General features: G+C 48.9%; 3 protein-coding genes, 1 long non-coding RNA gene and 1 other non-coding gene across 13 annotated transcripts; 2 read left to right on the top strand and 3 right to left on the bottom strand.

Moving 5' to 3' along the window:
• Window positions 1–33968: 33968 nt before the first annotated feature.
• SHROOM2 (shroom family member 2) lies at window positions 33969–176421 on the bottom strand. Of its 5 annotated transcripts, XM_060087369.1 has the most exons (10): window positions 176104–176421; window positions 111319–111470; window positions 96971–97102; window positions 87183–89421; window positions 85636–85733; window positions 52438–53091; window positions 47227–47745; window positions 45877–46048; window positions 39291–39563; window positions 33969–36765 (listed from the first exon to the last, which is right to left on the bottom strand). In XM_060087369.1, the coding sequence occupies exons 1-10, from the start codon at window positions 176266–176268 to the stop codon at window positions 36499–36501; spliced, it is 4671 nt and encodes a 1556-aa protein (XP_059943352.1). In that variant the 5' UTR covers window positions 176269–176421; the 3' UTR covers window positions 33969–36498. The 5 variants fall into 5 exon arrangements, with proteins under 5 accessions (XP_059943352.1, XP_059943353.1, XP_059943355.1 ...); XM_060087370.1 differs by lacking the exon at window positions 96971–97102; XM_060087372.1 differs by lacking the exon at window positions 52438–53091 and having other exon boundaries at window positions 39291–39560.
• Window positions 176422–192552: 16131 nt separating this feature from the next.
• Window positions 192553–216197, top strand: GPR143 (G protein-coupled receptor 143). The gene is made up of 9 exons (XM_060087389.1): window positions 192553–192835; window positions 193628–193737; window positions 195153–195247; window positions 201376–201468; window positions 203897–204009; window positions 205565–205673; window positions 207300–207417; window positions 208662–208905; window positions 215871–216197. Exons 1-9 carry the CDS (start codon window positions 192568–192570, stop codon window positions 215963–215965), a joined length of 1245 nt encoding a protein of 414 aa, XP_059943372.1. The 5' UTR covers window positions 192553–192567; the 3' UTR covers window positions 215966–216197.
• Window positions 194874–203490, bottom strand: LOC132482236 (uncharacterized). The gene is made up of 3 exons (XR_009530885.1): window positions 203298–203490; window positions 202406–202499; window positions 194874–195454 (listed from the first exon to the last, which is right to left on the bottom strand). It is a non-coding gene; the product is annotated as an uncharacterized LOC132482236 (long non-coding RNA).
• Window positions 216198–221731: 5534 nt separating the features above from the next.
• TBL1X (transducin beta like 1 X-linked) lies at window positions 221732–445357 on the bottom strand. Of its 5 annotated transcripts, XM_060086313.1 has the most exons (18): window positions 443528–443642; window positions 434573–434656; window positions 360810–360883; window positions 288850–288938; window positions 275077–275195; window positions 246197–246342; window positions 242968–243217; window positions 240821–240953; window positions 240314–240455; window positions 239234–239297; window positions 239017–239114; window positions 236687–236747; window positions 231942–232063; window positions 228551–228625; window positions 228036–228163; window positions 226121–226286; window positions 224323–224424; window positions 221732–223370 (listed from the first exon to the last, which is right to left on the bottom strand). In XM_060086313.1, exons 5-18 carry the CDS (start codon window positions 275132–275134, stop codon window positions 223344–223346), a joined length of 1572 nt encoding a protein of 523 aa, XP_059942296.1. In that variant the 5' UTR covers window positions 275135–275195; window positions 288850–288938; window positions 360810–360883; window positions 434573–434656; window positions 443528–443642; the 3' UTR covers window positions 221732–223343. The 5 variants fall into 5 exon arrangements, with proteins under 5 accessions (XP_059942296.1, XP_059942300.1, XP_059942299.1 ...); XM_060086317.1 differs by lacking the exons at window positions 434573–434656; window positions 443528–443642 and adding an exon at window positions 445254–445357; XM_060086316.1 differs by lacking the exons at window positions 434573–434656; window positions 443528–443642 and adding an exon at window positions 444633–444654.
• Window positions 424226–424329, top strand: LOC132482861 (U6 spliceosomal RNA). The gene has a single exon (XR_009531019.1). It is a non-coding gene; the product is annotated as a U6 spliceosomal RNA (small nuclear RNA).
• Window positions 445358–576716: the final 131359 nt, after the last annotated feature.

Here is a 576716-nt window from a genome sequence, read left to right on the forward strand (position 1 = left end):
CAATGCAGTCTTTACCAACACACACACACACACACACACACCTGTGAGTCAATGCAGTCTTTACCAACACACACACACACACACGCATGGCTCAATGTGACTCAATGCACAGGCTATACCATCACATACACACACAAAGACACACAGCCACGGCTCACTGTTAGTCAATGCACAGTCCATACCAACACATACACACACACACAGGCACCTTACTGTAACTAAATTCACATTGTATACCAGCACAGACGCACAGAAACATGCATTCACACATGGCTCACTGTGAATCAATGAACCGTCTACACCATCACACACATACAGACACACACACACACACGGCGCACTGTGACTCAATGCACTTCCGAAAGCACACAAACACACACGGACATACATGGCTCACTGTGACACAATGCAGTCCATACCAGTACACACACAAGCCTCACTGTGACTGAATGCACGGCGTATACCTGCACACACACACACAGCTCACTGTGACTCAATGCACATTCTATACCATCACACACACACACACAGGCACAGCTCACTGTGACTCAATGCACAGCCTATAGCAGTACACACACACACACGTGTCTCAATTTGACTCAATGATGAGTCTGTAGCACCACACAAACACACATACAGGCCTCAGTGACTCTGCAAAGCCCATACCAGCACACACACACACACACGTGTGACTCAATGCTCAGCCTGTACCAGCACACACACACACACCTTACAGTAACTCATGCACATTCCACAACATGAACTACAAACACACACACACACACACACACATGCACCACTCACTGTGACTCAATGCTCAGACTCTACCAGCCACCCCTCACCACACACACACATAACCATGATGCACTGTGACTCAATGCTCTGCCTATACCAGCAATACAGAAACACACACAGACACCTCAGTGACTCAATGCAAAGCCCATACCAGCACACTCACTCACACAGAAACACACGGCTCACTGTGACAGAATGCACAGCTTATGTCTTCACACACACAACCTGATTCAATGCTCAGCCTCTACCAGCACACACACACACACACGCATGGCTCATTGTGACTCAATGTACATTTTATACCAGCACAAACACACACACACCTCACTGTAACTCAGTGCTCAGACTGTACTACCCACACACACAACATACACACACACGGTGCACAGTGACTCAATGCTCAGCCTATACCAGAACACACACACACACACACACACACACAAACAGGCACTCATACATGGCTCACTGTGACTCAGTGAACCACCTATACCATCACACACACATGCGGCTCAATGTGACTCAAAGCCTATACCAGCACATGCACACACTCACAAACACCCCTCTGTGACTCACTGCACAGCCTATACCAGCGCTCACACACACACACACAGAGCTGTGAATCAATGCACAGTCTATGGTAGCACACATACACACACAAGCACACATGGCTCACTGTGAGTCAATACACAGCCTATACCTACACACACACACAGCTCAGTGACTCAATGCAAAGCCTCTACTAGCACATGCACCCCCCACACACACACACCTCACTGTGACTCAATGCACAGCCTATACCAGCATGCACACACACACACAGCTGTGACTCAGTGCACAGTCTACACCAGCACATGCACACACACGCATGCACGGCTCAGTGTGATTCAGTGCACCATCCATACCAGCACATACACACATGCACACGCACCTCACTGTGACTCAATTCTCAGACTATACCAGCACACACACACACACGGCATACTGTGACTCAATGCTCAGCCTATACCAGAACACAGACACACACAAACACGCACTCATACATGGTTCACTGTGACTCAGTGACCCACCGATACCAAGACAAACACACACACAAACACACATGGCTAACTGTGACTCAGTGCCCAGTCTATACTGGAACACAAATACACACACACACATACATAGCTCACAGACTCGATGCACAGCCTGTACTACCACAAACAGCAGGCTCACTGTGACTCAGTGCACAGCCTATACCAGCACAGACACACACACATGGCTCTCTGTGACTCAATGCACTGCCTATAGCAGCACACAAACACACACACGGACATACATGGCTCAGTGCGACACAATGCAGTCCATACCAGTACACACACAAGCCTCACTGTGACTGAATGCACGGCGTATACCTGCACACACACACACACACAGCTCACTGTGACTCAATGAACGCTCTGTAGCACCACACAAACACACATACAGGCCTCAGTGACTCAATGCAAAGCCCCTACCGGCACACACACACACACCTAAGTGTGACTCAATGCTCAGCCCATACCTGCACACACAAACACACACATCTTAAGGTAACTCATGCACATTCCACACCATGAAATACAAAATACAAACACACACACATTCACGGCTCACTCTGACTCAATGCACTGTCCATACGAGCACATACACACACAGCACACACCTCACTGTGACTCAATGATCTGATTATATGAGCACACTCACACACACACACACACAAACACCCCTCACTGTGACTCACTGCACAACCTATACCAGCGTGGACACACACAAACACACATGCTCCCTGTGACTAAATGCACAGTCTATACGAGCACACACACACACAACTCATTGTGACCCAACACACACTCTATACCAGCACACACACATAACTCACTGTGACACAGTGCACAGGCTATATCAGCACACAGACACACACAAGGCTCACTGTGACTCAGTGCACTGTGTGTAGCACCACACACAAATACACACATACACCTCAGTGAGTCAATGCAAAGCCCATACCAGCACACTCATACACACAGACACACACCTTACTGTGTTTCAATGGTCAGCCTATACCAACACACATATACACACCATACTGTGACTCAGTGCACTCTCTGAACCATCACAAAGACACACACACACGCACGGCTCATTGTGACTGAATGCAGCGTCCATACCAGCAAATACACACCACCCATCTGTGACTCAGTGCTCAGACTATTCCAGCCCCCCCCAACACGTCTCACTGTGACTCAACGCATGGCAAATACCAGTCCACACACACAGACACACACATACACAAACACACGGCTCACTGTGACTCAATGCACAGTTTGTATCAACACACACACATACACACCTCCGTGACTCAATGCTCAGCCTGTATCGTCACACACACACATGCATACACAAACACACACACAAGGTTCACTGTGATACAATGCACAGCCTATAGCAGGACACACACACAGACACATGTCACTGTGACTCAAAGCACAGCCTATACCAGCACATACACACGAAAACACACTTTACTGTGACTCAATGCACAGCCTATTGCAGCACACACACACACACACACACACACACACCGCTCACTGTGACAAAACGCACTACCTATACCAGCATGCAAACATGGCTCACTGTGACTCAATGCACCATCCTTCCCTACACACACACACACGGCTCACTGTGACTCAATGCACAGTTTGTATCAACACACACACATACACACCTCCGTGACTCAATGCTTAGCCTGTATCGTCACACACACACATGCATACACAAACACACATACACACACAAGGTTCACTGTGATACAATGCACAGCCTATAGCAGGACACACACACAGACACTCCTCACTGTGACTCAGTGCTCAGACTGTAATAGCCCCCCCCACACACATACACCTCACTGACTCAATGCAAAGCCGATACGAGGACACATGCACACATACACACACCTGATTCAATGCTCCGCCCATACCAGTGCACACACACACGCCCCGAACTGTGATTCAATGCTCTACCTATACCAACACACACACACATACACACATACACACACACCTCATTGTGACTCAATGCACAGCCTATAGCAGCACACACACACACACATGCTGACTGAGAGTCAATGCACAGTATATACGAGCACACACACACACAACTCATTGTGCCTCAATGTATAGTCAATACCAGCACACACACAGACACATATTACTCACTGTGACTCAGTTCACAGCCTATATCAGCACTCAGAAACACACACAGAAGGCTCACAGTGACCCAATACACAGTCTGTATCACCCCAGAAACACACATACCCCTCAGTGACTCAATACAAAGCCATTACCAGCACACACACACACACACACACACCTGTGATTCAGTGCTCAGCCTAAACCAGCAGACACATATACACACACACACACACCTTACTGTGACTCAGTGCACCCCCTAGACCACTACGTACACACACACACACACACACGGCTAATTGTGACTCAATGGAGAGTCCATCCCAGCACAAACACACATGCAACACACCTCACAGTGAATCAATGCTCAGACTATACTAGCCCACACCCACACACACAACACACCTCACTGTGACTCAATACTCAGACTATACTAGCCCACACCCACACACACCCACATACACCTCACTGACTCAATGCACAGCCCATACGAGGACACATGCACACATACACACACCTAACTGATTCAATGCTCCGCCCATACCAGTGTACCCACACACATACCCCTAACTGTGATTCAATGCTCAGCCTATACCAACACACACACACACACACACCTCATTGTGACTCAATGCACATCCTATAGCAGCACACACACACACACACACATGCTGACTGTGACTCAATGCGCAGTCTATACAAGCACACACACAAACAACTCATTGTGACTGAGTGCACAGCCAATACCAGCACACACACAGACACACATAACTCACTGTGACTCAGTTCACAGCCTATATCACCACTCAGACACACACGCAAGGCTCACTGTGACTCAATGCACAGTCTGTAGCACCACACACACACACACACACACATACACCTCAGTGACTCAATGCAATCCCATACCAGCACACACACACACACACATGCTGACTGTGCCTCAATGCACAGTCTATACGAGCACACACACACAACTCATTGTGACTCAGTGCACAGTCAATACCAGCACACACAGATACACATAACTCACTGTGACTCAGTGCACAGTCTGTAGCCCGCCCACACACACATCAGTGACTCAATGAAAAGCCCATACCAGCGCGCACACACACACACATACACACCTAAACGTGATTCAATGCTCAGCCTCTACCAGCACACACACAAACACACACACGCATGGCTCCTTGTGATTCAATGTACATTTCATACCAGCACAGATACACACAACACATCTCACTGTAACTCAATGCTCAGACTGTACTACCAACACACACAACACACACACACACGGCGCACTATGACTCAAAGCTCAGGCTCTACCGGAACACACACACACACAAACATGCACTCATACATGGCTCACTGTGACTCAATGAACCAGTTATACCATCACACACACACACGAACACACGGCTCACTGTGACTCAGTTCACAGTGTACACCTTCCCCAACTCCCACACACATGACTCACTGTGACTCAATGCCCAGCTTATATCATTACACACACACAAACATACACACATTGCTCACTGTGACTCAATGCACTGCCTAAAGCAGCACAGAAACAGGCACATGGACATACATGGCTCACTGTGACACAATGCACAGCCTATACCAGTACACACGCATACACACGTCTCAATTTGACTCAATGAACAGTCTATAGCACCACACAGACACACATACAGGCTTCAGTGACTCAATGCAAAGCCCATTACCGACACACACACACACCCCTAAATGTGACTCAGTGCTCAGCCTGTACCAGCACACACAAACACACTCACCTTACAGTAACTCACGCACATTCCACACCATGAAATACAAACACACACACACACAGATATGCACAGCTCAATGAGACTCAATGCGCTTTCCATAAAAGCAAATACACGCACACAGCACACCTCACTGTGACTCAATGATCTGATTATACCAGCACACTCACACACACACACACACAAACACATGGCTCACTGTGACTCAGTGCACCGTATGCCTGCCCCCAGTCCCAGACACACATGGCTCACTGTGAATGAATGCACAGCCTATATCTTCACAACACACACACACACACACACACACACACACACACACACTCCTCTCAGGGACTCAATGCAAAGCCCATAGCAGCACACACACACATATACACACACTGAACTGTGACTCAATGCTCAGATTATACCAGCACAGACACAGAAACACATGACTCACTGTAACTCAGTGCAGAGCATATACCAGCACCCCCCCACACACGGCTCACTGTGACTCAATGCACAGCCTATAGCAGCACACACACACACACACACGCTCACTGTGACTCCATGCACAGTCAATACCAGCACACACACAGACACACATAACTCACTGTGACTCAGTTCACAGCCTATATCAGCACTCACACACACACACACACACGCTGAGAGTCAATGCACAGTGTATACAAGCACACACACACAACTCATTGTGCCTCAATGCACAATGACTCAATGCACTGTGACTCAATGCACATTCTGTAGCCCCCCCACACACAACTCAGTGACTCAATGCAAAGCCCATTCCAGCACACACAGACACACATAAACACACACACATCTGTGATTCAATGCTCAGCCTCTACCAGCACACACACACACACACAAACCCACACACACACGCACGGCTTAATGTGACTCAATGTACATTTCATACCAGCACACACACACACACACACACCACATCTCACTGTAACTCAATGCTCAGACTGTACTAACCACACACACAACACACACATGGCACACTGTGACTGAATGCTCAGCCTATAGCAGCCCACACACACACACATGCTCCCTATGACTCAATGCAGTCTATAGGAGCACACACACACACACAAAACTCATTGTGACTCCATGCACAGTCAATACCAGCACACACACAGACACACATAACTCACTGTGACTCAGTTCACAGCCTATATCAGCACTCACACACACACACACACACAAACATGCTGAGAGTCAGTGCACATTGTATATAAGCACACACACACAACTCATTGTACCTCAATGCACAATGACTCAATGCACTGTGACTCAATGCACATTCTGTAGCCCCCCCCACACAACTCAGTGACTCAATGCAAAGCCCATTCCAGCGCACACAGACACACATAAACACACACACATCTGTGATTCAATGCTCAGCCTCTACCAGCACACACACACACACACAAACCCACACACACACGCACGGCTTAATGTGACTCAATGTACATTTCATACCAGCACACACACACACACACACACCACATCTCACTGTAACTCAATGCTCAGACTGTACTAACCACACACACAACACACACACACGGCACACTGTGACTGAATGCTCAGCCTATAGCAGCCCCCACACACACACATGCTCCCTATGACTCAATGCAGTCTATAGGAGCACACACACACACACAAAACTCATTGTGACTCCATGCACAGTCAATACCAGCACACACAGACACACATAACTCATTGTGACTCAGTTCACAGCCTATATCAGCACTCAGATGTACACACACAAGGCTCACTGTGACTCAATGCACAGTCTGTAGCACCACACAAAAACACACACACATACTCACTGTGGCTCAATGCACAGTCTATACCAGCACACACACACACATAACTCACTGTGACTCAGTGCACAGGCTATATCATCACACAGACACATACACACAAGGCTGTGACCTAGTGAACAGTCTGTAGCACCACACACACACTCACACATACACCTCAGTGACTCAATGCAAAGCCCATACCAGCACACACAAACACATACACACACCTGTGATTCAATGCTCAGCCTAAACCTGCACACACATACACACACACACAGCTGTGACTCAATGCACACCCTAGACCACTACGTACACACACACACGGCTAATTGTGGCTCAAGAGAGTCCATACCAGCACATACACACACACAACACACCTCACTGTGACTCTATGCTCAGACCATAGTAGCCCCCCCCCCACGGCACACTGTGACTCAATTCTAAGCCTATACCAGCACATACAGAAACACACACACACCCCAGTGACTCAACGGAAAGTCCATACCAGCATACATACACACATATACGCAGCTAAGTGTGACTCGGTTCTCAGCCTGTACCAGCACACACACAGACACACACGCCACCCACACGGCTCTGTGACTCATCGCCGAGCCTGTACCAGCATAAAATCACGGCTCACTTATCACTCAATGCTTAGTCTGTAGCAGCACACACACACACACACACACATAAACACCTCACTGTGACTCAATGCAAAGCCCATACAGGCACACACACACACACCTGAGTCAATGCAGTCTTTACCAACACACACACACACACACACACACACCTGTGAGTCAATGCAGTCTTTACCAACACACACACACACACACACGCATGGCTCAATGTGACTCAATGCACAGGCTATACCATCACATACACACACAAAGACACACAGGCACGGCTCACTGTTAATTAATGCACAGTCCATGCCAACACATACACACACACACAGGCACCTTACTGTAACTAAATTCACATTGTATACCAGCACAGAAGCACAGAAACATGCATGCACACATGGCTCACTGTGAATCAATGCACAGTTTGTATCAACACACACACATACACACCTCCGTGACTCAATGCTCAGCCTGTATCGTCACACACACACATGCATACACAAACACACACACACACAAGGTTCACTGTGATACAATGCACAGCCTATAGCAGGACACACACACAGACACATGTCACTGTGACTCAAAGCACAGCCTATACCAGCACATACACACGAAAACACACTTTACTGTGACTCAATGCACAGCCTATTGCAGCACACACACACACACACACCGCTCACTGTGACAAAACGCACCACCTATACCAGCATGCAAACATGGCTCACTGTGACTCAATGCACCATCCTTCCCTACACACACACACACGGCTCACTTTGACTCAATGCACAGTTTGTATCAACACACACACATACACACCTCCGTGACTTAATGCTTAGCCTGTATCGTCACACACACACATGCATACACAAACACACATACACACACAAGGTTCACTGTGATACAATGCACAGCCTATAGCAGGACACACACACAGACACTCCTCACTGTGACTAAGTGCTCAGACTGTAATAGCCCCCCACACACATACACCTCACTGAGTCAATGCAAAGCCCACACGAGGACACATGCACACATACACACACCTGATTCAATGCTCCACCCATACCAGTGCACACACACACACCCCGAACTGTGATTCAATGCTCAGCCTATACCAACACACACACACATACACACATACACACACACCTCATTGTGACTCAATGCACAGCCTATAGCAGCACACACACACACATGCTGACTGAGAGTCAATGCACAGTATATACGAGCACACACACACACAACTCATTGTGCCTCAATGTACAGTCAATACCAGCAAACACACAGCCACATATTACTCACTGTGACTCAGTTCACAGCCTATATCAGCACTCAGAAACACACACAGAAGGCTCACAGTGACCCAATACACAGTCTGTATCACCCCAGAAACACACATACCCCTGTGACTCAATACAAAGCCATTACCAGCACACACACACACACACACACCTGTGATTCAGTGCTCAGCCTAAACCAGCAGACACATATACACACACACACACACCTTACTGTGACTCAGTGCACCCCCTAGACCACTACGTACACACACACACACACACACGGCTAATTGTGACTCAATGGAGAGTCCATCCCAGCACACCCACACACACAACACACCTCACTGTGACTCAATACTCAGACTATACTAGCCCACACCCACACACACCCACATACACCTCACTGACTCAATGCACAGCCCATACGAGGACACATGCACACATACACACACCTAACTGATTCAATGCTCCGCCCATACCAGTGTACACACACACATACCCCTAACTGTGATTCAATGCTCAGCCTATACCAACACACACACACACACACACCTCTCATTGTGACTCAATGCACATCCTATAGCAGCACACACACACACACATGCTGACTGTGACTCAATGCGCAGTCTATACAAGCACACACACAAACAACTCATTGTGACTGAGTGCACAGCCAATACCAGCACACACACAGACACACATAACTCACTGTGACTCAGTTCACAGCCTATATCACCACTCAGACACACACGCAAGGCTCACTGTGACTCAATGCACAGTCTGTAGCACCACACACACACACACACACATACACCTCAGTGACTCAATGCAATCCCATACCAGCACACACACACACACACATGCTGACTGTGACTCAATGCACAGTCTATACGAGCACACACACACAACTCATTGTGACTCAGTGCACAGTCAATACCAGCACACACAGATACACATAACTCACTGTGACTCAGTGCACAGTCTGTAGCCCGCCCACACACACATCAGTGACTCAATGAAAAGCCCATACCAGCGCGCACACACACACACATACACACCTAAACGTGATTCAATGCTCAGCCTCTACCAGCACACACACAAACACACACACGCATGGCTCCTTGTGATTCAATGTACATTTCATACCAGCACAGATACACACAACACATCTCACTGTAACTCAATGCTCAGACTGTACTACCAACACACACAACACACACACACATGGCGCACTATGACTCAAAGCTCAGGCTCTACCAGAACACACACACACACAAACATGCACTCATACATGGCTCACTGTGACTCAATGAACCAGTTATACCATCACACACACACACACACACGAACACACGGCTCACTGTGACTCAGTTCACAGTGTACACCTTCCCCAACTCCCACACACATGGCTCACTGTGACTCAATGCCCAGCTTATATCATTACACACACACAAGCATACACACATTGCTCACTGTGACTCAATGCACTGCCTAAAGCAGCACAGAAACAGGCACATGGACATACATGGCTCACTGTGACACAATGCACAGCCCAAACCAGCACACACACAAACCTCACGGTGACTGAATGCACAGCGTATACTGCACACACATACACAAACACAGAGCTCACTGTGACGCAATGCACAGCCTATACCAGTACACACGCATACACACGTCTCAATTTGACTCAATGAACAGTCTATAGCACCACACAGACATACATACAGGCTTCAGTGACTCAATGCAAAGCCCATTACCAACACACACACACACCCCTAAATGTGACTCAGTGCTCAGCCTGTACCAGCACACACAAACACACTCACCTTACAGTAACTCACGCACATTCCACACCATGAAATACAAACACACACACACACAGATATGCACAGCTCAATGAGACTCAATGCGCTTTCCATAAAAGCAAATACACGCACACAGCACACCTCACTGTGACTCAATGATCTGATTATAGCAGCACACTCACACACACACACACACACACAAACACATGGCTCACTGTGACTCAGTGCACCGTATGCCTGCCCCCAGTCCCAGACACACATGGCTCACTGTGAATGAATGCACAGCCTATATCTTCACAACACACACACACACACCTCACTGACTCAATGCAAAGCCCATACCAGCACACACACACATATACACACACTGAACTGTGACTCAATGTTCAGATTATACCAGCACAGACACAGAAACACATGACTCACTGTAACTCAGTGCAGAGCATATACCAGCCCCCCCAACACACGGCTCACTGTGACTCAATGCACAGCCTATAGTAGCACACACACGCTCACTGTGACTCCATGCACAGTCAATAGCAGCACACACACAGACACACATAACTCACTGTGACTCAGTTCACAGCCTATATCAGCACTCACACACACACACACACACGCTGAGAGTCAATGCACAGTGTATACAAGCACACACACACAACTCATTGTGCCTCAATGCACAATGACTCTGCCCTGTGACTCAATGCACAGTCTGTAGCCCTCACACACACAACTCAGTGACTCAATGCAAAGCCCATTCCAGCGCACACAGACACACATAAACACACACACATCTGTGATTCAATGCTCAGCCTCTACCAGCACACACACACACACAAACCTACACACACACGCACGGCTTAATGTGACTCAATGTACATTTCATACCAGCACACACACACACCCCACATCTCACTGTAACTCAATGCTCAGACTGTACTAACCACACACACAACAAACACACACGGCACACTGTGACTGAATGCTCAGCCTATAGCAGCCCCCACACACACACATGCTCCCTATGACTCAATGCAGTCTATAGGAGCACACACACAAAACTCATTGTGACTCCATGCACAGTCAATACCAGCACACACAGACACACATAACTCATTGTGATTCAGTTCACAGCCTATATCAGCACTCAGATGTACACACACAAGGCTCACTGTGACTCAATGCACAGTCAGTAGCACCACACAAAAACACACACACATACTCACTGTGACTCAATGCACAGTCTATACCAGCACACACACACACACATAACTCACTGTGACTCAGTGCACAGGCTATATCATCACACAGACACACACACACAGGGCTGTGACCTAGTGAACAGTCTGTAGCACCACACACACACTCACACATACACCTCAGTGACTCAATGCAAAGCCCATACCAGCACACACAAACACATACACACACCTGTGATTCAATGCTCAGCCTAAACCAGCACACACATACACACACACACAGCTGTGACTCAATGCACACCCTAGACCACTACGTACACACACACACACACACGGCTAATTGTGGCTCAAGAGAGTCCATACCAGCACATACACACACACAACACACCTCACTGTGACTCTATGCTCAGACCATAGTAGCCCCCCCCCCCACACACACAGCATACTGTGACTCAATTCTAAGCCTATACCAGCACATACAGAAACACACACACACCCCAGTGACTCAATGGAAAGTCCATACCAGCATACATACACACATATACACAGCTAAGTGTGACTCGGTTCTCAGCGTGTACCAGCACACACACAGACACACACGCCACCCACACGGCTCTGTGACTCATTGCGGAGCCTGTACCAGCATAAAATCACGGCTCACTTATCACTCAATGCTTAGTCTGTAGCAGCACACACACACACACACACACACACACACACACACATAAACACCTCACTGTGACTCAATGCAAAGCCCATACAGGCACACACACACACACCTGAGTCAATGCAGTCTTTACCAACACACACACACACACACACACCTGTGAGTCAATGCAGTCTTTACCAACACACACACACACACACGAATGGCTCAATGTGACTCAATGCACAGGCTATACCATCACATACACACACAAAGACACACAGCCACGGCTCACTGTTAGTCAATGCACAGTCCATACCAACACATACACACACACACAGGCACCTTACTGTAACTAAATTCACATTGTATACCAGCACAGACGCACAGAAACATGCATTCACACATGGCTCACTGTGAATCAATGAACCGTCTACACCATCACACACATACAGACACACACACACACACGGCGCACTGTGACTCAATGCACTTCCGAAAGCGCACAAATACACACGGACATACATGGCTCACTGTGACACAATGCAGTCCATACCAGTACACACACAAGCCTCACTGTGACTGAATGCACGGCGTATACCTGCACACACACACACAGCTCACTGTGACTCAATGCACATTCTATACCATCACACACACACACACAGGCACAGCTCACTGTGACTCAATGCACAGCCTATAGCAGTACACACACACACACGTGTCTCAATTTGACTCAATGATGAGTCTGTAGCACCACACAAACACACATACAGGCCTCAGTGACTCTGCAAAGCCCATACCAGCACACACACACACACACGTGTGACTCAATGCTCAGCCTGTACCAGCACACACACACACACCTTACAGTAACTCATGCACATTCCACAACATGAACTACAAACACACACACACACACACACACATGCACCACTCACTGTGACTCAATGCTCAGACTCTACCAGCCACCCCTCACCACACACACACATAACCATGATGCACTGTGACTCAATGCTCTGCCTATACCAGCAATACAGAAACACACACAGACACCTCAGTGACTCAATGCAAAGCCCATACCAGCACACTCACTCACACAGAAACACACGGCTCACTGTGACAGAATGCACAGCTTATGTCTTCACACACACAACCTGATTCAATGCTCAGCCTCTACCAGCACACACACACACACACGCATGGCTCATTGTGACTCAATGTACATTTTATACCAGCACAAACACACACACACCTCACTGTAACTCAGTGCTCAGACTGTACTACCCACACACACAACATACACACACACGGTGCACAGTGACTCAATGCTCAGCCTATACCAGAACACACACACACACACACACACACAAACAGGCACTCATACATGGCTCACTGTGACTCAGTGAACCACCTATACCATCACACACACATGCAGCTCAATGTGACTCAAAGCCTATACCAGCACATGCACACACTCACAAACACCCCTCTGTGACTCACTGCACAGCCTATACCAGCGCTCACACACACACACACAGAGCTGTGAATCAATGCACAGTCTATGGTAGCACACATACACACACAAGCACACATGGCTCACTGTGAGTCAATACACAGCCTATACCTACACACACACACAGCTCAGTGACTCAATGCAAAGCCTCTACTAGCACATGCACCCCCCACACACACACACCTCACTGTGACTCAATGCACAGCCTATACCAGCATGCACACACACACACAGCTGTGACTCAGTGCACAGTCTACACCAGCACATGCACACACACGCATGCACGGCTCAGTGTGATTCAGTGCACCATCCATACCAGCACATACACACATGCACACGCACCTCACTGTGACTCAATTCTCAGACTATACCAGCACACACACACACACGGCATACTGTGACTCAATGCTCAGCCTATACCAGAACACAGACACACACAAACACGCACTCATACATGGTTCACTGTGACTCAGTGACCCACCGATACCAAGACAAACACACACACAAACACACATGGCTAACTGTGACTCAGTGCCCAGTCTATACTGGAACACAAATACACACACACACATACATAGCTCACAGACTCGATGCACAGCCTGTACTACCACAAACAGCAGGCTCACTGTGACTCAGTGCACAGCCTATACCAGCACAGACACACACACATGGCTCTCTGTGACTCAATGCACTGCCTATAGCAGCACACAAACACACACACGGACATACATGGCTCAGTGCGACACAATGCAGTCCATACCAGTACACACACAAGCCTCACTGTGACTGAATGCACGGCGTATACCTGCACACACACACACACACAGCTCACTGTGACTCAATGAACGCTCTGTAGCACCACACAAACACACATACAGGCCTCAGTGACTCAATGCAAAGCCCCTACCGGCACACACACACACACCTAAGTGTGACTCAATGCTCAGCCCATACCTGCACACACAAACACACACATCTTAAGGTAACTCATGCACATTCCACACCATGAAATACAAAATACAAACACACACACATTCACGGCTCACTCTGACTCAATGCACTGTCCATACGAGCACATACACACACAGCACACACCTCACTGTGACTCAATGATCTGATTATATGAGCACACTCACACACACACACACACAAACACCCCTCACTGTGACTCACTGCACAACCTATACTAGCGTGGACACACACAAACACACATGCTCCCTGTGACTAAATGCACAGTCTATACGAGCACACACACACACAACTCATTGTGACCCAACACACACTCTATACCAGCACACACACATAACTCACTGTGACACAGTGCACAGGCTATATCAGCACACAGACACACACAAGGCTCACTGTGACTCAGTGCACTGTGTGTAGCACCACACACAAATACACACATACACCTCAGTGAGTCAATGCAAAGCCCATACCAGCACACTCATACACACAGACACACACCTTACTGTGTTTCAATGGTCAGCCTATACCAACACACATATACACACCATACTGTGACTCAGTGCACTCTCTGAACCATCACAAAGACACACACACACGCACGGCTCATTGTGACTGAATGCAGCGTCCATACCAGCAAATACACACCACCCATCTGTGACTCAGTGCTCAGACTATTCCAGCCCCCACCAACACGTCTCACTGTGACTCAACGCATGGCAAATACCAGTCCACACACACAGACACACACATACACAAACACACGGCTCACTGTGACTCAATGCACAGTTTGTATCAACACACACACACACAACTCCGTGAATCAATGCTCAGCCTGTATCGTCACACACACACATGCATACACAAACACACACACAAGGTTCACTGTGATACAATGCACAGCCTATAGCAGGACACACACACAGACACATGTCACTGTGACTCAAAGCACAGCCTATACCAGCACATACACACGAAAACACACTTTACTGTGACTCAATGCACAGCCTATTGCAGCACACACACACACACACACACACACACCGCTCACTGTGACAAAACGCACTACCTATACCAGCATGCAAACATGGCTCACTGTGACTCAATGCACCATCCTTCCCTACACACACACACACACGGCTCACTGTGACTCAATGCACAGTTTGTATCAACACACACACATACACACCTCCGTGACTCAATGCTTAGCCTGTATCGTCACACACACACATGCATACACAAACACACATACACACACAAGGTTCACTGTGATACAATGCACAGCCTATAGCAGGACACACACACAGACACTCCTCACTGTGACTCAGTGCTCAGACTGTAATAGCCCCCCCCACACACATACACCTCACTGACTCAATGCAAAGCCGATACGAGGACACATGCACACATACACACACCTGATTCAATGCTCCGCCCATACCAGTGCACACACACACGCCCCGAACTGTGATTCAATGCTCTACCTATACCAACACACACACACATACACACATACACACACACCTCATTGTGACTCAATGCACAGCCTATAGCAGCACACACACACACACATGCTGACTGAGAGTCAATGCACAGTATATACGAGCACACACACACACAACTCATTGTGCCTCAATGTATAGTCAATACCAGCACACACACAGACACATATTACTCACTGTGACTCAGTTCACAGCCTATATCAGCACTCAGAAACACACACAGAAGGCTCACAGTGACCCAATACACAGTCTGTATCACCCCAGAAACACACATACCCCTCAGTGACTCAATACAAAGCCATTACCAGCACACACACACACACACACACACACCTGTGATTCAGTGCTCAGCCTAAACCAGCAGACACATATACACACACACACACACCTTACTGTGACTCAGTGCACCCCCTAGACCACTACGTACACACACACACACACACACGGCTAATTGTGACTCAATGGAGAGTCCATCCCAGCACAAACACACATGCAACACACCTCACAGTGAATCAATGCTCAGACTATACTAGCCCACACCCACACACACAACACACCTCACTGTGACTCAATACTCAGACTATACTAGCCCACACCCACACACACCCACATACACCTCACTGACTCAATGCACAGCCCATACGAGGACACATGCACACATACACACACCTAACTGATTCAATGCTCCACCCATACCAGTGTACCCACACACATACCCCTAACTGTGATTCAATGCTCAGCCTATACCAACACACACACACACACACACACCTCATTGTGACTCAGTGCACATCCTATAGCAGCACACACACACACACATGCTGACTGTGACTCAATGCGCAGTCTATACAAGCACACACACAAACAACTCATTGTGACTGAGTGCACAGTCAATACCAGCACACACACAGACACACATAACTCACTGTGACTCAGTTCACAGCCTATATCAGCACTCAGACACACACACGCAAGGCTCACTGTGACTCAATGCACAGTCTGTAGCACCACACACACACACACACACATACACCTCAGTGACTCAATGCAATCTCATACCAGCACACACACACACACACATGCTGACTGTGACTCAATGCACAGTCTATACGAGCACACACACACAACTCATTGTGACTCAGTGCACAGTCAATAGCAGCACACACAGATACACATAACTCACTGTGACTCAGTGCACAGTCTGTAGCACGCCCACACACACATCAGTGACTGAATGAAAAGCCCATACCAGCATGCACACACACACACATACACACCTAAACGTGATTCAATGCTCAGCCTCTACCAGCACACACACAAACACACACACGCATGGCTCCTTGTGATTCAATGTACATTTCATACCAGCACAGATACACACAACACATCTCATTGTAACTCAATGCTCAGACTGTACTACCAACACACACAACACACACACACACGGCACACTATGACTCAAAGCTCAGGCTCTACCGGAACACATACACACACAATCACGCACTCATACATGGCTCACTGTGACTCAATGAACCAGTTATACCATCACACACACACACACACAAACACACGGCTCACTGTGACTCAGTGCACAGTGTACACCTTCCCCAACTCCCACACACATGGCTCACTGTGACTCAATGCCCAGCTTATATCATTACACACACACACACACATACACACATGGCTCACTGTGACTCAATGCACTGCCTAAAGCAGCACAGAAACAGGCACATGGACATACATGGCTCACTGTGACACAATGCAGAACCCAAACCAGTACACACACAAACCTCACGGTGACTGAATGCACAGCGTATACTGCACACACATACACAAACACAGAGCTCACTGTGACGCAATGCACAGCCTATACCAGTACACACGCATACACACGTCTCAATTTGACTCAATGAACAGTCTATAGCACCACACAGACACACATACAGGCTTCAGTGACTCAATGCAAAGCCCATTACCGACACACACACACACCCCTAAATGTGACTCAGTGCTCAGCCTGTACCAGCACACACAAACACACTCACCTTACAGTAACTCACGCACATTCCACACCATGAAATACAAACACACACACACACAGATATGCACAGCTCAATGAGACTCAATGCGCTTTCCATAAAAGCAAATACACGCACACAGCACACCTCACTGTGACTCAATGATCTGATTATACCAGCACACTCACACACACACACACACACAAACACATGGCTCACTGTGACTCAGTGCACCGTATGCCTGCCCCCAGTCCCAGACACACATGGCTCACTGTGAATGAATGCACAGCCTATTTCTTCACAACACACACACACACACACACACACACTCCTCTCAGGGACTCAATGCAAAGCCCATAGCAGCACACACACACATATACACACACTGAACTGTGACTCAATGCTCAGATTATACCAGCACAGACACAGAAACACATGACTCACTGTAACTCAGTGCAGAGCATATACCAGCACCCCCACACACACGGCTCACTGTGACTCAATGCACAGCCTATAGCAGCACACACACACACACACACGCTCACTGTGACTCCATGCACAGTCAATACCAGCACACACACAGACACACATAACTCACTGTGACTCAGTTCACAGCCTATATCAGCACTCACACACACACACACACGCTGAGAGTCAATGCACAGTGTATACAAGCACACACACACAACTCATTGTGCCTCAATGCACAATGACTCAATGCACATTCTGTAGCCCCCCCACACACAACTCAGTGACTCAATGCAAAGCCCATTCCAGCACACACAGACACACATAAACACACACACATCTGTGATTCAATGCTCAGCCTCTACCAGCACACACACACACACAAACCCACACACACACGCACGGCTTAATGTGACTCAATGTACATTTCATACCAGCACACACACACACACACACACCACATCTCACTGTAACTCAATGCTCAGACTGTACTAACCACACACACAACACACACACATGGCACACTGTGACTGAATGCTCAGCCTATAGCAGCCCCCCCACACACACATGCTCCCTATGACTCAATGCAGTCTATAGCAGCACACACACACACACAAAACTCATTGTGACTCCATGCACAGTCAATACCAGCACACACACAGACACACATAACTCACTGTGACTCAGTTCACAGCCTATATCAGCACTCACACACACACACACACACACACAAACATGCTGAGAGTCAATGCACAGTGTATATAAGCACACACATACAACTCATTGTACCTCAATGCACAATGACTCAATGCACTGTGACTCAATGCACATTCTGTAGCCCCCCCCACAACTCAGTGACTCAATGCAAAGCCCATTCCAGCGCACACAGACACACATAAACACACACACATCTGTGATTCAATGCTCAGCCTCTACCAGCACACACACACACACACAAACCCACACACACACGCACGGCTTAATGTGACTCAATGTACATTTCATACCAGCACACACACACACACACACACCACATCTCACTGTAACTCAATGCTCAGACTGTACTAACCACACACACAACACACACACATGGCACACTGTGACTGAATGCTCAGCCTATAGCAGCCCCCACACACACACATGCTCCCTATGACTCAATGCAGTCTATAGGAGCGCACACACACACACAAAACTCATTGTGACTCCATGCACAGTCAATACCAGCACACACAGACACACATAACTCATTGTGACCAGTTCACAGCCTATATCAGCACTCAGATGTACACACACAAGGCTCACTGTGACTCAATGCACAGTCTGTAGCACCACACAAAAACACACACACATACTCACTGTGACTCAATGCACAGTCTATACCAGCACACACACACACACATAACTCACTGTGACTCAGTGCACAGGCTATATCATCACAGACACATACACACAAGGCTGTGACCTAGTGAACAGTCTGTAGCACCACACACACACTCACACATACACCTCAGTGACTCAATGCAAAGCCCATACCATCACACACAAACACATACACACACCTGTGATTCAATGCTCAGCCTAAACCTGCACACACATACACACACACACAGCTGTGACTCAATGCACACCCTAGACCACTACGTACACACACGGCTAATTGTGGCTCAAGAGAGTCCATACCAGCACATACACACACACAACACACCTCACTGTGACTCTATGCTCAGACCATAGTAGCCCCCCCCCACACACGGCACACTGTGACTCAATTCTAAGCCTATACCAGCACATACAGAAACACACACACACCCCAGTGACTCAATGGAAAGTCCATACCAGCATACATACACACATATACGCAGCTAAGTGTGACTCGGTTCTCAGCCTGTACCAGCACACACACAGACACACACGCCACCCACACGGCTCTGTGACTCATCGCCGAGCCTGTACCAGCATAAAATCACGGCTCACTTATCACTCAATGCTTAGTCTGTAGCAGCACACACACACACACACACATAAACACCTCACTGTGACTCAATGCAAAGCCCATACAGGCACACACACACACACCTGGGTCAATGCAGTCTTTACCAACACACACACACACACACACACACACCTGTGAGTCAATGCAGTCTTTACCAACACACACACACACACACACGCATGGCTCAATGTGACTCAATGCACAGGCTATACCATCACATACACACACAAAGACACACAGGCACGGCTCACTGTTAATTAATGCACAGTCCATGCCAACACATACACACACACAGGCACCTTACTGTAACTAAATTCACATTGTATACCAGCACAGAAGCACAGAAACATGCATGCACACATGGCTCACTGTGAATCAATGAACCGTCTACACCATCACACACATACACACACACACACACGGCTCACTGTGACTCAGTGCACTGCCTAAAGCAGCACACAAACACACACAGACATACATGGCTCACTGTGACACAATGCAGTCCATACCAGTACACACACAAGCCTCACTGTGACTGAATGCACGGCGTATACCTGCACACACACACACAGCTCACTGTGACTCAATGCACATTCTATACCATCACACACACACACAGGCACAGCTCACTGTGACTCAATGCACAGCCTATAACAGTACACACACACACACGTGTATCAGTTTGACTCAATGAACAGTCTGTAGCACCACACAAACACACATACAGGCCTCAGTGACTCTGCAAAGCCCATACCAGCACACACACACACACAAGTGTGACTCAATGCTCAGCCTGTACCAGCACACACACACACACCTTACAGTAACTCATGCACATTCCACAACATGAACTACAAACACACACACATGCACCACTCATAGTGACTCAATGCTCAGACTCTACCAGCCACCCCTCACCACACACACACATAACCACGATGCACTGTGACTCAATGCTCTGCCTATACCAGCAATACAGAAACACACACAGACACCTCAGTGACTCAATGCAAAGCCCATACCAGCACACTCACACACACAGAAACACACGGCTCACTGTGACAGAATGCACAGCTTATGTCTTCACACACACAACCTGATTCAATGCTCAGCCTCTACCAGCACACACACACACACACGCATGGCTCATTGTGACTCAATGTACATTTTATACCAGCACAAACACACACACACCTCACTGTAACTCAATTCTCAGACTGTACTACCCACACACACAACATACACACACACGGTGCACAGTGACTCAGTGCTCAGCCTATACCAGAACACACACACACACACACACACACAGTCACTCATACATGGCTCACTGTGGCTCAGTGAACCACCTATACCACCACACACACATGCGGCTCAATGTGACTCAAAGCCTATACCAGCACACACTCACAAACACCCCTCTGTGACTCACTGCACAGCCTATACCAGCGCTCACACACACACACACACACACAGCTGTGAATCAATGCACAGTCTATGGTAGCACACATACACACACAAGCACACATGGCTCACTGTGAGTCAATACACAGCCTATACCTACACACACACACAGCTCAGTGACTCAATGCAAAGCCTCTACTAGCACATGCACCCCCCACACACACACACCTCACTGTGACTCAATGCACAGCCTATAGCAGCATGCACACACACACACACAGCTGTGACTCAGTGCACAGTCTACACCAGCACATGCACACACACGCATGCACGGCTCAGTGTGATTCAGTGCACCATCCATACCAGCACATACACACATGCACACGCACCTCACTGTGACTCAATTCTCGGACTATACCAGCGCACACACACACGGCATACTGTGACTCAATGCTCAGCCTATACCAGAACACAGACACACACAAACACGCACTCATACATGGTTCACTGTGACTCAGTGACCCACCGATACCAAGACAAACACACACACAAACACACATGGCTAACTGTGACTCAGTGCCCAGTCTATACCGGAACACAAATACACACACACACATACATAGCTCACAGACTCAATGCACAGCCTGTACTACCACAAACAGCAGGCTCACTGTGACTCAGTGCACAGCCTATACCAGCACAGACACACACACATGGCTCTCTGTGACTCAATGCACTGCCTATAGCAGCACACAAACACACACACGGACATACATGGCTCAGTGTGACACAATGCAGTCCATACCAGTACACACACAAGCCTCACTGTGACTGAATGCACGGCGTATACCTGCACACACACACACACACAGCTCACTGTGACTCAGTGAATGCTCTGTAGCACCACACAAACACACATACAGGCCTCAGTGACTCAATGCAAAGCCCCTACCGGCACACACACACACACCTAAGTGTGACTCAATGCTCAGCCCATACCTGCGCACACAAACACACACATCTTAAGGTAACTCTTGCACATTCCACACCATGAAATACAAAATACAAACACACACACATTCACGGCTCACTCTGACTCAATGCACTGTCCATACGAGCACATACACACACAGCACACACCTCACTGTGACTCAATGATCTGATTATATGAGCACACTCCCACAAACACACCTCACTGTGACTCACTGCACAACCTATACCAGCGTGGACACACACAAACACACATGCTCCCTGTGACTAAATGCACAGTCTATATGAGCACACACACACACAACTCATTGTGACCCAACGCACACTCTATACCAGCACACACACATAACTCACTGTGACACAGTGCACAGGCTATATCAGCACACAGACACACACACAAGGCTCACTGTGACTCAGTGCACTGTGTGTAGCACCACACACAAACACACAAACACACACATACACCTCAGTGAGTCAATGCAAAGCCCATACCAGCACACTCATACACACAGACACACACACATACACCTTACTGTGTTTCAATGGTCAGCCTATACCAACACACATATACACACCATACTGTGACTCAGTGCACTCTCTGAACCATCACAAAGACACACACACACGCACGGCTCATTGTGACTGAATGCAGCGTCCATACCAGCAAATACACACCACCCATCTGTGACTCAGTGCTCAGACTATTCCAGCCCCCCCCAACACGTCTCACTGTGACTCAACGCATGGCAAATACCAGTCCACACACACAGACACACACATACACAAACACACGGCTCACTGTGACTCAATGCACAGTTTGTATCAACACACACACATACACACCTCCGTGACTCAATGCTCAGCCTGTATCGTCACACACACACATGCATACACAAACACACACACAAGGTTCACTGTGATACAATGCACAGCCTATAGCAGGACACACACACAGACACATGTCACTGTGACTCAAAGCACAGCCTATACCAGCACATACACACGAAAACACACTTTACTGTGACTCAATGCACAGCCTATTGCAGCACACACACACACACACACACACCACTCACTGTGACAAAACGCACTACCTATACCAGCATGCAAACATGGCTCACTGTGACTCAATGCACCATCCTTCCCTACACACACACACACGGCTCACTGTGACTCAATGCAGTTTGTATCAACACACACACATACACACCTCCGTGACTCAATGCTTAGCCTGTATCGTCACACACACACATGCATACACAAACACACATACACACACAAGGTTCACTGTGATACAATGCACAGCCTATAGCAGGACACACACACAGACACTCCTCACTGTGACTCAGTGCTCAGACTGTAATAGCCCCCCACACACACATACACCTCACTGACTCAATGCAAAGCCGATACGAGGACACATGCACACATACACACACCTGATTCAATGCTCCGCCCATACCAGTGCACACACACACGCCCCGAACTGTGATTCAATGCTCTACCTATACCAACACACACACACATACACACATACACACACACCTCATTGTGACTCAATGCACAGCCTATAGCAGCACACACACACACACATGCTGACTGAGAGTCAATGCACAGTATATACGAGCACACACACACACAACTCATTGTGCCTCAATGTATAGTCAATACCAGCACACACACAGACACATATTACTCACTGTGACTCAGTTCACAGCCTATATCAGCACTCAGAAACACACACGGAAGGCTCACAGTGACCCAATACACAGTCTGTATCACCCCAGAAACACACATACCCCTCAGTGACTCAATACAAAGCCATTACCAGCACACATACACACACACCTGTGATTCAGTGCTCAGCCTAAACCAGCAGACACATATACACACACACACACACCTTACTGTGACTCAGTGCACCCCCTAGACCACTACGTACACACACACACACACGGCTAATTGTGACTCAATGGAGAGTCCATCCCAGCACAAACACACATGCAACACACCTCACAGTGAATCAATGCTCAGACTATACTAGCCCACACCCACACACACCCACATACACCTCACTGACTCAATGCACAGCCCATACGAGGACACATGCACACATACACACACCTAACTGATTCAATGCTCCGCCCATACCAGTGTACACACACACATACCCCTAACTGTGATTCAATGCTCAGCCTATACCAACACACACACACACACACACACCTCATTGTGACTCAATGCACATCCTATAGCAGCACACACACACACACATGCTGACTGTGACTCAATGCGCAGTCTATACAAGCACACACACAAACAACTCATTGTGACTGAGTGCACAGTCAATACCAGCACACACACAGACACACATAACTCACTGTGACTCAGTTCACAGCCTATATCACCACTCAGACACACACACGCAAGGCTCACTGTGACTCAATGCACAGTCTGTAGCACCACACACACACACACACACATACACCTCAGTGACTCAATACAATCTCATACCAGCACACACACACACACACATGCTTACTGTGACTCAATGCACAGTCTATACGAGCACACACACACAACTCATTGTGACTCAGTGCACAGTCAATACCAGCACACACAGATACACATAACTCACTGTGACTCAGTGCACAGTCTGTAGCCCACCCACACACACATCAGTGACTCAATGAAAAGCCCATACCAGCACGCACACACACACACATACACACCTAAACGTGATTCAATGCTCAGCCTCTACCAGCACACACACAAACACACACACGCATGGCTCCTTGTGATTCAATGTACATTTCATACCAGCACAGATACACACAACACATCTCACTGTAACTCAATGCTCAGACTGTACTACCAACACACACAACACACACACACACGGCGCACTATGACTCAAAGCTCAGGCTCTACCGGAACACACACACACACAAACATGCACTCATACATGGCTCACTGTGACTCAATGAACCAGTTATACCATCACACACACACACACACACACACACACACAAACACACGGCTCACTGTGACTCAGTTCACAGTGTACACCTTCCCCAACTCCCAGACACATGGCTCACTGTGACTCAATGCCCAGCTTATATCATTACACACACACACACATACACACATGGCTCACTGTGACTCAATGCACTGCCTAAAGCAGCACAGAAACACGCACATGGACATACATGGCTCACTGTGACACAATGCACAGCCCAAACCAGCACACACACAAACCTCACGGTGACTGAATGCACAGCGTATACTGCACACACATACACAAACACAGAGCTCACTGTGACGCAATGCACAGCCTATACCAGTACACACGCATACACACGTCTCAATTTGACTCAATGAACAGTCTATAGCACCACACAGACACACATACAGGCTTCAGTGACTCAATGCAAAGCCCATTACCGACACACACACACACACCTATATGTGACTCAGTGCTCAGCCTGTACCAGCACACACAAACACACTCACCTTACAGTAACTCACGCACATTCCACACCATGAAATACAAACACACACACACACAGATATGCACAGCTCAATGAGACTCAATGCGCTGTCCATAAAAGCAAATACACGCACACAGCACACCTCACTGTGACTCAATGATCTGATTATACCAGCACACTCACACACACACACACACACACACAAACACATGGCTCACTGTGACTCAGTGCACCGTATGCCTGCCCCCAGTCCCAGACACACATGGCTCACTGTGAATGAATGCACAGCCTATATCTTCACAACACACACACACACACACACACACTCCTCTCAGGGACTCAATGCAAAGCCCATAGCAGCACACACACACATATACACACACTGAACTGTGACTCAATGCTCAGATTATACCAGCACAGACACAGAAACACATGACTCACTGTAACTCAGTGCAGAGCATATACCAGCCCCCCCCAACACACGGCTCACTGTGACTCAATGCACAGCCTATAGCAGCACACACACACACACACACGCTCACTGTGACTCAATGCACAGTCAATAGCAGCACACACACAGACACACATAACTCACTGTGACTCAGTTCACAGCCTATATCAGCACTCACACACACACACACACACATGCTGAGAGTCAATGCACAGTGTATACAAGCACACACACACAACTCATTGTGCCTCAATGCACAATGACTCTGCCCTGTGACTCAATGCACAGTTTGTAGCCCTCACACACACAACTCAGTGACTCAATGCAAAGCCCATTCCAGCGCACACAGACACACATAAACACACACACATCTGTGATTCAATGCTCCGCCTCTACCAGCACACACACACACACAAACCCACACACACCCGCACGGCTTAATGTGACTCAATGTACATTTCATACCAGCACACACACACACACACACCCCACATCTCACTGTAACTCAATGCTCAGACTGTACTAACCACACACACAACAAACACACACGGCACACTGTGACTGAATGCTCAGCCTATAGCAGCCCCCACACACACACATGCTCCCTATGACTCAATGCAGTCTATAGGAGCACACACACACACAAAACTCATTGTGACTCCATGCACAGTCAATACCAGCACACACAGACACACATAACTCATTGTGACTCAGTTCACAGCCTATATCAGCACTCAGATGTACACACACAAGGCTCACTGTGACTCAATGCACAGTCTGTAGCACCACACAAAATCACACACACATACTCACTGTGACTCAATGCACAGTCTATACCAGCACACACACACACACATAACTCACTGTGACTCAGTGCACAGGCTATATTATCACACAGACACACACACACAAGGCTGTGACCTAGTGAACAGTCTGTAGCACCACACACACACTCACACATACACCTCAGTGACTCAATGCAAAGCCCATACCAGCACACACAAACACATACACACACCTGTGATTCAATGCTCAGCCTAAACCAGCACACACATACACACACACACAGCTGTGACTCAATGCACACCCTAGACCATTACGTACACACACACACACACACGGCTAATTGTGGCTCAGGAGCGTCCATACCAGCACATAGAGACACACCACACACCTCACTGTGACTCAATGCTCAGACTATACTAGTCCTACCCCCACACACATACACCTCGGTGACTCAATGCAAAGCCCATACGAGCACACATGCACACATACACACACTTAATTGATTCAATGCTCCATCCATACCAGTGCACACAGACACACCCGTGATTCAATGCTCAGCCTATACCAGCACACACACACACACCTCATTGGCTCAATGCACAGCCTATAGCAGTACACACACCCACATGCTGTGACTCAATGCACAGTCTATACGAGCACACACACAGACACACGTAACTCACTGTGACTCAGTTCACAGCTTATATCAGCACTCAGATGTACACACGCAAGGCTCACAGTGACTCAATGCAGTCTGTAGCACCACACACACACACACACACACACACCTCAGTGAGTCAATACAAAACCCATAGCAGCACACACACTCCCACACCTGTGATTCAATGCTAAGCCTATAGCAGCACACATATACACACCATACTGTGACTCAGTGCACACTCTACACCATCACAAAGACACACACACACGCACAGCGCATTGTGACTGAATGCACCGTCCATACCAGCACATACACACACACAACACATCTGTCAGTCAATGCTCAGACTGTACAACCCACACACACAACACACGGTGCACTGTGACTCAATGCTCAGCCTATGCCAGAACACACACACACACAAACACACACTCATACATGGCTCACTGTGACTTAGTGAACCACCTATACCATCACACACACACACACACACAGACACCTCAGTGACTCAATGGACAGCCAATACCAGCCCCCACACACACACCTGTGATTCAGTGTGCAGCCTCTACCAGCACACACACACCATACTGTGACTCAACGCACACTCTACACCACCACATACACACACACACACTCACACCTACGCATGCCTCTTTGTGACTCAATGTGCTGTCCATACCAGCACATATACACACACACAACACACTTCACTGTGACTCTATGCTCAGACCACAGTAGGCCCCCCCCACACACACACGGCACACTGTGACTCAATTCTAAGCCTATACCAGCACATACAGAAACACACACACACCCCAGTGACTCAATGCAAAGTCCATACCAGCATACATACACACATATACGCAGCTAAGTGTGACTCGGTGCTCAGCCTGTACTAGCACACACACAGACACACACGCCACCCACACGGCTCTGTGACTCATTGCGGAGCCTGTACCAGCATAAAATCACGGCTCACTTATCACTCAATGCTTAGTCTGTAGCAGCACACACACACACACACACACATAAACACCTCACTGTGACTCAATGCAAAGCCCATACAGGCACACACACACACACACCTGAGTCAATGCAGTCTTTACCAACACACACAAACACACCTGAGTCAATGCAGTCTTTACCAACACACACACACACACACACACGCATGGCTCAATGTGACTCAATGCACAGCCTATACCATCACATACACACACAAAGACACACAGGCACGGCTCACTGTTAATCAATGCACAGTCCATACCAACACATACACACACAGGCACCTTACTGTAACTAAATTCACATTGTATACCAGCACAGACGCACAGAAACATGCATTCACACATGGCTCACTGTGAATCAATGAACCATCTACACCATCACACACATACAGACACACACACCCACGGCTCACTGTGACTCAATGCACTGCCGAAAGCAGCACACAAACACACACGGACATACATGGCTCACTGTGACACAATGCAGTCCATACCAGTACACACACAAGCCTCACTGTGACTGAATGCACGGCGTATACCTGCACACACACACACAGCTCACTGTGACTCAATGCACATTCTATACCATCACACACACACACAGGCACAGCTCACTGTGACTCAATGCACAGCCTATAGCAGTACACACACACACACACGTGTCTCAGTTTGACTCAATGAACAGTCTGTAGCACCACACAAACACACATACAGGCCTCAGTGACTCTGCAAAGCCCATACCAGCACACACACACACACACACAAACACACGGCTCACTGTGACAGAATGCACAGCTTATGTCTTCACACACACAACCTGATTCAATGCTCAGCCTCTACCAGCACACACACACACACACACACACACGGTTCATTGTGACTCAATGTATATTTTATACCAGCACAAACACACACACACCTCACTGTAACTCAATGCTCAGACTGTACTACCCACACACACAACATACACACACACGGTGCACAGTGACTGAATGCTCAGCCTATAGCAGAGCACACACACACACACAAACATGCACTCATACATGGCTCACTGTGACTCAGTGAACCACCTATACCATCACACACACATGCGGCTCAATGTGACTCAAAGCCTATACCAGCACACGCACACACTCACAAACACCCCTGTGACTCACTGCACAGCCTATACCAGCGCTCACACACACACACACACAGCTGTGAATCAATGCACAGTCTATGGTAGCACACATACACACACAAGCACACATGGCTCACTGTGAGTCAATACACAGCCTATACCTACACACACACACACACACACACAGCTCAGTGACTCAATGCACAGCCTATACTAGCACATGCACCCCCCCACACACACACACAGCTGTGACTCAGTGCACAGTCTATACCAGCACATGCACACACACGCATGGCTCACTGTGTCTCAATGCACCATCCTTATCTACACACGCATGCACCCACACCCCTCCGGGGTTCTCTTCTTTTAATGGGAAATGCAGAAAACACACACTCTGGATGCCTGGGCTTTCATGGCAGTACAGCCAACAGGTTAACGATGGAGTCAACGTCTCCTGTGTCCCTGTGCCTGAGACTGGCTCAGTGTGTGCAGTGCAGCTGGCCCTGAAGAAGCAAAACGTTGAGCATCTCCTTCCATGGGTCGTGGAGTGCGGCACAAGGGTCACTGGCTCTCAGAAGCACCATCCCAGCAGCAGCCTAAGGTGCGTTTCCATTGCCCCCTGTGTGATGAATTCCTCGACCACTTCAGAACTCACATAAGACATGCAGAGTATCCTGGTAGAAGCCAAACATAAAATGTATGAGGCATTGCTGCACTTTTTAAAAATCTGTGATTTGCATCAATTTTTTTCTTGTTCTAAATAAAAATTCACTCTCCTAATTTTGAGTAAGGCTTATTAAGAAAAATCCCTCCCTCTTGGGGCTTCCCTGGTGGTGCAGTGGTTAAGGATCCGCCTGCCAATGCAGGGCTCACAGGTTGATTCCCGGTCCGGGAAGATCCCACCTGCTGCGGAGCAACTAAGCTCGTGCATCATAATACTGAGCCTGCGCTCTAGAGTCTGCGAGCCACGACTACTGAAGCCCTCGCGCCTAGAGCCTGTGCTCTGCAACAAGAGAAGCTAGCACAATGAGAAGCCCGCGCACAGCAACGAAGAGTAGCCCCCACTCGCCGCAACTAGAGAAAGCCCGTGCGCAGCAACGAAGATCCGACACAGCCAAAAATAAATGAATGAATGAATTTTTAAAAAAAGAATCCATCTGCCAAAGCAGGGGACACGGGTTCAAGCCCTGGTCCAGGAAGATCCCACATGCCGCGGTGCAACTAAGCCCGTGTGCCACAACTACTGAGCCCGCATGCCACAAGTACTGAAACCCACGCACCTAGAGCCCACAACAAAAGTAGCCAGTGCAATGAGAAGCCCGTGCACCGCAACGAAGAGTAGCCCCCGCTCACCACAACGAGAGAAAGCCCGCGCACGGCAACGAAGACCCAATGCAGCCAAAAAGAAATAAATGAATTTGTTAAAAAAAAAAAAAGAATCCCTTCCTCTCAATTGGCTAACCTTCGGGTTGCACCAACCTGCTGCACAACAGAAGCATTTCTAATCCGCCAACGAGGAGCAACTGCCGTGTGCTGGGTGGTTCCGACAGATGCATCTGGATGCAGGGAAGGCATTTCCTCCAGATGCAGAATACAGTGATGGCAGCAGAAGGGTGGATGCTTCCCCTGGCACCCCTCTGACCCAGGCACGGGTTCTGAGCACATTAACACATCAGCCCAATTGCTCTCCCAACAGCTCTCCTCCAGCTACAAAGGAGGACGCTGAGGCTGGAGAGGCTGGCACTTGCTCACAGCCATACGCCTGAAGTGACGGAGCTGGCTTTGCTCCAGGAACTTGGCTTCGGGTCCTGGACGATTTCGTGCTCTTCGGTATCGGACCCTGGTGTGGGAGGTGCGGTCCATCAACGGCCTCAATTCTTCACACCTCCGTGTAGCCACACTCTGCCACGTGACTTACGGTTCCTTCCACTAAAGGGGTAGGGGACAGGCCACACCCTCTGACTTTGGGTTTGGCTGTGGGACTTGCTGCGGCAATGGAAGGTTAGCAGGTGCACTCTAACCAGAGACAGGAAAAGCACCGCTGGGACTCGGCTTGTTCTCTTATGCATCTGCCACTGACCTGCCCAGGCCCAACTCCTGGTCCCAGGAGGAAGATGACAGGCACGTGATGCAGAGCCTGATCTACAAATTCATGAGCTAACGGAATACGTCTCACTGGACCCTGCTGAGATTTTACAGTGGTTGTTACACAGCATTGCTGTGGCAGGTACTGACTTATACAACCTGTGTCTGTGATATTTTCCTGACTGCAAATTGACTGCCCTTTACTAGACTGACAGAAAGTCACATACATACATACATACATACATAGAATTAATTCCACCATTTATCAATGGTTGAAGAATCTAATTCCAATTCTTAAAAAAAAAAAGATGTAAATCAAAGACATGCTCGGTTCACTGAAAGACACCATTTATTTTGTGACCGTCAAGCAGAATGGTCTGTTGAGACGTAAGTGAAAGTATTGAGCGTGAAACCTGTACGCATTTTCCAGAGTGGACTGCAGGAGAGAAGCCACAGGCAACGCCCCTGACTGGAATCTCGCTATACAGAGCATTCATTCCACAGCTGAGCTATGACCGAGGGTGAGCTATCAGCCACCACCAAAGAATGCCAAGGGCAAAACATTAGCACCAGATTGTTTTTATATGCAATAACATAACTATATACAAAGTTATGTACATTGACTCACTGCAATCTTTGGGTCCCCACTAACCAGATATTTAAGAGGCAAACGGGAATGCTGTGATTCTATGTGCTTCGTTAAAAGGACAGTAGAGCGCTATATATTGCTATGTAGAAGAGAAAGTTCTCAAAAGACACCAAACAGCTGGATACAGACACAAATTCTATTTTCACATTTTACAGACATATCATCAAAATGATCACAATGCTGTATTTGAAGGGAAAGAATCACAGGTAAAAGCTTTGTCACAATTAAAAACACACTGAAATCACTGTGGTTGTCTCCCCGAGGGAGGAAGAAGTGGCCGGGGTGGGGGGGGGGTGGTCCATGGACAGCCAGCTTTACCTTTCCTGACGTGATCAGTTTTCACAGCAAGTGACCCACACCACGTGGCAAGGACACTTCGTGGGCAGAAGAGGGGTTTTTCAAGTCAGGAATAGCTTAATTGAAAAAGAGTAAAAACTGTTGAAAAGGCATTTCTCTTTGGCGTCGGTGGGCTGCCAAAGGAGTGTTTATTTTGCCAGCATCACCGACGCCTGCCAGGTCGGCCCCCTCTACGGGTGCACAGAGATCACTGCGGCAACCCGGGAGTCCAGTCTCCCCTCCGGCCGGCGAAGCGTGGACTAGTTAGTGTCCTTTAAGACATTTGTGTGCGTCTGTGTTTGGTAAGGCGGCAGCCACTGCCAACAAAGGGACATCTCCCCCCGCCGCTGGAAAACTTCTTTTATAGGAGTAAGAGGAAATAAGGAGTAAAATGGTCTCACAGGTCAAACCAAGGTCCGCGTATCACCTCAACGTGAAGTTATCCTAGGGCTTCTCCCGCCATTAACCACACATTTCAACAGATGAGCATCGTGACGAAACTCACCACTCCACAGTGATCAGATTAAAAATAAGTATGTGAGAACCGTGCCATTGGTGGCTGAACATCGAATTCATGTGCTTACTCGCCATGCATATATCCTCTTTGGTGAAGTGTCTATTTCAGTCTTTTGCCCACGTTTTAATTGGACTGTTTGTTTTCTTACTGTTAAGTTTGAGAGTTCTTATACATTCTGGATACCAATCGTTTGTCACATACATGATTTGCAAGTTATTTTCTCCTAGCCTGTGATCTGTCCACTGGAAAATGACAGCTTGACAGTTTTCTTTAGTGAATAGACTCTTTACAATCTCACAATTTCAACCAATAAAAAAGGGTCCAGGAGCTGTATACTGTGTGGCAGAAAAAAGATCGGGTCTAGGAGTTCTGTGGTCCATCGGGACCTCTGAGAAACCAGAGCAACGGTTCTTAACTGGCATGTGGCCCTTACGGCATGGTAACAAATTGTGAGAGGCAAAAAGAGAAGTCGCCGATTGTAATTAAGGATCATACACACGCAAAATAAATGTTCTGGGGAAAAAGTAAATTAAGAAATATCTCGTCGGCCTTAAGAAAAAAACACCTAGCAAGCACATTACTACTGGACACGCTTTTAGCCAAGTAATTTCTCTTTGCAGGAAAATATCATTTGAACCGTGATGGCAGCCGAGAAGTCCTAAAACCGTCTGTCTGCTTTGTGTGTGTTTTAAAGCGCGAACGCTATTCAAGTGGCAGTTTTAGAAGGAGTGAACCCAACACGTAAGCTCTTCTTTTCACGGTTGGTTTTTAACCACGTGGAAAACCGTTCACCTTTGTAGAGTGTTATTGAAGTACCATCATCATCATGATTTTTGCTGGGTCGAAGATCACCCTTATATGACAGACACAATGAATGCTCAACACTTCTGGACCAACAGGAGAAGCCGGCAGCCGCCACCTCCGGTGACCCACCCCCACCGGAGGGGTCGTGCGCCAGGCTTTGCCCGACACGCGCTCATTCCCTCCTGAGCAGAGGAAGGGGTGCAGCGTGGGAAGACAGGAGGGCAGACCCGAGCCAGCAAGGACTACGTGCGTGCACCTCGGGACCAGAGCCCAGTTCGTACTCAGGAACTCACCGTTCGCCGGAGCCGGGCGCCAGGTGGGGTTGCTTCCAGGCAAAGGGTGACGGGGAGCCACTCTGCTCAGCATTCAAGAGGGAAACTAAGACATTAAATAAATCATCCCAGATGCACCCACGGAAATTATTGCTTTTCTAACGACCATTTGGTTCTGGGAGGGATTCTCTCTCCAGGACATAAATACAGGCTGGGGTTTGCATTTGCCTCCTTGGGACCGGAGCTGAAGGGCCGGCTTCTGTGCCCCGCCGGGAAGGCATCGGGGGTGGGGGCACGCCCCTCACTTGCCTCTCTCGGGTGGAAGGCTGTCCAGCAGGCACTTGAGCTGTTCCTCGCCCAGGTGGATCTTGTCCTCCAGCTCGCGCTGCTCGATGAGGAGGGCTGACTTCATCCTCACGAAGTGCGCGTAGTCGGCCAGGCTGTCCTGGCTGAGGTAGCTGGCCAGGATGTCGGACACGATGCCCTCCCGGCGGTCCAGGTTCTCCTTCAGCTCCTTGGCGTCTTCGTGCTGCTGGATCAGGACCCGCTGCTTCTCGAGCAGGGATTGCTGGAGAGACAGAGAGAGACGAGCCTGCTGGGGACCAGGCAATGGCGGGGGGGACCCGAGGTCTGAAGGGACCCGCACAGAAGCACCTGGGGCGTGGGCAGGTGCAGGCCCCAGCGCCAGCTCCCCCATTGGCGCTCCTGGGCCGCTGCCACCTCCACTTGCTCCTGTCACCGTGAGAGGCTGTGAGGAACACGGGAGCCATCCAGGCACGAAAAGCTCCGGGACTGGGAGATGCTCAGAAAGAGCCAAGGGCTGAGGCAGCCGGCGTGTGTCCAAGGCCCTTCCCTGCCAATACCGTGGCCAAGCGGACACAAGGCACAGGTTCTAAAGAGATTCCAGGGCAGGACTGCTAGACCCTTCCGGCAGACGGAGCGGCAGCCCGGGAGCAGAGGCCGTGAGAGGGGACGGGGTGGGGGGAGAGACCGCACCTGTCGGGGAGGTGCCCTCGGTCCTTCCGAGGGTCCTGCTCTGGGTCACACAGGCGCCCCCATTTCCAGAACGCAGCACTCACGATCGCTGTCTGCCCACAGGGCGCGCACCCACTTCCCCCGCCCTCTCCAACTTTAATGAAAACTGAGGGGGAGAGGTGAACGCGGTAAATGTCTTCAGGTGTCGGCTGGCAGATGCTACGGATGCCCTGTCCTCGGTGCGAGTTTCTGACACCGGCAGGGCCCCGTCATTCCGCCACTTTGCAACGTGGACATTTACCCACGGCCAGGCATGAGCATCCGGGATGCGGGAGCGCTCTGCAGAGAGCTGATCCACAGAAAGAGCTCAGAAAAGATGAGCTGCTATTAAACGGTGGCTGAAAGCAGAAACTGCTCCTGGGGTGAGGCTTCCGGGAAGTGCCCCCCGACTGCACAACCTTTCGGGGTCACCTGTTCCGGGGGACACCTTGACCTTCAGGTGCTTGTGAAACAAAGACAGAATGTATTTTCATGGAAAGAGGCAAGGTAAAGCCAATTAATTCCAACCAAAAGGGAAACAGACCTCAACTGATTCCAGAAATGCGGTTTGGGCTACTAAGATCACTTGGGCTCCTTGGCAACTAGAAGCTGCTGATGGGAGTCAGGGATTCATGTGTCTGTCTGCATCTGCCCATGTGCTCATTTTCTACCTGGAAAGACAGAGGAAGCCTCCTACAGCCTGAGGCCACATCTTTTCACTTGTTAGCATGCCTGTCTCTGCAAACCACAGCTTTCCCAAGCCCTGGCTGCCTGACATGGAGATTTTCACCCAGCACCGGCCCCAGTGGAGGCTAGCCCACTGTGCTGCACCTGGATGTGGCGACTGAACACTCCTTTTGGGTCCATGAAGGTGAAGCTGCATCAACCACACACAGCCAAGGGGGAAAGAGCCTGTCTGCTTCTCCTCCCTACCACGGACCCTCTAGGGATGCAGTTAAGAGCTATGCAGCCAGGTCCCCAGGAGGACCAGGCGCATGGTCCCCAGTGTGTGATTGCTTCTACTTCCTCCGATTCTAAATAAGCCTTTGTCAGTTCCAAGCAAAGGGAGATAAAGATGAGCTGAGCTGCAAAGACAATACTATTTTTCATTTAAATCGATACTTGAGAGTTTAATATTTCAATTACATACAAGTCAGTCCCTCTTTCCCTTTCATGTTATTTTCCTAAGTTCTTTCAGATAAATTTGGCAAAGATGGCACGAACAGCAAAATGGAATGCGAACGGAACCCAAGGGGCTCGAGGTCCGAAGCCCCAGTTACTTTCTCAACCCTTATGCAATATACGTTCCGTGACTGACAGTCACTAACGACTTGGCTAAGCACAAAAGATCACGGTCTCAAAGCCACGCGCTTTGTAAGGTGTAACCTGAAACCACTCTCACCTGGAGTCCAGGGGGAGAGGTGCCTTTTCTGCTCTCCTTGTAGAGACGTTAAGGTGCCTTACTAATGATGACGATGATCATTTTGAAGGCCCATTATGTGCAAAGAAGCAAACTAGATGTGCTCCTGCTACCTGACCTATGAAGTAGTAAAGCCAGTGAGGTAGATGGTGTCTTGCATGCGCAAAGGGCGGACATGCAGACCCACTGAGAAATGTCCCAAGTTGCACTGCTGTGAAGGGAGGAGGAAAGCAGAGCAGCTCTAAGACTCATCCCAGACACTGCCGGCCCTCTTGTGAAGTCACAGCAACCAAGACATCATCAAACGCCACTGTCACTGAGTGCCGATGACTCGTCAGGCAGTGGGTGAGCTCCACTTACCCACTTACCTGCAGTGGGGAAAGGTTACAAACAGAGGCTACGTTCTAGGAAGAGACCAACACTAGCAGCGATACGAGAAGAGGTCCACTCTCCCGGATGCTCGCCGAGGTGCCCCCCCGCCCCCCTCCCCCCCACTACAAGGAGGGAGTGAGTGAGCCCTGGGCGGTCAACAGCATCTTGCGCTACGAGGCGGACAGGTGGCCGCAGCTGCTGAACGAGGCTTCCCGGCGGTTTGCTCCACACCCCACAGGAAAGCCACGCCCCGCCCCGCCCTCCAGGTCAGCCTCGGCCATAGTTACCCGATCGCCAGGAGGAGTGCCGTCGTCCAGATTGTTGAGGGCGTTCTCCACGCGGGCCAGGCGGCCGGACAGCGACAGCAGGAGGTTCACCACCTTGTCCAGGTCCCCGATGAACATGCGGAACTTGTCGAACTCGTTGGGCTTGCAGACGGCCTTGGCCAGGGCCTCCACCTCGTCGCCCAGCGCGCTGTTGGCCTGCATGTCCTCCCGCAGGCTCTGCCGCGCCTGCCGCAGCACCTGCAGCTTGCGCCCGATGCTCTCGATGAGCTCCTGCTGTGGGCACAGGGCAGGGGACGCGGTCAGGGCCGCCTTGCGGCACCCCCTCACACATCCCGGATCTGCGGGCGACTCAGCTCAGCCAGGCGGCAGCTTGTTTTGCATCCGTAAATAACAGGGGAGACTTACCCGGTGGCGCAGTGGTTGGGAATCCACCTGCCGATGCAGGGGACACGGGTTCGTGCCCCGGTCCGGGGGGATCCCACATGCCGCGGAGCAACTAAGCCCGTGTGCCACAACTACTGAGCCAGCGTGCCACAACTACTGAAGCCCGCGCGCCTAGAGTCCGTGCTCCGCAATGAGAAGCCCGCGCACCGCAATGAAGACCCAATGCAGCCAAAAATAAATATAACTAACTAACTAACTGGGGATGTTTTAAGACTAGGGGAAGGATAAGGCCTTCCTGTTAAATCATTGGTGTTTGATTTAGAAACGAAACAGAACAAACCTTTTCTCATCCTGTGACTGTCCTATCAGAGTATGCAGGAGTGGGACCCTTGGGGCTACTACTCACGGTAAACCTCATTTCAGCCTGTATCTTTGCAAGGATTCTCCGGGCCTCTGTGATACTCTGTGCTTCCTTCTTTGGTTTTTTTTTTTTTTTTTTTTTTTTTTTTTCTGGCCGCGCTGTGTGGCTTGTGGGATCTTAGTTCCCCGACCAGGCCCTCAGCAGTGAAAGCGCAGAGTCCTCACCACTGGACCGCCAGGGAATTCCCTGTGCTTCCTTCTTTGGAAGTTCCCAATTTGAAGGCTTACATGCACAGAAGTTATTGAGTCTGGTACTGAATATCTGGTACTGAACTCCATGATTAAAAAGTGTCTTCCATGTAGAATTAGCAATAAAAATTAAGACAAATGAAGGATGTCAATGAACTTAGGAAAGTCTTTCAGAATATAATAAAGTACTGATCTCCATTTGACCAAAACGTAGATAAATGACTTCTTTAAACGTGGTGAAATATACATACTGCAACATTTACCGTCCCGCCTCTTTTCTCGTGTGCTGTTCTGTGGCATTAAGGCACACGTACGGTGCTGTGCAGCTGGCGTCACCTGCCATCTCCACATCCTCTCCATCCTCTGAGACGGAAACTCTGACCCTTCAATACGAGCTCCCCATTCCCCGCTCCTGCCAGCTCTTCAAATGATGAATTTTTAGAGAGCACATGACATGTACAAGACCTTTTCCTCGGTCACCATCCTGACGTGAAGCGGCACTATGTGGTCCGAGGTGAGGGGCAGACAAAGCAGATTATCTGTCTCCTTGGTCATCACATTTGAGACAAATTAAAAGGACAGCTCCAGAGGAGTCCAGCAGGTAAGCCTTCCCCAGAAAAACCCTTTCCCCAGGACTACGGATGTCCTTCTGCTGTTAAACCCACCCGTGGCGCATGCCGACAGGTGACCCGCCCTGACACATGCCGACAGGTGACCTGCCCGTTGGTGAGGGGCCAACGGTGAGAAGCAAAGTCACCCGTTGTCCTTTTCGGAACCCTGCTGACACCCGCCCTGCACGACTCCACCAACCTCGTGTCGACGGACACGGCAGGTTACGTGGGGTTTACGAGGCGAACGCATCCCTGTGCTAGCCCGAGGCTGGAGTGATGAAAACGGAAGCAGTGCTCCGCTGCCCGCACCAAAATGAGCATTAAACAATTAGTTGCAATGTTAAGTCCGCTTAGGATTTTTAAGCTCGGTCTGTTGCTCCATAGTGAGCAACACGATTTTATGTACAACGGACCCATGAAAATGGTTGGTGCCGCCCACCCCTCCCCGCTCCTGGGGCAGTTTCCGAACTCTGGCCCCAGACGGAGTCCGCAGGGCTCGGCAGAGAGAAGGCTCAGTCTCGTGAAACCCTCCAGGATGGTGTCCAGAGCTGAGCAGGGAGCAGTTGCCCCGACCTCCAGGGCTGACGTGAAGATGGGTGAAATCCCCGGACGCTTAGCCCGCTGCTTGGCACGCAGTAAGCGCCTGTCCACAGGCGCTACCCGCAAGACTGCAAGTGTGCATGAGAAGCTGCTCCGAGTTCACCACTACCATTTGGTAGACACTGCCCCATCCCAGGGACTATTTGGGCAGGAGAGAAAAAAAAAAAAAAACACCTCGGGAGACCCGCTGAAGCACTGGAGCCACCCTACACTTCGTTTGCCTGAGATGGGTGATCTGTGTCTCAGGACGATGCTTCGAAAGAGGGTCTCCATGCAGCATTTATCTACCAAAACAAGTCCACAAATTAGAAAGGCATGAGCTGTAGTCAGGGCACTGCCTCCGCTTTGTTCAACCTGCCTTGGGCTTATCACTATATCTGGAGATCCGGCAGATTAAAATGGTGAGCAGTTTTAAAGGACCGCCACCCTCCTGATGAATCATGGTTTTTCTCCTAAGAAAGACCACATGGAATTTATAAATTGCTTTTGGCTTTTCCAGCTCAGGATGTCAAGACATTCTCTTCCCTTGGGAACTGAAAACCCTGTCCAGATTTCTTTGATGTTTTCCCTCAGACTGTGAGTCGGTGTGTGTTCACACTTCTGTGTCTGTGTGTCTATTTACCTACCCATCTGAGAGGTGGTTTAAGTCGACTTCGAGTGTCACAGCTGAGAAGGTGGCCCTATTTTTATTTATTTGTTTTTTTGGCCGCACACCCGGCACGTGGGATCCTAGTGCCCCAGACCCCCTGCAGTGGAAGCACAGGGTCCCAACCACTGGACCTCCGGGGACGTCCCAAGGTGGCCGTATTTTAGATATTCATTACTTGAGGGAAAAGCACAGAATACACTGTGGGGATGGAGAACTTTCCCGGTTCTTGCCTGGCGCCACTGCTAACGTGAATGAACGGTTCAAGTGATTTTGACGACTGTGGATGGATGAGGAGCCCTAGCCAGTGCTCCTGGTCATTTTCCAGTTTCATTATTCTTCAGCAATTATCGTAATGAAGATTTCATGCTGATGCATGAAGAGGGGCCTTCAACTCCTACAGCATCAGCTGGGCTAACCTGAAACTGGACACTCTGGAAGGAGTCCAAATTCCTTTCTCTGTCTTGCATAGATGTTTATGAGAAACACTTTCCCGTCTTCCTGAAAGGGCCATTATATGAGGTAGAGACATAGGCTTTGAGAGCGTTGGAATGAGGCCGGGCCCAGGGGAGCACGCCCATCAGTGGCTATTAGCTGCAGTACCCGGGGCGCCGGCGGCAAGCCTGTCTGCCTTTGGACGGCACGTGGAGTTCCGGGAGCTCTCGGGTTAGAGTCCGTGGCGGCTGAGGCTGGCCCCCAGTCTCGGCAGGTGCACTGCTCCCTCTCCCCTCTGTGGGGATGGGCCCCCACTTCAGCCCCAGACACCCTGCTTTTGTCCCATTCTATGGGGGAAACAAGGTCTTTTCTCTCTGGGCCTCGCACCCACCTCTGGGTTCCAGGGAAAAGCCCGAACCCTCAGAGGTTCCAGACTCAACCCATCAGCTGTCTTTGGTTCTCCCGAAGCATCTCCATCACTCAACCGGGGCTGTTTCTGAGCCGGGTCTGCCTGAGCTGCATCAGGGATCACCACGTATTTAGCCCTCCTAGGTTAAGGCTTCCAGCGGCCCCGGGACTCCCTTACCACCTCCCTGCGCAGGGGCTTCTGTTCTCTTGCCTCTGTCCTCAGTCTTCTCCTAAAATACAGAGGGTCACCTGCTGTGGCACGTGGGCTCTGTGAGCACCAGTGACTGTGATCACGACAGCCGAGGTCCCCCTGGGAATGTCTGGTGCACGGGGCTTCGGAGGTCTTGCTGTCTTCCTATCAAGGGAGCCATCAAGTCCTCCCAAGTGCACCTGCACGGCCCTCCCTTCTCCTCGTCCCGTGCACCCTTTGTAACCGCATGACACCGTAGATATGAGGGCACTGGAAAGGCGGCAGAGGTAGCGCAGCCTGTAGGTCAAATCAAGCCGAAGAGCAGGACTACTGGGTCAGTAACACCACAGAGAACTGCCGTTTAAAGCATTTCCTGCTTGGGGTGAAACTGCCCGACATACGCTTATTGAACTAAAAACGTCAGTTGGCTTACGAATTTAATCCTGGTGGGGTGATGGGCAGGGGGCAAGCTCACAGTGATTCATCTCAATCCCAAAGCCGCCGTCGATGGGGAGGCAGTGCCCGGCATCTCGTGCCCCCAAAGAAATCGGAAGAGGCACCAGACAGATGAAAGGAGCGGTACCAAGGCGGCTGCTTCCCAAATTCAGTATATCATGAGAAACAAAGGCATACTGTAAAGTACAGAGTTCTTTGCATCTAGGGTGGGGATGGAATTAAAACTGTCCAAACTGGATATTTTTTCTAGGTTTATGAGAATAACAGCACTTTTTTAAAAATTCATTATTTTTAAGAACGTGGAAAATGCAACCAGAAGAAAGCAAACGGTCCCCTGGGCCAGACACAAGGCCTCTAAAATCCCAGGAACGAAACTTAGTTGTTGTTTTTTTTTTTTGCAGTACGCGGGCCTCTCACCACTGTGGCCTCTCCTGCCGCAGAGCACAGGCTCCGGACGCACAGGCTCAGCAGCCATGGCTCACGGGCCCAGCCGCTCCACGACACGTGGGATCTTCCCGGACCGGGGCACGAACCCGTGTCCCCTGCATCGGCAGGCGGACTCTCAACCGTTGCGCCACCAGGGAAGCCCCAAAAACTCTTAGTTTTCGTTTCCTTTTTGAATTAGAACAAGGTTATCACTTCCTAAATTCAAGTCATTTTCTTTGACACAAGGGTCAGGGTATTTCTTCTGGAATGCGTTTGTCTATCCTATTTGAAACCAATCAATGGCATTTTTTAACAAGTAACAATATGAGGAGGTATTAAACATTATCCTTTGCAAGGGTCTTGTCAAAAAAAATTGGTACTTTTTTATGAAAGCCCCTTCCAAGATGCAAAGTGTATGGAAAAATTCACCAAATGCTGGTTCCCTCCTTTTCTTCTCCTGGTGCTGACTACGCATGCTCAAAGCCCCTGGAATAAACAAACAGCACATGCTATCCTCTGAAACTGACTGCCTTGGGCAATTCCTTCCTCCCTTTGTGCTAAGTCCTTCCTATAAAAAACAGGTAACCACACCTAGATGTCACAAGTCTGGCCCGTTGACAGTTGACCTGCCATGAAGATTTGAAGCTCGTACAGTAGTGAAGACATTGGCACCGATAGCAATAATTCTGTCCCTAACCATGACCTCATGGTTACACGCTATTTCACCTCTGACCTCCTCTCTAATCCTCCCCCTTCCTTGTCCACACAGCTCCAGCCACGGGTCTCTGCTGCTTCCCCGATGTGTCACAAAACTCCCACCCCAGGGCCTTTGCACTTGCTGCCCAAACCCCACTCCCCCCACCCCTCCCCAGATCAATCAGACATTCCCTCACAGCACTCCAGGTCTCTCTCTGTTCATCATCAGCTCATCAGAGCCTTCTCTACAATCATACTCCTTTACCTCTCTATTCCTGCATGCTGTTTTAGTTTTCTGACCACCCGACCTATTATTACATTAAGGATTGGCAAACTTTTTCTATGAACGGCCCAACAGTAAATATTTTAGACTTCAGGGGCCACACAGCCACGGTTGCAACTACTCAACACCGCTGGTGTAGTGTGACAGCTACCAGAGACCATACGTACATGAATGAACGTGGCCGTGTTGCAATAAAACTTTATGTACAAGAGCAGGTGGGGGGCAGGGATTGGCCCACGGGGCCCTGTTTGTTTTTTTATATTTGTTTTTATGTTGGCTGTCCATCTCCTCTGTGAGCACACAAGTGCCTTCAGGGAAATCAGGACTCCAGTCTGTTTTGTCTCCTGCTGTATCCCCAAGTGCCTGGGTGAGCTTTTGGAGTTCAACAAATGATGCTTTTTGGTTAACAACGCACTTCACAATATACTGTTGAATTTAACATCATCGGATTACAGATATTTGAAATTGATAGTCAAAGAGGACATGTGCCTTGCGGCAAGTCATACAATTAAGTCCTCTGGATTCCACTGGGGTAGAAGAGACATATCACTTGATCTTAAAATGAGAGAGACTGGTGGCCACCTAGCTAATTTGACACTGGATCTCATTACAAAGAGATGGCAAAGAGACCCCGGCAGAGAGGCCCAATTTTAGAACAGAAGATTCACCCACAAAGGGCTTAATACACAGGCCCAAATGGCAGCGTCCCACATAGAAGCCCACCACAAATGGCGCTCGGTGCAGGGCCCAGGGTCGGGGTGGAGCCGGGTGTCGCCCCCCTGCCTGCCAGCCTGCCTGCCAGCCTGCCAGCGCGTTCTCATTTGGAATTGCAGCTTCCCTACCTTCTTCACCGACAGGTCGTGGTCCGGGTCACTCCCTGAATCCTCTTGGGCTTCTTGCTGGTCCTGCAGGTCTTTCATCTTAATCAGCAGCTCCGCCTTGGGGGCCGATGTGCTGTAGTAGGTGGAGTTGGTGGCCAGGGACGCGGCCGCCGGCACACTCAGCGCCTCCTTCCTGGGTAACAAAATGTCAGAACACCCGTCAGCTGCGATCGTACACAGAGACGTGCCCGCGAGTCCCACAGCCTGGGCTGTGACCGGCAAAGGGCAGTGCTACCGAAAAAGAACACCCGTTAGCTCCGATCGTACACACAGACGTGCCCGCGAGTCCCACAGCCTGGGCTGTGACCGGCAAAGGGCGGTGCTAACGAAAAGGCACCGGCTAGAGAGATGAGACCGCAAGAGTGGGGAAGGAGTAAGTTGTGAGGTCAGAACTAAAACACCTGCCCAGTGGTGCTCAAAGCCCCGCCCCGGAGGGAGGAGAGTGCAGAATGTATCGCTGGGAGCCTGAGGTCTATGGGGACAGGTCTGCCGCTATCTGTAGGCGTGGCCGCAGGCCCCAAGGCCACCAGGCACCTTTCTGCCAGCAGCCACATGGGCTGCCTCTTGCTACGGCCTGACTTCCTGTCTGCACAGCACCCGCACTCCCACCTGCTGTCAATCAACGATGCTTATGGAGACCACGTACAGAAACAGGAGGGATGTCAGCAGATTCACCTTTGTGGGCAGCTGACTAAAGGACAGGGGCTGGAAAGCGCCCTTTACAAAACTGTTACAGCAAATTCACCCCCTCAGTTACATAAGCAACAACAGAAAGCCTCTTTCATGAGCACGTATACTAAGTAGTCTCAACTGTCACTCCTCTTGTGACAAGTTTCTCAACTTCAGTACTAGTGACACTTGGGGCCGGACCATTCTCTGATGGGGGGGCCGTCCTGTGCATTGTAGAACAGCAAGCAGCATCCCTGGTCTCCACCCACTAGATGCCGGGGGCACCTCTCCCAGTGGTGACAACCGAAAGTCTACCCCGACACCGCCAGCTGTCCCGTGCGGGGTAGACAACAGCCTCCGGCTGAGAACCACTGCCTGATGAGAAAAAGCCCCGTGGGCATCACCGGAAACGTATATTTTCACACCTTTGCCAGGGCCTGACGTCATCATCCCCAGAATGGGCTTTTAATTTTGGGAGGGTGACAACAGAGCCCCCAAGTGCTAATAAGCACTTAGGGAATCTGTCCCCAGAGAGCAGTCATGAAAACAAACAGATACACGCCCTCGCCCTTGTCAACCTAAGAGGCACCGGGCAAAACCACATACAGCCAGGGCGCAGAAGCCAGGGCAGCGTCTACTCACTTCTCCTCCATGGCTCTGGGAGAGGGGATTTTGGGGAACAGCTTCCTCCGCTGCTGAGCTTCTTCCAAGAGGTGCTCATCTTTGGGGAAGATGCCCTCCATAAGGTCCATGGTGGTTTTGATCTTCACACCGGGGTCCAGGATATCCGCCAGGGACTTATCCTTGCCCGCGATCTCGCGGGCCAGCTCCTCCGACTTGAGGTCTTCAGCAGTCCTCTCTTTGGCCTTCACGTAGCTGAGCGTGGGCGTGGAGGCCCGGCTGTCCTTGGCCGTGGGCACTGGGGTGCCAGGGGGCTGGGGCTCGGCGCCCTGGCGGCTGTACAGGCAGAAGCGGGAGTAGGACTGCTCGGACGTGCTGAGCGTCTTGATCTGGTCCCGCTCGAGCCCGCTGGGCAGCACGGGCGGCTGCGGGACGCGGGCCAGGCCCTGGCGGCTCTCCTTCTCGGGCTGGCTCTCCGAGTGCACGATCTTGACGGGCACCATCTTCACCGTGGTGTTGTTGTCCATCACCCGCTCGATTCTGCAAAGAGAAGGGCCGTCTGCTAAAGACACACCGTACGCCCAGGCATAGACCAGAATGAGGAATTTGATGAGAAATCGGCTGGTTTCCGCATCCCCTTACAGCCGGGGAAGCCTGCGGCGGCCCCAGGGAAGAAGCCTTCATGGTCACACGTCCCAGGACGGGGAGACCAGGTTGAGCAGTGCCTGCCACCCCTAACTTGATCTCCTAAGCCTCCTGGGCGTGTAGGTGTCTTTCCGTTTTCCAACAGTCACCTGCACGCCTGAAGGCACATCCGTGGGCTTACGGACAGACAGAAAGGCAGTGTGATGTTCATTTGTTTTTAGGTCAGTGGCCGAGCAAACGGTGAGAAGGCTGCTCGGTGAGATTTTCTTTGGCAAAAGGGAGCCGTGCAACAGACGGGCGTATTTCACAGAGTTAGCGTCGGTGCCTCAGCCAGCGTCTCTCGAAGCTGGGTGCCTGCGCGGTCCTCGCGGTGGCCGGAGGACTCCTTTAGAAAAAGTAGCAGCCGTGTTCTGAGCGGAGGCTGAGCACCGCCCGGTCCTGGTCCCGATCGGGAGCGTCCTTGGACACTCGTGCGCCCTGGGTCTCACCCCACCTGCCTTCCACTGCCCCACACTTCGAGCTGCCCTCCACACGGCATTTCATACCAGAGCGGTAAGAATCCAGCAGCAAACATGGGACACGCTGCTCCTGTGTTACCTTAAAGGACTCATGCAGGCGTCCTTTTTAAAAAAAAAAAAAAAGTTTGTCGGTGAAAGCGGGGGAGGCACCTGGAGCACCCACAGGGAAGAGAAAACGGAAAGCAACGGCCTGCTCGAGGCAATGGGGCTTCGTCAGGGGCCACCCGAAAGCCGGCTGGTGCCGGGGGATCCCTTGGACCAGGGCCACTGGGACACAAATCCATTTCAAATACCCTTGAAGGACAAATTGGAGAAAGAGAGCCATCTGCTGGTAGCCAGGAGGGAAGGCAAAAAACAGGCCAAAATCATACAACCAAAACCTCGACTCGTTCCTAACTCAGCCTAAAACCACTTCTGTGATCTGAACGGACGTGATCTTATGGCGCACAAGGGGCATAACGCAACACATTACGGTTCTTTCCTTGTTCTTAAGGGGGGGGGGCATGCAGGCTACAGTGAAATAATTTTATTTTCTTCTCTCCTCCGGCAGAAACCATTGAGAACAGAGGTGTTTGTTTAAATCTAGGTGGTCATATATAGTCCCTGTCATGCCTTCTTAGTGATTAAATTTCAAAAGGCTGTCACTGTGTGGATAATACTGCTCAGACATGCTGAACTTCCGAAGGAAAATTCTGGCACCTTATCGAAGCAAGAACACACAAACAAGAACCCCTCTGCATTCCATGCGTAGAAACCCTCAACACCTGTTAGGGACTTAAAAGTCAGCCTGTATTTGCATCTCCCCGCACCCCGATTCGTGGGGAAACTTGATTTCCAGCGAAGGAAGACATGCGGTAAAAAACAAAAACAAATCCTCCGCAGGTTGTCCTATACTTTCCAACAAAGCATCTCTTCCTGGTCATTTCTAAGCACAAATGATCTCTCCTCTTGAAACCTGGGCAGACTTTCACATTTAGGGAAGTCTGATGAACTTCTACCTCAAAGTGAAGACAAAACACAGTGGACAAGACCTTACCGCAGCCAGACCGCATCCGTTCCTCACGGGAAGCAGGACCAGGAGGGATGGAGGATGCGGGGTGTGCCGGGCCCGGCCCCCTCTCCGTGCAGCGGCTCCTCCCCGAGTGCGGGCTCCGTCCAGGTGAGCCGCCCGCCGCCCACAGGGGCCCAGCCCCCAACAGCAAACGGTCCAACCCGCTCTGCTCACACACCCAGTCCCGAGGGAGCCCTCAGCCCACATGCCACCCTGGGTCTGATAAACCACAACTCCCACAATGAGATTCTCCAACCACGAGATGCCCGAGGTGACCGCAAGACTGTCCGAACGACCCCGAAGCAGCCCCCCAGCTCCCTGCTCACACATGCTCCCAAACCCAGAAACAGGCTCCAGGAAATCTCCTGGGAACACACTTCTGGGAGCAATCAAATCTCTAATTGTCACTGGCCCATGCTGCTGGGCATGGTCTCCATTTTGTTGTAAACCAACCAGAAAACCCTCAAAATTATAAAAGATTTTTAATAGTAAGCTTCCTGGCTCCAAGACAGGAGTGGATGCATTTTTATTCGGAGTGAATGACTACTCTGAAATCCCCCACAGGGTGGGAAGGCTGCACTTTCTTCCTCTCCGCATCCCTGCCGCAGCCCGGCACACGGGAGGGCTCTGGACCCGCCTGCTGAATTCGGGAAGGCGTGTCTCAGGGACACAGGAGCTGCTCCGCACCCTGGCTGGTTCCCCAGCAGAGGTAACCGGAAGGGGGGAGAGATGAATGCGGAGGGAGGTGGGCGGGGGGGGGGGTAGTGCTCAAGAAATCCGTCGGCACACGTGCGGACAAGAAGAGAGTCTCTGAGCTGCGCCCAAACACCAGGCAGCTTGGGAGGCCCCGGCCGGTGTGCTGCACTCGCTGCCCGCTGGTGGTTGGTGGTGGGTATGGAGCTGGCCGGCACTTGTGTGGAGCGCCAGCCTCAGGTTCGCAGCGTGTGCCAATGGCGTGCCACTCTCTCAGGCCCACACTCACCGGTAACACCGGCTCTGGGGATGGGGACACTGAACTCAATACATTACGAGCCATTTCCTCGGTGGGAACTTCGTGGGTGGCGTGGCTACCGTCTGCTGCACTGCGCTCCCTGGGGGGACACGTACCGAGTTAGCTCTGCACGCTGCCTGGAATAGGGCGCTCCACGAGGGCTTGCACAGCACGGGACGAGACAACCTTCGCTGTCCCAAATGACACACTGGATGGGAACAGAGTGGACGCCTGAAGACACCGGCACTCAGTATCGTCAACAAGTACCGCCACTGGTTGTTGAAATCCGTCTCACAGAAAAGACAGGGTGAGAAAATCCACACTCGCTCGGGGCAAGAAGAAACGAAAACCACTCCCCACCTGCTGAAGTCTGCAGACATCATGAGCACTGAGCAAGCACGTGGGCCCTGTTTCTCCACAAAGCCATGGAGCCCACTGTGTCCAAACCAGCTCCTGAGAACCGAGGGGCCCGGTCGCCTTACCTACAGCGGTACCAACATACTCCACCAACCGCACAAACTACTTCATCGCTTCTCCCCCCTTTCAGAGCTGAACAACGCTGCCAACAGAAAGGATCTCTAAGTGACACCTGCATTCTGAACGACGCAGAGCAGTGCCGGCCCGCAGGTGCAGCTGCATTTGCCATGCCACGCGTGGAGACCTAGGACGCTATCAGTACTATTTCCTCTCTGCCAAGTTATCTTAAGGGTAAAAAAATAAAAAAAGTTGAAGACTCTACAGCGGGGAGATCCAGCAGAACTTTCCATGATGATGAAAACAGCCATCATCTGGGCTGTCCAGGGTGGTAGCCACTAGCCCCAGAGGAAGCAACTGAGCAACGCGTTTCATTTCATTCTCGTTAACTTACATCGCTATGGCAATGTGTGACTGGTAGCTACTATATCAGACAGTACGGACATGCAGGGCCAGCGAATTCTTTGCTAGGGGGCCGTCCTGGGCACTGTAGGACACTGAGCGGCATCCCTGGCCTCCACCCACTAGATGCCAGGAGCCGAGGAACAAGCCCCACGCCCAGCAGCTGTGACATCCAAAACATCTGCAGACACTGCCCAGTGTCCCCCTGGGGGCCGCAATGCCCCACCCCGACCCTGGCTGAGAACCAATCAGTGCTCTAGAGAATGAGAAGAAAATTCCCCCCCTTCTATTTCTCAGTTCTTGACTGGTCCCTGCCTGACAGCATTCACCGATGCCTCAATGGGCACAAGAGACAATCCCATGCCGATAACTCTGAGAACAGCACCATGCAACGTGATCGAGTTTTCCTCTGCTTTAATAAAAGGTATAGGGCTTCCCTGGTGGTGCGGTGGTTGGGGGTCCGCCTGCCGATGCAGGGGACACGGGTTCGTGCCCCGGTCTGGGAAGATCCCACATGCCGCGGAGCGGCTGGGACTGTGAGCCATGGTTGCTGAGCCTGCGCGTCCGCAGCCTGTGCTCCGCAACGGGAGAGGCCACAACAGTGAGAGGCCCGCGTACCGCAAAACAAACAAACAAACAAAAAGAACAAAACAAAATAAATAAAAGGTATACACCACCTCAGCCTTTTCATATAAAAAGAACTAGAAAAAAAAGGAATGTGGAAATACTGGACATTATGAAAAACAGCGATTTTGCCTGAAGGTCTACATGCTTAGGTTAAACGTGATTCTGATTACAAACAGAACTCAGCTGGGAAAACCAGCCCCGGTGTGCAGAAGCCTGTAGGTAACGCAGCTATCAACCTGTCGGGCTTGGAAGAACAGGACAGGGGACGGTCTACTCCCTCCTTTACCCCCCGCCACGCCCTGTGGGGCAGGAAAGCCCCCAGCAAGTTAACAATCCAGCTGAGCACTCGAGTGGTGGCTTCTCCCCCATGTCAGTCCCCAGGACCCACTTAAACTCCAGGATGGGGAGCCGGGAGCAAGGCGGCAGGGGTTCACCACCCAGAAAAGGAGCACTGAAAGCCTCCCACGGCAGAACGGGGCCGGGAGAGGGGAAGGCGGCCTCAGGCCGCCGTCCAGAGACAGTACCTGGTGGAATTTTCATCCTGGACAAGCAGCGGGGGTTTGTCCGTCAGCTTCTGGGGCGCGAACTGAGGCGACGGGGAGCGCGAGGTCTCCATGGCGGAGGTCTGCAGGGGCCGGAACTTAGAAAGGAGCGGTGCCTCCCGCCGGGGCCAGGCTGCGCGCTCGTCTACATGCTGCCCGGCCGGCTCCCCCGCGGCCCGCGGGCCATCTGCCGCGGGCCGGGCGGCGTTCAGCTTCTCCGCCGAGGCGCCCGGGCTGCTGCGGGCGAGGGCCGGGCGGTCGGAGCACGAGCACACCTCCGGGGCCAGGGGGCGGGGCCTGCCGGGCGCGCCCAGGTGAGCAGCCGCAGGTGCGCCCCCCAAGGGCCTGGGCTCCCGCCTGGGCGGCGGCGGCCTCTGCGGGGCGGGCCTCCGGGAAAGCGGGGCGGCGCTCAGGGGCCGGGGATCCTGCCCCAGGGCGTGCGGGGCGGCAGGCTGGTCCTCGGGCGCACGCTGCTCCGGGTATCTGTAATCGCAAGGAAGGGTCCCCGCCCGGCCACGGCCCTCCGGGGGCACCTCGGGAGCTTCCCGGGAGCCAGCTGGTTCAGAGACCTGGGATGGCTGCTGGGGGTCCCGCTGCGCTCCTGGACTGTCTTCTGCACCCTGGGCATCTGTTTGTCTAGGGGAGGAAGGAAGAAAAATGAGCCAGCGGTTCCAATGAACGTCTTCTCTCCAAACAGGACTACATCCAGATCTCCATAACCTCCTTCAATCATGTTAAGGAATTAAATCCACATATGTTTGCATGCACCTGTCCCCGCTGCAATTCCTAACACAAGGCATCAACGCCAAACACACACTGGACGTTAGCCGGTACGCTGGCATGTCATACCACAGGACAGGAGGTACACACATTACAGACACACACATACATGTACACACAGACTGCAATTTGGGGGCAAAATATAATTCACACAAACATTTAAAAAAACAATGTGTGCAGAAATCCTCAAACTGTGATATTCAGAAACATTTACTTCATGTTGCAACAATATTTTCATGTGGCTTATTTCGGGAAATTGCCATATACAAAGGGAGAGAACTTTCTAAGACAGGCTGCAAATAAATTGATAAAAAACTTTAAAATCAGTAGTCTATTATTAAATATAAGAAAAACAAAGACTGTTTCTTTTGCAAGCTGCAGTGAGACACTGATCTTTCCATACTCATCCATTTCCACATCCGTATCCATTTCTATCTTTCCCTGACATGTACTTATATGCGCGTGTGCACGCATGCACACACACAAACATCCCTGCAAAACACATGCAGGTATGCTTCACACGCACGTATAGCTGTGCCGAAGCTAAAGCTCGTGGGCGTTATAATAACCATCAAACTCGCAACAAATCAGCCGGCCATGCCTTTGCTGCTTGCGCTGACACACCTTCTTCCGACCTGACTGAGTAATAAAATGAGCCTCTGATGGACCCTTCCGTTCTCAGGAAGAGCTGTTCTCTGTTCAGACACCCTCAGAGCTGTTAAAGGAGATGCTAAGGGCAGTAATCAGAGACCCAGTAGGTAGAGCACAAGTGCCAGTAAGAGATGTAACCTACTGCCTGCCAAGTGGGACCTCCTCCCCACACACCCTGGCAACCCCTTGGGGCCCTGGAGGTGTGGCCTCCTCCCGGGCCACGATACCAGGCCTGGGCATTACAGATGTCCCAACCCCATGCAGGCAGCTGCACTCAGAGTCAACGGCTCGCTGCATGTCTCTCTTGCTATGTCCTCAGGAGAAAGGTCCTTTCCAGGTTCAATGGCTGGTCGAGAGTAGACCATGGACCACCCCCCAACTCCGCTCCCTTCCCCCATCAGCCAGCTGGGGCCACACTGCCCACCGGCACTACCTCCAGCCCAGAGACAGCAGCTGGAAGGGCTCAGCATCTGGAAGAGGACAGAAGAGAGCCAGACCTGCTGGGACCCTAAAAGAGCGCAGGTTTCTTCTCTGCTTCCAAATTCAGACAATATTAACCCAGCTCGGGGAAGTTAGGTGTTGTTTATTTTTATTTTTTTAATCTGTATCAGGCACACATTGATAAAAGAAATGCTAACTTATTGAGGTCTGGGGAAATCATTCCGGCTTATACATGAGTTAACTTGAATTTTATGGTAACTTAAACAGCCTGTTTGTGGCCTAGCAAACATACACTGTACGTCTGCATTAATTATTAAAAGGGCGCACTGACCACAAGTAAAGAATGTCCATGTTAAAAAAAAGATTAAATGCCTCTGTTCCTGGAACGCCCATGCTGGCGCTCCTTCAATGCTAAGACTCCCTTTCCCAGGTGCCAAGGCCACACTGACTTGCTGTGTACGTGCTGGTCTGTTTTGAAACTCTGAAGCAATGTATTCCTGACTTGTTTAATGTTCTTTGTTTTGACAAGACATAAAGCTGTGCGGAACGAACGCCATGCTTCTTGGGAGCAGTTCCTCACAGTAATCTGGGAAGCAGGCTTCTCTGGGCTGTAGTCCTCAGTTTGGCTCAGATAAAACTCTTTTCTATTCCTGTTATAGATTGTTTATTGATAATTTTCGTTGACATTAAACTAGAAGTTATCAAAATAACCCAAACAATGTAATGGATGGTTTAGAGAACAATACATGGCAGCTGTCTGGTTACAAAAGACAGAATGGCATTTAGACGTCATCAAATGGACAACAGTGGGAGAAGTGTGACTCCCAGCTCAGAGGCTCTGTCACACACTACTTCATCTGCCCTGCCGTGGAAAAGCAAACCTCGTGCCTCCCTTCCACTGAAGCCATAGTGCCTCTTAGGACAGTAAAACTTAATTCATGACAATTCATGAACGCCTCCCCAGTCTTTCACTTCAAAGAGTTGAGGAACACTTGAACGTTTTTTTCTTACTATAAAACTGTTGAACTCTAGCATCCACAGACCCACACGAAAGCACCTGGTACCTATTATTTAATAAATCGCCACCACCTCAGTAAAACGGAGAATTAAATCAGCTACAATTTATTGCTAAAATCTAAGCGTCTTTGGCCATCTGGGTTCATATTTAACATGTTAATTTAAAAGGAGCTCTAGGGACTTCCCTGGTGGCGCAGTGGTTAAGAATCCGCCTGCCAATGCAGGGGACACGGGTTCAAGCCCTAGTCCGGTTAGGTCCCACATGCCGCGGAGCAGCTAAGCCCCTGTGCCACAGCTACTGAAGTCCGCGCACCTAGAGCCCGCGAGCCACAACTACTGAAGCCCGCGCGCCTAGAGCCCGTGCTCCACAACAAGAGAAGCCACGGCAATGAGAAGCCCGTGCACCACAACTAAGAGTAGCCCCCCCACCTCGCCACAACTAGAGACAGGCCGCGTGCAGCAACGAAGACACAATGCAGCCAAAAGTAAATTAAAAAAATAAAAATAAAAGGAGCTCTATTTGCAAAGTGCCTTAGACAGGACACACTAAGATCTATCCAGAAAAGGTAGAGGTCACACCTGTAGGAGCAAAGCCCCACTGAGAGGGGGACAGTGACTCAGAGCAAAAGACCTTCTGCCATCAGCAGGTGCCCCGGGCTCCTTCCTGTCTTACTAGCGCGGCAGCCTTGGCAGGACCTGAGGGCACTCTCTAAGTGGGTGCTGCTTGGTCACTTCTCATTCGAGAAGCACAGTTAGTTCCCTGTGGCCCACCCCACATTTAACTTCAGAGTTACGTTAGCACGGCAATTTCGGGGCCAGGTCTGTCCTCCACCCCTGATTTTTTCTTGACTTCCTCCCGAACGTGCAAAGTGAAAGCCATAAAAGCACTCATTGGTTCTTACTGTCCCAGCTGGGAAGACTTCAGGAAATCCAGCTCACAAAGAAAAAAGGACTGAAGATGGGAATTTGGAGTTCCCCTGGGGTCATATTCCAATCTGTGTTTCTACTAGGTTCCAAGGGACTAGCTTGTACATAATATGGATAATGTGTGTGTTTACGTATCACGTGTGTTTACGTATCACGTGTGTCACACGTGTGTCTGTGTGGTATCTGTGTGTATGTATGTATAGCCCCTTCTATTGTATCTTCACGGGTAGTCAGTGGTGATAGTAAGACCCAGGGATAAATAGCAAGAAAATACAATGAGCTAAGGACGCTGCATAGGCGAGTAAGCAACTAAGCATCTCCCTGCACACACTCCGGGGTGGACCCAGGAGCAGGGAGTCACCAGTGCAGAGGAGAACTGCAGAGGCAGCCGCGATAGACGAGTTCGCTGCTCATCCTGCCGTGGAAAACGCTCAGGACCTGTAACCACGGAGAGAGCAGCTCCCAGCGCAGGGAGAACAGGCCGGCAGGTTCTCAGCGGCTGAGGAGTCCACAGACCCGCAGCCCCCTCGGGGGCTGGAGCCCAGCGGGCCGACTGGACGCTGCGAAGGACACGGGGAGGGGAGAGGTCCGCGACAGGACTGCAGAGGGAAACACAGCTAATCTGAAGGGGGAAGGGTGCAGGGAAGGCCATGTTCAACACTGCCCGGCAGCGCAAACACCCTGCGAGAGGACACAAACCACTGTTACCAGCCCAAAAAAATCGAATCAAAGAAAAAAATTGTAAGTTATATATCAAATGCTCTTGAAATCCCGTCAACACTGCTCTGATTCCAATCTCCGCTTTTTTTTGCGGTACGCGGGCCTCTCACTGCTGTGGCCTCTCCCGTTGCGGAGCACAGGCTCCGGACGCGCAGGCTCAGCGGCCATGGCTCACGGGCCCAGCCGCTCCGCGGCACATGGGATCTTCCCGGACCGGGGCACGAACCCGCGTCCCCTGCATCGGCAGGCGGACTCTCGACCACTGCGCCACCAGGGAGCCTCAAATCGCCACTTCTGATCATGGTGTGGAGACAGCCAGCCCTGCGTCTAAGCGCAGGCTGCAGCCCTGAGAGGCAGCGGCTCTATTTCCAGGTGCCATCTGTTCCTGATGAGCCCGTGACGTCACCGGGCTCCCCTTGTGTCCTCGGGTCCCAGTATTCTGCTCCCTGGCCCCCCACCTTCTGCACAGCTGCCCTGCTGGCACAGAGGCCCACAGCTCCGCTGGCCTCCGGGTAGCCCCTAGCCCAGGGCTGCTCACTCTCTCTGATGACTGTACTGTTCACTGGTTTCCACTCTCACCCTGGGGCTGTGAGCACCTCGATGGAGACAGGGAGCCAGGTTTTCTTCTCCAGGGCCTCGCGGGCTATCGTTATCTACGTGCACTAGGTCACACCACGACCTGGACGTCTGTGACACGCACAAATGCATTCGTAGCTTTCGGTCCCCGGGCAGAAAGGTCAGGAGGGAAGACGCATTTTTTCGGAGACGCAGGCAGTAGGGTTCACATGGGCTTACATGTGAACATCCCCAACATAAGCAAGTGTTTCTGGATCTCTCTGGGATTACTGAGTTAAGCACACCTCTGTGAACAGGGTGAGCAATTATCTTCAGCAAAGAAGAGAGGAAAATTCCAACTCTTTGGAAAACTTCACTCACACAGGCTCCTTCCTCCCTTCCTAAGTACTTCTGGAATCAATGACCAGCAGAGGACGCACGGCCAAGTGTGACTTGTGCTCACAGCTATGGCTGGAGGCTGTTACTCCTAACGTGCTCTGGGGCCTGAGGCGGCTGGAGAGAACCAGGCCACGCCCGACTGGGGCTCCCTCGGGCACCCACTTGCAGGCGCAGAATCACTTACTAGCTATGTGCCGTCGGGCAAGTGACTGTGCCCCCACGGAGGTTCATCCCCTAACCTCCCCGGGTGAACCACAGGCCACAGAGGCAGACAAAGCCCCTGGTGTGGAAGGATCGGAGTGGGGCTTCCTACCAGCCGGATACTGCACCTGCCACCCACCAGGAAGGGGCCGGCGTGCGGCCGAGCAGACCCCAAAGCAGGTCCCCGCGATACCGACACCCCGTGTACCTTCTCCCCACATAACGGCACAGCACAGGCCCCCGAGCGGGGAAAGGCATCCCAGCGGCAGCCCCCCACCTACCCCGGGGCACCTGTGGGTACAAAGGGCACCACCAGAACTCCGTGCAGTGGAAATGCCTCATTGCAACAACAGAGAGGGGGGGAGACAGAGAGAGCTTCCAGCGGATACCACCACTTAGACTGTACACATAGCCAGCACGCCGCCGAGGTCAGCCATAGACTGGGCGGCTGGGTGCTCCGAGAAGTGTACGTGAGAATGTGCTGCAGAGCCAGGGTCCGGGGCCTGCGCTGTCTGCAGAGTGAAACTGCCTGACAGCTGGTGAGACCCGAGGGGCTGCCTTCCAACAGAGACACGCTTCCACCAACGACTTGAGTCACAGTCCGAGGTTCCTAGAAACCGCACGCCTGTTGGTTGCGGGTGTGAATCACGGTGATTCTGTGACGTGTCAAACTGCTTGTTAACGATCCGGGACACTGGCGTGTTGGGATGTATCGGACATCGCCACTCAGGTTGTCTGAAGCCGGAGGACCACCAGGCCTTAGCACAGGGCCAGGGGGCTGGGGCGACACGGGACACCCACATCATTCCAGGTGCAGGTCTCCTGAAGGAGCTGCTGGTGTCGCCAGGGATCTTCCTGTCCCCCAAGGAATCCCCAGCAGCCACCCATCACCTTGGGGAACCGCAGGCTCTTCTGTCTACACAGCGCCCCATACAAGCCAAATGAGATGGGGGGGCAAGACGTGGGAACCCAAGAGAGGCCATCAACCAGTTGACCAACCAATCCATTCATTGATGGACAGAAACACATGAGAGTCCCTTCAAACAGCACGGATGCCCTGGAAGGACGGCATTACCGCTCTTTTCCCGGGAGACACGCTTCCCTCGGGATTTCCCACAAGGGCACAGGCTGTCCGACTTTCCTTTTCTCTCAGTTTCCAGGCACACAAACACTGACCAAATGAATGCACAGATAGGCTAGCGAGGATGAAGGAGAGGGCCGCGTCCACAAGTTCACCTCCCGAGGTGTATCCTGGAGGACCACCTCCAGGGAGGACAGGAGCCTGAATCATCCTGCACTTACTCATTTTTCTTTTCTTTTTTTTTTTGGCTGCACGGCACAGTGTGTAGGATCTTAGTTCCCCGACCAGGGACTGAACGCCGGCCCTTGGCAGTGAGAGCGCAGAGTCCTAACCACTGGACTGCCGGGGAAGTCCCCAGTCACTTCTTCCCGGCAACCTCCCCAGGGAAGCTTCCTCTGCACCAGCCTCCAAGCAGGCTCTCCCTCCCGCGATGCTAACGCCACGTGGGGAAAGCAGTTACTTTACAAAACCAGATGAAATGTTACTCCTTCCGTGTCTTCACAGATGGATAAAAAGGTGTGCTGCTTCCGCTGGGTTTTATTTTTGCTTTGCAGGAGCTTGGAGGGTAAGAAGAAAAGAACTCGAATTAGAGAGACTGATGTCATCTGGGGTTACGTGGGGAGGAAGAGGTGAAAAGGCGCCACTCACACATGATCCAAAACCAAATACGTCATGGCACTGACTTCTTGAGGGGCTGGTGTCCAGTAACAGAGAACACCTGGATTCAGAGATTATCACCTGGGACGGCCCCTCAAGTATGCAACGCTACGTTTTCAGAACATGTTTCAAGAATCTATTCCAGGCCTTTCTTACTCCTGTCGCTAGAGACCTGCATCCTTGCTCCCAAGATGTGACCCATGGAAGTTTTGTTTTTGTTTTGACAGACATCAGGCAAATCCCCTCTGCCAATCAAAGCTCCAGACCAGTTTCTGTTGCAAAATTATTTTTCAGAAGAACAGAATCATAACACCATAGACTAACGGAATAAAAATGCTATTTTCGTGTGATTTTTTTAGCCAAGTTTTCTTCTGGCTTCCTCTTACTTGCTTTGCTAAAAACACACATGACACACGGTCTTTTGGGCAAGCCGGACACTGATCTGAAATGTTCTTACAACTGGCCAAATTGATTGGATTAAGATTTCTGGAGAGGCGGGGCTGGCCATCAACAATGCTGGGCCGCCTGTCATAGACTGACTAGGCGATCAGGCAGGACACGATCTGTCTTGTGAAGCTGGAGGACAGAAGAGGGTCCTCAGGGATCCACAGTGACCTCACGGTCCCAGTGCGGATCTACTACCTCTTCAGATGGGCACTCAGATCCCTTGGCTCAGCGGCACACAAAGGCAGCCAAGCCGGTCCCACACACTCAGCACTGGTCAACCAACAGCTGACCAGAAGACACCTGAAGCACGGAACAAAACGCAAACCACAGGCAGGAGAGACAGTCAAAAGAAGCTCCATCTGCCTTTGACCCGACAGCCCCTGCTATGTCCACAGGAAACGACTGTATCCTGTTTGATAGTAGACCAGGCTGCCTAGAGAGCTAAGTGGATACATTAAAAAGTATCCCAAACCCACAGAAAAGAACAGAGGAAACTGTAACAAACATCAGAGGCTTTACTACCTCCCAGGAATAAAGTTACCCTTTCTGTACGTGTTTCCAAAGTTTCCAAAAAGAAGAAAAAAAAGAATGCTGCAGATACACAACCCCGTGCCCTGCCCTCCCACCCAGAACCACCCCTGCCCTTACTGCGGGCAACATTTTTAGTTTTATTTTTCGGTTTTAAAGCAAGCTATCTATCTACCTATCTATCTATCTGCCTATTCATGGCTGCGTTGGGTCTGCGTTGCTGCATGTGGGCTTTCTTGAGTTGCGGTGCGCAGGCTTCTCATTGCGGGGGCTTCTCTTGTTGCGGAGCACGGGGTCTAGGCACGCGGGCTTCAGTAGTTGTGGCACGTGGACTCAACAGTTGTGGCTCTCGGGCTCTAGAGCACAGGCTCAGTAGCTGTGGCGCACGGGCTTAGTGTCTCCGCGGCATGTGGGATCTTCCCGGACCAGGGATCAAACCCGTGTCCCCTGCCCGGCAGGTGGATTCTGAAACCACTGTGCCGCCAGGGAAGTCCTAAAGCTTTTTAAGTAAGAAAATTTTCACTGAATATGTGAGAGAGGATATACAGTCAATCCCCAAGTATCCGACAATCATTTTATATTCACAGCCAATCTTATTTCTTCAAACACCCCCCCCTCCAATTCTTGTCGAGGCTATTCTGAGGAATGTAGGTGATGATTTTAGACACACGAATCTAAGCACTCCTTAGACTTACTCCATCAGAAAGCCAGGCCTGTACAGATGGAGGTAGGGACCGTGGAGGAAATGCTTGCCTGCAAATCTGTGTCTGAGAGAACACCTCCCAGGCAATCTGGATGTCACGCCAGTGTTAGGAAGCTCTGCTTTATGGGACTTCCCTTCCCAAATTCCTTCCCTCTCACTTTTCTATCCACTTTGGGTATTAAAAGCTACTCCTGAAGTTTTCATCCTTGGCGTGGCATGTCTCTCCCCAACTAGATCATCATCATCTGAAAAAAAAAACAAAAAACGATGAGATACCCCTTGGTACCAAGCCTGCAGGGACCGACCAACCCACAGTCGGGCACCAGGACAGGCTTCCCGAACCCTGGCCCAGGGGACTGGGCGCTTGGGCTGTAGTTTAATGAGCCCTGGTCTAGAAATCAAGGAAGACAGTAATTTTTGCAAAACGCAAACATATGTAAGTGCTCATTTTGATAAGCCCTCTGCAGGCTATGACAAGAATGCTAGGGAAGGGATTTCATTTACATGGGGGAGGATCTGAGGAGTTTTTTTATAACAACGATTTTAATTACTTTTCTGTGCACCCCCCCCCTTTTGAGGTGCCAGTAGGAGCAATGGTTCCTCATGACCGTCCACCTGTGAACCAAGGGCACCTCCACAAACTGTCATGCAAAGTCGTGACGGTCCACAAAAAAGGGTGGGGGGAGGATTCTGTGGTGGCCCAGGGGTTAGGACTCTGCACTTGCACTGCCACGGCCCCAGGTTCAATCCCTAGGTGGGGAACTAATAAGATCCTGCTAGCTGCACAGAGCAGCCAAAAATAATAATAATAACCAAAAATAACAAAAACAAAGTCATAAGAGTTAGAAGAGGGTTTCCCTGGTGGCACAGTGGTTGAGAGTCCGCCTGCCAATGCAGGGGACACGGGTTCGTGCCCCGGTCCGGGAGGATCCCACATGCCACGAAGCGGCTGGGCCCGTGAGCCATGGCCGCTGAGCCTGCGCGTCCGGAGCCTGTGCTCCGCAATGGGAGAGGCCACAACAGTGAGAGGCCCGCATACCGCAAAAAAAAAAAAAAAAGTTAGAAGAAAAATCAGGTCTGGACAGTCACCGTGATAAATATTATTTTATTATGGCAGACATTTACCTTAGTAACAGTTTTAGGAACATCTAAGTTGTGTCATTTTTATTTAGCTTATGTCATTTTTATTAAGTGTGATCTACGGTTGACGAAAACGTAAAAGCTAAAAATGTTAGGGCCTAGGTAACAAGCAACGTATGAATTTGGGTTCACCTTAATTCTTGTCCCTTACAGGTACACGCTCTTCTGAGCTACTTCACTGTTTTAAAAATGCACGTTTGAATTCCTAGACAGGTAGCTATGGATGTAGGTTTTCACATTCCATAACATTTCCACTTCCATTTTTCTCCACAACCCATCCCACTTTTATCAAGGTATCAATTACATGCCATAAAATTCACTGATTCGAGGTGTACCCGTTGGACGAATTTGGGTAAATGTGCAGAGCTGTGCGTTCACCACCACAGCCAAACCTAAATACAATTCCACTGCCTAAGAAAGTCTCCTTTCACTCTACGGCGGTCACTGCCTGAAATCCTTGTAAATTACTCAGCACTCTTGCCTGCAGAGATGGCCGACTGTCTGCTGCAGATGTGAAGGATTCAAACTACAAGTCAAACCCTATTGCAGTTATAATGGGGAAACACCCCACTTCAACCCATGAGAGGGTGAATCCATTTACAACATGCACAAGTTACATTTTCTGGAAGCAAAGCCATCTCACGGTAACTTTTCCGGAATGTTCAAGTGTCCTGTGCGATAGATGACCGGTGACAGGCATGTCCAATCCTCCTCTCTCCTCTACGTCAATTTTACAGACACGCACACATCTTAATTATAGTTAGCATGGAAGGCAGATATGCTTAATTCTCTCCCCCTAGAATTTCCCGCCCTCCCACCCAAATCAAGGCCAGCCTGCACGCTTTGATCTGCCAGGTTCCCTCACGCCCGCCCCAAACCACCTGCCACTCCCCAGTCACTTTGGACAAAGGCCCTTCCCTGCCCCACACAGTTGGGGCTCCCTTTTCTCCGCTTTGATGCACAGAGGCTGCCCCATGGACTCCGTTCCTATTCTTTAAGATCCAAATGAAAGGCGACCTTTTTTCGATCAAGCGTTTCCCCGGCTTATTGCCTTAGATAAGCCTTTCTTCTCGTGAACCCCCATAAGGATTTAATCTCTGTGGGTTTGGCCCTAAACTGTACTTGATGTATCTGTATTACTTTAATTTAAGATCACTCCTCTTGGCTAGACTGACAGCACCCACTTCTGTCTTGTCTACCCTGTGTGTCCCGGGTCCTAACAGTGCCTGGCACAAAGCAGGTTTCAGCAAGGGCCCCGTGAGGTAACAGGAAGGAAGCTTTGCGGGGTGGGGGAGAAGGGGGAGGAAGGGGGGAGGGAGAGAGGGGGAGGGAGGGAAGGTACAGGACTGGACATCAAAGCAGGCAGACTGATTCTCTTGGGCCTTCTGACCACCCTACATCACAGCCATTGACACTTCTGTTATGGACTGAATGTTTGTGTCCCCTGAAAATTCATGTTAAATCTTAACCCCCCAACATGATGGTATTACATGGCTGGGAAATGATTAGGTTGTAAGGGTGGACCCTCATGAGGGGCATTAGTGCCCGTATAAGAGGAGACACAAGAGAGCCTGCTCCCCACCACTCCCCTGCTCTCCACCACGTGAGGACACAGCAAGACGACGGCTGTCTGCCCACCAGGAAAGGGGTCTCACCAGGAACTGAACTGGCCAACACCTTGACCTTGGACTGTGAGAGATAAATGACCATGGCTGAAGTCACCTGGTCTGTGGTAATTGGTTATATATTATTTTCCATTACAGTAGAGGGTAAATAAGCTCCTTCAAGGGAGGTTCTCTGTCTACCTGATACGACTTCACAGGCTCCAGGGCACCTAACCACACGAATACGATCGGTCATCTGTAAGATAATGGACGATGTCACCCGAAGACCTGTCCACTGAGAATGCAGTTCTTCTTCTGATCTGGAAACCAACCCACACCCTTAGGAGTCCAGCGTGTTGGAGCTGACAGGCCTGGAAGAGGACTCATGTTGCCCCCTCATCTTACCTGAGAGGTGGGCAGCCCCAGCTTCATCTCTGCTTGTGACCATCACGCTGCCCCGAATGCTACAGAAACGGGTCCAACGGGCAGATTCAATTAGGGTGACTTGCTCATTAAGGGCAATTTGAACTAACTTGATTTCTCCATAAAACAATGACCATTACAAAAATATTAACTGATTATTGAGAAGCCCTTGGCTGTTTTGAATCTGTTTAGTTTATAGTTCTACAACATCTATTTATCTTATTTCAACGTACTTACACCCTCAATGATCAAATGTTTTGAGGTGGCTTACCAGACGAAAACACAACAAGAGCATTAAAATGAACATAGAAACATCCCAACAAGAGATAATATCTTTTTAAAAAGTGGAAAGGCATAAGGGTGAAAAAGCACCACCAAGAGGCATGTCAGGTTTCCCTGGTGGCGCAGTGGTTGAGAGTCCGCCTGTCAATGCAGGAGACACGGGCTCGTGCCCCGGTCCGGGAAGATCCCACATGCCACGGAGTGGCTGGGCCCGTGAGCCTTGGCCGCTGAGCCTGCACGTCTGGAGCCTGTGCTCCGCAACGGGAGAGGCCACAACAGTGAGAGGCCCACGTACGGAAAAAAAAAAAAAAAAAAAAAAGAGGCATGTCATTAGGGTATATGTGCCTCAAATATGACCCTGAGGTTCCTGTCAACCAGAGCAAAATGGGAGGGAGGGTGAGTGGGGGTTACTGGGAAAGAGGGCATGTCTCTATTCTCTGGGGGACACAAATCTAGTACCAACCTCCACCTAGAGAGCTCCACACACCCGAGAAAGCACAGCATGCCCGCCTCACTGATGTCGCGAGCCTAAGTGACCCGCCCGACCCTGAGCGAGGATTGCAGCACCCATCTTTTGACTCCTGCCTCCATGCGGCATCACCACATCAGACGTTCAGCAAACCCGTGGGTTCTTCTCCCAAGCAGTTTTATCTTCTCTGCAAAGCACTGCAGAGTATTTCAGATGGCAGTCTACACCTCACAGGGAATTCAGCCCATAGAGCCCCGGGTAGACACCCTTTCTGCAAACACTGAGCAGAGTGCACAGCCAGCAGGAGCCAGCGGCCACCAGAATACAAACAGACGTCACAAAGCCACCTGGCAAGGGTGATGAGGTGACAGTTAAAAACACTCGTATGGTTTTAAAAAAAAATCTAACCACACCAGTCAGAATGGCCATCACGGCTCCCTGACTTCAGCCTATACTACAAAGCTACAGTAATCAAGACAATATGGTACTGGCACAAAAAACAGAAACACAGATCACTGGAACAGGATAGAAAGCCCAGAGATAAACACACACGCACCTATGGTCACCTAATCTATGACAAAGGAGGCTAGGATATACAATGGAGAAAAGACAGCCTCTTCAATAAGTGGTGCTGGGAAAACTGGACAGCTACATGTAAAAGAATGAAATTAGAACATTCCCTAACACCATATACAAAAATAAACTCCAAATGGATTAAAGACCTAAATGTAAGGCCAGACACCATGAAACTCTTAAAGGAAAATATAGGAAGAATACTCTTTGACAGAAATCACAGCAAGATCTTTTTTGACCCATTTCCTAGAGTAATGAAAATAAAAACAAAAGTAAACAAATGACACCTAATGAAAGTTTAAAGCTTTTGCACAGCAAAAGAAACCAGAAACAAAACGAAAAGACAACCCACGGAATGGGTTTGCAAACAAAGTGACCAACATCCCACAGAAAATATCTGCGACCCACATAAAATCTTTGCAAACGAAGTGACCGACAAGGGATTAATCTCCAAATATACAAACAGCTCATGCAGTTTAATATCAAAAAAATGAACAACCCAATCAAAAAGTGGGCGGAAGACCTAAATAGACATTTCTCCAAAGAAGACATACAGATAGATGTTCAAGAGGCACATGAAAAGATGCTCATAAAAACTACAATGAGGTATCACCTAACACCAGTCAGAATGGGCATCATCAAAAAAATCTACAAACAGTAAATGCTGCAGAGGGTGTGGAGAAAAGGGAACCCTCTTGCACTGTTGGTGGGAATGTAAATTGATACAGCCACTATGGAGAACAGTATGGAGGTTCCTTAAAAAAGTAAAAATAGAGCTACAATATGACCCAGCAATCCCACTCCTGGGCATATATCTAGAGAAAACCATAATTCAAAAAGAGACATGTACCACAATGTTCATTGCAGCACTATTTACAATAACCAGGACGTGGAAGCCACCTAAATGCCCACTGACAGATGAATGGATAAAGAAGATGTGGTACATATATACAATGGAATATTACTCAGCCATAAAAAGGAATGAAATTGGGTCATTTGTAGAAATGTGGATGGACCTAGAGGCTGTCATACAGAGTGAAGTAAGTCAGAAAGAGAAAAACAAATATCGTATATTAACACATATATTTGGAATCTATAAAAATGGTACAGATGAACCTATTTGCAAAGCAGAAATAGGGACACAGAAGTAGAGAACAAATGTATGGACGGACACCAAGGGGGGAACGGGAGGTGGGATGAATTGGGAGATTGGGATTGACATATATACAGTATTGATACTATGTATAAAATAGATAATGAATGAGAACCTGCTGTATAGCACAGGGGACTGTACTCAATGCTCTGTGGTGACCTAAATGGGAAGGAAATCCAAAAAAGAGGGGATATATGTACACATATAGCTGATTTACTTTGCTGTACAGCAGAAACTAACACAACAGTGTAAAGCAACTATACCGCAATTAAGGGGGGAAAAAAACCCAAACACGTGTACGGTTTGAAAAAAAAAAAAAAAAAACTAACCACACCAGTCAGAATGGCCATCATCAAAAAGTCTACAAATAATAAATGTTGGAGAGGGTGTGGAGAGAAGGGAACCCTCTTGCACTGTTGGTGGGAGTGTAAGTTGGTGCAGCCACTACGGAGAACAGTGTGGAGGTTCCTTAAAAAATTAAAAATACAGCTACTGGGAATTCTCTGGCGGTCCAGTGGTTAGGACTCTGTGCTTCCACTGCAGGCAGCCCAGGTTCAATCCCTGGTCGGAACTAAGATCCTACAAGCCATGCAGCATGGCCGGAAAAAAAAAAAAGAGCTACCATATGATCCAGCAATCCCACTCCTGGGCATATATGTCCAGAAAAGAGGAAAACTCTAATTCGAAAAGACACATGCGCCCCAGCGTTCACAACAGCATTATTTACAATAGCCAAGGCATGGAAGTAACCTAAATGTCCATCGACAAATAAATGGAATATTATTCAGCCATAAATAAGAATGAAATATTGCCATTTGCAGCAACAGGGATGGACCTAGAGATTATCATACTAAGTAAGTCAGACAGAGAAAGACAAATACCATATGATATCTCTTAATTTGTGGAATCTAAAAAATGATACAAACGAACTTCCTTAAAAAACAGAAGCAGACTCACAGCCACAGAAAACAAACTTATGGTTACCAAAGGGGAAAGAAGGAGAGGAATAAATTAGGAGTTTGGGATTAACATATACACACTACTATAAATAAAATAGACAAACAAGGACCTACTGTAGAGCACAGGGAACTATGTTCAATATCTTGTAATAACTTATAATGGAAAAGAATCTGAAAAAGAATACATATACATGTACAACTGAATCACTTTGCTGTACACCTAAAACACTGTAAATCAACTATACTTCAATTTAAAAAAAAAAACATCTAACCCTAACCAACCATTCGTGTTTGAAAAGCACACAACGCACCTCGGGCATCTATTTGCCACGTAAAGAACAATGATCAAGGAAGGCCCCACTGTCAGCAGGAAGACACAGAAAATGTGAACAGTAATGCACACAAGAAAAAATACAAATGGCTAGATAACAACACACAAAGAAGTTCACCTTTACTAGTCACCAAGGAAATGCTGGTTAGAAATGAAATAGTTGGTCTTCCCTGGTGGCGCAGTGGTTGAGAGTCCGCCTGCCAATGCAGGGGACACGGGTTCGTGCCCCGGTCTGGAAAGATCGCACATGCCGCAGAGCAGCTGGGCCCGTGAGCCATGGCTGCTGAGCCTGTGCGTCCGGAGCCTGTGCTCCGCAACGGGAGAGGCCACAACAGTGAGAGGCCCGCGTACCACAAAAACAAACAACAAACAAACAAAAAATGAAATAGTTTTGCCTACCAAGTCACAGAATTTTAAAAATGTCTAACATGGACAAGGTTTCGGGAGAAGCAGGACGGGCCTAGGCTGTTGGTGGTGGGCTAAGAAAGGGACCCATCTTATGGAGGGCAACTTGGGGGTATTTTCCAAAAGACTCCCTGGCAATTCCATGTCTAGAATGTTCTCCTAAGGAAATGAGCGTGTAAGAGCACAAATATTTCACCACATATGTTCGCTGTGGTATCACTTCCCACTGTGAAAGACTGGGAACATCCCTACAAGCCCATGGTGGTCCTACTGGGCCACCGTATCTTAGAATGCCAGGCACCACATATGTAGAAGGGGAGAAAAAGCTGTTCCTATACAGTACATATCGTGTGATCACATGCGTATCAATGAACATTTGTGCTGAAAAAGGACACAAAGTGGGTACAGTGGTCTCTCTGGATGGTGAGGTTGAGGGCAGTTTTTAATGTCTTCATTCTGCTTTCCGGAATTTCCGTATGTTTTTAATAAAACTGTTCTACTTAGTAAAACAGATTTTTTAAAGAAGGACATCTTATTAAAGACTATATACCACACCCTAGCAGGCTGTAACCACAGGTAAGTATAAATCCTAGCTCTCAAAAACATATATCAAGCTTATGAAATAAGGAGCCATTTCTTAATTCTGGGAAACTCTGTGGTAAAAGAGATTAAAACATACTTAGAATAGCATAGGATCTCCGTAAATTAAGAGAAAACCATCTGCTTTAAGCATGTCCTTTTAGCACAATGCACGTGACCCCAAATTTTGAAAATACCATCTCAGAATATTGCATGACTGTTACTCAGCTGAACCATATTTAGAAATGATTATTTACTCCATAGGCTTCAGATATTTATTGTACATGAAAATTTACTTTATTCCTATATAAAATGTCTATAATACATATCTATGTGCACATGTGTATATATACACATACTTGCACGCTCATGTGTATACATATACATGCAGGTGTATACACATATATCTGCAGGTGTGTGTGTCTGTATAAATGTTTCATACCTTCCTAGAATTTCTAGCTATTCTATTTTTAACGGCCTCCAAATATGTGTAAGCGCCCACTGGCTGGACTCTTTAACAAAGTCATTAAATAACACATGGTATGTAAGCTGTACCTGGGAGAACTTCGTCTGTTAGCAGCTGACTTCACCACAGAACAACTAAGTGGGTGTGCTGTCAATGACTGACATTGCATCAAGAAACCCCTGCAGGGGCTTCCCTGGTGGCGCAGTGGTTGAGAATCTGCCTGCTAATGCTGGGGACACGGGTTTGAGCCCTGGTCTGGGAAGATCCCACATGCCGCGGAGCAACTAGGCCCGTGAGCCACAACTACTGAGCCTGCGCGTCTGGAGCCTGTGCTCCGCAACAAGAGAGGCCGCGATAGTGAGAGGCCCACGCACCGCGATGACGAGCGGTCCCCCGCTTGCCACAACTAGAGAAAGCCCTCGCACAGAAACGAAGACCCAACACAGCAAAAATAAATAAATTAATTAATAAACTCCTACCCCCAACATCTTCTTTAAAAAAAAAAAAAAAAGAAACCCCTGCAGGCAGAAAAATCAAGTCTGCTGCAGAGCTCATTTTATTTATTTACATATGGATCTCAAAGATACTACCCACGTGTGTGTATCTCATATATGTCTTCACTCACATGAATGTTGGTAGCGAATGAATACCACAATACAACCCACTGGCCTGGATGTGTCATGTAAGGGGAATCTGAGTCCCTGGCTTCTCTCCCCGAGAATCAAAAATGATGATAGCTGCAAGGGTCCGTAGAAATCATTTCATCCAAACTCCCTATTTCGTGGATGAAGAAACAGGTCACGTCCACGCAGGTTGGGACCTGGGTCCGCAGTTTCTCAGCCTGGTTAAGAGGTCTTTATATTACACCACCGCCCTGGAAACCCACACTGGAACCCCTTCTCACTGCACTGTTGGTGAACTGGCCCTGGAACGTGACAGCTAATAACAGAAGAGGTTTGGCATCTTATTCAGGTATATATGCAGGCTGTGACGATCTGTAGAACCTTCCAGCATCCGTGGTGGTAGGACTTAGCAGGAACCCACCAGATTAAAGACCAGCCATACTGCATGCATTAAGAAGCTGTGTGAATCCAGTTACTGAAGCCCCAGTTTGCTTATCGTAAAATGAACATGGTACCCATGTTGTGAGGTCCAAGATATACAGGCGAGAAGCCCTTCTGAATCTTCAGTAATGAACACAAAGGATTCTGCAAGTCTTTCTTCAAAGGTGAAAAACTAAATAACTTTAGGATCTCTTCAGACATCCAGGGATGTCTACAAGCCTCACAGAAATGACTTATCTAACCTGTTGGAGGGAAAGCCCGCTAGAAAACACAAGTGTCCGCTGACCGGGGAGAGATGGGCCGATCCGGTGGACACAAAACACCACCTCTGGCTTCTACTGCTCCCCCACCTAGACCTTCCTAAAATTTAATGCACACAAGAGGCAAAGAATTCAAGGTAGTGAGAGTAAAGCAAATGCATTCTAAAGGCCACATGAAGTATTAGCTTCTGCAACCTCCAAAACCCACAGGCAGCTAGGGGAGCAGCCAGTTCACGCCAAACACGCAGCCATCAGCATACATTTACAGGGTTGTCTGTCACCCCAGCCGGGCAGGAGAAGCCTTACCTGACCTGCACGGTCAACACCAATATGTATGGTGATTTCTTTCTTTCTTTTTTTTTTTGGCCGTACGAGGGCCTCTCACTGTTGTGGCCTCTCCCATTGCGGGGCACAGGCTCTGGACGCGCAGGCTCAGTGGCCATGGCTCACGGGCCCAGCCGCTCCGCGGCATGTGGGATCTTCCCGGACCGGGGCACGAACCCGTGTCCCCTGCATTGGCAGGCGGACTCTCAACCACTGCGCCACCAGGGAAGCCCCTGTATGGTGATTTCTAATACTCCTTTTATAAATGGCTTTTCTGTGTTTTGTTCGTTCATGCATTCATGAATAAAAATCCCCCTGCAAATATTTTTCCCTAAGGGGTATATGTTTGTGGGTATGTGTGTGAGAGAGACAGAGAGAGAAAGTGTGACATGCTTTTTCCACTCGGCTTGACAAAAAGCTGCATAGAGATGTCCAGTTTCCTACCAGCCATCAAATACTTTTCTGCAACATAATCATAAAAAATATTTATAATATACGCCCTCAAAGATTCTGCTTTGCAAGGAAAAGAAATATGTCAACCATTCATCAAACCTGTACCCAATCTTCAGTTATTTTGCGGCGTGTTAAAATATCATTTTCCATTCCTTCATTGTGTAAGTCTTCAGACAATGTATACGACAGCAGGTTCTTTCATTATTAATGCTGTCAGGTAGATTGTCTGAAAACCCTTCTTCAAACCCCTCTGCCTCTACGTTTCACCTAAGCATGACCACTAAGTCATTTCAAGATGACTCCTACCCAAGTGAGTCAGTCAATGCAAGCCCAAACTGTGTGTCAGCGTCTGCGTACCACATACATGCAGCCGTTTCCCTGTGAAAATGGCACACTCCCGCCGCACACACAAAAGCCTGCTCTAGTGAAGCAAAACAAGTTCAATCGTTTAGAAATATGGCCAAAATTAATAACTTGTTTTATGTATCACAATATAAAAGGCAAAAAAAAAAAAAAACCCCACAGCACATGTACGGTAAAACCCGTAAGAAATGCATGCCTTTAAATTGTCACGACTGCAGAACAAGAACTGCAAAACGCTCAGAACCACCCTGTGCCATTTTCTCCATTTACATTTTTTCATTGCCATCAGCAGGCTATGAGTGAATTTACCCACCAAGCATTTTTTTTCACGACTCAACATGCACACCTGATTTCCCTGCTTTTTTCATTCTGATGTGGCTGACTCACCATTTCCTTTCTACATCCACAGTCAAAGCCTCCGTCGTGAGAACGCTCATTTCTCATTGCTATGGAAAGAGAAAAAGCAAAGCAAGGAAGGGTCTTCATGAAACGCTAGCGCCCTCCCGCCAGTCTCCTCGGGGACCCTTCGGCAGGGAAGGCAGGTCTGCAGAGCGCGCCCCACATACCAAGGGCTCCCAGTCACACCAGCTCACCGCCCAGAGCACAGTCCCGAGAGGCACTGCCTTCTAGCTCCAGCGCGCTTTCAGCCAACGGCAGAAACCCAGGCGACCAAAACAGCACGTGTGTACAAGCACACACACACAGAGCACAGGCTCGCGTGCCCACACACACGTGCACACGGGCAGAGCGCAGGTGGACTCTGCATGCCGATCTGCATTATCATTCACTTTCAGGCAGAACACCACACGAGAAGCGTGTCTGCAGACCTCCCCCGCTGGCCTCACACCGCCCCGTGAGCTGACCACCTGCTCTCCAAGACAGCGCAACAAAAGGGGCATGAGTCACTGCAAAGCCGGCACACAGCCACGGCGGCAGGAAAGCATCCCTGTCCTGCAGGAGATGCCCCGAGAGGGGACCCAGGCTCTCTTACCGGCTCTCCGCCCGCCGTGAGCACAGCGCCCCAGGGACCCGCTCTGCGGCAGTCCCGGCGTCTGCCTGCCTGTCTGTGCCCGCTGTCTCGTGACGGTCAAGTTCACGCAGCCCCGCCCCCCCCCACTCTAACCCCAGGACTCAAGGCTCCCTTGTGACCTCACTGACGACTCCTGACCTCAGGGGGAAATGTTCCCAAGGCTTCTCTGCCTCAACCCCCAAAGCCCTGCCCTTTTAAAGCCCTAAAGGCACGGGTGTCTTCCTCTTTATAATTTAAAAGAAGGAAATACAGAAAAGCCTACTGCACGAAATTTTACGCAGCTTTGCCCGTTTAACTGTGCTAGACCATCGTATAACGTGTACAATCCAAGGTTCAATCCCACAACCGTAAGGTCAGATGAAACAATGAAGTTTAAAACAAAACAAAACAAAACACTCAATAGCCTATTTTACGTCTTTCTGTATTTGGGGGTTTATTACACACTCAGGAGGAATGTAATCCAAACAGCTAACAAAGTGCTTCCGGAGGTTTTACTGCGTACAAGGCATTCGCTGCAGACCACAAAGGGGTCACAGGCTGACCCTGACTTAGCCAGTCCGTCACTTCACAATGATCTGCATTGAAAGTCCCCGCGCCCCACCTCCCCTCCTAAGGCAGCTCCCTCCCCACTGACGTAGGCAGTGCCCCTCCCACCAGGGTCTCTAACAGCCACGGCGGAGAGCCCCGACCCTCCCCAGTCCTGCACTTACCCTCCAGGACGAATTTTCTCTTTTTACCACCTGCTTCAATCAACGTCTTCAAAATTCACTGCCGTTACTTCCGACTCTTGCTCATTTAAACAAGTAACACGTGCTACTTTGCAGTATCTCCCACGTTACCGCTATCTCACCAAGAGTGACTTTTTCATTTTTTCACACCTGCTTGCGGTAGTGTGACACCCATTTAGCATTTAAATGAGTCTGCAAGGAAGGGTGGTGTGGCTATCCCATCATCCAGGGAAGGGAAGTTATTGGCAAGCTTAGGTGGCCTGATGCAAGCACACGGAGAACGAGAGTAAGAATTTGAACCTGTGTCTGCCCCCCCCACATCCCACATGCTTTGCACTAGTTTTCATCTCCATGTATTATTCTACCAAGTACAGGATCCCATCCCTAAGAGAGGGTGCCATCCACCCCAGGCCAGCTCCATGCCTGTCTGTACCTCAGAGCACAATGGGAGGCCATCCACGTAACAGGCATCCCGTAAGAGCCTGGTGGCTGATAAGGGATTTCACCCACTTACTGCTCAAGAGGTATGTTCCTGGTGTTTACAAACTGAGTAACCCGAAACATCTCAACACTTGATTTTAGAATGGTTTTAGACGCACAGAAAAATTTCAACGAGAGGAGAATGTTCCCATGTCCCCTACACCCCCGTTTCCCCTACTGTCTACACATGACATGAGTATCTTTGCCATAACTAATGACCCCAATCTTGGTTCATTCATCCTAACTACAGTCTACATTTTATTCAGACTTTCTTCACTCTCGCCTGATAGCCTTCTTGTGTCCCAGGATCCCAGCCAGGACACCACATCGCATTTAGTTGTCACACCGGCTTCACCTCCTCCCACCTGAGCGACAGCTTCTCAGACTGTCCTTGTTTTCCATGCCCTCCACAGCTTTGAGGAGCACCGTGCAGGCATTTTTGCAGAATGCCTCTCAGCTGGGATGTGTCTGATGTTTTTGTCGTGATTACCCTGGAGTTATGGACGTGGAGGGCAGGCCGCAGGAGGTGAATGCCCTGCTTACCGTACAATACCAAGGATCACGCCGTCAACACAACAGTCTGCTGACTGGTGGGCAGGGTTAGGTACAGCGTGCATCAGCTTCTCCTCGGTCACGTGACTTTCACCCCACCTTTTCACCCTGCCCTGTGTGGAAGAACGTTACCATATGGAGCCCGTATTACGGGAGTAAAGGGCTCTGACCCACCCCCTTGAGGGCGGAGGATCTACAGAGATCTGGAATTTTTCGGCACAAGTTTGTCTCTTCTCCCCCACGTATTAATATACCCAATCATTTACGTCTATCAGTGTGGACTCAGGGATACTTTACACACTGGGTTACAATCCTGCACGACTTTATCTCACTGCAGCTTTGGTCATGCCTAACTCTAAATGGAACCCTGTGTCCCTCTGGCATAGCCTCATTGTTACACGGTTTTTTGTTTTTTGTGTTTGTTTGAATACTTCCTTACTTTGAGGGCACAAGACACTCCATACTCGTTTTGCATACACCCTGCCCCAGCTCCAGCATCAGCCGTACCTCCAAGGAGCCCTGCGTCCTTCTCATGGAGAAGCGTATTAGAAACCAGAATCTGGGTGCTGCTTTTGCTCTAGGAATCCATTTTTAAAGGAGACTCTCTATGAACAATGTGTAAAGGGGAAGCACTTTTATAATATTAAGGTTTATCATTGGGTTTTCATATATCCGTGTTTCCTAGAACAAGGCGTAATTATCGGGGCGTATAAGATGCTCAAAGCCTACGCTGTGTTGATGCCGTTAGGACTGTACATCGTAAATACTTGTAAAAAGTTGAATACAAATGTGCCTTTACTTGATACAGTACATTCATGTCCTTGAGAAAGTCCACAAATAAGAAGGGAACAGAACATGACAGGCACCCTGGCACACTGAAATGCCGAAAGAACGCCTCCTCATAGCCGCTGGGGCAAGCCTGCTGAAGCCTCAACCCTTCCCCAAGTCACTTCACCTGAACTGAGCTCGTATAGTCCAAGGATGCCAATGCTCCAAGTCAGAGTATCACAAAGGAGCCCGAGCTTAACAGCATCCTTCCCTCTCCACACGCTCGTGCTGTGAACGGGCCACAGCGAAGCCAACCAAGCCAGAGAGACCAGTAAAATGAAAATGGCAAGAGAAAGGGACATCATGTTGCAGAGAAGCATGCAAGAAGCCTCTCTGGAAACATCCAGACAGTTGACCATGCAGGCCTCACCTCCCCGTCTGGGAAGCGCACTCACTGAAGGCCAATCTCTTACGTCCCTCGGCCAAATCCCAGGGCTGGCAAACCTTCTCTGTCCAGTTTTTTTTTTTTTTTTCTTTTTGCGGTATGCGGGCCTCTCACTGTTGTGGCCTCTCCCGTTGCGGAGCACAGGCTCCGGACGCACAGGCTCCGGACGCGCAGGCCCAGCGGCCATGGCTCACGGGCCCAGCCGCTCCGCGGCATATGGGATCCTCCCAGACCGGGGCACGAACCCGTATCCCCTGCATCGGCAGGCGGACTCTCAACCACTGCGCCACCAGGGAGGCCCCTCTGTCCAGTTTTATGGGAGTACAGCCACACCCACCTCTTTATGGACTGTCCACGGCTGCTCCCGGGCTACAAGGGCAGAGACGTCAGCACAGCAGGAACACTGAGTTCCTTAACGCCAAAAGTACTCACCATCTGATCCTTTGCGAAGTCTGAGCTAGAGCCGCGATGCTCAGACTTGAGTAACGCGCGGCCTCGTTTTAAATTTTAAAAACTTTTCTTCTTGTGGATTCTCGGCACCGACCAGATTTTAAAACTTGAGATGAGGTTCGCATACCCTGAAATTCACCCTTTGGAAGCGTATGATTTAGTAGCTTTCGGTAAATTCACAGAGTTGTGCATCTGTCACCACTGTCTAATTCCAAAGCGTTTCCCTCACCCGCAAAGAGCTCCACACCCGCTGGCAGTGACTGCCTTTCCCTCGGGCCTTCATTGCTGTTAGCCACCCATCTCCCTTCTGTCTCTACGGATCTACCTGCTCTGGGCAGCATACACGCACCAGAATCACGCAACGTGTGGCTTTTTATTATATTGTTAAATGTGTCTAAATATATTTTCCTTATTTTTATAGCTCACAGACTATAAAACACACAACAGATTTGCAAGGGACGTGGGAAAAGAACTATAAAGCCAACGTGACTTTAATGGCTTTGCTGGGAATGAACTCTTCCTCTCGTGGCTCCGGACACCCCACTTCTCGTGGGTTCAGTGACCCTGGGTTCCCAGATGCCACGAAAGGACTCATCACTCGTCTCCGGACAGACAGGACCCGGAGCTCTGCTGGCATGGCACCCTGATGACTTGTCCCTTGTCTCAGCGGGACAGCTGGGGTCACGTGTGAGCCTCGACTCATGCTCTCCTCCCTGCATGGGACAGCAACCTCATTACCTCGGACAGCGGGGCTCCCCCCACACACAAGGCACGACCGTGCACACCATCCAGCATATCCTGGTAAGAAGGTTAAGGTTCACATGGAAATAAAGACACAAAAGATTCAACTCGAAAGGAGCACAGGCACGTCTTCCAGGAACCCATGCGCTCCAAGTGCAGCATCTGAGAAAACCTCAAGGCCATACACCTTCCCGGCTAGCGCCCTCTCACTGCCCACGCCACTGTCTTCCTCCTTCACCTTCCTGTCCTCTGACTCCAGCTGCTGGTGGAGGTGGTGTGACCTCCGCAGGGCCAGGGGAGAGCAGGTGGCTGCCTGGGGGTGCCGAGGGGATACACCGACTCCTCGGTTTCGCGCACGTTTCACGTCCACTCGGAAATATTTTAATGCATCTTACGCTGCTTAAGAGGCAAATCGCAGAACCATTCTTTTTTATTTTCAGTGTGTGGACCTTCAGAAAGTTTATGAGAAAACTGATTTCTGGGACTAGCTGCAGGCATCTCACCACCACTTAACACACCAAGTACGAGGAAATCAACTCTGACAGCCAAGGGTCCACCTCACCTCTGACTGAGGGCAGCCGTGTGTAAGATGCGGTCTAACTCCAGAGAGGGTGTCACTTCAAACTGAACCTTAAAAATAAGCCCACTTCGCTGGGGCTTCCCTGCTGGCACAGTGGTTAAGAATCCACCTGCCGATGCAGGGGACAGGGGTTCGAGCCCTGGTCCGGGAAGATCCCACATGCCGCGGAGCAACTAAGCCCGTGCGCCACAAATACTGAGCCTGCGCTCTAGAGCCCGCGAGCCACAACTACGGAGCCCACTCGCCTAGAGCCCGTGCTCCGCAACGAGAGAAGCCACCGCAATGAGAAGCCCGCGCTCCACAACAAAGAGTAGTCCCCGCTCTCTGCAACTAGAGAAAGCCTGCATGCAGCAACGAAGAGCCATGCAGCCAAAAATAAAATTAAAAATTTTTTAAGAAAAGGAAAATGCAAAGTAGAAAGGTGGGGAGCGGGGGAGAAAAATAATAAACCCACTTCAGGAGTGATCACTCAGGGGTACAAGGTCTCCTTTCGGGGTGATGAAAATCTTCTGGAACTAGACGGTGGTGATGGATGCCTAATGCTGTGAATGTATTAAGTGTTACTGAATCATATACACTCAAATGGTTAACTTTACATTATGTGGATCCCACCACAATTTTAAAATAAATAAAATCATTTCAGCCCATTTCAAAAAAAGTATAAGTTACTTATTTTTTATTTTATGTTTTTAAACTTTTTTATGTTGGAGTCTAGTTGAATAACAATGTTGCATTAGTTTCAGGTGTATAGCAAAGTGATTAAGTTATATCTACTCCTTTTCCAAATTGTTTTCCCATTTACGTTGTTACATAATATTGAGCAGAGCTCCGTTTTACCCAGTAGGCCCGTGTTGGTTATCCATTTTAAATATAGCAGCATAAGTTACTTCGAGTAACTTAAAAATTAAAGCAAGTCATTTACAGGAACCTCACAAACAGCAGCCAACGTGACCCAACATACAGACACCTAGAAAGCCTGTGAGTCCCAAGGGACGGAGGTGAAACTGGACAGATGTCCGGTCCTTGAAGCCATCTCGTCAGGGAGCCTGACCTCGGTGGGCCCGAGACTCACTGCCCACTGGTGTTCTCCAGACACTGATTTCAGAGTTCTAATATAAAATGCCGACACAGACAGAAAGGAACACAGGAGAAACCTGCTGCAGTTAAGCGGCCTCGTCCTCGCCCAAGAGAGAGAAGCCTGCGTCTGGCACTTGGTCTCCAAAGTTCCCGAACATTGCTCACGAAGGCCTGGGGAGAGGCAGGTGTGAGAAGGATACGTGGCTTCATCCACGACCCTCCCAGGCATCAGGGATGCCCTCGATCATCTCTGTGGAGCAAGTTTTCATCCTAACGTGGCTCTGCCATGTCCACTGCTGCAACGAAGCGCCACCTCGTTACCACCCTGCAAGAATGCTACGGTGCCTCTCACAGGCCGTACCTTCCACAGGGGAGGAACCACAAGTCGGTGTTCACAGATCACGGATGAGACGCGCTCACGTTCCCAACACGGATTCACCACACAGCCTGGATTAAGACGTGCAACTTCACCCATTAATGAATGGTATGAAAGTCGACTACGTGAGGATTAGGTAGGGTGCCACACTCGGCCCCATCAGAAGAAACAGGGATCAGAGACCTGGTCCTTGACAGTTCGGTTCTTTTGCTCAGGCTTAGCTGCCCCGCGGCACGTGGGATCTTAGCTCCCCGAACAGGGATCAAACCTGCGTCCCCTGCGTTGGGAGGCGGATTCTTAACCACTGGACCACCAGGGAAGTCCCGACAATTCGGTTCTTGAGCCAAGAGGAAAGCACTTGAATGAGACAATGAGCCAGAAGAGTCTAGAAGAACTGAAAGGCAGCAAAGATCGTCTCAAAAGCAGTCAGAGGAGACTTTGCAGACACCTCTGCCACCGTGAAGAGCATTCACGTAGGGTGTACTTAAACCCATATGGCCGCCTTCCAGGTCACCCCAGCCCTAAACCATGGTACGCTGACTTAAAACACGGCATCGAGCAAGGAAGCACGGGTGAAAGGATCAAAAGGAGATCATGAGTGTCGCTGTGTTCTTGGGGATTTCTGGAGAAAGGCAAAAACACCAAAGAGTCCCTGTAGGTGCAAGTTCAACCACAGGCAACTGACAAGGGTTTGAGCTTTTTTTTTTTTTTTTTTTTGGCTGCATTGGGTCTTTGTTGCTACGCACGGGCTTTCTCCAGCTGCGGCGAGCGGGGGCTACTCTTCCTTGCCGTGCGCAGGCTTCTCAATGCAGTGGCTTCTCTTGTTGCGGAGCATAACTCTAGGTGCGCGGGCTTCAGCCGTTGCAGCACGCAAGCTCAGTAGTTGTGGCTCGCGGGCTTAGTTGCTCCGCGGCACGTGGGATCCTCCCGGACCAGGGATCAAACCTGTGTCCCCTGCCTTGGCAGGTGGATCCTTAACCACTGCACCACCAGGGACGTCCCAAGGGTTAGAGCTTTGAAGACAGGAGTCCACTGAGAAGAAAGGAGACCAGAGGATAAGAGAGCAAAGGATCCTGTCAAACAGCTGCGGAAGTCTCTCCATCCAAGAAGAGGGCCCGTGGACTCTTGGCTTTTCCCTCCCCCACCCCCGCCCCCAACAAAGGACTCACATGCAGCCACCAGGGCAATCAGCCGACGTGTGTCAGAACCCTCTGAGAGGGCAGAAGCTGCCGTCACAAGCAGGGTCTGTGGAGGACCGCTTCCCCGCCACGTCTGGAACCCGGATGCCTGGGTCCAGCCTCCATCGCTGTCCCTCAGCACTGCGGTGGTTAACATCTCAGCACGATCTCTGCCCACACCTCACTGCTCCTGGCCTCACTTTCTGCTCCGGGGCCCCAAGCCCTGGGACCCTCAAACCACAGCCTAACAACGCGTCCTTCAGAATAACGTGAAGTCACGAGACCAAACCAGCATGTGAACAAATCTGCTGTGCCTTGTCCTGACTCTGCTTTTCCTGAAGCCACACGGGTATAAACACAAGGGGAAAGTGTAGTTACAAACCAAGACGTAAAAACACACCACCGGAGCCCGGGCCCAGGGTCTTCTGACAGCCGTTGCTCTTCATCTCTGGGAGGATGGAGGTTTGTGTCTGAGCAAGGGCTCTGGGCACGGGAGACAGTGCACTGCCCGAAAGGAAGCTGTGCCGATGCCGGGCTCCACCCCAGAAAACTTCCAAGCTTGAGTTTCACCTTGTGACCATGCCAGGCTTCCTAAGTATCCAGCACAGCAGTTCAGAATGGAAAGCTTCAACTGCCCCTTAGCTAACTGAAGGCCAGGAGAAGTAAACGTCTCCCCCAAAGCAACAAATGAGGGGTGCAGCTCGGATGGCAATGCTCTCACTCTGAAACCTACTTGCAAGCAGCCTGTGGAGTAAATGGAAATCAGTCTTGGCATCAAGCTCTGTACCGCAAGTCACGTCTCAGGGCAAACGTACAGGAACGTGACCCTCAGGTGGGCTTAGCTTGTTGATGAATTTCACGCGAAATGAAGGAGCTTGATTTCATACAGACTCCACCTTCTGGCTGTTAGTGGGATTTAGGATTTATTCTTATTCTCCCCCGGCCCCTCCTCTCCCATCCGTCCCAACAAAATACAAGCCTGCAGGTCAGAGCCAGTCCGCTGGCGGCAGCTCCTATGGGGGCAGAAATGGCCTGGAGGAGGCCGGGGAGTGGGAACCTGCCAGTGGCCACAGCCTCCCGGGCTCTTCCCCTACAAGACCTGTGTGCAGAACCCCCCAGACGCAGTCCTCTAGAAGACCCTCACGTGTGAGGGGCACGAACCCCATGCGGTAAAACTTAGCTTTCTTACAAGGCTTAAAACATGACACTGGGGCTTCCCTGGTGGCGCAGTGGTTGAGAATCTGCCTGCCAATGCAGGGGACACGGGTTCGAGCCCTGGTCTGGGAGGATCCCACATGCCGCGGAGCAACTAGGCCCGTGAGCCACAACTACTGAGCCTGCGCATCTAGAGCTGCGCACCAAGAGAGGCCGCGATAGTGAGAGGCCCGCGCACCGCGATGAAGAGTGGCCCCCGCTCGCCACAACTAGAGAAAGCCCTCGCACAGAAACGAAGACCCAACACAGCCAAAAATAAATTAATTAATTAATTAAAAAAAACAAAAACAAAAACATGACACTGGCCAACAAGTCCGCGTACCAAATTTGAGATGCTGATGATTTCCCTCTAACGGGCAAGGAAAGCCCACTTCGTGTACTGTCATGTATACTAAAATCGTCAATACAGTTTCAGCAAGCAGGTCATGCCAACATGGAAGCACTATTCCCCACGATCCAGAAGGAGCACAGAGCCCCACCTCCACTCTGCCCAGGGTCCGCCAGCCGTCCAGGCAGGGAGAGACCAGCCAGCAAGGGGGCAGCTCCACGAGACGCGGCAGAGGGGGCACCGGAGCCCCCTGGTCCCCATACGCTGTTTACAGGGCGATGGGAGTCTGCTCAGAAAACCACTCTTAGAAAGGGAATTACCCACCAGAGGGTGTGTGCAACTCCACGCCGGCAACAGCCCTCCAAAGAGGCTTCGCTGTTTGCCCCCCTTCACCAGCTGCTCGCTAGGATGGCAGCTCCTTCATTTTAAATGCTAGGACGTCAGGTGTGACCTTGTCTGGACAACGATGAAAGGACACTTCCTGAGAGAGTGGACGCAGCAGAAAGTAGACCACTTCATACCTTGAAGTCCTAACCCCCCGGGACTTCAGAAGCTGATGGAATGAAGCTCTTTCGAGAGGTGATTCAGGCAAAACGAGGGCATGAGGGTGGACCCTAATCCAGTCTGGCTGGTGTCCTTCCAAGAAGACATCAGGACAGAGACACACACAGAGGGAAGACCAGGTGAGGACACAGGGAGGAGGCGGCCGCCTGCAAGACACCGAGAGAGGCCCTGGGAGAAACCCACCCTGCCAGCGCCTGGAGCTTAGACTCGGGCCTCCAGAGCCGTGAGAAAATCACTGTCTGTTGCTGATGCCGCCCAGACCCTGGCAGTTTGTTACGGCAGCCCAAGCAAACTGCTACACCGAGCTTTCAAGGTCCCCGCGACACTGGGGTTAGGGAGCAGACGGCCGTTAGTCAGGACACCTGAGCTTGGAGATCTGGTGCAAAACCTCCAAAAACAGTGGGCGCTGGCTCTGGAAACGTGATGGGTGAGGACGCCGCTCCCATGAGAACACAGCCGGAGGCAAGCAAGCACGGCTAGATCTCCTCCCGAGGGCCTGGGTCCTGCTCAAACACCCCGTGTCTTGCCCACAACCCCCAGGCAGGAGTCGCCTCATCCTCGTCCCTCCGGAGATTCTGAACCATCCCGTAACTTCCTCGTCCCTCCGGAGATTCTGAACCATCCCGTAACTTTTCACAAAGATGATAATTACGCGTCATCGCTTCATTGCTGAGTGTCGGTATCTCTCCTTCCCTCCTCTGCTGGGAGGTCCTCTGGGGCAGAACCTCTGTCCTGCTTTATCTAGAACACAGAATCCTGAAGCTCACAAAAATGCTCTCAATTCGATTTGCTGCATAATTGTTCTCTTGAGGCTCTTCTGCATCCCAACAGACACAACAAAAGCCAGTTTTCATTATCACATTCCAGTTAACAGATCAGCAATTCGATTTCTTTACACAGATATGTTACATGAATTTATGCAAAACACTGGGCATCTTTAAATCTCTGCATTATAGATTTGGTGTTGGTGAGCAAAGGACAGTCCCTTGCCCGCATTTTCATTTCTTGGGTTCTCCCATTTAATGTCTCAAGGGCACTCTTTCTCGCTGATACTTCAGAAGATAAACATTTTCTCAAAAAAACGCCTCTTCGACATCCCTAATCTAGGATTTCACTGAGCCTCACCACTCTTTAAAAGCACACACAATGACTCTGAAAATTGCTGGGTTTGTAGCTCAAAACCAGAAAGCTTCTGGAACTCGTTCCTTCAGAGTGGTTACGCAGCCTGCCAGCAGACACAGCTGTGAAACAGGCAGCGTGTGGTCGCTCCCTCGTTCCTCTTGACCCTTTCGCTGCTGACAGTACCGTTACAACACACACACACACACACACACACATTATGTACATTATAAGTCATTTGTTATGACTCTTCACAGCAGGAGAGCTGAACTCTAACCAGCACATGCATGTCTCTCTGCAGGATAAATGCCTGAGGCCTCCGTACAGGAGCGGAGCCCGAGCCCGAGTGTGCGGGGAGCATCCTCACCGCACTGCACTGCACTACCGCACAGCACGCACTCTCACGACTGCAGCAGGGCCCGGAAGTGGCTTTGATAAAGATAACAGCTGGCACTTGCCACGTGACCTGCTCGCAATCCAGAGCCATAAAGCTCTAAACTGTGCCGCTCAGACACAGCTCAGCTCTGTACGTGTATTGTTCACGGACCTTCCTCTCTCACCCAGGGCTTTCTGGTCTTGGCCGTGCAGACTGGTAAGTAACTGCAACCACATCCTACATATGCCCACACAGCCCACCATGCCTGCTCCCTCAGAGCCACCGATACTCTTGTGCAAGGCTAGAAGCACTCAGCTTACAGCCAAATGAAGTAAAACCCCGTTATGTAAGGCTCTCAAAAGCAAGCATTTAAATCGGTCATCTCCGGGACAGAATCTTCAATTCTGAGGTTGGTGTTTAACTTGAGTAGCACGCCAACTCTCAGAGATGCTCAAGGAACAGAAAAATATGCACTCAGCGACCCTACTGTGTACAAATTTGCTTCCATTCTTCCATCGGCCCTTTTAAAATAAGGCCGTACCCCAGTTCCTGCAGTGACCTACACTGCCCTCTCCTGCCCTCTTCACGGATGAGGGTCCAGACGACCGTATTTCACCTAAATTCCACCCTCACTACAGTGACACAGCTACACTGGCCACACTTGAGAATCAGGGCACGTGACAGTGTAACAGTGCTGCTGTGCCGTTCTTTCAGATGCTCTGATCCCCTCTTGGGGAGCCAACCGACTTGATTTCTATTTTAAAGCTCAAAATTAAGTCATTCAATAAGGCCAATTGAGAAAGGCTTGCCTTAGTCCTTTGACTAACAATCCTTCCAGACAATTTGGATTTCCAGACCCAGCAACCCAGCTGTGCCCTCGATGTTAAAGCGTCCCGTCTGGATAAAGCATGTCATTCAAGTCCACTACACTGGGTTTCTCGGTCTGTGAACATAAAGAACTTGACTGTACGGAAAACACAGCAGCTGTTTTAAGAACCAAAAATGCCACGATGGCGTTCAGAGCGTCCCCGCCCTGGGGATGCTTCTCCCGCCGGCAGTGGTGTAGGGCTGAGGGCTTGGTCCTGGGGACGCTGGAAGTTGAACCTGGTTAGTGGCCACTTCAGGACTGGCGGAAACCAGACACCCAAGCACTCACCCACCATAATGCAGCCCACCCCAAGATGACTTCTCAGTAACCCCAAGTGCAGAGTCTCCTACCTTGGGGTGGGGCATCCCTCCTCGGCCTGGACTGAGGAAGAAAGCTCTCTGCGCGCACCGGGGTCCTCTGTTTGCCGTCGCACTTCCACAGAAGCTTCCTGCCAAGGGTGGCACAAGGAGACACCCGGTCATCAAGCTGCCGCCTCCGAGACCTCTGTGATCACGAACCCTTCATTGTGGGTTCGCCCTGTGAGCCCGCACCACGAAGGCAGTGACGCCGCCTGCCGTCAGCCGGCCACAGGACCCGCGAGCCCGGCTCTCCAAAGCGTCTCATCAAAATGACTCAACAAGACCGTGCGTTCCCCTTTGGCTCTGGGCAGGAAGCAAAACTGCTACGTGAGGGTCATAAACCTGTGTGACACACTGGCCCCCAAGCCCTAATCAAACCAAACCCAGCTGGTCACGGCTCCCTGCAGCGAAACCTCAAGCCCCGGGACCTGGAGTCTGGGAGCCTTGTTTCTTGACCGAGCAAGCATGGAATTCTCAGAGGTCACAGTGCACGGGGCATGGGCACGCGGTCGCGGTGTTTGCAGGCCTTTCTGCACCAGGGGCCCACACAGAAACCTGCACCTCTCTCCACACGCGGATGCTCATTATTGTGTAACAAACCGATGACTGGTTTTTCTTAAAAGAACCTCCATCTGATGCTGCAGGAAATCTGTTCTTTGAAATGTACAAATGCAGATGGAAGGGGAAACAAAGCAGAGAGAGTGGGAGAGGAAGACTGACTATGGGCTTTGAGGTATGGATACAAATATGCAGCTTTACAGAAAGCTTCCCATCAACTTTCACCATCAAAACTCCTACTTATGGGCTTCCCTGGTGGCGCAGTGGTTGAGAGTCCGCCTGCCGATGCAGGGGACGGGTTCGTGCCCCGATCCAGGAAGATCCCACATGCTGCAGAGCGGCTGGGCCGGTGAGCCATGGCCGCTGAGCCTGCGCGTCCGGAGCCTGTGCTCCGCAACGGGAGAGGCCACAGCAGTGAGAGGCCCGCGTACCGCGCAAAAAAAAAAAAAAAAAAACTCCTACTTAAAAAAAAAAAGTGAAATAGTTTAACGCACCGCATTTTCCATTACATTTGCCCCAGAACAACCTTTAAAAATATTTGACCAAAAAAAGGGACTAAGAAGAATACTAATAGCATCAAGTAACATCAATGTTTGAAACTCTCTCTCATGTGTTGTCTTAGGCCTTGCTATAAAGCACCGCTTGTAATTTCAGAGGAGAGCTTGCCATTTTCTATCATCTCCCCCAATTTCTTCCCTTTGTATCAAGGGCAAGCTAATCAAAGGGAAAGACCGCTTCGGTGACAGCTGACGAGGAGGCTGGGAACTCGAGATGTGGGTGCAAACAGGGCACTCGCAATTGTCATGGGTGTATCCACTTTGTCCCCAGGTGCTGATACTAGAAAAGCTGGTGCACGGAAACGCTCAGACAGCTGGACACGTGTCACAGCGGCAATGGGCCATGATACTCTGGGGCTGTCCTATATACGTGCCTTAAGACGGAATTACGGAGGCTGTGCGGGCTCCCTGCAGGACGCTTACCTGCTTGTAGAGGTCGGTCGACGGCGACGACCGGGACCTTCCGTGGATGTACTGTGGCCTCTCGCGCTGGTCCAGACCCACGTCCAGGATGTTGTCTGCCGAGTGGTACCTCCCAGAACTCCTGGCTTCCGGGGCTTTCCTCTGTTCCCTCCAGGAGGCTTGATACTCTGCAAAGGTTCCCAGCCTCTGAGGCGGGTCTGATCTCCCCATCTCTCCCTCCTTGCCGGGGCCCGCTGTCCAAGGCCTCTCCGGCTTCTCCTTGGGGAGCCCACAGGGTGCCGGCCTCAGCCCCGGCCGCTGGCCTACGGGCTTGCTGGTTTCCTCAAAAAACTTCCACCTGTCGGCAAAGGTGCGCACGGTCTCGTCGGGAGGTGCGGGGCGCTGGCGCGGGCGGTCATCCCCCGCGAGCCCCACCTCGTTCATCTTCTCGGGCTCGGAGTAGGACTTCAGTTTCTGCTCGGCAGTGAAGCGCCTCCGGCCTGCGATGCGCGGGGCGTGCAGAGCGCCGCCGGCACTCGAGGGCAGCCTGGCCGGGACTGCCTCCCAGACGCGAGGGAGGGTGTCGGGGTCCGACGGGCTGGGCTCCAGGTCGCGGCGCCTAAACGACGTGGCCCTCAGGACGCGGGCCTGCGCCTCCTTCAGGTGGTCCTTATAGGTGCTGGAGAAGGCGGCTTCCGGGGCGCCCCCTGCCGGCTGCACCCCCCAGCCGCGCGCCTCTGCCTCGGCGGCGGCCTCCTCCTCCTCCGCGGCGCCGGCCAGGGTTGCCGTGCTCCGGCTCTTCTGCAGCCTGGCTCGCCGCAGCTGGATCTCGTTCCTCAGGGTGGTGGCGAAGCGGTCGCTCCTCCGTATGGGTTTGCCCGCCGGAGCCTCGGGCGGGGTCCTCTCCGGGGCGCCCTCGTGGCCGGCCTCGGGCCGGCGCGCCCCTTCCTGGGTCAGCGAGTGCAGCATGGGCGTCTGCAGGGGGCAGATCTCGCCGCCCCCGTGGGCCCACGCGAAGCCGCCTGCGACCCTCTTCACACTCGCTGTTTCCACGAGGCCGGCCCCGGGCGGTTCCTCGGCTCCCTCGCAGTGGCCCCCGGCCTCCCTGTCCGCCGGCGCCACCTTCCCCCTTTGCCGGGCGCCCTCGAGCCGGGGCGGGTAGCAGCGGGGCTGCGCGGCCGGGGCGCCCCCCTGCGGGCCGCGCCTGGAGGTCACGCAGTAGTAGCGGCTCTGCACGCCACAGTCCCCCTTCTGGTCGCCAGCGCTGGGCCGCCCCACCGGAGCGGGGCTGTCATCCGGGAAGCGCTCGGCAGGCGGCTGCTCCCTGAGCCACGTGGCCGCACTGGGCCCCTCGTGAAAGAAGGGGCTCTCGTCGCTGGAATGGCGCGGGTGCTGGCACGCGGGCAAAGGCTGCGGGCAGCGCACGTCCGTGCTGGACAGGGAGGCCTGGAGCCGGCTGGGGGCCCCCGGGAGGGCCCTGGCCCCGCTGTCGCAGGGCGGCCACCCGCAGTCCAGGGGCACAGCCGGCGCACAGCCCGAGCTGCCGGCTCTCCTCCCGTCGCCCAGGCGCGCTGGTCTCTGCGGCTGATCGGCCGCTTCCGGTCTCCAGTCGCTGTGGGACTGAGCGCGGGTCAGGCCCGGAGGGTGCTGCGTGGTGGCCGCCTCTGAGAATGGAGGGCCCTGGGTCTTCTCGTGGCTCTTGGTGGCCGCAAAGCTGTCACTGCGGAGAGGGGGAGGGGGCGGAGGAGGGGACGAAGAGGCCTTCTTCTTATCGGGCACATACCAGACCGGCCCAAAACTGGACCTCCCGGAAGCAGCTAGCTTGGGCTCAGGACTGTCCTCGGGCCTGGGGCTCCTGCTGCTATCACAGGGGACCCTGGGGGGGAAGCCCCCGAGCCTCTCGTCCACACACTGAGGGTCGCCGGCAGCCGGGCCCTGCCGGTCGCTGCCTCCGGTGGAGGCCTCCCAAAGGCCCACTTTGTAGAGGATGTTCTCGGCAGAGGAGGCATCCGCCTTGGGCAAGGTGTGGTCAGGCGTGCTGGAGCTGGTGGAAAAGGAGCCGTACGCGGAGTCCCGCTTGCTCGGGCCGCCCAGGTGGTCGATGCTGCTGTTGGACTTGGCAGCCGAGAGGCGCCCAGACGGGTAGGACTGGGCAGGCTGGTCCAGGCTGTCCACGCTCCCCAGGGAGCTGAAGTGCTCAGAGGCGCGCTGCAGATGTGTCTGCTCCCACAGGCCGCTCGACAGGTCCTGGGACGAGGAGCTAGGAAACGAGAACCACAGGCAACAGTGTGCTTTAGAGTCACGTTGCAGCAAAGGGCAAGATGAGACTATGCACGTAGGAGCGGCTGGCCCTGGGCAGAAGGCAACCACTCTTCCTGCAGCAAGACCCCTGGGTGCGGCGCATCTAAGTTTTCCCATGTCAAAGAGCAGCTCTCCGAGGGCAGGCTGAAAGGGCCGAGCCCTACCCACAGGATGCTGTCCCCAAACAGAAAACCTTCCACGCTGCGGTACATCTCTCAGCTCGACACCCACAGGCTGGACCAGGCAGCAGCAGGCAATGCCCCTGTGAACACCTTGATCCTCAATCACTGGTTCAGTGTCGCAGATAACAAACCGCAGCCCATGGGCTAAGGACAGCTTTTAGAGTTTTTTAATGGGGGCGGGGCACGGAATCAAAAGAGTACTTCCTGATGCATGAAAATGACACGAAATTCCGATTTCAGTGCTCATAACTCGAGTCTGACGGGAACTCGGTCATGGCTGTGTGCTTTGCTCCCAAGGGCAGAGCTGCACAGCGGCGGCAGACACCGGCCCACCAGCCTGAGGTCTCAATCCTGTCTGGCCCCCTGCAAGACGAGTTTGTGGACCCCTGGTTGAGTGCAGGAAACGATTCATACTACGGACTGCTAACACAAAGAAAGCCATCAAAAGAGAATGATCTTGGGCTTTCCTGGTGTCGCAGTGGTTGGGAGTCCGCCTGCCAATGCAGGGGACACGGATTCATGCCCCAGTCCGGGAGGATCCCACATGCCACGGAGCGGCTGGGCCCGTAAGCCATGGCCGCTGGGCCTGTGCTCCGCAACGGGAGAGGCCACAGCGGAGAGACGCCCGTGTACCGCAAAAAAAAAAAAAAGAATGATCTTCAACTTAGAAAGGCAAGTTCAGAGATCACATGACTTTTCCAAACCCAGATATTAAATCACAGGCATACCTCATTTTGAAATGAGGTATGCCTGTGATTTAATGAAAACTCAGATGATGATTAGCATTTTTTAGCAATAAAGTATTTTAAGACTAACGTATGTACTTTTTTTTTAGACATAGTGCTACTACCGCACACTTAAAGCTCTCAATAATGAAACTATTTATCCAGGCATGTTAAGTGCTTTCATTAAAGCTCAACAAAGCTGGAACATTCACACTTCCAAGAAAAAAACTGGCTGCTTGAGGTTCGAGGAGAACCGGGATGAGAAAAAGAAAGTGTGACCCGGGCAAGGACACAAAAAGTGTGAGCTAGCTAAGTCACGTGAGGGAGGCAATGACCATTCCACGCCACGACCTCAGAGGACAGACCAGGTACCCTTCGCAGAAATGGAGCATGTTCTTCCCCATCCTCCCAGCAGTGTTCCTGAGAGGAATTTTCCAGGAGATTCTAAGTCCAAGCAGATATAAACAAAGCTAAGCACTTCTTCCACAGGGCATATGTGTTTCTTTAATCAAGAAACCGCCAAAAGGGCTTAATGAAACATAAGGCCCACTTTTTACTTAAGTTTTACCACACGGAGGAGAATCTGGTTTTTCAAAAAATACCCTGGACTCCAACTATTATAATCTCTTATGGCTTGAAATAGGTAATACTGTATTTAACACCTATTTCCTTCACAGCAGACCAGTATTTACTAACAGCCAAAAACTGATTTTGAAACAGTTATGTTAGCTCCAAACACACACACAGACACACACAGTCGTGCACACCACAAATATGCGCACACGCAGAGATACACACACAGACACACAGAGGTACACATATACACTCACACATGCACTTGTGTACACGCCCCACAGCCACACTACTGCTGTTACCATCATCCTTCTAATAGACCAGTGAGGACACTGGCCACTAACCTCAGCTGACTGGACAGCTCCATGAGGCCAGGAGGAACATCTCCAAGCCAACACACCCATGGTGTTGTACCATGTTTGCCTTGCATTAGCCCTTCTGACCCCAAAATGTGGGCTCCAGAGAAGCCAGGTTGAGCAGCAAACACACCCCACTTCCACCAGTGCACCATGCTAACATCCTCTCTCTCACAGTTACCAAGGAACCACCAGGCCTGGCACATGGGCTGTGAAGCCCCCTGGTTTCCCCTGTACCTCCACACAGCAACCTGGGGGTTGGGGACACAGTGCTGGTGTTTAACAGAATTTCCTGGGGAGCTTTGGCCAAAAAACCTGCCCAGCAATAAGTAATGTGGTGGCTGTGGACACGTGGATGATGCGGACAGCCATCCCACTCGTCTGGCCCAAAGGGATTCAGCCAGAAAGGGAAGTCTCCAGGCTCCTATTTATCAGCTGGACAACATAAATGAGGAAGCACACTAGCTTGTCCTTTCTCTTGGTGTTTTATTTTTTGTTTTCAAGCATTATACACCTGCCTACTCAGTGAAAAAATTTAGAATCCTACCAGTAACAGGGTGTCCACGGCCTTTTCTCATCAGAAAAAGAACATCCTTCTGAGGTCAAGAAAGACGCTATTTAAAACACAACAATCCAAAACCTATAGGACACAGCAAAAGCAGTTCTAAGAGGGACGTTTAGAGCAATACAAGCTTACCTCAGGAAACAAACAACTCAAACAACCTAACCTTATACCTAAAGGAACTACAAAAAGAAACAAAGCCCAAAGTTAGCAGAAGAAAAGAAATCATGAAGACTGGAGCAGAAATAAATGAAATACAGACTAAAAAACCATTAACAAAGATCAAAAAAACTAAAAGCTGATTCTTCGAAAAGGTAAACAAAATTGATAAATCTTTAGCCAGACGCATCAAGAAAAAAAGAGGGCCCCAAATCAATAAAATCAGAAATGAAAAAAGCTATAACTAATACCACAGAAACACAACCTAGAAGAAATGGACAAATTTCTAGGAAAGGACAATCTCCCAAGACCGAAAATAGAAAATACGGGCTTCCCTGGTGGCACAGTGGTTGGGAGTCCCCCTGCCGATGTAGGGGACACGGGTTCGTGCCCCGGTCCGGGAAGATCCCACATGACGCGGAGTGGCTGGGCCCGTGAGCCATGGCCGCTGAGCCTGCACGTCTGGAGCCTGTGCTCCGCAACGAGAGAGGCCACAACAGTGAGAGGCCCGCATACCGCAAAAAAGAAAAAGAAGAAAGTAGAAAATACGAACAAACCAATTACCAGTAATGAAACTCAATCTAAAATAAATAAATAAATAACTCCCAACAAACGAAAGTCCAGGACCAGATGGCTTCATCTGGTGAACTAATGCCTTTCCTTCTCAAACTATTCTAAAAATTGCAAAGGAAGGAATGCTCTGAACTCATTCTACAGGGCCAGCATCACCCTGATACAAAAACCAGACAGAGATATCACAGAAAAATAAAATTACAGGTCAGTACCACTGATGCACATACATGAAAAGTCCTTAACAAAATATGCGCAAACTGAATCCAAAAAATATATTAAAAGCATCATACACCATGATCAAGCGGAATTTATCCCAGGGATGCAAGGATGGTCCCATATCTACAAATCAACCCATGTGATACACCACATTAACAAATTGAAGGTTGAAAACCATATGATCATCTCAAGAGATGCAGAAAAAGGTTTTGACAAAATTCAGCATCCATTATGATAACAACGCTCAACAAAGTGGGCACAGAGGGGAAGTACCTCAACATAATAAACGCCATCTATGACAAACCCACAGCTAACATCATACTCAACAGTGAAAAGCTGAAGGCATTTCCTCTAAGATCAGGAACAAGACAAGGATGCCCACTCTCACCACTTTTATTCAACATACTTTTGGAAGTCTTAGCCACAGCAATCAAAGAGAAAGCAATAAAAGGAATCCAAACTGGAAAGGAAGAAGTCAAACTGTCACTGCTTGCAGATGACGTGATACTACATAGCAAGTCCCCTACATACGAACCTTCAAGTTGAGAACTTTCAAAGACGGCAACGTGCATTCGCCTGTCCAATCACATAAGTTAGTTCACGTGTCTGGTACATTGTCACGTGCGTGCATCCTCTACAAGTGGCTGTGCTTCTGTGTACTGTACAGTACTGTGCAGAGTACAGTAGTACAGTATCTTTATTTCAAGCTAGATCTGCAAGAGGATGATTTCATTGAACTCCTTGCTGTATAACACGAGGAGCTTACTAATGAAGACCTGATAGAACCGGAGGCCCAGAGAAAGGACAAAGAGGAACAAGAGGAAGAAGAAGTAGCTGAAGAACCAAGGAGATTCACGATGCAGGAAATGGCGAGGGGATTTTCTTTATTTGAGGAGGCACTGTTAGTTTTTGAGGCACAAGACCCGAACAGAGAACGGTACCCAAAGGCTGCAGCAGCCATTCAGAATGCAATCCAGAGCTACCGTGTCATCTATGATGAGAAAAAAAGTGCTACTACCCAGACATCACTGGATCGTTTTTTCAAGAGGGTCGATAGAAGTGAATCCAGCAAGGAACCAGCACCTGTGCCATCCACGTCAGGAGTGAGTGCCATGGCAGCGTGTCCTCAGTCTCTTACTGTGGACGATCCCTCAGCTCTACCATCTCCCACCTCCTCTCCCTCCTCCAGTCAGTAACTCTTCTGGCCTGTTCACTCAATGCCAGCCCCTGGATGCCAGCTGTTGTACTGGACTACTGTACTTTTCAAGGTACTGTACTGTAAGATTAAAAGTTTATTTTTTGTGTTTGTTTATTTTTATGTATTCTTTGTGTGAAAAGTATTATAAACCTATTAAACAGTACAGTACTATATAGCCGACTGTGTTAGTTGGGTACCTAGGCTAACTTTGTTGGACTTAACAAACAAACTGGACTTACAAACGTGCTCTCAGAACAGAACTCGTTCGTATGTAGGGGACTTCCTGTACATAGAAAATCCTAAAGATGCCACCAAAACACTAGTAGAGCTCATCAATGAATTTGGTCAAGCTGTAGGATACAAAATCTTTGTATTGATTGAAACGTGTTGCATACTAACAATGAACTATCTGACAGAGAAACTAAGGAAACAATCCCATTTACCACTGCATCAAAAAGAACTAAATACCTAGGAATAAATCTAACCAAGGAGGTAAAAGACCTATACTCAGAAAACTGTATGACACTGATGAAGGAAACTGAAGATGACATACACAGATGGAAATCTATACCGTGTTCATGGACTGGAAGAATACTGTTAAAATGACTACACTACCCAAGGCAATCTACAGATTCAATGCAATCCCTATCAAAACACCAAGGGCATTTTTCACAGAACAAGAATAAATAATTTTAATATTTGCATGGAAACATGAAAGACCCTGAAGAGCCAAAACAATCTTGAGAAAGAAGAACAGAGCTGGAGGTATCACAATCCCTGACTTCAGACTATACCACAAAGCTACAGTCATCGAACAATCTGGTACTGGCACAACAACAGACACATACCACAATGAAACAGAATAGAGAGCCCAGAAGTAAACCAACACACTTATAGTCAATTAATCCACGACAAAGGAGGCAAGAATATATAGTGGAGAAAAGACAGCCTCTTCAATAAGTGGTGCTGGGAAAACTGGACAGCGACATGTAAAAGAATGAAATTAGAACACTCTCTAACACCATACACAAAAATAAACTCAAAATGGATTAAAGGGACCTCCCTGGTGGCGCAGTGGTTGAGAGTCCGCCTGCCGATGCAGGGGATACGGGTTCGTGCCCCGGTCTGGGAGGATCCCATATGCCACGGAGCGGCTGGGCCCGTGAGCCATGGCCGCTGAGCCTGCGCGTCCGGAGCCTGTGCTCCGCAACGGGAGAGGCCACAACAGTGAGAGGCCCGCATACCGCAAAAAAAAAAAAAAAAAAAAAAAAAAAATGGATTAAAGACCTAAATTTAAGACCAGAAACCATAAAACTCCTAGAGGAAAACATAGACAGAACACTCTTTGATATAAACTGTAGTAATATGTTTTGGGATCTGTCTCCTAAGACAAAGGAAAGAAAAGCAAAAATACACAAATGGGACCTAATTAAAAGTAAAGGCTTTTTAAATTAATTAATTAATTAATTAATTATGGCTGCTTTGGGTCTTCATTGCTGTGCGCAGGCTTTCTCTAGTTGCAGTGAGTGGGGGCTACTCTTCATTGCAGTACACGGGCTTCTTATTGTGGTGGCTTCTCTTGTTGTGGAGCACGGGCTCTAGGCACGTGGGCTTCAGCAGTTGTGGCTCGCAGGCTCTAGAGCATAGGCTCAGTAGTTGTGGCACACAGGCTTAGTTGCTCCACTGCATGTGGGATCTCCCCGGACCAGGGCTCGAACCCGTGTCCCCTGCATTGGCAGGCAGATTCTTAACCAGAGCACCACCAGGGAAGTCCCGAAAATTAAAGGCCTCTTTTTTTTCACAGGAAAGGAAACCATCGACAAAATGAAAAGACAACCTACTGAATGGGAGAAGATATTTGCAAATGATATGACCAATGAGGGGTTAATATGCAAAATATATAAACAGCCCATCCAACTCAATATCTAAAAAAACAAACCTGATTTAAAAATGTGCAGAAGACCTGAACAGACATTTTTCCAAAGGAGACATATAGATGGCACATGGAAAGTACTCAACACCACTAATCAGAGAAACGCAAATCAAAACCACAATGAGGTATCACCTCACACGTGCCAGAATGGCCGTCATCAAAAAGACAACAAATAACAACTGCTGGTGAGGACGTGGAGAAAAGGGAACACTTGTTCACTATTGGTGGGTATGTAAGTTGGTGCAGCCACTGTGGAAAACAGGATGGAGGTTCCTCAAAAAACTAAAAATAGGACTACCATATGATCTAGCAATTCCACTCCTGGGTATAGACCCAAAGAAAATGAGAACACTGATTTGAAAAGATACATGCACCCCAATGTTCACAGCAGCGGTATTTACAAGGAGTCAAGATATGGAAGCAACCTAAATGTTCATCAACAGATGAACAGATTAAGAAGATTGGTATATATTACACATACACACACACACACAATGGAATACTGCTCAGCCATAAAAAAGAATGAAATTTTGCCATTTGCATCAACATGCATGGGCCTAGAGGGGTATGACGCTTAATGAACTAAGTCAGACAGAGAAAGACAAATACTGTATGGTATCAGTTATATGTGGAATCTAAAAAAATAAACAAATGAATATAACAGAACAGAAGCAGACTCACAGACGTAGAGAACACATCAGTGGTTCCCAGTGCGGAGAGGGAAGGGTGAAGGGGTAAGATCGGGGTAGGGGAGGAAGAGGTATAAACTATAAAATAAAGAAGCTGCAAGGATATATTGTAGAGCACAGAGAACGGAGCCAATACTTTAGGATACCCTTAAATGGAGTATAAGCTATAGAAATTTTGCATCACTATGTTGTACACTGGAAATGAATAATATCGTAAATTAACTGTACCTCAACAAAAACTAAAATAAAGCGAGAAATGCACCATTACGACAAGGCAGGGAAGTCATGAGTGTGGCAGAAAGTGAAACCAGCTTCCCATCCCGGCGGGAAAGGCGCGCCTACCTGGCGTGGTGCTGGCCTGGCCACAAAGGGCAGGAGCTGGTAGAGGGGAATGGAGATGCCGATGTCTCGGGGTGGCTGTCGGAGAACTTGGTGACGTGCCAGGAGTGCGGCCTCCAGCTCAGCTCATTCCTCCTGAAAAAGGATGCAGATGACTCAGGGACTTCACACCAAGGACAACTTCAGGCCAAGAAAGGAGCGAGAGGCAGAAACGACTCCTGGGTGATTTACAGCATTGCCGTCAGGTGCTTCCCATTGCATCTGGGCACCAATGCTCTATGTACAAGTTCGTTACCGGAGAACATCCCCGGGTGAGAATCACAGGCTCCAGAATGTGAACCAGCCCTTAGGCTTCCAAATTTATTCTAAGTAAGTACATGGATCTTGCCCTCGACCCCCGCTGCCCCACCCCCAAGACACAGCAGCATCTTCTGTCTGTCCGGTGTCAGTGCAACTTAGCACAGGCCCTTAGCCTCTTTGAGGAGAAGGCGCTGGGCTGCAGAAAAGCTTGAGCTGGGTCCCGCAGAGTTTTGACTGCATTTCTTTATTCACTCACTTAACTAAGTGCACACAGCTACCCTGTAGTTAACGGGGACTGGTGGGCACGTATTCCTCTGAGCCTCCCAGAGCGTCCGAAGTCATCTAAGGGTTCCTGTCGTGGGAATCACCACGTCCTAAGACCAACAGGCTCCAGTCCATTCCTGCCAGGGCTTCTGAACGTGGCAGGAGCCTTCCCTGCCCCCCTCCACCGTCCCCACCATCCGCGGGTGGCTTATTAGGTTCTTGACCACACCTGCCCAGGTGTGAAAAAGCATGTCCAGTTGGAAATCCCTGCAGCCGCCGTAAAAACATCACAGGGCCTCCAGGGGAAAGCTGCTGCATGAGCACACCGCCCATGCTCGCCCCTCCTCCTCCTGCAATTTAAGACGGATCTAGCCTCACCAGGGACACTTGACAGCCCAATGGAGATCGGAGAAAGGGTTCAATTGAGCCTCTAAGTACCTGACGGGGATCAAACATTCTTCCAACAGGCAAAAAATTAAAGAATATTATGCAACAACAAATATTAAAGAAAACCCAGAAAGCATTTATAACATAAACCTTCTGATGACTCAGAAACGAGGAAAAATACACGGGTCGCAAAATGTGGAATGTGTTGACTTTCTGATAGCCTCCCACGAGCTAAAGCATAAAACAGACGAATTCATCACACCACAGAAGTAAAGTGATTGTAAAACCAATACTGTACCTCATAAAGTTTCTCAAAATCCTCGTAAGGAAGGTTCTGGCCACATGAATTTCATTTTCAGATGGCTTTTTATGTGCTATAATATCCGTAACGTCTGTCATCTTCCTTTACAGGTAATTAAAGAAGGAAACAAACTAGACAAACTGCAGGCAGAGGAAAAAGAGGCTTGGAAAAGAAAACGCCTTACACCCTGTGGTAACATATTTCAACTCTGTAATTGGCATGAGTGGGGAACCAGCTGGTTTACAGGGGCAGTCGTGCCCTTTGAGAAGAGTAAATGTTTCTCCTCTTATTTTAAAGGATAATATACAGGCAGACCTTGGAGATGTTTCGGGTTGGGTTCCAGACCACCACAATAAAGTGAATATTGTAATAAAGCTAGTCACGTGACCTTTTTGGTTTCCCAGTGCATATAAAAGTTATGTTTACACTATACTATAGTCTACCAGGTGTGCAATAGCATTATGCCTTAAAAAGCACAAGGTACATACCCTAATTTTAAAAGACTTTATTGCTGAAAAACACTATTAACCGAACCCTAGTAACATCAAGGATCACTGATCACCATAACAAATATGATAGTGGAAAAGTCTGAAATAGTGTGAGGATTACCAAAATGTGAGACACAAAGTGAGCCAGTGCTGTTGGAAAAATGCTGCCAACAGACTTGCTTGCCACAGGGTTACTACAACCTTCCATTTGTAAAACAAAACAAAACAAAACAAAACACGCAGTATCTGTGAAACACAATTAAGTGAAGCACAACACAGCAAGGTATGTCTGTACACAGATATATGCCTCTACTTCGAGAAGACATAGTCAAAGTTAAGGTACTAATTGGAGCTTTAAAAAAAAAAAAGGAAAACACAGTGAAAAGGGTGGTACCTAGAAGCTCTAAGTGAGGAATCATGGCTCCTGGGGAGACTGAAATTTTCCTACATACGTGGCTCTCATCAGGTCCTCAGACTTTCCTAGAGCACAGTGAACATATCTGGGAATCGAGGAAGGTTCAGGCAGTTTCTGTCTGTCAGCCCCTCTGATGGCTAAAATTGGATGCTGCTGATGAGAGGAGGAGGACATGTGGCTGAGGGCTGGTCTCTCCATCAGAAGCCCGTGACCACGCTGGGCAGGAAAGCTCTGGGGACCGAACGCTCTGGCGCCACCTAGCGTTCCCAAATGGAACAGAAATGGAGGGGCCGATTTAAGGCTCTCGTTTCAACAGACGATGGTGTTTCTTCCCACACAAGATACGCACTCCAGGTGGATTTAAACCACCCGGGTCCCTGGAAGTCTGGGGCCGTGAGGGGTGCAACAGGCCAGAGGCTGTGCCAAAACAGGTGGGCAAGATGCCCCGATGTGAGGGCCTCGGAGAACGCGGACCACGTGGTACCTGGTGGTACCTGGTTAGGGGTTAACCGCCCTGCCCCCTCAGGGGGCCACACGTGTCAGAAGGAAACGCACACACAGCAGGTATGCAGCGAACCACACCCGAACCTTCCTCTCCTGGCGGGCGGGGACGTCTGCTATGTCTGCTACAGCTGGACCAGCCCCCCACAGACATCAAACAGGAACAGAAGGGAGAGCTGTGAAAGGAACGCCCCGTCCGCAGGCCACGCAGTCAGACACAAGCCGGCTCGGCTGGGGAGACCAGCAAGGACGCCCCTTCCGGGAGGAGGAAGGACGGCCCGGCTCAGCCCAGAGACATCCAAGGCCATGCCTCTGGGCAAGGCGGTGTGGTCCGCGATGCCAGGAAGGAAACGGCCGTGACCTGGCCGGGGTGCGGGGGCTGACCCCTCCTGGGTGTGCAGCTGCACAATCCTGCCAGCTCCGGAAACGCAACGGGGCTGAGTCCAAGTCACGCCCACGGGAGACTAACAGTCACCACCATGGTCACGCCAGTGTACATGGAAGAAATCCTTTTCATTCAAATGGCTACCGCTGCTCGGAAATCTTCAAGAATAGGCATATTGTAGAAAACATGGAACATTTAAAAATTAAAATGCGATTAAGACAGTAAAGGGGGATAACCCGTGATCTGAAGGTGAACGGGGGGTAACATCTCTGCATTTCTGTCCCCCCGCTTCAGACAGCTGAGAGCATCCTGCAGACTTGGCGGGGCCCTTTCTCTCTGCAGCCCGCCTGGTTCGGTGAGCATTCCTCCAGGCCACTGTCGCTCTTCCAAAATGTCATTTTCAATATGGCATAGTATTCTTCCACATAAATACTGAAAAGCAATGCTGCTGACTATGAACACCGGGTTTTCTGGCTTCCAAAGCCAATTATTCACCCTCATGAGGGTTCTCTGAAACCTCTCCCACGAGGTGCACACCAAAATTAATCTAAATTTACTTCAATTTTCAAAAATAATTTTTTATGCTAGGTAGTCTTTTTTTTTTGAAAGGAAGGGGTTTAGATCACCAATATAAAAAATGCTAGGATACCAATGAAAATTAAGAACGGATCTAGATACAGAAAATTCATTCTTAAAAAGGAAGTATTAAAATAAGGGCTTCAATGAAATGTTTCTCATTCAGAGAAACAGCAGAATGCCCTCAAAAAAAAAAAAAAAAAAAAATCACGTGAACGCCGGCTTATTTTCCTAACCCTTCCCAGCGCAGCCAACAGGCGCTGCCTCAGAAAATAAACGCAGTCCGCATGTGGTCCCCACGAGCGCGGGTGGGGGGCCGACAGTACCAGGCCTGCAGGCTGGGAAGCCAACGGGAAGGGCCTGGCGGGACACCGGGACGGGCGCACCACAGGGTGTGTTGGCTGCAGGCGACACTGGCGATGGGAACAGTCCTCGGGGAAAATAAAACCAACAGTGATGCTTGGGGCATCTTAGAAGCAAGCGTCAAGGGGGGGCGGCAGTGGGGAGGGGCCTTCCAGATAAAGGGCAGGCTGGAAAATTCCTCAAATGCTCCCCAGTGAGTCCTGCGGGTGACGGGGGTGGGTTCCGGGCAAGGAGCCCCCAGAGCTTAGGGAGGGAGGGTGTGCGGAGGCCCCGAGGGACAGGCCCACAGCGGGGACAGGCCCTCGAGATACCGGGCTGGAGGAGGGCGACAACTGCAAACACCCTTTTTATTCTTTAAAAGTGAAACAAACACATAAAAACCACCACCCTACAGACACAACATGAAGCCTGCCCTGAGCTGCGGCTTCCTTCACGTGCCGGTCAAGCCTCTAGAGGACAGATGCTGACCGGCCTCTCCCTCTCCTGAGCTGTCTCTACCTTCTACCACACCAGTCTCCCTGCAACTCAGCTCTGGCAGCTCCTGCCCTCACCCCACCACCCTCAGCTGCTCCCAATTGCCACGGAGTGAAGCCCACACCCCCCCGCCCCGCGATACTGTGATCTTGCCGCCGGGGCACAGCCTGTGCCCGGGACGGCTGTGTTTGCACAAGCCCTCAAGGGCATTCAGAGGCGAGCTCAGGTCTGAGACCCGCCGCTCTAGCCCCGAGCTACCCTTCCTCCCTTCCCCCATCCGCTCTGCCAGCCTCTCTAGGAGGTCCCCGGCATCACTGACTTAGGTCCACGTCTGTGTCTCAAACCTGGCTCAGCCTTCAAAGCACAGCCTGACTGCTGAGCTCGGCTCCGGCCTGACTTCCTTCTGCCAGAGGCACCACTTGTGAGAGCTTTGCCCGTCCATGCCCATCAGCCCCCTCCGCTGCCAGCGCCCCGAGGGCAGGACCTATGGGTATGACTTCAGCCGCCTGGCTGGAGCGCTTCCCACGTACATTACGTGAACGAACAAAAACAGAGGTCAGACCACTCGGGAGGTAAAGAGGAAAATTCCCAAATGACCTAAATAGCTGAAACTGATACAAGACATCAAAGCTGCACTTTAAACCAATGCCAGGGCCGAGTAACAGCATTCACACGGGATAAAAGCATCAGGGTTCCGCCCCACGAGGCCGGGGCACCCCTTATCTGTCTCCCAGCAAGGGCAAGTGCACGCCTGTCTCGGCCTCTGGTGTTCCCCGGGTGCATGAGCAGGAAGGACCGCGGAGAACTGTCACACAATGAACTCAGGCAGAACTGGAGCAGACCCACGTGGCTTGGCTAGTTTTCCGTTAAGTTTTGCAAAGGGGGGTGAGGGGCACTATCTCACCGAGCACTACCAGTACTAAAAACGCTTTGTCCAAACGCCCCGAGGTCACGGTGCTCGTCCCCAGTTTTCAGAAAGGCACCGATGCAGCTTCTTGGCTACATTTAAACAGAATGGATTTTTCGGTCAAGACACCCCAGACACTCAAATGTGCAACCATTAACATAACTAAGTGCAAGTATACGTAAGGGTATAGAAACAAAATTACGTGCAACATCCTCTGCCTGCCTTAATACATTAGAAACCATCAGCGTTTCCAAATTAACTTATATCAACATCACTTGCATGCCTTCTAATGAAAAACAAAATCGTAACTGTTTACCACTCTCTACTTGGCTTAGAATATGAAACATCTCACCTAGAGATTCAACTGATTCAGTTGGTTAAGCCATACACTAAATCTACATCTGAATAGAAGCAACCTTTCCCCAAATAAAACAATTCTGCTCTATGTGGCTTTTTTTTTTTCCCTTCTGATTTTATTTCATAAAAACAGGAGTGGCAAACAGCCCAAACGAGTCGGCGTCTGTCCAGGATAAACCTCTGGGTCTACTCTGTTTTAAGAAGAAAATAAGCACAGCAGCAAACAGCCACAATCCCGCAAATGCTCACAACAGACACTTCTCTCCTGAAATCTGAACGATCAATCTCAGACCACCCTCCAAAAGCAACACCCACCAGCATCCCCAGGAAGACACACACCCTCTATGGGAACATAGTTTCTGCCCCAGGAAGAGCTCTTGGGAGGGGGCGGGGGAGGGGGGAGAAAGGAGAGGAAGTGGGGAGGAGGGAAAAGCAGGAAGGATACAGCCTGCTGACGTCCTATCCATCCCTGTCCTCTCGCTGCTTCAGGAACACCTGCGCTCATCAATGCTGGGGCCACGCACAGAGCCACCTGCCCTAGGCCAGCTCCAAGGACCAGCAGCAGGGGGGAGCCCGGCACGACACCGGCGTGGTGCAGAACTCACCGCAACGCAGGGACGTCCAGAAACCCACGCACGTGGCAACAAACTTGCTCCTAGCAGGCACGGGTGCCGTCCCTAGACCAGACACCTCCTTTCTTCAGATGTGTCGCCACGCCACCCCATGTGGCCATCCCTTACGGCCTCCTGCAGCGAACCTCCATCCTTGGGTGTTAATCTCCTCCTGAAGGCAAGCTGAGCGGACGTAAGCAGAGTCACGGAAGGGTTTAAGGCCTCCGGCAAAGAGGCAGGAAACATGCGTCAACCCTATGCATAATGTGGCTCTGGCATAAAAACTGCTCGCAGCAGTGGACGGCTCAAGAGTGACACGCACGATGAAGTGGCAGGCGAAGTTCGCTGTAAACAGGACTAATATTACCATATACATGTGGAAGAAAGACCAAAAGAGTCATTACAAGCTATACAATATAATTCACGGCCTGACCGTTAAGAGACGTTTTTCCTACGGTGTTTGAAATTCCATGTGTGTTTTAGGAGCTGAACGTATGGTAACAACTTCCCTGTGAACGGAGGACAGTGGATGGTATCCCGGTGCTGTGCACACAGAGCTTTTAGTGAGCATTTTACAGCATCGGACGGCAACAGCCTTAACCCAGCACCGGGCGGGAAGCGTCCCCTACTTCAGCACGTCTCCCACAGCAAGGGGCTTACCGACGCCTGCGTTAATCAGGAAAAGGCCTCGAGTGACCCAGTTTCGGGTCTTAACCTTTTCCAAGCACATTTGCTTAAGCCAGTGGTATGAGCACTGTGGCCGCCCAGCAAAAGAGCCCGTGTCCCTCAGGGGAATACCAGCGCCCACATCCATCCCACACCTGCCCGTCAGGATCTCCAGGGAGGGGCCGACACCGGGGAAGAAAGTGCAGGCGACAAGTACACAGAGAGACAGACACAGAAGAGGTTACCACATCCTCCCCCACTTTCCTGCGAGCAGCACTTCCTTGGCCAAACAAAGAGGGAAGGACAAAGTGCCCGGGAGGCACGGCCAGGCTGCCCCTGCTGGTGCCCGGTTCCTCTGACTCCCAGGCAGATGCCAGGATACCACCTGGACATCTCAAAGGAGAACATGTGTGCACCCGGTGGGGCTTCCTGTTACCCTGCTTTGTTTCCAGCCGACACAACTCTGGGAGGAAGGCAGTGCCGGCTCTCACCTGTCTGGGAAAGAAACGTGGCTGGGGAGAGACACTGATCTGGGTCCTTGTCTCCTAAGGCACCGCGCTCTCCCAGTCCTGGCTTCTAAACGATGACAAGATACGCGGTGCCCATGCCCCGTGAAACCAGACGCCACCGCCTCGTGAAGTCAGCCCGCCGCCACCCTCGCCTGGCCACCGGGTGCCCTGCTCGCAGCACAGGCTGAAGCAAGCCAAGCACACCCAGCGGCTGTCACCAGCGAGAGGGCGTCAGGATGTGATCCATGATGCCCAGTTCGTTCACAAAACCACGGGTATGTGTTTTACACCGAGGCGCGTACACGCCTCTTCCCAGAACCTCCGAGAAAAACCAAGCCCGCGCTGGCCACTCTCGCCCTCAGGACCCTAAGCTGTTTCCAATCTTCGTCAGAAAAGCCACCCTTTCTTAAGGTGCCTGGGCTGGGCAGGCAGTTGAGGGTTCGGGCAGCTCATTTATCATTAGGTGATCCTCAGGTAGGGCAACATTTGATATTGATGTGTTGGTGGCCCAGTCTATGAATTAACTACAGAGTGCCTTCATAAACTAACCCCCCCCCGTTTTTTTAAGAGTATATGATCCAGGACTTCCCTGGTGGCGCAGTGGTTAAGAATCCGCCTGCCAATGCAGGGGACGTGGGTTCAAGCCCTGGTCCGGGAAGATCCCACGTGCCGCGGAGCAACTAAGCCCGTGAGCAACAACTACCGAGCCTGAGCTCTAGATCCCGCGAGCCACAACTACTGAGCCCACGCACCTACAGCCTGTGCTCCACAACAAGAGAAGCCACCACAATGAGAAGCCCACGCACCGCAACAAAGAGTAGCCCCAGCTCGCTGCAACTAGAGAAAACCCACGCGCAGCAACAAAGACCCAATGCAGCCAAAAATAAATTTATATATATATATATATATATATATATATATATATATATATATATATATATAAAGTACATGATCCATTTTGGAGTTCTACATACAACACTAGTTAGAAAATGCTAACTAATCTCTGAGATACAAGTCAGATTAGCGGTTGCCTAGGGATAAAGAAACACGAGAAGGGTGAGATTTAGATTTAGATAGAGAAGAAAACGTCACCGATTTAAGAGAAATCATGTTAAAAGCACTCACTGGTGCCTTTGTAATAAGGAAAATAGTAAGTTAGTATGGAGTTTTTGTTTTGTTTGTTTTTGCTGTACGCGGGCCTCTCACTGCTGTGGCCTCTCCCGTTGCGGAGCACAGGCTCTGGACGCACAGGCTCAGCGGCCATGGCTCACGGGCCCAGCCGCTCCGCGGCATGTGGGATCTTCCTGGACCGGGGCACGAACCCGTGTCCCCTGCATCGGCAGGCGGACTCTCAACCACTGCGCCACCAGGGAAGCCCTAGTATGGAGTTTTAAAAGTCCTTATTATGTGCATTTTTAGTACTTACAACAACAGTAATTCACCATGTGCCAGACGACAGCAACAGATCCTAGTATTAACTAATTAACCATTTTGTAGAATTTTATTCATATTTCTAGGCAAAACCACCGTTTCAGACTTTTCTAATAGGCAAAAATAATACCCATACACAGTATTAAAATTTAAACCAAAATTACATTTAAAAAATTTAAAAACACCTAAGTTTGTTTTTAAAAGTGTGCTTGAAAAAAAAAACACTTGGACCAACTGCTTGGTTTGGTCTTACATTGGGTTATATGTGTTACTGAGAATATTAAGCTCTATGTAAACTAGATAATCATTCTGCATACCCCTCACTTAAAGGGAAACCAGGTATGCGGATTACAAAAATGGGATTCTATACCAGGGCTCCCATCAACCCTTCACAGCCAAAGTTTGATCCATCTCCCCACAAGTCTGTTGGATACGCAGTCACTCCACTGCGAACGGGCCGGGCCCCCAAGCCTTCTCTGTCCTACCCCCAGTTCTCATGGTGTGTACTCCAAACAGAACTCACATCATCCGGTTTTTAGATCCTTAACTATGTTCCTTGAATTCAAAAAAGAAAGCTTCTGAACACATGGAATGATGCCCAACCTTGGTCATAATGACAGGAATGCCCATTTCAACAATAAAAGCATCTGTCACCTATCACATCCACAAACCCAACAGAAACAAACTTCACAATGCACGGCACTTTCTGCCACTTTCTGCCTCAAAACCTCCCACGCTAGGAATGGATCGGGACGGCCTATACGCACACATGTATGTGGCTCGTGTACAAAAGCATCACACCGCAGCACTGTCTGCTGTACGCCGGAAGCACCATAAATGTCCACACACAGAGGATCTGCTAGACACACAGCAGAGTATCCAGACCGTGGAGCCGCACGGGGTCAGGAGAAATCTTGAGTCGGAGCACTCAACCTGGACCAAGCCCCATTTTCATGTGTAACACATAAGTAGGTACCTGTTTCTAAAAGGAAACCTAAGAGATTAGTACTGACACGGCCGCTCTCCGGAGCGGCAAAACGGGCGGAGAAGAGGGGTTGGGAGAAAGGCTGACGTGTTCCCCCCCAATTCCCGTTCCAAAGTGAATGTTTTCCCACGCCCACGTGTGACTCTGAGTACTCATAAATGCGGCATAAAAAGTCACTCTTGGAGTAATTGTAGCCGGCATTCCAACACCCACCCCTTAGGGTGAGCCTGTCTTGATCACAGAGCAATAAGCAGAGCCTCCTGGGGGCACCGCCCAGAACAGGGCACAGCTGACCGCCTCCTGGGGACCAAACCTCCTGCTGAGTCCTGTGCACACATCACACGGAACCCCAAAGGCCTCTCCTCTTTAAAAGTGAAACGAGGGCTTCCCTGGTGGCGCAGTGGTTGAGAGTCCGCCTGCCGATGCAGGGGACACGGGTTCGTGCCCCAGTCTGGGAAGATCCCACATGCCATGGAGCGGCTGGGCCTGTGAGCCATGGCCGCTGAGCCTGCACGTCCGGAGCCTGTGCTCTGCAATGGAAAGGCCACAACAGTGAGAGGCCCACGTACCGCCAAAAAAAAAAAAAAAAAAAGTGCAACGAGCTCGACATTTTTATCATCAGAGAAGTAATACACTTAGACTGTGCACTTAATGGATAAGATGGTAAGTTTTGTTATGTGTATTTTACCACAATTAAAAATTAAAACTTTTTTTCATGGGGCCTATACAGTTCTATAACTGCTTGTATGTGTTCCACTCAACTGGACTTTGAGGGGCATCTTTCCATGTCAGGAAATACTGACACCATTTTTTTTCCCATAAATTTATTTTATTTATTTACTTTTGGCTGTGTTGGGTCTACGTCGCTGCGCACGGGCTTTCTCAGTCCCCTCTGAGGTGCGCAGGCCTCTCACTGCGGTGGGCTTTCCCGTTGCAAAGCACGGGCTCCAGGCGTGCAGGCTTCAGTAGGTGTGGCTTGCGGGCTCTAGCGTGCAGGCTCAGTAGCTGTGGCGCACGGGCTTAGTTGCTCCGCAGCATGTGGGATCTTCCCGGACCAGGGCTCGAACCCGTGTCCCTTGCATAGGCAGGCGGATGGATTCTTAACCACTGTGCCACCAGGGAAGCCTGCTGACACCACTTTTTAATTTTGTAATAGCACTTGTATTCTTTTTAAAAAATTTTATTGATGTATAGATTTATAATGTGTTCATTTCTGCTGTACAGCAGAGACTCAGTTATACACATATATATATATATTTTTTCATATTTTATTCCATTACGGCCTGTCACAGGATGTTGACTAGAGTTCCCTGTGCTCTACAGTAGGACCTTGTTGTTTACCCATTCCATATATAAAAGTTTGCATCTGCTAATCCCCACCTCCGAATCCATCCCTCCCCCACCCACCACCCCCCTTTGGCAACCACCAGTCTGTGTTCTGTATCTGGGAGTCTGTTTCTGTTGTGTAGATAAGTTCATTTGGCTGACAGCATTTATAACAGCAGCACTCTGCAGTATGGATGGTCCCTAATTCACTTCAGTCATTTCCTTTGGCTGAATATCTAGGATCCAAGAAATGAAATTCTGAGTCCAAAATAGGCCTTTTGACACATGTTGCCAAACCACTCACCAGAAAGTCTCATCAGCATTACATCAAATAAGCACTTGTTTCCCTGCATCTCAGCACCAATGGGCACTGCTATTCCATTAGATCTCGGCCAGCTGGAGAATCAAAACCTAGCTTGTAAGTAAACTTGTCGATCCCTAGTTAAACGTCTCTTTAAACACTTGTTTCCTATGTGCATTTCTCATATTAGGAACTGCCTATGAGCGTCTTTCATCCAACTTTCTACTGGGGTGCAAATTCCCTCCTTTATAGCTGTCATTACTAAACCAACTTTATTACACACCTGCTTTTTTTTTTTTTGGACCCTAGAATAAGATCTGACATTGACCAACATTTTACTTTCACCTTGTGAGATGCAACCGGTGGAAATACTCATGCATCCTGATTCCGTCCCCCAGGATGTGTCGCTGGCTCGGGTTTATTTGCTGCTGCCTGCCCTGGGCTGGCCGATGTCACACTGACAGGTTGTACTGAACGAGCACCTCAGTGTCAGCGTCCCCATCAGGCCCTCCAATGACGCCCGTCCCGGTGCAGTTCAAATCAATTCGATTCAGCAAGTCCAAGCCCTTCATTTGCCCTTGCGCATCGGGCACTGCGCTAAGAAGCTGCAAACTGGCGAGACGGTTTGCTCACCGCGTCAACGAAGCCAGCGCTCTCCCCGTGGGGGAGACGGACAGCAAGCCAACGAGCCGTCTGTGTGTTCTGGGGGCTCGGGCAGCCCCGCAACGGAGACATTTCAGGTGGTGGTTTATAACCGCTGTCTCCCCTGTGTGGGTCAAGTGTCCCTCACCATCACCAGCGCTCCACCAAGCCTAACGGAATCCTGCGAGAACTTCACACGTCCTGCCTTAGGAGGCTTAATAAGGCGACCTCAAAGAAATTATACACCATGATGGCACCCGTCATGTCCCTTGCTCCCCCAGAAGGCTCCAAAATGGCCATTCTGAGACTTCAGTTTTCTGATTTACAAGGAGGACAGCCTATTCCACTGAGAAATGAGGCTGCTACATTAATGTGGCAAAGAATGAAATTTTTTCCTTCTTCGTTTCTGAACCCCCTCCTTGGATGCTCTTTTGATCCCCCAAAAATAAATACATAAAAAGTCCACAGGGATATGTCTTCAAGTCTGTACTAAAAACTGAAGGCCTTGAGTCAATTTACTTTGTAAAATATACAGCCAGGTTTCCCTGGTGGCGCAGTGGTTAAGAATCCGCCTGTCAATGCAGGGGACACGGGTTCGAGCCCTGGTCCGGGAAGATCCCACATGCCGTGGAGCAACTAAGCCTGTGCGCCACAGCTACTGAGCCTGTGATCTAGGGCCCACGAGCCACAACTGCTGAAGCCTGTGTGCCACAACTACTGAAGCCCACGCGCCTAGGGTCCATGCTCCGCAGCAAGAGAAGCCACCACAGTGAGAAGCCCATGCACCGCAACGAAGAGTAGCCCCCGCTCGCCGCAACTAGAGAAAGCCCGCGCACAGCAACAGACCCAATGCAACCAAAAAGAAACAATAAATAAATAAATAAATATTTAAAAAATAAAATAAAATTTACAGCCAACCTTGGAAAGACTGCACTAATTCTGCTAAAAGGGGCACGTCAACACTTTACTATGAATTAGCCAACTGTAAAACACAAGGTCGAGAATTATTTCTGTATGAAACCAGTCACTGGAATTCCACTTCAGGGGGCACAGGTTCGATTCCTAGTCCCTGGTTGGGGAACTAAGATTCCCACAAGCTGTGCAGCGTGGCCAAAAGAAAAAAAAAAAAAGTCACAAAACACCTCCATGCTGCCCAGTAGTATCGTTCTAGTGCCTGTGTGTAAAAGCATCACGTGCCCAACTTCATTTTCTGACTCCTTCAAATCATCCCAACTTCTATCCACAATCTCCTTTCTTGGAATATGCACTTGCTCCCCTCAGACCTCAGCACAGCACTGGAAACACCTGCTAGCTGAGCTGTAAGTCTATATGCATCACATTATTTTAGCATAAAACCCCAAAACCTGGTAGCCTGCCACCTTGTGTAAAACACAGGCAATGACATTTCATCATTTGGAGCATAAGCAGTTTCCTCACTGCCAGAAAATCACCTACATATTGCCAAGAATAAGATTTAAGTATTCAAGATCACTTAAATCAAAATTAACAGTCAACAGTAATAAAAGAAGAAATCTTTTAAGAACCTACTGTATAGCACAGGGAACTCTACTCAATACTTTGTAGGGACTTCCCTGGTAGTCCAGGGGGCAAGACTGCTCGCTCCCAGTGCAGGGGGCCTGGGTTCGGTCTCTGGTTGGGGAACTAGATCCTGAATGCACGCCACAACCAGAAGTCCACATGCCGCAACTAAAGATGCCACGTGCTGCAATGAAGACCCTGAGTGCCACAACTAAGACCCAGCACAGCCAAGATAAGTAACTATTGAAAAAAAAAAAAACAACAACAACAACTTTGTAATGACCTACATGGGAATAGAATCTAAAAGAGTGGACATCTGTATATGTATAGCTGATTCATTTTGCTGTATAGCAGAAACTAACACAACATTGTAAATCAACTATACTCCAATAAAAATTAATTTTAAAAAAAGAAGGAGTCTTTAAAATTTTTGATGTTGGATTCATCCTTGGCCAAGAGATAGATTCCTAAGTGTACACGCATGTACACGTACACACACACATGCGCGTGCGACTTAAGTCCAAATCACGATCGCCACAGTGACACAGCGCAGCCAACAGACTCCAGGTTTCACTGTCCCACTCATCTCTGTTTGTAAACAAGGCACGAGGCCCAGGTCTTACCTTTTTACCACCAGCTTCAGGGTCTTATGCGACCCCTTCACCAGGCAAATCGCCTCCTGTCTAAACCCCGACAGACTGATGTCATTGATGCCAACGATCTCATCTCCGGCCAGCAACTTGTCCACTGCCGCGGCTTTGCTTCCTTCTTCGATCTGCAACACAGAAGTGTGTCCCGTGAGCCTCCCGAACAAGCAAACAAGCCTCCAGGACTCGGCCAGGAATACAACATGCCCGTGACACATGCCACCCACAGGTTTTCTCAGACTGGCTTCAGGACAACCCAGGGGTGAAGGAACGCACCTGGGCCCTGATTCCCAGCGGGAGACCAGGGATGCATCCCTCACCTGGTCTGCCTCCGCAAGGTCTACCATTCACGGAGGGGCGGGAAAGCACACGAGCTCTCAGAAACACACCAGAAATAGCAGAGCCAGAAATACCCATTCACTTTCTGGATCTCCTTCCTCCAAAAACTGATGATGGATTTATTATTATTATTATTTACTAGTTATTTCTCATAGATTAATCTTGCACCTAGTTACTTCTGTAACAGCTGTATTTAGATATAATTCAGAGAGCACACAATTCACCCATATAAAGATAAATGAATGGCTTGTTAGTATATTCACAGAGTTGTCCAGCCATCACCACCACCCATTTTAGAACGGTTTCCTAACCCCAGAAGAAACCTCGTTCGCGCCTGTCAGTGGTCACTTCCTGATGCTTCCACCCTCTGGCAACCATGCATCTGCTCTCGGTGTCTAGGGTTTGCCTATTCTGGACATTTCATATAAACAAAATCATACAATAGGTGGCCTTTTGTGTCCGGCTTCTTTCACTCAGGTTTTCAAGGTGCATCCATGTCGTAGCCTGTGTCAGAGCTTCATTCGTTTTTATGGCTGAAGCAAACTCCATCGTATGGACCGACCACATTTTATTTATCCGTTCATCGGTGATGGGTACTAAAGCTGTTTTTACTTTTTGGCTACTAATGCTGCTGTGAGCACTGGTGTACAAGTTTGTGCTTGCGCGTGCATCTTCTTTTCCCTTGGGTGTACACCTAGGAGTAGAATGGCAGGGTCGTACGGTAGCTATGGTGAACATTGTGAGGACCTGCCAGACTGCCTTCTAAAGCAGCTGCACCGTTTTATGTTCTGCATCGTAGGGCTCCAATTTCTCCACACCCTTGCTGACACTTAGTATCTGATTCCTTTCATTACAGTCCTAGATTATTACACCATGCTGGGTATGTAAAATAGTCCCTACGCAGTGTTAAACACATCTGTATGAATGTGTATTGCCTGACTCCTTAAAAGCATTTTATGATTTTTATCCTGAGGAATCTTAATCTTTAAATCCTCACCCTCGTCTTCCCTATACAGTAATAATCCAACTCAGCATCAAATAGTCCATCAATTAACCAACCTGTTTTCTGTACTAGTGCTTGGCAAACTGTGGCCCATGAGTCAAATCCAGCCAGCTGCCTTTTGTTTGTTTTTTTTTTGTAAATAAAATTTTACTGGAATACAACCAGAGCTATTTGTTTATACACTGCTACGGGAGAGAAGAGAATAGTCTGACCCACAAAGCCAAAAATATTTACTACTTGGCTTGTTATTAAAAAAAAGTTGCCAACCCCCGTTTCACACCAAAAAGCCATTATTTTTACAAACTGCTAGGAAACCTAGTGTAAAAGATGCATGCTTATAGGCACAGAGGTGTACGGGTCTGGAAGTTGGCTGCTCTGACCGTTTGCCAGGGCTAACCTAAAAGTCCGTCCCGAACCTCACAAAGCACTAAAGCCGTAAACGTTCCTCCTCTGGTAGTTACAGAGCTGGAAACGAAGCAACTTACAGGCTCAGCTCTGAAACCACGTGGTAGTTTCCTAAAGTCTCCGCCTGAACCCAAGGACGGCTGAACTTTTCCTAGGTTAATAAAGCAAGTATTCATTGCAAGTCAACAGCATGAACAAAATGAGCACTCCTAACTAAAATACGAAGCAAACCATTCGGTTAACAACCGGTTTCAAAGTCTAGACAATTTTTATCCCCACATAATAACAGATCGTCAATAAGTTTCCACCCCACCAAGATTACACACTCAGCCACATGTAGCCAAGGTGAAGGTTACGTGGTGGAGAGTTTCCGTTTTGGCACGTCCCGGGTGGGAGGCCAAGGGGCCGTCCGGGCGGAGGGTCGGTGGGCAGCTGGCTGAGGTGAGGGGAGGGTACCCGGGGAGAGATGGCCTGCTCATGGGGTGACCAGCAACGGAAGGAATTTAAAAACTGGAGGGATGGGGACGGAGGCCTCCTACACAGAAAACAGACCCGCCAAGAGCTGAGGACAGAACCCTGGGGCCCCAACACGGAGAAATCTGGAAGAAGAGGGGTGGGTGAAGGTGCAGGAAGTGGAGAAAGAGGGGGGTGAGAGTCACAGAAGCCAAAACAAGCAAAAACGCGCAGAGCTGGCGAGGAACGAGAGTAGCGCGAGCACGTGCGTCCCTCTCCTTACGACGACCCGTCTCTGAATTTCAGTTTCACGAGAAAAATCTTCAGGCAAGACAACTATGACCAAGGAACTTGCAAGGGCCTTAGGACAGGTTTCCAAGGCAGCACGCCCTGGAGGCAAGCTGTGTGACTCGGCCGTGACCTGGTGGGTTCTTCAGTCTCGTTCCCACAAACCCTCGGACGCACAAGTTCTGCGAGACCGTCCCCAAGCGCTGTCACCGAAGTCTGATGACGTCGTGTTGCTTCCCCTCATCTGCAAAGACTTCCCGAGCCGCTCCCGCACCAGTGAAGACCGCACTCCGAAGCGCCCACTTGCCCCATCCTGACCACACTCTACCTACATCCCCAGCAAAAACGGCTCTGGGCCTGGGAGACAAAGAAGCTGGGGAATTCTCCCCCCTTGGCTTCCTCGCCAAGACAAACTGTCTGTGTGACGTTTATTGTGCTCATGGAGAAAAGAGTTGTAAAAGAAGACGTTCTGAAAACCTCCTGTCTGTACTCTTGACCCCATCAAACTTCTCCCAGTAGGAAGAATTAATTAGGCTTGAACTTGGTAAAGGGCAAACCTGAAGTTGGCTCTAGCCTCACCGGATACTTACTGACTCTGCCTGCCAGCACTGTACGGCGTATCATGCATTACAGACACTCAGGATCGTTTTGTCACCGTCCCCTGCCTTAGAGTCAAGAGAGCGCTTGGCACTGCCACACTAGCAGAGGGAACTGCCTGACATCTGCAGCACTCGGGGGGCCACAAACAGGGCAGTCCTGTCCTAGAGCCACCAGGCAAAGTTCTCAGTGTCGCTCACCGTAGCTCCGAAAAAAAGCCCGTTTACAAAAAGACAGGCACACAAGAACAAATGACTGCACACCCATGATGCCTGTCCGTGTGCCACTGGCAGAAGCAAAGTCCCAAGTTCACGTGCCAGGACGAATATTCTGGTCTGAGTATTCACTGGCATTGGAAACCTCCCGTTTAAGGCCTCAATGAAGACCTAAGTGTCCCCAAATGTGCACATTTCCTTGCTGTTCTTATGGAAACATTTTTTCTGGAAACAGCAGCGGGGGGAAAAAAAAGTCAATGGAAGTCTCGTTGGAACAAAGTTTTTGTATGTCATCCAACGGATGTTACAGATGATCAAGGATGACATCCACGGGGGCCGGAGAACCTTGATTCTCCTGGGAGCCGGGACTCCCGTGGGAAGGAACCACGTCAGGGCAGCAGGGGCGCGAGGGGCCAGGCTCGCTTGGCCTCGGGGGTGGAGATGAAAGCCTTCACGAAGAGAGAGGCCCACGAAGCGCAACTTGAAAGGGGTGGCATAGATGGGGGCGGACGTGCCACAGGGGGGTCTGGATGTGTAGATGGACCAGAGGCAGGAAGCCGGGCCGGCCTGAGGAATGTCAGCCTGGCCCGGCGCGGAGCTCTGGCTGGAGAGCCTCTGAAGATAAGGGCGGAAGGAGGAAGATGAGGAACTTGACCTTGAGTCAGAAGCTGGCATGGTATCCTGGAGGCAGTGGGGGCCCCAGAAGGCCAGCACGGAAGCAGGGGAGCGACCTTCTTAGGCCAGCAAATGCGTCTGGCCGCTTCCTCCTGGAGGTTGACACGCAAAGAATTTCTTCTGCCCGAGAACAGAAGGCAGCAGGCTCTTGTCTTTGCACTGGGCAGAAACAAGGGCTCAAAGCAACACAGGGCAGAGAACACGAATGTAAGCAAGCGCTCTAGACACGGGGAAGGAAGGTCTAAGGACAGAATCGATGCGCCACAGGAAAGGGGTCGGCCGCTGGGGCTCAGATGTGGAGCTGGACTGATGTGGAAAATCGCGACGCCCAGAGATCAAAAGGAAAGGAGGAAGGATGTGTGAAGTCCAGTATCGTATTTCAAAGGCCATGAATCACACCCGTGGTTAATCAGTTACGACTATCTCAAAGGAAGCTTTGCTGTCTGGAGAGCAAGCCATGGGAAAGCACTGCTTTCTGTGAGCCAGGACGATCACTGATATCACCTCCTTAGTCTGCTTAATTTAACTATTTGACTCATTCTCCTTAAGCTCCCTTGTTTCGGAAAAGAGAGCTGACTCATCCAGGAGAAGTATCCAATGGTGAAATAATCGGAGAGCGCATCTCTGGTAACCGAGAAGCCCGTCGAAAACCAAAAACCTCTCGAGTGTTAAGGCTTGAACATACCATCACAGTCACTGGTCCCTGTCTCCCTTCTTATACATCCCGAGGAGGGTTTTTATCAACTATTTGGGGAATTCAGGCTTCGCAGTAGCTCCGGAAACATGCTTAAGAAGGAAACCCCACCTCACCCCATTTCTGGAGTATAAACGCTTTTTGAAGAGGTGAAATTGTTCGTTGGTTATTTTTTGGTACAACCAGAGAAGGGTGGGATAATGAATTTGAAGAGTCTCTGGCTATCCCGAGTGTCAGCTTAACATTCCATGGAGGGTAGTTCTTTTTAACCTGACAACACAGAACATACTCAATGGCACTTTGGAGACACAGTCACTCAAGTAATAGGTCTTGAACAGGATACCCGGAGAAAAACACGGTCCAAAAGGATACGTGCACCGCAGTGTTCACTGCAGCACTGTTTACAATAGCCAAGACACGGAAGCAACCTAAATGTCCATCAACAGAGGAATGGATAAAGAACATGTGGTGTGTGTGTGTGCGTATGTATATACACACACACACAATGGAATATCACTCAGCCATTAAAAAGAATGAAATAATGCCATTTGCAGCAACATGGATGGACCTAGAGATTGTCATAGTGAGTGACACAAGTCAGACAGGCAAAGAGAAATATCGTATGATATCGCTTATATGTGGAATATTTAAAAAAATGCTACAAAAGGCAGAAACAGACTCACAGACTTAGAGGACCAACTTATGGTTACCAACGGGGGGGTGAGGGGAGGGATAGTTAGGGAGTTTGGGACTGACAGATACACGCTGTTATATTTAAAATGGATAACCAACAAGGACCTACTGTGTAGCACAGGGAACTCTGCTCAATATCCTGTAACAACCTAACTGAGAAAAGAATTTGGAAAAGAATAGATACATGTATACGTGTCACTGAATCACTTTGTTGTACATCTGAAACTAACGCAACATTGTTAATCAACTATACTCCGATATAAAATAAGAAGTTAAAAAAATAAAAAAATAAAAATAAAATTACCTGTACTCCCATGTTCTTTAGTAGAATTACTTCCTAAAGAAAACCACTTCTTTTTTTTTTTTTTTTTTTACGGTATGCGGCCCTCTCACTGTTGTGGCCTCTCCCGTTGCGGAGCACAGGCTCCGGATGCACAGGCCCAGCGGCCATGGCTGACGGGCCCAGCCGCTCCGCGGCATATGGGATCCTCCCAGACCGGGGCACGAACCCGTATCCCCTGCATCGGCAGGCGGACTCTTAACCACTGCGCCACCAGGGAGGCCCAGAAAACCACTTCTTGATCTTGGCCCTTCCTGTCACCGGTCATGACACTCCAGTTTCCCTAATCATGCGCCATGAATGTGCCATGAAAAACATGGAAATGTAAGCATGTGGTGCTTATGATATTAAACGGTGAAGTGGGACCTGTGAAGTCACAGCCCGTCAACATTTGAAGGTATTCAGACTTGATATCCTCTTAAGGAAAAGCTGCTTCCACATTTGAAGCCAGAAAGTCACTGGAACACCTGTTTAGAAAAGAATCAAGACTATGTGGTTTCTTAGTTCTTCAGTACATACATTAGGAAGGATGTACAAATTGAACTGTGTGTGTACCAATCCTCAAAACAGCCACTAGGGCTTCCCTGGTGGCGCAGTGGTTGGGAGTCCGCCTGCCGATGCAGGGGATACGGGTTCGTGCCCCGGTCTGGGAGGATCCCATATGCCGCAGAGCGGCTGGGCCCGTGGGCCACGGCCGCTGAGCCTGCGCGTCCGGAGCCTGTGCTCCGCGACGGGAGAGGCCACGACAGTGAGAGGCCCGCGTACCGCAAAAAAAAAAAAAAAAAAAAAAAAAGCTCCGACGTCTCCAACATGCCACAGATGTCCCTGCATCTTTGAATACTCAATCACCGTTTCTGTGTCTCTGCCAATGGGGCACAATGATGGCAGAAATGGGCAAACAGGAATCTGTCTTGATCTAAGAAGCTATTAACATACATTTGTTGTGGGTTTTTATAGAAAAAAAAGTCAATAAAATATCAATTAGGGAAGAAAACTGCTTTCCTCATGGTTGACAACAAAACATATCAAAACGCAAGAAAAATGATGACTACCCCCACATGCAAAACATCCTAAGAAACCAAAACCCACCTCATACATTCGGATTCGGATGAGCCAGTCAGTATTCAGTCCCACGCGTACAAACGTGAGGGTCTGCTCTGAAGATCCTAACGCACGCCTGCCCCTCACGGCTACAGCGAAGGCTGGATCCCATGCCACCCCAAGACAAAGAAAGGCAGGTGTGGCCCCGACAAGGCGACAGAGCCAGGCTGAGCAGGTCACTGAGACGTGTGACGATCCAGAGGCAGTGGAGGCTGCAGCGAGCAACCCCAAGTCCAAGCAGACACAGGAAAGAAGCTGACTGCTCAGGGAAGGGCATTTGCAACAGGGGGTCAGCAGTGACGGCTCAGACCCCAGGCTGGCTGCAACAGAGAACCCCGGGAGGAGCGTTCGTTCCGAGCCAAAGGGGCCACGGCCCACCCCGGAGGCGGGGATAAGGCCCCAGCTATGTGCCTCTTCTCCAGGTGGGGCAAAGGTCTAGGGGCCTCAGGACCCTGCAGAGTCCCGAGCCTCAGCACAGCACAGCGCTCCAGAGAACACAGGCCAACCCGTGAAAGGGACAGTTTCTGGTGAGCAACATTCAGGGAGCATTTTCCGAACACCCCGCCCGGTAAGTTACAGTCTAGAAGGAGCGAGGTGTGCCAACGACCCGCTCCAACACCACGCCAGCCAGCCTCGTAACTGCAAAGCCCCGTCGCCGGCCGAGCGAGCGGGGAGACTGGGGCAGGACCTGAGGACAGCTCTCCTTCGTGGGTTGGCACCTCTGGAAGGGTCCTCGGTAGAGGGCGCTGGAGGGGCTGCTGTCCTCTCTGCCTCCTGCCGTGGACGAGGCGGTGGCTGAATCCACCGCGGCTCCACAGCCAAGTTCCACGAGCACTCCAGTGGGCAGCTTCCCGGCCAGTTTTAGAAGCATGCCCTCGGATGGCTTCCCAGGGGTTCCGCTGGCGTGCCAGCCAGGTCCCTGGCCACCTGCCAGGTGCTGCACGGACAGCTTCCTGTCTGTCAGCTAGCCCGAGGGGCTCAGTGACTTTCTCTGTTGTCACACCCATGCCATGCAGATCTGAATCTCAGACTGGGGGGAGGGTGGGGAGCAAGAGGGGGGTGGTCGTACAGCTCCTTCCTCCTCCCTTACAGGTAATGTGCCTCAGCCCTAGAGGCAGTGGCTGGTCCTTACAGCTGCTACTCCAGCACTCTTTAAAGCTCTCTTTACCCCGGAGGAGTCCCTAGCTCATCGAGACTCAGTAAGTTGACAATAAGTAATAATCTGCTTAGAGTTAGTAATCCTTTACACCAGGGGCTGGCAAACTTTCCCTTCAAGAGCCAGATGGTAAATATTTTAGGCTTTGCGGGGCCTTCCGGTCCCTATGGTAACTACTCAACCTTCCCGGACAGACAGACAAGACCTAAGGGATGTTTTGGTACGTGGCCAGTTTGCGGAATCCTGTTTCCTATTAAGCAGGCCCTGTTCCAATTACTATGCGCTTTCTGCCTCCCAACTGGACCCTGACGGATATAAATTCCATGTGACAAGCGCAGCGAGGGAGGCACTCTGGGCCCCAGTGCACAGGGTACGGGGAGGGGTGAGGATCGGGCAAGGTTTCACAGAGATGAGGGGTGATGGATCCAGGACTGAAGGCTCACCTCTACCACGTCACTGCACAACTTGGGAGAAAGTCACTTAATTTTTCTTCGCCTCAATTTTGTCACCCAAAACAACGGTGGTAAGAGCTGGTTGTCTTACAACCCGGCACCAAGAGGAGAATAAAAATGAGACAATTATGAAAATATTTTGTAAATTCGGACGTATTACACAAGCATGTTTACAAATCATTTTCCTTGTAATTTGTGGGTGTTCCAATCAGGACTACAGCACAGGCTAGGTTCCTGGACTCTCAAGTTCAGTGACAAATGATCCCCATTCTTGGTCATTAACACGGGGAAACCAGACGTTGAAGTGGTAAAGGGAGACAGCTTCATTTACAATACTGCAAGCTATTTAGGTAGAGTGGTTTCTAAGTCCTTTCAAATAACATTGTTTGGGGGAAAAGTAAATCCCGAAGCTCAGTTATCCTAGCTGTTCTTACAGGTTATTCTCAACCTAATTTAAAGTTTCTTTTTCCCTTGATTAGCTACTATAGCCTTACAGAAAACTTCTAAAATACAGCAAGTTGCCATTTACACATGGAGCGTTTTACAAGTTTCACCTATAAGTGGATTATGTTTGTGGAAATCCAGACCGCATTTCTCACATTAAAAAAAACAACATGATTTAAGTGGTAGTTAAGTTCTCAGGCTAAGACACAAATACCTCTTTAAAAGATGTCATGGTTTATATACTGTGGCTTTGCAATCAAGCAAAGGGAAAAAAAGGACACATGCCCCATCTCCCCAGACGGCCCTTTGAAATAAATGTATGCTGCATGCACAGGTCAGGTGTTTATAACAGGTACAGCTCTGGGTCCTCTTGGTTCAAACAGGAACTACGCTTTCTAGAATCTCTATCCCTGTACGGTTGGTTAGATTGGGTCCAAAGGAGAATGTGTCCAAGGATAGAAGGCGGAAGTGATGCAGAAGAGCCCGGCGGCCTCCAGCTTCTCTTACACCCCATTGCTCTGCATCCCCTGTCTTCCTACAAGGAGATGCCTGGCCCAGGCCCACGTACAGGTGGCTGCATGGAGGCACCCTCCCGGCCAGCTCCCCAGGCCGGCTGGCTGGGCATGGCTTCTCAGAGGCACTCCTTCCGTCCAGGATCCCCCAGATCTCCCTTACAGACCCTCTCCCACATTTACACAAGCTCTAACTCCTGTCATCCTGTAACACCCACTCCGCCTCTGCTACCCTGAGCGAGCGAGCAAGCGTACCTCGGAGAAGAGGCACGAGCCTCAAAGGAGTGCAGTGCACCCACGAAGACACCAGGACACCCGCAGGAAAGCAGCTGGGCGAGGACCGGAGCACCTGTGACTCTTGTTTTTTAAAAGGGTGGTTTAAAAACCCCACAGAAGATTTACCATCAACCGTTTTTAAACGTACAGTTCAGCAGAGTTCTCTATAATTACACTGTGTGTAACCGACCCCTAGAACTTCATCTTGCACAACTCCATGTCCATCAAGCATCTCCCCGGCCCCGGCACCAACCATTCTGCTTTCTGTTTCCATGAACGTGACTCCTGCGGATACCTTGTGGAAGTGGAATCATACAGGATTGTCCTTCTGTGTCTGGTTACAGCACTTGAGGTTCGTCCACGTGATCACACCTCTCTAACGCTAATATTCCACTGTATGTATAGACCACATTTTCTTTATCCTTTCACCTGTCGATGGACAGGTGGGCTGCTTCTAACCCCCGCAAGTCTTGCGTACGGGGCGGATGCACAGATCAATGCAACCACTTGCAGAAACAGAGAGAATAACCTTCAAGTCAACCCTGTGTAGGTCTGTTCACCGAGACGCCCCTACAAAATGATCATACTGGCGTCAACCACACCAGCTAAAACACAGAAACCACCCAAACGTCCAGCAGACAAAACACGGGAGAGCCCAACGATGGGGTACCACACCGCCTTTCCCCGCCACGGCGCTACAGGCATCCAGGGCTGGATCGTCCTGTGCACTGGGTGGCCGCCGTCCGACACTCAGGAGCGGCATTCTCGGTCCCCACCCACTAGGTGTCAGCAGCGTCCCCGACCCCAAGTCAGAACAACCCAAGCGTCTCCGGATACTACTCAGGGTGCCCCGGGGTGGGGGTGGGGCTGGGGACAAAAGCCATCACCCCCAGCTGAGAACCATGGTTCTAGAGAAAGGACGAAGTACCTGCACCAGTCATCGTAACTCCTGGGGAACACAGGAAACCGGACAGCTCGAACATCCCCTTTCAACCTGCCACAGAGCCTCTTCCACCAGCAACGCGAGAGGCCAGCCAGTCAGGCCCGGGGGAGCCACTGTGTTCAATCAAATCCCACCCTGACCAGGCAGAACAGGCCTTGTTCTGGACACCACGAGCCCTGCCCAGACATCACGGGCCTGCAACTAAGAAGCCTTTGTCCTCTCTCCCCGAAGAAATGGTCCTCCTTGTCTCCAGGCCTTGTTGGCTGGGTCCCCTCTATTCACACCCCTACCCCTGACACGCACACACTCACTCCGCCTGGCTCACCCCACTCATCCTTTTGGGTCCCACACCAGGACCCCCCAACACCGCTTCCACTGTGGGGCCCAGTGGCCACCTCCTGGCTTCCCGAATACCCTGGGCGCATCACCGCTCAGGGCTCCAAATCCTCTGGTTTGGGGTTTTTTCATATTCTTTTCTTCCTTTCCTTTCTTCCTTTTCTTCCCTCCTTCCTTCGTTTTCTTCCTTCCTTTCTTTCTTTCTGGCCACGCCACGTGGCTCACGGGATCTTAGTTCCCTGACCAGGGATGGAACCCATGCCCCCTGCAATGGAAGCTCAAGGTTCTAACCACTGGACCACCGGGAAGTCCCCCCAAACCCTCTGTTTTCGGTTCCGTGCTTCTGCTGCCAGCCCCACAGCAAGACTAGCATCTCCTGGAGGATAAAACCCCAAGAGTATCTTTATTTCTTCCCCTCTGATACCAGTGTCTGTCACGACACAACAGGCAACGTCTCTGGGAAGGGTGAACAGAGAGGGAAAATAGTCAGCCTGGACAGTGAAGTTATGGTCTAAAGCTAGCTTTCACCTTATACCACAGGAGAAACACAGCACAGACCTGCCCTTTGCAAATGAGTAGTGGGAACGTTTAAGCACCGGTTCAACAGGGATGACTGGAATGACTTAATTCTGCAGTTTTCAAAGAAGAAAAGCAATCTGCAGGAGCTGATAGGCAATCAAGAAACAGGAAGAGGAACTGCTGGACACGAGAACAAAGTGTCCCTGCTTGTCAGACACATGGCTGTTTATTTGTAATGGACGTTCCCAGCCTTCTGCTGTTTCAAAGAAACGGCGCCTGTTCTTTTAGATAAGGCTGCCGCTGGGCAACGCAGGAGAGGGGCTGCTCCAAGGGGACCCACCCAAGGCCACCTCACCTTCCCTTTAGGTGAGTCAGAGCTCCCCACAACGCTTTATCTATCGGGTAAAAGAGAGAAGATCTCACCCATCACGAGGGCTGTCTCTTTGAAAAACTCTTCTCAGGGATGGTGTCATAGACAGAATGCTTGTGCCCACCCCCCCAAATTCACATGTTGAAACCCGACCCCCAATGTGACGGTATAAGGAGGTGGGGTCTCGCGAAGGTGACTGGGCGATGAAGGTGGAACCTTCAGGAATAAGCTCAGTGCTGTTATACGAGAGGCCCCCCGACAGCTGCCTCTGCCCTTCCACCGTGTAAAGATACAAGAAAATGCCACCTATGAACCAGGAAGCAGGTCCTCGCCGGACACTGAATCTGCCAGCCCCTGGCTGGATCTTGGACTTCCAGCCTCCAGACTATGAAAAATCAATGTTTCTTGTTTATAGGTTGTTTGTTTGTTTGTTTATTGCGGCAGCTCAAATGGACAAAGATACATGTCAAAGGCCAAGCCTGGGGAGCCTAACTAAGCACAGGAATCTCGGGGCTGCACACACTAGCACCCAGAGGGTAGGGGACCAGGATACAAAAGACAGCCCTCGAAAGGGGCCCTGGGGCGGTGGCTGGGGGCTCCCCTCTGAAGGCGCAGCAGCTACTACCTGGTCCTGGCTGCTCGTAGCCCCAGGGAAATTAACAGCCAGTGTGAGCGGATCTTCCAGTTTTTTGGGTTGGTTTTGGTTTTGTTTTGTTTTTTTAACAAGCTGGAGAGCTGGATCTTTATGGGTACTATCCCTATGTCCTCAAATCGCTGGCACTCTTTTGCTTTTAAAACTTGGCGAGAATCCCCCCACACCAAAAGAAAAGTTGCACGGGAACGTCATATACGCATAACCCCCAAGGGGTAGCCTGTGATTTGGGGCGTTTTGTCCTACTCTGTGTACACGCCTCCTCTCTGCAGTTAGAATCTACCCCCATGCAGGATCCTACCCACACCAAGGTGGTCTCCACCACGCCCACCGCCAGGTCCTCTTCCTGCATCCCCACAGCCGGCCGGTCTTTCAGGGCTTCGCTCCCGTCCGGATCCTCCAGGATCCCTGACCCCATCTTGCGGCGGTGCCGCCCTCCACCGTTGTTACTAGGATCCGACCATCCGCGGTGGCCGGCAGCACTGTGGAGCCAGAGTCCCCGCAGACACGGGAGGGGACACGTGCGTCCCCCCTCACAGGGAGGGTAGCTGTGATGGTCCTGACAGGAGACGGGGGCGGATGTCAGCTGGAGGCTTCTGAGGAAAGCCTTTGTCTCTGCCATCAAAGGGGCAGAAACATCTGGTACCACCCTTTCCCTCTGCTTCTGGCCGTGAACAAAGACACCGACTGTGGATGCGGCAGCTGCCACGCAGCTGCAAGGCAGAGACCCAAAGGGTCCCAGGACCCTAGGTGTGCATGGGGCTGGGCGGTGAGGCACCGGCTCACACACACCCCACCCCACTCTCCCCCGGGGCTCCCTGGAAGGGCCTGGGGCGAGGTCCTTAGAGAACCAGACGGGTTCATCCAGAAGACATCCATACTTTAGAATGAGTCCTGGGGCTTCCCTGGTGGCGCAGTGGTTGAGAGTCCGCCTGCCAGTGCAGGGGACATGGGTTCGTGCCCCGGTCCCGGAAGATCCCACATGCCGCAGAGCAGCTGGGTCCATACCGCAAAAAAAAAAAAAAAAAAAGAATGAGTCCTAATTCTTTATAAATACAGATCGTTTTTTCCTTTTAATGTTTATAATGTTTAAAAAAAATCAACACCAAATAAAACAGTTTGAAACACTAAAACTCTTAGCTTTTCTAATTAAAAAACTACTGAGGGACTTCCCTGACGGTCCAGGGGTTAGGACTCTGCACTTTCACGGCCAAGGGCGCAGGTTCAATCCCTGGTCGAGGAACGAAGATTCCGCAGGCCGCGCCTGGTGGCCAAAAAGAAAAAAAACAAAAACAAAAAACTGCCGAGGGGCATCATTTATTATCACATCTGAGACACAGGCTACGAAAACCTATAACGTCTTGCTGTACTCATGTTTTTATTTAACACACATTGCATACACTCTAGAAATCTACCAGCTCCAAGTCACTACATCTCTCCTCATGTAACACCTGTACTCCTGGCTGACAGACGAGTATAATGCATTTTAAAAATTTATCATGGGGCTTCCCTGGTGGCGCAGTGGTAGAGAGTCCGCCTGCCGATGCAGGGGACACAGGTTCGTGACCTGGTCCGGGAGGATCCCACATGCCGCAGAGCGGCTGCGCCCGTGAGCCATGGCCACCGAGCCTGCGCTCCACAACGGGAGATGCCGCAGCGGTGAGAGGCCCGCGTACCGCAAAAAAAAAAAAAAAAAAAAAAAAAAATATATATATATATATATATCATGGAGGAGGGGAGTGAGGGTTGGATACTTATAAAATCTAAAGTTTAAATCAACGGGACTACATGAACGCAGGTTTTTCACTAGACACATTCCTCATCTCCGCAGTAATATTATTTCTCCCCAGTGAACTGAAGTTTAGAATCAAATCAAAACTGCCAAAATATTATGTTTCTAACTTGTAACCTCCCTCTGTCATCTAAAAATAGGGAAAAAAAAGAAGGCACTTAAGATTTAAGCTACTCCATGCGCCCCCTATATTCATAGCAGCACTGTTCACAATAGCCAAGACATGGAAACAAACTAAATGTCCATCCACGGATGAATGGATAAAGATGTGGTACATATATACAATGGAATAGTACTCAGCCATAAAAAAGAACAAAATACTATTTTGAAAGCTTCTGGCTTTCACGGCCAGAAGCAGAGGGAAAGGGTGGTACCAGATGTTTCTGCCCCTTTGATGGCAGAGACAAAGGCTTTCCTCAGAAGCCTCCAGCTGACATCCAACATGGATGGACCGAGATTATCACACTGAGTGAAGTCAGTCAGACAAACATCACAGGATATCACTTATATGTGGAATCTAAAATATGACACAAATGAACTTATCTACGAAACAGAAACAGACTCACAGGCATAGAGAACAGACTTGTGGTTGCCAAGGGGGAGGGGGTGGGGGAGGGATGGACTGGGAGTTTCGGATGAGCAGGTGCAAACTATTATATAGAGCCTGGATAAACAACAAGGTCCTACTGTAGAGCACAGGGAACTACAGTCAATATCCTATGATAAACCACAATGGGAAAAAATATGAAAAGGAATGTAAATATGTATAACGGAATCACTGTGGTGTACAGCAGAAATTAATACAACACTGTAACTCAACTATACTTCAATAAAAAGAAAAAAAAGATTTAGGCTACTCCAATCCTGATGAGTCTGCACAGAAAAAAACAGCAACCTTTTGCTGACTTTTCAGCAGCCAGCTTTCACAGGCGAAATCCTCATTCGTTGATGTTACATTTATGTCTCCCAAGTGCATTCACAGCTTTGGGCAAAAGCTGGACACATTCTTAAGTTTAAAAAAAAAAAAAAGACTCATATTAAAATGACTTAACTCTTCTGACCCAGTAGTGAGTGCCTCATCGTCTGCCGAGGCCAGAGCACATCAAGCGCTTCTGGGCTGTGCTTTGCGGGAAGGGAGCTGTGCAACCTTTTATCAGGATGTCAGAAGTTGCTTCTAGCCCACTTCTCCTTCTTCCCCAGGTTGAAGACTGTATTATTCACTAGGCAAGGGAAAACAGTTAACCGTGTGCCAGTTCACGATGGGCAGAAGTGTGCAGAGAGGCAGGCACGGACCATGAGAGCCCGAAACACCCCGAGGCTGTGCGCACGGAGGAGGGATGGAGCCATTATTTCTTCCTGGGTTGGGGCGCTTTAACACTCAACATGGCAAAGCTGCAGCACCAAGGCCTTTTTTTTTTTCTTATTGGAGTATAGCTGCTTTACACTGCTGTGCAAGGGCATTTCTGAAGCTGGCCACAGCCTGCGTTCGTTCCATCTCCTGTGCTTTATTCTGTCCTACGGGGGACAAATTAATGCAAAATATACATTCATCTGCTAGGACTGATAAGGGACTCTTTGGGACTTTTATCACTGTGTTCAAAAAAGGGGGGAGGCAGCTATCTCCCATGACAGGGTATTAAAAAATACTTTGTCGGGCTACCCTGGTGGCGCAGTGGTTCAGAGTCCGCCTGCCGATGCAGGGGATACGGGTTCGTGCCCCGGTCCGGGAGGATCCCACGTGCCGTGGAGCGGCTGGCCCGTGAGCCATGGCCGCTGAGCCTGTGCGTCCGGAGCCTGCGCGTCCGGAGCCTGTGCTCCGCAACGGGAGAGGCCACAGCAGTGAGAGGCCCGCGTACCGCAAAAACAAAAACAAAAAAATTATGTGGAATAATCTTTTGTCCAACAACATAGCGGTATCATTATAAAACAGGATTTCTGTGAAACAATGTTAGTGTTGAGTAAAAAGTTTCCTCTTTGTTTGAAAAATAACAACACTCCATTATCAGTAAGAATTTCTCTTTGTTCATGTCTGAAAGAATTACTATAATAACATTGTGACTATTTGAACTACTCTGGCTTTGGTGTTTAATATGTGCACAAAAAGTTAGTAATAACTTTTATATTTATTATATTTTAGGAGGCAGTTTTTCAAACCTAGAAAGAGTGCCATTATTAGGAGCATGTCTTTGTGTAATACGGTTTTTAATTCAGAATTTTGTGTATTTACAGTAAACAATAGACATTTTATCATGTGTTTTGGAAAAAATAGGGTACTAAGATAACAAAGATAGGAGGGCTTCCCTGGCCGATGCAGGGGACACGGGTTCGAGCCCTGGTCTGGGAAGATCCCACATGCAGCAGAGCGGCTGGGCCCGTGAGTCATACCCACTGACCCTGCGCATCCGGAGCCTGTGCTCCGCAACGGCAGAGGTCGCAGCAGTGAGAGGCCCGCGTACTGCAAAAAAAAAAAATTGTCCAAAATACCAAATGATATCACTTGTACGTGGAATCTAAAATATGACACGAATGAACTTATCCACGAAACAGACACAAGATCAAAGACACAGAGAGCAGAACTGTGGTTGCCAAGGGGGTGGCAGGGGGAGGGATGGATTGGGAGTTTGGGGTTAACAGATGCAAACCACCATATATAAAATGGATAAACAACAAGGACCTACTACTGTAGAGCACAGGGAACTCTACTCAATATTCTGTAATAACTGTATGCAAAAAGAATCTGAAAAAGAATGAATATATGTATAACTGTACAACTTTGCTGTACACCTGAACTAACACAACATTGTAAATCACCTATATTCCAATAAATTTTTTTTAAAAAGATTACATTTCTTACGTTCTTATCTATAATGTTCTGAAATACCATTTCCCCCCAAGGCACTAATGATTATTGCATGATTTTTTCTATAATCTAGAAAATGAGTATCTCATTTTAAAAATATAACTTTATCTATGAGGAGTATCCTTATAAAATTCTCTAAGTTGTAATGTGTTTTAGAGAATTTTCCATTTCCTGACTAAAGTTACTAGGAAATGTTATATATCTACAAGTAATTTTAGCCTCGATTATCAGCATAATTAAATTTTTCTGCAACTGCAATTCTACAGTCATTGTTATTGTGGGTCTAATTCAACACTCCTGAAAACTGCAATTCATGCAATCTGTGCCCTAATAAGGTATGATGTGTGTCCCAAGGGAGACTGGGCATAACAGAAAGAAAGCCTCCAGCAGACCCAGTTCAAATAGAAAGTCAATATGGTGGCATTAAGAATTAAGCCTCAGGGACTTCCCTGGTGGCGCAGTGGTTAAGAATCTGCCTGTCAATGCAAGGACACAGGTTCAAGCCCTGATCCGAGAAGATCCCACATGCTGCGGAGCAACAAAGCCCACGAGCCACAACTACTGAGCTTCCGCTCTAAAGCCCGCGAGCCACAGCTACTGAAGCCCGTGCGCCCTAGAGCCCGTGCTCCATAACAAGAAGCCACGGCAATGAAAAGCCCGCGCACCTCAACGAAGAGTAGCCCCCGCTCGCCGTAACTAGAGAAAGCCCATGCGCAGCAATGAAGATCCAACACAGCCAAAAATAAAATAAATAAAATAAAAAAGAATTAAGCCTCAGATGCTACCAAAAAAAAAAAAAAAAAAAAAAAAAACCACAAACAAACAAACAAAAAAAAACCCAGCAAGGAGCTAGACAAGTCTCAGCAGGAAAACTTGTACAGACAGTTTGCGCATCAGGAGGTCATATGTTTGCTGCTCTCCACCCCAGCACAGAGGAGCCTGGAAGGTCCTTAAGAGCAGGGCGTGGAAAATCAATCTAGTCAATTGAATATTCCAAGTAATCAAAGCTTTAGCTGAATATGTTGCTGGGAGCTGCTGTCAGGTTTTTTTTTTGTTGTTGTTGTTTTACAGACTACCACACAGCCTTTTCATGGGCACTAACCTCCCCCAAAGGATGTGGATGGCTCAGCCAGCTGGTAGTCACGCCCTGCCCTGCATTCCCGTACATCTCCCTCAGCTTCACGAGACACTGCCTTTAACGAGCAGGCCCTTCCTGCTGGACCCTAACGTGAAAGGAACGGAATGAGGCAGACAGGCCTCTCGTCTGACACAGTGAACTCCTATTAATACAAGACTAGAAACTGACGGGACAAAGTAGACACTCGTCACCTAGGGAACATCCCTGGCTCTAAGTTAAATTCCAGGCTAAATGGTCAACGACTGATGAACAGAGTTTTACCACAGAATAAGGTTCTGAACTTTTTATCCTTATAAAAGCAGTACAGAGGAGGCAACCCAAAGCAGAAGCTAAAAGAGTAGTGTCACCAGAAAGGGGAAGCAGCAGTGTTTTGACAGAGCAGAAGAAAAACAATTCTGTACCTTTCCACATTTCTATTCATGCGCCTAGGATAACAGCACCGTCTGCACACACAAACGTCAGAGGAAAATACTGGACGAACCGGCGAGAAACTCAAACATCTGAGCAGCAGCGCTGCACTGTTTTCTCTGAACTCCAGCCTCCTGGGTGGCCAGTTAGCTCGAGGTGGGGCATATATGACCAAGTAATCGCCGGGGCTCTGGATCATTTAAGGCTCTGACCGAGAGACAAGCAAAGTGGAATTTATTACAGAGAGATGGGGAAACATGCAAACCACAGGACTGGGAACTGCCCAAGCAGGTTCCAGAGAGCAAAGAGGACAAGGAAAGTCCGCAATGGCCGCAGGGCAGAAACCGGCTGGTTGGGATGCCAAGGACCTGGAGGCGGCTGCGTGAATGTGCTCCAACCCCTCCTTCTTTCCTGACTTCCTCGTGTAAGGACAAAAGTCCTAGGAGTCTGAGACAAGAGACAGGCCCAAGGTCGTTCAGTGAGTGAACAGTATGGAATATGACTCAGCAATAAAATCAATTACTGATATACATACACGTGGGCGCATCTCCAGAGAATTATGCTATGTGAAAACAGCCAATCCCCAAAGGTGACATACTGTCTGATTCTATTTATGTCTTATTCTTGAAATGAAACAATTACAAAAACAGCAGCCAGGGGTTAAGGTGGGGTTGAGGGCAGGAGCAGAGCGGGTATGGCTATCCTGGGGCCACATGCGGGATCGCATGGTTTGTACCTTGACCGTATCCATGTCAACATGCTGGTTGTGATACTGTTACTAGATCTTTGCAAGGTGTTCCCATTGGGAGACACCAGGTAAAGGGTATGTGGCATCTCTCCATAGTCTTACAACTGCAAGTCCGTCTACAGTTATCTCAAAATACAAGCTTAATTCAAAAGACTGGCCAAGAGAGGATCACACGGCCACCCAGGTTGTTCCGGAGGCAGAAGCAAAGGGATGTGGCTGGCTGACCCTTGGAAGGCCGTGGGGACAGGTAGGGCTCCCCACTCAAGCCAAGACTTAACAACGGGGAAACAATTTTCGTAAAGAAATTGGGGTGCTCCAAGGAAGGGCCATGGGAACGAGGAAGCCAAACGCCAAGCAACATCCACTACTCGTTTCTGAGGACGTGAACTCTCACCCGGCAGCCAGCCAGCAAGCCACTCACCCACTTCATAATCTGAAGCCACTTTGAAAAGTCTTAGAAAAATGACTTCCCGAGTTCTACTGATGCAGCCTGTTTGCTGCCACTAACACTCAGCAGACTATCAACAACTCAGCCCATGGAAAAAACTCGATGGTTACAGTGATCAAAAGGAGCAGGGAGGGGGAACTTAAGCCTGTGGAACGCAGTGCGCTTCTCTCCACCACCATTCTAGGTAGACACAGAACTTGGCTTTAAATCCACACCATTCAAGGCACTCAGCTTTTATAAAAAGCAAGGATAGGGCTTCCCTGGTGGCGCAGTGGTTGAGAGTCCGCCTGCCGATGCAGGGGACATGGGTTCATGCCCCGGTCCAGGAGGATCCCACATGCCGCGGAGCGGCTGGGCCCGTGAGCCATGGCCGCTGAGCCTGCGCGTCCGGAGCCTGTGCTCTGCAACGGGAGAGGCCACAACAGTGAGAGGCCCGCGTACCGCAAAAAAAAAAAAAAAAAAAAAAAAAAAAAAAAGCAAGTATATCTTCTTCCATCTCGATTGACATCTAGACAGTAACATCAATAATGCTTCACTGATGCTTCACTGATGTGAATTTATCTAGTTCACTTAAACAAAACCCTGGGAATGAGACGTGATGTCCCTCTGCACTTAAGGGAATTATAGGATGTCTGTACAGTATGAGATTTTTAACCATATTCTCATTTGAGTACAAAGTTTAATGGACTATTTTTAAACGAACAATCCCTTGGGGTCAATAAAACTAAAGTCTGTCCTGCCTTACTTTGGGTAGACTCCTAAAATAAACGTACTGATTGTCAACTCTGAAATACTAGCCTACTGCTGAGTTCAGGACACAAATTACGAAGTGAGGTGATGGGCTCTGTGACGAGCTATCCACCTCATAGCCAAGTCCTCTTCCTGGAAGTCTCCCAAACCTCCCAGCACAGCACCTGGCTTATGGGAAGGGCTCCACTACTTTCTGAACAAATACACCACACCGTGTATGACTGTATGTACCCCGTCATCTGACTCCCAGTATACTAAGAACCAACGAGCACGTCGTGTGCGAAGCATTTTGACAAGCATCTTGAAAATCCTTTTAAATTCAAGAACCGTAACAAACGTATTTCAACAGTCAGGGTGGAAGACAAAGGCAGGATCACCCAAAGCTACCTTGAACTGGGCTCACAAAATGTGGATTCGTACATCTATAATTACCTCACAAAACGCACTCCAAGGCCTGGGTGGTATTAACCCCCTTAGAACATAAGCCTTTCAAATCCATAATATATTCATTCCTCTTTCCACCCCTTACCTGCATTGTGGGTGAGGAGAAACACAGTTACAGGTGCCAGAGATTAAAGAGAAAAACGATTCTGGGACTTCCCTGGTGGTCCAGTGCGTAAGACTCCACGCTCCCAAGGCAGGGGGCCTGGGTTCGATCCCTGGTCGGGGAGCTAGATCCTGCATACATGCCACAAGTAAGACCTGGTGCAGCCAAATAAATAAATATTTAAAAAAGAGAGAAAAACTATTTTTAAAATGACCAAGTGACTGGGACAGGAGTGAGCTGAAGGAAGAAATCTTTAGAAAGAACGAGGAAACGCGGAAAAGTCGGACCGTGTGATAGCAGTCGACACACGGAAGTTAGCACAAGCAGGTTCCCCAATCCCTAGTGAGGATGAGAACACCGATCAAAATAAATCCCAGAGGGCGCTCATTTCAGGACTGGCCATGCCTTGCCTGCCCGGTGGACTTCTTAGGAACAACACTTTTTATACAACTGGACATCTGATCGGTTTTCCTCCCGGTACAACTTTTACCTAATGATTCCTCTAGCACCCCCTCCTCTCCCTTTCACCAGACCTCTACTTACTTATGCAGACGCCCCCAGGATACTGTGTCTCCTATGCTCCTCTGTGCTGAAAAACTCAGCAGTATCCTGGTACGTTCCACAAAATCCTACCATCCTTTGGTACACACTGCATTTCAGCACGCCATGGTCACTCGCTGCAGAAAACAGCTTATGAAACAGCATGCTCGCCCAGCAGACCACGATGCACTCCAAAAGCCCCCAACATGACCATTACTTCTCGAGGACCATCTCGCAGACACACCAAAGCCCCGACCAAAGACGGACCCAGAGACGGATGTACAATTTCAAGGTCCCATCCCTTGCCCTTGGGTTTGAAGGCTATCATTCTGGCATGCCAGTCTTATTCTACGAGATCTGTCTGGCTTCATGGATGCTCAGCTGAAGCCGAGACAAGCACAGAACGATAAACACAGTTAACAGTCTTAAGAAACCCAAATGAGGAAAAACAACAGGTCCAAAGCCATCTTCTGGTAGTTGGATGACCCTTATTAACCGCGGGAAGTCGACCTGTCCTGGAGTGCAGATTCCACCTCCAAGAGGCCACCACCTCCAAACCTCTACAACCTTCAGGTGTGCCGGACAGGAAGTGAAACCCAGAAGCACCTCACGTGATCCCCAAGGCTCTACTGAACAGGTACCCACTGGCTGTGGGAAAGCAATGAATTTTCTGGAAGGCAGACACCAACCGTAGAGCAGCCAGACACGGGCTCTGAGGCAACACAGAGGCCAGATCTGTGTTCAAGATGGCTCGTCTCTGGGGAAGGAGAAAAAGGGACTATAACTGAGCTCAAAATCACTTTCAGAAGTGCCCTTAGAAAAAGAAACACTGAGGCTCAGCAAAGAGAACGGGCTACGACTGCCACCGGCAGTAACAGGAGTGAATGTCACATATGTAAGATTGAGCGAAAAAACGCTAGACCTAAGTATATTATTCCATTTATATAAAAGTCGAATAGGGGCTAACCTGTGGTGTGAAAGTTCAAGACAGCAGTATCTTGGCGGGGAGACTCAAGGGTGCCTCTGGGAGACTAGAACGTTCCCAGAACATAAATAGGAACGTTCTACTTCTTGATCTGGGTAGTGGGTTACACAGCTGTGTTCATCCCATGAAAATTCACCCAGCTGTTTATCATTGGGGGATTACTTTGCTGAATGCAAGTTACATTACCCAAAATATACACATTAAAAAAAAAATAGGGGGGCTTCCCTGGTGGCGCAGTGGTTGAGAGTCCGCCTGCTGGGGACACGGGTTCGTGCCCCGGTCCGGGAAGATCCCACATGCCGCGGAGTGGCTGGGCCCGTGAGCCATGGCTGCTGAGCCTGCGCGTCCGGAGCCTGTGCTCCGCAACGGGAGAGGCCACAACAGGGAGAGGCCCGCGTACCGCAAAAAAAAAAAAAAAAAAAATAGGGCTTCCCGGGCGGTCCAGTGGTTAAGACTCTGTGCTTCCACTGCAGGGGGCTCAGGTATGATCCCTGGTCAGGGAAGTTCCGCATGCCGCGAGGTGCAGCCAAAAAAAAAAAAAAAAAAATAGAGCATGTCTACTATTTCAAGGAAATAAAAAAGCAACAAAACTCAGAAAACACATAGCAGCACAGCCCCCAAAGCATCTGTTCTAGAACAGAATCGGCCCCTTGCTGGGGTGTCCCTCGGTACTGCCCACAGCAGGGTTATGCCATTCTTACATCAATACCACCATGACACTGGCAACTGGCATCTGCACTTCAACAACCATATCCAATGACAGGCCAGCTCACTGCCCGGTAAGAGGTCTAGGGCCCCTGGGGTCCAGGTCATGCTGATTGATAAAGCACACCTCAGCAAAAGCACCAGGAAGCCAAGATGCCACCCCAAAGTGTTTTAGCAGTTGTGGGACCCAGGGCACGATGCCCAGGGAAGCTGTTGGGTGAAGCCCACAAGTGAGAACTTCCAGAGCGGGCTGTAGGGACACAGGAACAGGACAGCAAGTAAGCAGACAAGCAGCCTTACTCCACTGCCTTCAGAAGCCTGGAGAAACAGAGCTCAGCTCGGCAAGGCTCTCCGTTTAAACACGGCAATATCCAGCTCAAGGGATCGTGGAGGCAAGGCAGAAGTCAACTCGCATTATTTCCCCAAGAGTAACTTGAAAACCTAGCCTTTAAGAAATGGATATCCGGGCCTCCCTGGTGGCGCAAGTGGTTGAGAGTCCGCCTGCCGATGCAGGGGATACGGGTTCGTGCCCCGGTCTGGGAGGATCCCATATGCCGCGGAGCGGCTGGGCCCGTGAGCCATGGCCGCTGAGCCTGCGCGTCCGGAGCCTGCGCGTCCGGAGCCTGTGCTCCGCAACGGGGGAGGCCACAACAGTGAGAGGCCCGCATACCGCAAAAAAAAAAAAAAAAAAAAAAAGAAATGGATATCCATATCATCGTCTTTTTTAAGATACAAGTCACTAAACAAAATGTCTTAGAAAAGTCCTATAAGCCACAGAAGAGCTGCAAGAATTCAACAACAAGCCTGACTGCGACAGGGTTTGCAGACCTCCTGGATCAACCCACTGGATGACAAGCCCCTGCCAGGCGGACGGCACCCCAGCCACCTGATGGGCAGGACAATGTCAGAGAAGGGCACGTTGGAAGCACTGGAGACAAATGCCAGCTTTCTTTACTTCCCTCCCAAGACAGACCTCACCCCACCCCCAGGAAAGGCGGGAGGGAGGAGAAACGTGAGAGAGGGACAGACCGGGCCTCCTGCCCTCCCTGACGTGGCACTGGTGTGGAACGCAAGACGGCATCTCTGAGGAAACCGAAGGACCAGACCGAATCCTGCCTGGCTCCCCAGGCTTCCACGTGTGCGAGGGCAAGTAGGGGGAGATCCCCTCTAGGGCTCTGAATGAACCGAAGGCCTGTGTGCCATCAGATTACGTGCTGCCTTCAGATTCAGGGACGGGAGGGGACCTCCACTCCCCCTTAAGAGCCCACCGTGCTTACAGGTTAGGACTAAAAGTCATCCAGCTGCTGCACGCCCGGCAGCTGAATTCTCTCCCGAGGACCCCAGGACAGGCGTACGGCTGCCACGGTGCAACGGAAAAGTATGAGTGTATTTGAGAAATCGCTCATAATCCCACGTGGACCTTCAGGAGTTCCTTTAAATAAAAGATATATCAATCATTAAGTAGGACACTAACTAGGTTGAGGGGAAAAGGTCCCAACTCCTTAAATTTATGTTGCTTTAACAGGAACTGAAAGAATCTCAGGAAGTCATAAATAAGAGAAATTTATAACACAGAATGCTTATTAAAGACATTACTGGGACTTCCCTGGCGGTCCAGCGGACCCTGCACTTCTAATGCAGGGGACACGGGTTCGATCCCTGGTTGGGGAACTAAGATCCCGCGCAGTACAGCAAAAAAAAAAAAAAAAAAAAAGAAGAAGTTGTCAAGTTACGACACCACGCAGAAACATACACACTGCACAGCATCGCGATATCAGATTCAATTCTGTGGTCCGTTATTGAAAAGCCTCTGGTCGTTTTTGCATGTAACTCACAGTGAGTAACTGCTGAGGAGTGGCCAGCTCTCCCAGCGTCTTCTCTCCTGTCGACTCCTCTTTCCTTTCCTAGGAATTCTCGGTGGCCCCAGCTGGAAACTCTACAGGGTTTTCATCATGTATTATGTAAGCCAAAGGGAGAAGGCAGCAAACACATCAAACGCATGTACGGTAATTTATACTGTAATATCTTCTCCATTACAGAAGTCCTTGCGTACACACGTTACCATATTCACTTTTAAAGAGAGAACGTCTTTCAGTCTGCCAGTAACCCTAGTCGGGAAAGCCCAGTTTTGCAAAGCAGGTTGTGTGCAACACACATTTTCCTTCTTAAAAATAAGTACTCACTACAGAAAAGTTTTAAATTACTTGAAAGTATTAAAGAAACGGGGGTGGGGGGGACCTCACAGACATTCAACAACCAAAACACCAACATGTAACATCTTTCTGTACTCTCAATTTTTCTTCCTCTTTCTACGTTGCGTATTCAATTTTACATCAAGTTACAAGCAACTGCCCTCCTATAAACTCCTCATCAACAGCAGCTTGAATTGCTGCAGAATATTCCATGGGCTGAGTACCTGCCTAGAATTCTGAATCTGTTTTCACTTAGCAACTGTGAGAACAGCAGATTTTAACCCTGAGGTTCAAATTTTTGTTTTCTAACATGCAGTCACAAGAATTTAAGACAGGAATCAACTATCCAGGGGAGTTCAATTTACAGATTTTTCTGTATGAAAGACTGCCTTTAAGTACATCTACAGACATTCTTTGAATTTTTTAAAAAAAGATACTAGTATAGCAGGCGGGTTGGGAATGGCACACTGAAGCAGGTGTGCAAGGCCCTGTGAAGAGCCACATTCTCCTCCCAAATGGACATCACCCCCCTTAATAATTCCTTAAAAAACCTTCCACTGTTCTCCTGCTGGCGATCAAATGAAGGTGTCCAATGACCTCCAACATGGTAGGAAATATCCTTCCCAATTTAGAGAAGACCTAAGTCAAGGTTGAAGTCAGAGCTCGTGGCATTGGGACTAAACGCAGGAATCGGAGTGGCAGACACATGCTTCTCTCCATCCGTCCAGAGCGGCAGCCTTCACAGACAGGGAAGTTGGCTCTGTTTGCCTCGTTAGCTCTCCTTTCTACTATTTCTAGAAAGTAGCCTCTAATATTAAAAAACACAGATTCCCACCAGCATGTAACGCACAAGCTGCCAGTGCAGTCGTGAAAAAAATGGAATGAACTATTGGTATATGCGTCCACATGGGTGATCTCAGAACAATTACGGAGGAGATCAGCCAGACAGGAATGAGTACTGACCAAAGAGTCTGTTTGTGTGAAATTCCAGAAAACGTACACTGACCCACAGTGGGTCAGAAAGCAGACTGGTGTCAGGGCTGGGGGACGAGGCTGGAAGGAGAGATCGCAAGGGTGCAGCATAAGGACACTTGCAGGGTGATGGCTGTTGTTCACCCTTCGATGCTGCTGACGGCTTCCCACGTATAGTGTATACATATACATACGTGTGTGTGTATACAAGTACGCATACATAAAATGTCAAAACCAAACCAAAAAAAAAAAGTCAAAACTTCATTGAGTCATTCAACTGAATTCTATTCCTAAAAGCCTTTTATTTTTATTTTTGGCTGCACTGTGTGGTTTGCGGGACCCTCAGTTCCCCAACCGGGGGCTGCACCCGGGCCATGGCAGTGACAGCCCGGAATCCTAACCACTAGGCCATCAGGGAACTCCCCTTAAAACCTTTTTATAAGAATTCCTCTGGAAGGGCGTTTGCAAGGCCTCGAGGTGGGGCTGTAATAAGCAGTTAGGAAGCAGAGAAGGCAATAGGAGCTCCAGCTGTGGTTTTCAAAGACTCACCCTCAGTCACTTGATCTCTGGGGGGTCAGGGGGCGCGGAAGCTCTTGAGCCTTAGAAGCACACACAAGGCTTCCTTCCTGGCCAGACTCCAGGCCGCAGCAAGGAAACGCGGGTGAGCAGAACAGGAGACCCATCACCTGAACACACGGCACCCAAACCACAGCAGGTGACCAGCAGAAACCCTCCCCTTCCCCAGAGCCCCCTCACGGCTCTGGAAAACCAACACACGCAACGCAACGGCTGCCGGCCTCAAGCACACCCAGGGAAGTGACAAAAACCATGAATATTCGGTGTCACCTGGTATCGCTCAAGGTCGTCTATCTCAACCCCGAGAGCCACCTGGTGAAATTTCAGCCAAGATAACGATGCTGCCGATTCCATGCATCCAGCCCTCTGTTTGGTTTCCCGTTTCCTTCCACGGAAGACTCGTGTTGCATCTCAGCGGATAACGGCTCCCCCACGCAGGTCACAGAGCTGAGGTCGCTTCTGGAGAAAGCGCTGGCCCTCTCCCCTCTCTGACCATCGGACGCAGATGTTTTCCAAACTCAACTGAGGGAGGGCAGGGAGGTCGTCACATCCCCTAAGGCTTTGGTTCCTTTTGGCTTAACGCTAGAGGGCTTAAGTTTGCACTGGACTTGCTGTGAACGCGCTGAGAAGAAACGAAGGATCTTCTATGACGAGTTGCTTGCTGTTCTAGAAACTTGCAAACAGGCAACTTACTCTGACCTCTTCCTCAGTGGTCAAGACCAGATGCGTGCTGCTGGATTCAGACAGCCCCTGGCTCCCTTGAGCCACGCAGACCACAACAAAACACACTGATAGCGGATTCCAGCCGTCGTGAAGGTGGGCGCGAGGCCGACTCCAGCCAACCCCATACTTCAACCCCAACCTGCCTCAGCACCCCTGCTCCGCGAGCCAAGCGTCCGGGACCACCCAGTTCCCGCGCTTCTGCCGATAAACTGCGCCCCCCGTCGCCCAGTGGCCTGACGCACAAGACAGAGACGAGGGTCACCCACTGTCCCGGGCTGGGCACTGACTGCACAGCCTGGCCCGCGAGGGACTCGCCGACCCCGTGAACGAGGGCCTGGACACAGGACAAGGTGTCTGTGACCACCCGACGCTCGCTCCACGCCATGGACAGGGCAGAGAAATGCAAGACAAGGCATTCAGTCTCGGGGTGCAGCCCGCCGACCCCAGACATCCTGATACTCTACAGACGTACCCATTCCACACTTGCAGGAGGCAAGACCGGACACGAGCACACTACACGCTTTATCTTAAGAAAAGCAACGTGGAAGAGATGCCTCCTGAAGCTTCTCTCCATTTAGCTGTCAGCCTGATGAAGCCGGGGATTTTTCTCCACGTTACAGGAATTCAGAGTTACTTCCTGAGGTCAGACAGAGACGACATGAAACACATTTTTCAAATATTTGGTTTATTAGATTTGCCTAACGAGCTTATGACATATTTCAGGAGCCCTACTTACAAGTGATGGAATTGATAGTCCAAGGACTTAAGTGACCTGTCTCCCCCTGGCCACAGAGCTTGATCACCTCCGGGTGCCCACCGGAGGTGGGGATGCGCCCACATGGACAGCTAAGACAGGGCACGCACGTGAAACGGCATAAATATCCACCAGCTGATGAACCAATGAACAAATGCAGTCTGTCCACACGACGGACTAGTATTCAGCAAGAAACAGGAAGGAATTAGTGACACAGGCTACAACACGGATGAACCTGGACAACGTGATGCTGAGGGAACGAAGCCACGCACAAAAGGCCACAGAGAACATGATTCCATTTATATGAATGTCCAGAACAGGCAAATCCAGAAAGACAGAGAGAAGATTCGTGGTTGCCTGGGGCCGGAGTGGGGCCAGGGAGTACAAAGGATCTTTTTCGGGTGATGGAAATGCTCTGAAACACTGGATTCTGGGAATGGATGCCCAACGCTGACTTGACTAAAAGTCACTGGAGTGGACATTTAACACGGGCAAACTGGATAGTATGGAAATGACATACCTACATGAAGCTGCAGAAAAAGAAAGGGGAGGGGGAGGAGGATGGAAGGGGGAAGACGACGGGGAGGGAGGCAAAACAGGCAGGCAAACAAGGGAAGAGACGAGCTGGCACAGGCCAGTGCAGAGGGAAGACAGACGTTCCACACACACAAACGAGGGTCACAGACGACCCTCGTAATTTGAGGCTCCGATCTGCTGAGCCCAAGTGTCAGGCAACACATCAGGCCCTGCAGGTCCTGGAAACAAGGCCACAGGGAGGGTTGTCCACCCATTTTACAGATGAGGAAACTGAGGCCAGTGATGAGCTATTTTACCTGAGCTCACCAGTCAAGGAAAAAAACAAAGAGTGGGATGAAGGAACTGGGACCCATGAGGAGGAGAGGGGTGGAACTGGGGAGGCAGACAGACTGATTCCCGGAAGTTATTTGCCACCTATACATCCACACGTGCAGTACACGTACACAACCCAGCCCTCCTTCCTACAGAGGTCTGGTCCTCCAAGCAACCACGAAGTGTAAGTCAGATGTTTTACCTGAGGTCACCTGTCAGGAAGAAAAAGAGCAGCCGTGCTTTAAGTTTCCCGACTCCCAGTTTTGAAATCAAAGTATTAGGTCACCGTATTTACAGTAAATATTGGTATCACGTTGTTTCCATCAGCGAGCTGTTTCCACGGTTAGCAGGATCAAACCTGCTTTCCATGACAACGACGAAAGCTCTCTGCGAGACTGGGAGTTGGCATCCGTCGGGATGGACAGGGCTGACCTTGAGGGGCCAAGGAGGACACACCAGCCCGCGCCTTCTAAGGGAACCTTCTGGTGCTCGGCGCTGCAGGGGCTGCTGAAGTTCCAGGGCCGATCCAGGGCGAAGCTGACATTCCCCGTGAGCTGGAGGCCGGCGATCAGGCCGGGAGAGTGTGCTGGCCCACGCCTCGTCCCTCCCGCCCTGGCCAGGCCCTGGGGACGGCTCCGTGGAGAGCGGCTCTGCGGCCACCGGCGGCGTGTTCCCGTTTGTGCCCTGGTGGGGTACGTGCGGAGCCGTCTCTGCTCAGCTCTGACTTGACAGTCATCCCCACCACACAGCCCCTCTTGTCCTGGGGCTCCCTTTCTCCCTCCCGGATGATGCCCATCCTGACTCCTTCCCAAGAGGCTCCAAGGCCTCTTTTAAGGGAAGCCGCCCACACGGCTTGGGAACTTGCAGGGTGAATGAGAAGGCAGGCGGGTAGGAAGTGTCCCGCCAGCGCAGAGACAAGGTTCCTTGGGGACGCCTTCTCACGCCAGCGCTGGACCGCTGTTATCCCGTCATTTCTAGTTTCTTCACTCCGTTGGTGTTCACACCTGTTCCTCTCCATCCAGCTGTCCCCTTCCTCCCTCACCTGCTCCCTTCCCCTCTCCGCTGTCCCTGTCCCGGGGGATCGTCTCTAATGCGGCGCCTTCGAGCAGCAACTTGCCCACCAAATCGGACCTCTGGCCCCTGACCTCCTCCCGGCCAGCTCCGAGAGAGGGCATTTCCAGCTCTCCCTTGCTTGTCGAAGGAGAAGACAAATCGATCTTACAGCTGCACAGTCCACTGCACATGAGGCAAACCACTGAACGATCTCTAAGTCCATTACCGTAGACAGCACGACAAACTTGGGAGTGGAGCAGGGGCGGGAGGACCAGGCAGGCACCCAGAACCCAACCGGGCCGACCACACAGGAAGCCAAGGTTCCCGAGGGGCTGATCTTTCAGACAGATAAGAAACAAACACCAGCTCTTGGGGACAGGAGAGGACAAAGCCACAGAGGAGTTGGAGGAAAAAAAGTGCCCAAGAAAGGGGACAGTTGTCCTCTTTTAAGACAAGAGCTAATTTCACCGAGCAACACTCAAACAAAACACAACGTATGACTTAAAGGACAGGAACAAACTTTGTATCTCAGCTAGATACACAAATTGCTTACAGCAGGGTTTTTTTTGTTTTTTTGACATCTTCATTGGAATATAATTGCTTTACAATGGTGTGTTAGTTTCTGCTTTATAACAAAGTGAATCAGCTATACATATACATATATCCCCATATCTCTTCCCTCTTGCATCTCCCTCCCTCCCAGCCTCCCTATCCCACCCCTCTAGGTGGTCACAAAGCACTGAGCTGATCTCCCTGTGCTATGTGGCTGCTTCCCACTAGCTATCTATTTTACGTTTGGTAGTGTATATATGTCCAGGCCTCTCTCTCGCTTTGTCACAGCTTACCCTTCCCCCTCCCCATATCCTCAAGTCCATTCTCTAGTAGGTCTGCGTCTTTATTCCCGTCTTACCCCTAGGTTCTTCATGAACGTTTTTTTTTTTTAGATTCCATATATATGTGTTAGCATACGGTATTTGTCTTTCTCTTTCTGACTTACTTCACTCCTTACAGCAGGTTTTAACCAAATAGGAAGAGTATTTTCTGCAGTGACTCCTGTTCAATCCCAACAGCAATGATCAACAGTGTTCTGAAGATGGTCTAGACCACCACGTGGTGTCCTCAGGGAACCCTCAGCCCTGCCCTGCTGGAGAACACCCACATGACCACATTAAAGCACATACTCCGATCAGAGATGGTGCAGGTGCAAAGCACACAGGATCCAGAATGCGAGAGCCCTGATTTGCCTCCACTAAGTACTGGCTCACAGTCTTGGAGGAACTAAGGTGTGCACACTCCGGTTTCCTCATTTATCGGTAGGAATAACAGTACACAGCTCAGCGCTGTCGCTGTCGAGGAATCAAATGGATAATTTATGTCCTACACGTAGCAAAGAATTTGCTACATAATACACGCTCACTGAGTGATATTATTTCCAAAGACGTGGTACAGGACTAACTGGACACAGAAGAGAAGCTGCTCAGCAACCCAGGGAAGAAAAGGACAAGTAAGGAGCGGGGAATTTTTTTTTTTTAATCAAAATTTCATTCCATAAGAAGTAACAGGGCCTCCCTGGTGGCGCAAGTGGTTGAGAGTCCGCCTGCCGATGCAGGGGATACGGGTTCGTGCCCCGGTCTGGGAGGATCCCATATGCCGCGGAGCGGCTGGGCCCGTGAGCCATGGCCGCTGAGCCTGCGCGTCCGGAGCCTGTGCTCCGCAACGGGGGAGGCCACAACAGTGAGAGGCCCGCATACAGCAAAAAAAAAAAAAAAAAAAAAAAAAGAAGTAACATAATTTTCTGCTCCACAGCACTAAAAAGAAATGAGCTATCAAGCCATGAAAACACATGGAGGAACCTTAACGCATACTAACTACATAAGAGAAGCCAATCTGCAAATGCTACATTCTGTAGGATTCCAACTATACAATGTTCTGGAAAAGGCTCAACCATGCAGACAGTCTAAAGATTCATCAGGAGATGAACGGGTGGAGCAAAGAGGACTTTCAGGGCAGTGAAACTATTCTGCATATTACAATGATGGATAGATATCATTATATATTTGTCCAAACCTGAGAATGTCCCACCCCAAGAGTGAACCCCAATGTAAACTACGGACTTGCTGACGAGGGTGTGTCAACATAGGTGCAGCCCTGGTGACAAATGTGGAGGACACTGATAACGGCGGAGGCTGTGTGTGTATGGGGGGTGGGTATACTGGAAATCTTCGTATTGCATTGTCAATTAAAAACTGCTCTAAAAAATAAAGTCTTGGGGCTTCCCTGGTAGCGCAGTGGCTGAGAGTCCGCCTGCCGATGCAGGGGATACCGGTTCGTGCCCCGGTCTGGGAGGATCCCACATGCCGCGGGGCGGCTGGGCCCATGAGCCATGGCCGCTGAGCATGCGCGTCCGGAGCCTGTGCTCCGCAACAGGAGAGGCCGCAGCGGTGGGAGGCCCGTGTACCGCACACACACAAAAAATGAATGAATGAATGAACAAATAAATAAATAAATGTCTTTTAAAAAAAACCCAGATGTCACCCTATAATGTCACACTGCCAGTTCACATATTTATAACTGGAAAAAATGCCACGTAATAAAGACACTCAAAGGAGGTAAGTCTAGGGACTTCCCTGGTGGCCCAGTGGTTAAGACTCTGAGCTCCCAATGACGGGGGGCCCTGTTCGACCCCTGGTCAGGGAACTAGATCCCACATGCATGCCGTGACTAAGGAGCCCACGAGCCCTGACTAAATCCCGGCGCAACCAAATTAATTAATTAATTATTATTATTATTTTTTTTAAAAGAAGGAGGTAAGCCGGCATCTATTTTGCACAATTCTCTGAAACTCCACGCTGGAATAATTGTTGCTTTTTTTGATCCATATCCACTACCATTGTTTTTATGACTCTTTAGAAGTAACTATATAGGGTCTTACCTGGTGACGCAGTGGTTAGGAATCCACCCGCCAATGCAGGAGACAGGGGTTCGAGCTCTGGTCCGGGAAGATCCCACATGCCGCAGAGCAACTAAGCCCGTGCACCATGACTACTGAGCCTGTGCACCACAACTACTGAGCCTGCGCACCGCAACTACTGAAGCCCGCGCGCCTAGAGCCTGTGCTCTGCAACAAGAGAAGCCACTGCAAAGAGAAGCCCGTGCACCGCAATGAAGAGTAGCCCTCGCTCGCTGCAACTAGAGAAAGCCCACGCGCAGCAGCAAAGACCCAATGCAGCCAAAAATAAATAAATTATTTTATTTACTTATTTATTTATTTTTTTGCGCGGTACGCGGGCCTCTTACTGTTGTGGCCTCTCCCGTTGCGGAGCACAGGCTCTGGACACACAGGCTCAGCGGCCATGGCTCACGGGCCCAGCCACTCCGCAGCTTGTGGGATCTTCCTGGACCGGGGCACGAACCCGTGTCCCCTGCATCGGCAGGCAGACTCTCAACCACTGTGCCACCAGGGAAGCCCAATAAATTTATTTTTTAAAAGTAACTATATAATTGTGTCATTCATGTTAATTTTTTTTTTTTTTTTAAGAAACAGCCCCAAACAAACCTCCTTTTAGCATTATCCTGCCAAAAACCAGCTGTGTGACCTTGGGGAGTGTCCTTTCCTTCCCTGGACTTCGGTGTTTTCTCCGTCACACGAGGGTGTGTAACTCCCACTCCCTTCTTGCCCTAAGACATCATCAGGATCTGCAGATGACACGTGAAGAAACGGAGCGGGGGTTCAACTAAGAAATGGTACCTACCCGGCAGGGAAAAAGAGTCGGTGTAAAAATAGCTGACAAAGCGGCAAGGTTTGTACAAACAAAACCAAGGCAGAGAAAGGGGGCTGTGGAGGGCGCTGAGGACCAGTATCAGATGACTTTCCAGAGCTCATCAATGACCCTTGCTTGACCTGCAGTACGATCCCAAAACTCCTAACACCTGACCACAGCAGTCAGTGCTGAGCTATGCAATCCTGCCTCAAGAGCTCCAGATGCATCCGCAACTTCCATGCGTTTTAGCAGGCGTCTACGGAGCATCCGCCGTGTACTCACTAGTCCGGAGAACACACGGGAAGGGCCCCCCGGGGGCCCACACCTAGCAGCTAACTCCAGAGATTCCTTTTTGTCGGTCAACATTCCCTCCTCTTGAGGAAACCATCTGTCCCCCACAGGTGTCCCCACCACCGTCCTGTTTGCCCTGCCCTGTTCCCAACGACGAAGGCACACCGCTGAACCCACGGAAGGGATCAGTCGCTGGGTCTGGCGTTGTGGTTCTCCACCCTGCGCTACTGACACGCCGGGATGGACCACTCTCTATGGTGGGGCGCCCTGTGCACTGCAGCACGGCCAGCAGCATCCCCGGCCTCTCTCCACCAGATGCCAGGAGCCACCTTCCCCCTCCGTTGACAGAAGTGCCTCCAGGCATCACCAGATATGTGTGGGACAAAGTCACCCCTGGTTGCAGTCTAGGTGAGCACCTCTGTGAGGCCTGACAGGGAGGAAAGGACCCCCTTTGAGAAGGCAGGCCTGTAGAGCACATGCCCAGGGCCACGTGCAGCCACCATTTCCGTCCCGTGGGGAAGTCTGCCCGAGGAGCCAGCCAGCAGGAGGGACACAATCAGACCTAAGGGGGTGGTGGAGGGAGACACGGGCCTCCAGCGTTGGCACAAGGCCCTCTCCCACCCTGCCTGATGCATCTTGGAGATGTCCCAGCTGGGTGAGTACGCATATTCCCTTTTCTACTCAGGGTATTAAAATACACTTTGGCTCCCGGCCACCGAAATGGTCCAGCTCTCTCAAGGGCTCTGTTCCCATCATCAGCCACATGCACGAATGTGCTTGCGGGTCACCATTCAGTGGTCAATGTCTTAGTCACTAAGTGCTTAGAGTTATGAGGTCCCTGCGGGTAAGGGGAGGCTGAAAACATAGAGATTCACGATAAGGTTACAAGCAAAAATAGCCTGCAGCTCAAATGTCACACCCAGGATTCTGAACTATTTTCAGAATCATCACCTAGGAGAGGGGAATTTCAGAAATACTGGAAAAACTCAGAGTGGAATTCTCACTCTTGTAGAGGAGAGACTAGTCACAGGACTAGTGTGACTAGTCTTAACAGGAAAGCCAGAGAGAAACCTTGGCAAGCTTTCATTTCCCCAAACAGGCAATGAGAAACGGCCGGTAAGAGAACGCCCACTCCCCAGTGAGGTCCATCTGTTCCCGATAAGAACCAGCCTGCGGGCCCACGCAGACAATTAAGGGTGCTTGATGAGCTCTACAACAGGCTACAGTTTTCAGGTGTGTCCAATCCTAGCAGACAGCGTCTAAGGATTGCCTGCAGTTTTCCTTTACAAGAGCGATACCAGAAAACGCTTGGTAGAAGCTGAAGGAAAACAGTCTCAGTGGTGCTGGCGACCCTTTCCTCTCCTCTTCAAGTGCACGGCTGGTCACAGCGAAACCCTCGCATCTGGCCACCCCTGCTGCGGAAACTAGCAGGAATAAGTCCTCACTTCCCTTTGACCCATTTGTTAGGTGGGTTTCTCCTATGACCTAGACACAAACAAGAGACATCAGATACTTGACACCTTAACCTTGGCCGGGGACGCACCTGGTGAATCAGCCAGCCGGGGGGCATCAGGATGACGCCGGCTGGGAGCCAGGCCCCGGGGCACGGTGCACACTTCGATGCTGGACCAGCAGGGGCGCCCGGTGATTCACAGCCCCGCCGCACACTTCACCGTTCACAGCCACACATCTGCTCCACACGCGGGCTCGGCTGCTTTTCCAGCTGGTGGCGACTTCCCGAACGGGCTTTGCCCGCTCCCTTCCCCGTCGGCCTGCTTCTGAGCAAACGGCTTCCTAACTACAAAGCCTGCCGACATCACCAGCTGTCCCGGCGGCCTACCCATACACTCTGGTCACAGGAAAGCAGCACAGAGCCCCACAAGACTCAGCAGAGACAGCGGCCCCGGCCCGCGTGCGCCCAGCCCCGGGTTCGAGTGTTCCTTTCCATCTCCTGCCAGCCTGAGCTCACTGACAAGGTGCAAAAAGCGAGCCCCCTACCTCTCCCAAGTCCAAACCCTCAGAAGCACCCGAACGTGCCACCGGAAATCTGAAATAATCTGATCATTTTCTGAAGCTAGTCGCTCTCAATCCTCAACAGCACGGGCTGGAAACGCTCTCCCAGCTGAGCCGGACGCCTGAATCATCCTGTGTGAGATCCCAGTCCTGCGTTTCCTCACCCTGAACACACTCAGCATAACTAACCTTGGTACCTACCCCAACCAGGATGTCACAATGAGCATTCAGGTAACTGTGCCCCGACAAACAGGTATATGCTCTTTCCCCAGTCGGAATCATGCTTTCTACCTGACTTGGACGCCAACTTCAGAAAATACCCTCACTTGTGATTCATCTTCAGCCAAAAGCAATTACTCAACCCTGAAGTTCTCTGTTCCAGTTTTCATATTAAAGCAATTTCTCAACCCTTTCCAGTTTTCATATTAAAAAAAAAAAATCTCTTATACTAAGATGGACTCCCAGCCTGTGAGCCCTAGAACCCTCGGTGGGCCCTTGTCACCCTAAGGACTGAAAGGGAAGCAACTGTGAAGCCACCTGCTGTTTGGACAGATGGTGGCCCTGTTACCACCTCTCCCAGCATGGTGACTGGGCATCCCTGGGATTCCATGGCCACAGGACAGCTCTGTTCATTGCCACCTCTGACCAGGCGTCCGCTTAGCCGAACACACCAATCACAGCTACTGCAAGGACACTGAAAAGCGGGGAATCTGACTGGTGTTGCTGTAGCATTTCTAACACGCTCCAGCCCACTGCTCAAGCCACCCTGCGCACGCCAAGTTTAGAGGTAGAAGAGAACTGTGTCCAGAGATTTCTTTTTAATTACTATTTTTTCCATTAATTAATTTTTTATTTATTTTATTTTTGGCTGTGTTGGGTCTTCGTTGCTGCGCGCAGGTTTTCTCTAGCTGTGGCGAGTGGGGGCTACTCTTCGTTGCGGTGCGCGGGCTTCTCATTGCGGTGGCTTCTCTTGTTGTGGAGCACAGGCACGCAGGCTTCGGTAATTGTGCCGCGAGGGCTTAGTTGCTCCGTGGCATGTGAGACCTTCCCGGACCAGGGCTCGAACCCGTGTCCCCTGCATTGGCAGGCGGATTCTTAACCACTGTGCCACCAGGGAAGCCCATGTGTCCAGAGATTTTAAGTGCCTGTCTAAACTCAATTCACAAGCGTCCTGTTTCCTAACTCATGCATAATTCTAAGGTCTTTACGCTACCCCTGCTGAGTCTCCTATTTGCCTGTTCAAATGGAAATAACCATTACTTTACAATCTGTACACAGACTTGTGTATATGTATACACAGGCCATGATGTTGTTAAAAAACCGCAAGCGCTACAGCAGGGCATAAAGTAGAAAGTAACCCCCCACAAGGACCACATAAGTGTCTGTTAAAAGCTAACCATCTGGGCTGCCCTGGTGGTGCAGTGGCTGAGAATCCGCCTGCCAATGCAGGGGACACGGGTCCGGGGAGATCCCACATGCCGCGGAGCAACTAAGCCTGTGTGCCACAACTAGTGAGCCTGCACTCTAGAGCCCACGAGCCACAATTACTGAAGCCCTTGTGCCTGGAGCCCGTGCTCCGCGACTAGAGAAAGCCGGCGCGCGGCAACAAAGACCCAATACAGCCAAAAATAAATAAATAAAATAAATTAATTAATTTTAAAAAAGAACATCAAATAAATGGAACCACACAGTATGTAACCTTTAAAAAGATTAAAAAACGACAAAAGCTAACCATCTATTAACACCAACTGCTGGTCCCACGTTTACATACCTCACACTTCAGTTAATCCTGTCAGCCCTGGAAGGAGATGTCATAAAGGTGATGGACTTGGAGTGCAGGGGCTTTCCAAGTGGCCCCACGTCCTGCGCCCGCGCCCAAAGCCCCGGGGCACCCAGTTGACCGCAGCTCACAGCTCGCCCGTCCGCCAACTTCGCTACCCTGAACTGATATATCCCCCCGAGCCTCAATTTCCAGCAGCTGGAGAACGTAAAAGCATGATCGCCTCAGCTGTAACGTGTTACAAAATAACAAGCGCTTCCACAGAGCAAGAGAAAGGATATACAGCTGAGGTTCCCAAACCTGGGCTACAAACAGGAGCCCCCAGAGGGGCCTTAAACGCACCCTGCTAAGCTCCCCCACCCCCAGGGTTTCTGGTGCAGTTTTTGAAGCAGCGGGTGGGGGGCAGGGCCTGATACTCTGCATTTCTGACAAGCTCCCTGAGGAGAACGCTGACTCAGAAACCCCACCTAGAGACTGCCCGCTTCAAGCGTCTACCCCAGCACCTGGCGGGCCTGCACTGGCAGCCAGGACCCCATAAGCACAGCTCAGCACCCCAGCTCTCCTGCTGTGTTAAAATCCCTCGGCTCCAGCCTCAGCATGCAGGCTGCGCCCCCCTCCGCCCCTGCTTCCCGTGACCCCCGCCCCCCCACCGGCTACCAGAACCCAGCCAGAGCTAGACCCTGCTTCCCTGTCCTGGCTGAAAACATGCCTCCTCGGGTTCAGAAAACACACCTGTAAGGGTACCCGGGGGACCTCTGGCCAGATGGACTGAATTTTCTTTTTGAGCTTTGCAGTGAGCTCTTGGTGCCTGTCTGTAAACCTACCAACACGAGTAAAAACTAAAATGTAACACCGTGAATCGCCACCTGGTTGCACATTCAAATCTCCTGGCCAGCTTCAGAGTCACTGACACTGGGCCACCCCCGAGACCCCGACTTAACTGGCCCAGGGTGTGGTCAGGCATCGATAGCTTTCAAAGCCCCTCCCTCCCCCCAGGTGATTCCAATGTGCAGCCAGGATTTCAATCCACTGCCCCCCACCCAGAAGAACTGTTAAAGTCGTGCCCTCTCCCATACATACCCAAAACCTACAGTGACACTTCCAGGAGTCAGGGTCACTCGGGTTTTAAAGCTGACCAGAGGCTTTAAGGCCCGGCATCCTTTGCCACGGTCCATCTTACAAATGCATTTGCGCCTTTGGACGAGATCTCCCAACTCCTGCTCATCTTGTGAAAAGTGAGAATCTAGGCAGTGATTTTGTTATTGTTGTTGTTACTGTGTTTAAATGAAAGTAAAGTTATTCTGAGAAATCGAGATCTGAAACAAGTAAAATGAGAGCTATCAAAGAAAAGTCATTGGGCTTCCCTGGTGGCGCAGTGGTTGAGAGTCCGCCTGCCGATGCAGGGGACGCGGGTTCGTGCCCTGGTCCGGGAGGATCCCACATGCCGCGGAGCGGCTGGGCCCGTGAGCCATGGCTGCTGAGCCTGCGCGTCCGGAGCCTGTGCTCCTCAGCGGGAGAGGCCACAACAGTGAGAGGCCCGCGTACCGCAAAAAAAAAAAAAAAAAAAGAAAGGTCATTTGGTGTAAACTTTAGATATTATGGTTACCTTATATCAAGCTATTCTGTCTGGGTCACCTGAGCCCAGCGGTGACACATACAGCTAGGTTATCCCCAAAGACCTCTGTTTGGATGACCACAAACCTGCCTTCAAAACCCAATATGCAAAAAGAAAGTAAAAGGAAGAAAGGTGCCCTTGACTTTGACAAAAGCCGTTGCATAACACATTCACTAAGTAGCTAAAACGTGTCAGGCGCTGGGCAGTGAAGTGGAGATGCAGATCCCAGGGGAATGCTGGGCCCACGCTGCCAGGCCCTGGAGTTGCTACCTGGGTAAGCTCATGCTAAGGGGGCCATACAGCTGCAGGAGGCCACAGGTCAAGGTGGAGTCGCCCGGAGAGCTGCAAACACACCCACAGGTTCTTCTTCCAGAAGGGAAGCGGCTCCTCCCTTTGCTGTCATGCAATACAGACGGTGCCATGAACACGGCCTGAGCGCCCAGTGTCGAGGGCTGTGCAGACTGTCCTTAACACCCAAGTTCCTAAACAATGAGCTAGCCAGGGTGCATTCTGGTCAGTGTGGATATAAACACAGGAAGAGAAGTAGCCACGCATGTAAGTTTCCCTAAAATGCCAGCCCATTGATTTCCCCCCTGCCAAGTGGATGATGGGAATAGAACCCCAGATTCTCACCATTTAGTGAGAACCCAAAAAGCTTTAAAAGCTAAAACTTCATGCTATCAGGAGGGTATCTGTGCAAATACTGTTTTCTTGAAGCAAAAACTAATTACACAATGAATGGTCTCCACTCAGAAGACAGAATCATGGGTAATTACCCCAGTCAATGAAGCTGGCTTAAAATACATTCCCTGCAATTCCTTTCATTTTGTTCAAGAGCGGTCTGGTTTTTCTCTGTACTATTGAGCTGCACAGAGAAATTTCTGAAACTTGAAGTTTCGAGATCGAGCCCTTTACAGCTATTCCAAGCACATATTATTCCATAACCTTTGTATTTTGATACTGAGGGGTTATTTTTCCAAAGCTCCTGATGTAAGAATAGTGATCTTTCATTCAGGAGAAATTTCTCCTGCTTTTTATTTATTTATTTTTAATAAATTTATTTATTTGTTTTCATCTTTGGCTGCACTGGGTCCTCGTTGCTGTGCGCAGGATTCCTCCAGTTGCGGCGAGCAGGGGCTACTCTTCGTTGCAGTGCGCAGACTTCTCATTGGGTGGCCTCTCCCGTTGCGGAGCACGGGCTCCAGGCGCGCGGGCTTCAGCAGTTGTGGCACGTGGGCTCAGCAGTTGTGGCTCACGGGCTCCAGAGCACACGCAGGGTCAGAAGCTGTGGGGCAAGGGCCCGGCTGCTCCACGGCATGAGGGATCCTCCCAGACCAGCGCTCAAATCCATGTCCCCCTGCACTGTCAGGCGGATTCTTAACCACTGCGCCACCAGGGAAGCCCAAAATCTTTCCTGCTTTTACTCCACCACATCTGAAAATGAGCTACTCCATTGCAAGAAGTGAAACTGCTTCATTCCTTTCAGCAGAGCATCCCGAGCAGCGGAGATGCTGGTGGTCCCAGTGGGTGGCACTCCCTTGCATCCCACCTGGGAATTCTGAGAGTGTTTGGCTTCGAGAGGCTCTCCCTACCCTGCCCAGGTTCTGAACACTAATGCAGCGTCTGAATGGGGGAAGACAGCTACACTAACTGGCCTGGCCCAATCAAGACCCTGCACAGTGCAAAAGGGCAGAATTCTTGCGTGCTGGGATCACAGAAGCACAGCGGGGCTACTGATCTGCTCGCAGGCATTCCAATCTCCAGAATGCTTCCCCCTGCTTTCCATCATTGTTCCCCAGCCTCGGAGGCTCTAAATTCTGGAACTAAGAAAGGTTCCGTGCAATTACTTTTGTCCAAACGCATCATTCCTGGGAGGCGGGGAGAATCAACGGAAGACTTCTGGGTTTTATGTATCTGAACTTAACGCGTTTCCCTTCTCTCACTAGAAATCAATGATTTTTTAAAACGCTTAAACAGTTAAACTAGAACGATTTGAGGGAAAATCCAGAATGTACTAACCTCGTTTGCCTAAAACCTAAATGTTGTTTCTTTATTTATTTTATTTTATTTTATTTTATTTTTTTGCGGTATGCGGGCCTCTCACTGTTGTGGCCTCCCCCGTTGCGGAGCACAGGCTCCGGACGCGCAGGCTCCGGACGCGCAGGCTCAGCGGTCATGGCTCACGGGCCCAGCCACTCCGCGGCATATGGGATCCTCCCAGACCGGGGCACGAACCCGTATCCCCTGCATCGGCAGGCGGACTCTCAACCACTTGCGCCACCAGGGAGGCCCTGTTTCTTTATTTAAATCTGAAACATGATTTCCTGATTACCACCAAGAACAAAACATAGCCAAAAACCAAAAATGATTTTCTCAGATCCTCCCTCTTTCTGAGAAAATACCTGATTATGTTTTCACAGCATGTAATTTTAATGAATTGAAGGCACAACTATAAAAATACAATCTAGTGACAACTTAAATACAATCTACAACGGACTCCCCTGGTGGCACAGTGGTTAAGACTCCATGCTCCCAATGCAGGGGGCCCGGGTTCGATCCGTGGTCAGGGAACTAGATCCCACATGCATGCCGCAACTGAGGAGCCAGCGAGCCACAACTAAGGAGCCCGCCAGACGCAACTAAGACCCAGAGCAACCCAATAAATAAATAAATAAATATAAAAATTAAAAAAAAAATACAATCTACAATTAAGAATAACAAGAAAGGTAAGAGAACAAAGCATGGAAAAGATTTATTCAATTACATAGCCATCGATTTTTATTCTAGAGTGCAATCAATTTGGCAAAAGTCACATAAACAGAATGGTTATTGACCTGTGCAAAATTAGGTGGTTCATTTGTCGAGTTACAGTTTTGTGGGGATTCGTATTATTTATATCGGGCTACAGCTTGGGGCTAAATTACAAGGGAAGTCTAGCTTTCAATGCTACCACTGGAACTGGGTCCCCAAAGTGCAGGCTGCCAGCCCAGGGCTGTTTGATATTTACTGAACTTTTAAATTACTGCTTTTTCTATTAGGCAGAGAGGTCATTTCTACACGTGGTCTGTAATCCCTTCAACGGTGAACACACGTCCATGTAGAGACACTCTTCCTAACTTTTTTTTTTTTGGCTGCGTTGGGTCTTCGTTGCTGCGCACAGGCTTTCTCTAGTTGTGGCGAGTGGCGGCTACTCTTTGTTGCGGTCCACGGGCTTCTCATTGCAGTGGCTTCTCTTGTTGCGGAGCACAGGCTCTAGGCACACGGGCTTCAGTAGTTATGGCACGTGGGCTCAGTAGTTGTGGCTCGCAGGCTCTAGAGCACAGGCTCAGTAGTTGTGGCGCACGGGCTTAGTTGCCCCGCGGCATGTGGGATCTTCCCGGACCAGGGCTCAAATCCGTGTCCCCTGCATTGGCAGGTGGATTCCTAACCACTGCACCACCAGGGAAGTCCCCTAACTCTTTTTAATGAAAGGGACATCTGAACTTTCCGCCATCTCCTCACTTCTAGAGCCCCTGAAATCATCATTATGACATTTAATCCTCACCAGGGTATCGTTGGCTGCATGTTATTTAAACCAAGAAAAGCAAAACCGCTCTAATCTTCCCTTCCAGAGAAGCCCAGCCAATACCTAGCCTTTGTTTTGTTTGTGACATCCTTATTTTGAGTGATGTTTCATAAAAAGGAGGGGGGGAAAAAAGGAAAAAAATTGAGTCAAAGTGACTCCAATGGTTGAACTAGACACCTACTTTTCAATAATTATTACACTCAAAGGGAGTTTCTTTTCCAAGTGATTCCTTTCCTTTCGAAGCAGCTAGGACCAAGCATGGAAAACACAGCAGCAAAGCAAGCCAAGTGTCTGTCTGGAACCCTCCGGAGGGCACAGAGGCCCAGGGGAGGCGCCCCTAGAACACCTGCTCCACGTGGCCCTGGGCAAGTGTGTTGAGACCACACCTGCCCATCACCCCAACTATACCTGGGCAAAGAGGAGGGGCCAGGGCTGCCCTGGAACACACCTGCTCCTTCCCCGGGGCTTTCTAGAAGTGCCACCTGCACGTAGGAGCTGGGACTCCCATGGCCGTGCAGCCCCGGGCCTCCACCAAATGGGATGGGAGAGGTGATCAGCACCTGCAGCCGCCAGGCTCCTTCAGGGCATCTCCAGCATCCTCCAGCCAAGCGCTAGGTGGACCCTGCTGTGCCCCGGGATACCACTCAGATCCCTTGCCTTCTCTCTATCGGCACCAGAGCCTGCAGCATTCCGACTCCTGCCCACACCCCTGCACCCATCTGCCCTCTGCTGCAGAGAGATCCCCGCCATCACCTCCTGCTTGAAAACCTTCCCTGGGCTTCCCTGGTGGCGCAGTGGTTGAGAATCTGCCTGCCCATGCAGGGGACACGGGTTCGTGCCCCGGGCCGGGAGGATCCCACATGCCACGGAGCAACTAGGCCTGTGAGCCACAACTATTGAGCCTGCGCGTCTGGAGCTTGTGCTCCGCAACAAGAGAGGCCGCAACAGTGAGAGGCCCGCGTACCGCGATGAAGAGTGGCCCCCGCTTGCCACAACTAGAGAAAGCCCTCGCACAGAAACAAAGACCCAACACAGTCAAAAACAAATTAATTAATTAATTAATTTTTTAAAAAAAACCTTCCCTGGCTCTCAGCGCCCACCTCACCCACGGCAGCCCCCTCCCCTGCCACTAACCTGCAGGAACAGCGTGGGCCCCTCCCCCAGCCCAGGGCCTGACTCCCTCCCCAGGCCGTCTGCCTGTGGGTCCACCCAGCACCAGCAGAGGAATCCCTGTGACATGCATGGTGAGGGGTGTGGAGGGTCCGCCCACAGGATGAGCCCTAGGAGGGGCCTTCCCATCAGCCTCCTCTCTGCCAGGTCTGGGCAACTCAAGGATAAGGCTGAACACCTTGACCCATTTCCTTATGGCAAGTAACAACTTTATTGGGCTGTGAGTCACATGCCATAAAATTCACCCCTTCCAAGAGTAAATCCATATACAAAACAGATAACTAACAAGGACCTACGGTACAACAGAGGGAACTCCACTCAATACTCTGCAATGACCTATATGGGAATAGAATCTAAAAGAGAGTGGATACAGGTATACGTATAACTGATTCACTGCTCTGTACATCTGAAACTAACGCAACACTGTACATCAACTCTACGCCAATAAAAATTAATTTAAAAAAAGCGGAAATCCAGCGGGGTTTAGCATGCTCGGAGCGGTGCAGCCATCACCACTCTTTAATTCCAGCATATGTTCATCACCCCAGTCCTCCCCCTGACGACTGCCCGTCAGCTCGGTCTCTGTACGTCTGCCTCTGCTGGACATTTATACCGAAGGAAACATACAGTGTGCCCTTGACCTGTGTTCATTTCAAATTCCGAACACACGCATTAGGAAATGTGGTGTCCGATGGCTATTAACAGAAGGGCTGAATTTCAGTTCCAGAAACTCCCAGCTTTGGGACACACATGAGGGGTTGGAAGAAAGAAATCCACCTTCTGGGACCAGGGACTCCAGGCACAGTTCATAATAAGGTGACAGAAGGCCACCCCCGCCCCAATCTTCCACATCACCCTCTTCTCACTATCCCCCACCCCAAGCAAGTCCCAGCTGAGGGTTCAGAAGTTCCCTGACACCTCCCCCATCTCCTCTACTGGTCCAAACTAGTCCTGCTTTAGAAATTGGTTCTTATTTCATGGGCATAAGACCATCTTGGGGCCACTGTTAAAATTCAGACTCCTGGGCACCACCAACCCTGATTCAGTAGGATAGCGCTTGTTAATTCCGATATAAATGGCAGGTGGGTCACACCTTTCTAGAGCAGCAGTTCTCAAACTGGAGCCAGCGTCAGAATCCCCAGGAGGATTCCCGACCGAGCCCCAGTTTGGGGTTCAGTAGGTCTGCAATGGGGCCAAGACTCTGCGTTTCTAACAAGGCCCCAGGTGAGACAGATGCTGCTGGCCTGGGGGCCGCACTGTGAAAACCGCCGCTTGCTGGGGCGCAACCCCCCTGCCTTTCCACGTTGTCTATGGCTGTTCTCACGCCACAACAGCAGAAAGGACTAGTTCGGTCCACAAAGCCAAAAACATTGACCCTGGCCGTTGGCAGAAAAAAGTTTGCTGACCTCTAGTTCACAGAGGATCATCCAAATTATTAGAAATATGATGAGGATGTCTATGGCCAAGGTGAGACTTCTGGTACTTCATATAGATTTCAGAGAAGTGGGGGGGATGGCATGTAATTTTATAAAATCCTCAGGATTTTTACACTTTAAACAATGACCTTAAGAAAGACTTTTGGGGACTTCCCTGGTGGTCCAGTGGTTAAGACTGCACGCTCCCAATGCAGGGGGCCCGGGTTCAATCCCTGGTTGGGGAACTAAGATCCCACATGCATGCCACAACTGAAAAAAAAAAAAGATCCCTCGTGCCGCAACTAAGACCCAGCGCAGCCAAATAAATAAATAAATAAATATTTTAAAAAAAATTGGGGGGGAACTTCCCTGGTGGTCCAGTGGTTAAGACTCCACGCCCCCAATCCAGGGGGCCCAGGTTCAATCCCTGGTCGGGGTACTAAGATCCCGCAAGCCATGCAGCCAAAAAAAAAAAAAGCAAGATTTTTTAAAGTCACGTAGAATAAAGAGCTTTAGTGCACTCCTGAACTCAAAGGCCCCCGGCTAGAGCCATAGTCCTGACCACCTAATATGATCTGCAAGCAGGCCGCCTGGGGCTTGGTTTCCCACCTATAAACATAAACAACCCTGGTCAAGCCTCCCAGCAGGCTCATTATAGAACGGGGGTGAAAAGAAAGACTCAACAGAAAACTTGATAAACTGTACAATGGGATATGAAGATAGTATCAAGGCACCCCCAACCCTGGAAAGGTTAGGTCCATTCAGGGATTCCCCTGTAGTCTGGGTTCATTAAACAACCAGAAAGGTTCGAGATGCGGAGCCTCATTTTCATTTGAAGCTGTGCTACTGGAAAGAGCAGAAAGGAAAAGAGAGAAGCTCATTTCCCAAGGAGGGGCGACACCTTGCTGGGCTGTTATTGCCCTTGGCCACAGAGTGACCCTACTCAGTGTCTGCAACCCAGAATCCACCCCTGCAGACAGGAAAAGGCATCCCTCAACAGAAGAATGGAGGTCAGCAGGGTGCCAGGAGAAAGCACGGTGTCCTCCTTCCAAGACGGTCCATGGGCATCTTCCACGCACTCAAGAGACAGGCTGCAGCTTCCCTCCTCCTGAGGACGGCCCTGCTGGGTGACCAGGGCAGTGGGTGCAGTTCCCCCTTTTGGCAAATCTCTACCCTCATCTGCGATACAGGAGAAATACGGGTGTCCACTTTCTAGGGCTGTTTGGAGATGCTCTACACTCGTGCACAAAAGCAAGAAGCAGCAGCCAAAAGCAAGGCTTCAGAAAGTTAGGTGCCACCCTCTGGACGAAGACGATGCCGGGAACCAACACACACTCCGGAGTGTTCCAGGGGCCGAGGTGAGACGCTGACTGAGTGTGTCAGAGCAAGGGTCCACATCCTTTCTGTTGTCGTTAAGACGAAAGTCCCGTGAGTTCTGAAAAGTGTTCTTTTTAAGATTTTTAAAGGTTTTAAGGTTTCCAAATGGTCAGTTTCCATTGTGCTTAAACAGCCTCGAAGCCAGAATGACCAATTCTATTCTTTTGATTTATGAGAGGTATGACCCACCCCCCCACCCCACCCCACCCCACCCCAGCCCGGGGGGTGGGTCAGGGAATCGCAGTCCCCACGCCTGGGCGTGCAGATGGCAAGCTCAAAATGCAAGGAAAATACCCAAAAGAAGTGAGACGTACATCCACACACAGACAACCATGTGAATGTGCGACTGTCCACAGGAGCATTGTTCATAAAAGCAAAACGGTGGAAACAACCAGATGTCAGTCAACTGACAAATGATAAACAAAATATGCCCTATCCATTAAGTGCAGTATTATTCAGCCATAAAAAGGAATGAAGCCCTGACACACGCTAACGTGGATGAGCCTCGAAGACGTGATGCTGAGTGAAAGATGCCGACACAAAAGGCCACGTGTTGTGTGGTTCTGTTTAGATGAAATGTCCAGAGGAGGCCAACCCGTGGAGACAGACAGCAGACTGGTTGTTGCCAGGGGCTGGGGGCAGGAGGAACGGGGAGGGACTGCTCATGGGCACAGCGTTTCTTTTGTGGGTGACGAAAACTTCTGGAATTAGAGCGATGGCTGCACAACTGAGTATACTAAACCCCACCAAACTGTACACTTCTTTAAAAGGATGAACCTTATGCTACGTGAGTTATATCTCAATTTAAAAAAAAATTTTTTTTAGGGCTTCCCTGGTGGCGCAGTGGTTGAGAATCCGCCTGCCGAGGAGGGTTCGTGCCCCGGTCCGGGAGGATCCCACGTGCCGTGGACCGGCTGGGCCCGTGGGCCGTGGCCTCTGGGCCTGCGCGTCCGGAGCCTGTGCTCCGCAACGGGAGAGGCCACAGCAGTGAGAGGCCCGCGTACCCCCTCCCCCAAAAAATTTTAAACTCAAGGGAAAAAACATTCCGGCAGGCCTGCCCTGCATGCTCTCCAGCCCCCCCAGGGAACGGAACGGGCTTCCTCAACACTGTGCATGCACCCTTAGTCCAAGAGAGTGCAGAGCTGGGAGACATGTGCAAAGATCCCGAGGTCAGAATGCTCGCAGGGCTGCCAGGATGGCAAGGAAGCCAGGCCGTGGTCTCTATGTGGATCCACAGGACGAGTGCCCCGTGGCGCCAGGCCCGGGCTGGTTCTGGCCGACGGCGCGGGGCCACAGGCGCTCGGGGTGGCCTGGCCCCCAGACTGGTCACAGGTCGGGTTCTCTGCGGCCTCCACACTCCCTGGGCCACCCCCTCCTGCAGCTGCCCATGACACTGAAGTCTGGTTAACAAGGGCCCTCGGAGGCAGTAAAGACAGCAGAAATGCAGCCCGGGAGAGCAGGCGAGGGAGACTCAGGACAGCCCACGGACCCTCTCCCCTTCTCCCCGCTGCAGGGGATTCTGACAGGGCTTCCTTCACACGTGCGCACGTGCCTGCCTGCCTTTCCAGGACAAAGCAGGACCAGGCGACAGCGATGTGGTGAGGCCGGGGGCACCGTCTGTACAGGGCAGACTCCTCCAGTCCCGCACTCTGCTTTTCCTTCCGCTGCCCGTCTCACACCGCAAGTCATCCCCTGCCGCTGGGAGGCCTGGGAAGCGTCATCCCGTAATGGCTTCACAACACGCATGGCCTCGTTCTTTAGAAACACCTAAGGTGTCTTCCTCAGTCAAGGCAGGAGGGAGGACTCCAGAAGACAAGGCTGGAAATGGGCAGCTGAAAGGTAAAATGCCTTCTGGAGCATCTAAGGTGCAACACGAGGAGTTACCTTTCCAGCAAGAGCCTGAGAAGCCCAGCCAGGCTCCGGCACGTGCACTGCTGGGAGTCTAGACGAGGCTGGCGCACGGAGAGTCCAGAGGCGGTGACAGTATAAGACCAGTCCCGTGACTGCCCCGAGAGGTGATAACGGAGGCCAGGACACCGGGGGTGAAAGAGGAGGTACAAATACGAGACACCGAGGCTCCAGGGACTGGGTGATCGGTTGGCCACGGAAGGTCAAGGAGAGACAAGCATCACGGATGACTCCTGCATTGGGGGATAAACCTGTCGGCAGGCCTGGAAGTGCAGGAGAATTAAGGTAAAGAAGGTGCAAGATCTGCATCTGCAACACGCTGAGCTGGAGCAGCCGGGGCGGTACCCAGGGGGCTCTCCCAGATTCTGGGCCTGCAGTGGAGACCTGAGAGCTGTCTGCCTGCCTCAAGGAAGCGCACGAGACCACCTAGACAAGAGAGAGAAAGGAGGGGCCTCCAGCAGAAACCAACACTGCCGCGCACAGCCAAGAGGAAGAGCCAGCAAAGGCCACTTTCACGAGGGTCAAAAGAAAGAGGAAGCGTTTCTGCGTGAATGAGACATCTCTTTCAGATCGGCAATAACACCACAGGGAATTTGAGAATTACACTCTGTGAAAGCAGGGAGCATGAGAAGGAGTGTCCTCAATCAGCAGCAGACAATGTAAATTTACCTTTGGGGGTAAAACTGCACAACTACATGCAGTGGTGTGAGGTTCTAATCATTTTTCTCCAAAATGCCAGCCCCTGAAACACCGGGAGGAAGAGGGGAAACAGTAGCCCCACCCCAGCTCGTAACCCATAGAGGCATCCACTTTGGACGATTTCATCCACTCTGTGGTGAGATCAACACAAAATAAATATGACTCGAGCAGCAGCAAGGCCTGTCTTTTCAAGTCCAGATGTTTCCTTTCCAAACTTTCATTCAAGATTCAGGGCATCTAAACACTAATGAAAATTAAAAGAAAAGCTGCACCTACCAAAAAAAGCACACAGTTGTTTTAAAGACCAATATATATATATATATATATATATATATATATATTTTTTTTTTTTTTTTTTTTTTTTTTTTTTTGCGGTACGCGGGCCTCTCACTGTTGTGGCCTCTCCCGTTGCGGAGCACAGGCTCTGGATGCGCAGGCTCAGCAGCCATGGCTCACGGGCCCAGCCGCGCCGCGGCATGTGGGATCTTCCTGGACTGGGGCTCAAACCCGTGTCCCCTGCACTGGCAGGCAGACTCTCAACCACTGCGCCACCAGGGAAGCCCAAGACCAACATATTTGATCAATACGAAGTACTCAGTTTTCCAGAAGTTAGGGTTTTCTTTTTTATATGCCTGTCTCCAAAAAGCTAAATGATAAAACTCAATATATACCATAGTAACGAAACAAATCATTTTTAAAATTCCAAGTGGCATACACAAAACTCAGCTTCCTTTAAGCTAGCATGTGATTCCAAAGTTTGTCTACAACGTAATTCTTAAGAGAATTACATTCAAGCAACTCACAATCAGATCTGCACGGTACCAAGCAAGGAATTCCACAGACGGGGAAAACAAATTCAATATAGCTCTACTACCAAAAATAAGATTATTAAATGTTTTGGGTTGCTGATTATCATTTCCCTTAGTTTCAATTTTTTGAAGATGGTTTGAATCTTTCTGCAACAAGAAAAAAACAGTACTGCTATGCTTACAAATGGACAAGAACATGTACAATTAGCACAGAGAAGTATCACTGTGTGTGTTTACAAATTTACAAACATGGCACAATTCATCCAGACAGAATCAGAATTTCATCAGCAGCAGTATTTCATCAGCTTCAGCATTTCCAAGCCACAAGCAAAGAATCCCTTCACCTCCTCTGAAAGTCACGGAGGGCCACCGGGGTTCCCCCCACCCACCTTCCCAGGCTTGCGGTAAGCATTTCAACACCTGGAACAGAAGAGGCTCTCCTTCCCCACCCCTCTCAGCACCCCCTGCCCCCAACCCTCAGATCCCCACACCAATGCCACCTTCCTCCGGAGACCAGCTTTACTTTGCACTCGGCTTTATCTCCCTTTCCTTGACGGTCTACCTCATGTGTCTATGTATTCTATTCCCTAGGGAAAAGAAGAGCCTGCAATACAAGATCATAATTGATTAATCTGATAGAGGCAGCCCGGTTAATGAGGATTTAATGTAACCCGCCCAGGCAATACCCTCTGCACTTGAACCAAGGTGGTAAGTAAAGCACAATTCAACCAGCAGAAAGGTGCACGCCCTGACATCATACCGGCAGCCGGGCAGCCACCCTCCTCTCCTCTGGTCAGCCCTCCCGGGGGGCTAAGTAGCTGGACTGGGGAGCCTCCCTGTCTCTGCCCCACCTCTCCATAGCTCCCAGGCAATCGTCTGCAGGTAGGGGAAGGCAAAGCAACACAGGGTGAAAATTAAATTACCAGCTGAGGGAAAAGCTACGGTGGAAAGAAGCTGAACTTCTGAGCCTGCAGGTCTCATTTTATGTAATAAGTGTGCAGGGAATAAGCTACATGCTAATTGGACACCCACAGTGATTCCTTCTACAAAGTAAATAGTCAATCCCTCTGTATGGGTATAAATTAAACATTATATATTCAGTCTCAAAGCTAGCGGTATTCATTAAAAGGAAAACTTTTGAAAATAAACTTATGGTTACCAGGGGGGTAACGGGGGGGAAGGGATAAATTGGGAGACTGGGATTGACGTATACACACCGCTACATATAAAACAGATAACTAATAAGGATCTACTGTACAGCACAGGGAACTCTTCTCAATACTCTGTAATGACCTAGATGGGAAAAGAATCTAAAAAAGAGTGGATATATGTATATTATAACTGACTCACTTTGCTATACACCTGAAACTATCCTATAAACTATTTACAACACTGTAAATCGACTATACTCCAAAAAAAAATTAAAACAAACAGAACAAAAAAACAACAACAAAAAAGAAAATTCCTGATTTCTCTCCAGATTTCGTTTGTTAGAATGGTCTAACTCTTGTAGTAAGTAATCAAAGAAGCGTGTCATGGCCCAAATGCAACAGAGGCTTATTTCTTGCTCATATACTGGTACTACTGGGAGGGCAACCAGGCTATGGTCAGCTAGCTTCCTCCTCAGGCATTCAGGGACCCGTGCTGATGAGGCTCTGCCCTAGGACCACCTTCATTCCAGACAACCAGCAGAGGAAAGCAAGACAGGCGGTAAATGGCCTGCATCACTTCTACTTGCTTCTGATTGGGTAGAACTATGGCCTCATAGCTGCAAGGGAAGCTGGGAAGTGTAGTCCAGCAGCACGTCCAGAAGGAAAAGGAGACACAGGCTCCAGGGAACAGATAGCATCTCTACCAAGCCTGTGGGTCTGACTCCATGCCCTGAAAGATTTTCTACTGCCAGAAAGCAAAGCAGTGAAGAAATGGGAGTTTGTTGTCATGGGATATTTAACCTTCATCTTTCCTACTATTTTCACTTCCCAAACCACTTTTTAAAATCTTATTCTTCTGAATATCACATTGATCTGAAAGAGCTACCTTTCATTCATATTATAAAAAAGAAAAATCAGTATTACTCAAAAACACTTTAGGGACTTCCCTGGTGGTCCAGTGGTTAAGACTCCGCGCTCCCAGTGCGGGGGCCTGGGTTCGATCCCTGGTTGGGGAACTAGATTCCACGTGAGTGCCGCAACTAAAAGTCCGCATGCCGCAACTAAGAAGTCCGCATGCCGCAACTGGGAGTCCACATGCCGCAACTAAAGAGCCTGCATGCTGCAACTAAAGATCCCGCATGCCACAACTAAGAGCCGGTGCAGCCTAAATAAATAAATAAATATATTTAAAAAAAAACAGTTTTTGGTAGAAGGGAGAAAATAATCACTTTCAGTGATTATTATTATTATTATTAAGTGATAAATACTGTATGCTGACACATATATATGGAATTTAAGAAAAAAAATGTCATGAAGAACATAGGGGTAAGACAGGAATAAACACACAGACCTACTAAAGAATGGACTTGAAGATATGGGGAGGGGGAAGGGTAAGCTGTGACAAAGCGAAAGAGCGGCATGGACATATATACACTACCAAACGTAAGGTAGATAGCTAGTGGGAAGCAGTCGCATAGCACAGGGAGATCAGCTCGGTGCTTTGTGACCGCCTGGAGGGGTGGGATAGGGAGGGTGGGAGGGAGACGCAAAAGGGAGGGGATATGGGAACATATGTATATGTATAACTGATTAAATTTGTTATAAAGCAGAAAAAAATAAAATTAAACTTAACTGGTAAAAAAAAATAAAATAAATAAAAATAAAATTGCCATCTAAATTTGGAAAAAAAAAAACAACCAGTTTTTGGTAGAAGGGAGAAAATAATCACTTTCAGTGGGCTGTAAATAGCACAACTAATGTACTGGAGCTGGGCATAAGATGTGTATTTGAATTAAATGCTTTTCTACAAATCCAATGCTAAACAGTCAGAATAAGCACCAAAATCTCTAGGAGACACATTAAAATGTTGCCATACAAAATCCAGCTTAAAGTCTTTCCATGATAAATTGGCAATTTCATACATTAACATTACTTTTTTAAGAAATTTTTTCACATGACTTTTTATAGTTTTCCAAATTCTTAGTGAAGCAGGATGAAGTAGGGGAAAGGGGGGAAGGGGAGGAGAGATGGAATTTAAATCTACTAGAACTAGGGCTTCCCTGGTGGCACAGTGGTTAAGACTCCGCCTGCCAATGCAGGGGACACGGGTTCAAGCCCTGGTCCGGGAAGATCCCACATGCTGCGGAGCAACTAAGCCCGTGCGCCACAACTACTGAGCCTGCGCTCTAGAGCCCACGAGCCACAACTACTGAGCCCACGAGCCACAACTACTGAAGCCCGCGTGCCTAGAGCCCGTGCTCCGCAACAAGAGAAGCCCCCTTGATGAGAAGCCCGCGCACCACAACAAAGAGTAGCCCCCGCTCTTCGCAACTAGAGAAAGCCCGTGCACAGCAACAAAGACCCAATGCAGCCAAAAATAAATAAAATTTTTTAAATGTAAAAAAAAAAAAAAATCTACTAGAGCTATCTTTCCATACTGACTCATTTCACCCCTGTGTCAATATACTGAAGTGGGAATGATTCTAGTTTGACAGCCTGAAGGATTAAGGGTGAGAAAAGTTTAAGGACAGAGTGCACGATTCAGCTACATATGCAAGACATTCTCTCCAGACTGGAACCACTGTGGCCAGAGCAGGAGGCAGAGACGAGCACTCTCACGTCGCCAAGCGAAGCAGGGCTCCTCTACACTGGCAAACCCCGCAGCAACGTTCAAAACTGCCCTACACCAGAAACTTCCGTTCAATAGGGGAAAACATTACTATGTGAAGGGATGTGACCAGCCCAAAAGAAACAAGCGAAGCTATGGCCTTAAAGGAGTCCCCAGAGAAGCAGCCTGGCTAGATCACTCACCGGCGTGCACCAGCCTCCAAAAAGCCTTGTGGTCACCCACTCTTACATACCTGCAGACAGCAAGGACGAACTGAGCCTCCAACAGAAGCCAAACAAACACACAAAAAGCAGCGGAGCTCAGAAACGGAATCTACACGGCAAGAAGACATTTTTTAAAACCAGTTTAATAGTCTCAAAGATATGAAAGAAGAACCATGAAACAAGATCAGTAGGGTATCAAAAAGGAACATTCGAGAACAACACTAACAAAACAAACAGACAGACAAAAAACAAACAACTTTGGAAATAAAAAAAAACCAAAAGCACACATTTAAAACTCAATGGAAGGACTGGAAGATAAGGCTGTACAAAATCTCCTGAGAACAAAAATAAAGAGAAAAGAAAAATAAGACAGAAAAAATTAGAGTTAGTCCAAAGGACTAAGAAACAGAAAGCTTTGGGACCTCCTTGGTGGCGCAGTGGTTAAGAATCCATCTGCCAATGCAGGGGACACGGGTTCCAGCCCTGGTCCGGCAAGATCCCACATGCCGCAGAGCAACTAAGTCCGGGCACCACAACTACTGAGCCTGCGCTCTAGAGCCCACGAGCCACAACTACTGAGCCCACGTGCCACAGCTACTGAAGGCCGCACGCCTAGAGCCCGTGCTCCGCAGCAAGAGAAGCCACTTCAATGCGAAGCCCGTGCACCGCAACGAAGAGTAGCCCCTGCTCACCGCAACTAGAGAAAAGCCCGCATGCAGCAACAAAGACCCAACACAGCCAAAAATAAAAATTAATTAGTTAAATTTAAAAAAGAAAAGAAACAGAAAGCTCTGTTGTCTCCCCAACAATACTGTACACCAGCGGAGATTAGAACACCACCTGCAAAGAAAGTGCCTAGGGAAAACCATCTCCAACCCAGACTTCCACACCCAACAATCCATTTACTGTCAAGGTAGGATAATGACATTCTCACATAGAGAAGGTCTCAAAAGACGACCCACTGTGTGTATGAATATAGTAAAAGATTTTTTGCAACTGGGGAAGATGCGGTGGACAGATCAACGATATGCACATAGAAAATTAGGCAAAGAAACAAAGCCTATCCTTACCCTTGGTGGTTATGAAAACTTGTGCAGGAGAAATAATCATAGTTTGTACCACCAGGCTCAGCAGTGTTGGCACTGGCATTCAAAATAACATACACACCAAATACTGCTAACCAGGTGGTTCTCAAAGGGGGCAATTTATTTTTTTATTGTTTTATTTTTTTTGCAAATGCTATAACATTTTATTCTGTCAATTATGAGATGAAAAACAAATTTTAAAAATAAATTTTGTCTTTAAATAACTTTTTCTACATATTTGCAGGATGCTTTACCATTTATTTTTTTTTTATATTCATATTAATTTTTTTTCTAACATCCTCATTGGAGTACAATTGCTCCACAATGGTGTGTCGGCCCCTGCTGTACAACAAAGCGAGTCAGCCACCCGCATACATACATCCCCACATCTCCTCCCTCTTGCGTCTCCCTCCCACCCTCCCTATCCCACCCCTCTAGGTGGTCACAAAGCACCGAGCTGATCTCCCCGCGCCACGCGGCCGCCCCCCACCAGCCATCTTCCCCATCCATTCATCTGTCGATGGACAGCCAGGATGCCCCCAGGTCCTGGCCCCCGCAAAGAGCGCCACAATGAACACCGTGGCACACGACTCTCCCCCGAGCAGCCATGGTCTTCTCAGCGCACAGGGTTTTGTTTTTTTTTTTTTTATAGAAGTAGACTTGATTTACACTGTGCGCCAATCTCTGCTGTACAGCAAAGTGACCCAGTTCTACACAGGGACGTTCTTTTTTTTAAAATATTCTTTTCCATTATTGCTTACCACAGGTTACTGAATACAGTTCCCTGTGCTCTCCAGTAGGACCTTGTTGTTTATCCATCCTACATATAATAGTTTACATCTGCTCATCCCAAACTCCCAGTTCAAAGGGGGCGATTTTTGTCCCCCAGTGGACAACTGGCAACGTCTGGAGACGTTTCTGACCATCTCAGCTACAGGAGATGGAGGAATCTGTACTGGCTTTTAGTGGGTGGAGGCCAGGGATGCTTCTCAACATCCCACAGGGCACAGGACGGCCCCCCACGACAAAGAACTATTTGGCCCCAAACGTCAGTGGTGCTAAGGTTGAAAAAACGCTCTTCTAACCAAAATTATGATGTAGTAACATTGGGAGTATGGGGACCCAAGGCATGTGTCTGGGTAGTTGGTGTGGAAAAAAAGACTACATCCCAAGGTTCCATAGTGGGAAGTCAACAGTTATCCCGAAACGGAACAATGAACGTAGCAGCCATAGAGAACATAGGCAAATGCCCAAAGAAATCAGCTAAAAAGTTTCAATAGCTTCTCCAGGGAAGAGGAAATGACAGTGGGGAACTGCTGGTATGATAACAAGCCCTGCAGAACTATTTGATTATTTCAACCCTGCAAGAGCCACTTTGATAAAAATAAAAACAAAACTTAAAAAGATACACTTAAAAAAAAAAAAGATACACTACCATTTTGTGTCTTCCCTCCCTTGAATAAGTAAAATGTTGCCTTTAGAGCCCACACAATCTACCCTGCCTGAGTTCTTGTTGACCTTCACAATTTGCCTTTGATCTGCAAGTCCTGGCCACCTTTGGCCAAAAGGAAGACCATCGCAACCGTTCCCAGGCCATGCGGAGCACTGTTCTTCCAGATCCATCCAACAGAGGCTGCAGACATTGCCTCCAACTTCATACCCAGGAGATTTTAGAAAAACAGGCCAGGTTAAAAAAAAAAAAAAAAAAGTCACCTCTGCATTGCAACTCAGAACATCCTGGCTTTTCAGAACAACCTTATTTGTTCGAACGTAAAATAAAGTTAGTCCAATTATGTTTTAACCATATCCTACCGTCGTCCTCCTACTAAGATATGTTCCCCCAAAGAGAGGCCTTAACATTCGCACTGGTCAGGGAAACAGGCTCCACCTACCACAGGGCCATGCAAATATCGAATCCAGCAAGGTAACAGGAAAACAATTCTTCCAGAATACACCCTCCCTCTGTTGAACGCTGGCAAGGTTTTAAAAAGACCAAAAGAGCAATATGCAACCCTGAGGGCTTTCGAAACCCTTCGTGTGGGTGGAAATTGCAGCTTGGAAGAGCGCGGCTTGCATAATTTCTCATCAAAGGATGGCCCCATGCCTGACTGCAGTGCATGAAAAGTAAAAGAGGTAAGACTGAATAAAAAGTCTGTTCGGCCTTTAAGTCCTTAAATTATCTCGTTGACTGTTTACACTGCGCCCAGTGTACAAGAAGAAAAGCTCCCCAGAGCCCCGAAGAAATCCTCAAATCCAGGTTCATTTGCATGCTGACACAAAACAACTTGGGCAAGAGGACAGCTCCAAAATGCCTTCCAAATAGAAAAGCCAGCCCTTTCCAAGCTGGGAGCCCAGTTTCTTTGGCCAAGAAATAGAAAGGTGAATTAAGAAATCCCAGCTCGTTAGGACAAGGTGAAAACGGGTATTTTTATGAGCCTTCCGTTCTCATTCTCTTCTACATTTAGCTCTCGGGCAAACTTGTTTTCTTCTTTTCAAAAGACGAATGTCAGGACATGTTACGAAGCACTCATAACTGAACCAGAAGGGCAAAATCCATCACGATGCAGAAGTGTGACGGACAGCTTAAGTTTATAGCTTTTCACACCGTGGAAGCTTCTGGATTTATAGATGTGAGTCCTGCTGAATTAATTTCTACGAGAGGAAGAACCCCCCACCCATTGCACCTCAAAGCTCCAGCACCAGAGCTCGGGATGGGACTTGGGTCTCTCTGCCAGACTTCCCACCCCTGCACCCAAAACACCTCGGGAGGACCAGGGGTAAGGACTAACAGGACCCAGCTAGGCACAGGCTGGGACAGGGGAATAAAGATATATCTGAATGCCAGCTGGCAAGGCAGGTCTTCCCTTTCCACCAACTGGAAAGGTGTTTCAGCACAGGAAAGAAAACTCACCCTTCTTTTTTTTTTAACCGTTCTATTAATTTTTAAATACAAATGAGTCTCTGGCATTACACTCCTCCAAACAATCAGCAAACTGCAGCTGGCCTCAAAGAGGCTGGGATCTCTCAGTGCCCAGGAGTTGCCTCGGCCATAACAGTACCCACAGCACCTGGGTCTGCCAAGGAGGGGCACCCAGCCCTCGCCCACCCACCATCTATTTCTATGGAACCCTGGGAAAGCGGCAGTGGTCCTTAGACGGGTGCTGACGTGGGACTGTGCTTCAACACCGACATCGAGCAAAACCCAGAGAGGCTGAATCCATCGGTTCCCGATCCATAGCTGAATTCAACAGACCCCTCCTTTTTCACAGCCTTCAGTGGTAACTGATCAAGTACGTGGCTCTTGGGGGCAAATATAAGCACGTCCAGACAACAACTTGTCCTGACCAGGGTTGCCAGGTCACCAGCGACCGTGACTCAGCACAACCCATGAAACGGAGCCCCTTTCAGACCACCGCAGAGGTACCTCCCACCCCCAACCAACAGCTAGTCTCGGCCCCAAGCCTCCACCATCAGGAGCTCTAACGGCTGACACAGGACATCTGCCACCTGGGTGTGTGGGCCAACCCCCCAAAAATGTGCCCTGCGTCCCCTCCACCCCGCCTTCAGCATGCAAACCAAGAAGGACATTTGAGGACACGACCTGGCATCCAGTGAAACGCCGAATGGTCCGGAGGCTCCTGAGAGGGTGTGTCAGGCTGGGCACCCCAAGCCCCAGCTCTCCCACACCTCCCCCCAGGACGGCTCTGGTCCCCAAAGGCGATCTGAAAATCAACGGGGTCCCAAAGGAGCCGCCCGTGGGACCAGGCCAGGCCCAAATTACTGTCTTCTTTGGAGCTCCTGGCTAAGGCTCTGGCATTCTTGGCAAAAAGGGGTGAGGAGGACCTAAGAAACGGTGAAAAGGAGGAGCAGGGGCTTCATTCCTCCCCCGGTTAACAAACATTCCTGAGGCCGAGGGGGGTCCGCTGACACCCAGCTGGCCCACTTAAGGTTTCCTAATGAATCCCCAACGGCCCTTCTGGAATTCTAGCCCCTCCACTGACACGTTAGAAATCAGGCCCTACCCACCCCCATGGAACTTTTACACTTGCTGAGCGGATGGGGAAAGAAAGTGCCACGCAGACAGCAGGACCACGTACAACGTCGCACCTACTTACACAGCTCCTGAGAGGTCCCGCATCAAAGCACAGTCTCGGAAACACTAACAAGTCAAAGTCTTTGGAGTTTCCTAAGGCACGGACATTATTTCTGCTCCCTCTCCGACAGCAGTATGAAAAACTGGGGTTCTGTGTATCTTCCAGCCCTGGTAATACGTCAAGCTACAAGTCAGTGTCAATGCAACGAATGGTTACAAATCTGGTTGCCACCTTGCTGGGGGACTTTATGTGTGCACTTTGAATTCCAAGAATGCCACTCCCGGGAAGTCAGTATCCCTTTAACTTCAAACCCGACCCAGAGAAAAGGCAGTCCTCACCCAGCAGCCCCGCTGAATGCCCATGAAACACAGCACTTGGGAGTTCCTGCTTCCATTTCCTTTCTCCAGATACAAAAATGCAGATGAAGCAAGTATTTGTTTGAGTTTTACTATGTAAATAAAGCCTATTATCAGGGCCAGCGCTTAGGAAGAAAACAGCTTTCTCCGCCAAAGCTGACTATGCCAGGGGCCTCTGAGTATCTTCAAAAAGAAGAATTAAGCACAAGCGTTCAAAGCTAAAATCCTTTCAAAGCAAAAGTGATACAGTTACTCTAGCGAGGGTGATTTGTGCCCAGGAGACATCTGGCAACGTCTGCAGACTTTTCTGGTTGTCACACCTGGGGGGTGGTGCCAGTGGGCAAAGGCCACGGCTGCTGCTAGACACCCTACAATGCATAGGACAGCGCCACCGCCCCCAGCAAAGAAACATCCAGCCCAGAACATCGTAGTGCCAAGGTTGAAAAACCCTCATAGGATGTGACAAAGTTACTGAACGTGGCATTGCAAGTGATTCCAGACAAGAGCAGATAGCACCAAGTGGAGAGAAAGCAGAGATATGCAGGGTCAAGATCTGGTCCTGAGGACCCTTCTCAAGATTTGCCAGGTTTGTGACCTCAGGGCACACCACTGAACCCTCCTTGGCCTTAGCTGTTTCATCTACAAAATGGGCTAATGAAACTCCATCAAGGGGCTTCCCTGGTGGCGCAGTGGTTAAGAATCCGCCTGCCAATGCAGGGGACACGGGTTCAAGCCCTCATCCGGGAAGATCCCACATGCTGCGGAGCAACTAAGCCTGTGCGCCGCAACTACTGAGCCTGCGCTCTAGAGCCCGCGAGCCACAACTACTGAGCCCACGAGCCACAACTACTGAAGCCCATGCGCCTAGAGCTCGTGCTCTGCAACAAGAGAATCCACTGTGATGAGAAGCCCGCACACTGCAATGAAGAGTAGCCCCCACTCGCAGCAACTAGAGAGAAGCCCGTGTGCAGCAACAAACACCCAACGCAGCCAAAAATAAATAAATAAATAAATAAATAAAATAAAAAACTCCATCAGGAGATCAGGGATTGAACCAGCCTTGTTCTTGGCATCACTTCCAGTTCTAAGACGTACACTTCTATGAGGCTTTCAACTGAGACACTCACCATCATAAACAGAGTGCGTCCTCTTACACTGGATCAAGTTTCTTCCAAGTCAGATTCTGTTAGAAATGAGCTGTATAATATCCCAGGGCTCTAATATGTAACAATGTAATTACAAGGTTTTTTAAATGCAAAAAAAAAAAAAAAGCAGCTATTAGAAGGCCTATTATTTAATGAGCCCTAGAGATTTTTCAGTAGGTACTGGGAAAAGAAGATTCAAAGCTTGGATTAATCTAAATTCTGGAGGTGGAACAAATTTCCCCAGTCTCCATCACAACAGTCTATTTCTTTTTTTTTTTTTTTTTTTTTGCGGTACGCGGGCTTCTCACTGTTGTGGCCTCTCCCGTTGCAGAGCACAGGTTCCAGACGTGCAGGCTCAGCGGCCACGGCTCATGGGCCCAGCCGCTCCACGGCATGTGGGATCTTCCCGGACCGGGGCATAAACCCGTGTCCCCTGCATCGGCAGGCGGACTCTCAACCACTGCGCCACCAGGGAAGCCCTATTTCCATTTTTTAAATGATTATAATGGACACGCTTTCATTTACCCTTCTCTAATAATGTGAGTTAATTACCAGCTGTTGGATTGTAAGCAAGCATCAGTGATGACTTAATCCAGGAGGAAAGACAAGTAGGTGAAATACTGCAAATACCATGCAATACAATGTGTGGTTAAGGAATATGTACATGCATGTGTGAGCACACGTGTGTGCATGTGTGAGCACAACATGTGTGCATGTGTACACAAGTGTGCATGGAAATTTGTCACTGATGTCCCAAACTGTCCTGAATCCTAAGCAAAGAAACCACAAATCTCCAGTCACAGTAAAGCACCTATAAAAACCAAGCAGCAGTTTAAGGGAGGGACATATGAGCATCTCAGATAAGACTCATAAGCAGTTTTATTTCTGCAAAATCCTGAAGCACGATCTGGAAAGACAGGGCGTGTACCCCGCTACCAGCCGAGCCCTACCTGCCCACACACCTTAGCAACTACCGTGACAGCCAACCCAGGGACCACATCAGAAGCAGACTGCCTGCCTCCTGTGCCCTGAATAGGCCCTGGTGTGTGTCCATGGGTTTACTGTCCACCTCCTTCAGTTTCTAGAACAGGGTCCTCTTGCACAAGCAGAAGAGAAACCACTAAGAATGCGCGGGGTTTTTTAGAACTTGAGGTACAGAGAAAGGAGCAGGTTCCCTTCTCCAGCTTCCGGTCAAACAACTGAATTTTAGAGTTTAAGTCCAGCTTTCTTACACTGCATAAGCGCAAAAAGCAAGATGTCATCTTAAATAATGTTTTACGACTTACTCCATCTGCTGTAAAGACAGGTCCGAGGAAGACAGGTTGAATCGCGTGCACGCGTGTATTCTTTTTTAAGAGAATCTCTAGAAACGATAAAAGTCTGAGTAATTTACCTGATATCTTTTTAACTTTTACCATCAGAAATGCCCGGTAATTGGGCCTCCCTGGTGGCGCAAGTGGTTGAGAGTCCGCCTGCCGATGCAGGGGATACGGGTTCGTGCCCCGGTCTGGGAGGATCCCATATGCCGCGGAGCGGCTGGGCCCGTGAGCCATGGCCGCTGAGCCTGCGCGTCCGGAGCCTGTGCTCCGCAACGGGGGAGGCCACAACAGTGAGAGGCCCGCATACCGCAAAAAAAAAAAAAAAAAAAAAAAAGAAATGCCCGGTAAAACTTTTATTATTGAAAAGGCACAGATTACTATGCCTTAATGCACGTATATGCAGGAAATGCCTGCCCTGCACAAGGTGTACACTCTATGGCTGCTCCACCACATACATTTCTCCAAAGAATCCAATTCATTAACGGGTTGCACGTGGGTGAAACTTATAACAACAATGACAGCCTCTTTCCCCGGTTCCACATAAATTCAGTGCACGTCTCCCCTCAAAGTCTCTAGTTTTATAAATATAAAAATGAGAGAAAGGGCCTCCCTGGTGGCGCAGTGGTTGAGAGTCCGCCTGCCGATGCAGGGGATACGGGTTCGTGCCCCGGTCTGGGAGGATCCCATATGCCGCGGAGCGGCTGGGCCCGTGAGCCATGGCCGCTGGGCCTGCGCGTCCGGAGCCTGTGCTCCGCAACGGGAGAGGCCACAGCAGTGAGAGGCCCGCGTACCGCAAAAAAAAAAAAAAAATGAGAGAAAATAAAGTTCAGAGAAGTTTAGTGTCTCATTTACTATCTAGACAACAAAGCCACGCCGCCTCCCAAATTCAATCCGGTGGGGTGGGTTAGGAGTCACTTTAGTTCTTCCTGCTGTGGTGAAGCAGGAAAGCAGAGAAAACCAGTAAGTCACCTTCAAACGCTACTAGAAGCCAAGAATTTTTGCATTTTAAAGGGAACTTTGTCCCCAGGAATGGCGCGGCCCAGACCTTCCCAGAGAAACTGACCAATAGACACTTTTAACCAGAAGAAAACAGGACGACTGGTTTGCTGTTTGTGTGCTTTTACAGGTTTATACAGGTTCGGCTGGTAAGTTTCAAGATGGGTTTTCTGTTTTGAGACAAGAGAATTAAAAGTACTAAAGTAACCCCAATACATACACACACACACACACAATTAGGAACTTATTTTGGGGGCTCAAATCCCACTTTTATAAAAGACGCTGAAAAGTTTCAATTTGTTTTTGCAGGTATCCAGGGCGCCGTGGGTCTAGGGCTGGAAGTGAAAGTCAATAAATATTGATGGGCTTTTGGGAATCGAGAAGCTAGGTTGGCGGCAGCTGCTAGTCTGGGCTTCCTAGCGATAACGGGTGCAGGTCCAAGGGGTGCAGAAACAAGTACCTAGACACAGGTGGGGACGTCTCTGTCCACCCCCGGCACGTGGGAATGTCCCTCCCCGACCTCTGGGTAGGCCCACAGGTGCAGGCGGCGCAGGCGAAGCCGGGAGTGACAGGGGACCCTGCCAGGCCCTTCCCTGGAGGGGGAGGGGAGGGGACCCGGAACAGGAGCCATTGGAGCTGCGCGGCGCTGGGAGCCAGCAAGACCGGGAAACAACGCTGAGTGGCCAAGGTGGCGCCCGGACCACACACCTATGCGAGTCCTACTACCCACGTCCTCGCAGGTGACCCAGGCGGACGCGCGTCCCGGGCCCAGGGGCGCGAACCGGACACCCCCTCCTGCGCTCCTACCCCCCCGACGAGTCCCTCGGCCCCAGGCCACATCCCGGCTGTCACCGTGCGTGTCCCGCGCCCTCCGTACCTTCGTGATCACCAGCGGCTCGCCGTGCTCGCGGCCGCCCTTCAGGGTGAAGCCCCAAGGGGCGCCTCCGCTCAGCTGCACCTCCACCAGGCGCCCGCCATCGGCCGCCCGCGCCTCGGCCTCTGCCAGGCGCTCTGGCCGCGCGCGGGGCTCTGCGCCCTCCATGGCGCGGGGCGCGGAGGCGGCGCGGCCGCTCAGGCCCCCAGGGCCGCCCGACTTGCACCCATGCACTCCGGGGAGCCCCGGCCGGCCGAGGGCGAGGGAGGCTCCCGGCGCCCCGCCGCCGCCGCCGCCGCCGCCGGCCACTGGCAAACTTGCGCTGCAACTTGGGAGGAAAGTACCGGCCCCGGACAGGGAGGGAGCCGGGAGGACGCGCGGCGCGGCGCGGCGCGGCGCGCGGGGTAGGGCGGGCCCCGGAGGGGGCGGGCCCGCGGGGAGGGGGCGGGGAGCGGCGAGGTCCAGCGCGCGCTCGGGGGCTCGCGCCGCTTGCGGGGCAGGGGCCGGGGCGAGCGCTCGTGTTCCCGCGAGTTGCCCGGAGGGTGGGAGGCGGAGCCGGGGGAGAGGTGCGCTGTCCGGGACCCCCGCGGCCTCCGGCGGTGGGAGGCGCGGGCGTCGGGGGCGCGCGCCCGGGGCTCCCCAAGTCGCCCCGAGGCTGGGAGCGCGCTCAAGACCTCGCGCCGCCAGCCGAGCGCAGTGTGCTGGGGGCCGGGGCCGTAGCTCGCGCTCGGGGCGCGCGCAGGCCTTGGGGGCGGGGTGGGGGGCGCGCGCTCGGGGTGAGGGGCGCGACCCGAGGGGCCAGAGGGAGGGCGGGCGGGGGCGCGGGCTCGAGGTCCTGGGGCCTCTCCTCCGTCTCGGGCACCGGGCCGCCCTCGGAGGCTCGGGGCACGTCCACCCGCTGCTCGGGTGGCCTAGGCGCGGCAGGTGAGGCGGCGGAAGCGCCCGCGTGGGGCGGGCCGGGGCGAGGCGGGCCCAGCAGCGGCCGGAGCCCCCGGCGCCCTCCATCTTGGAGCGCGCGGCCGGCCGGCGCCCCCGCCTTTGTTCGCGCGGACCGCGGGCGGCGGGCGGCCGCGCAGGTGAGGCCGGGAGCGCCGCGGGTATCCCCGCCGCCGTCCCGCGCCCACCCGCGTGCCTCCCGCCTGTCCCCGCGCCGGCCCACTGTGCCCCCACCGCAGGGCAGCGGGATGGCGGGTCCCTGGAGCCCTCTGCGCGCGCCCGCATTGTCCGGCGCTGCAGCCCAGATACCGAGTGGCCGGTGTTGGCTCGTTCTGTAGTTAAAGCTGAGCAAGTCATTGCGTTCAAACCCTGCTCTCCCTTTGGTATAATTGTGCCCAGAGGACTTAACGTATTAGGTATATTACTGTTCTGTAGCTGGACGCTGGGGAACACCTGGTTCCTCGAAGACGCTTCATCCAGGTGATGATGCAGGAAGTAGGTGGCAAGGACAACCCAGGAGAGCGCAGAACAGAGAGGGGTCCCTGAGTTCTTGTCTGGGATCTGCCGCTGTAGAGCCAGGACGAGGAATCTCAGCAGCAGTCCCAGTGTCTTTAGCGGTCAAGAGAGAGGGATTTGCATTCTCTGGCTCTGTGGCTGATCTGTTGCATCTCATCCGGACAATTGAAGAAAGAGGGCACGCTCCCCTGGGCACCGGTCATGGCGCTGGGCACTGAGTTACCGCTTCATAAATAACTCCAAGCTGCAGTGTCCAGAATGTCTCTAGTTAGAAGAATGAGGTGACTTTTCCTTTGTACATGGAGACTTGAAAGGAAGGTGCCTGTAAAAATCCATCTCAAGTGTACCTTTGCTGTGGTGGTCACATTAAATTGCACAGGACTAAATACACACGCCTATATATAAGCTTGGTGGATTGTATCAATTTTTAAAATAGATTTATTTATTTATTTTGGCTGCGTCCGGTGTTCATTGCTGTGCACGGGCTTTCTCTAGTTGTGGCGAGCAGGGGCTACTCTTCCTTGTGGTGCCAGCTTCTCATTGCGGTGGCTTCTCTTGTTGCGGAGCACAGACTCTATAGGCATGCGGGCTTCAGGAGTTGTGGCACGAGGGCTCGGTAGTTGTGGCGCACGGGCTTAGTTGCTCTGCGGCATATGGGATCTTCCCAGATGAGGGCTCGAACCTGTGTCCCCTGCACTGGCAGGCGGATTCTTAACCACTGCGCCACCAGGGAAGCACAGATTGTATCCATGTTGATTTCCCGGTTGTGATAGTATGCTATCATTTTCCGGGATGATCCCATTAGGAGAAGCGGGGTACAGGATACCAAGGAGGTCCCTGTATTATTTCTTACAACTACATGTGAATCTATAATTATCTCTAAATAAAAAGTTTAATTTAAAAAGTGGTTTTGGGGAACTTACCTGGTGGTCCAGTGGTTAAGACTCCGCCCTTCCAGTGCAGGGGGCACGGGTTCAATCCCTGGTCAGGAAACCAAGATCCCACATGCTGTGAGGATTGGCCAAAAATAAATAAGTAAACTAAAGAAAAAAAATGGGGGCCTCCCTGGTGGCGCAGTGGTTGACAGTCCGCCTGCCGATGCAGGGGACGCGGGTTCGTGCCCCGGTCCGGGAGGATCCCACAAGCCGCGGAGCACCTGGGCCCGTGAGCCATGGCCGCTGAGCCTGCGCGTCCGGAGCCTGTGCTCCGCAACGGGAGAGGCCACAACAGTGAGAGGCCCGCGTACCGCAAAAAAAAAAAAAAAAAAGTGGATGGAGGGAATTCCCTGGTGGTCCAGTGGTTAGGACTCCACGCTTTCACTGCAAAGGACCCCGGGTGAATCGGTCTGGGAACTAAGACCCCGAAAGACTTGTGGCATGGCCTAGATAAATTAAGTTAAATGTGGATGGAAAGAATAAAAAGATGTATATGATCAACCAAAAGTTAAGGGACCATATAAATGCACCTAGAGTTTATGCACGTCCCCTATCCCACAACATGCTGCCCCCGGTTAAAGCTGGTATTGACAAAAATCTCAGTATTAAATCTCAGATCTTACCTGGGGCTGAAATATTCAGACCATTAGAGTCACTAAAGCATGCAATCATTGTCTTCATAAATCACAGCTGAAGTCGTCTTTAACACTTTCTGTGCACTGTATAATCATTGTCAGATCACCCATCTGCCACTTGAAAGTGTTATACTGTCATTCCTGGAACTTAGGTGTAAATTTACCTTCATCCTCATTCTGCTGAGTTTGTTGTTTGTAATCTTCACATTAGGCATCCCTTCCAACTTAGCATCATTTGAATATTTATAAAGCTGTCTATGTTGACATTAATAAACATGATGACAGGGACAGGAGCACGCCGTGTGTGGCCTGTGAGATAGATGCTCTCCTCTCAGCCCCTCATACATCTTTCATCAACATTCTTGGGCTTACACAGTTGAGCACATCTGCCTGTGGTCCTGTCACACCTAAACTTCTGTATCATGTCTGACATATGATGACAAGACTGTCAACCTTGTGAAAGTATCACTGTCTTGTGAATGAAAGGCATAGTCCCAATGTATCAACCTTGCACCCCTTTTGAAAGAATTCAGTATGACATTGAACCAGTGTGGACTTCTAGTGGTGACAGTTTTCTTTTCTAGGAACTCACAGCTCAGCCAGAATTTCTGAGAGTGGAGTATGTTTGGCAGCACGTAGCTGTTGTTCTTCTGGAAAGCCCAGGGCACGTTTGTTCCGTGTAGCTTCTCACTTTTCGGACGTTCATCTTCACTGCTCAGAACATGAGGCTGAGCATATACCCTCTGGACCCAAGGAGCATCCTCTGAGCATCCACACCTAGGCATTCAATAGCCTCGGGTGTGTGTGTGCCACCTTTTCAAGTCTGAGGCTTATTTCCTTTGATAGAGAGGAAATAGGTGAAATGAAAGTGAGTTCTGCTTTCACTTGATCAACAGGCAATGAATTCGTCAACCAAGGGCAAATTGAACCGACTTTCAGAGATTTCATCAATAGCTAATCCTGGACTTCCCTGGTGGTGCAGTGGTTAAGAATACGCCTGCCAATGCAGGGGACATGGGCTCGAGCCCTGGTCCGGGAAGATCCCACGTGCCGCGGAGCAACTGGGCCTGTGCGCCACAACTACTGAGCCTGTGCTCTAGAGCCCGCAAGCCACAACTACTGAGCACTTGTGCCACAACTACTGAGGCCCGCGTACCTAGAGCCCGTGCTCCACAGCAAGAGAAGCCACCGCAATGAGAAGCCCACGCACTGCAACAAAGAGTAGCCCCTGCTCACCGCAACTAGAGAAAGCCCGCAGGCAGCAACGAAGACCCAACGCAGCCAAAAATAAATAAATTTATTTTTAAAAAAATAGCTAGTCCTCTCTACGAAACAGAGTTCAAATTATTTTAGTTTTTTGTTCTAACAGGAGATTTATAATTATAAAACATAATGGAGGATGGAGTTCCAGAACTTTCCTTTTACCTTTCACATTGTAGGGTCAAGTACCCTTCAGTTAGTAAGATCAGGCTTTCTGAAACACCTTTGAGTGGGATATTTTTTAAAAGGCAGGTTTAGCCATTTCCTACCTGACTCACAGTGTACCTGAGTCAGGGACCCTACGATTAAGACTGGTAGAGGGTCAGTCAAGATCAGGGAGCACAGGTATGGTGGCAGTTAGAGGAAAACTTTGACACAATGACTTTGCCCTTAGTCACCAGTGTTTGTCGTCTTATTCTTGATTCCTACAAGCTATTATTACAAACACTGGAATTTAGCTGCAGATCTTAGATAAAGCTGAGTCTGCACAACCCAGCAACCAATTTCTCCCTCTCACCTTACAAGGATTTTACCCTGGATCTTGTTATTAGTTGGAATATTTACAGATCTCTAGGGGGGAGAGACTTCCTCTTTCTGTGCAGGGGACAGGAGGAGAGACCACTGGGTCTCTCCATGTGCCTGGCACCATGATAGTATTTGTGGCCCCTATCTTTGGAGTTTGCATCCTAGGGCCCAGCAATTATAGCTGCAAACAAAGCAGCCACAGCAGCTGAGAAACACTGAGTGTCATTCACGGAGAGCCTGCTGTGTGCCAAGCATGTTATTCAGATGGACTCGGGTCCTCTCAGCAGATTTTCTCAGGGCATGCGTCAGCCCATTTTACAGAAGGAGAAACTGAGACTCATCAGGGTTAAATAACGTGGCTGAGGTCACTGAGCCCAGGTCCCTGTGAAGGACTCACACGCTACCACTCACGGGAACCAGCGCCAGCTCCAGTACCAGAGGGCAGTTCTCACTGAGCGACTGAGCTGACTTCCTTATGTAAGATACTGATACTTAGGCACTTGACCACCTTTTGAGATTCCCTTGATCTTCAAATGCCAATCACGAAACAGGCTGAAACCTTCTATGGGGAAGCTTTGCCTATAAAACTAGATTCTTGCTTAGGTCTGTGTGAGTCCCAATTCCTTTACCTTTAGGACATGTTCTTTAAACTGTTATATATGCGAAGGGCCAAGTTTCCTGCTGGCAACTAGAAGGGACTAAATAAATGGTGCTTAAAAAAATGCACACACATATATATATAACAATACCTAACTGCAAATCAGGAGTACTTAAAAAGAGAGTACTTAGCTGAAGCTACTATTGTACAAGTTTTTAATTATTATTATTTTTTTGGCTGTGCCACGTGGCTTGTGGGATCTTAGTTCCCAAACAATGGATCGAACCCAGACCCTGGCAGTGAATGCTCCAAGTCCTAACCACTGGACAACCAGGAAAATCCTAAACATTTTTATATTTTAAAGTACATTTTTAGAAAGCCATTGGCTATTTTTCAGTTGTTTTTTTTTTTTAATGAAGTAGCCGAAGATATACAGACAGCTCATGGAGCTCAATATCAGAACAACAAACAACCCAATTTAAAAATGGGCGGAAGACCTAAATAGACATTTCACCAGTGAAGACATACATATGGCCAATAGGCACATGAAAATGTGCTCAACATCACTAATTATTAGAGAAATGCAAATCAAAACTACAATGAGGTATCACCTCACACAGGTCAGAATGGCCATCATCAAAAAATCTACAAACAATAAATGCTCAGCTCGTGCTCTGTGATGACCTAGATGGGGGGGGGGGGTGCGGGGAGGGGGGAGGGAGGCCCAAGAGAGAGAGGATATAGGTATACATGTGGCTGATTCACTTCATGGTACAGCAGAAACTAATACAACATTGTAAAGCAATTTTACTCCAATAAAAAATAAATTAAAAAAATAAAGTCGCCAATGAGCCTCTATTTCTTGAGCCCTTTTTACTTGTCCAACACCAGGGAGGGCTTGCGAAGGAATGTAAAGGATGCCGGAAATATGAAACATTAACTGTGGCTGTGAGGGAAAAAAACCATGAACCACCCTGAAACAATTAGAGCACAATTACAGGCAAAACATCTTTGAGATGCAAACGTTTCAGCAGGAAAGAAATCCAAGTAGAGAAGAGAAGGAGAAAAAAAAAGGATGAACAAAACCATAGGTGAAATTTTGAAAAAGAATTTCATCTTTTATCGTGGACATTTCAAGCAGACACAAAAATAGACTTCTTCTGTTTCATCCCTGCCCCCTTTTTTTCCTCTGAAGTATCTCAAAGCACATCCAGGAGGGAGTGACTGAGCTACTATCTTGCCAGCTGAGAGGAAGTGGGGGGGGGGTGCGTTTCATCAGGTGGGGACCCCACGAGCAAAGGAATGTTCTCTGTTGTAAATGAACACAGACATTCCCCAGTCCTGTTCATTCTGAATCTATCAGAGCCTCCACGCCCCACTCCTAGGGCGGGTATGTATCCTGGGAGCTGGGGGCTGTCAAAAACAACTCCTGGGTTTCTGGCTGAAGTTACTTGAGTTGAGCAGCTGATACATGGAGTTTGGGGCAGAAACAAGTGAAGGGGGGTACTGATGACTTTGCTTTGGGCAGGTTGAACCTGAGACGCTTTAGCGATGTTGTGTTAGTTTCCTAGGGCTGTCGTAACAGAGTGTCATAAACTAGTTAAAACAAGAGAAATGTCCTCCCTTTGGGAGGCCTGAAGTCTGGGATCAAGGTGTCAGGAGGGCCAATACCCCGTATGGAGGCTCTGGGGGAGAATCTGTTCCTCTCCCCTTCCAGCTTCTGGTGGCTGCGGGCGTTCCTTGTCATTGCCCTAAAGGCCCACCCAGAGAATCAAGGATCATCTCTTCAGCTCAAAGTCCTTATTTTAATCACATCTGCAAAGACCCTTTTTCCAAATAAGGTAAGATTTGCAGGTTTCAGAGATTAGGACCTGTCATCTTTGGGGAACATTAGTTGGCTTACTGCAGATATGGAAACCACTCTAAGGTATTCTAGACAATGAATGGGACTTTTCCTGTTAGTGTGGGAAAAGCCTGGCTAAAGGCCCGCAGCTTCCTGGTGGTCCTAAGTGCTCTCTTGAGGACCAGCAGAACAGGCTAGCTATTTGCTGACTTCAGGTGGTGCCTGGGGAAGCCTGGTCCCCCCCTCAAGCCAAGTGAAGACTGCTCCGGGGGAAGCCCTCATAAAGGTTCGGGATACCTGGGACTTCCCTGGTAGTCCAGTGGCTGAGACTCTGCGCTCCCAATGCAGGGGGCCAGAGTCTGATCCCTGGTCAGTAAGCTGGATCCCACATGCCACAGCTAAAGATCCCATGTGCTGCAACTAAGACCCGGGGCAGCCAAATAAATAAATATTAAAAAAAAAAAAAAAGATCTGGGGTACCTACGGGCAGAAGACCTAAATAGACATTTGTTCAAAGAAGACATACAGATGGCCAACAGGCACATGAAAAGTTGCTCAACATCGCTAATTATTAGAGAAATGCAAATCAAAACCACAATGAGATATCACCTCACACCAGTCAGAATGGCCATCATCAAAAAGTCCACAAACAATAAATGCTGGAGAGGGTGTGGAGAAAAGGGAACCCTTGTACACTGTTGGTGGGAACGTAAATTGGTTCAGTCACTGTGGAAAACTAAAAATAGAGTTACCATATGATCCAGCAGTCCCACTCCTGGGTATATATCCAAAAAACCCAAAAACACTTATTTGAAAAGATACATGTGCCCCATTGTTCATAGGAGCACTATTTACAATAGCCAAGACCTGGAAGCAACCTAAGTGTCCATCAACAGACGAATGGATAAAGAAGATGTGGTGTGTGTGTGTGTGTGTGTATATATATATATATATATATATATATATATATATATATATATATATATATATATAACAATGGAATACTACTCAGCCATAAAAAAGAATGAAGTAATGCCGTTTGCAGCAACATGGATGGACCTAGAGATTATCATACTAAATGAAGTAAGTGAGACAAAGAAAGACAAATATCATACGATATCACTTACATGTGGAATCTAAAAAATAATACAAATGGATCTATATATAAAACAGAAACAGTCTCACAGACATAGAAAACAAATTTATGGTTACCAGAGGGGAAAGGGAGGGTAGGAAGGATAAATTAGGAGTTTGGGATTAACAGAATCAAACAACTATACATAAAATAGATAAACAACAAGGACCTAGTGTATAGCACAGGAAACTATATTCAATATCTTGTAATAACCTATAATGGAAGATAATCTGAAATATATATATATTATATATATATCTGAATCACTTGGCTGTACACGTGAAATTACCACAGTATTGTAAATCAACTATATTGCAATTAAAAAAAAAAGATTTGGGATACCTACAAAAGAGATACTGGCATCTCTTTCTCAGGTTGTATTTCACGGAATAGCACTGATTGCTTTTGGGCTCTCTGGGCCCACGGGAGCAGCGGGCCAAGACAGCATCACAGCAAGGGGGCTGAGCAGTGGGTTGACTCTCCAAGTAGACTTGAAAATGTCACTTCAGTGGACCTAGCGGTTGTCATACTGAATGAAGTTAGTCAGACACAGACAAATACCATATGATATCACTTATGTGTGGAATCTAAAATATGGCACAAATGAACTTATTTACCAAACAGAAGTAGAGTCACTGATGCAGAAAACAAACTTATGGTTACCAGGGGAGAAAAGGGGGTGAGGGGTAAGTTGGAAGATTGGGATGGACATACACACACGACTATATATAAACTAGATAATAAGGACCTACTGTAGAGCACAGGGAACTCTGCTCAGTACCCTGCAATGGCCTATGTGGGAAAGGAACCTGAGAAAGAATGGATATATGTAGATGTATAACTGAGTCACTTTGCTGTACAGCAGAAACTAACAGAACATTGTAAATCAACTGTACTCCAATAAAAATTAATTTTAAAAAATAAGAAGGAGAAAATGAAAATGACGTCTCTTCATAGCAAACCATTCTGAAATTCAGGGGCTTAAAACCACAAACTCGGGCCTCCCTGGTGGCGCAGTGGTTGAGAGTCCGCCTGCCGATGCAGGGGACACGGGTTCGTGCCCCGGTCCGGGAGGATCCCACATGCCGCGGAGCGGCTGGGCCCGTGAGCCATGGCCGCTGGGCCTGCGCGTCCGGAGCCTGTGCTCCGCAACGGGAGAGGCCACAACAGTGAGAGGGCCGCGTACCGCAAAAAAAAAAAAAAAAAAAAAAACAACAACAAAAAAACCCCACAAACTCAGGCCTCATCCAACTTTACGACTCAGGTCAATGGTGTCCCATGCCTTGGGATCCCAGGAAAGATTCTGAATGGTGGTGACTTCTTTGCCAGAGACAGAACACTTTTCCCTGGGGAATGAGTGGAGGGGGTGTGAGTCATCTGCTGTCATTGCTTTCTTGAGTTCTAATCGGGGACCCAAGTTCTCAGTGGCTGCCCTAGGCATGCTGGGTCTAGTATCAGTTCTCTCTCCCCAGGGTCTCTGGTGCCGTCCTCTGCTTTACGGAGAAAAGCCCAGGGCTTTCAGAGAGACCAAGAGCTCAACCTCTGTTTCAACATTCAAAGTTAGGGAGACTTCAGGGAGGGGTGAGGGGACCAAGGGCAGAATAAAAAACAGCCCCCGGCCTGGGCCATGTCCACCACCCACCCCTGAGTGACCCTCAGCTGAGGTCAGGGGCCAGAGATCAAAGCTCTGCCCCGGGGGCCGGGCTCCGGGCTCCTGAGAGAACAGGAGTTGTGAGGCCAGCCTGGCAGCCTTACCTGCATCCGGAGAATTATATTTGGGGAACAACGTTTTCAAATCTTGAACGCCTTCTGGGACCCAGCGTGCGTGCAACTCGGGGAGAGCGGTGTCAACGAAATCGCAGCATAACAATGCGGCACCTGGGTTCTCGTGAAAACCAGCCCAAGCAATTTCCAAGCAGCAAAAAAAAAAGGATTCTAGGGACTTCCCTGGAGGTCCAGTGATTGAGACTCTGCACTCCCAGTGCTGGGGGCCCCGGGTTCAATCCCTGGTCGGGGAACTAACATCCCACATGCCGTGCGGCGCAGCCAAAAGGAAAAAAAAGAAAAAGATTCTACACGCGTGAGATTTCAGTGAGAGATCCTTGAACGAACTGATTTTCCCAAAGGCAGGATGAACTTTCTGCCCATTCACGATGATATCATTTGAGTGATTAGCAAATGGAGGCCTTTCTAGCTTCCAATGCCACAGTGTGAGGGGGAAAAAAACCAACAGAGATACTTATAAGAGGTCCTCAGAGAAGGCACGATGAACTTGAATTTTTAAGACTCCGCGGGTGATGCTGAGCCCGTTGGTGAGAGCGCACCGCGAGAAGCACGGAATAAAACGACAGCCAGGAGAGTCCGGACACTGACGCAGCTCGATAACGTTCATCCCGTTCCGCCTCTCACTCCCAGCACAACTGCAACCGTACACACGAGGAGAAAGGGACGGGCCATCTGTGCATCCTCAGAGCTGAAACAATTCGGGGGCTGCATGGGCAGGAGAGGCCCTGAAAACGGAAGCCGCTACTGCTTTGGTGTTGGAGGGCTACTGATTCGGATGCTGGAAATTCCTTCACTGGCTGCTGGCCAAAATATTTGTTTCAATTGAATCTCTTTGAACTTCAAGGAATGTAGAAGTACTTGACTAGCGGTAGAAATAACAGGAAGTATCGGAGGGAGGCTTTCTGAAAGGTGGTAGAATTTTTACTACAATGTAGAGATTTCTTCCCGGCACACAGAGCAAGTTTCTAAAAATTTAATTGATTTATGATCATTCTTTACCTTTGCATAATTAGGCTTGAAGAAAGCCTGCAGGCGCTATCGTGTGATTGGCTTTTATGTATTTTATTTCTTTTATTTTTATTTATTTTTTTGATAGGTAAGAATTGGATTTATTTAGAGAGAAACACACTGCACAGAGTGTGGAGCATCTCAGAAGGTGAGAGACGCCGTGACTGGCTTTTAAAACAATAAAATTTTTAAAATTTTAGAATAATTTTAGGTTGGGACTTCCCTGGCGGTCCAGTGGTTAAGACTCTGTGCTTCCACCGCAAGGGGAGAGGGTTCAATCCCTGGTCCGGGAACGAGGATCCCGCATGCTGCGCGGCATGGCGAGAAAAAAAATAATAATAATAATTTTAGGTTTACAGAAAAGTTGCAAAGATAATACACAAAAAGCTTGTATACCCTTTACCTGATTTCCCTGAATACAGCATTCGTAACTATGGTTCTTTTGTCTAGACTAACAAATTAACATCATTACCTTACTAGTAACTAAACTTACGACTTTATTTGGATTTCCCGTCTGTGCGCTGATGTCCCAGGATCCCTTGATGCACTTAGTTGTCACGAGTTTCCTTAGCCTCCTCTGCCCTGTTTCTCCACCTCTCCCTGTTTTCCATGGCATGGTCACGTATTTCATAGAAGTCCCCGAACGTGGCCTTGTCTGACATTTTTCTCACGACCAGACTGGGTTATGGATTTCAGGAGGAACCTGCAGAAGCGATGCAGCGCCCTCAGCGCATCCCGTCAGGGGGTACTTGACATCCACATGCTTGTCACTGGTGACACTCACCTTGACCTCTAGGGTAAGGTAGTGACTGCCAGGTTTCTCACTACAAAGTTACAGGGAAATTTTTCCTTTTCCTGACTCTTTTAACATCATTACGATTCAAAAGTGTCCTGTGGGAAATCACTTGGATTCAATGGTAGCCACTAAGTTCGTAAGTGGCTAGGCTGTCCCTGAGACCAGATTAAGATGCTCCAATCACAACATTAAGACAATTTAAAGCACTGAGAGAAAGGGTAGCCAGGATAGGTGTCACCAGTGATGGCCAATTGAAAAGCTCACTAATGTTCCAAGGCTTCTTGGTCTCATGTGTTTCATGAGCTATTTGTTTCTTCGCAGAGTTTCTCTTATTTTCTAAAGCAGAATCAAATACTCTTTAAAAATCTAGTAACCACACCGTACAAAAGCCCATACAGGGAATTCCCTGGCGGTCCAGTGGTTGGTGCTCTGGGCTGTCACTGCCGAGGGCCTGGGTTCGATCCCTGGTCAGGGAACTAAGATCCCACAAGCCGAATCATGTGGCCAAAAAAAAAAAAGAAAAAAGAAAAGCCCACACATATTTCTTAGCTAACTATTATTTTGGTTTGCTTAGTTTGACAGAAAAGACCAGCGGTGGACAAATTATAGCCCGAGGGCCAGCTGTCTGCTTTTGTAAATAAAGCTTTCTTGGTACAGCGCCACACACATCCATTTACCTTCTGCCGATGGCTAGTCTGGGGGTCCCACGGCAGGGTTGGGTAACTGCCACAGAGAGCGTGCGGCTTGCGAAGGCTAAAATACTTACCATCTGGCCTCTGAAGAATAAGTTTTCTGACCCCTGTGAGAGACTAAAGAGCTGTCATGAGTTTGAGAGACTGGGGTTATGCACCCGGCTTACTCTAGATGTCCAACTAAAAGCAACACAGTGAGACCCAAAGACTTGGGGGAAGAGCCATCACATTTAAGCCACGGGCTCCCTCAGGGGACTAACTGACCCACACTTTCTCTGTGAGTGCCTTTCAGTCCCTCTGAGATCGACCTGTTGTTCTGCCGTGTGTATCAGACACGTTTCTGCTGTGGGTGTGACCAGCTGCACGTAAGGCTGCGTCATCTGCAGACACGCGGGAGTTCTCGCCACAAGCCAAGCTCTTGAGGTTCGTGTGGATTTCCTATTGCCTGCTCACAGCTGCTTGAGTAGCAGCGAAGCAGTCATTTCAAAATTAGCCAAAGTCTGTGGTTAATGAGCGGATTTCGTCTTTTACTAGATACCTGACATCTGACAGTCTCATGTGCATCAGGACTCCAGAGCAAATAGCCTGCCCGGAAATAATTTCAGCTCAGTTTACTATATTAGTATACTGTGCCACAAAAAGAAACGTAAAATTTAAACGAAGTTTGAAACAGGTAACACATATATGTGTGGGTCCATCCTATTCACTGCCCCCCCCCCAACTTCCTTGAAAGTGCAGTCACATTCTGATGGCATCAAATTCGGCCATCTGCGACCTGCTTCCAACTTCTCAAAAGTGGACTTCTTGTTGCTTCAAGGTGGTGAGTGGAGAAAGTGCTTTCATTGGTCTGACCAGTTCGTAGACATTCACGTTGACGGGGAAATGAATCTCCAGTTCCCCTCTGGAGCTTATGGCATCATCTGCTTGGATCTGAGCATCAGCTCTATCACCTCCGTGACCTTGGATAGGTTTCCTCACCTCTTCTGGTGCTTTGTCCAGAACCTAGAGATAAAAAGATGAGCCACAAGGATGGGGGGTACGAGTTAAGCAAGACTTTAAGTTCTTAATGCTGACAGCTCATGGAAGGCGGTCGGGGTAGCGATGATCTTCATGTTAGTTTAGTTTCCCTTTTCCTCTCAGGACACAAATCCCACCCTCTCCTTTCCAGGGCTTGCTCAGTCACATCTCTTCCCAGGCTGACACGGCGTAGCTGACAGATTCGTTATCTGACTGCTGCAGAGCTGAAGCTGTACTGAGGTACTACTTCTCAATCCATCCATTTCTGTTGTTTCTTCAGAGGAAAGGACAAGATCCCTTCAGAAGCCAAGACTCTCAGGTCTTGCCAGGTGAGGTCAGTTGCCAACAAAAACCACATGTCTGGAGGCTCTTTGGTTTCTAAGCCTGGGTTCAAAACCCAACCATCGTGTGGAATATTTGCAGAACTACTGAACTCCCCAGGAGGCAGAAAAGGAGTTGAATACCAAGATATAAGCCACGGCAACGCTTTTTATCCTCTTAAAGCTTTGTAGGCAACCTTGAGCACTTTTGTCCATTCTGGAGGACACTGGGCACCTGAGTCCTCCAGAGCCTGCAGGTGTGCACGTGGGAAGCAGAGAGGTGGGGTGCGTGCCGCTTGGGCACGCAACAGAGATGGAAACGCAGTGATGCTTTTGCACAGATGGGCTACCGGAACCTTTGGCGTTAGAGCAAACGAACAGACTCTCCTTTTTCATTTTTATCTTTTAAAGCACATTCCACACACAAACTTCCAGAAGCAACTTCTGCTTTCCAAGAGCCAAGGAAATAGAAGATTAACGGTTCAAAATAGATACTGAGATTAATGCTTTCTGCAGGAGCGGTAGACCAGCGTTTGGGGAGTAGTCCTATGATGTTTCCTACGGTTTTTACAAGCAAGGGTGTCATATCCAAGAGCAGTTAAGGTTTTGACAATGTCGGTCTGTTCCGGACTTCTATCAAAGCAGCCGCCCCTGCCTACAGATGCGCCGGGTCAGGTCTTTTTGAAGTAATCGCGCTTGTAGCTCTTGGTTAAAGGCTCTGCTTCCATCTGGCAGTGCAGCTCCCGTCTGCCTTTCATGGGTCCCAATAGAAGCCCAGTCCTGTGGTTTTCCAGGAAGAAGGCTGAGGACCTGAGCCCAAACTTTGTCTTACTTAAAACTGCAAAGCTGGTGGTGGAAATGTAGGTGAGAAGACAGAGGAAAACGATAGGGACGCCTTACCTGTGGTTGGTTGGAAAAATTCTAGAGGAGGCCACATTTACTGCAGGGAGAGGTCAAAGTGTGTCTGCTGCTGGCTGCAAAGAGGCCTATTCGGTTTGCTGTTAATAAATATGATGGAGCTGGGTGTGGGTGTAGGGGGTTCTTTTTAAAAAATAAAGCTGGGCTTCCCTGGTGGCGCAGTGGTTGAGAGTCCGCCTGCCGATGCAGGGGACACGGGTTCGTGCCCTGGGCCGGGAGGATCCCACATGCCGCGGAGCAGCTGGGCCCGTGAGCTCTGGCCGCTGAGCCTGGGCATCCGGAGCCTGTGCTCCGCAGCGGGAGAGGCCACAACAGTGAGAGGCCCGCGTACCGCAAAAAAAAAAAAAAGAAAAAAGAAAAGTAAAAAGTAAAGCTTTAGTTAGTAGAGCCAGAATCTAGAGGGGGCTCTTTTATTTTCAACCCTGAAGAGTTTTTAAGAAAAAAAATCCACTCAGTATATTATCATTAGTACTAATATCATTTTGAAACTTTTATACATAGAGAATAAGGCATGATTTTCAATGTATACTGAAATTCATCTAGAAATTAAAGAAGTTAAGAAAATCTGAATAAACGTGAACATTTTTTTTCCTAAACAGAGTTACTCTCCAAAGCGAATTTACAATGTGAAAAACTTAACCCTACATTGTTGAGATGAGTAAAAATGGAACAGCCCTGAAAGGTGCACAATGCGTGGAGGAGGGGCGGGGAGCTGGGCGAAGCAGTTTCCCCTTTCTTCAAGATTGGTTGATTTTCAGGGAAAATCCTAGCTCTGGGGGGTCCTTTCCGTATGGGAGAGCGACCGTAAAAAAGCAATATTTTAATGCCAGTCACTGCAGTCACACTTTATGAACCTGTAAGGGATCAAAACTAGGGACGTCAGAGTCCCACACAGGGCAGATCTGGCACGAGGCATGCTTTCTTTTTTTTTTTTTTGCGGTACGCGGGCCTCTCACTGCTGTGGCCTCTCCCGTTGCGGAGCACAGGCTCCGGACGCGCAGGCTCAGCGGCCATGGCTCACGGGCCCAGCCGCTCCGCGGCATGTGGGATCTTCCCAGACCGGGGCACGAACCCGTATCCCCTGCATCGGCAGGCGGACTCTCAACCACTGCACCACCAGGGAAGCCCGGCATGCTTTCTTACAATATGAGTTAAGATGAGACGGCGGTGTCGGGTGGGGGGCGTGGGGGGGGCTCTGGATTCTGGAGAATTAACAACGCCCCACGCCTCCCCTTGGGAAGGCCTTGATGAAAGGGGAGAGAGCGGACTTCCCCACCCCGGCGCGCTCCTTCCCCCGCCCCTCCCCGCCCCCCCCCCCCCCCCACGACCAAGCATCACCCTCGTGAGGCCTCGTGGCGTCTGCAGAGGCGCGAGGCCCCCAGCGAGCCCGGCGCCTTGACTGCCAGCGCGGGGGATCGGGCGGGGGCTGCGGAGAGGCCCAGGGCACATGACGGCCCCACCCCACCCCCGCCAAGGGCCGGCCCAGCACATGACCCGGACCGGCCGGCGGGGTCCCGGCAGACCCGAGCCGCATCCCCAGCACGGACCATGGCCTCCCCGCGCCTGGGGACCTTCTGCTGCGCCACGCGGGACGCCGCCACGCAGCTGGTGCTGAGCTTCCAGCCGCGGGCCTTCCACGCGCTGTGCCTGGGCAGCGGCGCGCTCCACCTCGCGCTCGGCCTCCTGCGGTTGCTGCCCGGGCGCCGGCCCGCGGGCCCCGGGCTCCCCTCGGCCTCCCCGCCGGCCACGGCCCGCGCCCCGGCCTCCGCCCGCATCCTGCGCGCCGCCGCCGCCTGCGACCTGCTCGGCTGCCTGGGTGAGGGCGCGCCCGCGGGTGGGGACCCGTCCGCGCGCGGTTGAGGGCGCGCGGCCCGCAGGTCGCTCCCGGCCGGGGGCGTGGATGAGCGCGCGCGGCCCCCGCCTGGGACCTGGTCGCCGCGCGGGTAAGGACGCCCGGCCCACGGGTGGGAGGGCCGAGCCGGAGGCGGCTCCCCAGGGGCCGGACTGGACGACCGGGGGACTCTGCGATACAAGATGGTTGGTAAAAGTTCCTTCGGGGGACCGTGGTTTTTTGTTTTTTTCTAAACAGTTTGATGTATTTGTTATTGCACTTACTAGGGAAACTTTAGACGGTGCTGTGAAGGAAAACCCAGAAAATACAATGCATCCCTAATTGTACTACTAGTGAGAGACTAACAGTTAATATTTCGTTCAGGACTAGTTAACTCGGACACTAAAAATATAGCCAAGAAATATAAATTGTTATTCACATAATCACTTCTGGGTGCCAAATAAACAAACAGACAGCGTTAGGGACAGCACTGTGGCTAATGGTGGTTGAAGTTGAAATCAAAGTGCCTGGGATTGCTCCACTACCATAATAATTATTTTCTGAGTCTTATTTTTTTCTCTGCCTCTCTGCACACACTAGCGTGTGTTTCTTTCCTCCCTGTCTCCCTCACATCTTTCTCTTTCCCTTCCTATCTGTCTGTCTGTCTGCCTATCTATCCATCCATCCATCCATCCATCCATCATTTTTACAGAGTCAACAGTCACCTTTAGATTTGCATTAGGAGCAGATACAAAGCATCACCTGCTTCTCCCTTAGGCATCACAGTCCGGTCTACGGTGTGGTTAGGGTTCCCGAGTTTCGTGGACGACATCTCAGCCGTGAACGGGACAGACGTGTGGCCCGTCGCCTTCTGCATGGGGAGTGCAGTAAGTGGACCTCCCCTGGGCTCTCCCTTCCCTCCCCTTTGCCCCGCTTCGTTACGCTGTGCCCTCAAAGTGTGGTCGCATCCCTCCCGCCAGCCCACTGTAACTTTTAGAAATGCACATGCTCAGGGGCTTCCCTGGTGGCGCAGTGGTTGAGAGTCCGCCTGCCGATGCGGGGGACGCGGGTTCGTGCCCCGGTCCGGGAGGATCCCACATGCCGCGGAGCGGCTGGGCCCGTGAGCCGTGGCCGCTGAGCCTGCGCGTCCGGAGCCTGTGCTCCGCAACGGGAGAGGCCACAGCGGTGAGAGGCCCGCGTACCGCAAAAACAAACAAACAAACAAACAAAAGAAATGCACATGCTCAGAGCCCTCACCCCACTGACCAGGGACCCTGGGGTGCGGGCCATCTGTGATTTAACAAACCCTCCAGGGGCCTCTGACCCACACTCCAGTTGTAGAACCACTGTGCTAGTCTGTTCCCCATCCCCACCCTTAAACACACATTCAATCCTTACCTTAGATCCAGCCACAATCAAAACCAGCTGGCCAAAAAAAAGAAAAAAGAAAAAAAAAGTGATCGATTTAATGGATGTATCTACTTAACAAAACATATATTTAAGTATAGCAATTTGTTCATCCATATTGCTCTGTCTGCCAAGTTAACCCTCCAGTGAGTGACCTCAAAGGACACTGATGCCCCGCTGACCCCGCCATCTGTACCACAACGTCAGCGTCTCTCCCTTCCTCCCCCCTGTTGCTTCCCAGCTGCATCCCGATGGAGCCTCGTCTTAGTGTATAGATCTCGTGCTGCTTCTAACGTACGGAGCCCCCCCCCGCCTTCCTTCTACTGGGAAGCTCCTTCCTGCCCATCCTCCTTGGTCCTCAGCAAAAGGGCTTCTCGTTCAAAGACCTTCACGCCAGGCCAAGCTGTACAGCCGAGCCCTTTATCTCCCTGACCACAAGCGTAGCACAAGGCAGGGCTCGCTGGACCCGGTGCAGCGGAGCACACAGAGCAGCGAGGCACACGCCCGTCCCAGGCCACATCCCAGCCTGGGTTTCCAAGCCTCTCCGGGGGGCTTTCATGTGCTGCCCCGTGACGTCAGAGGAAGTGGGCGTCTGCCAGCTCATGTCACGGACGGGGCAGTCTGGAACCCATGTCCGGGAGCTTTTTTTTTTTTTTCTTTTTGCGGTATGCGGGCCTCTCACTGTTGTGGCCTCCCCCGTTGCGGAGCACAGGCTCCGGACGCGCAGGCTCAGCGGCCATGGCTCACGGGCCCAGCCGCTCCGCGGCATATGGGATCCTCCCAGACCGGGGCACGAACCCGTATCCCCTGCATCGGCAGGCGGACTCTCAACCACTTGCGCCACGAGGGAGGCCCTATGTCCGGGAGCTCTGATGCCGGCTTTTCCCGATGACAGATGTGGATCCAGCTGCTGTACAGCGCCTGCTTCTGGTGGCTGTTTTGCTATGCGGTCGATGCCTACCTGGTGGTCCGGAGATCGGCGGGACTGAGGTATTCAGAGCAAGCCAGCTGGCTCTTGCCCTAGTTTGTTGCCTGAGGGAAGGTTGGAGACACCGCTGAGCGCTCCATCTCTGTACGGCAGACACAGCTGATCGGAACCTGTCAGCTGACCCCTCCACCGAGAAACATCGGTGCCGGCTCCTGTTTATAAAAGGCTGAAGGCACAATCGAAATATCGAGGATTTCTCCGGGTGCCCCCTACCAAGAAAAAAAATGAGGATTTTAAAACCCTGAAAACAGTATTTCACTAAATTAAATATTTGGAACAGGACAAAGACTTAAAAAAAAAAAAGAATTGGCATGAAAATAAAAAATTCTGATGGTGTCTAAAGGTTTAGGAAAAAAGTTCTTAGATGTATGTATTGACACAGGATGCTAAATACGGAGCCCAAGAGTTCTGGAGCTGCCTGGGAGGAACCCAGGAAGGGTTAGTGCCTTGGTCCTGGTGGGTTCAAGTTCCTGCCCCGTCACTCACTAGCTGTGTGACTGTCGGCAAGTTGCTGAACCTCTCTGGACTTCCGTTTTCTCAGCTGCAAAACAGTACCCACCTCAGGAGGTTCCTGGGAACAGTAAATGTGATAGTACCCGTGGATGGTTATGGATGGAGCCTGGCACGTAGCAGGCGCTCCGTAACTGGGAGCTGGGGTTGGAGCTGGGATGTGCGTGTTATGGAGGAGAAAGAAGCCCAGAGAACCTATGTGCCAAAGAGAAGCAGGAGGGCATGGCGGGTGTCCTGGTCTCCAGGCTCCAGGCCCAGGAAGGATGGGTCCCCGACCAAGTTCGTGGTCCACGTCCATTAGGTCCCCTTTGCGTGGAGCCCTTGTTTGCTTTTTTTCTTTTCAAATAGCTTTATAAAGTTCATCTGTTTAAGTGTATAAAATCCATTGTTTGTGAGCATATTCACAGAACTGTGCAACCATAACCATTATTTGGTTTTATGACGTGTTATTCATCCCCCAGATCTCTGTACTGGTTACTAGTCATTCCCCATCCTTCCCTCTCCCGCAGCTCCTGGTAACTTCACATCTACTGTCTGTCTCTGGATTTGCCTGTTCTGGACAGTTTCTGTAAATGGAGTCATACAATATGTGGCGTTTTGTATCTGGCTCGTTAAACTTGGCCTGTTATTTTCAAGATTTATCCATATTGTGGCACGTATCAGTATTTCATTCCTGTGCGTGGCTGAATAATATTCCATTGTTTCGCTACCTGCATTTTACCCGTTGATCAGTCCCTGGACTTTTAGGTTGTTTCCATCATTTTGACTGTTACGAATAAGGCTGCAATGAATATTTGTATGCAGGTGTTTGTGTGGACATATATTTTCACCATATACTTATGGGTATACACCTTGGACTGGAATTCCTGGGTCATATAGTAACTCTTTGTAACCTTATAAGGCACTGCTGAACTGCTTTCCAAAGACTCTGTACCATTTTACCTTTGCGCCAGCAATGTTGAATGGTTCCAGTTTGTCCGCATCCTTGATAACAACACTTGTTTTCTGTGTATTTGTTTGGTTTTTTGAGATTGTAGCCATCCTACTGCGTGTGAAGTGGCATCTCATTGTGGTTTTGATTTCCCTGATGAGTAATGATGTTTAGCATCTTCTCATGTGCTTATTGGCCATTTGTGTACTTCCTTTGGAGAAATATCTCTTCGCTTCCTTTTTCCAGTTTTTAATTGGGCTGTTTGTCTTTTTTATTATTGAGTTATAGGAGTACTTTATATATTCTGGATACGAGTACCTCATTAGATATATGATTGACAAATACCTTCTCTCATTCAGCAGGTTGTCTTTTCACTTACTTGATGGTATCTTTTGAAGCATAAAAGTTTTTAATTTTGATGAAATCCAGTTTTTGTGGTTTTTTTCCTCTTATTTCTTGTGCTTTTGCTATCACCTAAGAAACCATTGCCTAACCTGAGGTCACAAGGATTTATACCTTTGTTTCCTTCTAAGAGTTTTATAGTTTGAACAATGTGACTTAGATCTTTGAATTAATTTTTGTGTGGAGGTGAGGATAGGTCCGCCTTTATTCTTTTGTAGGTGGATATCCAGTTGCCCCAGCACCACTGGTTGAATAAATTCACTTTTAAAACCAACGTGAGTAACCAAATAAAGACCATATTAAGGCTATAGACTACACTGGGCAATCTTAGTGAATCACCACTCTAAAATCCTTGGTATTCCTTACGTATATCACATCATCATTCACTTTGTCTCTCTGGCCTGAAATTTAGTACTCTCTTCATTTTTGGGTTTCTTTCTTCTACCTTTTTGCCTTAGTTCCCAAGCTCTTACACATCTGTACAAAACCGAGGGATACTTGGTTGTGAAAATTCTGTAGGGAAGATAGTTAAGGTTCAAGGTTGCCAACCAGGTATATCAGTGAGAATTAGTTTTGGCTACATAAAATACATAAAACAATAGTGACTTAAGATAGGAATTTCTCTTTCACGCTAAAAGAGGCCAGAGGTAGGCAATCTAGGGCTCTTATGATGGAAATCAGGGACCCAAGCTCCTTCTCTCTTTCTGCTCCACTATTCTATTATGTGACTTCCACCCTCAAGGTATCATGGCCCAGTACAGCTGCTGGAGCTCCAGCCATCACATCAGCATTCCAGAAAACAGGAAGGAGGTAGGGGGCCATGCAAAAGGGGCCTGTTGTCCCCTGAGCCAGATCCCTTTAAGCAGGGAGCTGTTTTAAGCAGGCCTGTTGTGCATGGGAGTTTTACACAACAATAACATTTTCGTGTTACTGGCCAGAACTTAGTTTTCTGTCCACACTTAGCTGTAAGAGGAGGTAGGAAATAGAGTTGATTATCCAAGCGTGCTGCTGCTCTGCCTGACATGCAGGTTCTGTTGCTGAGGAAAAAAAGGGAGAATGATTTTGGGTAGGCAGCGAGCAGCATGAGGAGACCTTGTCCCTGAAGCTGAGTGCAAGTGGGATGGTTCCCTCACTCAGTTCGGGAGGGATCGGAGCTATGACACAGTTAGAGGCCTCACAGACCACCAGTCAGTTGTGGAGATGAGAGGAACCTTGCAGCACCGAACAGAAGCTAGAAGAGTATGTCTCCTGCTGTCATAGGAAATGCACCTCCACCTGTGAGGGACTGGAGTTGGACAGGGCTGTGCGACCGCTCTCTGGACCCGGAGAACAGACAGAGCCCTCAGAAGCCAGGACAGGCAATCGGAAGCCCTCCTCACACCCCGGCGGGTGTTTGGAATTCATCTTGGAGCTTGGCGTTAGGATAGGCAGAAGTCTGCGGACGTGCAGGGACTAGAGGACGCCAGGCTTCCAAGGACCCGCCCATCCAACAGGAGGCCGCCCTCCAGGGATGCCACACATCCAGATGCCTCCCAAGGGCAGGGTTCCAGGGCTAGGAACACCGTCGGCAGTGAAGTGGGCTCTCCCATCAAAAAGGAGCGGGCACACAGCAGAGAAATAAGACGGTTGCCCTCTAGCCACGGAGACCCAGCCCCGACCTCGTCCCTAGCAGAAGTCACACTTCCCAGGGTGAGGTCTCTGAGGGGCCAGCCCTGGGGGGTTTAGAGCCAGAGCTGAGCGTGTGGGTCCAGAAGCCTCTGGAGCCCCTCTTTGAATCGCCAGCTTGTTTCCAGAGCCAAGGGCGGAGTGGATTCTGTAAGTGGCAATGAAGAACCTGCAGCCGGTGTAGAGGGGTCCCGAGGAATTCCCAGGCAGGGGGCCAGACTTCTCCGGTATGGCTGGATTAAACTCCGCATTCCCTTCTAGATCCTTCCAGCATTTAGCTGTTTCCTTTGGCGCGGGAGAATTTTCCCTAAGCAATGTCATTAAGGCAGATTGAAAGTTAGCATGTAAACTGCCTCTTGGGCTCCAGGTGCGGGAGACGCACGTTTTAACCATGCAGGCCGGTACCTGAGATCCCGGGAGAAGCTCTGCTTGCCCTAAGAAAAGGGGAGTGTGAGAGCAAGGAGGGTCTGGGGCGGGGGGGCCTTCGCGTGCCTGCACGTGAAAACTGGCTTGCCGTCAGAAAAAGGGACGAGGGCCTTCAGCCGGGGCTGCTCCGGATGGATCCACCACGGCCACATGGGTGTGGCTTTCTGGCTGTATTGGTTATTGACGTGGCCGCAGCCTGGGTCCCGCGGCCCGGCTCTGACTTCCTCCCCTCGTGGGCGTTTGGGGGAACCGAGGGCCGGGCTTCGGGGAGCGCGAGCTGGCCTCGCCCTCCCACCCAGAGATGACCCCAGCGGCTCCCTGCAGCCCAGGCTTGGCGTCTGGAACGCAGATGCCACCCTGCCACAGCCCAGCCCCTGCACAAAGCTGCTCCTTAGTTTCCTGAGTGTCCTGCAAAGCCTGTGACTTCTGGGCAGGACAGACCCCCACGCGCTCCCAAAGCCAGACGGGCAGGGAGGGCTGCTCCAGAACCAGCAGTGCCAGGGGAGGCCAAGGTGCAGCCGCGTCCGCGTGGCCGCCCGGTGGGCCAGCTGTGCAGCGTTTCCTCCCTGAAGCCTGCCTGCCCTCCTGGGCCATCTCTCTTCCCTCCTGGCTCCTTTAGAAGGGTGTCCTTCACCGCATCCCTGACCACGCCCTTTGTCCCCACGGCGGGTCCGCAGGGTTAAAGTCCTGATGGGCCAGGGGCTGCCCTCTCTGCCAGGCGGCTGGCAGAGGGTTTTTAAAAAAATTTAATTTATTTATTTTTGGCTGCGTTGGGTCTTTGTTACTGTGCACGGGCTTTCTCTAGTTGCGGTGAGCAGGGGCTACTCTTTGTTGCGGTGCACGGGCTTCTCGTTGCGGTGGCTTCTCTTGTGGCGGAGCTCAGGCTCTAGGTGCGTGGGCTCAGTAGTTGTGGCGCACGGGCTCAGTAGTTGCGGCGCACAGGCTGAGTTGCTCCGCGGCATGTGGGATCTTCCCGGACCAGGGCTCGAAGCCATGTCCCCGGCATCGGCAGGTGGATTCTTAACCACTGCACCACCAGGGAAGCCCCATCTGGCAGAGTTTTGAGTAACAGTGCGCACCTCTGAGGGAGCAGCCCTGAGCCCCGTCCCGTTGCACAGAAGAGGCAAACGAAGGCTGTCTTGGAAGAGCGAGGTAGCTGTGCACGGGTTCAGGTGGTCCATCGTCCTGACCCCACCTGCAAGGCTGGCTGCCTTGAATCTCTCAGGCGGGACAGGGTGGGGTGCGTGGGAGTACAGAGATGAAGGATGGACATGGTAACGATGAGAGACTTTGAACGATGCAGGGAATGGGGGGCAGGGGGACAAGATAGGAAACCTCCCTGCTGTCCTGGAACGTCGAATAACCACCCATTTCTTAGAGACCTCCTTCTTGGTTTGGACTGAGCATTAAGACGCTTGCATATTAGGTATGGAGGTGACTTCAGGAAGGCCAGAGGCCAGGAGCTGCTTGCCTACTGGGGGAGCCAGGCACTTAGGAGGAATTCTGAGGTACCCGTGCCTCACTCCTCTCAGTCTTTTATTTATGTAGTTAGTTAGTTAGTTAGTTGCACCAGGTCTTAGTTGCGGCATGCAGGCTCCTTAGTTGTGGCATGCAAACTCTTAGTTGCAGCATGCATGTGGGATCTAGTTCCCCGACCAGGGATCGAACCCGGGCCCTCTGCAGTGGGAGCGTGGAGTTTTAACCACTGTGCCACCAGGGACGTCCCCTCCTCTCAATCTTGCAAGCCTTAGGTTGAGGGAAAGAAGCCAGACGCAAAAGGCCACGTCGTGTATGGCTCCCCTTAGATGAAATGTCCAGAAAAGGCAAATCCGTAGAGACAGATGGTAGATGAGTGGTTGCCGGGGCTGGGGGCACAAGCATGACGGGGGAAGACCACCGAATGGGTCCGGGTTTCCTTTTGGGGGGATGAACATGTTTTGGAACCGGATAGAGGTGGTGCTTGCAGGGCATTGTAGATGTCCTAAATGCCGCTGAGTTGCTCATTTTAAAATGTTGAGTCTGATGTTATATGAATTGCACCTCCATCCGAGGAAAAATGAAAACCTCACAGGCAGCATCAGGCAGCTGTTTGCCGAGGGTCTGCTCTGTGTGCGTCTTCCTGCCGCTCGTGGAGCTCGGGGCTTGGCCAGTGCTGGACCTCAGGCGTGGCCGCCTCTCTGCCACTTCGTCCCCCAGCACCATCCTGCTCTACCATATGATGGCCTGGGGCCTGGCCGCACTGCTGTGCGTAGAGGGAGCATTCATGCTGTACTACCCTTCCGTGGCCAGGTAAGCCGGGGCTCCCCGCAAGCCCGCTCCCCCGACGCCTGGACCCCCGCCCCCCACCTCTCTTGCAGGAGACGCCCGGGCGCTGACCCCGAGCGGGCGGGCAGGCCATCGTCCTGGATCTGTGCAGCTGAGAGCACAGTGGCTGGCACCTTGAGTTAGCATCCCTCCCTCTCTCCCTGTCTCGTGCGTGTGGGTTGGCGTTGTGCGCAGTGTGGATGCAGAGTGGGGGCACGGCTCCCCCGTACCAGCCTGTGTGCCAGCCTCCAGGCCTGTCCCCCTCCAGACGGAAGCAGCCTTCCCCTGCCCACTGTTTATTTTTCATGCTTCAAACCAGCTTCCCCTGGGCGAGCAGGTGAGTTGAACATCCCAAGAATGAATTGGAGATGGCTGGAAGACACACAAGGTCGCTCGCTCTTGACGAGCTTATTTTAAGCCTCTGCTGTCTGCACTTTCTCACCTCTCTCTATCCTGTGCTGTTCTCAACACAGACACTGGGCGATGTGGCCTCTGAAATTGTCTCAGGCATTTCTTCAAGTTTAAAACCCCATCAGTGCAACCATTTGTAAAGCCTCAAGGTCCCTCCAAGGATATATACTCTAATTTTCAATGGAAAGCTGAAAAACAGAGGTTGGACATTGTCTCTTTGTCTGTGATTTCAGGGCGGTGTACGCCTGGGATCAGCACAGCGCAGCCCTCAGGACAGATCCAGCCCTCTGCCTGCTCTTGTAAATAAAGCTTTATTCGCACAGCCGTGCCCATTTGTGTACGTATGGTCTATGGCCGCTTTACACATTAGAGCTGAGTAGTTTTGACAGAGGCTATGAGGGTTCCGAAGGCTAAAATACTGACTAGCTGCTCCTTTACAGAAAAAGTTTGCTGACCTGTGGCGTAGACCGTTTCTGCCCCCCTTCTTTTTTGATTTCTTGTAGCCACTCACTCAGATGTCTCCACGTTGGTGTTGCTTTGTGGACAGTGACTCCTCCCAGGCCTCTGTGTCGATCACTCCAAACAGCCCACTCTCCCCAGGAACCCTAAAAGGACAAATACACAGTTAGCAGCTGTTACAGAGGGATGCGCTTCATTGGAAAGGCAGTTTTTATCTCTGGCCTCCACCTGTGAGATCCTGGGGACGCTGCATCTGAGCACGAGGGAGCCATTGCTGCAGGGCACTCAGGAGCGCCAAGGTGCCCCACAGTCTCCACGAGGCCGCCCCCCTGAAGCATCTCCCTCCTTCCTCATATCCATCCTCGGAGCCCACGACGACCCAGAGCCCTTGGCGCTCGGCAGGCTCCCAGCCTCTCTCATTGGTTCCTTACGTTCCGGCATCCGCATCTCACCTCTTCCTCCCCTTGTTTCCCTTTCTGCCCTCAAGCCCTTCCAGACCACAGTTTAGCTTTCACAGCTAAAGAGGAAAGCTTCTGTTAAAAAGAAGGTAGCAACACAACACTGTAAGTCAACCATACTCCAATAAAATATGGCTTTCAGGGTAAAAAACAAAACACGCAAACAGAAAGAAGGCACCATCCTCAGGTGGTACTGCATCCTTAAGGCAACAAAGACGGGCACTGCATTTTTCTTACCTGATTTCATGCATTTTCAGCCACTTTCGCCTCTGGTGTGAGCACGTCATCCATATGAAAACGAGAGCGCTAGCATTTTTATCATTCCACCTTCCGTGGCCACAGGACCTGTTCCCTCCTCTGCTTTTCCACCCCGTCCGGGGTCGGGCCTGGGCAACATCCCCTTTGCTTTGGATTCTCTCTTCCTCTTTGCCATTTTCCTCTACACTGTGTGTTTGTTCACTGATAGCCCCGACTTTGGTCACATACCTGTGTGTGGCAGTCCACCGTGTCCTGTGGTGACGGATGATTCTCAAGACCTGTCAGTAGCAATGCTGGTCCTTCTCCCTGAAAAGAACCATTGAAATGATTATCTGTCACCATGAGAACAGATGTCCTGTGCAGTGTGACCAACTCTCGACAGAGTTGGTCGAGAACAGAGCTTGGATCTTATGCGTGATGTCAGCCAGGCTTAGCACATACGTAGTAAGTGCTGAAAACCCAGCTGGTTCATAGAACGCCTTTGCCTTGCTTGAAAGACAAGTAGGGGGAGACCCACTTGTTTGAGAGACCCAGTGGGGGAGTTCGGGGCGGGGGGGAATGCACCACCCCAGGGAGCCTTTTCCGCTCTTCACCTTTTCCCAGCAGGGAACTTGAAAAGCTCCCTGATTTACGAGCCAAACAGAGCCATGATGGATCCTTCGTCCAGACGTGAGATATGAGTCAGGTTTCCTTCGGGCAGAGTCAGGAGTCGATCTGTGTGTTTCCCTCTTCGATCTGGTCCTCTTATCTCCAGATAAGTCGGCATATCTCAGGCAAAGCCAAGTTTTTTTTTTTTTCCTGAGCATGACCCGGCTTTCCTCCCTCAGGTGTGAGAGGGGCCTGGAGCACGCCGTCCCCCACTACGTCACCACCACGTACCTGCCCCTGCTGCTCGTCCTCGTGGCCAACCCCATCCTCTTCCGAAAGACAGTGACTGCAGGTAAAGCACAGGGAAGTGCTCTGGGGGCGAGGCCACGGCTACGGCCCCGGGCCCCGGGCTCTGATCATCATCTAGGACCACGGACCTCATCTGTCATCCTCCAGAGAGGAGCAGAATACAGCTGGGGAAAGGGAGGGGGTTCATAAACGGGAGGGAGCGAGCCTGCTCAGTTACGGGCTGTGCGAGTCCTTGGCCAACGTCTGCTAGCTGAAAGCCGGGACCGGGGGACTTTTCACTTCTGTCTGGGCTCACGCTGAGTCTGCCACTGGCGTGCCCCAGAGGACCCGAGTGGCCTTGGAAAACTGCGGAGGGGAGACGGGAGCAGGAAAGGGTAGCCGAGGGGAAGGGACGGATGTGGACTGAGCCGTCCTGGGAGCCTGGGCCCTCCCGTGATGTGTGGGCCTGTGTCTTCTCCCACTTGGGCAGTAAACAGGAAGGAGAGCACAGGAAGTGAGTCAAATGCATCAGGAAGAACTGGGTGAGAGGGATCTTGTGAGTCAGCAGAATGCACTGGACAGACCTCCGGGCCAAACCTGGGGACCTGCATTCCAGCCCCCATCCCATCCTCAAAGAAACGTGCCCTGGGGCAAGTCTCCAGGCCCCTCATGCCGCCCTGTGGGTCCCTCACGAGCAGAATGAGAAGAAAGAAACACACCTGAACAGAAAGGTCACTTGATGATCAGCTGCGGGTTGTAGAACTTTAACCGAAGTGAAGTGCTTTACCACTAGGGAGGGAAAAATCACTGCAGCTCTTTGCATCTCTCTTTGCATATCTGCATTTAAAACTAGTGTGCTGTACACCTGAAACTAACACAACATTGTAAATCAACTGTACGCCAATAAAAATTAAAGACAAAAAACTCCTCCCCCCCAAAAACTAGTCTATTAAATATAGCTTTTTTTAACAAAATTGCATTAAAAAATAGTGATTTGATTACATCAAACAAATGAAAATGACTTATAGAAAAAAGACTGGAAAGAAATACACTAAGATGCTAACAATGCTTGTCTCTGGGTGAACTATGGGTTATCAATTCTTTTCTAAACTTTTTTATATTTTCGAACTTGTCTACAAGGATAAATGTCAAATCTTTCAACATTTTAAAATAGCGAGCATGCATCATTTTTATAGTAAAAAATATAAACTGTAAACAACTGTAGTTCCCGAACTAGTAAAATCCAGATAAACTCCAGAGTGTAGTTAATAGCACTGTACCAGTGTTGATTTCTTCATGGTGACCAATGTGACTATGGTTGTGTAAGATGTTAACTCCGGGAACAGCTGGGTGTAGGTATACGGGAACTCTCGGTACTGTCTTTGCAAATCTTGTGTAAATCTAAAGTGATTTCGTAGTAAACGTTTAAAAACTCTATATTGCCGTGAGTCTCCCAGAAGTCCCACGTGGAGGTGGTGAAGAAAGCACGGGCAGGGTCTTGCTGGGCTTCACGCTCTCCTGGCTGTGCTTCTGAGCTCCCATCTGCTTTACTGCCCTTGCTTTGCACGCGGGAAACGTAAATAATGAAATTACGTGCTGTTCCTCTCTGCTCTTCACAGTGGCCTCTTTACTAAAAGGAAGTCAAGGAGTTTACACGGAGAACGAGAGGCGGATGGGAGACGTGATCAAGACCCGATTTTTCAAAATCATGCTGGTTTTCATTATTTGGTAACCTTTCTTCTTTTTTTTAAAACTGTCGCTGGGAAGGGAAATGCAAACCGCCTGTCATTTGCTTTTCCAAGTGTGACCTGAAAGTTCCAAAGGGAAGCGTCTTTGGAGAGGAAATTTTTGACACTTGTGCTATAGGAGCCTTTGGAGGAAATGCTTGCGAGACAGGAAGGCAAGTCTACCCTCCGTGAACTTCTGGAAAGATATTCACATCTACTCAAACTGTATAAAAAGCCCTAAGAACGAAAAGTCCCGAGTTTAGTTTTGATGCATCCCAACCATATGCCTCCGGAGTTTTGCCCCATCGCTGGGGTTAGCATTCAAATCAAGGGCCTTCTAAATCCACCCATTTGCAGCAGTCTTTTTTTTTTTTTTTGACGTGCAGCATGTGGGATCTTAGTTCCCCGACCAGGGATTGAACCTGCACGCCCTGTCGTGTAAGCGTGAAGTCCTAACCACTGGACCACCAGGGAAGTCCTTGCATCAGTCTTGACACCGGATTCCTGTATCTGACAAGATACAAGGGCAAGGGCCCATCTATAGCGTTATGACTCACCGCTCAGGCAAGAAGCGTAGAGAGTGGGACTTCCCCGGCGGTCCAGTGGTTAGCACTCCACGCTTCCACGGCAGGGAACACGGGTTCCATCCCTGGTTGGGGAAGTAAGATCCCACAAGCTGCGTGGCACGGCCAAAAAAATAAAAATAATCAAAAAAAAAAGAAGGGTAGAGAGCAATCTTCCTGTCCACCCACCCCCCATTCCCTCCACCCCCCACCCCAACCCCCTCCACAGGTGTCCTGCCCCAGCGTTGCAAGTGGGTGTGCTGGGCACAGACCTGTAACCAATGCAAACTCGACTGGAATCAGGAAACACTTCGCTGTGGTGAAGCAATGCTTCGCAAGACAGAGCACGCCTTTGTGGTGTTAATAATTGATGTGATGTGAGCATGTTTGTTTGGACAGTCTCCTACGAGAGGCGAGAGACGTACATCAGCTCCCTTAAAACTACACCGAGCCTGTGGTTTCAAACGTCACCTGCCTGCCAACAATAACCTCAAAAAATTCAGACATAAAATGTCAAGATTTGTTGTGGTCTCCATCAAAACATGAGCTTACTCTTCAGAGGAAGGGTGAACTCTGGGTTATTTGACATGTGCTAGAACCTTCCACCTGATGTGGTGTTGAGTGCGACCATCAGAAGGATCTGCTGGTCTCTGCTTTGGGCTCAGTGGGGGGCAGGTCTTACGTCAGATGCTTGGTGTGCTGCGTCCTCCCTGCTGCTAAGCAGGCACTGCCCCCCCCAGGACCTCTAGGTCTCGGGAGGCATGGTCCCTGACCCCCAGCGTTAAAAATGAATTATGGGGGCTTCCCTGGTGGCGCAGTGGTAGAGAGTCCGCCTGCCGGTGCAGTGGACGCGGGTTCGTGCCCCGGTCCGGGAGGATCCCACATGCCGCGGAGCGGCTGGGCCCCTGAGCCATGGCCCCTGAGCCTGTGCGTCCGGAGCCTGTGCTCCGCAGCGGGAGGGGCCGCGACAGTGAGAGGACTGTGTACCGCAAAAAAAAAAAGAAAGAATTATGTCACATGTTCTCTTCACCTGTGGGCCCTGTGGGCCATTTTCCTTCTAACAGTTGGGTGTCGAATATCATCAATGAAAGCCTTTTATTCTATCTTGAAATGCAACCGGATATCAATGGAGGCTCTTTGAAACAGGTCAGAAATGCAGCCGAGACCACGTGGTTCATGATGGTAGGTCCATCTTAATTTAAAATGTTCTTCCTAAAGAAAAAAAAAAAAACAGAAGGGATAAAACCACTCAGAAGTATGATCTATATGTTACTTAAATATGCAGGGAGTTGAATAGGTTCCTGGGATGCTTACATCTGGCCTTGGTCCACGAGCTAGCTATTTTCATTGTGTTGGGATCGTTATTAAACGGATATGACTCTGGTAAATCAACTTGGCAAGTGAATCAAACCTTTCAGGCAGATTTAAAATATCAGGGAAAAAAACAAAACAAAACAAAACAGTGTATCCCAGTAACTTTTAATATATACATCTTGTGCCTGAAAAAAAAATAAAAATAAAAAAATAAAATATCAGGGAATTTCTCTTGAAGAAATGTTTCAGACTGAAAAAACCATAGGGATGTAGGTATTGCCTATAACATTATCCGTAATTATAAAGCATCATAGATAACCCACATTGTTTTAAACAAAAGGGAACGGTTAAGTTAATGATAGTCTTTGATCTTGAGGAATGATGTTGAAGGTGACAATGTAAAAAAATGACAATTGTGAAATCTAGTGTTAAGTGAAAAATGCAAGATCTAAAAATTATACTGATTACAACTACCTAGTAACACGTGTATGAAAAAATATTGGCGAGAAATACATAAAATCCTAATAAGGTGGGAAGCGCATGAGTCGTTTCCCTCCATGTTTTCTTTATATTGCATTTGCAAATACAAAAATCCATACACGAGCTGTTGGTGGAGAGATGCACGGTGCCCTACACAGAATTAAAATTCATGTTGCTTCAGAGTCGGGGGAAAGCTGATGCAGGAGGGTAAGACCAGCATTAGCTGCCTCCACCCCTGCCTGTGCTGTGGTCACGTGCAGGGACCACACGTAAGCAGTTTCCTAGACTGACTGTTAGGCTCAGGTGCCTTTGTGCAGTCACATCCTGCCAGGGGCGTGAGCACGGCCACGGGCCAGAGGTGAGATAGCCCTGCCGGGCCGTCCAGGGCCTTCCCTCTCCCGCCTCCTCCCTGGTCTGACTCAGCTTCCTCTCCCCACCCCACCTCCTGGGTCTTCAGGCACCTTTGAGGGCCCAGCACCTCCAGCCAATCTCTGTCTCGCCCTACACCAGCCAGTGGGGCAGGTTGCAGTGAGGCCAGCCCAGCGGGCCCCGAGTCACCCTGGGAGCACCCAGCGCTCTGATTCCCACCGTCTCACCCTGACTCACCCCTGTCTCTCTGTTCTCCCTGCCAGGGGATACTGAATCCAGCCCAAGGGTTCCTGTTGTCCCTGGCCTTCTACGGCTGGACAGGCTGGCGCCCAGCTTTTCGGGGTCCCAGGAAGGAGATCCAGTGGGAATCGATGAGCACCTCGGCCGCCGAGCGGGGTTCCCCATCCCCGAGGGGCTCCCGTGAGCCCCGGGAAAGCCCCGCTGCCGGGAAGGAGGTGCGGGACGGCGAGCACAGTTCCGACGAGGCCTTGAGCCTGCTGTCTGAAGGTAAGAGCCCCTCCGCCAAGGCCGGCAGACGGCGGGGCCCCTGGCTCCCCTGGAAACGCTTGATAAACGGCCACGTGGCTGGTGCATAGCATTTCTGTCCTGATGTCCGGAACCTGCTTCAAGGCGAGAGTGGAAAGTGCCAGCGTTAGGCCTGCACTGCATCACCCACCTCTCCTTTTACTATGACGGTGGGACCTTTCCTCTAGGTATTAAGCACCGTAGCCTTGTAATCGTTATAACTGGCTCCACCCTGGGCTGGATGGCTTTTTGCATATGAGATAAACGGCCCCTTCAAAGCCGTCGCGAACGTTTGCTGTAAGACAATGAATGGTACAGCCTGACCTCTGTAGCTTTTAGTGGCAGCTTGGTTTGTCCACCTCATTCGGGGACATTTAAGACAACACGCTGCTTGTCCAGTGCTGGGTCTGTCCTTTTCATTTCAAGACTCTAGCACTGTGGTCCTCAAATTGGTCCTCTTTTTAAACTCCTGTTTAATCTGACTTGGGGTTATGTCTATTAACCCAGCCGACAAGGAGGAAGAAAGTTCAAGACCCAAATAATGTTTCTCTAAAGGTTGCCATCTACTGAACCTACTACATACATTTTATATTTATATATTCATGAATACTATTTATATATATAAATAAATCTATTATATGTGCTTTTCATTAAACATACTGAAACCTTATAATTTATCATTTGCTCTGTATTCTGAATTTACTATTACAAAAAGCTCATTCATAGTCTAATCAAGAAGGGTCATGAGAGAGAATAGTCACTAGACCTATGATGCTTATTCCGAACTAAATCTCAGGGACTGTCATGGTTATGATAACTGATTAACTTTACCGTCCCTGGTCTATGCAGATCTTTATTCCCTTGAAAGCTTCTTCCCGAGCAGACATTTTGCTGTTAGCATTGAGTAACAAGGCTGGAAATTCTTTACAAGAAGCGGACACGTTTGCAGCACCTCCTCTGGGGGTCAGGGGGTTGATTCCCACAAATGCTGCTTGGGGAGGAGGCCACCCCACGCCCTCCTTCTGTTCCCACTGAGGCCCTGAAGCCCCTCCCTCTTCCCACTTGATTACACTGGGGCTGGTTGAAAACGCTTTTAACAGGAATGCATCACTCTGCAGCCCGTGTACCATCTTGTACTCATGCTGACCACTGCACGTGGTAAGGGCCCAATAGTCGTTTGTAATAATTATGTTAAATTACACATTTTTGATGGGACATTAGTTCTAAAAGGCCTAAGAGTAATTAACTGTAAGATGTAAAGACTTCTTAGACGTAAGATTTAAAGAATTTTTAGTAACATAAGAGTTGGGGTACTATGTCAAATATATCTCAAAAGAGCTGGGGAAAAAAAGAGTTGAGATCTTCTTAACCATTTTTTTTTAGTAAGACTTTATAATGAGCAAGCACTTGCTTTGAATAAAAGCAACATTTGTCAAGCTTGTTAGAGGCAAGGTGACATACGGTCTAAGTATAAGGAATGGACTTGCTACGCAGGAGCCATGATGATAACCTCCAGGGAGGGCTCGTGGCTTCTGGGCACAGGACCGTCCATCTTGGTGTTTTTTTTTTGCAGCCCTTCCTGCAAATCTCACTTAGTATTCCTTGACCTCTAATAGGGTGCTAACGACACTGATTTTCATAAGATTAAACAGATCTTTGTGCTGTGTGCTTAAATAGTGCTGGGACACAGAGGGCATTCCATAAGTGCTAATTCTAGTAAGCATACATAAATTCCATTACATATTCATAACCTGAGCGGAGACATGGAGCAAATGTTGGTGAGAAATAGAATGAAAGAGTCCACGAAAATTTCCAATCTGCGTTTTAAGTACGAAGGCAGGGTGATCTGGGCTAACGACGTGGATACGTGTCAGGAAACAAGCCCAGGGCAGAATGGTCCCCAGGCAGGAGACTCCTGTTCTTATACCACAGGCTGTACACGCTGCTGCCAGAACCCTCAGGAAACGGCAGCCTTCTGTCTACAGTGGTAATCTTGGAAATGAGATACGGCTGGCTTGGTCTTGGGCCGTTTCCTTTCTCCTCCTTCCCAGCCCCTTTGCTTTTAGTCTCTTTAGTAAAGGCAGGGAGCTACTCATAATACAGAAAGTACTATTATTACATGTGGGAGAAAAGCCCAGAGATACAAACTCGAAGCAGTAAATACAGTTCGGCTTCTCCCTGTTTGCACTGGTTAAGATGAAGCTTCAGTGGTTTATCATATCCTTAAGCCTCTGTCTACTACTTTAGGATTCACTTCGAGGCCAACAGGCTTACACTGAGCCTCCGACAGGAAGTATCTGATGTGGTGTCTGGCACTTACTAGGTACTTGACATAAGTCCACTGAGTTTGAACAGATATTCATCGAGCCTCTGCAATACGGTCAACAGCATTTTAGCTGAGGGGCGGGGGCGGTGTGTGTGGATTGTGAGTGTCCCTGGCAAGTATCATGTAGGAAACTTGCAAATATCAGTTAAGTAAAGACAATACTATATTTCATTCTAAAAAGTCTGACGCGTTAAAGGAACACAGAAAAGGCAGGGCCTCCACTGGTGTTGGTGCATGGGTGAGGGTTTCCGGAGGAGATGATGTGCAGACTGGGTCTTGCACCGCAGCCTGGAAAGGGAGAGGAGGAAGCCCGGAGGACACCCTGTGTGGAGACTTAGGGCAGAATGTCTGTACGTCGTTCAGGGGTGGCCACAGCGTGGGATTTGTGGGAAGCTGGAGAGGCAGGTCGGGAACAGCTAACGAAGGGTTTTTACAGATTCTGCTAAGGAGTTCGCATTTTATCTAGTGGCCAGAGAGAGGCCAGTTAAGGTTTTAAAGTGGAGAGATGCACTCGGAGTTGCTTGTAGGACTAGCCTAGTGAATGGATGTGGGAGACCTGATTGGACGATCACACTTTGTGACCATGGCAACAGCTAACATCGAGGGGATCTGTGCGTAATTCTCTATGACAACTTCGTTCAAAATCGCATCTTTACGAAGCATCAGAATTTCCCTTGGGACTGAAAGTCAAGAAAAAAGGGTACTTGTCACAAATAAGCAAAACCCTGGTTGGTTTTTATCTGGTGAGCACCAGAAAACCTTAAAATATTTCCTCTGTCCATGAGCTTTACGAAGCGTAGTGTCAGACCTCTGGCCCTACTTTAACAGGGACACTTGTGCTCACAACGGGAAAGTTCGGGATCTGATGGATACTTTAACCTTATCATTGCCTTCAAAGGCTGGGGGGTGTATTTCTCAGGAGGTCTGCTCCTCTAGCCTTCAGCGTCACCCTGGACCAGGTTCCCCCAAGCCCTGCCCACCGGCAGGACGGCGGTGGAGGTGGGGGCGTGGTCACAAAGGGGGCGTGTCTTAGGCAGAGGCCTGGCGGGGAGGGGCGTCGAGGAGAACAGGCCTTCCCTTGCTGTGGCAGAGGGGCGTGGCCACAGGGATGGGGGTGTGGCTGTGGACAAGACGGACCACAGGGTGTAAAGGATTACGTCAGTGGGGTAGGGCCGAGACGCGGGGCGTGTGGGGAGACGAGGAAAGCTGTCGTCAGAAGAGAGCACGTGTAGTGTGTCCACAGGTGGGAAGCTTGTGGCCTGTGCTGAGCACATAGTGGATGGAAGTGAGGGGGCGTAACTGTATGTCTCTTCTCTCCCCCTAAGTGTCTTTCCCACAATTCCCTGTCGCTCTCACAACACCCCAGTTCCTGCGCCGTCCCCTCTTACCCCCAGTTGCCCTTTCCCTCCCCCACTCCCTGTGGTTCCCACAATTCTCCATCTTCTCCCACAACCCCTTGCTTTTCTCAGTTGTGTTTCCCCCACAGCCCCCTATTGCTCCCACAACTCTCTTCCCACAATTTCCCATTTTCTGCCACAATTCTGGCTTCTTCAGGGTTTCTCACAAATCTGTTGTCTTCTACAGTTCATTTTGCCACCGCTCCCCAAGTTCTTTTTCTCGCAGAGATTTCTGTTCTCCAGCCTGATTCCTTCTCTCTGACAGCGACCCGTCATCTCCCACGGTTCTCCCTCCCGCAGTGCCTGTCCTCCACACGGCCAGTCTCTCCCACAACACTCTTCTCCCCATCATTCTGTTCCGCCTGCCAATTCCGTATCTCCCCCACACACACACCAGGTTTCTGCCGTTTCCCACAGGACTTTCTCCCCGCATTGCGTCTCTCCCACATCTCTTTACCCTCCATCACAGCTTCACACCTCCCCAAATTCCCTGTTCTCCCCCACGCTTCCCCGTTACCGTCCCCGTTTCTCCGTTCTCTCATACACCTCATTCTTTGTCTGTGATTCTCTCTGCCCGTCACTAGCCCCTCCACGTAACACCAGGGGGCGCCATGGGTTGTGTTTGCCAGGGGAGTGTGGGAGAGAACACACCCCAGGGCCTCCAGCTCTGTGGGGCTGGCTGGACCCAATTCGACACCTTGAAGCGGACGCAGGCCCAGGGGTTGTGCGCCCTCTGTGGCTCATGCAACTGACCACCTGGTTGGGGTTTCTGATCTCGGGCCTCGAGGTTTGAAGGGATCCAGGAGCAACAGCTGAGGGCACCGGAGGCACCCAACATGCCTTCCCAACTGTTAGGTCCGCGTGGAGCCAGGAAGTTCTAGAGAACCTGCCTGGGCTTGCAGGGCTCCCTGACAGGAATTGCTAGGAAGGCGCTCGGCCCTTTGGGCGCTGGGAGGTCGCTGGCAGCCGCGTTTCCTGCACGCACACCCAGACGTGCACACGCACCGAGAGAGAATTAGTCCCTCACCCCCACCATGGCCTCTTTGGATTTGCTTCTCAGAGACTAAGACCAGACGTGAAAACCCATGGAAAGGCAGGCCTGCCGGAAAGCCCACGCTGCAAGCACCCAGCCAACGCGGCGCAGGCGGGCCTGGGGGCCAGGGGCGCGGGGCGGGTGTGTGTGTGTGTGTGTGCGTTTGTTCAGCGGCGGCACTGGCGTCTGACGCTCGGGGTTGTCGTGACACAAAGGGGTCTCCTCCGTGGAGCCCCGGGGGACGGGGAAGGAAGCAGGAACTCTGAAAAAGGGGGCAGAATATGTCCCCAAGTGTCAGGTCACGGGCCACATCTTGATCCCGAGCCCCCGTGTGACGCTCCAACCCAGAGGCTTTTCGAAAAGACCACAGAAATCGCACACACGTTCCCACGAGCCCAGGACGCGCTCATGAACGGCGACCGACGCCGAGAGAACCGAGCCTTCCCGCTCCCACCTGCCCCGAGGGCGGCGCGGCTTCTCCTCGGAGCCGGCTTCGGGGCCCAGAGCCGCGATGCCGGCCCTTCTCCCGTCCTCTGAATGCCTTTCCCACCTCTTGGTGGGCTCTTCCCTCCTACCTGTGTTCTCCTGGACTCGCCTCGGGGCCGCCCTGGGAGGAGGAGCTGCGCGCCTCTCGCAGCACAGGCCGCTGTGGGGTTTGGGTGGTGGGGGGGACGGTGGTGTGTCGGCCACGCAGCGGACCCCGCGCTTGCTTCCTCTTGGGTAATATCGTCACCTGTTCCTGTAGCTCCGGTTTCCCCAGGCATTTCCAAGCCCACAGTGCTGACGGCCTCTCCTTTTCCCCCCGAAGTGTCCTCTAAACTCTGCATGTGGCGGCTCTTACCGCGGGCTTGCTCCTGCCGGTGTTTATACGTTAGCCTCCATGAGTGCTCTGAGGTGCCTGTGCCGTGTCCCACGGATGTCAAGGCGGTGACCCCACGGTATTTAGCCATTCAGCGTTAGTTTATCGTGCCGGGGGCCTGTTGAGGCATTACAGATACTGTGGTATGGTAGACAGATGCGCTGTCCACTGAGACTCTCCATATGATTATAAAATAATTATTGTATCAGCATTTGTGAATGAAAGTCTCAAAGAACTGTACGAGATTCAAGGCAGCGAGAAGTGCTGCAAAGAACACGTCAAGAGGGCAGGAGAGTGGTTTTAGATACGCGTCCCAGACCCCTCGAGGAGGAGGTAACATTTGAGTTGAGACCTGAATGCAGTGTGGGAGTGAGCCATGAGAAAATCTGGAGCGCTTTGCAGGCAAAAAAAAAAAGAGATGTGCAAAGGCCCTGGGGCAGCACTGAGCTTGGATGGAAGAGAAGCATGTGCCTGAAGGTTGTGAGAGAGCAGAGGGACATGAGAGGAGGAGGCTGCAGCCGTCAGCGGGGCCTCTTGGTGGAGGGAGTTGGGATCTGGAGATGTTCCTGAAAGGCAGTCACCTGCCCCATGCACAGCTGAAAAGGCCACCCTTCTCTGCGTCTTCCTTTGCTGTATTCCTGACACACACACCCTAGAACCTGGCACCCAGCAGGCAGGCCTGGATATTTGTGGAGTGATATCCATAGAAAGAACAATTCTGACATCTGTTGCAAAGATCTCCCACACCTTCTAAAGGACGGCGTGTTGTTGGGATGGCTAAACAGACCTCCAGGATTATTCTTTTGGCTGGAGTGATGTTTGCTTTCACTCTACTGATTGTCACCTATGTCCCTCCTCTTAAGTTTTAGTAAGAGGAGTCCTTGGGGCACCTCATGGAATTGAGAGCAGGTGGCTGCGCGACCCCGGAGCCCTGTTGCCCCCGAGTGGCCCCTGGGGCAGCCGTGCCCACTGTCACTGCAGTGCACTGAGACCTCGGGCCCCTTAGGCAGCATGTCCCAGGGCTCCGAAACTCTCCCGTGTCAACAGTCTGTTTCCGTTTGGGCTGCAGCGTCCACAGGATTCGGCTGAGATGTGGTGAGCTGCCCAGCGGTGAGGTTTGCAGGAAGGGAGGTGGGGTGGACCTCCCTTCAGGGGGTCATACATCAGCTGCCCCAGAGGATTCTGTAGGACTTTTGTCCTCCGGAATGATTTAACCACATGTAGGTGAAAGCATCATGTAATTTTCTTTTTTAAATACAGATGGTTGTGAAGCTTGTGAAAGACCTTCTCGGGCACGGACACCGTCACGTGACAGTCTTTTTTCCTCTCCAGGTTCTGACGCCAGCACAGTTGAAATCCATGTTGCAAGTGTGTCCTGCAATGGAAAGGAGGCTGAATCTGTTCCAAAAGCCCGGGGAGACCTGTGAGAGGACGAGACAGAGGTCCAAACCCGTCTTCCCCAGACTCCACGTGTCTCACCCCTTAGGACTGTGTTCTCGCCTGCAGTCAGCGCACTGCAGGGTGTAGCATCCCCCAAATGTCACCCCCATCACCACGTTAGTGTGTCCCCCGAGACCCTCTTTGCGGTAGGAGGGATGATCCGTGAGCCCGCGCGTGGGGACGGCAGGGGTACTCTTTGGAGATCAGACACTCTCCAGACTCTCCATCGACATTAGTTTTTCTGATCTGGCTGTAATGTAAATGCCAGATCCAGGTCCTTGGAAAAGTTAATAAAGTAGCTGTGTCCGAGCTCCCAGCCTGACTTGGATTCTGTCTGAACACCTCCTCCAGCGAATGCTCTCGAGTCAGATAGTGATGATGCCGAAAGGCCACAAGGCAGCAGCAGGACCCATGAAGCACCGAGCAGCAGCTGCACAGCAAGCTCCTTATCCACCACTAGGGGGCAGCGGAGGACAGGCCTGGACCAGCAGTTGAGCCCTCGGTCCCCACGTTGTGTTGAGCAATGACCGAGTCTAAGGAATCCTTAGGACCTGACGTATGCTCAGACATTGCCTACGTTTCCATCTTTCCATCAGTTGAAATATAGATTACATATATAAAGTATACATATATAATTATATAGAGAGCTGTCCTTTGATATCCATGAGAGATCTGTTCTAGGACCCGCACGGGTTTCAAAATCCACAGAGGCCCTCGTCCTCATCCGCAGGGGTCCTGGTCCTCACCCGTGGGGGCCCTGGTCCGCATCCGCGGGGGGTCTTCCTTATCCGCAGGGGGTCTTCTGCATCCCCGGGGGCCGCGGGCTGGGGGCTGGGCAGTGCAGACGGTCGGCTGTTCATAAAATTTGTATAGTATAGATATTGAACGTATACATGTGCATATATATATATCTGGGGGCAAAAATACTATGTATACTATTCACTGGAGACGCAAGCCACCTAGGTAAGTCTATCCAAAGGCAAGGCACCATTTCCTCAGGACACTGCAGTCAGCTCTGCCATGTGATCCTCGTTTATGTCAAGACTAGGACTCCATCCTGCTCTAGAAAAGCTGTCCAGGATGCTTCTGGATTTGTGCTTTTGGAGTCACATGGCCACAGATGGATTCAGAGCATCCTGTGACTGCGACCGTGGTACCCAGGGCTGCGTGCTCCTAAAGATGGACCTACATCCCAGCCACCTTGACCCAAAGTGCCCAGCAGGTGTGAAGGAGTTTGAACTTTCCTGGGTGTCCTCCACATCCTTCATCTCTGCATCGACATTCCGTCTGCCCGCAGCATCAGAAGCCCGTCCTCTGAGGACTCCCCGTGCTGAATGAGGCACAGCCTCAACCCCACTCTAGAGCAAAGCTGCCAGCTGCCCACTTTCCCAGGCTCCCTCGCAGCTAGAGCAAGCTATGGGCCTGGCAGAAAATCAGATTCGTGTCCCAAGTCTAAGTTGGAAGCTGGTGCCCAAGGCAATGGGCCGCGCAGAAGCACTGCTGGAAAGGGGCCGGCAGCTGGTGCGTCTGCTTTGGAAGGCATCCGGGGTGTGCTTTCAGGGGCCGGCCCAGTGTCCAGTATCAAGGTGTGGGCAGCTCCCAGCGCTGTGTCTGTGCCTGGTGTTATGTGTATGGGCCCGATCCTGCAGCCGAACACGGCCCCCAAGCCTGGTTCTCCAGAGATGCCTCCGAGGCGCTCAATGTCCATGTCCTCCTCACCCATTCTGTTGGCTTTACATTAGCCACAGTCAGGTTCAGAGTTTGCACCTGAGAACCCAGGCTGCTGTGAGTGTCTGGTTAAAGTGACCTCTCTCAGTAGATGGGGTGTCAGCATTGCAGCTGGCAGGGTGGTTTTGATTGGGATGGAGGCAGACTGAGACGGTGATTAGATACCTTCACGAGGCTACGTGCCACGCCCTAAGCTACACCTGGGCACTGGGGACAGAAATGAGCATCAGAGACAGAGATGCTATCAGTCACTCCTCCAGCACAGCAGATCACGACAGACCACGCCTGGCTTTAAGCAATTTCCCTGTAAGGCTGGCTGCTGCAGGGGGCTGCTATGTTATTGTTTTGTAGATGGTAGTTGGGACAGTAAGGGGAAAGATCTAGGGGAGAGGAACCGATGGTGATGGGAGATGGGAAGGTTCTTGAAAAGGGGAGGGAACTGGGACCCAGAGCCAGGAGTCTGGACCTGACAGGTGCAGCTGGGAGTGTAGCTTGGGTGGAAAGATAAGCCTGCTCCTATCACGTGGCTTCTGTTTGATTTCAACTTATTGGCCAGTTTATTTACCACACCTTAAGAAACGTTTAAATGAGGCTACTTATTCCCCCTATTCCAAAGATACCCTCTTTGTCGATTACAGTTGTGTTTCTGGTGGCCATTTCTCTCAAGAACTTTGCTCAAGGGTAAGGATATTCCTAATAGGAGACCCTATCCCCCAGAGGATTAACTTCAAGTTTTAGGAGAAGGTAATACTGTAACAGTCCCTGCTTCCTTCCACCGTGGGTACCCCCCCTGCCCGCCCCCCACCCCGAGGCTCCCCACGCCCTCCCGCATCACGGGTCCTTCTCCCCGAGACCCCCCACGTGGTCCTCCAGGTGGAGCTGCTGTCTTCCTTTGCTTACCTTGCAAATGGATGAAGACACTTGGGAGAAAAAGGAGCCAGACTGGAAGAAAAAAAAAAAAAACAACATTCCACCCAATTCTGAGTCTTTTTGTAAGGGTACGTTACCTGCTTCCCACCCTCTCCCAGCCCTTTCCATGCATCTCACCAAGTGATGTCCAGGCTTCCACCAACAGTGAGCACCACCAGCATCCACAGGTGCACAGAAACCTTTCCGTGAATATAGAGAACACCTCAAAGGCCCTTTAGGAACAGCACCCAGATGTGGGCAGTTGAAAAAAAAAAAAAGTTTCTGTGCAGTGAGGGGAAACTTGGATTCCTGAAATAAAGTGGGAGCCTCAACGGACAAAACATTTTTAGAATCACGGCAGCAATGGGCTCCGTGCATCTGAAGGTGAAAGTTGGACAATCTGGATTCAACCCAGTTTCCTTCACAGCACAAAGAACCCCCTTCGAAGCTATGAATATGCCACCAGCATCGTTGCCGAAGCCACCAAAGCCCGCGTCCCACACGCATCTACCCCGGGAAGCTCTGCCCTGCACTGTGCAGGCCCACTGTGTTTGCTACAAAGGTCTCCCCGGGGCCTCCCCGGGGCTTTAGCAGCAGGGTTTGGGGTGCTCGGAGCTTCACCCCAAATCCACCATGTGGGAACACGCTTGGTCAACTTGGCAAGACTTAAAAAAGAGAAAAACAAAACCAGGCAAGGCTGAACCCCAGACAACACCGGGGCAGAGAGAGGAAGGGAGGGGCCAGCCCCTGGCTCTGTTCCAGCCCAGGATCAAGTTGGGGTTAGGGGAAATGGCACCACGACCTTCTTTTGTGACTCACGTGTACAGCCAAACGCAGCCCGTCTCGCTGCGTCTGCCTACCCCGGGGACAGCGGTTCAATTCAATTATGTCACATCCGTCCACTGATGAAAGTGGCATCAATGGGAACACCTGGCCAGGGCTGGCACGGAGCAGACTCCGGTCCACGTTTCCAGATGTCTGTGTGCATCGTGCCCAGTGTCCGCTCACCAATATCCACCACCTTAGGTTCTGCTAACTAGTCAAAGCTCACCCTTGAACTGCAACTCCCAGCAAACCAACCCCACTTGACAGGAGAAAATTCATCCGCTTTGACTTTCTAAAACAGCCAGCCTGAAACACAGCAACACAAAGGAAACGTACTAAAAAGCACGCTCCCTTTATATCGTAACGGGGCAGCTGACCCTCCTGCCGTCGCGACCCCGAAAGCGGCCCTCCCGCTGTTTTCTGCTGGAGAAGACACAGAGCTCTGTCTACACTCAGGGGTGTCAGCGTGGGCCCCGGAGGTGCCGACCAAGATGAAGAAAGCACACCCACCAAGTTCTCTATCAAAATAGAGCAATTTATTCAAGACACTGAATATGATCTGTTGATTCTCTCTTGAAACGAATGAGCTACGACGCACAAGGTGATTCTCTTTCTGGGAGCGTGTGAGGGTGAGGGGCGGAGGGAGAACGAAACGGGGGCCGTGTGGATGGAACAGAGTCTGGAAAACGCGGACAGGAGCACATCTGGCTGCACGTCTGACACAGACAATAAAAACCGCAGAAGCCAGAATTCACAACCTCAGTGAGCGGCGGAAGGAAAGATTCTGCATTTGACAAGAAACACGATAAAAAAAAAAAAAAAAAAAAAAAAAAAAAAGGTGGAACAGAAGGTTAAGAGAGAAAAATAACAAGGAACACAAGCAGACCCTTATGTTGGACAAAGTGCACTTCACTCGGCTCCAAGATCTATTTTTAGAAAGACAGAAGGAGCGTTGCGTTCTGGGTGTCACGTGGGGTCAGACGTGCCCCGTGGGCAGCATCCCTTGCCCAGGTGTGCGCAGAATGAGTTCTCAGTCACCGCAAACCCAACCGAAAATTCCGGGGAGGATCGTTGTGTGACTCCTGCTTTCAGAATCAAGGTCCCATTTGGTCACTGAGACTGAGGCATTGACTTCCAAGTGTTAGAAGCTGTAAACGACGTCCAACGCTAACAAGAGCCACAGGGCACCGATGACGGGGATGTGTCCGCTGAGCGCTGGCTGGCACGGTGCAGCTGGTGGGCAGCGTCTGCGGCTCAGGGCACGGCTGCCGTCCTGCTGAGAGTGGGAATGGGGTTCCAGGCGCGCTGGCTGCCTCGTCTTGCCTCCCTGGGGCCCCTGGGAGGCCCCTTCTCAGTGGCCGGCCGAGGACGCCAGGAACGCAGATGGTCTGCCTTCCTCAGCCTCAGGTCACTGCCAGGCCCGGGATCAAGCCCCCATGTCAGGGGCCTCACAGCCCTCGGCTCCAACCCGGCAACTCCCAACTGCTTCAGATTTACCAAGAGGCTGAAGTCAGCACTTGGAGACCCTGCGTACCGGCCGTCCAGTGAGGATCGTATCGTGAACAGACGGTCTTCACCCGTCAGCAGGCTTTGGCTTGTCAAACACAAACTGTGTCCTGACCCTGGACAGCTGATGTCTGTAGACGTGACACATTTTCATCAGGTGAGGGGGTCCAGATGGTGCTCGTCTAGATCCCCCCAAACTGCACCTCAAACCCAGTAACTTCTTGGTGGCAGGCAATTACCAGTGTACCCGGGGATGTCTGCCATCTTCACAGATGGCAGTGGAAACTCCGGAGAACGTTGATCTTCTTAGAGGCCAAGCGTTTAGGTAACAGATCCGGAATAAAATGCTCGACTCATACGTGAACAGAGCGCTTGTTGGTCTCCTACAGACGGGGCTTGAAGAACTCACAGATCCATGGAGGCCCATTAACGATCCGAGAAAGATGAATGCACTCTGGCTTTTGGGGCTGGTCCCCGGACAATCCAAGTTTTGCAGGAGGACCTGGTCTGCTCTGCCCATTAGCTTTTGCCTCCACGGACAGACAGCACCCTCTAAGTAACCTCGGGCCTTGTTGCTGGAACACACACACAGCTGCACCCTGCCTGCTGCCAGCCCCCCGGGCCCGGCCCCCTGCCCCACCCCGGCCTCTGCCTGCAGGAAGACCGATGAACCCAGAGGCCCTGTGTTCCGCGCCTTCCCCTGCTGCTAATTGAAAAGATGGGCCAGCGTTGGGTTATGACAACAAAGTACAAAGGTCACCGGATCCAATGAAAGGAAGCTCCTCCAGGAACACAAAGCCATGTTTAATTTTTTAAAAACAGTAAAAAGATTCATTATTACAAAAGGAAAACCTTGCTCCTCCTCCGTGGCAAGAGGAAGAAACTATGAACAGGACAGAAATGATTAGTGACACTCTACCTACGGAATTCACCTTCAGGACCGAAAACCTCTCTCCCTGTTCGTTTTTGTCGTTATTAGACCCAGTGAGATCCTGGAGCCTCTCCCGTCAGCTGTGCAAGGACCGGCCGAGGTGCTCTTGGTGGGGGGACCACAGGTGGCCCTGCGGCCTGAACGATGCCAGGCGGCATCCTGCCGAGTGGATGGCTGGGATGGCCCCTTCAACGCCGCTGGTCCTGGGAACGCTTCTCGGCTCCGAAGGCACGCTCCTCCAGGTCTCTCCTGCCGGCTACTATACGGTCCACACACCCTGAAAAATGCCAGGGTCTTCTTCGAGCTGGAAGGGCCCGGATTTTCCTCTGTGGCCGTAGGAGAGCCCCAGCGCCGACCCCAGGGCTGGCCCCTTCCCACAGAGTCTTCACTGCCTCTCAAGAAGCTGAAAGTGAAGGGAACAAGCCACCTCAGACCCTGCCTGTGTCTTCCTAAACTTTGTTTTTAAATATGAATCACACAAAGCTCTCTATGTCTGATGGCCATTTTAGGATTTTAAAATTGTTTTAACATAAAAATATTTTTTTTTCTCCAAAAATACTCTGGGCTCTCTCTTATAAGTCACTTTTTTTTTTCCTCCTGTAAAAAGTCCCCCTGCCCTGCCTTCTTACATAAAGCACTTATTATGCGCCAAAAGTGCCCTTGAGACCTAAGATGGGAAGCAACTATGAGGAAAGGGGCGGAGAGAGTGTGTGTGGGGGGGAGGGCGAGAAAGCCCCGCCCGTCAGAGACTCTGTGAGGGGGTGATGCCAACCAAGACCACGAAGGAAAGAAGGAGGTGGAGGGGGCGGGCGACATCAGCAAACAAGCAACAAACCCAAAACAGTTTCCACCTCAGACCCAAGGCCCCCAGACAACAGGATTCCAGCCCATAGAAAAACCACGGGACAAAGAGTCTAGAAAATAGAAAGTGTTGGGATTACAAAGTTGCCCGTTTCATCCGTACAAACTGGTCTTTGAACATCCTTGTGAGAGTAACTGTAGTGTCCAAATTTTTAGGAAAAAAAAAAAAAAAAAACCCACCACATGAGGACTTCCCCACCCCCATTTTGGTTTATCACAGCATTTTTTTCCTTTTTCTTTTTGGCACAGTTTTTTTTTTTTTTTTTTCTTTTCCTCTCAGCCATCAGAGCCTGTTCTGGATGGGAACCAAACCGTGCACCGTCTAGCTGGTGGCTTCATGCTTCCCAGGCTGAACGTTCCAGGTGGAAACCATTCTTTCCCCCTTTTATATGACTGTGTGTATGTTTTTGTTTTAAATTTCTTGATATAGATTACAAAAAAATAGAGACTCCTGTGGCCAGGGATGAGCTGATTTCAAAGTACACTCTAAGGTCAAGTCCGCACAGTTTTGGAGCTGACAGAAGTGTGTGTGAATAGTGCTACGACCCCACACATTCACTGCTGGTCCGTTAGAATTCTCTTCTTGTGTCTAAAATATTTCGTGTTTACTTTCGCAGATCTAAGACACACACCTGGAAGGGAAGAGAAAGCTCCTGTTATCTTGAGACACGACACAAGACGCCTTTAGAGCAGAGGATGGCAAACGGCCCATGGACCAAATCCAGCCTGCCACCCACTTTTTACAAGGTTTTATTGGTACACAGTAGAGAGGGTTCAGAGCATCTCTAACGACAGACTAACATCTGAGCATCTGACCAACCAACCCCAGGCAAACAGGACAGAGGGGAATAGCCAGGTCGAGGGCTATGCTAGGAACTAATGGGTTGGCCACAGCCATCGGCGGGTGTCACAGACCAGACACCAACATGGCAGGGCAGAGGGCAAATCACGCCTGAGCACACATTTGGGGGCCGGGCTGACATCTGGCCAGCCAGCCCACTGCCACCTGCCCTACAGCTCATGGCAATTCCAAGTGCAGGCATGAATCCAAAAGCTAGACATCTCAGGGGAACAACATAGGGCCACTGGGACCCCGGAGACCCGTGGAATGCAAAGTCGGGCCTTTATCACCCGAGGGCCCAGCAGGCTGGGAGCCAAGACAGGACCAAGCTTCTCAGCCTCGGCACCTGCGCTACTTGGGGCTGGTCACGTCCCTCCTGTGGGCATCCCGTGCACTGTAGCAGGTTCAGCAGCAGCCCTGGCCTCCCCTCACCAGATGCCAGTAGCCCCCCGACCAAAGCAGTGGCAACCAAAATGCCTCCAGACATTGCAGATGTCCTCCAGGGGCAGAATCACCCCGGTCGAGGACCACCAATTTCACCGAGAAAACGTCATTCAGTAAGTAAGAGAGACGGCTGCTCCCAGAGGCGGTGCCAGCCCAGAAGTTTCCTTCCCCAACACACATCGGCGGCGGCGCTCGGAGGCCACCACAGCGCTGGAGGCCCCCACGGGTATGGGGGGTCTGACTTTTCGTGTCTCCACCGCCGAGCCCTCCGCCCCCAGGAAAGTACGGGTGCTGCTTACGGAGCCGTCCGACGCACTGGCGCCCACTTTGTCCCCTCGGGCGTTCCAGCACACCTCGAAGATGCCGCCGGTGCCTCGGTAGCTGTGGACGAGACTTCCGCTCTGCAAAGCAAAGCCACCGTCACTCGCGATGCAGACCGCCGACGTGGCCCCCCAGGGTGTCAGCACAGAAACTTTCAAACAGAGAAGCTAACGGAGTTTTCAGCGGCCGTAACGCGCCTCTCTGACCTGCTGCCATGGGGGGCGTAGCTGACCCACGGCAGCCCGCGGAGTCGGCCTGAACATGCTGCAGCCGAGGTCACGCCTCCCAGGGGTCATTCCCGGGGGCCAGCGACCGAGGGGGGCAGGGGGACTGAGGCAGCCGGGGAAGGAGCAAGTCAACAAGGTCATGCGCGTCTTTATGTTTAGAGGCGTCCATCTCACTGAGGACCAGAGAGACCCTCAACATGTCTCAAAGCGTTCTGTGATTTATAAAATAATAAATAAATAAAGGCGTAAAATGATTTAATGACTTGCTGACAGCAGCAGTTATCTAACTGATGATGTCATTTTAGAAATCCATCCATCACCATCTCCAGCAAGAGCTCCTGCTACGCGTTAATGTCTGTTTTCCGGGTGGCCTATCTGGGGCTCTGAGGCTGGGCTCGGCACCAGGCTGGCTCCACGCAAGGGCCACCGTCGCCTCTTGCTCGCCGAGAAGACATGAGCACGTGAGGCGGCTCCTGGGAAGCCTGAGGTCTCAGTGGACCACCCTCGGGCCCCCCGCCGCCAGCTAACATGGCTCCCGCACCGCCTCCCTGCACCAGCCACAAGGGGGCGCGGGCTTGAGAAAGTACGTTCGTCCGAATGCCACCCAGGCCTAAAGGAATCACGAAGGAGCGTGGGAATAAAACAGGAGGGGAGGGACTTCCCTGGTGGTCCAGTAGTTAGGACTCCGCGCTTCCACTGCAGGGGGCACGAGTTCAATCCCTGGTCGGGGAAGTAAGATCCCGCGTGTTGCACGGGGCGGCCAAAAAATACAAAAACAAAAGACAAAACGAAACAAAAAAAAACTCCCCCAAAAACCAGGAGAGGAGAGGCCACACAAAATGGATCGCTGGCTGTCTGCAGTGACCCCTCCCATAGCACATTTCTCTCTTCCATTAGCAGGAGACCCAAGAGCCCAGTATACTCAAACACCGTCTCCTTTTACTTCCGTGACAGCATAACCAACAGTGACATACCTGCCGCTACCCAAACATAAAGCACTTCCCTTCAAAAAATCAAGACGCCATGACAACAGCCAACGAATATTCCTCATGGTCCTTGATTTGTTCCCTGAAGAAGCTACAGGAGCTGGTGTGGAACAGAGGCGGTCAGGGCTGGCCTCACCCCGGACGGCCGTTCCCCCTGGAAAGCTCGGATGGAAGGACACTTCTGACCTAGACCTCAGTACCCACAGGGCAGCCTCTCGGGTAGGAAGATGACTGGGCTACGATTTTCCAAGGTGACTCCTCATGCCCAAGAGAAGGAAGTGGCAGGTGGAAGGCTTACCTGCCAAGGACTCAGAAAAAGTAACGAGTCTATGGGCGTCCCTGGCGGGGAAGACCGACCGCCCACGCGGAGCACAGGGCAGATGGCACTGGGTCTGGGCTCCACCCGGGGAGCTGGGGTTTGTGTCAAGGCTCCGCGTCTGAGGTGAGGCATTCCTGAGCACACACTCATTCCCTGGTTGCTGTTCCGGGCGTGGGCCACCAAAATCATGACCGTGGGGGCGCTCTCTCTGGAGAGGACTGGGCGGTGGGAATCAGGGGATTACCTGCGTGTTCCAGATGTGCACACACTTGTCAAAGGAGCCGCTGGCCAAGTGCTTCCCGTCGGGGCTAAAAGCTACACTATAGACCGGTTCCTGGTGTTTGGTGAGCGTGTGGATGCAAACGCCCCGCTCCACGTCCCACAGTCGAACTGTAGAATCGAACGAAGCACTGGAAAGACGGGAGAGAAAACGTCACCACAACACACGCGGGTTCCCGACTCTTTCCCTAAGACGCGGCACGGGCAGCGGGCGCTGCCTTCCTTTCCTGGCTCTTACGTTTCGAGGGACAACAAGCGGGTACACTCTTCCTCTTCTAAAACGTGAACCAGATACACTGAAAACAAAGCCACGGTCGTAAAACACATCATCTCCTTCTTTTTTTGGGTGCTGTTACGAGGGAGACAAATTGACATCCACACTCATTTGTCTGTGCGTTTTTCTAAGATATGAATGATATGTACTTTGGTATTCACTACGTTTTCTAAAGCGCTCCCACAACTTACAACACGACATCTATCGTTGCCAACTAAAATAATGCTGAGAGCCGTATTTGGGGAAATAGCAAACCGAGTGAGTACAGAATTAAAATATAATCGCATTCAAATACACAATCGCACTCCTGGGAGCTGCAAATTTTAGTAATTTCCAAATTTGAAAGAAGCGTACACAGCACAAAGATGCTTTACCCGGCGCTGCTTCTCTCTGCAGGGACTTACAGGCAGCAGCACGTCCCTTTATGCTTGGTAAGTAGAAGGATCGCTTACGCTCGTAATGGGTGCCACGTGATACACAGCACCTTCCAAGTTATAAAAAAAAGAGAAAAGAGAGCGTTCTGTATCCTAGACATTTAAGTGGATTTCAGGACAATTACTTGAAATAAGAGAGTAACGGCCTTCGTGTTCTTCTGGATCGGCCTTTCAGCTGATGTGGGACTTCTGTCCAGTGTTTTCTAAGAGACGTCCTGGGGTCGGTCCTTTCAGTAACACGAGTCCTTGCTGCCTGGCGAGGCCGCCCACCCCACGGCTACACAGCAAAGACGGAGGGCTCTCCCTCATTGACAGGAGGGCCGTGCCACCTGCCACTTTGCCCCACAACCCTGTTCTCTGCAACTACACAGAACAAACCCACTGCTGCTTCCTGGCAGGGAGACATTCCTTCCCAGGCCAAACAGCTAAACAAACACCCATGCTTTGTTGCACCATGGGCTCCGGACCCCTAAGTAACCCGGAAATTCAGCCTCAGAACCTCTTTAGTTCGTTTTTCTAAAGGTTCCTGTTAAAATATCATACTGGGATCGGAACATTATATCCTGCATGGGGTCCGATGAGCACGGGGACGAGTCTGCTGACTGCAGGCTAAGTGATGTAGTTCCGCGGAGGCCACTGTGGGGACTTACAACCACTCTTCTCAATTCTGGCATCTGACTGACTAGCCACTCCTCTGCCTCCAATGCTGGTGTCTTGGTGGGGCGGGGGGTCCACTGTATAAACCAGTTAGGTCAGATCTGGCTGCAGCTGGGGAGACTTATCACCATTCAGCATTCTCACCACCTGCAGCTCCGAGTTGAACCAAGTACACCAAGCCCAAGGTCCAAGCTGAACTGTTACCTTTCTCCATCAGGAAAGCAAAGTGCTGGGAGCCTGGACACATACTGATTCCTCCCACCAGCCTCACGGTGAAGACCGTCCTTACCTCGAGTTAGCCGTCACGTGATAATTTATATCTCGGGGCCCTTTCAAAATCAGCCGCCTCTCCATTTACTATGGAAAGGTGTAAGCACATTTGGAAGACAACTTGGCAATATTTTCTGGGCTCTCTGGATACGAATAACTTTGACCGGCCACATTGCTGGCTCAGCCACAGTGAGCAAGGCTGCTTTTAGGAACCGAGACTGGGCTGAGGGCTGCCTTCCCTTTACCTTGCTAGCATGATGTTGGAGTTTGGGTTGCTGGTGGCTGGCCCGGTGGGACTCCACTTTATGGTGTATATCTCTTTGCTGTGAGCTTGGAGGTCATGGACACACGTATCCTGCTTCATACTCCAGATCTAGAGAACACATTGGGAACACGGTGAGCAGCGGCTGCTTCTCCCACGGGGGCAGGTTCTCCACCACCCCTGCTGGGGGCATGCCTTAGGTTCCCGCCTCTGGGAAGCTCACGCCCAGCGGGGTAGGCAGCTGGCGGACTGGCCAGTAGAGGGGCCGGCTGAACACTAGGGGGTGCCCGTGAGAAAGGCCGCGGGAAGGGCAGGATGAAGCAGTGAGGTCACTGCAGGACAGCGACTTTTGCCATTTGCCAAGAGGAAAGACGACAGGGGTGGGAACAGCGCTCAGAACAGAATAGCCAGCTGGGGGAGCGTGAATGTTAAGACCAGCACTGAGTACGGGGGGTCGCCTGGGTTGGTCAAACGGCTCAGCCTTTTAGAAAGCTTTACCTTTAATGTCATGTCATCAGAGCAGGATGCTAGCAACATCCCAGAAGGATCCCATTTGATGGCATTCACCTCATTCTGGAAGAGAGCAAAGGGTTTCAAAAAGAAAGAAAGGCCTGGGAGCAGTAACACAACCTTCCAGCAGGGGGAGGGAGCGCACTGTCCTCTCTGCAAAAAGCCTACTTGCATCCACCCTGGAGAGAAAAGCACACACCCCAGGCCACGTGCGTATTCCCCCTTTCCTTACGCCGCCTTGCTCAGTGATACAAAATGCACAGCCGTGTGCCACACATAACCAGCCACCCTCATCTTATTTCTCTAAGGAAAAAAAAAAAAATCACATCTAGGAAGGAAGCCAAATGAATTTACACAGAGTAAGGGCAGCACGTAAAAGCAGGAAGACCAGCAAGTTATTTTAAAGCTGACTTGGAGAGTCATTTCCCTGCTCACTATTAATACGACAGCTACCCGCTCTGTCTAAATCTGTCAGGACATCTCTCTTTTGGTGCTGAGTGGAGGGGGAGGAAACGTAAAGACGCAAGGTTACCCAGAGGGGTAACGCAGGCCCAAGACGATGTGACGTGAACACACACACGCAGGCGAGCACACGTTACCTGGCTATTTCCAGAGCAAACGGCCAAGGAAACAGAACGCTGTAACTCGGCACATATGGAAAGCTCTAGCAGGCAGGCCAGTGTGCAAAGGGGACTGGGCGGAGGCACCGAAAGGAACAAGGCTGCAGGCGGCCTTCCGGTTCTGGGGGCCAGGGGACCTCGAGGCTAAATCCTGGAGGGCGAAGGCAAATGCTCCCGTGGGCAGGGGAGCCGCCTGCAGCTGAGTGGAGGCGGGGTGGGCCGGGGAGAGATGGCGGGAGCCAGCCACCGGTCCCGGGCCTCCCATTTCCAGTAGGGGGACCGTGGAGCCCCGTCCCGTTCTCTCAGGCCTGCTGCTGCAGCCTAACAATTAACTCATTTCACACTCATAATTAACTTCCCAATCAACTGCACGCTGCTAAGTCCTCTGGTCTGGATGACAAATGGTAATGGTCATGCTACTCGCTAAGGGCACTGAGTGCTGAACGTGCGAGACAGGGGGGGATAAGGCTGCGTCTGTGTTCCCTGTGGTACCCGAGGTGGAAGGTCCAGAAAATAGGGAGGGACTGGAACCTGCAGTACAAGGGGCAGGCCTGTGGGTGAGCCCGGGAGGTCGAGGCGGCCGGACTGAGCGTGTGCGCACAGGCAAGCGGACCCAGGAGGACACCGAGAGAAGCGGTGCCTGGTGAGAGATGCACACCAGGGACAAGGGCAGCGTGGGGGGCTCTGAGCGTAACTGCTGAGAACAGAACCCGAGGGTGCATCTCCGAGGGCCCGCCTGCAAGAGGGAGCTGGTGCCCACTGGCCGTCCCCAGTCGAGCCCCCTCCCATCTTCCAGGGTGAAAGTGGAGTTTCCTCTCCCTCCGTCTGCAGCCCAAGTCACAGTTCCCAGAAAGCATCCAGAAACGGCGCACGGGGTCTCGGGAAGAAATCAGCTCGACTACATTTAGCTCACGGCTTGTGTGGAATGGTGGGCTGCCATGGGACCCGTTTAAAGAGCCAGGTGGTGCGAGGGCATGAAAGTCCCAAATGGGGCAGCTGGCAAGTCACAAAGATTTCCTAGTAAAAGCTCGGGGACGGTCTAGGCGTAGAGGAGAAATAAGTTGAGGTCAGAAAAATTAAAAAAGGGTCTGTTTATAGCCACGACAAGATGTTAACAGGACAATTGGTCCCTGGGCTCTGAAAGAACCTTCTTTTGGAAGCAGGGACCTGTAAGGACAGAAGCTGGAAAAAGTGGGTATAAGGAAACAGGCAAGTGCCACGGACAGTGCAAGTTATGTCGGATAAGTTAGTGGCAAGGGATGCCGTGAGCCAAAGGCGGGGAGCAGTGCAGGTGTGAGGTGCTCCCAGCCAACAGGTCCTCCAGGAGGACCGGGGTAGAGGCGGGGGCGCTGCACACCAGAGGGCTCTGCCAGGGAAAGGCTGTGAAGAGCCTCGTGGGCTATGCGGGAGAATCTGATGATACCTCCAGAGAGCAAAAATGCTAATGTGAAAAGACACACGCACCTCAGTGTTCACAGCAGCATTATTTACAACAGCCAAGACATGGGAGCAACCTAAGTGTCCATCAATACATGAATGGATAAAGAAGATGTGGTACACACACACACACAGACACACAGACACAGACACACACACACACACACGGAATGCTACTCAGACAAGAAAAGAATGAAATTCTGCCACTGGCAACAACATGAACTTGGAGGGTATTATGCTTAGTGAATGAACTAAGTCAGACAAATATCATATGCTATCACTTACACGTGGAATCTAAAAAAATACAACAAACTAGTGAATATAAGAAAAAAGAAGCAGACTCAGAGATACAGAGAACAAGCTAACGGTTACTGCTGGGGAAGGGGGAGGGGGAGGGGCACGACAGGGGAGGGGATTAAGAGGTACAAACTATTATGTACAAAATAAATAAGCTACAAGGATACATCGTACAGCACAGGGAATATACCCAATATTTTATAATAACTATAAATAGATTATAGTCTTTTAAAATTTGAATAGCTATGTTGTACACCTGAAACTTATATAATATTGTAAATTAACGATACCTTGATAAAAAAGATTAATTAATTAAAAAAACGAATTCAGTGAGAAGTCAGCTGGTGTCTTGAGTTTCTTGGATTGAATGTTGATGTTTTCCACCCAATTTAGGAAAATTTGGCAAAATCATCGTGTCAAATAATTTTTCTGTTCCATTCTCGTCTTCTCTCTCCATTACACATATATGCTACAGTGCTTCACACTGTCTCGTAGGTCATTAAGCCTCTATTCATTCGTTCAATCTTTTATCAGTTCTTCAAATTGGCTAGTTTCTACGATCTCTCTTCAGGTTTACTAACCGTATTTCTGCAATCTCTCCACCATCCATTAAGATCTTCACTTCAGACGTTCTACCTCTCGATGCTGAGATTTCCACTTGACTGTTTTAAGAACAGTCTTCCTTCCTCTGCCACCCTTGCACATCTATTCACTCATTACAAGCAGCCTTTCCTTTATTTCCTCATAGAGTCGAATAATAGCTACTTTAAAGGCTTTCCCGCAAAATCCAACATCTGGCTCATCTCAGGTACCTTTTTTTTTTTTTTTTTTTTACACTGCCTGCCCAGATGGATAACTGGGATAGCCAATCACCTGAGATAGCCACAGCAGCCCAAGGAGCAGTGGGCTGCCCAAGAACTGGTCTGCAGTCACAGCATCCTTTAACCCTCGGCAGAGGGGAGCCAGCTCCCAGCTCCCAGCACATCCACAGGAACCCGAGCCCCACGGTCGGAACGCGCACTTACTGTGTGTCCCTGGAACGTTTTGACCGGGCGGTCGCAGCCGAGCCTGCAGACGTGGATACACATGTCTGTGCTACAGGAAGCGAAGGTGGTGTTGTTCTGCCAGTCCACGTCAAGAGCAGGGGCTGTGGAGCAGCAAACGGTCGGGGGGAACATTTGCGTTTAGCAGTCGTGCACAGAGCTCAGGTGACTCAGAAGTAACAGCAGTCAAGAAGCCTAAGGACGAGACCCAGCAGCACCCCCAGTGTGGACACCGCCTCCGTCCCTCACACGCCTTAAAGTCTGTCCTTCGCCTTTGGAGGGACGCCCAGAGGCCTCCGGAGCGAGACCCCGTGACACCTCAGGTGCCGTAAGCAGAGTCTCTTGCTCCCCCGGCACAGGTGAGACACGGTAGGGGAGAAGCACGCCGTCTTCTCCCGCACCTTGCCGCTCCCGGGAATATCACTGTGCTGGGCTGATCGGATTTGTTTTAGATAGAGGGGAGAGGAAGAAGATTTCATATCCTATGTTCAGGGTATCCGCACTGAGAAGATCTCCCACAGGGACTTCCCCGGTGGTCCAGTGGTTAGGACTCTGTGCTCACTGCCGAGGGCCCGGGTTCCATCCCTGGCCGGGGAACTGAAATCCCACAGGCCATGTGCCGCGGCCCAAAAAATACCCCACCACACAGTTCATGCATTCCACCAACTGGAGGATGCTTATCGTTGACAGGAACCCCTGAGGGGTCACAAGTGACCTTACGATGAACACTGCCTATGGCTCCTGGGCCTTTCTCAGGGGCAAGTGGCTCCAAGAGCTCTGTGAGGTTTGGGGGATGGTGACGGCCCTCTTCCCTTCTCCCAACCGCCCCGGGAGACTACTCAGCATCTTTGTTCTCTCCACACACTTCCTTGCTTCTGGGCAAACAGAGGGTTAAGTCCTGCAAGCCCCCGGTGAGATCTTCATCGACGGATCGACCCCCTAACCGTGTCCCACGTGTGCTTCTTACAGGCAGGTCAGCACTGAACTGGGAGAAGAATCCAGCTTCCTCAGGATACGTTAACTCGGACCGCCCCCTCCCGTGCTCAGCCTTCAAGTACGAGGTGCACCCGTGCGCACGCGCCAGCTTTCCACAGCTGCAGGGCCGGGTCCCCTCAGCTCCCCTGTCCAGCTCTGTCCCCACACAGAGGCTATGGGTGGGAGGATCTGGCCGGGACGCAGCACTGGCTTTTTCAACAGCCCAGGGCGTGCATCTGTGTGTGTCACACCCCCTGCAGAGCGGTTCAGCACGGGCCCCCGGTTTCTGCTGCATTTCCCGCGTGTGCCCAGTGGAACAAAGGAACCAGATCCACTTGGTCAGAAGGACGTTCCCGGGAGCCAGGGAGCAAAGAGCAAAGCCGCAGCTGCTGCCGTTGACGACACTGCAGGAGCCAAACCCCGAATTCCTGGGCCAGCCTCTGCAGTGGGGTGTGCAATTAATACGCCTGGAAGAGGGACCATCTGGCGGGCGTCTCAGGGGCTGGTGACCAGCACCTGGCCGTAAGAATTACCGTGCGCTGAACCCCTGCCATCTGAACGGAGGATGCTGTGTACTCAGGCGTCTGGCCCCATTCTGTGTCGACGGTGCTGCCAGGACCCTGCCCTCCCCCAGGAGCTCACCATCCAGTGTGGGTGGGGCCAGGTAATGGGGCTAAGCTATTCTGGGGGTCTGTGTGGCCTCCCTGCCCACACTTGGCCAATGATGTTTGACCGTCAGCAGCACTCTAGGTACAGCCAAGCATTACTACTTCGCTTTAAAAAAAAAAAAAAAACTTTTAATTTTGAAATGCTTACAGAATCACAGGACGCTGCGAAGATGTAATAGAGAGGACCCACGTTGTACCCTTCCCCCACTGGTGGCATTTTATGCCCCTACAGTACAACGCCCAGGCCCAGAAGGTGAATGGGCGCCACGCGTGTGCAGTGCTGCACTGTTCGATCACGTGCACAGGCTTGTGCAATGACCACCGCAGTCAAGATCCAGAACCCTGTTCCATCGCCACGAGGACCTCCCTCTGCCACGTCACCAGCACACCAAGCCCTCCCTGGACCACCCCTCAACTCTGGCTCCACATTTAAAATTTCATCATTTCGAGAATGTTATGTAAATGGCATCATCCAGCACGTGACCCTTGGAGACTGGCTTTTTCCACGCAGCAGAACCCCCTTGAGAACCTATCCAAGCCGTCGCGTGTTATCGATAGTCTATTGGTAACTGTCCCTTGTCACTGCCGAGCGGAGGAACGCCGTCAGGCTCTGAGCTAACACTCCCTGCTGTTGGTGAACAGCGGACGCACCCCGCCAGGCCTTCATGGCGAACACCTACGGGTCAAGGCGGTTTCACAGATCCACCCATCAAACGCTAAGGAAAGGTGCCCCTACCGCTCTCCCTGCCTGTGCTTCATCCTGAAAAACAGCGCCCTTTCTTTCCATCTTGGACAGTCTCTACCACACCGCTTGACACTACAGAGAAAGAGCAAATAACACACGGAGCTTCCTGACCCAGCAACAGGATATGGGTCGACCTCGTGGGCAGCAAAACCGCAGGTGAGAAGCTCTCTCAGGACACAAGAGACATGTGGTCTGCGGGATGGAAAGCCACTCCATGGACCTTGGCAACGCTCTGGGAAGCCTTGGTACACGAATTCTTAAGATAAAACTGTTAGACGAACCTTACTGATGGTTATTTTGGGCAAATCATTCTCTGAAAAACAGAAGCCAGAGCTCTCTTCATCACAGATATTCCCCCGTCACGTGAGCACGGACGCCAGCACACCTGGTATTCTGCGCCTCTGCCCTGTCACTGCATCCGTCCTGACAGGGCTTGGGACTCATGCCAAACTCGATGGACATCCACCAGACTCACTTGCTTTGTGCTGCCGAGTCTACAGCACAGATGTCTGACATGGAGATGACACACACAGATCAAAACCTGGAGACTGGGTTGCCCGGGACTGGGGAAAGGGGGAATGGGGAGTGGGTTCTTAGTGGGTAGGGGTCTCCTGATGGGAGGACAGAAATGCTGTGGAACTAGACAGTGGGGAACGCTTTGTATATTCTGCCCTGTCCAAGCACACCCACACAGACACACGCACAGGCACATACACACACAGACACAGGTTGGGATGCCAAGCTGCCTGCTCTTGGAGCCCTGTCCACTTCCTCGTGGGGAAATATATTCTATAAAACGTTCACCAACTTCCACATCATCAGTGGCATCAGATTAAAGCAACAAGAAACTTCACTGGCGGCCCGAGCAGGTGTCTCCGGTGTGGTCCCAAGCACAGCTGTGGAAGAGACGGGCTGCCTCTGCAGGGGAGCGGGGTGCAAACCGGCGCCTCCCAGGTCTGCCTCCGTCAGGAGGGAATGGAGTGCCGCGTGGAGTGACAGACGCTGGCGCCCACGCATTTGTCACAGTCGTGTCAAGGCCTTGTCGGAACCTTTCCTCATGGTCTGCTCCCTGCAGGACCATGTATGTCCCCCGCGTGGAGCCCTCCCTGGGCACGGCGGAGATGCACCGTCTTGGGGATTCCTCGGGGCCAGTCCTCTGGTTCAGACCATCACCAGGCACCCAGAAATACCCAGCAGGGAAGACCCTCAGATCCCCTCCTGAACACTGTCCCGGGGCCACCTGACACAGTAAACGTCCACCCTGTACACTCAGCGACTCCCTCTCAGTGGAGCAGGCGCCTCTCGGGAAGGGAAGCAGCATCCGCCCCCTGCCGTCGACTTCAAGCCAGCTTCTCCTGACAGTGTATTCGTCTCCACCTCTGTCCTAAGGTAAGAGACCACGTCTCACAACAGGACTGAGTCACATGGAACGTGAAGCATCAGGTGGGAATCTGGGAACCTGGACTCCCTAGACCCCCGGCTGCCCCACGTGGCCTGGTGAGGACCCGACACACACAGCGACGTGTGTGGTCGAGAACAGCAGCTACCCATCCGAGCAGGCAAGACCACTGCAGGCCTGACACTGCCCCCTGCAGGAAGCCGTGGCGGCAGGGATGGCATTGGCCCGAGCCTGGGAATTCGGATTTCCCAGCATGTCCTAACCGGTAAGAACGGCTTCTGGGCCTCCACCGTCTGTGCAAACAACGTGGTTTACGCCGAATGCCACGCGCCTCCTGGGAGTGCAGAATTTGGGTGCAGGCGGGCACAGGGTGCCTACTAACCAGAAATGCTGGGCACCGGGCTCCGCTGACTTCACACGACCTTTCACACGCACGATCACCGCGTGCCTCCGGGGGAACCCAGCAGGTCCTACGCGACCCCATCAGGAGACAACCTTTGGAAGGTCTGGATCTCGCCCCATGTGCCTTTGCCCTATGCCGACACTGCTCTGGATCCTTTTACTGTAATCCATCTGAGCTATGAACTCAACTGCACGCCCTGGGGGTCCTCCCGGGTGAACTGCGGAAGCTGGGCGAGGTCTTAGGGACGCCCCCGACCCAGCGCCCTTAGGACAGCAGCAGAAAGGAGCCCACGCCAGTTCTGGGGCTGGTTCGCAGCTTTGTCTTTAAACTTTTGAGCAAACGAGTGCTGAGGGTATGTGTACGTTGGAGACCTCTAGAGCAGTGCTTCCTGTGAGAAGGGTTTCCTCGCTACCAGCTATATTCCGTGCACGCCATCCTCTACACATTCACCATTACTTTAAGGGACACTTCCTAGGACTCTGAGTCATTATTTTTGAAAGACAAAGAATAAAAAGGGAAATTTAAAAAAATACTCACCGGAATGAAACGGAAACTGCTGTTTGGCCTCTCCTGTGTGGGCATCCCAAATTATTGTGGTCTGTGCTCCGCAAAGAGAAAAAAAAAGTTAGTTACTATTCTTCTTGCAAAGTTTCCTCTAGAAAAATTTATGATACAAGAAAATGCAGTGAGCCCCTCTTTTTTCTAAAGCAGCACTGTCCAATAAACAGTATATAAATAGCATGCAAGTCACACAACAAGTTTAAAATGTTCAGTCACCACACTAAAAAATTAAAAAAGAAACCAGTAAAACTAATTTTAACAATAAAGTTTATTTCACTCCAGCAGGGCGAAAATATTATCATTTCAACATAAGATCAACATACTCATATCAACAAGATATTTGGCATTCTCTTTTCCACCCGTGTCTTTGGACTCCTGGGTGTGTCTTACACACTTAACGATCCAGAGGGTCACACTCATGAAGTTGGCCACACGCACTGGTTATTCCACCAGACACAGCAGCTGTAACTGATACTCGCAAAACTACCAGTTTTGGTGGGAAATCCCCCTTATCCTCAAACATGAAAAGCTATTGAAAAAACTATAACGATAAACACCTTTTTGGCACTTTTCCCAATGAAAAGCTGCAGAAATGAGTATTTCTGAAAACTCCCCTGACCGTCACTCCATGAATTGGGATCACTAGACAGAGTAGAGAATTGGGTTACACTGGGGTCTGGCACTGATTTATGGGTCTATATATAAGGAGGAAAAAAAAAAATGATCTCCTCCCCGGAAAACAAAGTAAATCACAAATGCTTAAGAACGTACTAAAGTTGGGAGACACTTAGGGAAGAAGGCATCTGGCAGCTCGATGAAGACCACGGGAATTAGTTCTTAATCTACTGGAATTTTCAACTCAATCGGAACCTTTACACCTCCCTGTCAATGATGTTTAATAAAGATTTTACTTTAAGAAGAACTAGTTCTATTTCGTATCAACAGCAGTAATTTTCAGAGGAAATACTCAGAGCAATGAGTATCTCTGAAACTTTCGGCCAGCTCTGGACCAATTAACCATTTTTTTTGGGGGGGCCGCGCTGCAGAGCTTATATAGGATCTTAGTTCCCCAACCGGGAACTGAACCCGGGCCCTTGGCAGCGAAAGTGCGGAGTCCTAACCACTGGACTGCCAGGGAATTCCCAACAATTTTTTGTTTGATGGAGTATAACTTGTTTTCTTAATTGAGCCACTCACAAATCTGGCAAGGCAGAGAACATATAAACCCTTCCACAATTCTGATACAATTTCACCTACTACATCAATAATTGTAACAACTTGTTGATGTTTTAATGTTAAATATACACTGGGCAAAAGAAAGTATTCCTTATGCAAAAGCTTTCAAGAAACTGAAACACATTTTAGCCACTTTGGGTTAAGCACGCACTAAAGGTCAAAGCCAACATCCCTAAATTACATTTCCTCCCTGAGAATATATCACTTTACAGAACATGACTATTACTCCTGCCATGCTTGACTAATCATGGCAGATAGTGTCTGACTCAGAGGCTACTAGAATTCCAAATGTGCATTTCCACTAACCATCCAGTTCATCGCCTGGCAGAAACAGAAGATAATCAGGTAGAAAATCCACAATGATTATAAAAAACGGCCTCAGGGACAGGGAGGACCTGCAGATGCAAAGAATTCTCTGGAAGAGTGTGAAAGCTAAAGGGCAGTTGTCATTGGCGTCCAGGGCCTGAGTTCCAATCTGACTTTATACCAATGTGTCCCGAGGCAAATTAGTGAAGTTCTCTGGGGCTCCATTTCCCCCTCTGTGAAATGGGCCGCATCAGCCCAGAGAGCCCAGCCCCTCGCATGGGCATCTACCTTACTCCTGCTCTCAGGGAAGCCTGTGGTCTACAGCGCGAAGCAACAAGTCGTCAGACTAGGAAAACAGAAGCCTGGGGAGAGAAAACCGTTTGTGTTCCTAAAATCACTCTGGGGGGTGTAAGTTTATGCAGAGGTCACCCCACGCCAGTGGGCTTCTTCAAGCAGTGGACAAACGCAATTTGGGGATTTTCTTCTTTCTATCAGTGAACTATGAACCTCAAAGTAAAAGGTGTGACGGGCCGGGGGAGAGCTTTGATCAAGGTCTGTAGAGCAGTCTACAGCACATTAAGACACGATGTGCTATAAACGAACACTAAGATCAAAACCACAGAAACAAACAAAAGAGATCCTTCTGATTTCTTAACGGGAGGCCGAATTCTCAGAATTCATAGAAAGCACGATGTTATCTGAGATTAGACATAAATAAGCATCTACAGATCACAGCAATGTATGTATCTTAAGCAGACACTCACTTTGTCTACTCCGGCACTCAAAATGTAATTCCCCTTCTTGTTCCATTTCAAGGCAAAGATGGGGCCTTTATGTTGGCCTAAGGTGCTGGCCAGGTTACCTGGTACGTAAAACACAAACACAGTGAGCAGGGTGGCTTCCGAGCCTCAGTCTGTTCACTGAATGACGACAAACCCAGCACCTCCTCTCCGACCCCAGCACAAGGGAGTCCGGACGTACCGTCTTCCGTCCATATTCTTGCAAAACCGTCGTAGGAACCTGTAGCCAACAGTGTGCCGTCACTCTGCAGGTCAGGGAGAAACACAGACCAACAGAAACAGCTTAGCAGAAGCAGCACTGGAAAAGAGCCCCCCTCATTAGCCCCGGGCGGGAGCACCCGAGGCCAACGACAGGTTCCCAGTCACGAGACTCCCCAGGCCCGCTGGCCTACTTTATAGCTCGCACTGCCCTCCAATTAAATAAAATGTGCGACCAAACAGGCTCCCCGCATACAACCAACAAGGAGGCGAGGGGGCAAGGAAAACACATGGCAACCCCTCAGCACTGACGACGTCCATAAAAAATACTGTACGGGGCTTCCCTGGTGGCGCAGTGGTTGAGAGTCCGCCTGCCGATGCAGGGGACACGGGTTCGTGCCCCGGTCCGGGAAGATCCCACGTGCCGCGGAGCGGCTGGGCCCGTGAGCCATGGCCGCTGAGCCTGCGCGTCCGGAGCCTGTGCTCCGCAACGGGAGAGGCCACAACAGTGAGAGGCCCGCGTACCGCAAAAAAACCCCAAAAAACAAAAAATACTGTACAAAAAGTTATCGTGAGACTCCTGGAGACTTAGGTGAGCTCTTAAAAATATGTGCAAATAGAGACGAGTGGTGAAATGACAGAATATGCATAAACATGATAAAGGGCAAGCAAATCAAAAGATGTTCCAATCAAAAAAAAAAAAAAGAGTCAGAGAGCTCTGTGTCTCTCACGTATTAAATGTACGTAGCACAGTTGCTGAAGCCTCAGGGTGGAAAGTCAACTTTCCTTCGTGACAACTCACAGAGCACCAGCAGAACGGGTTCCCTGATAAAATCACGAGACAGACTCCATCCTGCCAACGTGGGGCTACTGAATACCCAGCTAGAGGTCCGCCCACATGGAGGGCCTCGGGAGGAGCGCTCAGAAACGGGGTCCAATCCCCCAGGGTGGGCTGACCAACAGTACTGCCCCCTTCCTGCGTCTGCCCGGCTCCGTCAGCATCACGGCGGCCCTCGCTGTGGTGTACACGTGTTCGAGTGTCTGGGCGGTGGCGGAGGCTTACGTTCCAGTCCAGCGAGGTCACGTCTTTGTTACTGGGGACGTCGTGCCCCCCCTCCCGTATACAGTGCCTCAGCACGAGCTGCGTGGAGCCCCCGTTGCTGTTTTCGTTGAGGTTCCATATCCTGGCGGTTGAATCTCCAGATCTGCGCAAGGAACACACACAGCATTCAGCTTCCGGTCCCAGGCCCAGCAATGCGCACCGCTACTTGCTGTCTGGCTAGGTCGGGCATCCTCGGCACGGGGTCCTCCGTCCTGACTCACAGTGGTTTTCTCTTCCCGACCTTTTTTGCACTTAGTAATTTGAAATGTCTGTGCATTGCTCCCCACCCCGCTGAGAAAACGGCCGGACCGGGCACTTCTGCACAGCCTGCGGAACTCGGGGCGCCCCCAGCCCTGGTCTGCACTCACTGGGAAGATGCCACCAACGAGGTACGGCGGGGGAGCGCGTGTCCTGTGAGGGAGAACTCAGACAGCCAGACCCTGGGCACCCCCAGCCGGACACCCTTACCCGGAAGCCAGGAGATCACTGACAGGGTTCCAGGCACAGATGAACACCTCAGACTCATGGCCCCGAAGGACTGTGGCTTTGTTGGGTGGAATCTCCACGTCCCCATCTATTTCCATTGGTTTTGAATGATTATCTGTCACAGGAAACAGGAAAAGACACAGGTCTGACGGATACCGAGGAAACAGCCTCAGGGCACGTGGGTTTTACAAACAACCTCCTCTGCCGTCACCCACGACGTTTACAACCAAATCATGGGTATTGTGTAATTTAGTAGATAGGTGACATTTCTTCACAGTCTCCAAATTTGATAGAGAAATAAAAACTGGTATTTATTCTTTATAACTAGGGCGAGGCTAATTTCTAACAACAGCCGGAACAAGACTGGACAGAAAAGATAACAGCCAGCTGGCTCGTGAGCAGAGCCGGAAGGTTCCTTCTCTTGACGGGACAACAGATCTTCCCTGGAAGCACCCTTGTGAGCGGCTTATCTGTGAAGCTCCTTATCTGTGAAGCTACCACGGGGGTACGCCATCATCCTGCCAGAAGGCTTGCCACCCTAAACCCCTCTGCCTTCAAACACCCTCAGAGGCTTGGGACTCCAGTGCTGTTTTCTGACTGGAGTCATATGCATACCATGCTTTTCAAGCCAAGCAGTCCTCCTTCCAGACGACCCATAGGGTCCAGGCTCTGGAAGGGTGACAAGCCACGCTAAGTGCCACCCAGAAGAGATTCCCCCTGGAGAGTGGCCGTTTCACCCCTATGTGGCACAAGAAAAAAGATTCTTGAAGATCAGAATGAAGTATCACTTCAGAGGCTACATTCAGGCCACAGCCTGCCTTGTAGCAAGATGGGAGCAAAGAGCAGGTGGGACTAGTTTCAGGGACAAAGTGAGAATTGGAAACCACAGGACGGTGTACGTGGGATGGGGCGCCGGCCAGCCCTCAGGTGAAAAATAACGCCCAGGGACTCCTGAAACAAAGGCTACCTGCCTGCCACCCACCAGCGTTCCTTAAGGCACACAACGGTCTCCACGTGGCCACACTCCCCTTGAGGTTAAGATTTAAAATACACGGTGCAATTTATAAGTTTGCAAAATTTCTGTCTCGGCAGATATACGGATTTCTCAGAGCTCACCAGTTACGATCACTGCCTGGGGCGGAGACTAAGAAGACAAGGACACGTACCTCCTTCCTGTTTTCTTTATTTTGGGCGCCTTGAGGGATGTACCCCACGGGAGTGGGCAGCCCGTAAGTGATCCGTGGGTACAAGCCACCTATTTTTTCTTCTTCTTTCCCTGTCCCGTCATTTTGGACCTCGTTAACAGTGATCACGGGGCCTGCCGGCGGGAGGTCTTTTCATCTGACGCTAGACAGATGGGCTTTAAGCCACCCTGCTGTAACATGACCCGCAATGCAGCCTGCCCTGGCTTCCCGCCCAGCGCTGGAGCTGCATCTCGACTGTAGCGGGAGAGGGCCTGTGCCGGGGCGGGGGAATGAGCTGCCCCCGCGGGGGCGGCACGGCTGCTCGGAGGGAAATGATTTTCAGAAGAGGAAGAACACACACGCATGCACACAGTCACACGCACGTGCGCAATGCACACACACACTCTGAGCTTAGACCTTGACGCTGTCTCCGAGTTGATAAGCTGCGTGTCAAAGTTCCGGCAGGTTCCCTGGGTAAAGATTCACGGTCTCCGACTTGTCTGCCAGACACTTTAGGGCCATTACCTAACGGGGACCCTGATGCAACCACCAAATAAGACAGCACTTGCTGCCTGGGCCGGGTGCCCTGTCAGTGACCGTGAGCTCCGAGTGTTGTTAGGTCAGAGTTTGTCCATGAGGCCGGAGGACGGCGCGGGGGCCGCCTTTCTGTGCCGGACAGTAATCACCAGGTGGAACAAAGGAGTTCTCAGAGCAGCACAATCTCCTAAAGCTCAGGACGTGTAAGTAAAGGACGCTGTGTCCAAGGATCTCAGTGAAAAAACCCAGAGCACGAAGCCCTCCCAGCCACAGAGTAAGCAAACCCTAGACACTGACGCACACACACCGCCCAGCAGGCAGGCTGGAAGGAGCCTGCGGGGCTCGCCCCGGACTCAGAGACCAGAGAGGGGCTGCCAGGAGCGCGAAGCTCTGGGGCCCCGCACTCACTTATCGCGTGTGCTCCGTTCTCTTCCCCGTTCACCGTGGCCTCGCCGTTCTTTGGTGGATTCTGCTGGGAAACGGCCGCCGGGGCCGCCGGGGCTACCGCCGCCGCCGCCGCCGCCGTGGCCGCCACGCTGGCCTGCTGCTGCGCCAGCTTCTCCCGGAACGCCTGCTGCCGCGTCTGCACCACGTCGGGCATCACCGCGTCAATCAGGGACAGTGATTCTATCGGGCGGCCGTCGAACACCGTGCCGTCCTGCGGACAGAGCCCAGGCGCAGACGTCAGCCCCCGGCGAGACGGGCGCGCGTCGGGGACACACACGCGGGCTCCCGGGAGCCGCGCCAGGCCGGGCGTCCTGAGCCAGGGGAAGGGGTCACGGAGTGGGCAGGCGGGCAGGGGCCGGCAAGAGCGAGCGTCCGCGGAGGGCCCGGTGTGCCTGCCGCTGCCAGGGGCACCCAGCACTCGGCAGATGCCAACCTGAACGCGGACACTTCCTGTCACGACGACAGGGCTACCCCTGACGCACTGCTCCTCAACAGGGGGGTGATTTGACCCCCTCAGGGGACATTTGGTCAAGTCTGGAGGCATTTTTGGTTGTCACGACTGTGGAGGTGCTCCCGGCATCTAGTGGGTGGAGACCAGGGATGCTACTCCACACCCCCCAGGGCCCAGGACGGCCCCGTAGCAAGGAAGGATCTGGCCCCCAAGTGTCAAGAGTGCCGAGGGTGGGAAACCCCGCCCAGGCGCTCTGACAAGTGTGGAACCACTCCCCTTTGACGGGACAGACGTATCTTCGGAGACCGCAAGCCCAAATCAGACATCCCTGCACCGCTCACGATCTGAGAAAACATTTCCAAACACACTGAGCACCACGGGAGAGAGTTCTTTCCTTAGAGAGCGCTCCAGAGATCAGTCACATGAAACTCAGAGCCTCTCAGTGTGTCTACTGGATGTGCAAACACGTTTTAGCCTGCTTTCTCCTAAATTAGGAAGAACTGAAGGACCTAAGTTTCAGCAACACAGTGTGTGAATGAAACATCACCCCGGCTGACTACAGGTTACTATACAATATTTGAAAATAAGGGAAACAATATAAAATAACACAAAACATGGGAAAAAGTAGCCAGTCACCTCATCAGCTGCCCGGGTTCCAGCCACGGAGGGGCCAGTGCTGACCAACTGGTCAGCCCGCTTCTACGTCACCTTCCTTCTTCGTATACTCAAGCCCCAAATGGATGATGATTTTGCAAAAGGTTGTAACTGCCCAGGGTGACAAAAAACCTTCTCGTTTAAGCTCTAAAAGCACACTGTCTCACTTTTAACTACCCGAAACCTAAGGGACAAATGAGACGACCTTTCGCTCTCCTCTGGACACACTGGACTTTGAATGGCCAAGGAAGAGAAGGTATGGGGGGGGCTCCTCCGCAGATGAAAGACGTGGAAACTGGGGCAGGGGGGCACAGGGGCAGGGGGAAGGGAAATCCAATCTCACTCAGCATCACACAATCTGAGAGCTGGTGGGGCCTCTGGGGTCCTGTAACCCTATCCCCACACTTGTTTGTTTTGTGGAAAGAGAGACGCGACGGGGCCTCAAGTTGCTGGTGGAAGATCCCAGGCACCCAATGTAAGACAAGGAAAGAGAAGACTGCCCGTTGTTAGGCAAGAAAGAGCACAGGGCAGGCGGACACTCAGGTGTTTTCAAGGATGTGGGGTTTTGGAAAACAGCAGAGGAATACACGTGACAGAACACAAGATACACTCCTTCCATAGTTTTAAAAGCTGAAGAGAAAGTGGAGTTAAATGCTATGCGTAAGACAGGCTTGTGAGGGAGACTCAAGAGGAAAGAGATATGGGGACATATGTATATGTATAACTGACTCACTTTGTTATACAGCAGAAACGAACACAGCATTGTAATGCAATTATACTCCAATAAAGATATATATATATAAAAAAAAGGCTTGTAAGGGTGAGAGCAGTTCAGAGGGAGAGGGGATGGAGGGAACTGGAAGGGTTCAGGAAGACGGGCCCGAGGGTGGTGTGACCTGGGAAGGGGACACTTGGTGGTCAAGAGGGGCACGTGGGCAGTGGACGGCGTCAGCCGTGCAGGACGGACCGTGACAGAAGACGGGAAGTTGGTGCAAAGCAGCGTGCCACACCGTGGAGGGAGACACGAGGGCAGAGAGAAGGAGAGAGGGCGGGAAGTGCGGTGAAAATCAGAGGGGCTCAGGCCGAGATGCAGGGGAGGCCTCGGGCCTCTTCACAGGACGATCCCAAGAGTAAAACAGAACAGGGGAGAGGGGCACTGTTTTCAACCCAAAGAGCCCATTTAAACATTGGTATGAAGTTGGCCCAAGGACTCACTGGGCCCCAATCTATAAAGAGGGAGGGGACGCTGGGCCCCCATCTATAAGGAGGGAGGGGACACAAACAAATTGGAGTGACTTGAATGTATAATTATGGATACAACTGCCGCCTTCCCCTGCAGCTCTTCAACGAGTAACAAAACCACCCCCTGGAATCCTCTCGGACGCAACCGTCCTCATCTATCCTCCGTGGCCTCCGGCTGTGCCCTCTGTCGGGTTCACAGATTCTAGGCAAATATTTCCCAGGATCCCTCTTCGACTGAACTGCTCAAACTATTCCGGGGGGGAGGGCATGTTCTGTGCACGTGCAAGGCCCACACCTGTCCTGAAGGACCCCTGACCCTTGAACAACACAGGTCTGAACTGGCTGGGCCCACTATACGCAGATTCTTTTTTCCAACACATTTACTACTATGTTGACCATCCACGGTTGGCAGAATCCGCGGGTGTGGAATCTGCGGATGCAGGAGGGCCAACTGCGGGACCTGAGCACTATGGCTTTTGGTACCCGCGGCAGGTCGCGGAACCATCCCCGGTGCGTACCCAGGGATGCCCGTATAAAGCAGCTGCAGATCTGCTGCGTGGTTTTCCCGTTGGGCAACGTAGTGTGACTTCAGTCAACAGCTGGCGATGTGCACATGGATATGGAAAACCACACACCCAGCTAAATAAAGGGCCTCGGAAGATTGCTCCTTGGGTGCAACAGAAGCGCCGTCCCCCACTGGAGAAAGTATCTACCGCAAAGAGATAAGGAACCCTAACCGACCGTGAGAGGCGGCGGGGAGCCGTGTGCTAAGGGGGCGCGTCTTCCCGGCGCCCGCACGCTCTGGCGTCTGTGCGGCTCGGCCCCGCCCCGCGGTGCACGTACCTCGTTGATGCTGATCTCCGCCTCCACATACTGCAGGCCCTTCTGCAGGATGGAGATGAGGGCGGCCGGCGGCACTAGAGTCCCGTTGATGTTGGACTGGCTTATGTGGCTCTCGATCCCGAACGTGAAGGCCGAGTGCGAAAAACCTGCAGCAAGACAGGGAGGCCAGGGTTCTGTGAAGCCTGGACCGAGGGCGCAAGGCGCAGCCTCTGAGACCGAAAAGGCGGCACCGCTGATGCCAGACGCGCTTAAGAGCGGAAGGGACGTGGCCGTAGGATGCCCGGCCTTTGACGTGGGGTGTCGCGGGCAGGATCCGGCAGAGAGAGGGAGAGATGCAGACCGAGGCAGGCCTCTGCTTGCACGGGACGGGAAAACAGCTGTAAAGATAGAGCCCTTCCCGCGTTATTAAAAGCAAAAGAGGCCTGTGTCTGCCCGGGTTCAAGGTTTCTGTTACAGAAGTCAGGCGGCAGGGCTCTCTGCCTGGCTTTGCAGGGCTCCTTCCAGAAGTTCAGGCTCGTGTCTGCCTGCACCCTCCTTGCAGGGCTCACGGCACATGGATCTCACCACCCATTGTCCGAAGAAAAAGAGGTGGGTCCGGACTCAGTGGTGTGGCCTTGGGTCCTTTTACCGAAAAACTGGGTGAGGCCCCTGGCTAAGAGGTGCTGGGTTCCCCCCTTCCTCCCCTAGCACCCCCCACCAAGTGCCTCTGTAGGAAGCTGCTGACAACACGGGGCAAGTGAGAGGGGCTTGCAGATGAGGTGTGGACGGAGCTGCTTGGATGAAAACGTCGGGAGGCAAGTCAGGACGGTGACTGCAGGGAGCAAACAGTGCCTGTTTCAGTAAAGGAGGGCACAGGGCAGGAGGAGCCGGGGGTCCATGGGGGACGGGGGTGCGGGTCCAAGGCACAGGCTGCCTTGTGCTCTGTCAGACCCTCACCTGCGTGGGTTCCGGGCAGCCCGCTCCCAAGCTGTCTCTGCTGAGTGCCCTCCCATCACCCCGGGTCATGGTACACGCTGGCGGGGGGCTGCCGGGGGTCTCCCTGCCTCTCGAGCCGCACTCACGTTCATCAGCCCCGGCGGGGCCCCTGGCCTGCATCAGAGTCAACATCCTCAGGGCTTCGGCCTTTCGTTACCAAAACACAAGCAGCCTTTGCAATGAACAAAACACTCAGCCGGTGGGAATGTTCCCTCACGCGAGAAGAGCTCTGCCTGCATCTGCGTCCCTCTCTCTCTCCACTCCCTGCTTCTCACCCCACCTCCTGCTCGTGGCCTCGTTATTAAGAATATATAAAATAGGCACTTGATACTTATTTCAGGAGTAGTACTGTAGCTGCTATTAACTTGTGTGTATTTCTTTATACACTGTAAGCCCCTAAGTTAGACCGTACAGGAGAGCGCCTCGGAGGCTCTCCCCGCACAGGGTCCTTCCGCTCTTACTCTCTGAAGGACATGAACAAACACCCTTTGCGGTCAGCCTTCCCTCCTCCCTCTAACTTGTTTTCTCTCTCTCTGCCCTCCGTTCCCCTACCCACTCCTGCCAGAACAGAACCACCCACCCCTGTGTTAACCAATGACTCTATCCCCCCGAGTCTCTGCCACCCTGTGGACAGTCTTCATCTCCAAGCTTTTATCACTCATTTTCCGGCAAGGGGTAGCCTAGAAAAATCTGAGGTCAATGGATGGAGCAGGACCGAGTGGGTTCTCGGCCGGACTCCCCATCGCATGGGCTCATCCCTATATACTCTGGGCCACAATGGCTTCTCTCTCGGAAGAATTCTTCCTGGGTGACAGCCCCGCCCACCTGGCTCCTACCATCTCTTCCATTCGTGTCTCCACCAGCTGATGGGACGGGACACTGGACTGAGAGCCATTTGTTATCCTCCCCGTATCTTCACAAGGTCTAGTGCAGGACTACGCCCACCACGGCAGTAATAAAATAACACCCGCCAGCCCTGACACGGTACGCACTCTCAGTCAGGCATTGCTCCAAGGACTTCCTCCTAATTCCGTAACCCTCTGCAGTCATTCCCTCATTCTTTTTTCTCCCTTTTACGGATCAGGTCCTGAGATCTCCCAAAACTAACTGACATACCCCAATCACTAGCTCCAGACTCAGGCAGTAGGACACCAATCACAGCCCACCACAAAACTCCACCTAGAAACTTCTACAGAGTGTTCCACCAGAGCACAGCCTTGACTGTGACCAGGGCTCCTGACAAACACATCTCAGTGACTGATGGAGCAGCTGTGGGAGAAAAGTCAAGCTTTTGGTCTATGTCTTAGTCCGTTCCAGCTGCTATAAAAAAACACCACACACTGGGTGGCGTCAGCAGCAGACATTTATTTCTCACAGTTCTGGAGGCTTAAGGCCAAGATCAAGGTTCTGGTAAGAGGCCACTTCCTGGTCCACAGATGACTGTCTTTTCCCTGTAACCTCACCACGTGGAAGGAGCAAGAGAGCTCCATGCGGCCTCTTAGAAGGGCACCAATCGCATTCACGAGGGCCCCATCCTCATGACCTAATCACCCCCTAAAGGCTCCGCCTCCAAATATCACACTGGGGATTATGCTTCAGCATATGTATTTGTGTGTGTGTGTGTGTGTGTGTGTGTGTGTGTGTTCGGAAGGGAAATACAAAATTCAGTCTACAGAAGTATTATTTCATTCATCTGCTTACCCACTCATTTATTCCCTCAAGCAACACAGGGCCATAAAAATGCTACTTTTGGGGGGAATTTTTGAATTTTATTTTATTAATTTTTTAATACAGCAGGTTCTTATTAGTTATCCATTTTATACATATTAGTGTATGCATGTCAGTCCCAATCTCCCAATTCATCACACCACCACCCCTGCCACTTTCCCCCCTTCAGGTCCATACGTTTGTTCTCTACATCTATGTCTCTATTTCTGCCCTGCAAACGGGTTCATCTGTACCATTTTTCTAGGTTCCACATATATGTGTTAATAATATATGATATTTGTTAGAAATGCTACTTAAGTCACGTGAAACACAGCAGATTCTGACTACCTTACCACCTTTAATCAAACCTGGGCACTTTGTGTCCATTATCTCAATCTTCACAGCAGCTGTTGAGAGTTGGTGTTTCTGTTTTACACACGAAAAGGACAAATGCTGGAGAATTAAGATAACCTGTCCAAGGTCCATACATGTGATGAGAGGCTGAACTAGAATTTCAACTCTACACTATGTGACTCCAAGATTCACCTTTTTAACCTTACTTACTCTAAGACCCACAGGCACAGGAACCAAAATTCTTAAATTCTCCAGGTGGATGCCAAGCCCATTCCCAGCTGGACCACCAGTGGCTCTGGATCAGCAGCAGCCACCGATACGGTGCAGGCAACTTGTAAAGAACTGGGTGCAAACCCACTTCTAAGCCAAGACTTGAATATGTCCTGGATTGCTCTCTTTATCTGGGTTGGGGATATAGTTTGGTTGCATAACTTTCTTGTCTCTCCACGGGATACTGCTCTTCAAAGTAGATTCCATTTCTAGAACACGTTGATGACGATACTCAGTGAAGGACTGCTGAAAGAAGGGGATGGAGCAGTGAAGACGAACGGGGGGTGTGTGGGAGTCTGAGGCTTCTGCAAAGAAGAGGGCTGAAAGCCATCTGCTAGAAGGAACGTCCCCCCACTAAAGCAAAATGATGACTAAGGGGGATAAAGCTCTATGAGGGAACCATGACCGTGAACACTTGGGTCCGCTACTGGAGATGACAGTAAATCATGACTGGAAACGAGGTTATCTTCAAACCCTTGCTGTAACGTTCCATGTCACTGCTGAAAAGAGTCCTCCTATTTGTTTACATTTACATTAGCTGCATTTCTTTGGACAGATGTATGTGTGACCTCCAAATCAATGGTTGCTTTCAGTCCATTTGTTTGTAAGACTTTCTTCTTGATTTCTGGCCAAGCAGATTTCATCAAGGCAAGTGGGAGGGCCAGGCAGACAAAGTGTCAGGAGTCCTGGGTTCCGTCCTAGCTCGGCCACACGGGGGCTGAGTGTCTGGGCCAGGCCCCTTCACTGGGCTGGGCCTCCATTTCCTTTACTACCACGCGGGGCTAAGGAGTGCCTCAGGAGCTGAAGGGAGAAGCAGAGGCAAGAGCAGCAGGAACACAGACACTTTTTCTAGTTTAAATTTATTTTATTGAAGTATAGCTGATTTACAATGTTGTGTTAATGTCTGCTGTACAGCAAAATGGTTCCGTTATACATATACACATTCTTCTTCATCTTCTTTCCCATTATGGTTCATCACAAGAGTTTAAAAAAAATTTTATTGAAGGATAGTTGACTTACAATGTTGTGTTCGTTTCTTCTGTACAGCAAAGTGACTCAGTTATACATATATATATTCTTTTCCATTATGATCTGTCGCAGAACATTAAATATAGTTCCCTGTGCTCTATAGTAGGACCTTGTTGTTTATCCATTCTATATATAAGAGTTTGCATCTGCTAATCCCAAACTCCCACTCAATCCCTTCCCCGCCCTCCACGTTGGCAACCACAAGTCTGTTCTCTCTGTCTGTGAGTCTGTTTCTGTTTTGTGTCATATTTTAGATTCCGCCTATAAGTGATGTCATAGGGTATTTTTCTTTCTCTGTCTGACTTACTTCGCTTAGTGTGATCATCTCTAGGTCCATCCGTGTTGCTGCAAATGGCATTACTTCATTCTTTTTAATGGCTGGGTAGGAAGTAATCCATTGTATATATGTACCACATCTTCTTTAGCCCAATCATCTGTCGATGGACATTTACATGGTTTCCACAGATGCTTTTTAATCTACAAAGAGGACCATGAACTAGTGGAAACATCCCTTTTCCATGTCGCCTTGTCCATGCAATGAGGACAACTGATGTCGCGAGGGTACTTCCCAGTTCTGGAATTCATTCACCGTGGAACAGGGGGATGTCCTCGGCCTCTGTCAGGGAGGCCTGCTTGAGCACTTCCTCCTAGGTCACGGTTGCTGCCCTGTGCCAAGGTGCCATGTAATACGCCACCTTGGAAGACTGGCATCTCCAGGAAGGATGGCCCTGTGTTGGGGGTGGCCAGCCTCCATATGCCTCTACCAATGCCCCAGCCCTCCCAACGAGACTCCAGGGCTAATGAGCATATTCATTTTCAGTCTGCCAGTGCTACGACTTCTGTGCCTTATGCCTCTTCAGCTTTCCCCCAGCTTTCAGGGCATCCCTTCTTCTCCCCAACAAGACACTGGGAGGAACAGAGAACAGGATGTCAGTGACAGAGATGCAAACGCTCAGAACTGGCTCCATGGCAGGTGTGGAAGTTGGTAAAAAGAGGCAGAACACAGAGCTTGGTGGCACCTTGATGAAAGATTCCTGGCACGGCTCAGTGTGAGTGTCCTTGGTGTCCACTGCTTGGGCAGCCTGGAGCGGTCACTGAAGCCCACAGACTTGCCTCCTGCTAAGCAAGAGGCGTCCCTGATGAATCTCTCCTCAGGAAGGTTTCTCAGCGGTGGCATGACGGACATTTGGGCCAAACCATTCTTTGTTGGGCCAGGGAGTTGGAAGGGGTGCTGTCCTGTGCACTGCAGGATGTTTAGCAGCATCCCTGCTCTCTACACAGATTTTATTTTTTCGGCTGCACCGTGCTGCTTGCAGGATCTTAGTTCCCCAACCAGGGGACTGAACCTGGGGCCACGGAGGTGAAAGTGCCGAGTCCTGACCGCTGGACCGCCAGGGAGGTCCCTCTACACACTAGGCGTCAGCAGCAAGCCTCCTCCCGGCCACGACAACCAAAAAGGCCTGCAGTTATTGCCTAACTGACCCTCACCACGGCAGACAACCAGTGACCCAGAGGAAGCACACCCCCCGAAAGGACACAATCCACAGGTCTAGTCTACTCACACTTCTGCTGCATTTATAAACACCGTGCTGCCATTGAAAAGCAAGTCACAGAATTCAGATAACACACGGTAATGGGGGATAACCAGATGAAGTGAAGATATTCCGAGAAGAAAAAAGGGTATCATCATGATAAACTGGGAAAGGTTTAAAAGAAGCACTACGTTTTTTATAAAGCACAGGAAGACCTTCAAGAGTAACTAATCTGAAAAGATACACGCACCCCGATGTTCACTGCAGCACTATTCACAATAGCCAAGGCATGGAAGCAACCAAAATGTCCATCAGTAGATGAATGGATAAAGAAGGTGTGGTGTGTACACGATGAGACACTTACTCAGCCATAAAACCTGAAATAATGCCATTTGTAGCAACATGGATGGCCCTAGAGATGATTATCATACTAAGTGAAGTAAATCAGACAGAGACAAATAACATACGATATCACTTATACGTGGAATCTAAAAAAATAGTACAAATGAAATTATTTACAAAACAGAAAGAGACTCACAGACATAGAAAACAAACTTAATGGTTACCAAAGGGGAAGATGGGGAGTGCTAAATGAGGAGTATGGGATTAACAGATACACACTACTATACATCAAATAGATAACCAACAAGGATTTACTGTATAGCACAGGGAACTATACTCAATCATGTAATAAATTATAATGGAATCGAATTTTTAAAAAATATAGATATATACATATCTATATAGATATATATATACGTATCTGTACACCTATCAAATCACTTTGCCGTATACCTAAAATAAACACAATATTGTAAATCAACTATACTTCAATAAAAACAATACATTAAAAAAAAAAAGATCTTGAAGAGTAAAATCCTTCCCATTTAGGGTTGAAAGGTGCTACCATCCATGAGAGAGGGAAACAGCAGGTGCATGAAGGTGCTTCATCCAACTAGGCAATAAAAACAGATTTAAAACAAACTAAGTACATGCTTTGTTTCTTGCAAAACCACCAAACCATATCTCTTTCACAATGGCTTCACAAACCATTCGCGTTGTGCAGTGAACCATCCTGCCCCATTAATGCTGGCCTGATTCATCAGCAAAACCTGCTAAATGATCACTCACGGCCCTTAGAAACAGTGCTTATTCAGCAGAGAAAAGCAGACATGTTAATATTTAAGCAGCTGTGCCACTGGTTCTGCATCTTCAGCTGGAACAAATACCAAGGGCACCCATTTGAGGCACTAAGACGCAGAATCTTTATCAAGTACTTAATGGACTTTATACTTGGAATACTGACAGCTATCCAAGGCCAATGGGCACGATATGAAAATTATTTAGATCAGGGACAGGCAAGCTGAGGCCCACGGCTGCCTGGGCCTGGAAATAAAGTTTTACTGGAACACAGCCATGCGCAGGAGTTGATATACTGCCTACGGCTCCTTTCACACTACGATGGCAGGGCTGAGTAGCTGCAACAGAGCTAGTATGGCCAACAAAGCCAAAGATATTTACTATCTACTCTTTTATAGGAAAAGTGTGCCAACTTGATTACTATATATATAGAGAGAGATAGATAGATAGACAGATATACACATACACACAGACACGTAGATATATGTATGTATACATATACGTGTACACACACACATGGACCACACAAAAGCAGATGTCATGGCTTCCCATATCTGCTCTTTCATTTCTTTCTGCTGCGGACTGAACGTCTGTTTCCCCAAAATTCGTATGTTGACACCCGCACTCCTAAGGTGATGGTATTAGGAGGCGGGGCCTTGGGAGGCAAGAGGTCGTGAGGGTGGAGTCCTCATGAATGGGATTAGTGCCCTTACATCAACACGAGCAAAAACTCTCACAGTTATCTTTCTAGGAGTAAATACAACTTTCTTCCCAGAACACTTTCTTGGGCTGTCAGCGGGTCCCACCGAACCTGCCGGCACCCAGGACTTCTCAGCCTCTGGAACTGTGAGAAACAGGTGTGTGTGTTTATAAGCCACTCAGTCCACAGTGTTTTGTTACAGCAGGCCAAAGGCACTAAGACCCTCCTTCTGCTCTGTCTGATTAACAGTGGTAGCAACGGTAGCAGCCCAGCAGCCCACATTTACTCAGTGCTTCCTTTGTGTCAGGCAGCAGCGTTCAAGCTTTCCAGGTGCTGTTTGATGGGACACAGAACTACCACAGTAACTTGGTTGATTCGCCACAAGGAACCTAGGACTTACTCTCCTTCTCAAAAGCAGTGAAGAGCCTGCAGGGCTGGGAATAGCCCTCGAAGCCTCTCATTCCCTGTTTTTTTTTAAATTTAATTTATTAATTTATTAATTTATTTTTGGCTGTGTTGGGTCTTCGTTTCCGTGCGAGGGCTTTCTCTAGTTGTGGCGAGCAGGGGCCACTCTTCATCGCGGTACGCGGGCCTGTCACTGTCGCGGCCTCTCTTGTTGCGGAGCACAGGCTCCAGATGTGCAGGCTCAGTAGTTGTGGCTCAAGGGCCCAGCCACTCCGCGGCACGTGGGATCTTCCCAGACCGGGGCTTGAACCCGCGTCCCCTGCATTGGCAGGCAGATTCTCAACCACTGCGCCACCAGGGAAGTCCTCATTCTCTGTTTTAAGCCTGGCCTTATCTCATTGCTTCTCCAGGCTGGTTTCGCTAGAAGCACATGCCTGCTTTCCTGCAGGATGACTCTGCTTGTACGCTGCTCTCTTGGTCTAGAACAGTCGTTCGTGCTTTTCAAGCAAGGGCGATTCCATCTGCCAGAGGAAGACGCGGGGCGGTACCTGGAAACATTTTTGCTCGTCACCAGGGGCTGTGTGTGTGTGTGCTGTTGGCTAGCAGGTAGAGACCAGGGAGGCTGCTCAACACCTACAATGCACAGGACAGCTCTCCAAGCCAAAGAACGACCCAGTCTCGAGGCCAGTGGTGTTAGGCTGAGCAACCCCGCCGCTCAATTCCCTCTCCCTCACTGCTGAGCCCCCTCAGTCGTCAGGCCTGTGGCCGGGCATCCTTCCTCTTCGTCCTCTCACCAGGAGACGACTGCTCTCTCCTTCCAGCTCCCGCAGCAGCCTCCCCATTCTTCCATCTTGTCGAGGCGCAGTGGGCAGTGTCCTCTTTATTCCCATTCGTCTCCTGAGAAGGCTGACGCTCTCTGAATGCAGGAAGCCCATCTGGATTCACTTGATCACACGGAGCACCTTCCTCAGTACAGCAGCTGGGGCTGAAGATACATTTGTAGAATGGCTGAGAGACACCAGTGAAGCTGATGTAAATAAAGGGGTGGGTGAGAAACTGAATAAAACTGAGTCCTCATTGTTTTCCGAATGAGAGACTTCAGGGAGAAGTACAAGAATGAAGGATTTAGGTGCAACGGCACAACAGAAGGAAAACAGCTTTTAGTTTTTTTTAACGTCTTTATTGGAGTATAATTGCTTTACAATGGTGTGTTAGTGTCTGCTGTATAAGAAAGTGAATCAGCTATACATATACATATATCCCCACATCTCCTCCCTCTTGCGTCTCCCTCCCACCCTCCCTATCCCACCCTTCTAGATGGTCACAAAGCACCGAGCTGATCTCCCTGTGCTATGCATCTGCTTTCCATTAGCTATCTATTTTACGTTTGGTAGTGTATATAGGTCCATGCCACTCTCTCACTTTGTCCCAGCTTACCCTTCCCCCTCCCTGTGTCCTCAAGTCCATTCTCTAGTAGGTCTGCGTCTTTATTCCTGTCCTGCCCCTAGGTTGTTCAGAACCATTTTTTTTTCTAGATTCCATATATACGTGTTAGCATACGGTATTTGTTTTTCTCTTTCTGACTTCACTCTGTATGACAGTCTCTACGTCCATCCACCTCACTACAAATAACTCCGTTTCGGGAAAACAGCTTTTAGATGAAGATGTCATACAACCAACAGTCTCAAAACACCAAAGAGGGCTCTTGGCCATATGTCTATACCAGAATTAAAAACCCATCATGTTATTTGAGAATAATAATAGTTAATCATAAAGGTAATGATATTAAGTGCTTATTATGTGTATCGGCCCTTTTCATGAATTAGGTTAGCGAGTTGGCAACAACCTATGAGTTAGTCTTAATAAATCCCTATTACAGATGGGGAAATTGAGTCACAGAGCAGTTAAAAGTGATTTCCCCGAGGGCACACAGCTAGCAAGTGGCCATCTGATCTCTGAGTCCATTCTCTTAACCCACACACCACACACTACTGAAATTTGTTTAGAAACCTCTGAATGATTCAAAATGGTATCCTTTTTAAAAAGAGGAAGAAAATCATCTCATCAGTAATACCATTTATATTTCAAATTTCAACAAAATAAGTTGCAAACAAGGCCTACATTGCAGAAACTAGATGGAATGCTTTCCAGGTTAAAGAGGCAAACAAAGAAGAAGTGTATAAAGAGAGCTATATTAGGAACAAGAGACAGCAAAGTCAGATGCAGTGATGCAGGAGTTTGGTGCTGTTTCTTTTCTTTTTTTTTTGTTTTTGCTGTACGTGGGCCTCTCACTGTTGTGGCCTCTCCCGTTGCAGAGCACAGGCTCCGGACGCGCAGGCTCAGTGGCCATGGCTCCCGGGCCCAGCCGCTCCGCGGCATGTGGGATCTTCCCGGACCGGGGAACGAACCCGTGTCTCCTGCATCGGCAGGCAGACTCTCAACCACCGCGCCACCAGGGAAGCCCTGGTACTGTTTCTTTTTGTTCACAGAGAGAACACACTTCTCCCATGTGCTCTACGGCCTGGGCCTGCCCTCACTTGCTTCCCCGGCTTCCTTTTCTGACCAACAAACAGGTGGAATTAGGCGATCTCCAAGGTCCCTTTCAATTCTAAAATTCTAGGCAGAGGAAAAAATGACCTCATCATCACAATCAAACCCACGGGATTTTAATTTATGGAGGTGAGTGAGTGATGACACGGAGAGATGAAGGCCACGGAAAGAAGAGTCCATCACTTACAATTCCAGTGGGAAGCGGCCACACCAGGCCACCAGGGCCACAAGAAACCTTATCACATGCAGGGACCAGAACGCCAAGAAACAGAGACAGGAACCGGGACTACGGCTTTATGAATATAACGGGGGTGGAGTAGCTTGATGGGGATGTCACCTACTGGACCGGAAGTGAAAATACACATGTGAGAGTCTGTGGACGGGAGGACTGTAATACGATTTCCACGTGCCCGCAAAAGCCACCTTGAGATAGAGAGAGGTCAGTGGCTCTGGCCGCCGGTCCAGCCCTACGATTAATGACCACCAAGCAGCCACTGGTCAACACGCTCATCCAGTCCAACTGGCTACCGGGGTTTGACAATGGGGTCGTTCTGAAAACGAAACTGTGGACTGCTAAGGACTACGTGGCACTTCCTTATTTCTGTAACATCCCTGGACGTGGTGCAGTCAGCACAGCTTCTCCTCTGTCAGTACTTCCCGGATCATAAAGTTTTATCTAACAGAACTGCAGCTGCCTGTGAAGTGGCCCGCCTTCCTCTTGGGGGGCGAGGAGGGCGGGGGGACCGGGTGACTCAGGTGTGCGGGTGGGGACAGTACCGATAAAAATAAAGACGGGAGAGAGGCTGAGGGTGGTCCAGAGAGAGCTGGACCAAATAAATCAAACCGAGGAACACACACACACACACACACACACACACACACACAGAGTGAGAAGATGTCAACAGAAAAGGCGGGAGAATAAGAAATCATACCCTCATCTCTGGGGGCTGATGTATTATCAGTTCACTTCTTCTTTTTGGAAGTGATGGATTCATCTCACCAGAGGATTACATTTTCTGCCCGGGAAGCAATTCATAACCGTAAACTCTAGTTTTACCCATGGTAAAAAGCACAAACATATGCTGAGAGTTCTTTTTGATTTTTCAGTCTACATCACTATACATGTCCATAACAACTCTACACTTCAATGTGTTTATCTTAAAAAAAAAAAAAAATCCCCAAGACCCGGCTCTCCCACACTGTCCCAATTCTCCACTATCTTGCTGGAGAAAAAACCGAGTGCAGGGAGGTGGCTTTATGAGCCGCAGACCTGTTCTCGCTGACCTGCCGTAACATGGAATTCAGCGTAAAATGGAACTGCTTGGATGGCGCCCCAAAGAAATACCAGGAGGACCTCGTTAAAAATAGGGTTTCACTTCTCACATCTGGCCTGGACCCCAGGGGCGGCGGCGGAGAGCAGCCTGGGCTGCTGGCTGTTGCAGACCTCGCAGTCCTGCCAAGACCTGTAACATCCGCTAGACCTGGGAGGCCTCCAGGAGGAGAGAGCACGAGGCAGGTTATGAACCAAGGGTGCTACTTCCTCCTGGGCCCACAGCTGGCCGGGGGGCGGCAGCTGCGCGAGGGGCGCCGGGGAGGCGGCCGCCTGCCCCCACAAGCTCAGCCAGACCTCCGCTCCCGCTTCCGGCCGCCACTCGGAGGAGCCTCGCTCGGGGCCCGCTCCTTCTGGCACCACCGCCGCAACAGCTTTGAACCCTCGTGAATTCCGGAGCCGCTATTCGTTGACTGGGAAAGTCGAGCACGACTGCCAAACCGGAGATTTACGATGGACAGGACCGTTAAAAACTACAATTAACACAGGACTTGGGGGAAAAACAGAGAAACCAAGTTGGAGGAGAGAGGGAATAAGTCACACCATGCTCGACACAAGTGCTGTTCTCACACGGGGGAATTTCCTCCAGACCGCTTGCCCTCGCAAATTAAGTTTTACATGTAATTCTTGTGGTCCTAGAATTCTGCACCCGTGTTCTTTCTTACCTAACACAATATAAGTATTTCCCCTGGTTGCTAATTGGTCTCAATGGTCACCATTTTGGTTGATTCTCAGTTTTCACTGACAGTCATCCCTGACTTACACACACGGCCTCCGGATTTACTTTCAAAGACTCATCAGTGGCTTCCCACCGGACAGCCTGGCCTTCGTGGGCTGTTGAGCCAGCGTCCCAGCACTTCCTTCCTTCCCCTCCTGTCCTGTAGCCTTTGTTCCCCGCGCCAAGATGGTTCCTCCTCCATAAACACGCGGGGCTTGGCTGAGCCTCCGGGCACTAGCTCGGGCTCTTGCTTTTGGTTGAAATGCTCTCCTTCCTCCTTTGCCTGAACAGTTCTAGCTCAATGCCTCCTCCTCTCCGCACCCTCCCCCATGGTCCTCTGCGAACTCCTCCAACCTCACACGTATCAGCCTCTGGGTCAGACGCCTCTTTAATATCTGTGACACTCCCTGGGTGGGGAGGAAAAGACTTCCTTCCCCCTCCCATCTGTCCTTCCAATCCTAGCACCTAGGGCAGTGCCACCACTCAACAGACAAGCCAGCGAGAGACATTTATAGAACTGCAAGTCAGGACAACTGCTTTATTTGTGCGTATCAAGGATTCCCGGATGGCATCCATACCTCTGACAGTACCTAAAACAATTTAACATAGCACAGGGGCAAATATTTTAAAATCAAAGTTATTTACTTTGATGTGCATCATGCAAGCACGATTAATAGATATTTTTGAAAATTTAGGATAAAGTAACTGCTTAAATTTAAGGAAAAATGTTAATAAATATTAACAAAATACTTTTAGGTATATGCAAAAATGATGTAGACAGTACAAGAGAATTGAGGATGGGAAATACACGTATAGACAGAGGAGGGCAAGAGAAGTGTCCAAAGGACAAGGAAGTAATCGATACTCACTATACACACATGGGGGCGGGGGGGGGGGGGCGTCCAGGTTCCCTGGATGGGAAGAAACTCCTACATTCCATTAGTAGGCTTGGACAGGAGTCTGCAAACTATACCCTCTGAGCCAAATCTGTTCCCTTGCCTGTTTTTGCAAATAAAGTTTTATTGAAACACAGCGACTCTCACGTGTCTATGTATTTCTGATGGCTGCTTTTGCACTACAAAGACAGAAATGACTGGTTGTGACAGAGACTAAAATACTTACTATCTTTTACAGAAAGATTCCTCCGACTAATCCAGAGGAGACACCTAAACTAGGCGATGGGACCAACAGGTGCTTAGGAAAGCAGTTTCTGATCCCTCAACTTGTTTTATGAGGCCACTATAACCCTAAGATCCAAACTTGATGAGGACATCCAAAAAGGAACATCACAGCCTAACTTCTCCTGGTAAAATACACTCAAATATACCAGACACAGAACTAACAAACGGAATTCAATGATATATATGAAGAGCACAAAATGTCCAGGCCAAGTGGGGTTTATTCCAGGAACACAGGCTTTAATGACCAAAGATGAACCAACAATTTCACCACATTAAGAGTCAAGAAAGGGCTTCCCTGGTGGCACAGTGGTTAAGAATCCGCCTGCCAATGCAGGGGACACGGGTTTGAGCCCTGGTTCGGGAAGATCCCTCATGCTGCGGAGCAACGAAGCCCGTGCGCCACAACTACTGAGCCTGAGCTCTAGAGCCCGCGAGCCACAACTACTGAAGCCCGCGTGCTTAGAGCCTATGCTCCGCAACAAGAAAAGCAACCGCAATGAGAAGCCCGCGCACCGCAACCAAGAGTAGCCCCTGCTACGCCACAACTAGAGAAAGCCCACGCGCAGCAACAAAGACCCAAGGCAGCCAAAAACAAAGAAACAAACAAACAAAAAAGAGTCAAAAAAAATCACTTACGTGTAACGTTCCAGAGCTAGATGGCCTGTTCTGAATCCTAGCTCTACGACTTCCTGGCAGTGTGACCTGGGCAAGTGGCTACCTTCTCAACGCCTTGGGTTTCTCATCTGTCAACGATACCGGCTGCTGTGCCTACTTCTTAGGGGTAATAGTTTTATTGGTCAAGTACTTAGAATCATGCCTGGCACAGAGCACGTGCTCAATAAATGGGAGCTGCTGTCAATAAGGCAAGGCAGTGACAATGGGGAAAGATGTATCACTGACAAGATTCGGGGAGTACCCGGCTGGTGGAGACAGTACAAAAGATACTATGGACAAAGAATATTTGAACAGGATTCGATGTTTTCATAGTAAACCGCGATACGATTACGGGACAGAGGAAGTTTTTCTTTGCCGGGGAGGGACGGTGGTCAGGAAATGGCAATGGTATTACGTGTGGAATTATGTTAAAGAATGCTTGGGAGATATACAGCCAAAACAGCAGTATGGAAGGCAACAGAGCGGCTAGAGGTAGATACCAAGACTGGGGGATCAGAGGGGTTAGGGATGGACACCTAGACTGGTGGGTCAGAGAGGTTAGGGATGGACCCCCAGACTGGGGGATCAGAGAGGTTAGGGATGGACCCCCAGACTGGGGGATCAGAGAGGTTAGGGATGGACACCTAGACTGGGGGTGAGTAGAGAGGCTAGGATGGACACCTAGACTTGCAGAAGGAACAGCACACTGGCCACATAGACATGGGAGGGAAAGAAAAGGATGTCACCTTGGGGACAATGGCATTTAAGAAGTGGGTCGTGGAGACATCAGTAGAACAACATATAGAAACTTGGGAGGAAAAGGACAGTGTTGTGTCTGACAGTCCAGACGACTGGCTCTTCAGTCTGGAAGGAAGAAAGGGAACTGAAATTGGCAGGAAATAAAGTACACCAAAGCTGGACACTTTTAAGGTCACATTAGAATTTCAGAGCAGGCAGATCTTAAATGTAATGGTGTATGAACTTTGGAAAACAGGCACTTTGGTAAGTGGTTATTTCGTCTTAGCTAAAAAAAGGAAACAGGAACCATCTTAGGTTTTTTCATATCATCAGTAACGTTTAAAGTAGGAAACAACGGTATCCTAAGACTTAAGGGCATCTTCAACAGCATCTAACCTCTTTCTGAGGGCAATACCAATGGAAATTGTTTGTCTGTACTGAGCAAGACACATATTTAAACAACTGTAACTTATAAACACTCAACTGATTTTCAAGTGATTTTTATTCTCATTGCTTCCCCCCACCCCCCCGACAAATTAATGAGCACAAGAATGGCAAATCTTGAATCCGAGCTTTTACGCACATACCAACGAGAGCAGTAAACTTAGAAAAGATTGCACAACCAAAACTGCACGGGAACCAGGATGACTGTGAACATCTGGGACATACAAAAGCAACTTCTCCACGGTTCCGTTTTGCTACTCTAATTGGTTATTATCAAACCCAAAGTGCAGTTTAGGAAAACACTCTTCCTGAACAAAGAGGAGTTCGTTGGCAACTAGTACCACGACAAGAGGGTCTGTGACGAGACGATTCTCGTAGTACAGGTTCTTTCCGACGCCCAGGCACAGCGTAAGGGGAGGCTCAGCCCCGCTGCAGACTGTGCTCTGCAAAGGGAACGTGGGCAGGCTTCGCTGGAGGAGAAGTGTGCATTAGTGATGCCACAAATCTCTCCTGGGGGGTGCTTTACTCTTTTCTACTAAGAGGCATGGCTATCATATTCTCCAGCTACTTACCTGCCCTTACATTTTTTAAAGTGATTTTTAAAAAGTGAGGTAAACACAGACTCACAAATGCACAAGTGATAGATAGGCAACCACAACCTGGACTGGACTGGGGCAGGAGGGACACAGCCAGGGTCTGTCCAGGTTCGCCATCTGTCCCCCTCAGCAGGTGCTGCAGGCCCCCACGACCACCCTCTGATATAAACCTGGACACCAAAGCTCGGGAAGCTAGCAACACTGCGCGCGTGTCATCGTACATGCTACTGGGAGAATCAGGTGCCATCAGGTCACTCCACCAGGAGAGGACACCTGCAAAGCGTGTGCCTGGTTCTCCTGGACTGGATGCCATGCACCTCTTCCCTTGGCTGATTGTAATCTTTTGTTTTGGGCGGGGGGGGGCGGGTGTATTGATTAATTTTTTTAAATAAATTATTTTATTTATTTTTGGCTGCGTTGGGTCTTTGTTGCTGCATGCGGGCTTTCTCTAGTTGTGGCGAGCGGGGGCTACTCTTTGTTGATGTGCATGGGCTTCTCATTGCAGTGGCTTCTCTTGTTGTGGAGCACGGGCTCTAGGCACACAGGCTTTAGTAGCTGTGGCACGTGGGCTCAGTAGTTGTGGCGCACAGGCTTAGTTGCTCCACAGCATGTGGGATCTTCCTGGCCCAGGGCTTGAACCCATGTCCCCTGCATTGGCAGGAGGAATCTTAACCACTGTGCCACCAGGGAAGCCCCTTGATTAAATTTTAATGGAGAAAAATTGAAGCTATCAATTCAAAATAAAGTGCACTACCAGATATTGCATAAACAAGACATTTGAACAAACAAAATATAAACCCAATTATACTACAATTAAGAGGAACATAACAGGGCTTCCCTGGTGGTGCAGTGGTTGAGAGTCCACCTGCCGATGCAGGGGATGCGGGTTCATGCCCCGGTCCGGGAGGATCCCACATGCCGCGGAGCGGCTGGGCCCGTGAGCCATGGCCGCTGAGCTTGCGCGTCCGGAGCCTGTGCTCCACAACGGGAGAGGCCACAGCAGTGAGAGGCCCGTGTACAGCAAAAAAAAAAAAAAAAAAGAAAAAAGAGCAACATAACAGAAACGGAGACATAGGATTGACTTTGATTGATCTGTATCTTTTCTCTCCAGCCTTCCTGAGGTATAACTGACATATACCAATGTGTACACTGCGATGCTTTGACGCACGGATATACACTGTGCAAGGGTTACTCAACAGGCTACTTAACACAGGCGTGGCCTCACACAATTAACCTGTGTCTACTTCAGTGAGAGCACCACGTGGTACATTATAACCTGTGTCTTTGTGCTGTAATCCACTGAGTGTGACACTTAGTAAATTCTGTGAATCCTTCTAGCAAACCATAGAGCCTGAGCGTGCTCTAGGGGGCGCAGCCAACAAACCACCAAAAAGGCACTGCTTCCATCTACTGGAAGACATGAGGACATGAGACATTACTGTTTTACATGGTTTTATTTAATGTTTATTTGTTTTTTTTTATTTTGGCAGGGCGGCTTGAGGGATCTTAGTTCCCCGGATCGAACCCGGGTCCCGGCAGTGAACGCGCCGAGTCCTAACCACTGGACCGCCAGGAAAGTCCCTCACGTGATTTTAAAGGTACTTTCATCCTCTACTCATAGGCACAAACTATTCAGGTTCTTCCTGATTTATTATTTGACGAAACCAATATTGTCTTTTATGATTTCTAAAGCAAAGGCTACCATTACCTCAGAGCAATGCTTGCCTTGGCCGTTTTTGTAAAGATGCTCTTTCTAAACAGGGACAACATTAGCAATGTGGAAGAGCCACTGCAGTCAAAAATATTTTTAGAGACTCAGCTGAACAACAAGCCCTGAACTTGTGTTTAAATTAAGATAGTTGAACCATTAAAATGACTTCCCGAATCCGGGAAACGTGTCTTGCATAAGAAGTCATTCCTTGGACCCAGGAAACACAGCGGAGCCTACCGGGTGATGTGTCAGCTGGTGGGATTACAGAGGGCAATGCCGCTTAATCATTTTTGGAGATGCAGTTATTCAAAACTATTAAGAGGAACACCCTTTTCCTGGTTATCTAACCTCCTCACTGGGAGTCCAAAGCACCCCTCCAAACCGAAAACAAAACCCAGACTGAAGACTGTTACTCCCAATTATTTTATTATCTGCTAGAGAACGGTTCTGGCAGACTTCCCTCTTCCTCGAGGGGAAAAATACTGGAAAAATTTAATAAAAACAGGGACTGCATTATACTCGCTGTTAAAATCTACTTGAGTTCTGCAGCAGAAGGCATCAAAATGCAGCCCAAGAAGATGGTAAAGAGTGAGAAAATGAGAATCCCATTACAACTCCACTTTCCAATAAAAACTAACTGGAAGAAGAAACACCCCACAACTCAGGGATGTGTATCAGTGCTTCTCAACTGGAGACGATTCTGCCCTCCAGGGGACATCTGGCAAAGTGGAGACATTTTTGGCTGTAACACAGGAGGGTGGGGAAGCGTTGCTGTCATCCAGTGGGTGGAGACCAGGGATGCGGTTTAACAACCTACAATACCAGACAGCCTCACCGGCAAAGAACGACCCGCCCCAAATGTCAACAGTGCTGAGGCTGAGAAACCCAGGAGAGGCTGACAGTCTTTTGATAATGCACGCTCTTGTGGCCATTCAGAATATCTCCAGAGATTAAGACCCTCAACTCTGCCCACCTAATAGAATTCTTCAAGCTAAAGACCATAAGGGGATATTTAAAAACCTTGTACAACACTGGAAAAGTGGTGGGGAAGAACATTGCATAGACTTTTATCCTCCCCGTAAAAATACAGCCCGTCCAGTACCTATGGGCCCGATCAAATGCAGAATTGCTTCTCATGACAATTACCCAGGAGGAAACGGCCAGGTGAGCACGGCATACAATGCACACCTGAGTTTGCTGAGTTCCCAAGGAAGCAAAGATTTGTGCTATGTATACATGACAACTGCTGTTCACCTTCAGATGACTCTTCATTATTTTTTCTGTTTCCAAAAGCCCCAGAAGGTTACTGTGGCTATCCACTTCTCAGTTAATACAGCTATGAGTCGAATCCAAGTAAAATAGACACCCCATCAAAACCTAGGCCTACACAATGGCTAAAGACCTGAAAATTCTAAGTAAAATGTCTCGGCCTCGGTTGTATTACTGACCTCTCTCTCTCTCACACACACACACACACACACAAACACACACAGCTCTGCAGACCATGGAAGTGCAAAATTATCACTGCTGTTTAATTTTTTTGTTTAATAATTTCAAGATTATCATGGACTGAGAGGAAGTTGTGAAAATAGTGGAGTCCTGTGTGCCTTTCACCAAGCCTCCCCGAATGGTGACATCTTATCTTGCCCTAGGACAACATCAAAACCGAGAAGTTACATCCAACTGACTGGTCACCAGACTGCAAACCTTCTCCAGGTTTCGCTATTTCTGACCTGTGCGTGTGCGTACGCGCATCGCCTACACACGTAGTGTGTATAATTTTATCCCATGTGTCCATGTGTGGTCACCTCTGCGGTCAAGACGCAGAGCTCTTTCATCAGCACGAAAGAACTCCCCCAAAGCAGCCCTGTGCAGGTGGACCAGCCACCCGACGCCCGGCAGCCATCTCTGCAGGCTTGCCATTTTCTGAGCGCTCTACAAAAGGAACCGTACAGTCTGCGGCCTTTGACGATGGCTTGTTTTTTCCAGCACATCTCCTTGGAGACTCACCCAGGCTGTGTCATGTATCAATAATTCGTTCCCACTTATTGCTGAGTGGGACTCTGGGATATGGACACACCACAATTTGTTTAGCCAATCACAGACATTGGGGAAATCTCCAGTATACTGCTACTGCAAAACATGTTGTTTTCAGTATTATTTTTAAAAAATAATCAGGGCCTCCCTGGTGGCGCAGTGGTTGAGAGTCCGCCTGCCGATGCAGGGGATACGGGTTCGTGCCCCGATCTGGGAGGATCCCATATGCCGCGGAGCGGCTGGGCCCGTGAGCCATGGCCGCTGGGCCTGCGCGTCCGGAGCCTGTGCTCCGCAACGGGAGAGGCCACGACAGTGAGAGGCCCGCATACCGCAAAAAGAAAAAAAAAAAAAAAAAAAAAAAATCAGATTTTTGTAGGATACCAACCTAGCTTAAAAATGACCCCATGTAGGGGCTTCCCTGGTGGCGCAGTGGTTGAGAGTCCGCCTGCCGATGCAGGGGACACGGGTTCGTGCCCCCGTCCGGGAAGATCCCACATGCCGCGGAGTGGCTGGGCCCATGAGCCATGGCCGCTGAGCCTGCGCGTCCAGAGCCTGTGCTCCGGAACGGGAGAGGCCACAACAGTGAGAGGCCTGCGTATCACAAAAAAAAAAAAAAAAAAAAAAAAAAAAAGACCCCATGTGTGCCAAGGACTCACCCCAAACGCTGTACAGTTCTATTAAAAAGCCTTTCAGTGTTAATAATGTTACTGTGGAATTTAAGTGGCTTCTTATCTTCCTTTTGAGACATATTTTCCAAACTCTGAAATACTCTACACACAAAACTTACCTATAATACTGTGATTTATTTAAAAGTTGTGGTTAAAATATACATGATATAAATGCACCGTTTTACCTATGTAAAGCGTCCGGCTCAGGGGCATGAAGCGCGTTCACACTGCTGTGCGACCATCCTCACCGTCTCCAGAACCTGTTCAACTTCCCAAAAGGAGACTCTGTCCCCGTCCCACACTAACTCCCATGCCCTCCTTCACCTGCTGGCACCCACCTTCCCGTCTGTGTGGATGTGACTCCTCCAGAGACCTCGTATAAGTGGAACCGCACAGTATCTGCCTTCTGTGACTGGCTTACTTCACTGAGCACAGGGCCCTCAAGGTCCATCCCCGTGGTAGCACGGGTCCGAGGTCCCTACTTCTTAAGGCCGAGTAACATCCCACTGAATGGAGGCACCACACTGTGTTTCCCTCTCATCCGTCCATGGACACTGGGTTGCTTCCACTGTGATTTTTTTTTGCGGGGGGCTGTGTTGGGTCTTCGTTTCTGTGCGAGGGGTTTCTCCAGTTGCGGCGAGCGGGGGCCGCTCTTCATCGCAGTGAGCGGGCCTCTCACTGTCGCGGCCTCTCCCGTTGCGGAGCACAGGCTCCAGACGCTCAGGCTCAGTAGTTGTGGCTCACGGGCTCCAGACGTGCAGGCTCAGCAGTTGTGGCTCACGGGCCTAGTCGTTCTGCGGCATGTGGGATCCTCCAGGACCGGGGCACGAACCCGTGTCCCCTGCATCGGTAGGCAGACTCTCAACCACTGCGCCACCAGTGAAGGCCCAGACTTTTACTTCTGAAAACCATGGATGCTCCTCTCAGAATAAGCCACATACGGCAATGCTAATATAGGCAAAACATATGTGTAAGAGATTGGCCTCTCGACCACGAATCATGACAGATCAGAAAGTAAATTCCAGCGTAGGAGGAGTTTTCAATCCTACTCGGAAGTCTTTAAATCTCCACAATGAAGCAAGAAGTTCACCATCTTGCTGATTTGTGATATACGATAAATGACTTTCTACCATCTATCATAATGATAAGCTTCTTTCACTGTCTAAAATGTTAAAAACGACAGCCACTGGGGACACGCAGCCTGGTAACACCCTGGCACCTGACAAAACATTAGGGAAACAACTTCTCACTTGTGTTCCTTGTTCACTGTTACAGTTACCACCACAGTCATCAAGTGGTTTTGATTAAGCCTCTGTCTGTTCTTCATGGTGTGCAAATGTCAGTCACAAAACTCACAGCAGAGAAACACTTCCCCAAGTTTCGATGACGTTAATACCTTGGGTGTGTAGTCAAATCAATGCATGGAAACTTTTAGCATCTGCCCTACCTGGGGCCCTGCCGGCAGGAATCCTGCTATCTACCTGGAAGCCGGCCCAGACGGACGTATGTCCTGCCCACAGGCTCGGTCTTACCCACTGGAGGGCTGGCCAGGCGGCAGAGTTCCCTCGTTTCCTGCAGAAAGGTGAACACTTAAGGAGAACTAGGTGTGCACGGGTGGATGTTCTCTCACTCAGCAGATCTGTGGAAACCGTGACCCCGGTACAGGCTCACGAAGGCTAATTTTAAACCCTGAGAGGAAGCGTAAAACTTCATCAGTATCCTGTAGATGTATCTGCGGAGCACAGTGTCCTTTTACTTACTTTCCAACATGTCCTGCGCCCCAGGCACCAATTAGCTATACAACGCGAATCAAACCTATAAAACCACTGATGGTTGTGAAGTGCCTCGCTGCCGAGTGAGACCGAAGAGGATGTGGTGGCTTCTGATAAACTCAACCCACACTTGTCACATGGCCAAGCAATCCCACTCCCAGATACCAACCCAAGAGAAATGAAAACCCACGTACGACAAAAGCCTGTATGCAAACGTCTGCAGCAGCCTTAGCTGTAATCGTCAAAACCTGGGGACAACTCTAATGTTCTCACACGGGACAAGGACTAACCGCCCTGCACCCCTAAAATGGAACATGACGTAGCGGTAAAGAAGGAACTACGGACGTATGCACCAGTGTGAACGAACGTCAAACGTACCGAGAGAGGCCAGACTGTCAAGGCTCCCTGCTGTAAGATTCCACATCTAAGACATTCTTGCAGAGGCAAAACTACAGGGACCGGAAGCAGAGTGGTGCTTTCCAGGGGCTGCAGTGGGGGGAAGGGCCACAGGGGACTTTTTGGGGTGATGGAGCTGTTCCGTATCTTGACTGTGCTGGTGGTTATACAACTGTAAACGTCTGGCAAACACTGCAAACCTGTACTCCAAAAAGGGTGAATCTTATGGCATGAAAATTGTAATACCTTACATTAAAAAAAAAAAGAAAGAAGGAAAAAGAAAAAGATGGTACAGATGAGGGTGGGGAGGGGAGAAGCAGCCACATCTAACAAGGAAAGGTCACGTCTGTCTTCTCCAAGGCTGCCCACTGAGATGAACGAGAAAAAGGTCTTGTCACGATTTAACGTCATGGAGAATCTGGCCCCAAACCCCCACACCTTCTCTCCTTTCCAGAATTAACGGTGACACGGACCCAACGCCATATGAGACCATCTTTCCCTCCATCCGTCAAGGAGCTGGTCCTGTGCACACGACATAACAAAGACACTCGGGCTTGTTCATGACAGATCTCCAAAGCCATTCATTCACCTCCTTCACCAGAGCCTTGGCAACTCCTGGCAGGTAAACACCCTGGTTGTGTAAAGAGCTGCCTGCCACCAATGCTAGTGTCCACTGGGTCCCTGCCCCACTGGATCTGGGAGAACAATGTTTCTGTATAATTTAGATTTGAGGATGAGGCCCCAGAGGAAATATTTAATGTGCCTACAGAGACTCACTTATCGGATGTCTGGAGGGGCCGCTCGCAGAAGCCCAGGCAGGCCGACACGCATCCACAGTGAGAGAACACGGAAAACACCGACCAGCTCAAACGGGCTTTGCCTTCTTAAACAGGTTGTTGATTGATCGAACCTGGAGTTATTTTACAGAGACAGCCCTGTGTCAGCACAACACGAGAACCCATCTCCAGGATGACCCCGGAACCAAGAATCTTCAGTCTGTGGAACTCAGAGAATAGAAATGTTGCCACCAGAGCCTTTCATGAAGCGAGAAACCCTTCAATGAGGAAAACCTGGCTTCCAGCAGTGCGAGTAGCTTGTACGGACTGATTGGAGACTAGCCAGTCGGCTTCCAAGTTCAAAACTCCCCCAACCCTTTGAGTTTTGCCCCAAACCCTGGATCAGGGAGACAGATGTGAGTCCTGCCCCTTGTGTCCTTGCAGGTTGACCTCGCAAAAGACCTCCTTCTTCTCTCAAAAGCTGGTGACACAGTACTGGCTTCTATGAGTGCTGGGCAGTGAGCCTTTGCTCGGATCATGACGGGAAACTATGGGCTGCGTGGCAAAGACTCTCTGCCACAATCTGCTTCCTAAAAATTGCCCAGACGGCAGATCTGACCACACGATTAACCCCTGTAAGGCAGAGGCCAACAGACTCCTAGCCCTCAAAACTGGACTCCAGTAACTCATGCAAATACCAACTGAGCCACTCTGGTGCCAGAGCTGGTCAAAATCTCCTCCTGCTGAGTTGAAAAGCCTTGCTGACTAACCAGTTTCACTTAACAGGCTGCCATGAAGCGCAACTGTGAGATGTCACAAATCAATAGTATTTAGGGAGTGCTTTCTATGGGCATGGCCCTTGCTTCAGACAACAAACAGTGACAACAAGCCTTTAAGGAAAAGGCTGTGGAATATATATACAGCTGGGTGAAGGTCAGGGAAGAGTCCAAGATGACACGAATTCTGCCTCTTGAGGGCAGAAACCCAAAACAAGTCCATTTTCAAGATTCTTTCCTGAGTTTGCAGAGATGAGACGTGGATTCGCACAACACTTTCAGGAAAGTATCATTTCAATACCCTGCCTTCCTGCTACCTGGGGGGATGAATGTTCTGTCGGTTATCTTACTTGCAGCCAAAAGCATCCTACCTGATATGCAATACGTTTAGTGCAGGACTCTCTGCATCGGCTCAGGTGGCAGGAGCAGGAGTGCCCGTGGTTGCAGGGAACTTGTCCCTAGAGCGGGCGTGGAACACTGAGTCTATTCCTGGTTGTGAGGTGGTGGGCAGATCTACCAGAGAACCAGGGGTGTGCCTCACTGCGGGGTCCTCACCACCTACCATCTCCGGCCTCCTCCACACCCCCTTTCTTCTACACACAACCTGAGGATGAAGACTACTGAAGACTTCACAACAGAGAACTTTCAACCTCTAGTAGAGAAGCCACGCTGGGAGGGGTTGAGGAATGAATCACTTATCACAATACAGGACTTAGCTTGAATGCATTTGATGGCGGCAGAGGAGAGAGAGCACAGATACTTAATCAAGAGACCTTTTTCTTTTTTTTTGAAAAACTAGAAAGGAGACATTAACAGGCCAAGGGGAAGGTGCTCTTTGCACTTGGTGGGTGCTCGATAAATATATGCTTAACCAAAGCTTGAGATTTGAGATAAACATGTAAAACCACCCCAAAATGAACAGTTACACATTAGGCATTTCTTCCTTTGAGCATGTCCTCGTGGGGTACTCGAGTCAGTCGTCAGAGGAACACGGAGTAATCTCTTAACTCCTCACTCAACCTATGGGATTTTCTCTAGGGAGTCTGACAAATTAGGACAGCCGTTCAGCAGACGTTACATACAATCAGCGTTGATGAAATTCTATACATCGCTGTCTCCCAAGTCTCCGTCTCAGTTGCCTGGTTACAGAAACTTTATCAACAAATGTGAGACAAATGTAAACAAACACCAAAAAAGGAAGTTTCGCCTTTCTGGGGGAGGAATGGAGATTTCTGTGTTTATTCAAAGAGGTCAGCAACGCTCCTGCCCTACGGCTCTAGGAACCAACCACCGGGAGAAACCTTTCTCTGGGTTACACAAAAGCTTTCTTTCACACCCTTTATTTACCCTGATGTTCACAGACAGAGGGACGGGGATTTTAGCGTGTGATTTGTCTACACGTTTTGACCGTGCTTTTGCCTTCATCCTATCTTTGTGAGGAGGTGTTTCTAAAAGGAAAGAATCCCAAATTCAATGCTGGAAGTCTACAGGGAGACAGGGTGTGGTACATGGAACTTTCATTTACAATCGTTTCTGGGAATCTATCAGATCAGGGCTAGGGGAACACTTGTACTCCAGGTGAGAGATTCCCTGGTTAAGTTCTGAGGTTAAGGTATCAGAGCAGCAGTGGTGATTTCCCTGATTTACAGGGGTTAGGCAGTGCCTATTTTGTTTTGCTTAGCAATTTTTTTTTTTTTGCAGTACGCGGGCCTCTCACTGTTGTGGCCTCTCCCATTGCAGAGCACAGGCTCCGGACGCGCAGGCTCAGCGGCCATGGCTCACGTGCTTATCAATTTTTTATACTATGTTCTGGCAAAAGCTAATCCAAATGTTCGAGTGTATATGTAGAAAGAACGTGTACTTTCCATGAAAAATGCTAGCTGGGGTCGCTAGCAGAAAGAGAGATCCAGGCTTGGGTGGGGAGAGGTTTATTTATAGCATGCTACATGCCTGATGTATTTCATCCCTTTTGCCCAGGATAACCTTTTTTTTCCCCTAATTTATTTATTTTATTTTTTGGCTGCATTGGGTCTTTGTTGCTCTGAGCGGGCTTTTCTCTAGCTGTGGTGAGCGGGGGCTACTTTTCGTTGTGGTGCGTGGGCTTCTCAGTGCGGTGGCTTCTCTTGTTGCGGAGCACCGGCTCTAGGCGCTGCAGGCTTCAGTAGTTGCAGTGTGCGGGCTCAGTACTTGTGGCTTGTGGCTCTACAGCGCAGGCTCAATAGTTGTGGCGCACGTGCTTAGTTGCTCCGCGGCATGTCGGATCTTCCTGGACCAGGGCTCAAACCCATGTCCCCTGCACTGGCAGGCGGATTCTTAACCACTGCGCCACCAGGGAAGCCCCAGGATAACCATTTTTCCAATGGGTAAATAATGTGTTCAAGAATAAGAATCGAGCCATTTGGTTTGCCTGCAAGGCCTGCCCATCGCACCCTTCTGGGCTGACCCTGAAAGAGCCCATCCCAGGGGCCCACAGGTGGTTCACCCTGAGTCCTAGCATGTGTGTTGCTGGCAAGTGGGACCTGGGAATTGGCTTCCTTCTTGAAAAATCAAGTTGCAGGATATATACAACACGACACCAAGTGTATAAAGCTTAAATGTGCACAGAACAAACTGTTAGGTTGAACTGGCCCCTCAAATTGAACTGGCCCCTCAAATTCATATGTTGAAGTTCTACCCCCCCCAGTACTCCTCAGAATGTGACGTTATCTGGAAAAAGGGTTACTGCAGATGTAACTAGTTAAGATGAGGTCATACTGGAATACCATGAGCCCCTAATCCAATACGACTGTGTCTTGACAAAAGGAGAAACCTGACAAATTTAGACAGAGAGGTACATGCACACAGGGAGAATGCCACGTGAAGGTGAAGGTATGTATCACGGGATGATGCACCTACAAGCCAAGGAAAGCCAAAGACAGCTGGGAAAGCACCAGAAGCTGGGAGAGAGGCTGAGACAGACTCTATCACAGCCCTCAGAAGGAACCACGCCAGCTGACACCTTGCTTTCAGACTGCTGTCCTCCAGAACACTGAGACAATATATTTCTGTTCAAGCCACCCAACCAAATCACCCCACCTCCATATATATACAGCATATGTGTACACCAGCCCATAAATGCCCTCCCTGTGCTGGAGGCCAAGAACCCCAAATCACCCCACCCCCATATATACACACCGTATGTATACACCAGCCCATAAATGCCCTCCCCGTGCTGAGGGCCAAGAACCCCAAATCACCCCACCCCCATATATATACAGTATAAGTATACACCAGCCCATAAATGCCCTCCCTGTGCTGGGGGCCAAGAACCCCAAATCACCCCACCCCCATATGTATACAGCATAAGTATACACCAGCCCATAAATGCCCTCCCTGTGCTGGGGTCCAAGAACCGCAAATCACCCCACCCCCATATATACACACCATATGTATACACCAGCCCATAAATGCCATCCCTGTGCTGGGGGCCAAGAACCCCAAATCACCCCACCCCCATATATACACACCATATGTATACACCAGCCCATAAATGCCCTCCCCGTGCTGAGGGCCAAGAACCCCAAATCACCCCACCCCCATATATATACAGCATAAGTATACACCAGCCCATAAATGCCCTCCCTGTGCTGGGGGCCAAGAACCGCAAATCACCCCACCCCCACATATACACACCATATGTATACACCGGCCCATAAATGCCATCCCTGCGCTGGGGACCAAGAACCGCAAATCACCCCACCCCCATATATACACACCATATGTATACACCAGCCCATAGATGCCCTCCCCGTGCTGAGGGCCAAGAACCCCAAATCACCCCCTCATATATACACACCATATGTATACACCAGCCCATAAATGCCCTCCCCGTGCTGAGGGCCAAGAACCCCAAATCACCCCCCCATATATACACACCATATGTATACACCAGCCCACAAATGCCCTCCGTGTGCTGAGGGCCAAGAACCCCAAATCACCCCTCCCCCATATATACACACCAGAAGTGTACACCAGCCCATAAATGCCCTCCCTGTGCTGGGGGCCTAGAACCCCAAATCACCCCACCCCCATATATACACACCATATATACACACCAACCCATAGATGCCCTCCCTGTGCTGGGGGCCAAGAACCCCAATCACCCCCGCCCGTCACCATATCTATCACAACTGCTCTTGATCTTAATTCCAATCTGATTTCACATGAACAGAAATGTCAAGGGAAAGAAGAACATGCTGCCTTATCCCACCCCAGGAATGGGACGGCCCCTGAACCTTCTCTTCCCCCCTGTAATCCTCTGAACAAGAGTGTTCTGAGCTCTTCTTTTTCTATAGCCTGGGTGTTCGACCAGTGAATGGTTGCTCGCTTTGCACTTGGCATGTGGAAGATGATTTCCTATAGACAGGAGGCCGCCCTCTTACCTGACTCCTGGAGATACCGATACACCAGGAAGTTCACCTCGTCACTGGTTATGCTCATCTTAGCCTCACCTCACGGCGATGAGGTCTTCACGAAGCGGGGGCCACCTTCTGTGAGCAAGCTGGGAGGAGAAAGTGGAAGAGAGCTGTGAAACACCACCTGTAGTTTTTTGTTTTTCACTGCATTCTTTTTGAGATGACTGAAAAATATAATACTCAGGATGTTGTACATGTGAAGGTAATTAATGCCTGATCCGTGTTGTATTTTGTGATTACATAAAGATTTTATACTTGTTTGTGTGTGTGTGTGTGTGTGTGTGTGTGTGTGTGTGTGTATAGACACATTCATACAGGTGAAAATTTTCCCAAAAAAGATGAGTTGGTGTATTTTATAATGCTGGGATGGACTCATATATAAACCACTAATGGAGACGAGCTCAGGGGCCACAGAAAACGAGAACACACACTGATTTTTTATTCACTAAAAATCCCGTGTGCGTTATGGTCACGAGGCAGTTGACAGCGAGCTTGCATGGGATCCTGATGCGCAGCGGGACAGACGCGGCCGCCTTGGATGCCGCCACCCTTTCCTAGACAGACGGGGAAGACGACCGGGCGGGCCAGCAGGCACGTCAACACCCCCAGGCAGGGCGACCGTATGGTCTGCAAAACACCTGTGGCTCTGAAGCAGTGATTAATCATAACACCTTCCACCCATAAAAGTTCAGTGATGAACTGGACCGTCACTGAACCTATCGGGTGCACACGGCCCTGAGAAGGCAGACACACATCAGCACGGAGCTAAGTCAGCGTATGTATCACCCTGACGTGGCTTCTATACAGAGGCCAGGTGCAGGAAGCCAGCCCATGGACACAGAGAGAACCTACATCGTTTGTAGTTTGCCCCAGAACTGGCTGCATCAGTCTGGCCGAGACCGCAGTATGGGAAGACAGGTAGAAACCTAGGGGAGGAGTGAGGGGATGATGGGGACTTCGGAAGCCTCTGGGTCTGAGGCAGACAGTAAGAACAGAGCCTTATTTTCTTCACGATCCTGAGTCAGGCCTATGAGCACCCTGGCCCAAGACGACAGAAGTCAATCAAACAGAACTCTTTTATCCACAGAGAGAGCAGAATTCACACACGTGTAAGAGCATTCACTCCAAACGGCAGCGGCCGAGGAGGGCCACAACTTCCTTCAGTTATGTCATCAATACCGAACACTTCAGGCTGTTTGGGAACTGTCTTCAGAGGCCATGCCATATGTGTTCAGGCATCTTTACGGTGGCAACTCTTTCATTATTGAATTACCATTAAATGTCCATTTGTTTAGAAAATGATAAAAGGATGAAATGCACATTTCGAGTTGTGAGGATGTGAATTGAAGGTCGTCATGATGGACACACCCCACGATGGCCCCGCAGTGAGTGCCACCGGATATAATCCCCTCCCCGCCAGTGTGGGCAGGACCTGTGACTCCCTTCTACCCCACAGAATACGTCAAAGGAGATGGATGCCACACCCTGGCTAGGTTCGACGGCAAGGATGACCAGATGTCACTCCTGTAATTGTTACATTACATTGTGCAAGACTCTTACTGGACTAGAGAAAGACTGTCCTGCTGGCGTTCACGTGAACCGCCCAGGGCACCGAGGGCGGTCTGGAGAAAGCTGTGCGCCTCAGTCCTACAACCACAGGAAAACTGAGTTGTGCCAACAGTGTGAGCTTGGAAGAAGGCCCTTCCCTTCCCAGCTCTAAATAAGGATGCAGCCCAGCCGCCACGTGGCTGAAGCCTCTTGAGACCCTGCGCAGAGGAGCCCTGCACGTGCCCAGTCTCCTGACCCTGGGAAACCGTGAGAGAATGAACGTGTTGTTTCTAGCTGCTGAATTTGTGGTCATTTGTTAGGCAGCAGCAGATAACTAATACAGTGGCCTCTTGGGGCACTCCAGGTCTCACTGTGTCGTCTTAACAAGATTTTAATTTGTAGTTACCAGAATTTTGTCATGCAAAAATACTTGTCTTCTTAGCTTAATTAGGTGGTATTTCTGTACTTTTGTAGACACTGGAAAGAAAATTTGACAGTTAAAATATAAATTTGTCAGGGCTTCCCTGGTGGCGCAGTGGTTGAGAGTCCGCCTGCCGGTGCAGGGGACACGGGTTCGTTCCCTGGTCTGGGAAGATCCCACATGCCGCAGAGCGGCTGGGCCCGTGAGCCATGGCCGCTGAGCCTGCGCGTCCGGGGCCTGTGCTCCACAACGGGAGAGGCCACAACAGTGAGAGGCCCGTGTACCGAAAAAAAAAATTATATATATATATATATCTCTATATAAATTTGTCCTGAGATGTCTGCTTGAACTCTGGGGAGTTCACATATAAGATGGCATTAGGAAGATATTTGAGACTAAATAAAAAGCTATGAAATCAGAGCATATACAAGGGAAAAAATAAAACATTATTCAAAGGACAGAACAAATAATAACAAAGATGTGTACGGCAGAATAGTGTAGTTCTAAAGAGACTTTTTTTTTTTTGGCCGCATAGGGTCCTAGTTGCGGCATGTGGGCTTCTCTCTAGTTCTCCTCTCCAGTTGTGGCGGCGTGCAGGCCTAGTTGCCCCACGGCATGTGGGATCCTAGTTTCCCGACCAGGGATCGAACCCGAGTCCCTTACACTGGAAGGCGGACTCCTTACCACTGAACCACCAGGGAAGTCCCTAAAGAGACTTTTGATGATATAGAGTGGCAGTAACGATGTCGACTCAGTTCTCACGAGGAATTCAGTTTCAGGTTCTCTCTATGGTAAATAGTAAATGGTGGCGCCACTGGGATGTGATTAGGTCATGAGGGCTCCACCCTCATGAAGCGGTTAGTGCCCTTATAAAAAAGAGACCCCAGAGCATTCTCCTTCTTTCTGCCATGTAAGAACACACTGTTGCACACTTAATACACTATAGTCTAGTGTAAACCCTACAGGAAGAGAAGATGGTGGTATCTGGTCCTCACCAGATACTGAATCTGCTGGTGCCTTGATCTTGGACTTCCAGCCTCCAGAACTGTGAGAAATAAATGTTTATTGTTTAGACTGTCCAGTTTATGGTATTGTGTTAGAGCAGCCTGAATAGACACCACCCCTAACCCGCTTTTCTTTTATTGTCATTTTCAGGACTTATAAACAGGGAAATCTAATCTCAGCAACAGGGTCTCTTGGCCTCAGGGAGTCTGACTTGGGGCCAGACGATTCTCTGTTATGAGAACACTCTGCACACTGTAGGATGTTTAGCAGCATCCCTGGCCTCTTCTCACTAGACGCCAGCACAACCTTCCCTCCATCCCCTACGGTTGTCATGATCAAACACACCCCCAGACACTGCTAAATATTACAAATTGCTAAACTGCTGCTGGCTGAGAACAACGGTTATACAGGAAAACTAAGCATTTTGTGTTTGAAATTAATTCCATTTATAAAATTGTAAGACACCGTGGAGCTAGCTCATAGACGTTGCTTAATGAAACGGCCATGCTGCTAAAAAGGATCCTTTAAAATGTACCATAAGAGCTTGGCTTTTTCAAATGGTCTATGTAAAATCTTTCCACAAAATCACATTTTCATAAGGAAAGTACTGATATTTGTCTTTCAGCATCCAGATCTTTCTTGCTTTCTAAGGAGAAGGTATTTGGATACATACGGACGACACCCCTGTACCCAGAGCCTGGTTCAACGTTCCCCACCCCACAAGTGTCTGTAATATATATTAGAAGTGTCTGCACAAGCGTTAGCACAGGACTCTGGAGCGAGAGAATTTAAGATCCTCAAGAGAGGGGAATTATGGACGACTTTTGTTAGTCCGTTCCCCTGTTTTTCTTTATGCATCAGCCTTTTTCACAACTAAGAAAATTTCTGTTGAAGCTCTAGCTCTCTACTTTCTGATCCCAGATTCATCTTCTCTCTGAAATTTTAAGTTAGGATCCAAGGATCAGAATGATTTCCCCAATATGGTTTTAACTTCTTAAAGGATTTTTGATTTGTAAACAGCAGAGGAAAGAAAACAAAAAGCATCCCCAGCCTGCGATAGAACCAGGGATGTGATACCATTTGGTCCACAGGAGTGTCATGTGTTTCTACTGACTGGTCCACCTCAACATAGGCACACCTGGAGGAATTGTGGGTTCAGGTCCAGACCACAGCAATAAAGTGAGTCACAGGGTTTTTTCTGGTTCCCCAGTGCATGTAAGAGTTAGGTTTACACTATACTGTAGTCTATTAAGTGTGCAACAGTATTATGTCTTAAAAAAGCTATATACCCTAATTAAAAATTTTATTGCTAAAAAATGCTAAACAAAATCTGAGCCTTCAGTGAGCTGTAACCTTTTTGCAATAACATCAAAAATCACTGATCACAGATCACCATAACAGATATAATAATAATGAAAAAGTCTGAAATGGTGCAAGAACTACCCTAATGTGACACAGAGACACAAAGTAGCAAATGCTGTTGGAAAAATGGCGTCAGTTGACTTGCTCGTTGCAGGGCTGGCACCAACCTTCAATTTGTAAAAAACGTTATGTCTCCGAAGTACAACATGTGACATTTATGAGGTATGATTGTACACATATGAGGTACATGTACGTACACATATGAGGTATGCCTATACATGTGTTAATTTAAAAAAACCTGATCTAACAATTGGATCAAAGTCTCTCCCACCAATAAAACACCTTCTTAAATTAAATGGCTTAAACTTCTTAAATGACTGCTTCTTCTAAAACCTAACTAGTTCCAAAGAAAGGATTTACAGTGACTAGTGAACTGAAATGTGCATGTATATTGTGAGACTATTCAATACACACAGGAGAACATTCTTTAAACTGACCATAAACCGCAGCAACATTCAATCCACTCCAACGCTTTGGGTTTGATTACACCAAAATCAAGAGAAACCAACAATTAACTGGTGTCTAACTGCGATACCTCTGAGCAACGCGCTTGAAGGTGGCTGCTGTCAGTTTACTGGGTCAACGTCACTATTTTGACTCAAATGAGTAAAACGGCTGATCTTCACCTGGCAAAAGCTACTGTTTTAGACAAATTTCGCCAAGATCTACATAAGGTTGGGAAAAAGAGTTACCTATCCTCTTTTCTCCAAGACAAGAGCTCAATTTCCAGAGAGAGATGTTAGAATAAGATGATGGATTTTTTAAAATCAGGGATTTTCTGTATAATTTCATGTATAATAAATAAACGTGCTAGTATGACAGTGCTATTCAAAGTTCTGCTGGGCTGGAAGATCTCTCAGCCGAGGGTCTGGGGGGTCCCTCCCCACGCCGCGTTTCTGGTGTGGGTGGCAGTGAGCACATCTCGTGCCACGCCGGCCATCTGACCGTGTGGGGCGCCGTTTCCTGAGGCAGCCCGCAAGCCAAGGCTGAAGGAAGGGCGCCTTCCTCCAGTTCAGCAGGAAACTGGGGTTCCGGCTCTAGGAGCACGTCTCCTCAAAGCCCCCCTCGCTCTCTCTGCTGAAAGGTGAGCCAGCTCTTAACGCAGGTGTGAAGTAGCAGCAGGCAAGGCGGTGAGTTCCTAGCCGGCGAGCTCGGCCCCGGGCACACCATTCACTCGGGGACGGGCGCGGGCTTCTCTACCCCAGACACAGACAAGCGAAATCTACGTCAGTGGCTCAAGTCCCAGGTCTGGTGTTTTGTTTTCTCAGTTGTGTTAAAATACACACAACATTTAATTTACCACCGTGACCATTTTGGAGTGCACCAGCCGGTGGTGGCATCGAGGGCAACCCCATTCTTGGGCAGCCACCCCCCCCCACCTCCACAACTTCATCACCGCCAACGACCTCTGTCCCCCGTCCCCCCCGCCCCAGGCCCTGGGAACCACTCTTCTGCCTCCTTTCTGTCTCTGTGCGTCTGAAATGAGAACCAACGTTCCATCCTGCAGGCGGGAGGCGGTTTCTGTCAGCCCCGAGGCACTCCGCCACTGCAAATACTAGCACAGCCCTGACGCTCGCCACGGACTTTCTTCCATCACCATGAGGGCCGGACGTTGCTGCCTACAAACACCTCTGCAGAAAGAAACGCTCTGTGACGAGAAGACCCCACAGCGAGAAGCCACCACGTCTCCCGTGAGATGAGCACGTGGACCCCGGTCCCGTGTTCACTGTAACCCCACTGCAAACCGAAACACGGGCAAATGCTTCACCCTGCTTTTCCCGCACTTAAGATAAATGAGGTACAAAGTGATGATAGAAACAATTACCAAGCACCTACGACATTCAAGGCATGGTGATGGCAACAGCAGGGATGACACAAATTCAGATGCAGGCGCGCACGCGCGTGCACACACACACACACACAGACACACCGCTTCCTTGAAGCTGTCAGTAAGATGTCTATGCAAATAACGACAAGCTCCTGTAGTTAAGCCCCGCGCCTATACCCTAAGGTGCTAAGAGGCACAGCAGCATGGCTCCAGGGGAGGCTAGGTCAGGGAGGAGGGGGGAAGGTCTGGAAGAGGGGGAAGTCCTGACGGACACAAGATGCGGCGGAGAAACATGAAAAAGGAAGAAAAGGAAGGAGCTGTGGGCGGGGGGTGGGGTGGGGTGTGCTGGGTCACCTTCAAGGGCGTACCGAGTGCTCCCTGGGACCCAGGGCAGGAAGACGGCCCTCCGTGCCATCACCGCGGGCTGTGAGCTGGGGGAGAAGTTGGCCTGTGTCCCTTCTGCCAAGGACGATTTTTGTGGGCACGTGATGTGGAGCTCGAAATGCTTGTACTGGCTGCAATAAAGCTGGGGTACACCACGGTGATGGTTCCAGTGTCCACGGACTTACTGGCTACAGGTAAGGGAACTAACGTCCTGAGAGCCACAGGGCAGATCACAAAACGTAGGACTCGGGGGCCTCGTGGCTCAGAAGAGCCAGGTGGCCTGACTCCTAATCATACCTCCATCCCTTTCTAGCTGTGGGTTGCAGGGCGGGTCACGTGGCTCCGTTTTCCTTTCTCCAAACTGAGGATCATGAGAGCCGTTCCACCTGGCAGAGGTGGCGAGGACGCGAAGCTTTTATACAAACTCCCCGGTCAGGGCCCCGCGCACAGGAGAGGCAGGACGGCTATTACTCCCACTCGGCTACCTGCGAGCATCCCCAGAGCAAAGAGCCCCCGAAAGGGCCCGAGGAACACAGCACCCTCGCCAAAGTGATGCAGAGCTGGCAGCGGGTGACGCGTCAACAGGCCAGCAGCGGGTCGAGAGCCCGTCCGAGAAAGCACCTTCCTCCACGCTCGGCCCGGCACTTCTACCACGGAGACCCGGAGGGCCAGCTCCCACGGCAGCACCTCGCCCGTTTCCGGAGCGGCGGCCGTGGCCGGCTCAAGACCCGACGACACCCGTGGGTGCCTTCCAACCTCCCAGCTCTAGAATAAAGGAGAGCTTTTTCAGCACCGGCAGATCCCCCTCGGCCTCCAAAAGAAGGAAAAAAATGAAAAAGGGCTCTTAATTACTGCAATTGTGTTTATTCTCTTGCCTGACCCAGTTTTGATTCGAGGCACCTCCAGTTAGGTTGATTTGAGGTCTTCGGCGCTGCGACTGTGCAGAAAAGAAATAACCGCCCTCACCGCGAGGTGAAGCTACACATTCCCTCGCTGTTCTTTACAGAAGGAGGAAAAATTAGTGCGGACGGATGACATCCCTGGAGTTGCCCCACACAAGATGAGTATTCCAACATAAGTAATAATTCGGGGTTAAATCCATCAAGAAGCTAAAGGGAAGATTATTTATCATTATTATTTATAGTATTTCTCCTTTTCACGATTTAATTTCAAGGTGGCAAAAACTCGTATGCGTCAGTCCTGTTCACAAAATAGTTCAAAATTCAGTTGCAGGAGAAATGGTGTCTGAGGGTTTCGTGGTACTGAGTATGCACGTACAGTATTCCATAGGCTCTCGTGCTCTGGGAAGGGAGAGGACTGCCCCCAAACAACAAAATCTTCACGGCGCTTTAATTATCTTAAAGGATATAATCACAAGAGAGCTACTTGAGAGCTGGCTCTGCGAGAGGAAGACAGGAAGGGCAAGCGTGTTCCCTGCCAACGGGAGGGGAGGCTGGATCGCGAACAGTGAAATAAGCGCACAGTGATGACAGGGCGGGGGGCGTGGTGCTCGGCTGATATCACTGGTGGCAGAAGTTTCTCTTGTAACAGTCGGTCCCATTACGAAACGTTCTCTTAAAATCCTTTAAATCAGGGACGGAAGAAACTTTGTCTCATGGCTTATCTCTGCTATTAGTCTGCTGGCTTTCACGCTGGAAGAATCCATCCCTTAAAGTAATCTTCTGGACGAGGCTCAGGGCGCTTTGGGACTTGATTCCGTGCAGACTGAGGACCGAGAGCCAGAGCAGCTGGAAACTCTGCTAGAGATTACCTCATCGCAACAAGGCGCTTTTCTTCTCTCCGCATTTCACAAATTCTCTGCTGACTGGAACGCAGTGGGTCTCACCTCCCTGCTTGCTTTATCCATAATGTTTTTCTCTCTTCAAATGGAAACTGAGTTTCCCAGGGGTCTCCCAGTCAGTTCAAGATGCAAAGTTTTAATTTACGCATCAACATTTACATATAAATCCTTCTGTACAATCTTGATGGGGACCCAGCTTATCGTGGAGATGAAGCAGGCTTGTTTTATACATTGCATATACCTGTTCTTCCGGCATAACTGTAACGAAGCCGATATGTAGCCCCTGAAGCTACTGAAAGCTATTTTGTTGTCCAATGACAGTCTGAGTGTGATTCAATAAATTAAGGCACTTACAGTTGGACCCCAATTATAGAATATATACATAGAAAAGATTGGGCAGGGAACAGGAAAATGTTAACAGTGGTTTCATCTTTTTTTTTAATACACATATCTTCATTCACCAACGAGTATGTCTACTATTTTACAGTAAGAAAAAAAATCCCCCCAAAGGTAAGATTTTTCACTAATTTTAGAGTTATATTTACTTACTTGGGAGTCAAATGGTCCAAAATTATAAATATAATCAAAGAACTATTATTTTATTATCAGAGTTCACATGCCTGGCAGTGGAACTGCCATTTAAATATAAGAATGAACTAGTGTAGTAAGATGCAGTCCTCAAAAGGATTTTCATGACGGGAGAAAATGTCCATGATACGGCGATACATGAAAAAAATAGGTTTCAAGATGGAATGTGCATGTTGCTAAATTTCATTTTGTACACACACACACAGAAGATACCCTCTAAAATATAAAAAATATAATAAAGTACACCCATCTCTCCAGGGGTGGGATCATGCTGGAATTTTACCTGTGTACGTGTGCGTGCCTTTCTGTAGTTTCCAAATTTTCTCCTATGAACGTGAACTGTTTTCATATTCATTAAAATGTAATTAAAATCTGGCAGTGTCTTCAGAAATCATCACTATGAGAGCAACCCAGCTAACTAGGAAATAAAGCCGCAGGGTTGAGAGGGCAGAGAGAAGCGAGTCTTCTTGGGATACGAAAATAATGCTGCGCTTCACAAAATCGAAAACATCCCCTGGGTGAGGCATTCAGAAAGGGTCCTTCCTGTGCCTGGCTGCCCTTCTGGGTTAATTAACGGCTGGCTGGGGCCTTTCATCCCAACCCTGTGTGCAGAGCCATGAAGGATGCTGACGTGACAAGAGAGGCGTCCCGTCCTGGAGTCACCGCCAAGACCACGTGTGCATCTCCAACGCGGCCACCGGGTCCTCTCGCAAACCCTCTGAGCCGCAAACCCTACCCACCCTACACTTCTCTGCCTGATCGGGAGGCAGACCCAGAAGGAAGCCTCTCTAAAAAATGTTCCACCCAGTAACAGCAAACCGCTGCTAAAAAATCTGCATCACGGAGCCAGACAATGCATGTAAGACCAATAGCACAGTTATCGTTTTACAGTCTTCTCCTCTACACAGTGAAATGCCAGTTCAGGTACCCAAGACTTCAAAGCAAAGTGCCTTGGGAGACACAGACAGCTGCTGCTTCCACAGAAGAGTAGTCTGCCTTCTTCTTCTAATGACTTTGGTCTTGTAAGCTAATGCTTCCGATTAATCTGTAAATTAACATACAGATTTTAATTATCTCTAAGACTGAGAGGCTGGAATTGGATTCTTTACAATGTACACTAGGCCCTCAGATAAATTTCAGTAATATGTACAGGCTGGTTATGAAACCTCTAAGGCACTTGTGATTTTCACCCACATACGCAGGATTTATTTGGGCCCTGATGATTCCCTTTTCTGCAGTAGGTGGAGTCATAAGTGAGGTCATTTACTCATATAAGGTGACCTCCAAAGTCCTGAAAAATAAACCCTGTGGTTTTCTCCGTAGATATTAAGGCGGGCGATGCCTTGCCCTTTGAGGTAGACCGCATCTCAAAAATCTTGGTGTTAAAGCGTATTTTGATGCTTCAATTTAAATGAATAACAACAAAAAAAGTTTTAAAAGAAAAATACTTAAAGCATCATGAACCCAAGTATCTGCTGCTGAGAGTTCAATGAGCCTCACGCTATGTCAGCAAACGCAGGAACTCAGTCTTGTAGTCAAATGCTCGGCATCTTAAATTTCGACAGCCACAAAACCGTTAAGATTAAAACACAAAATAAAGTACTGACAGTAGCAGTGAGTCCGGACTTCTGGGACCACATAAATCTCTGGGATGGGCTGCCCTGTGCACCGGAGGATATAGAGCAGCATCCCTGGTCTCCACCCACTAGATGCCAGAAGCTCTCAATCTCCCTGAAAAACCATCTCCAGACGCGATCAAATGTCCCCTGGGGAGGGGCGGGGAACTGCCTAGGGCTGAGAACCTCTGAGTGGGGGCGGTTACACAAGTTCAGAGCCGCTCTTCACATGGGAGGCCCTCAGATTCCTAAAAGTCTTGATCCCCTGAGAATCTGCAGTGCTTTCGTCGAGTAACCACAACTTGGATGCTGTCCTAAGCACGCCACAGACCTTGCAGAGTTGCACCTCGGATGTCCTCCAACTTAAAGGCTGCAGTCAGAAGAGGGAGACATAAAACAGGTGTGCTTCTCTAGGTCGAGGTGGGCATACTGTGGCCCACAGGGCAATTCCCACCTGCAGCTGCATTCTGCAAGGACTGTGACCTATCGATAGCTTTTACATTTTTAAATGGTTGAAAAGGAAATCAAAATGATGTTATTTTGCCACCCATGAAACTGATACGACATTCAGATTCCAGTGTCCGTCAGTGACGTTTCGTTGGCACTCAGCCACATTTGTTCATCTGTGTGAGATCGGCAGCTGCAGCAGAGACCACTGGCCCACAAAGCCTCAAATATCTACCCTCTAGCCCTTGACAGAAAAGGTCTGCCAAGCTTGCTCTCCTGAAGATTTCCTCCTTTCTACATTACAGCACACCTGCCTTGTCGCATCCCAGCCTCAAATCTTCCTGTCTGAGAACCTGAAGGTGATGCCCCAAAATGTGGATGTTCCTTGTGCACACACCAACCACCGTGAAATGAAGAGCCAAGAAAACACCACAGCCACGGTCTGCTGCGAATGGCTTTCAAAGGAGGCACCTGCCGAAACTAGGTAAGTCTAAGGGGAACAGATATTAGCCCTCACTTTCTGACGCACAGCACCCAACATAGAGAGGAAGGGCATGTGGTTTATACAGATGACTCCCAAGCTCGTGGATGCACCATGGGTCCTGTGGTAGGTAAACAACAGTGTGTCATTTCCCAGCACGATCCCAAATGACCATCTGCATGTATAAACTGTGCAAGGAGTTAAAGGCTACAAAAATTTCCAGAGTCATCTATAAAGCTAAACACCAATGCCTCACACACAGCAGGAAGTCAGCATGTGCCCAATTCAATTCAATTCAAGCAAAGCTTACGTTCCCTAAATACTGAATTAATACACAGTCGAAACACTAATGAGCAACAGACCTCCTCTTCCCTCTGACATTTAAAATATGGTTCAACTGCATTTCAAAACATACTGACTGATGGTGCAGCCACTTTGGAAAAGTTGGACAGTTCTTCAAAATGTTAAACAGAGTTACCATAACAACCTGGCAATTCTACTGCCAGGTATACACCCAAGAGGCATGAAGGTATACGTCCACACAAAACCGGTACACGAATGTTCATGGCAGCATTATTCATAACCACTCAATAAGAGTAAATACAACTCAAATGTCCGTCAACTGATGAATGGATAAACACAATGTGGTACATCCATACAATGGAATATTATTTCGCCATAAAAAAGGATTCATGTTACAACACGGATGTCAACATCTGATGTCACAGACTCAATTAACCTTTTATAATTTTTTATTTTTTAAAACAAACTAAACTTTTCAAATATTTAAGTAAAATATTGAAATTCTAATACAGTTGAACCTTTAACAACATGGGGGTTAGGGGGATTGGCCCCTGTGCAGTTGAAAACCCACTTATAACTTTACAGTTGGCCCTCTGTGTCCATGATTCCTCATCTGTGGATTCAACCATGGACTGTATACAGTAGTCCATGGTTTACTGAAAAAAATCCATGTATAAGTGGACCCGTGAAGTTCAAACCCAGGCAAGGGTCAACTGTACATATTTACCTTGTTATATATTTGGCTTTAAACAAAAATACTTCAATAAGGTTCTTTTTTTTAAACATCTTCATTGGATTATAATTGCTTTACAATGGTATGTTGGTTTCTGCTTTATAACAAAGTGAATCAGCTATACATATACATATATCCCCATATCTCCTCCCTCTTGCATCTCTCTCCCACCCTCCCTATCCCACCCCTCTAAGATTCTTAGTTTGGTTAAATCTGGGTCTATCATTTTCGTTCTGATTGGTTCCTTTAAAACAATAAAGCAAAAATCTTCCCCAAATTTCCATCTTGATGTTCTTAAAATTACAAAAGTTCTATCATTTTTTTAACTTAAAAAAATGGAAGAGACAACCAGAAAACACAAAACAGTAAATGATAAAATCAAACCCTAAAATCCCATCTACCAAAAGATAAGAGCACTTTTTCTTGGTAGCGGATGGGGAAGGGAGCCATCAGTTTTAGTTTGGAATGTGCCTTCAACTCTTGATTTTTTTTGGCTATGCGGCTTGCAGGATCTTAGTTCCCCAACCAGGGATCAAACCCATGCCCCCTGTAATGCAAGTGTGAAGTCCCAACAACCACTGGACCGCCAGGGAACTCCCTGGGCTTCAACTCTTGATGCCTGCCGATCTACGATTGTTTGGTTTGCTCTTCTGGATACCGTATCCTCTCACTAGATCTATAAATAGTAAGCTACATGTTCTTCTAAGAAGTTTCAAGGTTAAGTAGTAAATCAATTTGCAGACAGACACAAATCATATTAAGAAACTAATAAAGCATAGCATTAAGATACAGGGGCCAACTAAGATCTAGACTCATGTGCCCAATTATAATTAATTTTGCAGCTTAATTTTAATTCACAGTGTTGACAAGAGGGAATGATTTTAGAAAGTGTCCTCTGCTTCCGGCAAGACCCAGAAAAGTTTATAATAGCTGGTTCAGTATCCACAATTCTTAGAAGGCAATAAAAGGCCAATCTGTCGTGTAGAATGGACTACATTATTTAATGATGCTCTATCTACTACCTTCAACTTCAACAAGGAGAAAGACCTCAGACTCCTTCTAAGCAAAGCATTTTAAAACAGAAGGTGTTCAGTTTTGGCAAAACGCAGCTCAGCTTCAAACGAATTTCAGGTAAAAGACAAAGATCAACGCCAGGCATTTACCTTTAGGCTGACGTCATGTGTAGACCTTTGAACCAGTGGGCTCCCCAGCATCCGATCATATAAAATGCCAAGTGTCTGCTGGGACCTGCCTGGTGAGAAACAGAGAGATGTGAAAAACAACAACAGTAACAACAAAAAACACCTTAAAATTCTTTGGGAATTGTTCACCTTTGACCTGTCCTATTCTTGTTTTTCTTTTTCATCCCAACTCAAACTTAACACATTTTACTGTTTCATAATCTCTGTCCTAAAACTTTAACACAAACTATGCAGTTTTATTTGCAGTGTGAAAAAGGAGAAATTAAAATGGCCAGTCAGTATTATGGTACATGTAGAGATTTGTAAGGAAAAAGTCTCAAAGTAAATAAAATCGATGTTAGCTCAGATACTGTTCCTGCTACCATTCAATGACAATTAATGCCCACTTGAAATATCTTTGTTTTAGGGAGGGACCGTATCACATACAACCAATAAATTAAACTGTACACACCCTTAAGAGAAGAAAAGATGCTCCAGACATCTTTTCTGACATTACAGACATTGCTTGGGCAAATGTTTACAATAATCACGGCAGGCATGTTTGTGTGCAGATATCCACTCTTTTATGTGCTCAAAAAAACACAGAAACATTAGAATCTTTTTTTTTTCCTTTTTTTTTTGGCTTCTCTAAAATAAAGCGAAAGCAAGCACTGACTCTCAACTTTTACATTATTGTTTTCCTACATTTCCATTTCACAGGGGTTCCACTTGCATGGATTTCTGAAGAAGCCAGGGGTATACCTCATAAGATAATCCTTCATATCAAAAACTCATTTTTATTTTTCACTCAGTATAAACAGTAAGCAGTCAACCAGGATCTACTTAATGATATTTACCTTCTTCCTCATAAACTGTCTTCAGCTGTGAGTGAATCCAGTCTCCTACAGGGTTTAAATTATCTACAAGCTCAAAAACTAAGGAAATTAAATGCCTGTTTTTTCTCTAAATTCTTGTTCAATAGTATTAAGTGATAATAAAAAGGTGCCAGGTTTAATATAATTCAAATCCATAAGTGAGGCTATGAATGAAGGTGTTTCTTATTAGTGAATTTATACAGAACCTCCTGAAATGTTTTAAGGAAATTCAAGTAAATTACTCTCACTGAGTCACGTTTATAGTTACACTGTTCAAAGAAAGGAGATTAAAAGGATTCTACAAGCAGGTTCATAGGCCCTTAAGTTTCATTACAGTACATTTTTAAACAACATAAGGATATATAAGATAAAACCAGGACAACTGAAAAAATCTACCACTGAAGGAAAATAATAAGATTTAAACAAAATTTCTCTATAGCTCTTTGAATAGAAATTAAAGGGCACCAGACTGAAGCAGGCACAAGGGAATATTGTCTTTGCTTATAAAATAAAAATACATTTCATTATGAAAAAAAAAATTCGGTAGTGGAGATGAAATAGAACACCTGAAGCAGACAGCAAATTATTTTCAGGACTGGGTTGTAAACCCAAAAGAGCCCTATGATGAAACCGCTAAACACCATAAAGTATCAAAATATGAGCAGACGCGGAGCGGCTGGGCCCGTGAGCCATGGCCGCTGAGCCTGCGCGTCCGGAGCCTGCGCGTCCGGAGCCTGTGCTCCGCAACGGGGGAGGCCACAACAGTGAGAGGCCCGCATACCGCAAAAAAAAAAAAAAAAAAAAAAAAAAAGAGCAGATGTCACCACAATAAGCCCCAAACTGCTTGAAAATTAAAACATTAAAATCCATAATAATTCAATTAAGTAATTAATATATAAACAGCTCTCATTACAAGCTGTTCAGGAAAAAGCTTTAGTATCAAATTCCTATTCTCTGGCCCAAAACAGATGGTAACTCACAAATTGAAGGTTATCTCTGATATAAGTTGTTAAATTCAGTACATGTAATTAACATCATCTGTGTGTTATAAACACAAAAAATGTGAAATATGACTGGTTAATAACATTCTGGTTATGCAACATGTCAAAATTAATTAGTTTATTACTAGAAATAATAAGTTAAAATGAGAAACCTGAACTTCCAATCCCTGGTCAGTCCTGATTTTCCCATTATTAACACCTAAATAGAGCCACTATCAATAAACAGTGTTGGCAGGACTTCCCTGGTGGCGCAGTGGTTGAGAGTCCGCCTGCCGATGCAGGGGACACGGGTTCGTGCCCCGGTCCGGGAGGATCCCGCATGCCGCGGAGCGGCTGGGCCCGTGAGCCATGGCCGCTGAGCCTGCGCGTCTGGAGCCTGTGCTCCGCAACGGGAGAGGCCACAACGGTGAGAGGCCCGCGTACCGCAAAAACAAAAACAAAAAACAGTGCTGGCAAAAATTTACGTGCTGAAGAAGATTTGTGTGAAACGCAAAGGATTTTTTAAAAATTATTTATTTATTTATTTGGCTGTGCCAGGTCTTAGTTGTGGCACATGGGATCTTCATTGCGGCGTGCAGGATCTTCACTGCAGCACGCGGAATCTTTAGTTGTGGCATGCAAACTCTTAGTTGCAGCATGTGGGATCTAGTTCCCTGACCAGGGATCGAACCCAGGCCCCCTGCATTGGGAGCATGGAGTCTTAGCCACTGGACCACCAGGGAAGTCCCCCCACCTTTTTTAAAGTCTTTATTGAATTTGTTACAATATTGCTTCTGTTTTATGTTTTGCTTTTTTGGCTGCGAGGCATGAGGGATCTCAGCTCCCTGACTAGGGATCAAACCCTCACCCCCTGCATTGGAAGGCAAAGTCTTAACCACTGGACCGCCAGGGAAGCCTGAAACGCAAATGATTTTAACAAATGCAATATATTCTTTACTCTCAAAGGTAGTAATGAATATAAAAAGGACTCATTTCCTGGTTGCTGTCAGTTCTTGGCATGGAATGGTGTAGACAATGACTAATGGTCCTTCCACACAGGAGGCGTAAAGCCTTTCGTATACTCACAATGCTGTGCAATCATCCCCTATGTCAAGTCTCAAAACACTTACATCACCCCAAAAGGAAACCTTGGACCCATTAAGTGGTCAGTCCTCAAGCCCCCTCCCCCCTCCCCCAGCCCAGGCAACCACCAGCCTGCTTTCTGTCTCTGCAGATTTGCCTGTTCTGGACATTTCATATAAATGGAACCATACAATACCTTCTTTGTGTCTGGCTTCTTTCACTTCGCATAATGTTCTCAAGGTTCACCCACAACGTAGCATGTATCAGTACTTCATTCCTTTGTACGGCTGAATACTATTCTGTCGAATGCATGGACTACCTTTTGTTTACCTTTCCATCCACCAGCTGATGGGCATTTGGTTACTGTGAATACTGCAGTTAGGAACACTGATGTCCAGGAATGTGTTCGAGCCCCTGTTTTCCATCCCTTGGGTATGTATAGTTCTACATCGTTTTGCCAGAGACAAGGAATAGTGCAGTGTCTCTCTCCTTGGGGCAAACCAAATTACTACTTTTCCACTTAGAAGCTTTGTAAAGTCTATCAGGGCAACCAGAGGTGCTGGATTGGTTTTGTTTTGCCTGCAGCCCTGGCTATCATTCTAAATCCTTCTAAATTCTAAATCTCCCTCCCCTGAGGTAGTTCAGCTCCAAAGTTTTGACTTGGGAGTTGCTTGCACTTCTGGCTTTTCAGGACCCCTTGAGTTGACTCTGGCTACCCAGGTACCTTCTCACACTGATATCTGATATGGATCCACGTATGTAACCCCTAATAGAAGCATGGAACTATCATGGTGTGTCCTATTTTAACACAGTGGTTTTCAACCAGGGATGGCTGTGCTCTCTGCCCCAGGGGACTGTAGGATACTAGACAATGTCTGGAGACATCTTTCGGTCGTCACAGGTGGAGGAGGGGAGGTACTGGCGCCTAGTGGGTAGAGACCAGGAATAGTGCTAAGCATCTACAACGCACAGAATAGCCTCCCTGCACGGAAGACTCATCAGCCCCCAAATGCCAATAATGCCAAGAAACTTTAACAGAACAGATTTTAGACTCACTAAGTTCATCTCTTTATGACTTCTGCCTGATTCTTACTGTGAAATATTAGAAGGTGAAGTAACAGTTTCACACAGGGCTTAGGTTCAAAAATAATTATTTAGGGGATATTTTCATAGATTGTCATAATGCTTCCTTCTTGGTTGCCCTAATCTGTGGAACAAAACGAATAATCCATATGGCTCACTAAGTGAAAATTGAGGATAAACCTACATTTTTATTGATCATAAATGAAATGCTTAACTATATACATATTGATTACATCTCCTGATAAAAATGAATCACATGTGTACAATTAAATTCCTTTAACTGCTGGTGGAGAGGTCAGCATGGAGCAGAACTGAGGCCCGCAGCCAGCAGCCAGCACCATATGCCAGCCACATGAGAGCCACCATCGCACTGCATCATCCAGTACCAATCAGACCATCAAGTGCCTGCAGCTCTGGCTGATGTCTTGTCTGCAACTTCAAAGAGACCTCTACCAGAACCACCCTACTAAGTCACCACAGCATTCCTGACCCTCAGAGTCTAACACACCATGAAGGACAGGTGGGAAAGATACCTGGGGCAGCAAGCCTTTTCAGCAATGGCCTCTACATCATCATCCATAGAATGGGGACAATGACATGCACGGCTGCTGCCAGGAAAGCCTAGAACCACAGGAACTTGGAAGCCAAGCAAATGGAGCTTTCAAAGAAGTAGGAGAGAGTCTGCCAGAGCATGTTCTTCAGAATGATGTTTTCCAGATGGTTAGTATGCGTTTAGTATCACCACATGAAAAACAGTTCTGTGATCCAATTTTCCACGTTCCAAAGGATTGGTAACCCTGGGTTAAAGTTATTGAAAAACAATAAAAAGGAGCACCTAAATACATAAAACAAATACTAACAGACATAAAGGGAGAAATTGATGGGAATACAATAATAGTAGGAGACTTTAACACCCCAACGATATCAATGGACAGATCTTCCAGACAGAAAATAATAAGGCAACAGAGATTCTAAATGACGCAATAGAACAATCAGACAAAAATTGTTATTTTCAGAACATTAAATCCAAAAAAACCCAAGAATACACATTCTTTTCAAGTTCACATGGAACATTCTCTAGGACAGACCACATACTGGGACACAAAACAAGGCTCAAGAAACTTAAGGTGAATAGAAATTATTTCAAGCATCTTTTCTGACCACAACAGCATGAAACTAGAATTGAACCACAGAACCAGAAATGAGGAAAAAACGATTACATGGAGACTAAACATGCTACTAAAAAAACCAATGGATCAACAATGAAATCAAAGAGCAAATTAAAAAATACCTTGAGACAAAATGACAATGAAAACACAACCATACAAAATCTTTGGAGTGCTGCAAAAGAAATCCTAAGAGGAAAGTTCATAACAATACAGGCAGGCCTTCCTCAAAAAGTAAGGAAAAAATCTCAGATAAACAACCTGACCTACTACCTAAAAGAATTAGAAAAAGAAGAACAAACAAAACCTAAAGTCAGCAGAAAGAAGGAAATAATAAAGATCAGAGAGGAAATAAATAAAATAGAGTTTTATAAAACAATGGAAAGACTCAATAAAACCAAAAACTGGTTTTTTGAAAGGGTAAACAAAAATCAACAAACCTCTGGCCAGGCTCACCAAGAAGAAAAAAGAGAGGACCCAAATAAACAAAGTAAGAAATGAGAGAGGAGAAATAACATCTGATATTGCAGAAATTTTAAAAAACCACAAGAGAACACTATGAACAATTATATGCCAACAAATTGGACAACCTAGAAGAAATGGACAAGTCTCTAGAAACATACAGCCCACCAAAACTAAATCAAGAAGAAACAGATATTTTTACAGACCGGTCACCAGAAGTGAAATAGAATCTATAATTTTAAAAAAGTTCCCTGCAAACAAATTCCAGGACCAAATGGCTTCACTGGGGAATTCTACCAAACAAACAAAGGAAAACTTATACCGATCTTTTTCAAACTCTTCCAGGAGGGTGAAGAGGAAGAAACACTCCCGAAGACATTCTATGAAGTCACCATCACCCTGATACCAAAACCAGACAAAGACACTACCAAAAAAGAAAATTACAGGCCAATATCTTCGATGAATATGGATGCGAAAATTCTCAACAAAATATTAGCAAACTGAATTCAACAACACATAAAAAAAAATCATACACCATAATCAAGTTGGATTCATTCCAGGGTCACAAGGATGGTTCAACATATAAAAATCAATCAGTGTGGGCTTCCCTGGTGGCGCAGTGGTTGAGAGTCCGCCTGCCGATGCAGTGGGCACGGGTTCGTGCCCCGGTCCGGGAAGATCCCACATGCTGTGGAGCGGCTGGGCCCGTGAGCCATGGCTGCTGAGCCTGCGCGTCCGGAGCCTGTGCTCCGCAACGGGAGAGGCCACAACAGTGAGAGGCCCGCGTACAGCAAAAAAAAAAAAAAAAAAAAAAATCAATCAGTGTGATACATCACATCAAGAAAAGACAAAAACCACATGATCATCTCTGTAGATGCAGAATAAGCATTTGACAAAATTCAACATCCATTCATGATAAAAACCCTTACCAAAGTGGGCACAGAGGGAACATATCAACATAATAAAAGCTATTTATGACAAACCAACAGCCAATATAATATTCAATGGTGAAAAGCTGAAAATCTTTCTGCTAGTATCTGTAACAAGGATGCCAACTCTACTGCATCTATTCAACATAGTATTGGAAGTCCTAGCCACAGCAATCAGTCAAGAAAAAGGAATAAAAGGTATCCAAATTGCAAGGGAAGAGATTAAGTTATCATTATATGCAGATGACATGATATTATATATAGAAAACCCTAAAGACTCCAGGCAAAAATTACTAGAACTGATAAACAAATTCAGCAAGGTAGCAGGATACAAGATTAACATACAGAAATCTGTTGCACTTCTTTACATCAACAATGAAATATCAGAAAAGGAAAGTAAAAAAAAAGAAATAAATAAAAAGAAACCAAAAAAACAATAAAAATTCCTTTTAAATCGCTTCAAAAAAAATATTTAGGAATAAACCTCATCAAGTCGGTGAAAGACTTATATGCTGAGAACTATAAAACACTGATGAAGGAAACTGAAGATGATTCTGAGAAATGGAAAGACATCCCATGCTCTTGGATTGTAAGAATTAATATTGCTAAAATGGCAATACTACAGATTACCCAAAGCAATACTATGGATTACTACCCAAAGCAATACTACAGAATACTACCCAAAGCAATCTACAGATTTAATGTGATCCCTATAAAAGTACCCATGACATTTCTCACAGAAGTAGAACACATAATCCAAATATTTATATGAAACCGTAAAAGACCCAGAATTGCCAAAGCAGTCCTGAGGGAAAAAAAAAAAAAAACAAAGGAGGAGGCAGAACCCTCCCAGACTTTAGGCAATACTACTACAAAGTTTCAGTAATCAAAACAGTGTGGTATTGATACAAAAACAGACATACGGATCAATGGAACAGAACTGAGAGCCCAGAAATAAACCCACACAGCTACAGTCAATTAATCTTCGACAGAAGTGGCAAGAATATACGATGGAGAAAAGACAGTCTCTTCAGCAAGTGGTGCTGGGAAAGTTGGACAGCCACATGTAAATCAAGGAAGTTAGAACACACCATCACACCATACACAAAAATAAACTCAAAATGCCTTAAAGACTTATAAATATAAGACATGATACCATAAAACTCCTAAAAGAGAGCATAGGTAAAAAATTCTCTGACAGGGCCTCCCTGGTGGCGCAGTGGTTAAGAGTCCGCCTGCCGATGCAGGGGATACGGGTTCGTGCCCCGGTCTGGGAGGATCCCATATGCCGCGGAGCGGCTGGGCCCGTGAGCCATGGCCGCTGGGCCTGCGCATCCGGAGCCTGTGCTCCGCAACGGGAGAGGCCACAACAGTGAGAGGCCCACATACCGCAAAAAGAAAAAAAAAAAAAAAAAATTCTCTGACATAAATCATACCAGTGTTGCCTTAGGTCAGTCTCCCAAGGCAATAGAAATAAAAACAAAAATAAACAAATGGGACCTCATCAAACTTACAAGCTTTTGCACAGCAAAGGAAACCATAAACAAAACAAAAAGACAACCTATGGGCTGGGAGAAAATATCTGCAAATGATGCGACTGTCAAGGGCTTAATTTCCAAAATATACAAACAGCTCATACAACTCAATAAAAAAAACACAACTCCATCAAAAAATGGGCAGAAGACCTAAATGGACATTTCTCCAAAGAAGACATACATATGGCCAATAAGCACATGAAAAGATGCTCAACATTGCTAATTATTAGACAAATTCAAATCAAAACTATAATGAGGTATCACCTCACACAGATCAGGATGGCCATCATTAAAATGTCTACAAATAATGAATGCTGGCAAGGGTGTGGAGAAAAGGAAACCCCCCTACACTGTTGGTGGGAATGTAAATTGATACAGCCACTATGGAGAACGGTATGAAGATTCCTTAAAAAACTAAAAATAGAATTACCACGTGATCCAGCAATCCTACTCCTGGGCATATATCTGCAGAAAATGCTAATTCAAAAAGATAAATGCAACCCAATGTTCGTAGCAGCACTATTTACAATAGCCAAGACATGGAAACAACCTAAGTGTCCATCAACAGATGAACGGACAAAGAAGATGTAGTACATGCACACACACACACACACACAATGGAATATTACTCAGGCATAGAAAAGAATGAAATAATGCTATTTACAACAACATGGATGGACCTAGAGATTATCATATGAAGTAAAGTAAGTCAGACAGAGGAAAACAAATATCATATACCACTTATATGTGGAATCTAAACTATGATACAAATGAACTTATTTACAAAACAGAAACAGACTCACAGATGTAGAAAACAAATTTATGGTTACCAAAGGGGATTTGACAGGCGCAGGGTTCAGGGGAAGATAAATTAGGACTTTGTGATTAGCAAGTACATATTACTATATATAAAACAGATAAACAGGGCTTCCCTTGTGGCGCAGTGGTTGAGAGTCCGCCTGCCGATGCAGGGGACACGGGTTCGTGCCCCGGTCTGGGAGGAACACCCACATGCCGCGGAGAGGCTGGGCCCGTGAGCCATGGCCGCTGAGCCTGCGCGTCCAGAGCCTGTGCTCCGCAACGGGAGAGGCCATAGCAGTGACAGGCCCATGTACCACAAAAAAAAAAAAAACCAGATAAACAACAAAGTCCTTCTATAAAGTACAGGGAACTATATTCAATGTCTTGTAATAAACTATAATGGAAAAGAAAAAAAAACAATAAAAATAGTTTACACAGGGCTTCCCTGGTGGCGCAGTGGTTGAGGGTCCACCTGCCGATGCAGGGGACACGAGTTCGTGCCCCAGTCCGGGAAGATCCCACACACCGCGGAGCGGCTGGGCCCGTGAGCCATGGCCGCTGAGCCTGCGCATCCAGAGCCTGTGCTGCGCAACGGGAGAGGCCACAACAGTGAGAGGCCCGCATACCGCAAAAAAAAAAAAAAAAAATAGTTTACACATAATTGCATCTATTATCCGCCTGGCTCTGTTCTAAGTGCTTTAAGTTATGTAATCCTTTTAATAAACAATGAAAGAATCCTTCCTACCAGAATCTCACAATGTGTTTTCAATGATATATCCAGGAACCACCACTAAGAGTGTCATACCAGGGGTTCACATACACTAAGTTATCTCTCTCCTGTTACGACTTTCTCATGGCTCTGAGCTGCAGGCAGTAGAAATTTTGTGAACCACCTTCCTCATCTGGCTCCTCCACATACCCAGGTACCCACCTAGATAATGACACTCCATGTACAATATGCTATGGTTTGCCCAACTCTCCCAAATTTCCGACTTTTCAGAAATATGCTGAAATTTTAAAGACAACTTTCTGATTGGCTTTGAATACATCAGTTGCTAGACAGTCCAATAAAGGGAGGTTCTGCGGTTGGAAGACTGTAGGTTCCCCAAGAGAATATAAAACCAACGTGCATTTCTTTAGACTCTGGAAGCGTGAAATCTAAAGACGACAGTACTTGACGAAAATGAATGCAAGTGTGCCAAGCTGGTAATGACTTACAAAAATAAACGTTACTTTTAATATCATAATAGTGTCAAGAAGTAGGACACTTCTCGATGAGCCTTTATACACTGGGAATTAAAACCAGGCCATCATCCACATTTCTCTTTTCACTCACCGAACTAGGAAAATGGGTACTGTGAGGTGAAAGGTCACAGTGCATTAATCATCTCATTTCTTATCATCTCATCTTTTTAAAAAAATCTATTTTTGGAATACCCTTTATTTAGGTGGATTATTTATTTTTTTGCCACTATGGTAAGGGTGTACCCTTCTCTGTTTACGTGTAAAGTCGAACAGACAACACTAAAGGGATCCCTTCTCTGTTAAAGTTCTATTTATGACACAGAAAAGATGTTTTGAATTTTTCTTAATGATAAACACTAACTTTGTGCATAAATTCCAAAGGCCCAACCTTTAATATTCTTTAAGAATAAGCATATACACCATAAAAACAACAGAAAGGTATAAATTAAAACCAAGTAACATCCTAAAAGATCTTCCTTTTAAAAAGCCTGCATGGTCAGGCTTCCGTGGTGGCGCAGTGGTTAAGAATCTGCCTGCCAATGCAGGGGACACGGGTTCGAGCCCTGGTCCAGGAAGATCGCACATGCTGCGGAGCAACTAAGCCCGTGCGCCACAACTACTGAGCCCGCGTGCCATACTACTGAAGCCCACGCGCCTAGAGCCTGTGCTCCACAACAAGAAGCCCGCGCGCCGCAACGAAGAGTAGCCCCAGCTCGCCACAACTAGAGAAAAGCCCTCGCGCAGCGATGAAGACCCAACACAGCCAAAAAGAAAAAAAAAAATCAGTAGCCCTGAAAAAATTATTTTAAAAAAAGTCTCCATAGTTAAATGGTAATATTTGTTGTCCAATGTCTAAAAAAAATGTAGAGTTTGAACGTTTTTTGGAAGTAACATTTCAGTACTGTTATCTGTAGACGGTAATCTTGGGTGTGCCATCAACTCTCCTTTCCTGTGCGTTAATGTGTCAACAGATCATTACTGTACGAAATGTGAGAAAGGTTTTGGTAAAGTTTTTGACCTATACTTGAGATGGGGAAATGGTCACTATTGCAGCACGCCCATAAAGCTGGCAGTTACCCAGACAGTTACTAATGAAACCTCATTCACAAGCTAATGATGTGGACACACTCTGCACACTACCAGGGCGGGGGTCTGAGAACTTCCTGGGGAACCCAACTCTCTGTGGCCCAAGGAGGCAACAGAAACTTACAATCACGCAAAGATTATAAACACTGATTTTTATCTTCGTTTCCCAAAGTAGATTGTGTTCATTTTAGTGCTCATTTCTAAAACAGTAGCTCTTAAAGATGACGTGATATTTATAGCAAAGATTTCAAGATCAAATCTGTTGGAAAATTCTAGGTTTGAAAAAGGTAAAATAGATCCGAGAAGCTAAACAAACCCCATGCAGGATAAACAACAGAGAAAACCCCAAGAAAGCACAATTTCCTGAAAATCAGCAACAAAAGAAACTCTTAAAAGCAGCCAGAGGGAAAAAAAAAATTACATCCAGAGGAAAAAGATAAACAAATGCCAAAAACTTGTTGTCTTCTGGCTTGCATTATTCTGGACAACGGAACAAAACCTTCCAAGGGCTGAAAGAATATGTCAACCTAAAATTCTACACTCAGATGAAACATCTTTCAAAACATGAAGGCAAAGTAAAGAATTTTCCAAACAAACAACAAATGCAGACAGAATTCACTGCTAGGAGATCTGCATCACAGGAAATATTAATGCAAGTTCTGTAAGAAGAATTATCTCAGATGGAAATTTGGATTTATGCAAAGGAACAGTGACAGAAATGGTAACTATTGGGGTGAATATAAAAATATTTTCTTCTCAGTTTGAAGTTTCTTTTACATATAAATGCTTAATGCAAAATAACTATGTATTGCAGCATTTTAAACATATATGAAAGAGGTATGTCAACAGAAGCACAAAGAACTAGGTATAGAAGGCAAACAGAAACAGATTGTTGTAAGTTTCTTACACATGATGTGGTAAAGTATCCTTCAAATGTAGACTGTGATGAGTTAAAATGCATACTGCAAACATTAGTGCAACACTGTAAAAATAAAACAAAGAGGTATAGCTAACAAGCTAACAGTGAAGTAAAATCATAAAAAATTCTCAGTTTAGGCAAAAGTGGAGGAACGGAGGGAAAAAAAAAACAGAAAGCACGACACAAGCAGAAAACAGAAAGTTGGTGGTAAATGAAATGGTACAACCTTTCCGATTAAAAGGCTGAGTGTGAGACTAGATAAAAAAGCCACACTCAACTCTGTAACAAACCCACTTTGCCTAAGTACATATTGTCTCTGAATACATGTATGTATATTTGACACATGTTGATGCATTATATACATGTACTATATATTATAGATATGTATTCCCATTATGTTCCACTTATCATTCTCATCTTCTGTGATTTCTTGTATTTCTTCCCTGCTTAGTGAGGCCGGGGAGGACGCTATGGAGGTGAAGACGACATAGAACAGGAAGCGAAACAGAGCGATTCCTGGGCCTGGAGGAGCGCACCTGCCTTTCGTGAGGGACCCACACGTGAACAGAACACAGCCCACTGATCCTGCTCTGCTGGAGCAGATGGCAGGGTGACCAGACCACCAGGCTCCTTAAGAAGTCTCAGCATCGCCACACCGAGGCTGCATCCGCCTGCTCACGTAAGACACCCTTGGGGGTTTAGGAATAGAATCCTGAGAAGTCACAGCCTCGGTTCTTGAAGTCCGTCACACTGGAGCTGAGACAAGTGCTTGGAGGGACTTCCCTGGCGGTCCAGTGGTTAAGACTCCACGCTCCCAATGAAGGGGGTATGGGTTCGATCCCTGGTCGGGGGACTAGATCCCACATGACGCAGGGTGCGCCCCCCCCCCAAAAAAAAGAGAAGTGCTTGGATAGGGGGTGGTGCTTGGAGGGGTGGGGCACAAAGGGCTTTCCGGGTGGCATGGCAGCGCCACGCCCGGCCCCACCCTGCTCCCATGCCCCTGCAGGAGATCTGTAACCCCAGCTAACTTCCCACTCCACCTCAGTCTTGGAGTCTGTTTCTTGGGAAACCTTCTTAAAACAATGGCTCCAGCAGCACCTGGTACAAAATTCCGCATACAACTGCCCTGTTCTTTCAAGTGCCCTTATCATGGCAACACTTGTGTGTGTGTGTTACGCGGGCCTCTCTCTGTTGTGGCCTCTCCCGTTGCGGAGCACAGGCTCCAGACGCGCAGGCTCAGCGGCCACGGCTCACGGGCCCAGCCGCTACGCGGCACGTGGGATCCTCCCGGACCAGGGCATGAGCCCGTGTCCCCTGCATCGGCAGGCGGACACTCAACCACTGCGCCACCAGGGAAGCCCAACACTTCTTTTTTTAATAAAAGAAAACGATGGTGTTTTGTATCTTTGATCCAAAAGCCCACGGGGCACGCATTTCAATAAATACATGCTAGTACACATGGTGTGCAGAGAAACACAAGGAATGCCCCAGAATACTTCAGATGGGATGTACTTGGCGGTCTCTATTATTTGTCTAGTTAGGTTACTCTATTGATTATCCTCCCCTTTCCTGAAACTGAACTTAAAAATTGGGAGACATATCGAGAGATGACAACAGAAGAAGGTGAAGTTCCAGAACGGTAAAGCAGGGGTGAGCACACTTTTTCTGCAAAGGGCCAAACAGCAGGTATCTTGGACTTGGCAGCCATACTGTTACAGGTACTCAACTGTGCCTCAGCTCAAAAGCAGCAATAGACAGTACGTAAATGGCCGTGGGTGTGTTTCAATAAAACTTTACAAAAATAGGTGGAAGGCGGGGTTGGCCTACAGGCAGGAGTCTGCCGACCCCTGCCCCGGGGCAAAATCATGTTCATTTTATTAAGGTGTGCACTCATAACTCATTACGAAATTAAAACAGACAACCGTAAAATATCATCAGGGTGACTTCAGGCATGAACACATGACAAAAGTGCTTTATTCCAGAAGTGAAGCAGGTCTGTGCCTTGTTCCTGGGAATGAGCACAGTGCAGGCGGCAGCAGGAGTGTGGGGTGGACTTCAGCCCAGGTCCCTGGTTCCTGGGACACACACACAGCTGCCACAGGGAGCCCTCAGGACACGCGTGCAAACGCCATGCTGCATTAAGATGGTGCTTTCAGAACCCAAGTGCAAAGTCTCACGAAAACTTCCCAATTCTTTTATTTTATGGATCACATAAGTGTGAACCTGAACAGAATAATCTCATCAGTGTGGAGATGACATCTTTAATTTCTTTTTTCCTTTTTAAAAATTATTTTTAATAGGTTTAGTTTTTAGAGCAGTTTTAGGTTCACAGCAAAATGGAGAGGAAGGCACAGAGAGTTCCCATACGCCCCCTGCCCCCCACACATGCACAGCCTCCCCCATTGTCCACACCCCCCTCCAGAGGGTACATCTGCTACAGCCGAGGAACCCGTACTGACACATCAGCATCACCCGAAGCCCATAGTTTATATAAGGGTTCACTCTTGGTGTTGTACCTTCTATGGGTTTTGACAAATTTATAATGAATGACACGTGGTCACCACTACAGTATCATAAAGAATCGTTTCACTGCCTTAAAAGTCCTGTGTTCCACCCACTCATCCCTCCCCGTTCCCTAAACCCTGGGAACCACTCATCTTTTGGCTGTCTCTGTAGTTTTGGCCTTTTCCAGAAGGTCACAGAGTTGGAATCATACAGCATGTAGTCTTTTCAGGTTGGCTTCTCTCACTTAGTGATGTGCATTTCAGGTTCCTCCGTGTCTTTTCCTGGCTTGAGCTCATTTCTTTTTAGCGCTGAATAATAATTCCATGGTCTAGATGCAACGGTTCATTTACCCGTTCACCTACCAAAGGACATCCAAGTTTTGGCAATGACAGATAAAAGCTGCTATAAACATCCGTGTGCAGGTTTTTGCAGGGAAGTAAGTTTTCAACTCCTTTGGGTTAATTTTATTTTTTAAAAAATGCCATTAAACTTATATAAGTAATACATGTTCATGGGAGAGATTTTAAGTCATTCTCAAACCGCAGGCAATTTTGTCCCCCAAAGGTCACCGGGTGAAGTCTGGAAGACATTCCTCATCACAACTTGGGGGGAAGGGCCCTGGCACGGGATGGGTAAAGGTCAGGGATGCTGCTAACCTCGTTCAATGCACGAGACGTCCCCCCAGGAGAAAGGATTATCGGGCCCCACGTGTCACTAGTGCTGAGGTTGAGAAATCCTGACATGAGGATAAAATGTTAAAAAGTTTTCTCTCCCCAAGTCCTCCCACTCTCACCACGCAGAGACAGCCTGTACTACGAGCTGCTTCCACAGTCTTCTACAAGTTTCCACACATACGTTCTTACTTTTAACACAAATACATTTTGCTGACTATAATCTTTGAATTTAGTCATGAGTGGCACATACCAGTTGTTTGCATCACTGACATCCTTGAACAGCAAGGCTGCTGACTACCCGCCTACATAAAACCACTCCTTGCCCGTCGGTCCGCAAAGGAAGTGTACATTTTATAAAGTCCGTTAGGTCCATTATACAACTTAACCATCACAGGAGCCCTTTCATTATTCCCACTTTGTGGATAAAGAGGCCGAGATCTAGAGAGTTCAAGTGAACAGAACCGGGCTTCACAGATCATAAGTGGTTAGGATTTGAACCCCCCGTTCTCGCTTCAGTTTTGGGGCTCTCATCATTTCACGGCACACCAACTCACAGTAATTTAGATAGAAGGTAGGTAGTCAGGTTCTTTTAAATTAATTAATTAATTAATTTTAAATTTTGGGCTGCTTTGGGTCTTCGTTGCGGTGTGCGGGCTTCTCGTTGCAGTGGTTTCTCTTGTTGCGGAGCACAGGCTCTAGACGTGTGGGCTTCAGTAGCTGTGGCACGTGGGCTCGGTAGTTGTGGCTCACGGGCTCTGGAACACAGGCTCAGTAGTTGTGGCACACGGGCTTAGCTGCTTCATGGCACGTGGGCTCTTCCCGGACTAGGGCTCAAACCCGTGTCCCCTGCACTGGCAGTTAGATTCTTAACCACTGCGCCACCAGGGAAGTCCGGTAGTCAGTTATTTTTGCACAATGGAAGTACCTCGGAATTTGCAACCAATAACACACTTTATTGAGAGAAGTCTTCTAGACACTTTGAATAATCAATTTGCATGTACACAATGCACCCATTACGCACAATTCTAACCCTTTCACATTTGGTTAATCTTTAACACTTCCGAGCCAGTCTGAAATGTATTCAGTCACTTGCAGTGTACCGACAAGCAACTAAGTTGAATTCATTTTTGGATTTTCTGTGACACTTTATTTTTTTCACCTGACTGACATGAGACTTTCTCACAGTTACTCTCTATGTCTACGACATAGTAGCCGAAACAGGAGTGGGCCACCATGCGGCTTTACGTTTTGTTCACGTGCGTATCTGTCCCATTACGTCGTACCCAGACTCATGGAGTCTTAGATCAACAGTGAATACCTTATTTATAGAGACCGTTTATTTATAGATGAGGAGGATGACCAAGTAGGTCATTCCTCTGACCAAGAAGCCAGCAGAGTGTGCAGTCAGCTGAGCTAAGGACAGAGCAGGAACGGAATTTCAGTTCTTTAGGGATAAAGCCTAGGCAATTTCTACATACCCTCGTTCCCATTAAACTTCTTACTCTGTTGTCTGATCTGCCTTCAAGACGTTAATGCCTCCCTGTCCCATGGCAGGTACTGGAAGCTTGTGAAATCATACGCGGCAATTATTAAGATAAATGACGGCAAAATCATAGCTAAATATGTACAACGGGCATTCTCACATAAGGCCTCATTTCATGCGACACTGCCTACTGAATATGAGTATTTTCCAATTCCTAAAATGAACGTTGCCCACCTTTTTAGAATTCGGATGCCTCACTGCCCTCTCCTGCCACGTGACACTGCTAACTCGAATAAACTCGTGTGGGTGCCCTTCCGTCTGTCCTCCAAAGACGGGGGCTGGAAGGACACGCAGGCTGGGTCTCTCGGACACGATGGCTAAAGAGTTGTACGTTTGCTTCTTCCTCAGTCTCATGTGGCTGAACCACATCAGCGTAAGTTTACTCTCACGTGTGGTGGCTGCAAACGGCAAGTTTCTAGTATGAAATTCTCTGGGGAAAGAAACACTTCAGGCAATTCGTGTGAAGCAGGACCAAGAAATCTATCCGTTAAGTAAAGCCCGCTTTTATCGTGACGAAGCCCTCGGACATAAGCCCAGCGAGGGAGTAGGTACCACTGACCTCTGGAAATGGGTGACGTGGGGCCCTGAAAGATAGCTCAGCCCACGGAAGCACGGCCAGTGCACGGTCTGCCATTGCCCTGTCGAGAAAAGACTTGAGTTTTCCTAGTTTAAAAGGGAGACTGAATCTTGAGATAGAAAAAAGAACACGTGAGCATTTCTGTGAGTCAACTACCTCTTCTGACTGGTCCTCAGAATTCCCAGATTCCTAACGGCGTGAAGGTCCCCCACTGGCTTTTACAGTGTGGGCTTGGGATGCTGAAGTCACATAAAATATAGAGAATCTCACCGTACCTGATCAGGAATACGTATGCCCAAACGTGCACGTGTGGGACAGAGAAACACAGCATTTGTGTCATGCTTCAGGGCAACATGGATGCATTCCCCACCACTGAATTCGTCACCATCCTCCAATATCTCACAGACTTGGACAGCCGGTCACCAGGGGGGTCGGAACCTGGAAGTCACGCCAGGTTGTTTGACCCTAAATCCCGTCGTTCTTCCACTGCACCACTCGGCCTATCTTTAGCTGGCACTTCTGAGGGACTCTCAAAAAAAACCACAAAAAACCGGTCCTTCCTCTAACAGTTTATATTTGCCTTGAAGGCCAAACCCTTGCCTATGTCTTGTTTACCCATCTCAGTCATGCTGTATTTATGCCCGGTCTAAGTTGGCTTTCTCTTCTCTAGATTTCAGTGTGGCCTTGTTTCTCAGATATTTATACTCAGTGCTTGCACAGGGTAGTGGCTCCCTTACAATGCATCCCTTACGATGCAAGCTGGCAGACTCTCTGAGAAGCAGTGTGGTCCCGGAGTGACCTGCTAAACCCCAGAATCCCTCGCTGAGGGCTGTGTGTCTCCTGGTAAGTAACTTAACTTTTCTGTGCCGTGAAAGGAGCATAGTGCTTTACAGTTACACTGCACAAATTCCTATGTTCAAATACACACAAAGCCAGACGTGCAGGCTTGTACAGAACGACAGTTACAATTATAATCACAGCATGGGAACAGCTGTACACTGGGCACGGGAATTCTGCTGTGTTCCTTTTGTTCTATATTCTCTGTGATTTTTAAAGAAAAAATAAAAACCAAGATGAATCTTATGTGTATTTTACCACAATTAAAACATAAATAAAAAGCCAAGATAAATCTACATTTTCATCAGTCACTCCCACAAAGGAATAAATGTGAGAATTCCCTTAAAGGGACTGAAAGAGTCACACAAAAGTGTAACAGAATAATGCTTTCGTTTCAACTGGAACATAATCACATTTATCCCTAGTTTTTCTTAAATGGAAACAAGTTACTTGGTTTTCAAACAACAGAATTCTTAAGTGAGCAAGCGTGTCTAAGAAAGAAAAAAGGAACAGGATCACATGAGAAAACAAATCAGATTAGACTGAGTGTAGATGCTACAATTCTTGACAAGCGGTTATCTTCATGCTACACTTAACCAAATGATTTTATCTGCCTACCTTTCTCTATTTTATTGATACCATTTTACCAGCCTAGTAGGCAACAGGCTTCTTCATGCAAATATAATTTCAAACACAGTTTCAAAAATGCAAACGCCCTATTTCCTATAAAAACCAAATATAAAGGAAAAATAGAATTTAAGTGAATTTCCTAGTTTAAGCTCAGCCTGATTTCCTTTGAGCTGTTCAAATTTCTCTCAGGCCTTAAGATCACTTTCATGAATTAAAGAAAATAATACATTAAATGCATAAGTATATAGGTACTTGTGTATATTAAGAAGCTCTGGGGATGATATTTCTGACAACAAATTAAACAGAACAAAGTGTTACCCTAAAATGGTACTTTGAAGACGTCATTGTTAACAGAGGGAACAAGTGCTGTGTCAGATTTCCGGTTGTGTGAACAGAAATTTTCACAAGTCACACACAGCCCTAACTGCACAGAAAAGCACTTTGTAAAAAAAATGCTGAGAATGCCCTTCTGTTCTAAGTGTGACATTTACATGGTTTTACAGAAATATCACAGATTAAAAATAGAAGACAGTGCCTTTTAGTAGGGCACAAACCTTGTTCCCAAAAAAGTATATGAGAAAAGTAAGCGAATTTTGAGACATCTTTCTCAGTTTGGATCCTCCATTATACAGAGATTTACTTCTTTTTCAGTGGGAAGAGACAGTCCCTTACAAGGACAGGGAGGCAAACTCCGGCACTGGGAACAGAAAAGCAAATGCACCTGAAGTGGGCGAGTTCAAGCTTGGCTGGGGTTTTACACCTGCATCTCCGACCGAAGGAAGTCTCCCCAAGGACTGATGCTTCATTGTGAAACGGTGACACAAATTAGTTCAGAACAGTGTGATAAATTAAGGAGACGGCTCGATGACCCACCAAGACCACTGGAAAGGCCCCCGTACACGGGCAGGGCATTCAACAGGTGTAAATATGCTCATCTGACCTGTTGTCATGTTAACCTGTTCCATTCGAGGTTGGCAGACCTGTTCTTTTTTTTTCTTTTTTGCGGTATGCGGGCCTCTCACTGTTGTGGCCTTTCCCATTGCGGAGCACAGGCTCCGGACGCGCAGGCTCAGCGGCCATGGCTCACGGGCCCAGCCACTCCGTGGCATGTATGATCTTCCTGGACCGGGGCACGAACCCGTGTCCCCTGCGTCGGCAGGCAGACTCTCAACCACTGCACCACCAGGGAAACCCTAGGTTGGCCCTTTATTCTTAAAGGGCCAGGCAGTAAATATTTTTCACGTCATGGGTCATAAAGAGTTACAACCACTCAATTCCACCACTGTAGTGAGCAACAGTCAGACAACACAGACATCAATGGGTAGAGCTGTGTTTCGAGGAAACTTTAATTAATAGACTTTTCACGCATCATGACTTGTTGTTCTTCTTGGTTTGATTTTTTGGACCACTTAAAAATGTAAAAACCGGGCTTCCCTGATGGCGCAGTGGTTGGGTGTCCGCCTGCTAATGCAGGGAACACAGGTTCGTGCCCCGGTCCGGGAAGATCCCACATGCCGCGGCGCGGCTGGGCCCGTGAGCCATGGCCGCTGAGCCTGCGCGTCCGGAGCCTGTGCTCCACAACAGGAGAGATCACAACAGTGAGAGGCCCACGTACGGAAAAAAAAAAAAAAAAAAAAAAAAAGTAAAAACCATCCTTAGCTTGTTGACTGTACAAAAGTAGGTAATGGGTTAAATTTGGCCCACAGGCTATAGTTTGCTAACTCTTGTGTGAGATAAGGTGAGGCATGGTTAGATTCCATTGCTATCAGACCTTGCCAAGATTACTTAAAAATGAACCTCCGGGAAAACATGATGGTTTCTCAAAACATTCAACATACAATTACCAGATGATCCAGCAATTCCATTTCTAGGTACAAAACCAAAAGAACTGAAAGAAGGAAGCTGAACAGATGTTTGCAGCCCAATGTCCTTCGTAACATTATTCACGATCGCCAGAAGATGGAAACAACCCGGATATCCACCGATGGATGAATGGATAAACATGTCGTCTATACGTACAGCGGAATATTATTTAGCTTACCAAAAAAATGAAATTCTGACACATGCTATAACACGGATGAACCTTGAAGACATTATGCTAAGTTAAATAAGTGAGATACAAAAGGACAAATAACCTAGGATACCCCTTACATGAAGTACCTAGAGTAGTCAGAAATGGAGACAGAAAGCTGGGGGGTGGGGGGGAATGGAGAGGAGAGGAGAGTTATTACTTAGAGTTTTAATTTGGGAAGATGAAAAAGTTCTGGAGATGGATGGTGAATGCACTTAATGCCACAGAACAGTATACTGTGTACTTAAAAGTGGTTAAAAAATGGTAAATTTTATGTTACATATGTTTTACCATAATAAAAAAGATCTCAAAGAAAATGAACCTTCCATGCAAATGTATTTCTTCCAAAGACCCTGCTGTTGGCTACAGACAAACTTAGATCAAAATGTCTATAACAGTTAACATGGGCATCGGCCAATTTACTCTGAAGCAAGTCAAGAATAAATGTCTGCTTTCTTTCCATAAGCCAGAGTCAAACTCTCCAACTGTGAAAAAAAGGTGTACTCAGTTACCTTCAAACTCACAGGCGACATTTTGAGATACTTCCCAGTGGAGCAAAGGCAATCCCTAGAAACAATCTCAGGATCTTGGTAGTTTCTGGAATATCTGAATGTCAGTCAAACCTAGAAATTCTTAAGCAGCTTCCGTCCTTGGAGAATTTAGCTTCACAGTGGCAGAATGACACATTTTGGTTAATTAAATTTGTATTGATCTTTGTGGTTGGGAAATGGGATCAATGTTATTGCTAAATCAAGGTTAATCATAAAAGTCATTCCAAAAAATTAACACATTATGCTGTTATATGATGGTCAGGACCGTACTTGTGATTGTTAGCAAAAACTCTAAAAGCCCAAGGAAAATAGCAGGTATTCAGATCTATTTAATCTAGGCTGAATCATTTCTTCCCACCTAAGATGAAAGCTGCAAAGTGAGGAAAAAAAGGGAAATTTAAGCATAATTCTTAGTGGAAGCTGTTTCACTTATTAGAAAGAAAAGAGTTAAGAAGAATAAGATGATATTGATGCATCTTCCGTCAAGAAGTGTCCCGATGGCAGGTTCACTAAATTCTGATCTCCTACAAGCTTACTTTGTAAACCTCTAAGAATATACAAGGGATTATCGAATGACTTTGGAAACCTTTTAGCCACCTTAAGTTTCCAAAAGGAATCTTATTTTTTTGGCTGTGCCTCTTGGCTTGCAGGATCTTAGTTTCCCCACCAGGGACTGAACCTGGGGCCCCAGCAGTGGGAGCACCAAGTCCAAACCACTGGACTGCCAGGGAAGTCTCAAAAGGCATCTTTCTGACCTTTGGCTTGCTTTCCGTTTGACTGCAAATCGAGCCCCTTTGCACAGGACTGCACTGCCATCCATCTTCCCCGTGAACTCACCCAGCCCCTGGCTTCAAATCCCAAATACATGTCTCAGGGTCCTGGCCTTCCCAGCTGCACGCGCATCTCTGGACCAGCCTGCATGACGCATCCACTGAGAGGTCCCACCAGCATCTCGCACGTGGCATGTCCACAGTGGAACCCTTGACCCGTCCGCCACCCACACCAACTCGCCCCTCCTCCAGCCCGCCGTCCGAAGAAATGACACCTGGCTCCTACTCAGGGTCACGTGCCAGGCCCACGCGCCTCCAGCTAGGCCATCTGCATGTCTGCTGGCGCTCCCCACTGAAGAGTGTCCCAAGTCTGTGCTTTCCTCCTTCCCGGGTCCGCTGAGCTATGCTAGTGGAAAATGAGACTGGGACTTCCCTGGTGGCGCAGCGGATAACACTCCGTGCTCCCAATGCAGGGGGCCCAGGTTCGATCCCTGGTTAGGGAACTAGATCCCACATGCATGCCACAACTAAGGAGCCCGCCTGCTGCAACTAAGGAGCCGGGGAACCGCAACTAAGACCCAGCGGAAGGGAGGAAGGGAGGGAGGGAGGGAGGGAGGAAATGAGACTGCCTTATGCCTGGAACCCACTTGGAGCCACTTCAATCCCTCCCCCACCAGCCACCAGTTAGTGCAGTGGGAAGCCGCTGGAGGGTTTCAAGTCCAAACACATCACCGTTACCATCACATCCTGTAAGGAACTGTCTGGGGGTTCCCTGTACACAGCTCTCACCTCATCTCCTGGTCAGTCGCTTGCCTCCATCATGCTGGCCTGGCCTCCTTTACGTCCCTCGAGTTTCTAGAGCTCCGTCCCGCTGCCTGCCCTTTGCATGCGCTGTTCCCTCCTTCTGGAACTCTTTTCTCCCGGCTCTGCCCAGCTACATCCCTGAGACGTCAACTCATCAGTCTCCATTTCTTAACTCTAACATGGAAGCCCTTCCACCCCAAGCCCCTTGGTCGCATCACCGGCTCATTCTTCACAGCGTGCGCTACTATCAAGGCATCTTGCTGATCAGTTCCCCTGTTTACTGCCTGTCTTCCAAGGAGCAGGCAAGCTCCAGCAGGGCACGGCCTCTGCATCCACACGGCTGAGCTCAGAGTGTGTCCAGCTCACGCTCCATCCGCAAAGCTAAGCTGTGTGCCAAATGCAACGAAGATGCTTAATAAACAGCCTAGGACACAGAAGAGTACATGAACTGAAATTCAGAATACAACACGATGTACTTAACACCCAAACTCCAGTGAAGATGGCATTTTCCTCCTCGACGACTCATGTGCCGTTTTCAGGTCTTACAGGGCTTTTATAACAAGCATTAATGACAACCATGAAGTGTGTGCGTGTAAGCCGTGTGGAATCACATCCCTGTAAATTCATATGGTTATGAGTAGATGCTGGTGCATCCCCGTGTCACCTACATGTTAACAGTTTAATATCAGCAGTACATAAAACTGACAACCAGGCTAGTCCGACACATACATAATTACTAGGCTTCACTCTTTGCTGGAAGGTCTAACCATTAAAAGATAAACGGCAAAAGGTTCTCGTAAAGGATGCTGCTACTCCCAGTGGCTGAGCCTGCTGTCTGCTGTCGCCAGCCAGACGCCCATTTACACGTGCACAGCTCAGGAAAGTGACCCCAGGAGGCCCAGGGAACTGACACACGCTTACCTGTGCTTTCTACTTCCTCTACAGAAGACACTTAAGGCGGGATGCCCAGGACACAGGGATGGATGCGCACAGCTGGGAAGCGGCGCTCAGAACCGCCCCCGCCGTCCCTCCCCCACCTCCGGATACACCTGCTCCCAAAGCCAGGTCAAGTTTGCTCAGCTGTCCCTGCTGCTGCAACGACACACTTCACTGAGATATGTCACATGATGAAGTACGAGTGCACACGGAGCTTGTTTCTGGTTTTTTGCTAAAATGAAGTGGATGCTTTATGGACAGGGTGAGTGGGAATCATTTTAACAGATGCTGTGAAATCAGGTGTGGGAAAGACAACCAAGGTGACTGGAAGGCAAGGTGGAAATCTAGAAAGAGGCAAAAGTTGAGATTTCTGTGCAGGTGTCCTTAAGTTTTCACTAGAAACTGGAAACCACATGAAATACACTATGGGTGTGGATGGTGTCAGACCAAAGGGCAGAACGCCCTGGCTGTGAATCTTCCTCAGAGCAAAGGTATTGGCAGATGACTGAATACCCACAGGCTTTAGGTTAAAACAACAACAACAAAAGTAAGGCGTGTATGTATCATTTTTTGTGATTCCCAGCTTAACTGACTTTTCCAATTAACGTGACAGTGCTCAGGTCAGATTGAGGGGGGAGGTTTCCAAGGTCCTCTCATACTAAACTGCCTACTTCCTGCCTGTGATAAATATCCACGTATAACGGGCACAAATCAAGAAGTCATTTGTGCTTCCAAATGCCAGGAAGTTCTGATAGTTACCAGTGATTACTCACCCTTTATGGAGTCCTGAGAAGGCTCAAAATTAAATGGCTATAACTTTATAATACGAAATTAAGGCAGTAAATCACTGTATCACAAGATTCCAGACACCCCCAATACTCTGAAGCCCCTTCACGAGATACAAGGGTCTAAACGCTGAATATATAACATAAATAAGAGTATTTTCACTACAACTAGCTTCTTAATATTAAAAAAGGACACACAATGGAATGTGAAGTAAATTCATATTGAAATGAGTAAATTCTGTGCTGTGCTGAATATATTAGCTTATACAAATTCATTTATGAAAATTCTATTTAAATGCAGCTGTGAAGTGAGCTATATACCCACGAAATGTGATAAATTAAAAAAAAAAATCATGCTGATCCTCTACATCTAATCCCTCCTCCTCCCCCACCTCTTCCTTGACTGACTTACACTCATCTCCCCCAGAGATCATTAAGTCAAAAGGCTTCTGGACCCCAAGACCAATGGTTTGCGGGTTGCCTCCTTGGGCTCCCACGGTACGCCGTATGCACTGCCATGAAAGAACCGAAGGTCCTCGTATCTGTTTGCATTTACCTATCTGTTCTGGTAGGTCTCAACTGGGGTGATGTTGCCCCTGCCCCGGGGGGAATATCTGGAGATATTTTTGGTTGCTGTAACTGTTGTGGGGCGGGGGGGGGGGGGGCTACTGGAATCTACTGGGTAGAAACCAGGGATGCTCTTCAACATTCCACAATACAGAGGACAGCTCCCACTACCAAAAATATCCAGCTCCAAATGGCAATAGCACCAAGATTCAGAAACCCATTCTATCTCCTTATGTACCTGGGGAATTTATCTGTTCCTCCTGGAACCAGTTTCCATGTTCTATACAAGTTGAACCTTTTTTTCCCCTCGCTCCTATGTTGCCTGTAAGACACCTTCATTCTACTGGTAGGAACTCAATCTTGCTTCTGTCTTTCCCGCATTCAAAGACTCCTCACATTGTAATGGGCAACTAGCATGTCCTCACAGATTGGCAATCCACACAGCTTTGACACTTCTCTCTTCCAAAGCTATGGTCTCACGGGCTTTCCTGGTGGCGCAGTAGTTAAGAATCCGCCTGCCAATGCAGGGGACACGGGATCAAGCCCTGGTCCGGGAAGATCCCACATGCTGCGGACCAACTAAGCCCGTGCGCCACAACTACTGAGCCCGCGTGCCACAACTAATGAAGCCTGCGTGCCTAGAGTCCATGCTCTGCAACAAGAGAAGCACCGCAATGAGAAGCCCGCGCACGGCAATGAAGAGTAGCCCCCGCTCACTGCAACTAGAGAAAGCCCGGGCTCAGCAATGAAGACACAACGCAGCCAAAAATAAATGAAATAAAATAAATAAAATAAATTTATTTAAAAAATAAAAAATAAAGCTACTATCTCACAAAAATAACTCTCATGCCCCCACTCCTTCGATCTCCACAGGTTAACTCCCACTGGGAAACAAATACATTCTCCCAAAAGTTAACAGACTAAAACCACTGTAGATATGCCACTCAATTTTATGAATTATAGGTCAGATAATACCACTATCAATGCACCATATTTACAACAAAAATTTAGAGCATCAGCTTCATCAAGAGGGAAAAAAGCAAAAGGCAAAAACCCAAGGATGGTCTGAATCTTCCAGATCGCAATGAAGCTGACCTTCCACTCCATCTAGAAGGCACTTTGTATGCAGTCCTGCACTGTTCTGACCAGAGAACCCGTGTCTACTATCAGGGCAGGCTTCGTGGAGGGATGGAGGGGGAGGTGAGAAAAAGAAGACCCCATGATCAGACATACAACAACGGGCTACGAATTTACAAGGCATCTATTTAAAATGCAGTAGACCAACCGTCATGAACACTATTTCAACAGAATGTGTGCCATGAGAAGCTGTACCTGCCCGACACCACGGATCTAGTCACTTCAGCCCCAAACAAATCGGTCAAATCAAACAAACATGACGTCCTGTAGCCGTCTATACTGTCTCCCCCATCGCAGTATTCCTACTGGATTTTAATGGCTCAATCAGTCAAAACGGTGTCATACAGATGAAGTCCACATTTAAGCACTCATAAATGGGGCTGCTCCCACGTGCACATTAGGGGGATAGAAGTCCGCCATAAATGTAAGTAATTAATCACACACTGGGACCTCACACAGCTGGGTCTATCTGCATTCATCTCCTTAATTTCTAATAAACCTCCGTTTAACAGTGTGATTCTCACCGAATGAAAATTCACGGTGGCAGGTCAAGAGGAGCATTTAGAACCGATATACTGGGTAAAAAATAAATATAATGATTTACAAAGCTCCCTGGAAAGCAAAATACTATGAAAGGCCTAGTAATACATAAAAGCGTCCCATTTGCATAAATTTTAATAGCACTACCACTGTAAGAAAATATAGTCTGAATTTTCCTTATTGGGTCAGAGTATGTTATTAAAACAAAATCAGGGGCTTCTTATTAATCACCTCAATTCGTCTCTAAATCACTATCCACTCCACTCAACCTGCATGACTATAAACTTCTCAGTAGCTTAAAAGAGATCATGCCCAGGGAAAATCATTAGGTTTGCTAATTTCTACACAAACCCCAGAAGCCATCAATTTTTCCTTACCTCTTTCTAACTGGCAACACTACAGAGTGTTGTGTTGTCTTTTTTTTCAACCCAGTCCTATTATACAGAGGGAGGTGGTATTTTATGTATTTGTTGAAAACAAAAAAGAACTTAAATGAACTTTAATTTTCTACTTACATGACTGAAAATTATAAACAAATGATTCAAATACACCATATTAACATTTAAAAATATTCGATCAATACCCAACATTTCTACTGTATTCCTCTTCTGTGGGTGCGGGTGTATGACTGTCAGTATCTGCTCTTTGCTAAATAACGCCCATATTTAAACATTATAAAGTGCAACGTAAGTGCAAATATCAAAGTGATTTCACACGCACTCATTTTTGGTACCAAAACACCCAATGTGCCATACCTGACCCATATTTTCATGCACTAGAATGTAAGCTTTTTGTCTGGTTTGTTCACAGCTATATTCCCTGCATCTTAGAAGAGCTCCTGACATACGTACGTAGGTGCTCAATAAACACTCACTGGTTAGGTGAACGTGGTAGTCTGAGAGATGGAGTGAATGCAAATGACCAAGAGCATAAAAGTTCATCCAGAACTCCGTGTGCAAATATTACGCAACGTGCTATGCGGTGCGGAAGGACCATGGAGATAGAAGACAAAGTCCCTTCCTGGACAAGAAGGCTGCGTCATGAACGACACACACTCGTGTACAAAGGTAACTCCCAACAGTGCATTAGATGACCTCCTCCAACCTACGATGAGAAATGCAACAGAGTCGCTCCCTTTCGTCTTCATTACTCCATGTAATCCTTGTAACAGGGGGTAGATCATATTCCCACTTCGTGCACAAAGAAAGAGGTCTCTAGTCACCTGGTTAAAACTCAGAGTAAGTGGTGGGCAGGAGACAGGGAATACTCACCATTGAGTTTCAAAAGATGGGCCAGGGATGCTCTTTGCAGGAGCCCTTGCTGTACCATATATGACCCTTGTCCCACAGCCTAGAATTTTGCATCTAACATGTTGTTGTTTTAGTAACGCCACCTTCCCACTAAAGTGAGGACAGGGTCGGCTAGACTACCATTATCCACTTCCCCCCTTCACCCTTTGAGAATAGGACACCTGGATTTTATGTGGCCACATGGCCACACCCCTTCCAAAAGGAGAAACTTTCCATGTAACCCAGTTCTGGCCAATGGCTACGAGCAGAAGTCAGAAATGAAACCTCTTGTCTGTGCCCTTAAAGGCAATGACGTCCCCCTCCCGCACTCCTACTCAAGGACTGGGACAGGGATGTGATGTGAGGGCAGGAGCTGGAGCAGCCATCCCAGACGTGAGGTAAGATAGAACACTGCGGCCCCCATTGTGAGGCGGTGCTTTAGGGCACCAGAGTTCCGTCACCCCCAAAGCTATATAAAGTTACATCCCAGGCTACCAGCTGACTTGAAAGACTCACCTCTTCACTTCCAACGTACTAGAAAGGTTAAAAGCTGCTAACTGACCTCATGTAACACAGAGATTCATCATAGGGGAAGAGGAGTAAAGAAATAAAACTATAGCGACTAGTGACGTCCCTGGTGGTCCAGCGGTTAAGACTCCGCGTTCCCAATGCAGCGGACACGGGTTCGATCCCTGGTCAGGGAACTAGATCCCGCACGCCACAACTGAAGATCCGTCACGCGGCAACTAAGAGCCGGTGCAGACAAATAAATAAATAAATATTAAACAAAACAAAAAAATTTAAAAACTATTGGGACTAATGACTCCCTGGTCAGAAACCTAAGTCTTCACAATGTGTCTTGGAACCAATTTTAATTGTCTGGAACCCGGAGGTGTTTTACCGCATAAACAACGCTTGAAAAACATCCCTTTCATCAGAGGAGGCCATCTGGTGGAGGCAGCCCTGGGCTTAATTCCTGGCTCTGAACCCTTACTCGTTTCCACAGTTATGGTCAAATTATTCAACCTGTCTGAGACCCTGTATCTTAAGTGTACAGTGGGAATAACCATCTGTATCTCATGGGGATGCCAAGGTATAAGAAAAACAGTGAAGACGGAGGACCTGGCTCCCTTCCACGTCCTTTGACTGTGGTCTGCAGGATGGAAGGATCTGGGGACTTTCTAGGCCACGCAATTCCTCTTTAATTGGTTCACATGCAAATTTTAAAATTATGTGCCCGAAACATTTTTCGGTGGACAGAATATGGATTCCGTTTGTCCACAGTTGGAACGGGCACTGTGCATGTATGTGCAGCCATACACCCTGGGAAACTGAGGTCACACTGAACGCCTTTGACCTCGAGCCACAGTTTGGAAAGGAACCGGGGAGTGAGTCCTGCAGTCTGCTCCATTCCTCATTTCTGTGTGTACTGCGTAATGTAGAACCAAGAAAACGCCTAGCGTGCGTAGGAGTAACACACTGAAAGGAAACAGAACCTTGAGTCCTGAGAAGATACTCCTTATTACAGAAATACGACCACTTCTCCAAGCGTTACACCTCATCTGTTGAAATTTGGCGGGAAATGACTCACGCCTAGACTTACCTATTCAACATAATGTTGAGCAAAAATACACAAACACCACTGAGAAGCCAAATCCATTAAGCTATAAAACGACAGACACTGCACTCCAAAATCATCATAGAGGGACTTCCCTGGTGGCACAGTGGCTAAGAATCCGCCTGCCAATGCAGGGGACACAGGTTCAATCCCTGGTCTGGGAAGATCCCACATGCCTCGGAGCAACTAAGCCCCTGCGCCACAACTACAGAGCCTGCGCTCTAGAGCCCGTGAGCCACAACTACTGAAGCCCGCGTGCCACAACTACTGAGCCTGCACGCCTAGAGCCCGAGCTCCGCAACGAGAAGCCACTGCAATGAGAAGCCCACGCACCACAACTAAGAGTAGCCCCTGCTCACCGCAAGTAAAGCCCGCATGCAGCAACGAAGACCCAACGCAGCCAAAAATAAATAATAAATTATTTTTAAAAATTCTTCAGCATTTCTTTTTAACTATCTTATACATATATACGTATATTTTTTCTTTGTTTGTTTGTTTGTTTGGGGTTTTTTTGGGCCACACCATGAGGCATGTGGGGTTTTAGTTCCCCGACCAGGGATCAAACTCACGCCCCCTGCTGTGGAAGCACAGAGTCTCAACCACTGGACCGTCAGGTAAGTCCTTCTATCATTAATTTCTGAATCATCATTTTCCTCCCCTTTCATTAGTTTCATTTCCAAGTTTGGAAAGCATTCTTTAGAGAATAAAAAAAAATAGAAATACTGAAACACTCTAAAAGGAGGAACTGAAATCGAATATTTGTAAAGCTTTCTGTGTGATGTTATAAAACAGTGAAAGGAGAGAGTAGTAACAGCCAATGACTTCAGAGCAATAAAAAAAAACCAAACAATTCCCTCCTTGTCCCCAGTGTATTATGAACCAGCTCAATGCTTCAAAGACAGCGCAGAGCTTGTCACATAATAGATATTCAATTAATTCACTGGCACAACACAACATATGTCACACGTACACACTCATTCACACATATACACACACCCTTGGGAAACAAACGTTGGCCAATGACAAGTAGAAACAAGTTAGCAAGCTTGCCCATTTATAATTATATATTTTTTAAAATCTTTTATTAGCTAAAAAATCTATGCTTTTCCTACAGATGTCATTCTATAAAGATACTGTCTTTTGATAAGCACACTAGGAAATACCAGATGAGCTTGTGCACATACCACAGTGACACTCAAACACATCATCTCTCATTAACAAGCCGTCATAACGCTCACACATACACGGCAGCTTTAAGGAAAGGGGTCAAAGAGTTAACGACAGAAGTGGACATGTAGGTATAACTTAGTAACAAATTAATTTGCTAACTTGCCTTCTTGCTTTCTGGACTTAACTCTTGTTTAATATGCAGCCCTGATAGGCAGATAGATACCCAGTTTGGCTAAGGTCAGGAGACTAATATCCTGGCAAACATCAGAAATGGCCCATTTAGCTGAAACTCTGACACCGCAATCTTTAAAACAGCGGGCATTCACATGAAACCCAGAAAGTGTAACGTTCAAAACAGAACCTGAGAAACGCCTGTAAAGCAGCTTATGTCCCATTAACAGAAAAAGAAATGCAATGTCTGGCAAACAAGATAAAATATTCCACCTCATTTTTTTAAAATGAAAGAAATGCAAAAAAAAAACCCCCAAAAAACCTAAAAAACAAAAAAGTGCCTGCTTTCTCAGCTCCACTGACCACAATCTCATGAGCTGCCTGAGAGGCTGGCACCCCTCCCCCATGCCCTGGCAATGCTATACAATCGGCACTACCCTTCAGGAAAGCAATTTGGTAATCAGTCTCAAGAGCCCTACAGCTTCATTCTCAGCAATCTATCCTAAAGCAAAAATTGGAAGCAATCTATATCTCCAACATGTGCTAAGTCAATTACAGTACATGCACTTGATGGCACAGATGCATGAAAATGTTTTCAATAAATGTCAGCGATGATCAAACACTTACTCTGTAAGGTTAAGTGGAAGAGCCGTATTACAAAGCTGAACATACATTATGTTACATACACATGAATACAGACATTTGGAAGAAAATATACCAGAACGCTGACGGCGAACTGCTCGGGGTGGAGAAGTGTTTTTTTTTCCTTCTGGACTTCATTGTCTTTTTTCAAATTGCTCATTACAGGCAGCACGTTATTTATTTTTTTTTTTTTGCGGTACGCGGGCCTCTCACTGTTGTGGCCTCTCCCGTTGCGGAGCACAGGCTCCGGACGCGCAGGCTCAGAGGCCATGGCTCACGGGCCCAGCCGCTCCGCGGCATATGGGATCCTCCCAGACCGGGGCACGAACCCGTATCCCCTGCATCGGCAGGCGGACTCTCAACCACTGCGCCACCAGGGAGGCCCAGCACGTTATTTTTTAACATCAGAAAAGAGTTATGAAAACCCTGGCCAGCAAGGAATAATGACTAATTCCTCAACTGGTGAATATGAATAAGATAAGTAAGACAGCTATTTACCTGTTCACTTCTTTTCTAAGAATGTCAATTACGGTTTCTCTTACACAGTGCGGCATGCTACGGAAGGCCGTACACACTCAGCCACCACCTCTGAGTCACCTTTTTGAAGTTTTATGATGCCAAAGTCTATAAACACAACATTAAATATTTACGGTTGATATCTGCTGTTTCTAAAAATACACAGAGGAGAAGGTCTGTTAAGGAGGCCTCCACTTGACCTTCTCAGGGCAGTGTATTCTGCGGACGTGCTGACAGCTGTCCACGGGCCCTGGAGCTCACTGGGCTGGGGCCTCCTTCCTTCCCAGCAAGCCCGGGGCCTTTCCACCCCAGCTGGGTACCTGGGTGCTTCATAACCCATAGTGTCTTTGGGTCCCAAACCTGCTTATGCCAGTGGGGCTTCATACTGCATTTATGAAAAGTAATTAAATATTATATAAACTAATGAGCTAGGAGTACCATCTTTTTTTCCTACCGAAACTACTTCGGATGCTTTGTTATAGACAGATCATCAAACAAAAAAGTATCACGGGGCCTCCCTGGTGGCCCAGTGGTTAAGAATCCGCCTGCCAATGCAGGGGACACGGGCTCGAGCCCTGGTCTGGGAAGATCCCACATGCCACGGAGCAACTAAGCCCGTGAGCCACAACTGAGCCTGCGCTCTAGAGCCCGCAAGCCACAACTACTGAGCCCACGAGCCACAACTACTGAAGACCGCGCACCACAACTACTGAAGTCCATGCACCTACAGCCCGTGCTTCACAACAAGAGAAACCACCGCAATGAGAAGCCCACGCACCGCAACGAAGAGTAGCCCCTGCTCGCCACTAGAGAAAGCCCGCGCGCAGCAACGAAGACCCAACGCAGCCAAAAATAAATTAATTTATAAGAAATGCATCATGGAAATGCTGGCAGGGTGGACAACCCTGAAGAGATCTAGGAAAAGGCAGTAAATCTGCAGATGGATTCTGCACTGAGACGGTTTCACAAATGTCCTTCAAGTCCCACTGCACTTTAACGAACTCAATACTGCCAACTGTAGAGGGTGCATCAAGGGTACAGTTTATAAGGAAAGGTGACCCCAAACTAGAATTACTGCATCCCCATTCCAAGAAAAGGCTCTATTACCTTCTATCAAGCGATGGGTGAATACACCTGTATTTACATAGTTTAACCTGAAATCTCCAGGAGGTGAAGCTTCACTGGCTCCCCCTACATTACTGAGGATGGGCTTTGAAAGAGCGGTGTACGGAAAGAAAGGGAAAAGCAGTAAACTCGATAGCGGAGAAAGCCGGCCCACGCAACCTGAAGCGGAGGCCAGGGTGAGTGAGCTCATCAGAGACAAGTCATGTTGAGAGCCCACACCCCCGATGTGACACGATCAGAGAGGGTGCTCGACCTCTGCAGTCTTCGTTCCCAAAACTCATAGCCCCAGTCTGACCACGTGAAACACCTCAGCCAAATCCAAAGTGAAGGACATTCTACAAAACTCACGGCCAGTAGCCCTCAAAACAATAAGAGCCACAAAACACAAGCAAAGTCTGAGACACTGTCACAGCCCAAAGGAAAGATGGACACGGGACAACTGAACTCAACGTGGTGTCCTGGATGGGATCCTGGGACAGAAAAAGAAGATTAATGGAAAAAAGAGTAAATCCAGAAGAAGCCTTAAATACAGTTGATAAAGTTTTTAAAAACCACATATATGTGTTTCATTTCTTATGATTCCCTGATTTACCCAATGCTTCCTGACGAACTAGCCCGGAGAGGCGTCTCAGTCCTCCAGCTAAGACGGCGCAACTGTGATTGGAAGAAATGAGTGGGGAAGCCGTGGTACCTGCCATCTACACGGTGGCTCACTTCCCTGTGTAGAAAACCGGCACACATAAAGAGATTCACAAACCAACCCCATCTGGGTCAACATCTGTTACTGGGGCAAAACCATCAATAATTCTTTCACAGTTATGAGTCTGCCTTGCTGCAAACCTTCAACACATCACCAATCATTAGCCTTGGCAATCCTGGAGGAAACACACACACACAATCCTATCAAGTTGCATTTCCACCCTTCAAAATGCCATCTTCTTTACTCTTAATTTTATCAATATTTTCAGCTTTTCCCCCCTTAGGAAGTTTTGGCTCTCTGCCTTAGCTGGACTTGAAAAGCAGGGAAGATGAGAGTCCATCAGGGAAAAATTAAAGCAAGAAGAGGGATACTGGCCAAGCCCTGGCTCTCAGGGGTGAGGGCCACCAGCTGTAAAGGTAGAAACACTGGCATCCCCAAGCTCATGCCAAAGCGACCGGCAACATTTAGCACAAGCTAAGGGCTTCCAATGCAGCAAGCACTGCGCGTGAGTGAACTATCTGGGGGCTTCTGACCCTGCAGGTGCTAACAGAGCGGGCCTGGCTCGGGGCCAATGCTGCCTTGGGGGCCAACCCCTTAGGGTCCACCTCGTGCCAGCTCCAGTTCTCTATTCAGGAAAGCCACTCCTCTCTGCACTGCAGCTGCCTTTTAGAAAACAGAAGCGCTACAAGAGAATCTCAAACCTTGGGATCCTATGAAATGTCCATTAAGTCAATCCGAGTATCCAGAATTCACAAAATGAAATTACCACCCACCAGGTTCATTTCTTTATACCTGATACGCCTTGAATGACTGTTAAAAGATCGTGTGCCCTTAACACTCTACCTTTGCACCTTTACAGTGCAAACTCCAGGGCCTCGCGGATGCCTGGCACACACGGGTATTCCGTCAGTAGCTGCTGAATGAATGAATGATTTTAGTGCTGTGAGAGCAAAGTTAAATAAAGATGTTATCATCTTGGAAATCATGAGTAAGAGCTTGGAAAAAATTCTCATTCATTTTTTTCCCATTAACTTTGCACAGAAGACAATAAAAAAAAGGGTCATTCAATTATTTCATGTTTTGAAAAGGCAAGGTCAACATTTCGTTCATGTCTCGGGGCAGAGGGCACATGTACGGGGGGCAGCCAGCAGTGATTCTGACAGCAACTGGAAGAGTGAAGTGAATTTATGGAGGAGATGGGAGCCGACGGGGCACATCCACTAGGGGCTCAATAGACGTTTCCATTTCACGGGAGGAAAACTACTTTTTAAAATCCAAGGATACGGGTAACAGCACAAAATGGGTATGGAATTTTTATTTAACTATGCAGTAAAGTGAGAGTCTTCATTTGTACATTTTAATGGCTCCAAAGGTTAGGGAATGGACCTGGTTAAAGAATTTTCCCAACATTTTCTGATAGTTGACTATGTACTCAAATGAGTAATTCTCTAACCAAGACGCCAATTTATGGGTATAAAAAATAAGAGGGCTGTGGTTGGTAGGCAGCCTCTTATATGGTGCCCAAGGAGCCCCACTCCCTGGTATTTGAACCCTGGAACAGCCCCGACCTACACTGGCCAGGATTGGTCTGTGTGACCAACAGAATACAGCAGAAGTAATGGCACGTCACTTCTGAGATTAGGTCATGAAAGCACATAGCTTCTAGCACTTTCTTTCTCTATCTCCTTCTCCCGTGCTCTCTTCCCCTCTCCCTGTCTCAGTCTCTCTCACACTCACACAGATCATGCTCTCTGGGGAAGCCAGGTCACGGGCAGTCCTACAGAGAGGTGAGGAACTGAAGCCTCCTCCAACTGCCACATTCACGAATGACCTTGAGGTTGATCCTCCAGCCCAGGTCCACGCTCAAAGACTGCAGCCCAAGCAATCAACAAGGGATTAATATCCAAAATATACAAACAGCTCATGCAGCTCAATATCAAAAGAAACCCAAAAACCCAATCAAGAAATGGGCAGAAGATCCAAATAGACATTTCTCCAAAGAAGACATCCAGAAAAAAAGCACAAAAAGCACATGCAAAGATGCTCAATATCACTAATTATTAGAGAAATGCAAATCAAAACATGAGGTATCACCTCACACCAGTCAGAATGGCCATCATCAAAAAATCTACAAACAATAAATGCTGGAGAGGGTGTGGAAAAAAGGGAACCCTCCAGCACTGTTGGTGGGAATGTAAATTGTACAGCCACTATGGGGTACATTATGGAGGTTCCTTAAAAAACTAAAAATAGAGTTGCAATATGGTCCAGCAATCCCACTCCCGGTCATATATCCAGAGAAAACCATAATTTGAAAAGATACATGCACCCCAATGTTCACTGCAGCAGTATTTACAATAGCCAAGATGTGGAAACAACCTATCCAAGACAGAGGAATGGATAAAGAAGATGTGGTACACACACACACACACACACACACACACACACACACACACACAGACAGGAATATTACTCAGCCATAAAAAAGAACAAAATAATTCTATTTGCAGCAGTAGGGATGGACCTGGAGACTATCATACTAAGTGATGTAAGTCAGACAGAGAAAGACAAATACTATATGATATCACTTATATGTGGAATCTAAAAACATGATATAAATGCACTTATTTACTAAACAGAAATAGAGTCACAGACATAGAAAACAAACCTATGGTTATTGTGTGGGGGGGAAGGATAAATTGGGTGATTTATATAAAACAGATAACTAATAAGAACCTACTACATAGGGACTTCCCTGGTGGTGCAGTGGTTAAGAATCCGCCTGCCAATGCAGGGAACACAGGTTCGTGCCCTGGTCCGGGAAGATACCACATGCCGCGGAGCCACTAAGCCCATGCACCACCGCTACTGAGCCTGTGCTCTAGGGCCCACGAGCCACAATTACTGATCCCGTGCACCGCAACTACTGAGCCTGCGCTCTGGAGCCTGCAGGCCACAACTACTGAGGCCGTGTGCCACAACTACTGAAGCCCGCGTGCCTAGAGCCCTTGCTCCGCAACAAGAGAAGTCACCGCAATGAGAAGCCCGGGCACCGCAACAAAGAGTAGCCCCTGCTTGCTGCAACTAGAGAAAGCCCGCACACAGCAACAAAGACCCAATGCAGACATAAATAAATTTATTTAAAAAAAAAAAAAGAACCTACTCTATAGCACGGGGAACTGTACTCAATACTTTGTAGTGACCTATATGGGAAAAGGATCCAAAAAAGAGTGGACAGGGACTTCCCTGGTGGCACACTGGTTAAGAATCCACCTGCCAATGCAGGAGACACAGGTTCGAGCCCTGGTCTGGGAAGATCCCACATGCCACGGAGCCACTAAGCCTGTGTGCCACAACTACTGAGCCCACGCACCACAACTACTGAAGCCCATGCACCCTAGAGCCCGTGCTCCGCAACAAGAGAAGCCACCGCAGTGAGAAGCCCGAGTACCACACGAAGAGTACCCCCCTCGCCGCAACTAGAGAAAGCCCGCACACCGCAACAAAGACCCAACGCAGCCAATAAATAAATAAATAAAAGTGGATATATGTATATGTCTAACTGACTCAGTTTGCTCTACAGCTGAAACTAACATAACATTGTAAATCAACTATACTCCAATAAACTTTACTCCAACTGTAAATCAATTTTTACTCCAATAAAAATTTAAAAAAAGACTGCAGCCCAGGACAACACGTTGACTACAACTCATGAGAGACCTTGAGCCAGAACATTCCAGCTAATCTGTGCTTGGATTCCTGAGTCTCAGAGGCACTGTGAGATAATAAATATCTGTATTTTTCAGCTGTTGAGTGCTGGGGTAATTTGTTACACACCAATAGATAACTAATACAGGGGCTGAAACCGGAGTGCATTAGTGGACATGAAAGCACAGTACCATAGAAACTAATACCATCCATCTGTTCCTCCATCACCTCCTCCAAGCCAGTTATTATTTAATTCCATTTGTTTGCCTTCAACCAAGCGTGCAAACAAACACAAACATACATAAGACCCAGCAAATAGTCTATCTTGCCACCATCAAATAGTTCTGTTTTAGTAAAATCTGGATCTACTGGGTAAATCATTTACCTCCCAGATTCATGCACCCTTAGTAACCAGATATTTTTACCCCTAAACCCCCAGCAAATCACTTGCTCTCCTCAGCTAGGCATTTCTATGTCCAAATGGTACAAGTTGCATTTTTCATTAGATTAGAAGAAAAGTTCTTGATTCACTATGAGGTAAATCCTAAACTTGTCTGACTTATTTTAGCAAATTCTTGACATAAAAACTTGAGAACCTGTGCTGCATTTTGCATCATCACGAATGAGTCCCCTGTGTGGCTTTAAACTACTGATACTACATAACAGAATTTCGATTATTTTCCTCCAATGCAAATTCCCGTTTCTGTTTGGTTGGCTTTCTCACGAGTCTGACATCAGTGCCCAGAATGAACAGAAGCGATGGATGTGCACATGCTCTAACTGGGACTCTAATTATTCAGCTGGATCTTGCTTGAGGGCTGTAATTATGATGTGAAATCGTATTCCCTGTTGCCCAAACTGCTACTGGAAGCTGATCCTCCAAGGCCTCAAGTCCGTCTCCAAGGGGTGAACACGTTGACGGGACACCCAGGTGACCTCCTGTTTACCATGTGAACCCACTGCCGCCAAGAGAGACAAATCCAAGGTCAAGGTTTCACCTACCGTGCTCTGAGACCTCCAAATTCGGAACATTTCTGAGCATACGTGCTGTTTGTGTAACACGTTTCCCTGAAAAGAGCCTGAGGGTCTCAAAAGATGTCTAACTGCACCAGTGACTCGTCCACAATATAATTTCTTTCAGAGGAAACTGGGCAAGACTCCACAGAAGGGCCTTGTGATTCCAGGTGGCAAAAACACCCAAGGGCACAGCTGCTGCTTCTCGCGAGCGCCTCTGGTGAGAACACAAAGGGGGCTGCACTCGGGAATGCCCGCTCTGGGGCCTCCACCCCGCCGTGGCTGGGAGCTTAGCCATGTCAGCAGCAGGTGGCTGAGTCACGGAACAGTCCAGGGACCAGGCAAGCGGGCCCACAGTCCACACCGTCCCCTGAAGCCCGTCCTCATGGGCAGCATCCCTCCCGTCCAGTCCCAAGAGGAAGCCCACTGCCGCCGGCCCGCTCGCGTGTGACCGAGAACAGGCTACACGCGCTCCACGTGCCCGTGTGAACTGTAGCACACGAAAAACACCTCCTGAGGGAGAGCCCGTGAGAGCCTGCAGACCTTTGGCAGGAAAGTCATGAAATAAAGAATCCACCCAGGCGACCCCAGCTTCAGCCGAGGCTGCTGTGCGCCCTGCTTGCACACGCGCCTGGGCACCAGGACTGGCTGGTGACGGATCACTGCACCTGCAGCTCTGTTGTACTGACTCGTTCGTTTTATTAAAGACAAAGAATTTACAACGGTTTGGATTTCTTTGGCTGCCCTGTAAATGGCCACGGGCATGAGTCGTGCATGGCCAGGTAGCCACGGCCGGACACCAGGGGCGTCTGGGAGAAGATGGGTGGGGTGGGATGGTGTGGGGAATTGCCACCGCTACAGGTTGAACTGGGTCCCCTCAGGAAGATATGTTGTGGTCCCAACCCCCCGGACCTCACAATGTGACCTTATTTGGAACTAGGTTTGCTGCAGACAGAATTCATCAAGATGAAATGCAAATCAAAGCCACGCTACACAACCTCACACCTGTCAGAACGGTCATCACCAAAAAGACAACAAATAACAAGGGTTAGCGAGGATGTGGAGAAAAGGGGACCGTGACACAGTGATGGTGGGCATGGAAACCGGGGCAGTCGCTGCGGAAGACAGATGGAGGTTCCTCAAAAAACTAAAAATAGAGCTACCACACGGCCTAGCGGTTCCACTTGTAGGTATTTTCCTGAAGAAAACAAAATCTGAAGAGATATACACACCCTTATGTTCACTGCAGCATTGTTTACAATTGCCAAGATATGGAAGCAACCTAAGTGTTCATCAACAGATGAATGGATGAAGAAAACGTGTACACACACACAGACACACACACACACACACAGAGGAATACTGTTCAGCCATAAAACAGAATGAAACCTTGCCATCTGTGACAACATGGATGGACCTGGAGGGTATTATGCTAAGTGAAATAAGTCAAAGAGAAATACTGCATGATTTCACTTATATGTGGAATCTAAAAAACAAAACAAATGAACAAACACAACAAAACAGAAACAGACTCATAGAAACAGGTAGTCATAGCGGCGAGAGGGTGGGCAGTGAGTGAAACAGGTGAGAAGCTTAAGAGGTACAGACTTCCAGCTACACAATAAATTGAGTCATGGGGACGAAATGTAGAGCACGGGGAATAGTCAATAATAATGTCACATCTTTGTATGGTGACAGATGGTTACCGACTTACTGTGGTGGTCATTCTGTGATATACAGAAATACTGAGCCACTACGTTGTACACCTGGAAATAACATAGTGTTGTAGGTCAATCGTATGTCAATAAAAATAAAACGGAGAGAGAAACAAAATACGCACACACACAGAGAATTCATCAAATGAGGTCACGGCAGGGTAGGGTGGGCCCTTAATCCCATAATGACTGGGTGTGCTTATAAGAAGATGGTCACATGAAGACAAAGACACACAGAAGGCAGAGGTTGGAGTGACATGTCTACAAGTCCAGGAATGTCAGGGGTTGTCAGAAACCACGGAAGACAGGACACAAGCCAGGAAGGCCCTTCAGAGGAGGGCTGCCCTGGTGGCACCTTGATCTGGGGCTTCTGGCCTCCAGGACTGTGAGAGAACCACTTTCTGTGGTTGTAAGTCACTTTGTGGTACTTTTGTTAAGGTGGCCCTAGGAAACCGATACCATCACTAAGAATCATGGTTTCTGTTCTACTTTATAATCAAGACAGGTGCTTATTAAAATACTGTTTCGGGTGCTGGCTGTCATGCAACAGCAATTTTCATAATAAAAGACATGCATCTCTTAAAAAAAAAAAAAAAAAAAAGGCTTCCCTCGCAGCCTTTCAGAGAATCCCTGCGTAAGCAAACGGTCCCTCTGATGGGCTCTGGTCCTGCGTTGCGACGTCAGCCCATCCTCACCCGGGTGGTTTCTCTGCTCAACCACAGTCACCTGCATGTCCTGGGAGGAACCTGGGGCTCGGGCGGGAGTGGAGAGGGACAACGCACAAGATCCCAAGTTACCGAGTTGACACTTCCAGGTTTACAAAATGCTGCCTACAAATGTATGCATAAAAAAGCATGTATTTTAAACAAAAGCATGTTTGTTGATATGACTGCTATCTACACGCATGTCCCCGCATGCATGGTTAGATGCTTTAAAACAGCACAGTTTTTACTGTTTAACATCACTAAATAATTATTTTAAAAACCAAGGTGGTGTGTGGGTTTCAGATCAGTAAAAGAGGCCCTGGAACTAGAGCCCAGCCGGGCCCCCGGGGTCTACGACATCAAACCACTGAACGGATGAGAAACCATTACCATAATGAGCTCTTTCTCCATTCCTCCCAGTAATGAGTCCTCTTGAAGAATTCCTTCAAAATTCTGAAATGGTTTCTCTTCAAAAGGAGAAAGATAGGCTTATTGAGAAGGATAGAAACCAGCTCGTGTCTGTGTGTGCATTTATTCACCCTCTTGTCTTCTCGCCTTTTAGGATGTCTGAAAAGTGAAGGGATCTTCACTTACTCCGGGAGTTCTCCGGCACATCAGGCAACGATCCACGCTTCTCGTTTACCAGGACTGACAAGAATGCCGACTCCACGTGGATTAATGACAAACAGTTCTATGTGTGATCAAGAACTAAGCATGCTTACTCAGTCATAAAAAAGAACAAAATAATGCCATCTGCAGCAACATGGGTGGACCCAGAGACTGTCATACTGAGTGAAGTAAGCCAGACACAGAAAGACAAATATCATATGATATCGCTTATATGTGGAATCTTAAAAAAAGGATACAAATGAACTTATTTACAAAAAAAAAGTAGAGTCACAGATGTAGAAAACAAACTCATGCTTACCAGGGGATGGGTGGGGAGGGATAAACTGGGAGGGTGGGACTGACATATACACACTACTAATATATAAAACAGATAACTAATAAGGACCTACGGTACAGCACAGGGAACTCTACTCAGTGCTCTGTCATGGCCTCTATGGGAGAAGAATCTGAAAAAGAATGGATATAGGTATATGTATAACTGATTCACTCTGCTGTACACCTGAAACTAACATAACACTGTCAATCAACTATACTCCAATAAAATTTTTTTTAAAAAACGAAAAAAAAAACTAAGTCTGCTCTTCGAACTTCTGGATTCTGTTATTCCACACCCAGCCAACCAGGATCAATTATTAGAAAATACAAGGGACACCACCACCGAGGACTTCGTGACATTTATAAAAGCAAAAAAAAACACGGTCTGTTATCATTTATTAAATAGTATATATACACCTTATAAGAATGGAAATTCAATGAGTATATGTATATGAGAAAAAAGATGAAGAAATCTTAGTCAACTCTACCCAATACTTGTCATCCATTTGGTGTGAAAGAAACCACCTCTTGACTTTATCTAATTAATCAGCTACCGTTTAAAAAATATATGTTAACATTCAACTTCAAAGCTATATATATATTTTTTAAATAAATTTATTTATTTTATTTATTTATTTTTGGCTGCATTGGGTCTTTGTTGTGGTGCGCGGGCTTCTCATTGCGGTGGCTTCTCTTGTTGTGGAGCACAGACCCAGTAGTTGTGGCGCACGGGCTTTGTTGCTCTTCGGCCTGTGGGATCTTCCCGGACCAGGGCTTGAACCCGTGTCCCCTGCATGGGCAGGCGGATTCTTAAGCACTGCACCACCAGGGCAGCCCCAAAGCTACATATTTTAAAGCAGATGAACTCTAAATCCAGGACCAGTCACTGCTGTTGACTTGACTTCACGACAAAGCTCTCTGAGCCAGGAATTCTCAGAACCAATAGGAAGGGCTTACAAAGGATACAATGCACCTTGGTCAGGAAACCAGAAAACTGGTGGCAAGACAAGCTGAAATGCTAAGGCTCCCGGTCCACAGCAGAAGAAAAGGAACCTGAAGACACACGTATCCGTGATGATCACTGATTGTATCCTCCACAGCCTTGAAGTCACCTCATTGAGCTTCAGCAGTATTACGAGACATTCCAGATCATTCTACAGATGAGAACTACACACAGCGCACAATACGGCCGTGCTCATAACCATCTCTCTCAGAAAGACAGCATTTGCGTGAGATGAAGAAAAGAAGGAAAACGCAATCACGGGGTGATCGCACACCTGACTTCCCGTGGACACAGCCAGCATTTCTGTCTCACTCGAGCGCACAGCAGTGGGCCAGGGCTGCAGTTCCCGCACACGGTTCCCTGGGCTCTCTTCCTGCCCACCCGAGACCCCGCAGCCCCCGCAGCCCCTCACCACCCCAGTCAGAGAGGTGGGAGAGGGGCCCGAAGCAGAGTGAACAGGGAGCCGGGATCCCAGAAACGTGAAATGGGGGTTCCCGGATGGAAGACATCACGCTGCCGCATTTCCTTACACGACCTTCACGCCCACGTCACACTTGGAGGGGGAGTGAACGGGTCTGTGTCTGCTACTCGCTTCCAGAAACAAGTCCTGTCCTTACAGAGGCTGCCCAAAGCTGGACAGCTGTCACCAACCTTTGCAATTCACGTGATAAAATACCCTAGACATACCCAGCCGAGGAACACATTCCTGTAGGAGAGGCCAGCCCTCACCCGCACCGGCTTCCTGCAAACTGCATGGAGCCCGCACGTGGCCACGACAATCCCAGGGCTACCTGACCCAGACGTTCGTGGTGGTCTAACTGTGAGGACAGAGATTAGCCGGTAGAGGCCGATGGTAGGGGCAGGGGTGCCATCCTCCAGGCCCTGAACTACCCCCAGATTTCTGCCACACTTTGTCACTGATGTGCTCACCCCTGAGAGACTCAGACCCCACCGCTGCCAAAGGTAACACCCTAGGACATGTTACATCATGAAGTACATCATTCTCCATTCAACAAACTCTCCAGTGGTCCCCTGAGCACCTGTAACGCAGTCCACATGCCCTGACCGGTTTGTTCCGTCTAGCAAGAAAGAAGACCCGTCTCTCTGCTCCCATATTACTGAGGGGTCTGGCCATGTTCAGGCCTGTCCTATCCAATCAGATGATAAAACTGAAGTTTTATTTATCGGTATACCTCCCGTGCCCAGCACGGCGCCTGATCTGCACGAGATACTCAGCAAGTACTGGCTGCACTGAATTAAATTCAGAAACAATATTATGAAAACACTACAGGAAAAAGCGTGACTTTCCACAGTCTAGGAACAACACAGGCAGGCTTCTTCTGGGCCTCTTCGATTTTATGACTCAGATACCTGTCAAGAAGTATTTCCAACTGGGGTCAGAAATGCTCATCAACGTTACCTAAGTGGAGAGGTGAGTATGCTTCTCTGTTACAAAGGAACGACGCTCTCTGGTACTTTTTCCAAGCTGTGACATCCTCCTGGGTTTCCATCATAAGCAGTTAAAAGCAAACGAAGACCTGGGGAGCTTTACTGATCCAATAGTGAGAGACACAGCAGCGCCAAAGATTGATTTCCCATCACGGATGCAGGTTTAGTACAGCCGTATAGCAGAGAATCACAGACTGAACAGGCGTTCTCACTGGTTCTTCCACTCTCTCCCCAGTGCTTCTGTGGGGTTCACATACGACTCACAGTCCAAGAGGTGATCACCTCTTCCTTTTATAAAGATCCCCCCCCAAACTGGAAGTTTCAGTAATACCCTGGACGTCCAATGTTCAAGATCTTTAATTACAGGAACCTTGGCCCTGTAGCTACTTCCAAAGGGGCAGCGTAGCCACCCTGCACTGTGCTCCAAGGTGGTGCAGGAAAACTGGGCACCAGCTTCTAATTCCTCATCCTCACCAAGACCAAATCAGCTCCTAGGAACCAGAGGCTGGTAGGAGGAAGCAAATTTAAATTCTTCATAACACCTACTGTTGTCCTGTGAACCCTTTCCCACCAGGGAGCCCCAGTTGGGGGCGGGAGCCTCAATTCCAAATCTAACTAAAAGTTCTGACAGAACAAACTGCAGCGCTCGTGGAGACGCACATCCAGCTCTGGCCCAATAAAGCCCTGGGTACTTGTCAGTGTATCTGCTTCTCTCCCACCTCTAATGTCCATGAGCGCTCGGGCATCAGCCATCCCGTGACGAGACACTTATTTTTCCTCCCGGTGTGAATCCTTCTACCCACCCCCCCAATTTATTCATGGAAGAGTCTAAGCTTGGTCATCCACTATGAATTGGTGTTAGGGCTACATCTAAAATGCTAAAGACTAAGACTAAGAGAACAAAAAAACCCCTCTTTTCCTTGTATTCCAACATATGATGTATTTTATGTTCCAATCAAGATATTGCTTGTGGGTTATATACTCTTCTCTATGGGCAAAATGTGTAACACATTCATGGGTGTCCTTTTTTTTTTTTTTAGCTCTGGGGAGACCTATACCCCAAAATGAATTTTGAATTATAAACAAGTCATTGAATCAGGTGCACTGGAAGTAGTCATGTGGCCAGAGCCATCAAAGAAAACGGGGGAGGATGAAGATGAGAAGTTTAGAAGCTCCCGAGAGAACACTTCTGGAAACAATCAAGTTAGCTCTCCATACCAACTCAAGGGTCCAGGGCACACCACCTCTGACGAGAACTCATCCGCTCTGTGTCCCTCTCCTTCTCGCTGCAGTGACCCCACCCCGCTGAGGAAGACCCTCCCACCACCTCCAGCTGGGGAGATCCACCGAACCACGTGGCAGTGTGTACGAGGAGATGATAGAAGCTTCTCATTCAGGATGCTTTGGGTTGACTTAACGTTTCCCCCAAAAGATATACTGAAGTCCTAACCCCCAGTACCTCAGAATGTACCTTGTTTGGAAATACGGCCTTTGCAGAAGGAATCAAGATAACGTCATTACAATGTTCCTTTTCCTCAAAAAAGTCCCAGGTTCATTTCACGGACTGAAATATATGGAAAGACTAGCGCCAATGTACTAGTTTCATAGGGCAAACAGTTTTTTGGTTTCATTGGGCTACCATAACAAAGGACCACAAGCTGTCGGCTAAACAGAAACGCATTCCCTCACAGTTCTGGAGTCTTGAAGTCCGAGATCAAGCAGTCGGCAGGGTTGGTTCCATCTGAGGGCGGGGAGGGAAAGTCTGTTCCAGGCCTTTCTCTGTGGCTTACAGATGGGCATCTTCATGTTCACATGCATCTGTGTCCAGATCTCCCCTCTTTACAGATACCAGTCATATGGGGTCAGGGGCCACCCGAATGACCTCCCTGGCTTGGTGACCTCTGTAAGACTCTACCTCCAAATGAGGTCACATTCCAAGGTGCCAGGGGTTGGGACTCCAACATATCTTTTTTGGGGGGATGGGGGAGACAGTTCAATCCATACCAGTGGTGTTGACTATATAATATGTAAAGCCCTAGTAGTGGCAACAGTTAACACCAGATGCAGGAAGGGAGAACACTGCTTAAAGACAGGACTAGGGTGGCCTCAGAACTCCTTACTTGGGCTTGTGCTTGGGTAAAACATCTGAGCCTGAATCAGTGGGGGACAGGCCAGGCCAAGGGCCATGCCACTGCACAACTCCTAAAGCACACACACTTGACTCAAGGGATGCTTGATCTCAACACTTTCCATAAATTTTGGGCATATCATGCATTTCTTTCTTTAAAGAAAAAAAAAGGATTCTGTCAGTGTCTCTGACTTTGGGCATTTAGATATACTCTGACCAGTGGGTGGCTGAATATGTGTGCGGGCCGGAGAACCGTGAGAGAGTGGGCATTCGATGTTGTTCCCCATGACCATCTCTGCGAGGAAAAATGCTCCCAGAATTGCATAAAGAAAATGAAAAGCAAAGAATTCTATAGGGTCCAGGGGCAGAGGCCCTTCAGTCCTCTGAAATCGACAGCTCAGCTCACATTCTAAAATAAAGCAGTGGATATGCCTCAAGCCTAAAGCTTTTTAAACACCCCTCCCCATTTTTATTGGCACTGAATCTGTATTTCTAACTTACTTTCCCGATTCTTCTATCCACTGAGGGCTTAGTCTCTTCCTTCACCATTAATTTCCCTTATGACTTTCCCCTTATGACTGTTTTCAAATCAATATCAAAAGATGTATACAGCCTTCACCCCATCATCTACAATGAGATGCTCCAGGCATGACTGGTGTTAAGGGAAGCCATGGCATGGGGGCTTCAGGATCCTCCAGCTTACTCCCAGGTCTTCCCTAAAAAGGTTGGGGGCAACTACAAGGAGAGAACTTAACGATCACACAGCTCTCTCTACTTGGGTTGGACACCTGCACCTCGTGCGGCTTTAAAAGTGAGAAAAAAGCATGTCTACAGAACGACTCGGGGCACATTATGGACTGTTACACACACCTTGGCAACCGCCTAGTCCACACTCGGATTCACAGAGGGAAAGCTGTGTGATGACTTGCCAGCCTCCTGCACACGTCTCATGCACATGCACTTCACACATCCACCAGCCTCCATGAATGACTTTCAAGCGACACCCAAAACAATATAAAATGTATGCAACCCAGAGAGGGTACCGCGAGACGCTAACGTGTGCATTTCCAAAGACCACGACACAAGTCGTGGGCCGTGCCGGAGGGGGGTGCTCTAGACGATGAGGAATGAGGACCTGGGGTTCTCTTTCTGCCCCTGCAAGATATTAAGCCAGTTTCCCAGGGGCCGCTTAACTCCCCTGAACTCAAGAGGCCACAAAAAGAGAGGGAAGAGCAGTCAATGGGCGGCTTCAGAGCCTCAGAGATGACAGGGTGGTGGTTCCCAAACAGGGGCGGCAATGCCCTTAGAGGATGCTGGACAGTGTCTGCAGACACTCTGGGCTGTCCCGAATGGAAGGGCGGGTTCTCCTGGCATCTCCCAGGGGGTTGACTCCGCACGGTGGAGGCTGGCCTGTGCACTGCAGGGTGCTGAGCAGCATCCCTGGCCTCCATCCACCAGATGCCAGGAGCTCCCTTACCCCCACTTGTGACAATCAACAGTGTCTCCATACCCTGCCAACAGGCCCCTACGAGGCAAAACTGCCCTGGCTTGGGACTGCCATTCTAGGGTGAACGGCCAACTTTGCTGACCCATGCCTCCTATGGATACTCGTATTTAGAGGGCTGGCTTGCATGACACATCACTGTAAACGTTTCTTATCTTCCCTACTAGCCGTCAGCAACTTGAGAGGAGCCACATCGGAACCATCTTTAGCTCAACATTTTCAAGTACTTTTTAAACACTGCACATCTATTCGCCACCAATGAAGCCACACGTTTGCCTGCAACATTCTCCCAGTCACTACTGCAACCGTCTGGTCCCTTGCTAGACTAAACAGTCTCCTTGTGATTTTATTTACAAAATAATTTATTTCGTTGAGCCCAGGTGAATGGTAAAATGTCACCAAGCACAGACTGGAAAAAAACCCACATGCACAGTGTTTCTGTGTACTTGATTTTTAGGTCTCCTGAAGTTTAGGAGAATGACTTTACGTAAACAATTAAATTAAAACAATTACCTAAAACTTCAGGAAGGACACCTCCAACACTTTTTGCATGATTTCATGGTAAACTGTTTTAAACGTAGCACAGTACAAGTCAGACTTGAGGGATACTGTTGCCAGGTGTCAGCTGTGAACATCTAGGCGCTGGTTTAAACTCCGGCTGGTGACCAAACCCATTTGGGGCGCTAGCACACTTAACAGAAAAAGCACCTCAACTTATAAGTCGTGCTTGTTTCCACTGAGGGTTTTCACTTCCTAAAATGTCCTAGGGATTTGAGCCATGGTTAAGGACTCCCTTTCATGTTTGTCTACTTTTTCCTAAAAGCCAGCAAGACATTGAGACGAAGGGCACCTAACACGTGGCTCCCAGGAGCCATGCAGTCAGTGACTCTGTTAAGGGAATTATTTATTATACGAACCCTCTAAGTCGAAAAACTGAAACAAGATTAACATTTGGGCAAAAAGGTATTTACATTTCAAACACGAAATAATGAGTTCCCTCTTATCAGCAAGATTCTTAAGCCACTTCGCTGCCAGCAAACGTGATACACCCATCTAACTTTATTGCTGACGAGAAAACCTTCACGACTAGAGTCACTGGACCATTTCCCAGCCGCCTGTGGCCGTGGGTGAGCCCCATTTTTGACAGCGTCAGACAGGGATACGAACCACCAACTATCTTACAGGGTGGAGGGGACAGCCCACCACACAGTCAGGACACATGGCTTTGTCACCTCCCTGCAAGGCTCCGAAGCCCCCTCCCCACTCACTAGGCTGCCAAAGCAAGTCTGCCTCCAAAGCATAACTTCTGTAACCTCATGAGAAGAAAAGCACAGCTCTGCAAACACAAAGGTGAGAAAGGAAAACATCTCAGAGGTGAGAGACTTCGCAAAGGTAGGGCATGCACCTGACCAGTCTGTTCTGTTCTATTTCGATGTCTCTGTATCTTAACATCAGGAAACTTGAAACTTGTTTGATTTGACTGTAACTCTGCTTTGCAGGCCTCTGAAAATGTGACACCTGCACTCCCGCAGCTGACAAGCAGGTGAGAATGAAATCCAAGTTCTGAAACCTCAGAGCGCGGCTTCAAGGGGTCTGCCTCAGACAGAGGAAATGCAAATTGCGGCACTTGGAGAGTTTGGGGGATAGGGGAGAAGCCTCCAGGATTCAGGTATATGCTAATAATTCGAGATGGAAAGTAAAATAAACCCACCACGGTACTACACAGTAATTCTAGTATGTGGCTCTAAAAATAATCCGTTTTGTTTGAAGCTCTAATCTCACAGGACACTACAAGGATCCCTTGAGGCCAAAATCTATTTCCGGTGGATTGTTAAGAAGTTAGTCTCCCAAATAATTCTCCCCCCATCTAGGGAAGGCACCACAAAGACGGCTAAGATTAAATTCTTATAATAAACCCCAGAAAGAGAGTAAACCAGGACGGGGCAGGAGCAGCATCCACAGGGAACATTTTCATGGAGAAATTTTCCCAAGAAATTTTCCCAAGTACTATTAATACCAACGCTATCAAATTACCGCCTAGGAATCCCTGAGAACTGGAACATAGTACTCGCCGCTTACAATGTGCCCCCACATACCACTCTGTTCCTTTTAGACCAAAGACACCTAGAACCCGGGAGGTTACTGCAGGAACGTGTGCACGGACATGAAAAACGGTTCAAGGTGTTTTGTCAGGAATCTCGAACAAGTTCACTCTGGGAGAGTGTCTTGCTTTATAAACTTAATTTAAATACACCCTGGCGCTTCCAGGACTCTGATTTGTGACGCTCTATCCTAAGAAACGCATTTCCTTGAATAACCGCACCAACGGAGCCTCTCTGCATCCCGTTTTAAAGGTATGGGCTCCGGGGGCCTGTCTCAGGTGCGCGGGCAGTAGGTTCTGGGGGTGAGGTCAGGGCAGGTGTGGGCATGGGAGAGGGGAAGCAATGGTGGGGGCAGGGCAGTTAGGAGGTGAGGAAGGGGACGGGATGGAGATGGTGCAGGACAGAAGACAGGCCCTAGGTGGAGGGGGGGCTTGCGGAAGCGTGCGGTGCAGCAGGGAGACGGAGGGCTTTGGGCTCGGGAGGGTAGGGAGCTGGGTGCTGGACGGGGAACAGGTGCAGGACAGGTGAAAGGGTGCTGGGGGGAGGGGAGCGGGTAGGAGAGAACCCGTCCCCAGACCAGCGCCATTCCTGTGGCGCCCACCTGGCCTTATACCTCCCCACACTAGATCTGGGCAGCAGGTAGAGCTGGGTTACACCTGGGGTACGAGGAGGCCTCCATCTGCTAAATGAACTCCACCTGTTGCTCTTCAACCTGGGAACGTTCCAAACAGGGGAGCACTGGCATCCACCAGCCCTGCCATCCGTCCTCCCCTCACCCCAGACACCCTACGGTACAGGCAGAGAGTATCCGAACGTACTCCGTGGTGTTCGAGGGGTTCCCTCGCGTTCAGGGGCAGGAAACTAGGCTAACCCGTGCGTGTACACCGCCTTCACCGTGCAGACACCTACGGACTTCACAGAGGTGTGGTCTGCTTCAAGTTCCTAAGCAGGACTTAGGGACGCGTGAAGACAAGAAGAAGCATTTGCTCTCATTAGGGCAGTAGCCAAGACTTCATTTGCCACCAGGTGTCCTATTTACCCACCACTGAAGGTGTGAAGATCAGCCGATTTCTCTACAATACGGAACACAGAAAATACCCCAGCTGAATTCTTCACCACCTTCAGGTCGGATGTGCCCTCATCTTCTAGGGATATGTCAACACCGGGACGGGGCAGCGCCAGACCCCCCGAAGCCAAAAAGATGCCCACCCACCTCCCACCCCAGACACACATTTACTTTTCCCCTCAAGTAGAGAGGAATTATGTAGATTGCATCGCAGGGATCCAAGAACCAGAAAAAAGTCCTACTTAGAAATCATTACAAATGGTGGTGATGAATCACGCTTCAATTGATTTTTTTTTTTTTTTACGGCTGTGGCTATTCTCATGTAAAAGAAAAAACAGGAACATGAGTTTTAAAAGGCACTGGATGAGACATACAGAAACAAATATTAAACCCTTTTATTTGAAATTTAAAAGTCTAACAATTCCTTGAGAAGGCAAGATAAACACCTAGGGAAGAGGATGTAGCCAAGCCAAGTGCATCCTGAAGCTACAAAGTCTCCCATCGGGGGGACGGGGCCTGTGCCCGCCCACTAGTCTGTAGTCAGTGTGCATCGCAGTGCCCCACCTGGTACAAGCTCAGGAAGTGCTGGCTGAATGAGGGAGGAAACAGGGGAGGAGGGAAGATATTGGGTGGGGGGAGGAGGAAGGGAGGGCTCTGTCTGGTCTGAATAGGTCAGGTGGGGGCAATCCCATGACGACCGTATCAGAGAGACAAAGTACCACATCCCACGCCCACCTCTCCAGAAGCGAGGTGTGAAAACGGGCAACAAACGTGAAAACTCAGAGGAAACGTCTCTCCCATGAAGCACATGGTACAACATGTAACATGGGAAGACCCATGAGCACTCCGGCCTCTGGCACCGTGACGTGGGCAGTACACTGATCGCTCCTCTGAAAGGAGAGGCGACCACACAGTGGACTAGTACTCAGCCATAAAAAGTGATGGAACTCTGACATAGGCCAGAGCATGGAAGAATATTGGAAACACTGTGCTGGGGAAATGAGCCAGACACGAAAGGACACGTATTACATGATTCTACATACATGCGGCACCTAGAATAGTCACATTCTTAGAGACAGGAAGTAGAACACAGGTTACAAGGCGCTACGGGCAGGGAGAGAGGGAAGGGTGAAGTGCTGTTTCACTGGGTCAGACTTATCTGGAGGGGATGATAAAGTTGCAGGTGGAGATGGCTGGCCACACAACATTATCAATGTATTTAACGCCACTGAACTGTACATCTATGAATGGTTAACATGATATTGTTATCTATATTTTCCACAATAAAAACAAAAAAAGAGGGACTTCCCTGGCGGTCCAGTGGTTAAGACTCTGCACTTCCACTCCAAGGGGCACGGGTTTGATCCCTGGTTGGGGAACTAAAATCTCACACGCCACGGGGCGTGGCCATAAAATTTTAAAAGAAGAAAAGAATACGTGACTGGACCTGAAAGTTTTCATAACTACCAGGTAGTCTCTTTGACCTGCTATACAAATAAGGACCCAAGGGTTAAGATTTCCCTAACTATCCACAACCAAGGTGGGTGAGAAGTCCCAGGTTCGAGAAGCCACAGCTACACCCCAGGAGCTGTGACAGGATCTCACTTCTTTAAAATGCTGCATAGTTAGCACCTGGCAGAAAGGTCAGGGCCTCGGGCAGTAAACAGAGTGGACACATGGGAAGAAGCAAAGGAAGGACCAGGATGCAGAGCAGTGGGTGACAATAAACGTCAAGAAGGCAAAGATCATGAAGGAAAAACCAGACGCAGAAGACAGGAACAGGAATCAGCAAGAAGAGGAAAAACGGCGTCAACAGGTAAGAAACTATTTCATAGAAGCTTAAGGGAATGAACAGTTAAGAAACGCATTTGCGGGCTTCCCTGGTGGTGCAGTGGTTAAGAGTCCGCCTGCCGATGCAGGGGACGCAGGTTCGTGCCCCGGTCCGGGAAGATCCCACATGCCGCGGAGCGGCTGGGCCCGTGAGCCATGGCCACTGAGCCTGTGCGTCCGGAGCCTGTGCTCCGCAACGGGAGAGGCCACAACAGTGAGAGGCCCGCGTACCACAAAAAAAAGAAAAGAAAAGAAAAGAAAAGAAAAGAAACGCATTTGCCCCTGGAAAATTTAGTTTTACATTCCTATTCAAAATAATGTAGATTACCAAAAAAAACCCAAAGCTGTTCTTTGGGTGACCAAGGGGCTTTGTTTCACTTATTAATAAACGAGCTGGCTGGCTCCCAGGCAATGCTCTGGACCAGCCCCTGTCCCCTGGGCATTCTCCCTGGTCCCAGCTGCACCGAAGGCCCCATGTCCCAGACATGCCCTAGGAATACACGCTGCCCTCTGAACCAAGGATGCCTTCCTCTGGACTCCAAAAACCTCTTCATCCCCGGTGCGATGGCTGATGTCACCTCCCCGACCTCCGGAAGGCAGGTGCAGCCCCACGCAGCTGTCATCACCCCACAGGAGGGTGCTCAGGGGTCCTCCCTTCCCAGAAAAAGGGGCAGGGCTTTGCACCCCATCAGGCATTCCGTGAGACGGCTGACGACTGGCTGGTCCTCCGCACTCCCCGACCCCCCCACTGCCACCACTTGATTATAATAACCGGCACAAAGCAGGAGTCACTACGTCATCCCTGAATGAATACGTACATTTCAGAATAACAACGATTTCATCTGTAAGTATATCAACTGGTAAGAGACGGCTTAAATCAGCTGGGATGAGGGAGGTCAGTGAACTGGGACATAGAGCATGGCACCTGAGCAAAGAGAGGCAGATAGGAGGCTGTGCGGTTCAGTGATCTCTTCTGCTACAAAGTGAGGACAAAAGATAACATCAAGTGGGCCTAGCGACTGCTGCAGGGCCAGGCATCGTGCTAAGTGCTTTCGGTGGACAACTGCATTTAATCCTCATGTGAGGGGAAAGATAGTCTTTGACAGAGCACAAAACTTAGCCTTAAAACGTGGAGCTTTTGCTCAAGGGCACATGGAGAGAACAGGAGTCCCAGCTGGGATGGCAGAGTCCAAGAAATGGTGGACCAGCTCCAGCTTTGGGATGTGTACCAGGTCTTGTCTTCCCTGCTGGGGTCCTCCCGGCCCCGACCCACTTTTTCCGTCACTCCTCCCCCCACAAGCCCCCCACACCCCACAATGACTTGGATTGGGGGTAGCCCCTGCGTCTCTGAGGGATGCCCCAGTCAAGACTCAAAGAGCCCCATCTTCTCACTGGTTTCTCTTAACATTGCTAAGAACGGGAAGGAGGGGTCCCTTCCAGTGAGGCTGAGGATAAGACTACAGGTCAACCAGAATGACATGCAGCACTGATTTAAAAGCTAAATTCAGAATACCCCTGAACAGCCCTGCTCATAATAAGCAAAGCAAAAGTGAGGGGGAAAAAATCTTTAAAAATTCAAATGACTTTAAAACATGCTGTGTTTTGAACATGGGTGGGTTTTCTTGCAAGGAGAGGAACACTACAAAATGAACTTCCTTAAAAAAAACGTGCAAATGTTCAGAATTCCTATGTAAAACCAGCCCTACCTCCATGACATTTTGTTCAAACTAAATAAGGTCTCAGTTGATAGTTTTGCATGAAAATACATTTTGGCACGTTCTTTACAAAGAAACGTAACTGCTAAAAGTTATGGCAACACCAACCAAAACATTAGTTAATCATATTAAATCATATGTAAAATAATTCCTTGGGAAAAAAAAAACCTCTTTATTTTAAAATAGGTTTAGACATATAGAAAGTTGCAGAAATAGTAGAGAGTTCCCACGTAGCCTTCATCTAGCTTCCTGTTGTGTTAACATCCTAAATAAACACAGCAATGGTCAAAACAGAGAAATCAACACGGGCACAACACACCTAACTAAACTACAGACTTTAAGCAAACTCACACAGGTCCTTTTTTTGTCTCCGATTTCCATCCAGGACCCCACGACCTGTTGATCTGTGACAGTCGCCCTTTCCTTCCTTGCCATTCAAAGCCAGACTCTTTGGACGAGGGCAAGAAGTTATTTCGTAGGATGCCGCCCCCCACCCCACCCCCGTTTGGGTTTGTCCACTTCTCTCGATTAGATGCAGGTTATGCATTCCCGGCAGGAATACCACAGAAGTGATGCTGTGTCCTTCTCAGGGCATCACATGATGTCACTAGGCCTTATTCCTGGTGCGGTTATCCATAGCAACTGGGCTCGGGTGGTGGCACCTGCTGAGATTCTTCCCCATAAACCACTGCCCTCGTCTCCTTGGAAATCGGTAAATATCTTAGGGGACACACTCTGAGCCCATATTAGTATTACGTCATGATTCTTAGACGTTAGGGATATAAAAATCAACTTATGGCTAACAATGTATACTTTAAGTGGCTGGCACCATTTGTATCCTTTTCAAAAGCAAAACTCCCAAGAGGAAATCTTTAAAAATGCAATTTTTAAAAAGAACTCTTGAGTTCAATCACTGATGAAGAGTTAAGCAAGAGTAAGTACAACGCTTAACAGGTCGAGGGATGATCTGTGTGTGGGCAGGAATCCAGGCAGCCGAGAGCAGCAGGAAAGTCAATCTCAAAGACACATCCTAACAGGAAGCCTTGGGCCACGAGGCGTCTTGCCAGTAATCTATCCCAAGGACGTTCCGAATCATCATTTAATTTTGTGTAATTTTTATCCTGGGTATAAACAAAAGTTCTCTTAGAGTATCCATTTCAAAATGATACTGTAAATACAAGTAAGTTGAAGGCTAAGTTTATTGCCAATAAACACTTTCATTAAAAAGAAGAATGGGGCTTCCCTGGTGGCGCAGTGGTTGAGAGTCCGCCTGCCGATGCAGGGGACACGGGTTCGTGCCCCGGTCCGGGAAGATCCCACATGCCGCGGAGCGGCTGGGCCCGTGAGCCGTGGCCGCTGAGCCTGCGCGTCCGGAGCCTGTGCTCCACAACGGGAGAGGCCACAGCAGTGAGAGGCCCACGTACCGAAAAAAAAAAAAGAATGATTTCTGTACCCGATACATTGTTTTAAAAAAAAAAAGTCTACTCATTTTAAAAAATGAGTTATGGGGCCTCCCTGGTGGCGCAGTGGTTAAGAGTCCGCCTGCCGATGCAGGGGATACGGGTTCGTGCCCCGGTCTGGGAGGATCCCATATGCCGCGGAGCGGCTGGGCCCGTGAGCCATGGCCGCTGGGCCTGCGCATCCGGAGCCTGTGCTTCGCAACGGGAGAGGCCACAACAGTGAGAGGCCCACATACTGCAAAAAGAAAAAAAAAAAAAAAAAAAAAAAAAATGAGTTATGACGCATTATTGTAGAAAACATCCACGTGACCTGAAGTCACAAGCAAACTAACATTCTAGACCCATCACTGAGACCTAAGAGCATGATTAATTCATCTGCAAACATCGGTGTGCAATCCCGATGGGGGTCAACCCAATGGAAAGCCCCCTTCGGATGGGCATGGTGGGTGGTATACAAACGAGAAGCATGGCCAAGTTTGGCAAACTTCAAGAAATACACTAAAGACACAGTTATGTAAAGTTTTAAAATACATGTAAAACTCTGGTGAAAAAATAGTGTATTTTTAGAGTACCAACAATTTGCTTAAATAATTAAAAAGGAGTGGATGTACAGCCTTACAGACACACGGAGATCATCCAATACACACTTTACATTCTAAGACTTCCAGCAAACACATCTCGTGAACCTGCATTATAAACCGTAGCCAGTTTCCTTGGATTTGGAGCCAGACAAGGTTTTTCCCCAGCCCCACAGCTCGCAAGAGGTGTGACCCTGAGCAAGTACACTCACTTCCCTCCTGGGGATGGGATGACAGGTAAAACCACCTCTCAATGCAAGGCAACCATCTGTATAATGAACACGTTCCAGCAAAGATTTCTGGTAGCTGGTGAGTTAATCGACTCAGCACATCTGGCTCAGAGTTAAGCTCACAGTTACTGGGTGGGGTGAATGGTGTCCCCTGAACAACATATGTTGAAGTTTAACTCCCGGTGCTCGTGAACGTGACCTTATATAGAAATCAGGTCTTTTGCAGACAGAATCAATTTAAGATGAGGTCATACCGGACTAGGGTGGGCCTTAAATGCAATGACTGGCGTCTTCAGAAGTGAAAGGGAAGATCTGGAGACATAGACACCTGGAAGAAGGCTGTGTGGAGATGAAGGCAGAGACTGGAGTGATGCGGCTACAAGCCAAGGAACGCCGGGGGCCACCGGAAGCTAGGAGAGAGGCATGGAGTAGGTTCTCCCTCAGAGCTTCCAAAAGGAACCAACCTTTCCAATACTTTCATTTTGAACTTCTGATCTCCTGATCTGTGAGAAAATCCATTTCTGCTGTTTTAAGGCCCCCTAGTTTGTAGTAATTTGTTTACAGTAGCCAGAGGAAACTCATACAGGATAATGATGGTATTTGGTAAATACATTTAAAAAAATACTTCTATATTAGAGATACATCCGAAAATACTCATGGGTGAAATCACAAGATGCCTGAGATTTGCTTTAAATTATTCTAATAAAAAGAAAAAAAAACAGTGAGGGGACAGGTGACACCAGCTCATGAAATCCTGACAGTGGGTGAAGCAGGGTGAGGGGGAATATACCAAAATATTCTGTATGCTTTTGTATGTTTGACAATTTCCATGTTAACAAGCTAAGAGTGTATATGTCCGACGTTAGCCGACCAGCATCTAAACTATATATGCAACGCTGTCCCAATCTTTAACCAATGCAATCAACTTTAATATCCCATTTTACTCACTACCCTCTTTGAAACAGAAACAGCAGAAAACCACGGGAACCCCACTGATTAAAGCAGCCATCACATAGTGATGAACGGCCAGTAATCATCCAACTTGAAATAAAGCTGAAATTCATACACCTCATCTCCCTATACGCTTGATCAGATAAACAGTATCACAAGCATCACGGACTTAGGTGCACTGGATAAAAACAAGGAATTCTTTTTTCTAGGCATTAGGGCCAGAGCACACAAACAGAACCAAGAAATGGAATCAACACGTTGAAGGCTTGACCCTTTCCTAAGGCTACCCCTGTGGGGATGAGGCTCCCCTGGGGAGCATCAGCAAAGAAGCTTACAGACCTCATGAATGCAACACGGGCAGGTGCAACAACATGACCATCATATGAGAGATGGCACTGCAAGTGAGTACGAAAACCCTGCTTGAACATTCACTTGCTGTTCTGAAGCAGTAATTACGGCTGTGAGTGTGCTGGCCGGGGGCCTTCATAACACATCTCATCTGGGCAGCGGAAGCCACAGACACCTGCTACTGGGTCTCCAAACCAAGCAACCCTCGGGAAATGGTCAGCAGCGTTCTGGTAACGATGCTGAGGCTCTCCGATACCTTCATGTAGCAAACGCGGGCCTGATTCTCCTAACTGCTCCTCAGGGAACACTGGGCTCACGCTTCACCTGAACTGCTCCGGAAGGAAAGGAACCCGAAGGGGCAGCCCTAAGTCACATCCTTCAGGAGAAACCTTGGCAAAACCTACATGAAAAATGCCATGAGAAACACAGTCGGGGGACCTCCCTGGTGGCACAGAAGTTGAGAGTCTGCCTGCCAATGTAGGGGACATGGGTTCGAGCCCTGGTCCGGGAAGATCCTGCACGCCGCGGAGCAACTAAGCCCGTGCACCACAACTACTGAAGCCCACGTGCTGCAACTACTGAAGCTCGCGTGCCGCAACTACTGAAGCCCGTGTGCCGCAACTACTGAAGCCTGTGAGCCACAACTACCGAGCCCATGCACCACAACTACTGAAGCCTGTGAGCCCAGAGCCCGTGCTCCACAACATGAGAAGCCACCGCAATGAGAAGCCCGTGCACGGCAACCAAGAATGGCCCCCTGCTCGCCGCAGCTAGAGAAAACTCACACACAGCGACAAAGACCCAATGCAGCCAAAAATAAATAAAAATTAAAAAAAGAAAGAAACACAGTCAGGCCTTGGCTGGGCTGGGCCAGGCAGCAGAGCTCCACCAGCTCACAGGGGTCCCTGCTTTGCTCAACAGGCAGTAGGCTTCCTTTGACTTGACGCTCACATTTCCAACTTCCTTTCAGAATGTGGGGACATGCACAGCTGGGCAGTGTATGGGGACGTGACCCTCTGCAAGGAGACAATCTTTAGATAGAGAGCCGTTCCTGCAGCACCGAGCAAGTGGAAAGTACCCTAGGACAGGGCTTCTCAGCCTCGGCACTAGTGACGTTTGGGGCTGGATGACACCGTTGTTGGGACCGTCCTGTACACTGTAGGGTGTTGAGCAGCATCCCTGGTCTCCACCTGAGAGATGAGAGGAGCGCCTCCCCACCTGGGACAACCAAAAACATCTTCGGACATCGCCAAGAGTCGCCCGGGGGGTAAAATTCCCCTTCAGTGAGAAGTAGAGCCCTTGAAGGCTCCACACTGGAGCCTAATCCTTGGAACGTTCTGGAGCAAAGTGTGAACTCTGACTCCTTCTGATGCATCCTGGTAGACAAGAAATGGTAGAACCAATCATGACACAGAGAGCACGAGAAAAGAACTTGCAGATGTGCAAGCACACGAGTTTAACCAACTCACTCAGATGGCCTTTGAGAAGATGAAAAAAAAAAACAGTTGCTGGGCTTCCCTGGTGGCGCAGTGGTTGAGAGTCCGCCTGCCGATGCAGGGGATACGGGTTCGTGCCCCGGTCTGGGAAGATCCCACATGCCGTGGAGCGGCTGGGCCCGTGAGCCATGGCCGCTGAGCCTGCGCGTCCGGAGCCTGTGCTCCGCAACGGGAGAGGCCACAACAGTGAGAGGCCCGCGTACCACAAAAAAAAAAAAAAACAGTTGCTGTGGAACGTCAGGCCTCACATGAAAGGGGTCTTTACCACTTTCACTCAGCAGGGCTGTCATTTCTAGGGACTGAAGATGGATGTGCGATAATTTTTCCAAGAGCGACAAGAACCACAGCAGCACTAATCATGACAGGGGTTAAATCAATATGGTTTTAACTAATATCAAAGCTAGTACCAGGGAATTCCCTGGCGGTCCAGGGGTTAGGACTCTGTGCTTCGACTGCAGGGGGATGGCTTCCATCCCTGGTCAGGGAATTAAGATCCTGCATGCCAGGCGGCACAGCCAGAAAAAAACAACAACAACAAAAACCTGCTGGTACCAGTGTGGCTCCCTTTACTTTCCTGAACCCACTGACAAGATTCCCTCTGTCACCTCCAGCTTCCCATCCCCTTCCTCGACCTTCTGTTACTCCAGCTGCAGAAGAGTGCTCACATCCAGCGGGTGAAAGGGCTGTGGGCTCCCTCCTTTGCTGTCTTCTGGGGGGGGGGCAGGGACTAAAAGGCTGACTTGTTGAGAGGAGGTCAGAGTGTGAACCAGCGAGCAGTCCCGTGCACTCACTTCTCTTCAGGGTCGCACGGGGATCCTAACCCGCCGGATCCGGAGCCCCCAAATGCAGAGGGCATCCCGTGCTGCGTAAAGGAAAAGGACAACAGCCAGCTCTCAGCGGCTCACGGCCCCGTCGTTCCCTCCCTCAGTCTTGCAAGGATAAACAGGGCGTGCTTCCGAGTCCCTTCTCGGCTCACATATGGGATCTGAAAAGTCAATCTAATTAGTCTGGTTCCGATTTCCAGTTCTGTCGGTAAGCATCGACGCGAGATATGTCAAGGCCAGTCCCCAGAAGAGGTAAAATCGGAATCCTGCTCTGTGCCTTCGCTACTCCACAGGCAGGTGTCCTAAAGCCCCTTGCACACCAAATTTAAGACCGGAGTTGGCGACGATGCCTGGGTGGGCTTCCCAATGCATCGACCGTGGAGATACAGTCCGCAAAATTCAGCTCTGTTACAGCTTCTTGCATCACGTTGCTGTGGAGATGGATTCTGTTATAACAAGACGCCTCAATTCTCTGCTGAAAAGGAATTTATCTGACACATCCCTCCCCCTCTCTGTGGTTTTATTTTCCGTGGTTGGCACACAGAGTAATTCATACATTCACAAACACTTAGGGGGAAAAAAAAAACAATAAACTGCCTGGAACTGTCACAAAATGCCTGCTAGTCTTTGCTTTAAGGAATTTTACATTAAATAGGATCCAAAATCCCCCTGGGGTTTCAAGTTTGCCAGAGAGCTTACTTCTGTGAATGATTTCAACTTAACTCCTAGGATAACTGTCTTATGAAATTGCTGACACATCTGTCCCACTTAAATCTATGGTTTCTGCAAACAGGATAAAAATGACTTCCACAGGGTAGAAGCATCATGGTTTCATTTCTTTTTTCTCTGATTATCCATGTTATCTGTTTCGCAGTGCTCAGCCTCGACCCTCAAGCGTGTCCGCGTTCCTCACGATGCCCCGTCCTTCTTGGGACCAGGGTCAGCTCCCACAGCAGCAGTTTGCTTTGGGGGGGAGGGCTGGGGTTGCTGGGAGGTGGGGGGACCACCTCCAGCTGGGGTGCGTGCCGGGGCCGTTTCCTATACCCAGGAAACATTCTTTTTTTTTTTTTTTTTTTTTTTTTTGCGGTACGCAGGCCTCTCACTGTTGTGGCCTCTCCCGTTGCGGAGCACAGGCTCCGGACGCGCAGGCCCAGCGGCCATGGCTCACGGGCCCAGCCGCTCCGTGGCATGTGGGATCTTCCCGGACCGGGGCACGAACCTGCACACCCTGCATCGGCAGATGGACTCCCAACCACTGCACCACCAGGGAAGCCCCCCAGGAAACATTCTTAAGAATCCCCTCACGGCCCTTAACGAGAGGTGCATGATCCTCTGCGGTTACCCAGCGGATACGGGCTCGATATTGCCAAGACTGGTTGGCAAAACAGGACCTTTCCAAATGCTTTCTGAGTATCCTGGAGGGGTAAGTCCCCAAACCCGAAGTGACGGGGACACATCCAGGCCCCGTGGCCGTCTCCCGTCACGCTGGTGACCAGGGAGGGGCAGGGTTCCCGTAATTCCACTTGAGAGAACGCAGCGCAGAGCAGGGAGGACTCTGTGGCTTCTGCCACTTAAAAGGACACTCTCACACGGACCCCTGACAAACGCCAGCTTCCTAGCCGTACACTCAGCAGGCCAGCACACGAGAGGCGGACGCCCCACTCACCGCCTCCGCCTCGGTCTCACCGGGATGCACACCTGCCCAGCTTCGGCCCCGAGAGCAAGCTCCGTCTCGCCATTCACAAGATGGGGCCGCGGCCGTGTGCACCCCATGGAAGGGCCGGGCCAGCCTCGTGAATCTGCAGCAGGGCTTTCTCCCCCAAGGCACTGGTAACACCTGGGACCAGATCACTCTGTGTGGGGGGCCGTCCTGTGCACCACAGGGTGCTGAGCTGCATCCCTGGCCTCCACCCACTAGATGCCAGGAGCTCCCCCGCCCCCAGCTGTGACAACCCCAAAACGCCTCCAGACACTCCAGATATCTGGGGAGGGGGAGGGGCAGCAAACGCGAAGTCACCTCCTTAGGGAACCACTGTCCTCAAGGGGTCAGGGACCACACAGGTTTCCAGGTGTCCCCCCAGATAAAGGCCCAGGTCGAGACGCCTGGCTCTTCCACAGGCGGATCTTGTCTCCTGCCACCACTGCGGGCCTCACTGAACTCACCCATCAAATAAGGCTCCTGAGCTACCCATTCTGTGCACGAAGGGTGACCCCTGGCCACAGGTGGCTCTTTAATCTTAAATGAATTAAAATTAAATAAATCTAAAATCCAGTTTCTCTGGCACACGGGCCACGTTTCAAGTGCTCAAGGTCCACACGGGGCCAGAGGCTGCTCCACCGGATGGCGCAGGGGTGGAACGACCCCATCTTCATAGGAAGTTCTACTGGGGGCGGCTGACCTAGGCCACCCGACGGCGTTCATTACAGTTCTAACGCCGCGCATGCTTCTCGAAGACCTCAGGAGAAGAGTGACCGGGAGGCAAATTAACACCAGGCACGACGGAGGATCTAGGCTTGGAAAACTAAGAATAACTCATTTTAAAAAATGACAATGGCGGGCTTCCCTGGTGGCGCAGTGGTTGAGAGTCCGCCTGCCGATGCAGGGGACATGGGTTCGTGCCCCGGTCCGGGAGGATCCCACATGCCGCGGAGCAGCTGGGCCCGTGAGCCATGGCCGCTGAGCCTGTGCTCCGCAACGAGAGAGGCCGCAATGGTGAGAGGTCCGCGTACCGCAAAAAAAAAAAAAAAAATGTGGTGCTTCTTAAAGATTTAAAGAATGGGAATTTCTACAAACTGACCACTGGACCCTTGGACAAGTTGGTAATTTTAAGAACTGTATTTTTAAAAACAGGAAGTCGAGAGAGAAGGCATTTATTCCAAATTTACATGCAATAACTGAAAAATGTATGAACCTGGAAAATATTCAGATTGGCCTAAAAATATAGTCTGGGTTAAAGGAAAATTGTTGGACCCACCTCATCCAAACAAGCTATGTGGACCCACTGAAACGAAGTGCAGCATCTCAGCATGTTACCCAGTCTTTCCTGATGAGCCTGCTCCCAGTTCTGTGCTCCTGGAGTCGTCCAGGTCCATCTACAAACCTGCTTCAATACTGTACCGCCTTCAACAGGCCTGGTATCTGCCCAAATGTGCAGCACACAGCACCCGAGTGATTCGTGGGTACAGCGCACTCATGTGCCCTGGTTTGTACCAACCCAGGGAAGGACACAACACCTTCTAAACTTCAAATAGCCCTGTTGTGCTATACTTTGGGGGACGGGGCAGGTGCCAGAAGACAAAAACACATTTACAAGGATACTTATCTTAAAAATCCTTAACTTGATAAAATGTACATTTTCATCTTAAAAACCTCCCTTTATTATTGGGTTGGCCAAAAGGTTTGTTCGGGGTTTTCCGTAACCTCTTCTGGAACATCTAACATCTTTTTGGCCAATCCAATATTTTGATAGCGAATGGTTCACTGGGTCTTTTTTTTTTTTTTTGCGGTACGCGGGCCTCTCACTGCTGTGGCCTCTCCCGCTGCGGAGCACAGGCTCCGGACGCGCAGGCCCAGCGGCCATGGCTCACGGGCCCAGCCGCTCCGCGGCATGTGGGATCCTCCCGGACCGGGTCACGAACCCCTGTCCCCTGCATCGGCAGGCGAACTCCCAACCATTGTGCCACCAGGGAAGCCCACACTGGGTCATTTTTGTCTTACTTTTGCACACATCCACACAAAACCCTGTACTGGAATGTTCACAGTAGCATGATTCCCATGGTCAAACTGTGGAAACAACCCATGTCCATCAACTGATGAATGGATGGACAAAACAGGGTCTAACCCTACAATGAAATTGTATTATTTGGCTATAAAAAGGAATGAAGCACTGACATGCTACAGCATGCATGACACCTTGAACACATTATGCAAAGTAAAAGAAACAAGTCACAGAAGGCCACGTATCATATGATTCCATTTATACGGAAAGCCCAGAACAGGCAAAGCCACAGGGACAGAAAGCAGGTCTGCAGTCGCCAGGGGCTGGGGAGGGCGAGGAAGAAATGGGGAGTGACTGCTAAGGGGTATGGGGTTTCTTCTGGGGGAACTGAGAATACTCTAAAATTAGATTGTGGTGACGGCTGTACAGCTCTGTGAATACCCTAAACACGATCAAATCATACACTTTAAGGGGGTGAGTTTGATGGGACATGAATTATACCTCAATAAAGCTGCTGAAGAAAGTGGCTTTGGCTGAAGGGGCTACCAGCCATCCAGCCTGGGCTATGAACCACAAATGCACTAACACAGCTCATTCCTTCTCTGAGACAGTGGATGTAGTCAGCAAGCAGAGGATGTTTCCACTCTAGGGAAGTGCGTACGTGTGTGCACGTGTGTGTGTGTGTGGCAGGGGCACTCACTTTTGTTAATCACTTCTGCAGTATCCACAGAAGGGAACATTTTCACAATCGTTTCTGCACTTTCTCCAAGGAACAATCTTTCTTGCTGGGGGACAGTGGACACACGGGGCAGGAAGTCAGTCCCAGCCACGACTCTGGGATTCCAAAAGCGATTCCAAACTGCAGTAATTCAGCTGCCAGTTCCAAAACCCCTGCACGGCCCGGTGCACCCCACTCCGTTCGTCCTGCGGGCGCTGCGGTCCTGTCGATGGGAGTCCTGTGACACCGGGAGGGGCGCCCGCTCGCCGAGCCTCGCATGCGCCCTATCTGGCTGACACAGACCCTGTGGTGCGGACACTCCTCAGCCTCCAGAGACTAAATGGACCCGAGAACTTGCTTTAGCCACTGGGACCCCAAAGCCTCCCAGGGATGCGGAGCAGCCCTGGCCATGCCCGGGCTACTACACGAAGGAGGCATCTCACTCTCCTCTCACAGGGAGCCCACGGCTGCAGCATCGCAGCATCAGGAGCAAACCAGAGAAGACACATCGCAAGAAACAGATCCCTGGTAGGGTGATGTACTTTGTGGCAAATCAGGTCACGCCAGCCCTTGCTAGCCACAGTCCAGAATTTCTTTATTCATAGTTCAAGAACTCACCACAGCTGCAGAGTTTACAGGTTTCGAGAGACATAAATCCATCTGCTCCCTGCTTATCTGAATTTCATACAAGATTAATATTCTACCTACATCCGCTGACAAAGACAAATAGCTACAGAACGCAAAGTGACAATATTCTATGTCAGTAAACACCGTGACAAGACTCAGTTGAAAACACATTTTCAGCTTAGATTTGGTGTTTTAGAGAAACATACATTTTGTAAACCAAACACTATGTGTTCACACAGAAAAATGTCTTCAAAGTGGATGGAGGTCTTCCCTGGTGGCACAGTGGTTAAGAATCCACCTGCCAAGGCAGGGGACACGGGTTCAAGACCTAGTCCGGGAAGGTCCCACATGCATCCCACGGGCGGAGCAACTAAGCCCATGCGCCACAACTACTGAGCCTGTGCTCTAGAGCCCGTGAGCCACAACTACTGAGCCTGCGCTCTAGAGCCCACGAGCCACAACTACTGAGCCCACGAGCCACAACTGATGAGCCCGAGAGACACAACTACTAAAGCCCGCATGCCTGGAGCCTGTGCTCTGCAACAAGAGAAGCCACCACAATGAGAAACCCGTGCACCGCAACAAAGAGTTGCCCCTGCTCTCCGCAACTAGAGAAAGCCTGTGTGCAGCAATGAAGACCCAATGCAGCCAAAAATAAATAAATTAAATAAATACACTTTAAAAAAAACTTTAAAAAAAAGTGGATGGAAAAATATTAAAGGTTAGGAAATACCCAGCCCTTTATCACTGTCAAATGCAGTGCCTCCGATTAGAAGGTTTGTAAATGAAAGAATGAAAGTAACCAATAATGTAATTAATTTAACAAAGAAAAAAATGTGAATCACACTTAAAATGAATCAGCATCGTTAAAATAAAGACTAAATGCATACCATACCCAATAAGGTAATTAATTTAACAAAGAAACTATAAGTTAAAACTTGAATCATACTTCAAATTAATCAGCAACATAAAATAAACCAGAAAATCCTTCTGCTGTGAGGATCTGCCTTTCAAATGAAGCTTTTCTTTAGGTTTACAAAAAAAAAAAAAGTAAGAAAGAAAGAAAAAAATGCATACAACAGTGCCTTATTTAGTTTAAAAAAACAAAAGGTAGCTGGTATCTGTGTATTTTAAAAGACTTTAAAATGCCAGGAGAGCACTTTGTTGCGTAAGGTAACTTGCCAGAGATAGTATAAATTTTGTAACAGATTTTCAACTATTTCTACTGTGCTTACATCAAGCTTCAAGTCTGCACCCTACGATTTCCATCTTAGACCAAAAACCAGATCGAATCTTTGTGTGGCAGGCCCCCTCAGCAAAATAATATCCTGCTCCATTCTCAGCACCCAGCACTCAGAAGGCACTCCTTACCTGAGAAACAAATGAACAGATACAACATGAATTGTTTTCCTACTTTGCACCAACATGTCAAAGAAATTCATTTAAATTGTTCTGTGTAAATAAAGTTATAAGCTCATCAGAGTTGAAAAGACACCCCTGCAAGTAAACAACAGTTGCTTTAGGATTAAGTACCGCAATAACATGTCAGGACAAAATCAGATCCCAGGGCTTCCCTGGTGGCGCAGTGGTTGAGAGCCCGCCTGCTGATGCAAGGGACGCGGGTTCGTGCCCCAGTCTGGGAGGATCCCACATGCCGCGGAGCGGCTGGGCCCGTGAGCCATGGCCGCTGGGCCTGCGCGTCCGGAGCCTGTGCTCCACAATGGGAGAGGCCACAACAGTGAGAGGCCCGCGTACCGAAAAAACACAACAACAACAACAACAGCAGCACCTCATCAAGCACTTTTCATCAGCTGGAGACCACAGAAAATGCAATTGTTCTACCACATGGGATTCACGTCTTTAAATCAACGGGCTATGGTTCCGCGGGCACCCAGGACGCTTTATGGCTTTCAATAAGACAAATGAGCAACACCCCACTCTAGCCCATGGCACCCCAGCCCTGCTGAACAAACCCCACCCCTCCCCGGGCTGCCACCTGCACCAACTTAGTATGAAAACCCCTGCAGCCGGTTTGGTCTTTAACACAACGGTCCACCCAGATAAGATCCACAAAAGACACTGTTTTGTCCTTGTTACTGTGTCCAGTTCTAATTAATTCTAACAGGAAACTCACCGGGCTCCAGGGAACCACTTCTCTCGGAGTCAGGGCTCCTTTTAATGACAGCTACTGGGCTCATTTGAGCCCTTCCTGGATTTTATGAAGAGAAAGGAACTGGTGAGAACTGGCCACCCATTCCACTTACTAGGAACCCCCTACCAAAAAAAATAAAAATAATAAAAATAAAAGAACTGCAGAGAAAAATGAGAAGGCAGGTGCTTAGAATAAAGCAACACGCATGTGTGCGTGTGTAAACACACACACACACACACCACACACACACACACACACACAGAATGCAGCCCCAAAGCAAACACTGTGTATTCCGGGGTTCTCCATCACTTCCGGGCTGTGAATAAGGCAGGGGAAGTGGGCAAAGAGCAGGAGGGGGAATGGGAATGTGCACTGACTCGATGTGCTCAAGACAGGCGGCACACGTTGCACGGAAACACTACGAAGCAGGGACTGACCTCCTCGTTGTACAGACCGAGCCTCAGAGGATCCAACCAGCCTCCCAGAAGCGCCAGCGGCGCGGGGCCGGAAGCAGGAGGGCTCTCCTCCTCTCCTTCCTCTGTCCTTGCACTAGGACAACAGTGACAAAGGGCAGAACACAGGACGCTGCTCGGCCTCTCGCTGCCTGGATGAGTGAACTCCAGGTGGAAGCGAGCAGCCCCTCTGAAGGCAGCGCCCGGAGACGCGCGTGGGCAGCGGCTCTGGGAGCGCAGCCAGGCGGTTCTCGGCAGCAATAACATGGGCGCGTGCTACCCGTGGACGGTGGATTTGACCTCCCTCACCCCAAGAGCCGACAGCACCTGCAGGGCTTCCCCGGGTTCCCAGGAGCCTGACCCTCCTCCCCGATCACACACACAGGCCTCCAAAGGGGGATGCAGCTCAACAGGACAATGGGCTGGGTTCCCTCCGAGGCGGGTCTGTTTCTGTCCATGAAAGGAGTTCACCCCCAGCGGCGCGGCTCAGACCCCAGCCCTGACGCTGGGGCTCTTCTCTCTGGTGGGGGACGCGGGGTGGCTTGCTCTCCACATCCGCTGGGCCACAACTCTGTCCTGAGCAGCGTCCTGAAGGTGCGGAAGCCCGATGCCACGGCTGCATCTTCGGAACTCGGCAGCTCCAGGACTGCCCACGTGACCTGGGGGGGCCCAGGGCTCCTCTGTGCCACAGCATCGTTCCCTGGACAGTAGAGGCGACAATGGTACCCACCTCAGTGGACGGCATGAGGAATAAACGGGACCTGAAAACAGCAGCTGGCTCACGCCGAGACCTGTGCGTGGGTGTTCACAGCAGCTCTGTTTGTCCTAGCCTCAGACCAGGAGGGTCCCAAACGCCCTTCAACGCATGAGCGGATAAATACACACGGGTGCATCCAGACTGTGGAATACCAGGCAGGCGTTGGTAGTAATACACAACACCTGGGATGGATCGAAGTGCCGGAGGCTGAGTCACTAAAGGCAGTCTCAAAAGGCCACACGTTGCATGAGTCCATGTATGGAACATTCTGGAAAGGATGAAATTACAGAGACGGAGAAGCCAGTTGCTGCCAGGAGCTGGAGAGGGTGACCGTACAGACGGGGCATACGGAGCTTTCCCTGTGCTGATGGACGAGTTCTGCATCAGATTACAACGGGGGTTGCTGGAATCTACACGTGATCCTATTTCATACCCTGTCCACATGCACGCACACACGCACGCACGCACAGAAGAACTGCTGAGATCCAGATAAGGTCCGCATTTGGGTCAACGGTGCCGATGTCCATTTCCTCCCCTTGATAAGTAGTACCTTCACGTAAGATGTTGTCAGCCGGGGAAGGCGGAGGGGGGCGCTCTAGGCCTCCCTGTACTCTTTGTGCGGCCTCTTTTTGAGTCTAACATTCCTTCAAAACAGAAGTCTTCAAAAATAACAGTGTGTGATGGATGAACAGAGAAACAAAATGTGGTCTATTCATACAATGGAATGTTACTTGGCAAACAAGAGGAATGCTACGAAGAAACTTGAAAACATTATGCTAAGTAAAAAAGAAACCAGTCACACAGCACCCATGTTGACGTGATTTCTTTCTTTTACCTGAAACGTCCAGAATGGGCGGATCCGCAGACACTGACCGCAGACTGGTGGTGATCAGGGGCTGGGGGAGGTGGGAGTGACTGGGGAGGGACTCCGAACGTGTATGAGATTCTTTGGGGAGGGATGACATTTCTTAAAATCAACTGTGACGGTTGCACAACTCTGTGAATACGCTAAAAACCACTGAATTGTATGTGTGCTCCAGATGGGTGAATTGTCAGCTGTGTGAATTATGGCCATGTCTGGCACACAGTAAGGTGTTACACAAGTATTTTGCCGTGGTACACTCATCCTCCTTCACCCGTGGAGGCTGGTTCTAAAGGTCACCTTTGGCGCACAAACATGGCAGCGCTAATGCTAAGAGAATCAGAATCAGTCTCCTTTAGGCCCTGTGCAGACAGGGTCAAGTTCAGGGTCCTTGCCTCTTCCTTACACCTTTTCTGCCCCTCCCCCAAGTCCCCTGCATTCCACAGGCTGGTTTATCCACTTTTCCCTAAAAAAAAAAAGCTTTCTTATTCCTGACTTCCTCACCTTTGCCCAGAGTCCCGTCTAGAACGCATTTCCTCAGTATGTACTGAAATCCCATGCGGCACCGAACCCAACCCAAGTGCCCCTTTCAAGAGAAAGGTCCAGCCTTCCTCAGCTGCCCTAGCACAGGCTGATAGACCCTTCCTAGGAATTCCCACAGCAGCACATGTCTGCAGCACCCATGGCACACCCCATGCACACCACGGCTTTCCAGCACCTGCAATCCCTTACCCCAAAGCACAAGACACATCTCACACATCCTGGTAGAGTCCACAAGGCTCCAGAAGCAACAGATTCAAAGGATGGTCATCCCAGAAATAGGAGACTTTCATAAAAGGTGATCTGAAAAGGATGTTCGTGATGTGGCTGAGAATCGGGCCTCGCTGTAAACTGGGTGAAATACAGCAGCCAAGATGGCAACTCCAGAACCCAGACGGCCCTGTCCTCGGTGAGTCTGGGTTCTCTCTACCCCTCACAACAGTCCACGCGGGGCTCAGACAGGAGGAAAACGCCTCCCCAGGGGCCTACAGCACAGGCCACGCTGCCTCACAATGGTGCCAAACAAGGTTTTTATGGAAAATTCTGGTTGGTCCACAAGCAGTGGATGCCTGTCTGGATGCCTGTCATTTTCCAAACACATTCTGAGAGGCACATACAAGACAAAGGGAGCCTGTAAAAGGCGAAAGAGTCAAAAAGCTCTGTTTATTATAAATCAGCCACCTGTGGAAAAATACGTACCTGAAATGCACATGGGAAAAACCGGCAGCAACGATGCTTCCCTTGAAAGCACACGCACTTTAACAACCATCTCCATTTCCCTCTCCTAAAATTTCTGACTTCCAGAAGCTAAATAAAATAGGAGCTTGCTATGAAGTGCCGACGCAGATATAAAGCATTTTTTGGTTACCAAATCACCTATTACAAGAAATCCTGGGAAATCACTGTTTCCGGTACGTACAGCCAATACGGTAATAGTTCATTTTTAAGTCCAGAAAACGTGGAGCGGTTGACAGGATATTCATTACGGAATAAGAAAGAAATCCATTTTACAATTCCACTTACTCAGAGCCAAATGTAGGCAAATCCCGTCTTCCTTCTAGGGTTTATTTTTAGGCCTGTTTTCTGTCTTCAGTTACCTGTCAATGAAAAAAATACCCAAAGTCAGGCAAAACATATCAACGAAGACATCTCAAATACATTCTCGACCGTTCGCGAAGCAGGCAGACTTCTGAAATAGGAGGTCTTAAGAAGCTGACATAATCACGGCGTCAGATGGTGGACAACCACTGTAGGTGAACTGCAGGCTTACATCTCTATGTAGAGCACACGATGTGACTGTCCACACACACAAATGTGTTCAGAAGTCTCACTATCTGGAAACCGACTGTGATCACGTCACCAGGGAACACCAGTAACTGAAACATCTACCCATCTCTCATTTTTCTCTAGCATCCTAAAACACGCTAAGTGAAAACACAGGTGTTTCTAGATTCAACGCAACTCAGCACATGCTTACTGAGAACTACTCGCCCAGCCTGGTGGGAAGCGGAAACGCTGCTCAGTGCTGCCCTGGTTTCCGGGACACCTGAGGTCTGCCGTCACGTGACACTTACCCGGCCGGACAGTGAAACGGGGGCATGGGGGGATCTCAGTGAGGGGAGATCAGTGACAATAAACTCGTCAGAAAACTCACAACGAGACTGTTTAACGGGAGAGAAGTGATGACGCTCAAACCGGTAGTGGGAGACAAGTGCCCAGCGGACAAGGAGCTGAGTTTACAGCGGGGGCTGGGATGGACCTCTGTGAGGAGGGAGCCCTTGAATGGGAGTGAGAGTGGCCAGCAGGTGCAAATGTCCTGTGGTGAGATCGACCTTGGCGACTGGGAGACGGGGAGGAAGGCCAGTGGGCTGGGCAGCAGAAGTGAGTGACAGGAGGTCCTGGATCACGGAGGACTCTGCAGCCCTTGAAAAGGAGTCTGATCCTTTCTTCTTGACCTCTCTTCACCCAGTGCCAGACTGAACGAGAAAAGAAAATGTGACCATCCTTCTACTTAAAAACCCTTCGGGAGGCTTCCCTGGTGGCTCAGTGGGTGAGAGTCTGCCTGCCGATGCAGGGGACACGGGTTCGTGCCCCGGTCCGGGAAGATCCCACATGCCGCGGAGCGGCTGGGCCCGTGAGCCATGGCCGCTGGGCCTGCGCGTCCGGAGCCTGTGCTCCGCAACGGGAGAGGCCACAACAGTGAGAGGCCCGCGTACCACACACACACACACAAAAACCCCTTCAGGGGCTCCCATCGTTCTTAGAACAAAACCCAGAGAAGCTCTTGCTCAGCAGAGGAACACAGTGGCTCACACAGTGCAGGTGGGGAAGATGACAGACGAGACGGAGAGGGACGCACAGCGTCTGAGGTGTGTCTGGAGGTGTGAGCCAGAGGACGCCCCGGTAGGGCGGAGGTGTGCTGGGCAGGGGACGGAAGAAGTAAAGGCGACTTCCAGGTTCAGAGCTCGAGCAAAATTTGGAAGGTGGGGCCGTTGCCCAGGAGGCACGGAGGCTGAGCGGAAGAGAAATCAAGAGTCTTTTAACGTGTGAACTTTGCAACGCCCATTGGCTCTCCAAGCAGGCTGTTAACTAGGCAGTTAAACACACAGGTCTCAGCAAGTGCGAGGGGTCCCAGTCACAGAGTTACGTCCAGCAGTAACCATGACCTCTGAAGCTGAGGGCCTGGACGGGAGCATCTGATGCAGGACTTCTCATCCTCGGCATTGCTGGCACTCAGATCAGACCGTGGTGTGTGCGGTGGGGCCATCCTCTACGCTGCAGGATACTGGACAGCATCCCAGGCTCTGCCCACTGGACACCGATAGGAATCCCCCATCCTCCCAAGCGGTGACAACCAAAACTGACCCACACTACCCATGTCCCCTGGAGGGCATACACGCCCCTCTGAGAACTGCTGATCTCAAGAGGACCATGCTAAGTGAGGTAAATCAGACTGAGAAAGACAAGTATCGTACGATATCACCTACACGTGGCGGCTAAAAAACTGATACAGGGACTTCCCGGGCGGTCCAGTGGTTAGGACTCAGAGCTTTCACTGCCGAGGGCCTGGGTTCAATCCCTGGTCAGGGAACTAAGGTCCCACAAGCTGTGCAGCACAGCAAAAATAAATAAATAAAAATAAATAAATAAATCAATGAACTTATTTACAAAACAGAGACAGACTCGCAGACATAGAAAATAAACTTACAGTTACCCAAGGGAGAAGTGGGAGGCATAAATTAGGAGCTTGGGATTAACAGATACACACTACCATATATGAAATAAAGAACAAGGACCTACTGTATAGCACAGGGAACTATATTCAGTATCTTGTAATAACCTATGATGGAAATGAATCTGAAAAAGAACAGATTATATATATATAATCGACTATATATATAATATATATAATTGACTGTATGTAATATATATAGTCGACTATATATGTTATATAGTCGATTATATATGATATAATCGACTATATATATAGTATATAATCGACTATACGTTATATAATCGATTATATATATAATATAGTCAATTATATATATATTATATATACTGACCACTGAACCCTGAGGAGGAGGACCTGGCCAATAAGACAGAGGCACGTACAGCAAGGTAGGAGGGAATCCAAAACAGTGTGGTGTTCTTGGCTTCTAGTGACGGCCGTCTCTCAAAAATCAGGCAAAGACTAGCAAATAACTGCTACTGAGATGGAGGACAAGGACGACCACGGCTGACAGGATGACCAGGACTCAGGCACGCCGTCTTCTCCGCACGGAAGAGATCTAGAGAGGCTTCACGGAGGAGGTGGCACTTGTTGGCGCAAGGTCGGGCAAGGTAGAAGAGAAAGGGGCTGCTGCTTGAGTGGTACTGGAGGCAACAAATGGGAGCAAGAGGAAGGCACGGAAGTTTCCCAAAATATCGGGGGATGCTCTTGCTGTCGTGGTACTCAGGAATGAGGATGCTGACAGCAAGCAGAGTACCACGGGGCCGGTCCGTGGAGAGAACGCGGCTGCCTCCATCCAGCAGACGGAGGAAGGAGCCGCCCGAGCAGTACGGACCAACGTCACTCTTTGGGCCACCAGTGTAAGGACAGCTGCAGTGGTTGTGCACGCTGGCTCCAGGACTGTGCCAACAAGAGCTGGGGGACTCGGGGACCAGAGCCTTCCCTTTCTGACTTGCTCCTGCATCATCCTAGACCCCCTACCCCCGACAGGGGCTCTGTCTGGACCATCAGGAATTGGAATTAAGGAGCCCCTCATGAACTTCTGGCTTCTCTTTTTTTTTTCATTTTGTCCAAGCTGACAAGGAAGGGCACAGGCTCCTGGCAGATCACGCTCAAAACCCTGAACGGTATGGAAGTGCTGAGAAAACACGCCAGAGGCCTGATCCATTTCACTGCCCTGTTGTGTCTTCCTTCCAGCATTCCTGTGCACATGCATTTTATTTGTTTAAATGAAAACGTTTAAAAAAAAACAAAAAGAGGAGTTACAGGCCTCACTTTGCTCCTAATTAATTATAAGAAACTCTCTCTGAACCAGAGATTCCTCAGCTGTGAAATGAGGGTATTAAATTATTTATGAGGTTTCATCCACATCAAAAAAAAAAAAAAATCTGAGGAACCATTTTCCTGTTGACTTCCTTTGTAAATTCTAAGGGAAAACACCTTGCAAGGAACTGAACCAAGAACTTGCAAAAGAATTGGTGGGGGAGGGAGGCGGGGGAGGAGGAATGTATCTCGTCCCGCAGCCAACTGAGCACAGAAATATATCCAAAGTGTGCATTTTTTCCCCAAAGTTGCCATAATGATTAACATTTCCACTCTGGAGAAATTCAGTTGTATCATCCTGAAAATAATGTGAAAAATCTAAAGTATGTTTTCCGAAGCCACGGTGCATGACACAGGAGCCGCGGTTCCCTCCCCAGTCCTTTTCTTTTTTTGGTGAGCCCTGAATTAACCGGGCCAAGAGCCAGGGGCTAAGACACATCCTGGTCCCAAAGGCAGGGGTGGGTTGCAGCGGTTCACGGTACCAGAGAATTCCAAACCACTTCATGTGCTCCGTATGGGGTTCAAGTTCTCCGTGATGAAGCTGCTGTTGGCTGCATTACCCACACTGTGCTGACCAGTGTTTTTATACATTGAGATGATTCGTTCCATACCAGATTTTAAATCCTTTAAATCGGTGCTTCTCAAATGGCACTGATTTCGCACCCCCCCCCCGCCCCAACCCCGGGACACCGGGCAACGTGTGGAAACATTTGTAGTTGCCAGGACTCCGGGGAAGAATGCTACTGGCATCTGGTGAGGCCAGGGAAGCTGCGAAACATCCCACAGCCCACAGCATAGAGCCACCTCCACAAAGAATTATGTGGATCCAATGTCAGTATCACCAAGGTTGAGAACCCCGAATCTGAACCATACTAAAATTTCTATAATTTTGCCCAAGGTATATATACTGTATACTTTAATTTTCCAAGCCACCTTTCTTTTCAAAGTAATACACGTACACAGGGGAGGCAAAAGACTCCTCCTTTTTCACTGCAAGCATTCCAGCACCATCTATCCTCAATTCTACTTCACAAAGCAACCACTTTCAAACCTTAGAACTGTTTCTGTTATTGGCAGCGCTCCCTAGTACGGACTTCCATGTTCCTAAGTTAAGCTGCTTATAATATATCCTATCAACGTCAGATACCACTTAACTTGATTTTCTCACACATGGAAGAGGATTTTTGGTTTTGAAAATTCCCGTCACCAACCCTGGACTTACCCTCCCATGTTTCCCCAACAGTATAACATTTGGGGGGTTCAATCTAGACTGCACACGTTTTATTTTGACAATGGCGTCGGCACCGCGGAGCAAGCAATACAGTGTGATGAGGATTCCTTTCTTACGCAACCCTTACATTTTCCTGGGATTATTAGTTGCCTCTGTTTTTATTTTCTTTGATAATTCCTCCAACACCCTCCACAACGTTTCAATTTTTAACTCGGATAACCTGTCAGTTCCACGTCTATCCTGCCCTCACCCCCACCCCCTCTCCCCAAATATATACACACCAGACCTTCCTCTGGTCCCTGCTCCAGTCTGTACTTGTCAGAGGTGGGTCGGCTCAGAGCAGATGCCCCGAGATCACACCAGCATCCTGAGAATCCCCCCTTCTGCCTCTTTCTGTTTCCGGGACCCCAAATCTTTCCCTTTCTTGCTTTACTCTCTCGTTCTGATGGGACACATTCTCTAGTAGCTTCCTGAGAAGTGATGTATGAAAGCTAAGTTATACTGATATCCTGAACATGGACAAACAACTTTATGCCACTCTAAATTAACAACCAGTGAGGGAAGGACTTCGAAATTCTGAGTGAAAATAAACTTTCATAGAATTCTAAGATCAGTCTGTTTTCTAACTTAAGAAATATGATGTCATTCTGATTCAAAATCCTTCCTATGACTTTTTTTTAAATTCAGAAAGTGCTTAGATACTGCCTTTATCCCTGATTTTCTAAAATGACATGATGATGAGCCTTCATGTAGTAATTTTTTTGATGTGCTGAATTTTTATTCACAGTTCTAGTCACTTGGTTTGAAATTTCTCTTCTTCAGACTTGAGGTATTTTCCCCTCCCTCTCTTTCCTGGAATATCTGTTGGGCAAAAATCTAACTAACCATCTCTCATCTGATAAAGCTTTCTGCACTGTACCTTCATTGTCTAGTAAGGTATTCATTTAGCCACATGTGACTACTGAGCACTTGAAATGTGGCCAGTACAACTGAAGGCCTGACTTTTAAATTGAATTTAATGTTAATTAATTTAATTTAAAGAGCCACACGTGGCCAGTGGCTACCATATGTGACAGTACAAATCTAAAGACTACGACAAAGAGGATAAAAAGACAGCAATGGAAGATCAGTGCCGTTAGCACCCACCCTGAGATGATGTTAAACACACATTCAGAAGAAAACATTGAGAGTGATTTCTAAATCCCCGCCGTTACTATTTCCAATATAAGGTTCTCTGATTTAACTCCTTACGGCCTCCTTCCTCGTTAAGAACTTGAGGACCTTTTAGAATGAGATCACACAAGCAGAAACATCTCTCTGCACCTAAGACTGGATTTTATTACACCCAGTGTGTAAACAGGGCAACCGAGGGCCCTCTTTCATCTGAGGTGAGATAGGAAGGTCCCTCACAAAACAGAAATTTGTACCGACTCACAACATCATAGCAGAAAATAGCAGCAAAGCATAAAAAATAATAAAACACAAGGGACAAGACAACTGGTAGGTTGCTAACAGCAGCTTCTTTGAATGCCACCTCACGACGGCAGTCAGGGAGCCCTCACCCCATCACACCTGGGTGTAGACCACGGCTCTCTACATATGCTTTGGCAAGAAACACTGCTTCTGCACAGTGGATGCTCCAGGGGACAGAAACTAGAACAGCACGCAAGGCCTTCTCTGTGCATTCATTCATTCGCTTATTCATTCAACAAATGTCGCAAATATCATAAACTGTCATCTATCTATTAGCAACAACCGAGACAGAAAACGGAACAAAACCAAACTGCACAAGTCCTAGGCACCTGCCACAAAGCCAACTAGCCTCTTATTTCGGCAGCATCACTGAGAACCACTTTGTTATAGCTGAGCACAGAATACAGCCGGCATGCCATAGCAGTGCATCCAAAACAAACAGCAGGATCACAACCAAAAGAAAGTCACTCTTCGTTTTTAAACTTTGAAGAAAAACAAACAGAGCACTGTAAGTATAGGGCAATAAATACTCAGGAAACATCATTCATTTTTAATTTAAGAATCAATGGGGAAACATACTTTCTTCATATACTCTTCAGGGAAGTCACTTAATATCCATTCATTCCTGCAAAATGACATTTTATTATGCTTGCAGGTTTTACAAGTTCAGTGTAAAAGTATGAATTATTCAAATGAGGAGAAAGAGAGACACTAACCAAGACACGTATAAACTTGATTTCTTCTTTAAAGCATTATGACACTAATAAGAAGTATTTAACGCTTGTAGAATTGGCAAAATCAGTATTGTGAGCATGCATGGATGTATATGAGCACATATATATAGACATGTGTATCACTTACCCATCACCCCACGGCAGCAGACTCAACCATATACATGTCACACGTGACGAATGAAAAGCACTTTCCCAACTCACACCATGATATGCCAAATAAATCCCACATACAAAGACCAAGACAGGACTTGGCACATGAATATCTGGTATGAGAGAGGTAACATAACATGACCCAATTGGGCTTACAGTTATATAATCCATCCAGAGCTGGTATCAACGGAAAAAAAACACAAAAAACTTTAATAAGCTGTCAGTCGCACAATATTTGTAAGCGTTAAATTTTATTCAGTGGCATGAAATCTTATTTAGTGAGAGAAAAAGAATCACGACGTTTAAACATGATACATTAAAGTATTATGATACGGACTTCCCTGGTGACGCAGCGGTTAAGAATCGGCCCGCCAATGCAGGGGACACGGGTTCGAGCCCTGGTCCGGGAAGATGCCACATGCCACAAAGCAACTAAGTCTGTGCGCCACAACTACTGAGCCTGCGCTCTAGAGCCCACGAGCCACAACTACTGAGCCTGCGCTGTAGACCCCAAGAGCCACAACTACTGATCCCGCATGCCGCAACTACTGAGCCCACGTGCCACAGCTACTGAGGCTGCTCTCTAGAGCCCGCGAGCCACAACTACTTAAGCCTGCGCTCTAGAGCCCGTGCTCCGTCCTCAGCGAGAGAAGCCACCGCAGTGAGAAGCCCACGCACCGCAACGAACAGTAAGTAGCCCCCGCTTGCCGCAACTAGAGAAAGCCCGCGTGCAGCAACAGAGACCCAACGCAGCCAAAAATAAATAAATAAATGAATTTATTAAAAAATAAAGAAAGTATTAGGAAAGCGTGATCTTTCTTATTCAGCAAATTGTCAACCCACAGCAATCTGAACCTCTCCCCACAGATGTAACACCAAACTATCAATATCATCTTCAGGTGACACATCAATTTCTGGTCTACAGATGACACAGTGAGGGTACCATGGGGTAGAAAAGAATGCCAATTAATCTCTCCCTCAAGTCCCAAAGCACTCTCTCCACATTTTGCAATGAGTACTAAGCGTACCTTTAAATGTAACTGTCAAGCACGTTATTTATTCACTGAAATTATCATGGAAGTTTCTGAACGCCATATGGTCCTGGTGTTCAGGTTTCAGTTTCTACCATGTGCAAACACACCCTACTCCCCCAACCCTCACCTGCAAAGGGCAAGGGTACTGTCCTCAATTTCATTTAACAACACAGCAAGCAAATCCCTCTGGGAAAACAATGAAATTCAACTCTACGCTTACCTAAATACCTCAAAATCTAGGACGCCAATGGCAATGATCAGCTAATTCAAGAATCGAGTATTAAAACACACGCACGCACGCACACACAAACAGGCACACAAACACATCTTCCTATTCCTCCTATCTTCCTCTCTGATCCTTCCCCCTTTGGAAACAAGATGCCCTCAAAATGACTTAAACCCCAGCCTTTTCCAAAAGTGGGGGAAAAATTTTTTTTATTTGTCAACTTGACGACTGAGAGGTGGTGTGTCACTAGGAATTGTTTCAGTTTGCACTGAGGGTCAGTCCTGCCCCCACGTCTTTAGACCAGTGGCTCCCAGCTGGGGATGACTGGAGACGTTTCGGGTGGCCACACCTGGGGCTGAAACTGAGGGTTTCTCCGTCACCAGCAAAAGCTCAGGCAGTTCAGCTAACAAACACGTCTCCGGTCTGCCCACAGCTGCTTCACGCACCCCACAGACTCTGTCTGGCCCTGCCATGCCTCACCCCTGACCCCCAATCTGTTGCCCCAGCTGTTAACAAGCTCTCCTAACTAGTGTCACATTCCCCAGCCTTTTGCACCTTTGAGAGAAGCCAGGCGTTCAACCCTGAGAACCGTACCGCCGGTAGCGTCTCCAAGTCACCTGTCCTTCTCACCCTGTCTGCAAGCTCCCCACTGAAGCCACGCCTTGCTGCCGGGGCACTTCTTCCAGGCGCACCCCTCGGGTCCCATAATGAAAGTGAGAACTGAGATGCAGCTCGGCCTTAGCAGCTCTCCTGCTTGTGATACGGACATGTCCTGTTATTCTATCCAGGATGCAGCTGGCCTGGCAACTACGGGTGGGGTAGCTGGGGCCAGAAGGGCCGTGACAGTCCACCCCCGGCCGGCTGTACGCATCCTTGGGCCAGGCGTCCCCACGCCTCCACTTCCACATCTGTACGAAGGGGACAGGTAACTGACTGAATCCTCACAACAACATCAGGGGTGGACCCCACCAGGCACACGCACAGAAGGGACACAGAACCCTCCCTGGCACAGAGGGAACACCACCTAAGTACTGGATAAAACTCCTTTCGCCACTGTGGTCCACGCGCTCCGGAATCAGCTTACAGCCTCGTCACCAAGTACACGTGCGGCCCCAGACAAGAACCTGCGAGCCGCGTAGTTCCCTCTCCCTGTAAAGGCGGGACAAAGGACGCGTACGTCACACGACGGTCGGGAGGAACAGAGACCGTGACTGTAAAATACACAGCACGGCTCCTGGCCCATCCAAGCTATTAGTCAGAGGCCATTCCTACTGGCTGTTACTAACGGGGAAGCGCCAAGGCCCTGAACTGATCCAGAAAAGTCATTCCAGATCCTTCCTTCTCATAAAATCGAGAGATAGCTATTCTTCCTGCACTAATTCTTTATGCTTGTTTAGTGGAAGACCCAAAAGAATTTTTACTTCAATAACCTTGATTTCACTTCCTGCTTTTCAACGAAAGTGATGAAGCATAATCAAGGCTCTGGGGCCCAGTTTTCGATGGAGTTTAGAGGAAAGTGCCCTACCACTCTGGTGGAGAGAGAAAAAGAATTTCCGCTCCATTCAATGTACCTTTAAGCCCAGGAATTTATTTTTTAATGGCTTTTTTTCCCCAGTAAAATTAAATGATTCAGGACTTTTGTTAATTGTTATGAATCTTTCTTTCGTAGATTGGTTTCTAAAGAACTTTAATTTTCACGCTTGAAAGGCCTAAAAAGTTTAACTAGGGTCTGCTCAGCTGCTGCTTTTGACACAGTCCTCATCCTACTAAATCCAGACATACACTTTGCCCCGATGGACTTGAACAGGAAGCAGCCACATTAAAATAAGATGCTGCTGGCACATCAGAATTCAAAAGCCACTGTAAGCCAACAACTTCCAAGAAGACCCAGCACTCTCTCATTCACTAAAATACCTAATGATTTCCCACCTGGGAAAAGAAGGAAAAAGATTTGAGGTGGGTCCCAAACACACACACATGCACAAAATAGCAAAAATAACATAATGAACTGCGTAAATCAGGGCAAATTCGAAGATAATGGCACGAAAAAATGAGATAAAGCTGAAAGGTGAGGACAGGACCCAAAGTTTGCCATCAGACACAACTTTACATCAGTTGGAAGGGAACTATATAAATCAGATTCTGAGTTTCCTAGACATCGATTCAAAGAAACAAATATAATTAGATGCTTGATTCACAGTATCCAAAAAATGAAGGAGATACAAATATCAAAAACACAGCAACTAGAGTTTCATACACATGTAAAATTTCTCCCATGGGTCCCAGAGAGCAAACTGTGGACTCGGTACAACTCTACCCTCAGTAAATGCTATCCACCAGATTTTCACTGGGTCACTTTTAAAATAACCCTCAGTGTTAAGATAACCATACGGCACCAAAGCACAGCTCAGCAAATCAAATTTACAAGTGGATAACAATATGGTAGCAGCATGTAGATCTCCACACAGCCCAGTTTACTCCAAGGCCACGTCTTAGAAGTGCTCCAAGTCCCAACTGAGGGGCGGGTCTCCTGGGGTCACAGAAACACATTTCAGTATATCGTAAACACATTTCGGTGCCAATATATATACCACTTCTACTGTATTGCTTCTAATGGTTGCCTAGTAACCAACTGTATGGGCTAGATCATACTATGGTTTCACCACTGCATTCAATTGCTTGGTATTGTAAGCGATGCCCCAATAAAACAAGGAGAACCATTTTTTAAGTGTCAAAAACTTTTGCGAACCACCTACACTAAAAAAAGGAAAGCTGGGGCTTCCCTGGTGTGGCGCAGTGGTTAAGAATCCGCCTACCAATGTAGGGGACACGGGTTCGAGCCCTGGTCCAGGAAGATCCCACATGCCGCGGAGCAACTAAGCCCGTGTGCCACAACTCCTGAGCCTGAGTTCTAGAGCCCGTGAGCCACAACTACTGAAGCCCACGTGCCTAGAAGCCCGTGCTCCGCAACAAGAGAAGCCACCGCAATGAGAAGCCCGCACACTGCAATGAAGAGTAGCCCCTGCTCGCCACAACTAGAAAAGCCTGCCGCAACTAGAGAAAGCCCACACACAGCAATGAAGACCCAATGCAGCCAAAAAATTTTTAAAGATTAAAAAACAAAGCTGCATTTTATTACCTAATGTTTAAGGGAAAACACCTAATAGCAAGACTACATAATGGCAGTTAATTCCAAAGTGCCTTTGAAATTGTTTATGTTTCTGTTAATCACAATAGGGTCTAAAGGTATTTGCAGCATAGCACCACACATGACACATGAACCATGCCTGGCATGTGTGTGAACAAATTTCCAGGCTTCCTGAGAAATAATTACAAAATATGTGGCATTAAAACTTTTCCACAAATTTGACTTGAGAACTTCAGGAAAAACATCACGAGCTAATAACCATGACCTTTATTCCGGGACAGCAACGTATTCATGTGTCTTCCTGCTGGAGACGATCCTGCTTGATCCCTGTTGTCCCAAGGTAATTATTAACAGTGCTGCCTTTCCCTCTCAGAAGTGCCCCAATTTGGACAATAAATTATATGGCTGCTCGAGTCAACAACCAAGGTGGACTAGGTTCCAGAACAACAAGCTAGGAATGCTAAGGTCCCAGACATGGGTTTCTGCATAAAGAAGAGGGAAGGTACTAAACCCGGAGATCCTAACACAGCGAAGCTGGTGGAAACGACCCTCGGCCAGAACCACGTGAAGTGTCCAAGGAAGCTTCCTCCTCTGCTGTCTTGAGCTAATCCACTCCTTCCACACAGCCAACAAGTGTAATGACCAGGCTTCCTTCCCCCTTCCCACTTCTCGGGGACATCTGGCATTACCGTGTCTATAACCCTCTCCTCCACGGGCTCACGTAACGGCCACAGTTATCCAAGCGAATGGGTCCAGGGCCATCCGGCTGGACGGCAGGCTCCACGAGGGCAGGAACTGCCTCTGCTTTTAGTGCATCCACGCCTGGCACGTAGGAGCCACGCAGTAAACACGCGCTGAACGAGTCAATCTCTTTCTCAGATCATTTCTCTGGCTCTTCTTCATCCTCGATCCACTAAACGCAGGCGTTTCCCCAACACTCCACCCTTGAATTTCTTTTTCCTCCAGCTTTGTTCTCTTGTAAGGTTATCTAACGTGGTGGCCCTCTTTGCAGGGAACGCCAAAGCTGTCTTCCAAGGCAGCATTTCCTCTGCCTGCTTCAGTGTCAACCTGGGTCCCTGTCCAGTCCCCAGAGGTCACCATTTCAAATGTAAATGTCCATCTTCTCCCAGTCTCTCTTGACTACTTCCTGTGACTCACCAATTGTTACCCTTCACATCCAGGCCCAGAGCTCTGCTGCTCTCACCTTGGACTCATCCCTTGCCCTTTTCTGACCCCCTCCCAACAATCCATCAATTGGGCCCCAAGTTTTATCCACAAAGCCTCCGTAAACGTCACCTCTCTCCACGCCCACCGCCACTCCCCAGTCAGCCTCGGGATGACTGCGTACAACTTCCCCCTGCCTCATCTTTCCCCCTGCAAAGCCGCACATAACTCTTCCTAAACCAAAGGTGTGATCCTAACGCATCACTCAAAATACGTAATGGATAACAGCACTGCTCCGGAAAACACCCAACTCACACCTTGCAGTTCCTGACTGAACCCCTGGTTCCTACACGGCCAGAAAAGCAGGAGGTTGGGACTAATACCACGTCAAGAATAAATTGTTCAACTACTGCAACCCAGGCCATCTATGGTAGCAGAGTCACCCCTCCGCACCCAAGTTGCGGCCATCCTAATCCCCAGAACCTGAGAATATGGTAGGTTCCCTGGAGCGGGGGAATTAACTGTGCAGACGGAATTCAGGTCGCTAAGCTAACCCTCCAAAAAAAAGTTATTCTGGCTTACACAGGTGGCCCACAGTAATCAGGGGAGTCCTTTCAGCGGGGAAGAGGGTTTTAGGTCAGCCAGGGTCCACGCAATGCAACGTGAGCCTCAGCCATGGATGGCTCTGAAGAGGGAGTAAGGGGCCAGGAGCCAAGGAACACGGGCGGCTTCTGGAAGCTGGGAAAGGCAACTGCAAACCAAACCAAACCAAACCAATGCTTCCCCTAGAGCCTCCAGAAAATAAGTGTCCCTGCAGACACCTCCATTTTAGTCCAGGGAGACCCGTGCTGGACTTGTGACCTCCAGACCTGTGAAGTACTAAATGTAAGTCATCGGAAGCCACTACGCTTGCGGTCATTTGTTCCAGGAACCACAGGAAACAAATGCAGCCTTCCGCTTGCCGGATACCAGTTCCCTGGGTGCTATAGTCCCTTTAAGAGGGATTATAATCTGGGCGTCAGGGAACGGACACTGCGATCCACGTGTGGTCTTCTGTAGCTGCTTGAGAAGCTGCAGCGTCAACGCTGGCTGCAGGGAGGACTCCTGTCACTCCGGGTGGGATGAGGGGGAGGTGAGTGGGGACCCCGAGAGTGAGCACCTCCTTAATGTTCATGCCTCTCCAGGGGGCACCCTCACCGCACCCCTGTCGGGGCCTCACTTCCTCAGCATCTGGCCCCAACTCCCTGTGGCTCCCGCAGGGCCAGGTTTCGTGTCCGGTGGCCGTGTTGTCTATTCCCTGATGAGGATTCTGTTCTGGAAACCTGCGCTCTCCTTCCCAATGTTTCACCCCGCAGCCCGTCCCTTTAGAGTCCCAGCGAGTCCTGTGGCAGGGGCTTTGGGAATGGACTCGCCCGTCCTGATGCAGCCTTGGTGCCCGAGCCCTGAGTCTCTGCGGCTTCTGGGCACGTGGGGGGGTGGGGGGGGGTGGCAGTGCCCACCGTTTATTCCTCTGTTGGGCACCACTCGTTAATTCCTTTACTCTCCCATCTGCTCAGACCAAGCTTTACGAGAGGCTCATTACCCTACAGAGACACAGAAGATCCGCTCAGCTCCTTTCTTCAAGGAACTCGTGATCTTTAAAGCAGGCAATGAAAACCCCTCATTTCCTACTCAACAAGCGACGCTGTGGGCCTTGTAACTGAGGTTGAGGAAGTTCTTTGAGAGATGATGACAAGTGCTGGTGAGGATGTGGAGAAACTGGAATGCTCACACATCGTGGGTAGAAACGTAAAACGACACAGCCGCTTTGGAGAACAGTCCGGCTGTTCCTCAGAAAGTTACACATGGAGGGACCATATGGCCCAGCAATTCCACTCTGAGGAATATACGTAAGAGAAATGAAAACATACATCTACACAAAAACCTATAAACAATGTTCACAGCAGCTCATTCATACTAGCCAAAAAGTGGAAACGGCCCACACACCCATCAACTGATGAGTGAATAAGCAAAATGTGGTATATTCATAACAACAGAATATCATTCAACAATAAAAAAAGAGTGAAGTACTGAATCACGCAACAACACGAATGAACTCTGAAAGCAGTACACTAAGGACTCCCCAGGTGGCACAGTGGTTAAGAATCCGCCTGCCGATGCAGGGGACACAGGTTCGAGCCCTGGTCCGGGAAGATCTCACATGCCGCGGGAGCAACTAAGCCCGTAAACCACAACTACTGAGCCTGTGCACCACAACTACTGAGCCCACGTGCCACTACTGAAGCCCGCGCACCTAGAGCCCATGCTCCGCAACAAGAGAATCCACCACAATGAGAAGCCGGCACACCTCAATGAAGAGTAGCCCCCGTTCGCCGCAACTAGAGAAAGCCCACGTGCAGCAACGAAGACCCAGTGCAGCCAAAAATAAATAAATAAATTTAAGAAAGCAGTATACTAAATGAAGGTCAGACACATATTATATGATTCCACTTGTTTGAAATGTCCACAACAGGCAAATCCATAGAGACACAAAACAGACTGTGTTGCCAGGGGCTTCACGGGTAGGGGAGTACTGCCAATGGGCAGAGAGATTCTTTTTAGCTGATAAATGTTCTCAAATCGTTTAGTGGCGATGTTGGCACAACTCTGTAAATTTACTAAAAATCACTGAATTGAACATTTACAACAGGTGAATTCTGGTTTGTTAATTATGCCTCAATAACGCTGTTTTTTAAAAAAACCTGAGATCCTTAAAGCAAAGATTACCTATGTATATGTGCACAAATGTACAACAAAATATACAGTTACACTGCTATCATACAATCAAAAATCTAGAGACAACTGCCAATGTTTTTAAAAATGAAAACTCTTCATTTGCTCTGTTACAAAGGATTTAAATAAGCTCACTGCCTCTAATGTCAAATGCCTAATTGCATAATTTAAGTTGGTTAGAGGCCTATAGATAGGCTTTCTCATTCAAATTACACCTGAACAATAAGTTTTATTGAATCAACTCATATTTATACATAACATGATTTTCAGCCGGTTTGAGATGAAAACTGAACACGTAAAACATTTCTTCTTATAGTCACAACAGAATCCAGAAGATGAAACTCACTAGAATATCTGTTTATTAGGACTCAAGAATCCTAACACTTGAAGCTCTAGTTTAAGTGGATTTTAAATTCAATATAAGTGGATTAAGAAATTCCATTTTCTGGTGTCATACATGACAAAAGCTTCAAGAATGACAGTCCAATGTGTTTTTTTTAATTGCCCAGTAGCTAATAAACCTGTTGTTGGGCTTTTTCCAGATGGTGTAAATTTCAGCACTGCTAAAAAAAAAAAGACCTATGGAACTCACACACTTTAATGTCAGCTCATTTCTGTGAAAGTACTCTTCTATGTCGGACTGAATCATCATTATAAAATCAGAATTTTGTAGGGCTATTATTTTTCCCAGGTTCTGCAAAAGAACACGGTCAAATCTGGTCAATCTTGGCAGCACACGTCCCACTGGGCAGAATCAGGATCAAAGAAAACGGCAACAGCAAACAGCGCCAGGCTGTATTTCTCAGGGCAAGAGGAGGAAGCAAAGTCCTGGACCCTGACCTCCCACCACTTGCTAGCTGAACCCCTTGGACCCTGCGTATGAAACTCCTGACTGCAGCACCTAGACGGCTGTGTCCCCTATCTCAGTTTGCTATGGCTGGTGTAGCCAATGACCACACACTCAGCAGCTTTAAGCAACACAGACAGACTGTGTTACACTCTGGAGGTCAGGTGTCAACAGTGGGTCACAGGGCTGTGCCCCTTCTGGAGGCACCAGGGAGGGGAGAAGCTGGGTCCCCACCTTGTGCAGCTCCTGGAGGCCGCCCGCCTTGCTTGGCACATGGGCCCACGTCACTCCAGCCCGTGCTTCACTGGACACATCCCCTCTCTGATGCTGACCCCCTCGTCCACTCTGATGTTCCTCTGTGGTGACGACGACTCTGGGCTCAGGAGGATCACGGCCCCACCTGGAGACCCTAGAATCGCATCTGCAAAGTCCCTTTTGCCGTGTGAGGTCACACGTTCACAGGCTCCAGCATCAGGCCTGGGACATCCTTCGAGGGCCATGGCTCTGTCTACCTCAAGTACCAAGGACCAACTTGAGAAAGGGGAAAAGAACCTGGAGTCTACGCAACATGACACAAGAGTAAGGCGTGGCGGCGGCAACAGAGACTGGAAACCGCAGTGTTCATTTTTACAGCGTTGACCGGTGCTAGCAGTAGCCTTGCTTTGCTTTAGGCCAATCCACACGTCTGCCTCTTTCCGGAGGCCTTGGGCCTCCACCGCACCGTCTGTACAGAGCTGTGGTCAAGGGAGCGGCAGAGATGGGCTCCGCCTTGCGCACTTCACGGTTCGGGCTGCAGCCATCCTGAGCCCCAGAAGTGGAGGCAAGCCCAGCCGGCTCCTACTCACGGGAGCTTGCCCTGGAGGGCACACCAACTCTTACTCAACTCTAGACTCCTACCCTGTCTAACCCTCACACGGACCACAATCCCCAAATCACAGATAAACAGACCGAGGCCAGATGACTTTCACAAGATCACACAGTCCTAGACCAGTCCCTCGTCCACTGCACAGAAAGGCCGTGGCATCTTCCTTCCCCAAAGGCTATGGGGTCAGCCCAGTACCTCAATGCCTCCACTCTCTTTTTCCTAAAACACCCAAACCAGAAACGTGTGACCTCGTAGCCAAGAGAAAGATAACCACGAGATTCACAGCCCCAAAGGGAGGCACAGCCGAGGCCCCCTCGGCAAGCCGGGCCCAGCTTGGCGTGACGCGGCCCTGCCCACTCGGGGCCTCACACACCCGCCCCGCTCCCTCACCTAAGGGCCTTGCACCCACACGCCCAGCAGGTCCTTCTCAGGGCACACGGCAACACCCATACCTTCATCCCAGCTGTGCCCCCTGCAATGGGGGCCGCTGGCACCACGCCCGCCTCTCCGAAGAGCTGAAGTTCTCAAGGGGAGCGCTATGCTTGTTCTCCACGACTCCCAGCCAGCTGAGCACTTGGCACAGCACGTGCTTATGAAATGCGAGCACCATGAATCCACGTTCTTCACGGCCATGGTCAAAGCTAAACATGGACAAACGTCCCATGTCCTCTCCACAGCCATTCTGGAACACAAGCATTTCCAAAGACTAGCACGTGCCAATACAGTTCTTCCTCCATATGTACAGGGAGCTATGTGTTTGCGTAAGAGCCCCTCTCTCCTGGCCCATCTCTGCTTCTGGACCTGGAAGTTGTACAGGAGAACACTGCAACACAACCAACTTACGTGTGCAAAAGAAAATTTTGTCCAAGTGTGCCACACTAAAAATCAAAACGTTGTAAACTACACTTTGAAAATATGAAATCAACTCTACTTTGGACCCTTGTGCGGAAGAACAAACGAGGCCCTTTGGTCTTAATGTCACCACCACCATCATCAACAAGACATACGCAGCAGTACACAGGAAATGACAATCCCTGGGGAAATGCTGGGGAGTCATTTTAAAACCAGATTTCAGGGCAGTCCTACAGCACTCGTCCTGTGTACAGTGGCAGTGTTGTGTGTGTGTGCGTGTGTATGCGTGTGAGAGACAGAGTGCATGCCTGTGCACATGTGTATATATGTCTGTGCATATATAATATTTTACATTAAAAAAATCATGAAGTGGGACTTCCCTGGTGGCACAGTGGATAAGACTCCACACTCCCGATGCAGGGGACCTGGGTTCGTGCCCTGGTCAGGGAACTAGATCCCACATGCATGCCGCAACCAAGAGTATGCATGCCACAACTAAGGAGCCCGCATGCCTCAACTAAGGAGCCGGTGATCCACAACTAAGGAGCCCGGGAGCTACAACTAAGGACCCCGCCTGCCACAACTAAGGAGACCACGTACTGCAACTAAGGAGCCTGTGAGCCACAACTAAGGAGCCGACCTGCCGCAACTAAGGACCCCGCCTGCTGTAACTAAGACCCAGTGCAAATAAATAAATAAATATTTTTTAAAAAGTCATGAAGTGAGGCTCCAAAACACCGTCGAGTCCACAGTTTGTCAGCCTCAGCACTATTAACATTTGGGTCCAGTCATTTTTCGGGGTGGGAGCTGCTGTGCGCACTGTAGGATGTCTAACAGCATCCCTGGCCTCCATGCACTAGAAGCCAAGAACATTCCTCTTAAACTCCACCTGTGCCAACCAAAAACGTCTCCAGACATTGCCAGATATTCCCTGGGGGACACAGTTGCCCCTGGTTGAGAACCACAGCTCTCAGCTACCAAAAAGCCCCCAGGACGAGTGTGGCCAAATTATTTAAAGCATACACGGTCCTTGAAACCAGAACAATCTACTTTCCCAGATTAGTATGAATTACAATGAGAATTATCTTTCTTTGAGGGGGTCTTAAAAATGCAATAAGTTCTGTATTACACTTCATTGACCTACATTCTGTTAAAACGACCGAAATGTAAGTTCTTACAAAGGAAACCTTTAGAAGTCATTTTTCCACACAAAAAAGAGTCAGTCTTTTACTGAGATGATTTTGAAGAGTGTAACAAAAATCAAAACTGCTTTCTTTTATTAGTCTTACACCGAAGCCTGTAATCAGGGAGACAACGCAGGAGACAGTCCCGCATTAACCCAGATTCCATCTTTCCCTCGGTTTGACTGAAATTTTCGTAGGTTACACAAATATTACCTTTAAATTAGTGTTTATCTTCCTCCAACATGTGGACAAAGAATGAAATGTATTGCTGGAAACAGAGTCTACATAAAAGCTTTTATCTTCTCCTTTATCCAGAAGGCCAATAAGAATTGCCAACGCTTTCCTCTACCTGACTCTTCCTCCCCCACTAAGGGCACAGAGCCTTGGGCAGGATCAGAGAAGAGTACTTCTGGGACCCCAGGCCCATGGCTCCTCTTAAAAACAAGTGTGATAAGAAGCGAAAGGGCTCTGAGTGATTTCTAAGATGGGTCCTCCAGGTGGGCATGGAGTAGGGGAACGGGCCACGTGCGCCCGTCGTGCCCTGAATCCTCCGAAAGTTCCTTGATCCGTTCCCGCCATCCCTCCAGGCTTCCACCTCACACTGAAGGCTGGATAAAGTGAAAGCTTCCTTCACAACTACTTTTAGAACCTGGGTAGAGGGGAACCGACCCCGTACTCTTTTTCTCCAAAGTTTGAGAGGGAACTGACTGGTGCAGGACTAACTCCAGGCCGTAAGGTGGCCAAGTCACGTCCGACCCCCCAACACACACACACACACACACACACACACACACACACACACACACACACACACACACACACACACACACACACACACACACACACACACACACACACACACACACACACACACACACACACACACACACACACACACACACACACACACACACACACACACGTGCTCAAAAACCACCGGCAGGGGAAAGCAACACAAAACGAATTCTGCAGGGTGAGCCCAAGGTACCACGGAACTCCCGCTCGCAAGAGGGCCTGCTTGGTACAGAAGGAAGCAAACCTTTATTTCTACTTGTAAAGCGTAAGAATTGGGGCAGTTTGTATAATGTCTTGGGACGCACAATCCGTCCCATCAGTTCGGAGGGTCTCATTCCATACAGTTGGAGTCAGTGGATCTTTCTGGCAAGGGCGAGACAGGAAGTATTTTAAGGTTGGTAATTGAGAATACAGTGTAGAAATTACATAACAAGAGAGAAAACAAATTTTCCCAAAATGTTCACTGACAAAAATCAACATTTTGTGAATTCAAAATTTGAGTTTCCTATCATTTTCATGCGTCATGAAATATTCCTCTTTGATGTTTTCCCCCCAATCGTTAAATAATGTCAAAACCATTCTCAGCTGGAAGGCTGCACAAAGACAGGCAGCGGGTGGGTTTGGCTTGGGGGCTGCACAGGTGGACCCCACCTCCTGGGGGCAGACCCTGCAGGCCCAGCTCAGGGCCTGGGGAGGACAGGAGGTTGCGCAGGCAGCCACAGGCAAAGACGAGAGAAAGAAAGGGAAATCCAGACGGAGACATCACCGGGGGAAAGGGCTTTCTGAGCCCAAAATGCTATCTTTGTGTTGTCTGTGCTAAGAAACCTGTATCGGGGGACAACTGATACCTTCAGGTGTGAGAAAGGCGTGGTATTTTGTATATAAATGACACTGCTTACCCCCGTAACTTTGCGCCTTTCAGTGTGGCTGGCTTGTGGTAACGTCTTTTATGTGTTACACACACATAATGTGAATGCTGAGTGATCACAAATGGTCCTAGTTGTACAACTCTTCACCACGTCACTGGAGAAACCCTTATCATTCCAAAAAGAGCACTGAAAATCCTACAAACCAAGCTTAATAAACAGTAAACCATGTGATGCTAGATGCATCCACAGGTTAGCCACTGACTTTATGAAATGTACACCCAACTTGAGCAGGTGTCTGACAGGTTAAAGTACATTTTATTGACAGTCCTCACGAAACTGGTCTCCAGGTACAAGTGCCCCCACCCTTTCAGCTCTGCACACAGCCTAAGACCACCGTGACGGGAACTCCCCAGAGGGCCTTTATCAACGTTCACAGTTTTCGTGCTTTGATAACGATCAGTCACAAACCCTACTTAAAAAGGTGACATTTTGTTTATATAAGAATTATCAATAGATCTTTAAAGGGGGGCTTTTAAACACGTTAGAGAAATCCAGAAAGGAACAAAGAAAAGAAGGAGAAAGCCATGAGGACGGACTGAACAGGTGAAGTGAAATTGGTGTGGAAGCGTAAGGACGGAAAAGGGACTTCTGAGCACACATACAAATAGGGTGTCAACGTTTGGACCATGTACGTGTTTTTTACATTCAAAAATATCCGGGCCTCCCTGGTGGCGCAGTGGTTGAGAGTCCGCCTGCCGATGCAGGGGATACGGGTTCGTGCCCCGGTCTGGGAGGATCCCATATGCCGCGGAGCGGCTGGGCCCGTGAGCCATGGCCGCTGGGCCTGCGCATCCGGAGCCTGTGCTCCGCAACGGGAGAGGCCACAACAGTGAGAGGCCCACATACCGCAAAAAGAAAAAAAATATATATATATATCCTTACTCTCCAAAGGTTCAGGAAAGAACAAAGAGAGAAGGGAAAGGGAGAGGAAGAGAGAGAAAGAAAGGGGAAGAAATTTACCGTTCGAGAGAGAGAAAGCAAATACGGCAAAATGTTAACAACTGATAAATGTATTCTTTACGTTTTCCATGGGTTTGAAATTGTTCAAAATACAAAGTGGAGGAAAAGAGCGGAATAAAGCTGGGCTTTAACTGAGTTATTCTGCCCTCTGACACCAGCTCCACTGGCTACTATGTGCCCTCAACAAAACATCCAGTTAGGTCAGTCTTAATATTGAAATAAAAGTTCAAATTATTCTTGTTAAAAAAAACAAAAACCAAACCCACTGACTTGGCACTTGTATCGAGCTGGATATTTCTGGTTCACCATGCGAGTCTTACTAGTTTCTCCAAGTCTCTCTGGAGAGCCGGGCTGGCGTGCCCATCCTCCCCATGCAGACTCCGCAAGGCCTGGCCTTGGGCAGGTGACCTCGAGTGTGGCAGAGTGAAAACCAGGCCAGAATCTCCACAGACATCATGCACCCCCAGATCCCCAGCTAGGACACCTCCCCAGAAAGTCTCACAGATCCCACAGGGCAGCAAGAGGCATATTTCTCGTGTTCCTGACTGAGCAAATACCTAATGATTAGTAGGAGTTAGGAATATGGTTTTTTTTGGCTGTGTTGGGTCTTCGTTGCTGCGGCGAGTGGAGGCTGCTCTTCGTTGCGGTGCGCGGGCTTCTCATGGCGGTGGCTTCTGTTGTTGCGGAGCACGGGCTCTAGGCACGTGGGCTTCAATAGTTGTGGCCCACGGGCTCAGTAGTTGTGGCTCGTGGGCTCTACAGCACAGGCTCAGTAGTTGTGGTGCCCGGGCTTAGCTGCTCCGCGGCATGTGGGGTCTTCCCGGACGAGGGCACGAACCCGTGTCCCCTGCCTTGGCAGGCGGATTCTTAACCACTGCGCCACCAGGGAAGTCCCTCAGATTAGCCTTTTAAAGCCTAGTGAAGGCTGCACAGGACTTCTCATTCTCGGCCTTTGTTAGTGACCTGCTCCTTAGACAAGCCTTCCTGGAGGCGACATGTAAGAAGGAGCACTTAGAATCATCTCTTCCTTAGGGAAAGCGCTTCCTTGAGAGAAACGCCGAACACCTCAGAGTTGTGCCAGAACTACAACCTCAACATACGACAAGACACTCCCTGCACGTGGGCTGGAGCCCGCTGGAAGGCTCTGGGCTGCTTTGGAGACGAGTTTAAATCACCTACTGAGCTTTGCAGCTGGGCTGAGCGCTGCTGCCTGGGGCCCGAGAGCGCCCTCCTTCTGGCTCTGGTCCTCTTAGTTTCCACCCCTGTGGCACACCTGTGCTGGTGAACGCTTAGTTCTCCTAGTTTAGAGTTTCTTCTTCACGCATGATCTTCGAGGAGCTGCATCTTCCCTGGCGCCTGGCTGATTCAGATGTCACGTCAAGGACCTTTCTGTGCGGCTGTGACCTGGCCGCGACAGAGAGCAGGGGCACGCGGCCGTTGGGTTCTGTACGCGAATCTCGTGTTTGTGTGAGGATGTACTATTTCCCCCTTTCCAGGCAGCACGCCTGACACCCAGAAGACCTCAGCGAAGTCCAACGAAATAAATCACAGAGTGGGATTTAACAGAGGGTCCCCACGCTTGTCCTTTACGACCACTGACAGACCGGGGAGCTGCATGCCACCAGGAGACAGACGACACGTCCTAATGTCTCTGCTTACCCTGCCCCCTGTGGTTTGCTTTCAATCCACCGGGCGGGTTTGTGTACCCCACATAGGCTGTGAGCTGGTCCGAGAAGGGCAGGGGAAGAGGAGGAGAGAAGAAAGGACCCAAACCTCTTACCCACAATCAGGAAAACATACATTTGATTCCAACAGCACCAGCATCCCTGCTGCCTTGACAAGTGAGACACACAGGGGCCTTCACGGTGGCAGAGGTCGACGGCCGGAGCACCTGGAGGCCCAGCCTCCGTCCAGTCAGCGGATCTCCTGCTCCGTCCCCTGGTCCCACCCACAGAAGACACTCACGCAGGCACCCAGAACAGTCAAAAATCAAGTCCAGGGAGGCACAGAGGCAGCAAGGACATTCCACTGGAACGCCAAGGCACAGAGGCTTGTCGCCACTCACCGTGACTTCCAGACCCGTGAACTGAACTTTCCTTGCTCCTGAAACGGGGTAACAAGGCCTGGCCTACCTGTCTCACGGGGATGCCCAGGGACGTGCTGAGAACCACAGAGCACGGCAACCGTTGGCTATGACGAGCCCTGACGGGGGAGACAGGCCGAGGGCTCACGCCGCACGCGCCCTACGAGCGCCCAGGGACTGAGCAGCTGAGCTGTCACTGCACGGGCCAGCTGACGGCTTCTCGGGACACCACAGCTCCCCGCAACCTGGGGCTCCTGTACACACCAAACACATCGAGTCGTGCGGAATCCCATCCTAACTCTGCAGTGCAGTCTAAGACAGTCTAGCACGTGGACGTGTATCAGGTTTTAACCGCCCCTGCCCGAGCCCTCTTCCTAACTGCTCCCCACTTTCTTTACGGGGAATTTCTTTTCCTTTTCTGTCTCACCCATAGTGCTGGGACCAGAGGAGAAGCGACCATGACCATGGCACGAAGGAACGCCCAGCTCCCTCGCTCTCCGGTCTCCCCCAAGGTTTTAGCAGCAGTCCAAGCGAAGTGCTCACAAGCTCACATGACTATGAAAATTTGCAAAAGCGAGACATATTACCATCCGCGACCAGTTAAGCCCTCTGCTGCTTGCACCCTCTCTCCCGACCAACAGAGGACGAGGGGAAGCGGAGCTACCTCGACACACCCGCCCTGGCTCAGCGGGATACAGCTGTGCGATTCGCAAACATCCCCTTGTACGGCTGAGTCACTGCTGGCTGTGCTGGAATTAAGAATGGCTTCCAGAAACACTTTATTTTAGGACAAATTATCCAATGTCGGGGCACAGTGGGCAGTGCCAGATCGACTATCATGATACAAACTGCATGAGGGCAGAGGAGAAACGAAATTGGAAACTATCAAAGCCAGAAGCTAGCCTATGGAAAATTCTTCCACAGAATTTTTATCGCATATCAAATCATTTCTCAATTTTTACCATTTATCTCATAAAACTACTAGAGGCTTTCCAAAGTTTAACAAGCCAAAAAAGTTTACATCCCATTACGAATAATGGGCCGTGAATCACCATAACAGCAGCAGCAGCTGGTCACCAGGCTACAGGAAACCCTGGATGGTGTATTTCCTCTATGGAAAATGATACTGTAAAGCCACTGTCACAGAAAGAGGTGACCTAAGAATACACAACTTAAGGAAAGAAACAGAGAGGCCTGTCAGGCCATGAATTCATTCATAAATGTTGTTTTCCCATAATGTGCTATCCGCAGTACCTGCCAACTCTGAAAAATTGTCTAAGTACTTGCTCCCCTCAAAACCTGGCGAGGGCAAGTCCTCGTGGGAAGACTGCCAGGCTGGCTCTACTGAGCCCCTGGTCTAGCCTAGAGATGGGCACATGCTTCCAGGTCAGCCAATTAAATATGCACATGCGCACAGACACGCGCGCGCGCGCGCACACACACACACACACACACACACACACACACACACACACACACTTTGAATCTTGAGGTACTGACACAGAACAGAGATGCAGCTGGAGTTTCTTTCATGGTCTTGGTTACACTAGCGTGATGAAATCTCGGGCCTGCCGGAGCGAGAGTTCTCAACTCTACAGACTGTCCTTGATTCCTGCTGCTCCCAAGACGGAGCCTCACTGCCCCGCTTCAACTCCCAAGGGCCCAGCTTCAGTCAGGCAGGAACTGTTTCTCTCGTTCAAAACCAAGAACCCTACAGGATACTCACTGGACCTACAAAGGGATATGTGTCTCCTGGTATACAAACATGCCCAAGATCTATGTGCTTATGTGTGTATTTTGTTAATGTTTGTTTTCGTTTAAAATCGAGCTGTAAATGAAGTACACAAAACACACATGCTTATAACTGCATGCAAAACATCAGGAAAAATACACAAGAAACTATCAACGGTGTTTACTCTGGGAAGTGAGATTATGAGGGAGAAAGAAAGAGGCTTTTCTTCTAACTCACACCCTTCAGGACTCTGTGAATTTTTAAATTTTTAAGTAAATAAACAGCATGTACTATAATAAATGCATGCAAAACTAAAAGGAGGGCCAAACCTACAGAATAAACTCTCACCCATGAGAAATGCTTCATCTCCTCTTGAACCTTTTCTTCCCCCTTCCTTGTGAGGCAATTCCCTCTGACAGGATTCACCCTGAGGCTCATCTCCATCTGTGGGCCAAGTTCCACCTACCTAACCACCCAGTGTTCCAAGGAGCAGAACAGAAACCTCTTTCTCTCAGAGCAGCAGAACTGAACTGCCAAATCTAGCCTTAGTAGCTCTAGCTCGACACACCGACTTTCCCACGTTAGGTGCTTCACATTTAATGAATAAAAAAAATTCATGAATGAATGAGTTGCACCATAATGAATGAGCTGGCCTTATGATCATTTGTTTCTACAACATTGAATTAGTACAGCTAATTATAGTTAAATTCTACCAAAAACATCTTTGCTTTTTTGTTTCGTTTTGTTCTTATATTGCTTGATTCCCAGCGTCCTTCTTTATCCTGGTGAGTGAAATTCTCTCTTTAATTTTTTGTTACTTACACCTCATACAAACAGTACATTCTTAACAAATGCTGGAGAGGGTGTGCAGAAAAGGGAACCCTCTTGCACTGTTGGTGGGAATGTAAATTGACCCAGCCACTATGGAGAACAGTGTGGAGGTACCTTAAAAAACTAAAACTAGAACTACCATACGACCCAACAATCCCACTACTGGGCATATACCCAGAGAAAACCACAATTCAAAAAGACACATGCACCCCCAATGTTCATTGCAGCACTATTTACAATAGCCAGGTCATGGAAACAACCTAAATGCCCATCAACAGACGAATGGATAAAGAAGACGTGGTACATATATATGATGGAATATTACTCAGGCATAAAAAGGAACGAAACTGGGTCATTTGTAGAGACGTGGATGGACCTAGAGACTGTTATACAGAGTGAAGTAAGTCAGAAAGAGAAAGACAAATATCATATATTAATGTATATATGTGGAATCTAGAAAAATGGTACAGATGAACCAGTTTGCAGGGTAGAAACAGAGACACAGATGTAGAGAACAAACGTATGGACACCAAGGGGGGAAAGTGGTGGGGGGTGGGGGGGGTGTGGTGTGATGAATTGGGAGATTGGGATTGACATGTATACATGAATATGTATAAAATAGATAACTAACAAGAACCTGTTGTATAAAAAAATAAAATAAGATAAAATTCAAAAAAAAAGTAAATTCTGCCTTTATTACCAATTAGAAAGGAAAAGCAAAGTTAGAAACTGGGAGAAAATTAACGCTGCATTCATACTGGAACAGACTGATCGAAAAAGCATTTTTACATCCTTAACATGACAATGAGAGAGGGATACATATACAATATGTTAGACCAACTAACAGTAACAGTCCCTGGGGCTTGTCACTAAATTGGAGGGTTTTCCAAAGAACACCCCAAGCATTAGTGAATGCATAAGCATCTTCTCTCCCACTTTTATCGTAATAAAAATTATGGGGGCTTCCCTGGTGGCGCAGTGGTTGAGAGTCCACTTGCCGATGCAAGGGACACGGGTTCGTGCCCCGGTCCAGGAAGATCCCACATGCCGCGGAGCGGCCAGGCCCGTGACCCATGGCCACTGAGCCTGCGCCTCCGGAGCCTGTGCTCCGAAACGGGAGAGGCCACAGCAGTGAGACGCCCGCGTAACGCCGAAAAAAAAGATTATGTAGAAAAGAAATCCTGCCTAACCCATTGAATTTGGATTTGATTGTAATTAACTGTCCTTTCTCACCTGTTAATATAAAACATTTTGCTATTTCTAAATTAGCACATATTGGAAAGGAAGATCATTTCCTTGGGCCTCACTTCCCTCAGCTGCTCCAGCCTTCTACTAATGAGCCCAAAGTATTTCAATTTAACCCTCGTGAAGGAAGATTAACTTTATAAGGAGGAAAACACAGCAAGACAACTTCACGGTTGTCTGTGAAGGAGTCACTGCCAGTGCAGGGCCTTTCTGGTTCAGAGTTTCTCTCTGGCTTCACCTGCCAAATGACTTGATCTCTCCAGTACGAAAAACAAATTTCAGGGCTTCCCTGGTGGCGCAGTGGTTAAGAGTCCGCCTGTCGATGCAGGGGACACGGGTTCGTGCCCCGGTCCGGGAAGATCCCACATGCCGCGGAGCGGCTGGGCCCGTGAGCCATGGCCGCTGGGCCTGCGCGTCCGGAGCCTGTGCTCCACAACGGGAGAGGGCGCCAACAGTGAGAGGCCCGCGTAACGCAAAAAAAAAAATTTCAACAACCGTTAATTAGGGCATTGGGAAGCCCGGGCTGACCGTCTGGCTCTGACCACGTCCCCTGATTATGATGATCAGGCTCTAGCATGCCTTGGTCCTATGACTCAGTAGCCACCCAGGGTGTGGTTTCTTTGTAACTTGCACTCCATGCCTCATCCTTTGTCCTGGCAACCCACCTAGTACACTAGACCCTCCAGAACCCGAATCCTGCCTGGCACATAGTAAGTGCTCAATGGGTGTGAGCTCTGACAATGAAATAATGATGATGCTGATAAGCTACTATGACCTCTGTCCACAGGGTCGACAACTTCACTTCTTGAGCCAAATTCTCCCTGAGCGACACCTAGCACTTGTATCTGTACAAACTCTGGATGTTCTGCTCTACTGCCAACCATGGATGTCTTCTAAGATTCCACCCAGAACCAAATCTATCCCCTGGCACCTTTCTGAGCCCACTGGGTCAGTCTAGTTCTAACTCAGCCTACTGTCTACATGGATTATCTGCAACTGATGGGACATGCCCTTCCCGTGAAGTGCTAACACGGGTGGATGAGAAGATTCAACCACCTGGTCTTCACCTGTTTGCCCGAGCATGCAGGCGCCAGGCTCTGTGGGAGGGACAGGACTACACGATCAGTGTGACACAGCCCTGGCTGTGCCACAAGAACAGTTTGGTGTGGAGAGACATGTATCTACAGACTATCATAAAACAACACAGAAGTGCTTATAACAAACTGCCCCTGGCATATTATAAAACACAGACCAAAAAAAGCCATCTGGGTGGGAGACAAAGGCCTCCTGGAGAAGGTGATACAGGAGCCCAGTTTTAAAGAAAACGCAAAGTCAGGAGGAAAAGGGAGGAGGGACCATCACAAAATGCCCCTCGTTTATAACAGAAACTAGCCTTTCCCAAGCGCCCATGTACCAAGATTTTCACCTGTGTCCATCTCATCTCACTGAGTTCACTCAACTACCTTATAAAGTAAGTAGCGTCAACTCCATTCTCCTGATTCAGAGACCAAGGCAGGAAGAGGTGACCTTGGCAAGGCTCCACACCGATTCAATGGAGACGCCTCATTCCAACCCGATCTGAGTCACTCCCGGACCACGCAATTTCCAGGATACCTACGACCTTCGTGGGACCACAGTATCGTGATGAGGGTCACAAGAAGGGCTTTGTGCCTTTAAACAAGTTCACATGTGCCCAAACATTCCTCTTCATCCCCAAACCCAACCTCTCCTTTCCCTCGTCACAGCCACTCAAAGGCCCACGAAGGGTTAAGAAAATCAACACCCTAATTCCTTCTGCCAGTCTCCTTCAACCTGAACTCTAACCGGCCCCTCCTCGGCCCTCCTGTTCCAGTACCATGTTCCCTGAGCTTCGGCAGACCAGGACCACCACGTGGTCTATCTGCCCGCTGTCCTCCGCCCTAGCTGGTGCTGACGGCAGCGGCCCGGGCCTTCTTCTCCCAAAGGTGCACCCACACCTCGGCATCCAAGCATGCAACCTCTCCCCTGGCCACCTTTACCCGCCAAAGGTTCACTGGTAGATAACAAACATGCTCTGGGGTCTGGACATGTGACACAAAAAATATAAGAACAAATACCATTGAGGAAACTGATACATAAGACAGAGCTGGACCCTCCCATCAACCTTTTACTGTAAGAAAAGTCACATAAACCAGGCAGAATTTATTAAAACTAAAAGAGCAGCATGACTGTCATGAAGACAGGACCCTTGAGGGAGGAAAAACAAAACAAAACGGAACAAAATCCAGACAAAACACATCAATCTCCATAAATCATCACGTTTCAATAATTAACAGAACCCTCAGACATCAAACAGCACAGACGGCCCAGTGGTTAACACTTCAACTCCTCAAGTCAGTGTCCCGTCCCCTCCACGGCCCTCAGTGTCCGTGACCTGATCTCAGCTGCACAGATGCACTCCCACCACCTCACACGGGCACATCTTGAGGCTGCTTGTGGTCACAGACAATCACGTCCCTTCCAAAGACTTCAATGATGCAAGTTCTACCGTGCCACCCACCTCTCCCACGAGCGGCACCACAAGCCCCCATGTGCCTCTGCAAACTTAAATTTAAGTATAAATTGAATTTAAGTTCATAGCAGCATTATTCACAGTAGTCAAAAGGCAGAGATAACCCAAGTGTCTATCAACAGATGAATGGATAGAAAAAATGTGAGTTATACCCACAATGGAATATGATTCAGGGTTTCCCTCTCTCTCTCTCTCTCTCTCTCTCCCTCCTTCTTTGGCTGCGCTGGGTCTTCGTTGCTGCACGCGGGGGCTACTCTTTGTTACAGCACACGGGCTTCTCACTGCAGTGGCTTCTCCTGTTGTGGAGCATTGCTCCACGGCATGTGGGATCTTCCCGAAGGAGGGCTCGAACCCGTGTCCCCTGCATTGGCAGGCGGATTCTTAGCCTCTGCGCCACCAGGGAAGTCCCCGATTCAGGCTTTAAAAGGGAAGTCTGACAAATGCTCCAACACGGAATGAGCCTCAAGGACACGATGCCAAGTGAAATAAGCCCATCACAAAAGGATGCATACTGCACGATTCCACTCATATGAGTCACCCAGAGTAGTCAAATCCAGAGACAGAAAGTAGAATAGAGGTTATCAGGGGATGGGGGAGGGGAGGAAGGGGAATTACTGTTTAAAGGGGAGAGAGTTTCCATCTGGGCAGATGAGAAAGTTCTGGAGATGGATGACGGCGATGGCTGTACAACCACGTAACGGAGTTAAAGCCACAGAAGTCTACACTTTAAAATGGTTAAAATGGTAAACTGTGTTATATTTATTTTACCACAGTAAAAAAGGTAAAGGAAATTTCAAATTCAATTCTTCCGTCCCACAAGCCCCATCTCAGGTGCTCGCCGGCCTCACCTGAACGGCTACCACAGCGGCAGCACAGAGGACTGAAGGATTCCGCCCCTGCAGCCAGTGAGTGGGTAACATGGGTGGGTGGCTGCTGACCCTGTGACAAGGTACCTTCCCATAGTGAACCAGCCCACTGTGCCAGCCAGCGCGCATTCATTCATTTATTCATTCATTCAGCAAGCACTGCTGAACACCATTCATCTCGGTGCCCGGCACTTGGTCCGAGCGCTGATAAATAAAAATTACCAAGACACGCCTGGCAGCTAACACTTCCTAGGACGGCGGAGGAGCACAGTTTAAAGAGAAATCACAGTGTAACGTGATGCGTGACACTTCACCCACATAAGCCAAATGCTGACCGCCTGCGGACTTTGTTCTCTCCAGCCCACATTCCAGAACGCTCTACGTTGCTCCGGGGCCAGCTTCCTAAGCCAGTGCAGATCACGCTGCACCTAGACTCCCACGGAGTCTCCACTTGTCTCCTCCCCACCCAAGAGCTCATTCTCCCTCCCACTGTCTCAAAGAAGAATCAGCCTTCACCTTCCCAAAGTCAATCCCACCAGCACTTCCTGATTCCACCCTCTCCTGCCTGTTCTGGGCCCCCCTCCACCCTCGTCTCTCATCTCTCCGCATCCATAATTCCAAAGGAGCCCCTACCCTCAGTCTACGGACGAGCTCAACTTCCTCTCAGTACAGGGAAAGCCAGGTTGTCTTCTCCTTCCCAATCCACAGGGCTACAGGCAAACTACTTCGGAGACGGGCCAGGTCATAAACGTCGCAGGCTTTGCAGATCACAGGCCGTCTGTGTTGTACTGTTGCCGTTCACTCGTCTTTCACTACTCTTTACAATGGAAAAAGTGTTCTCAGCTTGGGGGCAGGGTGGAGGTGTGCGGGGATCTGCCCACGGGACACAGGGCGCCAGCCCCACCTACATGTTACTGTCAGGTCATTTTTTCTCAGGTACAGTTTTGGACGTGTCCCTTCTCTGCCCAAAAAGACAGCGCTTGGCGGTCTCCCCTCTTCCCACAGAGTAGGAAAGGTGGGCCTTCAAGACCCCAACCCACCCTGGGAAAGCCCCCGCTCGCTCTCCCCTTCAAACCCCTTCGAGCACCGCCCAAATGGCCCACTCCGCGCCACCCTCCTTGTCCCGCCACGAGCTGCGTCCACACCGTCTAGTGATCCTTGCCCAGACCCATCACACGCGCAGAGCCCCGTGCAAACGCCACCACGTTTACAAAGACCACTGTCTCCAGTTACAGCGACCTTCCTGCGCTCCACTAACCCAAGCCTCCCTAACCTACCGTGCTATCTCCCCAAGACACCGAGAACAGGTTATTCCTGATACGCTACAGTTGCTCAACGAAGGTTTTCTTAAAGAATGACGACTCTCAACCTATACGGTATTGCAACTCAACTATACCTCAATTAAAAACATTAAAATAAAATGCACCTGCCCACACAGAGAAAGAATGAGAACTCTCATCTCCACGGGGGGCACCAGAAGCAGAATTTGAGTTGTTCTCACCTTGATCACCACTCAGCACCACCACAGCAGGGCTGCACGATTCCTTGTGTGACCTGTGACTCAGAGGACGGCTCCATTCCTCCGTCTACTGGGGGTGCCTCTCAGGAGAGGGCACACCTGATAGGCCATCGCCAAAGTCACCTCTTTTTACATGATCACTGCTATGGACTGAACATTTGTGTCCCCCCCCAAATTCAGATGTGGAAACCTACTCCCTGGTGTGACAATATCTGGAGGTGGGGCCTTTGGGAGGTGATGACATCGTGAGAACGGAGTCCTCGAGAACAGCAGCGGTTGTGCCCTTAGACAGGAGACCCCAGAGGGCTCCCCTCAGCCCTTCCAGCAGTGCGGACACAGCAAGGACATGACCATCTATGAACCAGGAAGCAGGTTCTCACCAGCCGCCAAATTTGCCGGCACCATGATGCTGGGCTTCCAGCCTCCAGAACTGTGAGAAATAAACTTCTGCAGTTTATAAGCCAGCCAGCTTACGGTATTTTGTTATAGCAGCACGACGGGACTAAGACACATCACTCCTGGGCAGATTCAAAGCTCTCAGGTGTCTGGGAAGTCATCAATGTCAAGACCACCATCAATTAACAAGGACTAGGGGTCAATGCTGCTGAACACAGCCGAAGCCTTTCACGACACAGTGCAGACTGCAGGCAGGTCAAGGTCATCCTTCCACTCACTCCACAGGTACTTATTCAGCACCTACTGTATGCCAACACAGTGCTGGAGAGTGAGGTAGGTACAACAGGAAGCAAAGCTACTTCTAACAGCAAACTCTTCAATACAGCCAAACAGGAATGCGAGGACATTTCTGTCACCAACATACACAGATCACGCAAGACAGTACACGTCTCAGCGGTAAGGATCGAGGTCCCTGAGACGCCCCACCCGGCCACCACACTGTGCTTCACTCAAAGTGAGCGCTCAATAAATACCAGCCACACAGAATCGCGCTCCAAATGATTACATCAAAAGCCTTTGGTAACTCTGGAAGGAATGAGGACTGACCTTTGAGTAATTACTTCAAGACTGAAAAAGAAACAGCAGCAACGCAGAGCCTCAAAACCACTCCAGGAATAATCAAAATAAGAGAAAGACGTTTGTGAACAGATTCTGCACTTCAGTTTCTGTTAAAGAGAGATGGTTCTCATCCTTCAAGCAGAAGAGAAATTAAAGTCATTGCCTCAATCCAATAGCTGGAAAGCGTCTTTATCGTGAAAATTCAATTAGCAGTCTGTGACCTCCACGTCATTTCTCGGTCTGTAGCTCCACACCCTTCCCGCTGAGGTTAAATGCACCACAGTGGTCGGGAAGTGCCCCATTTAGAAGATGTGCCCTCGCCTTTTTAGAATGAGCTGTGCTTTGATTATACAGCTACGCTAAAGAGGCTGCTGGGTCAACGTTTATACGCGGGTTCCACGGAAATTATTTCCCAATTATTATCTGTGTGTAGCAAACGGAACTTATTTAAGTTTCCAGGGTATTGGCGGCGCGACACCCCCACCACAGGATAAAAGCGCTCAAGCCCAATGCTTGGCCAAACAAGAACTGTCCAATACACTTAAAATCTGGTAGCTTTTATGCAACAGCCCCTTAATAACTATCATAATACCTGCTTGTAAGGTACTTTAGAACATAGAGGGCATGCACTGGACTCGTCATGGGATAAGAATGCCTGTGACTGTGCACTTCAAGCTGTCAGAGTTCATTAAAAATCACGGCACAACTGGGTATCTGACTGGTATAATTTGGGTGCCAAGGCGCTCGCTGGCTAATTCAGGCTGATCAATTTCAAGCCGTTCTAGTGTAAAGAGTGAATTATTCAAAAACGTTTAGGGAATAAATCATATGACCTTAAACATCATGCCCCCCACCTCAACTTCACCCCTCTTTGTCACCGACGCTCTACTGCTGGTCTGTTAAATATACATCACTGTAATCCTCCCACACCCATAATTCCATTCAAACAGCTCGCTCTAAATAGTCTTTTCACAGTAGCAGCGTACAGAGGTACGCCTGGATACAGAACTTTACACAGAGACTAGTCTATCTAGTTATACCCAAACAAAGAGAATAGAAAGCACGCTGTTCATGAACACTAAGCATTCAGTATTAACGACACCCATTAACGATGGGTCCGCTGACTTCTAAACCAGTGACATACAAAGCACGGATCTGGGCTGAACTCAACCACAGCCAGAGAGGGTTTGCTGGATGCTCCCAGCCTCTCCACGGAGCGCCAAGTATGACAGCCAGAAGCAGAGCCAGGGACCAGGTCGGAGTTTCTGGCAGCTTGACCCTTCTGGCCTGGTAACTTAGCATCCCTGGCCCCCATGTTTTCAAAATACCACGAAGCATCACTGTGTCCTTCCTTTGGGTCTACCGTACTCGAGGCAGTCCCTTCCTGCCTTGGAGATTGCGTTGGCCTTAGTCCCGCCAAACAGGCATCCGGAAGGTCCACAGAGGAGTCCAGAGCAATCTGACCGTTTTCTTTGTGCTTAGACTTGAAAACTGCGTTTTCTCAACACCGGGAAAAAGGGAAGTATGTCTTTTCATTGAAGATTTTCACTGAGAAGGAAACCAAACTGTCTTCCCAATTTACCTCCCTAACATGAGAACATTTCTCTGACGTGGAGCACTGACATTTAAGAAATTTCGTTTAGACACCGTTAAGGACCATAAGGTTTTTCTGAAAAACCAGAGGGGAGGGGGAAGGGAATGCATGGTTACAAAATAAGAAGATAGAGAAAACCGTCCCAAAGGACGCAGAAAGGAAACACGCTCTCCCATATCCGACACACCTGTGTCAAGTGTTCACGCTGAACTATGTCTCCGCAAAGCTCAGATGCTGAAGCTCCAACCTCCCAGGACCTCAGAATCTGCCTGTATTTGAAGAGAGGTCTTTAAAGGGATGATGAAGGTAAATGAGGTCACTAGGGTGGGTCCTACTCCAATAGGACTGGTGTCCTTATAAGAAGAGGAGATGGGGACACAGGCACACACAGAGGGATGACCACGTGAGGACACAGGGAGGAGACGGCCGTCTACACGCCCAGCAGAGAGGCCTCAGGAGGAACCAGCCCTGCCCACACCGGGATCTCACATTCCAGCCTCCAGGACAGTGAGGTGAGGAATAAACGTCTTGAAGCCTGCCCCACCCCGTCTGCAGCACTTTGTTACGGCAGCCCTCACAGACTAATTAACACACGCTATGCCACGCTCTGTGCCAGGCCCTGCTCTGGCTCCGAGACATGGACAGAAAAAGCAGAAGGGAAGAGGTTTCACGATTTGTCTTGCCCCGGGCCCTCGTGTGTTTGGGTGCAATTCCTCTTTTTTCTCTACGCCTCTCTTTTCTCACCTGTATAATGGGATAATATGACATGAAGGCCGTCAGTAGGATTTCCTGAGAGAGTGAATACGCAGTACCCAACAGAACTCCTCATACATCCCAAGCACGCAATACACACGATCGTTTTTAAAACTGGGCCGCACCCAGGCCAATTAAACCTGTCTCTAGGAGGTAGGAATTGGGCACCAGAAAAACCGTGTAAAGCTCCCAGGGGATTCCAACGGCAGCCCGGTTGAGCGGTGCAACTGACGTAGAAGCAGCGTCCTCTGCCGTGGGGGAGGGAGGATGCTCGGCGGCCAGGATCCCTGGGGGCTGGGGCAGAGGTGGGCACACTGGTGGAGCAGAAAGATGAAGGTCAGGAAGCCCGCTGGGCCCAAAGGCTTTTACCTTGAATCTCACGATGCCCTTGTTAAATCCACACGATTATTATTCCCAAGTTAAGAACAGTGGCCAGGGCTAGGGCAGTTCCGGCAGGGGGTGGGAGAGGAGGAAACCGAGGTAAATAATCTTTTAGGTGCGCTGATGCTATGGGACAGCCCAGGGGAGATGTCTGGGGGCAGCAGGTGACACTGCTCTGAGCCCAGCAGAGCCAGGGTGGGGAGGAGGGTAGCAGATGAGTGAGGCCCCACCTCTCAGGGGGACCTGGAGCACCCCCTGGGCCTCTCCTGCGCTTCACCCAGTTTACCAGCCCAGCCCGCACAGTTCCCACATCAACACACCCGTCCCTGCTCCAGGGTTACCTGCGGGTTGCCTACGGGATCGCTTTACAAACAGCCCAGAGAAAATGCTCTTACAGTGACTGTGTTTTAACCTTTAATGTGAAACATTCCATTGTTTGAGAAGGGGCGCTGTTTCTAATTGAATACATCTAAAAATACGATGAGAAGGTATGAATTAAGGTGAAAGGGTAAAATGTACCATTGAAAAAACAGACGTATTTTGGAACGAATCCAGAAATGTCTTCCTCTTGTTCCATGCTAAGATTTCATGGGTTGAAGTCAAGCCAGAAACACGCATATTTGTGATGGAAAGACAAGTACTATTCGTTAAAATTGAGAGACCAGCAGGATTTTCTCACTTTATTCTGAAAGAAAAATGTAAATACTTTTGAACGGGTGGGGGGGGGGGGCGGGGGGGTAGGAAACATGCAGAACTTAAAAAAAAAAAGAGCACTGATTTACTGCTTTAAAGCCACGGATAATTTAAGAACATAAAAATATGTGATGTGGTCTGTTCATTAAAGTGTAAGATTTAGTATAAATTGAATTTTAAACTATAATTTACCCAGACAACAATTTCAAATGTAATGACCGAATATGCTTTCACCGCTTCTAAATCCTGCTGGCAAAATTTAAGGAAACTCTTAATTTCTGCCAATTTATGAAGACGCAGGCAAACTTGAGAAAAAAAATCATTAATAAAATAGTTTTCCGGCCTTGGTGACCCCACAAGGTCAAGCAGACCCAGAAGCTACTTGTTTAACAAAAGAAGAGCAGCCGAGGTGAGAGAAAAGCCCACCTCCTTCCATTAAAATAACACCTGGCTTCTTATCAACATACGTTCATTTGAAAGACAAGGAAAAACAGGATCCTTCTCGTGTTCGCTCTTCAGAATTACCCTTTTAAGTCGAGGAATTCATAAATGCTTTCCCTCACATTTACGAGGTTTTCTATCGTGTCCCGGGTTGTGTTCATGCGTCCATTCGGTGTGTTTCTAGACATTAAGCCGTTCATCCATGTCTGGGAGAGGAAAAGCATCTGCAGTGGAGGTTTCCTACCAGTTTTCACCCAGAGCCTCCGAAGCCCTTCCTGCTCTTCCCTGTCAACGGCCGAGGAAATGCAGCGCCCACGACCGAGGCTGGCGCGTCTCAGCCCTGGAAACCAGCGGGACCCTGGCTCCTTCGTGGGGCGGCCGTGCAGAACCGCAGACTGCACTCCAGCCCCCCCACCCCCCACACCTACACGGGTTCTGAGCTCATCGCGCCCCTGGGGGGACCATCCTTCAACCAGCCTGAAATTCTGTATCGCGGGCCAACGCTGAGCGTGCTGGAACCCCTCCCAAGACGGGTGAGGGGTGAGTGAAACAGGAAGGGGAAATGAAGACGGACAAACTTCCACTACAAAGTAAGTGGGTCACGGGGATGAGACGTGCAGCCTGGGGAACACAGTCAATAATAATGTCGTATCTTTGTCTGCTGACAGACGGTAGCTAGACTTACCGTGGTGGTCATTTTGAAATGTACAGACATAGTGAATCGCTATGCTGTGCACCTGGAAATGACATAGCGTTGTAGGTCAATTAAACTTCAAAAACGATCAAACAGACCAAATCACAGAAAAAGAGATCAGATGTGTGCTTACCAGAGGAGGGGGCTGGGAGGAGGGGGAAGTGGACAAAGGCAGCGAAAAGGTACAAACTCCCAGTTATAAATAAGTACTAGGAATGAAATGTACAGCATGGTGAATTTAATCAACACTGCTGTGTGTTACACATGAATGTTGTTAAGAGAGCAAATCCTAAGAGCTCTCACCACAAGGAAAAAATATTTTTCCCTTCTTTTATTTTGTATCTATCAGAGATGACGGATGTTCACTAAACTTACTGTGGTCGTCATTTCATGATGTATGTAAGTCAAATCATTGTGCTGTACACCTGACACTTATACAGTGCTACATGTCAACTACATCTCACTAAAACTGGGACGGTGGCGGGGGGGGGGGGGGAGGAAGACTGCCTTTGACTTCTGGATCCCAGAAAGCTGTGGCCACTGCACAGAGAAGGGGTGGCAAATGCCTCCTACAAAGGATCAGATAATAAATATTTTCAACTCTGTGATCGGGACAGTATGTGTAGCTACTACCCACTCTGGCCCCAGGGAAGAAAGTCTTGGGGAAAACAATGCGTGTGGCCATGTCCCAATAAAACTCGATTTTCCAAAATGTGCCACAGAGGTAAATACTTTCCCCTGACAGAGAACCTTATCAAAATCTCACTTCAGGCACTTCCTTTGTGATTAAATTTTAACAAGTCATACCCTGATTTTTAAACAGCTTTCCAAGAGAAACAAAAAACAAATGAAACAATCAGAGAACTTCCCGCCTCAGTAATTTTTCGATGCCGGTTTCCCGGGAATGGTCAACAACAGACTTCATCGGGGCAATGGGACCTAGTCTGTGCTGCTAAGGTCCCCCCAAAGGGCAGCAGTGGCCTTCAGCCAAGGTCAGGCCCCAGCAATCGGCCAGAGGGGGGCAGTTACAAAGGCGTCTAGACTGCAGTGGGGTCACCCGAGGCCCCCGTGACTCCCGTGACTCCCTCCCAGCCTGGCTTCCCCTTCCCCCGAACCTGGCCTCTTCCTGCCTCTCCCACCCACAGGTGCTGATCGTGAGAGCCCTCACCGGCAGCCCGAGCTTCCCCACCTCGGAAACCCAACCTGCGCAAGTGGGCTCGCCTTCTCAGGGGGCCCCCAACTCCGAGCTAAGCAAATGAAGAAAGCCTGGTGAATTCTGGATACCATTCTCGGTGGTATCCAGAAGCTTCTATTTCACAGACGCTTTCTCCCTAATTCAAGACGCCAACACCGTACAATTTGTACTTCACAATCAAGTGAGCTCCAGGGCCTCTCAAGGACTCCTCACTGTTCAAATGGTAAAGTCTGTGTGTTCCTAAGACTTCCTTCCATGAGGACAATGCCTAGGAAACTGTGCTGAGCTAAGGTGTAACTTCCCTGGTGGTGCAGCGGTTAAGAATCTGTCTGCCGGGCTTCCCTGGTGGCGCAGTGGTTGAGAGTCCGCCTGCTGATGCAGGGGACACGGGTTTGTGCCCCAGTCCGGGAAGATCCCACATGCCGCAGAGCGGCTGGGCCCATGAGCCATGGCCGCTGAGCCTGCGCGTCCGGAGCCTGTGCTCCGCAACGGGAGAGGCCACAGCAGTGAGAGGCCCGCGTATCGCAAAAAAAAAAAAAAAAAGAATCTGCCTGCCAATGCAGGGGACATGGGTTCGAGCCCTGGTCCGCAAAGATACCACATGCTGCGGAGCAACTAAGCCTATGAGTCACAACTACTGAAGCCTGTGCGCTCTAGAGCCCGCGCACCGCAACTACTGAGCCCTCCCGCCGCAACTACTGAAGCCCGTGTGCTCTAGGACCTGTGCTCTGCAACAAGAAAAGCCACTGCAATGAGAAGCCCACACACCACAACGAAGAGTAGCCCCTGCTCACCGCAACCAGAGAAAAGCCCGTGCGCAGCAACGAAGACCCAACACAGCCAAAATAAAATAAAATAAAGCAATAAAAATGACTTTAAGTAACCAAAGAAAATCTACTTTCAGTAACTTATTGGCTGGTATATAACAACAGTGGATATTATTCAGCCGTAAAAAGGAAGGAAATTCTAACACACCCTACAAAATGGATGAATCCTGAGGACATCACGCTCAGTGAAAAAAAGCCAGTCACAAAAGGACAAACACTGTGTGACTCCACTTCTATGAGGTACCGGAGTCATCAAATTCACAGATGCAGAAAGCAGAACAGTGGTTGCCGGGGGTTGAGGAGGGGAGAGGGCAGCCGCTGCTTAATGGATACAGAGCTTACTTCCGCGACGGGAAAGAAGTTCCAGTGACTGGCTGCACGACAGTGGAAATGTCTGCCCATATAATCAATGGCCACTTTGTGCCACACAGTGTCCAGATACCATATGGTCCGAAAAAACCAAAATTCTGACCATCTGGCATTTTACACAAAAGTTTCCTGACCCCTGAAAAAAATGAACCAAAATATCCAAAAAAAAAATTTTAATGCACATGTAGGGTCAGTGACTAAATCCAGGCTAAAGGGATTATGGTAAGCCTTTTCATTTTTTAAGTCACACTACAATTAATAAAGCAGTGATGAGATCTGAATAGTGCTTTTCCTCAAAGGGCCCCGTACAACTAATGTGTCTCTGGTCCTTTCTCCTCTCTTTCATTAAGAATAAGCCACGGTAGGGACTTCCCTGGTGGCCCAGTGGTTAAGAATCCGCCTTCCAATGCAGGGTACATGGGTTCGAGCCCTGGTCTGGGAACTAAGATCCCACGTGCCGAGGGGCAATAAAGCCCGAGCACTCTAGAGGCCACGCGCCACAACTAGAGAGCCCACGTGCTGCAACCAAGACCCGACGCAGCCCCGGTATCTGAGGAAGCACGGAGGACATCTTCAGAGGTGCTGGGTGGTGTTTCTCAGCTACAGTCATGCTTCCAAAGCCCAACCTTTAGAAGTCACATATGACCCAGCAGTTCCACTCCTGGGTAGATGTCCAAAAAAACCAGAAGCCCTAATTTGAAAAGATACATGCGCCCCAATGTTCACAGCAGCATTATTTACAGTAGCCAAAATCTGGAAGCAACCTAAGTGTCATCAACAGATGAATGGAAAAAGATGTGGTATATATACAGTGGAATATTAGCCATAAAAAGAATGAAATCTTGCCATGTGCAGCCACATGGGTGGACCTGGAAGCTATTATACCAAGCGAAGTCAGTCAGACAGAGGAAGACAAACAGTGTACACTATCACTTATATGTGGAATCTAAAAAACCGAATGAATATATATAAGAAAAAAGAAACAGACTCATAGATACAGAGAACCAACTCGTGGTTCCCAGTGGCAAGCGGGAAGGGGGGAGGGGCAGTGTAGGGGTATGGGAGAAAGAGGAACAAACTACTAGGTATAAAATCAATAAGCTACAGGGACACTGTCCAACACAGGGAACAGAGCCTATATTTTATAAGTGGAGTATAACCTTAAAAATTGTGGATCACTGTGTTGTACACCTGACACTATATTCAACTATACCTCAATTAAAACCAACCAACCAACCAAGGAACCAACCAACAACGACCTCCTGCAGACCTCCCACCCAGCTTACCAACAGGGAAAGCCGCAGGGGAGACGGAAGGAGAGGGCCAGTGGCGAGCGTGCAGGGGTCACTGACAAGCAAGACTCGCCCCTTCCTGGCCCATGTGAACTCCCACCCAGCCTCCAGGTCTCAGCTTTCTCCTAGCTCTGCCCAGGGGGAGAGCCCATCTAAACCTCTAGAGCAGGGCAGCTCCAAGGTCACCAGGTGCTGCCCTCTGGTGCCCTGGTGTGGCCTGTAAGTGCCTTTCCATGCCTGTCTCTCCAACCTGCCTGTCACCTCCAGGAGGGCAAGAACCGACTCCCTCGTTTCCCTTGACATTACCAACAGCAGGCCCCCGGCCTGCACAGATTCAGCTACCATAAGTATTTACTGAGGAAACTCACCACCTGCCCTATGGATGAACAGAGCAAACACAGAATCACGCTGAAAGGAAACCGCTTCTTCCCAGAACACACGTATGAACAAATCCATCACCCGCGGACAAGGACACTTAGTCCAGCGCATGTCAAGAAAATGAGGAGAGACTGCTCTGGGACAGAAACAGCTCTAAACACGTGCGCTGAGAAGCACACAGATCTACACAGTCAACGCGTGCGTGGGCCGGGGGACCGCAAGCTACAGCCCGCGGGCCCAACGCAGCCCACTGCCTGTTTTAGGCAGCCCACGAGCTAAGGATAGTTTTTACATTTTTTAAGTGGCTGGTGGGAGGGAAAAAAATCAAAAGAGGAATAATCTTTCATGAGACATGAAAACTACATGAGATTCCAATTCCAGTGGCCATAAATGGAATGTGACTGGGGCAAGGCCACGCTCAGTTATCAGATGGGTCAGGGCTGAGGTCCCACTCCAGGCAGCGGGGAACGGAGCTGTCTGAAATGTGCGGACTTCCAAGGCCAAACCAGGTACGACTCGGCCCTACACAGGCCAATGTCAACCACCCATGAAGACAGAGATCCCGGGGCCAAGTCCAGGCCCCAGCACTGCCTGTGACGGAGCCGGGCAGGCCCAGGGGGCAGGCTCTCCCTCCCCAGGCTCCACAGCCATGCCCGGAAGGGACCAGGCTGGACAGCCATCCACAGAATGGGGAAGACAGGGGCATCATGTATAAAAGCACGTGGTCTCTTCTGCTATATGTGTGTGCTTAGTTTGAACCCATCTGCACCTCTCACACCAAAATGAGCGGCGAGCAGCTCAGTAAAGCTCCCAGAGCCAGACTTCTGGTGAGCGCTGGCTGGACTTTACAAAGAGACTCTGTTCTCTCTCTCCGTCTCCCTCCCCCCTCCCCCTCCCCTCCCCCCTCTCTCTCTCTCACACACTCTCACACACACACACACACACACCCTTCATTCTGAACCATGTTGCACGCGTTACTCTTATTTCTTCCACAGGAAACAGGACTAGAAGGAAAAATAAGGCAGGAATGTCCCCGCGCGCACTCACATCACTAAATCCTCCAGCATTCAACCCTCTCAGGCAGAAGGAGAAAAAATAAAGCCAAAACAGCCTGCACTTCAAACAGGATTGGGCCTTGCTTTAACCCAAAATCTCTCGGGGAAAAATTATTTACCCCATGCGAACAAGGAAAAACACAGAGAGCGCGTGCACGCCAAAATACTCGATTTACATAATGACAGTAACTGCAGCCTGGTTGGTACTGTTTTATGGGTCACATACACTTTAAAGACCAACACACGTTTATATTACAGACGAAATGGGTTATTTCCTCCTGCCCGTAAGCAGCTCTCAGAACACAACCGAAAGCAAAACAACACTCAGGAGACTATATAGTTTCTCGACTAAAATCCAGATAATTTCTTTTTGAAAAGCAAAGTCTATAATGTAAATCTCAGTGAAAACTGTCTCCTCATTAAGCAATTACACCGCACTTGGATACTCTCGGGAAGGCCTAGGAACAGGAGCTCAGGCTCACAGCGTTCCCCACGGCATCTGTTGTTACAAGTTATAGTTTTCACTTTTCTCACTGGGAAATTTGTCCAAACACCTAGGAATGCAGGGTCCAAGAAAAAAAAAAAAGCATACGTTCAAGTCAATAATTATGGATAATATCTTAAATACTCAAATCAAGTAAAGCTAAGGCTCTGCCCTCCAGTCTAATAGGAATTTAAAAGGAATACACTTTAAGACAGGAATATAAGCGCATAAGCGGAATAGAGTGTTACGGGTTTCACTGGAAGGCGAGTGAGGGGAGGGGAAAACTGATAGAAATCAACAAACCTAATAAATGCCAGAGTCTGGTCTCGAACTGACACCCTCCTCCCCGTGTCCTGGACCACCCCTGGGCCAAGTAACCACTCCTCTAGACCATTCTAGTAGGTGCCATCGGTCAACCCGCTTCGCTGCTGACTTCCTCCACATCGTTCTCCACCTGGCATTGCCCTCCGCCGCCGCCCCGTACTCCAGGGTGAGAGCTAACTGCCTAACTCAGCTCACAGAGGCACGGCCAAGGGGCCCTGGCCAGGCTCTCTCTCCCACTGCTCGTCCAGTCCTGGCCAACCTCAGGACCTTTGCATAAGCTGTTCCTTGGCCAGGCATCCCTTCCCACTCCACTCACTCCCCAGGTCCCACCTTAAACGCCCCCGCCCCTGTGACTGATGAAGACACAGACTTTCACAGCTGCCTGGATTTCCTCGTGATGCTCATCACTGCTGAGATCCTGTGATCTCTGTGAGCACGTACTGGCTTCTCTTCGCCCTCTCCGGTGGGGCTGTACACACCCCGGCAACAAGAACCTCAACTGTTTCCCTCACCGCTGTGAATCCCGAGCACCCAGGGAAGCACTCATCACACACAGCTGACCAAGTACCCGTTGAAGGAATGAATAAACGAGTGGGCGAGAGGAAGACGCCACAGCTAAGCGAGCATTTGCAGTAGGTGGGATATTAGCTGGGGGTGACAGGGCAGAGGGGTGCGGTCTCCGCAGCGTCAGAGGCGGAAAGCTTCACGTGGGTTCCGGGGAAGTCAGTCTCCCGGCTTGGCTGGAATTTACGTGCAGGGCAAAGTTCAACGGGGTCAGTGAATCTGGATGGGCTTTGCGTGGGGAGGGGAAGCAACAACTTCATTTTCACTAACCTGTCACCTAACTCCACCAGAAACACAGGCAACAAGCCTCTGTGGAAACAGCAGACCCCCAAGATTCTCACCAATAGGAATTGCACACATTTTCATATCAGGTTACAGATGCCCCAGATACTTTAAAATACTGCTGACACTCACCACTGCTTGTAAATGATGGTAGCGGTTAAAGCCATTGCTAGATAGTGCTATTTAAAATGTTCAAAAAGCACCTATCAAAGAATTGAGGACTTCCCTGGTGACGCAGTGGTTAAGATCTGCCTGGCAATGCAGGGGACATGGGTTCGAGCCCTGGTCCGGGAAGATCCCACATGCCGCGGAGCAACTAAGCCCGTGCGCCACAACTACTGAGCCTGCACTCTAGAGCCCGAGAGCCACAACTACTGAGCCCGCACACAACAACTACTGAAGCCTGCGTGCCTAAAACCCGTGCTCCGCAACATAAGAAGCCACCGCAATGAGAAGCCCACGCACTGAAACAAAGAGCAGCCCCCGCTCGCTGCAACTAGAGAAAGCCTGCGCACAGCAACGAAGACGCAACACAGCCAAAAAAAAAAAAAAAGAATCGAAAGCAGGTCTCAAAGGGATGTTTGTACACTCAGATTCATAGCAGCATTATTCCCAATAGCCAAAAGGTATAAGGGACCCAAATGTCCATCAACAGATGAGTGGATAAACGAAATGTGATCTATGCATACAGTGAAATACGATTCAGCCTTAAAAATGAAGAAAATTCTGACACAAGCTACAATAGAGCTGAAACTTGAGAACATCATGCCAAGTGAAATAAGCAGACCTAACAGGACAAATGCTGTATGATTCCACTGTAGGAAGCACCTAGAACAGTCAGATTCACAGAGACCGAAAATAGAGTAGCGGGGGCCAGGGGCTGAGGGTGCGGGCATATGGAGTTAATCTTTAATGGGGACAGACTTTCAGTCTGAGAAGACGAACAAGCTCCGGAAGACGGATGGTGGTGATGGCTGCACAATAATGGGAATATACTAATGCCACTGAACTGTGCACCAGAAAATGGGTAAGATGATACATTTCACATCAGGTATGTTTCACCACCATAAAATAAGGAAGAGGGCAGGAAGGTAACAGCACACAGGAATTTTGTTTATGACAGTACTGGGAATTGCTTCCTTTGCTAACCTATCTATCTTTTAATGCATTTGAAAATCCTACTCTGAGATGCCTCTGAGGTTTCGATGGACAGCTGAAGGGGGTCCATACACAAAAAAGAAAGTTTAGGATCCTGGTCTCTGAGAAGGGGACAAACAAGGAAGCTGTTCAGAGCCTTGGGCGCAGGAGTCTGAAGTCAGTATCGTCCAGTGGAGACTCACCACGGTGCCTCCCTGACACTGCTGCTTGAACACTGGGGTTCTGGGGAGCCCCTTGGGCAGCTGGGGGACGCAGGGAGGGGGAACGGAGAGGGAAGGATGGGGCCAGGGGCCCCGGGGAGGGCGCTGGCAGGGCCTGGGGGGCGGACGCCAGACTGCACGTGGTCCAGGAGAGCGTGGGCTGAGAGGGGAAAGGCAGGGGAGCGTGGAACTGTGCTCTCAAGACGTGTGATGAGGGGGAGAGAGACAGAAATAGAACGAGAAGCTAGCGGATCAAGCAAAGGGTTTTGCTGATGTTTCATAATGCTCTGCTTGTGTGTGCAGCGCTAGACTACAGGCATGAGGGAGTCTGCAGAAGACAGAGGTGCGAGAGGTTTTGTTTCCTTACAAAGCCTACAGTTTTTAACAGATCCCAGACCACATGAATTCTTCCTGAGCTCACAAAATTAAGCCCACGTTTTCAACATGTTCAGAAACCCCTGCTCACAGATGGAAACTTTGAGATGGCCTTTTCCTTTCTGAAGGCTAAATGTCAACAGAGAGGAGGAGGGCTTGACAAGAGTTGATATTTAAAGATGCGAGGCGAGCAAGTGAGTTAAATGGAGGAGGTGTTTCTGGCGTGGAGAAGTTCTCCTGCCCTCCCTAACCCAAGGAGATCAAGCCATCCCCCCGGTGCTTGTCATGAGAGACGGCCTTCGGTGATCCATTAGCGAAGAATTAGCAAAAGGCTGCTGGGGCCGATCACCTTCCCAGGCTTAGCAGAAAAACCGCACAGTCCCAGACTTCCTGTAGTTTACAGCATAATTAATAAGTAAGAATAAATATCAACAGAAGCAAGTAAACTACAGTTAGCCCAGCTTTGGTTCATGGGGGCCGTGAGCACCTAGACTTTTCCCTCCACTAGTCCTCTGTTCTCACCCTGCCCCGGCCACTTGCCCGCCAGCCACGTTCAGCCTTACCCAAGCCACGGCCCCTGGAGGCTCTGCTGACGGACCATCCCACTCAGACATTTACATAAGCCCTCGTGGGCTTCCCTGGTGGCGCAGTGGTTAAGAATCCGCCTGCCAGTGCAGGGGACACAGGTTCGAGCCCTGGTCCGGAAAGATCCCAAATGCCGCGGAGCAACTAAGCCCGTGCGCCACAACTACTGAGCCTGCGCTCTAGAGCCCGTGAGCCACAACTACTGAGCCCACGTGCCACAACTACTGAAGCCCACGCGCCTAGAGCCCGTGCTCGCAGCAAGAGAAGCCACCGCAGTGAGAAGCCCGCGCACTGCAACAAAGAGTAGCCCCCGCTCACCGCAACTAGAGAAAGCCGGTGCACAGCCACGAAGACCCAACGCAGCCAAAAATAAATAAATTTATGAAATAAAAAAAATAGATAAATAAGCCCTCCTCGTCTTGCCCTCTCATTAGAAGCCCAGACGATCCACAGCAACACATGGCCAGTGGCTCTCATACTAGACAGTGTGGATACAGAACACCTCATCACGGCAGAAAGCTCCACTGGACAGTGCTCGGTAAGACCATCTGCAAGCAACCGTTTTCAGTCTGCCCTGGTTTATGCTTCAATCCATCGATTTTTTAAAAAATTTATTTATTTTTGGCTGCGTTGGGTCTTCCCTTAGCTGCTCTGCGGCATGTGGGATCTTCCGGGACCAGGGCTCAAACCCGCCTCCCCTGCATTGGCAGGCAGACTCCCAACCACTGCACCACCAGGGAAGCCCAATCCATCGAGTTTTAAAAACCAAACCAATGAGTTCACATAACCTCTTAGACAGAAAGCCTTACCTAGAGTAGATTAAACAGGGCGCTTACGATTGCAAGTAGGGTTGGTGGTAGCAGAGGGGGGGAGGCAGGAAGGAGCTGCCGCGCTCCCCAGCCCAGGCTCACACCCTCTGTTCCCGAGGACAGTCTGAAAGCCGAATCTGTCTCCCGCATCAGCTGACCCTACCAGCTCTGGCTTCCCTTGAGTCAGGACCCCCTGTTCTCTTAGGAAACCGAGACCTTCATCTTGGTAAAACTCTTAAGAGGAATCATCTTCCTTTCGGCTCCCAAAGTCTATGCACTTACCACCTTCTCATCTGTCCCGAAAGCCAGGTCCCCACTACTCCTTTTCCAAGGCAAAGAGCTACAGCCCCGTCCTTTATCGCACCTCCGGAACCTCTCACTTCCTGTGAGCTTCCACTCAAACAGCACATCTTCCCCCACTAAAAACCCCTTCCCTGGGCTTCCCTGGTGGCGCAGTGGCTGAGAGTCCACTTGCCAATGCAGGGGACACGTGTTCATGCCCCGGTCTGGGAAGATCCCACAGGCCGCGGAGCGGCTGGGCCCGTGAGCCATGGCCGCTGAGCCTGAGCATCCGGGGCCTGTGCTCCGCAACGGGAGAGGCCACAACAGTGAGAGGCCCGCGTACCGCAAAAAAAAAAAAAAAAAAAAAAAAAAAAAACCCTTCCCCCACACTGGCTTCCCTCCCAAAGGCTGTTCTCCTCCCCTGACCTCTGAGGTTGTACCTCTCCCCCCCCGAGACATGTGCACCCACTGCCTCCAGCGTGTCACCCGGCGTCGCACAGATTCCGTCTTCCGCTGCAGACTCACTGCTCCCACCCTGAAAGCCACACCTGGGTCCCCGCACGTCCCCCCAGCCTCCGTGCACCAAGTCCCACCTCGGCAGCCCCTGCTTCTCTGCTTCCTCCTGGCCTCCTCTGGGCGCGTGGGCTCCTACGGACACACGCCTCCACAGCTCTCCTCCACGGAGGGTTCCTCCTCGTCTCTGCCCCTGGTTCCAGGCCATGTCACCAGCTCTCAGCTGATGCCATCCCCACCTCCGCGCGCCAGGGCACCGCCGACACGTCTACTACACGTGAGCTCCAGTCCTGCTACGTGCTCCCCAGGCTCAACCACAGGGCCTGGGGCGCCAAATATGTGTGCTACTTATTCTGGAACGGGAGGCCCTCAATAAAACAGCTGACAAGTCCAGTCCCACCGTCCTCTATAAAGGTGGGATCTGTCCTGTTCCAGTCTTCCGTACACATGCTCCAGCTGGTGGGACGTAGAGGGAAGGTGCGCGGAGAGAATATTTAGAGAAGCAAGAAATGGAAAGCAGGGACGGAGCCAGGAAGATTACAGTAACCGGCCCCACCCAGCGTCTCCCACACTCGCTGAAGAACACACGCCGAGTCCCGGGAGGCTCCGCTCCTAACCAGAGACACCCCAGGCCAAGGAGATCAAAGGGCCATGTGCCCAGCTCCTCCTGAAGCTATTTTTAGATCCTACCAGAGGAGGACAAGAGAAACCAGAGAATTTCCACTCTACCACTGTTCTGGCAGCTTTCAAAGTAGGTTAAGAGGAAAAATGATCTGGGCTGTCACGGTTGCTTTTAAATTCTGGCTAATTTTAACCCTTCTCCCAAACCCCTCTCCCTGCCACTCCCAACCCAAAGACGCAGATGCCTCCACCACGTTGTCCTAAGGGTTGGACAAAGCTAGAAAGAAAACAGAGGAACTGCGAAGGAACGAAGCCGCCCTGGACACCACAGCTAATGGAACGCTCTGGCTTCCCACCGTGCACATCAAAACGAGACACGGGTAAAGAAGAAATCTTGACAGTAGAGCGGCCTCCAAATTACAGACGGGATACTGCCCAAGGCTTCACTGGTTCCGCACTCAGAAATGTCTTTCTCCTAGAAACAATGCTATAAAACTATGATCAAGTTCCCAGCCAGTCTAGAATGGCCCTGTAAAGCCTGCAGATGTAACTGAAATGAAAACTGGCCATGAAAAACATCCACGTAGCACACCATAGCGTGGCGAGCGTATGCTTCCATGCCGAGCATCTGAATCACCATGCTGTTTCTGGGGGAAGTGGGTTTTCTCCCATGTACGGGGTACCAGCTACTACGGACAAGACAGGAATTAGGAACATTTCATCTTCCCCACGTGTTTTCACTGTTGTCTAGGCTTCAAGAGAAGCAACCATCAAAAACAGCAGGTAAAAAGGCAAGAAATGGGTCACCCCCCCTTAGTATGTTAAGCCAAGCCTTCCGCAGAAGGCACTAGAAGGTAGTTAGCACCAGAGGACAGGAAGAAGACTGTGCGAGCCAAATGCCAGTGGTACCACTGCCTAGCTGTGGGCCCTGCCTTACAATTCCTCCCTGGCAGCCGAGGCATTTGGCTGTCACCAGGCCTGTGGTGGGCAGGGCGTCTTCCGGGGAGAAGACGCGCTCTGCTGCGGGCTTTGTCCACCAGCACTGCCAGCCGCTGGGTGACTGAGGCGGGGACGCAGAAAAAGCAGGACATGAGCAAAGGCCTCTCCTGGATGACCCAACTTCCCCCCTTCTCCCACCAAGCCCAGGAGCACCCTGTACCCCCTCATTTTATGCCACAGCCCTGCTCGGCTCTGACAAAGCCAGCACCGATCCCTTCCAATCCTGTGGTATCAATGACTTGTAGAGTTTAACGTACGACCCTCTCCTGGGACTCCCAGGGTTTTAATTGGGACAAAGTTTCCTGTCGAACAAATGACTCTCTAATTGTGGAATACCAGGCTCCAGCAAGCAAGGTTAGACGGGAACAGTGTGCACATGAAGATTAGATCAGGAGAGAGGAGGAAGTGCGGGTCACACCAGGGAGGTGTATGGGCCTCAGAACAGGCAGGGATCACACACGCTGGTTCTGGAAAGGGCCAGAGAGTCAATACTTCAGGCTTCCAGGGGCCACAGGGTCTCTGTTGCAACAGCCTGTGTAGGGAATAAGCAGCCACAGACAGTATCTAAATGAGTGGGTGTGGCTGGGTTCCAAGAAAACTTTGAATTTCATATCATTTTCATGTGTCACAGAACATTATTCTTTTTTTGGCCGTTTAAAAATATAAAACCATTCTTAGCTCGCAGGCTGTACAAAAACAGGTGGCAGGCCAAGTTTGGCCCCTGCCTTCAAGGAAGCCTATCTCAAGCTTTGGCTCAAGAGATGTTTTTGGAATCGGACACCGTCATTTTTCCAGGGCTCCCACGTACACAACCCTGGCGTCTAGCCACCGGCCCGCACCCCACGACTCCCGAGTGGCCCTGCGGAGTCCTAAGACTGAATAGTGTGATGAATTCAGGGTAAAAAACCTTCCACTGTTGAGAAGCACGGTGCTGCCCTGGGAGAGAGGGTGGGCTTTGAAGTCCCAGTTCCAAGTGGCAGACCTGGTATGTCACTGCCCTGACCTCAGTTTCCCCACTTGCAAAACAGGAAGAGCCTTTCTGGATTTGGATTTATTGTGCAGGCTCAAAAAGAACTATACAGAAAGTACCCAGGACACGGCCCGGTGGTCAGAGGGCACCCAAAAAGCCACAGGTCCAACACGAACGATTTTTACCCTTATCTCCCGACCTCTCCCCCACCCCACCCCCACCTCGAGGCTCAATTACATCCCTATTCAAGCCCCAAAGTTCAGGTTCAGGTGTCAACCCAGGGATGTGACCCTGGCACTGAGAATGAACCAGGTCCACGTGAATGAAGCCACAGTCCAAACAGCAGAGGTCAAAGGCAGGACAGGCCACTCAGGTTTCAACATGCAGGAAGTCACAAAGAAATCCCCTCCCCGCAGATTAAACTCTCAAACACACAAAGGAGCGTTGGTTCCGCCAGGGGGGCCCTTCCTCCCGCTCTCCTGGGCCACTTCCTCCTACACTGCTCTTCATCCAGCAATCTCAGTCCCTAGCCTCTATCTCCAGCTCTCCCTCACCACTGTATAGCATGTACAGCTTGCAACAAAGACATGTTACCACGTGCAGCAACAAAATAGCAAGATAGCTGTTGAGACGTTTCTTTCTTTTCTTTTTTTTTTTTTTTTTGCAGTACTCGGGCCTCTCACAGTTGTGGCCTCTCCCGTTGCGGAGCACAGGCTCTGGACGCGCAGGCTCAGTGGCCATGGCTCACGGGCCCAGTCGCTCCGTGGCATGTGGGATCCCCCCGGACCGGGGCACGAACCCGTGTCCCCTGCATCGGCAGGCGGACTCTCAACCACTGCGCCACCACCAGGGAAGCCCCGAGACAACGTTTCTTTAGGAGACTAAGTGCTGATGGTTTTTTAACCTGACGGGCAATTTCAGTCATTCCGTGACTAGCGTAAGCACCCGGCCAATTCTACAAAGCTCATGGCAAAATCGCTGAGTGTTAGGAAATATTAAATGACCACCTGGATGTGCTTTTTATTGAGCCCTGTTTATGAATGGAGAACTAGTTCCCATTACTTAGAGCCATGCGCTTCTAATCATCTCCAAGCAAGATTCCCTGGAGAGCAACACACAGAGAGGTCATCCATCTGCAGCACTGCGCTGTGTACATTGCCCTTTGCTCAGGGAAGGAAAACCACCTACGTCAGTCTCAACCAAGGTGAAAAGAGTGACTTGACATACTATTGTTTTCAAAATGTTCCTTACCTCTCAACGGTCAGAAGGACGCATACAAGTCTGCCCTTTGCTATCTCCATCTTCGTCTCTACGCTGGCCCTTGAGAAAGGGTGGAGTGCTGTACGTTGGCTTTATTTTCCCTCCCGTGTATGTGCATTCTTCTAAGAGAACGCGGCCATTCGGCCATGCCACGTCCCCATCTCACGCTTTCTCTTGGCTGTTTGTTTGTTTGTTGTCTGGAGGAGGGGAGGAGGCTAAGGAGAGTGAGAAGAGGGAAAATACACAACAGACAGGACAGCGCCCCGCTTCCTCTGGTATCAGCCATACTCTGCCCGCTCACCGCGGACGCCTGGTTCTTAATTGTGGCGGAGCAGGGACAACAGCCAGGGACGCGTCTTCCGGAACTGATCACTCTGAAACGGCTCTCCCCGCACGCAAAGTGATAACCGTGTCCGGGCACGAGGAGCTTCCACCACCACGTGAGACCACGTGACGTATTTTCAGAGCAAGCTTCAAAGTATGAAAGCGGTTCCGAACCCTCTGTAAAAGAGCTTTATTGAGATACAGATCACATACCACACAATTCACCCATCGGAAGTATACGGTTCAATTGCTTTCAGTACATTCACAGAGCTGTGCAACCATGATCGGTACAATTAACCTTGGAACACGTGCATTATATCCCCAGAAGCAGCCCTGGACCCGCTCCTTCAGCAGTTAGCACCCAAACCCCAGGTCCTAGGCAACCACGCATCTACTTTCTGACCATCCAAACCCTTTTTTGTTCAGCCCACAAGCCTCTGTTGTAAGTGTCTGACAGGCTCCCTGGTACCAATGGCCCTTGCAACTAACTTTCCAGTCTTATCACATCTCAGGGGCGCGAGCCAGTACAGCAGCCTGGCTCCGGTTTCCATAAGCCACCGTGGCTTCTGCAATTTAACCCCACGCCTCACTCACAGGAGCTTCTCGAGGCCCAGACTGCAAGCTACTGTCCCGAGTTCCCGAGCAGCAGCTCGCGCAGAAGCCCCAGGCAGGGAACACAGAGAGTCACACAACTCTGGGGTGTCCCGTGACTATCATTAACCATTTCTAACTCGTCACGTTCACGGCAAGAGAGGTGGGAAAGAAGAATCATTCAGCCACATTCCGTGCAGTGGGAGATTCACGTCCGTTATACGCTTACTTTACATCTCCACTCTCCTAGCCAGACGTGTGGCAAACCATCCAAACGGAAGAGAAGAAAGAAGTTCCAAAGTGAGGTCTAAGTGGGGTGGATAACACCAAACGCGGTAACTACCGTCACCGAAGGAGAGGAAAGAGGTTGTCCCATCTGTTTATAAAATAAGGGGTATGCGAACTGATTAAGTAACTGAATCCAGGGCCAGTGATTTCGGGTTGTGATGGACAAGCTGGGGGGCTTTCCTCCCCATTATATTCTCCATCAATCTGCCTGGAGCTTGAAGGGGAAACGGTTTCTCTCTTCTGAGCGGTGAAAACAGAAGGGGTATGCCCCACGTGGGGCTCAGGCACCGCCTGCATCTGGATTTTAACCACCCAGGGCATCCCCTTGGCCTTCCAGGGGGGCTGTTGCCACCTGCCCCGTCCACTTCGGCCGCCAAGAAAATCAAGGGGCTCTTTCACAGGTGCTTGTTTAACAGCCTCAACTCATTCCGTCCCCTTCCGCTCAATTTATGCTCCACTGGAGTTTTGCAAGAGAAGATATTACTCATGCTTATCTTTAAGTCATAAATGAGTACAAGCAGACACTGGTGAACTCCCAGTAATGACCGTGGATGAGGTAACCATACTGCGCCGTACTGATGTCCTGGCTTTGCTGTTGCTCTAAGCTTATGTAAGAGGTCACCATTGGAGGAACCTGGTTGACAGCACACAGGACCTCTCGGCGCTATTTCTGCGACTTCTTGTGGTCTATAATCGACCAAAATAAATCGTTTTCAATGAAAGTTACCTAAATAAATTTTTAAAAAATCAAACACAGTCTCTGTTACTGGTGCTCTGGAGAACTAAAAAGCGGCAAACCCAAAGGAAGCCAACGAATCCTCAGAAGGTCTTCCTGGTCATTAAAAACTCAGTGCCACAGACACAGGCAGTGAACCGGGAAAAAAATCTTTCTGTAACTAGCAAGAAAAAAGGTCTCCTACTGCCTTAAAATGTAATCTCCTGCAAATACTTGATGTGAATAAGCTGAAAATGAAATTAAGAAAATATCATTCACAAAAGCATCAAAAAGAATACACCCGAAACTCTAAAACATAAACCACGAACGAGTGCCAACATTACAGTTCAACCTCCACTAAGCCCTGACGTTCCATAATGCTGAGTCATGCTCAGCTCCCTTCCCGGCAAGGCTCTGCAGGAATTAAGTTGGTCTTCCATCAGCATCAAAAGCTAACAGGTGACACCAGGATCACATCCAGTTGTTACAATGCATGGTATTAAAAATGAGTGATCATTGAGAAGCACACACCCACCCAATCAATCACCCATCTAGCCTCTCAATCATGTTTGTATAAGCAATAGAGAAAAGCAGCCACTGGCAGCTGGGAGCTGGCCTGGCACTCACGGCTAGGCTGCAGCCTTCTCCTGTTGGAACATAAACAATTCAGAGACCACTAATCTCAGACAGGGACCTGATTCCATAAACCCTGCCCAACTCTTTTAAGGTCTTCTTAGCACCCTGTGACTGAGATGTCCCGCGGTCCCCTCAATGCAATGCAAGGTCAACAAACCCAACCTCATCCAACTACAGCCTTGTGTGATCCTGAAGACTATCTGGCTGAAGGACACTGCACCTAGGAATGCAGGTGAGGACAAATGCCTTTTAAAGAATGAGTCTCAGCATACAGATGGCAACAGGCACATGAAAAGATGATCAACATCACTAATTATTAGAGAAATGCAAATCAAAACTACAGTGAGGTATCACCTCACACCGGTCAGAATGGCCATCATCAAAAAGTCTACAAACAATAAATGCTGGAGAGGGTGTGGAGAGAAGGGAGCCTCCTGCACTGTTGGGGGGAGTGTAAGTTGGTGCAGCCACTACGGAAAAGAGTATGGAGGTTCCTCAAAAAACTAAACATAGAGTTGCCGTATGACCCTGCAATCCCACTCCTGGGTATATATCTGGAGAAAACTATAATTTGAAAAGATACACACACCCCAATGCTCACAGCAGCACTCTTCACAAGAGCCAAGACAGGGAAACAACCGAAATATCCATCAACAGATGAAGGGATAAAGAAGATGTGGCGCGCACACACACACACAATGGAATACTACTCAGCCATAAAGAAGAATAAAATAATGCCATTTGCAGCAATAGGGATGGACTCAGAGACTTTCAAACTAAGGGCAGTTAAGTCAGAAAGAGAAAGACAAATACCATAGGAAGTCTAAAATATGACACAAATGAACATATGTACTAAACAGAAACAGACTCACAGGCATAGAGAACAGACTTGTGGTTGCCAAGGGGGCGTGGGGGAGGGGTGGGGGAGGGATGGGGGAGGGATGGATTGGGAGGTTGGGGTTAGCGGATGCAAACTAGTACATACAGAGAATGGATAAACAACAAGGTCTTACTGTAGAGCACAGGGAACTCTATTCAATATCCTGTGATAAACCATAATGGAAAAGAACATAAAAAAGAATATGTGTGTGTGTGTCTGTGTGTGTCCTGAGGCTTTCCTTACTCAGTCCTGTCCCCCAGTTATCTCTCAAGGCCTTTGTCCCTCATTAAAACACTTGAACCTCTCACTGCATCTCCAGAGGGACCAGAGGACACAACTATCGAGGTTGGCCAAAAGGTTCGTTCGGATTTTTCCGAAACCTGAACTTTGGGGCCGACCCAATGTTATAACGCTGACTGCTTTCAGGTCGTTCAAGTCCCTGAAAACAGACACCTGTGTATGTGTGTGTATCTAATACCCGGGGACACACACTGTGTATACACACAGAGTCAATTTTCATGATTTGAGGATACAGTATTCGTGAATTTGCCTATTTGCTAAAATCTATCTCTGAAACCCCAGATCCATACCTGGGGTGGTGTGGCCACTGAAGGACCAAGCACGGGGTGAAAAGGTCGAGCCGCTCGGTGCACACGTTCCCAGCTCAGGTGGGATGAGGCCTCGCATTACCTTCTTGTTTCAGCTCCCAGGCCGTAAACCGGTGTGCTCTCCGGGGGCTATTTACTGCCACGTTTTTTGCATTTCTGTGCTTTTGCTGGTGACATCTCTGCTTAGAACATCCCCCAAGCACCGTGCTGCAGCGCTGTCTGGTGTTCCGAAGGGCAAGACGGCCGTGCTGTGAGGCAGGGAGGGAACACGTGTGTTGGAGAAGCTTGGTTCCGGCACGAGCTACAGCGCTGCTGGCCGTGACTTCAACGTGGATGAAATCAACAGTATACAGTCAAGAAGGCGTCTTTAAGCAGAAACACACGTAAAACAAGGTTATGCAGTGATGGGTGGATGAAAATAATGGGACCAGAGGCCTGCAGTAACCGAACCCTCTGTTTCTCCTAGAAGCAAAGCTTCTATGAGGTCTCAGCAACTTTACGTTTAACTACTGTGAATAAGGAAAATCGACCACAGACATAAGCCACATAAAGATGTAGCCATCACTCATCTCCACTCGACCTAAAAAAAGACCCTAAAACTGTTCTTCTGTGTCTTCCTATTCCACAGACATCCCTGTATGCAATGGCACGGTCGCCCCTCCCATGCTCAGCTTTTCCCCTGTCCTCATCCCTGTACGATCCCTTCACTACCTCAGGGCAAGCTAAGCGACTGCACGTGTACGCCCTCCGCCCACGGCCCTTCTGTACAGGCGACGTTTGGTGCCAAACAACAACAAGGGCAACTACGAATGAAAAAAGCCGGAGCCAAAGAGAATGAAATGACAGACGATGGGGAGCGGAGATAAACCCCTGCCCTCTCTCTGGAGCGCATCCGCCCTGGCAGGCATCCCTACAGCCCCCTTCCATGTGCACAACTCCACCTTGCTCGGGAGGAGCTCTTAGAGAAGCTGTGGACCCCGTCTGCACTTTTGAAGTGAGAAATGGATGGCAAAAACACAGTATTCAGGGCAAGAAGCCAACGCTGGTTACAAAACACTGTGTGTTAACTCTTTTTTTCCTCTTTTATAACTCCCCTAAGGACAGATGTAATAATGTTTCCAAGAAAGCAAACGAGCAGAAAAAGAGGGCTAAAGGTAGAAACTTCTTCTGTAATGTAAGCCAGCCTAACAGTGAACCAGCGTAACATGGCTGCTTTCCGGGAGAACGGTTCTAACCGAAATTCTGAAGGGACCAAACAGAGCAACCAGGAAGGAAATCTTCTTAAAAGGCACCAAAGCCTATTTAAACAAATCTGCAAAAGATTACTGATTTTCAATGAAGATTCTCAAGCTAAATATTTTAATACAAAAAATTTAACTACGGCTTTTTTGTTTGTTTGTTTTGCTTTGTTTTTTGTTTGTCTGGTCGGTTTTGGTTTTACACCAAATCATCTGTGACATGATTCCCCAAGGACTTTTCAGGGAAAAAAGCAGAAAAAAAATCCGTCCATATGTGACGCTTGTCACATGTGGTACAAGCTTGTCTATCCTCCAAAGAAAGCTTAGATAATGAGATAAAGGTAACCGTATTCCTCACTTCCATTTAGACTAAGTGTCTGAACTTGATTTTCTCCAACAGGGTCCAAACTGGCCTTTAGTTAAGTCACATCCACCTGACCAGATAATCAAGAAATGCTCTCAGACCTCAACTCTAAGACAACCCCACAGAATGGAATCTGCTGGAAGGTGGGCCTTTCCTGGCTCCTGTTCAAGGCAGTTTAGTCATTAAAAGTTCCAGGGAACATAATTATTACAGCGCATTCCCTAACAGGTGACAAGAGAACAGTCCAAAGACAGCTTTCTGGCCACTGGGTTTCACCATACACGGTTTTTACCACTGCGAGGGATAGAGCAATAATACCAGTAACTCAATAATACCCCATAATACCAGTAACTCAAACTAGGGGCTGAGGACAGTCTTGAAAATGGATCAGTCACTTTGTGTGCTGGAACCTTTTGGACAGCATATGGCCCAAGTGAGCAGCTGACAGAAGAAACAGGATGATTCCTTTATTCTCCTGGGGCCAGTGTCACATGGGTGGTTAAGGACAGCATCAGGCCTACAATTCCATCTTTCTGCTCCTATTCAAGGGCTCTTTCCAGGGAAACATCAGTCTTGGTATCGGACCAAAAAAAAAAAAAAGAATTATAACCTACAGTTATATGGCTCTTCTTTGATTTAATGCAGTAAATCTTGGATAAGGTCAGGAACTGACTTGCATTGGCTCAAATAACCCCAACTTCCAAACAGGGGAGCCCACCTACCTCTAAAAGTCTTCACTTCGCATTACACGTGTTCCACAGGTGGACCGTGAGGGCAGGTACCCTGTGAGAAGTCAGATGCCAGGAAGATCACGGGCAACCCTCCACTGATAAATTACACAGTCCTCAGAGGAGCATGGAGACTGCCGACAACGCCAGTTCCCAGTTCTTTAAACCACAGTGAAGCGAGAGGAGAAATACCATCTCCATCGAGCATAAAGAGTTCCTAGAGAGTGTTCTGGAAGGCTGAATGAGACACTGCCCCGTGGCACCGATAAGAAGAAGGCTGGAAGGACATGACCACTGGAATCTCCCTCAATCACAGTGTCTGAGTCACAGGTCACAAACTCAGCCCACTGCCAGAAGTTCACTGTGTGTCCTCGAAAGCACATCTTCTAACACACTCCCCGCATTCCACACGGCTGCATCCGGCCGCTCCAATCCCCTCCGCGCACGCACACCCCCGCCCCCAATCTCAACAACATTCTGCTCCGTCAACGACAGTAACATGAATCACGTTCTGCCGTGAGACAAGAATCGGTGCTCAGAACGTCTTGATCCAGGCACGCCGCACAGAAAGGGAAGTTCCATCGCCTCCTAAGCGCCTTTCAGCTCAACTTGTTCGCCATCAGTAACAGTCCAGGTGCCTCTTGAGGGGAGCGGGTGTCGGGTCTAACAAGGTGAGGGTCCCTTTCCCCAAACCTGACTCTAATTTCCTTACCACTAAGTTCCAAGGGATGGGCTCATGTTCATGTAAGCTGTATTTCAGACAAAAGGACAGCTGGAAAAATTACAAGGTTGGTAGCATAACACGTGACATTGCTAGACTTGCATGTGGAAATGTGGCAGCTCAGGGCCTTTCTCTCTTTTTTTTTTTCTTTTTTTTTGCGGTACGCGGGCCTCTCACTGTTGTGGCCTCTCCTGTTGCGGAGCACAGGCTCCGGACACGCAGGCTCAGCGGCCATGGCTCACGGGCCCAGCCGCTCCGCGGCATGTGGGATCTTCCCGGACCGGGGCACGAACCCGCGTCCCTGCATCGGTAGCCAGACTCTCAACCACTGCGCCACCAGGGAAGCCCCCCTTCTCATTTTTTAGTTCACATAATTTTAATTGAGTTCACATACTTCTATTTTCATCTCCTCTTTTACTACGTGTGACTTTCTAGGTCATCTGCTTTGTCAGACACACCAACTCGGTGTCCTCACAGCCAAGGAGTTGACAGGACAGGCAACAAGTTGGTAAAGAAGAACTGACACCTCAAGGGCACAGAGGACAGATGGTGGTGGCCAGAGGCGGCGGGAGACGGGATGTGGGTGAAGAGCATCAGAGCTGCAGACTTCCAGCCATAAAATAAGGTAAGTCCTGGGACTCCCCTGGTGGTCCAGTGGCTAGGACTCCGCACTCCCAATGCAGGGGGCCCAAGTTCCATCCCTGGTCGGGGAACCAGATCCCACACGCCACAACGAAAGATCCCGCATGTGCGACTAAGATCCAGCGCAGCCAAATAAATAAATACATAAATAAATAAATAAATAAATAAGTGAGTAAGTCCTGGGGATTCAACGTAATACATGACTATAGTTAACAATACTGGAGAGTATATCTGAACGTTGCTAAGAGAATAAATCTTAAAAGTTCTCATCACGGGACTTCCCTGGTGGCGCAGTGGTTAAGAATCCGCCTGCCAATGCAGGGGACACGGGTTCGAGCCCTGGCCCGGGAAGATCCCACATGCATCCCATGGGTGGAGCAACTAAGCCCGTGTGCCACAACTACTGAGGCCGTGTGCCACAACTACTGAGGCCGTGTGCCACAACTACTGAAGCCCGCGTGCCTAGAGCCCATGCTCCGCAACGAGAGAAGCCACCGCAATGAGAAGCCCGTACACCGCAACTAAGAAGAGTAGCCCCCGCTCGCCGCAACTAGAGAAAGCCCTCACACAGCAACGAAGACCCAACGCGGCCATAAATAAATAAAGATTTTTTTTTAAAAAAAGTTCTCATCACAAGAAAAAGAAATGAGTAACTATGTGTGATGATGGATGTTAACTAAACCTATTGTGGTGATCATATCACAATGTTTACATGTATCAAATCATTATGTTACACACCTTCAGCTGATACGTTATATGTCATTTATATCTCAATTTTTAAAAAATGAAATGAAAATAAAAAAGGACAGTTGGAGGATGGAACTGTCTCTGTGGGTCCTGACCCTCCCCCGCTGCATCCCACAAGCCAGGAGATGTCTTTCCTCAACGGGGAATCAGGAAGAACAAAAGCCTTGCTCTCACAACTACTGTACTAAAGACACAATCAAAGAGAACCATTTCATTTAAACAGCACTCAACCGAAGGAGAAAAGAGAGAGAACGAAAGAGAGAAACAGAAAGTTCTGCACAACAGAGTTATTTCCGTAACTTGCTGGTCACCCCAACAGGTGATACCTGGCTGATGTGATGATGGCCAGTTCTAGGTGACACAGCCTCCTCTAGAGCAAGTGTATCCCCAGCAGCTTTTTAGGAGAAAATCTCTATTTGCTTGCTGTGCACGACGACGCGGGCGGGAATAGACAGACTTTTGCTCACTCACTCACAGCACCGTCCTATGCTTGTCCTGCCAGCAAGTCAAATACCCTGATTTTTTTTCATACCCTCAACATTTCAATCACCAAAATAAAACAACACTTGTGTGGGAGGAGGAAGGTGGCTGTCAGCCTCTCAATGACACGGCTCCCTCCTCTAATGAGGTCAAAACTTTCTTTTGGCCACAGAGCAACCAAGCGTCAACACACTAAGTATCAGTCCCTAAAGACTGGAAACAGAATTTACAGCAAGATATAAAAGGCTGGTCCATGGAAACGTGATAAGCGACCCTTAACCATGCAGCACAACGTGCACTGCAAAGGACACCATGAACAACTGACCCATAATTACCGTGAGCTCGCTACAGTGCAGAGCAGAAAGGAAACCTAAGGCAAGATCTCTGCTATCAAGCACTTGCAGTCTTGCTCGTAAGGAAAAAGAAAATACATGCGTAAGAGAAACAGTGGGCAAAAGGCCCCCTGGAAAAAAAGAGTATTAAGCTCATAATGGAAATCTCCTAATAAAAAACAGATTTTCCAACACCAAATAAATGGTCCATTTGTTAGGCTGTGCAATAGCAAAAAAAATTAATAAAACTGAAAGAATTAATACAGTACGAAGCCAATGAGAAAAAGTCACAGAAATCATAGAGACCTAGCCAAGACCCTTGGGTTGTAACTTGCTTCCACACAGCCATCTGTGAGAGATTAAACAACTCCTTTTTCCTCGGGAGGGCTTTATGTCTTTATATGGAAAGGACTGCCAATGGCCCTTCCCAGTGCGGACAGTCCTGAGAGACGTGGTACTCAAACTTCAAAGCGCACGACAGTCACCTGGAAACTGCATGTGTGCAGGGCTCTTCAGCCTGGGCACACGTGGACCCAGGCCAGGTAATTCCTTGTGGGGGACTGTGCTGTGCACTGTTAGATGCTGAGCAGCATCCCTGGCCTCTACCCATTAGATGCCAGGAGCACCCTCTCCCCTAGTTAACTACAACAGAATCTCTCCAGATGTTGACAATGTCCCTGGGGGGACATGACTGCCCCCCCACCTCCCCCCACTACCACCTCCCCAGCTGAGAACCCCTGTTCTAAGATGGAACCAAGGAAGCTATATATTTCACAAGCACCTGCTGCTTCCAACATCCACCTACGGGGCTATTTTCCTGGATACAACTGGGTGCATCAGTCTCGTCCACTGGGGTCACCTTCCCTCCCAGACACCAACAGGGCAGAGGGTATCACAATCCCACTTCTTCCCTCTTGCCCCCTAGTACACGTGCCTTTTGCCCCCTTTGCTGTGTGACTCTGCATGACCTCCCGACTAGAACAGCCCTCCCCAGCCCATGGATGGGGGATCTGGCCACGTCCCTTGCTCTGGTCAACGAGCATGAGTGGGAAGGACAGGCAGGGGTTTTAAACGTGACTGCGTGACATCGCCTGGCTTCTTCTTATACCAGATAGGAGGGGCAGAAGTACATGCCCCACGAGGCCACTAGCCTCAGAAGGAGGAGATCAGGAGCTCAGCCCTAAACCCAGCCCAGAGCCTGACCAGGCCTCCCTGATCCCACCCGGCTGAGCCCAGAAGAGCCACACCTCACCACCCACCGATGAGTAAGCAAGAAATAAGTGCTTGGTGCTCTTTTCAGCAGCACGTATATTAAAACTGGAAAGATACAGAGATTAACATGGCCCCTGTACAAGGGTAACACGAAAATTCATGAAGCATTCCATATTTTTGATGGAAACTAAACTTTCGGTGGTGAGCACGCTCCAGCATACAGAGATGTCAAAATATGGTATTGTACACATAAAACTTACATGTTATAAGCCAATATTACCTCAATTTTAAAAAATTCTGTACAGAAATAAGAGCTTGTTTCTGTAAGCCTTTGTATGCGGGGGTGCTGTTTGTTACACATCATCAGCAAAGCAGAAAGCTGACTAATACACTCACCAAATATTTCTGAACCAAAATGCTGATTAACAAGTGGATATTATTATGACTTTTCTGTCCCCACCCCCACCCGTCTTCCTCCACTCTTTTATGGAGCCACAAACCCACCAGTTCAGTCCCCATAAAGGCACACATGGTATCTCTGAAGTCCTGGGGGCCAGGTCCCACTCTTCTCACATCATGGTGGTCTTTCCCACAGCGGACTCAGACTCTGAGACACTAACTCCAGGGAAGAGTTCTGTCAGAGTCCCCGAGAGACCCTCAAACTGACAGTGGCAGGGCCACCCACCAACTATGGAGTTCTTGGGAAGAAGAGGCTCTAGAGATACAAATGTGTTCGATCAGCACCAAAAATCCCAGGTCCTTCTGAGACAGAAAACAACCGGGTGTGCTCAGAGGTAAATCAAGACTCAGCCAGTGGCTGCACCTCAGTGAAAGGCAGGCACACCAACCAAACAGCTCCATGACTTCTGAATCATTCAAGAGCCAAACAGCAAATATTAAATAAATATACAAACCTTGCAGGGTTCAGAGGAACAAATTAAGAGACAGAAACAAAGGAAATAAGTCTCCTTGAAGACTGTCAATGGAGCCAGAGAATAATGGCCCCCAGAAAGTCCCATGCCCTAATCCCTGGGCCCTGCGACAGTGTTACCGTGCATGGCAAAAAGGACTCTGCAGATGTGATGAAGTTAAGGACCTTGAGGAGGAGAGATTATCTTGGATATGGGGGGGGGGGCAATGTAATCACATGAGCCCTAAAAAGTGGGCAATCTCTCCAGGCTGTGGTCAGAGAGAGATGTGACCAAAGAAGATGGTGCACTGCTGGCTTTGAAGATGGAAAAAGGGGCCATGAGCCAGGGAATGCAGGAGGCCTCTAGAAGCAGGAAGAGGCAAGGACTGGCTTCTCCTGAAAGCCTCTGGAAAAGAAGGCAGCCCCACTGACACAGTGAGACCCACCTCAGACTTGTAACCTCTGGAACTATAAGATAACAGCGTGGAGTTGTTCAAGTCAGGAAGTTTGGGGTCATCCGTCCCAAGAGGGACAGGAAACTAACACAGTCAATTATAAGATCAACCGAGACAACACACAGGACCTTCAGCCTTACCAATAAGCTCTTTGTTCAAGGCACAGACACCCCAGAAAGTCATGCCTATGGATAGCTGGAGAAAAATCAGCCTCCATATTCTCCCACCTGACCCTGGAATGGTAATTTATGGCTCTACACAGGCAGAAGGTTTATAAATACAGAAAAGTCAACAACTCTACGACTCTGTTTCAGTCTAAGCCGGCGTTGTGGCTTCAGGGAGGCCCCAGAAAGCAGCCAAAGTCTAGCTGGTTGGAACCCCATGACCCCAGAGCAACTTCACACTACCCCCTTGGGAACTACAGGCTTCCTATGTCTCACACCAAGAAAGGACCCTCTAGTGGCGCACTGGTTAAGAATCCGCCTGCCAATGCAGGTTCGAGCCCCGGCCCGGGAAGATCCCACATGCCGCAGAGCAGCTAAGCCTGTGCGCCACAACTACCGAGCCTGTGCTCTAGAGCCCACGAGCCACAACTACTGAGCCCACGCGCCACCACTACTGAAGCCCACATGCCCTGGAGGCCACGTGCCTCAACTATTGAGCCTGTGTGCTGCAACTACTGAAGCCCATGGGCCTAGAGCCCATGCTCCACAGCAAGAGAAGCCACTGCAATGAGAAGCCCGTGCACCGCAACGAAGAGTGGCCCCCGCTCACCACAACTAGAGAAAGCCTGCACATAGCAACAAAGACCCAATGCAGCCAAAAATAAATTTAAAAAATAAAATCCCATCCAAAAGGCAGCACAAAAGAGGGGTCAGCAGGTACAGCTTTAATTGACCAAAACTGTTTTCTAGGTTGATCTTTAGGGGAAGAGATGGAACAACTAAAGAGAAGGAGAAGGCAGATACAGTTTACGCCCAATTGGAAGCTGAACTGGAAATGGTTTTATAAACATTGCTCCATCTGTGAACCGTTTTCCATTTCAACGTAATCTGAAAGGAGCAGCCCGTGCCCCGGGTTTACCCAGCCCGTAACATTCTCCCACCTGATTCCCCACCCCAGGCCCCAAGCTCTCCTTGATTACCCAGAGATTCCACAAAACATTTACCAAGAAACTGGAATAACACACACTACAACATGGACAAACCTCAAAGACCTAATGCTAAGGGAAGAAAGCTAGACAGCAAACAGTACATATTGTGTGATTCCATTTATAGAAAATGTTAAGAGTAGGCAAATGCACAGGGACAGAAAGCAGATCAGTGGTTGCCAGGGGCTGGGTGGAGAGGGGATTTGGGAAGTGATCGCTTAATGGGTAAGGGGTTTCTTTCAGGGTGATAAAAATGCTACAGAATTAGACAGTGGTGATGACTGCACAACTCTGTAAAAATACCAGGAAAGTACTGAGTTATATACACTTTGAATGAGTGAGTTGCATGGTATGTAAGTTATATCTCAATAAAGCTGTCATATTAAAAAACAGAAAAGAGAGAAAGAGGAAGAAGAAACAACCACTAGGATGTTAGCCAATGATTACAAGTCACTGCAAACTTTAAAAAATTTAACCACCCCAAGGAGGTTAGTTTACTTAACAAGCCTGGATTCCTGCGCACCAGCCCACTCCACAGTAAAGATTCTGAAACGCCTGAGCAGAGGCCGGTAGCAAACCGTGACCAGAGGTGGTTTATGGAACGGGCTCAGGAGCAAAGTGGGACGACTGGGGTCCACGATGAAATGCAGGAGGATGATTCTGCAGAAGTAACAGTTCTCAGTAATTTAAAGCAACTCGCTACAATGAAAGTATTATCTCTCTCCAAAATAAAAAAATAATTGTAACAAATACACTGGCTATGGCAGCAAACGTCTACTGATAACGTCTGGCTGCTCCAAGTTCGCCGATGCAGATTAGACTCCTGAAAAGCAAACTGAAAGTAAAATACATTTACTGGTTTAGGACTGGCTGCTTCAGATGGGAGGGGGTGGGATGGAGAAAGGATGGATGTTGTTCCCTTGTGAGAGGAAAGGCGGGTGAGCAGCCTTACGATTCCAGCGGACCCAGCAGCACGGGGAGCCCCTGGCGCAGGGCCTGGGTCTGATCCCGCCCCACCTGGGCTTGGACCATTTCCTCAGAAGGTGACCCCAGCAACCGCAGACAGGACACAAGTTAGATCCCACAAGAGTCGGCGGGGGTATCACGGCTGGCGTTTGGCGGTCATCAGCAAGCCGACCCACGCATCCCGAGTTACTCTTGGTATTAGCCCCTTGACATAATAAGGAAGCCAAGAGGAAAGACGGACACATCCAAGCATACAAAAATGGGAAGCCTGGTGATTAAGACCATAAGCAACATTATAAGGAACCGTCCAGGACAGAAATATGTGCAACAACTAACAATCACAGTCTACAAAGACTTCTAAGGCATGTGTGGGCCTCAGACCAGGAGCGTCAGCATCAGCTGGGCACTTGCTGGAAATGCAGAGCCTCAGGCCCCACCCAGATCTACTGACTCAGAGATTCTGGGGATGGGGCCCGGCAACCCGTGTTTTCACAAGCCCTCCACAGGGTGCTGGGACACAGTGAAGTTTGAGAACCACTGGTAAGGTCACAGAAATATTTAGAGCAGCACTATTCATAATAACCCCAAAAATGGAAACAAGCCAGACATCCAACAGCGGGTGCATGGATCAACGGTGGTGCGTCCATACCTGATGGAATCCTACCCAGTTATAAGAAGGGATGAATTAGTGACACAGGCCACAACGTGGATAAACCCGAAAATCACCACGCTGAGTGAAAGAAGCCAGGCAAAATAATCAGGACATACAGTGTGATTTCACTGATATAAAATTCTAGGATATACAAACTAACCTGTCTAGTCATAGAAAGCCATCAGTGGTTGCCCGGAGGTGGAGGGAAGCAGAGAGAGATTACAGAGAGGCACAGGGAAATGTGGAAGCCACGAAAATACGTGTTATCTTGATATGAACGTGTCCGAGAAGCCGGCAACACAACCAAGACAGCAAATATAGGAGAAAACTGATGAACGTGCACACCTTACATACGCCTGGTTTACTGTACTTCAATTTTACCTTAACGAAGTGGTAAAGAAAGCAAGCAAGCCGATGGAGCAAAACCAGTGTAATATGACCCCATATAGATAAAAACGCAGGACTACACAGCTGTACGTGGACAGCTGAACATGCCAGAAACAGAATCTACCACATCACACTGTGGACTGTTAATATCGGTTATTCTAAAGACACAGACCTACTAGAGCATGGACTTGAGGATATGGGGAGGGGGAAGGGTAAGCTGTGACAAAGTGAAAGAGCGGCATGGACATATATACACTACCAAACGTAAGGTAGATAGCTAGTGGGAAGCAGCCGCATAGCACAGGGAGATCAGCTCGGTTCTTTGTGACCGCCTGGAGGGGTGGGATAGGGAGGGTGGGAGGGAGACGCAAAAGGGAGGGGATATGGGAACATATGTATATGTATAACTGATTAAATTTGTTATAAAGCAAAAAAAAATAAAGAAAAATTAAAATATATATATTAAAAAAATAAAATAAAATAAAATAAAATGAGTGAAAAAAAGCAAGGTGCAAAAGAATACACACACACACACACACACACACACACAAAATATCGGTTTTTCTGCCAGAGACGCTGGAAGTTACAACCCCACAGTGCGGGGATTCAGGGAAATCAGCATATCCTTAGGTATCACCTTAGAAACAGGAACGAGCTTAGAACAGGAAAAAGAAACAAAAACCAGAATCTGTTCAGAGGAAAAGCCTTGGATTTTGGAAGCCCCCAGAGCAAGGCCGGCTGCAGGGGTGCAGGCAGCGGCCCCCCCGGGTAGAACCAAGCGCCGCAGGGGTGCGGGGCAGCTCCTGCTGGGAGATGCAAGACAGAGAAGGGGACCCACGCAGGTAAGCGGGCTGGGGCCCAGGCAGGGGGCCCTGAACTTCTCAGGGGGCTCAACGGTTGACCAGATGAAGAAAACAAGGGGTGGAGGCCTGGCTATTTTGACACCCTGCGCACTCTGCACTCCGGGAAGCAACTGAAAACCCTATAGAAACCAAGAGAAACCAAAACCCTGGAGGGCCGTAAGCAGATGCACTGAAAGGCTGGGCTCACAGCAGCCACTCCCTTCCAGCACATTCATCACGTGTAGACTCTTTACTCAGGATCTTTCGCCCTCCTTTCTCAGTGTCTGGGGAAGAGATAAGGGTGAAGTGTGATTTCCAGATCAAAGCCAAGGGGTGGCCCCAGACATCTCGTGTAATTTCGCTGTTTATTTGTAAATGAACGCTTCTAAAGGAACTTCTTTTCCCTCTGAAGTGAGCTCCCCAAACCTTGCTTGTCCTTTGCTATAAAAAGAGATGCATATTTCCCTGGACTGTATGAGGACGGAAAGCTTTCTGAACTTCTTCTGTAAGTCTGATGGGGATTTTAGTCCTTCAACTTCACTAAGTCTTTAAGCACGAGATTCAAGCTTCTAAGGCAGGGTACTTGACCTCGGCACTAATGATCTCTCGGGCTGAGTAATTCTTTGCGGGCCTTGGGGCCTCATCCCCTGCGTGATAGGACGCTGGGCAGCGCCCCTGACCTCTATCCACTAGATGCCAGTGACACCCCTGCCCCACTGGTAACAACCAGAAAGGCCCCCAGACACTGTCCAGCGTCCCTTGGGAGCAAAACTGCCCTTGGTGGAGGACCACTGAGCTAAGGTATATCCCGACCAAGATGGAACTTCCGTCAAAGTCAAACATCCAGTGCCATGAAAGAAACGGGACAGGATTTCAAGAAGAAGGCAGCGGGGGCATGGACGGTTGACTGCCCTATGGCTGTGTCCTGGGTTCTCCAGGGACTGAGCCCATCACCGTAAACACAGCTCCTTTTCCAGACTCCTCACCTGTCCAGTGCAGCCCTTTATGCACGATTCTTCACGATTAACACGACCCTAAATATACGATGAACTCCTCTAGCTTCACAGTTTGCTGACTACAAGTAAACGTTTCTCTCTCTTTTTTTGGGGGAGGGGGGGCGTGCCGCAAGGGCATGCGGGACCTTAGTTCACCGACCAGGGATCAAACCTGTGCCCCCTGCAGTGGAAGCGCAGAGTCTTAACTACTGAACTGCCCGGGAAGTCCCTAAACGTAAACGTTTTTGTCTTTTTACAGAGCTACTTACTTCCTGCATGGCTCCACCTTGAGAGCCTGCAACCAACCCATCACTATCCTGATTCTACACGGAGGAAACCAAGGCTTCTCTTCCGGTCCTGCACTCTCCCTAGGTACCCCTCTCCAGGAGAGGGGGCGGGGAAGGCTTACTAAATCACCTCTCACCATCAGGTTCTGAGCAAAGGAAAATCTACAGAGACAGAAAGGAGATTAGTGGCTGCCTGGGGCTGGCAGGGGGAGCAGGAATGGATGACTTGGCATTCCTGAAGACGTCAGTGATCTTACTGGGGAATGAAAATGTTTGAAACCTGGATGATGGCCGATGACTGCACCACTCGGTAAACTGACTAAAAAGCACTGAAACTGTACACTTGAAACGGGTGTTTTTTATGGTATGTAATTTATACCTCAGTAACACTGTTCCTGAAAATCAACTAGACCTTAAATGGGATATAGAGATCTTCATGAAATTTATCACCGCAAGTGGCCATCTACAGCCATCCCAAGGCAAAGCAAACATCTATGGCAAACCCAAATGAAACAAAGTATCACATAGCTTGCAAAAGGAAGGACAGCCCAACCTGAATCTACAGCGTGTCCAACTCAATACTAGGAACTATAGAACAACCACACTGCCCAATGCCAGCAGTGCGGACAGAGAGAAATTCTACTCTGATGGGTATCTGGGCCATCAGAAACCCATGCAGAAAAATACATTTCTTGTCCAAATATAGAACATTCAATGGAAAAGCAAACACAACAGGTAATTCATGAAGGTTGAACATACTCTTAGATAGCAAACTATGAACCAAACCCAAACTTCCCTTAAAGCAAAAGCCACTCAGAAAAATGGGACCCCAGGGCTTCCCTGGTGGCGCAGTGGTTGAGAATCTGCCTGCCAAAGCAGGGGACACGGGTTCGAGCCCTGGTCCGGGAAGATCCCACATGCCGCGGAGCAACTAGGCCCGTGAACCACAACTACTGAGCCTGCGCATCTGGAGCCTGTGCTCCGCAACAAGAGAGGCCGCGACAGGGAGAGGCCCGCGAACCGCGATGAAGAGCGGTCCCCGCTCGCCGCAACTAAAGAAAGCCCTCGCACAGAAACGAAGACCCAACACAGCCAAAAATAAATATAAATAAATAAAAATTTTTTAAAAAGGGACCCCAGCTTACCCCTCTATTGTGCCAGGAGCTGAGAAAATTAAAATTCACAAAGGACAGCTTATTCTGTGCACCATTTCATGTTTAAATATGAATTGGGAAATAGTGAAAACATACAGTCTCTGGTTTTATTCAGTTCACTTTTCTGGAAACACAGGATGATCAAAAAATTACATAATGGAATTAAAAACTATTAACTATTGGGTGGACAGGAGCTGTACTGGCTGAGAGAAAAAGGAAATATTTCCATGAGCTCATCTTATTCTATATTTAGTTTGAGTACACTAATGTAATTAACCAGGGGTGTATAATTTTGCTAACTTCAAATTTCCAGTTGTAAAGCCTCACATACAATTATTTGAACTACAACTGATTTTTATTTTTGTGGGAAAATGAAGATAGCTCATTTTAATAACCCAAGCTTCCCAAGAAGTAACTGCCTTCCTTGACAGAAATTACGTGAATGGTAATTCACAACACCACAAACTCATTTGCTTTTAGATCTTCCCTCAAAGGTTAGCATACTTGGAGATTTCAAGTCCCGTTGACTCAACCATTTGGTGCTACTATTCCCCTACGCTCCTGCTCTGTACACCTGTGCCTCTAATTCCCAGAGAGTATACATAGATCTCTGCACTTCTCGAGTACCTGAGGTATGCATTCAGGAAATAAAATCAAATTTTGTGCCCACTTCGGCGAACAGTCTCAGGGTGGGGCTATTCTCTGATACATCTCTGAATATTATTTAGGGTAATTTGGCCGGCAAATAATTAAATGAAAGAAAACGCCTCCTGTCCAGACCTGAAGCGACTGACCAGTGTCTAGCTGACCTGCTGGCAATGAGAAGTTGGGACCTGGACAAGGCTCAAGGAAACCGGCTAAAAGCAAAATACTTTGTGTAATTTCTTCCCCCTCTTAGATGGGCAGGCACGGGGCAGAAAAAGGACATTCCCAAAGACTTTCATTAAAACTAAACTTGTTACGGGAGCTTAAATGTCCTGATCTCTGGAGAGCAGAGACAAAGGTGCATCATGTAGATGTCAAAAATTCTACTTCCTGAGAATTCCCTGGCTGTCCAGTGGTTGGAACTCCGTGCTTTCACTGCCGAGGGCCTGGAGGGCCTGGGTTCGATCCCTGGTGGGGGAACTAAGATCCTGCAGGCCACGTGGTGCAGGCAAAAAATTTAAAAAAAAAATCTCCTTCCTGCTTCTCCTCTCTTCACAGTAGGTGCCTTCTGAATATTACTGTAAAGAGAAGCAATCTTTTTTTTTTAAGTAGGAGATAAATGTATCAGTTTACCAAAGGACAGATGAATGTCCACGTGGATCCTGACGAGCGTGAAATGACATGTGGCCCTGGTGCCCCAACGGTATGGAGAACAAGACCAGCGTTAGCTGCAGGCATCTGCATGCACAGTGCACGTCTCTGCTTCCCTTTACATACAAAGCTACGCTGCAAACTCAGTACCCACAAAGGGAAAAATAGGCACAAACACCAAAAATCATACACAGCACCGAAGCTAACGTATCAATCATTTCAAATTAAACAAACAAAAAGGCTGGTGTGGAAACCTGGAACTGCTTGCGGTCGACATTTAGTGTCATGAAAACCAAAGCTTCAGCCATTCTCAGCAAACGACCTCAGCCAAAGACCTGAAGTTTGGAGGTGAGTGCTATGTCTCACCTCCACAGCCCACAATGTGGTCTGGGTTGTGAATATAACTTTTGTATTTATTTACTCTCTGTAACACCAGTAATACAGCATCAACCAAAATGACAGTTTTCTCTTTTAAAAAGCCTCTAATGTGAAATGCAAAAAATAAAAAAATAAAAGATTTAATAACAACCATGATGGATGAAATATGTTTCTGGAAGAAAACAACAACAAATAAACAGCCAGACTGAAGGCACCGAGAGACTTTTATCACAACCCAGTTCCAGCGCTATCTCACATCTTTTAAAGTTTGAATCACGTATTTGACAAAAAGCCTGGTTCTTGGGAGCCCTGAGGGCATCCGTCAATGAAAGCAGCTGATTTATAAACAGAATTAAGTGATTATGAAAACACTGCGGCATCATGAAATGCTTAAAAAAGCACAGCATTGTTCCAAAGTTTGCTCATGCACCTGCAACTTAGATATTGTCATCTGGTTCTGAAACACAAATATTTTTTCAGCTTTAAAAACACGCACAATCCTGTACATCCAAAACGTGCACAGCACCCTGTCAACGTATGCTCTTTCTTCCCCAAATCACATCATTAATAGCTGTGCCTCTGGAGGGATGTCCAATCTTTAAGCTGGCAGATCTCAGTCACAACACGTGTGTGTATACACACACACACACACACACACACACACACATCGTGGCAGGTGAAGCCAGAGGGAGAAAGGGGAATGCATCTGTGTCCCACTTTATTCAGGGACTTCAATATCAGCCCCTCATCACCTCTGGGGACCCCATCAGTGATCTCTAGATGCTTTTTCATTGCATATGCCTCTCAGTGAAAACCTTTTAAGCATGAACCCCAACTCATGTAATGTATCGGCTAGAGACAACACTCAAGGAACATTATATGCATTTTTCATAGACCACAAATAGACATTTTGTAACTATTACATAAAAATAAATAAACAGAGAACTTACGTTTCTTCCTGCACTCCAGTGAATCTCACCGTCACTGCCAGAGGGTATCCGGTCCCCTTGGGAGCCCACTTCGTGAACTGAAACCTGAGAGGAGGCATTTCTGTCACCCTCTGCCCCAGCTAAACATGGAGACTACTGGTTTCAAGGAAATGTACGAGGAGGCCCGTGAAATTTATCAGAGTCCCATGAAATCTATCAGGCAAGTCTGATTTCCACAGGCCTCTCCCCTTGTTCTCATCTGGTCTACAACAATTTCTGCCATGCACTGGACACATGAGATCATTACTTCTTGTTTTCACCAACTTCTGAGCTGGGTGCCCCTCCAATGCTGTTTCTCCTGGCAAGGCTCTTTGAAGAATTACACTCCAGATCTCTGGAAATTGCTGAAACTGGCACAGAATCATCGTGCATCTTAGAAATACAAACCTAATGTGGTATTTTTTCATCATCAAATTAGGAGTTAAACCAAAGCGTGTCTCCCAAGACTGACCTGTGACTGTCAGGAACTGGCAACCTTGTTTTTACGTTGATAACTGTGAATACTTGAGTCTTTACCAACACAGAGTTGGCATTCAAGTTTCAAGGGATTAAAATGCCTGATAAGACTCTGCTGGAAAAAGAACCTAAGGCAAGGACCCAAGTTTATTGTCTTCCAAATGAATCAAATGGTAGAGACATCAATTCTCTACTCAGTTGCTTTTCTAAATACAACCTAAAACTCGGCAACCACCTGGAACTTTATAGGTGCTGAGAACTATGCATACCGGTGCTACAGATGTCTGCATCATATGAATGGGGTAACATCCCTCCAGCTCCACTATCTCATTTCTCATCTTCAAACGGATGTCAAGATAACAAGCATACCTGAAGGGTAGAGCTGACCCGGCTAAGGCTAAAAATCACCCCAACGCACTAGAAACAAAAAGCACTGCTCAGTTACACAGAATTTTCTCCAGTTCCCAATCATGACTTACATGGTCTTACCATATTAAAGTATTTGTTATTACTGATTTAAGAAATAAAATGGCATCACATACAGTAAGCTTCTTTTGCCCAAATTTCCATCTATCGGAAAGTTTAAACAAGTAGAAGTGCTTGCAAATTGGATACCGGATGTTCACACAGACTCTAAAGCCCAATGACAACGGGTAAGTCTGTAATAGTTATGAGTCAGGCTCTCCAAGAAGTGGACAGTGTCCCCGTAGCCTTGCTCCAACATGGATGAGGCTGGGTGTCCAGGTTGCAGTAGACATGAGGAAAAGTCTTCAATATCTTGGAGAGAGAGAAGGTGATCTGGCCGGGGCGGGGGCGGCGGTGGGGGGTGGTGGTGCGGGGAGAGTCCTCACCTCCTCCTGCCCCTGTATTCTCCCTGCGGGTTGGCGGTAAGTGTTCCAGAAAGGAAAGTGCTCAGGGCTGGCTATTTGAGGTCACATTCTGGATTCCAGGCTCAAGAGAAGTAAGCAAAGAAAACTCTCATGTTTTCTTTTCAGTATTCCAGCTCCATCCACCCCATAGGAAAAAATGACAGGAATTCAAGGCAGAGACACTCTCTTCAAGAATAAACACTATGAATTTTGCCGTGAGCATTGTTTGTGCTTATTTTACAGGGTCTCCTGAGACTGGGAAACTACAACACTCATAAGTCTTATTCAGAGGCACCCCACAGCCCAAAGTGTCTTCTGAATTGCTGGGGGTTTTTTTACAGTAAAACATGCAACTAACTTAGCAATGTTAAGTTGAATACTGTTTATTTCAATCAGGGGTAAAACGATAGTTAAAGCATGGAACACAGTTTACCCAAACTGCTAGTTAATATAAAACCACCATAATCCTTAACCTACAAAAGTGTTTAAAAAAAAAAGAGCCTACGCAACATTTAACGTGTGCCTTTTCCACATTACAATCCGCACACACAGGGTAGGAGAGGCCTCAAGATCAGCTCATCCAGCCTTTCACTCTACAAGTGAGGACACACACAGGTTCAACAACTTCACACAAGCAGGCAGGCAACCCAAGGCAGGACACAAGTGACCAAAACACCAGGCGAAGGACTCTCTAGAAAACATGATATTCCTTATTTGATCACAAACAGTGAAATGACGACCCAAGGTAAAATTCAGGTTAACAACCACATAGAAACACAGACGTAGGAATTTATTTCCACAACAAACCAATGCAAACACAACTGGATATTTTCAGTGCACTTTACGGTCACGTTAATCAACCCACTGGGAAAACCACGCCTCTTAACGTGTGTCCTGTTTTTGAAACTAAAGACATGAGTCTAACCTACTGATACATTTTACATAGTACTTGTTCCAGAAACAGTCTCTGAAAGTGCATCCAAAAATGTCCCACCTCAACTGATTCAGCAGCACGGCTCAGCTGGTACAGGAAATGCGCAAATCCTACAGGCAGCTCCAACAAGACACCTGATATTGATTCACTGTCATTTCTTACAAGTATTAAGAAACTCTAAGTTTTGGCCTTTCCTTGCTTTTGGTAAAATCCACAGTGCAAAATCATTCTGAGGAAAACACACTGGCCCAAGTGTGCTACAGTAAAATATTCATGAGTCAAGGAAGGTGCTGGAAGAGTGGAGAGATTCACCATTAGGCATTTCATCCTGAGTTAAAATGCGATTACCAAGACCAGGAGAGCAGGGCTGATGGGCAGGTGGCCCAGGTCAGGGGCTGAGGGAGTGGGGGGTATGCAGGGAAGGCACTACGGACTCCTTCGGGGGGACGGAATTTAGTTGTTTGGTAACCTGATGATGGTGGTGGTTACAGAAATTTAAGCATGCTGAAATTCATTATTTATCATATAGTAAATTTAGGAAATATAGAGAGGATATATATGTGTCTGTATATAGCACGTGTGTGTGTCTGTGTGCGTATGCCAGCCCTGAAATTTAACTTAAGGGGGGGAGAGAGAAGAAAAACAAGCAAGCAATTGATGGAGACCACCGTAACTAAAAAAGATATATTATTATTGTCATCACTGGATATTTCCACACCAATTCCCAACTTCAGAGTAGAGGAAAACCTAAGGTCACTGGGCTCCAAGCATGATAATAATCCTCCTTCTGTTAATACAAGCCTGAGAAACAAATTTTATTTTCTTTCTCTCTCAAGAAGAAACCTAAGGCTAGAGAAGGTAGCTGATGTGCCCAGAGGCGGTGAGCGCATGGGGAGCTGGCTGCAAACCAGGTTTCCCTCCGACCACGTCCCCGACCCCATGACCACAGGAGCCCACGGGGTCCCCAACCAGGCTGGGCTTGGCGCTCCTCCGGGGGGGTCACAGGACACGGGGCCACGGGCTGGCTCAGGAGGACCAGGCTCCAGGTGCCAGCAGTGCCCAGCCCTGGAAGAGGGCCCCACTGCAGGTCCGCACCCAGCTGCCCCCCGCCGTTCCCGAATCAACGATTCACAGGGGAGGACAGGGCCTGAAACAGCAGCCAGAGTCCTGCGAGCAGCAAACACCTCCCGCACTGACTTGTCCCCGCCCTCCCAAGCAGGGCGGTGGAGGTTACCCCAAGGCCAGGTTAACCGACATTTCGCTGGGCACAGAGAGGGTCCGAAAGCAGTAGACAGGAACCGCTGCTCCCCTGATAAATACCCAAGGCCCAAGAAGCCGACCAAAAGTGAGACCTGGTCCATCTGCAATGACATCAGCAAAACCAACAGGAAGGAGCCACGCAGGCGCGCTGGCATCGGGGGCTCTAAAATACTCGAGTTGAGTCGCAGCCCCCCCCCACCAACACCTCCCGGCCTTCCACCGCTCCCGCTTCTTTCTTCTCAAAGGCCACCCGCTTCCCACCGCCTCCTTTTCCTTCTCATTTACTTCCTAACGCATCCCAAAACGGCCTACGGGAGCCTTGAGAACCACAGCGCCGGATACCTATCTTGACGTCCACCTGCCCGTGGACCTTGCTCGAAACAGGACTGCACCGCTGACAGCAGAACTCAGGGCTGGTGTCTGCAGCCTGGCATCATGGGCACCAAGCGCCGGGTTGTTCTCTGGGGTGGGTCTGTCCCGTGCCCTGTGGGATTTTACGCAGCATCCACGGACCACCCCCCACCGGATGCCAGGAACATCACCGTCCCCCTCCCCCAACAACTTGTGACAACCACACGTCTCCAGACATTGCCAAAAGCTGCTTGACGGTAGAAGACAAAACTGCCCTGAGAACCGTGGGCTGACTACAAGCTTCTAGAATTCAACGCTGCAAATACGGTCCCCCTGAACAACCATCTTGTCTACCTTCGTGTCTAAGACCCCCTTTCTCTCGAGCCTGCGAGTCACGCTCCAGCTCCACCTCTTCCCTTCCAACTACCAAGAACAAACCAGAGCCGTGGAAAATGGTACCCAACTTCCTCTATCAGAAGAAAATACTCTCTCCTCTGTTTTCAAGTTTAAATTTGCTCCAATTTAACTTTTCAATGGCTTCCAGTTCACATCTGCAATCTTCAATCAGGCAGCGGATTCCCAAAAAATATTTGATGCCGGCAATAAATGCACAGAAGGGCTTTGCAGGAGGCGGCCACCTCCATGGCCAAGTTCCCAGGGAGCACATTCCTTAATGACTGAATTCTTCCCCTGAGGTTTTAAACTCATTTTCTCAGAGCAGGCTCTCTTTCCCTCTATAAACATGTTGACTGTTTGTCCCTTCCCACATCCAGCATTTATTTTGGTTGCTGGGTCTCGTTCTGCTAATGTGGCCAGGGCCATCCAGTTGGTCGAGCCCCATGGAAAGGATAAACAGGAGGAAAGGGCCAAGGAGGGCAAGACCCGAGGGAAAAACTCACATCCAGTCTCCACTCAAGAGGCCAGTTACTTCCTTCACGCTAAAAATAGTTATGGAAAAAAAAAAAGTTTATCTTTCCAACTTAAAAAAAAAAATGTTTACAAAATGACTTTAGTCTTGCTTCCTGATTGAAACTATTTTTTAAATGTCTCGGGTGGTGAAAGATTAACAACTTATTGGAAGTCACATACTCTTCTTTTTTAACGGAGAAAAAGGAGGCAAATGCAAGGTATCGGGGACACCACACCTTGGACAGTCTCGCCTCACAGGGCAGAGCGATCGTGCTTGTCCTCTGGCCCGGGTCAGGCCTGGCAAGAACCACGTGTGTAGAGCCCAAGACCCAGACACCTGGCGGAAAGCTCAAAGGGGGGGCAGCCTCAGGGTTGGGGTGTGGGGTCCTCCCTCCCGATAGGTAACTGATGAAGGGTCTGAATTCCTGACACTCAGGACCTACGTGAGATGGCTCTTGTGGGCCTGGCTTCCCTCTGCAGGAACCCATTTCCCGCCTCTGGAAGAGAATCATGGATATCCCAGGTGTCTCAAAGGCTTGACAGGCCACAGCAGTCCTGAGACAAAGCAAGACTGAGGACAAATGGCAGAGGGGGATCTGGGAAGTCACCTCTCCCACAGATGCAAAACTGGGGTTTTCCCCCCAACCACAAATAAAATTTCTAATACGTTGCTATAAAAAAAATACAAAAGACTATGCAAAGAACACACCAACTAAGTTAATAAAAATAACATCCTGACTCAGGGACCGGTATACAGGAAATGGCCAGCACTCAGCCACTTTTTAAAAATACTTTGACTATTGTTAAGCCTCACTTTGTTGGAAGGATTCCTGATCAGCCTTTCAATAGCAGAAGATTTTGCCCTCAAGAAATTAAACCTTAAGACTTAAGACATAAACCTGGGAGGGGGGGGTAGCCCATGGCGAGCAAGGCTTTAAACTATCAGATAAGGCCTCTAGATCACCTAAGGCCTCTAAATCACCTACGTGGGGCTTCAATGACGGTGACACCTTGGGCTCCCCACCATCCCAAGAGATGTTCGCCACGACACACTCAAAGGCGGGCAACGTGGGGACTGGCTATGCCGTTTTTCAGGTGGGGAAACTGAGGCACAGAGACACTAAATGCCATGCCCAAGGTTAAATACTCAGTGAGAGACTCCAGCTTGGAGTTCTGGTTTTCTCATCCAAAAGTGATCCAAACCAAAAGTGATCCAACCTAATAAACCACAGATGTCAATCTCACTGAAATCACTTTCCTAGGTCACCTGCTAGCTGAAATGGGCCTGCCTGCCTTTTTTTTTTTAAAAGTCTACCAGTAAATTACTTCAAACTCTTACAGCCTCTCCCCTCCTCCCACAAAAAGTAGACTAACTCTCTTTACTGCCTTCTTTATTAATCCTTACTTGCAGTAACCATAGAGAATCTCCCTCCAATAGAACGTTCTGCAAGTTCTGCGCTGTCCCAATATGGTGGCCACGAGCTACACACATCTATCGAGTATGTGAATTATGGGTAGAGTAATGAAAGAACAGAACTGTTTACTTTAGTAACAACAGAATTGTTACTGAATTTTAGTTCATTTGAATCTAAATATGCACATGTTGGCTAGTGGCTGCCACACTGGATAATTAAGCTATAGACGAAAACAAATCTTTCCACTGTGGTGGACATTTCATGATTTCTGTTGACATTCATCTAGGTGTATAAACAGATTTCAATGTAGGTTCTTCTGTGTGGGAGAGAGAGAAACTGTGTGTGTGTGTGTGTGTGTGTGTGTGTGTGTGTGTGTAATTTAACGAGCCTGTCTCCAAGTGGGAAGATTCACACAATGTATACACAAGAAGGCAAAATAACACCTAGCTTAAGAGTTGGGCTTTCGGAATCAAACAATCCTCCCTCCACCATATATGAGCAAGTCAGTGTCCTCTGAAGCAGAATGGAAATAATTGCTGCACACAGGGCATTAAGTGCCTGTAAAACCCTCACTGCATGGCATTAGAGTAACATTAGGATAATTATGCTACCTGCACAATACCAACAAGTAAAACTTACAGGCAGCTTTGTAGTTTTCAAAAAACTTACACGTACAGTCCCTCTTTCTGTCCTTGCACTACCCAATGAGTACCACGATTTCAGTTCCCGTTTTTATTTTTACACATATAGAAAACGACACTCAGAAAAGTTACAGGACTTGAAGATCAACGGTAGAGCACAACAGGATGGGCCCTTTCACTAGTTCAGGCCAAACGGGGACAAAGGCTGCTTTTCTAGCAAAGCGTTAAGTGTCCTGATGCAGGTGGGCTCAGGGGCTCTTGCCCTTTCTGCTGGCTAGCGCTGAAACCCTCCCAACAGCCCACCCAGGTAGATTCATGATGCCATCACAAAGATGAGAAAACTGAGACTCCCATGGTTAAAGGTGAGATTTGAGACCAACCAGGACACCACACACTTCATGTAAACACCCAAACTTTCAGGAGGGGTGAGCTTTGGGAGATTTAAGGGTCAAGGTGAGAAATTTAAATGGGGGGTGTTGACAATTCCTCGAGTGACTTAAGCCCCGGACAAGCCAACCTCAGAAGATCCAGTGACACACACCCTGCTGTGCACAACACCAAATCAACACCTAAAGTCTCCATTTTCGTCCCACAGGTGTGTGTACCCTTCAGGTCTGGAATATCCTTAAGGGGCTATCTTAATAAGTGGGCCAGGTGATGCACTTCAACTTACATCCCTGGATTCATTTTATCCAGCTGGGGGGTTTTCCACGAAAATCTGCCATACGTTTGAGATATTAACATCCCTTAACATAAAAGCGTCATCTTCACGTCTCAACTGTGCCATACTCAACACTCGCCCCCCCACCCCCACCCCCCATCGCGTCTTTCCTAGGAATGACTAGTTGTAAACTTTTCATAAAATCGTCCTGGGCCATTTCCTACCCCGAGGCCACCGCTCAGGACTGAAGAGGGGCGCTCCCCTCCCCCTCCCAGGCTGGAGTCCCGCCCCTCCCCTTTCAGGTTAACCCAGGGACCCAGGCGCCGCGCCTGGAGAGAAAAACATCCAGCAGTCAGGTCAAACCACATGTGGCAAAGCAAAGCAGAAACCGTGGCACAAGGAATAGAGCATGGAGTTTGTTTCTTTTGGGGTTCTGCTCTACAACATCAGCTATAGGAAAAAAAAAAAAAAAAAACCCACCTCCGACTCTAACTTTGTGGGATTTCCAAAGCGAGGGGCTCGGAGAACGCGAGGCCGTGCTAAGAACGAGCCCCGGCGCGGGCCTCACCGCGCACGGACAGCGCACGTGAAGGGCAGGCCCTAACCCAGCGCCCGCGGGCCTCTGACAACCCCCAAGTGTCACAGACCCGGCGACCTCCGGCGACCCCCGAAGACGCGCCCCACCCCGTTCCGAACACTGGCCCCCGTGGGCAAGGTCCCCCTGGGGAGCAGCGCCCGGGACGCGAATCTGGGGGCACCCCTCCCCCAGCCCGGGAGCAACAGGTCTGCAGCCTCCCCAGGCCGCGCTCCGCAGACCCGGCGAGACCAGGGACGCCCACCGTCCGCCGAAGTCGCCCCCAGCCCGCGCTCCTCGCTCGGGCTGGGGAGCTCCCGACTTCCTTGACAGTTTCTGCGCCTCGGAAACTGAGCCGCCCAGGGCCCGCGCCGCCGCGCTTCCAGCCGGCCCGGGACTGGCCGGCCCGCGCCCGGGGATGAATGGGGCTCCCCTCCCCCCACGGGGGATCCCGCGGCGGCGCAGGTCCGTCCAGCAAGCCCCGGGTTGGGCAGACAAAGGGGCACCGGGGGACAAACCGAGCGCTTCCCCAAACTTGCCGGCCGCCTCCCCCTCCCCGAAACAAAGGAGCCCCCCAGCCTCCGCCCGCCCCCAACGCGCCGGCACTTTGGGGAGCAGCCAAAACGGGGTATTGTGCAGCCTGCAGAGAGCGCGCCGCACCCCAGCCCAAGCCCGGGAGACATTTGGGGACCTGCCCCTCCAGAGCCCCGGAGGCGGGCGGAGCGTGCGGGCGCCCCGGGCCGCCGGCCTGACCCCGGAGGGAGGGAACCGCCGGCCCCCACGCGGGACAAGTTCGCGCCCCCCCGCCCCACCCCGCGCCCGGCCGGCCGAGCCCCGCTCACTCACCTCGCCGCGAACAGCGCAACTTGCGGCGGCGCCGCCGCCCCGAACCTCCCTCCGGCCGGCCGTCGCCGAGCCCGGGCCGTGCCGCGGCCGAGGAGGGCCCGGCGCCCGGAGCAGCCGCGCGCCGCCCCCGGGCCGCCCCCGCCCCGCCGCAGCCGAGTCCCCGAGAGGCGCGGGCGCTGGAAAGTTTCGGATGCCGAATGGCGGCCGAGGGCGCTGCGGCGGCGGCGGCAGCAGCGGCGGGGCGGGGGCGCTGGCGGCACCTCGCTCCCGAGCGCAGAGAGTGCGGGGGGGGTGGGGGGGGCTGGGGCGGGAGCGGTGGCGGCGGCAGAGGGCGGGACGGCGGGAGGGACCGGCACGGGCAGTGACCTCCGGGGGGAGCGGCCGCCAGCGCGCCGACCCCGGCCGGGAGGACTGCCAGGGAGGCCTTCTCCGCCGCCGGGCCGGCCCCTCCCCCCACTGCCCCAGCCCGCACCCTCCCCCACCGCTCGGGGACGGGAGCCCGGGTCCCCCCCCGACACCCCAACACGCCCGGGGGGAGGGGCGCGTCCCAAGCTGGTCCCTCCCCCACGGAGGGTGAGGACACGAGGCCTGCCCTCCCCCACAGCCACGAGGGAGAAAGTCCGCCCCCAACACAGCCCCTCCCCCAGGGCTCCAGGGAAGACTCGCGTCCCGGCCCGCCCCGCCCCCACGGCGGGGGAACCTGCGACCCTCCCCTGTCCCTCACCCCTGACTCTGCTCTCCCCGCCGCGCCCGGAGTGGCTGAAGGGAATCCGGGTCTCCCTAGTGTATCCGAACCCCGTCCCTTCCTCGTGGCCTCCATGCGGGCGGAAGGAGACGCAGGCCTGTGCCCACCCCGTCCCAGGCCCGGACCCAGCCAGGACGGGACAGGAGCCCTGTCACCAGCACCGCGGTTTCCAGGGGAGGGGGGAACCGGGCCACCGCTCTGTTACCCTCCCCCACCTCCAAGAAGCAGCCGCCCAGCTGCCCTAGCAGAACCCTTGCAACCTGCCTGAGGACGCCGCTCCCTCAAAATCGGCTGCCGGGAGGGCACCCCAAAGGTCTCCCCTCCTCCCCGGAAAAGTGGAGGCCCAGGGGGAGCCTCGACCTTTGCAAAATGCCTCCAGCGAAGAGCCGGCAGTGCGTGGGGAGAAAAAAACTCGGGCCCAGCGGGGTGGAGGCTCCCGGCGGGGGCAGGGGGAAGAAGCCGGGCCCTCGGGCCTTCTCACCCCCGCCCCCGCCCGGAGGCGTCGGGCCTCGGGCCCCGGCCAAGTGCTAAGGTTGCCGCAGCTCGCTCGGCCCAGCCCTGGTGAACCCGAGGCCGCAGCGCTCCTGCCTTCCCTCCTGCTTGGTGACAACTGCCCCCCACTCGAGGCCTGAGTTTACTTAAACAGACATCTGCACCCACCCGCCGGCACGGCACCTTGGGTGTCTGCTTTGCGGAACATTTTAGAATAAGTCTGCCCCTCCCTGGAGCTTCGCCCCAAGAGCCCAGTACACACTCAGCGTTTTACACTGGAACCTCACTTGCTCCTTGCTGGGACACGGGGCCATTTGCTGTACTGGTTGTGCGGAGAGGGGGCCCGAGGTGAGTGTCTAAGGGGCTGGTCCTCCATCAAAAAGGCAGACTAAAAATTATGTTGCCAAATATTGCTGTGAAACGTCAGTGATGTAAAACGACGGTTGCCGCACATTATTATTAGAGCACATCAATAAAAGATACACTTACACAGTCTCCATAATTGTGAATCAGCAGAATAGATTTTGCCTTATTTTGTATCAGTTGCCATTCAAGGCCCCCCACAAGGACGTGGTGGGACCTTCCCTTGAGCCTGCCCGTCGTTGCTCCCGGGCTCCCTGGGCTTGTGAGGACTGATGCTGAGGTATTAACAGGCAATCGAAAAATCAGGGGGGCAACAGAAAACCCGAGCGAGCTCCTGATGCAACCCTGCCCCGGTTACACGTGCTTCCCTTCCCCCACCGCCTGCCAGTGGAAGCGCTGCGTTTTTTCCGCCTGTAGGGTCACATTGTGGTTGATTGATTCTCCTTTCGCCTTGCTCAGTCATTCAGATTTGGAAAGTAAATAACAAGTTGACATCATTACAGCTCTCTGCTTTACTGGGACACGGCCCCCGGCTACCGCACACTCTCGAGTAGCCGCGCAGCCAAACTGGCCCTCTGGCTTGCCAGCCTTGCTTGTTAGCCGCTTGGAAATTCCGAACTGAACACGATGAAAATGTTCCTTGGTATGTTTTGATTACTTGGCAGAAGCCAATCATTTAAAGTATGAGAAAGTGGTGGAAATCCTCGCTTCCAAACTAGGACCCGGTGTGACCACTTTTTTTTACAGCTGGTCTTCCGTAGCTAACAATGCAAGGGAGCTTGGAATCCATCTTGCCTGTTTGATCGCGTCCCAATAATCCCAACGGTCTTCTTGCAAGTAAGGAGTCAAGCACTTTCATCACAGACTCCTAGGAGCCCCCAGGGACTCTGTAAGACCTCAGACAGGAAAGGCGACCCCCTACATTTATCCTAATAACACCGAGAAATTCCACCTTCTGAATGCTAGATGGGTGGTAGGAACGTGTTAAATTAGACTATCTTATTTAATCTGTTTTGCAGATTCTTCGAATGGTGTAAGACAAAAGGAGAAAAAGCACATTAGAGCAGGAAAGGAGCTAGTGCGTTCTGACAAAAGTATAAAGGTTGATTTGGAGGCCGTGAGCAGCAATGATCTACACAGGTATCCACTGCACAATATCTATATTCCAAACAAGTATTTTTGGTTGCTGATGCAGGGAGCTGGAATACAAGAATCCGCTCGCAACAAATGCAATCAGTATTTCCCCTAAACAGTAGCCTAATGTTTAATAAAAAGGCAGCAGGAACCCACACAAATATAGTCAATAATTTTTGACAAAAGAGCAAAGGTATTTCAATGGAGAAAGAATATCCTTTTTAACAAATGGTGCTGGAACAACAGACATCCATAGACAAACAAAAAAATTAATCTAGCCCAGACCTCAAGGCTTTTCACGGAAACTAACTTAAAATGGATCATGGGCCTAAATGTAAAAAGCAAAAACATAAAACCCCTAGAAGATAACGTAGGAGAAAATCTAGATGACCTTGGGTTTAGCAGTGAGTTTTTAGATACAACACCAAAAACATGATCCATGAAAAAAAAAACTGATGAATTGGACTTATTGAAATTAAAAACTTCTGCTCTGCAAAAGACACTGTTAATGAAAAGACAAACCACAGACTGGGAGATAATGTTTGCGAAATCCATACCTGATAAAGGATTATATCCAAAATATGCAAAGAACTCTCAAAACTCAACAATAAGAAAACAATACAGAATAAAAATGGGCAAAAGATCTGGAAAAGAAAACTCACCAAAGAGATATACAGATGGCAAACAAGCATATGAAAAGATGCAGAATATCACATATCACAATGAAATTGCACATTAAGACAAAATACGGGAAATTCCCTGGCAATTCAGGGGTTAGGACTTGGCGCTTTCATTGCCTGCTGGGGCTGTGTTCTGTCCCTGGTCTTGGGACTAAGATCCCACAAGCCACGCAGCTCGGCAAAAAATCAAACGCTAACCGGATGCCGAGCAACAGGAACTCTTAGCATTACTGGTGGGAATGCAAAACGTAAGACCACTTTGGAAGACAGTTTGGCAGTCTCTTACAAAGCAAAACATATGATCCAGCAACCATGCTCCTAGGTATTTACCCAACTAAGTTGAAAACTTATGTCTACACAAAAACCCGCACAGAAATGTTCAGCAGTTTTACTCACCAAACACCGAAAGCAACCAAGATGGTCCCCAGTAGGTGTATGGATAAACAAACTGTGGCACATCCATACAATAGACTATCATTATGCAATAAAAAGAAATGAGCTATCAAGGCCTGGGAAGACAAGGAGGAACTTTAAATGCCTATCACTAAGTCAAAGAAGCCAATCTGAAAAGTCTACATACTGTATGAGTCCAACTCTACGACATTCTAGAGAAGGCAAAACTGAAAAGATCAGTGGTTGCCAGGGGTTCTGGGGATGGAAAAGAAGGGACGAATACGGGGAACACAAGGGATTTTCAGGGCAGTCAATGGATTCTGCATGATACTATAGTGGCAGATACATGACATTTTGCATTTGTCCAAACAGGTAGACCTGTACAGAACCAGAAGTGAACTCTAATGTCAGCTGTGGATTTTATCAGTATTGATTCATTCATTGTAACAAATGTACTACTCTTACGCAAAAGGTGGTAACATTGGAAATGGTGTGTAGGAGGAGGAAAATTGGGAACTCTGTACTATATGCTAAACCGTTCTGTACATCTAAAACTGCTCTTTAAAAAAAAGTCTATTATTTTTTTAAAAAAAGACAGTAGAAAGAGGTGTTAAACTTCTCTTGAGAATTACTGCCCAGTTTTCACTGAATCCAATATGTAATTTCATCGAGGCCCATCTGATGTTCTATGGCTCCTAATACCTAGGCCGATATTTGTTTGTGGGACTGGCCTACTCGGAAAGGCCTGAGAGTCCAGGATTCGTGTGTTCCACGCCACAGTGACCTCTCGGTCATGTTGGCAGAGCATGTCTCAGCTTTGAGGAAGCATCTGCCACAAGCTTCTCTTATGAAACGAAGAAGCGGGGTGTGCTCACCAACTTCACTTACAAACCTCTGGCCGAGGTTTGCTTTGGGGCTTGCTTCTAATTTTCCTCAGGGAGACTGGAACCGAAACTACAAAGGGAGCTGGTTGTATCAGGTGGTAGCACGTGGCGAACGTACTTGGAGAAGTAAACAGGAGTGAGGACAGAGATTTCCATCACCTGCCATGGATGTGAGATGAGGTGGGTGGTAGCCCCTTCCGCTCCCCTCGACCTGGGTGGGCATCCAATCATTTTCTCAAGATAGGATGAATTGTGTCTCCCGCCTCAAATTCATATGTTGAAGTCCTAACCCCCAGCACCTTAGAATGCGACTGTTTTTGGAAAGACAGCCTTTAAAGTAGTAAATAAATCAAATGCAGTCATTAGGGTGACCCTTCCTTATCCAATCTGACTGGCTTCCTTTTAAGAAGAGGAGACTGGGACACAGACATGCACAGAGGGAAGACCGTGTGAAGACACAGCAAGAAGGGAGGACTCGGGAGAAACCCACCCTGCCGACACCTTGACTTCAACTTCCAGCCTCCAAGACTGTGAGAAAATAAATTTCTGTTTGTTTGTTATTCTTTTTGGCTACGCCGAGTGCAGGATCTTAGCTCCCCGACCAGGGATCGAACCCATGCCACCTGCATTGGGAGTGTAGAGTCTTAACCGCTGGACCGCCAGGGAAGTCCTAATAAATTTCTATTATTTAAACCACCCAATCTTCGGTGCTTTGTTACGGCAGCACGAGCAGACAAATGCATGTGAGTTGTTGCGTTTTTTTTTCTATTTGGAATGTCACATTCAGTTCACATCCTTTGAATACTGAAAACACCTTGCATTGGGCATGGGGCTGTTCGTGCACAGTGTCGAATTTGATCCTCCCAGTAATACTGGAGGGCAGGGATTTTTATCTCCACTGCTCAGAGTAAAAGACTTGGCCCAAGAGGTTAAAGGATTGCGAGGAGGGGGTTTGTAACCGCTTCTATGCTCCAGACCTTCTTTGGCAAGTTACTGACTATATTGATTACCACGGCATAAATACATAAAATAATATGCGTAAGATTACAAGGAAACTCGATTCTGTAAAAATATAGTTAAATTAAAAAAAGAAATTCCAACGTCATAACACATGTGCTTCTTTCTCGGTACTTCCAATCATAAGCCCTAGAGGTGGTACTCATAACTTCCGTCATTTCAAAGTAGTGGTGGGTACAAATAAAACCTGCTTCAACTCTAACCTGCTCTGAAAATACATCAGACTTCTGTTGGCGACAAATTGCTAACAAATCAAAGATACAGTTGATGCTGCTCTCATCTCCTCTATAGTCATAATTGTCAGAAATGCTCCATTTGGGTGAACGGCAGAGGTTCTCCCCATCCAAGTTCATGGACCCCCTGCCATCTCTCCCTGGGACCTTCCTGCCAAGGGAGGAAGTGCAAGCTGCATCCCATGATTCTCTATGGCCCTTCTGCCTACCTAGACTCATCCACGCCACCACCGTGGACCCCCTCCCATGGCTCATGGGCCGGGACCCTAGAGTGAGGTGACTTTAAGGGGATACCAAAAACGTACTCATCAAGATAAGTAATATTATAATGCCATATTTTAAAACTCTAAATGAATGCCAAAAATGCCTCCCTGATGAGCAAAATATCAAAAGGTGTCGTAAAGACAGGTTCTGGGAAGGAGTAATTAACAAGACAGGCAAAATTCCCTGCCCTGATGGAGATTCTGTGCTAGGACAGGAGTTGGCAGAGGACAGCTCTGATACCTGTTTTGGCACAGCCTGCAAGCTAAGGATACGTTTTTTTAAAGCCTGGGGAAAAAGATCAAAAGAATAATGATACTTTGTGAGATGGAAATTATGTAAAATTTGAATTTCAGTGTCCATATAAATGAAGTTTTATTGCAACACAAACATGCCTACTCCTTTCCAGCTTACAGCGCTGTAATACCAGAGTCAAGTGGCCCACGAAGCAGAAATAACGTTGACTATTTGGCTTAGAGACCCTTGTTTCTAGGAGACTGAAGGACTCAAGGCTGCTAACCTCTTCCTAGGAAAATTGTTTTCTTTTTTTTTTTTTTTTTTTTTCTTTTTGCGGTATGCGGGCCTCTCACTGTTGTGGCCTCTCCCGTTGCGGAGCACAGGCTCCGGATGCGCAGGCCCAGCGGCCATGGCTCACGGGCCCAGCCGCTCCGCGGCATATGGGATCCTCCCAGACCGGGGCACGAACCCGTATCCCCTGCATCGGCAGGCGGACTCTTAACCACTGCGCCACCAGGGAGGCCCTGTTTTCTTTATTATAGTGTGTTTTCAAAAACTTTTCAGAAAAAGTTAAATTAAGGAACACCCTTTTTTACATATTTAAGAAAAAGGAGGAGGCAAATGATGGTGGAAAAGAAGCAGAGGGTGTTTTTAGGAACCAAACCTGTCCTGTTTGTGGGTGGGGATGGATCTTAGAAGAGCAGGAATGCCTGGGGACAGCCACCTACTCAGAGAGGGTAGGGACCATCCAAAGGACTCAGCAAAATTAAATGTATCTTGATAGGAGCAGATGCCGGTGAGCAAAGGAAGAACCGAGCTGACAGGAGCTATATGTCTTTCCTGTGTAACAAAGTTTTCTTATAGTTTTCTAAACGTTTTCAAAGACAATCTCACCCATTGTCATAGCAACCTATGATGTGACTGGGGAGATACAATTGCCATCATACTCATTGTACAGGGGAGGAAAGTTGAATCTCACAGAGGTTAGTGGCTGTATCAGTTTCCTCTTGCTGCTGTAACAAATTACCACACACTTAGTGGCTTAAGAAAAACTTGTTATCTGACCATTCTGGAGGCCAGAAGTCCCACATGGGTCTCACTGGGCTAATTAACATTGAGTTGTTGGCAGGACTGATTCTTTCCAGAGGCTCCAGGGGAGAATCTGTTTCCTTGCCTTTTGCAGTGTCTAGAGCCCAAATTCCTCGGCATGTGACCTCCTCTGGTCCTGTCCCTCGCACAACGCACCATCCCCAGCTGCTCTTCCCCGCCCCGCCCCCTTCCAATTTCAAAGATCCTGGTGATTCAATTAGGCTAAACTGTCTAATCCAAGTCTAAACTCTCCATTGCAAAATTCTAAATTTAGCCACATCTGCAAAGTCCCTTTTGCCACAGAAGGTGGCATTTTCACAGGTTTCAGGGCATTCAAGTGTGGACATCCTTAAAGGACCATATTCTGCTTTCCAGAGTGGCCCAACTCCTCTGATTCCAAAACCGATGGCCTTCCTAACACAAACCACATTGCCTCTCAGTCCGTGAATAATTTCACAGCCCACCCACCCAGCAACAACCAGAACAACAACAGAAAAGGCTGCTGCACATGATGGGTTAGAGTTCCGATTTCCCCCAAATAATACGTGGCTGTTACAGTTACAAAATAGCAGGAGATTATAATTTTTAAAAGGCCGTTCCCCCTCCCTCTCTCTTTTGGCAACCATATTTTATTATAAGACATTCTGTGTTTTGTTTCCCTCCCTTTGTTTCCACTTCTGCATTTAGTGTTTGAAACTCGCTGTGGAGAACAAGCCTGGGAGAGAGGATGATTTTATAAATAGTTGCTGCACAAAAATCATCTCCCACATAGTCAAGCTCAACACCACATTGACAAAGAAAACCAGCAGGTTCAAGAAAAGCACAGGTGAAACTACATGAAGGTGGAACATCGGCATTTTTCTACGGTGCCTTTGTCAGAAGGCCTTTTTGATGTTGTTTTTATGAAATGAACAGCCACCCGATAAGATCATACATATACATGTCATGCGCACAGACAACCCAGCCATCACCTCCTACTTAGCCACCTAAGAGAAGTGAAAACGTAGGTTCACACAAAAACCTCTACACGCGTAGGTTGGTTGATAGTTGCCAAAGCCTGGAAACAGCCCAGATGTCCTTCAGCAGGGGAAGGGATAAGCTCACTGCGGTCTATGCGTGTGTTGGAGCACTAATGAACCCTAGAAAGGAACAGCTTTGGCCTGTGCCACAACATGGATGAATCTCAGCTGTAAACTGAGAGGTGAGAGAAGCCAGACTCAAAGGGCGACATTCTCTATGATTCCATTTATCCAGTGTTCTGGAAAATGCAAAACCACTGGGACCAAAAACAGATCACTGTTTGCCAGTGTTGGGCATCAGGAAAGAGATGGATGACAGTGGCCCACGGGGATGCTTTGGGGGGTGACCCAGCGGTTTTGTATCTTGATTTGGGTGCCGTCACATGACTGTAAATGTTGGTCAGAACTCGTAGAACTGTATTCTAAAAGGGTAGACTTTATGTAAATGACACCTCAGTAAACTTGACTTCAAAAAAAAAGAAAAAGAAAAGAAAACCCAGCAGATTCGAGGAACGCACCATAAAACTCAAAGGAATTTGAACACAGGGCTTTTCTCCAGTAGCCGTGTAAGAAACTCTTTTTGTTTGCTGTTATTTTCACTAGATCGAGGACATTTACTAAGATCAGATATATGTCATCTGTGATTCTTAAAATGTCTGTAAGGGAGAGAGGGAAGGAAAGAACATGTTCATATATTTTTGAGATAGTAATGGGAATTGGTCACGTTTCTAGAACTAACTGTTTTGGATCAAACCCTGCCCAGTCACAGAAGCCCACAGTGGTACAGTGCCGTCTAGTTGCTCAGGTGTGGGGCTGACTTGTGCAGTCAGTGCGTTTCCAAGGCATGGTCTGAGCCGTGGCTAAGAGCACAGAAGTGCTCTCCTAGCTTTCCGTATTTTTACGCAAAGAGGACAAAGACGTGATGGCCACTAAATAAATGATTCTAAACGAATGATCACAACTACTAAATACATGATTTCTAGCTTAAATATGATTCTTGTTTTAAGATATATTAATGTCTGTCAAAACATTATAGGCAAAGAAACGTAAATAAAAGCTTGAGGGCCTCCCTGGTGGCGCAGTGGTTAAGAGTCCGCCTGCCGATGCAGGGGATACGGGTTCGTGCCCTGGTCTGGGAGGATCCCATATGCCGCGGAGCGGCTGGGCCCGTGAGCCATGGCCGCTGGGCCTGCGCATCCGGAGCCTGTGCTCCGCAACGGGAGAGGCCACAACAGTGAGAGGCCCGCATACCGCAAAAAAAGGAAAAAAAAAAAAAAGCTTGAGCATGTCCAAAACCCCATAAGCCCGGTCTAATCATGAGAAAAACAGGAGACAAACCCAAATTGAAGGACATTCTATAAAATACGTGACCAGCATTCCTCAAAACTGTCAAGGTCGTCAAAAACAAGGAAGGATGGAGACCCTGTCACATCCCAGAGGCACCTCAGGTGACAACTAAACTCTGTCCTGGGACAGAAAAGAACGTTAGTGGAGAGACTGGGGAAATCCAAATATAGCCTGGACTCTAGTTCATAGTATTGGACCAAGGTTGACTTGTTAGTTGTGAAAACAGCATGACTGTGGGGAAACTGGGTAAGGGGGCAGACGGAGCTCTCAGCCGTAACTCTGTGTCACTCTACAACTACTCTAAAATGTTAAAGTTTGCTTCAACGAATCAGAATGCTCTATTTCAGTTGACTTGACAGATGACTATTTTTAAATATAAAACACTTCTGGGCTTCCCTGGTGGCACAGTGGTTGAGAGTCTGCCTGCCGATGCAGGGGACACGGGTTCGTGCCCCGGACTGGGAGGATCCCACGTGCCGCGGAGCGGCTGTGCCCGTGAGCCATGGCCGCCGAGCCTGCGCATCCGGAGCCTGTGCTCCGCAACGGGAGAGGCCACAACAGTGAGAGGGCCGTGTACCGCAAACAAACAAACAAATAAATAAATAAATAACACTTCTAATTGTACACACAGACACAATCCCATTTTGAAGAAACGGAAAATGAAAGGACTTGAGGATAGTACTGGCTTCTGGGGAAGAGACAAGAAAAACATTTTATATAAAAATTTCAAGCCATACAGACAGAGGATATACACATGTGTGTAGTTCATGTATATTTAAAGACAAGTGAAAATTAATACGAGGCAGGTGACTCTATTTCTCCCACTTTCCCTGCACCTACTTGGTTCCTACCTGGCCTCCTCCCCAGCCTGTGCTGTTCCCTAAATTTTCCCAGCTTGCGTCTGCCCCCGTACCCACTGTTTCTTTGGCCAACCGTTCCTCCTCCCATTACCCCAGGCCCCCTCAGTGCGCTAAGGGCTGTGTCAGGATGTGGGACCCCCACCCAACAATCTGACTTTCATGAGCCAACATGTTGATGTTTATTAGTTTTCGTTGGCTTTTCTACCAACTAGGATAAGAGCTCCGTGGAGGAGTGGAAGGTTAGGACAGAGGTATGAGAAGGGAAGGCGGGTGTCATGGTCTTCTGTCGTCTCAACTTCACACATCACGCTGCTGGCAGTTATTCAATCAGACACTGTGTCTATTTGCTAGGGCTGCTGTAACAAAGTACCGTATACCGGGTGGCTTAAAACAATACAAGTTTACTTTTTCACCATCTTGGAGGCCAGAAGTCCAAAATCAAGGTATTGAGAGGAACATGTTCCCACGGAAGCCTCTAGGAGAGAACGCTTCCTTGTCTGTTCCGGTTATTGGTGGAATCTGACAATCCTTAGTGTTCGTTAGCTTGGAGCTGCATCATTCCAATCTCTGCCTCCCATCTTCACGTGGCTATGTGTGTGTGTGTGTGTGTGTGTGTGTGTGTGTGTGTCTAAACTTCCCTGGATTTAGGACCTACCCCAAGAACCTGTATTTAGGACCTACCTTAATCCATTATGACCTCATCTTAACTTGATTCTAACTGCAAAGAACCTATGTCCAGATAAGACCACTTTCACAGGTACCAGGGGTTGGGATTTCAACATATCTTTCTTGGATGGGACACAATTTAACCCACAGCTAACACAGTCATAGGTACTGCTGTGGACATTATGTTGTAAATGTGATTAAGGCCCATCATCAGTTGACTCTGAACGAGGGAGATGATGCCGGATCATCTGGGTGGGTCTCATGCGGTCAGGTAAAAGGTCTGCTGCGCTGGGCTGAGGTTTCTATGAAAAAGAAGTTTCTTTCGGGGACGGCAGTTTCCGTCAGTTCCCAAGAACATTCCAGCCTGCCCTTCCTAACTGCAGTCCCTACAGATGTCAGCCTTGCCTACCCCTCCCACACAATGGCTTAGTCAATCTTGGCAGCAAATCTCCTAGCATGTGTCTTCTACCGGTTCTGATTCTCTGGCTGAACCGCAACTGCTACATCCAGATTGAAGAACTGCGTTGAATTTATCAGACATACACACATAGAATCACAAAGCAGAATATCTTTTTTATTTGCTACAGTAAATTGCATGGAAATGTTTACGCTATGCCTTGAATATAATCCAAAATATTGTGGATGAAAACACTAAGTCATTTATAAAGAGAACTAGAAATAATCCTCAAAGCTAAAAAGCGAAAGCGCTGGGGAAATGACTTTTCGAATGCTGTAACATATTTCTGAGCCACTAGGTTCAGACCTCATACAACCTTATATCTTAAAGATCAAATTATCATCTTGGTTCTGCCTCAACAATATTTCAGGGTTTTCCTACAGCCGCCCCAGGCTATGAATGACCACTGGGACTGGTTGGCAATAGTGGCCAGGAACTAGAGGTTTTCCAGAGAAGAAAGTTGATGAGACCCCGAGAGTGGGGCAAAACGGAGGAGGGTGAGTTAGGGGTTTCAACCAGTCTGAAATCAAGGGAAGGCCAGACCAGGAAATCACATGCTGTGTGATTCCATTTATATGGTGTATCAACCTGCGAGGGCTGCCATAATAAAGCACCACAGACTGGGTGACTCCAACTGCAGACATCTACTGTCCCCTGGTTCCTGGACGCTGCAGTCTGAGATCCCGGTGTGGGCAGGGCTGGTTCCTCCTGAGGTGAGGCCTCTTTCCTGGGTGTGTAGACGGCCGCCTCCTCCCTGTGTCCTCACGTGGTCGTCCCTCTGTGTGTGTCTGTGTCCTGATCGCCTCTTCTTATGGAGGACGCCAGTCCTATGGGATCAGGGCCCACCCTAGTGACCTCATTTGCCTTCATCCCCTCTTTAAAGACCGTATCTCCAAATCTGGTTACATTCTGAGATACTAGGAATTAAGATTTCAACACGTGGATTTTGAGGGACGCAATCCAGCCCGCAACATATGGAATGTCCAGGATAGGCACATCCACAGAGACAAAAAGCAGATTAGTGGTTGCCAGGGGACAGGGGACTGGGGGGGGCATGGGGTGACTGCTAAGGGGCACAGAGTTTCTTTTTTCTTTTTTTTTTTTAAATCGGAGTACAGTTGATGTACAATGTTGTGCTACCTTCAGGTATACAAGCATAGTGATTTTTTTTTTTTTCAGAGTTTCCTTTTGAAGTGAGGAAGATGTTCTGGGGCTAGACAGCGGAGGCACAACCCTATGAGTATATGAGAAACCACTGAACTGCACACTCTGAAAGGATGAATTTAACGGCACAGGAATGATAGCTCAGTAAAGTTGTTGTGAACAAACAAACCCAAGGGTGCAAAGAGGAAGGGAGTTCAAAGTGGCATCACGTAGAAAGGATTTGAGGAGAATATAGAGGTTTTCTTTTCACGACTGGCCCTTATTGTGTTTTTGGACGAAGACTTATTACCCCCAGTCCCCCTAGGATCCATGACAATAGATCAGATGACTGGACTTCTCTGGTGGTGCAGTGGTTAAGAATCTACCTGCCGGGTTTCCCTGGTGGCACAGTGGTTGAGAGTCTGCCTGCCAATGCAGGGGACACGGGTTCGAGCCCTGGTCTGGGGGGATCCCGCATGCCGTGGAGCAACTGGGCCCGTGAGCCACAATTGCTGAGCCTGCGCGTCTGGAGCCTGTGCTTTGCAACAGGAGAGGCCGCGGCGGTGGGAGGCCCGCGCACTGTGATGAAGAGTGGCCCCCTCTTGCCACAACCAGAGAAGGCCCTCGCGCGGAAACGAAGACCTAACACAGCCATAAATTAATTAATTAATTAATTAAAAAAAAAAAAAAAGAATCTACCTGCCAATGCAGGGGACATGGGTTCGAGCTCTGGCCCGGGAAGGTCCCACATGCCGCAGAGGAACTAAGCCCGTGCGCCACAACTATGGAGCCCGCGTGCCTAGAGCCTGTGCGCCACAACTACTGAAGCCCATGCACCTAGAGCCCGTGCTGCGCAACAAAAGAAGCCACCACAATGAGAAGCCCGTGCACCGCAGTGAAGAGTAGCCCCCACTCGCCGCAACTAGAGAAAGTCCGCACGCAGCAATGAAGACCCAACACAGCCAAAAATAAAAATAAATAAATAAATAATTTTTTTAAAAAAGAAAGAAAGAAAAAAAAGAATCCGCCTGCCAATGAAGGGGACATGGGTTCGAGCCCTGGTTTGGGAAGATCCCACATGCTGCGGAGCAACTACGCCCGTGCGCCACAACTATGCCCGTGCTCCACAACTACTGAAGCCCACGTGCCTAGAGCCCGTGCTCTGCAACCAACAGAAGTCACCGCGCTGAGAAGCCCGTGCACCACAACGAAGAGTAGCCCCTGCTCACTGCAACTAGAGCAAGCCCGTGCTCAGCAACGAAGACCCAACGCAGCCAAAAATTTAAAATTAATTAATTAATTAATTAAGAAAAGAATGCCAAATGCTTTAAGTGGAAAAAAAAATTTTTTTAAATAAAGAAATTAGAGGGCTTCTGGTCCCTTTCAGTAATGCCTACAACCTCTGCATATGGGCCCCCAGATCAGCGCCGCTTGAACGCCACTGAGCACTCACATCACCTGGGACACCTTGTCAAACTGCGGATTTGGGTTCCACTGGGCTGGGCTGGGGCCCAAGTCTCTGCATTTCTCACCAGCTTCCAGATGGCGCTGATGCTGCAGGTCCACGGACCTCACTCTGAGTAGCAGGGACCTGGGTTTCTCCATCTCGGCCCTCGGTTATCATTTGGGGCCTGATCATGCTTCATCAGGGAAGTGCCCTCTGCGTCGGGGGTGTTGAGCAGCATCCCTGGTCTCCACCTACTAGATGTCAGTAGCACCCCTCCTTCCAAACTGTCCGTGTTCCTTGACAAGTGTCCCCAGGCAGTGGGGGACAAAATTGCTCTAGTTGGAAACCCTTAGTCTAGAAAAAGCATTTAAAAATGAGTAAGACACAGCTTTGACTTGGAGCGGGGTTTCTTATCCATCTGGGGCCAGATCACCCTTTGGTGTAGGGAGCCACCCCAAGCATTGCAGGGTGTCTAATCGCACCCCTGGTCTCTACACCCTAGATGCCAGTAGTCCATCCCCCTCCACCCAGTTGTAATGATCCAAACTGTCTTCCAGGCCTTGCCCGACACCCCCTGGGGCACCATCGCCCCACTTAGCCATTGCCCTGGGCGTGTGCTGATCGTGGGACCTTCTTTGCTGTGTTACCCGGGCTCCCTATCTCCTTGTCCACCAGGGAAACTCTCTCTTTGCTTTGGATTTGTCACATATATAGATACATAAAATACATATTAAAAAATATGTGTGTGTGTATATATATGTATTTGACCTTCTCATGAGACGGAGCTGCTCAGAGCAGATGCATCATTGCCACTCCTCCAGCTGAGCCGAGCAACCCTCCAGGGGTCTTTGTGGTCCTCCGCAGCCTCGGAGCTGGACCTGTCAGTTCTCCCAGCTGCACTGGCTGCCAGTGGGTTTATGTGGCGTTTTTCACTTTTCTTCTATGGGCAGCCCCAGCTGGGTGGGTGGTGTGTGTGTGTGTGTGTGTGTGTGTGTGTGTGTGTGTGTGTGTGTGTGTGTGTGTGTGTGTGTGTGTGTGTGTGTGTGTGTGTGTGTGTGTGTGTGTGAGGCTGTGGGTGAGCCTCGGAGGTGTAACTTCCTGGTACATTTTAGTCCAACTGCATCTCAGCAAGAATGACCCACGGAGGGAGGCGGCTGTCTTTCCGACAGAAACCCCCAGAAGCTGGCAACGACATCAAGCCCACGTCGGGGCTCTGAGACTCGCCGCACACAGACTGCAGCACGCTTGGAGGTGTAGGCGTCTCTTAGATTCCATCTTGCCTCTCATGTGTGGTTTGTCATTGTTTGGAAGTCAAATGAACGGCCCCCCCAAAATTACGTGCAAATTGACTGCCAGAATGGCGAGACTGTCCGCAGGCTGTCCGCTTAGTAAAAGCCGTGATAAGATGTGGCTTCTGTGAGTCGCTTTTCTGGAACGAGGCTGAGTCTGCCAGGCTGACATGTGACATCTGTCGTGGAGGGGACCTATGAGAATAGATGGCCTCTGCAGAATCTGGGGGAGGGCTCTGATCCTCCTTCAGACTAGAACCCTGTCCCCATAGGATGACTGGACAGTAGCACTGTGTCCTGGGAATCTTCCTCCCTCCCACAAGGCCACCCCACGTGCAGTGCGGGGGACCTCAAAATCAACTCCGGTTTTCCTCACGACCCCCTCCATTCCCTCAGAGCAAACGCAGCGTGCTTTGATGACATCATTCCAAAGTGGGCTCTTGGCAGTGCTGAGAGCAGGAGGGTGTCGTGGTCAAGAGCAGAGCTGGAGACAGATACACAAGCACAGGTCCTGGCTCCGCCCCTCAGAGCCACGTGGCCTTGAGCGAGTTACCAAACCTCTAGTCACTACCTCTGGGTCTGGCCAGGTCGTTGCTGTCACAGGGATACTCCAGCAAACCTCCAGGTGGCCAAGGTGTTGGTGGAGCCCTGTGCGTGCCGAGCACTTCCCCGAGGGTCAGGCTGCGTAGACAGCACACCCCTGAGAGGCTGCCCATGCCGGGTGGGGCACTGCAGCCTGTCTGAACCGGGGCAGCTCTCCGAGGCTGCCACTCCCCGGCACCCCCCGGGGTGCACAACACAGGCACTGGGGTCCCTCCACCCCTTCTGTGTTATTTGACTTGACCGGAGCCAAATCGGACTGTCACAGAACAAAACAGAGCCGGGCAGCTGGGTCGACCCCCAGGCCCTCCCTCCTGGCAGACACATCGTTTCCGATGAGATAAGGGCCCCCGACAAAGGAAAGTTTCTTCATCCACGACTGGCGTTCCATACCTGCCCCCACACCCGCTAAATGTTAGCCGAGGAGCTTGCCCACCGAAGCGAAGCCACGTGGTTCATGGCTCCAGGCAGAAGGGCTGCCGGATGGAAGAGCAGGCGGGCGCCGAGGCTCCAAGGACGCTCGTCTCTTCGCTCCTGAGCAGCCCGACTCCGGAGCTGAGGTGTAAAGCGACGGGTTGGGGAGCCGGTACCAGGCTCAGCAAACGTACCTGCCCCGGGTCTGCTTGGCACCTCCTGAGAGCCAACTGACTTACTTTTGGGGAGGGAACTGGCTACACGGTGGCACCTCCGGGGATGACTGCTGCTCTACACAGCTTCTCTCCTCTAACAGGAGGGAGGGAAAGGCAGTGGGTGAGTGTGAGCCCCGCGAGGCACGGGGGCCTCCAGGATAGGGCCCAGCGGACCTGGGCTGCGCTCAGAGGACTGAGGGACCCTCCCTTCGGGGCTGGGACGACAGCTCAGATGGTTTCCGAGCCTCCCTCCTCTCCTCTCTCTCTTTCTTCCTTTGTCTCTCTTTCTTCGTCTTTCTCCTTTCCCTTCTCCTCCTTCTTCTCTCTCTCTCTCTCTGACTCCACTAAGGCCTTTCAGTTTTGGGTGTAACAACTGTTTTACACCAAAGGAGCCAGGAGCAGCACTGAGAGGCTCCGACGTGTCCCCCTTCCCCGGGGCGCCCTCCAAAAGCACAGAGAAACCCCGGCAGCAGCCCCGTCCGCCCCCTGGGCTGGCCGCACGCCGGCACCTGGGCCTGGCAGCAGGATGACTTGACCCCCCCGAACGAGCCTGACTGCCGTGGTCTGGGACTCCAGGTTCAGCCCTCCACACGCTCGGCGCTGCTCAGACATCACCATGACATTGGAAGGAGGTTATTCAGTTACTTTGTCCAAGAAGCTGGAGGAGGAAATGTATTCCACAAGCAAGGGCAGCAAAGACTCCAGAAATAGTTCCAGGCCGAGAGCAGTGAGGCAACCGTGGGGTGGGGCTCCGGTAGGATGAGGGTGGCCAGCAGGGAATTCAGGGCCCGGGCCGGGGCTGAGGGGGGCACACTGGGAAGGAGGGGATGTGCTGTCTGGGCCCCGGTGCCACTCTCCTGTTCTTCAGCCTCTCCCCTCCGTGGGTGCCCTAGGTGTGCGGACAGCCAGGTGTGTGGGGAGAGCCGGAGGACAGCCTGGGGACCCCCTGCCTTGCACACCTCCCCATGCTCTGCCATCCTGCTGGGGGCCCAGCGGAGGAGGGCTGGGGAGGGGTGCCAACCAAACACACACTGGGCCCCCAGCCCCAGAAAAACACGGAGCTCAGGGGAGCAGAGATCGCTGGGTCAAAAGCAGAAGCTGAGGATTAGAAACAAGGGATGGAAAGAGGATGTTAAGGTGAAAAGACCCAGGTGACATCTGTCTGTTTCATGCCATCTCTCACCCATTCACGGAAGACAGGATTTGGATAAAAAGAGGAAGAAGGTGTGAAGGACTTCCAGGAAAGGGCCCTGATCGACCGCCTTGGCCAGGTCAGGTGGGAGCGTGTGCCTCACTGGGGTTATACACCTGGTGTGTATACACATCCATGTATGCATACATCTATGTATACATAGTAAACATCATACATATAGTACACAATTAGCGGGACGAAGTGTGCTCTGTGATCCGGGAGCCCTCCGCCAGGCAGGTCCTGGCCTCCAACACCACCCACTTCCCACCCTGCAAACCACAGCAAGACTGCTCTGCCCGCAAAGGTGATGTTTAGTCTAGGCCACGTCGATTCCAAGGGCTTCGTTCTGAACGGAGTTCTCATGAACTAGTTTCTACTTAAGCACACTCCATAAAGCATTGTTTGGCTTATGAAGGGTCCAGGTTTAATATTTTATACCAGACCACAGGGACTGGAGGCTGCATACCTGGCTTTGCTGGTGGACAGGCAGCCAGGTGATGGGGCAAGGCTTGCAGTGCCCCCCGAGTGCCAAGGTTTTCCCTTGTAAGTAGGGACGGGAGAGTAACAGTAACAGTAACAGCAGTCATAACACGTTGCTACTTTCATCACTGGGCGGTTGCGAAAGCTGCATCAGCTATTATGGTTAAAATTAATTGAGCTCAAAAATATGCATGTGCTAATTTCCACTTATCTCCTGTAAATTATGTATTTGTGTCAGAGTCTATACAGGTGGACAAGATAAGGGTTTTTTCTCCTTCAGGAGATCGTTCTGCTACAACCTGAAAAAAAAATCATTTAGGTTTAAACACTTTAGATTCTTTTAACTGTCAGTTCAGTTGGCTTGAAAAAAACACCTTCGCCAGAACCTATGTGCCAATTTCACAGGTTGCATAAAAATGACAGGCACGCAGTTGGATATAAAGTATATAAAATACTTCAGAAAGGAAACAATTGGATAAATTAATTTAAAAAGCAGGTAAAAAATCTGTCGAGATACATTTGTACTAAAATCACTGAAAACTGTAACTTGTATGAAAAGCACAACCCAACTTTCCTTTCAAGTTGCATTAGTTATTACTTCTTACTGAATCTGGATGTTTTTAGGAATTATTTCACTTAATACGATTGTGACTTCTTAAGCAACAAACTGTTCCTAAAATAGCAATTCAATGGGTCCTCTAGAAAAAATACACAAACTGAAACAAAAACCATTTTAGTAACGTAAATATAATTCTCTTCAAACAAACCTTGAGTGCATTTTATGGATCCACAGGGGGAAAAATGAAGCACTAAGACACAGTCTTACCTTCCAGAAGCTTCTACTCTAGTAGGAGACAAACTTAAAGTTGTGGGTAATACATGGTAGAAATAAGTGATTGTGTGCGTGCGTGTGAAGGTTCATTATCTCATAAGAATTCATCTCATTTCTTTATTTTATTTTATTTTTTTTTTTTTGCGGTACGCGGGCCTCTCACTGCTGTGGCCTCTCCCGTTGCGGAGCTCAGGCTCCAGACACGCAGGCTCAGTGGCCATGGCTCATGGGCCCAGCCGCTCTGCGGCATGTGGGATCTTCCCAGACCGGGGCACGAACCCGTGTCCCCTGCATTGGCAGGCAGACTCGCAACCACTGCGCCACCAGGGAAGCCCCATCTCATTTCTTAATTCAGACTTTGCCTACTGGGCATTCTAAAAACTGGGAATTCTCTGTTCCTTTCTTTTTGAAATTGCCCTACTTATAATTTCATTCAATGAAATGCAGAAATATTAAAATGAAATGAAAAAGCATGTCTGTTGTGACTTCATAACATTCCACCATTTCAGGTAACTGAAGAAACCATGTTCACCAAAATCTTGAGGCTGGCAAATTAGACAATCTAGATTTCAGTGCTGGCCTGAAAAAACTCAAAGCAGCCTAAACCTGTTATCTGACATGGAACCTTTCTCTCTACCTCTCCCACACCTTTAACCAGGTTCAATTTGGTGGCTGGTTTTCTGGGAGGTTCTAGGGAAGGTCTGGTTTATGCTCACTGGCCACCAGTAATGAGCCACGCCCCACCCACCCCCAAGAATAAGAACAGTAAAGAGATCCTTTCTGGTCCTTGTGTTGGAGAGGGCGGGCAGGGCCGTGGATTTCAGGGCTCAGGTCTCTGACCACAGCACCATGGCCAGAGGAGGACATCCTGTTTTGGGGGGGATCCTGCTGAACGGCCCAGCAGGTCTCTGGACGTGTTTATCACTTGGCTGGACTAGTGGAACAAGAGCTAGAAGTAGGACACCGTTTCCACTGTGAGAAATGGTCTGGTTGAGGCTCATGCATTATTTAGCTGTTCATAGAAACATGTAACATCTGCGGTGTGTTGTGATGTACCCTCTTCAATCTCTGGGAGCTCCCGAGGCCTAAGCATTCCAAAAACAAAAGCGGCAGGTGTCACGCTTCATGCCAAGCAGCGGCCATAACGCCTGTGTGTGTCAAATCCCTGTCACCTTTCCCAGCACTGAAGGAGGGTGACTCGGCCTGAGGGTCTTGGGGCTGTACCCATCCACTCCCAGTAACGGTCTGGCACCAGCATGCCCTTCACCCAACCAGGAAACGCTGTCCCCATTTCTGAATTTCCAATTTCCTCCCAGTTCTGCAAACTCCACCCTTGAAACCATCGGCAACTACTTGCTCCCCACAGACCCCCAGGCAATCGAATCCGGCTGTCCGTTCCAGCTCCTTCTGCCCTGGCTGCCTGTCTACCACCTGCCTCTTCACTTCACCCCCGACCCAGGACCTCAGCACCCACGCTGGACTCTTCCGGGCGTGTGCTCGTTGCCGGTGCCCACGGTCTACCCCAGCTTGCACTGCAGCGCGTCTTTGTTCTCGACTGCTCTGTCCTGACCTCCCTGCGCTTCTCTACCGATATCACCCCCTGACTGCTTTACAAACTGCACTCAGCTCTTTCTATCTTCTCTGACTATCTGGAGCACTTAAGGGCTCTACCAGTCGGGGGTACCTTGCAGTATGGGCCTTGGATCCCAAGGGAGGCTTTCCCTTTATGTTTTGTTTCTTTTTTCCAGCTAAGTTGGAACGTCCGTGAGGCCCCAACATCACCGGCAATGCCCAAGGTGTACCCGGACAGAGAAACTCTGTCTTTTTTGACTGAACAGTTATTCTAAGAGTATGATACACTTGGTGACGGTAGAAAGGAGGAAGCCGCTCTGCCTGGGGGGTGGAGAGATGGGTCTGGAAGAGTGCGGAGGAGGTGGCCACGGGGAGGAGGGGAGAGAGGAGCGAAGTCAGATACGCAGAGTCTCCACACACAAGACTTGTCGAGAGAGCCATAAGGATGGAAAGAGAGGCATGATGGGAAATTCATCTGGCATCATAGAGGAACCTGCAGAACTTGCAGCCCTTGGGTGCAGGAAGACCTCGTGGTCGTCGACATTCGCACCTGAGCTGGAGCAGCCAGGGAGTCAGACGGAGGCCATGGGGAGGTTGGAGGAAGCGAAGGGAGGGGGGTTACTTTCTCTTTGCTTCTCTTTCTTGCGGGCCAGTTTTGACATCTACCATGTGCTTACTTCCAAATAAGTCTTGACTCTGAACCAGATGGCTTATTCGTGCCTTGTCTCGTATTCTTGCAGCTAAGTCTTGGCTGAATCTCCCCATTTGGACACAAGGCCCTCACCCTGCCCTCTCCATGTCCCCCCACCCCACCTTCAACAGAGTCTGACTGTTCCTTCGAAGCCCACTTCACATCAGAGGGCCTCGAAGAGCCTTTACCTCTCGGGCCACCCCCTCTCCGCTTCCCTCCCCCTCCCCGACCTGGACAAACCAGGTTGCTGCTCACGCTGCTGTCTGCATCTTGTCTTGGTGTCCTTTCTCCCCTGCCAGCGTGCAGTGCTCCTGAGGGCTGGCTCTTCTTTGTGATATTCACAGGCCTCTGCATCCTGTTTATGGACACACTATGAATTAAAATGACAATTCTTTCCCCCCCCTTTTTTTTTTACTGTTTGCATGCTATTTTTTTTTTTTAATGACAATTCTAAAATGAGTCTCTGCTTTCAGAGGAAATGGACGTTGCTCTAAAGACAGGTGGGAGGGGAAGGAGAATAAATCCCCCCAAAGATGAAAGGCTTTGAGTCACAGGATCTGGCTAATTTGGGAACCCACCTGGTATAGTGTTATGTCAGAGACTGTGGCATGGGGGTGGGGTGCTCCAGTGACCAGGGCAGGCTTATTTTGGGGAGAAGGTCAATGTTTACATCATGCTAACTACAGTCTACTGCCTTGCACACAGCTCAATAAACGAACACCTAAAGTGCGTTCAAAATTATTTTTTTCATCTAAAATTTTTTTCATTTAAAAATGAATTTAGGGGCTTCCCTGGTGGCACAGTGGTTGAGAATCTGCCTGCTAATGCAGGGGACACGGGTTCGAGCCCTGGTCTGGGAAGATCCCACAGGCCGCGGAGCAACTAGGCCCGTGCGCCACAGCTACTGAGCCTGCGCGTCTGGAGCCTGTGCTCTGCAACAAGAGAGGCCGCGATAGTGAGAGGCCCGAGCACCGCGATGAAGAGTGGCCCCCACTTGCCACAACTAGAGAAAGCCCTCGCACGGAAACAAAGACCCAACACAGCCAAAAATAAATAAATAAACAAATGTGGGGTTTAAAAAAAAATGAATTTAATGAAGTACTGACACATGCTACAACGTGGAGGAATCTCAGAAACATGCTGAGTGAAAGAAGCCAGAGAGGAAAGGTCACATATGACATGATTTCATTTATATGAAACACCCAGGACAGGTAAATCATTAGAGACACAAAGCAGATTCAAGGTGGCCTGGGACCAGAGCAAAGGCAGACTGGAATGAGGAGTGAGTTTGAAGGCTGTGAATATACTATACACGCCACTGAATTGTCTGCTTTAAAAGGCTAATTTCATGTTATATGAATTTCATGTTGGCCAAAAAAAAAAAAAAAAGTACCAGGGAAGTTCCTAAAATATAAACATTCTTTTTCAAAATAAAATTAAAATTGGAAAAAGTAGCCAAAAGTTATTTTCCCACTAGAATGCAAAAACACAAAAGCCTCTTCCTTGGATATGTGGCTGCACTTTAATTTCAGAGAAACGCACGTGCAGTAAGACCCACCGCAAGTACACGTATTCATGTGCGTGGTTCAGAATCCACGAGAACTGTCCCCTCAGCCACCCAGAATGAAATCCAGACACTGGCTGCTTGAGCTTCTTGAGGCAAAGAGCCATATTTTCCTTCATAGAAGCAGTAAATGACAATAACAGAGCTAAACAGATAAAGGATGAGCAATGCCAGGTTTTGTTTGCTGCATACTAAAAGTTACATTGACCTACTGGTTTGACTGTTCCCAGAAACACCGGCCGGAGACGGTAACAACAACAGCCTGCAGGGCAAGACCAAGGTAGAGAGATACATTTCGTATTTCTTCCTCTCCTTGGAAGGATGGAATTAGAAAACATTCAAGAGGGAAATATGAGTAATCTGACATTAAACTCTTAAAATGCTACATCTTTGTGCCAGAAGCTGGTTGAAAAAGAATAAAGTATCACACAACAAAGATAGATTTGGAGGGGAGAGGAAGGAAGAGGTAGGTGGGGTGTGGTGAGGGCGGGGGGTGGGGGTGAGGGGGAGGGGAGTAAAACAGAATATTCCAGATGGTGGCTCTGAATGATGTTTGTTGATTTTCAGTCACCGGTTTCACATTCTGTTGCAGTGTCTACAACACCAGCCTTAGGTTAGGTTGGATTTTTGTCTTTAACCTCTGAGTATAACTTGCATACAGTAAGTGCAAAAAATCATGTGTTTTACCTGTGGGTACACCTGAGCAACCATCAGCCGCATCGAGACGTGGCTCTTGTCTACAAGGGGCCCTCATTCCACTGAGTCGGTAACTCCCACGGAAGTTTGCTAACGCTTCTGATTTCTCTCCCTGGAGGTGATTTTTATCGTTGGGATTTTAATGAGTTTCAAGTGACTCTAGAGCAAAATGTTTATTCTAACTACAGCTGGAAGAACAGCAAATGTATTGTCTTATGGAGTCTTAGAGAGTCATTTTTCTGTCTTGCAGACACATCTTTTTCATTAGATCCATTTGAGAGTGTATGATTAGTAATTGTGAAATCAACGGATGCAAAAGGAACCTGCAGCCCAAAGACAGAAGGCAGAAGAGGTGGGCTGGATCTGTAGGTGTATTTTTCCCTCTGCCTTGTTTATCTGTTTCCCCCTCCCTCCTTCTCTGCTTAAACCGCTCCAGATCAACAGGGGGAAAAACATCAAATGGATGTACACCCTACGAGGGTGGTTTTTCCTCTCTCTTCCAGAACATGTTCTATTTATGTAAAAACATCAACTCTGAAAAGCATAATGCATTCATTCCACCAAATATAGCACATTAGGGTTTATTAGCATTTGGGAACTTCAAGTAATGGAAAAACTGAGCCACATAAAAAGAGACACATGATAAGTAGCTCTGAATTTAGCACCGTTTTATTAAGAAGCCAGCACAGCCAGTTGACAAATGGGCCAGACATGCTGACCTGCTTCACCTCCCCTAAAAGCTCAGATGAAAACAAAAAGTTCTCTAAGCACATGAAAATAGCTACAAAAATAAATACGATATCTTGCTACAGGTTCAGTGGCTTCCAATAGGGGTTTGGAAGATATTAAATGTTTAAAACAGAAAGGCGGTTAAAAATAGAGCGCAAATGTAAATAACCAGGGATTTTTTTCCTCCAAGTTTTTTTGAGGCTGAAACGTGCAGGTGGAGGAAGATGACTAAGTAATACTTAAAAGTAGTCTTTCCCTTGATTGTGTTTTTAATTCCAGTCTTAATTGTAAGCTCTTGGAAAAGACTTGCTACCCCATGTTTTCGGGGTGAAAGGTCTGACTACCTATCTTTGAGGTCTGCTGGCCAAATTCGGGGCAACCTCATGCACGTTCAAGAAGGAGCAAAATGTCCCCCTGGCTGGCTTTCCACGAACATTTCTCCCCTCAGTTCTCCCACCCTGAAGACGTGTTGTACAGACCCTAGGCAGCCCGCATGAGTCCTGCCCCCTGGTGTTCATGCCTTTGTGGGGGTCCCATCCCCTGGAGTGTGGGCAGGACTTGTGACTCAGTTCTAACCGAGAGACTATAGCACATAGGGTGGCGGTCACTGCTCTGATTGAGTTGGAGCTAGAAGCTCTAGAGACCACCTTGCAGGACTGGGGAAGTAAGCTGCTGTGTGGCGAGGAATCAAGGGCAGCCAGCAAGAAGCCAGGGCCCTACATCCTGCAGTTGCAAGGAAGTGAATCCTTCTAACAACCTGAGGGAGCTTGGGAGCTGACTGCCTCAGTTGAACCTCCAGATGAGAACGCAGCCCGGCTGACATCTGGACTGCAGACCCTGTGACCCCCAAGCAGAGCAGCCGGCTAAGCTGTGCCTGGACTCCGGATGCACAGAAATGTGAGCTGAATAAAATGTGTGTGGGTTTTTTTTTTTTTTTTTCCGCACCACTCAGCTTGCAGGATCTTAGTTCCCTGACCAGGGACTGAACCTGCGCCCTCAGCAGTGAAAGCGTGGAGTCCTAACCACTGGACTGCCAGGGAATTCCCAAAATGTGTGCGTTTAAAGCCACTGAACTTGTGGTAATTTGTTACGGAGCGATAGACAACTAACACACAAGGACTTAGGTTTTATTCTATTTCGACAGGAATGTTTTATTCTATTTCGACAGGAACTCCTGTCACTGGTCGTTGACCAATTCCATTCATCACTGTGCACTCCCTACCTCTACACCTATCACTCTCTTCCTTTTCCAAAAATAATATGACACAGACACAAAAGGGCAAATATCACATGATTCTACTTATATGGGCTACCCAGCATAGGCAAATTCATGGAAGCAGAAAGAATCGTCGTCACCAGGGGCTGGGGGACAAAGGGATGGAGATGTTGTTTAATGGGAACAGAATTTCTCTTGGGGGTGATGAAAACGTTCAGGCTGCGGATGGTAGTGACAGACGCACAATATTGTACACGCGCTTCATGCCACTGAATTGTACGCTTAAAAACGACTCAAATGGTAAATTTATGTTATGTATATTTTAGCGCCATAGAAAAATCCAAACAAAGTATGACCAAGTTTTATAGCGTTACTTCTCCATTTTATTAGGAGAGTCCTGAAACGGGAAAGGTTTTAAGGCCCCAAAGGACTGTGTCATGACATGAGAACCTCAGAGGAGGAAGCAACATGGCGGCAGGAGATCGAATCCCTTTTCCCTCAGTTTGCATGGTGCTCAGGCACCACGGGACAACTCGTTCCAGCGCAGGGCCAAGAGGGCCAGGAGGCAGGAGAGGGAACTGACAGCCTTTGTCTGGGGGGCTGCTTAAGGACCCCCCGATATAATTGTGGTGCCGCATCCAATGTCACAGAGATGGTCGGTGTGGCCCGAAATGCTGCAGAGGCCAGATGTATAGGGAAAGGGGCAGCTGGAAGCCCTGGGGAGGGGTCCCAGGTGAGAGGGGGACAAAGCGGTATGAAGGCAGCGGTGGTGGACGCTGATTCCGGGACCAGCTGGAGGGGGCAGGGAGCTTGGAGCAGACTGGAAGGGCCAAGTGGCTTGCACAGGGTGCCAGAGCGACACCCACAAGGAAGACCTTGACGTGCCTTGGGCATAGTCTGCTCTATTCCTTTAAGAGGCGTTGGTCATCCCCAGAACAAAAGAATAGCTCGGCGGCAAATAAGCTTCAGAATGAACACAGTGCGTGATTAAGCAACACCAGGAGAAGGGAGGGACCTTCTGTCTGATGCCCTCCAACCTCCCCTGGTGGCACTTCACTTTACCTACGTCAAGCTGCTTCTGGTGGCAAAACACTTGGATGCAATAAACAGTTGGTGCCCTTTAAAAGTCAGAGTCTAAGGTTCTGAAACTGTTTAGTCTGGCGTTACCAGCACCGATTTTGGAGTGAGACACCGTGGCTTTGAATTTCGAGTCGCTGCTGGCTGTGGGATGTGGTGCATACTTTATTTACAGGGCTTTGCTCCAGAGTCTGCCTCTGAAAGTTGGGGCCAAGGCTACTTCTTCCTCTGAGGCTGATCTGAGAGGAAGATTTCTGCGTTCAGATCTACGATTAGTACACAGTCACTGCTCAACAAACTGAAGCTATGATGATTCCACTGAAATACGCGTCTCAAACAATTAGGAACAATGTGAGCAGACACAATATTAATTACATGGTTTGGAGAACTTTGGCGCAAAATCCAAAATAAAACAACGACCAAAAAATCGGGGGAAAGAGACGCGGGAATTATTAAGGGACTGATTGCCTGAGAAAATACAAAACATCAGGCCAGAGCAGTGATTCTCAAACTAAAAGTGCAGCAGAACCTCTGGGAGGACTTACCAAACCCAGATGGCTGGGCCCCAGTCCTGGGGTTTTTGATTCAGCAGGTCTGGGGGAAACCCAAGAATCTGCATTTCAAACAAGTTCCCAGCAGAGGCTGACGATGGTCTGAGAAGCACACTTTGAGAACCGCTATGCTACAGAAACTTGCCACTGGGATATTATTACTAGCTCATGCATTTGATCAGCATTTGGCAGACTGCAAGTGTGCCTTTGGTTAAGTGCTCAGGAAAAACCTGATTCTTGCCTGGAAAAGCGGGAAGCTTAAGGAAGCACATAAGCCAACCCCACACTAGTTGAGAGGGAATGCTTTCACAAGGCCCTGCAGAGTGGGTCGGGGGGCCTTGGGCAGGGACCCTGCCTCTCCCGGGGAGTAAAGGGGACCTGCCAGAAGCCTGCGGTTGAGATTCAGGTAAGTGAAGAGCTTAGAAAGGGTTAGAATATAACAGCCCCCCAGGGACTTCCCTGGTGGTCCAGTGGTTAAGAATCCACCTTCCAGCGCAGGGGACTTGAGTTCGATCCCTGGTCGGGGAACTAAGACCCCACATGCCGCAGGGCAATGAAGCCCTCGTGCTGCAACTACTGACCCCAGGTGCCACAACGAAAGATCCCACCTGCTGCAACTAAGACCCGACGCAGCCAAAAAAACAAAAACAAAAACTTGAAGAAAACAGCCCCGCCAGTTACCCTGGAAAGTGATAGTAGCAAGCCTTCTGCAGGGAATCCAGCTGATTCCTCCATGACCGACCCTCTCATTGAAGTCATGTGAATAAATGACAAAGGGAAGGCAACTCATTTTGTTTTCATCATAGCCAGTAAAAAAAAAAAGTATTAAATGGTGCCTGACTGAGGGTGTATATATGTTCCCTAGTGGATTGTTTTTCTACTGCTGAATTACCAATTATCCCAAATTTAGAGACTTCAAACAGTGCACATTTGTCCTCTCAGTTTCCTGGGTCAGGAATCTGGACATGGTATAACTAGGTCCTCTGCTCAGGGTCTCACTAGGCTGCAATCAAGGTGTTGGCTCAGGCTGCCTTTTCATCTGAAGCTCAGGGTTCTCTCCCAGACTCACTGGTTCTTGGCTAATTCAGTCCCTTGTGGTTGTAGGACTGAGGCCCTCAGCTCCTAGAGACCACCCTTTTCCATAGGCAGCTCACAAGTTGCTGTTTGTTTCGTGTTTGAGTACAGCAGGAGAGTGTCTCTGCTTTTATAAAGCTCACGTGATTAAGCCAGGCCCACATTTCATAAATCTCCCCTGATTAGGTCAGGCCCACCCAGGGTAGTCTCCCTTTTGAGTGACTCAGTCAACCGATTAGTCCCCTAATCACAGGAGTTACATCTCGTCATGGTCACAGGTCCCACGCACACTCAAGGGGAGGGGATTATACAAGGCATGCACATGGGGGATGGGAATCATGGGGCCCCCTGAGAATCTGCCTACCGTGCTTTCTTCAGAGCTTCCTCCTTCCCATCCCCCCATGCCACCTTCCCCTCCCCCCATGCCACCTTCCCCTCCACGTGGCCCCCTCTGCCCCCCTCCTCCAGAAGTGTTATTATACAAACAGAAATGGGGCCAGCTAGACTAGAAGGGGAGGGAGAGGTGGGTTAAGCATGCTGACTCCTGAGCCCTCAGTCAGTCTCAGTGGGTGGAGCTTGGGCTTCTCCAGGTGAGTCTTGGGGACCGTGAATTTCCAGGCTCCTTCAGGGCTGGCTCTCAATATCTGCTTGCCAGCTGGGTTCCAACATCTCTGCCTCTCCCTCTTCCTGAGGCCCCATATCCCCTTCTACAGCCCCTGTTCATACATCCCAAGAGGGATCCATGTTGGGTTCTCTGTGTCCTTGTCTCTCACGGGCAGGCTTGGCTCTGGCCTCCAGAGACTGGAATACAGCGCAGGAATGGGTCCTACTTCCTGCAGATGGATAGCTCTCTAGCTTACTTGGACTTCGGGCAAAACTGACTTTCAATTGCCAGGCTCTGTATAGTCTAGGGATGTCCACACACTGTGCCAGGTTGAATTCTTCCCAACCTGGTCCAATGCTGAACATTTCCTGAAATTAGCATCTTTTATTCACCTGTAGACCTACCCTGGTCCCCCACTCCCAGCACCTAAGTTCAGTTTTTTTCTCCCTTTAGTGGTTCTCAAAGCGTGGCCCTGGGATCAGCAACATCAGCAACACCTGGCAAATTACGAGAACTACAAACAATGCAGCCCCTCTCCAAACCTCCTGAATTGAGAATTCTAGGGGTAGGGCCAAGAACTCCTGTGTTTTAACAAACCTCCGGGTTGCCCAGGTGAATGCTGAAGTTGGGGAACCATTGCTTTAGATCAGCAATTCTCAATACTGGCTGCACACTGAAAACACTAGAAGAGCCTTTAAAAATTCCACAGCCTAGGGCTTCCCTGGTGGTGCAGTGGTTGACAGTCTGCCTGCCGTTGCAGGGGACACGGGTTTGTGCCCTGGTCCAGGAAGATCCCACATGCCGCGGAGCAGCTGGGCCCGTGAGCCATGGCCGCTGAGCCTGTGCGTCCGGAGCCTGTGCTCCACAAGGGGAGAGGCCACAACAGTGAGAGGCCCGCGTAACGCAAAAAAAATAAAATAAAAAATTCCACAGTCCAGGCCACGCCCCACAATAACGAATTAAGTGGACTTCACTGGGGGCAGGATCCGGGCTGCACTCATTTTCAAAGCTACAATGTGCCACCAGTTTCAGGACAATTCTTGGATTCTAAGCACAGTGCTTACTTTCCCCATCACTTCCTGGTGGGTACAGTGTAGGCGTGGCATGACAAAGTGGCATCACCGGTCATTTTTCCCCTGGGAAAGGGGACCTTTCTCCATCCCCTCTCAGGAATTGTAGTACCCATTTCTCCCTCCCTAGAATGCCCTTTGTCCCCTCTGCCTGGGTCAGCCCACTAGATCTCACCTTCGTCTTGCCTCCCCAGCAAAGCCTTCTGTTACCCTGACTGCTAACCTAGGTCACCCTGTTGAAGACCCTCTACCTCTCCTGTGTAGGATTCTAATTTGAAATATTAGAAGGTCAAATGCCTCAGCAAGATTTCACCTTAAACGATGAGTAAAGATGAGGTCAGATTGCCACAAAGAAAAATAAGAAAATCTGTTTCTTGTTTCGATCCAGGGTAAACCATGTAGAGAATTCAACAAGGTGACAGGTACGTGACCTTGACCGGCAAAGGCCCGGATTACCCTCCCCTCTTCCCCTGTACTTCCTGTCTCCCCCACATCTCTTGGGGAGCTGGGTGGGGCACCCACACAGCTGGAAACAGTTACCAGTGCATACTTATGACAGTGCCCACCACTGGAATCTAGAGAGGTGGGTCCCTGACATCAAGGAATGTAAACGGGGTTGAGAAATGTCAGCCTTGTGAAGGATAAGCTTCCTGGGTCACCACAGTGACATGCAGGGCACCACTGTCTTCTCCTCTGCCTTGGTGATTGCCCTCAGTGTACTACAAGCCCTCACAAGTCAAAGCAAGGGTGGCTTTGTATGTGTGACCCTCTGCTGGGAAGGGACCACATCACCACTACTTGAAGCCCAGAGTGTCTCATGCAGTCCTTGGTGGTTGCCCCTTTCCTCATAGGACTGGAACATGAATCCAGTGCAAAGCCAGGCTGGGAGACGAATCCCAGTGTTAGTGTGATGCCATCCTGGGCAGAATCCTCTCTGCACTCCATCCCCTGCTCATTCAGCCTGCTCTGTTGGCCTCCTCCACATGGCTTGAAGTCTCTTGCCCATAGTCCCCCATGAAAGTAACTCTCTCTAGGTTTCTTCCACCATGCTCTGCCTTGGTGGTTCTCCCCCATTGGTCCCCAGATGCATTCACAGCCCTGCTCAGCCATGCGGTGTGCACTGGAGGTTGGTCCCTGCAGACTGCATCCTCTGGTGTACTGTACGAGCTTTGTCTGCTGCAGCTGCAGCAATCCTTTATTTCTTGCTCACAATGCACGCAGGCTGTGCTTCAACTTTGCCCTTGCTGAGCTCTGCTGAGCTATAGGATTGGCTCAGCTCCATGTGTCTTCCTAAACCTGGAGCCAAGTTCTGTCTGGAGGCCAAAGGCTTTTGTCTGCAAATCCAGCAACACGGCAACTCTCTCACCATTCTTCCATAGTCAAATCTTCTCTGATGTGAATTTTTCTGCCTTCCCCTTCCACGTTTAAGGACTCCTGTCATTACATTGGGCCCACCCAGATAATCCAGGATTTACATAGCCTTGCAAGAGAACTGTCCTATTTCACACACACCTAAAGGTGGGGGAATGACTCCACACCTCACTCAACAAGGCTTTCAGAAGCTGTGCTAAGTACAGACATGAAACTTAAGAGCCACCTGGACTAATGAAGGATCGCTAGCGGCAGAGCTGACGTTCATTTCACTTGGCATTGAATCACTCCGTCTTCATGTTTCCTGTTGGCTTGAGGCTGTTCCCTCGAGACCGGAAGTAGAGCTCTCAGATCCGTTTTGTCCTTCAGCTTCCTGTCTCTCACTGCAAAATCCCAAATAAACTTGAGAGAGGACACGACTGACCGACAAATGCTCTTCTAGAATCTCCATGAGAGGAGAGGACGGACCCAGAAGGTCTATCACATCAAACCCCAACAGCACGTTGCTTTCTCTCCGTTGTTAATGACATTGGAGAACCGGTTTATGGCCCCTCATGACAGTGCCGGTCGATGGCTGGGCATTTAGGGGACTCGCCACTGTACAAGGCTGGAAGCGGAGGCTTAGCTGCTAACGGAATTGCCTAACGTCACACAGCTCGAGGGAAGGGCCCTTCACACTCCGCTTCCTTCCCTCCTTCCTTCTTTCCCTCCTTCCTCCCTTGCTTCCTTCCTTCTCTCCTCTCCTCCCCTCCCCTCTCTCCCCTCCCCTCCCCTCTCTCCCCTCCCCTCCCCTCCTCTCCCCTCCCCTCCCCCCTCCCCTCTCTCCCCTCCCCCTCCCCTCCTCTCCCCTCCCCCCTCCCCTCGCCTCTCCCCCTCCCCTCCCCTCCCCTCTCCCCTCCTCCCCTCCCACTCCCCTCCTCCCCTCCCCTCTCCCCTCCACCTCCCCTTCCCTCTCCTCTCCCCTCCCCTCTCCCCTCCTCTCCCCTCCCCTCCCCTCCCCTCTCTCCCCTCCCCTCCCCTCCTCTCCTCCCCCCTCCCCTCCCCTTCTGTCCCCTCCCCTCCCCCCCCTCCCCTCTCCCCCTTCTCCCCTCCCCCCTCCCCTCCCCTCTCTCCCCTCTCTCCTCTCCCCTCCCCTCCCCTCCCCTCCCCTCCTCTCCTTTCTTCTCTTTATTCCCCTATGATGTTCTGAATATCAACAATGCTTACTTAGGTTGAGCGATCAGAACAGAGTTGACTCTTGGGGAGGTCATGGGGGGAACGGAGCTTCTTGGGTACGGTAATGTCCTCTTTCTTGACATGAATGTGGGTTACACAAGTGTGTTCAGTTTAAGAAAATTCATTAAACTGCACACTTAAGGTTTTTGTATATTTCTATATATATTCTTCCCTAACACGTGAAAAAAAAAAGCTCTCATAATAAACTGTAAATAAGGCATAAAGGGAGGAAGAAAATTTCCCTCTTATGAGCTCGCCCCTGGTGTACAAATATAGTTTGTCAACTGGTCTTTGTACTGTTGATTTTGTTGTTTTGTAGTCCAAAAAGATGACAACTCTGTGATGATCCAGGAATCCCACATCCAGAGATATAGATAGATAGATAGATCTTCAAAAGAACTGAAAGCACGGTCTTGAAGAGAGATTCACACACCCACATTCATAGCAAAATTATTCACAGTAGCCAAGAAGTGGAAGTAACCCAAATGCCTATCAAAGGATAAACAAAATGTGGTCTATACACACAATATATGTATACACAATGGAATATGATTCAGCCTTAAAAGAGAAGGAAATCCTATCACATGATTTAGCCTTAAGAGAGAAGGAAATCCTGTCACATGCTCTAACATGGATAAACCTTGAGACCAGGGACTTCCCTGGTGGTCCAGTGGTTAAGAATCCACCCTCCAATGCAGCGGACGCGGGTTCGATCCTTGGTCAGGGAACTAAGATCCCACATGCCGCGGGGCAACTAAACGCGTGTGCGGGCTCAGTAGTTGTGGTGCTTGGGCTCTAGAGCGCCACAACTAGAGAGAAGCCCGTGTGCCACAACGAAGATCCTGTGTGCCGCAACTAAGACCCAATGCAGCCAAATAAATAAATAAATATTAACCCCCGCCCGCAAACCTTAAGGCCATCATGCTAACTGACATAAGCCAGTCACAAAAAGTCACAAAAAGTCAAATACTATAAGATTCCACTTCTCTGAGGTGTGGAAAGTACTCAAATTCACAGAAGCAGAAAGTAGAAATGGGGAGTTTTTTAAGTTTTGCAAGATGAGGAAGTTCTGAAGATCTGTTTCCCAAAAATGTGAATATACTTAACATCATTGAACTTTACACTTAAAAATGGATAATATGGTAAATTTTATGTTTTTTACCACACACACACACACGCACACAATTAACTGTGAAAACACCCAAGTCGTATAGATTTTTCTCTATTTGTATGTCTTAAAGACATAAAATTGCTTCTGTCTATTATGGTAACAAAGGAAAAAGATCACTAGGCAGATGTCCTCACTGGTCCACATAATTGGCAGACACGTCCGATTCGCACACGCCACGCGGTATCATACACCCATTTTTTTCCTTTGGACGTTTTTTCAGAAAACATGCTGCCAGAAGAGTTGTCTTAGGCGGTGTGTGATGGCCTATCAATCCCACACCTCCACCCTCTGCAACTCTCCAGCCACAAACTGATCAGGTTCGTAGGGATAGTATTGCGGGTCAAATTACGGCCTACTGTGAGGCTCGGAGATGAGGGCTCATCAAATAGTCATGTCGGCTGAGCAGACAATGGCTCCTTTCCCTCTGAGGTCTCTTGCTCTGCTGGATCATCATAAAGCAAAAGAGGTCCACAGGTGCGTGTCCTTGTGTGGGTATTCGAGATGCTGACTAAGGGGGACTTCCCTGGTAGCACAGTGGTTAAGACTCCAAGCTCACAATGCAGGGGGCCCAGGTTCAATCCCTGGTTGGGGAACTAGATCCCACATGCATGTCGCAACTAAGAGTTTGCATGCCACACCTAAGGAGCTGGTGAGCTGCAACTAAGGAGCCTGCCTGCTGCAACTAAGACCTGGTGCAACCAAATAAATAAATAAATATTAAAAAAAAAAAAAAGATGCTGATGAAGGTATTAGGGCCAGGCCCCCATGTCTGGTCAGGCAGAAGGTAATGCACGCCTGGTGCCTGGCTTCCGATTTCTGCCTGTGTGTCTCTTACCCATGAGGGGCCACCCTCGTGGGACTCTCAAGGAACTTCCTTTCTCTTCCCTTTCTTTTCTGAGTGCTGAAGATTTCGCTCCTGAAGCCTTCTCGTGGTTCCTCCTCACCCAGTTCCCCTGCTCTCCGAAAGACAGTTTAGGTACTTAACTGAGTTTTTCTTTTTCTTTTTTGCGGTATGTGGGCCTCTAACTGTTGTGGCCTCTCCCGTTGTGGAGCACAGGCTCCGGACGCACAGGCTCAGCGGCCATGGCTCACGGGCCCAGCTGCTCCGCGGCATGTGGGATCTTCCCAGACCAGGGCATGAACCCGTGTCCCCTACATCAGCAGGCGGACTCTCAACCACTGCGCCACCAGGGAAGCCCTTAACTGAGTTTTTCTATCAAGCATGAGTGTTGTGCATGACTACTAGGATGGCTATAATGAAAACAGACAGAAAATAGCAAGTGTTGGCCAGGATGTGGAGAAATGGGAACCCTAGCACACTGTTGATGGGAATGTAAAATCGTGCAGCTGCTGTGGGAAACAGTTGGTGGTGCCTAAAAAAGTTAAATATAGAGTTACCATATGACCCAATAATTCAACCTCTAGGTATAAACCCTGAAGAACTGAAAGCAGGAACCCAAACAGATACTGTACACAAACATTAACTGCAGCATTATTCACAATAGCCAAAGGGTACAAGCATCCCAACGGTCCATCAATAGATGAGTGGATGAACAAAATGGGGTCTATCCATGTGATGGAATATTATTCAGCCTAAAAAAAGGAAAGAACTTCTGATTTGCTCTTCAACACAAATGGACCTTAAAAGTATTACACTGGCTGAAAGAAGGTGGACAACACAAAAAGACAAATATTCTATGACTCCTCTTATATGAAATATCCAGAATGAGCAGATTCATAGAGACAGAAAACAGATTTGAGGTTACCAGGGCGGGGCTGGAAGAGGAGGTAGTGGAGAGGCATTGCTCCATTGTTACAGAGTCTCAGTGTGAGAAGATGAAAAAGTTCTGGAGATGTTGTACATCAACTACACCTTGGAACTTCCCTGGCGGTCCAGTGGTTAAGACTCTGCGCTTCCAATGCAGGGGCTGCGGGTTTGATCCCTGGTCGGGGAACTAAGATCCTACCTACACTGCAGTGCAGCCAAAAAATTTAAAAAATTTAAAAAAAAGGAAATAAATAAAAAAGATCTAAAACTATACCTCAAGGGGAAAAGAAGACTTATACGATTACAAAAAAAGAAAAAGTTCTCAAACTGGATATCGGTAATGTTTGTATGACAATGTGAATGTCCTTAATGCCCCTGAATTGAGGTTAAAAATAGTTAAAATGGCAAATTTTATGTTACATACGTCTTATCACATTTAAAAAACAAATAATGAGTGATGCGAACAGTGTGGGGTCAAGAGGGCCTTGGTGATGAAAGCTACCAGGAGACAGGGTTTTCCAGGGCAGGCCCGAGAGAGAAGTGAGCCCAGTCCCTCCTCGGATGCCACGCCCGCCTGAGTTCTGTGCCTCAGCACAGTGGCCGGGGGACAGAGGTGGTGGCATCCTCCTCCGCATTCCTTACTTCCCTCATTGCTGGTCCTCAATCCCCCACCCCGCCACCGCGTTCCTTCCCCATATGGCTGCTGTAACTAATTATCACAAGCCGGAAGTGCCTTAAAGCAACACACATGTAAGTTCCCACAGTGCTGGAGGTGAGCGCTCGAAAATGGGCTGTTGGCAGGGCCGGGTCCTTCGTCAAGCTCTCAGGGGACTCTGTTTTCCTGCCTCTTCCAGGCTCTGGAGGCCGCCTGCTTTCCTTGGCTCCTGGCCCCTCTTTCCGTCTTCCAAGCCAGGTGTGTAACATCTTCGCATCCTGACTGACCTCTGCTTCCATCCGTACATCTCCTTTTCTGCCCCTGACTTTCTCACCTTCCTCTTATAAGGACCCTTGGGATCTACTGGGCCTGCTCGGATAATCCAGGATAAGCGCCCCGTCTCCAGATCTGTGATTTATTCACAGCCCTTTTGCCACGTGAGGTCGCAGATTCACAGGCATTGAGGATTAGCACAGGAATATCTTTGGGGGCCTTTATTGTGCCTACCACACTCCTCCTTGCCCTCTACGCAAGCTCGTCTTTCTCCTATGGGTTCTGTCTCCCAAGCTGACTCATCATGCGAACACCTTGCCCCAGTTTTTGGAACTTTCAAACCCCCCATTCCTGCAGCTCCTGGCTGATGTGCAACCCCTGTGCTAGGAGACAAAGCTATGCCTGTTTCCGGAAGGAGCCTTGCTCCCTGGCCCTCCATCTCACCTGATACGGAATCGTGGTACAGGTCGATCTGAAATTTCAGGTTAGATCACCCACCAAAGGTATTTCTCCAGGAAAACACCAGGTCCCATATGACTATTGCTAGGTCCTCAGGGAGAGTGTATCTATGGGAGGCTTTTGTTGTGTGGCCTGGGACAGCCCACCATTTTAGGACATTAATTTCATAGAAAAATGTTTCTTGTTCCAAGCAAATCACTTAACAAAACGCAGTGTTGGAAGCCAGCCTGGGTGTGTACGAACGCTCTGCTGACATTTAGTATCATACACCCAAACATCTGAAGCAAATAAATAAAATAACGAAGCAAATATAAAATATAAAAAGAAGGGGGGTTGGAAAGCTAAAGTCAGCAGGAGAATACTGCAGGAGCTTCACATCCATTCAGAGAAGCAGTGTATGCATCAAACAGACAGACAGACAATTCACAACTGCAAACGATTCAACGGAGCAAGCATTGCCTCTGACTCGCCCGGTCTTGACTTTTTTATGAGACGTAACCCAAGACGCCAAGCTCTCCAGAGCCAACTGTAGGTTACCCGTTCTCCCAGAGGCTGGCTGACGTAGGATCGTGGTCCTCTCTCACTTGCCAAGCTGGGAGGCATACACTTATTCCCTAGCTGTCCTCCACTCCCTTCTGGGAGCCTGGCTTCTCCCTGGGGCTGACAGCGCCATGTCCTGCTTCCCACCAGCTTAAAACCATGTGTTCTCTGCTGCCTCTGCTCTGCCCAATCAGGCAGCCTCTCACATTCCAGAACCTTCCGACACCTTTTCCCTCCATCTTCAAAACTCGCCTGCTCTTGTATTAGTCCTTTGCTAATGGACTAAAAAAAAAAAATCAGCGTAACAGGGTCCCCCGGGGTAGGAAACAGGGTTTCCTGAACTGGACAATTTGAAGAGCATTTCACACAGCGAGGGGCATGGCCTGGGGCAGCGTTCCTCAAGCTGGACCCCAAAATGTATCTCCCACAGAGACATGCCTGAACGTCTCACTTGATCCCCTCCGGGATTGAGGCCGGGATCCTCAGACTCGGCCCTACTGACCTCATGGGCGGGGTCATGCTCTGTGGTGGAGGCCATCCCGAGCATTGGGAGACATTTAGCAGCATCCCTGGATAGATTTGAGACCCCGGAGCCTGCGGGTGACCTTTATATTGTGAGGATCTACCCAAACTGCTGCTGCCTTCAGGTGTAGGGCCAGCCTTGAGCAGCAAGACATTCTCCACCCGCTGTGGCTTCCCCTTGCTGCACGCCTCCAGCGAGTTGAGCAGAAAACAAGCGGCATCGCAGCTCGTGTGTTAGGGGTTGAATTGTGTCTCCCCCTCCCGAAGACACGTGGCAGTTCCAAGCTCTAGTTCTCAGGGACGTCCTCTTAGCTGGAAATCGGGCCTTTGCAGACATCATTCGTCAGGAGGAGGCCCTACTGGATCAAGGAGGGCACTGACGCAGCATGACGGACGTCCTTGTGAGGAGAGACGATAACACACAGAGACAGACACGCACGGAGGGACGAGGACATGAGGACACCCAGGCAGAAGACCTGTGATGACAGAGATTGCAGGGATGCGTCCCCAAGCCAAGCGACACCAAGGATTGCCAGCAATGCCCGAAGCTAAGAGAAAGGCACAAAATGGATTTCCCCCAAGGCCCTCAGAGGGCATGGCTCTGCCACGACACCTTGATTTCAGACTTCTGGCCTCCAGGACTGGGGGAGAATAGATTTCTGTTGTTGCAAGTCACCGGGTTTGTGGTACCAGTTACGGCAGCCCTAGGAGACGAATATAGCACCCACCACCCCTATTTCTGTGGATGGTACAGAGTGCGGTTGCACAGGTATCTCTGGCACACTCTTCCTGGGCCTCCCTCTCCCGTGAACTAAAGACTCAAACGTGTTGGCCTGGCCTCACGGCGGAAGCAGAGGGATGTTGGAGACAGGGGCTCAGAGGCCCACATGGTACTTGAGAGGTCAGGCTACTCAGCGAGTGCCTCAAACCTCAGTAGGCCTTGTTTTCTGTACCTGAAGCATGGGTACACTAATACTTCACAATCAAGTTGTGAGGCATGTCTAGTGCCGTGGCCACCAGAATTCGAGCCCCAGGGGACCATTCCCAGCCCCCTCCCACTGCTGGCGGGAACTCTAATTCAGCCCAGGTGGAGGGCAACTTGGGCACTGCTGAGAAAGCCCCTTCAAGTTAACATTGTCGGGGAACAGGAGGAAGGCCGGGAGAAGCAGTCTCGTGGGCAGAGGTACTAGAGTACAGAGTGTAGGCGCCAATCCTGCAAACAGGTATTTATACATCCATGCAGCCGACCCTGAGGGCAGCTCCTGTCCCAGGTGCTGGGATGCTCCAGGGAAAGGAGTGGAGGGAGATGGATCCCACCCCAAGGGACTTACCCTCTGGGTTGGGGGGAGGGGCATCCAGCCAAGGTTTTGCTGCCTACCTTTGTCCAGGCCTCGCTGTGTGCTGGGTGCCAAGGTGGGTTATGTCTCAGCCATCTGGGTGCAGGGCAGGGAGCAGACAGAAATGAGAGTTTCCACCTCTTGCTGGGAGGCGTTCATACCACGCACTTTGTGGTTACCGATGGCACCGCCCGGGCTCATTCTGAAAGGATGGGTCAGGAACCAGGGTGAAACGACAGTGAGTCAGATTATTTGGAACGTTGCCATAAATTCAGAGGCAAGTTCTGAATGTAAAGTATTTGAAAGGCTTTATTATTTTAAGAACATAGAATAGCCTGGTTTATGTTAATAAATTGTCATCTTAAGGACGTCCTTTGAGGGCTTGCTTTAATGAACAAATGAGGATAATTCATAATTAGCGTGCACTTTTTTGGGAGCATGGGGAAAACAATCCCAGTGAAATTAAGTACTAATTACCATGGTAGAATCCAGGAATATTTCTGGAATATCCAAGGTCACATTTTTGGATACATGCTAAAAATATCAGCACCACAATAACGGAAAACCCAATTTCAGGTTATCTAATATTTATTACATGCATGAAAAATAATTTATTAGTTGTGTTAAAGAGAGAAGCACGAGGAAATGGTGCCATTTAATTTACCAGAGCTATATTTGAATAGACTTTTGAAGACACTTGTCCTGAATTAGTTAACTATTCCTACATAGTTATTACTGAAAAATCATATTAAAACTCAAAAGCCACATTCCTGTATTCATTCATTTTCCTGATGATAAATTCAAAGGTAATTGCGTTGCCACCAGCATACGAACTCCTCATAGCTCATGTACAGAGTTGCAATTTCCACTTCTTTTTCTCACACTAGAATATATATCCCTGACCCTTCACTGTCTCCCAAAACTGGAGGCTGTATCTCAAAAGTCTCTGCTTCCGAGTTTGGAATATTTATGTATCCTGTCAATGCTATCTTTAGGAAATTTACAGCAAGGTTTTGCTTGTTGATTCAGAAAACCTTTTTTCTCTTTTAGTAGTCTCTCCACCTAGGGTTGCTTGTTAAGTAAGAGCTCCAATAGCTCAGAACAGCTGAAGTGCAAGACGTGTAGGATTTTAAGAGACGAGATCATAATTATACATTCCCAGGTCCGTGTGACTACAAGAGGCTCAGGGGAAACCACGACTGGGCAAACACAGATGTAACAACAAAGCCAAAAAAAAAAAAAAAAAAAAAAGGCAGGACGATTGCATTACCCAAGGACGTGATAGCTAAACCAATGGTCCTGAAAACAAAAGATCAGCTATTATTATTACATGTATGAAACAGCATGTGGCTGTTATAGAGGCGTAAACAAGCATCATAGCTCCATGATCTGAAAAACAGATTAATCCAGTCCCTGCAATGTTTACGCTATTACAGTGATTAGCCAGCCTTTTCTTCACAGAGTGAAGGTTCACTCTGGCCCAGCTTCTGTCAAAACCGTCACACAATGCAAATTATTCGAGTCCAAATTTATTGGATCTTATTCATTATGAGCTTGCTGGTTCCTGGCAAGACACATACAAGGGATTTGAGACTCACCAATATGTTGAAAACCGTGGAAGTGGGAAAGTTGAATAAGGCAGAAAGGAAAAGGTAGAGTAAACGTCCATAGCTGGACACAGTAGGGAGCCTAACCCGGCTGGAATGTGCTTAAGTGGGAGTTTCATGTGCAAAGGTACTACTAGCCTGTGAGCTATGCCCTCTGTCTCTAGCTGGCTCTCTCCGGCAGTGGGGGTGGATGAGGGGACCAGACTCGGTGAAACCGGAAAGGGTCAGGAAGCCCCAGGGAGCATGTGGAACTCAGAACTTGCTCAGAGTGCCGCCTCCGCTCTGGATTTAAACCCATTCTGCAAAATTCAGTTCAAAGCCCACAGGCTTTGTTTCCAAAGCAGACCGTTTCATAGCGAAACACCCAAACACTTCCTGTGCTCCACCTAACTGTGCAGGAACCCCGTGGAGACAGGGAGCCACCGGAAGTGGCTGAGAGCTTAGAGTGTGGAGCCACTGCCTGGGGACACACCTGAACTATACACTGACCCTCTCTGGGCCTCGGCATTCTCATCCTTAGAATGGGGACAGGGCTGTTATTTTGCAGAAGGGTTTAGGACAGCGGCAGGCTGAGAATAAGCGCTGTGTAAATGATGTAAATGTTTGACAAGCAAAGTAGGAGGCTTGCTCTTGTCTGTAGTTTGAAGATGACAGATACAAGTGGGGAATCTCTCGCCACCTGAGTGAGCATAAGAGGTTCCCTGGTGGGCACCTCTGGCTCTTGACTGTCATGGGGACTGGGGGAGGGGCACGGCAGGGGAGGAGGAGCGGACAGGGGAAGAGGAGAGGGAGAGAGGGAGACAGAGAAGACAGAGAGAGGGAGAAGGGGAAGGAGCGTAGCCCTGTCCTGTATTCCTTCCTCCTGCCCTCCGCCCCTCCACCTGTCATCCAACCTGAGACCCACTGGGCACGGGCTGGCCCTCTGCTGGCCATATACCCAGTTTCCTTTATGCCTGTTACCCAGTAAGGCCCGAAGAGTCACTTCTTCCAGGAATTGTTGGTTCTTTCACAGGAAGTGTTGCAAACCTGAAGAATCCTCCAGGACTCCAAGAACACATCTCGAATGTCAGGCCCCGTGGCAGAGGCTAGAGAAGCCCTGGGGCAGTGACATGACCTGCTGTGTGATGACCACCTGCCAGGAAGGTTGGCCAGCTTTGTGTCCACAAAGACCCTCTTCTTCACCCAAATACTTGAGCACCGGGCTGACTGGATATGTCAGGTCCGACTCAAGTGGGCTGTGAGTGTGTTCTACACGCCTGATTTCAGAGACTTCCCCAAGGTGAAACTTCTCATTGATCGTTTTTATATTGATGACAGGTTGAAACCATTACATTTTTGATATACTGGCTAAATAAAATATATTCTTAAAATTAATGTCACATCTTTTTTACTTTTTTTTTTTTTTTTTTTTTTGCTGTATGCAGGCCTCTCACTGCTGTGGCCTCTCCCGTTGCGGAGCACAGGCTCCGGACGCGCAGGCTTAGTGGCCATGGCTCACGGGCCCAGCCGCTCCGCGGAATGTGGGATCTTCCCAGACCGGGGCACGAACCCGTGTCCCCTGCATCGGCAGGCGGACTCTCAACCACTGCGCCACCAGGGAAGCCCTCTTTTTTACCTTTTAAATTGCAGCTACTAGACCACTGACTTTGGGACACCGGTTCTATTTCTAGGGGTGAAAAGGTTCTTCAGAGGAAAACAGGTCATCTCCGATGAGGTTGAACAAGACTCCAAGGGCAGTTGGATCCTTAGGGAAGCAGGACCAGAAGGAAAGCAGAGAACATTCTGAGGACGTTTCCAATGCAGACAGCTCTCTCTCAGGTAGAACCAAGGGGTCGAGGGAGCAGGTTCTGCCTCCTGCAAAGATAGCAACGGTATGCACCTCACCTGCACGCTCCCTTTGGAAGCTCCTGGAGAATGTGTTTCTGAAACACGAAGTAGTAAACCGAGAACGGGGAACACCAGGAGACCAGGAGGCGAGAGCCAGTGCAGGCGAGAGGCTGGGGCCTTTCAGCACAAGCCGTGTGCTGGTTTCTAGATCAAATCAGTGCGTTGCAGAGCGGGCGGGAGAAGGAGTGGTCTCTGCATGGGGAAAACAAGGACAGTTAGGTTACTTAATGTGTCTGAGCATTTGGGGGAGTCATCAATGGACAGTGCAAAGCATGTGGAAAAAATTGGCACACATCCCTAGAAAACTAAGCAATGGCATGCGACAGGTTTTAATTCCAGAAAATATTCAGAGCTCAACAAGAAAGGAAACGTAATCGTAGCTTGTCACTTGGATTAGCAGAGAACATAGTAAGCCATAATAATACAAAGACTAGGGACTTCCCTCATGGTGCAGTGGTCCCCAATGCAGGGGACATGGGTTCGAGGCCTGGTCCGGGAAGATCCCACATGCCGTGGAGCAGCTAAGCCCGTGCGCCACAACTACTGAGCCTGCGCTCTAGAGCTCGCGAGCCACAACTACTGAACCCGTGTGCCACAGCTACTGAAGCCCACATGCCTAGAGCCCATGCTCCACAACAAGAGAAGCCACTGTAATGAGAAGCCCACGCACCACAACTAGAGAAAGCCCATGCGCAGCAATGAAGACCCAACGCAGCCAAAAATAAATAAATAAATACATTTATTAAAAAATAATACAAAGACTATTTTAAAAAAATTTATTTACTTTTATTTTTGGCTCTATTGGGTCTTCGTTTCTGTGCCAGGACTTTCTCTAGTTTCGGCAAGCGGGGGCCACTCTTCATCGCGGTGCGTGGGCCTCTCACCCTCGCAGCCTCTCTTGTTGCGGAGCACAAGCTCCAGATGCGCAGGCTCAGTAGTTGTGGCTCACGGGCCTAGCTGCTCCACGGCATGTGGGATCTTCCCAGACCAGGGCTCGAACCCGCGTCCCCTGCATTGGCAGGCGGACTCTCAACCACTGTGCCACCAGGGAAGCTCAGTACAAAGACTATTTAAACAAAAATCATAACATCTAAGTTGAGGGGCTGGAGGGAGTTGAACTGGGGTGGTTACACTAGCCAAATCCCCAGGTACCATCACAGAAGTTGACTGAAATGAACAAATCAAGAAATAACAGCATGTGCATATTATTAGTACTTAGAAATATGGAGAGAAATTCTAGAAGAAACAGGTAGGAATGGAAAGTTGTTGCTTGGGGTGGGTGAATGGGATGGGGGTGAGGAGAGATGGAGCGGGGCATGGAGAGTTAGTCGTTTTGACTGAATTACATGAGAGCTTTAGTTTGATTTAATACTTTTTTTTTTCAAGTACAAGGAGATTCCTCGCCAGCTGAGCTTCCTTCTATGAAATGAAATGTCACCAGAATTTGAGTCTTTATGGTGTGATTTTCCTTATACAACATAAAGGACCAAGTTTCAAAAATATGCTACCCTTGGGCTTCCCTGGTGGCGCAGTGGTTAAGAATCCGCCTACCAATGCAGGGGACAAGGGTTCGAGCCCTGGTCCGGGAAGATCCCACATGCCACGGAGCAGCTAAGCCCGTGCGCCACAACTACTGAGCCTGCGCTCTAGAGCCCACGAGCCACAACTACTGAAGCCCACATGCCTAGAGCCCGTGCTCCGCGACAAGAGAAGCCACCACAATGAGAAGCCCGTGCACCACAACGAAGAGTAGCCCCCGCTCGCCACAGCTAGAGAAAGCCCGTGTGCAGCAACGAAGACCCCACGCAGCCAAAAAAAAAAAAGCTACCCTTGCAAACGAATTTCCCAAGCCAGTGGGTTACGAGCATCCTCAGTGAGTGCCCCCTGCCCTCCGCTCACTCCTGTCCTCTCCGCTTGGAGGCTGACCCAGGAGCCTGCCCCTCACCACCAAGACAGCACGTTTCTCCTTTCCCTCCACTCAGCTCCTCCTGTCTATGCATTCTTCTCAGAATCCTTCCTCCTCCTGCGATTCCTCAGCTATTTAGGTCATCGTACCCAATTTTAGAGACTGAGGAGAAGACAGTAATGCATACTTTGGCTAGCATTTGTTAAAAATAAAATGTTGGCATGCGTATTTTAACAGGAAACAGTTTGGATCTGAAAATAGACACAGAAATGGGGAAGACACACAAAGGGACCTCTTTTCTCTCCTGCTTATTTCATCAACTCAAGAAAACTTGTTGTTCACGGCAGCTATTGCTCTACCTAACTGCCTCATCTTTTCCCCCCAGTGACATATTCAGAGAAAGTGTTCGCGCAACTTGGGTTTCACAACGGACGGTCGGTCAGGTGGCGGCGGTACACACAGAGTCGTTGCTCTCTGCTTTCCGGGGAAGGAATGAGCTGGTGCCTGAACGGCAGTGAAAACAGAGCCCTCAGGAAGTCTCTGCCCATTTGGGTGGGGAAGCGGAGACTGGGGTGCGTTGCTCTGGCCGTGCCCTGCCTAAGCACGCCTGGCCAGACTTTGGCGGGGGATGCTGGCCGTCCTCCCCCTCCTCCAGGGGCGTGGGACACACTGTCTCCTTCTGGCCAGAAGCAAGTCGCTGAAACCTGCCTTCTTACTCAACCTTGTTTTTCCCCTGGAGCATAAAAATCACTGCTTAATTTCTACTGTGGGCAATGGAAACCAACAATGCAAACAAGACGTAGTGAAAAATTAACCTTGTGGGTAGCACCTGCTTTTTCCTACCTACTCATCATCAAAGAGGAGCTGGTTTCAAAATGACCCAAAGCAAATGGGACTTGGGGAGAGGGGGGGTTCGGGGGCCCTTGGGCCAGTCTTAATAGATGTCCTTGTTCCCAAGCCTCAAGTCTCAGATCCTAGTCCAAGGTGGAGAAACTGGCAAGGAAACACGGCTCCCCATACAAATGTGGGTTTTCTTGAGCCGTGCTTGCTTTCAGCAGGTGCTGCAGAGGAATCCCACGGCACCCTGCAGTACATTATCCATGTCTGGGAGGAGATTTTTTTTTTTTTTTTTTTTGCGGTATGCGAGCCTCTCACTGTTGTGGCCTCTCCCGTTGTGGAGCACAGGCTCCGGACGCACAGGCTCAGCGGCCATGGCTCACGGGCCCAGCCGCTCCGCGGCATGTGGGATCTTCCTGGACCGGGGCACGAACCCGTGTCCCCTGCATCGGCAGGCGGACTCTCAACCACTGCGCCACCAGGGAAGCCCTGGGAGGAGATCTTGTTCACATGAGCCTGAAGCATGAAAGCCTGCATTGTCTTCTAGACTTCTTTGGCCCTTGATAGATCTCTCTTAGAAACTCTTTTTCTTTTGCTTTCTTCTTCTTCTTTGGCCGTATTGCATGGCATGCGGAATCTTAGTTCCCCAGCAAGGGATTGAACCTGTGCCCCCTGCATTGGGAGTGTGGAGTCTTCACCACTGGACTGCCAGGGAAGTCCCTCTTCTGCTTTCTTAAAGCAAGATCTTGAACCAGCTCTTACCGAACCAAGCGTGGGTCCCATCGCCTGCGCACAGTAAAGCCAATCTATTGACCAGCGGCTGGGGTGAAGGAATGTGCAGCCTTCATTGCAGGCACCGTACAAGGAGTCCAGGGCAGCTAGTGCTCAAAAAGCCCGAATTCCCCAATGGGTTTCAGAAAAGCATTTTTAAAGCCCAGGTGAGGGAGGCGGGTGGCAGGGTGTGTGATCAGCTTGTACACAGTTCTCGGATTGGCGGATGGTGAAGTAACAGGGCGTGTCACGTGGGTTAACTTATCAATCCTTAGGCTCTAGTAGGCCCCGGGGGCTATGTGCTCACGCTCACCAAGTAGCTAGCTCTTCCATTTGCTGCGGGCTTAGCATCTGTAAAACAACTCAGGAATGTGCATCAAGTACTGTTATCTAAGTACTTCAGAGAGGACCTACAGCAGAGGATGAATATGGGGGAGGGGTCTGTCCCAGGAAGGTCCCAGAGGGTCCTGCTGGGTTACACGAACACCTGTTTGCAGAGAAAGTTTATCTTCAGCCCCTCCTCGCCCCATAGGAAAAACTTATTTCTAATCTAGATTTCTTGCATAAACAGAGAGATTGAATAACAGTCACTGAAGCCAGGGTGTTCCATGCCTTTGGGGGCTAACGGTGCATCTCGTCAGGAACCCAAACAGTTGGTGCACACAAATGGTTTGCTCTGGAACTGGAATAGGGGGACAAACGTAAAATCATTCAACGTTTGCTGGACCCCTGCTCTGGAAATCAGGACAACAGCAGTCACCCGTGGGCCTTTATCACAGAGAAATGAAAACTGAGGTTCACACAGACACTGGCCCACCGCAGCCAAATATGTCAGAGCCCAAAACTGGTATCAGTCTGGACACCCTTCAGTGCAGACACACTATTTATTGATACGCACACCAATTTGGAAGAATCTCCAGGGAATTATGCAGAGTGTACAAAGCCAATCTCACAAGGTCACATATTTTATGACTGCATGGCAGAACTTCCTCAATATGACAAAAGTATAGAGACGGAAACCAGATCATTGGCTGCCAGGAGCTGGGGAGGAAGGGGGGATGTGAGAGTCAAGAGAGGACACGGGGATTTCCCTCGTGGTGATGGAAGAGTTCTGGGTCTTGAGAGTGGCGGTGTTATACAAATCTAAAAGTGGTACAACTTCATGCAGTTACACACCATGGCACACCCATTTCAGGAGTGGCACAAAAAAATGTGAAGTCCGAGTAAGGACTGTAGGCTAGTTCATCGTATTGTGCCTCTGTCGATTTCCTGGCTTTGATAACGTGCCATGGTTTTATGTAAGATGCTGCCATCAGGGAAAAAAGGGTGATGGGAACAAGAGACTCCTTTGCATTATTCTTGCAACTTCCTGTGAATCTATAATGAGCTCAAAATACAAGTTATTTGGTGGAAAAAATAGTGGCTCCTAGGAAATCCTCTGTGAGATCTGCTGGATTAGTTCATTCACACACCTGGTGACAAGTTCACCTGGAGTGGATCGCATGTTCTGTGCCTTCCAGCTTCTTATCAGGCAAGTAACAATACTTAGCCGGCAATATTAAGAGAAGCAAGTGCCTCAAGTAGCTTTGTCTAAAAATCACATTTTCTCTAAGAATCCACAATTACAGAGAAAGACACAAGCCAAACACACGATGAAGGCACAATTATTCAGTCTCGGTCTGCTAATGGGTAGGGGCATTCGCGTTAAGATGGTTTTTTCTTTTTTAAAAAAATAATTTATCTTGGGCTGCTTTGGGTCTTTGCTGCTGCACGTGGTCTTTCTCTAGTTGTGGCGAGTGGGGGCTACTGTTCGTTGTGGTGTGAGGGCTTCTCATCGCGGTGGCTTCTTTTGTTGCGGAGCACGGGCTCTAGGTGCGTGGGCTTCAGTAGTTGTGGCGCGCAGGCTCAGCAGTTGTGGCGCACGGGCTTAGTTGCTCCGCGGCATGTGGGATCTTCCCGGACGAGGGCTCGAACCCGTATCCTCTGCACTGGCAGGCGGATTCTTAACCACCACGCCCCCAGGGAAGCCCACGTTAAGACGGTTTCTGCATTTTATGTTTGCACCCTCCCTCTTCTGACGCACGCGGTCCACTGTGGGGCTGACTCTGCCCGACCTCACACCTGTCGCAGCCTCCGTGGCTCCTTCCTCCCCGGACCCAACCAGCAGCAGCAAGTTCAGACTCTCGCTCTATTGCGTCTAAATTCTAAAGTGGTGGCGTGCCCTGCTTTCTTCTCTCTGACTGTGTGGCCAGAGATGCGTCTTGGGAACACTCATTGAATAATTAATTTTCAGTTTTAAATAATTCACTAGTCCTGGCCTGCATAATTGCTGGGGACCAAAGAATTAATTAGTTGGATGGTTTTTCTCTTGCCCGCTTTGCTTGGTGGGAGGGCCAGGCATTGCTGCGTGGAACATAACCAAGCAGCCTCTAACTAGGCCATTATGGCAACAATGTCTGAGCACGTAATGGTGAAAGGACAGTAATGATCATGACCCGCTGGGGCATAAAGCGGAGATTTTGCTTTCAGCTGAAGCCCACAATCCCTTCCCCGGCAGCCCACTTATCACTCCTGGATTATTTTTCGCGGGGGGGAACCAGACCAACTCTAGGTGAGTAAAATCAACACGTGATCGCAAACCCTCAGTTTACAACAAGGGCTGGCAAACTGTAGCCCATGCGTCAAGTAAGGGGCACTATTTTTGCGAATAAAGTTTTACTGGCACGCACCCACTCCCGTTCATGAACACAGTGTCTCTGGCTGCTTTCAGCCTCAATGGCAGTGTTGAGTGGTTGTGACAGAGACCGAACGGAAGGCCAAGTCTAAAATACCTATTCTCTGGCCCCTTGCGGAAAAGTCTGCCGACTCCTGGTTTAGAAGGCCATTTAAGCCATCTGTCTCTCCTGAGTTTACAACAGCTCTGTTAGGACTTGACACTGTGGAGCTTCGGGTTTGAATAGGGTTTCTTCTCACCTTATCAAGGGGACGGAGGGAGGAGAAGCAGAGACAAGAAGCAAGAAGCTCGGATAATCCCTGACTGGGGATTATTGGAGATGAGGACCTGGGTTCTTGGGCAGGGAGGTGGGGGGGTTGTGGGCTCAGGAGGAGAGGCCACGCACACTCAGAGATGTAAAGCACGCGTCATGGTGCCTGGCATGTAGTAAACAGCCGGGCTCTTTGCTTGATGTTATCGCTATAATGACTGTTTCCCCAAGATAGATTTTATCTTTCAGTGATGAGTTTATCAGATAAACTCCAATTTTCTCTGTATTTATCGTTTGAACTAGAAATTACAATCCTAACCACTTGTGGAGCTGGAAAAGCTCGATCTGGGTCAGCATGGCCTTAGAAACGGGTAAGATGCCTGAAGGGCTTTTTGAACTGGTTGATGCCTGTCTCTCCATAGGGACTTAGGCCCCTGTCTCCATCAGCAGAAAGCTGGCATGCTTTGGGATAAACACAGCTATGGAAAAGATGGAAATATTTACAATGCAAAATCTATACTGTCTCCAGTAGCAAAGCCATGCAGGTGTATTATTAAAAGCGAGAGAAGTGTGAAAAGAGCAAAATAATTTCTGACATGTTTTTGCCCCGATAACCTGGTGCTTTATCTCTGCCTTCCCTGCCTTCCTCATCCCCAGACGCTCGTCACCATGCCCTGACTTCTTCCCGATATGACCTCCGTCTGTTGTTTTCCTCCCATCACTCAGGACTCCCGCACTCTCATTTTCCTCCTGAATTAAAAGATCTTACCTGGTCTCCCTAACTCCAGTCTTGTCACCCCCTATTCACAGTCACACTGATCTTCCCAAAACAAACTCCATGGTATCATACGCCCTCTCAAAGAAACTGTGGTAATGCACGCATAACCAAATTGACGGCTAGTGACATTCAGTACACCCACGATGCTGTGCCACCTTCAGCTCTCTAGTTCTGGAACATTTCCATCACCCCCAAAGGCAGTTCTGCACCCACTAAGCAGTCTCTCCCCATTCCCCCCCCAACCCGAAGCCCCTGGCAACCACTTACCCGCTTTCTGTCTCTATGGAGTTGCCAAATCTGGATAGTTCAGGTAAGTGGAATCACACAATATGCTTTTGTCTGGCTTCTTTGACTTAGCACAGTATTTTCAAGGTTCATCCACACTGTAGCATGTATCAGTTCTTCACTCTTCTTTATACTGGAATAATATTCCATTACAATACCACACTTTATTTATCCATTCACCTGTTGGTGGACATTTGGGTTGTTTCCTGTGAACATTTGTGTGCACATATTTGTTTGAGCACCTGTGTTCAGTTCTTTGGGGTACATACCCAGGAGTAGAATTGCTGGGTCATATGAGAATTTCATATTTAACTTACCGAGGAACCATCAAAACGTTTTCCACTGCGGCCCTACCATTTTACATCCCCACTCACGTTCCTTCATAAATCCATAAAAATGGCTTCCCATTGTCCTCTGAGTAATATCCATATATATATATTTTTTTCCGGTACGCGGGCCTCTCACTGTTGCGGCCTCTCCTGTTGTGGAGCACAGGCTCCGGACGCGCAGGCTCAGCGGCCATGGCTCACGGGCCTAGCCGCTCCGCGGCACGTGGGATCCTCCCGGACTGGGGCACGAACCCGTGTTCCCTGCATTGGCAGGCGGACTCTCAACCACTGCGCCCACCAGGGAAGCCCAACATCCACATTTTTGACATGACAAGCTTTTCAAGATCTGGCCCCTGCCTACCTATTCTGCTCCACACGTGGTATCCTTTGCTTACCATGCTCTTTCTCACCACTCTCTCTCATCTGTCCTATAGGCTCAGGACTCGGCCCGGGACCCTCCCGTCTTTCCACCTGCTTCAGCAGTTCACCCTCCCAGGCGTTCTCTATGAAGCCCTCAAGTCCCAGATAGGTGCCTCCTATGTGCTTTCTGATCACGGGCCTCACTGCACTGTCCTGAAGTTCCTTTCTCTTGGGCGACTTTCACCCACTAAATATTTTTTTTTTTTTTTCTTTTTGCGGTACGCGGGCCTCTCACTGTTGTGGCCTCTCCCGTTGCGGAGCACAGGCTCCGGATGCGCAGGCCCAGCGGCCACGGCTCACGGGCCCAGCCGCTCCGCGGCATATAGGATCCTCCCAGACCGGGGCACGAACCCGTATCCCCTGCATCGGCAGGCGGACTCTTAACCACTGCGCCACCAGGGAGGCCCCACCCACTAAATATTGAACAGTATCCTCCATGAAGGCAGCGGTAACATCTGTCCTGTTCATGACCTTATGCTCAATTCTCGGCACAAAATTAAGGCTTAATAAATATCTGAATGAATTAAATTCCAACCATCACCCATGACAAACTCAAGACCATCAAAGATGATTAAGGGGCTGGACACGTTTAATCCTGGATAGTAGTGGCCTGGTTTCTGGTCTTCAATCCCCTCTCCCACATCCTCATTTCTGTTTATTCATTATCGTCACATGTCCCGGTGGCTCTTAACCTTATGATAGGGTACTTGAACAAGCTGCCTCTGTGATGCGAATTAGTTAGCCAAAATCATTATTGTTTAGTGAAACAAGTGTTGTTCAACATTTGCATGCAAAGGAAATTTTTAAAAAGAAGTTATTTGGGGGCTTCCCTGGGGGCCCAGTGGTTAAGAATCCGCCTGTCGGGGCCTCCCTGGTGGCGCAGTGGTTGAGAGTCCGCCTGCCGATGCAGGGGATACGGGTTCGTGCCCCGGTCTGGGAGGATCCCATATGCCGCGGAGCGGCTGGGCCCGTGAGCCAAGGCCGCTGGGCCTGCGCATCCGGAGCCTGTGCTCCGCAACGGGGGAGGCCGCAACAGTGAGAGGCCCGCATACCGCAAAAAGAAAAAAAAAAAAAAAAAGAGTCCGCCTGTCAACACAGGGGACAAGGGTTCGAGCCCTGGTCCGGGAAGATCCCACAGGCCTCGCAGCAACTCAGCCCACGAGCCACAACTACTGAGCCCGCCTGCCGCAACTACTGAAGCCCGCGCGCCTAGAACCCGTGCTCCGTAACAAGAGAAGCCACCGCAATGAGAAGCCCGTGCACCGCAACCAAGAGTAGCCCCCGCTCGCTGCAACTAAAGAAAGCCGGCGTGCAGCAACAAAGATCCAATGCAGCCAAAAATAAATTTAAAAAAAGAAGTTATTTGGGCTGCAATGAAATGCCATGTCCTGGAATGGCTCAGTTATTGACAACACTGAAGGAGGGCACGGATGTGGAGCCACCAGAATTCGCACACAGTGATGGTGGGAATTTAAAATAACACAAGTGCTTTGGAAAAACGACTGGCATTTTGTTAAAAAGTTTAGAACATATCAGTTCTATGCCTAGGAACTTTACTCATAGGTAGTTACCTAAGATAAATTAAAATTATGTCTACAACAGCCTAGTGCAAGAATGTTCACAGCACAGTATGGAGGTTCCTTCAAAAACTAAAAATAGAACTACCATACGACCCAGCAAACCCACTACTGGGCATATACCCTGAGAAAACCGCAATTCAAAGAGTCATGTACCACAACGTCCATTGCAGAACTATTTACAATAGCCAGGACATGGAAGCAACCTAAGTGTCTGTAGACAGATGAATGGATAAAGAAGATCTGGCACATATATACCATGGAATATTACTCAGCCATAAAAAGAAACGAAATTGAGTTATTTGTAGTGGACCTAGAGTCTGTCATACAGAGTGAAGTAAGTCAGAAAGAGAAAAACAAATACTGTATGCTAACACCTATATATGGAATCTAAAAAAAACAAAAAACAAAAAGGTTCTGGAGCACCTAGGGGCAGGACAGGAATAAAGATGCAGACGTAGAGAATGGACTTGAGGACACAGGGAGGGGGAAGAGTAAGCTGGGATGAAGTGAGAGAGTGGCATGGACATATATACACTACCAAATGTAAAACAGATAGCTAGTGGGAAGCAGCCGCATAGCACAGGGATATCAGCTCGGTGCTCTGTGTCCACCTAGAGGGGTGGGATAGGGAGGGTGGGAGGGAGATGCAAGAGGGAGGAGATATGGGGATATATGTATATGTATAGCTGATTCACTTTGTTACAAAGCAGAAACTAACACACCATTGTAAAGCAATTATACTCCAATAAAGATGTTAAAAAAAACCCAGAATACACCTCCCTCCTAAAAAAAGGAATGTTCATAGCTGTTTTATTTCCAGTCACCAAAAACTGGAAACAGTCCAGGCATCTTTCAGTAGGAAAATGGGTAAATAAGCAGTGGCCTAGCCATGGAATGGAAAACTACTCAGCACTAAAAAGGAAGGAACTATTGCTACATGCACCACCATACAAAGATGAATTTCCAAAACATTTTGCTGAGTGAAAGAAGCCAGTCATAAAAGAGCACATACTACATGATTTATGACATTCTAGGAAAGACAGATCTAATTTTTAGTGACAGAAGGCAGATCAGTGGTTGCTTCTGGGTAGAGGTTTAATTAGGAAGAGGCATGAGGGAATTGTCTGGATGATGGAAATCTTCTATATTTTGATAGGGGCTTGGGTTACATGTGCGTATGCATCATTAAAACGGATCAAACTGAACATTTAGACTTATGCATTTCACTGTATGGAAACCAGACTTCCATTTAAAAAATGTAAAAGTTATCTTGCTACTTGTAAATAAAAAGATGACGTATGTAAATAGCTGTGGGTTTTTTTGTGGTTAGATCTATGGAACAATTTAATCCCACAGGATCTGTGACCATGTTTTAGATGGTGATATTTGGTGGCATTCTTTGCTTTCTACTCTATGATCATTTAATTTTTTTTTTTTTTTTTTTGCGGTACGCGGGCCTCTCACTGTTGTGGCCTCTCCCGTTGCGGAGCACAGGCTCCGGACGTGCAGGCTCAGCGGCCACGGCTCATGGGCCCAGCCGCTCCGCGGCATGTGGGATCTTCCCAGACCAGGGCACGAACCTGCGTCCCCTGTATTGGCAGGCGGACTCTCAACCACTGCACCATCAGGGAAGCCCTGATCATTTAATTTTTTAAAAAATTGTGTTTAAAGATTAAATCTTTTTCACCACTGAAAATGTTGCCGTTTTTGAGTAGCTGAATAATTTTCAGACCATCACTCTTGTATGCTCATTAGAGCTAAAAAAAAAAAATAACCCTTCAAAGTATTTGTATTGGTTAGCTTTTGCTGTTTGATACACAACTCCAAAATTTAATGGCTTAAGACAAACACCATTTATTTAGCTCGTGGTTTTTGGGCCAGCAGTTTGGGCTGGGCTCAGGCAGGTGTTTCTTCTGGTCTTGGTGGGGCTCAGCGGTGCAGAAAGTTACCTTCCTCCTTGTACAGGATGAGTTACGCATGCACGCCATCATCAGCTGTAACACCCGAGAGAAGGCCAAGGTTGTGGGAATCCAAAATAGGCATGACCGAAAGACAGAAGCGAGAAGTTAATTTGACTGTCTTCCCCAGCCCTCTACTTTCGGCCTTGAGAAGAGATCTCTTCTCAGTTTGGCTTCTCCTGTGAAGTAGGGTTGGAAACACTCCTCATAGTAAAAGCTAGCTGGTTTGTCCTGCTCGGCACTTGTGAGTAGCAGGAAAGCAAGCTTGATGTATTACTGCAAATATGCGAGAAAACCCCGGTGGAGATTCAAGCCAGGAGCTAACACAGTTGCAGGAAGCTTAAGATGATGCTGCAACTCAAATAGAGCAATCTAGTAAGTATTTTTAGTAGATTCGGGTTTGATCATTACTGAACCAAAAAGAATAGAAAGATTAAAATGGCTGAAATGAACCATCATTGCTTATTTCATATTTTAAGAAGTCACAGTAAGAAACTGTTATGTTTCCTTGTTAAAAACAGAAATTATCTCCCTGAATGCTTAGAAGGATGATGAGAAGCAGATTTTTGAAGTATCTTTTAAAATCTAGTTGGTTTGTTTTTATCATTTACTTATTATATGTAATAATGACTTTTCCATCCACTAGAATAGAAGCAATCATGTTTAAAAAAAAAAATCCATCCGAGACTACGAGAGATATTAAGAGCCTTTTCAACCTCGCACGTGTGCACTGAGTTTTAATGCAACAGCTAATAATTCTGACATTCAAATTTCACTTGCACTAATGTAAAGCTATATTTTCTCTGCAAGGGGTGGGGCATCATATTTTTTTCAGCGACAACTAATGGCTAACAATCTCAGTAAAATGGTTCCACCAAAAATCAGTTATCCTATAAAAGGTGGGACGTTGTCATGGACATGTAGGGGGATTTGAATATTCCTTCTACATAGGGGTTAACGAGGCAGATGCAGGGAATAGACAAGGAGAAATAAAGACGGTTCTCTCCCTGCCCCCACTGAGAATCAATATTTAATCTTTTCTGCTTGAGAAGTCTGATCCAGGGAGTCAGGTAATTGAGACTGTGATGTGGTGTCCCATGTGTTCCCTTCTCTGGTCGCTCCTTTTTCCATAAAGATGTTGTTTTCTGAAGGGTCAGGTGTCTGAGCTGTAGAGCAACTGATTTAGCTTTGACGTGTTACATTTATGAACCAAACAGAAAAAAACATTAACCATTCATCACATCCCCCGTGGGGCCTGTACTTTACCGTCGGCAGTCTCTGGGTGCTGGTGCACCTTCTCTTTAGACCGCGGCTGATAACTGTCTGCTAATCCCCACAGCCAAGGGCTAAAAAGCCCACGCTCTGTCTTGCTGCGGCACTGCCGTCATCTTAAAACGTGAATGGACCCAAGTCTTCTTCATGCCTACAGTGGGGCTCTAAGTTGGATAACTGTCCAGATCTGGGTTTCCCCAAAAGCGGACCCTGAGACAGGCTTTGAGTGCAAGCAGGTTGACATGTGAGCAAATCCCAGGAGATAGCTGTTGCAGAGGAGATGAGAAAGGGAGCTGAAGGTGGCCAATAAGGGGAGCGTCACCAAGCCTGCGAGCACCGTGGGCAGCTGGAGCCCAATCCCCGGGGGGGGGGGGATCCTGTGGGGAGACAGCGTAGCTCATGCACCTCAGAGCTTTCGCTGCTCAGGAGGAGGGAGCTGGGGTATGTATACACTGGCTCCCAAGAGCTGTTTGCTGAGCACTGCTTCCAGGAGCCTCAACTCTTCAGCACGGCGACTTGTCACGCACAGGGGGGAACTTGCTCCTTTGTATGTGAACAGGAGTGGGGAAGAAATGTGGACAGACCCTCAGAGTGTCAGTCAGCTACGGCATAGCACTACCACGTCAGGCCCACAGAAGCCCTAAGGAAGAAGCACTTCCCTGTGATTCCTGCAGCACAAAAACGACCGACTATAGCACTGGGCGCGGAAAGACCGGAGCACCTTTCTATAAACAGAAATGAATGACTGTTATTGGTGAGGCTCGTTATGCAATTATAGAGTCCAGTGCAAATGCACATTCTTCAGGGTCTCTGTTCCAAATGCTGGAAGAACGCACCTGGATGAGGGTGGGTAGGAGACTCCCTCCCTCCTCCGCTGACCACTTCACCCACTGAATGTGCCACGGAGCTGCCGTCCTGGGATGGGGACGGCCACCACAGAACCTTGCCGCGGAGCATGCCCCTGCTAGGGAAGAGAGGTGCCCGCGACGGCTGGGGGGTGAGGTGGCGTACGGCAAGGCGCAGGAGGCAGGGGAGCGGGCAGGCAAGAGCCCATCCCAGGCCATCCGCTGATTTTTTAAAAACCATTCTTAAAATATAAACATCGGGCTTCCCTGGTGGCGCAGTGGTTGAGAATCTGTCTGCTAATGCAGGGGACACGGGTTCGAGCCCTGGTCTGGGAGGATCCCACATGCCGCGGAGCAACTAGGCCCGTGAGCCACGACTACTGAGCCTGCGCGTCTGGAGCCTGTGCTCCGCAACCAGAGAGGCCGCGATAGTGAGAGGCCCGCGCACTGCGATGAAGAGTGACCCCCGCTTGCCACAACTAGAGAAAGCCCTTGCACAGAAACGAGGACCCAACACAGCCAAAATAAGTAAATTAATTAATAAACTCCTACCCCCAACATATTCTTAAAAAAAAAAAGAAATATATATATATATAAACATCACTCATAGCTCATGAGTCGTACAAAAATAGGCAGGGGGTTGGAGTTGGCTCACAAGCTGCAGTTTGCTGACCGCTCTCATCGGAGAGCCTCCGTGTTTACGGATTTAACTGTGGAGGAGTGGATAATGTGGGAGTGGCTCCCGAGGTCCCGGCGGTCGAGCTGTCATTTTTGCTGAGGCCATAATTGAGGCTGTGGGTTCGGTGGGGTTCCACGCTGGGGTGGGCCACTCAGCTGGAGACTGAGGCCAGCCGAGCACGGGCCTCGTGCACTGTTAGGTGCTTAGCTGCCCCCCTGGCGGCCACCCACCAGATGCCAGTGGGATGCTTTCCCCCAGTCATGACAAATGTCTCCAGACACGGCCAGATGTCCCCTGTGGGTAAAATCACCCAGGTTGAGAACTCCTGCAGCAGAAGGAAGGGGGGATGGATACTGAGACACGGCTCGATGCCATCCCTCGCCTGAAAACGGGTTCTGCTTCCTGTGTCCAGGCCAACCCTCCTTTCTTATTCAAGGCAGAGCTGCTCTCATTTCCAGCTGTGTCAGCGGTCGGGTCCTCGCGGGAGCTGTTCTGTCACGTCTTGCAGCACTTCGGACCTTGCCAGCTCCGTGTCTGAGGCAGCCTCTTGGAGACTCTGTGAACTACTGATTATTCCCTAATAAATTCATTTTCTGTTTAAACTAGCCAGAGTGAAGTCCTACTGTTTACAACTAAGAATCCAGACGGATACAATTGGCCTCATTAAGATGCACCCATGATCCCCTTTTAAAACCCTGGTCTTTTATCCTTGGGTTAAGAAGCCAGGCAGATATGCTAGGAATAACTCACAAAGGCAAATTCCCATGCGTGAGACCCATGGGAACATGTTCGTTTCCATACGAACTTATAAGTTAAATTCTGTCTCCGTTATCTTTTTTTTTTTTTTTCTCCCCCTTTTAGGACTAGTTGAGAAAGTCTGTAGGAATCACAATTCCCTCTGGATCTCTACACACTTATTTATGCTCTCCTGTCCTCTGGCTTCCAAATGCAGTCCACGCCGAATCCCCTCCACGCCTCTTGTTTTCCTTTCTCTCCACTGCAGTGATACATTTCTCTCTCCAGAGTGTCTTCTGCCTCCTTTTTCTTCTCACCCCGATCTCTTCCCCACTTAGTTTGATCCTCTTTTCCTCCTGCTGCATCTTTTTCTTTTGCCTCCTCGTCCAAGTCTCCCGTAAAGCATCCCACCCTTGCTGCCCACCCTGATCGTGAGGTTGGAGGCTCCTATGTTTCCATTCTCTTCACCCTCTGCTGCTCCTCTGAGGATGTTTGTGGGACCAGTGAACGTCTTCAGCAATGACCACCTGCACGCAGAGGTACGGATGCTGGGCCCTGAGCATAGGTGGAGAGCTTGGCAGTAACATGAATGGGACCTGTGTGTTCAGAGGGGCCAGGTTGCCTCAGAGCTCCAGCAGCTTCAAAGAAACTGTCCTAATACTGCAGCAACCCTCCTCCGCCTCCCAGCCTGTGACAGCCCGCCCATTCCTTCATCCCTCCCCTGCACTGTTCACCATGACTGATTCCTCTTGCGGAGACAAAAGGAGCCCTTGACTCCAATAAATGTTTAAAACAAACACACAAAAATAACAAATCCCTGATTCCCAGGCTGGTGGGAGGAAGCGAGGTGGAGGTGACATTTTCCCACTATTGTACTAACATGGATTAATTAGTCAGATTAGCTGCTTAACACCTGGGAAGGTGTGGAAAGGCATGAGAGGGTGAAGCTGAGTGCAGTGGAGGACAAGGAAGTCTGGGGCAAAGTGGAGTGCATGGATTAGGGAAAGGGGGTCTGCAGAGGGTCAGGGGACAACCCTGCGTTCTGAGAGGTGAGCCAAGGTTCTACAAGCAAGCGTCAGCACCAGGCAGGGTTCTAGGCACTTTACATATATTATTTCACATAATCCCCACGACCCTATGAGATAGGTTCTATCATTGCCACCTGTATTGGTTAGCTGGTGTGTCAAAAAATGCTGTGCAACAAACATCTCCACAAAAATTTCTTTGGCTTAACACATCAATCATTTAATCTCCTTCGTGTGTCCACTGTCCACAGTTCAGCTGAGAGTCAGTGGATCTAGTCTGGGCACAGCTGGGTCAGGCTGGGCTCAGGTTTGCTCCAAGTATCTCCCTTTGTCTTTGAGCCAGTGGACTAAACGTACCGTGTGTTTCCCATAGTGATGGGAGACGTGCACAAGGGCGAGCAAAACCGTGCAAACTCATTTCGGACCTCTACTTTTGTCATATCTGCTCACATTGGCCAAAGCAAGGTGCGTTGCTGAACCTAAAATCCAGAAATGAGGAGGTGCACTCTGCCCACCATGAGTTCAAAGCAACTCACAGAGCCCAGCCCAGGGCTGACGAGGTGGGGAATTATCCTCCTCTCGTGAATGCTGCAGGGGGTGGGGGAGAAGACAGTGTCGGGAATGAATTTTTTCCCAACTATAATCTAGCCTACTGCATTTAAAATATGTGGCCACTGAGTCACAAAGGGATTAAGCAATCTGCATGAGCCCGCAGAGTAAGTGGCAGGCTGGGACGTGAACCCCAACGGTGTGGTTGGAGACCCTTCGTCGCACAGCCCTGTGCTCTAAACCACTGCACTGTACGCACCACCTCCTGCCACTGTACCCCACTGCTTGCTCGCTTACGCTGCCTGTGGTAGCAAGTCTCCAAGACGGTCCCCGATGATCCTCACCTCCTGGGGTTCACACCATTGCCTCAGCTCCTCCCTTGTTGAATATGGCCGCGCTCTGTGGCCCACAGAATACTGAGAAGGTGATGGTGTGTGAATTTGGAGGCTGGGTCATAGCAACCATTTCAGGGTCCTCGTTGGAGTCTTGGGTCGCTCACTCTGGGGGAGCCAGCCGCCCTGTCAGGATGCTCAAGCCGTCCTGTGGAGAGGGCCACATGCAGAGGAACTGAGGCCTCTCCAGCACGGATGCACCTGCCAAGTCGCAGGGAGGTGCTCCAGCCTCCAGTTTTTAGATGCTCTGGTCTCCAGTCTTTAAGTCTCCCGCAGAAGACCAAATAATGTGAATCCAGGACAAGCTGTCCCTTCTGCGCCCCGTCTGGACTCCTGACCCAAAGGAACTCTGACATGTAATAAGTATTTATGGTGGTTTTACTTCCCTAAATTACGGAAGGACTTATGCTGCAGCAGCTAACACACAGCCTTTCCCAAGTACTGGAGACACCACCCACTACTCAAAAGCAGAGCTGAAGTGTGAATCGAATACTCTGAACTCTAACCTGTAATCTGATATAGCACACTGCCACAGGAGCACAGATGAGGGGCTGGTGAGAGGAAGCGCACGCACCCTGGGGGCGGGGTGCTTGGTGCACGACACATGTGAAATAGGTAAGGAACCTTGAAAGCTCATCTATGGCTGAAGACACGGAAGGTTTCAAAGCCCCAGTTAAGTCACAGAATTGCATCACTTGTAAAGTGTCTCCACTGGAAGATGGTATGACTCCCCCCAGAATACCTCCCTCTGCAGATTGCCTCCCAATCTACAAGACGTGTGGCCAACAGCTCCCTTCCTACATACGCGTTTCCCACCTGCAGGACGTACTTCCCACACTCCGAAATAGGTCTCATTCATTCATTTGTGTTGCCTGCAAATAAGCTTGTCAACTTCCATCTTCCATTTTAATTTGGCCTTCACTTCACTGAAGTAAATCTGTCCCTGATTGGCTCCTGGGCACAGTCACAATTTACACTTAAAGGACAGTTCTTGTCATCGCAATCAACTGAAGACCACATGGAAAGGAGAGGACACCACCTCTCCCCCCTGCCCTGCCCCCAACACCCAAAAGGAAGATAAGAAAACCCCACTGACTTTTTATAATATTTTAGATAGTAAACCGATGCCAGCCCACAAATGTGGAAACCTGACAGACTTGGCAAGGATTCTGGCAGCTGGGGAGGCAGACCATTCTAAATGTAACAATTTAAAAAAGCATTCGTCACTCGAATCCCTCTCTCACCATTTACCTGTCTCCAGTGATCATTCTGACATGTTGTGTCAGGCAGAGCTTGTGAGAAATGCTATGTGCATACAGGAAGAAGGGTCCCCTTTGAAGCATCACTTGGAAGCTGGGATTGCTAAGTGGTCCAGGGACAGGCTGCAAGGTGATTTCCTTGATTCAAGTGATGGGGGTGGGGAAAGGTCAGTCCTGGCCACATCATCAGTGAGACCAGTCACGAGCTTGATAGCTTCTGAAGAAATGGTTTAAACCAACAGATTCTCCTGTCTGTGACTTCCTTGCCCTCAAAGACTCAGCAAGGGTGCGGGACTGCTCTAGAATATGCTTTGTGATTCTCTGTCTCGTACACCATCGGTGAGGACATGGGACCTCTGCGTGTGTTCTTTTAACGGGAGGGGAAAAAAAAAACAGGGCTTCCCTGGTGGCGCAGTGGTTGAGAGTCCGCCTGCCAGTGCAGGGGACACAGGTTCATGTCCTGGTCCGGGAAGATCCCACATGCCGCGGAGCGGCTGGGCCCGTGAGCCATGGCCGCTGAGCCTGTGCATCCAGAGCCTGTGCTCCGCAACGGGAGAGGCCACAACAGTGAGAGGCCCGTGTACCGCAAAAAAAAAAAATAAAAAAAAAATAAAAAAGCATAGCACACAAGATGTACACACACTCCCCACACATCTGTTAGAATGTTCTCTGTTTTAGATACACATCACCGTGATACATGTTCAGCACGTTTAAATGTTTGGATTTAATAGAAGACACTTCAGGGAGTCCTAAGTTAAATTCAGGAGGCCCCCAGGGGTTCATTGGTGAGAAAACCAAACTTAAAACATTCAGACCTGAAATATTTGAAAATAAGCATATAACTGTATGGGTATCGTCTGGCGTGTTATTTTAACAATCACTTGAATACTAAGCATACGCCCTTGCTAGGTAATCAAATCTCGAGTTTACGCTCATGGAGATTCACCATGGACTAAGCACTTCACTTCACTGACTCCCCTAATTCTCACTGCGACCAGCTGGTAGGGGCATCTGCACTCACAGAAAGATTACAGAACCTGCCCAACGCCATACAACCAATAAAAGGTGGAGCTGGGGCTCAACCTGAGAACGGCCCACCTCCAAAACCCGGGTTCTTGCACTGCCTGAAGCTGTCTCTCTCTCTCTTTTTTTTAAAAAATTAATTAATTTTATTTTTGGCTGTGTTGGGTCTTCGTTGCTGTGCGTGGGCTTTCTCTAGTTGTGGCGAGCTGGGGCTACTCTTTGTTGCGGTGCGCGGGCTTCTCATTGTGGTGGCTTCTCTTGTTGTGGCGCACGGGCTCTAGGTGCGTGGGCTTCAGTAGTTGTGGCATGCAGTCTCAGTAGTTGTGGCTCACGGGTTCAGTAGTTGTGGCTCGCGGGCTCTAGAGCACAGGCTCAGTAGTTGTGGCGCATGGGCTTAGTTGCACCACGGCATGAGGGATCTTCCCGGACCAGGGCTTGAACCCGTGTCCTCTGCATTGGCAGGCAGCTTCTTAACCACTGTGCCACCAGGGAAGCCCGACACTGTCTCTTTATAGGCATAAACTTCTGCATGTTTGTACAGCACTTTAAAATGCATCACAATAATTGTGTCTGAGTTGATCATGCAATGAGTCATCTGCAAACTAGAATTCCTGCCTTTCTTTTGTGACAGTTTTATTCCCAATATATTTATTCTTCAAAAGCCAGGTCGATCCCCAAACCCCAGCCAGGGCTCCGCTCTGCCCTTTATATTCAGCACCATGGATCGGGTCTCACCACCTCCTCTTCTTTCAATGCACCAATCCCAGGGCTCCCGGCTGCTGCCAGAAAGTTTCCACGTCTCCCCATTCGAGACCAAGCACAACACACACAATCATGTCTCTACCCCTCAGCCCAGCTTCAGGAGATGTCACAATCTTAGCTCCAGGCTTTTTCCTTTCCAACGTTTCCCCATCTGCTTCCATGAGACTTCAACTCCAGCTACCCTTGGCCACTTGCCTCTTTCAAAAGATGTTTTGTTCTCTCCTAACTCTGTGCCTTTGCCCAGGCTGTGCCCACTGCCTGGAAGGCTGTTCTTTCTGTCTCTTTGGAAATCTGACCCACCTTGGGGGTTCTGTTCCCCCAGGTCTTTCCAGGTGCCCTTCCTCTGTTCCCCTGTGGAGGGTCCCATCTATCCATCCACACTCCACCCTTGCACCTGCTGGCTGCTATTCACAGGTACCTTGTCTCCCGGTGTGTCCACTGGCTACAGTGTAAGCCTCAGGCCATGGGGGGAGTCCATGTTATGAGAATAAGGGAGAGAAGGAATGCTCTTTCAGGAAGAATAGCAGTGTGTGTTCTGCTATATTTGCTCTGCTTGTTTCCACGCTGTGGATACACGGGTGATCGTGTTTCTCCCTTCACACTGGCTGCTGGGAAGCTTGGAGCCAAATATAGAGTCCTCCTCTGATCTGGAGCCACAGGAGGAATCCCGGGGGCTGCTGTTACTTCTAGCTTTGTCTCCTGTTGCCTCTCTTATGTCCCCAACATCCGTGTGTCTTCATCTGTTTTCATCTCCTAGATGGGTTTGACTATGTCTCTGCTCAGGGTAGTTCACTGGAATGCAGCAGAGAAAACACCACAACCGAGCCAGCGGAGGGACGTCTGTTTGATCCAACTGTATGCCGCACCCCCACCCCAAGAGCCCAGCACAGAGCTTGGCATATAGTAGAAACTTGGTAAATGCTCAGTTTCATCGAATTGAAAAAGGGGGGGGGGCGGACGGGGGGTGGATGGGAGCTCCAAATCATCAGTGAACAGTTTTAGTAAAATCCCTGAAAATAAAGTTGTTTCTACCCTAGGATTATTATGAAATCATGGGCACTGAGCTCACGTTAAGGAAGAGACTGCTTTTGGACTTTAAGACGTACTGTTTCGCTCCGAGCATTATTAAGCTATGCAAAAGCCTGCCAAAGAAGGAGCCGTGGCTACAAGTACTGGAGCATGTAAATACGGAATGAATCAGTGGCCTGGGAGCCCTCACGTTTCTGGGGATCTGTCGACAGGCTGGTTGCTTCTGTCACAACAAAAGGAAAAGACAAAATGAAATTAATTCTTCTTGATATGCCTCTTTATACACTTACATCAATCCCGCTGTAGAGAAACTTAAGGTTTATGCATTCATGAAGACAGCACGGAACAAACAAAGCCCAGAAAATTTAAAGGCTGATAGAGGGAATTGTTTCTCCTGACCATGGCACCTGTTCTCACTTTCTATCTCCCTCCAGAAAGAGCCCTCGGCCATCGTATCCCAGTAAGTCGAACTCTGCGTCTGTGTGGGTCTCCCTGAGTCCCTCGGGGTGTCTCTCAGATGCAGACGCCCACATCCCCCCGGGTGCTGACTCAGCAGGACATGACCGCACCAGCTCAGGAGAACTCGCCAGGCTTCATTCGGCAGGAGTGCGACACGGCTGCCCGGCTGCTGAGAGGCGCGTGCCATGGACAGGCCAGAGGCCGGCCCTTCGGGGCGGAGAGCCGGAGGCCTGAGCGGTTCAGAGAACGAATCCCACCTGCCCTGTCTACCCCTCCCTCGGCCGTCGTCCTGTTCATCTACGAAGCCACTTAGAGAAATAGGGTGTCTTGGTTGGGCCCCCAAACGACGGCCAGCAGGTCTGTGCTCTGTCTTCAAGCAGTCCTGCCCCACCGGTGACATCTGTTCTTCCTATGGAACCTCCCAGAAGCAGAACTCACGGCGTTCATTTGGGTGTCTGATCCCTACCGTGGGACAACCCTGCCTTGTAACCATCCTGCAAGCGTACGACCAGGCCGGAGGCACGCAGGGAGCCCCCGCATGTGTGGAAAGGCAGCCTCCAGGTTATCGGGAATCGTCTCCTGTGGCAACTTGACGGGAGGTTCCAAAACTGGCCTGCATCTTGCTGTATTTTTTTCTGCGGACAGCTAAACAAGATAACTCTATCCTCATGTGGTTTGCATGTCAGTAATGTTTTTTAACCTGAGAAATAAATAATGGTGGGTTTTTTTCCTTTTTCTTTTCTGATTTTCCACAGACAAACATCAAATACACCAAACACAGCAACCCGCCTGTGGGAGCAGATATGCTTGGTTTCCATCGCTTTCTTTGGCATCTTTGATCTTCAACCCGTGGCCATCAGCGGTTGTGAGTCAGGGTCTCTCAGCCTCGGCATAATTGACACCTGGGGCTGGATGAGCCTCGGTTGTGAGGCTGTTCTGCACACTGCAGGACGGTGAGCAGCACCCCTGCTCTCTTCCCACTCGAGGCCAGCATCACCCCTCCTTTCCCAGGCGTGGCAAACAGACACGTCTCTGGACGTTGCCGAATGTTCCCTGGGGAGAAAACCCACTCCAGCTGAGAACTGCTGCCGTAGGGGAAAGAGACTGGGAGAGTCAGGGCAAGAAGTGCTCTTTGAAGGTGGTCGTTTCAGCTGCGAAGCTTTACAGAAGGCGCGGACATACGCGCCTCTCCCTTATCATGTACCCATGTCCTCATCCTCTCCGATGCTACCGGGGAAGGTGGGAGCCACAGGGTAGCGAGCTTCAAGAGGGAGACGGGCATTTTTCACGTAGACTTGTGCTGATGGATCTTCAGGGAATCTTCCCAGACCTGAGGCCTCAAGGTAGGAGCTAGGAGAGCTGGGGGAAGCCAAGGATGGGGAAACTGGACTAGTTTCCATCTCAAAGTAACTTAAGTCTGTGTTGAATTGAGGAAATGCCCAAATGGGGCTTTCATTCATGGTCCAGCACAGCAGAACTTGTTAAAGCCCTTTCCTTCCTCTCTCTGGCTTATTATCACACACGAACGGCCAATGTCCTCAGGATCTTCTCCCCACTCACCGACCTCTCCTACATTTCTCTCCCGCTTTCTCCCTCCTCTTGTTCTTTGCCTTACAGACATCTCCTGCCTTCCGGTGATGCTCTCACGATAGCTTCAGGCAGGTCGTAGGCTGAGGGGTGGAGCCTCCTGCCACCGGGTGGAGGGGTTGGGTTCTATGTGATACAAACTTTTCTCCCATTAATATGAGAATCAGCTCTGTGGTCTACTTACTGAATTACTGTTGTTTTGAACTCTGTATTAGTTTTCTATCGCCACCTCACAAATCATCGCACCCTTATCAGCTTAAAGTCACAGCCGTTTATCAGCTCGTACTTGGCAGGTAGGTCAGAAGTCTGGGTACGTGCAGGTGCATCCTCTGTTCTGCTCTCTCTGGGCTGCTGTCGTGGTGTCGGCCTGGCCGGGGCTGTGGAGCTGTGCTTCCCAGCTGAAGGTGTGGTCCTTGCCCAGGTGCAACTGGGTGTGGCGAAATTCAGCCCCATGCAGTTGTAAAGCTGAGGCCCGGGTTTCCCCATGGGCTGTCAGCTGGGGCCTGCTTTCGGCTCCCAGAAGCCACCCATGGTCTTTGCCACAGGGCTTCCTTCATCTTTTAATCCAGTAGAGAGACTCCCCCTGACGCTTCAAATCTCTCTTTCCAGGAAAAGCCCTCTCACCTTTCAGGCCTCCCCTAACTAGGTCAGACCCACTGAGGGTCATCTCCCTTTCTTAAGGTCAGTCGATCTGGGATTTAATTCCACCTGCAAAATCCCCTCAGAAGCACCTAGGTTTTAGCATGTGATTAACTCGGAGAGGCCGTGTGTATGCCAGGGGTCAGGAATGTCAGGGGTCACCTTAGAATTCTGCCCACCACAACCTCTAATATGAAAATGGTGGTCTCCTGTCACTAGAAAGCCACCAGCGTGTCCAGGAATCACTGACTGATTGATTCATTCATTCATTTTGCTGACACCAGCACAGAACATGCAAGATGTCTTTAAGTAATATTCATTGACCTAATGTTTCTGAGAAGTAAATTAACTCATTCAACAAATAGTTATTCAGCATCAGACTTTTCTAGCCACAGAAGACACAATGGTGAACTGTCAGAGTCTTGTTTCAATGGGTGACTGAACGAATGAACAAACACTGGAGACTTCCCAGACCACCAGGTCCTCACTGGCCTAGCTTCTCGTTCAATAAGCACTTATTGGTTGCTGACTGTTCATGAGTTAAGTCTGAACCTTTAATCAGTTCTTCCTTAAGGGAAATAAAGAGTTTGCTCAAGGCAACTGATGAGACAGAATGTGGAACCAAGTATGGCGGACCCGTTCACCAACGTGCAGATTCCTTCCCTGTGCTGTCCTTAGAGTCAGTGGAAGAAAGGCCAGGTGGTAGTTACTGGACACCCTTGCCTTGACTGTGTGTGGACGTGAAAACAGGGTGGTAGAGATATGGGCCAAGCTGGTGAGGTTCCGAGGTTCCTGGGGTGCCTGATGAGGATTTCTTCCTCTTGGAGACCCGAGAGCAGGAGACGGGGGACCCAGAAGAAAGAGCTGAGTGGGAGGTCCAACAATGCTTGTAAGGGGGTCAGACGTAGGTCTCACTGCCTGGATTGGAGGCAGAAATCCAAGAGTCAGGTTGTGGAGAAGAATGGCAGCTGGATTGTAATTCTGAGCAGCCGTGAAGACTTGCTTTTCTTGGGCAGTTGTAGTGGGTCTTTGGGTGGGTTGGCCAGTCGTGACCGTGAGATCAGGGCAGGCAGGACTGCATCTCTATATCTAAGCCTGATGCGTCTCACTGGGAGGTGACTGTGTCCTCACATCCCCTCTGAAACATTTGGCCATGTCTGTAGACATTTTTTGGTTGTCGTCACAGGGGTGGGGGTAAGTTCCAGCATCTAGTGGGTGGGGGCCAGGATGCTGCTAAACATTGTACAGTGCACAGGACGGCCCCCAGCAATAAAGAAAGATCTGGTCCCAAACGTCAAGAGTGCTGAGGCTGAACAATCCTGTGCTCACCGGATCCACGTGTTGGGATCAGTGGCCAAATGATCAGTGACCCGAAGGACATGACACTCAGTGAATTGTGTTGGCAACTGACACCCATTCAGGGCTCCACATTCAACCAGTCTCATGGCCATAGATGCAAACTGGACCCTGGTCTGCTGTCGTGAGCGTGCCCCATTCCCGAGAGGGTAAACACATGACAGGAGACTTTTGGTTTCCTGTTCATCAAGTGATAATTCCTGTTATGTATACTTTGGAATATTGAATTTACATGTTTTCTTATTTAGTTTTTGTTTCAGATCTACCTTTTTTGTGCAGAAAGCACAATTTTAGGTTTCAAAGCACAATTAACCCTTAGCAAGTAGGTTGTGAATTTTCTGGTTTCCTCCAGCTTCATCAAAAGACCCTAGATTCCGCCTTGTTGCAACACACACAAAAACATTTCATTCCTCGACCATCCTGAAGGGAGTGCAGCCTGCGGGTCTAACAGCATCTTCCCTTGCATCCTAACCAGCCCTGCGCTTTAAGGAAGGGCTGACTTCTATCTAATGACCCCAGTATACACTCTGGAAGCAGCATTTTCAGCAAAGTCCTAGAGACTTTCCCCTTCCTCATCATCCACTTCTTTTATGAAATCAGTTTTTGGAAGCATAGTTTTGATTGGGGTATGTTCTGATTCTTTGAGAACACACGGTGTTTTAAATGGGTTTCAAGTTTAGGGAAAATGCTATCTTTTTTGGGTGAGATTATGAAAATCAAAGACAGGTGCCCAAACGGCGTGAATCCCATGAACTCTAAAGAAAACAGTGTCAGAAATAGAGCCCTTGACGGTTTTTCTTCTACTTTATACATTTCCTGTGATTAATCCTTCATCGTGGCCTTGATGACCCAGAGGTGTTTTAGAAGTGGTTTCCCAGGCTTAGAGAGATGGTATGGTCCTGCTTGGGTAGGTAGGATGGCGGGTGGTCCAGTTTGGAAGCCGCGTTGCGCAAGCAGATAAACATTGGGGCCTCCAAGGTAATCTTTCCAACGGTAAAAAAAAAAAAAAAGTGCTGCAGGTCATCAGTCTCCTTTTTCCTTCTTTTTTTGTGTTTTTATCCTTGGTCTGTTGGGCAGTTACCCAAATTATAAGACTTGCCCATCATTTCTGTTTAATAATCTTGCTTAGAAACTCAAGAAGTACCCCGCACGCAGCCCTGTCAACAGGGAATCATTAACGCTGAGCAGACAAAATGTATATGCTTAATTGTTTTCATTGAAATAAACGCCCTGGGTACCCCCTGCTATTTAATGAGCACACACAGGTTCACTAGGACAGGACGCCACTCACAGCTGCCATCTTTGATTACTCGCTTTTGCACTTGAAGGTAGAAACGAGGCTGGTTTTTATGAGAAATAGGACATCACCTTTTTGATTTTAACCCGCACCCCTCCCCAGCCTATTTCCCAGAGTAAAACGAGCTGGATTAATGGAGGAGGAATGAAGACATTTGAAACCTTCTTTGTTGGCACCTCTTTACTCCCCATTGGATAATTGGTGTTTCAAGTAAAACTAAGATGCTGGCAAAGCTTTTTAGAGTTCTATGAGAACTTCAGTCAGGCTGTGGTACATTCCTGTTTTGTCGGAAAAACTGGAAGCCAGACCTGTATCCAAGCGCCTGCTATTCCTTTGTGAGAAGACAAGAATGTCAGCCTAACTGTCAATGAATACCCTAAACTTCACTGCCTAAGGCCATTCTTCCCTCCCTCCCTCCCTTCTCTCCTTCCTTCCTTCTTCCCTCCTTCCCGTCCTTTTTACGTGCTTCATTTAAAGATCAAGAGGACTGTAGCCCTACTTCAAGATTCCTGATTCTGAGATGGAAGGTTTCAGATGGTGCCCCTTGGAGCCAAGGGGCTATTCGTTTTCCATCAAAATCACCCCTACTTAGGAAGTTTCTCAAACTCTCAGATGCCAGACTGAACGGCACCTCTCCCGCCCAGCTCGGCTCCTTTTCCATCTTGTTCACTGAAATGGATCCATCTCCCAACTAGCCTTGCTGCCTGACATCTTGAACTCACTTTTCAGCTACATCACAGTCAATATTCATACAGAAAAGTGCACACACGGTAGGTAAGTCAAGGCTCCCTGAATCTTCAGTCTAAATGCTCTCATGGAACCAGCAGCAGATGAAGAAGCAAAACACTGCCAGCGCCCTGTGCATAATGTTTGACTCTTTGGAGTTGACTTATTCCAGATCTCATGAACGCTCTCTTCTCCGTTCCCTCCTGGAGCCCTCCCCACTTCTGGCCCATCTTTTCACTGGTCTCTCAGTCCCCATCTGTGTCCCTTCCCATCCTGTCTCCTTCCCACCATCGGCCTCAGGCTGTAGCATAACCTCAATGTTGTCTGTTCCCGGTTCAAAAACCCACTCCTGCTCCCCTGTGCCAAGGGGTGAAAAGTCTGTTTCCTCATCAAGAATACAAGGTTCTTGGGACTTCCCTGGTGGCGCAGTGGTTAAGAATCCGCCTGCCAGTGCAGGGGACACGGGTTCAAGCCCTGGTCCGGGAAGATCCCACATGCCACGGAGCAGCGAAGCCCGTGGGCCACAACTACTAAGCCTTCGTTCTAGAGCCCGCGAGCCCCAACTACTGAGCCCATGCGCCACAACTACTGAAGCTCCGGCACCTAGAGGCCGTGCTCCGCAACAAGAGAAGCCACCGCAATGAGAAGCCCGCGCACCGCAACGAAGAGTAGCCCCCGCTCACCCCACAGCTAGAGAAAGCCCGCATGCAGCAACGAAGACCCAACACAACCAAAAAAAAAAAAAAAAAAAAAAAAAGACTGCCTTCCAATGCAGGGGGGCGTGGGTTCGATCCCTGGTGGGGGAACTAAGATTCCCACATGCCGAAAATTTAAAAAAAAAAAAAAAAATCCAAGGTTCTCGGGGACCTGACTTCAACTTTTGTTTCCAGCTCTTCTTCCCAGTTTTGCCTCATATAACTTATGACGGAGCCAAACGAAAATCCACTGACCTTATGACATAAATAAGAACAGCAGTGATAGCTGACTTGTTGGAGATATTTAACACGCACGGGGCTCTTGATGAAGGTTTAACAGATTTTCACCCTCATAGCAACCTTATGAGAGAGATGCTATTATTAACCCCCTTCCCTGGAAACTGGGTAACTTACCCGAGGTCACAGAACTGCATTTAGACTCAGAGGGTCTGACCTTGTGCTTGTAAGCAGGACGCGTACCAGGGTTTTCCACATCTATGATGTTGCCCATGCTGTTCCATCCTGCAGGGTGTGCATAACCAGCGTTTTTAATCCACAACTGACTCAGTCTGCAAGACTCAGCTGGTATGTTTCCTCCTCCAAGGAGTTCTTCTGGTTTCCTTCAACTGGAAGTTGTCTCTGAATAGCCAGAGCATTTTAGCTGTCCCTCTGTGACACACATCCTTTTACTCATTTATTTAACAGTTGATTCTCATTCTTCACAGTAGTGATGCTGTACAAGGTTTCCATGAACACTATGAGTGAAGACGGAACCACTGCTCCTGGGGAAAGACAGGGTTAGGTTCCCGTGAGCCTCTGCTTGCAACATTTCCTTCATCAGTACCTAAGCTTCTTGTATGCGTGTTCTTGTCTATAGACACCTTATTTAATAAATGTTATTGATTCATGCACACTGAACTCACGGCCAACACTATAACTCATGTCTGGAGGAAGCTCATGCAACACACATATTTTCTCCATAAGCCTTCTCATGCTTAGGACACTAGACAGCGCTTCAGCATTAGTGGGTCATTTTAAATGCTGAAATCATCAATAAAAAGCACAAAGGGCAAAAAACATTGGTACTAAATAGGGTGTGAAAAACCTCAGCTGGGAACATGCTTGTCAAGCAACCAAAAATTGTTCACCATTGTGTGCGTGGCCTTGAATGACTGTGAAAGCACCATGAGTACTGATTTGAATAAATAATTCTATCGAGAATCCCTGAATAACGAGGATGGACTATGTTTACTTAACCTCGTGTTACTGTTACTGAGTAAGTGCTTCTCTTTCCTGGTAAGTTATAATCTCCTTGAGAGAAAGAGCTATGTTTTATTGACCTCTATGCTTCCCCCACAACTAGCCCAATGCCTTTCTCATTTGAAGTGCTCAGTAAATTGTTTATTAAATTAACTAAAGAAAAAGGAGGAGGTACATACTGGTTCAGAGGTTCATGATGTCATTTCTTCACTGTATCTGCTCAATGGTCTATGCCTTCAAGACAGTCATGTGTAATGGTCCCACCACCTCAAAAAACCATTTCTTCTTATTTTAACACCAAAGATATTGGGGGTGAGGGGGAATGGGTATTTTTACCCCTTGGAAATGTGCTGCCAACATAAACAAATGTCAGGAAATAGTTTGGGGGTGCCCTCCCCAGCTCCTTGTGATGTTTTAGGAAATCATAGCATGTGTAGAGAGTGGACCCACGATCCTGTGAAGGGTTGGGAGGCGGTGGCAGGGTGGGACCTGGCAGGGTGGCAGGGTGGGAGGAGGGAGAACGGGCTCTGAGCCCCAGGTCGGTTTTAGTTGTGGCGGCAGCATGGTGTTCACCAGGGACCATGATGTCACTTTTCTTTTTTCATTATTCTTGGTTAATGCCTCCTCCTCGTGAACAAGACATTAATGATTTTTTCACTGCGTTTTTGTCCTTTTCCATTTAATAAAGTTGGCTTGCCTCTCCTTCCCCACCCCCCTTTGCATTTTGAATGGGATACAAAAATAATGAGGCTGTTTTGTTCAACATCCGTGAGTGTTAGCTATGTAAACCTTATATCAAATCAACAGCTTTTTCTATTGCCGTAACACCACTATCTCTACAACGATCATATGTGATTTTCCGCTGCTGCAGGAGATGGGTAATTATTTTACCGAGCAAGAAAACAGGTAGCTTTGGGAGCAACTTAAGAATCTGATGTTCAAGGTTATATTTTGAGTAGAGATATGTAGCCAGACGTTTCAAAGTTTAAAAACAGTGCCCATTCAGGACATTCCATTCAGGGCTTGTGTCTAAGCAGAATCCAACGGAGATTTCTGGTTTTCAACTCTTTTACCCCATTCTTTACAGGCTTGGATTTTTAAAACCTCCGTATAGGAGAATGTGATTAGGAAAATAGAAATAAATACTATTGCAGATTGTAAGAACGGCCAAACATAGAAATAAATACTATTGCAGATTGTAAGAACGGCCATGATCCTTCACTGCTACCTGCATGCATGCCCCTTTGCAATGACCCCCATCAATAGGTCAAACCTATTTTCCGTTCCTTTGAATCTGGCCTGGTTTATAACTTGCTAGGGCCAACAGAGTGTAACAGCAGGGACAATGTGTGAGTTCCAGGCCTAGGTGTCAAGAGCCTTACACCCCACTTCTCTCTCTGAGGTCTGCCTTGCCTACTGGAGGGTGGCAGACCATGTGGCGTGGAGACAAGCCATCTGCTGAGGAGCCAGTCACAAGTTCACCTCGAGGCCAACTACAGATTCATAACTGAGTTCAGCCAAGACTGAGTCCAGCAGTCACCTGAATCCAGCTCAAAGAATGAGCTAAGTAAATGGTGGTTGTTTCCAGTCATTAAGTGTTGGGGATGTTTGTTATGTAGAAAAAGCTGACTGATACAAATATTCTAAAGGATCTAAAATTTTAATCTAGTGAGCATACAAGAGTAGCCACCTGAAAATTATTTTCTAACTACTCCAAAACAGCAGTGTTTAGAGGAATTTTAAAAATTAAAAGGGCCTCTGGCAAGGACTTAATTATCAGGAAATACGACAAAGAGCAACAAAACATCACACCCCCAATGTTCCCCCAAACCATGTTACTATCTCCTAGGATCTACATTCTGTAAGCCAACAGGGAAGAAAGAGAGTATGCAGAAATTCTAGTGGAGGATTTTCTTTCAATAAAAATCGTGAATCTCCAGTAAGAACCTTTCTACATTGCTTATCTGTTTATGAACATTAAGTAAAATATGTTTAGCAATCCTAACAGGAATGGCTATTAGAGCAAAACCTTTCAAACTGGAATAGAGGAAATTCATATGAAAATTTTTTTTATCATGAATTATATGAAAATCATCCTGTGCTGTTTTAATAATATGTTTTCACAGAGACACATTTTGGTCCCAATTACTCTGAAAGTAATCAAGAACTGTTTCCTATGGAAGTGATAGGAGACTGACTGAAAGAGGCAGATATAATCGACTTTGGTGAAAGCCTGTTCACATCCACTGAATCTGAAGTATTCTGTCTTTAATCCCCTCAGAAGACAGAACTCCGGTCTTCAAGAACACAGGCAGTTTTATACTCACCTGTGGAAGCATTTATGTCCATTTTAGGCGCTTGTGTGCTTTGAGATCTCGTTATTTTCCTGATGAGGACTTGAAACGAAAATTCATTCTTCTTTAGTAGACATGCATATAAAATTCAAAATGTCTAAATAGTGGAAAGCAACTCTCCTGCCCTCTCACGACTCTCAGACATCCAGATCGCCTCCCCCACTGTTTCCACGCCTGGGTCTGTGCGTATCCGTCCAGAGATTTCTTTAGAGGGACAGCGGACCCTGACAAGCACTTATGTCTGATAGAGAATACACGTGCTCTTCAAACCCCATTACCGATTCTGTTTTCTTCGGGGCATGAAGCTAGCCGGCATTCCACCTCCCTTGCAGGTTTATGAGGCCTGTTGCCAGTCTTGGCCCTTGAATGTGGGGCAAGGGCAGTGCTCTATGGCTGCTACATTCCTGCTCTGGGAACCCCCATCTGACTGCCCCATGCTCTCTCTCTGCTTCCCTGTTAGACTGCAGAATGCAGGTGCTGGCGGGCGGCAGAGCCCAAGATGGAAGAGATCTGGGTCCCTACAAGACTGCGTGAAGCACAACCTCCCCTCCCCCACTCCAGGGACTAACTGGACTGCCTCCTGATGCTAACCGGGCCGGTTTGCTCTCTAGTCATCTTACTCTAGTGGTTCTCTACTGGGGATGCACCTTGCTGAGTTTCTAAAAATGCACCTTCCTTTCAGCCGGCTGAACTGCAGCCCAATGCACATTTCAGTAGATTAACACTCCTTCTAAAAATCTTACTGTTGCATGTTTTATAACCTAGCCCCCTGGCTTGGCATCGATGGGTTAGTTGGTGTGACTTGGGTCCTTTTACGCTGGCCTTGCAGTTTCTCTGCAGCCCTGGAAGTCGGCTATTTTTGGCGGCTGTCCTTGGCTGGCGCTCCCCTGTGCCTTCAGATCCTCATGAAAAGTGACTCTCTGTGCAGACATCCAGCTAAGGCACGCCCTGGTGTACCGGAGAGCCTGGGAGCTGCGCGGCCAAACCAAGCCAAAAAAACCCCATCCGCCTGACCTTGAACTGGTTTACTATGAGTCTCTTTCTTATCCGGAGAATCTCCAAGGAGTTCTCTGCTTTGAACAGTGCACCCTCCAATCAAACACAGATTTCTGAGTAAAAGGAACAGGAGAGATGTTGCCTTTTTTCCTTAGGTTCGCTATCAGGAGTGTTCCTGCGGAGTGCCCTGACACTTCCTCTTTTGCTGACTCAAAATAATGATGGAGAACAAGAAGCGCGGGGTGGTGGGGGTGGCGGGGAGGTGGGGGGGCGGGGTGGGGGTGCTGGGTAAGAGAGAAAAAGAAAGACCAGTCACCCTGAGAGACCCTGGGGAAGAGCCAAGTTTGTTCCTGCCCCTCCCACCCTTGGTTCGTTTGTTTGTTTCAAAGCTTTGTCCCATTAGATCCTCCAGGAAGTCTTGTGCTGGAGGATGGGATGTAGGCGGTGAGGGTATCATCTCCATGGAGTGTGCAGGTTACAAGATGGCTCTGAGGACCCCGAAGGCTTGAGGGACTTTACACACTGAAATGCTGGCTCCGTGATGCACATAGTGGGTTTCGCTTCCTGCTCGTTTCCCCGAAACACTTGCCAGGTTGTCGACCGTTATCACCATCTTGCAGAATTTATGAAAGCTTCTCAGAAGTTATCGATATAATCTCTTTATTTTCTTCCTATTTTACCCTAAAGTTTTTTTTCTTTTGCATTTAGGGCTCCTGGGCTCTTGTATTTTACAGTATATTCATAGTTTAAATGAAATCAACACATCTCTTGTGGTAAAAAATTTCGGGGAAAGAAGACAAAGTTTTGCCAGATGGGATCCTTCCAAAAACAGATGTGCTGATAAAACGAGGACCAGCTCCTTCTCCTGGACTGTCCTGGAGGTGACAGATGCATGGCTGGGAGGATGGCAGACGTGACCGGAAGACAGTGTTCTGGACACTCAAAAATAGGAGCAAATGTCCATCCTGTCCAGTGCATATTAATTACCCTTCCCCCCAAAAGAAAGATGTTTAGAAATACAGATAACGAATCTTGTTTAAGAAAGAATTTACCAAATTGGCAGATTTCCGTCTCAAGAATATAACAAAAACAGTTCACAGGTGGAGGATTTCTTAAACTTAAGAAAGTCACCTCCTAAGAAGACAGGAACGTGTTTCCCGAGCATAAGGTATGTGCGCTTGGCGTTTTCCCTCCTATCGCAGGTCGGGATTGTAGACAGGGAGGACACAAAGGGCGTCTGTATTTTTCAACACCTGATTCAGGAGGTGGAGAAGCTAGGATGAAGCAGTGTAAGTAGCCCCTGCATGTGCTCCTTGAACCCAGAACGGCTGGAGAGTCGAGTTTAAGGCCAGGAGCCCGGCACCCACACCCTCAGAATTTTGGTGCGTGACTCCGCACCTCTGTGGCAGCTGGGGATGCCTTTAGATGCCATGTGTCTGTGGCCTGGTATTCCCGCCAAGGATGTCTAAGAACAAGCACAGCAGCTGGAACACGAGGGGGCTCATCCCACTTCTAGGAGGAGCATGTGCTGTTCACGATTGCCTGGGGCCAGTCAGAGCCACGTTTGACTGGGCAGTGCTTCTCCGAGTGTGGGTGCGTCAGGCCACCTGGGGTGTTTGTTACAAAGGCAGATGCCCAGGATGCCAGCCCTGGAGCTCTGGTCGCTCTGGTCCTTGGGGCTGGGCAGATTCCGGTGTAGGAGGTTCAAGGCCTCCATGCCAAGAAACCCCGGCCGACAAGTGACAGATTCTAGTAATAATCCTTTACCATCAGGCTTTCCTACTTATTCCACACTGCTTAGGCCCGTTCAAACTCCGGGCAAGTGATTTCATCATATTTTGAGCAAGGGACAACCTGATTTTGTGAAATGTATGTATTCTGGCCACAACAAGTCCTCAGTTCTTTTTTGGCTGTTTTACAAATCAATCAAGAAATATATGCCAGGAACTACAAAAAAAGGAGGCTGATTTTTAAAAAAATGTACACGGTATGTTTTCACTGTATAGAAACTAACGATGTGAAAAAAGAATTTGGCAAATGAGAAGAGCAAAGGTGCTTGAAATGCTAATTCTGTTTCTAATAGGACAAATTATTCGGGCAACTGGTTATTGCATCATCTTGTGATTTGGAAAATATCTTTTTTTTTTTTTTTTTTTTTTTGCGGTACGCAGGCCTCTCCCTGTTGCGGCCTCTCCCGTTGCGGAGCACAGGCTCCGTTCGCGCAGGCTCAGCGGCCATGGCTCACGGGCCCAGCCGCTCCGCGGCATGTGGAATCTTCCTGGACCGGGGCACGAACCCGTGTCCTCTGCATCAGCAGGCGGACTCTCAACCACTGTGCCACCAGGGAAGCCCTGAAAATGTCTTCTTTACCCTTTGCTTAGTTATGTCAAAGACTGGCTGACGCTTTAGGAGTTGGCAGGGCCAGCTTCACGGCTGCGTGACACTTCAGTGACACAAGGCCCCACGCTCACATGGGGTCCTGGTCTGAGGTTTAATGCTCTGAAACTGCCATACTGACAGCTGTAATAATTTTATCTTTGAGCGTGTGACTTGAAAGTGAAGTCCGAGGATAACGGAGCATGCAGCTGGGGCCGGGAGGCTCCCCGGGGAGGGGGCTCTCTGTAGCCCACCTCCCCGTCCCCACCCAGGACTGCTGCCGCCCTCTGCCCTGCGTGCGGGGCGGTGGCTGGGGTCATCAGACGTGCCCCACTTGCTGAGTCACGGTACCCCAGCACCTGTGGGGGACCGCCTGTGAGTGACAGTGCCCAAAGCAGCGTGACATTGAAGGTAAAGACACCAAGACAGGTCAAGAGAGACCGCAGGAGCCAGCAAACTTCCTTTGTTCTGCCTCTGAACACAGGCCCCTGCATTTCCCTTCCACGCCATGCCCCACGCCCTGTGCGGCAGCTCTCTGCGTAGTCACACGTGGACATGTCTTTACACGGCAGTGTGCTGCACGCAGGCCCGAGAAAGGGAAACAGCATGACTCATTTCCCCACAAACAATTCAGGAGGAGAGAATCCAAGGGCCAGTGTCTCCTCTGAAATTCCTAACATAGTTCTAGAAATGTTGCAAAATTTTAGAAACTCCCGATGCTCTGTTTGGAAAGACGCCTCATCATTATCTGTTGCCCCTGGTACAGCTGTGTGCAGAGACAAGCTTGGGTGGCGGCGTTGTGCCTGATGGAGCCCCATCATGCAGAAGTGACAAATGGTTCTCGACCCGGCCACATCTCGTTCCTGACTACAGGCAGCTCTTCTGGTGTCTGACCGTGCGTGAAGGCACAGCTTCGCAGAGGGAAGGGGTCCCGTGATCCCCGGAGAGAGGAAGCTGCACTGGCCTGGATGGAAGGCAGAGCGGAAGTCAGGAGGTGCCCTGGGCCCGTCAGCAGCGGGAGCTCTGTGGACTCCTGCAAGGCAAGCGCCTGAACCAGGGCGGCGGTCGGGAGACAGAACAGGCCAGGCCGTGCCTCTGCTAATTTCACTGAACGCGTTGCCTCCCACTGGTGTACGTTCCTCGTTCCAGGTCGTTCTTCTTCCAGCAGGTCTGTTCCTGCTTTCCTCTTCAAGTACCCGGAGGATGGGCATGACACTCTCTCCCACCTCGACAAAACAAAGTGCTGTTGGCATTCAATAAGATTGAAAAATATTTTGAAAAAGTATGTTTTTTAATGTAGTTAAAAATCAGCAAAGCAGAAACATACTTCTGTATATTCTTACATCAGTGGTTCTCGACTGGGGTGATTTTGCTCCCCGGAGGGGACGTGTACAGTGTCTGGAGACGTTGGGGTTGTCACAGCTAGGAGCGGGGGGTGGAACTGGCATCTGGTGGGTGGAGACCAGGGATGCTGTTCAACGCCCTACCACGCACAGGGCATGATCCAGTTCCAAATGCCAACAGTGTTAGAGTTCACATAACTGAAAAAAATATTTTTCAAAACACGTTCCTGAGTTCCATTCCCCCAGCAATCATCTAGCATTATTTCTTTCCTAGGAGAAGCCTCCATGAGTCCAAATTCAGAATATTAACTCACAGGAAAACGCCCCCCAAAAGAGAAACCCAGAGTTCTCCAAGTGGTTCTAAGGGGAACAAAGTGAAGAAACACAGTGGTGCACTGGGGATCAGCAAAGGGGGAGGAGAGAGGAAGGAGAGCCCCGACCGTGGCTACACATGACCCTCTCCACGTAGTTGTGTTTTCTGGCTGTGTCACGTGGCTTGACGGATGTTAGGTCCCCAACCAGGGACTGAACCTTGGCCCCTGGCCCTGAAAGCCTGGAATCCTAACCACTAGGTCATCTGGGAACTCCCCTTAAAAAAAATTTTTTTTTCCCCCTTTGGGTTTCCAGGTAGCTTTAAAAACTTCCAATGGGTGGGCCACATCCCAGACCAAAGGAACCCAAATCTCTGGGGGTCCGTTTCCAGCAGTAGGCGTTTTTAAAGTTTAGGGAACGTGTGATTTAGGTGTGGAGGTGAGTGGAGGCCCGTGGGCTGCCTCATGGATGGTTCCTGGGTTCTCAAGTGAGAAAGAACGAGAGTTAGGGCAGGGTTGGAGAGGAGGAAGTTTCCAAAGGAGCAGACGGCCGGGCAGGATGGGAGCCGCACGGGGGAGGCTTGCTGCAGATGTGAGTGGAGAAGCCACATGGCCGGAGGCGGGACCGACAATGGACGCTTACTGCAGCCAAAGTGCGTGGAGCGGGGAGCCAGGCCCGTGTCATCCTGAGGCCGTGCTATGGGCAGAGTGGGCCTTCATTTCAGAACACTGCAACGCAAAGCAACCTTAGGCCCGAAGAACAGAGACCCACACTCCCCTGGGGACCAACCACGGGCGGAGGAAGCTGGTCCCCATTAGGGGGCTTGAATGGGGCTCACAGGGATACACTACTCTCCCACACAAGTTAGGTTGATCGAGGCCTGTGCAAATCCACTGAGCGCAAACCGGCCCTCAGCTAAGTACTGATAACAGGTCGAGCCTCTCCCTCCTGAGCGAAGTCGTCTGGGGACCTACACTGTCCGCACTGGATTAACAGTATAGAAGGTGAAGACATCAAGAAGTAGAAAGGAGAGGCAGGAACAAGGTCCCCGTCGTCAATGGTGGCGAGTTCTCCTTCAGCCTTGTTTTAGAGTTAACTGCAAGACCCGTTTAGTGGATCCTCATGTGCTGGTTACTTTGTTCAAGCTGAGAGAAGAGTTTCTCAGCCTTGGCACTGTGGCTATCTGGGGCCAGATCGTCCTCCGCTGTGGGCGCTGTGCCGGCCACTGTAGGATATAGAGTAGCATACTCGGCCTCCTCCCACTAGATGCCAGGGGCAGCCCCCTACCCATCTGTGACAACCAAAAGGTCTGCATATATGGCCTAATACCCCCGTGGATCTATATTTTCTGAACTGGGGAGGGTCACTCATATAATTAGATAGTTGTTAATTCAATGGAGTAGGTGGTGACCAGCATTGAAAAAATGGAAGGAAAGTGGATAAACAAGAAAATTACAGTTGGTCACACATGGCAAAGGTAAGGGTGATTTCATGAGCATCTGGGTTCGATGCGAACCTGACTGTGGATGGTCAGGAGGGCATTTCCTATCTGGAGAGAAGGAAAGATAAAAGAGCTCAGCTGCGTGTGGTGAGGTTAGCTGGAGGAAACCCTGCACTGTAGCCTCAGGAGTCAGGGGTCAACTGTATAAATCTCCTGTGAGAACAATTCATGGAGTCTTTGGTAGGGTATTTGGGAGAGGCGGCCAAGCACACCATCCCAAGGCTCCTCGGGCAGAATGCAGGAAGACAGAAAAGACTAGAAGGACTGAGCCCAAGTGTATAGATGGAGAGATTAGGGCTCAGACCCGGTAGGATCAGGGTCACAGAGAAACACCTCAAAGAAAAAGCCAGTGTCTGGCACAGAGTTGCTCGACCATGTGCTAGCGTCAGGGTGGCTTATTTTGAAGATACTCTGTCTTCAACAGGTCTGTGTTAGAGGCCCCTTTTCACTTAGAGACAGGATCTGCAAAGATTGCCTTATATTACTGCCTTAAAAAAATCTTTTACTGGGGCTTCCCTGGTGGCGCAGTGGTTAGGAGTCCGCCTGCCAATGCAGGGGACACAGGTTCGTGCCCCAGTCTGGGAGGATCCCACATGCCGCGGAGCGGCTGGGCCCGTGAGCCATGGCCGCTGGCCCTGTGCGTCTGGAGCCTGTGCTCCACAGCGGGAGAGGCCACGACAGTGAGAGGCCCACGTACCACAAAAAAAAAAAAAAAAAAAATCTTTTACTGAGATACAATTTACATACCATAAAATCCACCCACCGTTAAGTGTATATAGTTCAGTATTGTTGTTATTTCTTTGTATATTCTGAGTTGTGCGACCATGACTACAAATGTAGTTTTAAAACATTTTCATCACCCCCAAAAGAAACGTGGCACTCTTCACCTGTCACTCCCCATCTCTCCCCTCCTATAGCTGGCAATAACCACTCAGCTACCTCCTGTCTCTGCAGGTTAATCCTTCCTGGACATTTCACAGAAATGGCATCAAATAATAGGCAGCCTTCTGTGTCCCAGCATAACGTTTCTGAGTTGCAACCACGCCGTAGCACGAATCAGTGTTTCATTTCTTTTTATGGCTGACTCACATTCCATTGTGTGGAGAGACCACATTCTGTTTATCCTCTCAGCTGCTGATGGACGTCTGGGGTGATTCCAGTTTTTCTTTGAATATAATGCTGCTGTGAACACTGTTCTAGGAGCCTGTGTGGACGTGTGTCTTCTTTCCTCTTGGGTGGCTATTTACGACTGGTCACACTATAACACTGAAGTTGTCGATTCAAAGAACAAAAAATTCACTACGTGAGCGTTCCGCAGAGATACGAGAACGCCTGTGGAATTAGTTCTCGATGATAGAACACACGTTGAGGGGTCTTGCTTCGTGAAATGAAAGGCTGCATTTTTCTCACATCTCTTCTTTTCACAGTCCGTGCTGCAGCGTGGGAAAAAATAACTTGGGGAGACAATTTGCTTACAGAGTCCGTGTGATGGGTACCAAAAGAGGGAGTCATTCAAACCCATCACCCCGATGCCTCCCAGGCCTGTGAAGTTTGTCATTACCAGGCGGGGACTGATGTCTTCTCTCTGTGACGCCTCCTTACCCTACCACGTAGTTTTGTGCGTTCCAAGTCATTCAATATATATGTAATTAGTGATATCCACCGTGCCCCTAAAATGTGCATGTGTACATAAACAAAAACTGTGTACTTAACAGGATACAACAGAGGGAAAACTTCCACTCCTCACCATGAGTGTTTCGGCTTTGCTGGATATCCCAGGGAATGTGGCAGGCAGTGCTTTGGGAGAGAGAGCTTCCCATCCCAGATCCTTCCAAGACCAGGGTATTGTGGTATTTTGGGCTCTCTCCAGTCACCTGAAGCATCCCTTTTCCCCCTTCAGGCCCACCTCTTCTCTGATCTGAGGTCTCAAAGGATAGGAAGCAGCTCTTGGCTTGGAAAATTTGCCAGTGTTTTTTCTACCTTTAACGCTGGGAAGCTTCAAATAGGAATTCCAAATAATCCCAAAGCAAGCAGTCAACACACTTATCCATGGCAGGAGGAAACTGTAACCATTTTTTTTTTTTGCACTGCGGGTTGCCGGTAAAGAAAGTTATTTGTATAACTACACAAGGAGGTAATTTAGGATACATTTCTTTAGGGTTGAACAAGAAGAATGTTCTGCACTAAGGAAATTAAAACTGCATACAAAAAAACCCCAAAAAACAAAACTGCATATACTGGAATTTAAGCCGTCATTAAAAGCATGCCTTTGAAAAATATTTAGAGACCTAAAAATATATTTTTAAGGTTAGGTAACCAAATCAGAATGCTAAGCTATTTAGACAGTTTGAGTCCCATTTTATTATTCACCTCCCCGCTACCCTCAACTACGTTTGGATGGAACATTTTTTTCTGCAGAGAAAAACGACAGGCATGTCATGCACGCAAACATTAACACCGGTTTTCTCTGGGAATCTTTATTTTCCTGGACAGAAAATTGGCTATGCTTCGCTTTGTATTAGGAAGAGTAAACACCATTTAATATCTAAGCGGTAAAGTCTCAGGAAAGTGGCAAATATTTCATCAGGAGGCTTAGTAATGAACCCGACCGTCTCCGATAACTCTGCGAACCCTCTCGCCACTACACCGTACCAGAGGCTTCTGAGGTTACATTTATGGGGCGTCTGATATTAGGCAGGCAGCACACAGCAGTTCCAGGGCCCAGCCTCCCGCGCGGTCCTACTGGGGGTTTAATTATAGGGCTGGGTAGTGGAGAGCGGTTCTCAAACTGTGCAGCGGGAACTTCACCCTTTTGACATTCAGCAGAAATTCAGAGAAACTCTCCTGCGTCCACCGACAGGACGGAGAGCCCTAAACGTGTGGATGTGGCTTTTCGCTTCCTTAAATCCTCCACCTCCGTCCCCCAGTGCTACCACAAAGCACCCCCGGCCTCCAGGACCTTCCCCTTTGGTTCCCCGCATCCACCTATCCCCAGACCCACCCGCCACTCCCCCGCGGCCCAGCCCCTCTCCTGTCCCTTTCCCGTTTCTCCGCAGACCCCACTCCTCTCCCCGAAAGGCCCTAGGATCCCCGGGAGCAAACTGTGAGCCCGAGTAGTGTTTTGGGAGCATAAGATTTAGAGAGAGCAGGGCCAGCGGGCCTGGGGGGAGGGGCGGGGGGGCGCTGCTAATGCGCCGCTCTTCGAAGGTCGTCGGTAACTCCTTCCTGGCAGCGCTGGGCGCTGGCGTTGACCTCTTAACAAAGAACAGGTTCGGCCGCCGCCCCTCCCCCGTCCCGGAGGCCGAGGAGGCCACGTGACCTTTCCAGGCTCGCCCCTCCCCCGCCGCGAATGGCAGGCGGAGGGAGGGAGTATGGGGGATGGGAGGGAGTATGGGGGGAGGGGAGATGGAAGGAGGAGGGGGGAGCTTGCAGTTGCGGCGGGAAGGTGGTCGCGGCGAGCAGGAGGGAGTGGAGGGCGAAGGGAGCAGGGGGCGGTGAGGAATGGGAGGTGAAACAGAGGGGTGGGAGGAGGGGGAGGGGGAAGGGAGAAGGAGGGGATGGCAAGTAGAGGAGGAGGGGGAAGGGAGGAGGAGGGGACGGAGGAGGGACGGACGGCTAAGGACAGGGGCGGACAGGGGCGTTGGAACCCCATTCCGGAGACTCATTAGGATGCAATTGCCAATTTTTTTTTTTTTTAAAAGCCAGACTGTATAAATTTACAGTTTCCTTTTCAGCTGAAGCAGACAATGTTAAAACACATTAGATTTTCTGTTTCGGAATGCAAATTAAACATAGCCGAGCTTTTGGAAGGCTTAATTAAGGGCTTAAGAAAATATGAGATTTAAAACATGGATACTTGAGTAAGGCAGATTTTAGTCTGAGGGGAAATGTGGCCTTTTTTTTTTTTAAACTTAAAAAGAAAATTGCTTAATAATAAAACGGCCCAAGCCTTCCTTGAACATAACAGGAAGTCTGCTTAAAAAAAAAACATTTTTTTTTTTTTAAAACACCCACTTGTTCACAGACTGGGAGGGGGTGGGTTTAAGGTGGAAGCTGGGTGCCCTGAGACCCAGCAGCGGAGCTGCCTGCCAGGTCATCATAGAGGGACCCCCCCCCAGGCTTGCTCACCCGCCAGCCTCGGCAGTCCTGAGCCCTTTTCCCCCTCTAATCTAGAGAGGACTTTCCTAAATAGCTGCCTGTAACTGGGTTCCCTTCTGTTCCCTGCTCCCGCCTTCAGCCCCAAGGCAAAACAACAAACCCAACCAACCAGAAAAGCCGCCGCCCCCCTCCCCCAAACAAAACCCAAAACCCACCCCAAACTTTGCATCAGCTGTTCTTGCTCACGTTATGTGAACTTCGTGGGCTATAGATATTTAAGGCCTTTAAATGCCATTCTGTGCACACAAAACTTAAAAATGGTCTGACACGGGGGAAAATTGGCAAACGTATAGTTCACAATCTGTTACCGTCACGTGAAGCCAGATTCAGTAAAAGCTCCACTGGCTCTCTCTTCCAAGCCAGGTTATGCAACGTCTTAAAATCCTTAAAATCGTCTGGGGACTTGTCTGAGAGAGGAAGAAGCGGGAGCCATGAGGGAGAAGCCAGGATTTGGTTGCCACGTGTAAGTCTTTTCTGGGGGGGATGGGTCGTCGTGGGCGTAGCACATGTTTGGGTTTAGTAAGCTATACCATTTCAGTCTAAAGAGCAAGAAGTCTCTGGCATTTTAACTGTCTGGGCTTTGCAAATTGGGAAGGGAAAAAAAAAAAAAAAAAAGGCATCCTGTGAACCTGAGAGTTTCTGTATGTAGGGTCTCTGCATTCCGGCAGCAGAGCAGTGGGCTGGCTTTGCTAGGACCGCCATATCGGAGTAGCACAGACAAGGCTGCTTAAACAACACGAATTTATTTCCTCGTAGTCGGGAGGCCAGAGTCCAAGATCAAGGTGTCCGCAGCACTGGTTTCTCCTGAGGCCTCTCTCCTTGGCTTGTAGACACCACCGTCTTCTCCCTGTGTCCTCACGTGATCTTTCCTCCACGAGCATGTGTCCTAATCTCCTCTTCTTATAAGGACACCCGTCCTGTTGGGTTCGGGCCCACCCTAATGCCTTCATTTTAACTTAATCATCTCTTTAAAGGCCCCCTTTCCAAATACAGTCATGTCCTGGCCTACTGGGAGTGAGGATTTCAATTTACGAATTTTGGGGAGGACACAACTATGGTCCTAATAGGACTGAGGGCTTCACACAGGAGGAGGGAGAGAGGGTGGCTAAGGCGCTCCCATCCCTTCTGCACCCTGGCCTAGGGGTGCCCTGTGGTCTCTCAGCACCTGGGCTGTGCAGTCTGGAGGGAGAAGTGGGTGGAGGAGGGAGGGGCCTTCCCCTGGGTGGTGCAAGGGCAGTTGCTAACTGCCAGACCTGGGCCTGGCGCCTTCACCGCAGCCTGTGTGTCATCTGAAGATGCTGCTAGGGGTGAATTCTTCACGGGTAATATATTTTTGACAGGAGTTGTATCTTATTCATGTTCGGGTCCCCAGAGCTTGCTAGGGAGCTGGGCACCTAGGAGGGAGCCTAAGGTATATCTGTGGAATAATCATGTGGATTTTCAAGATGTTAATTTAATCTTCATTGATCGTATGTACCAGAAACCACAAAGCCTTTTGTTGTGAAATGATTACTGGTAATTATTGAAAAGAGACAAAGTTTTCTCTTTCTTCTTTGCTTTAATTGGGAAGAAATATCCCAGCTGTGAATGTTCTGATGTTGCTGCTTTCCTCAATCCGTTCTCTGGAAGGAGATGTCCTAAGGCTAAGAAGTCTGTTGGAGCTTCTGTTTCAAGGGACTTCATTAACACTTCATTCCAGTGCAGGGGTGACTGGAAGGGGTTGGTGATCTCAGGATGCTTTTAAATGTGCACAGATCAGCCTTGCAGTTCAGTCTTGGCAGTGTCGGCAGAAGCAGAGAGGATTCGGTGAACCACAGACATAATTCTGGAGACATTTTTGCTTGTGATTATCTTGAAATGGTCCTGGAGCACTGGCTGGCTTGGTCACTGGTAGGCAGCTTGTCCTTTGCCTCTGGGGGAAATCCATTCTGTCCTGGACACTCCCAGGGCATTGGTGACCTTCCCCCTATATGCACTTCAAGGAGTGCAGTGAGTTGTGTTGTCCCCTGAGGCTCTGGGGCAGAAGTTGCTGGTCACTGGGCAAGGCTGAGGGAGCTGGGTCAGTCCGGCACCCTTCACTGTCCTGCCAAGCAGAACGGTTTAATCTGCTGCACCACGCGAGCACGAATCTACTGTCAGTAAGTCACTAGCAATTATATATCTGGGCTGAGGCAAAGCTTTGACCCAAAGTTCCGTTAGGTAATTAATGACAGGCCAAAGGTTGGGGAAAATGGCATCATTCCTTCAGTCCTTTTGCTCCCTTCTAAATTCTTGGGTCTTTTTCGGTGTATTTTGCTTATCTTGTTTGCCTTTTGCTCTTTATTTGGGAGAGGGCTGGAAAGGAAGTGATGTGTTTGAAATACAGGAGTAGGAAATGAAAGGAAATAACTGCTTGGTGACGGCACTACAGAAAGGTGGCGATATCTGTAGTGGACACTGGTGGGTTTTGTCTGCTCTCGTGTCCACCCCCTGTCTTATGGTTAAAACAAGTCAAGTTTCCTTTAGGGAACACATGGCTACGTGTTCTTTAGGGAACTCTCAGGCCCTGTGATATAACCCTCCAGGGCTAGACCTGAAGACCAGGCCTGGCCAAACAGCATTTCAAATCCCTTGGCTACAGTGACTGGTTAGGCAGAAGTTTGTGACCCATGATCTAGAGACAGCCAGATGTAGGCTTTCGCTAGAATTTCTAACAAAGACATTTGTTTGTTTATAAATCCATCTTTATCAGTCCTTCAGACTGAAGACAGCACTGAGGCATTGAGAAACATGGAGCCAGGGAGTGGAGAGAGAAAGTCCATGGTAGGTGGCATTTCAGCACCTGGACCTAGCCAAGCCTGAATAATATTCCCTTCCCCTTTTTTTTTTTTTTTTTTTTTTTTAACACAATTTGAGTTGCCCATGCTTGCCATTGGGAAAAAAAAAAATCCTGGCTTATCAGAATACTAACTAACCTCTATTTTGTAGAGAATTAAAATGATATCGAATGCTATTTATAGAGTCACAGAGATTCCCTCCTTTCTTCTTTCACTATGATGTATGATCTATGGGCATAAGAATGCATCCAAGATACATATGTTTTACCGAATAACAGAAAAGGAACAATCAGCAATCACTCAAGTCACGAAGGAGAATACTGCCAGCACCCCCCTCATCACCACCCATCTTTCCCCACTAGAAGTTACCACTCTTTTGACTTTGGGGATAATCATCCCCTTGCTGTTCTCTATAGCTTTACTCCACGTCTGTACCCTTAAACAGAATGAATTTTGTACTCATGGGTTGTACGGCGTGTATCTTGGGGGTCTTACATCTGTCACTCACCGTCACAGGCCTGATGTTCCTGTCTCTGCGTAGCTAGAGCTCATTCACTCTCAAGGCTATCAGAGTGTTCAGCAGACGGCAGTGCCACAATGTATCCATTAGGGAGTAGTTTTCGTACCCGATGTTTACAGTAGAGAATTTACTGAAGTCGATCAGCCCAACAGAGCTCACGTTGGAAACAAACTGAAATGTTACGTACTGCTCTTTGCGGAAGCCTGATCCTGACTCAGCCCAGCCATCTGCCGTCCTTGGTCCACATCCAAGCTGCTGATGGCTGCTAAAGAAAGATTGCACAACTGAGTGAATTCATGTTACTACAGATCGTGATCTTCAACCCCAGCTGGGCCCTCCCGAGAGCAAGCGATTCTGCGAGACCCTCTTCAGCTTTCTATTCCATCCTGCAGTCCTAATCGCGTCAAAACGACACAGCTTTCTCCCAGCCCCTTCTCGGCATACTCTCAGCGGATGACCTTGCCTAATGGCGGTCATTAGGTAAAAAGTCATTCATTTCTTAACTTGGCAGTGATGACTCTTACTTGCATCCACACCCATCTTCCCTGCCATCTCTGGGGTCCAGCTGCCCTTGCTTCCTGGTAACACCTCCCCTTGTGCCCTCTCTCCACTTGGTAGCTCTGTCCTTGGCTCCCACTTCCCCCGCCCCTCACCCCAGTCGGACAATGTCTGTGAAAGGCCTTTGCCTTAATAACCTCATCTTCAACATCCCTGCCACACTCCTGGGTCTTTTCAGGTCTCCTCTGGATTATTACAGTCTTCCTAACTGGTCTGCGTTTTAGTTCAAGCTATTTTCCTCTACCAAAGTCAGAATAATGCTTCTGAAATGCAAATCTGATTATACGAATCTGTGTTCATTTCCTAGGGCTGCCATAACAAATGACCTGTAACAGGTGGCTGTACTCTCTTACAGTGCTGGAGGCCAGAAGTCTGAGATCAAGGTGTCAGCAGGATTGGCCCCTCCGGAAGCTCTGGGGGAGAATCCATCCCATGTCCCTCTCTCAGCTCTGGTGGCCATCAGCCGCCTTGGCTTGCGGGCCCACCACTCCAATCTCTGCCTCCATCTTCACATGGAGTCTTGGTCTCTGAGTTTCAAACCTTTGTTTCCTTTCCCTTTCAGGGACACGAGTCATTGGATTTAGGGCCCACTGTGAACCTGGATGATCTCATCTCAAGATCCTTACCTTAATTACATCTGCTAAAACCCTATTTCAAATAAGGTTGCATTCTGAGGTGCCAGGAGTTAGGACTTGGACATATACTTTGGGGGCTGCTATCTACCTCACCACATGCCTCCTTGCTTAAAATCATCCGATGGTACCCCACTTCTCTTCTGGGTGTAAACTAAACCCCTCAGCCTAGAATACTTTCCCCAGCCTGTGCAGTCTTACCTGCTCTGCTGAGTAACCACAGTCCTCCCCCTTCCTTAGTCCCTTCCACTCTCAGGTCTTACTAAGTCTCTGCTCAGCAATGCCCTCCCTCCCTCTGGACTCCCCCATCTTTCTCCAAGTCCACAAAGTGCCATGTGTAGACCCACAACTAATAGAGCACAGAGGTGAAAACCATTCCCAAAGCCAACCAGTGCAGTAAACGAGAAACGTGTGAAATTTTATATGGAATGTTTAATCTTAAAAAAAAAAGTCCAAATACACCTACTCTTAAGTTACCTGTTGGTAGGGAAAAGAAACCCCAAAAATCTTCATTAAAGAATTTGATTGCTTATGAAAATGACAACTGCAATTTCCTATTACACAGAAATTACTGTTAACTATCAACAGAGGGGGAAATATGAGTGTGGCCACGGAATTCAAAGATATAACTGGTTATTATGGTAATATTTAAGTGGAATTCTGTTTGCACCTTAGGGCAAAATAACTGGACTGTGATGTGAACAGTCTAGATAATCCTGTGTTTTAACAGCATATTTAAATTACAGCCCTGTTTACTTATAGGACTGAATGGCCAGTTGGACCAAAAAATGTGTTTAGTATGGGGAGCAATTTCTGGAACTTCAGGTCATGAAGGAAAAATAGATTTGGCATCTGGTAGGTGCCAGCAATGTAGGAACAAGACTTGCCATCAACACTGTGTTATGGATGATGTTTTATGGCTATTTGGTTTTATTCCATTTTTTTTTTTTAAGAAGACATTGGGGGTAGGAGTTTATTAATTTATTTATTTTTGCTGTGTTGGGTCTTCATTTCTGTGCGAGGGCTTCCCCTAGTTGTGGCAAGCAGGGGCCATTCTTCATCGCGGTGCGCGGGCCTCTCACTGTCGCGGCCTCTCTTGTTGCGGAGCACAGGCTCCAGACGTGCAGGCTCAGTAGCTGTGGCTCACGGGCCTAGTTGCTCCGCGGCACGTGGGATCCTCCCAGACCAAGGGCTCGAACCTGTGTCCCCTGCATTAGCAGGCAGATTCTCAACCACTGCGCCACCAGGGAAGCCCTATTCCATTTTTTTATATATTAAAAAAATTTTTTATTGTGGTAAAATATACACAACCCTATATTTACCATTTTCACCATCTTTGTACAGTTCAAAGGCATGAAGTGCTTTCGCAGTGATTTTATTTCACCTTCCTGAGGAATTCTAGAGTGCATACAGCATAACTTAAAACTGGCTTGAAAGTGCAGACACTTGGCAGTCTATTCTTTTTTAAACCTATGAGAAAGAAATCTTTATGTCCAATAATACATTTGAGAATTTGATGAACTATTTTCTTGATGGCCTCCCACTACTAGTTTATAAGCCTATGGACATGATGCAGGCTATTGGTTTTTCAGTGTATTTTGTGCTTTCTATTTTGGAGTGAGCTTTCTGGTTTGTAGGATAAAAAAATCTCAAAGTGGGCAAGACGTCAGGAAAATAAGACTAAATCATGGTACCGATCCAAACGGAGAGAGCCTGTGAGAACTTGATGAGTATCCGCCGGATTCTGGGCACCTTTCAAGTCCCCCTAATGCCTTCACTTGTAACTAAGGCTAGAAGCTGAAATAACAAGAGAACTTTGAAAATTCTGGTGTCTCCAGATGGGGTGGAGTTATTTTAGTCTTCTGGATTTTGATGTTCATTTGGACATATTAACATGCACACGATTAAAAAAAATTTTTTGTTCCAACAGAAAGATAACCCTCAATCTGCACAAAACATCTTTTGAGCAATCATTAAATAACGGATCGATGAAGGGCTTCGAATCTTCAGCTCAGCAAGTGAATTAATTTGAAAAAGAATGACATAAAGGTTCTCTGTTCTTTCCGTGAGGAAGTTTCTCCCAAATGATTTTTCAAGATGAGCAAATGAAAAAAAAAAGCATAATTGCAGCTGTCACTAGATCATTTTCTCCTTCATTTTTGGGGTCTATTCTTACTTGTTCGAATTGTGTAGACAGCTTTGATCATGCTGCCGTTGCCAAGCAATTCACTCATCTGTTGAGTCCCCGACTGCCAAACCGAACTGTTCTCTCACCAGACGATGCTCTGGTTCCACACCATCCGATTGTCATCCTGTGCTTTGAACTCTGTTACCACTGCCTTAAGAAGAGAGAATACTTTCGTAATTTTTTGACTATAGGAAACAGAACACATGAAGTTTGGTTTTCACAACTTGGATTTTTATGTGGATTCCCAGACAGCTCTCATGTTCTAAAATTACTCTTTGGTCATCTCACTATGTGTTCCCTATTTCTGCACTTCAGCGCCTCCAGAAGGGCTGCCCTCTTTTCCCCTGAAGGCAGAAAGGACACAGTCAATATGTTTTTCCCCTGCGCAGGAATAAGAAAAATTATTTGGAGTCCATTTTTATCATGACTCTTGTGTGGACTCTTTCTTTTCTGTGTAAGGTGTTTCTAGTGCCTTGGTGGGACAACACACTTTTTCTTAGAGCAATACCTTCTTAAAAGGAAGATTGCTTCTGCGTTTCAACTTCCGGACTCATTGGTGGGTGATGGCATTGCTGACTCGTGCTGAGGGGTGCAGCCTGGGCTTCTGCATGACCCCTGGCAGCCCTTGGGCTGGGTACATTGAGCACTAATTGATTTCCCAGGCCAGTGACTGTGCACACACCAGCAATTTTCAGAATCAATGAAATAATGAGGTGAGGCAACCAAGCTGGCTGGAGGGCATCGGAGGGCATCCCCTCCTTTTGCTGCCTCCCACTTGAATTTTTACTAAACAGGAAAATTCAGGGGCCGAGGAATGGGTGGCCAGATAAATTACAGGACACCTAGTTACATGTGAATTTTGGACACACAGCAAATGATGTTTTAATATCAAGTACACCCCAAATATTGCTTGGGATATACTTAGAATGAGCCGAAAGTCTGTTATCTCACATTTCACTTGAGTGAAGCTGGAGCCTTCACTGAAAAACTCATTCTTTATTTCTTTTTCTCTTCTCACTTATCATGCCCTTTAGACCTACAGGGACCAAGTGACTATCAAGCTGTTGAACTGTGACTAGTCTGAATTGTTATGTGAGGTAGACTTCTAAGGCTTCATATGAAAAAAAAAAAAAAGACACCAGCTTCCTAAGACTTTAATATGAAGAAAAAAAGTTTCTCATTAATAACTTTAGAATCAATATTAGGTCATATGTTGAAGTCATACCATTTTGCATCTACTGGGCTGAAATATATTATTAAAATTAACTTGTTTCTTTTTTTCTTTTTTTTTTTTTTTGCGGTACGCGGGCCTCTCACTGTTGTGGCCTCTCCCGTTGCGGAGCACAGGCTCCGGACGCGCAGGCTCAGCGGCCATGGCTCACGGGCCCAGCCGCTCCGCGGCATGTGGGATCTTCCCGGACCGGGGCACGAACCCGTGTCCCCTGCATCGGCAGGCGGACTCTCAACACTGCACCACCAGGGAAGCCCAATTTGTTTCTTTTTAATTTTTAATATGGCTACTAAACCATTTAGAATTATATACGTGGTCTGCATTATACTTCTGTTAGATGACATGGCTTTAGAGCAGGGATTGGCCAGCGTGTTTTGTCAAGGGCTCGACAGTGACTCTCGTGAGCTCTGTGCTGGACAGACAGGATCTTTGTTGAAAATTCGCAACTTCATCCGACCTTGTAGCCTTTGACTATATGTAAAACAAATGGATGTGGCCGAGTGCCAATAACACTTTATTTATAAAAACAGGCGTGGCTTATTTGGCCCAAGGGTGTAGTTTGCTGATCCCTGCTTGAGAGACTGGGGGTTTTTATGTATAATTTTTAAATGAAGTATCTACATGACTCTTAGTCTCATGATTTGGACAGAGGGAGAAAATACTTGTAAAGGGACAACTTATCTTTCTCAAGGTGGTCTGACTACTAAATAGGAGATTGTTGACAGCTTACTGCTGTTTTTTAGGTTTTTTTTTTTTTTTTTTTTTTTTTTTTTTTTTTTGCGGCACATGGGCCTCTCACTGTTGTGGCCTCTCCCGTTGTGGAGCACAGGCTCCGGACGCGCAGGCTCAGCGGCCATGGCTCACGGGCCCAGCCGCTCTGCGGCATGTGGGATCCTCCCGGACCAGGGCACGAACCCGTGTCCCCTGCATCGGCAGGCGGACTCTCAACCACTGCGCCACCAGGGAAGCCCTTACTGCTTTTTTTTAATAAGGGAGAGGAAAAAGCATGGGTACAGCCACTCATACGGCGTTTCTGCCTTGTGTCAAAGCCTCCTGGATACCCACCCACACAGGGAAGCGTAGGTCGGCTCTCATCCATTCTGCAGAGGCAGTGAAGGCCCAGGATACACATTTTGTCCCAAGTGCTGCAGAAGTGTGAGGGCATGCTTGACCCACAGTCCATGTGAGAAACAGCAACTCCCTCTAACAGATGTTAAAGACAGGAAACAACAGACATGGGGGCTTTCATGCCGGTAAAGCGAAAGGCATTTTTACAAAGGGCTATAGAAGTAGTAAATCCCTTTTCTCACCCAATTAAAATGTTTTATTTACTGAGAGCATGGCATGATGTAATTTTATAAGAACTGACTTCCATGTGATTGGGAAATGCCCTGAAATGTAAAACCTTTCAGGATCACATTAAAAAAAAAAAAACAACAACAATAAAAAACAGTGACAGGCGCAGATATATTTTGGGAGGTAGGCTGGGGAACGAGAGCCATCAGTCGTGATTGGTAAATAAACGAGGTGCTTATATGTTTCTTTTACTGATGAGGGAGGCTCAGAAGTAGTTCTGCAATAAAATAATCAACCACGAAAGTGTAACCCCAAGAAGTTTATGAATTAAAGTTTGATTTATTACCTGATTCATGCTCTTCTTCTCAGGGCTGAGGGAAACTGAAACAGCTTATGTCCCTTCAGTTTTGCAGTCCGTGAAATGTGCCTCAGTGACGGTGTTTAAGTTGAATTTCCATTTCCATTGTTATTTTTCCTTTTGGCACTGGTGTGTAAATGTAATTTCGCTGCAACTGAAGTACTTGCTTAAGTAGCTGGGAACTCCTGTGGGATTAGGTTAGGGCTGGCGATGGGGTGCACCTTTCAGAGGTAAGAGCTTACAGCCTTTGGGGATTCCAGTGATTGGCTTGTACACAAGTGCCTATTTGAGGGCACCTGTTCCATCTCCTGCTTTTCATTACTTTGTCAAAGATCTCGATATCCTCCTGGAAGAAAAGAAAGTAAAATTTAGTGGATACTACTGTGTAATGGGCACTTAATGTAGGACTTTACATATATTTCACTATCAAAATTACCCTTTGACTAGTAATAAAATACAAAATCTATAGTAATATAAAACATACAAAATACTTGGTAATATAAAGTAATACAGTACCTTTAAAAATAGTCCATTTTATTCTCTCCCTAAACCGTATATCATTAAAACTGCCTTCCAAGTGATATAAACTGAGGCATGAATCATCAGTCTAGTAAGTTCTAAATCATCTGTAGCCTTTTAGAAATTGCCGGTGGGACCTCTGTTTTAATACAGCTGCCACTAACAAAATGATGCCAGGATTTGATAGGGCAACTGCGTTGAAGCTACTCCAGGGATGCAACGTATTGGATGTTAATGTCCTCCTCCTAAATTCGTATGTTGAGATCTAACTCCCAAGGTAGTGGTATTTGGAGGTGGGGCTTTGGACAGGTAATTAGGTCATGAGGGTGGAGCCCTCATGAATGGGATTAGCACCCTTGTAAAAGAGACCCTAGAGAGTTCCCTCTCCTCTCTTGTCATGTGAGGACACAGGGAGAAGGTACCTTCTATGAACCAGGAAACAGGCCCTCACCGGATACCAAATCTGCTAGCACCCTGATCTTGGACTTCGCAGCCTCCAGAACAGTGAGAAATAAATGTCTGTTGTTTTCAAGCTGCCCAGTCTATGGTACTTTGTTAGAGGAGCCCAAAGGGACTAGGCCAAGGGACTTCCCCTTAAAATGATAGACCCTAATGGGTCCTAGGGCCAGGGGGTATGTTTCAGCTGCAGTGGGTGTGGGTGTGTTGCCTGCAGGTCAGTGCCAGGGATCTCACCTGGACAGGTTGTCTCAGCCTTGCCCAAACGCCACCACAAAAGCAGCCTGCCCCCAGACCTGTCCCGTGCCCCTCCAATGTAGTGAGCCTCCACAGCAGCAGGAGGCCGCCACACCTGCCTGGCCACTGACACCTGTGTCCACTCAGTAGATTCTAGGAGCTTCAAACATCAGTGCAGAATGTCCTTCCAGAGCCTTTAAAAAAAGTCTGAGATTCAGTTAAGAATCATGCCCTGCATTTGGCTATGACTTTGTAATCTCCTTTAATCTAGAACCATCCGTCTGCCTTCAGTTTTTCTTTTATGCCATTGACGTTTTTGAAGAGTCCTGGCTTGTTGTCTTCTATAATGTCCCATGGTCTGTATTTGTCTGCCTGTCTCCTCATGATTCCATGCAGGTTGGACAATTTTGGCAAGAACACTGAAGAGGTGTTACTGCGTCCCTTTCATTGAGTTATACTGGGGGATCTAATGCTCAAGTTGACCTTTTATTGCTTTTGCTGAGCTTGGTTAGTTGGTTAGGGCTGTGCCCACTCAATATCCTTGTCATGCAGGCACATTCTTTCCTGTGTAAGGAATGATCAATGGGGGACAGGGGGTGATATTTTGGGACTGTGAAGATCTGTTCACACCCATCCCCTAACTGTTCCTGTTTGTAGTAGTACACTGCTGGTTACAGAATGGTGAATTACTAATTTGATCATTTCTTTTATAAATTATTATTTTTTCATCTCCCCTTCAGCTTTATTAAGATATAATTGACGCATTAACACTGTGTGAGGTCTTCTGAAAGTTCTTAGCTAAAATTCTCTAAGAAGAAGAGCTGGACTTCTGTACCCCAATTTTTGTGCATCATTAGAGCCTCATGGTTTTTTTCTTTTTTTGGTAATTGATGTTGTTGTTTTTTGGTTACGTGTGTTATAATCAATTAGCATTATTATTCTTTTGGATGCTCTAATTGTCCCCGAATTGGCCAGTGGGAGTCCTTTTGGCTACCATCAATATTAAAAGGCAGATTCCTGCCCACCCCAAGCCTCCTACATGTGACGTGGTTAAAAGAACTACATATGGAGTTGATGTTTTTGATATTACTGTGTTTTCATGCCTTAGCCAGAATTTACAGCATTTAATTTGTCAAAGATTAACATCTTGGGCAAAGTTGACCTGGACCACAGGGAAATTTTGTGTTGATAAAACATTGTGGTTTACCTATTTAAGTCAAGACTCAAGTTTGCTGAAAATTTTATGACAGCAGAAATTCACTGACCAACCCCGAAATGTTTACATCAACATATAAGACAAAGCCCCAGCTCTTAGTGGTTTGAGAAAGCATTTTTTAAAAAGTCACAGCAATCTACAAATTTCATTTCAATTTGATACAGATACTTCTTGTGGTATTTCCAGTGTGTGTGCATTACTCCACTGTAGGTGGTGCGTGTCCAGGCGTGTGTGTGTGTGTGTGTGTGTGTGAGAGAGAGAGACACTGCTCCAATGAAGACAGTGTGCATGCTTGTGTCCACTTCTCCACGTATGTCCCTCTCTATGTGGCCGTGCATGTGTACAATGCTCCATTTTAGATAGCATGTCAGTGTGTGTGTGCGTGCACATGTGTGTGCTTGTCAGGTACTTCAGCTCATGAGAAGCTCCTTGGCTCTGGATGACGATGCTCTCAATTCACTTTCTAAAAGTAATTTCACTCTTCCCTGCATTTCTTTCATGCATGAGGTCACTGAATACGATTTCCCGCAAGTTTTATGAAAAAATGTTCTTGCCTTACTGTTATTTGAGGGGCTGTTTCTTTATATTTGCATATCCCTGATGCAACACAGGGGCACTTCTGCCGCCAGATATGCACACTTCACAAGCTGAGCCTGAACCTAATGAAAGGATTTAAGTTAGCTTCCGTGAGGCAAAAATCTTCGGTCTAAACTCATCTTAGAACTGGAGTCAAATGAATCTGGGAAACATTACTCAGAGCTGCTTGTGTGGTTCCCGTTGCAGTCTCTTCTGAGACTGGGAGGTGGAGGGAATCATGAGTTGCGTAATGTATTACAGAAATGTGGCCTCGCTTGTGCTTGATTATGTTGATAGTAGTGTAATTTAGTGCAGAGTATGAGCTGTGCTAGAAATGTTAAAGCTTCTGATACAGCCAAGATTTTCCCTCTGCTTCCTTGTTAATCAGGCTCAAAAAGCACTAGAACCTTTTGCTAAGTTAGTGAAATATCAAGAGGAATAACTGCAGCGTGTAAAAATAGCAAGAGAATAGAACAGTAGGTCAGAGAGTTAAAATATGTTTTGCAATCGAGTATGTGCAACCTTCCTTTTCTTTCCAGAGATCCTCTGTGGTCTCTTTCCCTGGGTTTCCACTGAATTAGGGAGGGGAGGCCATGTGACGGTGCAGCAACTGACAACCCCAGGGCCCGACGACTCAGCTTTTTTCTTGCTTTTGCTACAAGTCACTGCAAGTTGGCCCGAGGCCTCTGCTACAATAGTCACGTGGAGACTGAGGCTGATGGAGACAGGGAGGTGGTGGGGGGGAATGACAACCCCACTGTAAAGCATCCCCCTGAAATGTCATGTTTCTCACCTTCATGGGGGAAACAAGTCACAGGGCCAGACCTGAGTTCAACTAGGTGGGGATGTTTAATCCTTCCTCAGGGAGTATGGCTCACCTTGAAATACTGGTGAGCACTACTGCAGATACCACGTTACCAGGATCTAATACACTAAAGGGCTTGAAATATATGACATAATCATGCCAACGGCAAGCCTGTTCCATCCAGATTAGTAACCAATACCCTACATTTAAGGTGTGCTGAGAAGTCAGACAAAATAAGCTCTAAACCATGATGTCACCCTCGTCTTTGCTCATTTTTTCCGTGTGAGCGATCAAACACTTGGACTTCTTTGAACATATCTTAGTATCTAGGTCCTAAATGTTTCACTCTTGATTTTTTGTAAGAGGCTGTTTTTTGTTTTCTTTTTAAAGGAGGGGGAATTACCTTCTAAATATAGAAGGAATAGACTTTCATTGTTAAGAATTTAGGAGATGCAGAAAAAGATTAAAAAAGAATAAAATATGCTATCAGAGAATTTCAGTTTCTCAGGGACACACACACAGAGCACAGAAGCCACTGAATTAAAACAAACAAAAAAGACAGCCCATTTTAAAGGAATGTGTATTCCCTTGATTATTAAAAAGGTTCTGGGCTTCCCTGGTGGTGCAGTGGTTGAGAGTCCGCCTGCCGATGCAGGGGACACGGGTTCGTGCCCCGGTCCGGGAAGATCCCACATGCCGCGGAGTGGCTGGGCCTGTGAGCCATGGCCACTGGGCCTGCACGTCCGGAGCCTGTGCTCCATAACGGGAGAGACCACAGCAGTGAGAGGCCCGCATATCACATACACACAAAAAAGGTTCTGAACATGTTCCCACCGGATGTTTAGAACTGTATGCATAATGTTTATTCTCTTACGTCTTCCTGTTCTTTTCTGTGTAGGGCTATTTTGAGTGTGACAGAAACCCAATTCTAAGTTGCACTGGTGACAAAGAGGATTGGCTCAAGCAAGTGAGGACAGAGGTGCAGGTGGTTTCTGGTGCAGCTGGGAACACGGGTTTCGGGCCACCGGTTCTCACGGACATGCCTCATCCATCACCTCTGTTTCCTTTCTTAGGCTGGCTTTGCTCTATCTCACTTGAGCTGCTTCCCCTGCCTAGCAGTGGACACGGAGGCCAGGGTGTCCCAGGCTTCGGTCGCTAGCTGTCCCAACAGGGAGGGACTCCGTCAGACCCAGTGGACCTGGCTCGGTCCCAAAGGGCATCTGTGGAATCAGCCAATGGTGGATGGCTCGTTGGAACCAGATGGTTGGGATGGGAGAGGTGGGCACCAGAAAAGGGGTGCTTGTTCCACGAGAAAGGAGGGGCACTGGGCATGCTCTTCACCGCCTCACCTTATAAGAAAGAATTTTTCACTTAAACAAATGCTACATTAGCACGTAGTAGCTGCTGGATTATCAAATAATGTATGGAAAGGTAAGGTCCGTCTCATGTGTCACTTGCAGATGCCTCCCAGAGGTACGCATGACTGGCTGGTGTGTGACCTTGTCAATCATTTTCTGTGCACTTACACAGGCATCTGTGCGTAGAAGCCCTCCAGATCTGACTGGATGTTTTGGGGGAGATGTGAGGTGATGATGGATTCGTTTCCTAGGCCTGCAGTAAAGAAGTACCACAATCTGGGTGGCCTAAAACAACAGAAATGTATTGTCTTGAAGTTCTGGAAGCCGGAAGTCCAAAATCAAGGTTTTGGCCAGGCCATGCTCCCTCTGAAGCTTCTAGGGCAGGATCCTTCCTTGCCTCTTCCAGTTTCTGTGCTTTGCTGTCCATCTTCGGCTTTCCTTGGCCTGGGGATCACTCCAGTCACATGGCCACCTTCTCCCAATGTGCCTTCACATCCTCTTCCCTCTGTGTGCATCCGTCTCCGTGTCCATATTTTCCCTTTCCATAAGGACACCAGTCATATTGGATTAGGACCCAGCCTAATCACTTCCATTTAACTTGGCTACCTTGATAAAGACCCTGTTTTAAAATAACGTCACATCTGAGGTACTGGGAGGTTAGGACTTGTCTTTTTTGGGGACAAAATTCAGTCCATGACAAGTTAAAAATATGATTTCAAAAAAACTCAACGGTAACTTCATGTACATATTGCTTTGCAAGTTGCTTCTTTTGGGTGAAAATAATCTTGGAGTGCTGTCAACATCAATACATTCACTTCTGCTTCGTCCTATATAATTGCTGCACAGTTTCTATAGTGTGGCCTTTGACGTACAGTCTTGTGAACAACTGCAAGTATTTCGCTAAGGTGAACGTCAAGAATTTTAATTGTGGGGTCGAAGGGCCTGTGTACATAATCTTAATAGATGTTGTCAATTGCCCTTCAGAATCCCCCCAGCCAGCCCCCAAATGATCAGGGCTCAAGGGAACCTTGTCCCCATATCTTCACTAAGACTGGGTATGACTCACTGTTTCACTCAGTTTTTTTCCCAAACTGAAATGGTATTTCATTATGGGTTTTTTGTTTGTTTGTTTGTTTGTTTTTGCGGTACACGGGCCTCTCACTGTTGTGGCCTCTCCCGTTGCTGAGCACAGGCGCCGGACGCGCAGGCTCAGCGGCCATGGCTCACGGGCCCAGCCACTCCGCGGCATGTGGGATCCTCCCGGACCGGGGCACAAACCCGTGTCCCCCGCATCAGCAGGCAGACTCTCAACCACTGCGCCACCAGGGAAGCCCTCATTATGTTTTTAATTTCACTATTTACTAGCTAGGTTGAACATCTTTTCACTCTTTTTTTCACCCTTGTCTATTTCCTGCTCTGTAAAGCGGCAATCTGTAGCCATTCCTTTTCAGTTTGTCCTACTGAACTGTTGGTGGCTTTCCCACAGATTTGTGACAGTTCTTTAGGTATCAAGCACGTTAACCTCTTTGTTATTTTTTTGCAATGTTTTCCCTTATTGTCCTTTTAATTTTAAAGATACTTTAAATATAGTAAAATCTATAGACCTTTTCTGTGTGATTTCTTCTGTTGCTTTTTTATGCACAGCAGTTCTTTGCACAGACTTATATGGCTTCATTGTCAACATCGGGCATTTTCATCTGTCTGGCTGAGTCCTAACTCTGGTGGTCTCTGGCGACAAGATCAGGGTTTTGGCAGCCTTTTTCTGAAAAGGGCCTGATTGTAAATATTTTAAGTTTTGAGAGCCATATGGCTCTGTGGCAACGACTTAACTCTGCTGTTGTAGCCAGAAAGCAACCACAGGCAACACCTAAATGAATGGGCATGTCAGTGTTCCAATCAAATATTATTATTATTATTTTACAAAAACAGGCAGCAGGCTGTAATTTGCCAACCCTTGGACTAGACATAGGCGAATCTCCTATTCAGCTAGATTATTTAGGCACACCAGCGTCCTTTATTTAGAGAGAAACAGTGAACACAGAGTGGAGTTGTTACAAAATCAAACGGACCACAATCAATCAATGACTCGCTTCAAAATAGTTTTTTGTATACACGGACTCAACAAATAACATGGTATGTGACTGTATGTAAGCCGTGTTTCCTTCTAGTCATTTGGGTCTGAGATTCCTTCATTTGTCAAAAGACAAATGGATGACTGCAGTGCAAGGGGCCTGATACATGCCTCTCAGGTTGGCTGTCTGAGATTCTATTTTGCAAAGAAAAAGAAACATTGACATGGTTATTCTGCTGACTTGGGAAAACCGGTAGCTTCAGATAAAGAGAATTAGCTGTTGTTTTAGGAAATAAACATCTTAGTGACACAATTAATGTAAAGGCACTTATGGAGTTGATGACATTTAACCACAAATGTACCCTCTTCTTTTAAAACTTTTGATTTGCTCACTGAATGGTTACAAAGGGACTAGACAGCATGCAGCACATCTCCTGCCAGTATCTATGTCAGACCCTGACCCTTCCCAAATTCTTCTTGGCTTGTCAGGGAGCCCTGAAGAGCCAATGGTGGTGAGGTTTGGGAGCCTCTAGGTTACGGGTCACCTGGAGTACTGGTAACACACAGATTACTGCTTCTGCAGATCCTGGTCCCTCCTTGGCTACAGGAGGGGTACCATGCAGTTTGTCAGATGCATGCGTTAAGTTCCCCGTCCCACGTTAGTCTCCTGAATCAAACTCTCTGGGGAGTGGCTGCTGGGAATCAGCACTGAGACAAGAACCCTCTGTGATCCTTCTGAGGTACCCTTACGATCTGAGAGCCCCACATGTGAGGTTTCATGTCCCACAATTAACTTGCAGTGACTCTAATCAACTGGAGGAGATATTCACTCAAATTATCCATTTTAATGTCCAGGGCAAAGAATGTTGGGGATATTTATGTCTCATTCTAGGAAATGACTCAGTGGAAAAATTGACTTTATGTTTTCAACTTAACTCCATCTTCCTGGCTTGGTTATTACAACCATATCAAAATTCTGTCTCTAAAATGTTCTGATGGTTACTAAGACCAGGACTGTTACTAAAATTAACTCTGATGGTCCATGTTTTCTTTATTTTACTCCTAATCTCTCTTGGTAATATTAATTTCAAGTTATTTTAGAAAAAACACAATGAAACAAACACAAAACAATCAAGCAAAAATAAACATTTTTTTAAAAACATTTTTTAATTGGCATTTCTTTTTATTTTTATTTTTTTTGCGGTATGCGGGCCTCTCACTGTTGTGGCCTCCCCCGTTGCGGAGCACAGGCTCCGGACGCGCAGGCTCAGCGGCCATGGCTCACGGGCCCAGCCGCTCCGCGGCATATGGGATCCTCCCAGACCGGGGCACGAACCCGTATCCCCTGCATCGGCAGGCGGACTCTCAACCACTTGCGCCACCAGGGAGGCCCGGCATTTCTTTTTAAAGAAAGAAAATTCTGCACCACTGTCCATGATAGCACCAGACTTAGGAGGGGGAAAATGAATTATGTGTGACCATTTTTTTCTCTTGCATGACTCTTTTGATCATATTTTCTTAGTAGTATTGCTTCAAAGGGAAATCATATTGCTTGCATGTTTAACGTCACCTAGCGTACATTAAATTGGCCTGGACTTGTTCAAGTATTTAGAGACTCTGTTATAACACAACACGTCTTCTTAAATATCTGTGTTTTCATCTGTCTTCGTAATTGGGCTCTCAGCTGCTGGAGGGCAGCTCATGTCTTATTTGTCTTTCTGGAGCCACGCCTGGCATGACATCTGCCCTTAACGTACATCCTCTGAAGGCTTGATGTTTGTGTGGAGGAAGGTTCATCTTCGTGGAAAATTCCAGCTGATCTGCACATTAGTTACCTTTGATTTAAGAGCGTGTTTCTCCCACTTAGAGATGAGATGTGAACACTTCGATTTGTTATCTAGTCTACATCTTACACAAATCCAGATGCTAGAGTCTGACTGTATATCTTTTATACAACCTGCGTCTCCGCAGTGCGGGAGCACCTCCACATTACTTTGCCTACGTCAAATTTGGGTGTTTGAATGCCCGCCGATCAGAGCTGATTTGGAACTCTCCTGCTTTAAAAACGTGTGTTTTTTTTTCGGTCTTGAGGGTGTTCACTTTCTGGTTCCCAATAGTTTGATTTCTCTTTCAGTTCTGGTGGGCTAACAGCCTCAGAGATGTTTTGTTTGTGCCATTATTTAGAGAAGGGGAAGAAACGACTGGATCTTATTTACAATCCCTGTCCGATAAAGATTGCTTTGCCATAAAAGAAGCAAACAATAAAAAACCAGAAGTACAAGACACTGGTTCTTAAAGTCATCACACTAAATAAAACCAAAACAAAATAGCTCAGTTCTGGACTCTTGACTCAGGGCTCAGCCAGCTGCAGGTACCTCTGTCAAGGACAGAGGCAAGGAGTCGACTTCCTGGTGAATTTTTCAAGTCAGTGTGTAAAATAATTTTCAAAAGTCAAGTTTAAAATTCCCTGTTTACGGTCCAGGAGGATCCCACATGCCGTGGAGCGGCTGGGCCCGTGAGCCATGGCCGCTGAGCCTGCGCGTCCGGAGCCTGTGCTCCACAACAGGAGACGCTACAACAGTGAGAGGCCCGCGTACCGCAAAAAAAAAAACCCCAAAAAACAAATAAATAAATAAAAAAAATAAAATTCCCTGTTTAACTTTCTATAAACCTTCTGGCTTATCTGTTGCACAAACACCATCAGCAGATCCCTCTTCCAAACAATAAAAATACCTCTATTCTCCTGATAAAATCTTACTTCAAGTAAGTTGAAGGGACTACAGCTTTTTTTTTTTTTTCCTAGAGTACTTTCTTTTTCTGCTTTGCCCTTTTCTTGTTTGCTTATCGAGGTACAATTTACATGTAGTAAAATTCATTCTTTTTCAAGTGTGTAGTTCAGGAATCTTCAAACTATATACAACTTGTGGGTCCCATCTGGCCCACTGCTTGTTTTTGTAAATAAAGTTTTATTGGAACATGGCCACTCCTACTCATTTACGTATTGTCTATGGCTGCTTTCATGTCACAAGGGCACACCCGAGTAGTTGCTGCAGTCTTGGTCTGCAAAGGCAAATATATTTGTTCTCCAGACCTATACATAAAGTCTACGATCATGGCTACAGTTCTACGAATTTTGACCAGTTTAACAGTCACGTAACTACCACCACAATTAACATTTAAAAAATTTCCATTGGGCTTCCCTGGTGGCGCAGTGGTTGCGAGTCTGCCTGCCGATGCAGGGGACACGGGTTCGTGCCCCAGTCCGGGAAGATCCCACATGCTGCGGAGCGGCTGGGCCCGTGAGCCATGGCCGCTGAGCCTGCGCGTCCGGAGCCTGTGCTCCGCAACGGGAGAGGCCACAACAGTGAGAGGCCCACGTACCGCAAAAAAAAAAAAAAAAAAAAAAAAATTTCCATTGCCCTTAAAAATTGAGGAAGCTGCAATTTGAGGTAAGAAATGATTTTAGAGAAGTAAAATTTTATTCTATATTTAACACAGACTTTAGGTTTTTAACATTTTAAATCCCTACATACACACAACATACTGGACATTTGTGGTCTGTCTTTCCGGCAGTGACTTCCCACTTCTCTACCTGATGGAACCCTGATTTCCTGTTGAGGAATTTAGCCCTCCACTGTTCTCATGTCTGACGTGTGGGTGGCCTGGATCCCAGCTGAAGCTCCTTCTATGCTTGCTGGTCCCAGTGATGCATCCAGGGGTTGGCATATGACAGAGTTAATAGGATGTAAGGGCTTTGGGGAAAGGAAAGCCTTACCTGCCCTTGGGTGCTGCCTGAAAAGATTCTTTGCTGTTGGACTTGAATGAGGAAGCATCCTGAATGCCTGGCACCCACCAGGGCCCACAACGGAGGCTTAGCGTGGAAGTGAAACTTTGGCTGTCTGGGCAGAGCTGAGAACTGGAGAGAAAAACCAGATTGTGGTCTTGTTGATTTTCTGAACCCAGATTCAAGTCTTGTCTGTCACTAGCTTTACTGCCGGACTGCTCTAGTGAGTTCCCTTGCGTGTGGAAGCTGGAGAAGGGATCTCTGTTATGTGTAACTGAATGACCTCTGATTGATGCCCACTGTGTAACACTCAGGGAATTATGGAAAACACCTGACACACACATCTATGCCCTAAGTTGAGGATTTCATGCTACTACTTAGCTTTCCGGGAACAGGACTTGCCTTGTAATCTCTAATCCTTTCATCAAATTCTCATTCTTTCCTTTCCCTACTATTTATTGGGGAACTGCAGTGAGGCAGGAGACCTCATAGTGGCCAAAATGGACCGTCTTTATTTTGAGAAAGTGCACGTTCCAGTGGGTGTTACAGCCCCAAACCCCAAAGGTGCACTCGTCAGGTAGCCCTGAGTGCTACGGAGAACGATGGAAGAGGGGATGGTAGGACTTCACAGAGATGGCAGAGAAGGTCTCCCTGAGAAGGCAACACTGGAGCATAGCACTGAACAAAGGGAGGGAGCCTGCGCTAGGCAGAGAGAACAGCAAGCGCACAGCCCTGGATGGGAGTGTGCTGCCTTGGCTGACAAATAGGCAGGTGCAGGCGGGGGGGGGGGGGGGGGTGCGGTGGGAGAAGAGCTGAAGACAAGGGTAGAGAGACACTCGTAGAGCGCAGGCCTAATGGCTCAACGTGGAGCCACTGGCAGCAAAGCAAGCATTTGGGAAATGAGTACTGAGGGAAAAATGTGTCTTAACCAAAGGGCAGTCGATGCCTTGTGGATTAAGCTTAGGCATTGTGGCAAGAAGGGGTCTCTTTGGGGGAAGGGTGAGCTTTGGACACGTGTCAAGTTGGGTGGCAGAGACTGAGAGGTTGGGGCAACGTGGTGTGGGCTTCCCAGGTGTAAGGGTGCTTGGCCTGTGCAGGTTGTGGTGGGGGGAGACCTGGTGTGGGCTTCCCAGGTGTAAGGGTGCTTGGCCTGTGCAGGTTGTGGTGGGGGGGACCTGGTGTGGGCTTCCCAGGTGTAAGGGTGCTTGGCCTGTGCAGGTTGTGGTGGGGGGGACCTGGTGTGGGCTTCCCAGGGGTAAGGGTGCTTGGCCTGTGCAGGTTGGGGGGGGCGACCTGGTGTGGGCTTCCCAGGTGTAAGGGTGCTTGGCCTGTGCAGGTTGTGGGGGGGGGGACCTGGTGTGGGCTTCCCAGGTGTAAGGGTGCTTGGCCTGTGCAGGTTGTGGTGGGGGGGACCTGGTGTGGGCTTCCCAGGTGTAAGGGTGCTTGGCCTGTGCAGGTTGGGGGGGGGCGACCTGGTGTGGGCTTCCCAGGTGTAAGGGTGCTTGGCCTGTGCAGGTTGGAGGGGGCAACGTGGTGTGGGCTTCCCAGGTGTAAGGGTGCTTGGCCTGTGCAGGTTGGGGGGGGCAACGTGGTGTGGGCTTCCCAGGTGTAAGGGTGCTTGGCCTGTGCAGGTTGGGGGGGGCAACCTGGTGTGGGCTTCCCAGGTGTAAGGGTGCTTGGCCTGTGCAGGTTTGGGGGGCAACCTGGTGTGGGCTTCCCAGGTGTAAGGGTGCTTGGGCTGTGCAGGTTTGGGGGGGGGGACCTGGTGTGGGCTTCCCAGGGGTAAGGGTGCTTGGCCTGTGCAGGTTGTGGTGGGGGGGACCTGGTGTGGGCTTCCCAGGTGTAAGGGTGCTTGGCCTGTGCAGGTTGTGTGGGGGGGGACCTGGTGTGGGCTTCCCAGGTGTAAGGGTGCTTGGCCTGTGCAGGTTGTGTTGGGGGGGGACCTGGTGTGGGCTTCCCAGGTGTAAGGGTCCTTGGCCTGTGCAGGTTGTGGGGGGGACCTGGTGTGGGCTTCTCAGGTGTAAGGGTGCTTGGGCTGTGCAGGTTGCTGGGGGGGTCTAGTGCAACTCCTCCTGTCCTCCCTGCGGCCAGGAGCTGATGACAGGAGGGAGCCCGGCAGTTTTGCAGAGTCCCCCCACCCCACCCCAAGCACCTGACACCTCAGCAGCCACGTCTCTGGTCTGCGTTCGAATTGCCAGTTGTTTGCTTTGGTATCTTCTGAAAATGCTTCCCGACAGACCTGCAGCGTCTCAGGGCCTGTTTCACTAGAAACACAGCAGAACGCGCTGACAATCAGGTCTCCAGCTTTGTGGGGGCAACTTGCAGGGCTGTTCTAAGCCTGATGAACAGGAGCTCCGAGGGAATGCCTGTGATTTAAGTCCAACAGGGAGACTTCACATTTTCCAGGCCCTAAGGGTTTGCACCAAGGTCGTATCATCCTTGCTATTCTTTGCTTGAAACATAATAAACAAAGACTCCTAGTTGAAGCGTCCCAAGAAGATGATGCCACCTCCACCCTCAAGGGGCTGGCGTCTAGTTGGGAGAGGCAGATAAAACAAGCCAAGAACCGCTGCGGCCCTGTTCGAAAGAGGTGGCTCGAAGAGATGTGAAGAGGGCCCCTCAGTCCCCAGTCCTGTATTTGGGCGAGTGGGGTGGGGTCGGGTAGGGTGGGGGTGTGTTGGGGGAACGGGCAGCAGGGGAGCTGTCTGAAACGGAGGTTTAAGACAGTGAGATAGAAGAAACCTACCAGAAAAGGCGTCCCAAAATCCACACTTCAGTAGTTTCTAGAACACACCTGGTCCTTGAACAGCATGGGTTTGAACTGAACAGGCCCACTTCTACATGGAATCTTTGCAATAAATGAGCGCTCCCTTACTACAAGGTCCACGGGTGGTTGGCTGCTCGGCCGCTGAACCACACATACAGAGGGGTGACCGTCAAGTCCCACAGGGTTTCAGGCCGTGTGGAGGTCTGGCAGCCCTGAGCCCTGTGTGGTTCAAGGGTCAGCTGTACTCACAACGGGGTACAACTATCAGCACTGTCACCCTTAGAGCATTTTCCTCACCCTCCAAAAGAAACCCCATCTCCACCAGCAGTCACTTCCCGTGTCCCTGTGCCCCCAGCCCCTGGCAACCCTAAGACGCTTTCTGTCTCGAGATGTGCCTAGTCTGACTCTTTCATAGAAATGGACTCCTACAATATGCGGCTTTTGTGTCTGGTGTATTTCCCTGAGCGTAATGTTCATTCGTGCCATCACGTGAATCAGTACCTCACTACTTTTTAAGGCTGAATAATGTTCCATTGGACGGATATGCCCCATTTTGTTTATCCAGGTATCAGCTGACGGACATTCGGGCTGCTATGAACATTCATTCGTGTGTGAGTCTTTGTGTGCACCTATGCTTTCAGTTTTCTTGGGTAAATACAAGTGGAATTGCTGGGCTGAAAGGAGGTTTGAAACTGAGATTGGGTGTTTGTTTAAAAGGAAATATCTGGTGCAGAGAGAGAGACGGAGGAAGGGAGTGTCTGTGTGGCTAATTTTTTGCTTTTAGTTACTCCTTAGAACAGAGGTGATAAATATGATTATTTCTGGGAAGTTCTTTAATCCAAGAGTAAAGAATTTTATAGCTGCTACCAAGTGAAAAGTCCCAGGTCAGCCTGACGTAGAGCGCCCCAAACAGCGTGAGCTGGGCTGGTTCCCGGATTTCGTGGACTTGACTTTCCTATGGAGCCCTCCTGGCTCTGTGGATGTTTGAGAAGCGTCTTTTCGAGGAACACACATGCTTGATGTTCTGCTCTGCTTTCCCCCTGGACACGTGTAAATAGGTCAGACGACACCACGTCAAATGGCACCGAACTTCCCCATGGAGCTGTAGGAATGGGGAGATTATATCTGCAACTGTTTATTTAGAGCACAGGTGAGAGTGCTAAGGAAATCCTCCGTCTCCGGTCTTTTTCTCATTTCTGCAAACCAGGGATTCCTTTCCCTTCTTTCTGCAGGGCTGATGAAACCAAGCAAACAGAAGAACACTGTGAGAGGCCAATCCTGTTTGTGGCAATCGTTTGGCCGGAAGGAGAAGTGAGGAACACGCCTTGAAGGAGTTCCTCACTGATGCGTCTTAACTGACAGTGTTTGTCAACGAAAATCCTCCCTACTCTGTCCTTAGGTCACAGTGAGGACTCCTCTAAATGACTGCTGTAGTTTAGGACTCGCCCGTGGATTCACACTTTTCTCGTTCTCAGAATTCGTGAGTGAAAGAATAAGCACACTGATTAGTCAACCGTCATCTGGAAACTCGCAAACATAGGCTTTAGCATGAATCTTCAAATTCTGGATCTAGTACGTTGTAACGGTTTTCATGCTTATCACAGTTTAGGGGAGTCTTTTCCTTTCTCTCGATTATTTCTGATGCCTGTGCCCAGTACAGTGATGGGACTGCATGGGAATGAAATCATTTCTCTTGTGTGGGATTGTGGAGTGAGTGCCATTAAGAGAATGTTACACCACAGACGCTGTGTAGCAACAGCTGCATGGATGGAAAATTCCAGAGTGTTTTTTGTTGCAATGTTTTCCATTTTTATACGCGCAAGGAAATGTGTGCTTAACTGAACTCAGCTGTTTGAAAATTCACAGAGAGTATGAGATAATACCTGTCTTTGCCATTTAAGCAATTTTAAGTAATGGCAGAAAAGATGTGCTTCATTTAAAAGAGTTTATGAAATATGTATTTTGTGGCCACTACTGTGCGAAAACTGAGGGGGGTTTGAAAACTGGAGTGGTTAAATTCTGATGGATACAATGAGACGTGTGTGTCGGAAACAATACACAGTTTTTTTGCCTTTTTTTTTTTAAATGATGAGAAAATGAAAGATCATTGTAGAAGACTTTCACGGTTTCTGGAAGTAGTAAGTTTTTTTTTTTTTTTTTTTGCAGTACGTGGGCCTCTCACTGTTGTGGTCTCTCCCGTTGCAGAGCACAGGCTCCGGACGCGCAGGCCCAGCGGCCATGGCTCATGGGCCCAGCTGCTCCACGGCATGCGGGATCCTCCTGGACCGGGGCACGAACCCATGTCCCCTGCATCGGCAGGCGGACTGTCAACCACTGTGCCACCAGGGAAGCCCTGGAAGTAGTAAGTTTTGAGCTGCACTTTTTTTGTTTTTTGTTATTTTTGTTTTTGCGGTATGTGGGCCTCTCACTGTTGTGGCCTCTCCCGTTGCGGAGCACAGGCTCTGGACGCGCAGGCTCAGCGGCCATGGCTCACGGACCCAGGCGCTCCGCGGCATGTGGGATCTTCCCGGACCGGGGCACGAACCCATGTCCCCTGCATCGGCAGGCGGACCCTCAACCACTGCGCCACCAGGGAAGCCCTGAGCTGCACTTTTGAGGATGAATAGAGCTTTTTAAAAAACTACTGGAGAATACCTATAGAAAATTGTACGTGTGTAACCTCAGGGTACAGCTTGCTGACTTTTTAAAACGGAGTACACCCATCTAATCAGCACATAGATCAAGAACAGAACATTACGGGCACCCTGCACCTCCCCCCGTCCCTGTCCCCTTCTGTCACTACCCACCCCCACTTCTTTGAACAGTATGGATTAATTGTGCTCTTTTCTGTACTTTCTATACATTGAATGATACCAGCAAAAGGCAGGAAGCATCTATCAGACAGGAAAGAGGGATGCTGTTTTGTGTCTGGAGGCCTCATGATGTCAGATGTGCTGCTGTTGCTGCGTGTGCTTTCAGACAGTTTGTTTTCATTCTGTGTAGTGTTCTGTGGTATAAATACACCCCACTGATCCATTCGGTCGTTGTTGGGATTTGTGGTGCTTCCAGTTTTAGGGACCTTTCAACAAAGCTGCTTTAGATATTAAAGTGCACGTCTTTTGGTGAAAATATGCACCTGTTTCTGTTGGGTATGTATTTACCCAGGAATAGGAGTGGTCGGTTTTCGTAGATACCTAGAGACCAGTTTCCCAAGGGGTCATGTCAGTTCACATTCCCGCCAGCAGAGGGCGAGGTTCCAGCTGCTCCCCAGGTTTGACCTGGGCAGTCTGATGGGTGTGCAGTCAGGGAGGCCTACAGAGGGCCAGGGAAATCGGATTAGACAGGGGCTTCCGCACAGGAACTGATGGTCACATCTGTCGGGGAGCAGTGAGAAACTAGGTGGCTAGGTGATGGGAGGACAGGTGGGCAGGCTTCCCTGACAGCCTGCAAGTTTGGACTTGCTCCCAAAGCAGAAGGAGACTGGTGCACAGCCAATCTGGCTACTGGGCATCCCACTCAGGGCCTCTGAGGGCTTGTTGTGTTCCAGTCAGAACTCCCTGGTGAATGAAACCTGATTTCCATGCTGCAGATCTTTACTTCACTCTGCTGCCCATTTCACCCCAAATGCAGCATCCCTGTTGTGGAACAGAACCCTCCTTCTCTGACTGGACAGAAACCCGGGTTGAAGGCCTGGGCTGGGCTTTCTTCTTTGCTCCTTCTCGCCTCACTTCTCACATTAGGAGCTGACCACGAGAGGCTCCAGAAAATAGTAGGACAATATAGGAGCTGACCATGAGAGACTCCAGAAAATACTAGAATATAGGAGCTGGCCATGAGAGACTCCAGAAAATACTAGAACAGTATAGGAGCTGACCATGAGAGACTCCAGAAAATAGTAGAACAACAGAGTCCCCTAGCAGGTCTTAAAGACAGCTTGAGATTTTCGAGTTTCTTGTTATCTCTCTTTGGCAAAATGTAATCATTTTCAGCCTGACAACCTAAATTACTCCAGTAGCGTGAGAGTACGCCCAGCTCAAAACCCTATGGGAAATGGCTCTGGAGCAATGCTGCCAACACCAGAGCTTCCAGCCCCTTGTGGACATTTACATTTAAAATGACTAAATTTAATATAGTCACTAACAATAAATCAATAATTAAAATGAAATTAAATTGAAAGCTCAATTCTCTGTCACACTCGCCACATTTCCAGTGCTCGGTACCCACACCGACGAGTGGTTACCGTGTTAGCACAGAACACCTCCATCACAGCTGAGAGTCCTGGTGGGCACTGGATGAGGGGATAAAATGCTGAAGGAAGGAGTGAGGACTGGATTAAACGTGTACACGTGCCATCACATCGCATTTTGGTGGCTGCTGTAAAAATGTTTGGTCTTTGATCAAAGCTGCATTGCTGTAGCAACATTATTTGTTCCTGGGTTTTTAAGGATTTCAGCCGTGTCTCATGGACGTTTCCTGCATTTTGTTTCTCTCACACATTATTTATTTTTTCCCTGGCTGTGAAATAAAATCTGGGTGGTTAGGCATTTCCCCCAAAGTCAAAAGCCATCATGAGTTAGTACTACATGTTGATTTACGGTTCATGTGCGAACACATAACTTGCCCAGAAAAATGCTGTCTGTAATCGAGGCCTCCTGGCCCCCTCTGCAGCTGAGGTCACAGGCAGGCTGGGCCACTCCTGTCTGAGGGCCTGCTGCCCAAAACCTCCAGTCGGTCTGGGACGGGAAGCAAAAGGATCCAACAAGACCCTTTTGATGAGGAAAACATTATTTTTGCATGCCATGGGGATTTTTGCATGTTGTTGAAAAACAGTAATATATTCTGCTTTTCCAGGTATTTTCTTTCTTTTTTTTTTTTTTTTCTTTTTGCGGTATGCGGGCCTCTCACTGTTGTGGCCTCCCCCGTTGCGGAGCACAGGCTCCGGATGCGCAGGCCCAGCGGCCATGGCTCACGGGCCCAGCCGCTCCGCGGCATATGGGATCCTCCCAGACCGGGGCACGAACCCGTATCCCCTGCATCGGCAGGCGGACTCTCAACCACTGCGCCACCAGGGAGGCCCCTCCAGGTATTTTCTTTATCAGACTAAAACAAACTTCTTCTGCGGAGCTTGAGTCAATAAAATTGTAACTCTAACAGAATCCCCTCCTCCTTCTTAGATACAGAATTTATTCCCTTCTGGTTCAGCATAAAATGAAAGCAAAGTCCCAGTGACAGACTAGTTGTATCATATGTGTTTTGGCCATTCATTCATCCACAAATTTTTATCGAGTACTCATTACAGACCAAACACTAAATTTGGATTTATTTAAATTTGGGGATGCAGTGGTCACTCAAACAGATCTATCCCCTGTTCTCATGGCCCTTATAAATACAGAAGGGGAAGCCAGTGTTTTAAAAATGTAAGAACTAAATCATCACTGAAAAATGTGACACAGTTGACCAAGACTGAACTGATGGTTAGGGAAATGGAAGTCAAATGGGACAAAATGTTTTGATTTTGCACAAAAAGTCACAGAAAAAGCAGTGGTGTGAAATAAAAGGGCACAGGCTTTAGGGGTCCAGACATCTGGATTCATTTCCTGGTGTATCAGTTATGTACTGCTGCATAACAAATGACTCCCTAGCAGCTTAAAACAATAAATGTTTATTATCTCGTTGTTTCTGGGGGTAGGAATTTAGGAGCAAATTAGCTGGGTGGTTCTGACACAGGGTCGCTCATGCGATTGCACTTATGATGTCAACCCTGGCTGGAGGCATCCAAAGCCTTAATTGAGGCTGGAGGATCTGCTTTCAAGATGGCTCACTCACACAGCTTTTGGTAGGAGGCCTCTGTTCTCTGGCTTTGGGTTGAAAGCTTCATCCTCACCAGGTGGCCCTGTCCCATGGACTGCTTGAATGTCTTCACAACATGGCACTTGACCTCTCCAGGGTGAGGGATCCGAGAGAGAGCAAGATGGAAGAAGCCACAGTGTCTTCTATGACTGAGTCTTGAAATTCACAAACCTTCACTTCACCCTTAATCTACTGGTTAAGTCACATACTCAAGGGAAGGGGAACTGGGCTCCACCTTTTTTTTTTTTTTTTTTTTGCGGTACTTGGGCCTCTCACTCTTGTGGCCTCTCCCGTTGCAGAGCACAGGCTCCGGACGCGCAGGCTCAGCGGCCATGGCTCACGGGCCCAGCCACTCTGCGGCATGTGGGATCTTCCTGGACCAGGCCACGAACCTGTGTCCCCTGCATCGGCAGGCAGACTCTCAACCATTCCGCCACCAGGGAAGCCCCTGGGCTCCACCTTTTTTTTTTTTTTTTTTTTTGCTGTATGCGGGCCTCTCACTGCTGTGGCCTCTCCCGTTGCGGAGCACAGGCTCCGGACACACAGGCTCCGCGGCCACGGCTCGCGGGCCCAGCCGCTCCGCGGCATGTGGGATCTTCCGGGATCGGGGCACGAACCCGTGTCCCCTGCATCGGCAGGCGGACTCTCAACCACTGCGCCACTAGGGAAGCCCTGGGCTCCACCTTTTGAAGGGAGAAGTATCAAAGAATTTGTTGACATGTTTTAAAACCATGGCACCTACCCTGGCTCTGTTTTTCTCTAGCTGTGGGATTGTGAGTTTTAGTTTTCTCACATAGAAATAAGTTTAATGATACCCACACCACAGAGGATTAAGTGAGATACCGTACATGAAGAAAGCTTTGCAAATTCTGAGGAGTTATGTAGAGGTTGGTCATTTAGGAAAGAGCAGAGAAACATGGAACCTCACACTTACAAAGTTCCCATTTATTTAGTCCAGGGCGTCTGGTGAGCAATGAAGGGTATCCAGGATGATTCAGGAATGATCTGGGCTATGGAATCTTTTCTTCACCATTTCATTTCCATTCTCTTCCATTAGAACTCCAGTTTGACATGGGTTGTATCCCCTCAATATTCCTTTGCTCTTTGCATCCCTGTTCTGAGTAGATTCCTGATGCAATTTTCTAATTATAATTTCCTTTCTTTGCTTAGAGTAGCTTCTGTCTTTTCCCCCCATCCCCATGCTGTCCAATTTATTTTTCCCATCTACCTGCTATTTTTCTTTACTCCCAACATTTGCTTCCATTCCTAGATGTTGCTGATCTCTGCACATTAGGGGCTTACAAACTAAAAGTGTTAAACCAACACAGACACACAGAAAAAGGATGCTACAGAAACAACTGTCTACCAATAAAGGAGTGAGCTCTGCTAATGAAGAGCAAATACTAATGCAACAGCATTACACACATTCAATGTGTTACTGAATCGTCGCGAGGGCTATCTAGGAGGGCCTTGTTTCTTATGGTGTCTTCTTCTTTGTGCTCAGTACGGATACTGGTAACGAGTAGTGATGCTCTGAATGCCAGCTGGAACCAGCAGGATGAGCGCACCAGTTGTTTTCTTTAGCATCTGCTTTCCGCGTGTCTGTGTTGGTCTAGCTTCTCTGGTTTGTAAGCCCCTAACGTGCAGAGATCAGCAACATCTCTGATCAGGCCTTTGGCGTGGGCTTCCTCTTCTGGTAGCCCTGGACTTCTGATCTGTTGATGTCCGTAATTCCGCCCATGTGGCTGTATTTTAGCAAGAGTGCTTACGTGCCTGTTTTCGGACGGCTCTGGATCTCTCCAAATACTGGCTATTTTTACCTTTCTTCTATTAGCCTCATTTTCCCCCTTTCTTCCCAAAGATCAGTGTCAAAAGGGATGAGAAAAGTGCCTGAGGAATGACATACAACTGCAACAGAAACCTTCTAACGCAACTGTCTTGGCTCATTCAAGCATTCTTTATGGAGCACGTGCCCTAGTCTTAATAATTGAGTCTTCTGTGCCAAGTGCTATCGGTTTGAAGAAAATGAGGCACATCTTTTCTTTTTCCAGAGCTCACTGTTAAGCATTTCTGAAATTATCGGATTTCCCCATGCCTATCAGATTCCTTTAGGTTTCTGTAATGACAGCTGTGGGGATGGAGCTTCAGCTGTAGACACTGCTGTCAAGTATTAAGACAGTCTCTACTGACCGACTGTTTACCCTAGCGGACACAGGTACTTTGGTGTTTCTTCCGTATATCTTTGAGTAGAAGTCAGAAGATCTGGATCTAGTATTATTAACTTTGCCATCGATGCAGGGTGTCCAGGGTCAGCCTGACCACTGCACAGCATGACTGCTGGCTTACACTGCATTTGCCAAATAAACAAAGACAGGAAAAAAAATAAAAGTAGGACCTCAGGTAATTCAGTCAACTTGTCTAACTTTCAGATTCATCATTTTAAAAACGAGATAACTGCATCAATTTTTTTTCTTAAAGATTCTAAATTAAATTTTCAGATACTGGATGGATATCTTAGGGGGAAAAAAAAAAACAAAAAAACCAACCCGGAGAGGTCAATAAACAGCTGCAGCGCTATATGATAGTTAAATGTTATCCAGTGATGATTTCTCAGGAAGTAATTTTTTTCAAGGAATGTACATAAACTGAAGATGATATTTTATTTTATTTTATTTTTTTGTGGTACGCGGGCCTCTCATTGTTGTGGCCTCTCCCCTTGCGGAGCACAGGCTCCAGATGCGCAGGCTCAGCGGCCATGGCTCACGGGCCTAGCCGCTCTGCGGCATGTGGGATCTTCCCAGACTGGGGCACGAACCCGTGTACCCTGCATCGGCAGGCGGACTCTCAACCACTGCGCCACCAGGGAAGCCCTGAAGATGATATTTTTTATTAATATTATCACTGTTATCATTATTACTCTCCTAAGGTGCTTTGCTCTGGCAAGCAGTTACGGGATTCACCTGTTTTATGCTTAGGTATTTTGTTTGTTTTTTTTGTTTTTTGCTGTACACGGGCCTCTCACTGCTGTGGCCTCTCCCGTTGCGGAGCACAGGCTCCGGACACACAGGCTCCGCGGCCATGGCTCGCGGGCCCAGCCGCTCCGCGGCATGTGGGATCTTCCGGGATCGGGGCACGAACCCTAGTCCCCTGCATCGGCAGGCGGACTCTCAACCACTGCGCCACCAGGGAAGCCCTATGCTTAGGTATTTTGATCTCACTCAGGCACCTCCATCTATGCGACGTTTTGATAATTTGACAGCTCCTCAGCAATCCCTTACCTTAACTCCTCTCATTCATTCTAATTCTTTTCTCTGTATGGTGAGTTTTTATAAATCTTCCTAGTAATGGATTGCTGAGTCCCTAGCACAAAGGAATTGAACTTATTGTCTACCCTTCCACACCTATGTGGGTTTCCAGCAGACAGCTTGCCATTAGCAAAGTAAACTCACTTTCCAATGTACAATTTGCTACGTTTTCCCTAGTTACATACTTGCTATCAATTTCCATACTTTAACTTGTTTTAGAAATTGATTCTGATTTTGAGTTGCCCACTGTGTATTTCTCACCTTAAAATGATCAGGAACATGTACAATGTTATACATAATGCTGGAATACACAGGACTAGAACAATTAACTCTGTCTTGATGCTGCTTGATTTGACTTCAATCCAAAAATCCTAATCCTTGGCTACAAGCATTCCCTTAAGAGGCACTCTGCTTTTAGAATCTCTTCTGTACATGAATTAGACAAGTACTTGGGTTTTCAATTACAGTCTCATAAATCAGGAAAATGTATTTTTTTTATATAGTAATGACGTGTAGCGGTGCCACCACCACATTTGTTAGGTTTTTGAAATGTCTGAGGGACTGTGTATAAGGTATAAAACTCCTGTACAGGAGATTCCCGTTTCCTGGGAATTCTACTATGTTATGATACATGCGATAGATGATAAAATGGCTTGTTTTAAAAAAGCCACTGAGAACAGATGCCTCTGGTGACTGAATTTAGTGACTAAAGTGACCAGGGATATAGTACAGGTTACAAGTGTAGACTATGGTGTTATGTTAGACTTCACAGGTTCAAATCCTTGTCCTTCCTTGGACTAGTCACATGAGCTGGGCAGAATTCCTTATTCTCTCGGAGCCTTGGTGTCCTCACTGTGAAAGAGGATATAACGCACAATGGTTATTGGGGATTAAATGACTAACGGTAGTTGAATGCTTAGATCAAATCAGCTCTCTGCTCAGAGAAAGTGCTCACTGAATAAACATCAAACAAACAAAAAAGCCAATCTGCGCTATTTCTTTTCCCTGATATAAAGGATAAAAATAAAATCCCAAACCACAAGAAAGCAGGATAGTCACTGACTAAATGTTCTTCCTTATTTTTAACAGCCTATTTCCTTGTGAAATTCGAGAGTGGACTTTGGGATGAGAAGGTGGCATCTGTGGGTAGGAAAATGGCTGGCTGAAGAAAGGACTATTAAATACTTTATATGTGGGGTAATTACCCAGAATACAGAAGGCAGTTTTCTGTGGTTGGGAAACTCCCTGCTGCAGTGAGAGAACCTTCTTAATTTTTGTTCTAAATTTTATGGCGCGTGACAGGCTGTGTTCTCTTTAGAGGCCTTCTGAATACTGGATTTGCTCATATAGTTCATGAACTGAGTTATTCCACTTGTCTGTGAGCTCTCATACACTTGGTTCCATGAGTATAATTTGATACATTTGGCTAAAAGAGACATTAGTAACCTGATAAGAATTTCATCTTGGCATAGATGTAGCAAGATTGGAAATATGTAGCAAAATACAGCAAGTCTGGCCCACAGGACTGTCTTTGTGTACAGATAATTAATTTGTTTCTTAAAAATCCAGAGGGCTTGGCATATCCAGGATAGTTTTATTTGTAACGTAGCTTTTTCACGCTCCACATAGTACCAATTTGATTAATATTTTTTGTCCGTTCAATTACATATCACATTTCAAAACTCACATGGATTGCTGGCAACCATATCTAGCCAGTTATGGAAAATTCTGGAGAGGTGTACAGACCATTTCTGCTCTCTTTACTGGAATATAATCAGAAAAAGGAACTCTGTAGGAGGAGGTACAGTGGTTCTAAGAAGAAAAAATTTAATTGATATGCAAAGTATCCCCATGTTTGATGTTTGATACTTTAAAGACCATCAGTAAAAAAAATTATTTTATCTGCTTCACTGAATACTCTGCTGGAAGGGCCGACACTTTGGAAAAAACTTTTCCTGTTGGAGTTGAATCCTTTTCTGGGTAATCTGTGTTTGGTAATGTATATATTTGTGTGTTCCAACTACTATGGCTGTGTAACAGATCACCGTCAAAATGCAGTGGCTGAAAACAGTGGTAATAATTCCTTCTCTCTCCAGGTTTCTAAGCATCAGGAATTTGAGAGTGACTGAGATGGGTGATCCTGGCTCGGGTTCTCTCATGAGGTTGCCGTCAGTTTTCGATCAGGTCTGCAATGATCTTGAAAGCCTGACTGGGGCTGGGGATCTGCTTTCAAGGTAGCTCCCTCCCTTGATTGGCAAGTCAGTCCCTGTCTATGTGGCCTCTCTACATGCTGCTTGAGTACCCTCACAGCATGGCAGATGGCACTGTGCAGAGTGGGTGGTCCAGAAGACCAAGGTGAGAGCTTCGACGCCTTTTGTGGCTTAGCCTTGGAAATCACACACCATCATTTCTGCTCTAGTCTGTGGGTCATGCAGGGCCAGTCCTGGTTCAATGTGGGAAGGGCATGAATTCAGTTGGTGAGCATCACTGGGGGCCATCTTGGAGGCTGCCTACCATGGAGCATATACTTCCATCACATGTTTTTATCAACATTTGAGAACATGCTTGGAAATATACCAATTTTCCCATAAACTACTGGACATGATCTACTTAAAAAGAGTAAAATAATTTAAGGTTTAAAAAAAAGAACTCAGGGCTTCCCTGGTGGAGCAGTGGTTGAGAGTCCGCCTGCCGATGCAGGGGACACGGGTTCGTGCCCCGGTCCGGGAAGATCCCACATGCCGTGGGGCGGCTGGGCCCGTGAGCCATGGCCGCTGGGCATAAGCATCCGGAGCCTGTACTCTGCAACGGGAGAGGCTGCAACAGTGAGAGGCCCGCATACCGAAAAAAAAAAAAAAAAAAAAGAACTCAAACACAGCAAGTTCAAGAACCGCCAATGTGATGTGCTTTTGAACAAAAGAGTGGTTTTAAAGGCACTTCCTTCTTAAAGGGATAAAAGAGTTAAAAGCTGTTATGTATGCAATCATTCTTTTTTTTTTAAGATGTATTTTTTTAATACTTTTATTTATTTAATTTATTTATCTTTGGCTGCATTGGGTCTTCGGGCAAGCAGGGGCTACTCCTCGTTGCAGTGCCCACGGGCTTCTCATTGCTGTGGCTTCTCCTGTTGCGGGGCTCCGGCTCTAGAGCACAGGCTCAGTAGTTGTGGCATGTGGGCTTAGTTGCTCCGAGGCATGTGGGATCTTCCCAGACCAGGGCTCGAACCCGTGTCCCCTGCATTGGCAGGCGGATTCTTTTTTTTTTTTTTTAATAGTGTTTACTTTTACTTGTTGACAGTTTGCTTTATTTATTTATTTATTTATGGCTGTGTTGGGTCTTCGTTTCTGTGTGAGGGCTTTCTCTAGTTGTGGCAAGCGGGGGCCACTCTTCATCGCGTTGTGCGGGCCTCTCACTATCGCGGCCTCTCTTGTTGCGGAGCACAGGCTCCAGACGTGCAGGCTCAGTAATTGTGGCTCACGGGCCCAGTTGCTCCGCAGCATGTGGGATCTTCCCAGACCAGGGCTCGAACCTGTGTCCCCTGCATTGGCAGGCAGATTCTCAACCACTGCGCCACCAGGGAAGCCTGGCAGGCAGATTCTTAACCACTGCACCACTAGGGAAGCCTTGCAATCATTCTTAAGCTTGGAATTATGCCTTTTCTCCTTTGCTTGGCTAGAAGTTATACATGCCTGAGGAGTTTAGCATATATAATAGTAATTCAAGGAAACAGGTCGTTAGATACAGAAAACATGTGTATGTGCTATGGTTCAATAATGAACTTATTCACATGGAAGAGAATCTGGGAAATTTGGGATCTGCAATCTAAAAAACTCTTGATGTATGCCTCATTCCATAAAACCTCTCCACCATTGGAAGCCTTGGAAGAAGCGTGTTGATGTCTGTAAACGTGGTAGAAAAACCCCAACTGCCTGCTCCAGAGCATCTGAGATGCACCTGATATATCCTCATGAGAAGCAGCTTCAGAGTTTTGGGGGTGGCTCCACGACATGAAGCACGGCCGCCTAACGGCTCATTAAAGACAGCCTTAGAACAGGAACCCTGTGTTCCCTGTGTAGTAGAACATAGGCACAGGCTGGAGAAAGAGGCAAGTGCAGAAAAAGATTAATATGGAGAAAGCGATACCCAGCTTCGGGAGTCCACAGTCTCTTTGACTGGGGCTGCTCGTGCTTGGTGTGTATGACCAAATTTCAACAGAGGTGCTAACCCTCCAGCTCATCAAAATTGAGTGCAAATGTACCTTGGCAGGTTTTCTGTTTCACTGCCTGTTTGGCTTGGTTTTTCTTCTTTACTGAAACTGGCCTCACCAGCTAAATTTGAAAAATGGAACGGTGGGTTTGCTCTCTACCTCTAAGAATTTGTCATGAAAAACAACTTTACCAGAAACGAGACAAAGCAAACCGCCAACCCTCACCCTCAATTTTACCTCTGTAATAAGAAGCCACAAAGAGATAGGGAGCTATGAGAATCATGGGACAATTCTTAGAGAAGATTTAATAGTAATTTGTCTTTAAGGTACCAAAAATAACATGTGCAAGTGAGATAATACATATTTGTAATTAGATTTTTTGGGGGGATGGATTCTTCTCCAGGCTCCATTTACTACAGGCTTATTTTTATCTGGGTTCTTCCTTTTCTAAAACTGTTGGAGACAGTTTATTTTCTCAGGACATCAAATTCTTGGCTCAAGTTGTAACTAGACAGGCTGAAGCATTTTTTTTTTAAGTATCTTTTTCCTTCTTGTTTCTCATCTTTTATTTCTCAAAATACATGTGCTTTTTATAGATATGGGAGCAATTTTCAGATCAAGCGCTCTGAAAATAGTCTGAATTAGAATATATTAGGGGAAAATCATAATTTACCCACAGAAGCACATCGTGTTTTATTTTATTAAAAGCAGTACACAGAGGCTGCAGACGGGGAAAAAATGAGGTGGAGATTTTCCCCTCAGCTATTATTTAAACCAGAGTTTTGTTTACAGGAAATGTTTTTAATGTTATATGGACACATTAATTGAAAATAAATTTAAGCACAACTAGTTTCCTTTCTGCTTTGCTTTGCTTTTATTTCTCCTCAAATATCCTCTTGGGAGTTAAAGTCCATGGGTCCTATTTTAAACGGGTATCCTTTTCCAGCTGTGGAATTAACTCTGTAAGATTCCAAAGAACTTTGTCCCTTGGATCTGTCTCTCTTGTCCACTCCCGTTAACGCTCTTCTGGTTCATGCCTTTCATCCTTTTACTTATATTTATAGTGGTGGCTCAGACTCTTCAGGACCCGTTTAGTCTCCACACTGCATGAGATTATTACTTTTCGTATAGCAATACTGTGATTGCATCCTTTCTGCCCAAAAGTTTGTGAACACTTTCCACTGCTGTCAAGTAAAGTCCAAACCCCTCTAGGTCAGCACTGACGATATGTCAAAAACCTGGCACCGTGACACACGCAAATACTGTAAAATCCAGCAGTTGCCCTCTTGGGCTTTGGTCCCAGAGAAATGAAATTTATGTTCACACAAAGATCCATATATGAATGTTCATAGCTGCTTTATCTGTAATTGCCCCACACTTGAAACAGCTCCCAGTGTCCTCAACAGGTGAATGGTTAAACCAACTGTGGTACAAGCATACTATGAAATACTACTAGGCGATGAAAAGGAATAGGCTATGGACACACGCAACAACTTGGATGTATCTCCAGGGAAATATGCTGCGTGAAAAAAGCCAATCAGCCATTCGTTGAAGGCTGCTCCCAAGGCAGAGTCATTCCTCGGCACTTTTGGTTTGCTGCTCACAAGAGCACAGTGGAGTCTGTTGCCACAGAAAGTCCCCAGGCCAAGAGTTGTAGGTGTCAGCAACTGGAAGACGGCCTGGCAGACTTGGCAATGTACGTGCCAAGGGGAGATGGGTAAGCGCAGAAAGAGCTAACGACTAAGAGTGAGACTAAGGAAATCTACCAGAAAGTAGAACCAAAAGACGAGGAGAGAAAGGATAAAAAATCAGAGGACCACTCCAGGGGTCCAACAGCTAAATAAGAGGAGTTCCATAAAGAGAAATAAAAACAAAAAAACAGAAGGAATAAATCATAATTTTTAAATGAAGTCCAAGAAAGTGATTTCTGCCTCTGATAGGCACACGGTGGCAGCTTAGTTCTGAACTGTCTCCTCCTAGAAAACATGCAAAGCTACAAGAAAAACAGCAGCAACCTGCAAGTCACATGTCCAGTGAACCCGGGAGTCGGAGAAAACTTGCAGACTCCAAATTACAAGCACAGCTCTCAAAGTCAGAACCAGCAGGAAGCCCCAGCAGTTTTATATCATCCTAGTACAGACACAGTGTTATAAAGTATCAGGGAAGATTAATCTGGGAGTCATCTGCGTAGACGTGGTATTTGAAGGCCCTGGAATAACCACTATACCAAAGAGAGGAGAAAGGGCTTAGTCAGTGGTGTGTAAACGTGCTTACAGATTTATGAAGTCAGTTCTGATATGGGGTGGGACCTGTGGCTCTGAATTTCCAAACAGGCCCCTGGGTGATGCTGATGCTCTGAGTAACCAGATCCACGGAGCAGACTCTGAGTAACAAGGCTTTAGGGTAAGGCTCTCAGCCTTGGCTGCGCTTTCCAACCACCCAGGGAGCTCTAAAAGTCCCACTGCTCAGGCTTCATCCCAGAGCCGTCCATGGAATCTCTGGGGACCCAGGCATCCTTGGTCAATTGCAGCTCTAAAGGCAGAATCTGGTGCTCAACATTGCTAATTATTAGAGAAATGCAAATCAAAACCACAAAGAGGTATCACCTCACACCTGTCAAACGGTTATCGTCAAAAAGTCTACAAATAATAAATGCTGGAGACGGTGTGGAGAAAGGGGAACCCTCGTACACTGTTGGTGGGAAAGTCAATTGGTGCAGCCATTATGGAAAACAGTATGGAGGTTGCTCAAAAAGCTAAAAATAGAGTTATCATATGATCCAGCAAGCCCACTTCTGGCTGTATATCTGGAAAAGATGAAAACTCTAAGTTGGAAAGATGCATGCACCCCAATGTTCACTGCAGCATTACTTACAATAGCCAAGACATGGAACAACCCAAGTGCTCATCAACAGATGACTGGATAAAGAAGATGTGGCATATGCATACAATGGAATATTACTCAGCCATAAAAAGAATGAAATGCTGCCATTTGCAACAACGTGGATGGACCTAGAGAATATTATGCTTAGTGAAATAAGTCAGACAGAGAACGACAAATACCATATCACATATCACCTATATGTGGAATCTAAAAAATAACACAAATGAATGTATATGCAAAACAGAAACAGACTCACAAATATAGAAAACAAACTTGTGGTTACCAGTGGGGAGAGGGAAGGGGAGAGGAACAAATTAGGCCTATGGGATTAACAGATACAAGTGACTACATATTAAACAGATAAGCAACAAGAATATACTGTATAGCACAGGGAATTATACCCATGCTCTGGTAATAATCTATAATGGAGTATAATCTGCAAAATACTGAATCACTATGCTGTACACCTGAAACTGACACAATATTGTAAATCAACTATACTTCACTAAAAATAATATGATGCTTTCTGGGAAAGTGGGGGAGCAGAAAAAGGCAGAATCTGGGAATCAGGTGGTAAACTAGATGCCTTTGGGGCCATACGGGAGCCTTAAAGAGGGAGGCAAGCCAGCCGTAGTGGAGGAGAGCTGGCAGCCTGCACACAGTGGCCACATGGAAATATGGGCCCAGCTGCTACCAGATACTCAGTGTGTCAAGAGGGCCAGGCACTTGGGTGGTTGATGGGAAAACAATGAATTTTTTTTTTTTTTTTTTTCTTTTTGCGGTATGTGGGCCTCTCACTGTTGTGGCCTCCCCCGTTGCGGAGCACAGGCTCCGGATGCGCAGGCCCAGCGGCCATGGCTCACGGGCCCAGCCGCTCCGCGGCATATGGGATCCTCCCAGACCGGGGCACGAACCCGTATCCCCTGCATCGGCAGGCGGACTCTTAACCACTGCGCCACCAGGGAGGCCCAAAACAATGAATTTTTACATGTTGCCACCTAATCCAGATTTCCCTGAAACACAAGAGTGGGGATGCACTGGGCAGGTTGGAAAAGCTGTTGGTGGGATTTAGCTTGGCCTGGTGGCAACCTCTGCTCAAGACTGGCCTCCGAAGTGTGCAGGGAGGAGGGGTTTCCTCCTCCCCATGACTGAGGTTTGTAGGTGCACTGGACGGAGTCCACGGATCCAAACACCTGCAGTGCTGGCACAGCTCTGCACAATGAAGACGTGTCCCAATAAAATGGCCAAGGTCCCATGAGAGAGGCGGGGCACTTCAGGACTTGAGGAGGCCAGCCTGAGAAACTAGGTAATCCAGAAAGCTTCTCCATCTTATTTCTGGGATACAGTTATCTACAGACAGCCATCTATCTATCTATCTATCTATCCATCCATCCATCCATCTGCTATCTATTTATCAATACACACACATAAAACTTTATTTTCTGGTAAAGAATTATTGAGGCAATGGTAAAATGTGTACTGTTAACGGCCTTACTAATTTTTTTTCAGTAGGACATTTTGTTGCACATTTAAATTTATGGGTTCAGATTAAGCCATGAAAAGCTCCACGAGCACCTCCACCTAGGCAGCTTGCTTCTCTGCCTTCAGGACAATACTCCTTTATCTCTTCATTAACCCATACAACACACTCCTGAGTACACTCCCATGGAAGTTGCCAGCACAGTGGTCCTTAAATCGTCGCAACTTTCTACTTTTATCTCTCACTCATATGATTTTCTAATCCTCTGTTAATGTTTAAAAAAATGCCCAGTGATATACAATGAAAAGAATTATTTTTCTAAACCTGCCTAGGTAACTTGACCGTATGTTAGGTGAGGTTTTACAGACGTGTACTGTAAAGATATAAATTTATATTACACAGAAGGAATACAGGAGAAGAAATGCTGATTAAAAGGCATCATACTGAATAGTGACAACGTGCACTGAGGAAGAAAAATGGAAGTAAGACTGAATTGTAAGTATGAGGTTCTAGAATGGGAGATTCTGAATGCCAACTGGCCACTCATTTCCAGAATGGAATGCACAGTAGCACCGTACTTATTCAAGTTTGATTTAAGTCTTTACATGCTCACTGTTTTGTGATCAGAAATATAAAGAAGAATCCACGATGCACTGTGTACAAGGGCTGTCCCTGATCACCGTCTGAAATCATCTTATTCACTTCTATCTCAGCCCTCCAGTAGCTAAACCCTGTGAGGGCAAGACCTAACGGGTCTTGCTGGGCAGTCAGAGTAGGCGCTGGCAGTTAGCAGGCTGTTTTAGCTTGCTAGGGCCACTGCACAGAATATCACTGACCGGGGGGCTTAAACAACAGAAGTGTATGGTGTTACAGTTCTGGAGACTGCAAGTCTGACATCAAGGTGCTGGCAGGGCCAGGCTCCCTCTGCAGGTACTCGGGAAGGGTCCGTTCCAGGCCTCTCTCCTAGCACCTGGTAGTTCTCTGGCTTGTGAAAGCAGAACTCCAGTCTTCGCAAGGAGTTCTCTCTACGTGTGTCTCCAAACTTCCCTTTTTAAAAGGACATCAGTCATGCTGAGTCAGTCCCCTCCCCTGCCCCCCACTACAGTATGGCCTCATCCTAACTTAACTAATTACTTCTGAAATAGACCTATTTCCAAAGAAGGTCACATTCTGAGGTCCTGGGGGTTCGGATTTCAACGTATGAACTTTAGGGAGACACAATTCAGCCCATAACGCAGGCACACATTACATACATAGTGAATAAATGGATAATGAAACAGGGAAAGAGCCTGCTTGGGCACCATTCTACTCCCAAGTGACCAGGTCACTGCACATGTCTGATGACTTCGACTCCACGAGCTAGAATTCTGTAAAATATCTGAGTATAGTATTTTTTTTTTTTAAAGTCTTTTTTTTTTTTTTTTTGACAGTTTTTTTTTTGCTTTATTTATTTATGGCTGTGCTGGGTCTTCGTTTCTGTGCGAGGGCTTTCTCTAGTTGTGGCAAGCGGGGGCCACTCTTCATCGCGGTGCGCGGGCCTCTCTCACTGTCGCGGCCTGTCTTGTTGCGGAGCACAGGCTCCAGACGCGCAGGCTCAGTAGCCGTGGCTCACGGGCCCAGTTGCTCTGCGGCATGTGGGATCTTCCCGGACCAGGGCTCAAACCCGTGTCCCCTGCATTGGCAGGCAGACTCTCAACCACTGCGCCACCAGGGAAGCCCCTGAGTATAGTATTTTATCTTGATTCTTTATAAACACAGGATAGTGATTCCTTGAGTGACAAGGATTGTGACACTGTATGAATTGCGTAGTTTAATAACAGTTAAAGTAGAGGTGCTTCTTAGAGCCACTTAAGATTTTGCTTTCTGCGTGTCAAATGGGGGACCATTCATGTCTTTTCCCCCCGCATAAAATTCTCTTTTCATGGAGGAACTTGAAGAACTGCTGTCCGGTTAAGTATGCTTCGGGCAGCCATGTGTCATTCTGGGACAGCCACGCGTCCTAAAAGGGAGACGCACAGAGGGTCTGAGGAAGACCCCGTCTATCCTAACGTGAATCTTAATGTCTCTCCTGCCCCGGGCGTCCTGTGTCAGCTCCTACGTTCCTAGAGCCTCTCTCGGAGCCTCAGCTGGTCTCACGACCTCTCTTCGGGCCACGAGGCATACATACGTGGAACTCGCTCCTCCAATGCAAGCTTCTGCTCTCCCCACGCAAGGGGCGGACACCGCACACAGCGACCCCGTCCCGCTCCCTCTGCCTCGCACACAGCCTGGAGTGCCAGCGGCCAGGTGGTGAAAATGAGCGCAAGTCCCCCAGAGTTCCAGAAACACCCGCCAGTCACTCGACGCTAGCCGCTGCCCGTCTCCAGATTCTTTTTTTTTTTTTTTTTTTTTTTTTTTTTGCGGTATGCGGGCCTCTCACTGTTGTGGCCTCCCCCGTCGCGGAGCACAGGCTCCGGACGTGCAGGCTCCGGACGCGCAGGCTCAGCGGCCATGGCTCACGGGCCCAGCCGCTCCGCGGCATATGGGATCCTCCCAGACCGGGGCACGAACCCGTATCCCCTGCATCGGCAGGCGGACTCCCAACCACTTGCGCCACCAGGGAGGCCCCCGTCTCCAGATTCTTGCTACGCGAGCAAACAATAAGGCTCTCTTACCTTACGATGAAAGCCGCCTCGTCGATGGCAGCGTGTCACTCGCCTGTCCGCCCGCGACGCCTCGCTCCCGCAGCCTCACGTCCCCGCTACGTCCTTCGCCGCCGCCGGCTCCGCTCACCCGACCGCAGCTTCCGGTTCTCATTCCGGTTCAAGATGGCGGCGGCGGCCCGAAGGGAAGAGCTTTCTCTGAGCAAACCCTAAAGCCCGCGGAGCGACTCCTACTACAGAAGCCCCACCGCGGCGGGGAGGGCAGGTGAGAAGGGCTGGGACACACCGTCTCCCCTCAAAGGCCGCCCCCCGGCCCGGCCGCCCACCCAGTCGGGAGGGAACTTGAAATCCGGAGCTGCCCCTCCCCCACCCGCCCCCCCTCCAAGGCGGGAAGGGTTGGAACGCCACCTTTGAAGGTGTGCGCCTGGGAGAGGAGCCCCCGAACAGGTAGCGCTGAAAGCCAAGGAGTCGCGCCTCCATGAGACCCACAGCCTCGGCTCTTAGAGGGCTCGCCTCTCGGACTCGCACCGCGGGGCCCAGCGCAGGAGAGGCCTCAGAAGGCGTGAGGGCCGCCGGGACGCGGTGGGAGCGGGGCTCGTTTGCCTGCCATGCAACGTGGTCCTGAGCGGCCGGCACCTGGTTTGACATGCGTCTGGGAGCCAGGTGGGGTTTTCTCCATGATGGAGGCTGGCAGATGCCATCTTTTTTATTCTTCTTTTTTTTTTTTTTTTTTTTAAACTCTAGATCCAGAGCTTTCCACAACAGATGAGAAGCTTAGATCCACCCGGGAATGCGCTCTGGAACGTGTCCTGGCGTTCCTTGCTTATAGCCAGTGTTTCACGGAAGGGTCATGGGCACATGTGGAGGGTTCAGCGCTCAACGTTAGCCTCCGACCTGGGTCTTGGTTCGTGATTAGCTATGTCATTCACTTGACAGCCTGGAGACCTGCCGTGATCCGCAGCCAAGTCCTTTCTCAGGGGGTGGGGTGGACTCACTTTTCCCCAGCTGCTGCCTGGACTCTTGCCCCAAGCTGAGTGGACCATTTGGAAGGACAGTACTGCCATCTGTTTGACTCTAGTCAATTCTCTAGCTGCCTCAGCCTTTCGCAGGATCGGATCGCCTTTGATGTTTGGTATTTTTGTTATCTCAGGAGCACGCTATAATTGCCATGCATCTTTGGATGTTGAAATGTGCACTGGTGGCCGCCCTGGTACAAGGTGAGCCAGTCTCCAGCCCTAGGGAGGCTTGGTCCTGACCTTTCTTTTCCCACCAAGGTTCCAGCAGGTCTGTGGGTTTTGCAAATTCTCTCATTGTTTTCTGGGAAACAGTATAGTTTAGCCAGCATCCAAGATGGCACCCAGTGAGGGCTGACCAGTACTACATGATAACGGATAGAATATCATGGACCTCTTTGGTTGTGACTTTGGCAGATGGGTCATAAAAGGCATTGCCACTTGTTGCCTTGCCCTCTCTTGGATCACCTGCTCTGGGGGAAGCCAGCTGTCGTATCATGAAGACGGTCAAGCATCCCCATGGAGAGGTCTTTGGGATAAAGAACCGAGGCTTCCTGGCCACTAGCCAGCACCAAATGGCCAGCTTTCTCTACACCCCATCTTGGAACTGGATCCTCCTCCAGTCCCAGTCAAGCCTTCAGATGACTGCGGCCCTGGCTGACACCTTGACTATAACCTCACGGGAGACCCTGAACCAGCACCAGCCAGGTAAGCTGCTCCCAAATTCCTGACCCATTGAAACTAGGAGGTAATGGTCCTTATTGTGTTAGAGTGCCAAGTTTCGGTGCAATTTGTCACACAGAAACAGGCAGCAGATATAATAGTTCAGCGGCCAGCCATGGCCACCAGAAGTTCTTGCAAAGTCCCCTGCCCTTTTTGCTAGACTATTATAGAGTTTGTGCCACAAAAGTGCCCATATAGGATTTTCCATGTGGGACATGAATAAGTACTTTTTAAGTACGTAATACTTTAAAAGTACCTTAGTACTTCAGTACTTTGCAGTATTTATTAATTTGGAAAAATCAGAAGTGGTGCGAGAATGCAAAGAAGAAAGGTAAAATGATATTTAAAAAGGTAATTGGTATAAGAAATGTAATTGAATTTTAAAAAATCGAGAATGTCAGCTCCGGGAGCCAAACATTTCCCCACTGAGCTTATCTGAGACCCTGGATGGATGCAATACGCTGCTGGAATTGAGTATTACGTCTCCTTCATCCTTCTCTTTACGTTTTGAAGGTGAGTTTTTTTTCTTTACTCTTGCAAAGATACACTATGAGAGCCCTGCCCAGGAGCCAAAATGGAAACATACATGCATTAAATGAGAAATTGTATGTTTTGTCTGTAAACAATGAAGGATTTGCAGGTAATATATGTGGAAGAGGCATGTTGAGTGAGTCAGCATCCAGCCTGGCTTCCTGGATCCTGGACAAGTCATTAATTTTCTGCATCTGTGTGCTCCTTTGTAAGCGGGGGGATAGAAGGTTCTTGTGAGGGTTCAATGAGATAGTTCCCTGGAGCCGCTTCCGTTCTGTTCTGTTTTTGTTGTGATTATGATATACAATTAAATTGCATTCAGTAACTGCATTATTACACGCGAACATGGTTATAAGGGACTGGTCAAGTAACGCCCGTTGCAATGCAAATAGCACCTGAGCCTGATGAATCACAGCTGATATTAACCTAATCCAATCTCAGTGAGGTGGCCGGCACATTCATTTTGTATGATTAAAACAAAAATGGGGTCATTTAATACACAAGTATCACTCTAAATTTTTACCTTGTACCATTAGCACAAAATATCTTTTCATCGTGATTATCCGTTGTTGTTAAAAACATAGTGAATTGTTCCTGCGGCAGGCCAAGCTAAAGTGAAATATAATCTTCCCTCTCAGCCCTGAGATGAAAAAGTAAACAAACTGTGTGTCACTCAGAAGGAACTTACACACACAGTTTTGAAAATGCAGTGTCTTCATACATCAGGCTTTCTTTTTCTTTCTGTTGATGACAGCGTAACAAGTTAATATTAGCCCTTAACGAACATCTCTGCTGTTCAGCTTATTAACTTTTGAAGATGTAGGACAAAAACAGAGTTAAAATTGACTGGAAACTCTTGTTAGAATGATGGATGTTAGACACCCGGACTTGGTGGCTGTCACTCTCATGGCTGTCCCATGGGGTGAAATTTATACCAATAAACAGGAAGAAAATTTCCATTTTCAACTTTGGACTCTGAAAATTAGGTTTCATTTACAAGCTGATTTGTCCTGATTACTCTGAATTATCCGGCAGAGGTAGGAGCAGCAGCCCTTCTGAAGCCCCTGCGTCGCTGTCCCTCCCCCTCCACCCCCCACCCCCCGGGGGACCTTGCCTCCCTGCTAATCGCCTTCTGTTTGTACTCTGCAGATCCAGGCCACATTTTAATAGGGATGTGAATGATGTTTGCCAAGCACCCAGTCAGCCGGAAGACCGCTGGCAGGTTCGCGGTGTCATTTTGTTGAAAACAAAGTGGCATGTTTTTTTGGAATACATTTACATAAGGAGGGAAGGCTTAAAGGGAGAGAGAAAGGCAATTTGCTTGTGAGGGCTTTGATCCCGTCAGGCATCCTGAAAACCTTTAATGATGAATTGTTCTTTGCTCACACCCAGTGGGGCTGAGTCTGGTCTGCAGACAGGGAATAGGGTATATAGCTCTTCTCGCCCTTCCCACTGTCACCCACACCCGGGCCCTACCTGGGCACCTGCCTACCTACCAGGAGGACCTAGTTGCTGGTGCAAAGAGCAGGCAGGGAGAGGGGGAGAGGAGGTC

This window comes from Mesoplodon densirostris, chromosome X (assembly GCF_025265405.1).
Source record: "Mesoplodon densirostris isolate mMesDen1 chromosome X, mMesDen1 primary haplotype, whole genome shotgun sequence".
Classification (NCBI taxonomy): Eukaryota; Metazoa; Chordata; class Mammalia; order Artiodactyla; family Ziphiidae; genus Mesoplodon; species Mesoplodon densirostris.

Coding starts and splice junctions, on each gene's coding strand:
- SHROOM2 (XM_060087369.1), bottom strand. CDS start 176,268: ATGGAGGGCGCAGAGCCCCGCGCGCGGCCAGAGCGCCTGGCAGAGGCC. Junction 111,471..176,103: donor AGCCGCTGGTGATCACGAAG/GTACGGAGGGCG, acceptor TCTGTGTTGCAG/ATCGAAGAAGGAAGCAAAGC. Junction 97,103..111,318: donor CTGAAGCTGGTGGTAAAAAG/GTAAGACCTGGG, acceptor ATCCTTTTTCAG/GAGGAATGAGCTGAGCTGGA.
- GPR143 (XM_060087389.1), top strand. CDS start 192,568: ATGGCCTCCCCGCGCCTGGGGACCTTCTGCTGCGCCACGCGGGACGCC. Junction 201,469..203,896: donor TACTACCCTTCCGTGGCCAG/GTAAGCCGGGGC, acceptor TTCCTCCCTCAG/GTGTGAGAGGGGCCTGGAGC. Junction 208,906..215,870: donor CTTGAGCCTGCTGTCTGAAG/GTAAGAGCCCCT, acceptor TTTCCTCTCCAG/GTTCTGACGCCAGCACAGTT.
- TBL1X (XM_060086317.1), bottom strand. CDS start 275,134: ATGAGCATAACCAGTGACGAGGTGAACTTCCTGGTGTATCGGTATCTC. Junction 246,343..275,076: donor TCGGTATCTCCAGGAGTCAG/GTAAGAGGGCGG, acceptor GTCTTGCTGCAG/GTTTTTCGCACTCGGCCTTC. Junction 239,298..240,313: donor TGACCTCGCTGGACTGGAAC/GTAAGCCTCCGC, acceptor CCTGACCTGCAG/AGTGACGGCACACTGTTGGC.